General features: G+C 42.3%; 3 protein-coding genes and 1 non-coding gene across 4 annotated transcripts; 2 read left to right on the top strand and 2 right to left on the bottom strand.

The window, feature by feature from the left end:
- The first annotated feature begins 190,935 nt into the window (after nt 1-190,935).
- Nucleotides 190,936-191,832, top strand: foxl2a (forkhead box L2a). The gene has a single exon (XM_080186424.1). The coding sequence runs from the start codon at nt 190,936-190,938 to the stop codon at nt 191,830-191,832; it is 897 nt and encodes a 298-aa protein (XP_080042550.1).
- An 80,439-nt stretch (nt 191,833-272,271) lies between these two features.
- pik3cb (phosphatidylinositol-4,5-bisphosphate 3-kinase, catalytic subunit beta) lies at nt 272,272-472,106 on the top strand. The gene is made up of 23 exons (XM_080185544.1): nt 272,272-272,564; nt 370,127-370,313; nt 372,964-373,192; nt 376,325-376,548; nt 380,778-380,960; nt 384,448-384,615; nt 387,761-387,850; nt 395,532-395,777; nt 397,701-397,797; nt 397,911-398,041; nt 402,583-402,636; nt 405,654-405,842; nt 423,317-423,438; nt 424,183-424,326; nt 426,405-426,504; nt 438,840-439,018; nt 439,695-439,804; nt 451,494-451,572; nt 456,459-456,626; nt 459,525-459,648; nt 461,617-461,762; nt 464,536-464,668; nt 468,066-472,106. The coding sequence occupies exons 2-23, from the start codon at nt 370,158-370,160 to the stop codon at nt 468,201-468,203; spliced, it is 3,210 nt and encodes a 1,069-aa protein (XP_080041670.1). The 5' UTR covers nt 272,272-272,564; nt 370,127-370,157; the 3' UTR covers nt 468,204-472,106.
- trnaf-gaa (transfer RNA phenylalanine (anticodon GAA)) lies at nt 437,165-437,238 on the bottom strand. The gene has a single exon. It is a non-coding gene; the product is annotated as a tRNA-Phe (tRNA).
- Nucleotides 472,107-479,027: 6,921 nt separating the features above from the next.
- Nucleotides 479,028-528,375, bottom strand: LOC145341458 (uncharacterized). Its single transcript, XM_080186423.1, has 6 exons — nt 527,954-528,375; nt 522,407-523,092; nt 505,945-506,687; nt 488,327-488,551; nt 483,926-483,995; nt 479,028-479,137 (listed from the first exon to the last, which is right to left on the bottom strand). The coding sequence occupies exons 1-6, from the start codon at nt 528,373-528,375 to the stop codon at nt 479,028-479,030; spliced, it is 2,256 nt and encodes a 751-aa protein (XP_080042549.1).
- Nucleotides 528,376-576,716: the final 48,341 nt, after the last annotated feature.

The following is a 576,716-nucleotide window of genomic DNA, read 5'->3' as shown; positions in this document are numbered from 1 at the left end:
TCTTAGCATGGCCAGTCAACCTAACCCACACATCTTTGGACTGTGGGAGGAAACCAGAGTACCCAGAGGAAACCAGAGTACCTGGAGGAAACCCACACAGACATGAGGAGAATGTGCAAACTCCACACAGCCAGTGACTTGAGCTGAGAATCGAACCCAGGACCCTGGAGCTGTGAAGCAACAGTGCTAACCACTGTGCTACCATGCCGCCCCAAAGCTGGGATATAGAGAAAGATCAACTTAATGCGAGGTACATGCATTCAAAAGTCTGATAGCAGCAGGGAAGAAACTGTTCTTAGGTGGTTAGTACATGATCTCAGACTTTAAATCTTTCTCCCGATGGAAGAAAGCAGAAGAGAAAATGTCTGGTGCGCGTGAGGTCCTTGATTGTGCTGGCTGCTTTTCTGAGGCAGCGAGAAGTGTAGACAGTGTCAACAGATGGGAGGCTGGTTTGAGTGTTGGACTGAACTTCGGTCACAACCATTTGTAATTTCTTGTGGCCTTGGACAGAGCAGAAGGGGGAGGGGAGGAGGAGGGAGGAAGAGGGGGGAGGAGGAAGGGGGAGGGAGGGAGGAGGGGGGAGGGGGCCTTCAGTGTGACCTTAGAATCCCAGCATGTTTAGGCCTTCCCCCCCACCCCCTAGCTGGCTGTGTGATCCTCACCTGCACTTTGAAATTGGGCAGAGTACTGTTAAGTCAGGCGAGAAAAGTCTTCTGTGAAACCAGCGAGTTTCAGATAGCTCTTCTCACCTGATCCAACGCTGTACAATTTTGGGAGGATTCCGCCCAGAGAATGCAACTTCCACTAATCTGGCTCAACTCTCTGGATCAAATTACAGAAAAGTTGTTCTTGCCAGCTTTTGAACCATAATTCTGAATGTAACACAGAAACCTTTCTGCATGTAGTCCATTGTAGTGCAGCCAAACATTCTATTATCTTACATATATAATAGTTGGCTCTAATAATCTATAAGAATCACTTATCAGCAAAGTAACTCTTAGTCCTTAGCCAATGTGTCCTGAGATGAAATATTAAACGCTGCACCATTTGCTTGCACAGCATGACTTGGTATGGTTTCAGGCATGTGTGCAGGCATTTAATGGAGCTAGTGACAGGATCCAGATATATTTATATCCTGAGAGACAATGCTGTAGTTTCTCTGCATTGTGTTTTCCATGTTACTGAGCAAAACCTCATCATAATCACTCTTAGGCATGATTCCACTTTCTCCTTCAGATACAGTGAACCCAGGTGAGCATTCGGCATCATGGACTTCCATTGCATTGGTCCATGGTAACGCTTGGCAAAGTACTGCAGTGATTTGCCATAGCCCTTTGCTGTATGACCAACCAGGCAACTCTTCCCATTTTACCGCTTGTCATCAGCTGTCTTGGAAGCATTTACAGGCTGATAATCAACCTGTCTAGCCATGTTATGCACATACTTTTTGTAGCCTTCAAGTCCTGAAGTGGCTTTTCGACCTGAAGCTTCTGGTCCAGAGATAGGGACATTACCTAATGCATCACAGGATCTTGCATTGACATGATTAAGAACTAATATCAAAGAGATCAATAAATTCCTATCTCATGGTTCATCCAAGATGATTCACAAGTCTGTCAGAGGGACAGCCCATCCTACAGTGGAAATGTTGAACTCTAATACCGCAGTTTGAAAGATGAATGGGAGGAACACTTTAAAATGTTGAGTGCCTTGGAACAAGGCGCTTCACTGAAAGTGCCTCGGAGATGCCACACACTCCATCTTGGACTGCAAGAGTAGTTGTGGAAAGCTGTGCACATATGGCAATTGGACTCTTCCACTCAAGCCATCTTATCAAACATGCTGCTTGGCACAGTCTTTAAAGATGGCACCATCAAGGAAGCCTCAGGAAGCAGTTTGTTTTCGGCCCCTTCAGGTTCCAATCCGTGGGAGGACAAAAGTGGCCCTGTGGACAACAATTTCTTTCTCCTTCTCAAGTTATGAAGGATAGAGTGACAGTATATAGGTGGCAATATTTATGGTCTTTGGCTTGGCTTTATGTAGATTACCCAGAGAAATAGTGGTTCCTTTTGAGGGTTCATCTCCTAAAGCTTGTAGTAGAAAGATACATAGCAAATATCCCGTATATAGTTTGTCAGCAATGATTGCGGGAATAGAATGAAAAGATAAAACGGGAGGAAGTTCCCATAAATGCTCAGCTGTGATAATTCCTCCCCTTTCATGATTTCAGCCTCTTTGTAGCCTTTCCCCATCCCCCACAAATGTACAGGTAGCCACTTCAGAAAAGTATTTTAAGTTGTTTTCCTGTTTGTGTTCTTAGTTTTTTTTTGTGTGGCCAATATTTTTTTAAAAACAGAATTAACAGAGCAGAGTTTCCAAGTGTCACAGTGATTCACAATGGCATATCAGCATGACAAACCGTATATATGAATGAAGCAATATTACATGCTAGTTACGCTAAGTGAATCTTACTTCACTAAAACCTATTGAATCTGTGTGACAGCTATTTATGAGTGTCATGGATGGATTGCATTCTGGATTAACATAAAGTAGCAATGAGTTTTCTAACTTGGCTAATTTAGTAAACTAATTAAGCAACTATTGGTGATGCAAAATCAGGACAACAAATATCTGTTTCAAGTGGACACACTGTGCACCAAGAAGTCAATCTGATTATGACTCTGGGGCAAGTCCCTATTATGAGGGGAATTGAATACAGGGGTAGGGCATTGGTGAGACCATGTCCGGATTAGTATGCATTGTATTGGTGTCTTTATTTAAGGAAGGATATAAATGCGTTGGAAACATTCAGAGAAACTTTATAGAATCCACTGGAGTTTAGGCGAGTAAGAGGCAACTTATTTGAAGCATATAAGATCTGAAGGGTCTTGAGAGGGTGGATGGGGGGAGGGTTAGGGTTAGGATCTTGTGGGAGGATCTAGAACTAGGGGATGCTGTTTAAAAATAAGGGGTGGCCCATTTAAGATAGAGATGAGGAAACATCTTTTCTCTGAGGGTTATGATTCTTTAGAACTTCTTTCCTCTGAAATCGATAGAAGCACAGGCTTTGGGCTGGATTTTCCAACCTCCCATGGCGTGCTTTCTGGCAGCAGAGACAGCTTGCCATCAGCCACTGTGGATGTCAATGGCATTTTGCATGCTTGCCCATCCCATTGCTAGGAAACCGCCTCTAGTGGTTGGGGTTCTCCTTTGGCAGGGCCAAAAGATCCTGTAGGCAGAAAGAGCTGGAAAATCCCACCCATTGAATATTCTGAAGATGTAAGTAGATGATTCTTGATAAGAAAACGGGTGAAAGGTTATCGGGGTAGGCGTGATTAGATTGAATTTGGAATAGGCTCAATGGGCTGAGTGGCCTATCCTGCTCCACTTGCTATGTTCATATGGTAGCCAATCATTCGTATAATGCAGTTTGCACAAGAGTTCGACCGTGCTCCATCTCAAACAGATCTCCTCTTTTGTGCCTCACTTCTTGTCAAGTTCACGTCAAGGGAAGATAGTTACCCAAAGCGACTTGAAGAGTCACAATTCATTCCAGCTGGCTCAATAAGTCAGTGCAGGCCTTTAGATAACATGGTAGCAGATGAATTCCTATCCTACAGGCTAGATATCAATGGCAGATGTTTGCAATATCATACGTTCACTTCTTTTATGTGAACGAGCTAGAATTATTGGCCATGATGTGGAGATGTTGGCGTTAGTCTGGGGTGACATGATGAGAAGTCACATGACACCAGGTTATAGTCCAACAGGTTTATTTGAAATCATAAGCTTTTGGAGCTTTGCTCTTTCACTTGACAAAGCAGTGGCACTCCGAAAGCTTGTGATTTCAAATAAACCTGTTAGACTATGACATGGTGTTGTGTGACCTCTCATGTAGAATTATTAGGGGTGAGAACAAGGTAGGTCAGTGCACTAAATGTCAGATTGCTGTTCTCACATGTTCCAGTGATAATTGCACATGATAAATCTGAGCCACAAGATCACAATCGATGGTACAGTATTGTCACTTGATACAAAATTTAACTATTTGGTAAAAATGCATTTACTTTGCTTTTCCTTAGATTGTGTTAAAGGAAGTCATTATACATGCAGAAGAGAACATTCAGCCCATAGTGTCTGCTCTATTCTCTAACAGAGTATCTTATCCAGGATCCCTCCCCTGTCCTGTCCCTGTAATCCCCATATTTACCATCCATCTAGCGCACACATCTTTGGATACTAAGGGATAATTTAGTATCACCGATGGGAGGAAACCAAGACACTGAGAGGAAACCCATGCAGACATGGGGAGAATGTGCAAGCTTCACCCAAGGCCAGAATTGAGCCCGGATCCCTGGAGTTGTGAGGCAGCATTGCTAACCACTGTGCCACTCCTCCCTATAGCCCTCAATAATTATAGACAATATTGACGAGGAATAAGGCCTGTATCTGGTGCAAAGTGGATGGCACAACGCAAACGTGCATTCAAAGCTGTCAGTCTGAGATCTGTTCAAAATTGTGCCTTTACATCAAACCATTAGGCTGTGGACACTCGCAACTGACCTGATGCAGCTCAGTTGTCTTGGGAATTTCGCTTGGCTCTGTTTGGGAACAACTATGATTATGCATGGAAGGCAATCTACTCATTTGCTCCAATTTCACATCAGGAATCAAAACATATATCAGGACCTAATTTGCACAATTGAGACACCAAAATGCCTGTTTCAGGTGGACACACTGTGCACCAAGAAAATCAATTGCATCTGATTTGACAGCTGCAGCACTACCAGGGTAGAATGGGTATAAAAGAGCACAATTTGAGGCTTGTTTCTCCTATCCCATTTGCTGTCCAAAAAGCAGGCAAAATAAAGTAGATTCTTTTTTTCCTATATTTGCTAGTTTTTTTTAACATTTTATCCATGCAACTATTGTACAATTATGGACTCTTGTATATTACAAATCTGCAGGAAGATTGGTCATAAAATTCAGGTTAAGAAGTTCCAAAAGTAAAAGTATTTGATTCTGATGTTAACTTAGTCCGTAAAATGATGTGATTACTTTCAACTAGTAATGTGGCTGCCAAAAGTCGTGTTCTTGCAAGTTTCAGTCACATTTTTGCTCTACAAATGTGTGGAATACTACTAAAAATGAAGACATATCTTTGTGTGATTTTTCTGAATCTCCCTCTTTTAAACATTTTTATGTAAAGGCAGAGAAGGCTGATTTTGGTTCATTTGGCAATCTGTAACATCATTGATCCATCGCCAAAAGCTTTCATTGTACCTTTGAATGATCAAGGCATTTTACTCTGATAAACCAAGCTTTAAGAGGGCAGGAACTTGCAAGATACCTGAAGTGCAGCAGTCAACATCAAAGAAACATTGCGATGAGGAAGAAGAAAATCCAAGATTTTTGTCACATTTCAACACAATGAAAGCATGCACCTGTGGCAAAGAACCATGGGTTCTTGTACAATACTTTTGGATAAAGTTTAAAAGTCAAGGATTCCCGGAATTATTGTGGAAGAATTGACAATTGACCTTTCACCTCTGAACCATTAACCTACAGGTGGGAAGAAGCATTGTTAACTTGACAGATAAACAGATGTACAGCTAGAGTGTTTAGCTGTTTAAGCTATCCATTTCATCTTTAGACAAGGAATAACAAACTGACAGGAAAACAATAGAGTAAACTTCAATTACATTTTTTATTGCATGATTTTTGATCCACGTTCTAGTGGAAAAAAAACGAACTTGTTCTTTATCTAATTTTGTTTCTAATTGTTTTAGGTATTGCTCATAGTAATAGTTTTATTTAAGACATCCCTTTAAGGGGTGAATTTTTGGTGGGTCATGTGACCCATTCAGTCAATCGGGCCAAAATGTGCAAATCCTGGAGCTGAACATGGGCTCTTCCAGGCAGTCTAGAGACTAGAGTCAAAGTAATCAGAAGCATCTTTATCACTTTCTATAAATAGTTAATCTTTTAATAAACAATTCTCAATTACTCCACTTGGCGGTTGCCACACTTTCTATGGTATCATAAAACAAGTTACCCTGGTTTCCTTCACTTAATTTAAGTGTGAAGAAGAGGCAGCACGTTAGCACAGTGTTTAGCACTGCTGCTTCACAGCTCCAGGGACCTGGGTTTGATTTCTGGTTTGGGTCACTGTGTGGAGTTTGCACTTTCTCCTCGTGTCTGCATGGGTTTCCATCGGGTGCTCCAATTTCCTCCCACAGTCCAAAGATGTGCGGGTTAGGTTGATTGACCATGCTAAAAATTTGCCCCTTAGTGTTCTGAAATGTGTAGGTTAGAGGAATTAGTGGGTAAATATGTAGGGATATGGGGGTAGGGAATGGGTGGGATTGTGGTTGGTGCAGACTCAATGGACCAAATGGCCTCTTCCTGCACTGTAAGGTTTCTATGTTTCTATTCTGGTCACCCAGAGAGAGGAGATCATATGGAGCCAGTGTCACTGCCATGGAACTGCACTATGCAAGGACAGCGTGCAGGAATGACATTACACTCCCAATGTTCAGCTCTGTGCTTTGAAAGCTGGAGATGATCAACCCCTTCATCATGTTGACCACCATGTGATCTCCCATTAAATGTATTGGCAGAGTCTCCATTATGGTGAACATTTTAGTCATGATGTAGAGATGCCGGCTTTGGACTGGGGTAAACACAGTAAGAAGTCTTACAACACCAGGTTAAAGTCCAACCGGTTTATTTGATAGTAAACCCACAAGCTTTCAGAAACGGTGTCCATTCGTCAGGTGTGTGGAATCACTTACCTCTCTTCCCGCAGTTTCCAACTGCAACTGTTCTCCAGCTCTGGGGGACGCACATGCATTGGGGACGAATGTGCAAATCCCATGAAATGGCCGACACATACATTTCCCAATCTGACCCACCAGAAAATTTTCAGGTCACAATGGGAGAATCGGCCCCCTTATTTCAACTTCTAAAATTAAGTTTACAGAGTTATCAAGGCTTTTCAGAAGTAATTATGACTTATGTGATAGTGCAGTTGTGTAATGAGTATGGATATATATATTCTTTTTGTGTTTAAGGGGAATGTTTAAAGAATCAATTTTATGCTATAGACAATTAATATTAAACAGATGCTGGAAGAGTAGGATAATTACTCATTTTTGCTTTGCAAATGATTAAGCAGAGTTAATGGACTTTTGTTTATTTAAGTTTCCTTGGGTATAGTGATTGACAGGGTCATGTGATAATGTGGTTTGTGTGCAATTATGGGTCTGTTGATGGTTGCTAACTGTATTTAAATTGGCATTTAAGCCTGAAAGAGAAATGTTGCTTACTTGGAACGGGAACAGTCATAAGCTGAAAAGTAAAGCTACTTTCTTTGACTTTTAAATATTGTTCAATGGTTAATAGTTAAGTTGTTTCACTTGTTGGAGGTATATTTAAATTGTGTCTTAAATAAAGTTTATTTTACTATAACAATCTCAAATTTGTCAGTGGAAATACTCCTGGAAGAAAGCACCCTTTCCACTCATTTATGCCAAAATAAAAAAAATGCTGGACTCTAGTCTGGCATCCTAATGTAATTTGGGGTTCTGGTCTATCATGTAGTATGTCATTAAAAATTAAATTATAATTCATTCTACAAGGTATAACATTTTCAATGGTTTTTAAAGAAAGAACAATGCATAAAAAATTGAAGTATGTGTCAAAACACCAATTTCAGTTTTGCTTACATTTGTGAAGATGGCTTTAGCACAACGTATAAAGGAGCAAGGAATCAGGCGCATTACCTTCTGGATTTCCACATTCAACTGTGCATGTGTGGGTACAGATGCCAAAAATTGCTGTCAGTTACATAAAGATACTGAGTGCTAAAAGTTTGCCATCATTCCAATATAGAATCCGAGCCAATAACCTGCAACTGATAATGGTTGGGATTTCATGTTTTCCAACAAACGAAGCCAAATGAAGGCTTCAGTAATATTTCAATTAGGTTTCAAATTTGTTTAACATAGCAAGCTTATCCCATATTGGTCAGAATGAAGATTATGAGGATATCTGTGTTCCTTCACATATCTCACTCTGTAATATAAATGGCTGACTTGATGTTTTCCTCGCCTGTAAAACGAGAACCAAACCCAATGGGTTGAAAATCTTCCAGATCTTGTCTGTAGTCATCATTAATAACTAAACAATGAAGTCTCCAGTCTCACTGGCACAGGCCCAGATATGTAGCTTAGACACTGATTTTTCTCTGATGGATTTGCTCCAGTAAACATCTGGCAAGCACTAATGCTAAGTATGAATTGGCATAAGAATGATATCAGATCAAAAGTATCTCACTCCTGCTAAATTAAGGAGAATGGAATAGGGTTCTCATACTCCTTGATGGATATTTGATGGTGTTTTGATTGGTTCCTGGTGTATAATTTGTGACTTTTCCCAAAAGTTTAACAAGTATATTGATGCCCTCTATTGTTGTAGCATTTATTCCCCTCTCTCCAATTAAAGGATTATTTAGAACATAGAACATAGAACACTACAGCACAAACAGGCCCTTCGGCCCACAAGTTGCGCCGATCACATCTATACCTACCAAGCCATAGAACTATCTGTAACTTCCAATGCCATTAAATCCCATATACTCATCCAGAACTCTTTTAAAAGACCCCAGCGAGTTCGCCTCTACCACCACCACTGGCAGCCGATTCCAGTCACTCACCACCCTCTGAGTGAAAAGCTACTGGTGACACTAATTAAAAAAAACTATTGTTTAAAGTTCGTTTTTAATTAGTGTCACCAGTAGCTTACATTACACTGCAATGAAGTTACTGTGAAAATCTTCTTGTCGCCAAATTCTGGCACATGTTTGGGTATTTAGAGGGAGAATTTAGCATGGCCAATACACCTAACCAGCACCTCCTTCAGACTGTAGGAGGAAACTGGAGCATCTGAACAAAATCTATGCAGTCACAGGGAGAACATGCAGACTCCGCATAGAAGTGACCAAGCCGGGAGTCAAACCTTCGCCTCTGGTGCTGTGAGGCAGCAGCGCTAACCACTGTGCCACCAAGATTCTACTTGTGTTCTACAGCTTCAGCTCTCAAATTTGTCTTGTTCCCACTTGACATTTGATAATATTGAGAATCATTGGCCCATCGTGATGTTCTCTGTAACCTTTGTGCATTTTGAAGATGGAAAAGCCTTTCAGAAATTATTCTGTAGATCTATTTTTATCGAATTGTATGATTCTTCATTAGTAATTAAGTTCTTTAAAAAATGCTGTTAATTGCTTTCGGAAAGAAAATGAAAAGATTAAAGAGGAACTTACCTGTTCGATGTTTGATCTTCATTTTAAGAGGTAGATTGAGTGAATGATGTGGAATCCCACTTGTATATGCGCAGCCAGTCTTAAAGTGATGGCAGAGTTTATGAACTTTTGTCAGTGCCAACTATTGAATTTCCATCTATGCAGGAGAGTGAAGAGTGGCACATGTAATCAGTAACAAAATATATGTGGAAACATACACTGTTGTGCAGTTTATTATAATGTCAACTTAAAATTGTATGAAAAGTCATGGTAAGGGATGGAGAGCAAGTTATCTCTGCACTGGTGGTGGACGGAATGAATATTTGAGGCACTGGAAGGAGTGAATATTTGATGTAGTGGATGGGATGCCAGTTAAGCAGGTTGCTTTGTCCTGGATGGTATTAAGCTTCTTGAGTATTGTTGGAGCTGCATTCATCTGGGCAAATGGAGAACATTTTTTTGTACTCCTGACTTGTGCCTTGTAGATGATGGACAGGATTCAAGAGTCGAGAGAGGTTACTTGCTGTAGAATTCCCATCATCTGACTTGTTCTTGTAAGCACTGTATTTATATGTTTGATCTAGTTCAGTTTCTGCTCAATGGTCAATCCCAGGATGTTGATAGTAGGAGGTTCAATGATGTTAATATCATTGAATGTCACGGGGTGATGGTTAGATCCTCTCTTATTGGAGATGGTCATTGCCTGGCACTTGTGTGACATGAATGTTAGTTGTAATGAGTTCAGGAGCTCAGTGGCCCTGGCAGAAACCAAACTGAGCATTGATGAACAGTTTATTGCTGAATAACTGCTGCTTGATAGCACTGTTGACAATAACTTTCATCACTTTACTGATGACCGAGAGCAGAGTAGACTGATAGGCAGGTTTGGATTTGTTCTGCTTTTTGTGTTGGGGATATAACTGGGCAATTTTCCATATTATCAGCATTGTAGCTGTGCTGGAACAAATTGACAAGAGGCACAACTAGTTCTGGAGCACAAATCTTTAATCCCATTGCCATTTCAGAGTCAACACATTGCAGTGGATCTGGAGTTGCATGCAGGCTAAATCTGCTAAGGATACAAGATTTCTTTCCCTAAAGAGCATTAATTGTCCAGATAGTTCTTTTCTGACAATTAACAATGGTTTCATTAGCCTAGAATTTAAGTGCAGATATATTTGTTTAAATTCCACCTGGCTGCTCTCAAGGTGTGTAAACCTATGTCCACAGGGCATTTGTATGGGTCTCTGTATTGCTAGTCTGGTGACATTGCCACCATGCTCCCCTGTTTGCCTGACCAGCTAGTGAATGCTGTGTGGCTTCTTACACCTGTGTCCTGGGAGACTTTTTCCCTGCCCGTACCTGTTCTGCAGATTCTGCAAGTGGTTGAGTTGGTGTTTGACCCCATAAAAGAGGGCAAGGTGCAGTCCTTGTGGGTGGCAACCATCCAACATCCTGATATTTCTGAGAAGGAACAGGCCTAAATGTACTGCCTGCCACAAGACTGCAAAATGGGCTATAGCATCCTTTAAACTGAGCATAGATTCCCATCAGACCTGATTTCTTTTGATCCTCATTTGTTTTTCACAGTCTTATGTAAATCATTTCCAAAGAGCCACTGTTTTGCCTTTGAACTCCGTCTGCACAGGCGTGTGTATCTGGAGATGAGATCAGGCTTTATAAGCCTTTCTTGAGTTGATTCAGCTCAAAGCTAGCATAGGCTAGCAGAACCAAGCATCTTGTTGAGGTACACTGAGAACACTAACATTTGTAGATTTCGAGAGTGCTGTGACCTCCTTCTTTGGTATCTCTGACGTTTCATGTCCAAATTGAACATGGAGTGTTTCAATTTTGCCAAATCTAGGAATTCACTTTTGAGATTAACAAATTGCAGTTATCTGACTTGATGTACTTCTGGCATGTTTCTGATATATACTGCATCCCAAAGGCACTTGTTAAAAGGAAATTTGTACACTCTGCACATTCTTCACTCTGCAGGTCTGGCTCCTCAGAGCAGGGATGGAGAACACAAATCTTGATGCAAAACCAATTGATTGTTTTTCATATTGTTTCATAGCTTTGTCATTAATAGCCAATCTGTTTCCTTTGGGTGGTCCATCTTTAACTAGAGTACTGGATGTAGGTCTGTCAGAATCAGGTAGCTCATCAGAGTCTGATCTGGAACTATAGATCCAGTGACTGCTTCATTTGAGGGTATGGTATAATCCGACTCATCATACCCATGATTGGTGCTCCCCTGTTCCTGTTCAGTATAAAAATCATTGAATCAAAGTATTGCTCGTAATCAGCCAACTCTTCATCCTGGTCTACATGATTTGGATGATATCTCCTCATCTGATGTGACTGATAAGAACCACTGATGTTTCCAATGGTACTGCCACAGTTGCCACTACTGGCACTGTTACTGGCACACAGAGCTTCAACCATACATTTCAGCTGCTAGCCTTCCTCTTTTGACTTCAGGAATATTGCTTCCAAATGTTCAAAAGGAGGGTCAATGGTCCTTTTCTGTGTCAGAGACTTTTATACCCAGCAATTTGGATTTCCTGCCTGATTCACAGAGCCAACTGTCTTATCCTTCAGAGGCTTGCGCTTTGCATTGCCTGGCCCTGCAGACTTGGCTTTGCTCTAACTCTGAGTCATAAAAACATTGTTAGGACCCTCAGTTCCATCTTTTGGTGTCTCTTTCATTATCCTCTTAAAACACAATATTTTGAAAATATCTCAAAAAATTTTGCAAATCACTACATTTTCCACAGAGATTTGGATAAATCTTCTTTGCGCTCGGTATGATGGGGTTTGCAATATGGCAGACTAACTGACTGTGCGTGTATCAACAGCCTTTCACATTATTCCAAACAAACACCATTGCAAAATAAATGTTGCGGCCTGCCATGCCATCCAAGTTGTTTGTATAGAACTTTAGTAAGGTTAAGGAGGGATTAAACTATATTTCCTTTGTGTTTTGTCTATTTGCTGAACCAAGGACATCAGTTTGAGACTTTTCTGATCTGTTTCCCAGGGAAAAAAAAGCTGAACAATCAGCATTCACGAAGCTAGGAAATCAGGTGGGGTTTGTGATTGGGGAGAAAGCTACAAGGCTGTGATTTCTTGATGAAAATAAGCTACATCATTTAAAAAGTAAAATTTCCTGCAACAAGCAATGCCCTCTTTGGCAGCAAAGCTGCAAATCAGGTCTTTGTATTACGTAGAGCACTTGGATAGGTAAGGTCGTATTACTGAGGATTTACCTGTTGATCTGCACAATGATCCCTGTTCCATCAGTAGATGAAATTGCAAACCTTTTAATTTAGTGATAGTTTCAGCGATGATCAACTGTCTGTTCCTCAACGTAACAACATTGAATTCAGCAGTGCCTGAAAGCTCAGAATTAGAGGCGAATTATCTGTCCTAGCTATCTATGTAATTAAATGTAATGTTATCTGCCCTGGATGAACTTGAGCATTCAAGATCCTTTATTTTAATTTTGCTAATAGCAATGATCGTTAACCTGAAGAGAATCGGGTATTTTCATCCCTAAAGATCATGTCTGTTTGCTTTTTGTTTTTGTTGTTTAACTGCTTTGTATGTTGAATAATATAATCTTTGGCTTAAAGGCTGGTAAAAGTGATCAGGATGTATCCTGCTGATGCGGAAGATGTATTTGAGACTGAATAATATCTAACCACGAACAAGTCTGTTACCTGGTCAGAAAGAATCAGTTTGATTTAACCCCTGAAAACTATTTTGAGAGTTCAATAGTTTACCTTTAATATTTACGGAAGGGTGACCTACCTTTTAGCAATGTCTTAATACATAAAGCAAAATAGTCAAGCAAACATTATTTATGAAAATAGTAACCTTTAAATGTAAACACATTTAAATTGTGCTGCTTTATACCATCAGGTTGCATTCAGTTAGAGTCCATAGGGTGGGACTTTACGGCCTCTCTTGTCCCGAAACCATAAAATCCCGTCCAAAGTCAATGAACCTTACCACGATTCGTCCCTCGCCCGCTCTGATTCCCGTGGCAGGCTGGTTGATAAAATTCCGGCCATAGAGTTTTACAGCACAGAAAGAGGCCCTTCAGCCCATTGTGGCCTCACCAACCATTAAGCACCTGTCTATTCTAATCCCATTTTCCAGCATATGGCCAGTAACCTGGTATGCTATGGCAAAGATATTTTCAACAGCACTATTATAATATTGTTTTTAGTTTTAAGTACACTTTCGCAATTTACTATCTTTTACCTGCAGCAAAATAAACTCAGCAAAGGTCAATTCTATATCATAAGATATAACATCTGATTAGCTAAAATCTTGTTGTTCAAAACATAGTTGAGTTGTAAAAGCCACCTTGTGAATGGGTACCGACTGTGATCACGCTTTGCTCCCACTTCTTCTCCCAGCTCAGTATGTTATCAAGAATAAAGAATTCTCTGCAACTATCTCGGTCCAAGTGATCGTTTTTGAAGTTGCAATCAACTCATTTCCCAAGACACTGAGGAGAGCAGGCTGATTGAAGCAATCTGCCTGCAGTCTAGTGCATTAGATGGACCTGACCATTCTCAATGTGCCCTCTGTTACTCATCAATCTCTTATTTATTTTGTGCAGTATTGCATGCTAAAGCATATTTGTCTATAATAATTTTCAGCTGGTAGCATGAATACTCAGTGGCTTATACACAAGAAAATTTTACTTGGTTTTGTGTATCAAAGTTACGTGTGAAACACATTGTAGTTTTGGAGTTTAGTTCTGTTACAGCAGAAATTTCACGACTGTGAAACCTGCAGAATCTGCACAATTGCATAAAAGACACAGTAGCTTTGATGGAGTCTGAGCTAACTTTAAGTACAAGCTCGACTGTAACAGTTTTCTCATGCCACAGCATTTTATTTAAATTAGCTCTAATTCTTAATTTTTTAATGTAACATTTGTAAAGTATTATGTTTATCCCTACATACCACGTGTAGACATTAGAGGGAACTCATGATCTGCACCATCCCCCCACCTTGTTTCTCTGAAAAAACCACATCACCTGCATGTTACTCGTCAGAGGATGGCACTGTGGTTAGCACTGCTACCTCACAGCACCAGGGACTCGGGTTCAATTCCCGGCTTGGGTCACTGGCTGTGCGGAGTCTGTATGTTCTCCCAGTGTCTGCGTGGTTTTCCTCCAGGTGCTCCTGTTTCCTTTCACAGTCCAAAAGACATGCTGGTTAGGTGCACTGGCCATGCTAAATCCTCCCTCAGTGTACCTGAACAGGTGCCAGTGTGGTGTGATGCACGGATTTTCATTGCAATGTTAATGTAAGCCTACTTGTAACTAATAAATTAAGTTTAAACTGGAGTAGAATCTCATAATGGTGGCTTAGCTTGGTCAGTTTGCTAATTTGGAAATTTTGTAATGAATAGAAACATAAATCTTTTGGAAGGGGGAAAATTAGGTGCAATGGGCTTCTTGAGTGCCAATTCAGGCTTTTACAGCCTGCCTCATTAACATTAATCGTTGAGTCATAGAAGTTTACAGCATGGAAACAGGCCCTTTGGCCCAACTTGCCCATGCTGTCCTTTTTTTTTAAAACCCCTAAGCTAATCCCAATTGCCTGCATTTGGCCCGTATCCCCGTCATTGTGCCCCTGGTAAGTGTATTGCTTGCATTGGGAGCTCAAACCTTTAGGTGATATATCCAGAATGCTGCAATCTCAAAGAGCAGACAAACTCGTATGTTTTATTCTAACTCTGAACTCGATTATCTTCCTGCCTATCTATTGATCAGTTCTAACTGTAGTTAACATATCTGAAAAAAAAGATCAAATTTAGATGCTGTGATACTATGAAAAATCTGTAAACATAACTCTGAGATAGGCTAAAGCCAAAAATTTCCAAAACTCATACTTGTTGAATTGAAGTTTCATTAGGGTCTTATTAAGCCAACCTGTAAGAGTTTGATTCCATTACAACGAAGTTTTGATTTGATTTATTATTGTTGTCATGTGTATTAGTATATAATGAAGAGTATTGTTTCTTGTGCACTATACAGACAAAGCATGCCATACATGAAGAAGGAAAGGAGAAGGTGCAGAATGTAATGTTACAGTCATAGCTAGGGTGTAGAGAATGATCAATTTAAAAGCATAGAACAAGAATAAAAGATAGAATTAGAGGATATGCCAGGCACAGCTTGCAAGAAGTCACTACGTTCCAGTCCCTAAACCCTAATTTGGTTCCTAAATTCTAATTTCTATATGCTTTGAAACTTGACTACAGTAAACACTACCACACCAAGCTCTTGGTTGCTAAGCATCATCTTGTAATGAGAATAAAGTGTGTTTATATTTTGGTGAAACAATGGAAAAAATGTTGATACCAGAAATATAACTTTCCTGAATGTCATGACCCAGATGCCGACCTCTGTACTTCTTTACTGACTGATTTGTAAACAGTAGCATAACGAACAATATAGAAATTTGCTAAGGTGACCTAAAAAACAAAATTTAGACATGCACATTATTAATATGTCATTGAGGACCATCAGGATCTATGGTTTTAGGCAACAATATATATCATTGACTTCAAAGCTCTTGCAGAAGGTTGCTTTGTCAAACTTCTAGTATTGAATACAAATTACATATTGTACTTATTAGTCACAAGTAAGCTTACATTAACACTGCAATGAAGTTACTGTGAAATTCTCCTAGTTGCCACAGTCCAGTGCCTGTTTGGATCAATGCACCTAACCAGCACATCTTTCAAAATGTGGGAGGAAACTGGAGCAAAACCACACTTACACAGGGAGAAGGCGCAAACTCCACACAGACAGTGACCAAGAAATCGGGAGTCAAACCCGGGTCCCTGGCGCTGTGAAGCAGCAGTGCTAACCATTGTGCTACCGTGCCGCCTGCAAAAGGCTAAATTTCTGAAGCGCGATAAGTAACACTTGCATCTGTAAGCAAATGATACCAATTGCTGATGATTTTTGCCTTGAGGAAGTTAACCTTAATCACAGATTCAGAATTTGTCAGTGAATCTTGTGCATTCTCGATCCGATCAAGCCTGATCATTAATTTAGCTGTCATCCATGCTTCTGGGCAGAGGTGATCAAGAGCAGAGATTTAACCTGGGATCTTCCTAGGCTGCATAGTTCAATACTACGTAAGGGATGCATGTTTCCAGTGCACCATTTTAAAACCTCACATTTTTTTCTTTGAAGACCCATTGCTGTACTCTAATAATGGGAAATATTTGTACCATATTGAGATGATAAAAATAGAATTATGCTCATGGCTGGTCAGTGAAAAACGAGGAGAGTTTTAAAGGCAGTTAAACATTTTGTAGGTTTTGAAGTTGTTGAATATGGGTGACAGGCATCGGTTTGGTTAGCCTAAAAAATGTATTGATTGTCGCTTCCTTACTCCCTTCCAAAGAACAAGTCAAACTTGATAATGTGCTCAGATTTGATGTCTACATAGGATTGTAACTGATACACAGATTGTTATCCGGTTAATAGGAATCTGCAAGCAGAGGTCTTTGAAACAGTTAATATTGTTTGATACCATTTCTGTTAAATTTAGAAACTTAACCACCTTTGTCTTCTGTTTGGTCTATGGAATATAACAATATTCCAGTATATCTGCTCTACACCCCCAATCCAGACAGTTACGCACTGCATAGTAATCTTTGCAGTAGCTACTTATGAAAGATTTCAAAAGACAGGAGCCTCGATATTTAGTTGGATAAAATCCAGGACTTGTTTTGGCGTGCTGCTAGTGAGCTAAGTGTCCATCATGCGCCTAGTCCTCACCCATTCTCCACCTTGTCACTACACGCTGTGGCTGCAGTATGTTCTACAGCAGTTACCAAGGTTACTTTACAGCTTTATCTTATCTCAATCTCTTTTTGCCTCAGTGTTGAAGCACAAAATGGCCACAGCATTCAATGCAGCTTGTGTGTCAGTCAGAATGTACTGGCAGTTCAGACAGACAATAGGCACCTAGGTAGGAATGGGGATAATGGTGGGGTGCAGTCTTTGCTCAGGGAGTGTATTGAGAAAATATCAGTATTGTCTGGAATTTATTGAATGGGCAGCTTGGCCTACTCCCTTGCTCGTGATTCATTAAGCCTCCAGCAATTATTTAAATTAAGGCCATGTGCTCCGATCCCACAAGCTGAAGCTGGATCACTATTGTGGACAAATGAAATGCACTGCTTCAATTCACAATGCCCTTCAATTGATAAATATTATCTTTTTCTTAAACTTTACATCTGTTACTTTGATTTTGAGGAATGTTTTCACTTCAGCTACTTGTTTTCTCTTTCATCTTTTCCCACCTTGCCATTTCACAGTAATGTGCAATCATTCCAACTGGGGCATGGACATCCTCCTGAAATTTCTCCAGGCCCCTAGGAGTTGAAGAAGAAAAACAATTTCAGAAGGCCCTTCAGAGGGAGGTCATTTTGTAAGTGAGATCGCTGTCACAGACCCACCATCGTGTAGAGGGGTGTTCCTAGAAGACAGCAGATCTCCTTGAGCATGTCATTGAAATCATGTTGTGCCATCGGACAAGTACTCTCAAAAGTTTGGAAGTTCAAAGTCGAGAAACATTTGCAAAGTTACGTATACCCATCTCCATGCCAGCCTAGGTATCTGGACGTTCTTGCAGCTGATTTGATTTAAAATTACTTGAATGATTCAGAGCGAGATCCCTTTCTCTCACCACTTATTTCAGAGCTAAGTACTGAGACAGATCTTACAAATTAATTATCTACATCAAAATTACATTGGCCAATCAGAAAATTCCCTTTGGATTTCCCACTGTTGAATTCTCATTTAGAGGCTGACGAGGGAAGAGAGAACAACCCCTCACAGAGTTCTCCGATTTGAGTAATTTTATTATTTGAACAATTGAACCAGTGTCATATCATCCACTGTTTAAAAATACTCCCATAGATAATGCTGGTTGGCAGGTTATGAATGCCACAATCACATTTACATGCCATATAAAACTTGGAAGTAGAGTTTGCATTGGGCTTCATCCAATTTCCCATTGCTACCTAAGTGGAAGATTGGCAGAAGCCCCAAAGGGAAATCAGAAACAGCCATATACATCATTTCTTGAGCAAGTTTCCACCAATCTTCCACCAAAGCTCTGGTGGGAGATCAAGAGCACCCAGTTCACCTGAAATTCTACCTCAATATATTCAATAGGCATACACTCATGTCTTCCAACAGAAATGTGAGTAACCAGAACCTATCTGCTATCATATTTATTTTGCGGTCTCCAAGTGTCTCAATAGCGACTTGCATAGACAGGTAATAACCAAGGACATTAATGGACAAGAACATTCATCCAGCTCTGAAGGATGATAAAGTAAAAGTTTTCTTTTAAAGTTTATTTATTAGTCACAAATAATGCTTGCATTAACACTGCAGTGAAGTTACTGTGAAATTCCCCTAGTCACCACAGTCCAGAACCTGTTTCGGTCAAGGCACCTAACCTCATAATGGTAGGGAAAATAGAGCAGAAAATTTGTATACCCAAATTCCTGAATAGCTCAGGGCCTATTTTCACCTTGTTCCTGCCTTGTTTACACCTATAATAGGGCTAATAGAGGGAAAAAACTTAATTACAAAGAAAAAAAATTGGAGATCTGCTCATTGCAGTTGAGGTGACTAGTCTTCTTGCTAGAAACAAATTGAGCCACATTAGTATATTTAAATAGGGGTCAAATTATATCATTGAGACCAACCCAACAACCCCACCCCGCCCCCCCCACCCACTTCTAATGCAATTTTGGTTTCAATTAACATTGCCACTGCTGTTTCCTTGACCTGCCAGAAATTGTGGGTGAAATAGGTTAAGACGTGGCCATTTGTAGCACAGCTTAAAGGGATGAGAAGCTGCCAATAGGTATGGTTGGATAAAGGTCTGACTTGCTTCTCTTTTTTTGGTACTTATAAGATGTAAAGGCTTTCTTAAGTTTAACTCCTCACTGGTCCAGTGCTGCCTTTACATTTTGCAGCTATTTGCTGACATTGAACCAGTTCAATGAAGAATCTGAAAAAATACAGCTACAGTGCCAAAAGACTGAGTTTCTCCATCAATGAAATTACATTTGCTCAATGGATAAACAAATTCCTATCTAGTTGTTTTAATTTCCTCCAGGAGAAAGTAGGTTGAGTTATCTTTTATTGAGTTCATGTGAACAAAGATTTTGCAAGTTGCAGCAGATGTTTTAACAAAAACCTCTGAAAGATTTTGGAAATCTGTCTGTGTGGAGTTTGTGTGTTCTCCCCTTGTCTGTGTGGGCGTTTTTGGATGCTCTGATTTCCTCCCACAGACATACTGGGCAGGTGCACTGGCAATGCCAATTTCATAAGAACATAAGAAATAGGAGCAGGAGTAGGCCATCTAGCCCCTCGCGCCTGCCCCGCCATTCAATAAGATCATGGCTGATCTGAAAGTGGTTCAGTTCCACTTACCCGCCTGTTCCCCTTAACCCTTAATTTGCCTTACTGATCAGAAATCTATCTATTTATCTATCTAAATTTCTCCCTCAGCGTATCCAAAAACTGCTCCTGTAGCAGTCTAGGAGGACTGGAACTTCTGTCCCAGACCATTAAGATGGCTCACTGTCACCTCAGCATAGGGCCACCCCTGCCAGGGCTGACTGCTGGAAGAAAGTCCAGGAAATCTGAACGCTGCTCAAGTTGGCAGCTGCATATCGGCTGCCAGATCAAAGCTTCTGTTAAGATCACCAATCAAATGAGCCCAGTTGCTTTTGCCATCCTGGGTGTAGACAACGTGAATTCCCCTGAGCTTGAGCTTGGAGATGAGATGGGGAGAGGGAGGCAGGTAGAGAGACAGATGGTATTGCCTTCCCCAGCCAACCCCCCCTGCCCACCCCAACCCATGATACCAACTCTCAGAATGATCTCGCACCAACTGGCCAATTAACAGCCAGCAATCAAGGTAGCCAACTATTTGCTGGCTGGTTGTGGCGGCTGAGGTGGTGGGCTGCATTGACAGCTAATGCAGTCAAAACTGTCAGTGCCATCTCTAAATGCTCATCACACCAGAATGCTGCCTCTGACCATCCTGCCATCAGCTTGTGACACCGCACCCTCCCAACACACAACCCCACTCCTGCCGGGTTTCTGTCCCCTCACCCCCATCCCCAGGGGCCTGTAACCCTCACTGCCCAGGTGTCTGCACTATACCAGGGTGAGTACCCCATACCTCAGTTTGTTTTGAAGTTAGCATTTGCATAAATTTGGAAGTGTGGCAGCTGGACTGGAGGAGTCCACCATGTTGGTGCCAATAGCTTAAAGCTGCAGCATTTCCTTGGAAAGGAATGGCATCAATTCTGGCAGTGGGCACATATCTGATGCACACAGTCCTTGTAAAGTCTCTCCAAAATGACCCAATGTCACATTAATGACAACAGGCACAAAAGCAGCAGCTAGTGTGTAAGGCAGAGAGGTGTTTTGTGTCCTATTGTGAATATTAACATTTCTTGTCTGAGCCCCTGTTGGAGAAGTGGTGCAAAAGGCCAAGAAAGTTCATGGACCAACAGTGGGTCTCTGATTGTAGCCAGCCTCCGCCCATAGAGGAGGAGGTTCTAGAGTTGACAGCAATCCTGGTGGCTGCTCCAGCATAGAAAATGAGACTGCACTGCAGTCACAAGTAGGCTAGTAGTTTCCTCCCAAAGTCTGAAAGATATGCTTGTTAGATAAATTGACTCAAACAGATGCTGGAGTGTGGCGACTAGGGGAATTTCACAGTAACTTTATTGCAATGTTAATATAAGCCTACTGGTGACTTATAAATAAGCTTTATCATTTTAACTTTAAACAATGAAGTTTAGCACAGTGGTTAGCACTGCTGCTTCACAGCACCAGGGACCTGGATTTGATTCCTGGCCTGGGTCACTGTCTGTGTGGAGATTGCACATTCTGCTTGTGACTGCGTGGGTTTCCTGCGGGTGCTCTGGTTTCCTTCCACAGTCCAAAGATGTACAGGTTAGATGGATTAGCCATCGTAAATGTGCAAGGTTACAGGGATATGGCAGCAGACTCGGCCTGGGTAAGTTGCTCTTTTGGAGAATCAGTGCAGACTTGATGGGCTGAATGGGCTCCTTCTGCATGGTAGGGATTCTATGACTCTATGATTCTATTCCCCTGCACCCTCCACCAGTACAGATACTTCCATGTCGGTGGGAACGTGTTAGATGCAGACCCCCTGGTACAAACACCATACACGCACCTGGCCAGCTGTCAGAGTCTGTGAAAGGTGAGGCCACTGACATTTGGAAGTGTGTGGAAGGCCAAGCCTATGCTGAATCCCAGGTTGATGATATGATTTTGGGGTTTGTAATGTGGCTTCTGTTGGAAGTACAGTGTGAGATGTGAAATGTGAGGACTTCAGAATAGGGTGAAGACAGTACTGCTAGTAGCTATGATGGTAACCATGACTCTAAATTTCATTGTCTAGGGTTCTTTCCAGGAACTGGTGCAGGGATGATGCAAGAGTATTAGACAACCTAGGCAAGTCTTTAGCCTTATGGATCTCATTGCCACTCCCACAATTAACTTTCAGAAATGAATATTGTGCATTTGTATAAATAAAATTATGCATTTATAACTACAAATTTGTTTAACATGAAAAATAAATATATAGTCATGATTGTACATTTCCATTATTCCACACTTTTCACAGGATATGGACTGAAGAAATGCATGTTATCATGCGTGATCTGGCTCACATTATGTAATACGGTGTTCCTGCAACAGTAACAAAATGATTTTATGCACAATTAACACAATCAATAATCATTAGGAAAGAGTAGGCTAGATTAAATTCTGTTCTTTGATATTACTTACTGGATCACAGTTTTGGAATAGTCATATAGATATACAACTTCATAAAACTGTTTCATTAACAGAATGAGGAATATGATATGAAATTTAGGGAAAGATTGCAATGTAAATACATAGAATTTTTCATATACAAAATATATCTGGATGTATATCAAGAGATCCTTTCATTCACAATGTTGAAGCCTGCTTGTGTACTTATTTGGTTTCATGTATAGTAAAGTCTTTTGCTGCCATTTTGAGGACCTTAAATTCTCTAACAGCCACTAGAAGGTGCACAAGAACAGACTGGTTTACTTTGCAGTCTGATTTTTGTTCTTTTTTCAATGCTATTCTGTTTTGATAGGGAGAAAAGCTATTGAAGGGAGAATAGAAAAAATGCTATCACATTCCTGCGCTGTCAATACCTTTGTCTGTATGCTCCACTGGACATTGTACTGTTCCAGTGTATTTCTATCAAAAGAAGAGAATAGCATCCTGCACCTCTGATTCTAAAGCTCCTTGATATGTGAACGTGTCTGACTGTTATGATAAAATGCAGCTGGCGAAGGTTCAGAATATTAATAAATCACAATCAGCTTCCATGAAGGTGAATGTTATCAACCCAGACAAGCAAGTGATATCCTTAGCCTGGGTTTCTCTACCTTACATTTAAACAGGGTGCATGTGAATATCATTGCTTCTCAATGAATATGTGATAATAGTTTATATCACATGACCTATTTACAGTGTAACTTTTCACAGCACACCCCATTGCAATATGCTCAATGTAGGTCAAAGGAAACTCTATATATGTGTGTACGTAATGAGCAGTTTTCCAGATATGCGGAAGCATAAAAATAGTTGGTCATTATGCACATGAGTTTTTCCACAAAAACCACACCATAATTCACTGTCAAACTGAAGATAATGTCAGTGCTTCATTTTTACAATGCTGAGAAGTGTACTGGAGGAGTCACTCTGTGATAACACTGCAGGGAAGTGTTTTCTATCTTTCAAAGGAGTATATGATTAGAGAAACAAGTAAGCTTTGTTTCAACAAGGTTAAACTAATTTGAACGTTTGTGTGATATATTCCTGCAATTTTTGTATCTTGCACCAACTCACATGCCAAGAAGCCTCTTTAACTCTTTCAAGTCTACAACTGGAAATCTGTGAATTACAAATTGATTTCTCTGATTTCACAATATCCTGATCCAGATTTCGCAGTCCTAATGCTTGAGAAACTGACAGCAAATCCTAGCGTTCCCACATGCACAGTAAAACACAGCAATCCAAATGTTGTTGTCAATGAGAGTAGGTTTCCACATAGGGTTGAGGACCTCCCAGATTGCAGTCAATTAGAAATCTGTGAACTGATGAGAACTTGTCATTTTGCACCATTCATCTCTCTCTAAAAAATCTTGAAAATGTTTATCTTGTTAAATTAATTCCCAATTTCTCTATGGTGAGAAAGCTGGAGTCAAAACACCGGCAGAAAGCCCAACGCACCACTTCAATGATGCTTCCAAGCATGACAGGCAGCCCTAAACTTTGATTTTTCATCCCCCCGGGAGACACTAGCCAACGACAGAGGGGAATGACAACATCACCTGTTGTGTGGGCGATCAGGATTATTGATGCCTGGAAACGGGTGCCAACCCCATAATGACATCTGGTAACCACTTCAAATGAGGCACTTGTGGCAGAACCTGCCTCTCATTGATTGGTCTCTTTGGCCAGCAGTAAAAGTGCAGCATCTGAAACTATCTCACCCTCAGTGGATCTGTTACATGTCTGTCCTATGTATTTGGAAGGATGCAGCCACCAGTGATACTGAATGTGGCACATAAGAGGTTTTAACAGCATACTGAATTCTTCATTATGGCTATTCGGCTCTAATGACTTTGAAATACTAATTTCATGTTTGTGAAATATCAAATTTCTTCATAATGTTTTTTGTAAAAGAAGCATTTTTGTTAAAGTTTATGGTAGCTCATCTTTGGCCTTAATCCCAAATGTGTCTGCACTCTCCTGGCACATATTCCAAAGGACGTTCAGTTGCTTTTTGATCAATTTGCCCTAAACTCACTTCGGCGTAACAATTGCTCTGAAGAAGTCCAATTGAGGCAATGCACTCCTGGCCATGTACTCCACGACCCCACAGTCACGATCAACAACACACCCTTCAATTCAGTACAGAGGTTTTGCTATCATGGGAGTATTGCCTCCAATACAACTAAACTGGATAACAAAATCAACCATCAGCTGATAAAAACAAGCAGAGTGATTGGCAGGCTCACTCACCAGCTTTAGAAAGAGCTTGGAGTTTGTCTTAGGACATAGATCAGTCTACCTGGCAGTGGTTCTTAAATCTTTTCTTTGAGTGAGTGACTTTGACAACCTATTGACATCACTTAAAACAACTAGAAGCATTCCACTTTCACAGTGTGAGATGTATTTGGAACATCAGGTTGAAGGACAAAGTCCACAATATTTGAGGTTCTTGCTGAGTGCTGCATACCTTAAATCGAGAGCATGTTGATCACAGCCCAGTTTTGTGAGGTTGGTCATATGGTTTGCATGGAGGATTTCCTACTCCAAAGTCAGTTCAGCTTGGGAACCCACACCACAGGATGTCCCAAACTTTGGTACAAAGGCCAACCATGGGGTTCGCAAGTCGGATCTCAGTACATGAGGAAAATCCAACTTCAGACAGACCCAAATGGAAAGTCTTTGTCATCAAATCACTTTGATATTGAAGGAGAACTGGGTCAAGTGCCTTCAGGGCAACTCAGCGTGGTGCTAATTCACTGTGTGCCAGGATGTGTAGGTTAGGGGGATAAGTGAGGTAAATATCTGATGCCATGGAAATAGGGCCTGAGTAAGATGCTCTGTCAGTGAGAATTGGTGCAGACTCATTGGGCCAGATGACCTGCTTCTGCAATAGGGATTCTTTGAAAACCAATGCCTTAACCATTCACTCAACACTGACTCACTAAGCAGCATTTACAACCAACATATTAAGTTATTTTTAAATGCAGAATATTAATTGGTGTTCATTGATTCAATTTTTTTTTGTAGATTTTTGATCAACTTGTTCATGGGGTAGAGTTTTACGGATGGTGAACAATTGGTGGTCATCATCTCAAGAGTTGGCACTTAGCATGCAGCCACTGACTTTCAAATTAACCTGAGCTTTGATTGACAGTGGGCAGGACTTCCATCTGCCCTTGGAAAGAAAACCTGCCCGTGAGAACTGCCAGCCAATCTTGGTAGCGCGGGGAGGAGGGGTGATCATGGCATCAGGGAGTATGGAAGGGGGTGGGAAGGGGGACAAGGGACGGGATCCCAGAAAACCAATGTTCTGGGAAAAGAGTGTACCAGCTCTAAGGGGGCCTTCAGTGTGAGGTGACCACCCACACCCTCCACGCCTCGCCTTTCTGCCTGGGTGGGAAAAGTGTAAACCTATCTGTAGCCACCCCCACCAACCTAAAAACTGAGGCTGGGTGGGATATGGGATAAGCCCCAGGTTGCCACTTTAAGGCATTAGTAGGTAAATGGGTGTGATTCCTGTCCGAGGTCCTCCTCACACAAGCACAGAACTGCATCTGGCTTTGGTCAAATGGATTTCCCAAGGGAATTCTGTGTGTTTAATTTTATGCCTCTACCCTCTCCCCCACCTCAGAACCCACCTTGAGGGGATGGCGGGGAGGGGGACTGTAAAATGCTGCCCATGAAGTATAACACTTGTACATTTAGTATTCAAAACTTCATGTGGTCTTATGTGAGTGAAGAAATTCCTTGGTATGATGAAATGTTGCATTTTCAGGCAATCCCTGCCATTATTCTAATTGCTTTTGTAGGAGCAGTTTATTTGCAATTTTTATACACCATCTCGACAATTAAAGTTTGAGACAAATGTTGGATAGTTCAGAAAATACTGCAGTCTTGAGCAGACAGGTTTGAAAAGCCAGTTTGAAAATTCAATATCAGCTTTAAAGCTATTAAATGACTGGAGATAGGTCTATTCATTATCATTATTTATTAAATTAGTTAGCCAGTCATTTATTTTTAGTATATGTAGGTACTGTTGATTGAAGCGTGTGGGTATTTGTTTTCAAGGTTACAGTGGATATAAATGAATAGTCCCAATTCTACTCTTCCTGAATAAACCGTGTAAACAGGTCATTATTCATGGGTGTTGAACAGAAAGCTCATTCGTCATGAATGCATTTACAAAATGTGCAAAATGGAGAGGAGGAAGGGACAAATGAGGTATCACTAGTAAAACCAGTCTTATCTGTGGCTCACTGAACACATTGGCAAAGTGAAAAAGGCCCAATTAACTCTTTTCCCTGCCTCCCCCTTCCTGTTATTAACTGTCTAGAGCTTTGCCTTCTCAATGTTCTTTGTACAGCTAACAAGTGCCAGAGTCACGAGAGACTTGTTATTCCTTCATCCTTTCAATTATTTTATTTCCGCATCTGTGTTCTACTCCTTAATAAAGGAAATATATTTCATAAATGTGCATCTGAATTTAACAATTAAAATATTGGAGGGGAAATGACACCTAATTCAGGAATGAAAAGTATTCTGTAAACTTCTGTGACTCTTTATAAATTTATTATCCTCTCAATTATGGGTTCTGCTTTGGGTACGCAAGATTAATGTTCTACTAATGTTCAATGTAGACTGATAAATTTAATCTTGATTTCCCACATTTCTAATGGACTGGCTGCTACTTGAATGGCATACTTTCAAAGGGTTTGTGACCATAAGGATAGCTACATAATTATGAAGGAGGAAAGGACTTGTATTTATACATGACCTCAAAAGGTCCCAAAGTACTTTATCACTAATTGAATACTTTATAAGTGTAGTCACTGGTGTCATACAAGAAACACGGCAGCCAATTCGGGCACAGCAACATTTTTAAAATTCTTTCACAGGATATGGGCATAATTGACAAGGCCAGCATTGGTTGTCCATCCCTAATTGCCCTTGAATTGAATGTCTTGCTCAGAGGGCAGCTAAGAGTCAACCACATTGTTGTGGGCCTGGAGTCTCACATTGGTCAGGTAAGGTGAGGATGGCAGATTTCCTTCCCAAAAAAAAATTAGTGAACCAGATGGGTTTTTATGACAATCAATGGCAGTTTCATGGTCACCATTACTGAGACTACCTTCTCAATTTACACTTTACCAGCTGCCATGGTGAGATTTGAACTAGTGACCGCAGAGAATTAACCTAGGCCTTTGAATTACTTCTGCAGTGACATTGCCACAAATAGCAATTAAATAGAACACAAGATTGTAAGAAATAGAAGCAAGAACAGGCCATGTGGCCCATTTGAGCCTGCTCCACCATTAAGTACGATCGTGGCTGATCTTGGTTTCAACTCAATTTTCCCACCCACTCCCCATATCCCTAATTTATGTGAGACCAAAAATCTGTCTGTCCCAGTCTTAAATGTTTTCAATGGTGAAGTATCCACAACTCCCAAGGTAAAGAATTCCAAAGATACACAAATCTTTTAGTGAAATAATTTCTCTTCAACTTGGTCCTAAATGATCAGGTCCCTTATAAAATTGATGACGTAATTGATATGACTGATATTGGCCAGGACACGGGTGCAAATTTCCCTGCTCATCTTCAAATGGTGTCATGGGATCCTTTATACCCATTCAGAGGGCAAACAAAGCTTCATCTGAAAGAGTTCAGAATTAGTTGATAAGTAGTGCTCAGAACAATGGTATTTGGGTGAGGCCAGAGAAGTGTTGTTTTAGCATATACCCAGGTCAGAGTTGAAGAGTACAAAAACATGAAATGCTGAGAAAATGCTCAGCAGGTCTGGCAAGACAGTGAAGCAACATTTCACTTGCACTTCTTCAATCTGGTCTATTATATTCACTGTTCCCAATGTGGTCTCCTAAATATAGATTGGATGACAGCCTTGTAGAATACCTTCACTCAGCCTGCAAGCATGACTCCAAAATTCCTGTTGCTTGCCATTTCAACGCAGCATCTTGCCCTTGAGCCCATATGCCTGTGCTTAGTCTACTGCAATGCTCTAGAAAAGCCCAATGCAACTGGCAGAACAGCACCTCATCTACTAATTAGGCCTGTTACAGCCAACAGAATTTAACATTTATTGAATAACTTTAGACTGTGAACTTTCTCCTCCATCTTGACTTTTTTTAATGTCACAAACTTTTTTTTGTCCCAATGCAAACAACTACACCTTTTCCCCCCTCCCCATTCCGCCCCCCAAACCCTAATCTGGTTAATTCCTTGAGGACAGGGGTTTAAAACTCATCATGTCAACTGGTACAATTTAAATTCAATAAATAAAATATCTGGAATTGAGAAGCTTGCTTCAGTAATGGTGACCATAAACCACTATCGATTGTCATAAATCCCATCTGGTTCACTACACTGTTCTTCAGTTTTGCTTTTACTGAGCACTAACATTGATTCTTCTATTAACTCATTCTGACATCCTCCTTTATGTTACTACTAGCATTTTATCCTGCTTTTAACACTTCCTCTGTCTTGTGACTGACACATCTTTGTTGCAATCTTTCCTAACTCCCACTGATCACTAACTTACTCTGTTCTAGTTACTCCATCCTCTCCTATACAGAATATAATCTATCACATTTCTCCCTCTCTTCAGTTCTGAAGAAGAGTCATATGGATTGAAAGCATTTAACTCTCTTTCTCTCTCCACGGATGCTGCCAGAGCTTATCTAATATTTTCTGTTTTTGTTTCAGATTCCTGCATCCACAATACTTCATTTCTATTTTAGAGTTAAATAGTAGATGTGCAAGAATAGCTGAATTTAATGGCATTTTCTTTGACTTGTTTTGGGGATTGGGGAATATTTCAACAGAGTTTTCCATCAGGACATTACATGGATAAATTAGAGGCCAGGTAAGGGTGGATGTGTGTTCTCTATCAAAGAGAGAATGTTTGATTGTTCAAATGATCTTTCTTTCTTCCTTGCTTGCTTCTCTTTCAATTTTTTTATTGCTATACAGCTTGGATTCAGAATGTAATACTAAATTACTATCTTTGCACTGCTGCTGGGACCACACTTCGGAGCAATTTAATTGAGAGTAAAGCACTTTTTGATGTTCTAAAATCAGGAAGGGTGTTATATAAATGCAAACTATTTTTTAAGTGACTGTTTAGCTAATCCAATGTTAATTGCTCTGTAGGTTAAATCAGAGTGGAAAATGAGGCCATAAAATTAAATTACAGTCCAAGAACTTGATTGTCAATACATGTTTGTGACTTTTGTCTAAATGTTCACTACACCCATTCAAATTTGATTGACGTCTTAACTTTGAAAAGTTCCACTGCTCTACTTTTCTAATTATTTCTACCCTCTATAAGCTGAGCTTCTTCAATCCCCTTGTTGTGGATGGTTGAAGTTTCTAAATTATGAGTGTGATTTGTTGACTTTCTGGTTTTATTTTCTCATCAAAGTCTTTCACTGTCTCTTTCAGTTATGCTTCAATTGATGATTGTTTATTTAAACTCTGTGTTCACCTTTTTTATCTTAAATTCTGATAGTCCCATTTCAGTATTCAGGGAACATTACAACTGTTGATGGCCTGAAGTTTATTCATATTTCAATTCTTTCCCATTTTCCAGCCTTTTAGAGAAACTCATCAAACAATCTAGTAGCATTTTATTTATTATTTTGCCATAATTCAGTTATGTTGTATAGATTACTTTTCAGTTCCTCCGTCTGTTTTGTGTTCTCGGTTTATCTTTGATCTCTCATGTAGGCTGTCTTTGTAGCATATACTCTACTTAATACACTATAATTATGTGATTAAGGGGTTGTGCAGCTTTCCCTATGGGTTACCTACAAAAGCCCATTATGGAGAGTTACACTGTAAATTGAGTACAAGTTAAAATAAAGGATAATTCACTTGGACTTTTCAATTGCACATCCTTTTTTTAAGTTAGCAAGTGCTAATAATGACATTTGTGCTGTAGTATTTTTACCCATTGGAGAAATGTTCAATCTCTTTCATTTTGTTATAAAATAGGTACAAGATAGGAGCACAAACTTTCTGAAATAGCTTTGTGACTTGTTTTGTTCTGGTTGTATGAGCAGTGCCATCTGATTGCTTAAGCTCTACAGCAGAAAGCTTGTGTGCCTTGAAGTTACATATCAAATAATGTCATCTGAGATTCCTGTTTAAAATTAATGATTAGCATTTCTATGACAACAGCAGACAAAGGGACTTTAATGCAAACTTATTTAGCATTGGTGTGTTAGTATGTGTATGCTTATGTTATGCAAAAAAGCATTTGCTTTCTGTCAGTTGGACTATACAGTATGATTGCTATGCATCTCTATATCATTCACTCCTAGAATTCCTCAGTTCTCAGAATAATATAATTAAGAATAAGAGTTACAACAGTAACTTTGAAATGTCCCAAAGCACTTCACAGGACCAATAATCAAACAAAATTTCACAAGCCATTTAAGGAGATATTGGGACAGGTGAGCAAACACTTGGTTAAAAAGATTGTAAGGAATGCCTTTAAAGGAGGAGAAGTGGAGAGAGATGCAGAAGGGTGGCACTGTGACTGCTGTTAGGATATCAGACATCGAACTGCACAATTCACTGCTTCTGGTCACACACCCAGCTGCACATTGAGGGAGTAGAGTCTCTCTCAGTCATCCCAATCTCAGTCAGCCCCTGTAATGTAATGTACATATAGTCACTGAGTTATAATGTAACCAATGATAACAGGTTGTAAAGATCAGCCGACCCAATAGACAATGTCACCAATGGTAACATGATATGGTGGTCAGCTGAACCAGCTGACTTGATATAAATAGAAAACAGATGGAAATTTTTTTTTATATTCATTTGTGGGACATGGGTGTCGCTGGCTGGCCAGCATTTATTGTCCATCCCTAGTTGCCCTGGAGAAGATGCTTGTAAGCTGCCTCCTTGAATCACTACAGTCCATGTTCTGTGGGTCAACCCACAGAATGGCAGATTGGGAGATATTGCAAATATCTCTAACCCAGAAGGTGCCTGAAGCATTGACGTTTTTAATTCTTTCATCACATGGAAGCGCAAGGCCAGCACTTGTTGTCCATCTCTAATGCACATCACTTACATATAAGTTAATTGCCAAGTGTGGGAAGCTACTGTTTTATTTTATTTTTATTTTACTTTTTATATAACACTTTCATAACATTTGCTATAGTACTAACATCTTCTCATGGGATAAATTCTGCTGTGGTTTCAACTTATATTTCTGCAGGGACATATCATGTTACAGGATTACAAAATGCTGAGATGTGTTGCGCACATCCCCCAGCTCTCAGCTAACCTTGGCAAAGACCATACTAATTTGTGCAGATTGCATGATCAGAGGTCCAGCCCAATCAGTGTTGACCAACTTATGTGGTGTGTTTAATTAACCAATGAATGTAACTGGGTGTTCTCTGAAGTAATATCCAATAATGATTCCAAGAGAAAACAATAGGAGGAGACAGGAGAAGATTGGTAACATCTTGACTGTAAGAACAATAGAAAGGCAGGAAGAGACTGGAGGCATCTTGTGGAAGACAGAAAGAGGCTGAGTGATACCGAAAGGCTGGTGTACATTTTGTAAGAGAGAGACATCTTGAATTAACTCCTAATAAATTCTTAAGATTTACCACGAGGTGTCAGTGAATTCTGGAATCTAACACAAGGTCAAGATTATGTGGTTTGACTATGCTAAATTGCCCCTTAGTGTCCCTAAAATATGTAGATTAGGTGGCTTAATGGGGTAAATGTGTGGGGTTATGGGGATAGGGCGGGGGGTCAGCCTGAGTAAGATGCTCAGCCGGAGAGTTGGTGCAGACTCGATGGACTGAGTGGCCTTCTTCTGTAATGTAGGGATTCTATGAAGGGTTGCTTTCTCACTGGCAATGCGGTTATCACCTTGCTGCAACACTTGCAGTGAGATGTCCATACTGAAGCACAGATGTCTCACATCTTGTTCTTCTTCATGGTCTAATTAGGAGCATTGCTCTCTGAACATCCTGGGCTGATTTGGCCTCCTGGTGAGAACCCTTCTCTCTATCCTCCGACTAGCAGTTTGTCCTACTCTGTGTGGCCTCTGCTGATGCATCACGTCAAGTTGCATTTCAATGGAATGTACACTAGTGCATCCTATGTCTTTGAACAACTGATTTGTGTAGAAGCTGTGAATTCAGCAAAACCCTCTTCAGCACTTATAACACCAACCCCTTTAGCTTTTGCATATTTATACAATGATAGTAAGCACCAAACATTTGCAGAATTGAAGTAACAGTCAGAACAAATCAACTCAAAGGTAAATAACTAATCAAAAGTGGTTGCTGATCTCTTTAAATGTTGCTGGTGGAAGATCTTTCCTGTTCTGAATGTATGGTAGCCAGGCAAATTGAAGAGTTGTCAGCTGGAACTCCAATTGTACCATTGTTATCAAATCAGTATTGCTTGCTGATTGATGCCATGATCGGTCTGCTCTGTATACTTCCTAAGGCCATTCACTGCTTCTGCACTAATGTACTCATCAGTATGGCATTTGGCATCCTTCACTGCAATCACCAGCATGCAATGTGGGTGCCATTTTGGAGTTTTTAAGGCAATTGTGGTTCTCAAAAAAATCAATGCAAACAATCCCAAATTTTGTTTGTTCTACAGTAGATTTTGAGTATTGCTAAGAAAAAGGGCTAGACATGTTGTCAAAGCTTTTCACCTTGCATTCATCAGGACGGTTGATTTGATTTATTATTGTCACATGTATTAGCATACAGTGAAAAGTATTGTTTCTTGTGCATTATACAGACCAGGCATACTGTTCATAGAGAAGGAAACAAGAGAGTGCAGAATGTAGTATTACAATCATAGCTAGAATGTAGTGGAAGATCAACTTAATGCAAGGTAGGTCCATTCAAAAGTCTGACAGCAGCAGGGAAGAAGCTGCTGTTGAGTCAGTTGGTATGCGACCTCAGACTTTTGTACCTTTTTCCCGATGGATGAAGGTGGAAGAGAGAATGTCCAGGGTGCGTGGGGTCCTTAATTATGCTGGCTGCTTTGCCGAGACAGTGGGATGTTTAGGCAGAGTAAATGGATGGGAGGCTGGTTTGTGTGGTGGATGGGGCTACATTCATGACCTTTTGTAGTTTCTTGTGGTCTTGGCTAGAGCAGGAGCCATACCAAGCTGTGATACAACCAGAAAGAATGCTTTCTATAGTGCATCTGTAAAAGCTGGTGACAATCATAGCCGACATGCCAGATTTCCTTAGTCTTCAGAGAAGGTAGAGGCGTTGCTGGGCTTTCTTAACAATGTTTGGCAAGAATAGCAATTGTAAAGGAATAATTTGTACTGCATGAGAAGAGTGCTGTTTCATTGGCAAATGAACTCATTAGTGGAGCAGTTGCCATGGAGAATGCACCAGGAAAGCATTAACTGCCAAGCTTTTGTTCAAATTCTAACCAGGCAGATAAACTCTGGTCAAGACAGTGTCATGGGGAATGAAGAAGGAAATGGCTTTTCACCAAGCTTTTGTTTAGTTGAAAAAAGGTGCAATGGGTGGAGATGCTTCTTCTCTCTATATAGGACAGGGCCCTTTATGTGAATATACGTAGCTCTTAGAGTGCGTACGTGAGTCACAATGTGAGCCCAATTGATCATCTTAAATTGGTTTTCTGATAATCTTAACTTGATTTGTGCTATGAATTACACTAGTTTTAGTTTCTTTATATCCAATCTCAATATTATTATTGGCAAACATTGAAACTCACATAATTAGGAAATGCAATTTAAGTAGATATGTCAGTGCTGCATGATTACATATAATCCTTATACCTTAGGGATCTTTGAGTCGAGCCCAATCTGATGGGATAAATGCTTCCCCACTTTTCTGGCTGTTAAGTGAATTTGAGAAGTCTGATCTCAGATCCTGGAGGATGCAAGAGTTTTATCAGGTTGGGGTTCTGACACACCATTGAGCTAGGTGCCTTACTCTATACCTAAAACCATGCTGCTCTTGGGTAAACAAGAGAAAATTAACGTAAAAAAGCAATTGAGCAAATATATTATGGTGATGCATTCCAGCAATACTATCAGTTTTTCTTGCATTATTTTGAAGGAAATATCATATGCTGTGAGGCAGAAGTATTTTCCAACCTCTCTTGTAATATTTTCAAAAACATGGTGAGTGAAATGGATTTTCACCAAAAGCATTTCAAATAGTACAACAGCCTGTTTGACATCATGTCCGAATTCCTTTTTCTATTTGACTTCAATAAAAAGGAAATCAAATGGACTGTTTAATGTGCTGTCAATTTGCTTGAATTCCCTTTGCGCCATTTCCTACATCCAATTTCACTACCATTATTTCAAAGTTCATTATTTCCCTTTATTCTGGTTTTATTACCATGTATTTTTTTGTTGGAGACCCTTCTATTCCATTAGGTGGTGAATGTTAAGCAGAGGCTACAAGCTTAGGACTGTTCTATGCAAGATTAGTCCCGAATGATAAATGTCAAAACAAAGATAGTGAGGTACTGTGACTGAGATATAAATAGGTCACTTAGTGTGAGTCATCTGTCATCCCCCAACTCCCCCACCCACCCTTGATACAAAAGTACAATTTTTTTGATGTTCTACTCTGTTTTTACAAATTTTCAGACTTTTTTTTAAGTTTAGCTTTAACAAATGTTCTCCCAAATCCTGCCTTCTCTCCACTCTTGAAATCTTTGCTTCCTTTGTTGGGCATAGACCCCAGTTCTCCTCTGGCACCTTCCCCTCACAATCATTACTCACACGAGAGCATTGATAATGATTTTCAGCAAGTTCTTCCAGCTGGAAAGGAATGGGTGAGGAAGAGAAGCAAGAGAGCTTTATTTCTGATGTCCTGATCAAATATCCAAGTATGTATGCTTTCAGTGGGAGTTATTGGAAATATGAGTATGGTTCTTAGTAGCTTCTGAGCTCTGTAATCCACAACCTTATGTTAATGTTAGATCAGGTGAGGCAGGGTTAAATGGCTGCCCTCTTTTTCAATGAATGCTGAACTGTTTATGTGCTGTGGTTATAAAAAGCACAATCAGACAGGTTTCCTTGAGTTTTAAAATGGAAAAGAGAATAGGATTTATTGCACTTAACCCAGCCTAATTAAAATACTCCAAGTTTTACATGCACATGCAGATAGATTACAAAGTGGGTGGGTAGATTAAGCAATTAAACATCCAGTAAAGTTAAAGAGGAATAGGGTTCTTGAAGGTTGGTGATTTGGCTGGCTTGAGGTCTGAACTCGATGGTCCTTCCAGGTCAACATTGTGGTGGTTTAGAGATGTAGATGGACAATTTATCTGTTCTTCTGAAGATATCAGCCATGGCGTTGAGTTCTTTTTAAAGAAAATCTCTGCAGTATGTGGAGAGTCACAAATATCAGAAAAAGTTCCAGAATTGACATGGAATTTTACAGCCCCATCAGAACAGGGCTAAAATCCTTTGACTTCAGAGGGACTGTTATGGAGTGTTACGGTCAGTATCTACCCATTTGAATGTATATGCTGATCTCTTCAGCAGGTAAGGGCAGGTGCGAGTGATGTCATCAGAAGTGCAGGTTTGTAGGGGTTTAGTCTTACCATGAGAAACCTGTGAAACTAGTTGCCTCCAGTTCTGAGTTCACGCTGTACTGTATTTTGATATTTTTATAAGTAAAGAAGCTTGAATAACACAGCACGTTTGACTATCTTTTTGTGGCCTAGTTACCTCACACGGTAAAACCCCGCCAGTGCAGAATTCCACCCTTGAAGTTGTATGGAGAGAGAGAGAACAAGCAAGAAACCCCAAACAGGAATCTTGCTGCTTTGGCATCTCATTTGTTTATGCTGATCTGCAGGAAAAATAAAGCTTATTTATTAGTCACAAGTAGGCTTACATTCACACGGTAATGAAGTTGCTATGAAAATCCCCTAGTCGCCTAGACACACAAAAGGTTCACTGGCTTGTCACATGACCTTTTGCTCTCCAACTGCCCATTTTTGCCAGATGAGCAGATTACATGATAGATGAAATTGAGACCATTTATTTTCATAGCCCGAGACCCATTGTCCAAATGCTTACATCTAATAGTTTCTCTCCACCCATTTGAGTCATGGGTGATTGGATGCTTTGCTAATCAGTTGGGGATGCCCACTGTACGCACTACTCCAAGCAGTTGTTTCAGTTTTTAAGACAGATTGATTGCGTTGAACAGCCTCAGAATGTAGAAGGTACAGTGATGCAAATGTGCAGCCATCTTTAACTGTGATTTTAAATCCCTGAAGTGTGGATTTTGTATTTTAAATTTAATTGGCAGTTTCCAGTCAATAAATTTATCAAGTCATTTTCTCTTAAAACATAGCTTCACAACACTAACTATAGTGTTCCTACTCCCGGCATGACTGGGGTTTGCTAACTCGTGTATTAAATCTGAGACATGTTCAATCCAACAAATTTGCTTTTCTTTAAGTTTTTTGGCAAATTTCAGACTCATTGTAGGTTTAGTGAGAATTAGCAGAACTTCAAGGTTACATTGTCATGCTGTTAAAAACATTTCTGGGAACATAAACCGAGAGTTATCAACCAAACCCGAGTCAGCACATAATTATCATTTAATGATGTAATAATAAATGAATACCTGTAATAGCATGGCTCGGACAGTAACAATCCTGGCAATGGAACGTAGTTCCAAACAAGAATATGAGCCCAATCGAAGGTAACATTTCAAAGTAGCGCTGAGGAAATTCTGGCCGCAATGCTCTGGCCATGTGTGTTTGTGCACAGATTGTGTTGGTGCTGCAAAGGGCCACAGAATCATAGAAAGGACCCATAGCACCTGAGGCACTGGGAAGAACCCTTCAAGATTTTCCCTGCCCCCCCTTCCCCCACCCGTCCATACCCCAGTGTAATCTGGTTCACATCCTGGCTGGGGGAGGGGGACCAGATTAGTACATTTAAATCCTCGATAAAATTGGTTTTAAGCCAGATTCTTCTGGCCACCAGGATTCACCAATCCTTGGGAACAGCAAGATCCTGGCACGAGTCACTACAGGGTCTCTCAAATGGAGGCAGGTCATGATGGCCATGCCGCCATGGAGGGGGAGGGAGGGGTCAGAGGCTATTGAAGTCCTCTGGTGGTGGAGGCATGGCTGGGCAGTAACTTGGCATTGCTCCCAACACACTGGCAGCCACCCTGGTAGGTTGGCATTATGTGGGAGATAGGTTGGTACTGGCAAGTGGTGTGGCCTGAATGGGGTTCTTGAAGTGGGTCAAGCCTTAGCCGACTTCATAGCAGGGTTTTACTTACTTTTGGGGTGGAGGGACGGGTGATCCTCATGCCTGTGGGGTGGGGGCGGGGGGGGATGACCCAGACGTTTAGTGATGGGGGAAAGGTTGCCCCTCAACCCTATCAGCTGAAACGTCACTGGTGTTCTTGCTGGGGACACACTTAGAAATCTTTTGGGAAAATTATGCCCACTGTCTTACAGATCAGACATTAAATCAAGGCTCCTTTATTTCTGTTGCAAAGAGTTCAAAGGATATTAACAATTAGACAAGTGTTGTCCTTGGGCCCATCACTAAGTATCCCTCACCTTAAATTACAATATACAATATGTACAATTCTCATAGAACTCAATTACAAGTATTGTGAAATACATACTGTCATATATACTCTACATGCTCTCATGTAGAGCAATGTACAGTGAAATACATCAAAAACCAAGGCACCATTCGAAGGGGAACAAATTCTTCTGCTGTCTTAGTCAAAATTCCTCCCTGAACCAACATCATTAAACAAAAGATTAACTGACAATTTATCCTTTTGCTGTCGATGGGATTTTGTTGACATAGAAATCTGCTCAATTTGGTTGTGAAGTAATTTGTGGTTTGAAGTGATATGAGATCTTTCAACATCATAGTAAATCAAGCTTGTTTAATATTTTTGCTTACAGGGAAAGTGACACTATTTCTGCCATAGAAAGCTGATGTATATTTGCAGCTGTCTCTGTTTAGCTGAAGATTATGCTTCATAAAATAGCATAACTTTGATTTGGCTTGGCACAAAGATACATATGGCATCCATCATTTAGTGTGTTGGTGCTCCAAATATTAAATTGTGGTGGTGTAAATTGTAAAAGTTCTGCTATCATTTACATCATTATGGTTCCAGTGGTTTGGTGCTCACACCCTACCTGAGCATTCAGTCTATATTTAAATATGGCGCTGCTATAACCAGAACTGTCATTGTTGCAGTTGTCATTTTGACATCAGAATTCCAGGCAGCTATGTAGTGTTTGATGTATTTGTTGCAGAACCTAGTTTTGTTTATACTGAAAATTCTATTTTGTTGTTATAGGTAAGCATGCTAATCCATGAGTATGAAAAGTATGAAGTTCCCTTTAAGAGCTCTGAACTACTACAACTGGTTCAGACACAAGTCCTTTGTGCTTTTGGATGTTGCCCAGAGTTCAGAACAGGGATTTTTCCAGTTTGTTCATAATTGGTGCCAATAATAGTTGCAGTTAGTTGAGAGAAAATCTACCCATCTTACCGCTATAGAAATTCTGATTCAAAAAACTTTACGGAGTAAACACAGAGGAAAAAAACTCTTTACACACTTGTCACAGGTATTTCATTGAGAAACTCTAACAGGTTGTTAGGTGCAGGTGTAAAATTGAATCAACATTTAAGCTCAAAAGGATTTTTCGTGCCCCACTGCGCAATGTCGTATATTTCTCAGAATGCAAACTCAAGATGCAAGCAAATTTACAATTTGTGTGCCGATTCAATTAATTAGCCTTTGATGTTTGGTTAATGATTATTGAGGATAGTACGTGCATAACAAAATCTTCAGAGTAGTTCCTGTATGAAGGAGCGAAACTGAACAATGGGCCCACAATGTTTTCACTGCTCACTCTCTCTCAAAAAAACTCCTCAACTCCATTGTTTCCTGATCGTAACTCTTCCACCATCCCAATTCATATCATGAGCATTGAGTTACTAGATATTTATGACATATAACCCATACCTGCAAAAGCTATACAGGTGAGTAGTTAAATTTGTCCAGGTAATTTACTTGAGTGAAAGCCACCAGCATACCAAATGTTAGCTTGTTTTACTGAACAGGTCACAAAGGGACCAACTAAAGTCTGCAACCGGTATATGAGGGTAGTGCGTATATGAGTACCAGAGCAGAAACCCCAAAGCATGTTATGGAGCCTGACTAGACACCAACAGTTTTTCTATTTTAGTATTAATGTGATTCTGTTAACACACTCAAAAGCTTTTATCAAAACGACCTTTATTTAACAAGACAGTTTAACCATAACAAATGAATTAACTTAACTCTACCAACTGAAGTACTTAAACATGACAAAATTGATTTATCTCTTAGTTCTGATTTAAGCAATATCCCTCTTATAGACATAAACTTGTGCATTGCTAACTGATTTTGAAAAGGAGTTTATGTGTTTGTATTTGTTCAGTAAGAAGTTTGACAACACAAAGTTAAAGTCCAACAGGTTTATTTGGTAGCACAAGCCACAAGCTTTCAGTGCGCTGCTCATTCATCAGGTGAGTGGAAGTTCAGTTCACAAACAGGACATATAAAGACAAACTCAATTTACAAAATAATGGTTGGAATGCAAGTCCTTTACAGGTAATCAAGTCTTAAAGGTACAGACAATGTGAGTGGGGAGAGGGTTAACTGTGCTTAACGCTCTCCTCACTCACATTGTCTATACCTTTAAAGACTTGATTACCTGTAAAGACTTGCATTCCAACCATTATTTTGTAAATTGAGTTTATCTTTATATGTCCTGTTTGTGAACAGAACTCCCACTCACCTAATGAAGGGGCAGTGCTCTGAAAGTTTGTGGCTTGTACTACCAAATAAACCTGTTGGACTTTAACCTGGTGTTGTGAGACTTTTTACTGTGCTTTTACCCCAGTCCAACATCGGCATTGCCACATCATTTGTATTTGTTAACAGTCCCAGAACCTTAGAACATCTCTGGACAGAAATACCTCTCTAATGACAGCTCCAAAACAGCAGTGTCCTGAGACAGAGAGAGACAGACAGAAAGTCATAGTCACCTCTTAGTTCTGAAAGAACCAGTCAGAAACTGCCTGCTTTTCCCCTTCACATATCTTTGTCTCTTTGTCAAGTGACCTAATCAAACTGCACCCTGAAACACTGGGGGAATATCCAAAAATAAACACAAATGCATTTACTCAGATTAAAATAAAAATCCCATTGGTTAAAGTCAATTTTTTATCTGCATTCTCAGCATGTGAGCTGCCTGGTGCAGACAAATCAGCACTGTGTAAACAGTGGAATTTTAAACATACTCCTTTTAAGAGATATGATATAAATACATTTCTTAAAGGCACAGCATTGTCACAGTTTGGATTCAATTAAGTCATCAAGGCCCATCTGCAATTTTAACTGGTGGCTTGGGACAGAAGATTTTTATGATTTGCCTGCCAAGTGAAGGTAGCAAGGGAAAAAGAGACTTTGAAAAGCCCAAACAAGTAAGTTTTAATTTAAATAAAAGCAGAAAATGCTAAGCAGGTCTGGTGCACCTGTGGAGAGAGAAACAGGGTGAGCATTTTCATTCCTGCTGAGGCCAGGAGAAGCAGAAGCACTCCTCTAGATCCCAGTAAGGAAAGTATACGTTGCTCCCTACCATGCTCTGTTCTCTCCAGGCCCCATCCCAGACAGCTGAGCATGAAACCTTCAAGTGATGGTGAACATGAGATCTCGCAAAGCCATCTAGAATTCAATTCTGTCATCTGCACGTCAATCGGTGGCCTCTGACCTCCAGTAATTTTCCACTGCTTTCCACCAGTGCACAAAGTTGTCTGTGTGGAATGAAATGAGACCCAGTGGTTAAAGTAGCCTGCCTTTAGTTTCTGAAGCAGCAGATGAGATACAACCTGATCTTATTCCTTCCCTTCCACACAAAATTGACCCAGGTTTAAAATCACAATCATTTTAGTATGTAAGTTCTTTTCTGTTATAGGTCATGGGCTGACTCAATACAGTTTTTTTTGGTCTCCATTGCTGCATTTCATGCACTGGTGATCATTGTTTGGTCACAATATTAAGTTCCGCACACACCAGTAACCCTGCTGCTGCCGGCCTACTCATGTCAACCAGATAGAATATTTATAGTTTCCACACAGACTTGCAATTGCTGCCTTTCCATGTTAATGTACAAATGCAATGACTGGATGACCCATTGAATGCAATTAATTTGTCTGTCATAATGTGCTATTGACTCCCAATAATTCAGATGCAGAAATAATGCAATCCTGTTGTCAATCGACCCTACCCGAAAGTGCAATAAACACATATATAGGAGTTTCAGAGTGAGTTATAAGACATGGAGCCTAACAGCATTATCCATCATTTGCATCAGTAGGCTGGCTGGTGAGCTTTGTGTGGGTACTGAAAAATGATGGCACAATCCAGGTATATTGGTCCTAGGACCTATAAATCTTGCTCCAGAGAGGTGCCCACACAATATTACAGGTGCTGAATACTAACTTCACAGGAGGAAAATTTTTCTCTAAGTTGAGCATCAAGCACAGATATTGGTTGCTTTATTTGGTGGAGGAATCTCAAGAAATCAATGCTTATAGGACTCTATTTAGAAGATACTGTTTCCAGAGATTACCGTTTAGATTTTCCAAAGTTAGGATCTGCTAATCTACAACAGCAAGAAATACCAGTTGAACATTGCTAGATTAATTTGTTAGCTCTAATTTTTCGAGTTCTGGGATCTGTTCTGATCCAGACAAACTGGAAGATATGTGACATATACCTACTCCCCAGGACAAAGAGGACATGCAGAGATGCTTCTATTCTTCTATTCTTCTACTTCTTCTTCTCATACATACCTAACTTCACCAAAACATCATCACTTAGAGACTTATGTATAGCAAGAGGAACATCAATGCACATTCAAGTCACTTAAAGAAGCATTGTCAGGAGAGAAATGTGTTCCATAGCATTCTAATGCTTTTAGAAAGGAATTGATATTAAAGATTGACGTACCTCAAAGGGTTAAGAATATGCATTAAGAGGGAAATCCAAATGCATTTAGTTCCAAAAGTCTTTGCAAGTACAATCAAATTATTCAAACATAAGACTGTGAGACACCCATTCTGGTATTATGACAAGATTGCACACGTACCCTTTTGGTAAATGACCACAAGGGATTGATTTGGTTTAAAACATCACCCAGAATTAGCCGCACAAGTGAATCTGTTTTTATGCTGTTTCCAATCCATGATCTTCAATGATAAAATAATCTCGTGCTCCCATGCCGATAGCAGCACTTGAAAGTCCCCCACCCCACAGCCTTCAGAAACGAAGATAGAGTTCTATAACTTTCTGTAGATTCTAACAGGGTTAGACAAGGTAGATTAAGAAAGAATGTTCCCAATGGTGGGGGAGTCCAGAACCAGGGGCTCATAGTTTGAGAGTAAGGCCTTTTAAAACTGAGGGGAGGAGATTTTTTTTCCCTCAGGTAGTGAGTGTATAGAATTCATTACCACAAAGTAGTTGAGGCTAAAATGTTGTCTGATTTCAAGAAGAAATTAGATATAACTCTTGGGGCTAAAGATTCAAAAGATAAAGGGAGAAGGGAGATCAGGATATTGAATTTGATCAGTCACGGTCAAAATTAATGACGGAGCAGGCTTGAAGGGCCAAATGGCCTACTCCTGCTTCTAATTTCTATGTTTCTGTGCCTGTTAAATTGATCCAAAGACAGAAATAAAAGTGGGTTCATGTTATTTGCATTCTTGTTCACTTCTTCCCAAGTGAAGGGTAAGAGGTGAATTGACTTGACCTTATGAGGAACTACTCCCAAAGCTGTTTAGTTTTAATGTTCCTGCTTTCTAAAGGCTAATCCTGTCAAGACAAAAAAAAATCTATGTTTTGGAATGACTTTCATCCATTGAAAGTCAAGCAACCAGTGTTCAGGCTGATTTTGAACAGGAAATGTCAGTCGTGCAGCATTCACACTTGACCTTTACAAGTGATCCAGATCTGCCTTTGAACTTCATATGAAACCAGTGTTCACACTGTCAGATTGAGTCTACCTTGTCCAAGGTTCTCACATTCTCCCTGCACCTTTCCCACAGTGTGCAAACTCTATCAGAGTGCCCACATCTGAGGACTTTATTGTGGAATAGTATTCTCATTTAAATAGCACTGCCTATATTGAATCCTAGATTCAATATTGAATCTAGGTTCCTGAAATTGTTCTCCACCTTAGCATGTATAAGTCACTAGAGCAATTACTGTAGATTAAAAACTTAAAATAAGGTGCATACCAGGCAAACGGTCATTTGTTTATCACAGTATTCCAGTCTCTGTACTGGAGAATTATGCATAATGTATCGGCCTGTCTAATCCAGCATGTGAATAAGGGTATATTTATGCAGTAATCGAATTGTGAACGCTCGTAGTGACAGAATAACGTGATGAACTGCATAATCTGGTTTAGTGATTATAAATTATTTTGGAATTTCTTCAATGGATGCAGCAATCTAAGAACTTCTAAATCTTGTGCCAATACTTATTGTAAACTTCAAATGCTTTAATGTTTTTCTAATTTTCATATTGGATTAATGCAGCACACCAGGGGAGAGTGGATCCTGCAATATGGAAGTATACTAAACTTTTACCCCTGCAAACTAGTATTCCAAATTATACCACTGGATACCAACATGCATAAGCTTATCTAAACTTATCTAAAACTCTTTTCTGCAAGAATATTAGCCTGTTTATTTTAAAATGATTTAATGCCTCCACTAAAATATCAAAACCAGAAACTAGAGATGTGCATCAAGTGCTTGTACACAAGTATCATGCAAACTCTCTCTACGGCCAAGATATGAATCGACAGGCCGGACAAATTTCAAGAGATGTTAGCGACAGTAATCCCACTTGCATGACACGAGTGGGTGAGACCATTTGGGAGAGCCACATCCAAGGCTTTGTGCACACGTACACACATGTGCACGCACAGTGGAGGCCTGGCTGGTATTTGGTGAGTTGCTGAAGACTTGATGGGCTGAATGGCTTCTTATTTGAACTGTAGGGATTCTACACACATGATCCCTTGATCACACGCGTACCAGGCGCTGACAAATGGCCACTGCAGGTTCTGCTGTCTGTTACCCTGCAGAGGTTGAGTCTCAGATACATTGTTGTGGCAAAGTAGACGAAACCTGGAACTAAATGTTGTGCCCTTGATCAAAAAATGTAAGGATAATCTGAGCAATTACAGACCAGTCCAATTTAACATTACTAATGGGCAAGCCTCACAAAACAATTATTCAGGATAGAATGAGTAATCACATGGAAAAATGTGTGTTGATTGGGAAGAGCCAGCATGCATTTTGAAAGGGGAAATCATGTTTAACTAACTGGAATTATCTGAAGTGGCAAAGGCACAACTAATCTTTTGAAGAGGCAACTGATGAGGGGAATGATGTCAATGTGGTGTACTTTGTGAGAAGTTTATAGCTCAATGAATAAAAGGAACAGCAGCAATGTGAATACAAAATGGGCTGGACAATAGGAAGGAGAGAGTAATAGTCAATGGATATTTTTCAGACTGGAGGAAGATTTGTAGTGGTGTTGTCCAGTGTTTCGTATTCAGACCCTTGCTCTTCCTGATGTATATTAATGATCTAGATTTTGGTGTACAGGGGATAATTTCAAGTCTGCAGATGATGCAAGACTTGGAAGAATTGTAAATTATGAAGAGGACAGTGTGGAACTTCAGAAAGAAATGAACAAGTTGGTGAATTGGACAGATAAATGGCAGATGAAATTTCATACAACAAATTACGAGGTGAGGAATTAAGGCAGGAAGAATATGGAGAGACAATAAAGAAAGGGGATAAAATTCCAAAAGGAGTGTAAGAACAGAGGGACCTGGGTGTGTGTATGAATGCATCATTGAAGGTGGTAGGACAGATGGAGCAAACAGTTAATGAAGCATTTAATATTCTGAGCTTTATTAATAGGGAAATAGTGTACAAAAGCAAGGAGGTGATGCTGAACTTGTGCAAAAGAACTTGTTAGACCCCAGCTGGAGTATAGTGTGATGTCCAGAACTTTACACTATAGGAAAGATGCGAACCCATTTGAGAGAGCGCAGAAGAGGTTTACAAGAATGGTTCCATGGATGAGAAATTTCTGTAATGAGGATAGATTGTAAAGGTTTTGACTATTGTCCTTGGAGAGAAGGCTGAGAGGAGATTTGATAGAGATGTTCAAACTTATGAGAGGGCTAATCCGAGTAGACAGGGTGAAACTATTCCCACTCATGAAACAATCGAGAATGAAAGAACACAGATTTAGGCAATCTGAAAAAGAAACAAGTGTGATATGAAAATAAACTTTTTCACACTGAGTGGTTCAGATTGGAATGCACTGCCTGGAAATGTGGTGGAGGTTGGTTCAACTGAGGCATTTAAGAAAACATTATTTTTATTCAAGTAATCATCTAACCTGCAGAGATACAGGGAAAAGGTAGGGAAATGGCACTAAGTCATGTTTGTTTGAAGAGCCAATGCAAACATTACGGGCCATGTTACAGCCCTTCTGCACTAGAACAATTCCGTGAAGATTCACCTCCTTATTATCTTTGGTGCGAAAGAGACGCTAGAGAGAAAAAAGTTACAAAGTCATGGAAATAAAAATCAGGAAAGATGCAAAATAGGCTGCTGATTTGTCACCAACCATTTTACACCAACACACAAAGTCAAGATCTGCCCCACTGGCTGCGAACCCACCAGTTTTTTTTTGAGGCAGGTCTTAATTTAGGCAGCCAGCTCTCCTACCCACAGCGAGTGTTAGCATAATTAATATATCAAACTGAAGTTCATATGTGATATCCAAATACAATATTTGATTGAATAAACATTTCCCTCCTGCTTCCTAAACCCAACCACAAATCATGGTCAAGTGGGAGGTGATCAGTTCCAGCACCCCATATAGAAGTCCTACCTGCTCTCATTTATATTACTGTAAACATTTGACAAAGATCTTGCTATTAATTTACAGTTGGTTTTGGATGTAGAATCACCAGTTTGTCTTTTGCTTTAATGCCTTCATAATCTGTTATAAACTTAGGGTGATACTGGCTTCTGATATAGGAACCGTACTGGCCAATCTATTCTGGCTAGAGAAAGGGAAGCAGAAACAACAGATGGAAGGCTTACATGGAACTATAGCTGCAGGGCAATAAGAAGAAGGGGAAAGTTCACAGGCATCCATATCCACACAACACGGAGACTGAGCGACTTAATATTCTCAGACAAGAGTGTTACAGAGGTATCTGAGTGTCCTGATACATGAATAAAAAAATGTTACCCTGCAGATAAACTAAGTGATTAGAAAGGCAAGTAGAATGATATGTATTGCAAGGGACATGGAATATGAAAGTAGGGAGATTTTACTGCAGCTGTACATGGCATTGTTTAAACCACATCTGGCATCATAGAATTCCTATAGTGCAGAAGAAGGCCATTTGGCCCATCAAGCCTGCACCAATAACAATTCCACCCCAGGCCCTAACCCTGTAACCCCACGTATTCACCATGCTAATCTTCCTGACAATAAGGATCAATTTAGCATGGCCAGTCCACCTAATCTGCACATTTTTGGACTGGGAGAAGACCAGAGCACCCAGAGGAAACCCACGCAGACACGGAGAGAATATGCAAACTCCACACAGACAGTGACCCAAACTGAGAATTGAACCTGGGGCTGTAATGCAGCAGTGTTAACCACTGTGCCACCATGCTTCCCCAAATGCTGTGCACAGTTTTGGTCTAATTTGAAACATGATGTCATTGCATTAGAAACAGTTCCAAGAATGTTCACTCAACAACTTAACTTCTGAAGAAAGGTTGAATGGGTTGGGCCGTTACCCATTGTAGTTTAAAAGAGATAATCTTATTGACACAGATGAGATCCTGAAGGGACTTGATAGTTTTTAAAGTTTACTTCTTAGTGTCACAAGTAGGCTTACTGCAATAAAGTTATTGTGAAATTCCCCTAGTCACCACATTCCAGTGCCAGTTTGGGTACTCTGAGGGAGAATTTAGCGTGGCCAATGCACCTAACCTGCATGTTTTTCAGACTGTGGGAGGAAACAAGTACACCTGGAGGAGAACATACAGACTCCCCACAGGCAGTGACCCAAGTCAGGAATCGAACCCTGTCCCTGGAGCTATGAGGCAGCAGAGCTAACCACTGTGCCACCGTGCCATTCGCATAGGGCGATGTGATAGGATAGATACTAAAATGATATTTGCTCTTGTGGGGGGTACTAGAACTAGAGGACGCAGTTAAATGTGTGCCCTCTGAGGCTGCAGGTGAACAATGAGAAATTTTAAAGCAAATGCCCAGTTCAGTTTCAGGTTTTTTTAAAATCTGGGAATCTGAGAGTATATTGTATTTAAAATTGCGTGGGTTGTTTTTCTACATTGCATCCTTCCTTAACTTTTGCATGACATTATATATAGCAGCAGCATCTTATTACATGGTAATGGCATGATGTAAAGCTTACTGTAAAGTAGAAAAAGGTTTCAATCATACTGTGACTTAATTAATTTGCTAGCACTCCCTACACACTTCCTTCAACTGTTTTCCCACAGGCATCTCCTGCAAAGAAGTCACGACAACAAGTCAGTGACTGATTTTATTTTTCCTCTTGCTCTTTAACCCTTTCAGTGACATGTTCATGTTTCAAATTCTATTATTCGGCAATGTATTCTTGAAGCTTGCTCTTTTTCTCATTTGAGTAATATTACAGCTATATTGTATTTATAATAAAGGCATCTATACTTTGTTGTGTATACTCTTATACATAAAGGCCACACAGTAAATACTGATAACCTACAATTTACCTTTCCAAACTGAAACATTGATATAAGATTTGCATTATGCAATCAAAAGGACTGACCTTTAAATATTCACTTCCTTTATCACTAGTATCCTGGTCATTTTAAGGCCTTGTTCTCCTTTATTTCCTCATAAGAAGCAAAATACTTAAGTAAAACTATATAACCAGCAAATTTTGGATAGAGAATATTGAAAACTAATTTTCTTTTTTTAAGAGTGATAACCAACCCTTCTAACTTGCAACAACATCACCAATACTTCTCTGTTGCTGAGTCAAAATCATGGAATTCCCTCCCAGCAGCGCTGTGGATGTACCTACACATAAGAACATAAGAACATAAGAAATAGGAGCAGGAGTAGGCCATCTAGCCCTTCGAGCCTGCCCTGCCATTCAATAAGATCATGGCTGATCTGTCGTGGCTCAGTTCCACTTTCCCACCCTCTCCCCATAACCCTTAATCTCCTCTCTTATCAAAAACCCGTCAACCCGCGTCTTAAAAATATTTAGCGAGGCAGCCTCCACCACTTCAACGGGCAGAGAATTCCAGAGATTCACCACCCTTTGAGTGAAGAAGTTCCTCCTCAACTCTGTTCTAAACCACCCCCCCCCTTTATCCTGAGGCTGTGCCCCCTAGTCCTACTGTCTTTTTTGAGCGGGAAGAGTCTCTCCACCTCTATCCTATCCATCCCATTCATCATCTTATATGTCTCAATGAGATCTCCCCTCATTCTTCTAAACTCTAACGAGTACAAGCCTAGTTTATTCAGCCTCTCCTCATAGCTCAACCCCCTCAACTCCGTTATCAGCCTAGTAAACCTCCTCTGCACTCCCTCCAAGGCCAAAATATCTTTGCGCAGGTGCGGCGCCCAAAACTGCACACAGTACTCCAGCTGCGGCCTCACCAATGCCCTATACAGCTGCAGCAAGACCTCCCTACTTTTATATTCAATCCCCCTCGCTATGAAGACCAGCATCCCATTCGCCTTCCTGACCACCTGCTGCACCTGCAAGCTGGGTTTTTGCGACTCATGCACAAGGACCCCGAAGTCCCTCTGCACCGTCGCCTGCTGCAGTTTTTCGCCCCGTAAGTAATAGTCCTTCCTACCATTATTCCTACCAAAGTGGACCACCTCGCACTTGCCAACATTAAATTCCATTTGCCATTTCCTGGCCCATTCGCCCAGCCTATCTAGATCCTTCTGCAGACTCTCCACACCCTCCGCACAATTTGCCGTTCCCCCAATCTTGGTGTCATCAGCAAATTTCGACACCCTACACTCGGTTCCCTCCTCCAGATCATCTATATAAATGGTAAAAAGCTGAGGCCCCAGCACCGACCCCTGGGGCACTCCACTAGTCACCATCCGCCAATCCGAATAGCACCCGTTGACCCTCACTCTCTGCCTCCTATTTGACAACCAATCCTCTATCCATGCTAACACCCTACCCCCAACTCCATGTCCCTCGACCTTCTGCAATAACCTCTTGTGAGGTACTTTGTCAAATGCCTTCTGAAAATCTAGAAAGACCACATCCACCGGCTCTCCTCTATCCACTGCCCTAGACACATCCTCATAGAACTCCAGTAAATTTGTCAGACACGACTTCCCTTTAATGAAACCGTGCTGCGTCTGCTCTATCAAGCAATTCCCTTCAAGATGCCTTGCAATTTCCTCCTTAATGACAGATTCTAACATTTTACCTACCACAGACGTTAAACTAACCGACCTATAATTCCCCGCCTTTTGCCTGGCACCCTTCTTAAACAACGGCGTAACATTAGCCATTTTCCAATCATCCGGCACTTCCCCGGAATCCAGCGACGTCTGGAAAATAACCACCAAGGCATCCACTATCACCTCCGCCATTTCTTTCAGAACCCTCGGATGCATTCCATCCGCTCCTGGGGACTTGTCCACAATCAGCCCCTCCAGTCTGTCGAGCACCACCTCTCTAGTAACAGTAATGTCATTAAGACCCTCCAGTCCTACCACCTTTCCATCGCTAACACCTGGCAAATTATTCACGTCCTCCTCCGTGAAGACAGAAACAAAAAAGTTATTCAATACCTTAGCCATATCCCCATCCCCTACCACTAGACCTACACCTCGGACTGCAGCAGATGAAGGCAGCTCAGCACCCACTTCTCAAAGGCAATTAGGGATAGGCAAAAAGTGCTGGCCCAGCCATGCCTGTATTCTGTAAAATAATAGAACCATTTTGGAAATCATTGCTCCAGATTACTTTCTGAAAAATAGTTGATATATTGAGTGCATCATAATTGCCTACACTTAACTGCAAAATTGAATTGGAACAAATGTAAAGGGAAGGCTCAAACTACAAGTTGAGGTATCTAAAAAAAATTAAAGAAATAGACTGTTCCTGTGAAATAGCTCTTATACTTGATTCGTGTGGGCTTTGACAACTGGTCTAGAGATGTACATATCAACAATCAGCAAGAAATTTTTAGCATAGTGTTGAGGTTAGTTTTGTTGGAATCTTTGGCTGAATTGTTGAGGAATCATCTATTTTATATACTTAGCTCAATGTACACCCAAATTTCTTTTTATCAGAAATCCTTTGTGTTCTGAGTGTATTTTGATAAAAATTTAAATTGTCAGAGAATGTTGCCACTTACTGTTTATAGCCTTTTCTTTAGCCTGACAATTTATCAGTCTTGAAATGACAAATCCTGAATGTTTTATTTCAAACACATTCATTGTTAAAGTACACAGGGATATCATGTTTCAATTTTTAAAAGAATTGAAAATGATTAACTGTTGATCTGTTGCCGTGAGCTCTTTGCAAGGGATGGCTGTGGGAAGCCAGTGGCAGGAAGGGAGAATGAGAGCCCGAACATTTTAATCAAGCTCATTTTCGTGCAGCCTATCTCTTTCCCCCATCAGATGGTGAGAGACGCTTCCTAACAACAACACCACTGCCACTTTCATTTCATTCATTAACAGAGGGCAAGGAAGTGGGGCTTTTAAATGACTCTTTATAGCAACGCATTGCTATTAATAAAAATTCAGCTGCAAAGCCAATGGCAATTTGAGAATAAATAGCAGTTCAATGTTTGTTTAATGTCTCGAGGCCAACCTAATACTTGAAACCAGTTTCTGAAAATTTCAAGATCAGTTCAGAAATGAAATTAGCTGTTATTTGTTGAAACATCTGGCTGTGAGAGTGAGAATCTAGATTTCTTTAAGGTTCAACTTTAGAAGGTTTATTGTTCAAGTACTGATAAAACTATATTTGAAGTTTTGACCAGTCCACAATATTTTAGCACTTATGTGCAGTCTTTCTCCCCATCAAACAAAGAGGGGTGAAATTTGCCCTTTGAGCTGAGCATCGGGCCACTTCTTGAGGCAATGATCCAACCTTCTGACTGCTGTACCCACATACCATATTTTCTCAGAGTCAGGAATGGGCTGGAGTGGCCTCCAGGAGCAGGGTGGAGGTAGAAACGGTGGTGAGCAGGCAGAGGCGAATCTGTTTGAAGTCTCAACTTAGTTCTCTCTGATACTAGCCCAGCTCTGCAGATAAGTGTGAGATTCCCTATATTATCACTCCAAGTCCCCTCACTCACCTCCGTATCCCTTCACATACACATCCCATTGCCACTCATCCACTATCCACCATGTCCAAAACTCTTGAGTCCTATAATAATATTGGGAAGTATTTGAGATGTTCATGAAATTGTCAAAATAAACAAAGTCGTAAGTGGTCGTAACTGTCAAGTTAATAAATGCACAGTCTCTTTGGCAACTATGTCAGCAACTGCTGTTGAACTGAATCCATATGTAGTATTTGGAACTCAGATTACCATGTATAATGAGATTCTATTAACAAACCCTGCTGAACTGAATGTATTAGTGAGATTTGGAACTCAGCCAAGCCTTCAAAATGGGATTCCATTGCACAGCTGTATAAACAAACATCCAGAGCTGAACGCATTAAAACCTTTCAAGTCAATGAAAGAATGCAACGATATTATTAAGCTTAAAAGACGCCTGAGCTGTCATTCAATTAAAAGATTAAATCACAGTAAAGAACTGACACAGTCAAATGTGAATATCAATGTAGTTCAGTGCTGAAGTGGACATTTATATAGATGATCTGGAGGAGGGAACCAAGTGTATGGTGTCGAAATTTGCTGATAACACCAAGATTGGTGGAACGGCAAATTGCGCAGAGGGTGTGGAGAGTCTGCAGAAGGATCTAGATAGGCTGGGCGAATGGGCCAGGAACTGGCAAATGGAATTTAATGTTGGCAAGTGCGAGGTGGTCCACTTTGGTAGGAATAATGGTAGGAAGGACTATTACTTACGTGGTGAAAAACTGCAGCAGGCGATGGTGCAGAGGGATCTCGGGGTCCTCGTGCATGAGTCGCAAAAACCCAGCTTGCAGGTGCAGCAGGTGGTCAGGAAGGCTAATGGGATGCTGGCCTTCATAGCGAGGGGGATTGAATATAAAAGTAGGGAGGTCCTGCTGCAGCTGTATAGGGCATTGGTGAGGCAGCAGCTGGAGTACTGTGTGCAGTTTTGGTCGCCGCACTTACGCAAGGATATTTTGGCCTTGGAGGGAGTGCATGGGAGGTTTACTAGGCTGATACCGGAGTTGAGAGGGTTGAACTATGAGGAGAGGCTGAATAAACTAGGCTTGTACTCGTTAGAGTTTAGAAGAATGAGGGGAGATCTCATTGAGACATATAAGATGATGAATGGGATGGATAGGATAGAGGTGGAGAGACTCTTCCCGCTCAGAAAGGACAGTAGGACTAGGGGGCACAGCCTCAGGATAAAGGGGGGGGCGGTTTAGAACGGAGTTGAGGAGGAACTTCTTCACTCAAAGGGTGGTGAATCTCTGGAATTCTCTGCCCGTTGAAGTGGTGGAGGCTGCCTCACTAAATATTTTTACGACGCGGGTTGATGGGTTTTTGATAAGCGAGGGGATTAAGGGTTATGGGGAGAGGGTGGGAATGTGGAACTGAGCCATGACAGATCAGCCATGATCTTATTGAATGGCGGGGCAGGCTCGAAGGGCTAGAAGGCCTACTCCTGCTCCTATTTCTTATGTTCTTATGTTCTTATTATCCCTTGGATAATTTACTCAAATGCATCTGAACACTTTTCCACTTTCACAATTTCAGCCATTTTAATGATTACTCACCTTTTAAAGAATGGAATCCTTTCATCAATAATTATGGAAAACACTTAACTGATTATAAAGCATTGAATTATGATGTGAAATCATCAATAAATTCTGAACTTATCTGACAAAGGGTTCCTGACTCCAGACTGGGGATTTACTGTGATCCACCACACACCTGAGCTGTTGTGCATAACAGGGCCAAACTCCTTAAAATAGCAGGGGGTCTAACATATAAACCTGTGAAATGCAGCTAGCCAGGTTGGAGTGCTAAGTGTACACTCGCAACGCACTCTCTTTCCTGTGTCATTCAAAGTAGCAGGCATAGAAATTGGGTGAAACCTCTGGATGAGGTATCATTAACACATCTCTAATCCCACATACCAGCGAGGGTTTGCTCAGCAAATCTGGCCCCAAACTTCAACTGACATTAATCCTTGATGTTCCTAAACATCAAAGCATTCCAGGTAAGATTAACTGCTGTGGAACAGGGCACTAAATTTCCAGGGACCTAACCAAGGCTGGTGAAATATCAACCAGGTTTCCTTCTCCCGATTGTTAAAGTTATCTTGTTCCTTTCAACCAAATTGCTTGCCAAAACAAATGGCCAAAGATTAAAGAACAATCTTTTGGTTTGGAAACAGAAGGTGACTGATACCTTTGAAACATTTCCCCAAATAAATTGTCAACCTGTTTTACGCTGCATCCAATTTTAGTTCCAAAAGGCTGTCATCAATGCTTTTACTTGGTCTTTGGCCAGAAAACGTATTCCTTGTTGTCCCTAAAGCAGCCACTCTCTCAAGCAGGCATTGCATGGAAGAAAATCCTGCTTGGATAGTGTTTCCTAAGGTGGCATTGGAATCCTCATCTGCTGAGAAGCATGCAGCATTTCTACATGTACAAGATGCTCTGCCGGCACATTTTACATCCCTCGATCATTGTATTTTGCTCTGCTGTGAATGACATTTCTGAAGGCTTGTTCAGCAACATCATGCCCCACCTTCAATCTTTCAGCTTCCTTGTGACTCACCCAATAATGATTCATTACCTACCCTATACTGATGATTCACACTAGCTCTACCTGGTTACTGGAAGTGAAGAAGTGGGTCATTTGCTGCAAACAACAGCAAATGTAGACTGGTCTGTGATCTAGCTCATTTTCAACTGCTTCAAGTGTCTGCCCCTCTTTTACTGGTTCTAACAACAGTAGAACATTGTTTATCAGGATTCTGCTGTGATATTCTCACCACATCAGTCTCAATCAAGGCTGAAGTTCTCCCACATCTTTCCCACCATGGAAATCATGGCAGGCAGGACAGAAAATTTGAAGGACCATTCAAAAATTCCTTGAGCTTGGGCAGGAATTTCCGGTCTTGATGTGCGTGTGGCAGAGGATATTTTGTTTCAGCAGTGGTTTGTAGACACTATTGCAGCTTTTCCTAAAAGAAGCAATCGTGGGTGTAGAACCTCAAGTCCCTTGGAAATAACATAGAATGTCTTTCTCCTCCTGCTAGGTTAAATTCTGGGATGCCAGAGGTCCAACATATAATTCCCTAGCATTGTGTGTTCACTTCTTCTATAAAAATGTCATAGACAAGCTAGCAGTCATCCCTGACTTTAGATTAAACCAAAAAATAGTTCACTGGAAATTACACAATGTTAAATAATAAATGGAAGTTAATTTTACAACCACTTTGTTACATGGAATTATAGAATCTCTGCAGTGCAGAAAGAGGCCAGTCAGCCCATTGAGCCTGCACTGACAGCAATTACCCTGCTAATAAACCTGACACTAAGGGGCAATTGTGCATGGCCAGTCAACCTAACCTTGCACATCTTTGAGCCCTATGTGGAAAAGAAAAAGCACATTAAGTGATGAAGTTGTTTTAAATTCACATGAAGGGTTAAAGCAGAGCTCAAATTAAGTCAATTATTAATGAAATTATTATTTTCTTTATAAACCTGCTTTAACAAGTAATTATTCTTAAAAATAAAAATTGTAAGTATTCCTTGTTAGAATTCCCTCTCCACTTGTTTTGATAACCATCATGTTGGCAATAATGCGTTCCTCCACTCCTACTTCTCAGACATCTCAGCATTCAAGGGATGTTACACTAAAGGGCATAGTGTGGAAAGCAAGTCACAAACTGCCAAAACAGTCATCATTCTCACCACAATTTCCTTTTGCATTGATAAAGAATGTGTACTATTATCTTATGGAGCCATCATTTGCAATGATCCCTTATCTCCATGTCTGGTGTGACACAAGGACAATGGACTTGCAGAAACTGAAATGAAAACTACTAAAAAATGCAGCATTCTGTGATTGAAAACACCCTCAGGAAATAATGGTTAATTTCTCATCGCAGAACTTTGAAAAAAAAATTTGCTCATTTCTCTTCTAGTTTAGGCTCCACCAAATTGCTTCTGAAATGTAGCTAAGAACTCTTGTTAAGGATGGAATTTGAAAACTGGAAGGCAAATTAACTGCTGGGCAATCTATTACACCAATGGAAAAGGCTTTTATAATGCACATTATCGTGTTGAAATGACTCAAAAAACGGGAAGCAATCCTTGTCCACCTGGCAGAAACTGCAAAGGCCACTAGTCTCTGATGTATCATGCCTTTTGGCATCCTTCAATGCTCTCTTGAGCATACGGAAAGGACCCTGACCACACCCTCCCAATCCACTTCCTGTGCTCCCCAGCCTCCAGTGACATCGCTGGGAGGTGACCTCAACAGGAAAAACGTTATGGTTTGCATGTATTTAAATTGAATTAATGTACTGCCCGCCCAACTCTATCAGCATTTCTCCCTTTACCACTGTGTTTACCAATCTGGAACCGTGCTTTTAGGGACCTGCTGAATAAAAGTCTGAGTCGGATGCTCCAGTCTCTGAAGAGCGTGTTCAGTTATTCCAACAGTTCTCTGATTCAGATCAGTTACGGGTGGAGGCGGGTCACATCATTCTCTGGTTGGAGGGGGGAGGAGGAGAGTGAGGTCAGATCGTTGTCTGGTTTGGGGGGGCAGGAGGAAGAGGCGGATCAGATGTATCTCTGACGGGGGGGAGGGCTGATCGTTGTCTGGTGGTGGGAAGGAGGAGGCGTGTCAGATGGATCTCTGGTGGGGGGCAGGGGGCAGGGCGGTCCGCTGCCATTCTGCAGGTGATGTGGGGGGAGAAAGGGAGCAGGGGTGACGATTGGTCTAGGTAGTGGGAGGGGGTGGATAAGGGTGTGTGTGTGTGTGTGTGTGTGTGTGTGTGTGTCCCTTATCCACACCCCCACTACCCACACACATCACTGCCCCCCTTATCCAACCCCCATTACCCAGACTGATCGCCCGTAGAGTGGCAGCAGAAGGCCCTGCTCCCCAAGGTCCATCTGCCCCCTCCGAGATACATCTTACCTGCCTCCCTCCTTCCCCACCGAGGTACACCATCACTCCAGCTTTTTGCACCTGGCCGCTTTCTCTGCTTTTTGCGGCTCAGGAGCGATCCGACATGGGCGCAATTTTTCCAATTTTTTTTCTAACTGCGCATGCGCAGTTCAGAACTCCAATCGTTCCAGCAGAGCTAAGCCCCGCCCATAGTACGAATCAGACTGGAGATGGCTGAAAGTGTATGGGGGCGCCTGAAAGTGGATTTCTAAATCGGATCTGTACTACGCCCAGAATCGGCACTTAGAATGAAAATGGTAAAATCAGGCCCAAAGTGTCATTTAGTGGAACCTGTTGTTGGAAAATAAAACAAGTAAATGAAGTTGGATTTCTTCTTCAGTTCTCTGTCCAGTACTTTGCTGCTGGCATAAATCAACAGCCTGGGTTTCAGAAGGCACTGAGTTCCTGTGCCAATATACATTTTTACTGCATGTTGTGACCTGGAGCTTTAGATAGTGATGGTCGAGGCTCCAATTTCTTTCCATCACATAGCTGAGCAGGGATCATTCTCATTCTTATCACCCACCATTGGTATATGTTGGAAGGGTTTACAAGTTGATACTTAACCTATTTGATCATGTTGTGAATAAACCTTCCTTAGAGATCAAGTCCTGGAATGGAGCTTGGACCTGGAACTTCTGGCTCAGAGATAGAGACAGTATAATTGTGCCACAAGACCTCCTTGAAGTTGGTTTCATACTTTTAAAAGTAAAGAAATCTGGAGAAATTTCAAGACAATAATTTAATTATGGTGTTCAATGACTTTTATAAGCTGTCTGAACTTTACTCTTGTAGTTATTGAGATTGTCTGAACATCTTAATTAGATTACTGCCTTGTAATGCTATCCAGAATTGATTATTCTGTAATTTAATAAATATTTTGAAACATTATATACCATAAAGTAATTTAATCTCATGGTCTAATAGTTGGACATTCGAAAGCTGTGGGTTGGTGGGGACATGATTGGGAGAGGTGGAAACTATCAAATTGGGGGTGCAGCACAATGGGAACACAATCAAGTTGAGATTGGCAACAATCTTTGCCACTGCAGTGCAGCCAAGGGCAACACTACACGATCAGCTGAGTATTTTTTTACTTAACCTTTTTTCAATAGAGATCTTCAGTGCTTCTTTTAAGAACCAGTAGTTAGGATGAAGTTTTGCTAAACACTGTGTGCCCTTTGTACACATCAAAGGTTTCTAACACTTGTTTTGGGCTTGGGGTGCTTTTTCTGTCTTTACCTCATGGGGATGGTTGATCAGATGCATAGGCATAAATTCAGCATCTGAGAAGCAGCCACAGTGCCTTTTGAAATTACTCTGGCTAATTTTATGTGGCAACTATTAGCTACTGTAACTACACAGTGTATTATATATATATCACTAAAATGGAACTGAATGGTTTTATTGCTTTAACATACATTACTTAAGATAATTTTTTTTTTCATTCATTACTTCCCTTTTAGGAGCCAAAATTTTACGTTTTTAGGCAGGCATGCACCTGACCCAGTAGTGTGTGAAATCATGCAAAAGAATGCCAGGCATATATCCCACATCTGCGCAATATTTGGTCAGCTGATGCACACTAGAATCAGACACGTGCCTGCCCACCCACAACCACATGTTAGTTCATTAAGAGGTCAATTGATCTCAATATTGCACGGCCTATCTGTTTTCAGTTAGCATTTGAGCCGATTGGCAAGGCAGCGTTTATATTTTTGCTGCAACCCCGATCTAGGCAGGGTAAAATAAAATGTTTGGAGACTGGGAGTTTGTGCTTGGATGTGCTGCCTAGACACACTTTGCAATGTATTTCCATTATAATTGTTTTCTTTTACAGGTTTGCAGTTCTTTGCGACACCTCTGCATTGGCTGTCTCTGAAGGAGTACATTAGAAGAGCGAGCTCACACCTTTCCTTTCCTCGGTGCCCACATTCTTTCTTTCCTTCACAGCAAAACTGAGCCTTTTCCAGTGCACGTTTCATACTGGCTTCCCATTAGTTGGCCGGCTGATGCAACATCACGTACCAGGGCTGCTCAAGGTCAGAAGTGCATTTCGTGCCCACTTAACAAGCCCACCAAGTGCGCACTCCTAAAGGGCGTAAAACTCAGGCCAGGGAGTTTTTAGATGAGCTCAGTCACAGGGCGATCCAGCTCCAATGTCCTATTTTCATGGCTGTCCAATAGAATGGGTTGCACGCAGCAGATTGATTACAGCATAATAAGAGATAACTGTAATGTATCTATGGATAAAGGCAACTGACTGGCAAGATTGGAAGAGTTTCTGCCTTTAAGCTTCAATTTCCAAAATGTGCTATTGACTTGACAACCTCATGCATGTCGATCATTTGTATCTTTCACTTGTTTCTCCTGGGCTAGTATGCAAAGTCTGTACCTTCGCTATAGGATCACATTCATAACCAGTCTCATCTGAAGTCACTTGGGGTTGCAATATTAAACTTATGACTGGCACGAGTTAACACGTAGTTGAAGTGGCAAAAATTGTTGAAACATGGCGTTAAGTTAATAACAGTACTGACTATCTAACACTGTCAAAGGTAGACAGTTCTTCAAGTCAATTCCCCCAATGATGTTTAAATCTGAATATGAAAAACCTCACTCTGTTTTTAAAAATAATACTTAATCAACTGATTCCTTTAAGGTTTAAGTTCTCAGCTCTGATCATGGGCTTGAAGCAAGCTGTCAAACTGTTGAAGTACATATTTGACTATAAGCAGAAGAAGATAAAATATTACCTTTCTCAGGTCTACTGGGCTGCTATTTGTTACAATGATGTGAATTTACATGATATCCTAGGGAAGTTTTGCAGTACCATCCCTGCCACTGACCAGAAAGCTCTCAGGTCAAGTGTCATTTCAAGACTAAATGGCCAGAGAATGACCATTCATAATGAGGTCCAAACTGGTTGATAATCAGTTTGCTAATTCTTCCAACACTTCCCCACTATTCCCCAAAGGGAAAAGAAAATCTGTGTGAAGATACAAAACAAACCTGATATCCTTTTGTGTGGATCTTTGTTAAAGTTTGTGTGCTTCAGCTGAATATTTTGTTTGTGGGAACAACTGACTTGGGGCTTGTAAAATGATAGCTCAGTAAAACATCTATTGGAGCTGAATTTCAAATTAATTGTGACTTTTGGTTGTATTTATAATTGGAAGAGTCATTAGTTTATATATACATATATACATATGCTTCATATATTGTCAGCTGTGAGCTATAACTGCCATTTCTTTATGATAGTGACTGTACTTCAGAAGTGATTACTTGTCTGTGATCACCTCAGTAATGTTGTGAAAGGCTCTGTGTACATGCAGTTTCTTTCTTTGGGTAGTTTTGCTTCAAAATTGCAAGAAAAATTTAATCCACACAACAAGTACTTTCTCAATTGAATACTCTTGCTACAGAATCAAAAGGTTATAGGTTCCAGGACTTGTAGTAAATAACATCTACTGCAGGACATCTAGTAGATGATTTGTCAGACATGCCATCTTTTGAATGAGGCATTTGACTGAGGTTAGCATGTGTTTTCATGGATGTAAATGACGTTGTTTGAAAAAAGGATGTGAAGATTTTCTAGTGCCAAGCCAGTATTACTCTTCCAAAAAAATCTACCAAACAAAAATGACCATTCAATAAATTTATTCCCTCTGGAACCTTGCTGCATGCAAAATCAATGTTATGCTTACCTAGGCAATGTGAATGCTTTGAAGTGCGTTCAATTTGTTTAATTATAAGTGTCCTGGCATGTCTAATAAATTGTTTTTGTAATCCAAATTACTTCCATCCTACTCACCCTACCGACCTCTTCTTTTTCTCCTACTCTAAGATATAATCCTGTCCCCTGAAAGGTTGTCCACCTTAGCTTTCCCATCATCTGGCACCCATAACTATGACCCACTTAAGTATGCTTCTTCGGCCAGTTATTACTGAACTGGTTTCCTTTCAGCAAAAAAACTGTTCGTTTAATAAAAAAAGTTTTGATAAATGATCTTTATGGTCAGCAGGAGTAGAGTATTAGGGAACAAAATTTCCCTAAAGGGTGAACTTCAGTCAAATAGCCCAGGATCAAGATGAACGAAAAATCCTGCAGATGCTGGAATTTGAAACGAAAACAAAAATGCTGGAAAATCTCAACAGATCTGACAGTATCTGTGAAGAGAGAATAGAACCAACTCTGATGAAGGGTCATCTAGACTCGAAATATTGACTCTAGTCAATGTTATTAGGAGGGGAGGGAAGGAAAATGGAAAGGAAACTCCCTCCAATCACATTCCTTTTACTATTAGAAGAACAATATCCTAAGGACAGTGTTTTTTAGAAAACCTCTATGCAATTCTTTTGAGTTTGTTCAATCTCAATAACCTTAAACATTTAAAAGGTATAGCTTGCTCTACATCTTTCCAATGAAAATGAAAGTAGCTTATTTACCCAGCCAAATCAGTTCTGGAATTAAGCTGAATCTAATTTAATTTTGGGTATGTGTTGCCATGTCACTGTGCTTCATTATTTTGTGCATAAACCCATTAATGTTAATAAAATGGGTACCTCTTTAATATACAAAACAAGAATAAGGAATTAAGTAACAATGCTTGTAACACTACCAAAAGGTTCTAAACCACCAGCATTTGACTTGAGATTTGCCCAACATTTTAGCCGTAGGATAAGCCATACATTGTAGCTTATGCTAAGCTTCTTTGCTTGAAGGTTCAATATGACTGAAGAATGTCAGAAATGTTAATATCAGATATTTAATACTTCAAAGGGCACAGAAATGTTGCACATGTGTGGACAGATCCAGCCATATTCAAGTCTTCTTCCTGTTTTCTACTGAAAAAGAAAAAGCTTCCACCCATATAGCATCTGCGCATGTCGTCTGAAAACCTTGCCAAGTGTTTTACACACAATGGGCAGAATTTTCCATTCTGTGGAAGAGTGTTAGCTCTGATAAGTAACCTGATATCTAGCTCACAGGCTGCACAGCCGAGTTTTCTCTCAAGACCATCCAGCACTCCGTGTAGAACTGCAGGCATGGCTCAGGCCATTACACTGACAGGGTAGAGCTGGAAAAAGCCAGCATCCAGGAATCCTGAGATCAGAACAATTCTCCCACGGGATTAAAGGCAAAATAAATAGGAATAGGGAACCTTGGATCTCAAGGGAGATTGTAACACTGGTTAAGGGGAAGAGAGAGTTGTATGAAATGTACAAGCAGCAAGGAACAGACCAGATGCATGAGGAGTATAAAAAGTGCAGGAAGATACTTAAGAGGGAAATCAGGAGGGCTAAAAGAAGACATGGGGTTGCTTTGGCAGACAGAGTGAAGGGAAGTCCAAAGAGCTTCTATAGGTATGTCAGGAGCAAAAAGATAGTGAGGGATAAAATTGGTCCTCTTGAAAACCAGAGTGGTAGACTGTGTATGGAACCAAAAGAGATGGGGGAGATATTAAATAGGTTTTTTGCATCCCTATTTACTGGGGAAATGGGCATGGAGTCTATGGAAATAGGGCAAACAGGTTGGGAGGTCATGGAACCTTTACAGGTTAAAGAGGAGGAGGTGCTGGCTGTCTTGAGGCAAATCAGAGTGGATAAATCCCCAGGTCCGGACAGGGTATTCCCACGGACCTTGAGGGAGGTGGGTAGTGAACTTGCAGGGGCCCTGGCAGACATATTTAAAATGTCAGTATGCACTGGGGAGGTGCCAGATGATTGGAGGGTGGCTCATGTTGTTCCGTTGTTTAACAAACGTTCCAAAAGAAATCCAGGAAATTATAGGCCAGTAAGTTTGACATCGGTGGTGGGCAAATTACTGGAAGGTGTGATAAAGGATAGGATCTACAAATATTTGGATGAACAGGGACTTATTAGGGAGAGTCAACATGGCTTTGTGCATGGTAGGTCATGTTTGACCAATCTATTAGAGTTTTTCGAGGAGGTTACCAGGAAAGTGGATGAAGGAAAGGTGGTGGATGTTGTGTACTTGGATTTTAGCAAGGTCTTTGATAAGGTCCCTCATGGGAGGTTAGTTAGGAAGGTTCAGTCGCTAGGTATACATGGGGAGGTTGTAAATTGGATTAGACACTGGCTCAATGGAAGAAGCCAGAGAGTGATTGTGGAGCATTGATTCTCTGAGTGGAGGCCTGTGATAGTGGTGTGCCACAGGGATCGGTGTTGGGTCCATTGTTGTTTGTCATCTATATCAATGATCTGGATAATAATGTGGTAAATTAGCTCAGCAAATTTGCTGATGATACAAAGATTGGAGGTGTAGTGGACAGTGAGGAAGGTTTTCAAAGCTTGCAGAGGGATTTGGGCCAAGTAGAAAAATGGGCTGAAAAATGGCAAATGGAATTTAACGCAGATAAATGTGAGGTATTGTACTTTGGAAGGACAAACAAAAGTGGAACGTACAGGGTAAGTGGTAGGACTCTGAAGAGTGCAGATGAACAGAGGGATCTAGGAATACAGATACAGAATTCCCTAAAAGTGACGTCACAGGTGGATAGGGTCGTAAAGAGTGCTTTTGGTACATTGGCCTTTATAAATCGGAGTATCGAGTATACAAGTTGGAGTGTTATGGTAAGGTTACATAAGGCATTGGTGAGGCCGAATTTAGAGTACTGTGTACAGTTTTGGTCACCTAGTTACAGGAAGGATGTAAATAAGGTTGAAAGAGTGCAGAGAAGGTTCACGAGGATGTTGCCAGGACTTGAGAAGCTGAGTTACAGGGAGAGATTGAATAGGTTAGGACTTTATTCCCTGGAGTTTAGAAGAATGAGGGGAGATTTGATAGAAGTGTATAAGATTTTGATGGGTGTAGATAGAGTGAATGCAAGCAGGCTTTTTCCACTGAGGCTAGGGGAGAAAAAAAAACAGAGGGCATGGGTTAAGGGTGAAAGGAGAAACGTTTAAAGGGAATATTAGGGCGGGGGCTTCATCACGCAGAGAGTGGTGGGAGTATGGAATGAGCTGCCGGATAAAGTGGTAAATGCGGGGTCACGTTTAACATTTAAGAAAAACTTGGACAGGTACATGGATGAGAGGGGTGTGGAGGGATATGGTCCAAGTGCAGGTCAGTGGGACTAGGCAAAAAATGGTTCAGCACAGACAAGAAGGGCCAAAAGGCCTGTTTCTGAGCTGTAAATTTTCTATGGTTCTATGGTTTCTTTTCTATGGTTTCGATGGGCATGGGGAACCTCATACCCTCACACACAAGAGAAACACCCAAGCACATCCAAAAGGAACTCCTTCCCCCACACATATGAGAGGATCCCCCAAATACACAAGAGTTAAACCCCCCACATACGCAAGAGGAACCCCCTCCACATGCACGTGGAACCCTACCCTATGAACAGGTGGAAGCGCCCCCCCCCCCCACATGAACAAGTGGAATTCCCCCCGTGTGCTCAATTGGAACTCCTCCTCCCCACACCAACCACCCCACACATGCAGAGGGAACCCCCCACAACACACACACACAGAGGAAGCCCCGCCCCCACAAGCACGAGTGGGCCCTACCTGTACACATGAACAAGAGGAACCCCCCAGTGGATCTCCCCAGTGGGCCAACGGCAGTGCCCCCAGAACTCTGGCACTGCTGGGGGCAATGCTAAGGAGCAATGCCAGAGTACTGCCTGGACATGTGCTTCCCTTTGCCTGGTTCCCATTTTTGAAAAACAGATGCAAATTTCTCCAACATGACACCAATTGGCAAAGCGTGCGTTCCAACTGTGAGGGGGGAGGGGAAGTCCACTCATTGTATTTAAATGATTGAAATTAGGTTCTCAACCTTCCTTGGCAGAAACCTCAGCACTGGGAGACAGGAAAATAGGGAAAACAAGATCTCGCCATTGATATTTGTGCAAATTTGAGTGTCGTTCACTCTCATGGTGAATGTGGTGAAAAATCACAACAAATGGACAGAATCCTGTGAAGGGTATGCAAGTCTCAGCTTCAGGCTGGAGAGCTGACAAGAATCCCACGTCACCTCTTTTCAGTAAGTCCTGCCACACTTTTGTCCACTCAAGTACTTGATAGACCAGCAGTTCGTCTTGCCTTGGGGCCTAGGGCTCTGAGACAAAAGTCCTGCCAACTGGCTGCCAATTCAGTTGAATGGCAATGGCATTGGGGAGGCAGTAGCTGCTCCAACGTGACACCCACCCAGGCCAAGGTCCGTTGCTGGATCCCAGGAGAGAGGAGATGGATGGCGGGATAGATATTGCCGGTTGACGTCTTGGAGGAAAGGGTGATGGGGTGATCACATAAGAACATAAGAACATAAGAAATAGGAGCAGGAGTAGGCCATCTGGCCCTTCGAGCCTGCCCCGCCATTCAATAAGATCATGGCTGATCTGTCGTGGCTCAGTTCCACTTTCCCGCCCTCTCCCCATAACCCTTAATCCCCTCTCTTATCAAAAACCCATCAACCCGCTTCTTAAAAATATTTAGCGAGGCAGCCTCCACCACTTCAACGGGCAGAGAATTCCAGAGATTCACCACCCTTTGAGTGAAGAAGTTCCTCCTCAACTCCGTTCTGAACCGCCCCCCCTTTATCTTGAGGCTGTGCCCCCTAGTCCTACTGTCTTTTTTGAGCGGGAAGAGTCTTTCCACCTCTATCCTATCCATCCCATTCATCATCTTATACGTCTCAATGAGATCTCCCCTCATTCTTCTAAACTCTAACGAGTACAAGCCTAGTTTATTCAGCCTCTCCTCATAGCTCAACCCCCTCAACTCCGGTATCAGCCTAGTAAACCTCCTCTGCACTCCCTCCAGGGCCAAAATATCCTTGCGCAGGTGCGGCGCCCAAAACTGCACACAGTACTCCAGCTGCGGCCTCACCAATGCCCTATACAGCTGCAGCAAGACCTCCCTACTTTTATATTCAATCCCCCTCGCTATGAAGGCCATCACCATCAAGGGCAAAGGGGTTGGCTGTCAATGGAACCCCAGCCCCACCCCACCCAAAGCTAGGTTCCATTCCAGCAGCCTGCAGGTGACATGGTGAGTCCCCTGTCCACCACTGCAATGACAGAATGAGATCCTTAACTGGGAATTAATTCCTCATTTAAAGGCCATAGTTGGTTGCAGAGTGGGAAGGCTATCCACGGACTTCCCATCAGGATTATATCAGGTTGGAGATGGGAAGGTAGCGTGGTCCCAGTCAACACCCTCCTGCCTAATTAAATGCCTCTCCAATACCAAACATTCCACAGGGGAAAGTACGGAATTCCACCCAATGCTTTGAAGTGTACACGCTGTGTCATTAGGTAGGAAGATGTAAGCCATTTTATATTCAGGAAGAACCCACAAACAAGGTGAACTACCGAATTATCTTTTTCTTGGGATACTAATGATGGGGAATGTAATTGGCCGCCCATACGGAGAGAACTCCTGATCATCTTTGTTGAATGTTGTGGGATCTTCATTGGGATCCGTCAAGGCCTTGCAAGACACAGTCTGGGAAATTTTAAGGTTCTTTTAATGGACCCAGGAGAAGCTATTAGCAAGTTTAAACCTGCCACACACACTCGACCTCCACCAGGACCCAGCCTACTGCTCGTCTCAGCCTGATAGCCAGTTAAATTCCTACCCTCCCCAACTGATGATTGCAACAGGACATCTGTTTGGCATCTGCAGCTCAGTAGCAGCATTTAAGTGAGTTCTGAACCCAAATTTGGATTGGACATTGTGTCGACATGACATTGTACCCATTTTGGGACTAAAGTTGAATTCCTTGGCTTTTGCTTTTATTTTGTGTTACAAATAATATTCTTATGCAGAGTGTCAAAAAATGTAGTGCAGGAAGTCTCTCAATCTTTTTGTTTAGCTTTTTGTTGCTACTTACATTGTATGCAAACCAAATACAAAATTTCTACGCTTTCAAAAATCCTTCCCAATCCCAATGGATATTCTATTTAAGGTCATCTAGCACCTATGCAATTAATTCTGTGACCTAGTCCATCTTAAGTCTGAAAGAGAAAATATTTAGTGAAGCTTTATGTTTCTATTGATTGGATGTGTCTGCTTAATGTATAAACTTTTTTACTATAACAGAAATTTAGCATGCACATACAACAAGGAAGAATATGCTTGCCTTAGATAAATGTCACAAAGGTTCATTCCATTGGTTCCTGGGATGAGAGGATTGTTGTGTGAGACAAAGTGAGTAGAGTGGGCACATATTTTCTGAAGTTTAGAAGAATAATGGGTGAACTCATTAAAATGTATAAAATTCTGACTGAGTTTGACAGAGTGGATGGTCAGAGCATAGAACCAGGTCAGCATCTCAGGGTAAGGAGCCAACCATTCGAGCTAAGATGAGGCAACATTTTTTCACTCAGAGAGTGATAAATCTTTCGAATTAACTGCTGCAGAGGCCTCAAAACTCAAAATGATGGATTTTTGGGCACCAAGAAAAGCAAGGGATACGGGAATAAGGTGGGAAAGTGGAGTTGATGTTGAAGTTTATCCATGACCTTACTGAGTGGGTGAAAATGACTCAAGGTGCTGAATGGCTTAGTCCTGCTACTATTTCATAATGTCTAATTCCCTTTGATATATTCTGTGGGTTGGCATCTTGTTAACATAGAATGCAAGACAACAAGCACTCGAGCCTCTCAATTGAATGGTTTCAACAATGATGCATTGGGTCTCAGTGAATATAAACACTTGTCAAACATACTGAAGCTATCATGCATATTTTGTTTTGTTGTATTCAAGTTTCAATTTTCTGTTCTATACGATTTCACACCAACCATGTTATTTAACTACTGAAGCAAGCAAAGTGACAATTGCTATTCTATATTTGTGCTCTCTGCAAGTTGTGAACCAAATAAAGGACTAGACAGTAGTCTGCCACCACAAAAGAAAATTGAGTTTCAGCTGACATTTACAGCAATTCTGTTTTCTAAAAGGCTAGGGCTTCCACCATTGAAGCAAATGTATACTCTGTGTGTGGACGCGCGCGCGCGTGTGCATGTGTGTGTGTGCGTGCATGTTAATCTGGACGACACTCCTCAATGTGGTACAGTCTGGCTGGAATACATCCACATCGCTATACTCCAAGTGAGGAGGGATGAATTGGCTCCCTTTGTTTATCCAACCCCCTTTTACTGGCTGCAACAAGATTATTCTCAAATTAAAGATTCCGCCCTTTCCAACCTTTGTGGATACCATTTCCCTCTAACTAGGCATTCTTCAGTTAAAGTTTAGTAGTGAGTTTATTCACTACTAAAGGTAATAAGAAGGCAAAACATATGCATGTATAGTCATACAGATTAGTAATAAGAATTGTGTCCAAAGTAAGCAAGTAAAGAAAAAGGTTCACTAAACAGTCCTCATCTCATGAGGACTAGGTGATTAAGCATTCTAACTCGAGATTCCATAGAATCATAGAATCCCTACAGTGCAGAGGAGGCCATTTGGCCCATCAAGTCTGCACCAACCACAATTCAACCTAGGTCTTATTCCTCTAATCCCAATATTTACACTACTAATCCCCCGACACCAGGGACAATTTAGCCCGGCCAATCAACCTAACCCGCACATCTTTGGACTATGGGAGGAAACCAGAGCACCCGGAGGAAACCCACGCAGACAGGAGGAGAAAGTGTAAACTCCACACAGACAATGACCCGAGTAGTTCACGCACATACACACAACTTGATTATTATGACTGTATGTGAGACTTTCTCTGGCACAGAAGTGTCACTAACTATATAATTATTTGCTGATGACAACAATATTCTGATAATGGAATTCACATAGACCAGAAAAGCAAAACTATCGGAACTATGGGCTGAAATCTCCCGTCCTCACTCATGGCTGGATTTTCTGGTGTTACTGAAAGCAAATGGAGTTTTGGCTGGAACACCAAATTTCCATTTTTTGCTTTCAATGAGTCCTGCTACAGATGAGACCAACGAATCCCAACCCTTTTGAGTAATTTTGGCAAATTGTTGGCAAACAAAACATTTAAGGGTTTTCATTCTTGGCACACCAGAGTATGTATTGATTGTATTCCTTCTGACAAGAGATAATTTACGTCTATTTCTTTTAGTGTGGTGTGTACTATTCTATGTGAATTTTAAACTGATACAGATAGACACCTGGTAAGCCAAAGTTCAGGTTATCAAACTGGATCTGACAAATGAAGTAGCTGTCAAATTTTGTGTTTCTTAAGTATTTGTGGGGTTTATGAAAAATTTGAGCACTCAACTGACTCCACCGTGCTTGTAACTGCTCTGCAGATGCTTGTTGCCATTTCAATGCACCCTCCTGCGAGGTAATGGTTCAGTGTTCATCAGTATGAAGCAGCTCTGGAGACATGATGAATACTGGCAACTATTTAAATAATGTAAATAAGGCTGAGGGTACATAAGTGTGATTTTTTACTCCTTTTAACTATTTTTAGATGCACTGAATTTGAAGTAAAATGTTTCGTGAAAGTATTAAAAGACATATTAATTAATTTGTGCATAAATTGTATCATTTTATTTTGACACAAGGTAGACAAAGAAAAATGATTCCCTTCAACAAACAGTACATTGACTAGAAGACATGGATTTAGGATCTTGGATGAGAGGTGCAGACGCAATGTGAAGAAGAACCATTTTTACTCAGTGGGCGGTGTTGCCTGGAACTCGCTAGTGAAAGAAGAAAGCAAACATGCAGGATTAAGGCTATCAAGTGGAAGTGGAACCAACTGAGCTGCCCCGCAAAGAATCAGCATGGACCCAATCTGCCTGAAAATGGGCCATAAACAACCTCTGTGCCCAGATATCTGGAACAAGACCTAGAGTAATCATTTAATACTGTATTTTAGAAATTAATTGACCATAGACTCCTTCACACATAACCAAGGTTTCAGAATCAATCATCTTGATTTATGAAAACTGAACGAAACTTGTAATTTTCAACTGCATGCACAAAATCATTGGACTGGATGCTACATTTAGAGAAATAGGAGTGGATGTTTGAAATCTATACAGTAGCAAATAATTCTCCAACTGCAACCCAGGTTGCTATGTAACTGAACACAACAAGCTAGTAATGTTTTGTTGTTATTTAAATCTATCGGTTAAGAGATCATTTGTGTCGCAGTAGGACTAAAATTCCAGGTATTCAAATTGGTGGATTAGTGGATGACAATTAAACATATTTGTGAGACATATCTGTCCATTGATACTTTATGTTGTTTTTTCTTATCCTATTTATTAGAAATGATTTTACAGATCCAATAATACAGCAGATGATGGAATGCCTAATGCATCCATTAAAAGTTGTGTTAAGGAATCAGTAATTTCTATTACAGGGCCCTATTTTACCATTTTGAATCTAAGTGCTGGGAGTGTTTCAGAATCGACTTTTAGACCCTTTCTCAGGTGCTCCCATGTGCATTCTGCCTGCAAAATTAGCAGCGAGTCCGAATCACACTGCACAAGCCTCTTGGTGGGCTCAGCTCTGATCGGCTCCTCCAACTGTGTATGTGTGGACAAAAAAAATTATAGAATAACACCCGCCTGCCACATCTCTCCCGGGCTGGATATTGTCTCCCCATGGTCCCACAGACAGTGCCTCACCTCCACAACATTTCTGACCTCCTAATCCCCCACCAGCTAGACCAATCATGAGCTCCTCTCCCCACCAATGATCTCAGGCAGAGAACTCCACCCTACAGATATCAGGCAGAGTGACCCCCCCCCCCACCTCCCCTCACCCCGGATCCTTCCACAAAAGGCCCCCATCTCCTCCAGACTCCATTGGCTGTGTGACACCTCCCTCTCTCTCCCCTGTCCCCAATCATTGAGGCACTGATTCACCATCCGCAGCACCCCCCCCTCCCCATTTGCACACCTGCAAGTGCTCACTTCCCCTCAGTGCTAACAAATAAACTGCATGGAACTTGCTAGAGTGTTCTGCCAAACTGATCTGTCCTAACAAGGGGCAGCTCCATTATAAACTCAAGAATGGATAGGCAGGTACACGTTCTTGTGCAAAACGTGTGCAAGATCAGTCCCCGATTTTCTGAGGGTGACCTGGGAAGGCTACTGGATGCAGACCCAGGGGGACAGATAGAAATGCTGCCTGGGAGGCAGTCACTGCCTCGGTCTGGCACTGGCCCTCAAGCTGCAAAGCAGTGCCAGAAAATAGTCAGTGACCTCGTCCAGGCAGTAAAGGTGAGTGCTGAACCCCATCTAGCATCTTCCACCAAATCTCCCCCAGATCCTCCCATCCCCAGCACCTTGCTTCCAGCTCCTGACCCCCAAGCACCTCCTCCCTATCCTCCCAAGAGCCCCACAGTGCTTGCCCCCAAAGGGCCACCACCTGATACTCTGCAGGAGTCACTCCATCATTTCTTTCATGGCTCCTTCTGTCTCCACAGGAGAAGATCAACCATAATACCCATGAGAGAGCAAAGACAGGAGGTGGTGAGCCAGACCCCTGAGTCTAGCTCACCCCCTTGGAGGAGCGGGCACTGGAGCTGTTAAGGGAAATGGAGATGTGGGCTGTCAGTGACAGCATGGTCGGGTTGCCATCCAGATGTGAGCACCTGTCATTCCTCCATTCGCTTTGAGACAACCTCTCAGGGGCATGAGTTCAGGTGCGAGGGGCAAAGTTTAAAGGAGATGTATGAGACATGTTTATTTGCACAGAGAGGGTCGTGGCGCCTGGAACTTGCTACCTGGGGAGGTTGTGAATGCAAATATGATAGTGACATTTAAGGAGCATCTCTATAGCTATGTAAATGGGATGGGAATAGATAGTCCCAGAAGGTAGGGGGTTACAAATTAGTCGGGCAGCCTGGTCGCTACAGGCTTAGAGGGCCAAAGGATCTGTTCCTGCTGTGTAATTTTCTTGGTGCTTTGTTCTAAGCTCAATTGAGAAATGTGAATTGTATTTGACATCCCAGATTCCTCCCCCTCCCTTGTATTCTGTGTTGCAGGGACGGATTTGGATGCCCCAGGGACTTTTGAGCTCCTACACATCCTGGTCCAAACACCTCGGACGAGTCCTCGGAGTACATGGATGAAGAGACCTCTGAGGATGACAGTTTTGGTGTCAGATTCCACCTCACAACTCACCAGATACTGACACGTCACTGGGTCCAGTTAGTGGTGAGGCTTCTGGTTCACTCTCTGGTGAGCACGACACATCTGATAATGTACGTCAGGTAGAGACGGGAATGTCCAAAGCTTCTGGCACGCGGGGGCCTGCCGGAAGCTAGCACTCAGTTGGCCCCAGGATACATGCTGAGTCTCTGCGATCACTTCTCCCTCAGCTGCTGGAGATGCAGCAATGGAGCCAGGGAATGCAGGAGGGGCTGATGGCTACACTGGACCAACGGCAAGGCTGTTGAGAGGACACCCAAAGCTTCCGGGTAGACCAGTTATTGCATGTTTTTTTAAAGTTTATTGCTTCAAGTGTCTTGCTTCCCAGGCCAACATTGCTAGGGTGGCATCTATACTGGAAAGCCTGGAGCAGGGGTTCCTCACCATGAGTGGCAGGATCCAAATGATGGCCAAGTCGCAGCAGGCCATGGCTGAGGAACGGAACAGCTTTCTCGAGATTCTGCAGCCCATGGCTGAGAGGGATGAGAGCTTGCAGAAGACCCAGCAGTACAGCATCCAGACATAGCGGGCTACAGCAGCTGCCCTGGAGAACATGGCACAGTCACAGAGGGTCATGGCTGAGGGCTTGCAGAGTATGGCCCAATCTCAGAGGGCACTTGCTGCGGCCATTAAGAGGTGGCCCTCAACTCAAGTGGCCACCTCAGAGGGCTCAACCCCCCCCGGGTAGGTTGCTGGAGATCCTCCAGCACTGGCAGAACCAGAGCTTCTGGAGCTCACTGCAGAAGCACTGCAATCTCATGGAGTGACCCAGGGGCCCACAGGAACTCCAAGGGAGGAGGAAGGGCTTGTACCGCCATGCACATCACAGCCACGGGGCATGGTAGCAGCAGGCCCCCTCCATCTCTGAGGTACAATCTGTGAAGTCACTGATACGCAGTGGTAGGTCATGTAAGGTTAGGAAGTTGTAGTTGCACTGAGATAGGATGGGTGAAGGGGTGCACTCGTTAGAAAGACATTTAAGCACCTTAACATTTTCTGTTCACAAGTTTTTGTTAGAACATCTTATTTTAATACCTTTATTACAATTAAATGTTTCTTCAGCACCCCCTGTGACTAATTTGTCTCGAGTAGGAATCCTCTTCCACTGATAATTGCCGGAGGGAGGTGTCATGTTGATGTCTTTTGGGGAGGCCCCTTGATGCTGTGACACTGAGAAAAGGAAGTCATTGGTTCCCCAGACCCACGAGCGATTTCCTCCCACCCCAAGACCCTGTATGGGGGTTTCAGATACCTTACCCACTAGACAGACATGGGCCCAGGTGCCAGAGTGCATGCAGAGCTCAGGTAGGAGTCAGACTAGTTTGCACCAAGGCATCATCATCATGTTGCTTAGCGAGTTGTCATCACCTTCCTGCCTGCTAAAAAAACTCACTAACACAGAATACCCAGGCCCAACACTCTGGTGTGACAATGTTGCAGGAGATAGAAGGAATTTTGGGGTGGGAGGGATGAAACTCAGACACAAGCACCTAGCAACTGGTGATCAAGGCCTCCCTTGTCACCCTTGCATGCCTCATTTGGGCTGTCAGCCTTCCAGTGCCTTTTTGGTGTTCCTCAGAGTGCTCTCCCTCCTGCTGGTCATCTTCCCTAGTGATGCCTGGCTGGTCGGCCCCCATGTCATCGTCCTCCTCCTCCTCCTTCAATAGATCACCTCTCTGTATTGCCAGATTGTGCAAGGCACAGCACGCGGACACGATGCAGGAAGAAATCACTGGGCTGTATTGTAGGGCTCTGCCAGAGCAATCCAGGAACCAGAATCACATTTCAAGAAGCCCAATGCACCTCTCCACTATCGTGCAGATGGCTACATGGGCCTCATTATAGTGGGTCTTTGCCTCAGACACAGGCCTCCTCACAGTCGTCATCAGCCATGTCTATATCAGCCATGAGTCACCCCCGCAGCCTGGGCACCTCCTCAAATGTCTCCGGGATGTCCGAGCCCCTGACAATGAAGTTGTGGTGCACACTGCCTGGGTGCCTTGCGCAGACATACATAATGTTCATGTTATGGTCACACACGAGTTAAACATTCAGGGAGTGGAACCCCTTTCTGTTGATGAATCTCCGCAGATACTATGGAGAGATGGGGCCTTGAGGGCGATGTGTGTGTGTGCAGTTGATGGCCGCCTGCGTATTAGACATCCCCGCAATGGCTGTGAACCCTGCAGCCAGGTTTCCTGATGGGCCGGGCCCAGGTTAAATTTGATGTTCTGCCCAGCCCGGGCATACAGGGCTTCTGTGACCTGCTTGACACAGGTGTGCACAGCTGTCTGGGGAATGCAACATACATCTCCATTAGGGGCCTGGAAGGAGCCAATCACATACAAGTTCAGAGTGGCTGTCAATTTGAGTGGGTGCCCCCCCCCCCCACACCCTCTCTAGGTGCCAGGTCCAGCTGGATGTACACCTGGATGTACAGGTGTTGCTCTTCCTCCTTTTGGAGGCGGAGACACCAGCGGCACACAGTGTCTGACATCTGTTCAAATGACACTCATGGATGGAACTGCTGGGGTCTCTGCTCCCTCCTTCTCCTGCACCCCCCACCCCTCCAAGATGAATGGTGGCCACCTCCTACTTCTGGTGGTCATCTCCCTCTACTCCTGCAAGTGGTAAGACCCGGGCCTCCTGTGCCCGCAATCCTTCCTCCAGCTCCTCCTCCTCCTCAGCTCCAGCAGCCACCAAAAGAATGTCAGTATCAATTGGTTGCATCGCAAAAGCCAGCTCGTTGGGGGAGAGGGGAGGGGGAGGGGAGGGGTGGGGATGGGGGGTGGAAAGATGGAGAGGTTAAGGAACACTTTCCCCTCCCAATTCCCCCACCCATATGCTCCCCACAATCACAGACACCCCCAATTCCCCCAGCCACATGCTCCCCACAATCACAGCCCCCCAATTCCCCCAGCCACATGCTCCCCACAATCACAGCCCCCCCAATTCCCTCAGCCATATGCTCCCCACAATCACAGCCCCCCCAATTCCCTCAGCCATATGCTCCCCACAATCACAGACCCCCCAATTCCCCCAGCCACGTGCTCCCCACAATCACAGCCCCCCCAATTCCCTCAGCCATATGCTCCCCACAATCACAGCCCCCCCAATTCCCCCAGCCACATGCTCCCCACAATCACAGACCCCCCAATTCCCTCAGCCATATGCTCCCCACAATCACAGACCCCCCAATTCCCCCAGCCACATGCTCCCCACAATCACAGCCCCCCCAATTCCCCCAGCCACATGCTCCCCACAATCACAGCCCCCCCAATTCCCCCAGCCACATGCTCCCCACAATCACAGCCCCCCCAATTCCCCCAGCCACATGCTCCCCACAATCACAGCCCCCCCAATTCCCCCAGCCACATGCTCCCCACAATCACAGCCCCCCCAATTCCCCCAGCCACATGCTCCCCACAATCACAGCCCCCCCAATTCCCCCAGCCACGTGCTCCCCACAATCACAGCCCCCCCAATTCCCTCAGCCATATGCTCCCCACAATCACAGCCCCCCCAATTCCCCCAGCCACATGCTCCCCACAATCACAGCCCCCCCAATTCCCCCAGCCACATACTCCCCACAATCACAGCCCCCCCAATTCCCCCAGCCACGTGCTCCCCACAATCACAGACCCCCCAATTCCCCCAGCCACATGTTCCCCACAATCACAGCCCCCCCAATTCCCCCAGCCACGTGCTCCCCACAATCACAGCCCCCCCAATTCCCCCAGCCACATACTCCCCACAATCACAGCCCCCCAATTCCCCCAGCCACACGCTCCCCACAATCACAGACCCCCCCAATTCCCCCAGCCACATGCTCCCCACAATCACAGACCCCCCAATTCCCCCAGCCACACGCTCCCCATAATCACAGACCCTCCCAATTCCCCCAGCCAAATGTTCCCCACAATCCCAATTCCTTGCAAAATTGAGAGGCTGCAGCAGTGCAATTTGCAAAGACTTTGTGCACATCCTTCAGCTGGAAGTGAGCTGAGTGCACTAGGACACAGCAGCATCGCAAGACCGGAGGTCAGTGTTGCAGTTCTGCAAGTCGGACATCGGAAATCCTGCTGAGCAACAAGTTCCCCAGCCCCAAAACCTCCCCCACCTCTCCAACATCCCCCCCCCCCCCCCCCCGCCACACACACACTCGCGGAGCCGCCACTGACCTAAGAAAGAAAATGGCTGCAATGAAAGGATGCCCGTGAGCAGCAGAAAATCATCAGACACTATGCATTTATCTTCTCACTAACCCTCACTGATGGAGCACTCAGATTGGACTTTTACGGAGCGTGTCTGTTCCGTGTCAATTGGTGGTAAAGTTGAGCGTGCAGCCCATTTAGTCAATTTAAATGGCTGTCAAGCCCATTTCGGGCACAGTCCTGATTGCATCCATTTTTGGCACAGAGGAGCCAGCACAGAGGCGGGCATGTTTGCTGGAGCAGAGAGAGAGCTAAGATTTTACCTGTTAAAAACCTGTTTAAAATAAGTTTAAAGCACTTTACTCTTTGTAGAACGGTTTAAAGCATTTATTTATTGTATTTACTGCTTTAAGAATTCTGAGGGAGTGGTTAAAAGGCATTTGTGGACCAGCCTGCTTTAATTATCAAGGGGCCACACGGTGAAGCCTTCCATTGTTTGCTGGAGCAGAGAGAGAGCTAAGATTTTACCTGTTAAAAACCTGTTTAAAATAAGTTTAAAGCACTTTACTCTTTGTAGAACTGTTTAAAGCATTTATTTATTGTATTTACTGCTTTAAGAATTCTGAGGGAGTGGTTAAAAGGCATTTGTGGACCAGCCTGCTTTAATTATCAAGGGGCCACACGGTGAAGCCTTCCATTGTTTGCTGGAGCAGAGAGAGAGCTAAGATTTTACCTGTTAAAAACCTGTTTAAAATAAGTTTAAAGCACTTTACTCTTTGTAGAACTGTTTAAAGCATTTATTTATTGTATTTACTGCTTTAAGAATTCTGAGGGAGTGGTTAAAAGGCATTTGTGGACCAGCCTGCTTTAAATCAGCGCCAGGTTTAAAAGGAGGCCTGGTGTAGACAGCGGGCAGCGTCTGAGCGGGCAGCGGAGTGAGTGGGAAGCAAAGTGAGCTAATAGTGCTTAATATCAAAAAGGGCTGGAAGGGAAAAAGGCCAGGTGAGTTTGTTTGAAAAAACAAGGAAAAAAATTTTTCAAAACTACTACAGCAAGAAACAAGGAAAAAAATTTTTCCCCATAAAAAATTACAGTGAATAATGGAGGGGCATGTGATGTGTGGTTTCTGTATGATGTGGGAACTGGTGGACCCCAGGGTCCTTCCCAGTGACCATGTCTGCAGTAAGTGCAGGTTGCTGGAAGAGCTCCAGCTCAAGGTGGATGAGCTGGCCTCTGAGCTACAGACACTGAGGCTCATCAAGGGGAGAGAGGGTGCCATTGTCAATGGGGTGCAAGTGACATCCACCCCCCCTAGACTGGCTAAATCTAAGGGTCAGGGACAAGAGGGGGCTGCTGGGAGGAGGAAGGGGGGTGAGTCTTAATCTGCATAACAGGTTTGAGGTTCTTGCTTCCACTCTGGAAGAGGACGAGGCAGGTGAGGTTGGTGAGCAAACTGCACACGGTACAGTGATGCAGCAGGACATAGGCAAAGAGAAGGGGAAAAGGAAGGTAGTAGTGATTGGGGATAGTGGGGTGAAGGGTATTGACACTGTCCTTTGTCACAATGACAAAGTGCACAGAAGGGTGTGTTGTCTGCCTGGTGCTCGGGTCCGGGATGTCGCAGCTGGGCTGCAGAGGAACCTGGAGTGGGAGGGTGAGAACCCGGTCGTTGTAGTACATGTGGGTGCCAGCGACGTAGGCAAAGTGCGGACTGAGGATCTGGGGAGGGAGTATGAGAAGCTGGGAATGGAATTAAAAAGTAGAACCGACAAGGTGGTTATCTCTGGGCTACTGCCTGAACCGAGTGCAGACGGGCATAGGGTTGACAGGATAAAGGAAGTGAATGGGTGGCTCAGGGATTGGTGTAGGAGGAATGGGTTCGAATTTATGGGGCATTGGCACCAGTATTGGGGTAGGTGGGACTTGTTCGGGCGGGATGGGGTTGGTCTGAATCGTGCTGGGACCAGAGTGCTGGCGAATCAAGTAAAGAGGACTGTAGACAGGGCTTTAAACTAATTAGAGGGGGGAGGGTGCGAGGGTAGGTGACGTTACGACGTCTAAAGTTAAGGAGAGGGTACAGGTAAGGGAAGAGGCCGAGGATGTCCCAATTGGTGGCGTTACGGCAAATAGGGTCCAGGTGAAGGCTGGGATGAAAGCGCTTTATCTGAATGCACGAAGCATTCGGAATAAAGTGGATGAGCTGGTGGCGCAGATCGACACAAATGGATACGATATGGTGGCCATTACAGAGACGTGGCTGCAAGGTGACAGGGACTGGGAGATGAATGTACAGGGCTATCAAGTGTTTAGGAAGGATAGGCAGGAGGAAAAAGGGGGTGGCATAGCTCTGCTGATTAAGGATAGTATCAAGGTGGTAGCAAGGGATGATATCGGAGCCAAAGAGCAGAAAGTGGAATCGTTGTGGGTGGAGATTAGGAACAGAAAAGGGAGGAAGACGCTGGTGAGTGTCGTCTACAGGCCCCCGAATAATGATCTGGAGGTGGGGCGGGCTGTTAACATGCAAATAGGTGCGGCATGCAGGAATGGGACGGCAGTAGTTATGGGGGATTTCAATCTGCATATCGATTGGTCGACCCATGTTGGACGAGGTGGGCTCGAGGAGGAGTTCTTGGAATGCTGCCGGGATAGTTTCCTCGAACAGTGTGTGTTGGAGCCGACGAGGGAGTGAGCTATCTTGGATCTGGTGCTATGTAATGAGGCGGGTAGAATTAGGGACCTTGCGGTGAAGGATCCTCTTGGGGAGAGTGATCATTGTATGGTGGAGTTTCTGGTGCAGATGGAGGAGGAGAAAGTGGGTTCCCGGACACGCGTCCTTTGTTTGAATAGAGGGGAGTATGGTAGGATGAGAGAAGAATTGGCGAATGTGGACTGGGGGAGCGCGTTGGAAGGTAGGTCTGCTGAGGAGCAGTGGAGGATCTTTAAGGAGATCTTTCTTGGTGCTCAGCAGAAATTTATTCCGATGGTCAAAAAGGACCGTAGGAGGAGAGGTAATAAGCCATGGATAACGAAGGAGGTGAAGGAAAGTGTTAAATTAAAAGCGGAGGAATTTAGAGTAGCTAAGAGCAGTGGGCGAGAAGAGGATTGGGAAAGGTTTAAATGTCAACAAAGATTGACAAAGAAGTTGATAAAGGAGGGTAGGAGAAGCTATGAAGCTGGGCTAGCACTTAATATAAAAAAGGATAGCAAGAGTTTTTATAAATATATCAAAAGGAAGAGGCTGGCTAGGGTGAACGTTGGTCCTTTAGAGGATGAGAAAGGGGACCTAGTGGTAGGGGATGGGGATATGGCTAAGGTCTTGAATAACTTTTTTGTTTCTGTCTTCACGGAGGAGGACGTGAATAATTTGCCGGGTGTTAGCGATGGAAAGATGGTAGGACTGGAAGGTCTTAATGACATTACTGTTACTAGAGAGGTGGTGCTCGACAGACTGGAGGGGCTGATTGTGGACAAGTCCCCAGGACCGGATGGAATGCATCCGAGGGTTCTGAAAGAAATGGCGGAGGTGATAGTGGATGCCTTGGTGGTTATTTTCCAGACGTCGCTGGATTCCGGGGAAGTGCCGGATGATTGGAAAACGGCTAATGTTACGCCGTTGTTTAAGAAGGGTGCCAGGCAAAAGGCGGGGAATTATAGGCCGGTTAGTTTAACGTCTGTGGTAGGTAAAATGTTAGAATCCGTCATTAAGGAGGAAATTGCGAGGCATCTTGAAGGGAATTGCTTGATAGGGCAGACGCAACATGGTTTCATTAAAGGGAAGTCGTGTCTGACAAATTTACTGGAGTTCTATGAGGATGTGTCTAGGGCAGTGGATAGAGGAGAGCCGGTGGATGTGGTCTTTCTGTATTTTCAGAAGGCGTTTGACAAGGTACCTCACAAGAGGTTATTGCAGAAGGTCAGGGGACATGGAGTTGGGGGTAGGGTGTTAGCGTGGATAGAGGATTGGTTGTCAAATAGGAGACAGAGAGTGGGGGTCAATGGGTGCTATTCGGATTGGCGGTTGGTGACTAGTGGAGTGCCCCAGGGGTCGGTGCTGGGGCCTCAGCTATTTACCATTTATATAGATGATCTGGAGGAGGGAACCGAGTGTAGGGTGTCAAAATTTGCTGATGACACCAAGATTGGGGGAAAGGCAAATTGTGCGGAGGGTGTGGAGAGTCTGCAGAAGGATCTAGATAGGCTGGGCGAATGGGCCAGGAAATGGCAAATGGAATTTAATGTTGGCAAGTGTGAGGTGGTCCACTTTGGTAGGAAGAATGGTAGGAAGGACTATTACTTACGTGGCGAAAAACTGCAGCAGGCGACGGTGCAGAGGGACCTCGGGGTCCTTGTGCATGAGTCGCAAAAACCCAGCTTACAGGTGCAGCAGGTGGTCAGGAAGGCGAATGGGATGCTGGCCTTCATAGCGAGGGGGATTGAATATAAAAGTAGAGAGGTCTTGCTGCAGCTGTATAGGGCATTGGTGAGGCCGCAGCTGGAGTACTGTGTGCAGTTTTGGGCGCCGCACCTGCGCAAGGATATTTTGGCCTTGGAGGGAGTGCAGAGGAGGTTTACTAGGCTGATACCGGAGTTGAGGGGGCTGAGCTATGAGGAGAGGCTGAATAAACTAGGCTTGTACTCATTAGAGTTTAGAAGAATGAGGGGAGATCTCATTGAGATGTATAAGATGATGAATGGGATGGATAGGATAGAGGTGGAGAGACTCTTCCCGCTCAAAAAAGACAGTAGGACTAGGGGGCACAGCCTCAAGATAAAGGGGAGGCGGTTTAGAACGGAGTTGAGGAGGAACTTCTTCACTCAAAGGGTGGTGAATCTCTGGAATTCTCTGCCCATTGAAGTGGTGGAGGCTGCCTCGCTAAATATTTTTAAGACGCGGGTTGATGGGTTCTTGATAAGAGAGGGGATTAAGGGTTATGGGGAGAGGGCGGGAAAGTGGAACTGAGCCACGACAGATCAGCCATGATCTTATTGAATGGCGGGGCAGGCTCGAAGGGCTAGATGGCCTACTCCTGCTCCTATTTCTTATGTTCTTATGTTCTTATTCACCTCACACCTGACTTTACCAAGATTTTGCACCTGAAAACAGGCGCAACGCGACAGTAAAAGAAATTGAATAATGTTAAAGAAAACATCTGAGCTATAGATTGAAATACATTTTCAGTTACATTAAAGTTATTTTTTAAGAGAATAATCAAATTTATACGACCTGGCCATGACAGTGGGAAACTAGGCAATTGATCTAGGTTTCTATAGTTAATTGTTTTTCTACTTGGACATCACCATACTACTTTCAATGACGTAAGATTCATTTGATAATGTGTATTTCTAAGTGTGTTACAGCTAAACAGAAGGAAATCCAGTTCAGGGATCACATAAGAATTCGACATTTGGACATTTAAAAGAATACCCATTTGTGTCCATAACATTTTCAAAGCTTTGAGCTACAACACATTCTTTTTTAATGTATTCATAAGAAATGTGTGCCAAGGCTAAAGCCAGCATTTATTGCCCATTCCTATGTGCCTTTAAGAAGCTGATGATAAACAGCTCCGAGGTCTATTAAGAGTCAACCACATTTCAGTGGGTCTGGAGTCATGAATATACCAAATAAGGATGACTGTATCCTTATCTAAAGGACATGAGCAGACCAGATGAGATTTTTCATCAACAAATGAAGTCTGCAGCAAGCAGGACGTAAGTCCAAGTGAGCTTGATAATAGAGTCCAGACCCACTAATGACATTTATATAATGTGTTAAATATTTCAATCAGCTTTGTGTCTTTTCTGGTGCGAAGCTGATTTCGCTAACAAATCAGTGCCAGTAAGATCACGAGAGACGAGAAACTAGGCGTGATCCTGATTTTTCACTTCTTTGCACTATGAATGAAAGTGACGGGACATAGAAACACCAGCAAGGTCTGTTGCTCAGAGACTGGGGGACCTTTGTTAATATCTGTATATCCATAATACAATGGAAAGTTGATAAGATCCATTCACTTCTGTTTTACACATATTGGATGGGATATTTTGGCCATGCTCATCCCAGGACCAGAAAATCCCGCCTGTGATTAACAGACCTTGCTGTGGTTCATGTCCCACCCTCTATGATTCCTGTGGTGGGTGGGACGGGAAAATTCTGCCCGTTGAGTTTCTATGTGGGTAGCAAGGTGGTTAGCCTCACAGTGCCAGAGACCATGGTTCGATTCCCAGCTTAGGTCACTGTCTGTGTGGAGTTTGTACGTTCTCCCCATGTCTGTGTGAGTTTCCTCCGGGTGCTCCAGTTTTCTCCCACAGCCTAAAAGACGTGCTGATTATGTGCATTGATCCAAACAGGCGCCGAACTGTGGCAACTTGGGGAATTTCACAGAAACTTCATTGCAGTGTTAATATAAGCCTTATTTATGACTAACAAATATATATTTTTTAATGTCCCCTTTCATCCCAGGGAAACCAAAGAGTTAGGTCAGCTGAAATTCTATTGTCCTCTCGGGGATTCATCCTTAAACAAATGGATGTCTGCATTAAATACCTATATTTAATTAGATATTTATCTTGAGACTTAGGACTGCCTGAAGCTCAAATTACCAAAGGACACATGATTTTCCATTACAATTTTAATGTATAAGTGAGATCTTCTGGCCATTCACACCAGTGAGATCTTCTGGTGCGGTGCCAATGCACGCTCACCATGGATTTCCCAGTATCGAAAGGTGGGTTCAAAGGGAAACCCTGTTGACAATGGCAGGACAAGAAGATCCCACCACCAGCCGATGGTGAGCCACCTTCCACCACCATGAAAAGTGCAGCAGTTTTCAGGGAAAATCATGCCCTAAGTTTTCAGAAGTATTGACTGAAAATACATAGTATAATGGAACATGACACGTGTACAACTGGAATTAACAACATTCATCCTAAGCCAATCTCAAACTGGAGTCAAGAAACCTAAGACTCCAGGCTTGTACTTAAACAATTAATAGGAACTGGTTTAAAGTTATTTGAGCACTTCCTGCCCTCAAAAGTGGCACTTTTAATTTTGAAAGAATATTAAGTCGGTAATGGCATGAAAGGCAAATTTTCTCAAAGTACCAGAGCAGCAATTCGCCTAACAAATTCTACTTAAAACAGGTCATTTTCATGCTGTATAGGAAGCTGGTTAGCTCAGATGGTTAGTATGTGGTTCAAAAAAACCTACCCAACAGCATGAATTTGATTCCCATTTTGGGTAAGGTAGATTGGGGATCTTATACCTCACCCCACCCCTAAGAGTAGAAGCCAATAGAAAACCACCATGGACAAAAAAAAACTGTCAAGAAAATAACTCACATTTCACATGGCTCACAATGCACAAGATATAGCATCATCAACCAATGAACCAACGACCTGGCTTCAGACAGGGCACACATATCATGCATTCTATTTATGATGTGGGGGGAGAAAGTATAAAGGTTGGGTGCAATTTCATTAAAAATTTAGATCCAAAATAAGATGCATATAGATGAATATAATGTTATTAATTAACATGGACAACCTAGACAATTAGCAAATGAGAAAAAGGACATTAGTCAAGTTTCAAACGAGAATAATTCTGCAGTTCTGGACTTTCTAAAGTAAATTTATTTTGGGGGTGAGCAGAGTAAGGTGTGCACATCAAATAAGTTTAATCGTAAATTAATTTAAATGTTTGTACTGATCCAAAAGTGAGGACAGAAAGATAATGGAAACTTTTCTCTTCCATATTGAATATACAGGATCCAATAAAGTTATTTTCCCATAGTCTGGCATTCCTCAAGGGCACGTGCACTTTCTATTTAAACTGGATCTTGTTCCATGGTTCGATAATGTAATTATTTCCTCAGAAGATCTGGCAGGACAGGGTTATAATAACATGAAAAATATCTCTCAAGTTCAGATAAACAACTGCATGATTAAAATAAGCGAGAAGTTTAAGATTGTACAATCAATTGCTATGCATGATGTGTGGAATAAAATCCTAACAGCATTGTTGTAAACTGAAGTAATTTGGATCAATGTCTTTTGGAACTTGTACATTTGTTGGCTGCCAAAAATAATTTTTCTGGCCAAGTGGAGATCAAAATGAGAGACAGTACCTGAAGTATTGAAAAATGTTTAAATGCACAATGAAATAATCAAACTAAGACTGTGAAATACTTTTAAAGGATGCCTACTTCCATTAAAATGCACAGCATAAGTGGTCTTTGATATGAACTGTTTCCAGAATGCGTAGTTCTAAGAGCACAGCTCTTGCAACAAATTCCCATGTGTTTTTATATTCATGGATCTAAATATGTTTATTATACAAGATAACATTAGAATTGAACCACATACTATCCTTTTAATGCGAAAGCCTCTGTTCAAATGAAGCCCAAAATGATGAGGTAAAAATCATCTTTCTCTGTCAACAGTAAAAACTCAACATCAAGTCAATTTGTCCAATCTCCATTTAGTTTCTAGTGGACACTGATGCACACAGAACAAAACTGGCAACAATTTGCTTTCAAATTAAGCAGTGTTAAATTGGCAATTTCAACACAAAGCAAGGGCAGAAACAGGAGACAGAAAATGTCACACTTGTGTTGAATCGGGTGCCCTTGTAATGTTGGGTGTGAGACTAATTTTTGGATAGCACAGTCCTTTGAAGTGAATGCTTGGTCTGCTTGCTATGTGTTCAAACAGGAAAATATGTTCCATTCAGAAGAAATTACTTTAAGTAAAAACAAAATCACTGAAACAAGGCAGTAAAATTTGAAAAAACATTCTAACTGTAAAGATAGAATTAACTTTGGAAGTAAGGTACAGCTCAAGTATCCTTTATCCAAAACCCTCGATTGTGTTTTGGATTTCAGATCATTTTAGTTTTCAATACCACCTATAAACTTACATTAAAAGTAGCCTAAGCCAGAGCCTAGTTACAGTCTCAAGTATATAAAATTGCTCAAAGTGTAAGATGTATCACAATAATAAATACAGGGTATCTACAATAAGTTTCTTTTTGACATGTTCATCACATAAACCACAAGGTAAACAGTGCAGACGGCATCTGGACTTCCCATGTTAAAGTTGATGAGGTTCAAAAAAAGTGCAGTTTTTGCATGTGTTTGTTTTTCAGATTTACAGGTAAAGGATATGTGACCTGTAATCCATTAATGGGGTTTTCTCAATATTTCTAATGGGCCATGAGAAATTTCATAAGATAAAGGAAAAAATACTGCAGATGCTAGAATCTGAAACAAAAACAGAAAATGCTGGAAAATCTCTGCAGGTCTGACAGCACCTGTGGAGAGAGAATAGAGTCAAAGTTTCAAGTCAGAATGACCATAAATAGAGACAACTCTATTTTTCACATCCCTTAGGAAATTGACACATGGGTACATCTGTTTCAAGCGCATCATTTTAAGAATAACATAAGCAACGTTACTAAACCTGATGTGGTGATGTATGAGGACAATGAAATGAACATTAATAAAGAAATGTAAAATATTAATATCATTTCCTTGTCCTCAAAATGTAAAGTTGGGTGAAAACACAGATAGTTGTAGAACATGGAAAGTAATGGAGATGCAAAATTACAATGCTATTTGAAAATGCAACAATGAAGAGTGGAAACTAGTGGGCAAACTGTTGAACTTTGGCGGGTTATTGAAGGTCACTGGAGAAAAGGGAAATAAATGATGAGAATTGCTGTAATGAGTTTATAATGGAACTGCAAATAGATGTAAGGCTTTGGGAGATGTTGAGAGAGAGGAATAGTTAATCTCAAGAAAAAGAAGATTGTAAAAGTAAGTGTTTAGTAATTGAAGGTGTCTGATCATCTTTTTAAACAAGAGTTTTATAAATGGTTATGGTTTAACTCAAGGTAAAGCGGCAAAATGAAAATGGAACATGTGTTCTCCTATTAGTTCTATGCTGCAATTACCCAGTGTTGCCATGGGGACAGCGAGCCAAGTCAGGTGCTATTGAAATCCCTGAGCCAAGTTGAACACCAGAAAGCAATGGATTGGGTAGGTGGTTTTGTCCTGATTGAACTTACAGACTCTCTGACAGTCTGATTAAAAACCCTGTACAGAGAGGCGAGTGTGTCCCAGAGAGCATGACAAGAAAAGCAACTGCTATGGTCAGCAGAGGGAATAAGGCTGTTTTCTCTGTTAGCTACCAGACAGAATGCATGTTGGAGGATGTTCTCTGGTTGAAGATTAAGATTGGTGTCTGAGCTTCTGATGCTGTCAGCCCAGTCACAAGTGAGTCTCCATCCCAGAGGTATCAAGCTACCTGCTGGGTCACAATTGTCCTGCATAGGTGTGACTTCAGGCCCACGTGCAGTTGAGGTAATCCCACCTAGGTATCTACCCTTCCAGCCTCCAAGCTCATTACCAGCAAGGGCACAAGATTCTTCCCAATGTCTCCAAACTTAAAAATTAACATAAAGAGCAATAGGGAAGCCGGTTCATTATAAGTGGACGTGAATGGCCATCTTCCACCCTCCAATATATGGCAATGGCTTCTAATTTCAAGTAATTCTGGGTGGATAATGGAAATATTGTTTAGGCCTTTCTTCAACCAACCAATCTTACTCCAAGCGCCAAGGAGTAACAAGTTAGCCTACAAACAACAAAGCATGAAAGAGCAACAGCAATAAAGACAGCAATGTCTATACCTTAAGGCCATCAGAAAATTGATCTCCTAGTAATGAGACTACAAGCAACTAACACTGTGATCTACTAAATATCCTCTCCGAGGGAATCCTGTATATATGACTTTTTATTGAATTCACCAAGCTACACTTCAAGAATAGGGAAGAGTCTCATCTTTATCTGGCCAAGATGAACCAGTCATATGATTTACAAACTATTCTTTCATTTGTAAACGTGCACTATTCTCTTTCACTGCACTTTTACATGTGTTTGGGGGTGGGGCGGCGGTGGTGAATGATGAACATTAAATATTTGGGATGAATGTATGAATAAATAATCCTGTTTATTTAAACCCACAACAATTGTGCTGCTGGTTATTTAAATTGATCATACACTCAGGGATTAAGAAACATCCACATCTTCCTTTTCATGTGGACAGTAAGGGAATAGAACAGGTGCTTTCAGTCCCTCTAATCTCTGTTTGTAACAAAAGATTATCCCAGGCTTTAATAAGGGCATGGAGTACAAGAGCAAAAGTTTTATATTAAACTTGTATAAACACTGGCTCAGTCTCAGCTGGAGTATTGGGCACCGTATTTTAGGAAAAATGTGAAAACTTTAGCGGGAATATAATAAAAGGTTCATAAGACTATTTCCAAGGTTGAGGAACTTCAGCTACACAGATTGAAAAATTCAGGCTGGTTCTCCTTGAAAAAGAGAAGACTTGGAGGAGATTTAATAGAAATATTTAAAGTGCTGATGGGAAGAACTTTCTCAGTGGCAGAAGGATCAAAAACAAGAGGGCACAGTTTTAGGTAATTGACTAAAGAAGCAATAGAGACATAAGGAAAAACATTTTCTCAGTGAGTGATTAAGATCTGGAAAGTGCTGTCTACACGTGTTTTGGAGGTAGGTTCGATTGAGGCACTCAAGAGGGTGCTGGATTATTATCTGAACAGGAAAAATATGCAGGATTAAGGGGGGAAAGTGGAAGAATGGTATTAGGTGAATTGCTCATTTAGAGAACTGGAGCAAACACAATGGGCCAAATGGCCTCCTTCTGTACTGTAACAATTCTACAATTCTGTGATTCAACCAGAGAGACAGCAGGAACAATTATGGCTATATATTTGGCCAAGAGAATGACTTCAGATGGGAGGATATTGTATAACGACTCTCAGGAGACAAAAATGATTAATTTAGGATGAACTGCAGACAGTTTTAGAGAAATAGAAAATATATTGGACTTGATTTCTTTACGATTTCCTGGATTAATAAGTAGGAATCTTTATTCTCAAATTAAGATATTCTCTCATGTTTTCCCTTTGCAAATCTGTTTTAGCTGAACCTCGGGTGTCAAGTTCATGTCTTGCCCCAAGGAGCACTAAGACTATTATTTTTTGGCTGACTTGCCATTGAATAATGATATTTGACTTTTATTTTCTAGCTTGTCATGCATTCAAAATCGATCTTAAGATAGTACATCATAACCGGAAATTAAAAGAGCCTTTGCCTTGATGGGGCAATTGCTTATTGCCTCCACTGTGTGCTATAAAATTCCCACTTCTGACTAACCCATTATGGAAATTTTTTTTAAACTTGGGAAATAATTAAGCAATCTCACATTTGAGTCATTATGACGCAGAAGGTCATTTTATCCATTGAGACCTGGCCTGCCAGCTGTACAGCAATTCAATTTATTCCATTCCTCTCCTCTTTCTCATAGCTCTGCAAGTTTATCTCTTTCAGGTTCCCATCCAATTTCCCTTTAAAAATAATTCACTATCACCTTTTCCACCATCCTCATAAGCAGTGTGTAAAAATAGTTCTTCCTCACATTCCATCTGCACCTTTGGCCAAACCCCTTATCTGTGACCCTTAGACCATCAGCTAATTGTAGCAGCTTTTCTTTATCAACCTTATCTAAATCTGTCATAACTTCATACACATATATCAAATCTCCTCTCAATCTCCATTACACCTAGGAGAACAGTCTCAGCTTCTCCAACCTTACCTTGTACGTAAAACCTCTCGCCACTGGAACTGTTTTGGCAAATCTCCTCTGCAACTTTGAAAGGACCCTCATATCCTTCCTAAAATGGGATGGCCAGAACTGAATGTAATACTCTGGTCATGGCCTAACCAGACCGTTGTACGGGAACAATCTTCTCTGCTTTTATACTCCATGCCTCTATTTATGAAGTTAAAGATCCCTTAGACTTTGCAACTGGTCTCTTAATATGCTCTGCTATTTTCAAAGATCTACGCACATGAATCCCCAGGTTCTTCTGACCTTGTGCACTCTTTAGAACATTTTAATCTACAATCTCTCCCTATCCTTTCTACCAAAATGCATCATCTCACACTTCACATAGGTCACTGAGACAGTGGGACGGCGGCGCGGGCTCGTTGGGCCGAAGGGCCTGTTTCCCGTGCTGTGTTGTTCTTTGTTCTTTGTTGTTCTTTATATTAAATTTCAGCTCCAATTGTCTGTTCATTCTGCAACCATATCTATGTCCCATTGCAGTCAATTGGTATCTCCTCACTGATTGACACACATCCAAGTTTGGTATCATTGGCAAATTTTGAAATTTTACTCTCTGTTCCAGTATCCAAGTCATTTATATATATATATCAAAAAGTAATGCACTGAATCATGAAGACCACCACTATCTGCAATCCTACAATCTGAAAAACCACCACTTACCATGACTTACTGTTTTGCTATCTTTAGGCCCATTTTTAAAAATCCAAGTGGACCCTGATCCTCTTATTTTATGAGCTTTAATTTTACTTATCAATCTTTTATGTTTTACCTTGTCAAAGGTTTTATTTAATTTCATAAGGACAACATTCATTTTTCTTTCATCAACCTATTCTGTAACTTCATCAAAAAATTAAATTAGATTCATCAAGCATAATCTGCCTTTTACAAATCATGCACACTCTCCTTAATTAGTCAAATCTCTTCAAGTAATGATATTTCTCTATTCGACTAAAGTTACATTAATAAACATATCTCAGTTGGTAGCACTCTTGCCCCTAAAACACAAGGTTCCAGGATCAAATCTCACTCCAAGGGTTGAACACAGGTATCCAGGCTGACAATCTAATGCAGTACTAAAGCAGCACTACATTGGTGGAGGTGCTGTTTTTCACATGAGATATTAAAGCAAGGTCCTACCTACCTCCTTGAATGCCAGAGGTGAGGTGGGAATGATTGTCCTTGGCATCAAAGCAACATTTGATGGAGTACAGCATCAAAAAGCCCCAGCAAAACCTAAGCCAATGGGAATCAGGTGGAAACGCAGGTGGAGTTAGCACAAAGGGAGATGATTGTGTTGGCTGAATGTCAATCATCTCAGATCCAAGATATCACTGCAGGAACTCCTCAGGGTAGTGTCCCAAGTCCAACCATCATCAGCTGCTGCATCAGTGACCTTCCTTCCATTATAAGTGGAGATGTTCACAAATGATTGCACAATGTTCAGCACCATTCATGACTGTTCGGATGCAGGAGGTGAATTGGCCAAGCCATAATGCTCTTTAGTGTCCAAAGATATGTAAGATTAGCCACGGTAAATGGGATTATGGGGATTAGGCAGTGGGTGTGAGGTGGGGAGGGGGGTGGGGGGTGGTACTGTTGATTGAAGTAAGATGCCTTTTCAGAAAGTCAGTGCAGACTTGATGATCTGAATGGACTGTAGGGATTCTATGCAATGTCCAAAAACAGCAAAACCTGGAACATATCCTGGTTTGAATTGACAAGTGACAAGTAACTTTTGCGTCATACAAGTGCCAGGCAATGACCATCTCAAACGAGAGAATATAACCATCACCCCATGACAAAACATTGCAATAACACTGCTAAATTTCCTACCATCAAATCCTAAAGGTTATCATTGTCAGAAACTGGCAATACGCCACTGTACTGCGACTACAAAAGCTAGTCAGAGGTTAAGAATCCTGTGGTGAGTAACTAACTTCCTGACTCCCCAAAGCTCCCCCTCCCCATCATCTACAAGGCACTACTCAGATGTGTGATAGAATATTCTCTACTTGACTGGATGGATGCAGCTCCAACAACACACAAGTAGCTTGACACCATCCAGAGCAAAACAGGCTGCTTGATTGGCACCACATCAACAAATACTCAGTCTTTCCACCACCAACGGACAGTGACATCAATTTGTACCATCCACAAGATGCACTTCAGAACCTAGCAAGGCTCCTTAGGAAGCACCTTCCAAACCCATGGCCACTATACATTTTGAGGGACAAGGGCAGCAGACACCACCTGCAAGTTCTCCTCCAAGTCATCCTGACTTGGAAATACATCATCATTCCTTCACTGTTCCTGGGTCAAAATCTTGGAATTCCCTCCTAACAGCACTGTGAGTGTACTTATAGCATGGAGATCACAGCGATTCAAGAAGGCAGCTCGCCACTTCCTGCTCAAGGGCAATTAGGAATGGGCAATAAATGCTGGTCTACCCAGTGATTATTAAATCTTTAAAATCAAGTTTAAAAGGTTTAAATGCCCCTGTGGTATTATTTCAAAGAAGAGCAGTGGGGTTCTTCCTGATGTCCTGATCAATATTTATCCCTCAGTCAACATCACAAAAAAAAAATTATCTGCTCATTGTCACATGGCTGTTAGAGGGTTTTTGCTGAGCACATATTGACGGTTGCATTTTCAACAGCACAACAATGCATTTCAAAAGTACTTCATTAGCTGTAAAACACTTTGATATATTGTGATTTATAAGTGCAAGTTCTTCTTCCTTATTTAGCATGTCTCTCAGAAATGTCCTAAAGCTTACACATGTAATGAATTACTTTGAAAGAAGAAACAGTTTTATAAAATAAAACATGGCAACGTCCAACAAAAAACAATGTGATTAATTCTGCTTTTGAAGTGAATTAATTGCAGGAGGAATGTTTGGCAGCATACAGGGAGAACTTTCTACTCTTCAGAACTACTGTTGGACCTGTTCGGTCCACTTGAATGCATAGGGTTTCCATTCAATATGTCACCCAACAAATTCCTCCTCTAATAACACATTCTTCTGAATTGTATTGGAGAGTTATCTTAGGTAGTGTCAGGGCTTAAATATATCTTTTTGAGGGTTCTCTTGAGAATTTCTTCTGGATTACTTTTTGATTTTCATGTTAGAGACACCTCATTCAATTTCACTAATCACTCCTTTATTAGGTGATGCAGTCATGTAGTAACATTATCTTCTGTATTTGTCTTGACATATTGGGTATTTTGACTCTCATAACAGCAGAACTAGAAGAATTCATCAGTATCCTCAATAATCATCACCCCCTCCATTAAACTTAAAACCACACAACACAAGGAAAGCATTCGTTTCCTGGATGTCACATTATTTAAATTGGCACAAGAAAACAACAAGCATCAGTTAGCAACATTGTTTTTCCCAAATAACTGACACGCACTTTTACGTGGAAAAAAATCATCATCCTAAACATGCCTTCTGCAGACTGATGAAGTCACAGCTAATATGTTTTCATCACGTGTGCGTGAAGCTGGAAGAGTTTAAACAGGCAGCTATTACCCTTTCTACTGCCTCTCAGATCTCAATCTCAGATATAAATTTAACAATTGAACATTGATACTGATCTAGCAGCAACTGCTATTGTGGAAGTGAGTTCCAAACTTTTACCAACCTTGATCTGTAAAATTGTTTTCTAATTTCATTACTGAAAGATCTTGTTCTAATTTTAGTTGATACCTCCTGGTCCCAGATTCCCCAAAATTAATTATCATTTGCGTCATTGGGTTTCCTTCATTACAACTGTGACTACACTTACAAAGTATTACTCTAGCTGTAAAGCATTTAGGGTGTCTAAAAGTCATAAAAAATGTTATAAAGCTATAGGCAATTGATTACTATTTTGGATTGTGGTTTATGCAAAATCATTGAATGTCTGTCACTAATAGAGTCACTCCACCTCAAGTAAGTATCTGAAACACTTGAGATGTGATGACACATAAATGCAAATCTTCCTTATGGAATAGACATACAAATTAAGAAGAGAAGTAGGCCACTTGGTCCCTAAATCCTGCTAATCAATAAAATCATGGTTGATTTGATTGTAACCTCAACTGCACATTCCCACCTACCCTGATAACCTATCACCCCATGCTAATCAATAATCTATCCAGCCTAAAAAAAGTTCAAAGACCTTGTTTCCACCATTTTGTGAAGAAAAGTTCCAAAGACTCAACACGCTCAGAGAAAAAAATCCTCATCCCAATCTTAAATGGGTGACTCCTTAATCTTAAACAAAGACCTCCTAACCCCAGATTTTCCCACATGAGAACTTCCTTTTTCACATTCACTTTGTCAAGCCCCCTCAGGATTTTATGTTTCGATCAAGTTGCCTCTTACTCTTCTAAACTCCAGCAAATACAAACCTAGCCTGTTTAATCTTTCCTCATAAGACAACTCGTCAATTCCAAACATTAGTCTAGTAAACCACCTCTGAACTATTTCCAATGTTTTTACATCTTCCCTTAAATCAGGAGACTCATACTGCACACAGTACTCCAGATATGTCTCACCAATGCCTTGTATGATTGAAATATAAACTCCCTACTTTATATTCAGTTCCCTTCACAATAAATTATAACATTCTGGCTGAAATTCTCCAGCCTCCTGGCTGTGGGTTTCTCGGCAATGAGAAGTAGCTATTCGCTGGCAGTGGGTTCTTGTTGTCCGGCCAGCGTCAATGGGGTTTCCCACTGTTGCCATCCTACACCCTCCGGGAAACCCATGGCAGGGGTGTGCTGTCAGCAGGACCAGAGAACCCGCCACCAGTGGGCAGCCAGAGAATTCCGGCTGCTATTAGCTTTCTGAATTATTTGCTGTGCCCTCATGATCTTTGGTGATCCATACATTAGAAAATCTATATCTTTCTGCATCTCAGGGAACTGCAATCTCTCACTATTTAAATAATATGCTTCTTTTATATTCTTCCTGCCAAAATGGACAATTTCACATTTTTCCACATTGTATTCCATTTGCCAGGTCTTTGCCTGATCACTTGATCATTCAGAGCAAGAGTAGGCCATCCAGCCTTTTGAACCTGCTCCACAATTCATTATGAACATGGCTGTTTATCCAACTCAATAGTCTGATCCTGCCTTCCCCCCACCCCCATATCCTTTGATCCCTTTCACCCCAAGAGCTATACCTAACTCCTTCTTGAAAACATACAATGTTTTGGTCTCAACTGCTTTCTGTGGTGGTGAATTCCACAGGCTTGCCTCTCACTGGGTGAAGAAATTTCTCCTCATCTCAGTCCTGAAAGATTTGCCCTTTAGACTATAATCTCTAATTCCCATCAGAAACATCCTTCCTGTATCTAAATGTCTAATCCTGTTAGAATGTTATAGGTTTCTCTAAGATCCTCTTTCATTCTTCTGAACTCCAGCAAATGTAAACCTAACCAACTCAATTTCTCCTCATATATTAGTTCTGCCAACTCAGGAATCAGTCTGGTAAATCTTCACTGTACTCCTTCCAGATGAATAACATCCTACCTCAGATAAAGAGACCAAAACTGCAAACAGTATTGAGGTGTGGCCTCGCTAAGGCTCTGAATAATCGCAGCAAGGTATCCTTGCTCCTGCACTCGAATCCTCTCATTATGAAGACCAACATACCAATTGCCGTCTTTACCGCTTTTTGCACCTACATGCTTACCTTCAGTGACTGGCGTAGTAGGGAAAACCCTGCTCTCACTGCTCATTCCCTCTATCAATCTATAGCCATTCAGGTAATAATCTGCCTTCCTGTTTTTTCTACCAAAGTGAATAACCTCGAGTTAATCCACGTTATACTGCATCGGCCATGTATTTGCCTATTCATTGAGCTTGTCCAAGTCACACAAAAGCATCTCTGCGTCCTCCTCCTCACAGCTCATCCTCCCACCCAGCTTTGTGTCATCTGCAAATCTGAAGGTCTTACATTTAGTTCCCTCTTCTAAATCATTATATATATTTGAATAGCTGAGGCTAATACCCCATTAGTCACTATCTGCCATTCAGAAAAAGAGCTATTTATTCTTACTCCTTTTTTCCTGTCTACCAACCAGTTTTCTATCCATCTCAAAACATTCTCCCCAACCCCATGTGCTTTAATTTTTACATTAATCTCTTTTGTGGGACTTTGTTGAAAGCCTTCTGAAAGTCCAAATGAACCGCATTCACTGGCTCCCCCTCATCAACTCTACTAGTTACATCCTCAAAGAATTCCAGTAGATTCATCAAGCGTGATTTCCCTTTCATAAATCCATGCTAACTCTGTCTGATTCTACCACTGTTTTCCAAGTGCTCTGCTATAAAATCCTTGATAATGGACTCTAGAATTTTTCCTACCAATGTCAGGCTGGCTGGTCTATAATTCCCTGTTTTCACTCTACCTTCTTTTTTAAAAAGTAGGGTTACATTAGCTACCCAGAGTCTGTAAAATCTTAGAAGATGACCACCAATGCATCCAATATTTCTAGAGCCACTTCCTTAAGTACACTGGAATGTAAATTATTAGACCCTGGGGATCTATCAGCCTTCAATCCCATGAATTTCTCAAAACCATATCTCTGCTAATACTGATTACTTTCAGTTCCTTTCTCTCACTAAACCCTGTGTTCCCCAACATTTCTGGTGTGCTATGTATATCCTCCTTTCTGAAGACAGATCCAAAGTATAAATTTAATTGGTCAGCCATTTCTTTGTTCCCCATTATAAATTCCTCTGTTTTTGACTGTGAGTGACCTATGTTGGTCTTCACCAGTCTCTTTCTCTTCACATGCCTAAATAAACTTTTGTAATCAGATGTTATGTTCCTCGCAAGCTTACTCTTGGATTCTCTTACCTTCTTAATCAATTCTTTGGTCCCCCTTTGCAGAATTCTAAACTGCTCCCTATCCTCATGGCTGTATTTTTTCTGACCAATTTGTATGCCTCTTATCTCTAATTATATCTCTGATCATATCTCTAATTTCCCTTGTAAGCTATGTTTTATTTTTGCACCAGACAGGAATAAACAATTATTGTAGTTCACCCATGCACTCTTTGAATGTTTGCCATTTCCTATCCATTGTCATCCGTTTAAGTAAGATTTCCCAATCTATCATTGCCAACTCATGCCTCATACCATGGTAGTTTCCTTTATTAAGATTCAGGACCTGAGTCTCAGAATCAACTATGTCACTCTCCACATTGATGAAGAATTCTATCATATTATAGTCACTCATCATCAAGGAATCTCTCAATTATTCCTTTCTCATTACACGATACCCAGCCTAGGATAACCTGTTCACTAGTTGGTTCCTCAACATATTGGCCCAAAAAATCATTCTGTACACACTGCAGGAATTCCTCCTCTACAGTATTGTGATTAATTTGATTTGCCCAATCTTATGTAAATTAAAATCACCCATAATTACAGATGTTCCTTTAGTGCATGTATCTCTAATTTCCTGTTTAATACCATCCTAACATCACTACTACAGTTTGGGAGTCTGTGTACAAACCCCACTATCTAGATCATTTTGTAGTCTCCCTTTCCTCTTTACAGCTTACTTTTCTATTTAGCTTTGTGTCACCAGCAAACATAGCAACCATACCTTCAGTCTCTTCATCCAAGTCATTTATTAAAAGTTGTAAAAATTTGAGGCCCCAATACTGATCCCTGTGGCATACTACTCATCACATCCTGGCAACGACCAGAAAATGATCCATTTATGCCTACTCTCTGTATTCTTTGTGCGAAACAGCTTTCTATCCATGACAATTTGTTGCCCCGACACCATGAGTTTTTGTTTTCTGCAATAATCTTTGATGTCACGCCTTATCAAATGCTTTCTGCAAAATCTAAGGACAAGATATCCAGCAGATCCTCTGTCCTAGTACATGTACCTTCCTTAAAGAACTCCAACAGGTTGGTTAAACACGATTTCCCTTTCACAAAACAATGTTGACTTTGCCTGATCAACTTGAATTTATCCAAGTGTCCTACTATCATAATGACTTTAACAATGGCTTCTAATACTTTCCCTATGGCAGATTTTAAGCTAACTGGCCTGTCATTTCCTGCTTCCTGTCTTCCTTTTTGAATAAAGAAATTGCATTCACTATTTTTCAAATGGAACCTTACCTGAATCTGGGGAATTTTAGAAAATTAAAACAAACTCATTGACTATCTCACTAGCCATTTATTTTAAGACCTGATGATTAAGTCCATGAGGACCAGAGGATTTATCATCCCACAACTCTAACAATTTGCTCAGCATCACTTCCCAGTGATGGCAATTTTCTTGAGTTTCTCACTGTGTTAACTCTTTCTTTTTAAAGTATCTTTGGAAACCCTTATGAGATGTCTTTATATTTCTGGGTATTCATACTCTAATATGCAGTGTTAAATTATCCAATTAACAGTGTTCATTACAAAGCATCCATTGCATTTTTCAACATTTAGTAGCTCCTGAATTCATGGAGCATTAAGCTAGAGATTCCACATTAATTTGCAAGGAATTCATTGCTTCAATGCTTTGAAATTTCTTGGCTCCCAATTAGCTGCTATTCCTGTGTTGGGTGGTTTAAAGTTGTTTTCTCTCTAATACAGCCTCTCTTTCCATGGCAGTTTCTCTCACCTTCACAGACTCTCCCCCTCACAACCTCTCCCAGTGACAGCCAACACCTCCCTGCAACCTCTCCCTCACTGCAGCCCCTCTTTCCATCATAGTCTTACCCTCTCACAGCCTCTTCCTGTCTCAGCCCCTGCCATCCCACTGCTTGTCTCCCCACTGCAGCCCCTCTCTGCATCACCACCTCTCTCACCACGACTACTCAGGCTGACACACTACTCTCAACATCCCATTGCTCACTGCTCCTCTAACCACAGGCTGGCTTTCTCCCACATGTGCTATTGATAGGCTCAACTGATCCTATCAGTGGCAAGCACAGGACAGAAACAGCCTAAGATTGGATGAGGAGCTCTTCACAGATTCTTTCACTTCCTTGTACAAGGATGATTTTTTTTCTTATCAGTTAGACCCATGATTGAATTTTCCTGGGATTTTTGGGTACTTTCGAGAGTGAATTCACCAGTTGCCCATGTATTTTCAACCCTGGATTGTATAAGCTCCATGCATGGAATTCAAAGCAAAAAATTTAACACAGCAATCAATGTACTCCCACTTAGCCAAGATGACACATAGAAGTTGAATGTAGTTGGTAGCATCTGAAAGCTTATAGATGTAATTCTAAATCTCTTGTTAACGGCAGTTATTATCTAGTTTTCATTTAGGGACTATAAATAGAACAGCAATGTAAGTTTCAGTCACTTGAAATTGATGTTTCTAAAGTGAATAGTAATATCCGGCATGTCTGTATGTTAATAAAGGTCAGTTAGACAGCTGAGTATATAAATGTAATGGAAATTTCAATTCTAGAATGAATTAAATATTAACTTAAAGTGATCTTTGTAATTGTGGTTTGTTTTCTGTTGAGGAAACTTCGTACCAGCACAATCTTTGTGCCTTTGTCTTTAATCCATAAATGCATATGTCCCCATAATCTGCCGCAGCTCTCTCAGCAATGTAAAAGGAATACATAATCCATTCTGTAGTTCTGTAGAAAGATCATTTAGATCCAAAACATTAATGTTGTTTCTCTCTCCACAGATGCTGCCAGACCTGGTGAGTTTATCCAGCATTTTCTATTTTTATTTCAGATTTCCAGCATTTGCAGTATTTTGCTTTTACTTGATTCATTCCATTTCATTAAATTTATAGCTTTCTGTGGCTGGAAAATTAACGTGGACCAATCAAAAATATCTTACTGGCCAAAGAGTGATTAACACTGTTAAGTGCTGAATACTATTCTCTCCACTTCCCACATTTTCTCTTTTTTAATGATAAATTGTATGGTTTCAGCTTTTTAATTCATTGTTTAGCTTCAGTTGCGTGACAGCCCTCTTCTATAATTAATGCAAAGTCACATCAAATTTGTCCAGTTATATATCAGAAATTATCATTCACAAACCTCTACAATCCAAACCTGACCTTATTCTAGTCTGGTGCAAAGAGCAAAGGTGAACTAATACATCCTGTTTAACCCTGGTTTCCATTGCAAACTATTCTGTCATTAAGATGCCTTCTTCTTTCTTCACACTCACAACCTGCATGGAAACCTTTCAGCACCCTCACAGTGCTTTCTGGAATGTCATATATTGTTAAAATGCCTACCTTCACTGTCAAAGACTTCTAAAAATTGAAGAAGTTGATAAGATCTTGGGAAATTCCATTTACTTTCAAAGAGTGATATTAAGATAAATACCTTAACGCAGAGTGAAAGCCTTTTTTGCTTCTCTATTCCCTGCATTTTATTGAGGTTTTGCAGAGGGTTGGAAAGACCAAAGCTTAAAATCTACAGGTGGAAGAGGATGGAATGGAGCAATAAAATTCCAGAATTTGACTCAAAGGGGCCGAAATTAGCTTCAGAAAATGGTCAGTATCAAATTGGCTGCCTGGTGCACGCAGCATCTGATATTCAGTTCATTGTTGCCAATGGGGTTCGGTGCCACATGTAATGCACTATGGGCAACCAATTGAAAGCACTCCTTTTGCACCACTGACAAGACCAGTTTCTACAAAAGTCTGAGATCATGTACCAACCAGTTCAACAACAGCTTCTTCCCTGCTGCTGTCAGACTTTTGAATGGAATTACCTTGCATTCAGTTGATTTTCCTCTACACCCGAGCTACAACTGTAACATTACATTCTGCACTCTCTCGTTTCCTTCTCTATGAACGGTATGTTTTGTCTGTATCGCGTGCAGGAAACAGTACTTTTCACTGTATGTTAATACATGCGACAATAATAAATCAAGTCAAATCAAATCAAAACAAAATCATCACCGCAACATAAGGTAGAATTTTACGAAGGTTTGTCACATTTTCCAGCCCTGCTCCCACCGTGATGGCACAATAAAATTCTATCAAGATTCACCAGACTCACTGATACACTCCCCCCTCTCTCGCAGGACAAGGTAGCACACAACAGGATGTAACAAACCGAAGGCAAACAAAACACATGCATGTCTAACCCTCATGAAGGTGAAGGCGCTGGCCATTATTGCGATGCTTATTGCTGAGGGCATGGCCAGTGGTGGGTAGATGACAGTATCCTCCTATCTAATCTTTCTTCGCACATCCCTCTCCTTCCTCTTCTTGCATTCTTTTCTGATTAACAAGCTGCAGCTGTTTCAATCTCTCTCCTGATCTCTTGAGTCTGAGGCCTGGATTTTCCAGCCCTGGCACTAGTGGGCCTGGTCACAGGTGGGGCAGGGAAATTTGGGGAGCCTAAATTTTTCCTAAATTTTCTAGCCCTACCTGCAACGATGTCCATAGGGGCTGAAAAATCCCGCCCTCAGTGCTTGTGTCCAGAAAGACCAGTTGCTCTTCCCTTGTGTCAAGATGTAAAAACTGGCACTTGAATTTCCATGAACCTCTTTCTTTCCCCAAGACAGCCAAATCATATGTGCTTGTTCCTGGGCGGAGCGTAGTAAAATTTCACCACCCCCCCATTCCTGGACATTCCGTTTTAATTTAAATTATAAAAAACGATTTAAAGCATAACCGTTTCATAACAATTTTGTCATGATTTGCAGAAGGGTGGCATAGTGTTTAGCATAGCTGCTTCACAGCGCCAGGGACCTGGGTTCTAATCCCAGCTTGGGTCACTGTCTGTGTGAAGTTTGCACATTCTCCCCGCGTCTGCCTGGGTTTCCTCCAGGTGCTCCAGTTTCTTCCCAAAATCCAAAACATGTTAGTTAGGTGCATTGACCCAAACAGGTGCTGGACCATGGTGACTAGGGGAATTTCAGAGTAACCTCATTGCAGTGTTAATGACTTACTTGTGACTAATAAATAAACCTTGCTTTAAAAAAAAGAATTTTTGATGATAGTAGCAGCACTATTTTGAAGAAGTTAGGTACATGTGGACTGAATGAGAGAATCCAGTGTTAGAAAGCATGGCATGAAAGAACATAAGAACATAAGAAATAGGAGCAGGAGTAGGCCATCTAGCCCTTCGAGCCTGCCCCGCCATTCAATAAGATCATGGCTGATCTGTCGTGGCTCAGTTCCACTTTCCCGCCCTCTCCCCATAACCCTTAATCCCCTCTCCTATCAAAAACCCATCAACCCGCGTCTTAAAAATATTTAGCGAGGTAGCCTCCACCACTTCAACGGGCAGAGAATTCCAGAGATTCACCACCCTTTGAGTGAAGAAGTTCCTCCTCAACTCCGTTCTAAACCGCCCCCCCTTTATCTTGAGGCTGTGCCCCCTAGTCCTACTGTCTTTTTTGAGCGGGAAGAGTCTCTCCACCTCTATCCTATCCATCCCATTCATCATCTTATACATCTCAATGAGATCTCCCCTCATTCTTCTAAACTCTAACCAGTATAAGCCTAGTTTATTCAGCCTCTCCTCATAGCTCAACCCCCTCAACTCTGGTATCAGCCTAGTAAACCTCCTCTGCACTCCCTCCAAGGCCAAAATATCTTTGCGCAGGTGCGGCGCCCAAAACTGCACACAGTACTCCAGCTGCGGCCTCACCAATGCCCTATACAGCTGCAGCAAGACCTCCCTACTTTTATATTCAATCCCCCTCGCTATGAAGGCCAGCATCCCATTCGCCTTCCTGACCACCTGCTGCACCTGCAAGCTGGGTTTTTGCGACTCATGCACAAGGACCCCGAGGTCCCTCTGCACCGTCGCCTGCTGCAGTTTTTCGCCACGTAAGTAATAGTCCTTCCTACTGTATATAAGGAGCGAAATGTAACTTTGGATGCTTAGACATGCACTTTTGCTGTTTTTTTTAATAACATATTTTCAGCTCTTTTTCGTTCAGCATGATTGTGAGATGGAACTGAAGGAATAGAGAAATAGGTTTTCAGGAATAAACAAATGTGATCACAATTAAACATGCAAGTTGAACCCAGGTCCCTGGTGCTGAGAGGCTGCTGTGCCAACTACTGTGCCACCCTGCTGCAAATCATAACAAAATTGTTATGAGATGGTTACGTTTTAAATCGTTTTTTAATAATTTAAATTAAACATGCATGTTGACAGCAACATTCACTCTTAAGGATGGTTGTTGTGTAAATCTGCAAAAATTCATACCATGACATACCATGTCATGCAGTGGTGAGTGTTCTTCGGAGACTGAGGTTAGGGGGCACAACTGGGAGAAGATGAGGAAAAGTATGCTCTGCATCTGACCTGAAGATAAGGAATTTCCCTCCAGAGTGACAAACTGTTTCCAGGTCTCAAACTCTGGTCTCAAACTTTGCCGTCCAAGGTGCTGGGCAGACACTAGAAGCTGCAGGGCCAATTAGAGTCCTTCCAGTTTGAAAGGAGCAGTCTGCTGAAATAGAAGGTGCATAACGGGTACTGGGTTTCAAAACAGAGGTCCCCACTCTCCGACTTTAATAGCCTTAAATAAATCTAGCTTGCAGTGAGGCAGACAGAGCCCCGAGGCCTATCTGGAGGATTGGCCCCCTGATCTGCTGCTGCAAGACTCCATCCACAGGACTTCAATTCCCCCCCATCCCCACCCCCCTCAACCACCCTCCCCACCTCCCCCATCACCACCCCAATCCCCCCACCCCTACGCCTAACCCCCACACCCACCCTGACCCCTACTCCCCAAACACCCACCCTTCCCCCCAAACCCCCACCCTTCCATCTTTACCCCCCACACCCACCCCTACCACCCACCCCCACCCCTACTCTCACCTCCACTCCCCCACCCCTCCACTTCTCCCCCACCCCCACCCAGCTGCCCCACCCGTGCCCCTCCCCCACTCCCCTGCCCCTCCCCCCACCCCCCCATCCCCACCCTTCCCCCATCGCCTGCCTCTCCCCATCCCTCACCCCACCTCCAGCCCCCCACACACCCCCACCCCTACCCACCACTCCCACCCCCACCCCTATGCCCCCACCCCTACCGCTCACCCCATCCATCCCCCACCTCCCAAATCCCACTCCCTACCCCCACCCCACCCCCTACCCCAACATCCCCACTCTTTACCCCCCACACCCCCACCCTTACCCTTCACAACACACCTTTACCACCCCACCCTTACCCCCCCACCCCTACCCACCAATGCAACACCCTATCCCCACCCCCCACCTACTCCCCCACGGCAATCCCCCACCCCCATACACTCCCAGCCCCACCTACCCCCACTCCATCAACCCTCACCCATCCCCCACTCCTACCCGCCCCCCCACCCCATGTCCCACCCCTTCCCCCACCCCTCCACCCCACCTCTCCCCCCCACCCCTCCACCCCACCCATCTGCAGAGATGCTCAGGACGACCAACTGGAAAACCTCAGTTGGCCTGCTTCAATTGGCCTCATGAGGCTTTAAAATAGCCATGTTCGGTACGCATTCTGTCTTTACAGGCAGTCCTTCTACTCCTAAATCCCACTGCTTGCAAAAATAGCCTGGGGCCAGAATGGAATGGGGAAGTGGCACGTTGGACGGTGAGCTTACCTTTTGAATCTGTTCACCTTCCATCCTGGCACCAACAGAACTCGACAAGCAGCCCTAAATATTTGATATTATCACCGGCTGCCCAAAGTTAAACAAGCACAAGCAACTTCGCCATCAAATACAAATTTTAAAAAGTCCTGTTAGCTGTGGATCTGCATCTAGTCACCATTCAGTTCTCTCAGGATGCAAACAGAATTTTCATGGAGACTGTGTGTTTATTTCCTGTTTTTCTTTAATGGTTTTGCTGGGGGAGGTTTCCAAGTATACGTAGAAGACAAAGAAAGAAAATCAAGGATGAAAACAATTACATTTGTCAGTTTTCGAGAAAGTTAAGCAGGACAATAATTACAGCTGATTCAGATTGATGTCTCTCATTAACTTCACCCAGTTAGGAACAAGACTGAAAATTGGAAGGATAAGTGGTAGAAGTTAACAAGTACATCTTGTTGAGACTACAAGATATCATCTGTAATCTGGTCAAGTTGAATAATGGTGATTGTAATTTATGTTCATTTACTTGCTTACCTTCAAGTGATAGTTACGTTATATCTTTACCTGAGGTTGTGCACCTCCCACAGACATTTCGGAGAGTGCATGATTGTGCATGGCCTGCAGTTTGAACGAACCTGGTGGATTGATATGGATTTCTTTCCTAATATGAATGTTTTAAGCCCACTGAAATCAATTGAATAGTCCATTAATGGAGCAACAAGAGCCCCACCCTATCCGTCTGTGCATTTGTCTCTTTTTTCCTCTTTAACTCACATACATGCATGCATATTAAACACTTTCTTTTATTTATTAGTCACAAATAACGCTTACATTAATACTGCAATGAAGTAACTGTGTCCAGCATATGTTTGGGTCAGTGCACCTAACCAGCACATCTTTCAGAATGTGGGAGGAAACCGGAGCAAGAAAGGTGGTAGAAAAATATCATACAGACACAGGGAGAATGTGCTAACACCACACAGACATTGACTGAAGCCAGGAATCAAAGCCAGGTCCCTGGCACTATGAAGCAGCAGTGCCAACCACTGTGCTACCATGCCACTTGATACTTGGAATCATTTTATCTGATAATTCCCCCATAGATTATGTATTCACTTACGCATGCACGTACAATCTTTGGTGTTGTGTTCACTATTCTAAGTATTTGATATCTTAGGACAGGAAGGTTCTTCACCCATTTGGTGTTTGGGTTGGCATCCTTCATATACTTTTTAAACAATAATATTTTTGTACACATACATGCAAAACCAGAGCACTTATTCCACCTACCCAGTAGATTCAGCATGGCCCAGGCCATCTTCATGGCATAGTGTCATGCGAATGAATGTGGCAAGCTGCCTTGCATGAAACATGCTCCTTACATGCAGCTCTGGGGAAATTTGGCACTGCAGCTGTCTTTGATAAATCTGTATCTGCACCTTAAAGAGATGGGATAACAATTTGCGGAATAAAGGGACCAGAAACTACAGTCAAGGTCAAATGTTAGAAGCCTTTAGGACTCAAAACACATAAGTGGCTACAATATACAGCAATGCCCAACCAGCTTCCAATTTTTCTGAACTGCAGCTAAGAATATCTTCCAGGCACGCTCAAAATGGCCACTTCCCAACCAATGTCATGTGTTTAGTGGGCAGCAACAGGTCTGGAAATGGCAACAAAGTCATGGCAAAAATGATTATAACTAGCTGATTATTTGACCCTGATTTGTAGTTTATCACAAAACTCCCATTTATTTCTAGCAGGATCTCTCGCTGCCGGGATCAAAATCCACCTAAAAATTGTAGTCAAGTGAGAAAAAAGTGGCACTTTGAATTCTCACGCAATTCAGGTCCCACAGCCACCATGTTTTTAGGAACAAGCAAGGTGGTAGAAATAAGAAAATCATCCCTCCTACATTGCAAAAACTGTTGACAGACCACATTAAATGTTCCTTCTTCAGAGAAAGGAAGAATGTTGATTGGATAGAACCTTCCTCTTCTGAATCTATATTGGCAATCTTCAAAAGCATTTGCTAAACTTTCCTAGTAAAGTGTCTTATGTTCCTTATACGGCACAAAGTTGTCAAAATGAAAAGATTACAAGAAAAACCGTCTTTCTAGTTTTGATTTATTTAATCCTCTTTTAATGTTATCTTCCTGATAATATAAAGCACAAAAGTATGATGCCAAGAAAATAATGGACCTGTGAATAACGTTTTTTTCTGAAGGTCACGATTAGGTCATGTGTGAATGTCAAAGAACTCTGCATATTATTATAATAAACCAGTTGCCAGCTATGTGATCATTGTTTACCATAAAGGTGAACATATGCCTAAAGCCACTGTAAAGGGAATCTTGACATTTGATAGAATACAAAGACTGCTGAAGGTTCAGGAAAGGAATGTTACAGTCACTGAACAGCACCATTCAAGGCAAAGGGTTGTTTTAAATATCTGAAAAGTTGCTAGGCATGTGAAAACATGATGGCATGCTACGTTAACAAGCACCAACTTTTAATCTGTACTTGTAGCTCTGAGTGGAATTGTGCATGTTCCAAAGAGGCAGCTGTTCAGCAAAAAAGACTTCTTACAGTAATCATACAACAGAAAGGTGAGCCGTTGATTTAAATATTAACTATCAAAATTGTATTTTGTTCTTAGAGTACTCAGTGCAATCCTTCCAAAAGTCATAAACACAATTAAAAGCCAGGTTTTATGAATGGATTTCCTAAGGGGCGGCTACTGTTCTCAAGATGTAACAATCATTCAAATAGCTTTAGCATAGATCCTCCGATATATTATTTTCTACTGTGAAAAGCGTATGAATCATGATTTGTTCCCTGTACAGTCTCTTAATCATATTTGAACTTAATTAATATGATAGCATACAAGCTATGAAAGTAACATTCAACATAGTTATATATATAAACATATATATTAAATTTTATCGAAGGATGTTGAAATGTTAACATCTAATTATGTTTGAGAGATATGGCTAATTTGTTTATCTGTCACCATGACTTTGACAAGCAAATACACAGAAAGAAAATGTTTCCTGGATTACATAATGTCAGTGATTATGAACATTTCTACTGGGTGTTGTAATGCTCGGAATCGTTTCTACTTACTTGATTAACAAGGTCCATTTGTATATCAATACTACAGAAACAGTCTTTCATGTTGGGAAAGATATTAGGCACAATCTTCCCTGCTATTCACACCATGCTGCTGCTGCAGTGAAGTCGGAGGATTTGGCAGCCAGCCAAATCTCTGTTCACTGTGGCGGGATGCGAAAATTTCACTGGCATGAATGGTGGTAAAATACCAGCCAAAGAGTGTCACAAAAAAGGTTGTCTACTCCTCTCATTATAGTACAACATAACATAGTGGACTGACATTGTCCAGATTATATTTGAGCCCAGAAGATTTCTGTGATCTATGATTTCTGGGAGAAATTCAATGCCTGAAATCGCTTTGGTTCCATCTCCCTGGAACTGCTTGAAGCCTGCACTGCACAGGCTCTGACCAGTTCAATTCTAAAATGGTACTTGGGGCCTTATTTACATCATAAACCTCACTTTCCATTTTTCAAGAGCCAGATAGCCAGAAATAGGCAAGTACTTTGCATTCTGGTGGTAGGCCTCTTTTAAAATGGAGCCCCTCCCCACCCTCCCAATGCTAGTGTTAGCTGCTGAAAGGTCAGGAAAGGAATGTTACAGTCACTGAGCAGCACAGACCCCATTTTGCAAATATTAAGAGGGCAGTCAAGATGGACCTGAGTCCAGCTGGTGTATGCCAATGCTTATATACGCCACATAAGTCTCCTTATGCACCACCTCATCTAACTATGAGCATATCTTCCTTTTCTCAATGTGTCATTGTCAATATTTATTCCTCAATCTACAGCACCAGCACATATTATTTTATCATTTTTCTCATTAATGTTTGTGGCACCATCCTGTTTTGTGTAGAACAGCTGCTATATTTGTCTACCCTGCTAAACTTCTGGAATACTTCATTGAATTGTAAGTGTTTTGGAATGGCCTGAGGATATTAAAGGTGACGTCTTTCTTACAATCCATCAACTTGACATTGACGGAAAATAATCTCATTGATTTGTGGTAATTTATTGAAATTTGCACAGGTAACTAGCAATTGAAGTAAACCAAGCAAATATCTCAAACCACTCTTAGTGCCTATATTGGTTCCTTGCCAAGCATGTTCTGCACAGGTAAATGTAAATATTCTAACATGCTATTTATAAAAATATGTGTGTATGCTTCTAATTACTCTGGAACATCCTGCCTCACATTCTGGTACATATCAGCATAACCCAAATAAAAATTAAGTTGTTAGATCAATGTTTCCACTAATGGAAGAAATAAGGCACATCGAAATTAACAGTAATAAATAGATTCATCAGTTTAATCATTTGTAAATGAATTTCTTGAGTCATGAAAGTGAGCATTTTTCCATTTCCTATTTGAAGTTGCAGTTGACCAGGTCAGGAAAGGAAAGCATTGGGTAAGATCTCGGCTCCATTTTAACTGTTGCCACCTCAACTTGGTTTCTGCTAGATCAGGGGAGTTAATTTCAACCCCTATGAACTTTTCTTCTTCCTCCAGCCTATAGATCTGCATATAGAGGTTTACAAGATGGAAACAGGCCCTTCGGCCTAACTTGTCCATGCCACCCAGTTTTTACCATTAAGCTAGTCCCAATTGTCTGCATTTGGCCCATATATTCATAAGATGCATTAATGTATATTAATGCCAGTTATCAAGCAACTTTGAGTTAATTGGTTCCTGCGTCCAATCGGTGGCAGAAGCTTCTAAACTATTATGATTTGCAAATTCTGAATGTTGTGTGAACAAATGCATTTTGCACTTCTCTTTTTTTCCATTGACATCAATAATAATAGAAACCATTATTATGGTTAACTCAGCTGTGGGGCCACTAATACATATTGTTCATCTGGCAATACATTTGAAAATCAAAGAAAAAACTTCCATTTATATTGCACCTTTCATGATCCCAAGATATTTTGCAAAGAAATTTACAGTCAATTAGGTAGTTTAAAAATGTAGTCTCTGTTGTAATTAAGGAAACATATGGAATTTGGACACAGCAAACTCACAAAAACAGCAATGAAGCAATCTCTAGATAATCTGTTTTAACAATATTGGCTGAGGGTTCAATGTTGGCTAGGACACAGGGACGAACTCCTCTGCACTTCTTTAAAATAAAGCTTTTTTTTTTATTTCTACCCGAGAGAGCTGTCAAGATCTCGGGTTAACCTGTTATTCAAAGAACTTCACCTCTGATAGTACAGCATTCTCTCAGTACTGAAATGAAGCATCAGCCTAGATTTTCTGCTCAAGTCTCTGGAAATATCCCAGAGAAAGAGAGAAAGATCAACTGAAGAGACTCTGTGGGGTATTCAGCCACACTGAAACTTTGCCTGGTGGATGCATCTCAATGGGGAGGCATGATGGCACAGTGATTAGCACTGCTACCTCACGCGCCAGAGACCCTGATTCGATTCCCGCAGAATCTGCACATTCTCCCCTTGTCTGAGTGGGTTTTCTCCGGGTGCTCCGTTTCCTCCTACAATCCAAAGATGTGCAGGTTAGGTGGATTGGCCATGCTAAATTGCTCCTTAGTGTCGGGGGATAGATTGGGTAAATGCATGGGGTTATGGGGATGGAGCCTGGGTGGGATTGTGGTTGGTGCGGACTCAATTGGCCTAATGGTTCCTTCTGTACTGTAGGGATTCTATGGATTCTCTAGTTATAAAACTCTGCCATTCTGGTGGAATTGGATGGGTGTTCCCAGAGACAGATCATCATGGGGGAAATTTCCTTGTAACAGCTTGTTGCACTCTTTGTGTCTGCTCTGTTAGGCAAAATAAAGATGTGAAAAAACAACTTTTAGTTGCTTCTTCTGTGATAGAACCATAGCTGAATCCATATGTTCTGAATTTCAAATTCTGTTTAAAAATGAGAAATCCTGCCCAATGCACAGAATGCCAGAAATTCCATATCCTCTGAAGCCAGTCTGCCAAGAAATCACCCACTTTATCTCCAAAAATGTTGGCACTATTAACATTTATTGTTAAAAACGGGTTAATAAGTTAGCAATTTGGCTTCAACGCGTGTTTGACCACTGGTGTTATGTTGCACAAAATGGCATTTTGTAAAAGAATCAGGAAGCCAAGATGATAATTTTGCAAGAAAACTTTAAAATCTTACACAGCAGTTTTATTTGAGTCTCCTTAGATGATGCAGAATACATATGCTTATGAATCATACTATTATAATCTACATTCCAGACCGCAACTGATTAAAATTGTCAAAGGAAGTGGTGAAGGTCAAGAGGAACAGGAGGAATTAGATATAACTGGTACCATGGAGTGCAATCTCCAGTATGATTAAGGCAAAGGATGCCACATTATTTATAAGGTTCCATGCAGTCCACCTCATGATAGGAAAAGGCCTTTTGAAAATGAAACACATCAGCTCCAGGGATTAAGAGATGCCACCTTATTGTCATATCTTTAGAAAAAAGGAGGCATGAATTGGGCAAATATCATGAACAGCCCATCTGCATGGCCCCCCTTCATAGCCCCAGCTCCCCCATTAATGCCCCCACTCTCCTGACACTGATACTAGCACACTGGCAGTGACGTATATACACTGCCAGGGTGCCTGATGTCCACTACTGGGGTATCTGATGGACACTGTCAGGTGAGCACTGTCCAACTATGCCCCCAACCACTTGGGGGCTTTAAGGAATTCCTCTCGGAAATTCCCAGGTGAAGCTTTATCTAGCAAAGGTCCAAAAGTGCTCATTTCCCCTGGACAATTGCACTGTGCTGGGATACCATCCAACAAAGTGATTTAAATTGCTAACTTTGAATGGTTCTACCAGTGTCATGCTAATAGTGACATTGAAAAGGTTAAAAGAAATAAAATCACTTCTAACTTCAGTGTAATATTTTAAAATACCCAGACCAACCTCTGCATTGAATACTCCCGACTCCCGCAGGGGCACCCCCAACTCCCCTGACTAATCACCCCACCCTCATTGCTGACTCCCATCACTGACTCTTTCCCTCCCTCCCTCGTCCTCCCCACCATGGTTTCCATCCACCCAACCTCAGCCACATGGGTCCATTCCCCACCTGCCAACATACAGACCACTCTTACTTTTCTCCCCAGTGATCGACATATCGCTGACAACCGACTAACCCCCAGTGACTACCTTGCACTCTGGACCCTTCCCACTTGAGTGCACTTTCAACTGATTTTCAGTGGGCCATCACTTTCTAACGCTAGACATTATGACTCATTGGCCCATAATTTCCAGGTTCCCTAGTGTTTGGAATCTCTCCCCCCCGCCCCGACCACCAGCTCCCTCCCCCCGATTTCCAACTGCTCAGAACTAACCCCCAACCCTCATATCTCATAAGAGTTATCTCTGCCCGTACAACTCTGAGCCTCCCAATTTCATCACCTTCAACCTGGGCCCCACAAAGAAAATCTTAAAGATTTCAGAAGCACTGAGTCAAAATCATTGAAAATTATTTATGCACTCTGACCTTGGATTCATCCCAACTGAATTGCAAACTGGGTTTGTCCCTCCCCTTGCCATTTGCCTGGATGAATACAGCTCCAACATCACTGAAGAAACTTGACACTATCCAGGACAAAGCAGCCCAATTCATTGGCGTCCCATCCACAAACATGTACTCCGTCCACCACTGGTGCATGTTAGCAGCGTGTGTACCATCGACAAGATACACTGCAGGAACTCACCAAGTCACCTTTCAAATGCATAACTGTTACTATCTAGAAGGACAAGGAAGCAGATACCTGGGGACACCACCATTTGGAAGTTCTCCTCCAAGACACATACCATCCTAACTTGCAAATATATTGGCCAAGCTTCTCTGAAAACAAAACAAAGTGCACAATGGGTGGGAAAATGGGAGAAATTCCTGCCTGCTGTTTGGGCATACTTACCCGAATGAATCTCCAACACTCTGTGTAACCCTGAGTGCCTCAGGGAGACTCGTGCTGTAACATGGGGGGTGGGGCCTCATCCCACCCGAGAGGCTGGCAGCAGAGTGCTGAGTGGGCAACTGTGCATGTACTGACCTGTCAGTGCAGTGATCAGCAGATGTGCACTGGCTTCCCCTTCACCAGCCATCGGATTTCTGGCCTTCCCCAATTACTTTCCCAGAAACCTCCCAAATGTCGGCCTTCACAATTCACCCCCCCAAATTGCTGCCTAATAAAACCCACTCTGGGCTAGCCTCTACTCCCCCCCAGCCCCACCACCAATGATCACTCTCAATTGCTGTCTCACTCCCTCCCCCACCCATCCCACTTAGTGGCAGCAGACCCCCCACTACAGATCGCCCTGCCCCCTTGGCACTACCTGTGGGCAGTATTATGGTGCCTCTTAGGCAATACCAAAGTGCCAGGCTGGCACTGCCCAAGGAGCCATCGTCTGAAGCCTCAATGACCTCTGTCCCTACCAGTGGGGTGTGTACTCCTATTCCCCATTAGTGGGAACAATAAATGCTGGCCAACCAGTGGCACCCATGCCCCACAAATGAATTAAAACAAGAGGCAAAGGCAAGGACAGCAATGTTGTTGCTCAGTAAATGAAAACATCTCTTTCTGCAAAAGAAAATGTTTAAGTCTAATCTGCTTCAGTTTTCTTGGGCACCTATTTTCTTCTAGTTTTTAATTCATTTCTCTTTGTGTCTTGCTATATTTCTAGCCATTTCTCAATCTGAGTTGATGACAATTCGTCTGCTTTTCTTTCTCTTTTTCTTGCTCTGATGGGGTCTGCCAGTGATGTTATCGGATCCCTCCACGGAACCACTTTCCCGTGCAACTATGAACTGATACCTCCCCAAAGATCAACAGGATAATTAAAAAGAATGTCATAAAATTACTTCCCACATATTAGTTAGGAGCAGCTCACATAGGTTCAAGACCAGAGCTCAGACATAGGAGCAGTTGAGTCATGCACAGCCAGGTGAAAGCACACTGCAAAACTTCCTGGCACGCTGAAAAGCTCCCAGGAGGTTAGTAGAAGAATGGTTTCGTACCCCCACAGCAGGGCTGAATCTGTGATGAAGTTTCATCGTAAAATTCAGTACAAACATTATCACTGAATAAAACATTTCTGCAACTGCCCATCTGAGCTTGTGAACTTTTCTTAAAAGAGAATGTCTTTGCCCTTCCTTTGCCAAATGTTTTATTGTTTGCGTAAAAAAAGTAAGAAAATTGATCATTTTTGTGTCAGTATAAAAAAGTCAAAGACAAATCAGACTTATTATACCCTCCACAACACTATTCATATCTTTGCAAACATGACAATAATGGATGATACAGCAGTGTTTAGTATTTGAAAGCTCATAGTCCAAACCACTTTGCTCATTAAATTCTAACATCCTGTCTCCGATTTGTACTGGGTTAGATTTCTCAGTCTCGAGCAAAGCAATATAACCTGCCACTGACTGTGAAGAAAGCTTTTCACAAAGACCTCATTCAGCAAGGTATAATTCTTTTGAGAGTTTTTACTGCAAGCTTTTGAGTGGCAGATCTGGACAGTTCAACAGTGATTTCAATCTGGGACCACTTCAACAGTAGACCTTCTAGAGAAGCCTATCATCCCTAACAGCAACTTGTGGATACCTGCATTATTCTGTGCACATGCAGACTTCCAAAGTTGCTGCTAGCTTCAGAGTAAAGACAATGAATGCTGAATGTTTCACAGTCATTACAAGTACAAAATCCAAGCCTATATGTCCTAACTGAAGAGTTCTTGTGCAATTAAACAAATGCCACAGATGTAATTGTGGAATCAGTCTTGTGGTGTAACTCCTTGCTATTTGGAATTACACTGCTGCATTTAATTTAATATTTCTAAGAGAATTGGTGAATAACAACACAACATATTGAAATGATAAAGAATGTCAAGCTCTTAATTGGTTTTATATTTGCCTTTTGGCCATTTTTACCTCACATAAGAAGTCTGGAGATGTTCATTCTTTTCTTCAAAAATAGATAAGATTTGGGTGTGATACCCAGATTGGGATTTGGGGCTATCAGTGAGGCAGCCGAGATAAACAAAACCTATGGGCTGCATTGGCAGGAAACATGGCAGCCAGGCCCACTTACTTAAAGGAAAAGACATACATTAGTCTCTCCCAGCAAGGGGAAAATCTCTTGTGATTAAGTTGAAGGAGGGGTTGTGTTCATGGGGAAACTTGACCAGTTGTCAACTGGGCGAAGTGATGAGCCCATTGGCATCAATTATCCCTGAATCAACTGGAATTTAATGGTAGCTGAGGAATTAAGTGAGACTGGCATTCCCATGCCTCCAGAAAGCAACCAGGGAATCAGGTTTGCTTGCTGTCTTCTGGGGAGCTCCTTCTTTCAAAATACTTAATGCCCAAGTGATGGTAGCACTGGTGGTGCTGAGATGCTCTTTGCCTCTGATTGGCTGGTAGCTCTCGGCGGGTGGGATTTCTGCCTCTGGAGTCCTCAATCGTAGGGAAAGACCAGTGGTGGCTGACTAGGTGACTGTTGGGCCTCTCTCACAAAATAGACAAGTGTTCCCTACTAGTTCTCCAACAACATTGTGCCCATTAAATCCTGTCCATCTTTTACTTATATAGCATCTTAGCATAAGACAAGGTGGCACGATGTTGAGCACTGCTGCCACACAGCACGATGAACCCGGGTTCAATTCCGGCTTTGGGTAACTGTCTGTATGGTGTTTGCATGCTCTCCTTGTGTTTATGTGGTTTCCTTCAGATGCTCCAGTTTCCTCTGCCAAACACATACAGGTTAGGTGGATTGACCATGCTAAATTGCCACTTGGTATCACGAGGATGCACAGGTTAGATGGACGAGCCAGAGTAAATGTGCAGGGTTAATGGGCTAGACTGGGTGGGGAGGGGGATGGGTGCTGGGTAAGGTGCTCTTTGGAGAGTCAGTACAGCTTTGCACTGTAGGAATTCTATAATTCTATGAAAACATTGCTAGACAAGACAAAAACATCATCAGACAAAAAATGATACTGGGCCAAAATACGTGTGACTAGAAGCTAGATCAATAGAAAATGGTTTTATGGGCAGTTTTAAGGAAATGATATGAAAGCAAGTGGAACAGTGTGGCAGCATGATAAGTTGGTACAGCAACAATAAGTGCAGTTGATGAATCACAGATAAATAGGTAAAAGGACAAACTGATGGGACTGTACACATAAGGCAGGAATCTCAGGTATTTTGTAGTCTTATGGCATTCAGTAGTCAATTAATGGTAGCTGCTCAGATATGGAATACCCTGCTATAAATAGACATGGAAACAGAATCTGTGATTACTTTCTGAAAATAAGTTGAAACATATTTTTAGAAAGATCTATCCATTAAAATGTACGTGATTAGTACTGTTGTTATTGAGGGGAATGTATTCTGCACTGGCTTCTTATCTCGGTGCGTGAGGTAAAAATAACATTTTATTCAATTTTTTGTAACATTCTATTCTTTAACCCTTTAACTGTAGTGAGCCGATAGTAAAGTATTGATGGCGTAATGTACTGGACATTTGCAAATTTAATCTGTATTATGTCATTTCACGGTCATAAAAAAAGCGCAGCACAATGCTACAGTGGTTAGCACTGTAGCCTCACAGTGTCAGAGTTCAATTCCAGCCTCCAGTGATTGTATGGGTGGAACTTGAACATTCTCCTTACATCTGCGTGGGTTTCCTCTGGGTGCTTTAGTTTCCTCCCACACTCCAAAGATGTGCAGCTTTATGTTGATTGGCAATGCTCATTTGCACCATAGTATCAGGGAGATTGGTGGGGTAAATATTTGGGGTTATGGGGATAGGGCCTGGGTTGTTGGTGCAGGTTTGATGTGCCAAATGTGAAGTCAGTGTGAATTTTCCTCTCCTCAGAGTGGTTGTCAAAATTTAAATCATTCCCAGCAGCAAGCTTTTGTGAACTTTAAAAATTAAGAAGATTAATTATTGTCACTGACTAGTCCCAGAGTTTTAAGATGACAGCTCTCTCATATACTGCACAAAGAGAAGGATACAGATGACAAGGAAGTCAATACTATTACAAGTTGTAAGGATTCAGTCTCTTCTGTAGCAATTCTATCATTTCTCTCTCAAATGTATATTTTAATTGGAGTGGAACTCTTGAAAACCATAGGAATGAGATGCTTATTGAAGTTGAATTTCTACGAAGCTAGTTCCCAGGTGAACTTGAAGTCAGTACAGGTTGGAAGGAGATTTCTTCTCTTTCTTGCAGATTGTTCAATGGCTTTTCGGATGATGGACAGAAATAGTTCTCATATTTGACCAAGTATCAGCTCAGGCAGGAAAAGCGCGATGTCGCCAGCCATATTTTTTGACACATATTCAATACAAGTTAAGGGAGCAGGTCCCACAACATCATGTTAGTGGGGTCGGCACTACATGAACTCATCCCAACAGCAAACTCAGCTTTTGACAGATCAGGGTATCCTTTTCAAAGGCACTGCAATGACAAAAAAAGGAACACCCCCACCATGGAATCTTCCCCGCAACACAGAATTCCCTAACATCATGAACATAGACTCCTGGCACCTCCGCCCAGCACAGTTCGGGGGTATTGCCCTGGCATGACCCTCTCCCCTCTGGGTGCTGTATTCACCAATGGGCCTTTGGCAGGTTTTGTTCACCGGTTCTCCATTTTTAAAAATCTGTTGTAAACCTCACCAACGTGGCGTCACGCTACCAGGGACTGGTGTTTTCCAGCGTGGGGGCAGTCTTACAGTGGAGAAGTCCGGTAATCATACGTATTGTAATAGAGCTCCCATCATTACATGATGTGAACCCTGCTACATCATGGGTGGAAGGCAAAATAATTGTGTGGGGAAATCCCGCAGGCATAAATGCCATTTTGAGATTCCCGCTCAATTCTCCATCCCCTTCACCATTCCCACCTGTCAAAAATGAGGGTAGAAAATCCCCCCGCCCACCCCAATGTTTCTGATCTGAACAACTTCTGATGTTATTTTAAAAAGAACAGTAACAAAAAACAAAAATATAAATCATGTGAACAATCACAAGTTCAAAGTCTTTCTTCCATAAAATGGTGGTTGTTTCTCTTCACATCATCAGAACATAGTATTCAGGAAAAGTAATAGGGCATCCAGCCCTTCGAGCCCGCTCCGCCTTTCAATAAGATCGTGGCTGATTATGGATATGATTTTAACTCCACTTTGCCATTTGCTCCTCATATCCCTTGACCCACCCCCCCCCCCCACCACCGCCCACCGCCCCCTCCACCCACCCCCACCTTATCTGCCAAAAATCTTTCTAATTCTGCCTTCAATCATTTCGATGTCCCTTCCTCCATTGTTACTGGAGAAGAGAATTCTACATAGCCATGACCCTTAAAGAGAACAAAATTCTCCTCATAAAATTCTCATCTACAAATGACAATTGATGCTATTTAATTGTTAATTCTAAAGCTGTAGATTTCTGTTAACCAGGGGTACTAAGAAATATCAAACCAATGTGGGTATTTGGAATGAGGTCACAGATCTGCAATGATATAATTGGATGCTGGAATAGACTCAGAGGGCTATGTTCCTGTTTCCTATGTTTAAAGTGTTTGTCATGAGTATAATCAACCTCATGAATTTATCTTGAAGTGTATGGATGACTTAATATTAATGGTCATGAGGTACCATGTCCAGTCTTTATCTTGAGGTGTTCATTTATTCACATCTTTCAAGCCCCCAAATGCCTCACATTCAGTTGTGTTTACACCTAATATGGATTTCACAGTGACTTTACTTTTTACCTTTTGCTCCATGCTTTTTGTTGGAAAATGAAGCCTTTAACAACAGGGAGAGCATCTGGTACCTGAGAGTCCATTGCACCCTACATTATCTGTCAGTGTTCCTATTGTGCATGCAGCATACACAGTATGGGTTGACAACTAAAGCATTGTGATACTTAAGTTGTGCTAGAGAGCTTTGTTTTTGCAAAGATGTGGATTTTGCTTCAAGACATAATAGGAGTGGGAGCATAATGGGTGATAGAGCACAAAGAAGGATCTGTTGATGGTGGCCTATTTGTAGAAGGACTATTGAAGTCCAAATGTGAAATTCTAAACAAATCTCTCCTATGGTACACATGTTTTTTTTTGCAAATTAAAAATAACTCCCCCATATTTTCTTTAGGTTGTTTCCACCATCGTTTTGTCTGTCTCTTTACACTAGTACTTCCAAGATTTTTTGTGTTATTAAGTTATGTAGCAGGCAGGATATAAAGACATACTGGTTAGGTGCATTGGCCATTATAAATTCTTTATGTGTACCTGAACAGCCACCGGAGAGTGGCAACTAGGGGATTTTCACAGTAATGTCATTGCAGTGTTAATGTAAGCCTACTTGTGACACTAATAAATTAATTTAAACTTAAGTATAAACTTAAACCTTTGTTGGACCATCTTGCAGGTTTTTCCAAATATATCAAAGCAGTGTTTTTGATTTGCCCATGGTGTATTGTTATTTTCTTTGGTAGCTACATGTATTGTAGTGATCTCTGCTCATGCTCTAATGACACCATGTCATTAGTTGTGGCCTCACTGATCTCATAGGCAGTGCCTCAAGACTTCTTCTTCAGACTAGACATACATTTCATTCCTAGGTTACCTTAAAATGATGATGGCATGATAGCCTAGAAAAGCTTGCAGTATATAGGACTCCCATGGTGAACTGATTCCTGGGGTTGGGTTTGTCTTATTGAGGAATGACTGAGCAGGTAGGACCTACAACACAGATGCAAATGGCAACATGGGTGCAAAATCTTGAAAGAAACCGAAAACAAGAACCTCATCAACAAGATCTCTTGATGCAATTGGCCCTGTCCCTGCCAGTAACATAACACAGTTCATACCCAGGAAGTTCAGGAACCTCCCTTAAATATATTTCTATATTATTAGCACCTACAATATTGTTTCCCTGTATTTGGATTTGCTCCACTCACTTTGAAAGAAAAGGGAAAGTTCTGCCCATTGAGTTTAGAAGAATAAGAGATAATCTTGTTGAAACCAAAGATTCTAAGGACGCTTGACACAGGAGATACTAAGAGGATGTTTCCATTCATGGGGGAACCTAGAACTAGGTGGCACAGTTTCAAAATAAAGGGCACCCCATTTAAGGGAGAGATGATGAGAAATGTCTACTCTCAGAGAGGTTTTACTGTTTGGAATTCTCTCCGTCAGTGACCAGTGGACGCTTGCTGGGTCTTGGAATATATTCAAGGCTAAGTTAGCCAGATTTTCAATTCATATGCGAGTCAGGAATTATGGACCACGGAAAAAGTGGAGTTAAGGTCTCTATCAGTTCAGCCATGATCTTGCTGAATGGTTGAGCAGGCTTAAGGGGCCAATGGGCCTACTCCAGCCCGTACTTCTTATGTTTTTATTTTAAACCTGCTATGCGGTTTCTTCATGATATAATGCATCTGTCCAAAGTAATTCCCACATCGCTTGGAAGTATCATTGTGAAACAGGCCAGTACGTGATCAGAAATTCAGCCTTTTGTAAAATGGATGCAGATTTTTCTAAACAGATTTTTATTTCTTTAAATTCTCTCAGTCCACCAGGCTGGAAAAGTAGGCCTGGGTTGGGCGGAAGGAGGTTGCCAAATATCTGAACTTGTGCAGGCTGGTGAGAGAGAGATTTCGGAAGACAAGAAAAAATATGTCAAAACATGAGATAACCTGGGCTACTCTTGTGCACCTCCTGACATCCATTGACAGAACAGCACATTGGCAGAAATTTGGAGAACAGGTTCCTTGCCAGTCCCTGACCTGTGGTTGCGGTGAACAGGTATTCAAAATGGGTGACAAAACCGTAAAGAAAGTCAAAGATTCTTCAATGAAAAATTAATTAATTAAACATTTTTTTTCACCCAACTCTTTCTGTGTCTTGTTTCCTGTTTTCTTTATCTAGTGGTTTTCTTTTGTTTTAGCCATTTGTCTGTTTTCTGGGTATTTTTCTCGCCAGTGATCCTGATCCCGGGGAGTGGGCACTGACTGAGATGAGTGACAAAATTCCAAAATTCCTTGGAATTTGTGGGTCAACCCACAGTGTGTGGACTGCAGTGGTTCATGAAAGCAGCTCACCACCACCTTCTCAAGGACAACTAGGGATGGGTAATAAATGCTGGCCAGCCAGCGACACCCATGTCCCACAAATGCATAAAAAAAGAGGCAGGAATGGTTCCAGTGGATTGGGAAAATGCTAATTCAAAAAGGGAGGGAGGCAAAATGTAGGAAACTATAGGACAATTTGCTTAACATCTGTTGTTGAGAAATGGTTAGAATCCATTATACTGGAATTAATAACAAGATATATAGAAAGTCAAAATGCAATCCATCAGAGTCAGCATGATTTTATGAAGGGTAAACCATATTTGACGAATTTGCTTGAGTTCTTCAAAGATGTAATAAGCAAGGTGGATAATGGTGATCCTATACATGGACTTCCAGATGACATTTTATAAGGTGCCACACAAAAAGTTAATACACAAGTTTGGTTCACATGGAATTAGGGGTAATTTATTAGTTTAGATAGAGGATTAGGTAACCAACAGAAAGCAGAGAATTGGGATAAATGGGAACTTCTTAGGTTGGCAAGATGTAACTAGTGGGATGCCACAGGGTTCGGTGCGCAATCCCCATCTACTTACAATCTATACTGATGACTTGGGTACAGGTAAAGAGGATACAATAGCCCAATTTACAGATGAAATAGATGGGAGAGTAAATTGCAAAAATGAAATTGGAAATTTACAAATGGATATAGATAGGTTAAGTGAATTGGACAAAATGTGGCAGGTGGAGTTTAACGTGGATAAGTGTAAGGTTATGCATATAGGTAGGGAAAATACAATGAAAAATGAATGGGCAGAAACTTCGTTGTGTTTCAACACAGTGGTCTCTGGGTGTTCTCATGCATGAATCACAGAAAATTAGTATGCAGGTGCAGCACAGAATAAGAATGGCAAATGGAATCTTGGCATTTATTGCTAAAGGAATAGAATATAAAAGTAGTGAAGTGCTGCTGCTACTGTACAAAGCATTAGTGAGAATTAGAATATTGAGTATAGTTTGGGTCCATTTACTAGAGAAGGGATGTAGTTACATTGGAGACAGTTCAGAGCAGGTTCACTAGATTGATTCCAGAGATGATGGATTTGACTTATGAGAAGAGATTGAGCTATTTAGGCCTATATTCCCTGGAGTTTAGAAGAATGAGAGGAGATTTAATTGAAGTGTACAAGATGATAAGGAGGATTGACAAAGTAGACGTGGAGGGATGTTTCTTCTTGTAGGGCAATTGAGAACAAGAAGTCATAGTTTTAGGATAAGGGGTAGCAGGTTTAAAACAGCGATGAGGAGAAATAATTTCTCCCATGGGGTCATGAGTCCAGAATTCACAATCCCAGTGTGTGGCGGATGTCAGGATTTGGAGTAATTTGAGGAAGAGGTGGACAGATTTTTAATTAGTAAGGGTTTGAAAGGCTATGGTGAACGGGCGGGTAAATGGAGCTGACGTTGCGATGAGATTGGCCATGATTGTATTGAATGGCATCGGAGCAGGCTCGAGGGACTGAACTGCCTACTCCTGCTCCTAGTTTTTATGATTCTTATGACAAGAGCTGTGGAAGAGTGTTCTGGTGTTCCAATGTTGTTTTAGGTTCAATATGATATAACTCTTGTTTGAAATGTGGAAAAGTATATACAGTACATTATGAAGTATTATATTTTAGTACATGGAATAAAAGGTGACACAGTAGAATGTTATGTACATGGAATGGTGTTTATTAAGTTGAATCATGTTTGTGGTATTTGAAGGAGTGTTGATAGCACATAATGGAATGGAGCATCTGCAATGCTACTCTACAGTGAGGTAAATACGTATACATATTAATCAACATTTTTGTGATGTTGTCAGAATACTGAATGATTACTCAACCAACAGCCTATATTTCAAAATCTGCAAATTCCTTGAAGGCATAGATTTATCGTTCATATAAAATCCCAAGCAGAAAATTAGTGCAGCACCAACCACAGGCATCTGAGAGAAGTAGACTGGCTCTACAGGAGTTTTTCGAACCAGTCTAATGTACATAATGATGCAAACCACTTGGTATTATAAATGCCAAACTCTGGGAGCTAGCCATCTAAAGATAGTGACAAGCTAGAATTGTTTTGCACGCACAACAGAAAGTTTCTGGATTTAAGAAAGTCCAGCAGGTGCATAGAACAGCTTCAGGCTCATAGACAAAGCTTTAAGGCAGTTCCTGCATAAAGTCAGGCAGAGAGCAGGAAGCACTGTTTGACACAGTGCAATACAAAACCACATTGAGAATAACAAAGGAGCAATGACAGGAAATGACAAGACAGTGAGTGCCACAACCCTTAGACCGTGTGCATTGATTCAAAGCTGGAAAGGACTGAATAAACGTATTAGTTATAGCAAATAAAGCAAGAAAATTTAGAACCACCTTCCAAGAATGTGTTGTACCAAACACACAAACTATTTGATTTCCACTCGTACTGTGTAAAAGTACTTAAACTGTTTCCTATACATGCTCAAGAGGCAGCATTTTCATCTCAGCGTTCACTGGAAGTTTCCTTTTACTTACAGCTTAGTTTGCAATCACTCCATTTAAAGCTTCACATGAAACATAATTGTTTAGTGCTTGTATCTATCATCATATTCATTAGGGAATGCATGGTGGTTTTACTGTATGTCATGAGAAGCAAAGGTAATTCTCATAAAGAAAACAGGCCTTAAGAGCAAGAAGAAAGAACAGTGATAAATTGCTGATCTGCAAATCTTTATCTTCTCACACTCTGTGACAGTGCTTCACAAACTTTTCTTGGTGTGACCACATTTTAATGCCTCAGACTTTGTGTGATTCCCTTCCCCACCCCAGGGTGGGGATAGCTTCAGTTGCTAAGCATGGGAAGGGAAGATGTTCGGTTTGGTGGGAATTGCTTCAGCTGCACGCATTTTTGCGGCAGCAATCAGTTCTCAAAGATCTGTCCATTAGGCCATGCTCAATAATAGAAAAAATTTCCCAAGGATTTAAAGGAAGTCTCAGCTGCCAGTGTACAGTCCAAATTCCACAGCAGCCATTGCTGTCCCAGAATGTCCAGTAACCCCAGAGGGTGCCATGATCCACCGTTTGGTTCACCCTGCTCTGTAAAAAGAGAGAGAATAGGGAAAGTAAGAAGGCTGGTGCAAGCTGTAGGTTCACAATCGCATTTTGTTTCTCATCATTCTCATTTAACTATACCCATATTACCTGTCAGTAAATATTTCATGTAACCCCCTTGTCACTCATTGAGCTGAAAGTTATGTGAACTCTGCAACTTATTCTTTTATCGCTTTCCATTTCCCTTCTCAACTGTGCCAGGAGAAGATGATGAAATGTCAGGTCACACTGTACTTGTCTGTGCCACTGATTCACAACTTGGACAGTCACTTGCTCTATTTTTCCTTAGCACCAGCACAGAAATATCCAGCCTGTATTAATTGCAGCATGAACTAGAAACAAATGTATTGTGCATTGAGTGATACACAAAGCACTGGTGAGCTGGACTGTTTGTGGAATGTGAGGAGAATGCGTTGACCAAACGGCCAGGGGACATCTCTCAGCTGAAGAATGTGGAGATCCTGATCTCATGATTGAAGAATGCCCATCTTTTCTTCAGGTATCCCTACTTGTGAGTCTTGTATTCTCCTGCATCACCATGTAGAGGCCTTTTCCTAAGATGAAATCATACATGGTATCAGCATACCAGCGTAATCCTAAAGACTCTCCATGGACTGCAGTAAGAACCCCAGATCAGTCTAGGCATCTAAGTTATGGGGTACCTGAAGAAAAGGTGAGGGATGTTCCCTAGTCGTTTGGCCAACGCTTCCTCCTCACGTTCCATAAACCACTCCAGCTGAACCATGCCTTGTGTATCACTCATCTGAGTTATGGCTTCATATAGCTGCAGAGTGCTTATGGATTGCCCCTCTTAGGGTCACTCTGTAGCTCAGGCTTGAAAGCCACACAAATGCTATTTGCCATGGCTGTCAAGAATAATTTTACTCCTCAAGGACGCATCCAGAGACTCGACGTTCTGTCATAAAGAACAATGACATGGTGGACATCCTTAAAATGAAGGCATTGTAGCACCCAAGAAGTAAGCATTGTTTGCATGATCGCGTGCCTTTGGTTGCAAGTATGCAGCACATTCTTTACTCTTTTCCTGTTGATACATCAATGGCCATTGATGAAGGGAGCATTTATGACCATGTGCTTCCAATTTATGACTCTGTGGACCTTGGGAAATCCTGCCATTCAGTAAAATTACAGTGCCCTGGCATGCTGCCACCAGTTCTCCATGGGGAAGCTGATGAAATTGCTGGCTCGAAAGAACAATACATCCTTAACTTACTTGATATATCTTTGCACAGCTGTTTGGCTTATGTGAAATAAGTCCCCAGTGATAGTCTGGAATGACCCTATGGTTTCTAAAAAAAATTAAGGACAGTTGTGAAATTAACAGCAGTAGCACAGCAGTGCATGTGATGGAAATAGACTGCAGGTCCACTGCAGTATGTGGCATCACGCTATGATCACTTCTTTCGTAAGGTGAAGCCTCCGCAGATGCTATGGGTGAAATATTCGAATCCCTCCCACTAGTGGGAATTTCCAGTCCCTCCCACCAGTGGGATTTTCCAGTCCTGCCAAAGTCGGTGAGCTCTTAAATGGCTTGCTGAATTTTACTGCTCCACTTCCACCACGATGGGGCCATAAAACTACCTCCCTATTTCTCAGTCTGTTAGAAGTAAGGATAACTTTACCTGTAATGTTAAACCCGTGCCCATATTGTGTCCTTCACTGCTGTTTTGCTTCATGGCTGGTGAAAGTTCCTGCCCCTTTTTGGATACACTTTCAACAGTTCTCCTTTCATTTGTACTCCTTCTCCTCTTCCAAGAATCAGATAGTAAGAAATGCCTAATATTCATGGGATTGAACCGTGTCTGCAAAACAGAAGAGTGGGTGGGGGGTAGCCCCAGAAATAACATCACATAAAGCAATGACAAAGCAGGTGAAAACAACAAAACAATCTTGGGCAGGATTTTCCAGCTGCTTTGCACCTGGCAAATACTGAGTTGGGGCAGTGCAGGTCAGAGAATCATGGTGCAGAGGTCCGATGCCTTTAGCACAAGTGTGACACCCCCACCCCCCCACTGGGATTCTCTCAGCCACCATGCCCGGATGTGAGGGCAGGGACCAGATCAGCAAATTTAAGTAAGAAGTTAAATAACAATTTAAATTTGCTAAATTGATTTCAGGCCGAATTTGTCCTGATCCTGAGATTCTCTGACTCTCATGTGCAGTGAAAACCCAATGAAAATCACTACTAGCCTCTAAAAACGAAGGCCAAACGTGATGGCTATGCTGGGGGCAGTGGGGGCAGTGGGGGTGGGGGGGGGGGGGGGGTGCGGGGAGGGCACTCTGAGACCACTGAAACCCCCATGTCAGGGACATGGCTGGGCAGCGCCCATTAGACAATGCCAATCTGCCAGTGTCACCTGGTACTCTGGCAGTGCCAAACGGCACCCTTGCAGTGCCAACCTGGCACTGCCAAAGTGGTACTGCCAAGCTGCCAGGTAGTACTGGCAGATTTGTGACCCATCTCTGTGAAGCCAGGCTTGCCAGCATGTTTAGGGCATCACGGTGGCATAGTGGTCAGCACTGCTGCTTCACGGTGCCAGGGACCCGGGTTCATTATCCCAGCATGAGTCACTATCTATGCAAAATCTGCACATTCTCCCTGTGTCTGAGTGGGTTCCCTCTGGGTGCTCCAGTTTCCTCCCACAGTCCAAAAGACATGCTTGGTTGATGCATTGGTCATACTAAATTCTCCCTCAGTATATCCAAACAGGTGCTAGAGTATGGTAACTCGGGGATTTTCACAGTAACTTCATTGCAGTGTTAATATAAGACTACTTGCGACACTAATAATGAATAAATAAAACAATAAATGATAAAATGTTTCGGACCACCACTCTCAGGACCAATGCAAAACTCGCCCCCTCTCAAAAAATGTCGTTCTGGGCAAGCCGATTGGTGCAATTCCGGCGTGAGTCAGATCGTGATCTTATCACACTTAGTTATTTTCTGGGAATTGGCCAAGTTGTAGTGAAAGAAGAGGCAACTGGATAGGCTAAAGGTTGATTAAAATGAAATATTAGACAGGCTGGGGCATAGGGATTCCAGTGGTCCATCTGCCGAGGCTGGAGAGTCCTACCCATCGTAACTGTTGGTTATAATAACTCAGTTGTTGTAACAACAATAAGAATAGGCAACAACATCTCCTCCACAATCAATCCTCAACGCCAGTGCCCCACAAGGCTGTGTTCTCAGCCCCCTACTATACGCCTTATACACCTATGACTGTGTGGCCAGATTCCACTCCAATTCAATTTTCAAGTTTATCAACAACACCACCGTAGTGGATCTGATCTCAAACAATGATGAGACAGAGTACAGGAATGAGATAGAGAATCTGTTGAACTGGTGCGGCAACAATAATCTTTCCCTCAATGTCAACAAAACCATGGACATTGTCATCGACTTCAAGAAGCATAAATGTGAACATATCCCTGTCTACATCAACGGGGACAAAGCAGAAAGGGTTGAGAGCTTCAAGTTTTTAGGTGTCCAAATCACCAACAACCGGCCCTGGTCCCCCCATGCTAGTTAAGAAAGCCCACAAACACCTCTACTTTCTCAGAAGACTAAGGAAATTTGGCATGTCAGCTACGACTCTCACCAACTTTTACAGATGCACCATTGAAAGCATTCTTTCTGGTTGTATCACAGCTTGGTATGGCTCCTGCTCTGCCCAAGACCACAAGGAACTACAAAAGGTCATGAATGTAGCCCAATCCATCATGTAAACCAGACTCCCAACCATTGACTCTGTCTACACTTCCCGCTGCCTCAGCAAAGCAGCCAGCTTAATTAAGGACCCCACGTACCTCAGACATTCTCTCTTCCACCTTCTTCTGTCGGGAAAAATATACAGAAGTCTGAGGTCACATACCAACCAACTCAAGGACAGCTTCTTCCCTGCTACTGTCAGACTTTTGAATAGACTTACTTTACATTAAGTTGATCTTTCTCTACATCCTAGCTATGACTGTAATACTACATTCTGCATTCTCTCATTTCCTTCTCTATGAATGGTATGCTTCGTATAGCATGCAAGAAACAATACATTTCATCGCATGTTAATACAAATTACACTAATAAATCAAATCAAATCAAAATCAAACTCTGATAATTGAACAGGCCTATCCATTAAATTTTGTCCCCACCTCAAAGGTAGTGTCCAGCAACCCTGGTGACAAAAGTGGTTTTGTGCTGGTGAAGGAATTATATAGTGAATACAATGAAATAGAGAACAAAAATGTTTAGCAGTTTAACAATACAAATGAGAATCAGGCTGAATAAAGGAAGTTCAGAGGCAAAGTGAAAGTAAATTTGAACAGTAAAGTGAGAGTTTAAGAAGAGATTGGCAAAAGGGAATCCACAAGGAGATAAATAGTAAAATAGTGGTGAAAGGAGGAAAAGGGCTGATTAGGGTCCAAAAAAGGGATTTCCACGTAATAACAGAGAGAATAGCTGAGATATTAAATGATTCTGCATCTGTCCTTATCAAGGAATAAGGGACTGCTAAAGTTGTACTGAAAGAAGAGGTGACTGGATGGGTAAAGGTGATTAAAGTGAGATATTAGATAGGCTGGCTCTACTTTAAGTTGATAAGTCACAAAGACAGGGTCACATGCATCTGAGGGAAGTAAAAATGAAAATTACAAGGACAAGGCCATGATCTTCCTGTCCTCCTTAGATACAAGGGTGATGTCAAAGGACTGAGAATTGCAAATGTTGTACCTTGTTGTCCAAAAATGGGCACTCCTACACATTAAGAATAGTCTCAAGGCTTTGCAGAGATTTACAAAAATAGTTCCAGGGATCAGAAGCATCAGTGAAGTGGGCAGACTGGGTGAAGCTGAGCTGTTCTCTTTAGGGATGAGAGGGTTGAGAGGAGATTAGATTGTGGTGTTCAAAATCTGTGTGGGGGCTGGACAGAGTAAATAGTGAGACATCGTTCCCATTGGTAGCCAGGTCAAAAACCAGACAGCAATTTGAGGCAACATGAGAAAAAAAAATTTATGCAACAAGTGGTTAGGATCTGGCTGAGACTGTGGTAAAGGTTGATTCAGTTGTGGCTTTCAAATGGGAATTGCATAGTTATCTAAAGAGAAAATAAAATGCAGGGCTGCAGGGGATGGAGGGGAGTTGGAGCAGCTGACTAGCTCTAACAGAGAACAGCATGGGTTCAATGGGCTGAATGGCCCCCTTCTGTGTAGTTCTTCTTCTAAGATTCTATGATTGTCTGATTATTAAAAGTGAACATAATGCACAGGAAGTTATGTAAATAGAATATAGAGCATTACCATTTCCATCTCATTTAAATCTGCTCTCTTAAAGATGCACTGACACTTTTGCCAGCCATCAAACAAAACAATGGAAAAGGAAATGGACACACAATTGGTGAGGGTCCAGCATTACAGATTATTGCTCCACTTCCTCCCTGATTCATGCCTCAAAGTCCATTGGAAACTTTTTAAAAATTGTACAGGAAAGACAAGACTTCTAGTTCATTTCCAAGTATCCAACTCTTAGTTGCCTATTCACTGCTGGCATTAGATATGAATAGATAAGATAGAAACAGGTAAAACTAGGAACTTTAGGACTGAGTTGAGGAGGAACGTCTTCACACAAAGAGTTGTGAATCTGTGGAATTCCCTGCCCAGTGAAGCAGTTGAGGCTATTCTCATTGAATGTTTTTAAGGCAAGGATAGATAAACTTTTGAACAGTAAAGGAATTAAGGGTTATGGTGAGCAGGCGGGTAAGTGGAGCTGAGTCCATAAAAAGATCATCCATGATCTTATTGAATGACAGAGCAGGCTTAAGAGGCCAGTTGGCCAACTCCTGCTCCTAGTTCTTATATTCTTATTAGTGTCCGACTACTGGCTGTGCACAAGACTATCTTTATAAAAGCACAGTAAACACTTTGAAGAACTAAAAGGCTATATCTGACAATCCAACATCTGTGAATGTGCTGGTAGGTGGGGAGTGTGAGGACTGTGTGAAAATATGGGAGGGTCAAGATAAAAGCATTGAACAAAGGCTGTAATGCACAGAAGGCCTTAGGAAGGAGGTAAGCAGAAATCAAGAGAATGGTAAGAAAATGAGAGGAAAGGCCATGGAAGTTTGGAGATTTTTCAGGAGCAGAGAGGTGGAGGAAGACAGTACAGGATTACAGGAAGAAGAAAGAACAAGAGAGATGGCAGTGGCTAGAGGCTTGGTTTTCGTAGACCTCAGAAGGATGGCATTGTAGGAAATAATACCTTCATGTTTAGAAGTGCAAACCAAGAAGACTTAGCCACACTTTAATGACGAGGCAAGTCTAAGCAGGCCAGACAGCAAATAATGTGCCAGAAAAAATAGTCAGAAAGTGTAAAGATATAATTTGATAGAATCTTGTTGCTATAAACAAAATTTCTCTTATACATTGATGCATATGATGGTAAATTTGTACATGAGGCTCAAACAATGAAATGAATACTTATTTACTATCAGGTTCAGGGCATGTGGGAAATTGTAAGTATATATGAGGAGAATTTTTTTCTGCAGAATGTTATGATATGGAATGTCCTGCTGGAATGGTTGTTGAAAGCAGTGTTGATAATAACTTTCAAAAGGGGATTGGATAAATACTTGAGGGGAAAAATTTTTCGGGCTACCTATACAATGAAAAGGCTGGGCATGGGCTTAATTGAATAATTCTTTGAAAGAGCTAGCACAGTTATGATGGGTGAATGGACTCCTACTGAGTTATTTCAACCTATGAACTTATAGCTTTCCTTAAGTCTGTTTTGCATTGGCCATGAGAATTTGCAATACAAATTTGGGGTCAAAGTGGTTCTTCAGTAAATGCTTCAATCTTTTTGTTAAACAGAAGCAGTGACAATTAGACCAGATCTTCCGATCTCCGGATCATTGGAGACTGAACATAAAATGCAAATCCTGATGTAATGACTCCATGAGAATTGCCTGGAAAGTTTGAACATCCTCAGAACCCTCCAAAAAAAGTCTCTGACAGTAGCTTGAGTCAGAGGGCAGAATTTTCCCCTTTTTATGCAGAATGAAGCAGGGGGTGGGAAAAGTGGTGTTGAAGCCATTGGCCCCAGCAGCAGCTTTCTCCACCGTATTGCTCAGAACTTAATTTCAAAAACTTGAAGGGGGAGAGTCCCACAATGTCACGCTAGCATATTGTGCTCCAATTGATCCTGCCTTGCTAGCAACTTAGTCTTTTCAAGGACGACATGGTAGCATAGTAGTTAAGGTTGGCTTGGTGGCACAGTCGTTAGCACTGCTGCCTAACAGCGCCAGAGACCCGGGTTCAATTTCCTTCTTGGGTCACTGTCTGTGTGGAGTTTGCACTTTCTTCCCATGTCTACATGGGTTTCCTCCGGGTGCTCCTGTTTTCTCAAGCAGTCCAAAGGTGTGCCAGTTAGGTGGATTGGCCAGGCTGAATTGCCCCTTAGTGTCAGGCGGACTAGTTAGGGTAAGCATATGAGGTCATGGGATTAGGACCTGGTTGGGATTGTGGTCGGTGCAGACTTGATGGGCTGAAAGGCCTCCTTCTTCACTGTAGGATTCTATGATTCTATAAGATCAAGACATTATTTTTACAGGCTGCTCGGATGCACAAAAGTCAGGATGGAATCCCCCCAGTGTAACAACCACCCAACCCTCCCGCCTGGCAATGCCCCCCCATCCCTTGGTACTAGCTTCCCCCCTTTCAGCACTACCACCTGACACTGCCCGAACATTATTGTCTCCCACCTGACTGATGCACTCACCTAATTTCCTCTAGGAGTCTGCTGCTAGTTACATGCTGTGGAAGACCAGCTGTAATTCATGAATGAACAATCTAATGGGTGAGGAGGGTGGGACGTGGGGTCGGGGAGGGGGGGGGTGCAGGGAATGATCAGGCATAGTGGTCCGATAATTAGATTAAAATTGATTGTAATGAGGTTCCTGATGTTAAATGTTGGGATTGTCATTATGTCACTAGCAGGAGACGGGGACAATCATGGTGGGACTTCACGCCGACATAAAACACGATTTGGGCTTCTCATGAGATTTTCCAATCCTGACAGCAAACCCACCCGAGAAGAATGGGACCGGGCTGGAGACTTTGGGCAGTTGCAACTTTCTTACCTGAATAGTTATCCAGAAAATGTTTGATAGAAAACTCCTATTCTAACTCCTAGATAACTATGCAGCTAACACTCCCAACTCCCACTCTACCCTCTTACCTCATCCACCTACCAACTTACACACTCACTCAGTCGCTCGTTCCCTCATTTATTCACTCACTCATTTTCTCATATATTTATTTACTAACACACTGAAAAGGTTTGAGTCCTTTAAACACCTACTGGAACATTTACAACAACATCTTTACAGCTAGTGCTGTAAAGTGGGAGTCTAGCATCTGCGCTGATTCTCTTCACAGCTCTCTCCATGTCCTATGCTTTTTTGCACCATGAATTGGATCTTTCGTATCCAGGTAAATAAGTAGTTTTCTGCATCATCACCATTGAACAAAATGGTTCCAGTGTTGATCAGAAGATTTGAATCAATATCTAGAAAAGATTACTGCAAATTAATCTCCAGATTAAAATCTTGGATATTGTCACAAAATTTTAACCATGCTATTTATTAATGTTACTTAACTTTGTTGATTTAATAATGAGATAACATTTGTCTGATAAACTCATAGCATTAATCAGTATTGATATTGAGATTAGCTTGAGAAATTGGGCATCCCTAGGTATTATGTCTGTTTCATATTTTACTTTTGTTTCTGAACTAAATTTTTTTTTACATATCTATAGTCCAAATACATCTGCAAAATCAGATTACTAAACAAACATCTCAGGAGCTGGATAAAGGACATTGTTAAGTTATTTCAAAGTTGCTGCCAAATTCATTGTTCATCCCAAACAAAAGGAGCAGTTAACCCTCAATTTTAACCTAACACCCCTGGTGAAAACAAGGCATATCTGAATCAGACACCCAATTTATGTCCTGCCTATTCCCATTAGTTTAAAATGGGGTAAAAATAGTCATGTGAAATGGGTGATACCAACTATTTTCACACGTCTAATATTTTATCTCTGGCAAAGGAAAGTTGGGTAAAAAGTCTGACAACACCAGGTTTTAGTCCAACCGATTTATTTATTTTACTGATTCTAATCAGTAATCTCTAAACTGTCTGTGCTTTATATGCTCTGTCTGAGGCCAGAACTCTCCATTCACCTGACGAAGGGGCTAACCCCAAAAGCTTGTGAGTCTATTATCAAATAAATCGGTTGGACTAAAACCTGGTGTTGTCAGACTTTTTACTGTGTTTACGCCAGTCCAACGCCGGCATACCCACATCAAAAGAAAGTTGGGCAGAGGGTATCACAGGATGTCAAATCATTAGTGCCCATTTTACACAATCAATTTTGTCACCAATATTCATACATGCCTATTTTTTACGTAATCATTACTTCTGTTTTTGTTATATTTATTTAGAACTTCAGTTCAATTTGAAAGTAATTTCACAAGTTAGTTAGATGTGCTAAAGTAATGTTATTTGAATGTACTTAAGCTAGAAAGAAAGACATTTTATGTGCCAAGTTCTTGAAATCCATCTTCAAGACCACTGCCACAAGATGGCAGTCTTCAGGAAAAAAAGAATGATAAGCAATCACCTTTAAAACAATGGTCATTGTATATTATGTAAAATTTCCACATAACCTATGCAGTCAGTGCTCAGGCTTTAAACCCGAGCTTCTATCTTTTACTTTGAGGAGAAATGCATAATGGCATCCACAAACAGCCTATCACCTTCATTTTATATCCAATATTTCATACTGCTAAACTATGTGACAAAATCTGCTGTATATGACATCAAAGTCACCATTCATCCACACATACAAGCAATGCAAATGGCCACAAACAGATGCAAGGTGCTTTTTCATATGAGTTCATGCCATCCCTCCTTCACTCACCTTTTCCTTACTGTCTCCTCACAGGCTACACACCTTCCTCTTCATTTGACAATTTAATTTTTAGGCTGTTAAAGAAAAGACATAAAGATTCTGTGGAATCCGTTGCAAAGTTGATCTCAGTTCCATAAAAGCACCCCATATCATAGTTCTTAATAACAGGATCACACATGACAAAATGGTTGTATTACATTAAATGCTTCCACTGTCAGAAGATTTCAGTGTCAGATGTTAACTATCAGACTCCTAGCCACAATAAAACAAGCACCTTAGTATTGATCCCAGTCTCATTCACACATGAGAAATTTGTTAAAAATTAAGTTCAAAATGAAAAGAATGGTTCATTGCCTGTTTAGGATGTCTTCCTTTTTCTGACTTTATACCAAACTACAAAGAGGATATGCAAATATGTTTATAAGAAACATTGTTGAAGAATCTAAATCTCATATTACTTTAACAGATGCATGCCTCATGCCTGTTTAAACACTTCTGGCATCATGCCTTAATCATGGGCCTATGAGCATCACAGACAAAATTATTTCCCTTCCTCTTAAATGTTTGAGGAAAAAAATCCTTAGTTGATATGTTTAATAGAGCAGGCAAGCTCATTTTCTCCATCAATAAATGAAAGGAAACATTTTGACACATGGTTTAACACATCCACCAACTACTAGAGAAAGGAGAAATATTGGCTGTATCCCATCATTAGTTCAGCTCTGGTGAAGAGTTTTTCATTTATACTTGACTGCAGAGAAAACATAATTAGAGAGACTTGAAATATTTGTCTATCACTAATCCTCAACTGTCTGTTTAAAGTTAATGTGAAGAATTATAATAACTGTGAAGAATAAATATTTTTCATTTGAATAACTAGTTGTTTAATAATTTATCCTGCTTGTGCCCAGATAATGGAGTGTGCGGTAATCTATGGTTTTTTTTTGTAATCAGCATTACAGTCTTTTCACCCGTCTCTCATTACCAACTGCTGATCTTCTACATCTCTCCATTTGTTTTCTTTTGTTCTTACTGGAATTCTGTTAAAATGAAATGCTGCTGTAAGTGTTGAATGTGGCCAGTGTCTGAAGCACTGTTTATAAGAGTTCATTAGATTATCCGATATTTGACTTTCTAAATTCTACAAAGTGTACTTCCATGTCGCACTTCGTTGTTTGTTTTCTCTTGCCAGTGATTCAGTAACTGGCAGCGTCAAACATTCTGTGTTGTTTCGTGCAGAATTTAGTCTTGTGTCTGTTGCCACATAATCTACCTTTGTATTAGATTTGAAAAGGGTTATTACTCAGCTTTTTAATAAACTTTGTTTTTATTTCTGCTAATTGATAGCACATTTGCTTTCTTGTTTGCTGGGACTATTCATTCAATCTCTTTCCTTTCTCATCTTCAGAACTTCTTGGTGGCAACAGCCTACGGGGAAGCCTTGTGGGATTATCCTATGGCGATCTGACCCAGCTCTGGCTTTGCTAAAGTAACATTTCATACTAGCATTTCTGACCCCTGGTGTCAGTGATAATCTCCAGTGTGCAAACTGCTCTATTAAAAACAAAATCAAGGTTTTATTTTTAAATTTGTGATCTAACATAGCACGCAGAATCCTACCAGAAGTACTGTTTTTATTTTTCATATTCATCGTTTCAAAAGAGCAAAGGACTAAAACAAAGTTCACCAGATATCCTGCAACAGAAACTGTTATTTCATGTGCTTTAGCTACAATGTTTAAGGACACAATCTGACTTGCTTGATAATTCAAGACAAATCCATAGCAACAAGGCACAGAATGGATCTAAGCAAATTGTGAGTTCTGTAACTTCATATCCCAGAATAACAATATGAGTATCAAATCAAATTATAACATCCAGGCCAGAATTATTCGAAACATTACCACAGAATTTAGCTCCATTTTTTAACTAAACAGAGATAGCATTTTCTGCATGCTTTAACATGTATTTTTTCAGGAAGATAATCTGTGTGAGGCAAAGGAAAACAGGACATCAGTTGAATCTAGGTACCAAATCTTAATCCCTTCCCAGGAGGAGGAATAGACCACAGGAAGTGCTCTGCACAGTACTCAGCCCAGGACCCCCAGAGATGTCCTATTTTGATGCCTGCTGATAGGACGCCTTTTACCAACACACGAGTAAGAAATGCTTTCAAATAGAGAAGCCTCTTGTCCTTACAATGTGCAATTCCACAGATGATTAAGGTTAGAAGGAAATTCCGTAAGATTTTTGGCTGAAGTGGAACAAAATAGTTTTTTATGTGGATTAAATCTCTTTTAGCTTTTCTCAACCTCTGATAAAGCAAGCCTTTATTTCATTTTTTTTAACTTAACTCATTCTTACCATTTTCATTTCCTTGCCTAAAAATTGTCTTTATTTTTATTTTAAAATTGTCACAGTTGCTGTGCTTGCATATGCAAGGTCAAAATTTGTATTTCAATAAACTAAGATACCAACTCCTCTTAGTTGTTATTGACTGAATGAGCTTGAGAAAGAGTTTTATTTGCATTATAACTGCAGACTCAGTGCAAGTAATCTAATCCTTCAAGGCCGACTACAATTAAAGACTGATGTCATGGCAGGAAAAGTGGAAAAAAGGAATCTCTGCCTCAGAGTAAACTTTTCCTATAAAATTGCATGCAATGAACAAGTACCACACAAAGTGCAAGCATTAATCATTTTCAAATAATCATTTTACTTAACAGGTAAGGACAAGCATATTAAAATAAAATGGGCAGCGCTTTTTAATAAAGTTTCCTAAAACTGATCTGCTGAAATACCTGCTATGTGTCCAAAAGTGGCTCTTGTGGGAATGCCATGTTTGTGTGTTCCCAAAGTTGAGTCTAGGGCATAAAAACTTATTTTTCACAGTATTTTTCACAGTTTGATCACTTGTAACAGTACTAAAGAAATACGAAGCTTTTCAACAGTAGCTCTGCTTTTTAAATTAAATAAATGCTAGCATTACATTTAATGCAATGCACCTCATTTTCAAATCATCATAAGCACCAAAGAAGGACAAACTTTCATCAAATGTTACTTTATATGCATTAAAGAAAAAGAAATTTGAATCATAACACAATGTTCATTTAATAGGGTAAGTGGGTGCAAAGGATGCAAAAGTCTTAGGAGAATTATTCTATCTTTGCATCGTGAATTGCTCGGAGTCTTCTATTCAGCAGGGAAATCCTTTTCCTTGTACAACACTAATTAGGTGATGATAATTGGGTCTCTGCAGAAAACAGCAAAGCAATACAAAGCAGCTGGGCTGACTGGTGCAAGAAATCTAAAACCATCAACAGCTTTAGAGTTTCATAAAACCGGGAAAATTTTTCTTCACACCTTAATGACTGCTAAAGAATGCTCACTCTGCTCCTTTCTAATTCGGTCCCTCTTGAAGAATGAGCATTGAGTTTTGCTGATGATGGCAAACATGTTGCTTAGGCAAATAAAGTTTTGAACAATAATCATTTTGCAGGGCTGAGAGGAGAGAGAAATCTCCACCATCATGACTTGGTTGTTATTATTTATTTTCTTCAGTGAAACAGGTTGCAGAAAAAAAAGTAACCACTCGAAGTTCTATGTCTCCAGAGGGTCAACTTAGTTGGGGATTTTATTGTTGAGTTACTGGCAGTGGTGGAACGCAGCAGTTAACAAAAGGTCAGAAAGATACGTTACACCCAAACACAGGTGCAAAAGTACTGTTAAGAGTTAAAGCCTGGCAGCATTTGGACAACTGGAACTTGGCAAATTGTAAAAAGTTACAAAAATTATCAGAGATTGCTTAAATGATGATTAGATTGATAGCTTTGTGGCATCGTAAACTCTGTATCATGAATTTTCCAAATAGCAAGATTTCCAAATCTTTTTATATTCGAAGGCAAACACATTGATTAGTTTGTTAAGCATACATTGTCGTAAAAGTATTTTATGTGTAAATTACCTTCAATAATTAATGTTATTTTTACTGGTAAATTTAATCAGATCGAAAGGGCAAATATTATATTATCTTAAGTCTTTTTCACAATTTGAATTAATATTTAGGATTCAGAAAATGAAACGTGGGCATATATGGAGAATGTTTTATCCACACAAAAAACAGCAGTGCACCCTCGAGTTGATTATTTTTTCCCTGCAGTTTTGAACTGGAAGACTTTAAACACGAGACAGTTAAAGAAGGAATTTAATGTGCATTTCAGGAACAGAACTGTTAAGCTTTCCTGGTAAAATAACTGCTGATCGCTGAGTCGCAGATAGTTGAACTGAGCCAATTTGGCTAAATCAGTATGTCAACTTGACTATAATCGTAGCCCACTCAAAAGTTGTGAGTTTAAGTCCCAGTGTAGGCCTGGAGTGCATAATCTAGTTAAACTAAAGTTTATTTATTAGTCACAAGTAAGGTTTACATTAACACAGCAACGAAATTATTGTAAAATTTTCCTAGTCGCCACAGCACTTGTTTGGGTCAATGCGCCTAACCAACATGTCTTTCAGAATGTGGGACGAAACCAGAGCATCCAGAGGAAACCCACACAGACACAGGGAGAACGTACAGACTCCATACAGACAGTGACCCAAGTCAGGAATTGAACCCAGGTCTGTGGCACTGTGAAGCAGCAGTTCTAATCACTATGCTACTGTGCCATCCCATCTAGGCTGACACTATGGTTTAAAACTGAGGGAGAGTTGCATTGTTTGTTTGAGGTGCCATGAATGAGACATTAACTGAGGTGCTGTATACTTCTTCAGTTTGATACTCAAGATCCCTTCGTATCCCAGGGACTGATGAGATCTACCCCAGAATACTGAGGTACACAAGAGTGGAAATTGCCAGGGCCTTGACAGACATCTTTGTATTCTCACTGGCTACAGGTGAAGTTCCAAAGGACTGGAGGATAGCCAATGTTGTTCCCTTGTTTAAGAAGGGCAGCAGGGAGAATCCAGGAAATTATAGGCCGGTGAGCCTTACGTCCATGGTAAGGAAATAATTGGAAAAGATTTTTAGGAACAGTAATACTTCACATTTTGGAAAGAAATGGACTTATTAGTGATATATAGCATGATTTTGTAAAGGGAAAGTGATGATTCACTAACTTGTTCAAGCCTTTCGAAAAAGTGACAAAGATGATAGATGAGGGAAAGGCAGTGGATGTTGCATACATGGACATCAATAAGACCTTTGACAAGGTACCTCATGTTAGACTGATACGAAAGGTGAAGTCACATGGGATCAAAGGAGAGCTGGCAAGATGAATACAGACCTGGCTTGGCCGTAGGAGACAGAGAGTAGCGCTAGGGGGGTCCTTTTCTGAATGGAAGGCTGTGACTAGTGGTGTTCCACAGGGATCAGTTCTGCAACCTTTGTTGTTCGTAGTATATATAAATGATTTGGAGGAAAATGTAGGTTGCCTGATGAGTAAGTTCGCAGGCAACACAAAAATTGTTGGAGTTGCAGATAGTGAAGAGGATTGTCAGAGGATACAGCAAGATATAGACTGGTCGGAGACTTGGGAGGAGAAATGGAAGATGGAATTTAATCCAAACAAGTGTGAGATAATGCACTTTGGAAGGTCCAATTCATGTAGGAATTATATGGTAAATGGTAAAACTCTTAGGAGTATTGACAGGCAGAGAGATCTGGACGTACATGGCCACCGATCACTGAAAGTAGCAATGCAGGTGGATAAGGTAGCCATGAAGGCATATGGCATGTTTGCCTTCATTGGTTGGGGCATTGAGTATAAAAATTGGCAGGTCACGCTGCAGCTGTACAGAACCTTAGTTCAGCCTCATTTAGAATATTGTGTACAATTCTGATCACCACACTACCAGAGGATGTGGGTGCTTTGGAGAGAGCACAGAAGAGGCTTACCAGGATGTTGTCTGGTCTGGAGGATATTAACTATGAGGAGAGGTTGGATAAACTCAATTTGTTCTCACTGGAATGACGGAGGTTGAAGGGTGATCTAATAGAGGTCTGCAAGATTATGAGTGGCATGTTCAGAGTGGATGGTCAGATTCTCTTTCCTAGGGTAGAAAAATCAAGTACTAGGGGACATAGGTTTAAGGTGTGTGGGGGAAAGTTTAGAGGAGATGTGTGAGACAAATTTTTTACACAGTGGGTGTTGAATGTCTGGAATGCGCTGCCTGGGGAGGTGGTGGGAGCAGATATGATAGCGGCACTTAAGGGGCAACTGGCCGAATACATGGATAGGATGGAAGTGGAAGGATACAGACTCTGTAAGTGCGTACAGTTTTAGTTTAGGCAGGCATCATGATTGGTGCAGGCCGAAGGGCCTGTTCCTGTGCTGTACTTTTCTTTGTTCTTTATTCTTCTTCTTTGTATAATTAAAAAAAAGCAGGCAGCTCATCTGACCAGCACTCCTCTCTCAATCAACACCATTGAAAACAAATTATTTGCCTTGCTGTGTGGAATATGGCCACCATATTTCCCTAAATGAGAACAGGGACTAGATTTCAAAATAACTAATTGAAGTACTGAGAGATGAGATAAGGTACTATATAAACTTGACTTCTGTTAATTGTCCAGGAAGCATTTTGGATGGATTCCTGTGTTCATTGTAAAATTAAACCAGTTATGCTAGTCTTTGTGTAGGACTTAACATATGCCTGCATGCAGTTTTTTCTATAGATCATTAATGATAAACAAAACAATTCAATGTTAACTTTGGGGTCATCTTTAAATATTATAAGGCACATGGAACTGTAATGCTTGCTAAGAAGAGTCACATGCATTATGTTATGTGGCTGTTGCATCCAAGGTACTGTTCGAACACAGTGGAATAAGTACTTTGGAAGCAGTGTCGATTAGCAGGACTGAGTTATACTGCTAACAAATGAGACATCTGCACAGCCCTGCTAACTGCAGTCAGACTGCCAGAGAAAGTTTCAATATTCGTGAGATTCAGACTTCTCTGCCATTTGCTACTAATTTAAAAATACAAAGGCAGTCCTGGAGTTTAGCAGTGTTTATTTTAAAATTTTAAAATTAAATACTTTGCCATGTACCATTCAGAGTTATCCTGCAGTCAATGTGAAAACATTACTTCTTGCTGGGAGTCTAAGGTGACTTTACTGCAACATAAAACATGTATGTTTCATGGAAGTGACAAAGGAAAAATAGAATCTCTACTTTCTGTAAGGAGCCTTTCCCAATAATGTGAACAAAAAATGAAAGGTACTCAGTTTATACATTCTTCAATAAGTTCAACCACTTTACAAAATGATAAATGATAATATTTGTGAACATGAAAAGCAATGTCATTCAATGATCATGCAGGCCCTCATCAAAATGAACTGGTTTATCTGAAATGACCTACATCTTGGTAGTTCATTCTGTGCTGTCAACAGAGCCATTTGTCTTCTTGGCAGCAGTGACTTCCCATTACAATAATACTCATTAAAATGTACATTTAAAATGTCCATTCATTCCATGTCTTTATCTGCTAACTAGAGCTTTAAAAACTGTGATCTCCCAGTTGCACAGTAAATCTGAACAAAAATATATTAGGCTCCAAATAGGAAGTAATGTTTGAGGAGGTTTTACTCTTGCCGAAACTGTATTGGCTATTATTACATTCATTATTTTTAAGAACACATCTGCAGAGCAGTAGAAAAACACAACAATGCGTACAAAATGCCCTATTTTTTGTTCATTGACATACTTGGATTACAGTCAAAAACTCACAGTAACCACATATGTTTTACATGTTATTTAGGGTAATTACAATGTGATAGTATTCAGGTTATTTTAATGATCATTACACATGCCAGTCGACTGTTCCTTATTGAGCACACGATAGATATTGTCACTATGATAAACAATTCAATTTATAACATATTTGCCCAAAAATTCTAAAAGAATAATGGTGAATGAGCAGCACCTAAAAATTATTAATTCACTATAAATATCTGGACTAGTTGTGAAAAATAAATATGCCATGAGTTCAGATTCAACATGAATTGCGGGATAATTTGTACTCCTCTGCCATTACCTTCACAAAAGTGGAAAAATAGCGCTAAAAATTCCACTAGCCTCTCCATTGAAATTCACTGCATGCCATTAAATTATTAGATTTGCCTTCAAATATGAAATAATTTTGCCATGGCCGTTTATGACTGGAAATTCACGTTTCAGGTAATGATTTGATTTATGATTCGGAGATGCCACCTAACCTTGATGCATCAAGGGAACAATGAAATATGAATGTGACTTCCAGAGGGCATGAACTGTTGCTGGAGTTTTTTTGAAGCTTCTCTTGTCTATCTTGCTAGTATTATGGTGCCACTTAGCAGTCACATCTCTTGTTTATATCATGCAGCTGCCAAGATGGTAGAAATTGAAATAAATGGATCTTTTTTCCTTTTGCCCAGCAATTTCTATGTTCCAATGAAAGTAGTTCTCAAGTTACCTGATCATAATCATCATCCTGTTTCAATACTTCATAGCTCAAGCTCATTATTACATTTCACACACTTACCTTGTTAGTAACATGTTAAGTGCCAATACAACAATTGCCAAACAAAACTGAGTTCACGTGTCCTCTTCTGCCTGTTCTTTATAATCTATTTTCTAATTTTTTTGTCATCTTCTTCTCTCTTAATCTGTATTCTCTCTCTCTAATCCTCCCTTTGTTTCTATTTTATCTAAATTAACTTTAATTTCTTTCTCTTGTTTGCTCTTTTTGTTTCTCCTTTCTATACTGTCATTGGTTAAGAAGGTAGACCTTTGGACTTGTCATGTCAGGTGAAACATTGATATTATTGTGTCATAAATTTGTTCTCTTAGTGACCTGTAGTTCAAATGTTAAACTGAAGAGAGGGAAAAGTCCAATTCATGTTGCTTGGTTTAAGATGTGGCATTCTAGTAATTTCTGGGCCGGTAAAGGTTTTCATTTTTATGTTTTTTATTCATTTGTGGAACATGGGCGCCACTGGCTGGCCAGCATTTATTGCCCATCCCTAGTTGCCCCTAAACGTCCTAGGCCATTTCAGAGGGCAGCTAAGAGTCACATTTGTGGAGTCATGTGTAGGCCAGACCACATAAGAATGGCAGATTTCCTTCCCCAAAGGACATTAGTGAACCAGATGAGTTTTTCTGACAATCGACAATGGTTTCACGGTCATCGGTAGATCCTTAATTCCAGATATTTTTTGTTGAATTCAAATTCCACCACCTGCTATAATGGGATTTGAATCCAGATCCCCAGAACATGAGCTGAGTATTAATGTCAGGATTATTAATCCAGCGATAACACTTCCTATCATTTGCCACAATATTTCTGTCATATTGTTTTTGTTGTAATTTCCTATTGCTTATTATATTCAGCTGTCACGCAGTTCTTTCAGCTGAGTTTTTAAGCTATGGGACCTGATGTCCCCATTCAATTTATTATTCCTACCCCGATTGACTGACTAGATGATGTGATCAATTTTGCTTCTCCTAATGGTATCTCACAGATCTGTTAAAGATCAGCAGGCACAAATTTAACTGCACTCCCGACTTGATGTGTATACTGCTTTACCTGTCGTTTAATTTCCAATGTTCCTTTTGTTTGCATGTCCTGTCTCAGCTAATATCTCTCAATATTTAAGCATCAGCCTGTTGCCCTGGCTAATTCATTTTACACTCTATAGGACTAACCAGAAGCACTATCTGTAAAACAGCAGAAATAGAGAGTAGCTATGAAAGACAGAGGCTGGATGAATGAGGAAAAATAAACAGAGTGCACCAGAGAGAGTCTGAGAGGCACATGGTGGAATTAAAATAAAAAGTCAAAGTAGTGCAATATGAGTTGTTGCAGACCTGTCCTACATCTCCACCAAACTCTCCACCTTCTGTTTCCCCCATACGAAAATTTCTGATCCTACCTTGATGACTCTTATCCAACATGCCATCTGACTAATTTACTAACCCCATGTCCATAATCCACCCAAGATCTCTGAAAGAAACTCATCCAAAGTGTTTAAAAAAAAACACAAGTACACTTTAAGAAGCCAACATCAGTAGGCCAGTACTCCCAATATGCTCACTTTAGATGGGATGTTCATGCAGTCAAGAGATTTGACTTGAGAGCTTTAAGGTTGAGCCCTTGTGCGTCCTAATGTTTTGTTCTCACAGTGCTTATTCAGAATTCAGGCATCCCATGAAGATAGGTTTCAAGAGGTCAGGCAACCTGATTTTCTAACCCCCAAAAAAATTCACCAATGGGAAAATTAGGGGTCCTGTGTCCTCGAGTAGGAACTAAATTGTCAGCTGCAGAATAATAATGCACATTTTATAAAAAGCTGATCTGTAGTGAGTAGTATCATAGTGATGCATTGGTATAACTTGCCCAATGTTATTATCACCATTTCCACAAATCAAAGAAAAGCACTTCAAGCCCAGGCATCTTTATATTTTTACTAAGACCCCAGAGAGAAAACATAAAACTCTTTGTAAATGAAAATGGAAGAGTATGTTATTTTTTAAGCTTCTAATTATATGATTCATGATTTGTGGTATATAGGATTTATTATTTGAGGTCTATTTGTATATCTTTTCAGGCAAGTCTTTAACTGTAACATATTGAGGGGTTACCTGTGTTTTCGAAATCCACAAATGCATGAGATGGTAGATGTATTGGTTTTTAGTTTTCCCAAATTCCCTAGATTTTGGAAAGGTCCCATCAATTGGAAAATACCAAATGTGACTCTTCTACTTAAGAAAGGAGGTAGACTAAAAACAAACTATATGCCAGCTAGCTGCCGGTCTGTCATGGGGAAATTGCTTTAATCTGCTGGTTGTCATCGTGGGCAGTTAGAAAATCTCAGTGCAATCAAGCAGAGTAGCATAGTTTTGTGAAAGGAAAGTTGTGTTTGATTGATTTCTTTGCGGAAGTAACAAGCAAGGTGATTAAAACAGAACCTGTTGATGTATTCAGATTTCCAGAAAACATTTGACAAGGTACCACATCAAAGATTGCTGCGCACAGTAAAAGATTATGGTACAGAGCAGTGATGGGCAACCTAGGCTAGTGAGTGGGCTGCATGAGTGGCTCTCCTTTATCTCAGTGAGCCACAAGATTGAAATTGGGCCTGTGCACTAACTATGACCCTTGAATAAGATTAAATGGGCAGCACAGGGGCACAGTGGTCAGCACTGTTGCCTCAGAGCATCAGGGACCCGGGTTCAATTCCAGCCTTGGGCAACTGTCTGTGTGGAGTTTACATATTCTCCCCGTGTCTCTGTGGGTTTCCACTAGGTGCTATGATTTCCTCCCACCCACCAAAGATGTGTGTGCAGTTAGGTTGATTGGTCATGCTAAATTGCCCCTTAGTGTCAGGGTGATTATCAGGGTAAATATGGGGATAGGATAGGACCTGTTGGGAGTGTTGTCGTTGTAGTCTTGATGGACCGAATGACCTCCTTCTGCACTGTAGGGATTTTATGAAATACGTATTGAATATTCTGTAACAAGTTCCAAAAATGCTTAATCATTCATATATTAATAGAACTGTTAATCAACTAATAGAACTAATCAACTTCAAGTGGGGAAAATGAAATAAATATTTATTCTTGATTGGATGCAGAGGGAGTGCATGGCTCTCACAATCAACATTACATGTAATCAGCACATACTTCACTTCTCTCGCTCTTGCTTCATGTGTGTATCACTTCAGTCGTTCTAATAGGAAATAAACTATGTGGATGGATATCAGCGGAAAGTGGTAACCCTGTGCTTGGGCAACAGTCAACAAAATGGAACAACCCAGATGGTTGACTCATACTCCAGGTTGCCCACCGTTGATGAAGAGGGTAACATATTAGCGTGGATAGATTGATAGCATGGATGGTTAACTATCAGGAAGTAGAGAGTAGTAATGGGAATCCCTTTATTGGGTTGGCAAGATCGGACAAGTGGAATGCCACAGGGAGCAGTACTCGGGCCTTAATTTACAAATTATATAATTGGATGAAGGCACCGAATGTATGGTTGATGAATTTGCTGATGACACAAAGATAGCTGGGAAATTAAGTCATGAAGAGGACAGAAGTCTGCAGAGAGCTACTGAGAGGTTAAGTGAGTGGACAAAAATTTGGCAGATGGCGTATAATATAGGAAAATGTGAAGTTGCCTGTGTTGGCAGGAAATTATTTAGGTAGAGAGAGACTGCAGAACTCTGGAAATAGAGTGATACATGTGTCCTGATCCACGAATCAGAAAAGGTTAGTATGCAGTTACAGCAATTAATCAGGAATGCAAATTAAATGTTTTTTTTAATTCAGTCATGTGATGACAGGTATCAGTAGCTGGGCCAGCATTTATTACCTGTCCCTAATTGCCCTTGAGAAGGTGGTGGTGAGCATTGATGGGCCGAATGTACACCCATAGTGCTGTTAGGAGGGAGTTCCAGGTTTATGACCCAGCAATAATGAAGAAATAGCAACATACTTCCAAATCAGGATGGTGAGTACCTTGGAGGGAAGCTTTCAATGAGGTGGTGTTGCCATGCATCAACTGCCCTTGTCCATTTAAATGATAGTGGTTGTGAGTTTAGAAGATGCCACCAAAGGATCTTTGATAAGTTCTTGTAGTGCATCTTGTAGATCGTACATTCTGCTACCACTGCATGTTGGTGGTGAAGGGAAGTATATTTATGGAAGAGTTCCACTCATGATTGGACAGGCTGGCCTATAGCCATTAGAATTTAGAAGATTGAGAAGCGAACTTGACAGAGTGAATGCAAAAAGGATGTTTCTCCTTGTGAGACTAAAACTAGAGGACACAGTTTAAAAATAAGTGGTCTTGCATTTAAGACCAAGGTGCAGAGAAACTTTTGCTCTCAGAAGGTTGTGAACCTTTAGAATTCTCAGAAATCACTGGAGGCAGCAACAGCGTATATTTTTAAGGATAGATTCTCGACAAACAAGGAAGTCAGAAGTTGAGGCCAAGATGAAATCAACCATGATCATATTGAACGGTGGAGCAGACTCGGGCCAAATGGCTTACTCATGCTCCAAATTTGTATGTTCATTGAACAAAAGATGTGGACCCATAATTCTGATGGAAGTGCTATTTTTAACTCCTAGAGGAAACTGCTGGAAGTGAATGGCAATCATACGCAGTAATGAAAGTCGGAGGCCGGTGCTTGTTTGAAAGTTGCAGGTCAGCTTCTCAATCGCTTCTGAAAGTTCGTGGCAGCTAGTCCTCGGGGAAAGAGGACACTCTGACAGCATCAATTGAAAGCTGCAATGGCAAGCTAATTCTACAAGTTGGTGGGGGAGGGGAGGATGGGGGGGGGGAGCATTGATGTTGTTTTGCAGAAGCCTTCAGGTTGGGGGAGACGGGGTAAGTGGTGGGAGGGGAAATCTGGAGCAGCAGAGGTCCTGCAAGGGGAAATTTACTTTTTTAATGGTTACTTCTAATTGTCTTCACTATTGTCTCAACAACAATAGTTACAACAGTAGGGTTGCCTCAATATCTGCCCACCGCCTTTCCTCCTTCTCTACTCAAGGCTGGGTTAAAATTCTATCAGGGTTTCATTTTTGTCATGAGATCCCAGTTTGCATTGAGTAGTGGTGTTGCCACTGCAGTTAGACCGAGTATCTTCCACCATTAAAAGCAGTGTCAACATTTCAGATTGTTGAGAACAGAGTGGGAAATGAGCTGTTCCATTTGAACTGTTCTCCTGCTCCTATTGTAATGATCAAGGGGAGTTTAACTCATCCCAGAGCATCGACAGTATATTATACATCATTTTAAAAAATAGCATTTAGATTAAATAAACCAGCATGTTTCATATCAGAACTGAATTTTTGTGTCTGGCTGCAGAATGAAACAATCACTGAAGCTCACGCCAGCATTATACAATATTTGCAAGTATCACCCTTTCTGGCAAGTTGATTTAGTTGATGCAATTAATAGAAAAATTCTTCCAAATATTCCTTTGACTTCTACTCACTGGTTTTGCAGAATGAATTATTTCTTTACAAACAAAACTATCAGTGACCTTTTGATCATTGCTTACTTTGTTATCCTTAACAATGACTTATAATGTATCAGGGTCAAGGGTATACCGAAAATTTGAAGTACTTTTAACTAATTTGCCAATATGCTGATTATCTGTTGCACAGCAATGGGTTGAAAGACCAAAGGCATAATCTGAGTAATGAAAGAGTGATAACATCTCAAGGACACTTTACAGCAAAGAATCTGTATTTATCAATTTGATATATGCCGGTTCATTCTCTTAAAGTACATAAAATAATCTATTTACATCAGGAACATCTTGATGACTCTGCAGGATTTTAAGATCTATTGCTGACTATCTGAAGATCTCCAAAATCCACCATAATTTCTAGCAGAGAATGTACATTTAAGAATGATTTAAAGAGGTTCACACTATTATTTCCTAATATGTGACCACATCTGATACTCAGATTGACTTAGACTGTAAAAAGGACATCACAGTAAAATATTAATGTAAGCAGGTGAAAGGTAAAATTTTACACTGTCCTGATTATCTGTCTAGAACTATCAAGCACTTAGTATGTTTTTTAACTCTCTGTGGGGTAGCAAAATGTTAAAAAGATCTTGCTTACTTAACCAGAAAAATAACTTCTAAGATCAGCTATACTCTTGGCAACAAACCATATATTTCTGACTGTAAATTGGCATTAAATCAGCTTGCATTTGAAAGCACAAGTATTCATGCAAGTCATGTAATGGTATTTGTCAATAGAGGAAATTAATGATGATATCCTTAATTTAAATTGCCTTCATTCATTCACAGATAAACCAAGTTTGGAGTGCACTTAAGTTTAATTTTAAAGTGAATGTTTGTGCTGGTGGAAACAATAACATATTTGCTTAGCAGAGTAGAAAAATTACAATGTTATTGTCAATTGTATTTTATATTACAATATACCCACAATTATAGATTTCCAGGGCTTAAACACATCATTAGATTTTAGGATTGTTGGAGAGTTATTAAGTAATATGCTGTAATAAAATGACCATATTTAATAAGACAGTTGATCAAGCCATGATTTAACAATTGCTGTCCTTCAAATTCAATTTGCTATTTTTAGTTATTTTATTCAATATAGCATTTAATGCAGTTACATGCATTTTATTACTACCCTCAGAAACATCTAAAGTGCTTGACATGCATGAATAACTTTTAAAAACATGCTTCATTGATAGGGATATGGAATTTAGCACAGCAAGATCCCGTTTATATAAACATATGATTAATAGCCAGTCAATCTATCTTTTGATGATCTTGGTTGGGTGGATAGGTGGGGGGAGAGGTGGTGGGGTGCACGTGGAAGTTGGCCACAATTCACCTCTTCTTGACAAACAGTACTATAGGATCATTAGCAACAGAATAACCATGCAGGTTAAGCAGGCAGGGCCTCACTTTAATGCCCCATCGAATGGGCAATGCCTTTGACAATGGAACACCCACTAGGTACTGCACTGAAGTAACAGTCTAAAGAACATGCTCAAGTCACAGATGGTCACTTGAATGTATCGGCCTAGATCCTGCACTTAATGTTCACCACTGACCACAAAGAAAACTGGCCACAAAGACCGAATTATCTGTGTGGAGTGGTGTTCACCTTTCCTGACATTAATTTAATTCTAGAATCAACTGTGGGAGATTTCTCCCACCCAACAACAGTGATGCCAGCAAGTAGGCTAAGTAACCAATCACATTTGAAGAATTCTTACAGATCGAAAACCAGGATGTAAAGAGGATGAACTATCCTTCATTTTGTAATCATTTTGCAGAGACAAATAAAGGTTGGAACATTCATATGAAACTAAATTAAAAATTGAAATAGTATAACCATCTATTATCTTAAAACTCTGTTTTTACCATAATGGAGATATTCGCATTCCACAATTCAGTGCCAGGAAGGCTGTTTGGAAATCATGAAGTTAATCCACCATTAAAATCCCAGTTTCACATCATTCGATACATAGTAACTTCTTCAAAGGTTTTTATAGTGATAAGAAAAGTATAAAAGGTGGACTTGGGTGAAGCCTCGGACATGAGGAAGGCATCAGACCTCAGAGTGGGGAGATGCCTGATTTCGGGCAGGTGCCAACGGCGGGGTGGGTGAGTCACACATTGGGGAATTTCAGATGTAGAGGAAGGTTACATTTTGGATGGGGTCAGACTTTAGGGATGTTTAGACTTCAGGGGGTAAAACTATGGGAGTTCTGACTTCGAGGGGTGGGCGGGTCTGACATTCAGGGGATGGGAGTGTCTGATATCCATGGAGAGGGAATGTGAGATGTTGGGGGGGTTTATCAGAGTTCATGGGGGTGGGTGGTTAGATCATACATTCGGAGTGATGGGGGCAGAAGGGGTCAGACTTTGGTGGGGTTGGCCATTGGCGTGGGAGGGGGATTGAAAGATCTAGTCAGATTGGGGGAAGAGTGAGGATCTGGAATTTTTGGATCAGGTCAAGGGGATTGGATCATTGGGAGAGTCGGAGGGGGTTCAGAAGTCTTGTCAGGCTGGGACTTGGGGGTCGAGTTGGGGATGGTTGTCTGCTTGGATTCAAGTCATGTTGGGGATCGGGGTTCGGATAGGGGAGTCAGATTGAGGGGGGTGTGGAGATCCCATTTAAGTGAGAGTGAGGGTCCGCATTAGGGAATAACTTTGTGGGGGAGGGGGACGGTGGGGGGTGTGGGTAGTCTTCATGAAGTGGTTGCGGGGTGAGTGGATGGAGAGAACTGTTCATGTTCAGGAGTGTGGGGTGCCCCATGCCAGGCTCAGTCTGTGTCTTTAAAATAGTAATGCTGAAATTAGAAGTACTTTATTTCTTCTAACTCTTTCAGAGTAATTATCAGTATAGAACTGGCAAAACCATCTAAATTTATCAATTTAAATCACTTTGTCGGATGGTTCCCAGTGTAGCGCAATGTCCAAGGGAAGCTAGCTCTTCTGAATAATTGCTGCTTAAATCCTTACTTGGGAATTTCTCAGAGGGATTCCCCAGCGAATCTTTGGGATGTGCTCTAAATCCGAAGCTGGAAGTCCTGGGCCATTGTCTTACGGGCAAAAAGCATCAAGTCATGAGAAATGATTATTTTTGAGACTGGAATATTGTAGATAGTGGTGATCCCCAAAGGACAGTCTTGAGACCAGTGTTAATATATAGAAAGATGTATGATGGAAAGGTACTGATGTACCCCCTTTTCTTATGTGGCTCAGGTCTTCGCTGATTTACTTAAATTATGAGATCTATATGTACGTCAGTGTGTGTAGTACAGGAATGGTTTGCAATTTTCTTTCAATTTTAATGTAGTTTTAATTCCTTCTTTAATATTCATTCAACATTTCATTCATCACTTCATTGTTACCTGCTGAAATTCCTTGTCTAGTTTTGTTAATATGTGATTGTGACTTGTTTCCATGTTTTTAATATGATAACGATTTTGTTTTGAAGTACGCCATATTGCAATTCAGCTTCTGGGCTGAAACTGTTTATTAAGTAAAATATCATTATTATTATAAAATTTGCCAATGATATCAAATTTGGAGATGAGGGTGATTCCAACCAAAAGGACATCGATAACCTACCAGCATCAGCAAACAAGTGGCACATGAAATTCAACACAGACAAGTGTGTAATGGTACATTCTGGTAGAAGAGATGGGGCAGGGAAATATCAGTTAAATGGCACAATTCTAAAGAGTGCACAGGTACAGAGCAATCCGGAATTCATGTGCATAGATCTTTGAAGGTGGCAGGAAATCTTGAGAGTTAACAAATCAGAGAAACCTTGAGCTTCATAAATACAGGCATTGAGTACAAAAGCAGGTAAGTGCTCCTGAACCTGTATAAATCTCTCATTAGTTCACAACTAGAGTATTGCAGCCTGTTCTAGTCACCACCCTCTAGGAAGAGTACAAGGCAATGCAGAGGAGGTTTACCAGAATGTTTCTCGGGTTGAGGGATTTTAGCTAAAAGGTTAGGCTGGAGAAGCTCAGGTTATCCTCCTTGGAGCAAAGGAGGTTGAGGGGGTGATCTGATAGAGATGTACAAGATTATGACTGGCTTTTCCCCTTAGTTGATAGTTCATGCACTGAGGACATGGTTTTAGGGTTTTGGCCAAGAAATATAGGGGAAATGTGAGGAAGAAGTTTTTTATACAGCTAGTGGCAATGATCTGAAATTTGCTACCTAGGAGACAACCATGATTTAATTCAGAAATTAGACAGAGCCTTGGAAGCAATCGACTTGCAGGGTTATTGGGATAGAGCAAAAGAATCAGACTGTCTGGATTGCTGTATAGAGAGCAGCATTAACCCCCAATTGGTCAAATTCTCCTCCTGTGACATAATAACTGAGAGTTTGCCTGGAAACAGGGTGTAAGGCAGATTGGCTGGTAAAATGCCAGAAAGCAGCATCGACATGGCGCCATGATACAGTCTTGTTGCCGGGGTGGTTTCCCAACAATGGGAATGACAGCTGTTTGGCTGCCTGTCAGTTGGAGACAGCTGGCTGACTTGAACAACTGAACATCCAATTAAGGCCCATTTTGCTGTGTTCCCAATAGTCTTCTGCTGGCAGAGCCACTCCTGCCACATTGGCGGGTGGGGGAGGGGGGGGAGCTAGCATGAAACCAGTCTCGTGGCAGCTTTCCTCATAACCAGAGGCTCCATAGCTCAAAGAGGGGGCTACCCAAGGTAAACACTGCCCCCCTAGCCTGTCATGACTGATGGAGGGGCTTCCCTTCCAACTGCAAGGGCCAGCCTACTTGACCCTAGCAAAAAGAAACATCCCTCTGCCTCGCCATGAGGGCACCTATAACCTGAGCAGCAGTCATCTCACTCAAAGTTGAGACTTTGTCATTCTAGCAAGATATCACCCTTGATACTATGCATGGGACTTTTTGGTCCCACTGGAAGTCAGCGGACCTTTGGTTGGGCCACTAAGTTTCGCATGAAAAGTCCTGCCATGATGGGGTTGGAAAATTTTGACCAATCACTCTGCACACTTTAAGGTGCCATGTGACCTGCAGATTTAGACTAAGCATGAAAACCTGACACAATTTTTTCGTAAATCTATTAAAATTAGTATGTTATTTCTACAAACAAAATAATCACCATTTTCAATATTGTGGTTCTGAATGTGTAGCCATATTTGTGTATTGTAGCAAATAGAGTGTTGTGGATTTGGCAATGTAATTGTTTCCAATCTATATGTAGTTGTTGTATTGCCATAAGACTACATTGCTTTCAATATTTGTTTTTCCTCTTGGACAAAAATGTGTTGATATTTACTCAGCATCCAGAAAAACCCTAATATTTGCAAAACATTAGTTGTTTCTTATCAAGGTGTACCGAGTCTGGTAGCAGTGTGGGAATTTTTCATCTATCAGATATTCCAGGTGAAACGGGGCTGAGACCATAATGTTTGTGCATATCTTGGCAGATATATTATGACACCAAACAAGTGATAAATATCATCCAATTCATTTACATTCTAACAATGAGTGTGGATACAATCTTTGCTATGTAGTGATGTTAAGGGGCTTAGGATTTATAAACTAAAATGCCAATTTCACAAAATCAATCAATGGAAGCAAATGGGTCTGCAACAAAAGTCTGTTAACACTGTGTCCAGCAACATAGTGGTGTAAGGTGGCTGCCCTACCACTGTTGACATTACTGTTGTAATGCTTTCCCACTGGATAAAAGCAAATTACTGCAGGAATCTGAAACCAAAAGAGAAAATGCTGGAAAATTTCAGCAAGTCTGGCAGCATCTTAAGGAGAGAAAATAGCTGACATTTCGAGTCCAAATGACCCTTTGGTCAAAGCCCAACCTCAGACCTGCTGAGATTTTCCAGCATCTTCTCTTTTGGTAATGCTTTCCCACAATGTGTAATTTCTCTCAACTCTGGGCTATAGAATGGGTTGAGAAGGCATCCCAGGACAGAAGTTCCAACTTGTCTTGAACCATCCTAGAAAAAGTCTTCTCCTCAATTTCCTTGTATGTATTTCAGAGATCACCTTTTTCTGTTATATAGCAGATATATCTCTGCCCATGCATTTACATTATTCTCTTTCATAGTAGTATGGTGAAATAATCAGAACCACCAAGTTCCATACAACTATCTCACATAAATATTCATTCTCACTTCCAGCAACTTCCAGATTTTTGCAGAAGCTTCATTGTAGAGTTAATGTAAACCTACTTGTGACATTAATGAATAAACTAAACAGTAAAGCTAAGATGCAGCTCTATTGATAAGATTTATACAAAGAAATGTTAATACTTTAGTCATTTTACCTTTACAAATATCTGTAACGGAAAAACAATCTAAAAGGTATACTATCTCATCTAAATTTTGTTTTATTTTGTCCCTTTTATGGGTTGTAGTTTTTAACATGTTTGAATAACTTTAACTTCTGTTTATAAGAAATGGTAAGTGCACAGTTTAATGCAAGATTGCAGTGAGTCTGAGATTAATTGGATCTGCCCATGATAATAAAAGTTTTCTTGGCACTGTGGAATTATTTCCCAGGAAAATTGAAACTGATGGGGATTCAGTCAAAATGGATTTGCAACAGTAACCATAATCCCCAAGAAAATTAATCCATTCCAAGAAACTCTTCAAGCTTTTTTATGCAATAAATTAGATACGTTCAAATATTTACTTGATTTATGTCCATCCAAAATCAACTTTGCTACGTGATAAGACTTGGATGAAAAATTTTTCAATATTGTCCCTTTTTTTAAACTCAATATTTACATTTTCTCATTGTACAGACTGTATTTTAAATGAGCTATGCATGAATAGGCTATCTAAAGAACAGCAGGATATGTACTTAATTTTCACAATATATATACCAGTACTCAACATTCATTTCAAGTTGTGTACACTTAAATGTCAAATGTAGTACATAAGCACCATTGCTGACAAATTTTTCTTCAGTGATGAATGCCTTCCTCCATCATGCAGATAAGCACCGAGAAACAACACAATCTGATCAATAAAAGAATTTGAAAGCTGCAACTTCTAAATGATTTATTTTGAAAGTGAAGCCATAATGCTTGAGCATGATCAGGAGATGATAGCTTTAATAAAACAAAAACAAGCATGATAGTATAATGTATGGATAAGGAGCCAAATTCACTGGAAGATTATTCTGACTGAATGTTTGTATGCCCAATATGTTGTTGGGTGGTCTCATGATACAATCTTTTCACAAATTGCAAAAGAAGCTGCTGATAAAACTTATCAATGGGTATAAAATGAAATATGATAGCTTTAAATATATTTTGAGTCCTGTGATCATAATTGAGTTATTTTAGTCCATTATTGTTGCTAATTCCAGGACTAGAAAGGTTGTTTGGCAATAGTTATTGTACCATTTAAAATTCACTTGTTAATGAATGCACCAACTTAACTGTCTGTCATCCTTGATCGCGGCCGTGTGGGCAAGTAGTCTAACTTCATACCATCACAATTATTTCAATTCCAATTCCTTTGTTAAAGATGGGCTGTAATGTAGCAGAGACATCAATGTCTGGATTTCGCTTTGAATGGCACATGCTATACATGCTTCAGAAAAATGCTGTCTGTCTTTCTTCATTTATAACCATGAATGCTGTCATTCTCACCACCAAATATTCACTTGATTTATGTCCATCCAAAATCAACTTTGCTACCTGATAAAACTTGGATGAAAATTTATCAATATTGTCCCTTTTTATAAACTCACTATTTACATTTTCACATTGTACAAGCTGTATTTTAAATCAGTTTGCATGAGTAGGCTATCTAAAGAACAGCAGGATGTGTACTTAATTTTCACAATATATTGTGAACACTCAATATTAAGTGAATAATAATAATAGTGTATCGTATTAAGCAGTTTGTATCTTTTATGTTAAAAATCACTCATCAAAATGAAAAATAGACTGTATGGATTAATATTTACTTATTATTTCTCCAAACTCTGACACCATGGATATTGTAGTAAAATCTTTGCTGTAAAATCTTTATACAGTGAGAGAGGAAGTTACTGTGATGTATGAATTGGATGGCTGAAATACCTTTATTATTCATTCGAAGTGGCAGTCATCAGAATATACACTTACTATTAGAAAGTTTATTTATCAATGTCACAAGTGGGCTCTTATTAACACTGCAATTAAGTCACTGTGAAAATGCCCCACTTGCCACATTTCAGCAGCTGTTTGGGTACAGAGGGAGAATTTAGCACGACCAATGCACCTAACCAGCATGTCTTTTGGATTGTGGGAGGAAACCCATGCAGACATGGGTAGAATGTCCAGGCTCTACACAGGCAATCACCCAAGCCGGGAATCGAACCAGGTCCCTGGCGCTGTGAGGCAATAGTGCTAACCACAGTGCTGCCCCATAATGGAAGTGCCAATATTTGTAAATTTGGACATGAAATTTAATTGCATTTGCAAATCAGATAGATTCAATAAATGAAATAAAAGAAAACTTAATTTTCACAATTACCAAAACATTTGAATCAACGTTTTATGTTCTAACATTAAAGTAAGGAAAGCTAATAAATTGAAAGGAATTTATTTTAAAGTACTGTAAGTTATCAAATGTGGCCCTTCATTTCAAAATATTCTAGCAGCCATTTTAAAGTACAGTCTAAACCTTTACAAATTAGTCAAAGGATTTTTAAATCAGAGGTGAAATAAATAGTGGAGTAGCTTTTATACCATGGTTTGTTGCAGCATCTACAGTAGCAAACAACAAAAACTCAAATTATATCTGACAACATATAATTAATTTTCAGTAAATCATTTTTAGGTATTAAATTAATTTCCAACTTTTCTGTTGCATTTCATTGTTTTATTATTGTATGCAATAATGGGTACAGTTATTTTTGAGACCAATGATCATAATTATTCAAACAAAGTAGAGATTGACAAGAAAGATTGTGATGGCAGGAGAAAGATTGAAAGTCAGATGTGGTAAGACTGTACATCAGAAAATCTTTCTATTGTTCAAAAATGTAAATAGACTTTAGCAAAGTCTTGCTTCTCAGCTTTCTTCTCCACAGACATATGGAATGTATGACCCAGATAGTGACAGGGGTTAGGGATGGAGGCAGAGATTCAAACTGGAAATAGATGTCTGGGTTTCTCTGCTTGCTATAGTATTAACTCCATTCGATGTGTATTTTCACATTGCTAGGCTCAAAAGAGAGCATGGGCTGCACGGTGGCACTGTGGCTAGCATTGCTGCCTCACAGCTCCAGGGACCTGGGTTTGATTCCCGGCTTGAGTCACTGTCTGTGCAGAGTCTCCACGTTCTCCCTGTATCTGCGTGAGTTCCACCCAGGTGCTCTTGTTTCTTCCCATGGTCTGAAAGTTGTGCTGTTTAAGTGCATTAGCCAGGCTAAATTCCTCCTCAGTGTACCTGAACATGCGCCGGAATGTGGTTATTTGGTGATTTTCACAGTAATTTAATTGCAGCGTTAATGTAAACCTACTTATGACACTAATAATAAATAAACTTTAAACTAATTGACAGCCTTGACTTCCAGTGGGGTAAAGAGGAAGCCTGGATCTGGGAGTTCCGGTCCCTGACCTAGGCTGGTGCATCAACCTGGCTGTCCAATCCTGACTGGGTGGAAGAGAGGGGAGAGATTCAAACCATGAAAGCAGGATCATTTTATGGAATATGAGATGGTGATCTGATACAGGGAGCTTAGAAGGCCAAAGATATGTATTGTTTCTCCTCCTGGTCCAAAAGCAGTGCTGTAAAGGAATTGGCTCAAAAACAGGAAGGATTGAATATTAAATCTCCATGAATGCATGGTGTTTGGGTAAGACAGGGAAGAAAAGGAAGGAGAAAGAGTAACATCGCAAGGGGAGGTGATGGACTAGTGGTATTATTTCCAAACTATTAATCCAGAAAACTCAGCTAATGTTCTGGGGACCCAAGTTTGAATCCTGCCAGAGGAGATGGTGGAGTTTAAACTCAATAAAAAATATCTGGAATTAAGAATCTACCGATGACCATGAAACCATTGTCGATTGTCAGAAAAACCCATCTGGTTCACTAATGTATTTTAGGGCAGAAATCTGCTGTCCTTACCTAGCTATAGAGCCACAGCAATGTAGTTGACTCCCAACTGCCCTCCATGGGCAACTAGGGATGGGCAACAAATGCTGGCCAGCCAGGACACCCAGGTCTCCCATGAATAAATAAAAATAAAACTATGATGGAGATTATCATCCAGCTGGAGAAATAGAGGGGTGAGAACAGATCTAATTGATTAGAAACAACAGATATATAATTACGTGACTGGATGTATTCTAACAGCCACCAACAATACAGTGAACGATCCAGAGGAGCAAGTAACAAATGCAAAATTTATAGAATAATGATAATGGGGGATTTTAATTATCCTATTGTATTAATACTTTAAGGGCAGAGAGGGGATCATTGAAGCATGCTCAGGACAATTTCGTTGATCTGTATCTTTTCAAACCAAATAAGGAAGGAGACTTTGCTAGATCTGGTTCTGAGAGGTGAATGATGTGGGAACTTCGAGGAGCAATAATTATTTTCACATAAGATTCAGGTAGTAATGGTGAAACAAACAGTCTAGAGTAAAAATATTTAACTGGCCGACAGTCCATTTCCGTAGGTCACAATCAGTTTTGGCCCAGGTAAATTAGGATCAAAAATTGGCACGAAAATAAATAACAGTTAAATTAGGTGGTTGAGGTACAAGTCAAGGGACATTCCCATGAGGTGCAATGCTTTGCCAAGCAGAGCAAAAACTCTCTGGATGACATAGAGATAGAGGGTAAGCTAAAGGAGGAAAAGGTGCATAATACAGATCCCAGTTTGATAACAGAAGTGAGAATGAGGTTGAACAACAGATGTGAAAAGGAAATATGAAATCCAAACAGAGAAGGGACTGGCAACGAACATAAAAGGAAATCTAAAGGTCATCTTGATGCATACAAATAATTAAAAACTGGTAACAGGAGGGGTGGGGAAATTAGGAACCAAAAGGTAGGTGTATGTTTTGAGGAAAAGGTCATGGCTGTAGTTCCAAACTACTACTTTGCAGCCACCTTTACATGGAAGAAGATGCAGCCAAGCCGTAAAATCATAGAGGTTTACAGCATGGAAACAGGGCCTTCGGCCCAACTTGTCCATGCTGCCCCATTTTTTAAAATCCTTAAGCTCATCCCAATTGCCCGTGTTTGACCCTTCCCTCTCTACCCATCTTACCCATGTAACTGTCTAAACGCTTTTTAAAAGATGAAATTGTACCTGCCTCTACTACTACCTCTGGCAGCTTGTTCCAGACACTCTCCACCCTCTGTGAGAAAAAATAGCCCCTCTGGACCCTTTTGTATCATTCCCCTCTCACCTTAAACCTATGCCCTCTAGTTTTAGACTCCCCTACTTTGGGAAAAGATGTTGACTGTTGAGCTGCTCTGTGCCCCTCATAATTTTATAGATTTCTATAAGATCACTCCTAAACCTCCTACACTCCAGAGAAAAATGTTTCAGTCTATACAGCCTCTCCTTATAAGTCAAAATATCAAGTCCCTGTAGCATCCTAATAAATATTTTCTGCACTCTTTCTAGTTTAATAATATCCTTTTGATAATAGGGTGACCAGAACTGTATACAGTATTCCAAGTGTGGCCTTACCAATGTCATGTACAACTTCAACAAGACATCCCAACTCCAATGTTCTGACCAATGAAAGCAAGCATGCCGAATGCCTTCTTCACCACTTTGTTCACCTGTGACTCCACTTTCAAGGAGCTATGAACTTGTACCTCCAGATCTCTTTGTTCTGTAACTTTCCCCAGTGCCCTACCATTAACTGAGTAAGTCCTGCCCTGGGTCAATCTACCAAAATGCATCACCTCACAATTATCTAAATTAAACCCCATTCGTCAGTCCACTAACCCAATTGATCAAGATCCTGTTGCAATCTTCTTCACTGTCCACCAATCTTGGTGTCATCTGCAAACTTACTAATCATGCCTCCTATATTCTCATCCAAATCATTCATATAAATGACAAATAACAGTTGACCCAGCACCAATCCCTGGGGCACTCCGCTGGTCACAGGTCTCCCTCTACAAACACCCTTAGGCTTCTGTCATCAAGGCAGTTTTATATCCATTTGGCTACGTCACCTTGGATCCCATAAGATTTAACCTCGTACAACAGCCTACTATGCGGTACTTTGTCAAAGGCCTTGCTAAAGTCCATGTAGACAACAACAACTACACTGCCCTCATCTACCTTCTTTGTTACCCCTTCAAAAACCTCAATCAAATTTGTGAGACATGATATTGAGGGGGTTGAGCTATGAGGAGAGGCTGAATAAACTAGGCTTGTACTCGTTAGAGTTTAGAAGAATGAGGGGAGATCTCATTGAGACGTATAAGATGATGAATGGGATGGATAGGATAGAGGTGGAGAGACTCTTCCCGCTCAGAAAGGACAGTAGGACTAGGGGGCACAACCGCAAGATAAAGGGGGGCGGTTTAGAACGGAGTTGAGGAGGAACTTCTTCACTCAAAGGGTGGTGAATCTCTGGAATTCTCTGCCCGTTGAAGTGGTGAAGGCTGCCTTGCTAAATATTTTTAAGACGCGGGTTGATGGGTTTTTGATAAGTGAGGGGATTAAGGGTTATGGGGAGAGGATGGGAATGTGGAACTGAGCCACGACAGATCAGCCATGATCTTATTGAATGGCGGGGCAGGCTCGAAGGGCTAGATGGCCTACTCCTGCTCCTATTTCTTATGTTCTTATGTTCTTATGACAACTTACCCACTATAGATTGAGGCTCACCAGTCTGTAATACTTAGGCTTTTCCCTGCAGCCTTTTTTAAACAAAAGCACATTTGCCACCCTCCAGTCTTCAAGCACCTCACCTGTGACTATCGATGATTCAAATATCTCTACTAGGGAACCCACAATTTTCTCCCTAGCCTCCCACAATGTCCTCAGATATACTTCATCAGGTCCCAGGGATTTATCTACTTTGATGCATTTTAAGACGTCCAGAGCCTCCTTCTCTGTTATGTGTACACTCCTCAAGACATCGCTATTTATTTCCCCAAATTCCCTTATATTCATGTTTTTCTCAACACTAACTACTGATGAGAAACATTCATTTAGGATCTCACCCATCTCTTGTGGATCTGCACATAGATGACCTTAAGAGGCCCTATTCTCTCCCTCGTTACTCTTTTGCCCTTTATGTATTTGTACAAGCTCTTTGAATTCTCCTTTGTTTTATCTGCCAATACAATGTCATGTACCCTTTTTGCCCTCCTGATTTCTCTCTTAACTCTGCTCCTACTTTCTCTGTACTCTCCAAGGGATCCACTCGATCCCAGCTGCCTATGCATGCCATGTGCCTCCTTCTTCTTTTTGACCAGGGCCTCAGTATGCCAAGTCACCAGGGGTTCCCTACTTGTACCAGCCTAGCCCTTCAATCTAAAAGGAATGTGCTTTACTTGAAACCTGGTTAACCCTTTTGAAAGCCTCCCATTTATCAAATGTCCCTTTACCTTTCCACAGACTCCCCCAGTTAACTTTTGAAATTTTCTGCCTGATACCATCAAAATTGGCCTTGCCCCAATTTAGAATTTAAACTTTTGGGCCAGAACTATCATTCTCCACAGCTACCATAAAACCAATAGAATTGTGGTCACTGGTCCCAAAGTGATCCCTCACTAACACTTCTGTCACCTGCACTTCCTTATTTCCCAAGAGGATGTCAAATTTTGCCCCCTCTTTGCCCCCTGTCCAGTCAGGCCATCCAAATAATGAATGAGAAATTCCTCCTGAATACACTGAACAAATTTCTCTCCATCCGAGCCTCTAATACTATGGCTGTCCCAGTCAATTTTGGGAAAGTTTAAATCCCTGACTATTACCATCCTATTTTTCTTGGAGCTATCTGTAATCTCCTTATATATTTGCTCCTCAATTTCCCACTGACTATTTGGGGACCTATATACAACCGTATCAAAGTGACTTCACCCTTCTTACTTCTCAGTTCTAGCCATATTGATTCAGTGGGCGAACCTTCGGATATATCCCCTCTCAGTACTGCCGGCTTGTTTTCCCTAATCAAAAGTGCAATTCCCCCTCCTCTCTTACCTCCTGTTGTATCTTTTCTATCGCATCTGGAACATTGAGCTGCTAGCCCTGTCCTTCTCTTAGCCATGTTTCAGTAATTGCTATAATATCCCAGTCCCAAGTACCCATCCATGCCCTGAGTTCATCTGTCTTGCCCGTCAGGCCTCTTGCATTGAAATAAATGCAATTGAATGTGGACTTCCCTTGTTCTCTGTCTTGCTTTTGTCTGATCTATTTATACTAGGATTACTGACACTGCCTTTACTATTTAATATGCTCTCTTTAGCTGCTGTGCTGTCCTCAAACTTTTCTTTTGTCACCCTACTGCTTTGGTTCCGCCCACCACCCCCCCGCAACCCACCAAACTAGCTCAAACCCTTGTTGTGAATCATTGTGAAAGAATAAGTAGTTGGGGCACTGGATGGGCTAAAAGCTGACATTAGAAGGGCTGAGTGTACTTAAAAACTGTTAAGTCACCAGGGCCAGATGCCATGCTTCCAAAAGTACTGAGGGAAGTAAGTGTGCAACTGGTAGAGGCACTGGGCATAATCTTCCAATCTTTCTAAGAAAAAGGAATGGCACAGATGACTGCAAAATTGCAAATGTTACTTATTGGTTCAAAAAATAGTGTAAGGATAACTGGATTCCGGGGAAGTGCCGGAAGATTGGAAAACGGCTAATGTTACGCCGTTGTTTAAGAAGGGTGCCAGGCAAAAGGCAGGGAATTATAGGCCGGTTAGTTTAACGTCTGTTGTAGGTAAAATGTTAGAATCTGTCATCAAGGAGGAAATAGCAAGGCATCTTGAGGGGAATTGCTTGATAGGGCAGACGCAGCACGGTTTCGTTAAGGGGAAGTCGTGTCTGACAAATTTACTGGACTTCTATGAGGATGTGTCTAGGGCGGTGGATAGAGGAGAGCCGGTGGATGTGGTCTTTCTAGATTTTCAGAAGGCGTTTGACAAGGTACCTCACAAGAGGTTATTGCAGAAGGTCAGGGGACATGGAGTTGGGGGTAGGGTGTTAGCGTGGATAGAGGATTGGTTGTCAAATAGGAGGCAGAGAGTGGGGGTCAATGGGTGCTATTCAGATTGGTGGTTGGTGACTAGTGGGGTGCCCCAGGGGTCGGTGCTGGGGCCTCAGCTAGTTACCATTTATATAGATGATCTGGAGGAGGGAACCGAGTGTATGGTGTTGAAATTTGCTGATGACACCAAGATTGGTGGAACGGCAAATTGCGCGGAGGGTGTGGAGAGTCTACAGAAGGATCTAGATAGGCTGGGCGAATGAGCCAGGAACTGGCAAATGGAATTTAATGTTGGCAAGTGCGAGGTGGTCCACTTTGGTAGGAATAATGGTAGGAAGGATTATTACTTACGTGGCGAAAAACTGCAGCAGGCGATGGTGCAGAGGGACCTCGGGGTCCTTGTGCATGAGTTGCAAAAACCCAGCCTGCAGGTGCAGCAGGTGGTCAGGAAGGCAAATGGGATGCTGGCCTTCATAGCGAGGGGGATTGAATATAAAAGTAGGGAGGTCTTGCTGCGGCTGTATAGGGCATTGGTGAGGCCGCAGCTGGAGTACTGTGTGCAGTTTTGGGCGCTGTACTTATGCAAGGATATTTTGGCCTTGGAGGGAGTGCAGAGGAGGTTTACTAGGCTGATGCCGGAGTTGAAGGGGTTGAGCTATGAGGAGAGGCTGAATAAACTAGGCTTGTACTCGTTAAGAGTTTAGAAGAATGAGGGGAGATCTCATTGAGACGTATAAGATGATGAATGAGATGGATAGGATAGAGGTGGAGAAGAGGTCCTTCCCACTCAGAAAGGACAGTAGGACTAGGGGGCACAGCCTCAAGATAGAGGGGGGGGCGGTTTAGAACGGAGTTGAGGAAGAACTTCTTCACTCAAAGGGTGGTGAATCTCTGGAATTCTCTGCCCGTTGAAGTGGTGGAGGCTACCTCGCTAAATATTTTTAAGACGCGGGTTGATGGGTTTTTGATAAGAGAGGGGATTAAGGGTTATGGGGAGAGGGCAGGAATGTGGAACTGAGCCACGACAGATCAGCCATGATCTTATTGAATGGCGGGGCAGGCTCGAAGGGCTAGATGGCCTACTCCTGCTCCTATTTCTTATGTTCTTATGATGAACCCATTAGTTAGAGACCAATCAGTTTAATCCTGATAGCAGGAAAGGTTTTAGAAAAAATAATCAAAGATAATTTTGTCACTCTGAGAAATGTAGGTTAACTAAGCAAAGCCAGCATGGATTTGTTAAAGGCAAATCATGTTGAATTAAATGGAATGATTTTTGATTAGCTAACAGAAAGGGAAGTGCCACACTACAGGCTTATCAGCAAACTTGAAATTCATGGGAAAAAAGGGAAAGTGGCAGTATAAACATGCAGTTGGCTGAGTGACAGGAAGCGGGTTAAAGGTGTGTGGTTGTTTGATATATAGTGATGTTCTGCAGGGGACTGTATGAGCACGGCTGCTTTTCTTGTTGAATCATGACTTAGACTTGGTTGTACAGAACACAACTTCAAAATGGCCAATGACAGAAAACTTGCCAGTATTGTAAATTGTGAGGAAGTTAGTAAAAGACCTCAAGAAGACATGGATAGGGTGCTTGAATGGGTAAGTATGTGATGGATGAAATTCACTGTAGAGAAATGTAAAATATAAATGTTGGTAGAAAGAACAAGGATAAACAGTATACAGTAAAGGTGCTGCATGAATAGGGAGGATTGGGTGTATATGTGCACTCATTAATGAAGGCCACAGGATAAATTGAGAAACCTGAAAAGGCATATAGAATCCTGGTTTTATAAATGAAAGCAGAGAATATAAATGCAAGGAAGTTATAACATAATGGTTAGCTACAAGTAGAGCATTGTGTCCAATTCTGTGCACCATATGATGAACGTTAAGGCAATAGAGAGAGTGCAGAGAACATTTACATGAATACTTCCTGGGATGAGAGACTTCAGTTATATGGATAGATTGAAGATCTGGGGCCATTCTGCTTAGCAAAGGGAAGGTTGGGAGGACTTTAGATAGAGATGTTCAAAAGCATGAGGGCCCTAGAAAGATTGAATAGGAAGAAACTGTTCCTGTTGGTGGAAGGGCTGAGAACCAATTTATGATTTAAGGTGAATGGCAACGATCCAAAGGTGAGGGATAGGTTAGGATCTGGAATGTACTGCCTCATAATGTGGTGAAGGTAGATTTAATTCTGGCTTTCAAAGAAAAATTGGATAGCGGCTGAAAAGATAAAGATTGCAGGGAAAGGGCAAGGAAGAGAAGATCTGACACAGCCACATGAGCAGAATGGTCTCCTTCCATTATGGAGCCATTCTACGACTTATCTTCTACCCGAAGTGCCCCTTGTTTGCTTCAGTTGTCTGGTTTCCCAGGACCTGGCGAACATAGATGGTCACTATTAAATTTGCAAAGCCATTTAAATCAGAGGCTGACAGACTCATTAAAATATTTTGATTGCCAACTTGCATCCTGGAAGTGGGTTGCCTTCCCCACCTTTGTCACGCCTCTATTAAACCCAGAAATGCTTGCTGGCAATTCCAGGATCAATTTCAGATTTTAAAAAAAATTAGCATCTGTCCTGACAGCACCCATCCATCTGTGATGCCTAGTTTAAGACATTACGGGATCCATTTACCCTGTATGCAAAGTGCAAAAAATGCATTTTTTGAGCCATCATGAACAGATAACATAATGTTCATTGGTAAACAGGGAGCTGTGTTGCTGAAGCTTTTCATCTTGCAATGATCAGGACAAACACAAGAATGCCAAATTTCAAACTTCCACGACAATTTATATCAAAAACAGAGTCTGGCTCTGATGAAGGTCATCCAGACACAAGATGTTGGCTCTATTCGCTCTCCACAGATGCTATCAGACCTGTTGAGATTTTCCAGCATTTTCTGCTCTTGTTTCAGATTCCAGCATCTGCAGTATTTTGCCTTTACAACAATTTATACACCATAGGAGGAAGGAAAGGGAACTGATTGATTGCCAGTGTCAGCGGCTAAATGTTTTCCTTTTATGCTTTATGGTTCTATGATGAAGAATAACATTGTAAGCTGCAGTCCCAATAAAACTCTACAGAAATCTGTATTTTTAGGAAACTTATTCAAAAAACTACTGACTACTTGATATCCGTTTGTTTAATTCAAGGAAAGCTGAAGTTTTCAAGAAAATATTCCAAAATTGAGATTCATTAATTAAGGACAGCATTGAAGAAATGTTAAAGATTAAATGCCGGGAGGTAATACGATTACATAAAATTCCAGTAAAACGAATAAAAGTAAAAATTAAATAGTGAGCACCTGGAGGAAACCTATGCAGACACGGGGAGAACATGCAGACTCCACACAGACAGTGACCCAAGCCGGGAATCAAACTTGGGTCCCTGGCACTGTGATGCACCAGTGCTAACCACTGTGCCACCATGCTGCCCAGTTACAGCATTGATGTGGAGATGCCAATGTTGGACTGGGGTAAACACAGTAAGAAGTCTCACAACACCAGGTTAAAGTCCAACAGGTCTATTTGATAGTAAACGCCACAAGCTTTCAGAACGCTGTTCCTTCATTAGGTGAGTTACCTGACAAAGGAACAGCATTCCGAAAGTTTGTGGCATTTACTATTAAATAAACCTTTGGACTTTAACCTTGTTTTGTGAGACTTTTTACAGTTATAGCAATGTCAGGCAGTATTAGAACTTGTTTTATCCAATTTCCCCGATGGCTTTCTTTCCCCTTCTTTTAGCAACCATTCAAAATCTTGCCTAGATTACCATGCTTCATTTGTGACTGTCAACAGGTTATGTTGTATTCGAGACCATCACAACCAACATTTATCTTTCCTCTGTTTCGACTTGCCCAGCTTCCAAAAGCGAAATACTGGATATTGATCAGAATCAGGAATATGCAGTCTAATTAGTGCCTTTTTTAACCCAGTGGCACTTACTCCAGTTTGAGTGCCTTCAAATGAGATCAGCTAAATCAACATAGATTGAGAATCACTATTTTGTTCACATTGCTTACTGCTGTGCAAGTTGGTATTTTGCCCATTAAAACATCAGGGAAGTTCATCTCAATTATGAATTACATTCCAAAGCTATGAAAATCCTGTCATTTTGTTTTTCAACTGTTGCTTCTGTCTTTTTATAAGAACTATATATATAAAAAAAATTGTATTAATGACAGACATTTCATGGAATGACTTGATCACTTGCATGAGTTAGATTTATTTCTAGACTGTGTTAATACCTGGCTTGGAACTCACTTAAGATATCAGACAAGTTATTTATTGTGTTCAGGTGAAATTGTTTAGTTGAGCTCCTAGCTAAATGACCTCCCAGATCTACAATAAATCTTGGAAAAATATGCTTGGTTGATTCAATAAAATGTCACCCGCAATCTTTTTTTTTTAGTTGCCACCTATTAATAAAGTGGACAGGAACAGCGTTGCAAGGTCAGATCAGGAATTTTTCATTATGCTGAGGACCATAGATGACAAGGGATTGAGTATGGAACATTCCTTTCAATCTAGGGCAAAGTGCCTAGCACAATACTGAAGCACTGAACTGCCAATAAGGAAACTCATAGTTCAATCCCTGCTCCTTATTCACTGGTCTTCTACTGAAGGCAATGTTTACAACGAAAATCTAAGAAAACTGCCTAGGAGGACAAAATTCTTTAACACATCAAATGAACATGCCCCATTGTAGGTCTCCAGTACTTGTACTATCTTTGGAAATACCCACATTCTACATGATATAAGACCACAGCTTTGTTTTAGTCAAATAGTTAGTCCCTCCTATCTAGTGTATCATCAGAATCATTTTGACTGTGGATTGTGAATGTTTTCAATGTTTTAAACTGACATAGAGAGGATATAGATGAGAAACTACAAAACTAGTTTTGAAAAACCTGAAACCGATATGTATTGGTTCAGGTTGATGTTACCAATGATTGGGCTCATAACATATCATTGGATGGTGCCATAAAAAGCATCTTTTCTGGATGTTTCATGGCTTAATATGGGCCCTTCCTTGACCAAGACTGCAAGAAACTATAAAGGGTTATGAATGTAGCCTAGTCTATCAAGCAAACCAGCGTCCCACCTATCAACTCCATCAGATGTCCCACTGCTTCGGAAAAGCAACCAGCATAATCAAGCACCCTCCAAATTCCAGACATTCTCCCTCCCACTTTCTTTCATCAGGGAAAAGATACAGAATTCTGAGATCACGTACAAACCAACCCAAGAACAGCGTCTTCCCTGCGGCCACCAGACTTTTGAATGGACCTATCTTATATTAAGCTGATCTTTCTCTGCACCTCAGCTATGACTGTAACGCTACATTCCGCACCCTCTCCTTTCTTTCTCACCTATGTACTCTATGAATGGGAAGTTTTGTGTAGCACAAGAAATAATACTTTCCAATGTATAACAATACATTTTACAACACATCAAATCAAAATCAAAACAGTTTCCTGAAACCACAAGATTATTGGGTAGTATAAGCTTCATGGATCACATAGTCTTCCCTTATTCCACAGTAATCTGTACAATGAATTTACGAAATAAAGAACAGATTTGCTATTTAGAATTCATTTAGAGTTTGCACTGGCCACCATTTCGTGGTAACTCATGCATTATTTTGTTGTTATTCTATTTCCCCATGTCAGAAAGGGTTTATAAGTACTTTTTTTCATTATTAAGCTAATATTAGTCATTTTGATTCTCACTTTAAGTAGTGTGTAATTCACGTAGACAGCCCCGGCTACCCCAGTTTGAGACAGTATAATGAGGGAAGCGATGAAATATCATCAAGCAAATCTCAGTTCAACTGAGTTGGCATTCACTGAAAGATTTAAGTTTTTTTATGCCATTCAAAAGGGGCATGTCTGGAATTTAATATAAAGGAAATAATCCTAATTTGAAATATCAGAATAAGATGTGTAACCTTTTGGAAAACGAAAGTCATATGTTTTATTTGCTCAGCATCATTGCCAGATGAATAACTGTTTCCATTCTCTTCCCTTTTACAAATGAATTAAGTTTGAACATTTAAAAATACTTTATAAGAAAGCACCAGACTATTTCCTTAGGTTCAGATTATCTATACATTGTGAGGTCAAGGGCAACATTGCTGAGTGATACTCTTCCAAATGTCTGGAAGCATTTAATAAAATGTTTTTGCATTTACTTTGATTCCTGAGGACTAGGGGAGAAAAATGGGACGTCAGTTATTGTCAATATTTTCTGAATCAGAAACAACAAAAATCACTACTAGTTCTTTAGCCATGCTTTGAAAATCTCACAAATTAAACAATGTAGCTTCGGCATCATGCTTTTTTATTACAACATAACAACAAATTCAGATTCACCAAGCAATAATAAATTGTGTTGCTTTTATGTAATCTTTGTGGCTTCCATGAATCCACGTGAATAGAAAAGTAAATGATGTTCGCCTAATCCACATGATATATAAATCTGTTAATTTCAATTAGTAATTTGAGCGCCAAGGCATCTCGCTGTGGATATATATTTCCTGGTTGATTTCGTCTATGTCAATATATTGTTGGGTCTTATTAATAATATTTTGAGTAATGTGCATTTTTTAAATCATTTAAAGATTTATAAACAATCCCTGCTAAATGGTTGGGAAAAAAAGGTACAGTGCTGGATAAATATTATTGTAATCCATGCTGGAAGTCTTTCTGTAAAGACTTTGAGAAATTGGCTTCTGTTCAAAACCTCAAAGAGTAGCTTTTGGCACACAGCAAGCAATTATTCACCTTACTACTGGACATGTGAAGGCGTGTTGTATTTTCTTTTTCAAGAACAATTAACCCCTTTAATTGTTTTACTCCATTGTCCTTAGAAGATCCAGAAAGGAAGCCCCACAGATTTCAAAAGTAGGTATTGTCAACTAATTAACTTAAGATTCAAATCCAAAAGCATTACAGTGTATGTCATGTATTACAATTATGTGACAGGGGACAAGTTGAGAGAACGGTATACAGCTTCCCATAGGTTTCCGCCGGCGATAAGAAAGATAAACACACTGCCTGCTTCACACAAATGCTTTGCAGTTTCCTGACAGCCATTTTAATGGAAGGGGATTTTGCCTGAGTCTTCAGTTTTCAGACAATGATCTGTATGATGTGGGAAGCTGTGTGTACAAAGTGAGGAAGCCCCCTGCACTGAGGTGTGTATCCCCTCTGTTTCCTGAAACTGCGGGTTATCTAGAAGGCAGCGCATTCCAGCCGCATGCTACGCTCCAAACATTGGCAGAGTCTTATACTTATTCTTTTGTCCTCATTTCAGATTTGGAGTAATAAAAAAAGTCATTTTTAAATAGTGGATACATTTCGACTTTTTTTTGCATTAGTAACCATGTCTATTAAGATACATACAAAATATTCTTCTGAAGAAGCAGAGGCGGAATTGGACTGTATGAAGCCTCTAAAGATTTGGCACAATCCTAATGCTCAGTAATTACCAGTAGTAATTACCAATAGTAACGGTATAATAGTAATAGTAGGGGAATCTCTAGGGTATTCTAACCATTATGTAAGTGCAGTGTTAGCCCATCGAAAATAAGTAGCTAATTCTTGCAATGAAATAATCGACAGAGGAGTGCCATATGTTATATTGGAGTTCACCTGCCAATAACACCAACACTAATTGCTAGGCTTGCATGGTCACAGAGAATTGGGTTTGAGAACTAGGTCATTAGAAAGCGGAACAATTTTCAGTCTTGGAACCAAACCAACTCATAAACTGACCATCATCCTAAAGTATAACCATACATGATACTTCGTCTGGCTGTAAGAAACGTTCAGAAACAAAACCATGCATAAGTAAGGAATTATACAGAACCAGGAGAAACGTTTCCTTCTGTATGTTTTCCTTTTCCTTTCTAATAGTAAATATTTTATTAGAATCGTATGTGTGAATTGCTGTATTTTCCCCATTGGATGAGAACATATTGGACCATAATTTGCTGGAGGAATTAATCTAATATTGTCTGCAGTTAGGTTTGCCCTTATCCGTATAATCTCGACAATATTTGTGTCACAAATTGCTAGCAGTGTGACCGGAAGAGCAGGCAGTAAGGAAAACTGGTCTCTGGGACATGAGGGAGTGATGATATAGAGATGCCGGCGTTAGACTGGGGTAAACACAGTAAGAAGTCTCACCGCACCAGGTTAGAGTCATGAGGGAGTGAACAGGGCAAGCAATGGTACATCTCTTTAAAAATCAGATTGAGGGACTGAGAAGGAGGTGTAAATTAGAATGGATGGATGGATTCAATATCAAACCAGATGCAACAAGAAAAGAAAGGAGGTGGATTTTCCCAGAGATGGGGAGCCAGGTTTGAATGTGTTTATGAGTTAAATCCCCTTAACAAAAAAAATCAGATTCGGATACCACGCTTTTCTAGTTTTTACACAGGAAGGTTCAGAGGCAACCCAGAAAACCCCTGACGGTCTGCAGGGAACTTCGTCAATAAATGCAATTGGGCAATTAAGTCTGTATGTAGCCCCGGATTTCGATTTTAACTTCCAGTGCACAGGATCTCGCAACATCTTCCCAGGTTGGAGGAGAGCAGTGCACCGCGGGAAGTGGCCGGTGAATGAAATTGACCTGCTTTAAAGTACTGGAGCGGCTGAAGTTGACAGCGGTGTGGCTGGCTGTTAGTGAACAGTTATATGAACAAAATGTTGCGATTCTGCAAATCTGAAATTAAAAGAAAAAGTGTTGCAAATACTGAACAGGTCTGGCAGCAACTGTGGAGCGAGGAACAAGATTAACCAGTACTTTAAAGCAGGTCAATTTCATTCACCGGCCACTTCCCGCGGTGCACTGCTCTCCTCCAACCTGGGAAGATGTTGCGAGATCCTGTGCACTGGAAGTTAAAATCGAAATCCGGGGTACATACAGACTTAATTGCCCAATTGCATTTATTGACGAAGTTCCCTACAGACCGTCAGGGGTTTTCTGGGTTGCCTCTGAACCTTCCTGTGTAAAAACTAGAAAAGCGTGGTATCCGAATCTGATTTTTTTTGTTAAGGGGATTTAACTCATAAACACATTCAAACCTGGCTCCCCATCTCTGGGAAAATCCACCTCCTTTCTTTTCTTGTTGCATCTGGTTTGATATTGAATCCATCCATCCATTCTAATTTACACCTCCTTCTCAGTCCCTCAATCTGATTTTTAAAGAGATGTACCATTGCTTGCCCTGTTCACTGCCAATGACAGTCCTCCATTCTGCCTGAATTCACCAGCTTCTTTTATTGGTACCTTTCGGTACTTTAATCAAAGAAGGCAATTCAAATTAAGTCCAATCATGGCCCCCACATGAGAGACAAACCAGATCCAAGCTGACAACATATTGCATACTGCCTTGGAAATATATGGTCTTTCCTTTGCAGTCGCTGGGTCAAAATCCTGAAATTCCCTCCCTATGGACATTGTGGGTCAACCCACAGCACATGGACTGCAGTGACCCAAGGAACTGCTCACCACCATCTTCTCATGGGCAACTAGGGATGGGCAATAAAAGTTGGCCAGCCACCAAGTCCCCTCACTGAATTAAAAAAAACAGCTTGGGCTAGATCAAACCAGATCCAAGCTGACAGGATGAGGCTTTCCACCCTCTCCAGGGCTTGATCTAATGTTTCATCTTAGCCAAACGGCCAACGTGGCATTGAAAAATTGCATCTGGAAAAGCTTTGGTTTTACTCCATGGCTACCCTGTTCCTTTACTGTACTCTAGCCTGGACAAATCACAATCACAGGCATCAGCGCACTCCCAATGCAATGGGCTAGCCTTGTCCCCTGCCATTGGGACATGGTTTTACCCCTGCCAGATTGGGAATTGAAACATTATGCACCAACTTTCAAGTGACTTGAGATCCTCTGAGCTGAACCTCAACTCCTTGCCTGTGAGGCCGCCCAGCGATAAAGGAGACATCTATGCTTCACTTGCTTGCATGTCTGATGAGGGGCAGCAGAATGATCCAGTCCAGCAGCAACAGAAACACAGGCAGCGCCCCCCCCCCCAGGACATAGGATCAGCTTCAAACTGTTTTGTCTCCTGCAGCTTCACAAGACACCAAGAGGATGGACACATATCTGCATTTCAAAGGGGGCAGCACATAGTGGATAAGCCAAGGGTCAATTTTCTCAAGGGCCAAACAACAGTGCATCAGAAAACTTGGGTCCCCACAGCAGATAATAGCAGAGAACTGCAACTCTCTGGAAGGAGACATCCGCCTAAGAGGAGCAGGTAGCCATGAATTGCCAGTTACTGTCAAAGTTACCCTGCATTCTTTTCCATTCAACTCCTTTCAAGAACCTGTTGGTAATATCTGCAGCATTTTGCAATCTACTGCCCATGACTACATCACCCTGGTCATCACTTCCTTACCAGCAAACTCCTAAATTAGACCCACTTTACCATGGGTGAGGCTGGTCAAAATGGCTTTCAGCTTCACAATAATCAGGAGTGCTCAGTCAAGTTGTTGTCAAGTCATGATGGTCAGTCAAAGACCAACCAAGTTGCTCGTCAGTTTTTGTGGCAGGAGTGCAACTGTCATAAGATGTGAGGCAAGTGTTGAGAGGTGGGGCACCTTTAGAAGGGTCCCAATGCCATCTGTTAATTCTCCATCTTACCTCTTGGGACTGATCTGCACTTGGCTACATTTCAGAATGACATTCAGCCATCAGGGTGATGTCTTACCCACTCCTCTGCAAAACTGGCAATCATTGGCCTGAGTCAGCTTGTACTCAGTGGTCTGATTCTCCAGGAGGATGGCCACTTAGTCAAAAGAGGTGATCACCAATGCAAATGTCTGACACATCATGACATTCATTCTTCAGATGGCCTCCTCCATGGGTGTGCACTGACTCTGGAAGTGTTAGTGGAAGCATACACGCTTCCTTTTTTACTGCCTTACAGATTTCCTTTTGCTGTAAAACAGGGTGTGTTGCTGAAGCTTTTCATCTTGCACTCATCCAGACAAGCACATGAATGCCAAATTTCAAACAATTTGCTCATTCAAACTGGTTCAAATGGTTGTATTATATCCCACTGCAGATAACCATTTCCACTAAGTATACAATGATATGATTGAAATATGTGAGCATAAAGGGACACAGAAGTTCACCTTGCATACATATGACATTTAGACTGAATCATTTTAATTGGCTTGGGATGATTCATTTTATCTTCTGCACACATTAATAATACATTATTTACAATCACATTCAGAATAGATAAGGCTTTTTTTTTACAACTGACACTCCTCTATTCACATTCCAAGCATTTTATTCCTTGTACAATATTAATAGTTCAGAAGTAGCATGACGAATAGTATAGTACATTTGCCACTGATTGTGAACAAAGTGGCTGTGTATGCAATATAGTAATTCTAATTAATTCTTAAACTCAGATGGAATGGACATGCAGTGTGTCTGTGTGATGATGAAATACCTAAAGTGGTCATGTCTTCACAACTTAAACTTGGACACCAGCGGCAAGGTAGGTTGAGATTAAGATTCAATGATTCATTGAAGGTGAACTTCAAGCAATGTGGCATGCCCATGATGGATGGGAGAACTACCTCGGGAAGTTTCCATTGAACAACAAGCAATATAGGCAGCAAAGGACAAAAGGCAAGTTAGGCATTCCCAACAAAATCAGAAAATTCATCCTTGCCCACACTTTGGAAAGCCATGCAAGTTTGCAATCCTTCCCCAAAATCATGTTGGAATGCACAACAGAAGACTCAAGCAAGAAAGCACTATCAAGTCATTAGAAATGATAGCTTAATAAATAGGATTGTGCAATAGACAAGAATAATGGGTATTCCTTAACAAATAGCTGTGTGCACTAAAAGCTTCTAGGGATGAGATGATTGAGGGAATGAAATGTTTTTTAATAGTTTAACACCAAAATTTCCAAAAGAGTTGAGTGAGGCACATCAGATCTCAAATGGGTTGGATGAGGTTATGTTGGAAATAGGGCACAGACTAAATAACAGCCCAAAATGATTAAGGCAGGGAAGCAGACAATAGTGGAAAGAGTACTGGGAATCTGTAACATCTGGAGAAGACTGGAAGACTGGGGAATGGAGTAATAGCTAGTCTGCCTGTTGAATGGGGTTAATTTCTGATAAACGTAAAATTTATTGAAAAGGTTTTAGTTTTTGAATGACAGCTCTCTTAAAGGGGATAAAAAATAATGTGTTATTGTATTAGTTTATTCTACAATTCAATTTAACATAATGAAAAATATGCATTTTCCAACATGATACTAAACTTTTAAAATCTTCTGCATCTAATTGATATTTGGCATCAGACTGAACTTGTTTTATGTGCTAGGATTTACAATCTAAAGAACTGGTAATGTTTACTGTTGATCAGGATTTGGAACTGAATGTTATTCTTGGGTCCAGAATGCTAAATAATGGAAATGAATGGGAAGTAGGTTTTAAATTGAGATTAGATGCTTGGATCATATCAGACATTTTGAGTCAACCTCAATTGGAGCAGTTGGCTGTAAATCGCCCTAGGACAATCAAGCAGTTACCTGAGCAAATGTGCATGTGCCGATGTGAACATCCTGTCATAATAAAAAGTGCAAAGAAAAAGAAAAAATGCGACTGTTGAAAATCTGAGATAAAAAGTAGAAAGACCATAGGCTGTTCAGTTTTTGTATAGATAAATATAGAAAATAATAGAATTGAATGAGCATTAATATTTTCAAATTACCTTGAATATTAGAATGATATTCAAATACAAGAAATTTGCCTATCTTTCCCAATGTATCAGCTTTGGTTCAGTGGCAACATTCTCACCCACGTCAGAACATAGAAACAGGAGTAGGCCGTTCAGTCCCTCATTCACTGAGACCATGGCTGATCTGTATCCTAACTCCACCTTCATTCCATGGTCTACATTCATTAAAACCATTAGCTAACAAAAGCCTGTTAATGTCAGATTTAATACTATTATCTGAGCCAATATTTAATGTTCATTTTGGTGGGAGGTAATTCCATGCTTCTATTAATCTTTTTTTCCTCATTTCTTTCCTGATTAGATTGGCCCTGAGTTTAAGGCTTCTGTTCCCTTGTTTTAGATTCCCCATCCAGCAAAAAATGTTTCCATTTACCTTAACGATTCCTTTGAATATTCCAAAACCTCAATCAAATCACTTCTCAACCTTTTATCTTCAGGAAATACCAGCCTAGTTTATGTAAAATTCCTCATAATGTCACCATTGGAGCACTGGTGAATTTGCATTGCACTCCATTCCAAGCCAATGTATACTTTCTAAGGTATGATGTCCAAACCTGTAAACAATACTTCACGTGTGGTCTAATTAGGGCTTTGTATAACTGTAGGAAAGCTTCCCCTTTATTGTCTAACCCCCTCTCGATATAAAGGTTAACACTTTGATATAAAGGTTAACATTACATCATTATTTTTAATTATTTTTGGTACCTGACCATTACATTTTAGCAATCTGTGTATATATACCCTAAATCCCTTTGCATCTGGGTGGCATAATGGCACAGTGGTTAGCACTGCTGCCTCATAGCACCAGGTACCCGTGTTCAATTCTGACCTCGGGTGACTGTGTTCAGTTTGCTTGTTCTCTCCTCCATGTGCTCCAGTTTCCTCCCACAGACCAAAGATGTGCGAGTTGGGTTGATTGACCGTCCTAAATTTCCCCTTAGTGTCAGGGGAACTAGCTAGGGTAAATGTATGGGGTTATAGGGATAGGGTCTGGGTTGGATTATGGTCAATGCAGACTTAATGGGCCAAAATGGCCTCCATCTGCATTTATAGGATTCTATGGTTCTATGGTTCTCCAATGTTATGGCCAAAGCCTATTTCAGAGACTTCAGCACATAATCTAGACTCAAACCCAAATGCAGTATTGATTGACACTCAAAAAAGGTTCCATCTTTTGAATGAGATATTAAATTAAGGATCCATCCTGCTCAAGTGGACATAGAGGGCCTTATGATACAATCTGAAGATGGGAAGTCAAGTTCTGGCCAGTATTTAACATTCAACCAACATCGTTGGAACAGATTGCCTTGTCATTAATCCATTGCTATTTGTGCCAATGTGCTGTGTGCATAATTATTTGTAAAGTACAAAACTACTGTTCAAAGTCTTTATTGGCTTTCAGAAGTTCTTTGATTGTACTTAAGGCATGAGAAGTGCTCTATAAATTCATTAATTTTTTATGTTTTTCTTTATGATTTGCAGTGACTTGCCAGCATTATGTTTCTACATAAATTATTTTCCAGTCTACAACTTGTTGCAAGCCAGCTTCCCTCTGCAAAGTTTGTGCCGTGCCTAGAGCGTTTTAGAAGTGTTACTTTTCTACAAGTTCAAAGTAAAGCACTTCTTATTACTGCAGCCAGAAGGAAATTTAGGTGCATGGATAAGAGAAGCAAGCAAATTTAAAATAGGATACCATGGTGCAGACTGATTCTGTAGATAACAGACCTTCAATTTACTTAACTGTACAATCCATTCTAAAGTGAGCTTTGCTCATGTGGGCAGGACAACACTTTACACTATTCATGATAATAGTTTGCTGTTGTCATGTAATGCATATTTCTGGTAAGAAGTGCTCTCAAAGTAGTGGAGCCTAACAGAAAATATTTTGCATAGTTTGAATTAGTGATGAACGTGGTATTAAATCTGCTCCAAGAAGTGGGAGTTCTGAATTGTTGGGAAATGGCATTAAACTATTCAAAGAAAAAACAAAGAAAATAACATTCAGAAAATTGTCTGAAATCTTTTTAGAAAGTTAGCTTGTAAATTTAACAATAATAATAGCAAATTAGCACCATTAACATAAAAAATAGCATTTACTATAGGGACAAATTACAATAGGAGATAAAGGAAATACAAAAGCAGAGGAGGAATAGAGGTACAAAAATTAAATAAGCTCATTGAAAAAGATGGGCTTTAGGAACTATTTTTAGATTAAGTGAGAAATAGAGTGAAGATTTTGGGGACAGTGTTTCCCAAGAATAGGCCTGCGGTGGTGGAAAACTCTGCCAGCAGCAGTAAAACAAAAGGTGAGGAGATGTAACAAAGGGTAGAGTAGAATCTTTGAGGGATGTGGCAGAGGATGTAAGGATGGAGGAGGTTAAAAGATAGGGTGGAGCAAGGCCATAGAGGAAGTTGGAGATGAGGACATGATTTTAAATGTAACATACTGGGGATATGAAGCCAATGTAGGTCAGTAAGGATGGGAGTGCTGATCATTTGGGACTTAGTACATTACAGGAAAAGGCTGGCCACATTTTGAACAATTTATGGAGAGCAATGATAGAATGCCAGCAAGGATCAAATTAATCATATGAAGTCAAGAGGTGAAAAAATATGGCTAAGTCTTCAGTGGCAGTGAGGCTGAGGTAGAAGAGATAGTACACAAAATTGTGAAGTAATCTTGATGATGAGGAGGATGTGTGTTCTGACGTTTATCTCTAGGTTTCATACAAACTAGTTCAGCGTGATGAAGTAGCTGGTGAACAGATGGTATAAGTGGTAAGGATATCATCTGTTATGGGGTGGGAGCTAAAAATGGGTGCTTTCAGTTGGACAAAACTGTGACTCCCGTACAACGTGGTGTCAGGCATGCATCCTAACAGTAAATCTGTGGACAAAAAAACAGCAGGGTCATGCTGGCAAGGCAGTTGAGAATTAAGGCAAGCAAACTTTGATCCGCTGGAGAAAGGAAGATAAGGGATCAGGAGAACAAAGCACAGACTTGCAAGTGAGACTCTGCAGAAAGGAAAAGTGATGTGGCTTGGATCTGTGCTGGAAATCGGAAGAGGCCAACAGGCCTTGCACTGTATGGAAGCAGATAACAGAGGGTGTTCTAAGAGAAGCAGGAACCACCTGGAAGGAGGCACATTGTGAAGGGCAAAAAGATCTGAAGTCATCTGCTCTCCACCTTAGATGGCTCCGAAAGCCAACAACTTCATGACGAGTGTGAGTGCAGTTTAAAAAGAAATAATCGTGTGGGTCTTTCTTTAGTTAATGGAGACTTTAAAGTGCTGGGTTAAATAGCCAAATTGTGCAGCCTTTCGGTTTCTGTTTTTTTTTAACTCTTAAGGACTTTATTTCTCTCTTGGCTAAACTACCATTGTGCTGATCTTCGGGAAACTATTCAATTCCATTTTTTTTCTCTCTAAGCAACCTGTGAGATGCAAGTTCCCCAACTAGAAATAACTGGAATTCTGCCGCGTTTTCGGAGCCTTGGACATCATAAATAAGAAGCAGCTGGAAGTATTATTTGTGAATATATTTAAATGCGTTGAAAACCATATGGCTGACGTCGATAATTGTACAGAATTTAAAGTGGAACTGTGTGTTTTAACAGAGAAGGTGAAGGCCTGGATCAAATTGATGTTACCTCGGGGTTTATGTTCGGTATTTAGTTATTGTTAGCAGGCATCCTTGTTTCCGTGCCTTACGCCTGGGGGTAGCTGCTATGTTTCATAGTTATGTAACGCGTCAGTACATAGATGACATATTGTTTGCATAAGTGACATACTGTTTGTGGTTTATATTCAAAGTGCAAGACTGTATCCTATAGATGAACTTGTACACTTTGCATACTCCTTCCCATCTATAGACGGCCAGATGTCCCCTGTGTCGCTGCTTTTTTCCCTCTATTTCAAGAACGGTTTCTGCTAATGTAAAACTGCTGCGAGATTATTTTAACTCTTTGCGTACCTCATGCACCCCCTTTTGCGATTTCTGGGTTCGATACTATTCGGCACTGATTTTTTTTTAAATAACCGGCATATTATGCTTTTATCTGGTGTTTGGAGACTTCACACCTTTGTACTCCCAGAATATCTAAGGAGCCACAAGAAATTAAACAAGAACGACTTTCAACCCGGAGTTGTACTTGGTTGAATTTGAAGTCTTGACAGGGAATATGATAAAAGGCATGTGGATGGTGTACATTTACACCTTCGGCACAGAAACACGTGGCTAGAATTTGTAATCTGTCTCTATTGGAAATGTTGTTACAGATCGGTATTTTGAACAAAGTCGTTTAAAATAGGACGGAAGTGCTGAACTTATGATCAAATAGAAAGCGGTTATGAAAACATGTGGAATCAAACGCCAGGGGGAAGAGACTATGGCACTTTTAACCTGTAAGGAATGTAGGTACATGATGCCTCGTTTCAAATAAAGCCGCGGCTTCGATAAGAAATCGCACTGTTTTGTTTTTAAGTTCTTGTTCATCTGGCGGGTTAATTGTACCCAGAGACTGGGTTACTAGAAATGCCATTCTGTGTGTGCTGTGAACGCCGTTTCTAGAGGCGAGCTATTTTCTTTGCCGTCTCTGCTTGGCTGACCTAATAGCCCCAGCGTGCGTGGCTGAAAGAGCTCGCTTCCCTTCCAATGAACAAGAGAGGGTTCAGAATCCACCTCCGTCCCCCCTCCCCTTCCCAAACCCTCAGACCCTGCGGCTTTCCTCTGCTTTCACTCTGAGCATCAGACACGAAACGTCAATGTACCCATCTTCTTCAGTGCTCTGCCCGACGGGCAGCACCTTGCCAATCATCTGCCAAACCACAGCAAAGGGCCGTGTTTTTTTTTAAACACGGGTTAGGATGAGAAGGTCGGCCCCCAGTTTAACTCATCCGGAACGGTGACCGAAACCCGTTCTGTTGGCGTTAATGGGATCCATGCGCTAGCTGTCTAGCCATTCCCCATATGTACCTTTCCCTGTCATATAAATAAAATATACCTCAATCTAATCTTCAAACAGCAGTATCGTACAAGCTACATTGCTTATTCCGCAAACCGCAATACTAATGTGAGACGAATAAGTTTATATATTTGAGGGTTAACGACAAGCAGTACGCTAAGAGCTGAGCTACGGTTCTACTACTTAACCGGTTTGCAGAGATTGGTTCCTCGATTGCTATCATTTTTAAAAAAAATCAAATCGGTTGTATTTCCTTCACTGGACTAAGCTAATATTGACACAGAGATTAATAGATTTTTTTGGGCTGTGCGATATCCAAATTCAGATGAGGTTGTTCGGGGTAGTATTCACTTCGATGAAAATCTTGGATTTGAAATGTCATTGTTTCCAGCCCCATTCTCTCCACACACGGGAATGTGCCATGTCCAATACACAGTGTATAAAATGAGATGCGTTTAGTTTTTCACGCTAAATGAAACAAGCGGGGCAAATGGTGCGGAATGTTTTCGTGTATTGTGTTATAGATGGGCTTGGAACTATCAAAGTCCAATACCGTTAATGCAGGAAAAAAACCACTCCCAAATTCCTCTGAAGAGTGAGGGAAAAGAAGTGGACCCCAGTTTAAGGAGGGGGGGAAATCAAAATGGGTCATTTCCAATAAAATGTTGCTTAATGGGTAGCAATTAAATTGGAACTGAATCTCTGCAAGGATACCAGATATTCAACAAAAGAATATTACACGGACAAATTGTCTTTCGGATTATTGCGGCATACTTACCTATATGCGATTATTTAATCTGCTTTTTGCTTTGTAAACGAGAACCATTTAAATCTTACTTTACAAATCCTGCTCCTTCTATCGCATCTAACCATCGTTGTTTAATTAAAATAATTCCTTCCTTCACTAATAATATTAGTTTATTAAGGATATAATTAGGGTTCTTCAGCAGGCGGTCAATATAGCTCTTCACAAAAAAAACTCAATTTTCTCAGTATAGAGTGGTATTGTCACTAGACTAGTAATCCAGAGACCCCAGGCAATGCTCTGGGGACCAAGGTCCGAATCCCACCAGGGCAGATGGTGAAATTTGAATTCAACAAAAGATTGGCTTTAAAAGTGTAATTATGACTATTGGTGCAAAAAGCCATCTGGTTCACTAATGTCCTTTAGGGAAGGAAATCTGTCGGCCTTATCGGGTCTGGCCTACATGTGACATCAATAGTTGACTCTCAAATGCCTTCTGAAATGGAGGGCAGTTAGCGGTGAGCAATAAATGCTGGCAGCCCACATCTATAAAATGAATTATTTCTTTTAAAACACAAATTTGAATTATTTCCTTTCCCGATTTTGGCCTCTTGAGAAGTTTAAGAATTAACACATTCTTCTTTACATCGTCCATTATGAAGAGTAAACGTGAAGTATTTGACAAATGGATAGAACCAAAGTGTGATTCTGATCAAACTATCCGGGCCCGTTGTTCATAGAAACCTTACAGTGCAGGAAGAAACCATTTTGCCCATCTGCACTGACAACAATCCGGCCTAAACCTTATCCCCGCTACCCCACACATTTACCCTGCTAATACTACACATCCCAGGAGACTTAGGGGCAATTTAGCATGACTAATCAGCTTAACCCGCACATCTTTCCAGTGTGGGAGGAAACCGGAGCACCCGGAGGAAACCCATGCAGACATGGGGAGAACGTGCAAGCCGGGAATCGAACTTGAGTCCCTGGCGCTGTGAGACAGCATTGCTAACCACTGTGCCACGGTGCCGCCCCTGATCTATGATAGATATTCGCTATAGAATAATCAATTTCCTAAGGGCGGTTTTACCGCCCATGGTAATAACTTCTCATTGTGAAGTTTTAACTGCCTGCCGAATCAGGTGACTGCCATTGGTGTTGTCAACCTCACTGGATGCCTCTTGTGTTGGCAAGAATTTGTTTGCATATATTCCTTCAATTAAGCGATCAATCCAATATAGGCTGTTCAGTTTACATTTAATTAACAAAAAATGCTGGATTCTTTTAAAATCTTAAATTCCAATATCAGTAATAACTAGCGGAGACTGCCCAAATATCACTTCGCATTCGAAACCTTGTCGAAATGACATAGACCTATTATTTCATTGGTTTTAAGATCGAGCCTTACCTAAGGGGACCTTTCTCTGGTTGTGTTCCTGTGCTAAATCTACCCCTCGTCCACTATCTAAATGACATGTCCGGCTACCTTTACCACCTATTTAAATGACATACCCGGCAAATGTCTAGAAAAACGGACAAGGAAAGGTCAATAACCTACAAGAACTGCGACTAATTGGTATTTTATTTCAGATGGGATGATAACTTGGTGGGTTTGATGTGACGCCGACTTCATTGAGAGGCCTGACTATTTTTGGTGTTTGCTGACTGAATTTTCACTTCTGGTCCATGATGTTTGTCCTATCTTCAGGGTGAATGTTCGATTGATGGTATTTTGTTGTCGTTGGTAACGATGTTACGCAACGTACCTCTTAGCCCATAACAGTACAATTTCTAGAAGGTACCCTGTTGGGGAGATGGTTACAATTTAGAATCTGCTTTTGACATCAATTCAGCAAAATGCCAATTGCACTTCGTTTGCGTAGCAGGTGAATTGACGAGGTGTACAGTTTAATGTCATTTTATTTTGCCGATTGCTAGAGATGGTGTTCGAGACCAAAGCACTGCTTTGGTTTCATTCCTCACCGTGTGCAAGAACCTGGTTGGGAGATTACGGGAGTGGCGGAGAGATGTTTAGCGCGCCAGAGGAATGGCATGAGTCGTATGTATGGAATTCCATTTATTGTAGTTCTTGGCAAAATAAACCACAGGGACCGAAAATAATAATTAACAAGTCAAGTAGAAATAATCAACCTGTTTCTTTACCTCTTGGCTCTCGTTCTGCACAAATGAAGTCTGGAATAACTTTTTAGTGTATTTGTGGTTTTCTGTTCCGTACATCTGTTTATAGAATCCAAGATACACGGGAAATAAATTCCACGTGTGAGGAATCAAACCTTATATTTGAAATGTTACTACCGCCTTGTTGTGACCTAGATTCTGATGTAACCATATCATTTCCACAAGTGAAAGTACATTATACATAAAGTCACTTTTGTGTTAGAAAGTTCTGCTTCTTGAATCCTTTGGTAAAAATTGCGCAGTCTGTTAACCTGAGCAGTAGAATATTAATAAACCAAATAGTTGCTGCCATGCATAGCTTTTGTTCACAGGTAGCTGTCTTGTTACAATTCTATCCTAAAACGGAAATTTCCAACGTTTGAATACTTTTAAACTTTTGGGTGGTATTGTTTACAGAAGTGAGTTAATGGGGAGGGAGGGCGGGATTGCCTAACGAGGTAATGGTTTCCATGGGGGAAGAATTGTTAACAAATCCATAGTTTCAACTGTATCACGAGTAACCCTCCAACCTTTAAACGTAGCCAAATTTTCAATTGTTTGACGAAAAATACAGTTACATTGCGCAATGGATAAACTGAATCCATAAGGTATCAGGCTGGTCAATGACAACCAGAAGGTGTCAAAATTGCCAACATCTGAATGGGAATTCGGCTACACAATTCCAGTTTCTTAAAGCAGATACGCTACTCACGTTTTGTATTTCTGGATATTTTCGTCAGGAAAGAATTAGTTTTATGATGTTTGTTGATAAATTTAATCCGCTCAAAAGCTGAAACCTTTTCCAGCATCGCTTTTGTTTGATGAATTATCGTACCTATTCCTGCATTAATGAACGGAATTAAAAGTTTTATATTAAACAATATATTGCATAGTGTCTACATAGACCGCTAAAATGTCATAGAATTTTGAAGTGGGGGAATGTCTAAGATGAAACATTTGAAGAAACTCGTATATCTCATATTGGTGACATTTTCTGTATTGTCTCAATGAATATATTGTACGTGAGTAGAGATATTAAATTGCACGAACAGGTCAACATGTATGACAGGAAGTAATTGACGCGAGCTAAAAACATAGCAGTAAGATAATAGTGACCGCTCTGTGCCTCTCAATTGCTGAAGAGTTGTCGCTTTTTTTTCGGGATATTGTCTGATTGGAACGCACTCCTTATTACCCTTGCTTTCTCTTCGGATTAAAGCGCGTGACAAGATGCTAGTTCCGTGATCGGAGCAGCCGGAATTTTAATTACTTTTAATCCCCTGCTGATATTTTCCAGATCATTGTGTTTGTTCTAAATGCGGGTTTGTTGAGTTAGTGGATGGTTAATTACAACTTCTCCAAATCAACGGGGACACATGAAATGGCCAGAGCTCAAGTTATAGTCAAGGACATTTGTTGTGCTTTGACAGGTTGTTTTATATATCGAAATATTGATAAGACCTACAGCAACACTTAGAGACAGGAACTCCCCCACCTTTAGGGTCTGTACAAAAAATAATGCATTGAAATGAAACTCTAAGTGATTGAATCATTCGAGTAGCAACTCAGCAGTCAATTCTGTAGCACCCTCGCCGATCAATATACTGGGACACTCGGTTCGGTGGTGCATGCTTTCCATTGCCTTCTGTAAGGGAAACGGAGCTTTCTTTTAAAGATGTTACCGATCAAAATTTGGCCATTCACTAACAAAACAACCCTTCCAGTAGCCTGTCACTGGGCACTGGAATGGAATGCAGTGAAGAGGTGTCACGAACACGTTTCTTTGCTATGGCAGCTACGGCTTTGGACTGTAGTGGAAAGGTGTTCCAACATCAATCAGTTATTGTTCAGACAGGACCAAATATTTCAAGAACCGAAATTAATAATTCACAGAAATATTTAACGGAGCAGCTCCATTTACTACAGCTGGTCCTCATAAGCAGGTAGTTAGTTCATCGAATGTTGTGGGTTAATAACACTATCATTCCCGTCCACAGGCGCAATGATAACATTTTATTCGCCAACCAATATTATTTCTACCTGTCAGTCACTCACATTGTGGGTATCGTTCCCCAAATCTCTCTCTAACTCTCTCTCCATGTCACATTGAGGTCAATTTCAAGAGTTGGAAAGAAAATAGTTCAGCTAATTCAGTACATAACTACCAACAGTAGATCGCAAACTTGTTTTCAAATGAGAAGCAGCAGTTTCAAACCACAGGAAGAAATATTTATATCAACCGTTCGAAAGTTCTCAGAATGGCGCCGAATTTATATGATGTGGATATGCCGGCGTTGGACTGGGGTAAACACAGTAAAAAGTCTGACAACACCAGGTTTAAGTCCAACCGATTTATTTGATCGTAAACTCACAAGCTTTCGAGGTTAAGCTCTTCTTCAGGTGAATGAGGCTAGAAGTCTCCATTCACCTGAAGAAGAGCTTAACCTCGAAAGCTTGTGAGTTTACTATCAAATAAATCGGTTGGACTTAAACCTGGTGTTGTCAGACTTTTTACTGTGTATTGCCGAATTTATAGCCAGTTGTAAATCTTTACCTCTTCACTGCTGCACGGAAAACGCTCAAGAGCCAGGTTTATTTGTTGAATTTTAATCCTAATGATTGAAGGGTTTGTTTTACATTTGTATTTAACTCAAATTTGATATTTGATAAAACGTGTTTCACCACCTGTAGCTACTAATATCGCCCCCAATCTACTGTCTAATATTTCCTCTGTGGTTGGTTTATTTATATATAATGGTAATAATAACAACGTCATAAAAGTATTCTAAATCACTCACATTCATTAAAAATAAATCCCATATCCATCCTAAGCGTTTCCTCACTCGGAACTCCTTGTCAATGTAATTTGATGAAGTGCCACATAACAAACAAAGTTAAAGCCCAGTTTTTTTGAAGAATAAGGACATTGGTGGAATTGATATGCGTTGGCAGGGTGACAAAGATCATGGCGTGGTGGTGAACAGTTGCTTTTCCGTTATATATTGGGGTTCCGCGGGGGTCCATGTTAACATCACGGCTTCTCTTCGTCTTTATTATCGACATGATTTGGGTGTGCAGGGCACAATTTCAAAATTTGCTGACCACATAAAACTGGAGTGTATTGTGATCTGTGAGGAGGATATACTTCGAGGACATAAACTTGGTAGAATGGGCAGATAAAACTTAAAGCCGAAAAGTGTGATGTGAGATGCACCTTAATATGAATGATGAGAAGAGGTAAAATAAATAATACAATTCCAAAGGGGAGCCGGAGCAGAGGGATCTCGGGGTGTCTGTGTGCACAAAACGTTGAAGGTCGAGAAATGGACTATTAAGGTATAACGAATGAGGCAAAACTGGTCCACTTGGTGGAAGGGTCCAGGACGGAGCTGAAGAAGGAACTTAAACACACAGTCACTAGTTAGCATCCGGAATACACTGCTTGGAAATGTGGTGAAGGCAGATTCGATCGTAGCTTTCAAAAGGGAATTGAATAATTATCTGGACAGAAAAGAAACAGGGCTACGGAGAAAGCGGGTGGGGGCTGGTGGTAATAGTGTTGGGATTAGGTAAATTATCTCGCAGAGATCCGGCACTGTCTTGATGGGTCGAATGGCCTCCTTCCGTGTTGTAAGCATTCAATGATTTAAATTTAGAAAGGGAGGTAGGGAGGGGAATGAATTGAATCTGCCTTGCGGAGTCAGCTCTCAAAGGGGCGAAGATATGTAGGTGTTGTGTTGATTACTTTAAAAGCTGAAATGCCGAGATGAGGGGGCAGATACACCTTTCAAAGCAACAATGAACTGCACTGAGTGATGCACCGCCTTCAGTCACTGGGATAGAGGTTGTGAGCTACCTTCACCACGAGTGGGACTTCAGTGTGTCCTTTAGAAATTTCATCCTCCAAGCATTATCCCCTGTACATGATTAGTGCACATCTGAGAGCGGCACTTGTTTGACATTGATTGTTCTGTGCATTCGGTTACCGTTTCGTTTAGATTGACTTTTGATCGTCAGGAATATGAAATGTTTTCAAACATCCCTCTGCATCGCCTACTAAAATTTAAATCCAGATTACCAGGAACTTTTTTTTGCGACAAATTAACGTCTGGGCTTCCATTTGGGATGCACAATATCGTAAATATCGCCGCAATGTTAATTTAACATTTTGGACTAAAATGATCATTTCTTTGAGCTTTATAAAGCAGTGTTAAAGTTGCGTTCCCCAATCATGACTATCTCCGGGCTTACATGGAAACGCCGCATTGATGAAGATTTTAAAGAAAACATTAATGCGTTTGAAAACGTGAGCAAAAACGTTGGCCCACTGCAGCCAGAGAATGAGACATCAGCTACTGTGTCTCAGTACATCACAGATGCCACAATAATAGCAGCCCCACTAGCATTTGGACTCCACACTCCATTTAGAAGCCTAATGAGATTTTCAATAACTCCCTCCGCCCGACCGTCTGCAGTCTGGGGGCAGATGAGTTTACTTTTACGGTGATTTGATTCTCTTATTTCTGCCATTGCCCTTGAGATAAGCAACATGTGATTCGGAGGAGAATTGAGTGTCTTCGTTAATGTTGGGCTGAAGCATTCTTCCAAGGGACATCTTCAGTTGTGTGTCTGGGGGAAAGTGGGAATGGGGAGGGGGATTTTTTTTTAAAGCGAGAATGATTTACCATGGAGGCTAACCCCGTTTTCAATGTCATTCTGAGCTGCCACTTATAATTGCCTGAGATGAACTCTACCGAGCAGATTTAATTTCCCCAACAGAGTGGGAGGAAAGAAAGGGTTTGCTTATAATTCTGGATATTTCATCTCATTTTCTAAAACGCCCGATCAGTACTTCCCCAGCCCTATAGCCTTGTTTATGTCCTGGAATTTATCATGCAGTGCAATAAATTAAGTCAAGTTTGAAAATATAGTCCTCTTTCAGACAAAGGTGAGCAGCTTCTGTATCTATGGAACCCCTCCTCACAACGCCTATAATTTAATCATCTCAGTAAACTTCACTTTGGCGCTCAAAACGTGCATCTAGATTATTATATACAGTGTTTCAGATCAACTGCAACAAAATCTTCATGCTAAATTAATTTGTTGACGAGATTGGAAGCGGGGTATTGGGCGGGCCGCCTGGGGGTGGGGACCATTCAGCTTGTTCGGCGTCTGTGTACAGCGAGTGATATGTTTCTTTTTTAGCTCGTGAAATACTTATGTTTTTTTAGCGAGTGGGGTGTGATCACATTTCGTATTTTGCCTTCATGCGTGTAACTCAAGTAAAGGAATTTAGTGTGAACAATCCTCCCATTACTGCAAACGTATCGTACAATGCATGTTATTGAGGCTAATCAGCTGGTGAAAATAAGCTGTTATTTCGTAACATTCAGGTAGAATCTGCCCTCCACCGGATTTTTTTTTTAAATTGTGACTCGAAATAACATGTCCCTATCTAATTTCCAGGGAAGCTACTGCACAAATCCAGGGTGATTTCTGTGCGGCCGGGCCTGCCACAGACCCATGCGTCGCTCGGCCGGAATGAACCCCGTCCTCTCGTCTTACAGAGAAATATCTTGAAAGGAATCACTCTGATTCGACAATGTTAGAAGCTCAGGTATTCACGGGGGGGGGGGGGGAGTGGGGGGAGATGGATGGGGAGGTGGAAGGGGGGCATTGTATTTGGGATTGCATTTGACGAGATAATTCATGAGGCTGGATAAATTCTTATCCACCTTGTACAGCCTTTTTACATAAAAGTATATATAAAATTAGACAAATTTCTGCAATGAGGCAGAATTCTGCAATAATTCTGATCACACGTGGTCTGCAGTTCACCTCAGGTTGGATGGCGCCTAGTCAGTTTTGGAATTTTGTTTCTCAAAAAATAATGAGGAGCATTTTTTATTCACTTTTTGGCTGTCGAATTGTTTTTTTGGGAGGGGGGGATCACAGCACCAGCAACTTCTAAACTCTAAACTTCTCCGAGCGCATCGAACTATCTTTCTTTGAACATTGGCAGGCATGGAAATATCTGTCGCGGGTGTAATTCCCTGTAGGGTTCACATGACTGCAATCAGGCTCCGTTAAGTGAGTCATCTTCTCCCCAAGTAGAGCCGTGTCCTTTGACCAACAGAGACAATCTTCAGAGGCAGCGAGGAAATGGAGTTTCCCATTTTAATGTTAGTGTATTGCACGGGTTAATTCATTCTTACACACTGTTACACATTTAATCAGCATTAATTCACTTATTTAGGAAACTATTCCATTCCATTTCTTCTTTTGAATATGCAGATAAGACAAATAATCAAAGGAACAACTCCTTGTTATTCTAGTAAGGTATGAAGGCAGAATCACTCCAGTACTGAATAACTAAAATGAAAAAGATCAGGTCTACAAATAACATTTTTGATAAACAGCATTTGAATGACATTATTGATTTGAGACCTCCGATATTGGTAGCTAATCTTCCCTTTTTTTCATTCTGCAGTTAGCCAGTTATGCTTCCCCCCGCGACCCTCCATCCAAACCCCGGTTTCTCTGCACTTTACGTCCTTCCCCAACACTCAGGGCGCCTTTTTGCTCGCTGGGCGAGATGTGATAAAACTTCACCGCCTGGTACTCGCACTTTTACCCTGCCCACTCGCTCCACATTCACCCACTGACCAAATAAATCAGCAACGTGTTTGAAGTTCAACAGCACTCTGTTTCCCCTGATGTTAAACGATTCATTACTGAATATTTAACCGCACAAGGAGCTATGTCACAGTAACGTATGAAAAGTTAGACTGAAGTCCAAAAACGCTGCCGCGTGAACAAGCCCCAAGGCGGCTATCTGCCCGGGACCGAGTTTCCACCGAGCTATCTCACTCGTTACAAAGAAGGGGAGATCTGTGTAAAAGCCTCATCCCAGGTTTCCCTGTGAACACTCCCGCCCGGACCGGGGCGCGTTAACATCAAGTTGTAGCCGCGGCCCCCCAAGTGTCAAAAAAGAGAAATACCTCAAATAGCAGAATTTCCTATCCCAAGTCTGCTTCCTTTAAAGAGAGAGAGGAGGGTAGAGAGAGAGAGGAGGGGATAAATCTCCACGCTTTCGGAGTAGAAGCTGCGGAATCTTCTCAGGGGAATCTGAACGAGGTGATGACACACACAACAATGCTGGTACACCTGCGCTGGGTCCAGGCACGGAAATAGCTTAGAGAGACACTGCCGATATGGGTGGTCGGCAGCGAGGACTGCCTCAACCCAACCCCCTCACCCACTAACTCCCCAGTAAAAATAATCAAGCCTTACTGCAAGGAGGGGGGGGGTGAAAATCCAGAGCATTGTAAACGCCTAGGGATCTGTGCAGTTGATGGGCCCGTTTTACAGTCGTTGGTAATTATCCTTCTTAATCTGCTATTTGGACACAGAGAGAGCGAGAGAGAGAATCCGTGCAATTCTGTGTCATGCTTCATATGTTCAAGTCAGGTTCACGATACCATGTGATCTGATTTAGATCAATGCAAACTGGATTTGCAGGTTTTTACTCGCCGATTCGAAAATTCATTCATTATCTGTACAGTCAGTGAGAAATACAACACCCAACCCAGTTGGTGGCTTTCCTCATCCTCCATACATTTATCATCACTGTATTGTCCCTAGACAGATTACAGAAAAAAAAGCGTGCGCCGTGTGGTTCGCGGGTGTGTTTTTTTTATTGATTGTCTTAATGTTTTTGCCATTCTCAGGCAATCGAAAGAACCTGACGGATTTCCCTGGTGAATTCGGGAGTTCATACAGTTCCCTCGCAGCTAAGTGAGCTGGGCGCCCCCTCCCCCCATACCCCGTTCCAATGTCCGTGCGATTCTCCAGCTACAGCAAGTGGGTGAAACACAGACACATTGAAAAGACAATTCACTGTTTAAAAGCGCCTATTAGATGCTCCATGAATTTAACGTTTAAAAGAACAAACGTAATAGTCCCACTGACATGTAAGCGATATTTAACTTGAACCAAGTCCTGATGTTTGATTGGGAGGTGGAGTGAATGACGCAGGCGGAAATGCGATCAGTTACACACTAATGAGAGTAGCGTATAGGCTGAGAGATTCGCGAATAGGAGGACGCGCTTCTCTCTGGGCTAAGGGACGAAAAGGGCACGGCTTAAAGCGATAGACATCCGCAGCTTGGGCTGTACAATCATACTAACATACTCGTAACCAGCCATTTATTGCATTTGTACAGGGGGAAAAAAAACTGACCACGAACTTGATCAAGACTTTGGACCAAGTACAGACTCAGGTACTTAAATCATCAAGAAACTCGCAGTACAACCGTAGGATCTGCAACTGCAATAGTTTAAGAGTGCGGTGTTGTACTTGTGAAAAGTGAGGAGCAAGGACGTAATATTTACCATGGCTACTTACCAGCACCCTGAGGATGACACTATGGTTCTGATGACTGACAATATCTCCACGGCTAGCTCCAAAGAGCGAGTCAAGAGCGAATCATCCCCGGACAAGACTGCGGAGAAACCCGATCCGACACAGAAACCGCCTTATTCTTATGTGGCCCTCATTGCAATGGCTATCCGGGAGAGTCCAGAGAAACGGCTCACTCTGTCCGGCATCTATCAGTACATTATCACCAAATTCCCTTTCTACGAGAAAAATAAGAAAGGCTGGCAAAACAGCATCCGACACAACCTGAGCCTCAACGAGTGTTTTATCAAAGTGCCCAGGGAAGGTGGCGGGGAAAGGAAGGGCAATTATTGGACTCTAGACCCGGCTTGCGAAGATATGTTTGAAAAGGGTAACTATAGAAGGAGGAGAAGAATGAAGCGCCCTTTCCGACCACCTCCCACCCATTTCCAACACAGCAAGACGGCTTTATTCGCCAGTGACAGCTATGGCTACATCGGCCCTCCCAAGTACTTGCAGTCGACTTTCATGAACAATTCCTGGCCTCTCGGCCAGCCGCCGGCTCCCATGTCTTACGCCTCCTGCCAGATGGCCACTGGCAACGTCGGCTCTGTCAATGTGAAGGGACTTTCGGGGCACGCGTCCTACAACCCTTATTCGCGAGTGCAGAGCATGGCCCTGCCCAGCATGGTGAACTCCTATAACGGCATGAGCCACCACCACCATCCCCATCCCCAGCAACTCAGCCCTGCTCCCCCGCCTTCTTCCAGCAATGGAGGCGGCCTGCAGTTCCCCTGCGCCAGGCAGCCGGCAGACCTCTCCATGATGCACTGTTCCTACTGGGACCACGACAGTAAACACAGTGCATTACACACAAGGATAGACATTTAATCCAAACGCCGGCAAGATACCATTAAATCATTGTTTTGTCCCCAAATCCTCCTCTTTAAACTGTGCCAAAAATTACAGTGGTGAACCCCATCAGGTAGTGTAAGTGTTTTGAACTTTTATTTTACAAAACAAGAATATTATGAGTCACCCAGCCGGGGAATGAACTATCTTTTAATGTATGTTAACTATTTGTTATCTATAAGAGCATTTGTAGATTTATCGTTAATTTTTTAAAGAAAAGATATGTTTGACCAAGCTCTGTCCAAAATAGCATTACCTTTCCTGATGATGAACTTTCATTTTTCCGACGTCTTAATTATTTTTTTAAAATGTGATACCCGCTGAAATCCGTTTAGTTTATTTCTTGACAACATTGTTCCATTTAGAACTATTGCCACAAATTTTAAGCAAGTTTTTAGCCATTGGGTTTTTATTTTGTTTAAAAAATGTTAAAGCTCTTGTAACAGTTCTGCATGTTGGTAGCTCCGCTCGTTCTGCAGTTTGGGACCAAGTCAAATGTATAGCACTTTTTCTACCTGTACTTTCTAGATTTGTAATCTTTAATAAACGCCCCTATTTTCCACCATCGCTGTTCAAATGTGATGATTTGTCAAGTTTTGTTTATTTCGTTTGCGACCTTCCATTACGAGTTTCCCTATGTTAAGAACGATTTCCCCCCAACCGTGGTTTTCGCTCTATTCATTGACAAAGGTGAATTCAGTCTGTAGGCCCGAAGCTAGCAGGTCCAATTGAATGATTTATTTGACTTTTAAAATGAACATTGCCGTCGTGTGACTGTAAATGAATTATTTAATGCAGCCCATTTGCATATTCAAACCAAGTAACTGCCGCCGGCTGCATTTCTTAAACTCAATTCCATTTAAGCATTTAAAAAGCTTGACTCTCACTTATTTATATAACACCTTTGGCAGGATCTTACAAAGCACTTTACAGCTAATTAAATGCTAATTAGTGTTATTGATGTGGTTTTTTTCTGTAAATACGTTAAATTTCCAGTCGCTGCCCTGTACAGTGAAACATATCCAAAATGCCATCAGATTGCATTCATCCCGGTTAGTGAGAGTTAAAGTAGGGAATTGTACACCAACGAAATTGGCCTGGTCTTCATTATGAAAAGATTCATTAATTGCCAGGACGGTATCCACGAATCCGGCTTGTCCTTCTCACTGCTTTGAGCAAATGTTTACCCTATGATAGAGAGCGGCCATGCATTGGTTGGTTGTTTTGAAATACTTATTGTGATATTCCAATTAATCAAAGGTATTAAGGTAGGGTTCCATATTTACTTTTGATTTCACAATGATGATTGCTGGGCGGGATATGCTCAGTGGGATACATACTACCTGTGCACGCAAGTATTCAATAGAGTTCTGATTTTAATTCAGCAGCGAACCCTATTCAGCAAGTTTTATTTCAGATAGAATTGGATACTGTCAAACAATTCAAGTCATTGCTATTACTGGCCACAATCCTTGCAGCGAATTGTCACCATAACATCGGTTTTTGTTTTGTTGATAAGCTGTTAATTGTTGTTGTGGTTCTTTCAGTTTGCTGTGTTGTTGGGGCTGTGGCACGAATAGGCTTGAATGATTTGACCATTTTGATCTCGGCAGTTTCATGGGAGTCTGCGGTTAAAAATATCAGCCATCCACCAGCTTTGTGTTTTATCCGTGGCTGGTGCGGACAGATATCTTCCTCAGATGCACAGGATGTTGGCGAGTTGAGAATTAATTGCTACTCGGGATTTAATCTTCGAGCTCGCCAGGCAATCTTCCTGGCTGGTTGCTTGTGGAGTAGACCGGTCTGACAAACAGGACACCCCGAAACATAGCGAGATTTCTGGCAGACTTAGAAATGGTTTCAGTAACTTGGTGGCTGAGGGTTTTCCTATGCTAAAAATGACGTGTTTGGTTAGGAAGATCCTACCGAGGCCTTGCAATTGTTCTCCAAGACAGTGAATTCTGGTGGGAAGGGCACTGTCCAGTTTATAATCGCTCGGTTAGAGAAGCTGGTCTCGAAATACACTTCGGCTGCAGATTTACGATCATAGTCAGTAATGTCCAAATTTTTGATTTAAATGCAAACTAGACCGATTTAAATGCAAAGTCAACTGATAGCAGTCACTTGTTCGTTGGCTGTTGTCTTTGATTTTACAATCTCTATTCACTTTGAAGGTCTTTCAAGGAGCTGTATTTAAAATGTGTGCGTTCATACAGACAGATGTGCAGCCGAACTACCCCTGTCACGGTGAGAGTACTGAGATACAGAAACAGTTTTTTTTTAAATCCTGCTATTTCCCAGGCAGTTAGACAGGACAGTCCCAAATACGTACAGTCGCGGAGATAGCACATTATCGACCATCACTTTGCATTTTATGACATTCGTCAGATTTATTATGAATCTACGCTTTCCAAATAGTTTCTCACTCAGTGCGTCCTGTTGTTTCTCAGACAGTGTGTTTTGAAATGCTGAGGCCTAAGGCCTAAATCTCTCTACAACATATTTTAATTGCAAATATTCGCTCCCATTACACAGCCAGTGATGGGATTGAAGCCCCATTGAGCGTCAGATATGTGGGGGTGGGAAATTGACGATGTTGCAGGAGTTCAGTTTAATTTTTAGAAAACCTGCAGGTAATTGGGAGAGGGAGGTTTGAGGTGTGTGCAGAAAGGATTCTCCCGGTTATAGGATAGACAAAATAAGGGCCCTAGGCGCATGCAGATAATGCACGTTGATATTATTGGGTTTTTCCGCTTGACATGGTCGGCGGGAATTCTCCATGCTATATCACCCAGAAATAAGTTAATACGTAACTGCGAGTCATGTTTTACTATTTTCAGTTGTTGGCAACAGGAGTTCCTCTGGACTTGAAACGCATGCTAGGAGATGACTGATAAGTATATTTTATGCGAATCGTTTCAAAATCTTCAAGAGGGAGATAATTTAATACTAACTTCCAGTATTTCTTTTCTAATGAACCAATAATTCAGATAAGAGGAAAATTGAATCTCTATTACCTTGCTTTGCATTCTATTCTGAGTAGCCATCTTGAAGGTCGGGACCATCACTTTGTTTAAATAGATTGGACTGAAATTCCGAACGCAGTTCCGATTCATTATAGTTGGGTTGGCGCTACAAAACTCAACTGTTATGCAATCGTGATTCGCTGTTGTGATATATTTGTAAGATTGATATTGCATTCTAGTTTTTGACTGGGCTATGTTTCCGGAAATCAGATGCTCAGGGCTGAATCGTCCCTTTATCGCCTTTGATAGCCAACATGCTGCTATTAACAAGGTCATTAGAGCGCATCCTCTCCTTAGCTAACAATCCTGTCCAAATATACCTATCACTGCAATTAACATAACTGCACCTTGAGGTGGTGTTTGCCTCATTTACTGACGTTTTACTGGCTGCAGGATATCCATCATTCTCTCACAATCAAAGTTGTGGTCAAGCTTGCTCAAATCCAATAGGAATCGGGCCCTTAACTTAAGGCAAAATAGCCTTATCATGCATTTAACAGTGCTTTAGATGTAGAGGATTGTAACTGTTCAGATATGCCAGATGGGGCAATCAGAGCTGTTAACGTATTGATACATATGTGTTTTGCAGCAAGGTAATAATGATAGGTCAACACATTGCATGTATCATTCATTGTAAATGCATGGTGCTAATTAGCCGTTTTGTTCACATCTTGGATTCGCTATTCAGCCTGCCCGATTATTAACTGAGAAACAACAATTATCTTAAATATGACATTGTTATTGCAAAAACATGTATGCACTTTCTATAAAATATATTCGAAATAAAATAGATATGTTTAGAATATTAACGGTAACATCACCCAAAGGCCGAATGGTAAATTATGGCGGCTTTATTCGCCGTATTTGAAGAGAACTATAATAAAACTGCGAAAGTCTGAGCAACTCCGACAATTTATCATTGGATGCTGCAGCAGATCAACTAACAACAGCTGATTGATTCCCTCGCCTGGAAATCTGGGAAGCGTATTATACATGTGCGATAGAATCAATGATCTAATTAAATAAACCAGGCATTTAATTTGGAGGAGGAACTGAACGTTGTGTTGAAGCGCTTGAAGAGGCACCGGTCTGTACTGGTGACTAAATCCTTTTCATCTGGGCGAACAAAGTGTCTGATCTTGGTGCACTTAAAGACTCGTCAACTGTAATCGTTTCCGATGGCAGTTCAGGATGCAGAGTTCGCTGCTGGTCTGAGAGACCCGGAGACAGAGAGTAATGGAAAACTTACTCTCTGGCGGATGCACCAATCTGTCAGCTTGGCTATTGTTCAGATCCGGGTTAAAAAATCAATCTGTACAATATTTTGACCAAGGCGTGATAGTGAAACCTGCAACTTGTGTACAGAAATACCTTTTTGAGAATAATGTCCCCCACTCCCCCGTCAGCTCCCCACCCGCCCGGCCAGGTAGCTGGAAATCATATTTGATTAAACTACACCGCCGCCCGCCCGCTTCCGTGAGAGGGTCTTTTGTTAGGGGAGTTGTGGAGTTGGTGTCTGTCGCTGTGTGTTGGCAGCTGGCTTTTATTTTGTTCCAATGTCAGCATGACGTTCTTCTTTCAGGTGGCCAGGTTTTGCACATTCACCTAAAACAAACGGGAAGAGTCAGCGCAAATTATAGCCGCTAATTGGTCCAACCTTTCAAACCTCCTCAAAACACACCGCTTGTTTTTCTTACTTAACAAGGGGCTCTGGCAGACACTGAAACCGAGAATCAGCAAGGCTTTTGGGATAGGAAACGGGATTTGAGTTGCTACATTTCGGCATTGTAGTTGATGTTGCAGCGGTGGCATCGGTTTATTTCGTATCGCACGTTTTCTTTGCTCCGACCCACTGCGTTCTTTCCTCCTTGTCTTATTTCTGCCCTCCCTCCCCTCCGCACCTTTCCTTCCGTTTGTCAGTTTAAGACAAGTTAATTAACGCAGGAGTTTGTTTGCTGTCGGGCGCTCGTGTGGAGTTTTGGTTCAAACCTTTTGTAAACTTTCCGCCATCAGAACTGACTGTGGACGCATTGCACACAAAAAAAACCTTTCATTTTAATGGCGATTTTATGAATTGATTATTTTTACTCGAATGCCCTGAGTTCAACTTGGCACTTCTAATAGATTGTTGATTAACACAAGACAGAATATTTCAGCATCCAGCCCTTCAAACTGTTTCACAAACGGTTGTATTGTTTGACGGATTTAATTATTTCTTCCAATCCGGGTTTTGTACAAATTAAATTTATTGGCAGCGGGAGCGGGGTCGGGGGTGGGTGGCGGGTAGAAGCTATGATAGGGCAAAAAAAATCTGTTTAATACGCGGCCATCCTGACGACAAAAAGGAAAACTCTATTGCAGCTCTTACCCAAACATACAGGTCAGGATATGTGTTCTTTTCATGTTTGATTTTTACACAGCAAGATCCTGTGTGTGGACATTAGCTATTCGTCTCTGTCTCATCTGCACTGTTCCTGTAATGAACAATGGCAACGTGAATATTACGCTGAGCTGGTTAATAAATGCGCTCGTGTCAATTTGCAAAGAGTAAATTAGCCCTCTTACTGTTTAGGTTCCACCCGAAGTGAGTAGGCAGAACAAAATCAATTTGTTATCATTGTCACTCGCTTTATTTTATAAACAACAATCGCCATTAAGTGTAAACCGTTTTCGAATCTTCAAATAAAAAAGAAACACCAACACATTTCGCGGCCAGCTGTACATTGCAAGCCACCCTGTAGCCCGCACTCCATTCAAATAGCAGTTTAATGTTTCACTTCCAGCAGTGGACCTGTAAACCCAGGGGTGAATGAGACACCAGATGAACCTCTTCCCTTGCCTACAACTCCGGAGTGAAAGGTGCGGGTGGGTGGAGGAATATCTACTGATATTTCGGACGATTTCGTCTGTAGGCAACTCTAAATCCGAAGTGTCAAGCCTGATTAAAATAAATCGAACTACTTTTTTATGTTAACTAAAAGCAAATTACTGCGGATGTTGGAATCTGAAACCAAAAGAGAAAACGCTGGAAAATCTCAGCAGGCCTGGCAGCATCTGTAAGGAGAGAAAAGGGCTGACGTTTCGAGTCCAGATGACCCTTTGTCAAAGCTAAAAGGCATGCCATGAGATTTTCCAGCGCTTTCTCTTTCGGTTTCTTTTTTATATTGTCTTTCTTAACTGTGCACAGTTATAACTTCAGATGAGCTGCAGTTTTTTGTTAATGTTTAAAGGAACATTTCCACCTTTAAATGTAGCTAATGTAAAACTTGTCCTTTTTCACGGTGGATTTTGTATGTTTTGACACGTGACAACCGAAGATTTTTTTTTGTTCCCGTTAACATCCTTTCTCGAGGTCGGTCATTTGCAGGCTTTTGTTGAGGGATTCACTTTTTTCGCCCAAGAAAATAATCCTCTAGAAAGCTTGGTCAAATCAGCACATATCCAGTATAATTAATAATCCGCGTGGGGTAGATTCCTGGAAATGTGATGTTAAAATGCAGCAATTGAAGGGCTTGTGAAAGATGGTTCACCTTTAATTATTCCCTCGTGGTATATGAAGCCGGAAACTATCACTGTAATAGCTGTTGCTTCGTGTTCCCATTGCACACAATAAAAGCATGTATTATATGTATGAATGCGCGTGTATTTTTTAACTTAAATGCGCGTACTTATTCAATATTTTACCCAATGTTGTGGCGGGTCCCGAATACTCAAATTTGTTGAATGGTGTCTGCCTTTTTGGAATGTCGCTGAGAGAATGGTTCATGTTTAAACTCATCAGGACACCTTCATTCATTAAAAAAAGGTTCTGTGCCTTTAAGTCTAATGTTGCAACATGTTTTTTAATTTTCGAAAATATTGGGACTTTCGTTTCTAATGTTTCGGTTCACACGGAAACGACACCGTTGGCGTCGCTTCGATTTTATCTGCGCACTTTTCTGATCTGATAAAATGCGGTAGAAATCAGGAAAACCCACAGCTCCAGCCTTTAGTCCCAGTCACAGGGCATAATGGACATCCAAAACAGAGATAAGGAAACTGGCGTCCTTTGTCAAATACCCCAGACCAACGACAAGGGATGAGGATTCTCTTTTTGAAGTAAATTTGTACATTCTCTCTCTCTCTCTGTCTTACTCTCTCATTGCTTGTTTTGCAAATAACTTTGATCGAAGATGAGATCTGCTTCATTCCAAGCACAGCAAGGGAAAAGAGAACCTTGTTTGCGTTTGTCACGAGGCCTTTTCTGTCCAACAATTTGGCTATTGTGTCTCATGTCAGTTCCCAAAATAGCACTGGCCATCAAAATAATTTTGTGAAACAGTTCTAAGGAAATCATTCTACTAAATCGATTCAGGTTAGAATAACGCATTGAATATTTTCGCACTTATGCGATGACCAAGCTTACCTGACCAACCACTTTCTCAGTCAAGTCCATTGCTTCTTCAGCTGAATGGCTTTTGTGAAGTAGAAATGTGGTGTCATTGTGTGTACAATCCATGTGCATTCGTCAAACTATTCGAATAAACAAATATTGACATCCGAGTTGTTGAATATTTACAACAAAAAAGGTTGCTGGAAATGTAAAATTCACAACTGCTGCCTGACTTGAAGTATTTCCAGCGCCCCTTGTTTTTATTATTGTTACATATTTAAATAGTTTGTGCAGGGGCTTCAGTACTTAAATGCAATGCTCAAGAACAGAAAGAAGGAAGTTCTTGAGGGTTTTAGTTAAGGACTAAGTCAGAAGGGATTAGAGTCAGTCATGATTAGCACGACTGGATGCAAGTTATTGCTGCCGCATCGTTTCCAGGTGTGAGCCGCGCGATTCTGTCTTTATCCCATTGTCATGCGGATACATTTAAAACAACATCTAGTCGTTCTCTAAAATTAGCTTGTCACAACAACGCGTGTTGAAAAGGGCAATTGCTGTATGTAGGCAGTTGTGTATATATAAGCAATCGACCTTTTAAACAAGCATTTATTCTTTCACACACTAATTTTAGAGCATTTCCTTCAACTGTTAGGGACTGTTTAACTTAAGTAAAGGTCATTGCGACTGATTTTTTTAATGCAGGAAGTCAATCTTTTGCACGTTGTTTATTTATTAAGGGCAATAGTTGAATCTAGGTATTATCTTAAGGAGTTAATTTAATATTTTTATTTTAGCCAGTGGCCACTTTTGCAAATATTGCAATCCACCAGATCACACCTAACCAACACCTAGTCCCAGTTCGGGGCAAGCTGAGGCGACTATATGCTTATTAAATAGTTTTCCCTCTCCTGATTTTCACACTACGACCGACTAACGTTATTAGAATTATCAGTGTAAAATGTGCAACATATTAATTTGATCTCAGGACCCTTCCCAGTGCATGCATTGAATTTGGGTGGCTAAAGTGCCGTTTGGATGCTGCCTTGCGACTATAAAGGCCGGAGTTCCTAATTGTTTCTGAAACACCCTGATCCTAAATGTTGAAAACCTTGATTTGAAAACAGTGCATTTTTGGAATGCATTCTGACTGCATTGCATTGGTGTATAAGTGGGGCAGGTGTGCTTGTACTGCACGGGGACTGCAAGCAGGAGTTCAAGTTTCAGAATGGACCTGCATGTCCACAGGACAAAAGGGCCTTCCTACACTGCAGCATAAGGGAAGAAACCGGCTCACTCAGGCTGTTACAAAAGAGAGAGGAAGGATACACAAGCACCAACTTCTCGCGATGCTCAATGTCCTTTTTATTATTGAAAGGGGAGAGGCAGTTGCATTGGAAATGGAAACAATTTCAGTGTGATCCAACTATTAGAAAGAGACAATTAAGAGGCGTTTTAAATTAAATCTAAGTTGTCGCAGTTTGTTGCTGTACCCGTGGAAGTGCTGAGACAACGGACATGTAGCTCCACTAGTGTGGATATTTCACACGTTTGAATTCATAAAGTTTTCGTGCATTTGAGAGTCTAACAGTTACTGAACCAATATCAATGCAGCACTCAATTTGCATTTTACCTTGACACTATTTCGCGTATATTTTTAATGGAAAAATATCATTTCAATTTGGCTGCTCTTACAATATGCCGTAACTCAGATTTAAATGGCGCTCGTGCATTTTTTAATCCTAATGGTGATCAGCATTTCAAAGTCTGAAGTTTGAAATTTCCCCTTTCTCACAAAGAAACGAAGTGTGATGAAACGTAGAATGTTCTCACCTTTTAAAACTCTTCCACCCAACCATCAGCCGCGTTTTGGAAAAGAACAGATAGATGTATTACACTATTTGAATGATAAATCGATTTTACTTTGCTAGCTCACCAGCTCCTAAAAGACACTTTTGCACCACACACAATGGTTTGAAATAGAAGTTGGACACTGCACGTTTCCAGCGCTACAGTAACATATCATTTTCCCTCAAACCTTACATTATTATGTTAAAGCAAGAAATTCTCGGTACTAAAACAAAAAAAATGATGATTCACTGGCTGCACTGTAACAGAATACTCCGAATTCTGCAAAGCTTTATCTCCACTCGATCTGAACTAACACATTTAAAACATTTTATCCTCATGAGTTTCCAATTCGAATCATTTTAAAATAAAAAAAAGTCTTTTTGGACTAAACATCGAACTCATTTGTGAGAAAAATATCTTGTGGCGAAATAACAATTCTCTCGCGTCTGTATATTTCACACAATCTCATATACACACACTTGATCAGGGAAAAAAGGTTAGTTGAAGGGCAAGGCGTTTAAATTAAACCAACCATGTGTTCTTTGGAAAAGTTGGTGTCATATCGCCGCCTGTAGGAGGCGAATGATATTGTACATTGCCTCGACCTTATTTCCCTGCCATCACTGACTGGTCACTATCACAGCGCCAGTCCCGTTTTGCAAACTACTTCTCGGACTAATAATCTCCAACTGAAGCAACAGTCATTAGCTCATCACTACCTTTTATTTTTAATTCAATTCTTCCCGATGGAAGCTGTAAAGTTAAAGTACTTTAGGAATAGGGTTGTCTCCCTATCTTGAAGTTGAGCAGAAGCCGCTTCCAACACTGACTGCATTTTGTTCCTTCTGAAGTTATCACAACTCAGGAACAAGTCCCACACATTACACATGGGGCAGGTGTGCTGCCCCAAATTACAAATGTTAAAGTTAATTAATTTAGGTAATTAGCATATTGTTACAAGACGCTATTCTCATTGGAACATGAATATTGTCTTTGGGACTAGGTGATAAACACTGTACATTGGTGAGCAAGACAGGCCCTGCAACACAAAGCCACTTGTACTAATTTAACAAATATCCATTAAGCACTCTAACTAGTCTGTTTGTGAGATTTCGAATTAACGTTCCTCATCAGCTATTAAATGTCACAACTCAAGAAAAAGTCCCACACATTGCACGTAGGAAGACGACAAGCTACCATCTCCTGGAGATGTGTTATCTCAAGTGATTCAAGGTTTCCCTTAAAATAAGTAATCGTTGAAAATTCAAAATTTCAAGCTCCTGTCAAACGCCTTGGGATTCAATAATGTGACCCTGTCGTAAATAGAAGCCTTGTCCGAGAATCACACAATCATTTACCCCCTTCGTCACTGAGCACACTTCATTTATTCCCTTTTATTCTCCTTCTAAAATCCATGATAACACGATTGACTTTGTCTTTCAATAAAGTCGATTTCCACAGTACGCATTTGATGTAATGTGGCACAGTGGTACCTCACAGAAACCTGGTTTCAAATCCCGGCTTGGGTCATTGTCTGCACATTCTCTTTCCTCCGGGTGCTCCCACCGTCCAAAAGTGTGCTGGTTAGGCCTCTTTCAGGGAGATGTGCTGGTTAGGTGAATTGGCCGTGTTAAAATTTTTCCTCAGTGCGCCCAAATAGGCGTCACAATGTGGCGGCTAGGGGATTTTCACTGTAACTTCATTTCAGTGTGAATGTAAGCCGATTTATGACACTAATAAACAAACTTTGTGTATTATTGATGGCTACAGGAATCCCATGACATGGTTTCCGAGTTGTTTATTTATTTCTCATTGCATCTAACACACGAACCTATTCGAATATCGAAATTACCTGGTGCTTTTGGTTTATTCTAGATTGATAACAATTGCTCCAGATGCTCAGATTCAGCGGATTGAGTGGAATTGGCCGGCTTCGACATTTCCCGGTTAGAAAATATCCTGCGAACCATTTAAAACCCAATTAATTAGAATCTCGAGGTTAAAATGATTAAAGGATGGAATGACAAAGCAGGATAGGAATTGAGTAATAATTTGATTTTCGTTCTTGGGACAGATTTCTTCTTGGCTGTAAGTGGCTTCTCGGCGAGGAATAACAATTTCCCTTTCTTCATTCCTACCGACCGGCTTTTGTGTGTGTGGTGTGGTGTGGTGTGGCGTGTGGGGTGGGGGGGGGGGGCGGTTGAAATGCTTTAGCCAGCCTGTTCCCGCTAAGTTTAGAAATTGTTTCTAAAATCAAAATAACGCACTTCCAACCTCGAAACTTCCACATCAGGACCACCTCCTGTAGTCCCACAGCTAGGTATGCCGGGGTCAGCGGTGTTTATTTTCCAATCTATTTAAACAGGAAAATATGCGCTGGTTTTATTCGCAGAGATCCGGCGATTGTGTTAACGAGCAAAAAAAAATCGATTTGTTTTTTGTTCTGAACCTCCAAAGATACCCGATTTCTCATCCATTTTCTGTTTGTTATTCAAAGGACCACAAAACAGGCTGACAGACGAACGCCGTGACATTTTTATTGGGACAATGTTAATTGTTTCAGAGTGTTTTGGATAAATCGAGGAGATCGCTCATAATTGTGCTGAACATGAAAGGACTGTTTGTGGCGAGCTGCCGTTCTCCTCTATACACGGTGTGTTATTACAAGGGGAGACGGCTATTTGTTTCCATCCCTATTGTGTCCTGGCCATAGCTCTATTCAGTTTGTGGTGTGTTACTGTGTCAGGGATATTTCAGCAATGTTAGGACTGTTAACATGACAAATCCGCCCACAATTTACTGCGGGGGTCGCTATGCGCTTAGTTGTTTCCTGTCTGATAAACGAAACAAACAACCTGAAAAATGTATCTGCATGAAATCGGAGTTACTAGCTAAGAACGGTCAGGATGGATCAAATGATTCCTCCCGTCCTCTAATCATTCAATGATTTCACATCATTCTATGAGTTCTAAATCTGTGTTTGTGTGTTCACTGCTCTCTGACACAGCGAGGAGAACTTTTCTGAATTCAAGTATATAGTCGCCTCAATGTGATCGAATGTGTTTCCGGTTAAAGGTGCATTTTAATTGTCCGGGATTTCTTTATTGTTACGTGCTATTTAAGATGAAACTAGCACAACATCCACTTGGGCGATTTATACAGATTGATATAAACGCAGTGCGCTTCCTTGTTTTTAGTTTTTTTGGATATTGAAAGCCGGACGAAATATACTGTCCCCACAGATCGGTGTGGGAAATGGAGAGAGGTGATTAAGGAAACCTTTTAACCAGCGTGTTGCTGCGATCTGGAATACACTGGGGGCAGATTCAATAATAACTTTCAAAGGGTGAATTAGATCAATATTTGGATATGAAAAAAAAGGGCAAGTCTTTGAGTAAAGAGCAGGGGACTGGGGTGAATTATTCTGGCGAGCTCTTTCAAAGGGTCAGCACAGGTACGATGATCGAATAGCCTCCTACTGCGCCTTGGGTTCCACTTTTTCCACTTACTTATTAGTCACAAGTAAGGCTTACAGTAACACTGCAATGAAGTTACTGTGAAATTCCCCTAGTTGCCACAGTCCAGCACCTGTTCAGGTCAATGCACGAATCAGCACGGCTTTCAGAATGTAGGAGAAGGGAGAATGTGCAAACTTCACACTGGCAATGACCCAAGCCGGGAATTGAACCTGTGTCCCTGGCACTGTGAAGCTGGTAGCCGTGACGTGGAGATGCTGGCGTTGGACTGGGGTAAGCACGGTAAGAAGTCGTCTAAACCACTGTGCTATAACACCCCCTCTACCTGCATGCAGTGTCCCAGTACAGGACTAGTGCCAAAGATTGGCGTCCACATTTATATCTTAGGCTTGCGAGAGACAAATGGGTGAATGTGGCGGACCGGACGGCTAGGAGGTTGTATTAATGAATTATTCCATGACTATTTGAGGATCTTTATAATGTAGTATTTCCCAATTGAATGCGAATCACATACAGGACAAAACACTGCGCAGTGCCTGCCTCTTGTTGAGATTCAAGGGTGAATTTCAGCGTCTTTTTTCTATTTTTGTACAGAAACTACTTGATTCATTTTAACATTCAGATTTCAGCGAGAGGGAAATCCTTGATTCATATTCAGGGACTCTGGTGGAAATGGAAGCCTTTGCCTTCTGGTCACCAGGGGGCACCGCGTAAACCTCCAAACCACAGCGTTGTGATTGAAATTACACAGCTGAACCAGGCTTCAGGAGCTGCAGTGAAGATGTGATTCCAACAGAAAAAGTCATTTAGTTTGATTTGATGGCACACTTACTTTGTCGCCAGGCACTTTGTGTGAACGATTTCCATAGCCTTAAATCCATGCAGGGCACGTCCACAGACCCAGAATGTAATTTACCCAAAGGAATACTCACAATATTTATTTAAATCGAAGATTTAAATTCCTGTCTTAATAGTGGAACTATTTTTTATTTAAGACAGCACCTTATCTAAGAACGAACTAAGTGTGATGGAATAGGGAAGTATGATAAAATTAGAAGATAAAATAAATTGAGTTCCATACACTTTGGATTTTACGGCCATGCTCGTCCTGAAACCGTAAAATCCCACCCAAGGCCAATGGACCTTTCAACCTTCCACCCCTCACCCACTCCAGCTCCTGTGGCGGGTGGAGCAGTAAAATTCAGGTACACGGAAAAGTGTAAAGCATCAATAGTCCAGTGTGGTTTTGTTTATATAATGCATATAATGGCTTTTCCATTAAATTAAAAGTAAAGTTAATTTATTAGTCACAAGTAGGCTTATATTAACACTGTAATGAAGTTACTGTGAAAATCCCTCACTGGCCACACTCCAGAGCCTGTTCGGGTACACAGCAGAAAAATGTAGCATGGCCAATGCACCTAACCAGCACACCTTTCAGACTGGAACACCCAGAGGAAACCCACACAGAGGAGAACATGCAAACTCCACACAGACAGTGACCCAAACTGGGAATCAAACCCAAGTCTCCTGGGCTACCACCCAGACCCCAAGGTTGAGCTTTAGTAAGGACCCCTGACCTTGCCCCCTGCCCCCTCCCCATCCTTCATTGAATAGAATAAAGTGATGCTAAATGAAATTAGATAATTTATATAGTTGTACTATGTATAATGTACTACTTGTATAATATAAAGTTATATGAATCAATTACAGACCTTTTATTCATTTATTTTTCATTTTCTTTACATTTGTACTTTAAAAAGCTTCCATGTTTTTGGTTTACAAACAAAAGTCTGTTTTGACGTTTTCACAGGTGGTAAATGCACTCAACAACAATTTTGATGATGGATTATGTAATGATGATAGTGGGAGTGATTTAGATGCCGAGGACTTTGATGTTGATATCGGTGAATTATCAGATGATGATCATGAATTTGATGATACATTGATAGCACTGAGGCAGTGGTGACAGTCATCGTGCTGTGATGTGGGACTAATGCTATGTAAGGGTGAATGTTGAAAAAAGTACTATAGGGCGGCACGGTAGCACAGTGGTTAGCACTGCTGCTTCACAGCTCCAGGGCCCTGGGTTTGATTCCTGGCTCGGGTCACTGTCTGTGTGGAGTTTGCACATTCTCCTCATGTCTGTGTGGGTTTCCTCTGGATGCTCTGGTTTCCTCCCACAGTCCAAAGATGTGCGGGGTTAGGTTGATTGGCCATGCTAAGAAATTGCCCCTTAGTGTCCAGGATGCGTAGGTTAGAGGGATTAGTGGGTATAGTATATGGGGGTGGGTCCTGGGTGGGATTGTGGTCGGTGCAGACTCGATGGGCTGAAGGGTCTCTTTCTGCACTGTAGGGTTCTATGATGTAACTAAGTATGCACTAAAATAAGTATGTATACATGTAATAGCATGACAATAAACTGTTGCATTTATTTGCATATAGTACAAGTCCAGGGATGGGTGAAGCTCCTCTATTTATAGGTATTTGTTATATTGTTTCACCTATGGGGTATAGTTATGAAAATTTATTCACCCTTAAAAGGATTAAACCAATCTTTTTTTGCTCTTGGACCCTCCTCCCTTCCGGGCCCAATGGTTAATCTGCCACTGGCTGTGAGGCAGAAGAAATGCTAACCATGCCACCCCTTGTTCATAGTAAATCAGTGTATGCTCTTTGTTTGACAGCCAGGACATTAGTTCATTCTTTCTTTATTATTTCATTGTTATTTTATAACTGAAAGGAAAGACAGTGAACGGGAAATAGCCAACATTTAAAGAACAAATAGGTGAATTCCAGAAACTGTTTATTCCTGTTTGGCACAACTGTAGTTAGGGAATTGTGGCCAAACCATGGCTTACAAGGGAAATTAGAGATAGTATCAGATCCAAGGGCCTTCATAGCGAGGAGGATTGAATATAAAAGTAGGGAGGTCTTGCTGCGGCTGTATAGGGCATTGGTGAGGCCGCAGCTGGAGTATTGTGTGCAGTTTTGGGCGCCGTACTTACGCAAGGATATTTTGGCCTTGGAGGGAGTGCAGAGGAGGTTTACTAGGCTGATACCGGAGTTGAGGGGGTTGAGCTATGAGGAGAGGCTGAATAAATTAGGCTTGTACTCGTTAGAGTTTAGAAGAATGAGGGGAGATCTCATTGAGACGTATAAGATGATGAATGGGATGGATAGGATAGAGGTGGAGAGACTCTTCCCGCTCAGAAAGGACAGTAGGACTAGGGGGCACAGCCTCAAAATAAAGGGGGGGGCGGTTTAGAACGGAGTTGAGGAGGAACTTCTTCACTCAAAGGGTGGTGAATCTCTGGAATTCTCTGCCCGTTGAAATGGTGGAGGCTGCCTCACTAAATATTTTTAAGACGCGGGTTGATGGGTTTTTGATAAGAGAGGGGATTAAGGGTTATGGGGAGAGGGCGGGAATGTGGAACTGAGCCACGACAGATCAGCCATGATCTTATTGAATGGCGGGGCAGGCTCGAAGGGCTAGATGGCCTACTCCTGCTCCTATTTCTTATGTTCTTATGTTCAAATTAGCAGGAAAAAGCAATAGGCCTGAGGATTGGGAGCGGTTTAAAATTCAGCAAAGGAGGACCAATGGATTGATTTAAGAAAGGAAAAATGGAATATGAAAGTAAGCTAGCAGGGAACATAAAAACTGGTTGTAAAAGTTTCTATAGGTATGTAAAGAGAACAAGATTAACAAAAATGAATGTAGGTCCCTTACAGTCAGAAATGGGAGAATTCATAATGAGGAATAAGGAAATGGCTGAGGAATTAAATTTGTACTTTGCCTCAGTCTTCACAAAGGAAGACATGAATAATGTGCTAGAAATGCTAAGAGAAACATGTTTTAGTGAGGAGTTGAAGGAAATCAGCATTAGTAGAGAAATGGCTTTGGGGAACTTGATGGGATTGAAGGTGGATAAATCTCCAGGTCCTGATAATGTTCATCCCAGATTAGTTAATGAAATGGCCCTGGAAATAATAGATCCATTGGTGGTTATTTTCCAAAATTCTTTGGCCTCTCGAATCGTTCCTACAGATTGGAAGGTAGCTAATATAAGCCTGCTATTCAAAGAGGGAGGTAGAGAGAAAACAAGGAAATAAAGACCAGTGACTAGTCATGTACTGGGAGACTTCCAGAGCAACAAAAAGCAGGACTAACATTTCATTTTTAAAAAACTATTCTGATATAATTGAAAAGTGCTGATTTTTCTCAATTCCTACATTGTGTTGCACAAGAAAGTGGTGAGCAAGACTATGAAGAACTAATCAATGCCTACTTTAAAGCATATATTTTGTGTTTATGTATAATATATATAACGTCCTACTATCTAACTTTGATGACATCTTTGGAAGTAGAGTTTGTTACACCATGGCAATTTTTTTTTATTCATTCTCTGGATATGAGCATTTCTGGAACAAGTGGCATTTCTTATCTCTCGTTTCATATAACTGAATAGCTTGCTAGGGCAGTTATGAGTTAACCAGATTGGTCTGGGACTTGAATTACATTTTATATCCAGGCTGGAGAAAGGCCCTAAAGATCATAAATGAATCAGTTATGTTTGACCACAATCGCACAGCTTCATGCTAACAGTTCATAATATCAGCATTTAATTTCCACACTAAAATTAAACTAAAAACTAAAATAAAATTTTCAAACTGCCATGGCACTCAGGTTATCTGGATTATTACTAACTAGTAATCTAATGATTATATTATTATTGTATTATGTTAATATGAATATTCTGTTATTATATTAATATTTTGTTATTATATTAATATTATGTTATTACTTGGAATACCAAGGTTAACACAGGTATAAAAGCAAAAGGAAATAGAGAAGGAGGCATATCAAATAATATACAAAACCAAAGGTCACTGGAAATGTCAGGGCAGAAAAAGATGAAATAGAGTCTGCAGAAGGATCTAGATGGGCTGGGCGGATGGGCCAGGAAATGGCAAATGGAATTTAATGTTGGCAAGTGCGAGGTGGTCCACTTTGGTAGGAATAATGGTAGGAAGGATTATTACTTACGTGGCGAAAAACTGCAGCAGGCAACGGTGCAGAGGGACCTCGGGGTCCTTGTGCATGAGTCACAAAAACCCAGCCTGTAGGTGCAGCAGGTGGTCAGGAAGGCTAATGGGATGCTGGCCTTCATAGCGAGGGGGATTGAATATAAAAGTAGGGAGGTCTTGCTGCAGCAGTATAGGGCACTGGTGAGGCCGCAGCTGGAGTACTGTGTGCAGTTTTGGGCGCCGTACTTATGCAAGGATATTTTGGCCTTGGAGGGAGTGCAAAGGAGGTTTACTAGGCTGATGCCGGAGTTGAGGGGGTTGAGCTATGAGGAGAGGCTGAATAAATTAGGCTTGTACTCGTTAGAGTTTAGAAGAATGAGGGGAGATCTCATTGAGACATATAAGATGATGAATGGGATGGATAGGATAGAAGTGGAGAGACTCTTCCCGCTCAGAAAGGACAGTAGGACTAGGGGGCACAGCTTCAAGATAAAGGGGGGGCGGTTTAGAACGGAGTTGAGGAGGAACTTCTTCACTCAAAGGGTGGTGAATCTCTGGAATTCTCTGCCCGTTGAAATGGTGGAGGCTGCCTCGCTAAATATTTTTAAGACGTGGGTTGATGGGTTTTTGATAAGAGAGGGGATTAAGGGTTATGGGGAGAGGGCAGGAATGTGGAACTGAGCCACGACAGATCAGCCATGATCTTATTGAATGGCGGGGCAGGCTCGAAGGGCTAGATGGCCTACTCCTGCTCCTATTTCTTATGTTCTTATATTATGTTCTAAATCAATATGGTCCATCGCAATGTCAATTTATGGTCAACATGAAAGCAATGGGAGCCAAGGAGGACATTTAAAATTAAATATTTAATTGACCACATAAAAACAACAGCAGTTGTTAGTGATAATAATTTATAAATTTCTGATTCATCCCTAAGAATAAATGCCCAGGGCATCTATTATCCATGATATTTCTGGATTGCTTTTTAATGGTCATTGCTATTGTGTTTTGCAAAGGCAACAAAGTTGTCAGAGATATGAGAATCAGTTGCAGAGAGAATACTGTTCAAGGTAACATGTAGGAATGGAATTCAATTTTAATGGGTGTTTAAAACTAGCAGTAGTGAATCAATCATTGCCATTATGGACCCTGCCCAATTTTCTTTCCCACTGATGGTGAAATTCAACTTTTTTTTTAGTGTCACAAGTAGGCTCACATTAACATTGCAATGAAGTTACTGTGAAAATCCCCTAATTGCCACACGCCGTTGCCTCTTTGTGTACACTGAGGAGAATTTAGCATGGCCAATGCACTTAACCAGCACACCATTTGGACTGTGGGAGGAAACCAGAGCACCTGGAGGGAGATGGTGCGGAGACGGGGAGACTCTGCACAGAAAGTGAACCAATCTAGGAATCAAACCTGGTGCCTGGCACTGTGAGACAGAAGTGCTAATCACTTGCCACCCCAATGGGGACTTCAGTGGGAACATAAAACAGTTGGCAGTGGGTCAATTTCATTACACCCCTCTGATTTCCTTCCCATTGACTTTAGTGGAAAAAATGGATGGGATGTTTAATTTTGAGTTAATCTGCTACTGCCTATTATATTGAAATTCATCACCTACAGTAACCAAACTGACAAATTAGTATTTAACTCTGTAAGACATAATTTAATGCTCTCAGATTTTAAATTTACTTATTGGGTTCAACAATGAAAATATACTGTGACATAAGGAGGAAAAAATATTTGATGGTAAATGATATCATATTTTAAAGTAGAAGTTACTACAGTAAATAAAATGCAAAACTGATATTATTTACATTTTTGAGAAACTGTCATTGCAGTGTTGCATTCAATATTGCAAGCTGTACATGTTTAAAAACATAAACCTCAAAATTGTCAAAACGAGTGTTTTTATTAATTACTAATATGTGGGTATCAGTAATAAGATTGTCATTTATTGGCTAACTCTGTCAGGCCTCTTCAGAATATATCTAAGAGTCAATCATATTCATATGGGACTGGAGTCACTTCAGGACCGGACCTCAAAAGGATGTTTCCCTAAATGCTTAATATAGTCAAATAAAATTTCATCTGCTACTTTAACAGAAATGCTAACCTGAAATAGATGAGTTAACTCCACTACTAAAATAATGGAACATGAAACTTCATTAAAAGTCAGTTAAGCATTTACATGCAAATGTTTACTTCATATAATTTCAAAGCTGGTACAGTTTTAAATGCTAGTTTTAGGTTTTGGATTGTTGAGTTAAATAGGGAGTGAAATGTGTTTAATATATTCGCTTTGAAATATAAGAGATCCAAGTTTTCAAAATCATCAAGGAAACATATGATATGTTATTGTGTGAAAACAAGATATATTTATAACCTACAAACCATAAACTAAATATAATTGCAAATATTTGACTATTTCATAAAAGAAACTTGAGGAGAGTGTTGCTATTGTTTAACGAGCAACGTAGATCATCCACTTTACAAATTAGTTTACTCCGTATACTTCAAAACCGATACAGTGTATTGGTTATAACCACATTACAAATAGTTCACTTTCCCACCTTTTGTTCCCACAGCATGCCACACATTCTGAATCAAGAGTCAAATTATGGCAAGAACAAACCTCCTGCCTTGCTGTTATAATGTTCTGTCATTAACAAGCAATTTTTTTTAGTGTTTTTAAAATATATTTACAAAGAAGCCACCAAATCACATGATGGATTGTAGGAATAACACCTTGGAAATACAAAGCAGCTGTTTATTTTCATTTGTGTTTCTGCCACTGCTACTTACAATTGAACAATCAGATTGCATGATAGCATGAGATATGAGTGCTGTAAATCAGACATTTCCCCTAACTTATCATTCTTCATTCTAAACCTAATCAATAACAATGAAATAGAAAATTAAAGCACCTTTGTGCGGATTGCACCAGAGCTTTAACCACAATTTTAACATAAATGTATGAATTTGAAATGGTGAAAATTACCGTCACAAATATCAAAACCATACAGTAATTTACATCTTGATTGCAAGGAACACAATTTTATATTTCATTAACATTTATATTAAAGTAACAATACAAATATTCAGAACATTAGAGAAGCACAAAGTCATGGTGGCATGGTTGTTAGCACTGCGGCCTCACAGCGCCAGGAATCTGGGGAGGTGGATCTGGGGAGCATCTCCAGGTGCTCTTGTTTCTTCCCACAGTCCAAAAAATGTGTTGGTTAGGTGAATTGGCCATGCTAAATTTTTCTTCAGTGTACCTGAACAGGCACCGGAGTATGGCGACTTGGAGATTTTCACAGTAACTTCATTGCAGTGTCAATGTAAGCCTACAGGTGACTAATGAACTTTATTTGGAAGGATTAAGAGGTAAGCAACATTCGTCATTTTTTAAAAAATACTTGGTGCGAGGAAAGGAAATATATTTCTTATGAGGCAAGAGAAAAGCTCACATAATGGGTTCGAAACAAGTTCAAAATGAATATAAAACCTAAAAAAAATTTAAAAATATATTGGTTCTGAGGGCTGGTGGGGTCATATAAGAGTCAGTTAGAAATAAATAAAATTATGATGGAAATGTTTGAAACAAAAAAGGCAAATGCTTGATAACAGCAATAGGATTCAATTGTTTTTAGTTTAGTATGAAATAGCTAGAGTGTTAAAGATCACAAAAACTCCAAGGATTACATTAGGTGGAAATATCATGAAAGATCAGGAAATAGCAGATGTGTTAAATAAATTCTTCACATCAAACTAGAACTGTAATCTACATCATATGTTGAGGTTAGCAAAGCATGTGTTATCAAGAAATTCTAAGTATTAAATGTCCACAGGGCACCTGGGCCAGATGGAATACGACACAAATGTTTAAGGAAGTAAATGAGGAAATAGGTGAGCCTCAAGTTAATACTTTCAAGAGGTGTTTAAATACTTAGGTTGTCTCATAAAATATCTGTAGTGGAATATGTGGTAAGATTTAAGTTAGCAAATTATTGAGACGTATAGGGCAAGATCTACTGGCCTCCCAGCCACTTGTTTCCCACCGACAAGAGGTGGTACGTTGTTTGCTAGCAGCAGAATTTTCTGGCCCTGCGCTATCAATGGGAATGCCCACCGACATCACCCCATGCCAGCGAAAAACCCACAAGTGGCTGTGCCCTGCCGGCAGGACTGGATACTCTCACTGGCTTATACAACTGGAGAATTCCAGCTAATGTTAACCATAGAGCATATGCTCAGTAACATGTTAAGGATCTTATTGAGATCTCAAAAAGACATTGGCTGTAAGAGATTAGTGGAAGTAAGATGCCAGGGTTATTTCAAGGCTTTTAGTGTGGTACAAGGGTTTGGTCCATAACAGGGTTAATGTAGGATTGAGTACAATACCATCCTTAGGAAGGCACATGACCTACACCTAGGGTCAGTGTGATATTGGCCAGAGACTTGTTGAGATATAGGATGGAGATAGCTCCATACCTGTACCCTTTATGGATGTATATAATTACAAGTAGTTAATAAAGACCTGCTGTTAACATAGAGAATTATATGAATACTTCTTTAATAAACAAGCTCTGCAACCAACACCATCGAAACAAGTTGGCAGCTCTGGATCAAGAACCCTCATTCTCCCAGAAATGCTGAAAAGTTAAGAAAAAGAATGGGGACAGTTTTCCCAGCCCGCTGCACTGTTTTTTTTTGTGCAACAGGCTGAGAGACTCAAATGGAGGCTGTTTCGCACCGAGCTGCATAATTTATTTAAAACAACATTTAAATGTATTTAATATATCATTAGTAGGCCCGGGACTGAAACCTCCGGGCCTGCTAGCATGCTCCCCCCCTTCTCTCACCCCTCCACCACCGCTAGGTGTGTTTCACTCCAGTGGGGTCTACTATAGCTCCCCAATTGCAGGGCCTCGCTGGAGTGAAGGAGGCAATCAAGGGCCCCCAGAAGTTTGGGGGCATGAGGGGGTGCCCCCGGGGCATTGCCACATGACAGTGCCAGCCTGGGCCCCCTGGCACTGCCCAAGAGGCAATGCCCAGGGATATCTTGGAACTGCCCACTGGGCAGTTGTGGGGGGGTAGTACTGGGAGATCAAGGTTACAGGGACTGGTGGGAGGGGCATTATGTCAGGTTATGGGTGGGGTGGAGTCAAAGCCAGCCTAGGCATGTTCACAGAGCCAGAGATTGGGCCATGGAGGGTTGGAGGGGCACCAATTCAGGTCATGGAGCTGGCCAGCAATTAAGCTGGCCAGTGATTGGGAGGGTGGCAGTGCAGGGCTACTGTGCATGCGTAAATCCCGACACTGACAGGTCACTGATAGGGCTTGCAACTTAAGCTATGGATGCTAAGAAAACTTGCCAGAAAAAGTTCCAGCATGAAGAGCCTGGAAGCTAAAGATAGGTTTTACTGCAGTTGAAGACTGCATTGAATCTCCCTCAGAAGTCTGGCTTGAGCAAGCAGAGTTCACAGCCTGGAAGGGTGAGCAATTTCCTTTTACTTCCTAGGTTGCATCTATTCCTGAAAAGCCCCTATGAGTAATCCAGTCAAAAGTGCAGTTTTGGTTTGATTTAGTTTATTATTGCCATGTGTATTAATATACAATGAAAAGTATTGTTTCTTGCACGCTATACAGACAAAGCATACTGTATATAGGGAAGGGAAGGAGAGAGTGCAAAATGTAGTATTATAGTTTGAAGGAAAGCAGTCACTACTCCCAATCTCTGACTCTGAGCCTCAACATGTGGCCTCCAAATTGAGAAAATAGAAATTAAGAACTAATTTACTCAGCCTCTCTGGAATCTCATGACCATCCAATTCCATAAACATCAAGGCAGCTGTTTATCTAAACACCTCTTTACTCACAATGCTATATCACTGATTAAATCAAGTTGGCAGTTAGCCGACCCACACAGCCATTGTTGAAATTTTTTTCTCCCAGATTGTGCCACTGCCATTTTGTGCTGCTTGCCAAAACCAGCAAGCATGGGAAATCCATTGCTCTGCTGTGAACGGTGGTGCCATCCTGGAAACTCTTAAAGCTGTGCCCATACATTTTAAATCTTCAACATGGATCAAAAATCCAACTCGCCTGATAGTTTGGATTTAGCCGCAGGGGCAAATCCGAAGGACACTTGGCATCCTTGAAAAGTGACATTTCATATCACTTAAGTGCATCAGATCTCAAGAAAAAAAATTAGAGGAAGACCAGATTAATGATTTTTTTCCATTGGTTTGGTGATCTTATAAATTACCTTGTCCTGACACAAAGCACTGATGTATCCACAACCAGCCTTGGGGAACTGTTAACCCACTTTGATGAATATTTTCATCTAAAGCTAAGAGTCAGCGCTTCATAAAAGGCGTAAATCCCCCTAGCATAACGAAGAAAAGGCAAAAAACAGCACCCATTAAATCAACAGAACTCTCCTGCAACCCCAGTAATATATCTTTATGAGAAGGCTGAGCCAGAAGTCTCAAATTATTTCATTATCAAGGACATGGGCATGCTTCCAGAACTGTAACAGTCGTAACAACAAGGAAAGTGTTTTATAAGAAGCAGCACAAGAAAAGACACGGATATATTCAGAAAATGTTCATATCAAAGCTAAGTTGGAGGAACTCAATATGAAGGCTAGCCAGGCATGACAGCAGGCAAGGAAGGAACTCACAAAGCTCATTGTCTTGAAAGTTACTATGATGAACCAATCTGTGCTCTGGAAAAACAGATGAAGTTGGAAAAAATGGTGAATGCTACTCCAGAAAAAGCCAACCAGAGCTATTAATCATGACAAAGCTATGCACTGATATGCAGAGTGAGAAGACAAGAGCTGAACAAGGAAATGAACAGTTGAAGGAGGATTTAATTCTCCTTCAGGATCAGATCCAAAACAGTCCATTATCATTCGGCAGCATGACAGAATAAATAATACCATAAGCAGCAGAATGGCAGAATGGCAAAACAGCTCAAGTTACAAGAAAACTCACAACAAAGTACTTGAGCTTTACAATGAAGTGGAAAACCTGTTGAGAGACCTTCACATGCTCGAAGGATCCCTCAGGTCCAAGTTTGTCCCTAGGGAGCATTACAAAATGAAACAAAATGAACTTAATGTCACTCTGAAATCTTCAGAGAAGACTCATGAGTCTTCATTTTTCCAGGAGGAAGCTGAGAGGTAAAAGAATGCGACTGTAGCTCTGAAGAAGTCAGTTGCACACTTGGAAGAAACATTGGATAAACATTACATTACCAAAGGGTATACAAAAATCAAAAACACATAATGGCAAGCAAAGATGAAAATTCTCATAAAAGCGTGCAAGGTCTTTCAAAACAATTGGCAGAAGTGCAATTACAGAATGTAAGCTTGAAAAACAGCAGGAAAGAATTATAAATATATTATAATTATTATAATAATTCTGTTATACTGTAATAATAATAATATTGGAATAGCATTAAGATTGTAACAATAAGGTCAATGCATAAGATTGACAACAATGTAAGATTTGAAGTAAATTAGTTCTACATCCATGGGGTAAAGACTTCGGAGAGATGTAGTGGTAGGTTCTGGTACATACAGGTTAATATGGGTGTGTACAATACCACCCATGCAGTGATGTAAGAAGGCGCTTGATCTAGGCCTAGAGTCAGTGTGATGTTGGCCAGAGGCATGCCAACGACTTGGATAGAGATGATTTCATACCAGTGTCATTTAATCCAAAGTTACATGTAGTTAATAAAGATATGATTTTGCAAAAAATGTTGTAAGGGGCTGGAATCTAAAAGTAAAGAGTTGTTGCTGCAACTGTACAAGGTACGAGTGAGGCTACATTTAGAATAGTAATTTTGGTCCCCTTATTTAAGGAAAGATATGTTATCACTGGAGACAGTACAGAGGAGCTTCACTAGGACGATCCTGGGTATGGAGGGACTGCCATATGAGGAAAGATTAAATAGGTTGGGTCTGTACTCAAAGTTTAGCAGAATGACAGGTGATATGATTGAAACAGATAAGGTTTTTAAGGAACCAAGAGAGAAAATCCTGGAAAATTACAGCAGGTCTGGCTGCATCTGTAAGGCGAGAAAAGTGCTGACATTTCGAGTCCAGATGACCCTTTGTCAAAGCTGCATATGTTTGGACTGTGAGAGAAAACTGGAGCTCCCAGAGGAAACACACGCCGAAGCAAGCAGAATGTGTAAACTTTGCACAGGCAGTCATCCAAGGTTGGAATTGAACCCAAGTCCCTGGCACTATGAGGCAGCGCTGCTAACCACTGTGTCACTGTGTTGCTGTTCAGAACAGTTGAGACAAATAATGCAAAATGTGCATGTGGTGCATGCCAATGATATAAGGCATTCAGTGAACAATGAATTACTCTTGAGGTTAACTTTATGTTAAAATGCACTTTTAGTTGGAATTTAATTAGCAGAAGTGAGCATTCGCAGAGAAAAAGCAATAGGTGGCAGCAGATGGGCACAGATAGACAGTCAGGCTGAGGAGTTCCCCAAGGAGCTGACTGCGCTTGAATATCCCAGTGAAACCCAGGGGTCAAACAAAGCTGTGTGATTGATTAACCCTTTTCCCCATACACCTCTCTGTAATACTGCACCTCACCACCAGCAAATTACCCACAGACATGAGTTAATTTACAGACAGACCGGAAACTGTTCAACCTTTGCAATCTGCATAAAACCAAAATCAACCCAACTTCAGTCATTGAACTCCAATGTTCAGACAACACTTATGTGTGTGTTTGCTCGGAAGCTAAGCTCCAGAACATTATCCAGGCTTGCAATGGTTTGAGGCATGGGGGTAATGAAATCTGACCTACACTTGCACGCTCAGATAGAGATAGTGGCACATAAGTTTGGTGTTGCTATCTCATTTACCTGATTGGAGCAAAGCAGCACATGGATTCCATGCCCATCGGGGATCCAGGCAATCTTCTGTTCTTAAAGACAGCCTGTGCCACTCAATGTAAAGATGCACCTACTTACAGGAGGCTGTTGCTGAATGCTATTGCTGTAATTGTAAATAACAAGCATGGAACACCAATGCAGGCATAGGGGGCTCGGTTCACTGATGCAGTTGGGAGGTCTTAGTGCTGGAGCTGGAGTGGCAAAGAGGCACTATGATTCCACAGGTGGCCCTCAAGGTGCACCTCGAGAAGAGTTTAATAGGAGGGTAAATTCTGACAACCCAGCAGCACAAGAAATCTAATGACCTCATGGGGTGATCAAAGGCAGTGAATCATCTTCACATGATGAGCAGAATTTTCCCAAAGATTGTATTATAACGGCGAGAAAACAGGAGTGACCCGTATCGGCCTCTCAGGCATGCTCATCACATCTTTCAACACTTAGTGCAAAGAAAGAGCCTCTATGTGAATCATGCCATTATAGAGGGCCAGACATGTAACTTGCCACAGCTGTACTCTGTTAATAAGGGGGAGCTTCGTTTAAATGATGCACCCACAGTCAATAATGGCAGGAAGATGGCACCTCATACAGCAGCTCCACAGTTTACGGAGGGAGAGTTGGGATGGTTGCTGGGCGCCGTGAAGGAGAGGAGGGTCAGCTTGTATCCCCAAGACGATCACGATCTAGAGGTCAGGCTGGCAATGCAGACTGGGAGGCTGTGGCAGCAACAGTCAGTGCTCGTGCACTGGCACAGAGGACAGGCACCCAGTGCTGCAAGCAAATGAACAATCTCATTCGGGCAACAAGGGTGATTGTCCATCTCGGTCCGGCAGCAATACAGTTTGTCGCACCTGGAATGGCCACGTCAATCCACTCCCCGACATCCTGTAGTCTTGCAGCACATGACCCCTAGCACCTTTCTCCAGCCTCTCTGAGAACCCCTGCCTGCCGAGGCATAGTGCCGATAGAAGCCACACAATTGCCTCCACCCTGATACACACAACACCCCACACTTTCCAGCCATCAGACTTTCAATCCCTTCCTTTCGTCCCCACAGGAGAAGGTGGCCCATAATTGATGGGAGTGGGAGAAGACTGGAGGTGGGGTGCCTGAGCTGCAACGCCTGACTCTCTTAAAAGAGCATCCCATGGAGCTGTCAGGGGAGATGGGGGAGAGATCCTTGACTCACAGCCACATCAATGTGCACCACGGAAGCAAGAACCCACAAATCCTTCATTCAAACGACCTTTCTCAAGTAAGTTGCAATCTGCCCAAATACTTGTCCCTGCCTTGCACTCATCCTGTGCCTTATTTTGCAGGAGAGGAACCTGATGAGGCCAGGCTGTCAGGAATCGGCACCCCCATCAATGCCTCAGAGGAAAGCTCTGAGGAAAGCCCCAAGCAGTCTACATAGGCACCACCCACACCATCCGCCAGCGCAGATACAGTCAGCACTGTGATACACGTTAGTGGTGAGGTTTCTGGGATATGTTCTGTGAGCACCACACAATCATTGATGTACATTAAGTGGTGAAGGCGGGAACATCCGAGGGATTGGGCAGGCGGAGATCTGCTGGAGTCAGAGAAACAGCCAGCACCTCTGATGTGCAAGCGGAGGGGGGAGCGTCTGGATGTAGTGGTAGTCCACGGCAGGTTAAAAAGTTGTAGGGCCATCAAGAGGGCAGTGGTGAAGGCATATACTAGTTAAAGATAGGGAATTGCCTCTGTAAATAATCACCAATAAATGTTATTGCACCCCAGAGCTGTGACGAATCTGTCTATGACCCGCCTCCCACAGGGACAACCATACCTGACTACACATAAAGGTTCAGAGCATCTTTCTGAATGAGAGAGGCCCTTCAGTCCACTGAGTCTCTGATTCCCAGTTCCCAGCTAGATGTTTGACCAAATGCTCATCCAAAAATGCCATTCGGGTCACGAGGTCACTGGCTCCCAACACTGATGCAACTCAATGGTCTGAGCTCCCTCACTCCAGTCCTCACTGGCTCCCTAAGCAGTCCTCGCAGTGGGGGCCATGTGGACCTACAGAGACAGACAGCCTTGGATGGCATCCCCAGCACCCACTGGGTCCCCAACACCAGCCCCCACACCTGGGGCATTGAGCCGCATGATGGTGGCCCCGATCCTCACTCGGATATGGGCCCAAACACCAGTGTGCAGTCACAGAACAGCTAGGACTTGTGTTGTGCCAGGGTGACATTGCAGTGTGTCACATAGCAAGAATCATCACCTTCCAGCTTGAACAGGGGACTCGGTTACACGGCCAACCCTGGCACACCACACTATGTGATGTCAGTTGGACCCATGGGGAGGAATGTGCATAAGAGATGGGGGCGTTTGCAGGCTCCAGGGGACATGGGCAGGTCAGAAATGGGTGGGGGTTGGAGCTGCTGGATCCCATGCCTCTAGTAAAAGAATGCGACGATGAAGGCATCGCTCACTGTCCTGCCTTGCTGGACCCTTGCCGCCATCTGTCCTCCATCTTCTGGCTCCTCCTTGGCCTCGTCCTTTGCATCCTCATGGGCCTCCTCCTCCTCCTCAGGGGTGTCCTCTTGGTTGTCCTCCTTCAGGATGTCTCCCCACTGCTGTACCAGGTGTGGAGTGTACAGCAGACCATGATGACTTGGGGGACACTCAGGGAGTGTACAATAAAGCACCACCAGAGCATTCCAGGCAGCAGAATTGCATCTCCAGGAGCCTGATGCACCCCTCAATGACATACCAAGTGACAACATGGGCCTCATTGTAACGTGTCTCTGCCTTGTTCCCAGGCTTCTGCACTGGAGTCATCAGCCATGACCTCAGCAAATAGTCCTTGTCCCCCACGAGCCATCCTGGCAGCCTGGGTTGACCCTTGAAGACCCTGGGGATGTCCAAGCTGTGCAAAATGAAGCTATCATGTATGGTCCCTGGGTAATATACATGCACCTGCATGACATTCATCCATTGGCACAGAGTCTCTGGACATTAAGGAAGTAAAATCGCACCTGACATTCCCCCTGCACCCCCACACCCCCCACACCCCCCGCACCCCCCCACCCCCCACACCTCCCAACCCCACTACCAGCCTTCATGCTGGACTGCAATGCATCCCTATCACCCACCCTTCAAAAATTCCTGGCACTCTGGATGCAGGGCTAACATCCAGATCCTTCTCCTCAGTCCATACACACATTAATGCTGCAGGCCTTGCAATCACTTTCTGCTGCCTCATCATAACCCCAGCTGTTGAGCTAAGGAAGGCTCATTACCTAAACGCAGTGCACAATGGCCACTGATATTTTTTCTTCTCTCTTGCGTGACATAGTGGGACACAATAGAAGGGTGCAGATTAAATGTGTGGGGGATAAGGATGCCTGCATCTCTGAAGTCCCAGTGAGGAAATCACTCTCTGTATCATGCATCTGGCTATAGTACAGCCTCTTACAGCCAGCATCATTCAGAAGTTTGAGGATGACAGCAACTTGCTGCCACATGCCCATTCCCACTCCCAACTCACCCTCATCCTGCCACCTGACATGATGAGCAAGCTGCTGGTGGTATGACCACTGACCTCTTGCATTTTTTCCCTGTCCCTTCCCCCAAATTTTCTGATTTCCAACATCCAAGAACTGCCGTCAGCACAGTAACAGCAGATCAAGGCGGAGAAGAGAGAGAGAGACCAACTGTGTACTACTGATGAAGAGGCGCCTTCACTTGGTCTGATTCTAGCAGTCACCAGCTTATACACTGGCACTGCACCTATCTGAAAAGCTACTCAAGAGTCAGGGTGCTGGGGCTCTGTAAAGATTCCATCCTGATGTAACCTTTGTGTGAAGGGGTAATCGAATCCTCTGTCCTCCCTGTAAGTAGGCACCAACATTTTCTGTAAATCCAGGAATGCACAACACCCCAGAGTCCAGATTCCTTCTAGAGGTGGCACAGTGGTACAGTGGTTAGCACTGCTGCCTCACAACGCCAGGAACCTGGGTTCCATTCCCGACTTGGTTCACTGTCTGCGTGGAGTCTGCATGTTCTCCCCGTGTCTATGTGGATTTCCTATGGGTGCTCCAGTTTCCTCCCACAGTCTGAATGATGTGCTGGTTAGGTGCACTGGCCATGCTAAATTCTCCCTCAGTGCACCCAAGCAAGCACTGGAGTGTGGCAACCATGAGATTTTCACAGTAACTTTATTGCAGCATTAATGTAAGCCTACCTGTCACGCTAATAAATAAATGTAAACTTAAGTTTTGCAACAGTAGAAGTTATTTCAAATTACCTGACAATTTAGGTGCCTGCCCCTTTAAGTAATGCTGGGCCCTTTTTGCAGCTGAACGTTTGTTCTTTGGAAAGTGGTGAGAGAATATTGGATGGACCTGAGTGGTACAAATTTGAAGTTGGATGTCACAGCTGTGTGACTTCCTCAAAGAATCACTTCAGCTTCTTCCAGTGAACACAGGAGAGATTTGTGCAAGCCTCTTTCTCAACATATGATTCCACATTAGCTAGAGATGTAGACCCCACCAGCAGAAGGGCATTCAGCTTCTGTAGCATCACCTTCAATGGGCCTGTGCACCCAAATGTAGCACCCCTTATTCTATCCTTCTTTATGGTCTTCCATTGAAGTCTAACATATGCACTAGATTTTGTGGTTTTAAACTAATTATTGCCGATTTTAGTTGCTGAGTCCAGTCCAGCCAACACGTCAATGTCAGACTTCCTTCTCTGTCCCAGATTTGCTTTCCATGCATCTGATGATGAAGTCACCAGAGCGATCGCACCACAATTCCTGGGGGCAGCTTCATGCTTTAGGTGGCTTTCCTCTAAAAGATCAGTCAACTTCTGGCAAGTCTCATGATGTGATAAGCTATGGACGTACTTCATTGTTTCCAAAAACAGAAATATTCCACAGAAATATCAGCTACACATAAAAATCATTCAAACAGCTCATCTTTGACATTGTTTTACAGAAATAACCTGTCTTGTGACATAACTCACCAGTACATCATGCACTGAAGAAATACTGTTTGGTGAACCAGTGTGTTATTTATTTTTCTTTTCTTTTACTTCGTAAGACTTTACTCATCTATTCTCTGATACATCTTAAGGACATATACAGGTAGAAGGCTAACAACACGAGCATGTAGCACTGCAAACAAACCATCATTAGTGTAACAGGGAAGTGAAGGCATCCAATCGCTTGACAAAATATTGATCTGAGCCTGAAGGATTTCTGAGACTGTAGTTCCTTATCAGTTACAGGAACTAGATAATGATGTGCAATATCACTGTGCCCTTTCATCTCAAATCATTCAATGTGTTCACACACTAGCAAAAGTAGATCTTGAGAAACATGGGTCATACTGGCTAATGAAGTCCTTCCTATGCCATGTACGATTGTTGGGGCAAGCCATCACTGCCCCTCTTTTTTTACAACGCTCTGTTATGTTCTATTTTCCCGAGCGACACTTTGACAAGCTGGCAAGAGAAGGTAAGTGGGTAAGGTAAGTGGGTGAAGGAGCAGCGTCATTTGAGGAAAGGGTGCTTGATCAGGGATGTAGCCGGGGGTCCGACGGGAGGGTAGTCAGAGGGGTAGGGGTTAGTCAAGTTGTCGGGTGGGATAGTCAGGAGGTGGGGTAGTGGGTGGGGGATGGGGGTTGGTCAGCATTACAATTACCCAGGAATTAGAACTGGTTTTAATCCTTCTAACTTTTCCTGAGTAAATATTCCGCTAAGTAAGTCAGAACCATCCGATGCCTCCAACTTTAAATCAGAGTTTTGGAGGATTCCAGAGGCAACGCCACTGCCCAATGGAAGTCCAAGCTTCCTGGCAATTTCCATCAAATTAGTGTTTGGGGACATCCAAGGGGGTTGCTCAGAGCACCATCTGAGTACCTCTGGGGAATGACCAGCTGGGGACTGGAAGATCCAGGCTCATGTAAACAATAGCAAATGTGTTAGTCTCTTACTATCAGGATGTTTTGTAAATGTAAGCAAACTGACCATCATCATTCTGGTAGCAGCAGAAAACGCTTTTCCTGTGGGTCTTGTGCACTGTCAAAAAGGTTTTCCATTGAAAAGTGAAAGCACAAAACCAAATCCCATCATTTGGAGCAAATTCAGGTCACTGGCTTTCAACAGGAATCACAGCAGCGGGCAAATTAAACACCATGAGGTCACAACTCTCTGTTTGAGCAACACTCTCCCAGGGCCTTTTAGGAAATGTAACGTGTCAAAAACTATAAATGCAGTCCAAACAGTCAAGGCCACTAAAGTGCATTAAGTATACACATCCTTATACCCCAAGCAGCATGAACGGGCAAGAGGAACTCAGAAACCAAATGATCCTGTTTGCAAATGTCCACGTGCAGATTGTTAGTTGGTGAGCTCGCCTTTATTGCAGATGCTTAATATAAAAGAGGCAGGTCAGGAGAGAGAGAAAACATCCCAGCGCCAGACAAGCAGACAGGAAGAATCACTTCAGTGTTGTCTGCTTGGATGGTTCCAGTAATTCTCTCAGGTCAGATTTGTGCAAGTTAGATTGCATACCATAAAAACTTTTGAACAATGTGTTCGCTTCTCATGCAAGCTGAAATGCTTGTCAAAATAAAGTCCATGATAAATGGGAGATAGCTTGATTGAATGAATGTATTTAACAGTATCATTGAGTAGCCTAGCATTTGACACTAATTTTACACTGCATATCCTGTTATAAGAATATGTGCTGAAAGTCAACTTTGTGCAGGGGTACAAAAGGGCAGTGGCCAATCAGTGGTTTCAGTTGACAGAAACATATGCGGAATATATGACAAGTGACCAACCAGCTAATGCCATTGCACATTTGTGGAAGTTAAATTTCACTCCCTCAAAGTTGAGGGACAAAAATATTAGGCTTCTTTTCAGAAGCAGTGGCATTTTGCTAATAGAAGATGAACAGATCACCAAAACCGTATTACATAATAAAGTTCATTCCCCTCAGCTCAGTTCCTGTTTGCTATTTTCATGAGGAACATGTATGTACAAGAGTATTGTGCTGGCAAGTTGCATCGCAAATTTCAATGCAAAGAGCCTTATTAGGCCACAGCTTCAGTTCCCCTTCCCTCTGATTTTCTTGTGTCATCTCTGCTGACGTGGAAAGGCAATGACAAGATCAGACAACTGTCTCCAAAGTTGGAATACAAAAAATTAGTGGAAATATTGACATCATACAATTCGAAGCATGCAAAAAAACTAATGAATCAGCTCCTGTTCAGTGGTAAAGGCAGTATGTTATAGTCAGCTGTCAGAAAGTGTGCTTACTTTGTATGAAACTTTATACTTGATCTGTACTGACTTAGCTATTCTCAGTTGAGGTAGCAGTAGAGGCACATTTTGTCATAGTGCACCCGAACACTCTCAGCCATTGTTACCACTCCTGATTGCTATCCGGAAAGTGTTTATACATAGATATATTGCAATGACAATATGAGCATCAGTGACCCCACCATCATCACCAAGCCTCGATGCCACCCCAACTATCTTTTAAAAAGCATTTAGATTGTTACATGGGTAGGATAGGTATAGAGGGATATGGGCCAAATGTGGGCAATTGGGATTAGCTTAGGGGTTTTAAACAAAAAAGGGCGGCATGGACAAGTTGGGCCGAAGGGCCTGTTTCCATGCTGTAAACCTCTATGACTCTAAAACCTCCCTATGCTCACCTATGAAGAATAGCTACTTCAGTGGCTAAACCTTGTGAAGAATTCAGGAGAGGAAAAGAGAGAAAAAAACGTAATAGTATACATCAGAGTTGAATATTAAACCATTGAAGCCAGCAGTATTCTTAATGTATATGAAATACAAATTGATTCTGTGCAAATGTATGGCATGCATATTGACAGGCATCTAAATAGTAATTCAGGTGATAGAAGTTTCATTGTAAAATTATAAATTAGGACAAGCTATTTTGCCCATAATTGCTTTCTTAGAACATGGGCCAATCACCTATCATGGATTCCACCCAATCTATTTAATCTATCGAGTTAAGTGGCGCAGAAGTTGAGTTCTGATCCCTGAATATAATAAGCTTTAGACTAGCTAGCCTTACATTCCTGGAATTGAATCTGAAGAGATCTTCCTCCAAGGTAGAGTTTGGCATGTTCTCGGTGATATGTGCAAAGGGATTCTGCTTTGGTGATCTTTTGAGAAGTTTTATAATTAAAGATGCTGGTGCACACAGTCATCATTAAGGAATCCTCAGTTCTTTCACTGATCTGTTTTTATCTCAGAATGATTTTTCCAAACTTGGTCAGATCAGTCAACTGGAATGAAGAAATTAAACTGGAAAAATTCCCTTCTCATACAAAATAAGCACACTTCCTGACAGCTAACCATAGTCATAGAAATTTAACAAATTTATCTTCCAGCAGAGGAGGTTATCATCTATGTGGAAAAGAATCGAGGAGACATTGCAACAATAACATTAAAGTAAATGTTTTAATGATCAGAAGTGGAATGATGCAATACAAGAAATTATGCGATGATGGAATTTAGGGATTCATTCATTGAAGAGTTAGTTTTGCATGTAGTTATAATTTGTGTTGGTAGTCTTTCTAAATCTGGCTATGTGGGTGGCACGGTGGTACATTGGTTAGCGCTGCTGCCTCACAGCACCGGGGATTCCTGGCTTCGGTCATTGTCTGTCTGGAGTCTGCACATTCTCCCCGTGTCTGCATGTGTTTCCTCCGGATGCTCCAGGTTCCTCCCACAGTCCAAAAATCGTGCTAGTTAGTTGCATTTACCATGCTAAATGCTCCCTCAGTGTACCCAAAAAGGCGCTGGAGAGTGTCAATTAGATTTTCACAATAACTTCATTGCAGCATTAATGTAAGCCTACTTGTGGCACTAATAAATAAACTTTGAAAACTTTATGTGACTCAGCTGCTCTGTCAAAGTTATTAATGTTCCACATTATACTTGTACATACGTGACATAAGCAGCAGAGGGAGGTGAGGAATGTGTGAACAAATGCTGATACATCATCATGTATTAGAGTCAGAGTTTTTGAGAAATGGGGAACTTAAAAGTAAAATGTTAGCTGAATTCATGATGCCAACAACATATTAGTCAACTTGGAAACTATATTGGACCAGATTTTGCAGTAGTGGAGCATTTAACAGTGTCTGACATTATGTAAACGTCTCTCTGGATCCTTTAGCAAGTTTCATTTTTTCACTAAGCTGCTTAAAATGCCAGCTGATACAGTAAGCAAGGTAAACAGGGCATGTGGGACTGGAAGAGCAGGACCCTAACGGAATAATATGTCTACTACTAAAATCAAAGGATTGGGAAATTAACAGTGGACAGATTGAAAAAGAAGATGAACTCAATGTCAAATCTTGAACAGAAAGAGAAATAGAGTGAACAAAATACTGGATTGTGAAGTAGAGAGATAAACAAACAGAACAGTTTAAAATTTGTTAACATTTAAAATTTGACATTTTAAAATATTGCAACACAGTTCACAACCTGAAGGAACTGGACTTCATGTTTCTAATTGTTAATTTTTGGTTTCAGAGAAGTAGATTGGCAGTCACTAACACACATTGCAATAGGGCGTTTTTGTTTGTAGTAAATAATCCTATATATCTGTGGTTGACTTAATACATAGCTATTGTGCAAAGATAGCAACTTCATACCATTCAATGTATCAGAATGATGAGACAGATAGTGAAATGCTGTTCTCACACAGCTAACGGTTGAGTGACCTAACTCATGCAATAATGTTTGAACATTTGAATTTAAGCACATATCTATTTCTTGCCTTAAATGACTGTACAATTTTAGAATAATTAATGGAAAATGTCATTGGCCTCACCATTATTTTAAAGTCAAATCTGGCCTTTTTTATGATAAATGCATAATAAAGTCTAACAAATATTTGAATCACCCTCTTGCTACAGCTTTAATAAAGCCATATTCATCGAATGATTAAAAGCATTCAATTTTGTATTTAAATCCAAGTGCGGTTGAGGAGATTATGAAATATCCCGAAGTAGTCATGCGGCAGTAAAACAGTGGGCAAAAAAGACCATTAAAAGACATGTGAGGAGAAACGTTAAAGGGGATTTACATTTATAGCACTTTTCACAGCCACTAGATGTCTCAAAGCACTTGACATCAGTGGAGTACTTTTGAAGTATGCTCTCTGTTGTAATGTAGGAAATGCTGCTAATTTGTGCACAGGAAATTCCCAGAAACTACAATGTGGTAATGAGCAGACAACTTTTTTTTGTGATGTTGATTGAAAGATAAGTATTGACCAGGAATAACTTTCCTGCTTTTCTTCAAAATAGTGTCATGGGATCTTTTCCCTTTTAATGTCTCAGTCAAAAGCTGACACCTCCCCCCCACCAACAGTGCAACATTCCCTTGGTACAGGACTAGGGTGGCAGCCTCGATTTTTGTACTCAGATCCCAGAATAGGACTTGAACCTAATGACTCAGTGGTGAGTATGCTACCGACTGGGCCACAGCTGATACCAGTTAGCAATGCTGTAACCCTTTACCAATTTTAGTAAAACCATAAAAAGCTTCTCAAATGGTTTGATGATTTCCTTAGGAAAAAATAGATAAATCTTCCTATTTGTGAGTCAATCTTTGCAATTTTTGAAATGTAGAAGTAATGCAACTTTAAGTCAAACAATTACATGCTGTCCAGGATGGTTGTTCGTCCATTGTGATCGATGAGGACCTCAACACCTTTAGTCATTTTGAGGCTGGTTGCGGTGTGTCCGAAGATAACTGAAGAGGCCAATTCAGGCACGGAATGTCCTGGCACATATTGTGTAGTTGTTGCGCTGGTGGCTCAGGGATTGCACAGCTCGCGCTTAAGTTGTGCTTCAGCAATACACCTTGCTTCGTGAGCTTGACAGCCTTTGTGGATGAGGCAGCGCCAGGTAGGGTGGTTTTGTGCCAGCGTTTCCCAGGTGGTCATGTCAATGTCAAGCGACTTCAGGGAGGGTTTGAGTGTGTCTTTGAAACGTTTCTTCTGCCCTCCATGCGAGCGTCTTCCAGCAGAGAGTTCCCCAAAAGGAGCTGCTTGGGTATGTGCTCGTCTGACATATGGATGACATGACCTGCCCACTGGCTCTGCGCTCTCATCAGCAGTGTGTGGACTGTCGGTAGACTTGCTCTAGAGAGAACTTCAGTGTCTGGTACTTTGTCTTGCCATCGGATGAGTAATATTCTGTGAAGACAGTCATGTGGAAATGATTGAGCTGTGTTACATGCCTTCGATACACAGTCCACGTTTCACAGGCATACAGGACGGTAGTGAATACCACAACGCTGTAGACCTTCAGTTTTGTTGCTGGGCTGATTCCTTGACGTTCCCATACAGTGGAGCACAGTCTACCAAAAGCAGAACTTGCCTTTGCTACTCTGCAGTTAACTTCTGCATCAATAGTCACTGCTTGAGAGAGGGTGCTGCCAAGATAAGTGAACTAGTCCACTGCCTGTAGTTTCTGCCCTTTGATTGTGATAATGGGTTCTGTGTACGGTGCATGAGGAGCAGGCTGGTGCGTGACTTCGGTCTTTTTAATGTTGGTGGTGAGTCCAAAGCTGTCACAAGCCGTGGAAAATTTGTCCATACTGTCTTGCATCTCTGGCTATGAGCCAGCATACAGGGCACAGTCATCGGCAAAAAGGAAATCTGTCAGAACAGTCTCTTTCACTTTGGTAATAGTTTGAAGTCTCCTCAGGTTGAAAAGTTTCCCATCCACTCTGCCTTGAGGCTGATTCCAGCAACACTGTCCTGGAAGGCATCATTCAGCATGGTAGTAAACATCATACTGAACAGTGTGGGTGCGAGCACACAGTCCTGTTTGACGCCATTGGTGACTAGGAATGCCTCAGAGGATTCTCTGCCATCCAGTACTCTAGCCATCATGGAACTGGCGTACCATCTAAATGAATTTTGGGGGGCAGCCGAACTTTGACATGATCCTCCACAGGGCTTGTCGGCTTACAGTATCGCAGGCTTTCGCGAGGTCAACAAAGGTTGTGTAGAGCTTGCGATTCTGCTCCTGACACTTCTCCTGAAATTGGCGCGCAGCAAAAATCATTTAAGTAGTCCCATGACCTTTGCGGAAGCCACACTGTGACTCTGGAAGCAGGCCTAGCTCCAGATGAGTGGCCAGATGATTTAGCAGGACTCTTGCGAGGGTTTTTCCTGTGATGGAGAGCAGCGAGATTCCTCAGTGGTTGTCGCATACTTGCCGATTGCCCTTCCTCTTGTAGAGGTATACGATGGAAGCATCTTTAAGTTCCTGAGGAACGGATCCTTGCTTCCAAAAGGACTGGAACAACTCAGTGAGCTTCTCAATAAGTCCAGGACCAGCAGCTTTATAGATCTGTGCAGGTATGGCATCTGCCCCTGGGGCTTTGCCACTGGATAGCTGGCTGACAGCTTTCATGACTTCGACTACTACCGGTGGGTCATCCATGGCGCTGTTGATATCAACCTGGGGAATCCTGTCTATTGCCTCATCATTTATAGATGATGGTCGGTTGAGTACGGCTTCAAAGTGTTCAGCCCATCTCTGCAGGATCTGAGCCTTCTCTGTAATGAGAGTTGTACCATCTGTACTCAGGAGGGGGGAACTCCCGAGAGATTGAGGTCCGTAGATAGTGTTGAGGGCTTCATAGAACCGTTTCAAGTCGTTTCTGTCAGAATATCCCTGTATTTCATCTGCCTTGGCGCTCAGCCAGGCATCCTGCATTTTAAGCAGTTTATTCTGGACTGTCCTGCGAGCGCTGGTAGAAGCATTTATCTTGGCAGCTGAAGATGGGTCATTCTGACAGGCCCGATGAAGACGGTGCTTTTCAACAAGTAGAGCACATATCTCCTCATCATTTTCATCGAACCAATCATACTGGGGGCCCAAGCATCTTCAGTGCAGATGTATGAATAGCATCCCTGAAGCATTCCCAGTCATCCTCAGCACTGCCTGTGAGGTGTAGATCAGCAAGCCTGATTTCTAAGTCTTCAGCCAGTGCTGAAGCTATGTTGGGGTTCTTTAGCTTGGCCACATTGATTCTTTTCATAACCTTGCTTCCTTGTGGTCGCCTCTTGTGTCTGATGCAGAGCCTCATTTTGGAGACAATGAGCCTGTGATCTGTCCAGCAGTCAGCACCACACATGGCGTTGGTCACTCTGACATCCTGCCTGTCTTTTCTCCTGACAATGACATAGTCGATAAGATGCCAATGCTTACAGCAGGAGTGCATCCAGGAGGTCTTGTTACGGGTAGGCAGACGGAAGGTTGTGTTGGTAATGAGGAGGTCATGTGCTGCACAGGTCTTCATTAAGAGTAGGCTGTTACTGTTCCACTTGCCCACTCCATGCCTCTCAATGATTCCCTGCCAGATTGCAGAGTCACACCCTACTCTTGCATTGAAATTGCCAAGCAAGATCAGCTTGTCGGTTCTGCTCACTGCTGATAGTTGGGCGTCTAGTTCTTCATTGAACTTGTCTTTCATCTCTTCCGTGTTGTTCATTGTGGGGACATAGGCACTGATCAGGGTGGCTTGACTTCTGTTCTGTAGCAGAAGCTGTAATGTCATAAGTCGGTCGTTCACACCCTCGGGTAGACTATTAAGTTTCCGAACAAGGTGACTCTTGACGGTGAATCCAACTCTAGCATCACTATGCTCATCGCTGCTGTGACCGCTCCAGAAAAAAGTGTATCCACCTCCAGTTTCAGTCAACTGACTTACGTTAGCAAGACGAGTTTCGCTCAGAGCTACAATGTCAATGTTGTATCTTGCAAGCTCTCTGGCAACTAAGGCTGTTCTTCTCTCTGGTCTGTCTGCTGTAGGGTTGTCCAAAAGCGTGCGCATGTTCCAAGTGCCAACGGTGAGCGGTGTCACCTTGTGTTTTATTTTGTATGTTCGACCGCAAGATGGGATCCCCGCCAGCCACAGTAAACTGGCCAGGGTGTAGTGAAGCAGGCAATGTTTAGGGCACCTTTTCTAGGCCTTCCTCATTCTACGGAGGTGAGCAGTAGGTTTCTGAAGAGGACTGCTCAGTCGCCCAGGGAGAGCCGAGTTCCACTGCTGCTTCGGTCAGCGGAAAATGACCATTAGACCTGAGCCACCTGCATGCAGGTCCGTGAGTACAGCTCCCAGTGTATCCTCACCTGCTGCTTTGTCGCTCGCCCATCGCCACAGGACTTCAAGGGTTGAACAGGGCACTGATAATGATGATATTGATGGTGTAGAAACCAGCGCTTGATTTGGATTAAAATGAGGGAGAGTTGCGCAGCGTCAGCCTCACTCTCTCTTCCCAATTCCCATCTAGACAAGAGTCAAGACGGCTGTAGGTGGAACTCGGCGCTGTGGATGAGCAGGACGTCTTCTGTGTCTTGTCCTGCTCTTTGTGTTCCACGACGCTTGCAGAGACCGCCTTCTTGACCGTTGGACCTTCCATTGGTCTCTTCCGCTCAATCCACTGGACTCTGTCTTCACATGCTGGGATAGACATCTTCCTATCTCACTGAGGGTTGAGACCCATCTGGTTTAGCCGGCTTGTTGAGGCCATTGCCTGGGGTGTGGCTGCTGTCACATGCAAACAACTACCGGGAGCCGCAGGTGAGAGCTGAGTGCCAGGTGGGGACAAAGGATGGACAAACCACCCTGAAAGGACACGACATGTTCCCCCACCAAAGATAATACCCCTCCCTGACATGCCATACACGCCAAAAAATAGATAAGTCTTCCTATTTGTGAGTCAATCTTTGCAGTTCTTGAAATGTAGAAGAAATGCAACTTTAAGTCAAATAATTAAATGCTGTCCAGGATGGTTATTATGCATCTGAAGTAAAGTTTATTTATCAGTCACAAGTAGGCTTACAGTAACACTGCAATTAAGTTACTGAAAAATTTCCTAGTCACCACACTGTGGCAACTGTTCAGATATGCTGAGGGAGAATTTAGCATGGCCAATGCACCTAACCAGCATGTCTTTCGGACTATGGGAAGAAACCAGAGCACCCAGAGCAAACCCTTATAGAGAACATGCAGACTCCACACAGACAGTGAGGCAAGCCAGGAATCGAACCCAGGTCCCTGGCACTGTGAGGCAGCAGTGTGAACCACTATGCCACCGTGCTGCCCAAATATCATCTCAAACATAGTAGATGATTTTTGTAATTGCAATATAGCCAAAGAATTCTCAGCTACATAGATGAACTAGGTGTAGTCTGAATAATAACAATAATAACGAAGCTGATAGAGGTTTTTGACACCAAGTTTGATTAATTAAAGCTTAATGAGGGAAGTGTAAGTGCCAGCTTTTGAGATTTGTGGCTTGGTCATTCAAATGATTAGGTGAGTGAAGTAAGATGGGGAGAGTGATATTCAAAACAGTGAGAGAAATCATCATGCAATTCTGCCCCTTCGAGTCTGTTGTGCCTCCAGAGGATTTCTTGCTGCAATGGGAACAGAAAGGGCACACCTAAAAAACTCCAATTGTCAGATTGTCGCTGATGTAGTGCTAGATGAGACAGAGTCTGTTATAGCCATCACATTCAACAACAGAGAAAGATTGGGAATGAAAGCAGAAACCTGACAACTAGGGAAATGCTGATTTTTTTTCAATGAGAGATGCTTTGCAAAGGACCCCAGGCACAAAAAGGAAAGCCACAAGTATTAAATTGGACATTCCTCTCCTGTATTCATGTGCATGCTCGCAATTCAAACCCGGTCAAGTTCTGAATGACGCTTAGCCAGTTTACGTAAAAACAGTAAGTATCCAAAACAGCTATGCCATGTATACAATGAGTACTTTTGTTAACATTTGCCTTATGTATAGTCATAGGACTTGAAGAAACTCCATTTCTTTCCTAATTCTTCAATGGATATGGTCATTACTGATTACTGTCAGCCAGAGTACAAACCAGGAAAATTCTCAGTTTTCGTCCCAGTTGCCAAGGCAGCTGATCTTAGTCAGATTAATAGTATTACAATTAGCCTCTGGGCTGGGAATGGGAGAAAAATATCCTAGGTTCTTGCTTTTGATCATCATGAGCTGACCTCTGCCTGAAAGTGTACAGATATTGAGGGCAATTTTAAGTTTAAGTGCAGTTGTCAGCAGAGTGCACCCGACATCAAGTGTTGTTATCACATTAAGAGTGAAGCATTTCTGGGTCCTGACCTCATTTGCATGCCGTTGGCAAGATGTGTTTGTCAAACCGGTACTCAAAACTGGCCACCACTCAGTTTCAATCAAAGGGGTGGGAATTGGAAAGCTTTCCAATTAAATCTGGAGTCAGAGAGGGCTGCCTTCTCTCTCTCGTCCTGATCATATGTTGTCTAAATCGTGTTGCTGAGTCCATCAGGAAGGATTTGGGCATAAGAGGAGTGATGGTCCCAGGCAGTAGAGGCACTCAGGTCAAAGCCTCCCTGTACATGAATGACATCACCATCTTCTGCTTGGATCCACTGTCAGTGCACAGACTGATCAACATTTGTGACCAGTTCAAACTGGCCTCAGGTACCGAGGTAAATTGTGGCAAAAGCAAGACCATGTTCTTTGGGAATTGGGCTCACAAATCATTTGACCTCATCACCATCAAGTTAGACTGCCTAAAGGTACTGGAGATATGGGACAAGGGCCTGAATTAGAAACGGGAAGGAATGAGTTGCTATAATAAACCGAAAACTGCATATGTGAGAGTGACACTCCCTCTCCATTGCAGATAAGAACCTGGTCATCAGGTGTGAAGCACTCTCAATGTTGCTGCAAATGGCGCAGGTGGCACAGTGATTAGCATCACAACGCCTGAGACCCAGGTTCAATTCCAGCCTTGGGTGCCCGTCTGTGTGGAGTTTGCACGTTCTCCCTGTGTCTGTGTGAGTTTCTACCGGGTGCTCTTGTTTCCTCCCACAGTCTGAAAGACATGCAGGTTATGTGGATTAGCCATGCTAAATTTCCCGTTAGTGACAGGGGAATAGCAGGATAAATATTTGGGGTTCCAGGGATAAGGCCTGGGTAGGATTCTTGTCAGTGCAGACTTGATGGGCTGAATGGCCTCCTTCTGCAGTGTAGCAATTCTAGGTCTGGCTCATTCTTCAATCCTGCATTGTGGAATCACCCAAGCCATTTTCTGCTTCACCTGGGCATCAAAATTGGATTATGTTCAAAGGAACACAATGTACAAACCTCTAGATAAAGGGGAAAAAAATGTGCCCAACATCATCCTAATCCTGATGGCCACCTTTATATGTGGCTGCATCAAGCTGTGTGTAGATCCTTGGTACGCAAACACAAGCGTCACCTTGTACTGAGATTCTACCTGTCCCCAGTGTTGTGAAGGATGGGTCTGGCTGTGCTGCTGCAAAGCACTCCAAGTAGTTGGACTGTGCTGTACCACCTGTCTCTTGTGGAAAAGTCTATGTGCACCTTTGAGCACAAGTCCATCTGGCAGTGGTGTGCATGTAACGTCCCAGGTGACCTACAGGACAAGGCATTGGTGGATCCTGTCAGATAGTTCCTTGAGCAACCTGACGGAGCTATCTGACAGAATGCCTCATCACCAGCGCTTTCAAATAAGCATCAGGACCCAGCCTGGCTGCTGGTGAGGGAGGCCTCTTTATCTGATCGTACATGGTCAGAGTCTCACCCCATCTGCGTGTTGCCCTCAAGGTGACTGTAGTGAGAAAGAGACTGTTGTTCACCTCCTTGTGGAATGTGCTTTTGCAAATAAGGTCTGGAGAGAGATGTGGTGGTTTATGTCAAGGTTCATCCTGAGCAGCTCTGTGACGCAGGACTCTGTTCCCAGGGATGCTCTCTGAGACAAACATCAGCTGTTGCTGGAGGATTATCAAACCGGTGAAAGTCGTTCTTTAGCCTGCCTGAAACTTGGTGTTTTTCCAGTGCAAGTAGTTGTCCCTAACCGAGTTTTGCAGACTGGCACATTCCAAAGCCCAGGACTACATGCTGAGGGATGCATTAAGGTTTGGGGTGCTTGCCGCAGAAGCGCAATGGGGGACGGTCACTGTCGAAGAACTTTCAACGATAATGAATCCACCATTACGAAGTGCTTTGAAAAGCTAGTCATGGCATGAATCAGTTCCAGCCTCCCGGACAGCCTGGATCCACTACAGTATGCCTACCACTGCAACAGGTCCACAGCAGACACCATCTCTCTGGATCTGCACTCAATCCTGGAACACTTAGATAACAAAGATTAGGAACAGCAAAGGGAGGAAGACGCTGGTGGGTGTCGTCTATAGGCCCCCGAATAATGATCTGGAGGTGGGGCGGGCTGTTAATGCGCAAATAAGTGCGGCGTGCAAGAATGGGACGGCCGTAGTTATGGGGGATTTCAATCTGCATATTGATTGGTCGACCCATGTTGGACGCGGAGGGATCGAGGAAGAGTTCTTGGAATGCTGCCAGGATAGTTTCCTCGAACAGTGTGTGTTGGACCCGACGAGGGAGCAAGCTATCTTGGATCTGGTGCTATGTAATGAGGCGGGTAGAATTAGGGACCTTGCGGTGAAGGATCCTCTTGGGGAGAGTGATCATTGTATGGTGGAGTTTCTGGTGCAGATGGAGGAGGAGAAAATGGGTTCCCGGACACACGTACTTTGTTTGAATAGAGGGGAGTACGGTAGGATGAGAGAAGAATTGGCAAATGTGGACTGGGGGAGCGCGTTGGAGGGAGGGTCTGCTGAGGAGCAGTGGAGGATCTTTAAGGAGATCTTTCTTGGTGCTCAGCGGAAATTTATTCCGATGGTCAAAAAGGACCGTAGGAGGAGAGGTAATAAGCCGTGGATAACGAAGGAGGTGAAGGAAAGTGTTAAATTAAAAGCAGAGGAATTTATAGTAGCTAAGAGTAGTGGGTGAGAAGAGGATTGGGAGAGGTTTAAATGTCAACGAAGATTGACAAAGAAGTTGATAAAGAAGGGTAGGAGAAACTATGAAGCTGGGCTAGCGCTTCATATAAAAAAGGATAGCAAGAGTTTTTATAAATATATAAAAAGGAAGAGGCTGGCTAGGGTGAACGTTGGCCCTTTAGAGGATGAGAAAGGGGACCTAGTGGTAGGGGATGGGGATATGGCTAAGGTATTGAATAACTTTTTTGTTTCTGTCTTCATGGAGGAGGACGTGAATAATTTGCCGGGTGTTAGCGATGGAAAGGTGGTAGGACTGGAGGGTCTTAATGACATTACTGTTACTAGAGAGGCGGTGCTCGACAGACTGGAGGGGCTGATTGTGGACAAGCCCCAGGACCGGATGGAATGCATCCGAGGGTTCTGAAAGAAATGGCAGAGGTGATAGTGGATGCCTTGGTGGTTATTTTCCAGATGTCGCTGGATTCCGGGGAAGTGCCGCATGATTGGAAAACGGCTAATGTTACGCCGTTGTTTAAGAAGGGTGCCAGGCAAAAGGCGGGGAATTATAGGCCAGTTAGTTTAACGTCTGTGGTAGGTAAAATGTTAGAATCTGTCATTAAGGAGGAAATTGCAAGGCATCTTGAAGGGAATTGCTTGATAGAGCAGACGCAGCACGGTTTCATTAAAGGGAAGTCGTGTCTGACAAATTTACTGGAGTTCTATGAGGATGTGTCTAGGGCGGTGGATAGAGGAGAGCCGGTGGATGTGGTCTTTCTAGATTTTCAGAAGGCGTTTGACAAAGTACCTCACAAGAGGTTATTGCAGAAGGTCGGGGGACATGGAGTTGGGGGTAGGGTGTTAGCGTGGATAGAGGATTGGTTGTCAAATAGGAGGCAGAGAGTGGGGGTCAACGGGTGCTATTCGGATTGGCGGATGGTGACGAGTGGAGTGCCCCAGGGGTCGGTGCTGGGGCCTCAGCTTTTTACCATTTATATAGATGATCTGGAGGAGGGAACCGAGTGTAGGGTGTCGAAATTTGCTGATGACACCAAGATTGGGGGAACAGCAAATTGTGCGGAGGGTGTGGAGAGTCTGCAGAAGGATCTAGATAGGCTAGGCGAATGGGCCAGGAAATGGCAAATGGAATTTAATGTTGGCAAGTGTAAGGTGGTCCACTTTGGTAGGAATAATGGTAGGAAGGACTATTACTTACGGGGCAAAAAACTGCAGCAGGCGGCGGTGCAGAGGGACCTCGGGGTCCTTGTGCATGAGTCGCAAAAACCCAGCTTGCAGGTGCAGCAGGTGGTCAGGAAGGCAAATGGGATGCTGGCCTTCATAGCGAGGGGGATTGAATATAAAAGTAGGGAGGTCTTGCTGCAGCTGTATAGGGCATTGGTGAGGCCGCAGCTGGAGTACTGTGTGCAGCTTTGGGCGCCGCACCTGCGCAAAGATATTTTGGCCTTGGAGGGAGTGCAGAGGAGGTTTACTAGGCTGATACCGGAGTTGAGGGGGTTGAGCTATGAGGAGAGGCTGAATAAACTAGGCTTGTACTCGTTAGAGTTTAGAAGAATGAGGGGAGATCTCATTGAGACGTATAAGATGATGAATGGGATGGATAGGATAGAGGTGGAGAGACTCTTCCCGCTCAAAAAAGACAGTAGGACTAGGGGGCACAGCCTCAAGATAAAAGGGGGGGCGGTTTAGAACGGAGTTGAGGAGGAACTTCTTCACTCAAAGGGTGGTGAATCTCTGGAATTCTCTGCCCGTTGAAGTGGTGGAGGCTGCCTCGCTAAATATTTTTAAGACGCGGGTTGATGGGTTTTTGATAAGAGAGGAGATTAAGGGTTATGGGGAGAGGGCGGGAAGGTGGAACTGAGCCGCGACAGATCAGCCATGATCTTATTGAATGGCGGGGCAGGCTCAAAGGGCTAGATGGCCTACTCCTGCTCCTATTTCTTATGTTCTTATGTTCTTTTGTTAGATTCCTATTTATTGACTACAGCTCGGCCTTCAACACCATTATTTCTAAGGAAAGTATCTCCAAACTCTGTGGCCTGGGCCTCAGCTCCTCTATCTGCGACTGGATCCTGAATGTCAGCTACAACTCTCACCAACTTTTACAGATGCACCATGGAAAGCACCTATTATGTAGAGAATCTGAATATTGTTGCACTTTGTTTGACAGCCATTTTGAAATGTTTATAATATTCTTTCAGGTATTTTACAAGTTAAACTTTTATTTTCCAAGAGAAAGTCAAATCCTGGAAATGTTAGGGCAGAGTTTTGTTGTGAGGGAAGAATATTTCTGCTCCTCCAGAAAGCACAGAACTTAAAGTTCGAGGTACTTCTGGACTAATTTCTTGACAGCTCCAAGGACCGCAGCCGAGGCCACTCAACCTCAGTACAAATGAATGCAACATCTGTGTCACACGGTTTGCCAACTTGTACTTCAATCATTGTACGTTATAGGCGATCTCCTGTCTGAAACAAATGGACATTTTGGCCCCAATGGTTAGAACTCAACCACGGTGGCAATGACCAAAATTGGGTGACATAATGGCACAGTGGTTAGCACTGCTGCCTCATAGTGCCAGGGACCTGGGTTCAATTCTGGCCTCGGGTTACTGTCTGTGTGGAGTTTGCATGTTCTCCCCGTGTCTGTGTGGGTTTCCTCCAGGTGCTCCAGTTTCCTCCCACACTCCAAAGATGTTGATTGGCCATGCTAAATTGCCCCTTAGTGTCAAGGGGATTGGCAGAGTCGATATGCGCAGTTACGGGGATAAGGCCTGGTTGGGATTGTTGTCGGTGCAGGATTGCTGGGTTGACTGGCCTCCTTCTGCTCTATAGGGATTCTATGATTCTATGAAAATGCCAGATGAAGGTGTAATAATTAATCCTACTGAATGAGGACAAAATAAAGCTTATTGTTGATTCTGCAACAGTCCACCTCTATCCTGAACCCCCTCAATCTACAGCTGAATCACCTACCACTCTCATTGACTGGTTCGCACATGAAAAATGGTCCTTTGACTAAGGCACTGAAGTAATGATAAAGCAGTGTCCATGGAACCATATTCCAAGTGGATCAGCACCTTGAGGTAATGGCAGGAGATAATCAGGGAGGAAATCTTATAAAACAATGAGAAACAAAATGAGAGATACCATTAATAACATCCAGACCAGTTTTTACCTTCAACACTTGGGAGGTGAACTGGCATAGGTGAAAACTGGTTAGTGTTCTATAAAGAACGGGCAAATATTCTGCCACTTTTTACTTTCAGTGATGATGTGAAAATTGCTCCAGTGTCTCAGAGTCAACAATGGTTCAGATACCGAAACACTTTAAATTGTTTGTCCTGTCATTCTCACATATTATCAGATGTTAAAATTAAAACAAAACTCAGGGAAATCATCAGATTCAGCTAAAAAAAAATTGAACTGCGTAAATTACATTACAGTAATGTTGTAGGAGCAATTAACAATTGTCAAAACTTGGCGAGACTGTAAATCTGAGGATCCAGGCGCTGGACCCAACATTCTCATGCTGGGTGGCACGTAATGGTCAGAAGTCGTTTTGCATCTCTGACTGAGGTCAGATTTTCCCAATGTGAGGACAAACCGCACATTTTACATGTTGTTTCGAAGTTTAGCAGAATCCTGGCAGCAACAAAGCCCAGAGAGTTGCTTAGTAAAAGGGACAAAGAGAAAATGCAAAATAAATGACATCCAAAAAAACTGATTCAACTCAAATTTAGTGCACTGGAGAAAAACAGTAAATTCAGTTAATCTCACTTCTTTTCCAGGAAAGCATCATTCAGGATTGGCCTGGAGATAAGGTTGACGCAGGAAAATCCCAAGAGTGTGAAAACAACATTTGCCCATGCTTTTATCAGACTGCTTGGGGAATTATACACTTTCAGGACTGAAAATGCAATTTCAAGTCCAATGCATAGTGTAAATGCATTAAATTGCATTTTTGTACTCCTATAAATGTTTCAAAATTTGTATTCCTGTATGTTGGATAGGTACAAGTACTTATCATGCTTTTTTTAATCATAGTATTTTGCTCTCTATTTATTCGGAATAAATGTTTATTTGTTTGCGTAATTGTTTACTCAAGTGATTTAATGAGACTGGTATCATACAAATGGTCCACATATTCTATTATTTGCTATTTCCTTAGATTTTTAGGAAGTATTTACTTTACTTCTTAACCTGCTCCTGCCAATACTCAAGAAATGGACAGTTAGATAACTCATTTGCTGCCTTTTTCAATGGGAGAGGCCAAACTTGACAAAATGCTAAATGACTATTCCTACTTGTTATAACCCTGCTTATTCAGGATCCTCAGCAGATTTTGCCCAACTTAATCAACACAGTTAGCCACATGCCAAATCCTTTAATTACCAACCCTCGCATCAATGGAAATAGTCTCTCCTTATGTATTCTATCAAAATATTGATAATTTCTACTAAACGTCCACTTAATCTTTCAGTTCTAATGAGAACTGTCCCAGTTTCCCTAACCACTTGACATAACAGAATTTGTTCATCAGTGGTAGCATTCTGCTAGCAGCTAATCCATATGAGTCAGCTGAAGGAAGGCAGTTGCTTTATGGATGGAGTAAACCTTATCATTCCCACATTCCAGGAGGTTAATTTATCTCCCACCAAAATGATCAGGAGAATCCCAGTGGAAATTGTATCACAGTGCCTTCAGGAGAATTGAGAGTAGGTGCAAATTGAAAGAAGATGTTAATTTTAGCAATGGTACCTTTGCTTTTCTAGTGAAAGAACAATCAAATAATACTTGCATGGCAATAAAAATGTACCAAAGCAACTTTGCAAGTATTAACTTTTGGATTTTCAGAGAAGATTATTAAAAAATTCATCTGTAATTTTTTTTTCAATTGTATCTTACAGGTTACATTACAGTGAAAGCACATAGATTTAACAAATATCCTACAAAATTTAAGTCATCTGTAAAACATCAGACTTTCATCTGGCTTTACAACATTACACCATCTGTTACTACTTTGTATACACAATTTCTAAGAAATATGCAGACAGTGTTTTAAGATAGTAGTTTTTTTCCAGTTGCAAATGTATCAGCGGGAGAAGATAATAAAGAAGAACATGGCAATTTAAAAAAAATGTTGTCTGATGAATAGCACAAGCTGGTTAAAAAGAAAGACTATTGCTTTGACAAAATTGATTCAGAATAGGAATTTTCTAGTAAACATAATAGTGATATTGTTAGTTTGTTTGGTTTTGACTGCTGATGGAAAAAAATCACATTTATGGTGCAGGTCCTCAGTCACATTTGTGATTCGTTTAACATAGTTGGACTAACATAAGCTCAGTGAAGAGGCCTTCTCCAACCTGTTAATCTGTCTTTTCTCTTTGCCAATGAATACTTGTTTATATATTAAGCCTTGGAGTAGCAGGGGATGACTTTGAGCCTGCACTCTCCATCTGCAGAAATGGTGCCGTGTGCTCACAATCTGGGGGGGCTTGGAAAATGTGGTTCGTACCAACTGTTTCTGAGTTCCGATCTTCCAGTCCCCTCGCCAGTGGAGTAGTGAGAAAAATTGCCGTGAAACCCCACGAAGCTCATTTTAATACATTAACATGTCATTAGCAAGGACTCTCTCCAGATCTCCTCCCCACCCACACCCCCACCCCCCAACCCCCACCGCCCCCATCACCGGATGGATAGCGAACGCCAGTGTGATGTCACGGCAGCACCATTTACAACAGCTCTACATAAGCATGAACCTGATGCCTTCACCTCTGTGGGGGAGTTTAGAGGTGAGCAGTCAGGCAGCCAGCACCCTCAGGATGTTCACTGCTCAGGGGGCATCGGAGAAGATTCCGGTGACGCAGGTAAGTGCAACTCAGGGCTGGAAGTGAGGGTCCCAGAATCACCATATCAAGAGAGAGAGGTCCGGGTGGAGTGAGGTGGGTGGGGGAGGGGTGGTCACTTACCTTCCCTTCATTTCAGGTATCCCTTGCTTTAAAGGTGTTGTGGAGGCTGATATGCAGGCAGTTCTTCTCATGACCTCCCTCCTGTGTTCCTGTCCATATCACAGCTGACCAAGTGCCCTTCCTTAGTGGGGGCTGGCCAGAAGATGGAGGGGCTTGAAAACAAGAGGCTGAGCACTGGGGGTGACAATGAGTTACCCGGGTGGGGTCCCATGAGAGGCTGGGCAGTAAGGGCAGAGTGGTGGATTCAGGAATGGGCTGCAACTCCCCTCATGTGGCTTGAAAGGCCTCGCACTTGAGGGAGGATGATTGCAGTGAGATTGGAACCCACATTCAGGCAGCAGTATGAGGACAAGGGGAAGAAGCTTCCCAGCAATCAAAAACCAATTGTCTGAGGTGCTTGCGTGTAATGGTAAATCTCAATGGATCATGGAAGGCTGCACGGCTCTGCAATTGTGACCTTGGAGAAACAGGGTGCCCTCTGGAAATGCATTGGTTATGTTAATTGCAGCTCAGATCATTTGGATGTGCCTTGTCTGCCACAAGAGGAAGACACTTGGTTGAACAGCCACCTCAGCCTCCCCCCACTAATGGGGGTTATGCCAATAAATGGTGTACAGCCAAAATTCAGAGCCATTTAGTGAAGACCAACTTTTAACACTTTGCGAGCCAGTGTCTCAGACATTGAGCTGACATTCCCAGAAAGGCTGTTACATCACATAGATAACATTGATGTGCTTTCCTACGCAAGGCATGATGGTGATGTCTATCATCACACACCCCAACTGAGGTCATGAAGGGGTGCATCGGCAAGGTCCCTTGTCAGGATGCAAACACTGGTCACATGCAGCCCTCTAGCATGATGCCAGGTTACTTTGGGTGTGCTTGGAGACTGGGGGAATGTGGGCATTTGGTGCCACTGAGACTCTGGTTTGTCGACAGGCTGCATCCTGCTGGAGTTGACAGAGACCAATGTGGAGATGTGACGATAGTCTCTGAGTGGAGGGTGTGAGGGATGACTATGAGGCCCCACACAGGTCAGGGATCCTGATGTTCACAGCTCTTTTCAAAGTCATCTAAAGTTCCTACAGACAAGGCAGTCATGGGCAATGGGGGCAAGCAGGAAGATGCAATTGAGACACAATCTTATTGAATGAAACAACAGGTTGAAGGGCAAAATGGCTTAAGTCCAATGTCCTATGTTTCTATGTCCAAATGTGGATGGAATTTATCACAAAACTGCATTATTGCATGAACAAAAAAATGTATTATTAACTTTATTTGGTGCAGCAGGACACAAAACTATCATTGAATAACTATGGCTGGATGGTAAATTGATGAAAGGACTCACAAATGTTCTCTTGTTTTGTTCTAAGTTCGCTGTCTAAGCTACTCTGTAAGTTATTTTAAGTGTTGCTTGTGGTTTTAAGTATCTATTTTTCTAACAGTATTACAGGATGGTACAGACATATGTCACCAAGTTCACACTCATGTCTGGGCCAATGCAATAGCATGGGACACACAATTACATTGGATAAGTATGGCTGGAGGCAGTCCACACTGGAAATTATACAAAAATTTGACTAAAGTACATTCAAAATTAGTGTTGATTCTTTTTCTGTTTTGCTGTGAGTTTACTTTCTGAACTACTCGATTAGCTATTTTGTGTGCTGCTTGTGGTTATGGATACCTATTCTGACTAACCATATTGTTAGAACTTGCATGATGATGCAGACCTATTGCAAGACCAACTGCACACCCATACCTGGACAACACAATAGCAGGAGCATTATGGTTGGATTTTTCCATGCTGCTGATATTTTTTCTCTTTCATTGGAAAGGTGTGCTGGTTAGTCACATTGGCCATGCTAAATTCTCCCTCAGTGTACCCAAACAGGTGCTGTAGTGTGGTGATTACGTGATTTTCACAGTAACCACATTGCAGTGTTAATGTAAGTCTACTTGTGACATTAATAAATAGATTTAAAAATACATAACAGCATAAGAACATAAGAAATAGGAGCAGGAGTAGGCCACCTAACCCTTCGAGCCTGCCTCGCCATTCAATAAAATCATGGTTGATATGAAGTGGATCAGTTCCACTTTCCCACTTTCTCCCCATAACCTTTAATCCCCCTGTCTATCAGAAACGTATCTACCCGTGACTTAAATATATTTAGCGAGGTAGCCTCCACCACCTCAACAGGCAGAGAATTCCAGAAGTTCAGAGATGCAGAGAGTGAAGAAATTCCTCCTCAACTCTGATCTAAACTATCCCCCCCTTATCTTGAGGCTGTGTCCTCTAGTCCTGCTATCCTTTCTAAGCGGGAAGAATCTCTCTACCTCGACCCTATCCATCCCCTTCATTATCTTATACGTCTCTATAAGATCCCACCTCATCCTTCTCAACTCCAATGAGTACAGACCCAGTATAATTAGTCTCTCTTCATAGGCCAACCCCCTCATCTCTGGTATCAGCCTAGTGAACCTCCTCTGCACTCCCTCCAAGGCCAACACATTCCTCTGCAAGTTCGGCAACCAAAACTGCACACAGTACTCCAGCTGCGGCCTCACCAGTGCCCTGTACAGTTGCAGCAAGACCTCCCTACTTTTATATTCTATCCCCCTCGCTATAAAGGCCAACATTCCATTCACCTTCTTGATCACCTGCTGCAGCTGCAGACTGGGTTTTTGTGACTCATGCACAAGGACCCCCAGGTCCCTCTGCACCGTAGCGTGCTGCAGCTTTTCACCTTTTAAATAATCCCTCCTACTATTATTTCTGCCAAAGTGGATAATACATTTGTTGTCCAACCCTAATTGCCCTTCAACTGGGTTGTTTGCTAAGCTATTTCAGAGGGCAATTAAGAGTCTGGAGTCAGAAATAGGCCAGATAAGTAAGAATGGCAAATTTCCTTCTGGATGGCATTAGTATACCAGATGGGCTTTTAAAAAATAACAATAGTAGATAGTTATTTATTGTTCCTGGTTATCATTAATGAAAACAACTTCATATTCTAGATTCATTAATTGACTTCAAATTCCACCAGTTACCATGGTTGCATTTGAATCCATGTTCCCAGGGCTTTAGCCCCAGTCTCTGCATTACATTTCAGTGACATGGTCACTATGCCACCATATCACCCATGTATATTGTAAGGCTGCTATCACATTGGGCAGCTCATGAATTGCAAAAGTGAAGTGGAAACAATGTATAATCATTTGAACCTTCCCTTAAGTTAATTAGTTTGAAATTAAAAGAATATAAGAGCTAGGAGCAGGAGTAGGCCATCTGGCCTCTTGAGCCTGCTCTGCCATTCAATAAGATCATGGCTGATCTTTTTGTGGACTCACTGCACTTACCCACCCACTCACCATAACCCTTAATTCCTTTACTGTTCAAAAATTTATCTATCCTTGCCTTAAAAACATTCAATGTGGTAGCCTCATTGCTACTTTCACTGGGTAGGGAATTCCACACAATCACAACCCTTTGTGTGAAGAAATTCTTCCTCAACTCAGTCTTAAATCTGCTCCCCCTTATTTTGAGGCCATGCCCCCAAGTTCTAGTTTCACCTGTCAGTGGAAACAGCTTCCATTCTTCTATCTTATCTATTCCCTTCATAATTTTATATGTTTCTATAAGATGTCTCCTCATTCTTCTGAATTCCTGTGAGTATAGCCCCAGTTTGCTCAGTCTATCCTCATAAGCCAACCTTCCCAACTCCAGAATCTCCTCTGTACCTCCTCCAGTGCCAGTATATCCTTTCTCAAGTAAGGAGACCAAAACTATACACAGTACTCCAGGTGTGGCCTCACCAGCACCTTATACAGATGCAACATAACCTCGCTGTTTTTAAACTTCATCCCTCTAGCAATAAAGGACAAAATTCCATTTGCCTTCTTAATTACCTGCTGCACCTGCAGACCAACTCCTTGAGATTCCTGCACAAGGACTTCTATTGCGGACACTTCTCCCAAACAAATATCAAATTTGCATAAAGACTGGAGTAAATCCCATTGGTTATTTCAGCAGGAGTTTCAGAATGAATCTCCCACACTCTGTGCATCACAGAGTGCACTAGCGTAAAACTCGTGAAAAATCTGTGAATGGGGTTGATTCCCGCTGGAGAATCCAGCAGCAAAGCACTGAACGAGCCACTGTGCATGCGCCGATCTGTCAGCACCGAGATTGGCGCAAGCACAGTGGCCCATCTGGGGGGGGGGCCTCGATGATCCTCCTTCACTCCAGTGGGGTTGGGCTGCCGACTCCAACAACTGAGGAGCTTCTGAAAATTCCACTGGGGTTAAACACTCCAGCTGAGGGGGGAGACTCTAACGGGCCTGGAGACTTCAGACCCAGGCCCACCAATGGGATTCAAATTATGTGCAAAGATTGCATAATTTATTCAGCTCCGCGCCAGAAATTGGCACAGAGCTGATGGCACGGAAATCTGGCTGCCAGAGAGTCATGAAGGCCATGGGTGTCCAATGGGGAGCCCGCTGCTTAAGTCTTCAGACCCATTGCTCTACAAAAGCAGTGCAACAGGCTATCTTTTTTGCTCTGGATTGCTGCAGCAAAGAATTGGTACAAATATGATCGGTCAAATGGCTTTCTGTGTTATGAAATTCTGTAGCCTCGATTTTCCATTCTGGCTCTAAGTTCTGTGGTGGATCTGGGAACAGGGAATGTTTCCCACCCAGAAGGTGATGGGAGTTCACTACAAATCGCATGATGTCAGCCCAATTAATTATATAGCTGAGGGTCTCCTGGTGTGTTGCGTGGCGAGTTGGGTTGGATGATGTCTTTCATATCTGGGTTTCATACTTAACAGACACCCAAACTCAAACTTCTTTGTTACTAACCCACTGTGAATCCCATTAGCAGGCCTGGGTCTGAAGTCTCTGGCTCCCTGATTCAGCGTTGCTTCCCTCTGCTCAATGCAGTGGAGGCCTGGAGGGGCGTTCTATTCCCTGAGGATGGAAGGAGGAGGTCAAGCCATGTGACCAGTCCTGCATGGGAGGAAGTGGCCAGGGTGATCAGTGGCTAGGCTACGGCCTCCGCCAGAGGACTGTCCTGCAATGCCAGAAACAGGTAAATGACCTCATTTGCACCACCAAGTTAAGTGAATCCTCAACTTTTCACATTCAACTCACTGAATGGTAGTAGAGACATGGCCCTCAATGGCAAGGACACCATCCATGCGGTCATACCTAAAGCAGCTACTCAACATGCTAAGTGATGCCCCATAGCCCCACTGCAGTCCGCCTAGTCTGCAGGTGGAGAGGGCTATGTGGACCCTTGACACTTCCACACAGTGAGATCAGATGCTGTCTAGGTGGGCACTGGGGAAGGGGGAGGTGGGACTCGGTGGGAAGAGGATGAAGCATTGAGGGCATCAGTAATCACTGCTAATGACATGCCTCTGTTAAACCTTTCCTTCTATCAGCATGGGCTCACCACTCTGAAGGGTGCTGTCCCAGAACCTCTGTGGGCAACCAGCAGTGTATCAATCCAGTGGGCTTTTTGTAAAACTGAAAGCTTGAGAAAGGTACGTGAGACCCAATGGCTCTCAACACCATCTTCTCTCTTTTCACAGAAAAGATTCTGACACAGAGAGAGAGAGAGAGAGAGACAGGAGAAGGCAAGCCTGACCTGAGTAACCTTACACGGTTCGTGGAGCGGGCAATCAAGTTACCCAGTAGGACAGTGGTGAGCACTGCTGCATCACAGAGTCAAGGACCCGTGGTCAATTTTTGCCTCGGGTAACTGTGTGGAGTTTACACATTCTCCCCGTGTCTGCGTGGGTTTCCTCCCACACTCCAAAGATGTGCAGATTAGACAGATTGGCCATGTTAAATTGATCGCCCCTTAGCCTCCCAAGATGTCTAGGTTAAGGGGATTAACCATGGGAAATGTGATGGGTTATGGGGATTGGGCAGGGAAGAGGGCTTGGATAAGATGTTCTGTCAGAGTCAGTGCAGGTTTGATGGGCCGATTGGCCTCTTTGGCACTGTAGTGATTCTCTGATTCTATAACTTTGTGGTGGGGAGGAACTGGACTAAGCCAATGCAATAGACAGGCAGCCTCCATCCATTAAAGAACCCATATAATGCTGTCGCATGGAAACATAAAGGTCCTGTTTTCTTCCATGTTGGAAGCAGCTCATGCAGTCACTCGCTTTCTTCTTCTCACTTACGGGAACAGGGGGGAGCCCAGAAGAGGAAGCCCTGACCAGCAGTACCTCCAGCCCACAGAGGACCATGGACATTGGGGAGGAGGAGGAAAGTGCACCAGCAGTCAGCTGCATCGTCCACCAGCACAAAGACTGGGTACAATGCTCCAGTTCAGGCAGGGTCTGACAGGCTGGTCGTCATCAGAAGGAGACGGCAGGATCAGCCAAGTTCATCAGCACTAGGAGGACTGCTGTGGAAGAGGCATTGGCGATGTCCAAATCAGGTGGTAAGCCTCTGGGATTGGCCCTGCATAAGATATTGGAGATGCAGCGAGAGGTAGTGGAACACCAGAAGTGGTGGCAGAGGCTCTCTACAGAATGGCATCAGAGGAGTTCTTCTGGTTGGTCTCCAATGAAGTGTTTCTGATCTGTGCATTCATGGAGGTCTCCACAGGGAGGACGGTGAACGCCATGGAGAATCTTGTCAGGCAGAACACCAGGTTTCTGTTGGAGATGTATGCCATCCTGCATTCTCAGGACTCATTCCGGGAGAGTCCCAACATATGCATGCCATATTAGTGTGGATGTATTCTGGACTATGTCATATCCCATTGGCTGCATGGATAATTAGACACAAGGAGGGGGACAGTTCCAATCTGGGCTTCATCTGCATCCCATTAACAGGAGAGAAAACAGCTTCAAGCTGGCCTGCACTGGGAACTGCAATCTGCCATAATGGACGGATGTGTACATTCCCACCATCATTTCACGCTGATAGGAAACCAAATTTTCAAAGTTCGTCACATTGCAATCCCACTCCCTGCCCCCACCACCACCACCACCACCACCACCACAATCCTGGCCACCATTAAAAGCACCACTGTTGGAACTGGAAAATCCTGTCCGATGATACTAAGAAGTATTAAAGTCTTTTCAGTTTTGTAACATACTAAGAACATAAGAACATAAGAAATAGGAGCAGGAGTAGGCCATCTGGCCCTTCGAGCCTGCCCCGCCATTCAATAAGATCATGGCTGATCTGTCGTGGCTCAGTTCCACTTTCCCGCCCTCTCCCCATAACCCTTAATCCCCTCTCTTATCAAAAACCCATCAACCCGCTTCTTAAAAATATTTAGCGAGGCAGCCTCCACCACTTCAACGGGCAGAGAATTCCAGAGATTCACCACCCTTTGAGTGAAGAAGTTCCTCCTCAACTCCGTTCTGAACCGCCCCCCCCTTTATCTTGAGGCTGTGCCCCCTAGTCCTACTGTCTTTTTTGAGCGGGAAGAGTCTTTCCACCTCTATCCTATCCATCCCATTCATCATCTTATACGTCTCAATGAGATCTCCCCTCATTCTTCTAAACTCTAACGAGTACAAGCCTAGTTTATTCAGCCTCTCCTCATAGCTCAACCCCCTCAACTCCGGTATCAGCCTAGTAAACCTCCTCTGCACTCCCTCCAAGGCCAAAATATCCTTGCACAGGTGCGGCGCCCAAAACTGCACACAGTACTCCAGCTGCGGCCTCACCAATGCCCTATACAGCTGCAGCAAGACCTCCCTACTTTTATATTCAATCCCCCTCGCTATGAAGGCCAGCATCCCATTCGCCTTCCTGACCACCTGCTGCACCTGCAGGCTGGGTTTTTGCGACTCATGCACAAGGACCCCGAGGTCCCTCTGCACCGTCGCCTGCTGCAGTTTTTCGCCCCGTACGTAATAGTCCTTCCTACCATTCTTCCTACCAAAGTGGACCACCTCACACTTGCCAACATTAAATTCCATTTGCCATTTCCTGGCCCATTCGCCCAGCCTATCTAGATCCTTCTGCAGACTCTCCACACCCTCCGCACAATTTGCCTTTCCCCCAATCTTGGTGTCATCAGCAAATTTCGACACCCTACACTCGGTTCCCTCCTCCAGATCATCTATATAAATGGTAAATAGCTGAGGCCCCAGCACCGACCCCTGGGGCACCCCACTAGTCACCAACCGCCAATCCGAATAGCACCCATTGACCCCCACTCTCTGCCTCCTATTTGACAACCAATCCTCTATCCACGCTAACACCCTACCCCCAACTCCATGTCCTCTGACCTTCTGCAGTAACCTCTTGTGAGGTACCTTATCAAACGCCTTCTGAAAATCCAGAAAGACCACATCCACCGGCTCTCCTCTATCCACCGCCCTAGACACATCCTCATAGAACTCCAGTAAATTTGTCAGACACGACTTCCCTTTAATGAAACCGTGTTGCGTCTGCCCTATCAAGCAATTCCCTTCAAGATGCCTCGCAATTTCCTCCTTAATGACGGATTCTAACATTTTACCTACCACAGACATTAAACTAACCGGCCTGTAATTCCCCGCCTTTTGCCTGGCACCCTTCTTAAACAACGGCGTAACATTAGCCGTTTTCCAATCCTCCGGCACTTCCCCGGAATCCAGCGACGTCTGGAAAATAACCACCAAGGCATCCACTATCACCTCCGCCATTTCTTTCAGAACCCTCGGATGCATTCCATCCGGTCCTGGGGACTTGTCCACAATCAGCCCCTCCAGTCTGTCGCGCACCACCTCTCTAGTAACAGTAATGTCATTAAGACCCTCCAGTCCTACCACCTTTCCATCGCTAACACCCGGCAAATTATTCACGTCCTCCTCCGTGAAGACAGAAACAAAAAAGTTATTCAAGACCTTAGCCATATCCCCATCCCCTACCACTAGGTCCCCTTTCTCATCCGCTAAGGGACCAACGTTCACCCTAGCCAGCCTCTTCCTTTTTATATATTTATAAAAACTCTTGCTATCCTTTTTTATATTAAGCGCTAGCCCAGCTTCATAGCTTCTTCTACCCTCCTTTATCAACTTTTTTGTCAATCTTTGTTGACATTTAAACCTTTCCCAATCGTCCTGGTTATGAGCAAGACAAACTCTGTAGGTTTACTCTTCTCATTTTCATTTATGATATTGGCATTACAGTGTACATTGTATCACACCTGTTCAATCAGGATGTTAAAAGTGATCTTCCATCTGATCAATTTCTCTGGAACCCGTTAAGTACTGTTGAAGTAACGCAAAAACACATTCAAAAATGAAACTTTGGATGTGCTATTACATTGAAATATATCATTAACATCATTACATAGGCCATAAAAATAAAATACATTATTTGAATGGGTAGCTAAAAATTGATTCAAACCATTAATTAGTTTGTAATCAATTTATTCCATCAAATAAACTACTTCGTAATTTGAAAAAACTGAACTTATTGCATTTAGGATTCAATATTCTTTTAAGAGCTGTTCTGTGACTATCTGAATATTCTCAAAGTTCATGCCATCCTTCCTAAAGTATGCTGCCTAGAATTAAACGCAGGCTTGAATTCTCCAGGTGTTCACATCAGTGAGATTCTCTGGTCCTGTTGCAGTGAACAAAGATTTGGTTGTGGCAACAGAGGGGCATGAATAGCTGGAGAATTCTGGCTAGAATATTCTATTTCAGATCAAATTGGGATTTATAAAAGTTTAGCATAATCTCTTGTTCTCTCTTTCTATTGATAAATTTGCACCTGAATATGCCAACATCTTCATGCACAGGCTCAAACAAGACCTCTTCACCGCACAGGACCTTCAACCGACGCTATACACTAGATACATCGATGACATTTTCTTCCTTTGGACTCATGGTGAACAATCACTGAAACAATTACATGATGACATCAAGAAGTTCCATCCCACCATCAGACTCACCATGGACTATACTCCGGAATCGATTGCATTCTTGGACACATGCATCTCCATTAAGGATGGCCACCTCTCTGTACCGCAAGCCGACAGATAACCCCACAATGCTCCACTTCTCCAGCTTCCACCCTAAACACTTAAAAAAGCCATCCCCTACGGACAAACCCTCTGTATACAGAGGATCTGCTCAGATAAGGATGATCACAATTGACACCTCCAGACGCTGAAAGATGCCCTCATTAGAACAGGATATGGCGCTCGACTCATCGAACGTCAGTTCCGATGCGCCACAGCGAAAAACCACACTAACCTCCTCAGAAGACAAACACGGGACACGATGGACAAAGTACCCTTCGTCGTCCAATACTTCCCTGGAACGGAAAAGCTTTGACAACTTCTCTGGAGTCTTTAACATGTTATTGATGAAGACAAACATCTGGCCAGGGCCATCCCAACACCCCCACTTCTTGCCTTCAAATAGCCACACAACCTCAAACAGACCATTGTCCGCAGTAAACTACCCAGCCTTCAGGAGAACAGTGACCACAACACCACATAACCCTGCCACAGCAAACTCTGTAAGACATGCCGGATCATCGACACGGATGCCATCATCTCACGTGAGAACACCATCCACCAGGTACACGGCACATACTTTTGCAACTCGGCCAACGTTGTCTACCTGATACGTTGCAGGAAAGGATGTCCCGAGGCATGGTACAATGGGGAGACCATGCAGGCGCTACAACAATGGATGAATGAACACCACTCGACAATCACCAGGAAGACTGTTCCCTTCCTGTTGGCGAACACTTCGGCGGTCACGGGCATTCGGCCTCTGATCTTCATGTAAATGTTCCCCAAGGCGGCCTTCACAACATACAATAGCGCAGAGTTGCTGAGCAGAAACTGATAGCCAAGTTCCGCACACATGAGGACAGCCTCAACTAGGATCTTGGGTTCGTGTCACACGATCTGTAACCCCCATGACTTGCCTGAACTTGCAACATCTCATTTACTGTCCTGTCTGGAGACAATACACATCTCTTTAACCTGTGCTTAATGCTATCTCCACTCACATTGTCTGCACTTTTAAGATTTGAATAGCAGATTAGCTGTAAATACTCGCATTCTAATCAGTATTCTGTAAACTGAGTGTGCGCCTTTACATGCCCTGTTCGGGATCAGAAGTCTCCACTCACCTAACGAAGGAACAGCGTTCCGAAAGCTAGTGACGTTTACTACCAAATAAACCTGTTGGACTTTAACCTGGTGTTTTGAGACTTCTTACTCTATTGATAAAGCCATGGACCTTGTACAACCTTCTCAATTTATCCTGCTACCTACAAAGAGTTATGTATATAAATGGCAGGTCTCTCTCTGTTCCTGGATCCTTAGGTGAGCATTGTCAGTAGTATAAGTGAGGAATCAATCTGAGTCAGGTGGTAGCACGCTAGTTTTTAAATGACACAGTTACAAACAGTAACTCGTAACCAGCACTGAGCTGGTACTGCAATGTCAGAGGTGCCATCTTACAATAAGACATTACAATTGAGGCCTTTCTATCTGTCACTTGTGTTTCAGGGAAATGTTAAAGATCACTTTAAAGACAAACAAAAGGTTATTACATTTCTGATTAACAGCTCTCATTCCACCAGCGCCCCCAAAACAGGTTATGCATTGTGCTGTTGTTTGCGAAACCTTGTTGTGAAGAAAGCATTTGCAGTACAACAATGTGTACAACGATCTGGTCCAGTAAACCTGCATTTTTTTAAGAGGTTTATGTGAGAAGTGATGACATACCATATAAACGCACATCTTTTCTTCCTCCAATTGCTGGTATGGGAATGATATCATGACTTACGTTCCATCTGCAACTATAATGATCGTACATTGTGTATATTGAAATATTTTAATTCGAAACATAGAAACATAAAAAAAAAGCAGGAGTGGGCCATTCGGACCTTCAGGTCTCCTCTGCCATTCTTTTTGATCATGGCTGATCATCAAATTATATATCCTGATCCCACCTTCCCCACCTCCACCCCCCATCCTCCCCATATCCCTTAATCCATAGCCCCAGGAGCTGTATCTAGTATAGATTAATTAGTTGCCTTCCATGTTTGAGAACTAACTCCTAACAGGGCCAAAGACTTTGCAAGTGTGCATCGGCTGGAGAGACTGCAGGTGGGATTTTATGGCCTTGCACAGGCAAGACTGGATATTTCCACCCAAGATCAACAGAGATTTCCACTGTCGGACACTTGCATGCGCGATCCCATGGCAGGTGAGGTGAAGAGTTCCGGACTTTATGATCTATTCCTGGGTAGCCCTAACTTTCCTCCCCTTCCCAAGCATTTTGTGGTAATCCCAATAGCTTTAATGCCACATTGATACATAAAGTAGAAGGAAGTTGAGTCAGTTAAATTACATGATAGGTTATCTCACAGTAAAGATATTAAATGAAAGTAAGAAATTATGATATCCTGAAAAAGATAGACAACATTGCTTATTTTTCCATTTTTTATTCATTCATTGGACATGGGCATTGCTGGCTGGCCAACATTTATTGCCCAGCCCTCGCCGACCTTGAGAAGGTGATCGTGAGCTGTCTTCTTGAATCGTCGCAATCCACCCACTGTGAGTGGTCCCACAGTATTTAATTTAATAATTTTTACAATACTGTTCTTTGGTATCTTGACCATATTCTTCATGGATAAGGCTACAGAGTGAGATTTGAAAATCCAATCACTAAGTGCATCAGTGCCAAACTAGATCTCATGTGATGCATGCACCAGTGTCCTTTTGGGGATCACTGTCTGCAATGGGAACTCCAGTTATGTTTTATCCCCTCCCAAGTTTGGAAGCAGTGCCGCCTGACCTGAGCTCTGTCACTGCTGCACCAAGATCAGCCAAGACAGAACAGAAGGCAAGATCTGGAAATTGCTGTCTCACATAGGAAAACGTCTTTATCTTTTGAGAGTTGAACAAGGCTCCTTTAATTCCAAAAATTCAGTTACAGGAATATAAGCTCAATTTCTCAAATCATTCCTTAGCAGTAAATGCTCTGATTAAACACATTGAGTTGTGTTTTTGTAAGTTAATATGTACTGGAGCTGCCATTATTATCTTGGTGACTTACATACAGTCCTTATAACTTAAAACATGAATATCATAAGCCTTATTTTCAGTAGTGAAATATCAGCCTGATCCATTTAGATTCAGTTTGGTTTTGTGTTACTCTGTGTTCTGTAGTGGCCCAAAGCCAAAATGCAGACGACATAAATATCACATTACTGTAATTTTATTGCCTGAATTATGCAACTGGTATCAAAGCTTTTTGCAAAGTACATCTCTGCTAATTCAGTGTCAAACCAAGAGTGATTTGGTGAATATTGGTAAGAGGATCATTGATTAGATAGCTTGCCAATACAGACCACTTTAGCCTATCTGAATGCTGGCCATTTAGGTAATGTACTTCGTATTTAGACAGCTGTTGCTAGCTTTAGAACTGTATCAAAGCAATATGCCAACATCTTCTGGGCAGAAAGAAGATAAGAAAACATTGAGAAAGATTTGCTTGCTTCTTTTCAATTAAAACCAATGTTAGTTTGGTTTAGTGGGTAACTTACTCATCTGAGTCAGAAAGTCATAGCTTCAGACCTCATTCTAAGATTTGAAAAGATAATTTGGCTTGATATGTCAACATATTAACGCATACGTTTCCGCACACATGAGAACGACCTCAACCGGGCTCATGTCACACTATCTGTAACCCCCATGACTTGCCTGGACTTGCAAAATCTCATTAACTGTCTTATCTGGAGACAATACACATCTCTTTAACCTGTACTTAACGCTCTCTCCACTCACATTGTTTGTACCTTTAAGACTTGATTAGCTGTAAAGACTCACATTCCAATCATTCTGTAAATTGAGTTTGTGTCTTTATATGCCCTGTTTGTGATTAGAACTCCCACTCACCTGATGAAGGGGGAATTAGCGCTCTGAAAGCTAGTGGCTTTTGCTACCAAATAAACCTGTTGGACTTTAACCTGGTGTTGTGAGATTTCTTACTGTGTATTCCAACTAATGCAGGCGGGTAAACTTCGCAGTGTTTGCCAATTTAAACAAAGGGGAATCTGCTACAGTGCTGAACTCACTGTAGAGTGGCTGCATATCCGAGCCAGCGGCAAGTTCATACAAGATTGGAAGCACTTAAAACCAGTACAAACTGCATAAAGACAACTGGGGGAAACATTCTTGATGTGGAGATGCTGGCGTTGGACTGGGGTAAACACAGTAAGAAGTTTCACAACACCAGGTTAAAGTCCAACCAATTTATTTGATAATATATGGACAAGCTTTCAGGGTTTGCCCCTTCATCAGGTGTGTGGCCCTCTCACCTGACGAAAGGGCAAACCCCGAAAGCTTGTGGGTTTACTATCAAATAAATTGGTTGGATTTTAAACTAGTGTTGTGAGACTTCTTACTGTGAAAACATTCTTAGCAGGGAGATCAGTGATTAATAGTATATTATGCTGGGACAGTGTTCAAATATACCACGGAGGCCTTGATGCAGAAGTAGAACAGGAGGAGACAGATGCTCCATCAATAGGGAACCAGGAGGTCTTTCACACGGACTCTGTGAAGACAATGGGAGTAGCTACCCATGACAATCAATGCAGCCGAATAGACTGAGAATCTGGATCCAGTGCTGCAAGAAGTTCAATGACCTCACACAAATGCTCATGGTCAGTGCTATATCCTTAAATGCTCTGGGTGCGATTTTCCCAGCCTGCTGCAGAGACCAGGAAATGTCAGTGGGTGGCCAAAAATGAGAATCCCAATCTTCCAAGGCCATTATTTTCCAGATAATCAGTCTCACGCCGGGGAACAGCAGGGATGTCTGGCTGGGGTCGGGGCTGGCGAGCGGGAGGCTGGTGATTGGGGGTGCATGTGCAGTGGTTCCTTCAGCAATCTAATGCCGGCCTCTCGGGCAGAATTAGGCCCCGACCCCTCCTACCAGCGTAAATCCCCTGATAACCTCTGTGCTGCAGAGAGTGCAGGAAATTCATTAAACTAAGCTCGCCCAAAAAATGGGCAGGAAAGCATCCCCTCTTCCCGTCTGTTGGGCACCTAGTTTTTTTTTTGGAAAATCATACCCTATATCCTTACAACAAATTCATATACAGCTCAATTTATCAATCCCCTCCTCTCAGCAATCAATGATTTCTATCAATCAGGACCCACATTTCACATGCGTAACTTCACCTCATCCCGACACAATGATCACTTGTACAAGTCCCATAGCTTGCACACTCTGCCAGTTATTCAATTCTGACAAGTGCATCACACAAATAGATAGCATCCCACACTCAGTAATACACTTCCCCATCTCTTGCAGGACAGGGTGGTGCATTACGGCAGGTATAATCACCTAAACTGTAAGGGACAGGCATGGCTGCCTGCCCTTACCCATGATGGAGGAGTGACAGAGGCTGGAACCATTCAAGGTGACGGTATGCTCTTCTCATATCCCACTTGACATTATTCTGCAATCTCTTCTGATTTGCCAGCTATAGATGGTGTAAGCATACACCTCTTGTTTTTCCTGCTTACTTGATTGCAACCCTACTCTTGTGTTATTCTTCATTTAGATACTGAAGAACTACAAGCTGGACAGACAGTGCTGCAGGAGCATGAAGTGCAAGAGGAACAAGAAACTGATGGTGATGAAGCACTCCGCATGCTTCCATCCACACTCTAATTGTCAGGCAAATGCTCTCACCAAAATTGCTGCACCCGGTGGCAGAAATGTGCATGTGTGGCCCGACGTGTGGGCAGCACAGTGGCACAGTGGTTAGCACTGCTGCCTCACAGTGCCAGGGACTAAGGTTCAATTCCAGCCTTGGGTCACTGCCTGTGTAGAGTTTGCACTTTCTCTGCATATCTATGTGGGTTTTCTCCGGGTGCTCTGGTTCCCCCCACAGTCCCACCCGCACCCCCCCGCCCCCCCCCCCCCCCCCCCCCGCCCCCACACCCCCACTCACCAGCCCAAAGGTGTGTAGGTTAGGTCGATTGGTCATGTTAAATTGTCACTTTGTGTCAAGGACGTTGGCAAGGTAGTTAGATAGGATTACAGAGATAGGGCCTGGTTGGGATTGCTGTCCCAGGTGCAGGTTCGATGGCCTAAATAGCCTCCTTCTGTAGGGAATTCAATTATTCTATAACACCATTTTGCAACCAAACCAGTGGCTGTAGTGCTGGAAATTCAGGTGCAACACAACTGGAATTTGCTGCCATAGTCTTTTGTGATTAGTGAAAGTAGACTGCTTTATAAAGAATAACTAAATGATAAACAAAGATTCTCGTTTCTCTGCAGTGGTTAAGTGCATTATATAATGCAGAATAGGACCAGACAGGATGACAAGGAACCAAGATTAATGTCCGTGCACATTAAATTAGATGATAGAATGCAGCAATTTGACTGGCCTCAGTAATCCTGGAGAAAAAAAAGAGTAACCTAAACTTTCTGATCCTGATTTTTATTTGGTAGTCCAGGCTGGAAAATTAACATATATGCATGCTAGATAAGTGCTGGACCAAAGTCACCTTATCATGCCCCTTACAGTTAACCAGCGTATTCACTCAAGCTTAAGTTTTCAATTTTTGCTGCAGTTTGGACTGTTTATTTTGTTCTGGAGGGGTCGTTTAGCGGGTTCCTTACTGGGTGCCACGCTCTCCATGCATCTCCGGATTTCCGGCGTCATCAGCTCCACCCTGGGAATTGACATGGAGCTGATTTAAATATTTAAATCACTGTTTGAACCCTATTATTAAGTCCGGGATTGAAATCTCCGGGCCCGTAAACCTCTCCCCCACCCACCAGGAATGGTTCACTCCAGCGGAGTATACAACAGCTCCCCACAAGCGGAGAGCTGGTGGCCCAACCCCGCTGGAGTGAAGGGGGGACCATGGAGGCCACCCAAAGGGTCAGGGGTAAGAGGGGTGTGCTGCCTGAGCATTGTCAGCCTGGCAGTGCCAGTCTGACCTCCAGGCACTGCCCAAGGGGCAAAGTGGCAATGTGCAAGGGGCATCTTGGCATTGCCCGCTAGGCATCAGGCAATGCCAAGGGGTCACAGCCAGAGGGGGCTGGAGCCTGCTGGGACGGAGCCTGTGAGGGGTGAGATCGATGAAGGTGGGGCTCCTGCTGCGTAGGATCAGTGGCAGAGGGAGGAAAGGGGCTGATTGGAACTGGCCATCAGGATAAGGGTGGGGCAGGGCTTCCGAGAGGAGTTTTGCTGTCAGGGGGCAGGGTCAGCACTGCTGTGTTGGGGAATGGGGGGCCAGGACTGTTAGCGGGTGGTCGGGGAGATAGGGGCTGGTGGGGGAGGAGGTGGGGTGGCAGTGATCAGGAGACCAGCAGTGTGAGGCTCCTGTGCATACGCCAATATCCACTATGACAGATTGGCACATACGCAAAGGCCCGCTCACTGCTGGGCTGCCAGCCTCTCCAGTGGGAATAGGCTTTACCCCCGGATTTTCAACATAAATCTCTGTGATGCACTCTGCGGTTCCAGAGTGCGGAAAATTCATTTTGAAAATCCCAGTAAAGAAACTATCTGGATTTACTCCAGTTTTCCCTTGAATTCGGCACTTCGAACTTTTTTGGGAGTGCCCCGGCCCTGATGTTGCAGTACCATTTTCTGAGGTTTGATCATCCGCAAAGCTTGAGTGCAGAAACTACACTACTGATGGGAAAAGATTTTAAAATAAAACAGCTAATGAACCAAAACAAAGGAACAAAAACTTTGATGGCCTCAGAGTGTATCTCAATCCATCTTCATCCTCTGTGCAATTGAGGTATCCACTCTGGAAGCCAGCAATGTAATGTGCTGGCCCAGAGGTGGAGCAAAGTTTCACCTCATAACTGTCTGTTATTATTATTGGCCATTATGTGTAGCTGTTCTAGGAGTCCACATTTCACAGACATTTATCTCACCAAGGCACCTCATCATGTCCTCTTCAAATCCTTGACCTCTAACACCTACCAGGCCAAAGGTAGCAGAAGCATGGGAACATTATCTTAAGTTCCCTTCCAAGCCACACATCATTCTGGCTTTGATTCTTGACAACCTCATGGTTCCTTCATGGTCGTTGTGTCACTCGGATAGGTTAAAAATCTGGAATGTCCTCCCTCATAGAACTGTGACAGTCCTTCTATCTTGGACTCTACGCCTGATACCTCATTAGTACTCAGAAAAGTACACTGATATATAGTTATCACTTGTTTATTTGCAGTACGTCTAAACGTTTCATAGAGTAGGCATGTTGTTCTGAGGAATAGTGTTCTAACCTTTCTCTCTCTGTCTGACAGCGAGAGAAGCCGGAATGCTACCACTGTTCACGCTGGCAGGATTTTCCCATCCTGCTGCAGTGAATGGAGATTTGGCTGGGTGCCAAATTCTCTGACCCCACTGCAACGGGAGCATGATGTGAACAGTCAGTGAGATCGTACCCAGAGAGTTGAATACATGACTGACTGATGTCAGTGTTACAACATCATCTATATTACACATCAGCAGATCCCATCTGTTAACCCTTTATAGTAAACCTTCACCCCACCCCGCCAGCCCCAGGTATATTATCTTATTTTGTAACAACAAAATTTCACTGGCAAAACAGTGCCAGTAATAATAAGAGGAGCAAAAAACCGAGCAAGAACCCAACTTTTTGCCTCTCACCTGATCTTACCAGCTCACCACACTAATAAGCTGGTATGACGAGTGGGTATGATCACCCCTGAAGGATTTTTCATCGCAGACACCTATAACTACGCAATCATGGATTATATTGTCCTTCAGCATCCTGTATCTCCAAGAACTAGTTGGGTGATAATGTTAGTTAGAATTAATTCAATCAATTTCCCAGGTCATTGTGATCTCTGGTTAAAATGTATTTGTTCAATTACTAAGTTTCACTTGGGGTTAAAATAAGTGTCATTGGCTTTGAATGCCATCTCAATGTCCACAGTGGACTTCTCCACACCTTGCCTCAGGAGAATGTTGTCTGCTACTGGACCTACAATGAGAAGAAAGAATAGATTGATGCTTTTGCACTTTAAAGTGAAGGTCTGATGTTGCTCGAAAGCAGAGGAAATGACATCTCCACAACTCCCATTGTGTCTCTGAGGGCCCTCGATGCAGTCAAATAGACAGAGTGGAGCCAGAGACTGGTCACCATGTGTGGACATCATTACCTCGCTGCAGTAAGCTTCCTCCTTCCATCAATTCTTTACAAGCTGCTGTCAAGCTTTTCCTCACTCTGATTTATTTAGTAACACTGATGTATTTTTTACATTGATGTTTCCACTGCTACCACCATTTTATGATCTGCACCTTTTGCCTGTGGACTCTGAGTGTAATACCTGGTTAGTAAACAGATTGTAGACGTATTCTAGTACCTGCTTAATACTTGCTTAAAGATACTACAAATGAACAGGCTACAGAATAGGCACGTTGCATCTCGGCATGGTGTTTCTCCCTCTCTCTCTCTCTCGTCTAACACATGACAGACTGATATCAGTACTACATGGTCATCAATGTCATACATTAGTATATCCCATCTGTTAATCCTTTATACCTCACCTTCATCAGATGGACTACAGAGATTCAAGAAGTTGGCTGATCACCACCTGCTCAAGGGCAATTCGATAATAAATGCTGACCTTAACATTTTCACTCACCTCCCATGGTAGAACATTTTTTTAAAAAATCTGGTTCTGTGATCATCTATCCCACCATCATTACTAATTCTTTATGTCAAGTGCTGCACATATGATTGCTGACAATTTTACTAGGTGTAGTCAGTGCAGGTATGTTTCCTATTGGTAATCTCACAGTGCCTCTTTCATGCAATGGCACTGAGATCATGACATATTGTTATTACATGATCATTGTCAAGTCAATTTACCTTGGACCACATTTGTGATGGATGACGCTTGGCAAGTGTGGTCAATCAGGGTATACAGGCTGCTGATTGCCCTGGGATATCCTGGGTGGCATGGTGGTACAGTGGTTAGCACTGCTGCCTCATAACGCCAGGGACCCAGGTCTAATTCTGGCCTCGGGTCACTATCTGTAATGAGTTTGCAAATTCTCACCTTGTCTGCATGGGATCCCTCCGGGTGCTCCGATTTCCTCCCACAGTTCAAAGATGCATGGGAGGATGTTAGGTTGATTGGCCATGCTAAATTGACCTTAGTGTCAGTGGGATTAGCAGGGTAAATATGTGGAGTTACGGGAATAGGGCCTGGTTGGAATTTTGGTCAGTCTGATTCAATGGGCCGAATGGCCTCCTTCTGCTTATATGGATTCTAAGGTTCCAGCAGTAGCATTGAAAGCAGGATACATTTAAATTAAAGGAAGCAACTGACATTAAATGGTTAAGCATTCATGCATCTTAGTGGTGCTATCAATCTTACTTGCACTGTCAACCATAGCAAGGTCTGTGCCTCTGTCTGTTGATGTATGTGTGAGATTCCCAAGGTGAGTAGAGGGCATTTTGTTTCCAACCTGCCATCCCTTCTCTCATTCTTCCACTATCACAGATGAAAGCATTCCCTTTGCGAAATCCAGCAATACCAGTAATATAATTTAAAAATTGGCAGTGTTGCTTATGAAGCTGTCAGTGTCAACAGCAAAAAATAAAAACAAAAACAGAAAAAAAGCCAGGAATGATTGCAACGGTTACATATTTGGACTACTTAAAAACAGCTACCACCGCAACTAATTGCTTGCAAATGCTGGCTAACAATTTTACATGAGTAGCTTCTAAAAATAAAGCTGACAAACCTGAAAGTTGGAAACTGGAATGCAAAATGAATGCATTCCCAAATTGGAATTTACACGAAGCATTCGCATGTTTGAGTTTGATACATTTAGCTCTTCCAGCCTCACCACAGAAATTGGGTGTGGCATAAAGTGGGCAGAAAAGACCATAATTATGGGTGGAGGAGGTGCTGACTTCAACAGAAGCTTCACTTGTTTCTCTATCTTTGTTAGTAAATCTTTAAGACCCTTCATTGAAGTCCTTATTTTAAGGTGATCTCCATGCAATACTGAAGTTTGGTAAAACGTCAGGTGAACTCTCCATTCACCTGAAGAAGAGGGAAACCTCGAAAGTTAGTGAGTTTACTATCAATAAATCTGTTGGACTTAAACCTGTTGTTGTCAGACTTTTTACTGTGTTTACCCCAGTTCAACGCCGGCATATCCACATCATGAATACTGAAGTTTGCCATTTATTTTCACTCATTAATTCCACTCCCATTGCTAATCTGTATCAAACGTGTGCTGCTGGGATGTGCAGCCCTGGTCTTTGGACATCTACTTCCCAAGCTGATTGTTTACAATTGGCGCTAAAGCTTTTAGTTACCTCATGGCTATCTTTATCCACATTCTCCTTGGTGTATTACTTTCTGTTTTGTGCTTTAAATTTGCATATCAGAAGAACATTCCTGTAATTGTTCCCCACAACTGTCCTGCTGACAGTCACAGTCTCACTTGCAGCTGGCAAATTGCTGTGTGTGTGAATTCCTGCAGGCATTCATCTAGTGCATTTCAAGTTGGAGGAGAGATAGGCGTGTCTGTAAAGGCACAAAACAGCACTCAGGGCATTTGCTACCCACCCAAAACTTCATCCTTATTTGCTTGAAGTTGCACATTCAGACCTAAGGATATCTGCTTTATGCTGACACGATAGAGAAGAAAGCCCACCAATGCCTCTACTTTTTCAAAAGACTAAGGAAATTAGACATGTCAGCTATGACTCTCACCAACTTTTACCGATGCACCATAGAAAGCATTCTTTCTGGTGTATCACTCTTGGTATGGCTCCTGCTCTGTCCAAGACAGCAAGAAACTACAAAAGGTCATGGATATAGCCCAATCCATCATGCAAACTAGTCTCCCATCCATTGGCTCCGTCTACATTTCCCGCTGCCTCAGCAAAGCAGCCAGCATAATTAAGGAGTCCGCATACCCTGGACATTCTCTCTTCCACCTTCTTCCATCAGGAAAAAGATACAAAAGTCTGAGGTCACCTACCAACTGACTCAAGAACAGCTTCTTCCCCGCTGCCATCGGACTCTTGAATGGATCCCCCTTGCATTAAGTTGATCTTTCTCTACACCCTAGCCATAACTGTAAACACTACATTCTGCACTCACTTGTTACCTCCTCTATGAATGGTATGTTCTGTCTGTATAGCTGCAAGAAACAATACTTTTAACTTATGCTAATGCATGTGACAATAATAAATCAAATCAAGTTATGCAGAAAGACATCTCTTTCTCCTCTATACTTCAAAAGTGAGGGGGAGGGAGAAGTCTTCAACTTGTTCTGTTAGGTTCTACTTTTACCTGTATAATCATAACCAAAGCACCCCTATCAACAGATTGCCTTGTCATCCTACGCCATCAACTCTGGAGACCTGGAGGTTCCTTCTGCGGCTCACTCCTTTTCCTTATCTCAGTGTTATCTCTCAGTGATATCACCTTCAGACATGGGGTCAGTTGCTCCAAGTAATGGATGATGGATTGTCATGTTGCCTTGAGAGAATAGCCTTCTACCTATTGCCTCATTGTTAGGTTGTCTTACAGCATGTTCAGGGATCTGTGTGGGTACGGGCCAGAGGCATTAAGTATAGAGTATGTTATCTGCAGTTTAAAGTTTATTTATTAGTTTCACAAGTAGGCTTACATTAACACTGCAACAATGTTACTGTGAAAGTCCTCTAGCTCAGGAACACTGAGGGAGAATTTAGTGTAGCCAATGCACTTAACCAGCACATCTTTCGAACTAGTGGGACGAAACTGGAGCACCCGGGGAAACCCACACAGACTCCACACAGACAGTGACCCAAGGCTGGAATTGAACCCGGGTCCCTCGGAGCTGTGAGGCAGCAATGCTAACCACTGTGCCACCATGCTGCCCAGCAATCAAAGTTCTCTCAATTCAATCCACCAAATTTCTAATCTGGGATTGAGAAATCCCTGTACTTGAAAATCTGAATTTCAATAGCCTCATTTCTGACATTTTTTTAATCATTCACAGAATGTGGACATTGTTGGGAAGGCCAGCATTTATTGCCAATCCCTAATTGCCCTTGAGAAGGTGGTGGTGAGCTGCCTTAACCCCTGTAGCCCATGTGTTGCAGAAACACCCATAGTGCTGTTAGGGAGGGAATTCCAGGATATAGACCAAGGACAGTGGAAAAATGGTGATATATTTCCAAGTCAGGAGAGGATGTGACTTGGAGGGGAACATGTAGTTGGTGGCCTCCCCATGCATCTTTTGCCCTTGTCCTGCTAGATGGTAGAAGTCACGGGTTTGGGAGGAGTTGTTGAAGGAGCCTTGATGAGTTGCTACAATGCATCTTGTAGATGGTACATCCTGCTGCATTGTGTTCATAGGAGAAATTGCATGTGGGAATTTGGTGACTGCAGCTTCTTCTGCCATTGTTGTGAAGTTATAATGTACCCTGTTGGACCCTGCACATCTTTTAACCATCCTTCATAGTAGTGGTGATGTTGGACAGCACTGCCACACACTGCCCAATGGCAATGGTCTTCTCAACATTTTCAAAGGGCCGCATAATGAACCTTTATTCCCTCCCATTGGCACTCCTCCCATGAGTTCATGATACCCTTGCAGCCTTGCATCTCAGGAAGAGGTCCTATGCAACATTTCCCTACTTCCCTAAGATCTGAATCATTTGTTCTTTCTTCTGTCTGTCATGAGCTGTGTTTTACTTGGTATTACTTTCTGAACTTGACTATCTGCATATACTGAGATGGAAGCATCTGAGTTGGTGTCTGTTGAATGTGGGACAGACGTGCATGAGATGGACTTGGTCATTATTTCTGGTGCCAGTATCTTAATCTTGGGTGATTGCAGTTAACAAAAAGGAACATGTGTTAGAACAGAACCAGCAGCAACTGGCTGTGGACAGCTTTCAAATGTGGGTACATTGTTTGATATGCTGCTGATGGGCAGGGAATATTTATGTTTTAGTGAATGGATTTGAAGGGGCAGCAAGAAATCTAAATAATGAGCCTTGCTGGACTGTCACCAAGTTGATGAGCTTTCATGGACAGAGAACAAATTGATTGCATCTCAATTATTTACAGGACTGCTTCTTCCCCGGATACACTCTCTTCCACTTTCTTCCATTGGGAAAAAGATACAAAAGTCCGAGGTCACATACCAACCGACTCAAGAACTGCTTCTTCCCTGCTGCCAGCAGGTTTTTGAATGGATCTATCATATATTAAGCTGATCTTTCTCTTCACCCTATCTATGACTGCAACACTATATTCTGCACCCTATACTTTCCTTCTCCCTAGATAACAAAGGCACTTAGGTCAGCTCAGCCTTCAAAACCATTTCTCCTTCAAAACTCATCTCAAAACTCCGTGGCCTGGGGTTTAGCTGCTCCCTCTGCAACTGGATCCTAGACTTCCTAACCCAAAGACCGCAATCATTAAGGATAGGCAACAGCACCTTCTCCAAGATTATCCTCAACACTGGTGCCCCACAAAGCTATGTCCTCAGCGTCTTACTATCCTCCTTATCCACCTATATTTGTGTGGCCAAATTCCCCCCCAACTTGATTTTTAAGTTTGTTGATGACTTCACTGTAGTGGGTTGAATATCAAACAATGATGAGACAGAGTACAGGAAAGAAATAGAAAATCTGATGAACTGGTGCGACAACAATAATCTCTCCCTCAATGTCAACAAAACAAAGGAGGTAGTTGTCCACTTTGGGAAGTGTAGTGGAGGACATGCCACTGTCTACACCAATAATAATGAAGTAGAAATGGTTGACAGGTTCACATTTCTAGATGTCCTGATCACCAACAACATGCCCTGGTCCCTCCGCACCAACGTTACAGTTAAGAAAGCCCACCGATGCCTCTACTTTCTCAGGAGGCTAAGGAAATTTGGAATGTCTGCTACAACTCTCACTAACTTTTACAGATGCATCATAAAAAGCATTCTTTCTCATTGTATCACAGCTTTGTACAACTCCTGCTCAGTCCAAGACCGCAATAAATTACAGATGGTCATGAACAAAGCCCAGTCCATCAAGCAAATCAGGCTCCCATCTATTGGTCTGGCAACGCCTCCTGCTGCCTCAGAAAAGTAGCCAACATAATCAAGGACCCCACGCACCCCGAACATACTCTCTTCCACCTTCTTCTGTTGGGAAAAAATACAAAAGTCTGAGGACATGTACCAACTGACTCAAGGATAGCTTCTCCCCTGCTGCCATTAGACTTTGCATGGCCCTACCTCAAATTAAGTTGATCTTTTTCTACACCCTAGCTACAACTGTAACACTACATCTGCACCTTATCCTTTCCTTCTCTACATACGGTATGCTTTGTCTGTATAACACTCAAGAAACAATATTTTTCACTGTATTCTATCTAATACAAGGGACTATAATAAATCAGATCAAATGTTGTACCTTTTTCCCAATGGGAGAAAGTGGAAGAGAGTATGTCTGGGGTATGTGTGGTTCTTGATTATGCTGGCTGCTTTTCTGAGACAGCAGGCAGTGCATATAGAGTCAATGGATGAGATGCTGGTTTGTACAATGGACTGGGCTACATTCACAATCTTCTGTAGTTTCTTGTGGTCTTGGTCAGAGAAGGAGCCATACCAAGCTGTGATACATCTGGGGTGGATGTTTTCCATGATGTATCTGTAAAAATTAATGACATGTTGAATTTCCTTAGCTTCCTGAAAAAATAGAGGTGTTGGTGAGATTTCTTCATTATTGCATTGGCGTGGAGGGACCAGGACAGGTTTTTGGTGATTTGGATGCCTAGAAACCTGAAGCTCTTGACCATTTCCACTTTATCCCCATTGGTGTAGACAGGCACATGTCATCCACAATGTTCCCTGAAATCAATGACTATCTCCTTCATTTTACTGACGTTGAGGGAGAGACTATTGTCATTGCACCATTTCATCAGATTCTCTATCTCTTTCCTGTACTCTGCCTCATCATTGTTTTGAGATCCTTCCTATTATGGTGGTGTTATCAGCAAACTTGAAAATCGAGCTGGAGGGGAATTTGGCCACACAGTCATAGGTCTAAAAGCAAAATAGTAAGAGGTTGAGGACATGGCCTTGAGGGACACTGGTTTTAAGGATAATTGTGGAGGAGGAATCGTTGCCTATTCTTACTGATTGCAATTTTTGGGTTAGGAAGTCTAGGATCCAGCCACAGAGGGAGGAGCTGAGCCCTTGGCCACTGAATTTTGAGGTATGTCATATTGGGAAGACAATAGTTTACAACTTATGGCTCAATACTAAATTATAGTTGGTAAATTTTGCCCAGTCCAATGTTGACAGTCTTCCAGAAATCTGAATTGAATGTGGGATACTGTTGATCTTCTGTCAAGCTAGTTCACATTGGAGAATAGAAATAAAAAATTCCCATAGTTCCCAACTGGTTGAAACAAAAGTGAAATACAGTGGCTGCTGGAATTCAGATCAGCTGGACAGAGTCACAGAAAATGCTGGAAAAGACTCAGCAGGTCAGGGAGCTTTTACGTTGAGAGAAGTAATTGACCAGAAGTCTCGGTTTTACTGAGACAGTCAAAAGCTTTTCATTAAATGTTCTGATGTCTCAATAATTTCCTAAAAATAGTTCAAATATCTCTTTATCTCCAATATAAACTGGACCTTGGGGAAGTTGGGGGGCATCTGTGAAATTTAATTCTCCTTAGAACTGCTGCCTCACAGCTCCAGGGACGTGTGTTCAATTCTGGCCAGTGTTGACTGTGTGGAGTTTGCACACTCTACCCGTGTCTATGTGGGCTTCCTTAGGTGGTCCGGTTTCCTCCCAGTCCAAGGATGTGCTGGTTAGATTGATTGACAGTGATAAATTTCCCCTTAGTGTCAGGAGGATTAGGAAGGTAAATGTGTGGGATTACGGGGATAGGACCTGGTTTATTGTGGGTGCAGGCCCGATGGGCTGTGAAACCATTCTTGATTGTTGGAAAAACCCATCTCGTTCACAAATGTCCATTAGGGAAGGAAATCTACCTTCCCTTCCCAGTCTGGCCTACATGTGACTCCAAAGCCACCTAGCAATGTGGTTGACTTTCATCTGTCCTCCAAAGGGCACCTAAGGGATGGGCAATAAATGTTGGCCAGCCAGCGACGCCCTATGTCCCATGAATGAATTACAAAAAAGCAGCCTGCCTTGGGAATCGGCTGCTGTTGGTGGTGGTGAAGGTGAACTCACTGGGGTCTTTTAAGAGATTTCTGGATGAGTACATGGGATTTAATGGGATTGAGGGTTATAGATAGGCCTGGTAGGTAGGGATATGATCGACGCAACTTGTGGGCCGAAGGGCCTGTTTGTGCTGTAGTGTTCTATGTTCTATTATCACATTGTCAGCCAACATGCCAATCCTCAAGGTGCCCATGGCCTTCCCCATGGCTTTTCATTGTGTCCTGGTTTTGACTTGTGAAAATCTGGTCACCCAAAATGAAGTTAATGTCTCTCACCATCTCATTAGAAGGATTTCATCTAATAATAGCTTTATTTATTGTGATTCGTCAAGGTAACTTAAAGCTGTTTTAAAACTTTAATTTGTCTAGGCCCTAAATTTAGAACCCACCCTTTCCCTCTCTATTTCTTTCTGCTTTAGGGTGCTTATTGAACCTACCTACCTGACTAATCTCTTAGCATCACATAAGATAGCCTTATGTGATAGGCTTTTTTTCAGTTTTGCTTTACATGGATGTTATATTGCCTTAAAGGTGCCAGATAAATACAGACTGCTATTGTTGGATAATAGTGTATAATTTTTGGCATAGTGATTAGCACTGCTGCCTCACAGCGCCAGTAACCTGGGTTCAATTCTGGCCTTGGGTATGTTTGGAGTGTGCACATCCTCCCTGCGTCTGCCAGGGTTTGTGGGTGGCATGGTGGCACAGTGGTTAGCACTGCTGTCTCACAGTGCCAGGGACTTGGGTTCAATTCCCAACTTGGGTCACTATCTGCGCTGAGTCTGTACATTCTCCCCATGTCTACATGGGTTTCCTCCGGGTGCTCCGTTCCGTCCCACAGTCCAAAAGATATGCTGGCAATGCTAAATTCTCCCTCAGTGTACCTGAACAGGAGCTGGAGTGTGGAGACTAAGGGATTTTCACAGTAACTTCATGTAAGCCTGCTGTGAGAAATAAAATCTGCAATGTACTGGATATCATAATTACAGATGTTGCACTGTTAACTGTTAAAAGCGAGGAAGAAAGCCACTTATTTCATGGATTATTCTGTCCCAGAGTCTGAAAGATAACCTCGAACTGACCTCGGGAATTCACAAGCGGCTACGATTACCTGGCTTTGCTTATTTACTCCTTCCCACCTCCCCCCCCCCCCTCCCCCGCAAGACCTGAGTGAGCAGTGATCTGGTTGAACACAAATCAAAAGGAAACCGCGGACCCCAAATTACCCATCCACAGCGTTACACCAACATACAGTCTGCTGTAATCATGTGTATGAAATCCGAAAAGAATGCGAAATAAAAACAAATCCTATTTTCAGCACTGTGTATCGCAAATACTTTTTTAGAAGATTTCAAATTGAACTGGCGCTTTCTTGTATTATATCACCAAAACAAAGAGCATGTCCATTATAAAACTTTTTGCGTGGTTTGCGAAAGAAAATCAGCATGGGTTACATAAACCGCTAATGAATCATTGAACACGAGATCCATCTCGACTCGCTTTGTGTGCAATCAATTATTAAATTGGTTTATATAAATCCAACACACTGACTAACTAGCTAGCTATGCCGAAGGAGGGCTCTGTGTAAATGTATTTCCGGGTGAAATCTCTGCTGATTTTCCTGGTTTAGACTGTTGTCTGCACTGTCGCCACCAAGTTGGAGTTGCTCTCGCCGGCTGGCCGGGCTGGTCAGTTTCTCTGTAACTGGAATTGCAGGGAAAAGTTACGAGGCAGTCCCACAACAACAACAGAAATCCACCCCTCTAGTAACACGGGAGCCCCGACTGAAGATCAAACAGCGACCGAATTAAAGAGTTTTTTTGCTGCGAAGTGCCACCGAGAGCCCGGCTGAATGCATTTCGGTAAATTCATCACGGGTCGTTACAGAGAAGCTTTTCCCTGAAAGGTACCTCTTACTTCTTAAAAGTAGCGTTTAAGTAGATTGCATTTTTTTAAAGTAACCTTTCCTTTGTGAGTAAAATTCAAGGATAGTAAAGTTTGGGCGGATGGTCTCATGGGCAGTTTTTGGGTTCCTAAAGTTTTCTGGGCTAAACTTGTCGAGGAGTTTGTTGCTGTGTGTGTATTTGTATGTGCAGCTTAACTTTGGACGGTAAGTGATCAGCAATGTGGATGGCAGGGCATCCGGTTGCTCACAGGTACATGAAGCTGCCCTCGCTGAGATCTCCCGGTGTTCAGCTGAACCCACTGCCTGCTCAACGCCCTCTTCTCTTGGGGCCATGTTCATGAAAGCAAATGCTTCTTCCTTGCGATAGCTGCGTATCTAAAGGTTGATCAAATACTGCGTGTCTGCTCAAGTGTTGCAGAGGGAATAACAAGTCGATTCGTGGCTTGGACGAGTTTTTTTAAAGTGTTTTTTTTAGATGGAGTGCCACTTTGTGTTATACATAATTATATCCGCTATCTGTAGGACATCCTTGCCCATGCTTTCTAATGATCTCCTTTGTGTACATTTCTGCCTCACTAGATTTATTTAGCCGCTCTGGGGGAGTATTCGTGCCGGTGTAACTCAATCTGCTGCAGAGTACAATCTCTGGGATGAGAGTTTGATTTGTAAACAACAATTCTATAGTCAGTTGCTCATGGTGTCAGTTTTCACATTGTGTCAACGCCAGCATTAGCGCGGCGATCAGTGCTTAAACTCCAGACTGATGTCATTCCAGCCTAGTCACAAGTTAGTGACAGGACCGCGACGCCTTCCGACCTGTGGCAATATAGAGATACATGCTGACTTAGTCAGTGGGCCCTATTTTACCATTTTCATTCTAAGTGCTGGGTGGACTTGAAACTGAGAGTGTTTCAGACCCAACTTTTAGACCCATTTTCAGGCACCCCATACATACTCTGCCTGAAACAATAGCAGTGATTCTGAATTGTGCTGCACAAGCCTGTGGGTGAGGTTTAATGTACCCAAAATGCTACAACTCCGATTGGAGCCTTCAACTGCGCGTGTGCAGTTAAAAAAAATAGAAAAATGCTTCCCTGCCACGTCGCTCTCAGGGCAGATAATGCCACCCCCTGGCCCTCACAGACACATTGCCCAATTTTCCCACACTATAATGAAGCCCTTCTGCCCCCCACACCCCCTGCTACCCGAATCAATCAGGCCCCCTGCCCCTTTCTCTCCCCCCCCCCACCAATCACACACACAGTGGCAGCCGACCCCCTTCCCCCTCACTGAGGCAGAGTGGCCGTAGATCTCCCCATTGATCTGAGTGGCGCCATCTGATCTGCCTCCTTTTTTCCCCCCAACCAATCTGAGTCTGAGAGCCATTTGACCTGCCTCCCTCTCCCCCTGCCCTGATCCCCCCCCCCCCCCCCCACCACCACCCACCCACCCACCACCACCACTGATCTGAGTGGAGACATCTGATCTGCCTCCTTTTTTCCCCCCAACCAATCTGAGTCTGAGAGCCATTTGACCTGCCTCCCTCTCCCCCTGCCCTGATCCCCCCACCCCACCACCCACCACCACCACCCACCCACCACCACCACTGATCTGAGTGGAGACATCTGATTTGCCTCCACCTCTTTCCCCCCCCTTCCCCCTCCCAACCACCATCTGAGTCAGACAGCCATCTGACCTGCCTCTCTCCTCCCCCCACCACCGATCTGAAGCAGAGAGCTGCCAGAAGCTCAGAACTTACCAGCTCAGAAGTTGGAGCACCTGAATTGGACCTTGTCTATTTCACACCAAAACTAAGCGAATGTGGTGGTAAAGGGGGAAGTGCCAGTAAGTTTAGGCGTCCAGCAAATGCATTTAAATTGACATTGCACCCATTTCAGGCGCGGTCCCGATGGCAGCCATTTTCGGTCCTTGGTGAAGGGGGAACTGACGTGGAAGTGGGCGCAGGTCGTGCTACTTGCCTCACACCTCATTTTACTAAGTTTTCCTCACATATTTATTTGACAGTAAAATTGAGCCCAATGAAATAACCTCAGACTGCGCTGCTACTCTTATCGTCCTGTGATGACTGGCGTTGAGTAATGAATGATGGCAGTTTCACTGGTCCACCCACTAATGGTTTGCATTCAATTTTTATTTTAAATTGAGGGAGGGGCAACATTATTTTTAATCCTGAGTTGTCATTTTTTAAAAAAGTGTGACTGAAATGGCTTCCAATGCGTTGGACATACTCTAAATCTGACCTTGACATTAAAGTTTTAAAATAACATGCACTTGCATAACACATTTCACAACCTTAGGATGTCAAAGTGTTTCACAGCAATCAAATACTCTTTGAAGTTCAGTCACTACTATTAACAAGGCTGCCAATTTACGCATTGTAAGCTTCCAAAAACTACAATGAGATAAATTATTGCACAAATTGCTTTAGTGATATTGGTTGAAGGATAAATAGAATATTAGTGAGTACTCCCCTGCTCTTCAAGATTAATGGAAATTGCAGAAACCCTACAGTGCAGGAGGCCATTCAGCCCATTGAGTCTGCACCGACAACAATCTCACCTGGGCCCTATCCCCATAACCCCACATATTTACAAAAGTGGGGCAGCGTTACACTGTCAGTTATCTTTCAGATGAGATGCTAAACTGAGAATCCATCAGCCTTCTTAAGTCAAAATGAAAGATCTGATAGCACCAGTCTGAAGAACAGCAGACCAATATCTTCCATTGTTAATGTTCATCTCTTAACCAAGAGTACAATATGTAGCCTCTTATTTCATCACTGTTTGACGAAACCACAGATTGTGGTAATCTTTGAAGCCTCCAATAACCCTTCCAAAAACTGTGGTCAACTTGTATGGCATGTATAAAATATAATCAGGTGGTGTAGGTGGTTGTCATTTTGAAGTATGGAAAAAAAAACACTGGTAATTCTTATTAATGTGGCATGAACAAATTTTTGAACAAATTAATTACATAAAGGTACCTTTAACCACAATCAATACATTTTGAAACCAATTTATTGTCTTCAGCATCTTTTGCAGAAATCCATCAAATTCATTGAGTCACTTGGCTGTAGCATCATTGAAGGGACCCCACTCTGGATCAGATTTGGCAACTTTGCTTTTCGAATCATTGCTCCATAATAAATTTCCTTCCTCTTCAGCCAGTGACTTGTTGAACCATCTGATGACATTTTGTGCAGTAATAACATTCCTGTGATCATGAAACCACACAGAATATCAAATGGGGCAACAAGAATATGTCCACTCTTTAAGAAGTTTTTTTTTGTCTGATAAGCATCCACTTCTTCCATTAAATGTGAACATGATTCTTGAATGGTTTGTCGAGGGGACACATCCAAATGTTGAACTATAAACATTAGATCCATGGCAGAACTGCAGTGTGGGTGTTATTTCTTTACAAGCAAAAACTACAATGAGACAAGTTATTGCACAGTTTGCTTTAGTGATATTGGTTGAAGGATATTGGCCTCATGGGATCTGAACATGTCCCACACTAATAAGCTGAATTTGCCTTATAGGCCTTTTGCACACTTTTTGGTCCACAACTTCACTCCATCCTCATCCATCTAACATTGTCACAGACATGCAGAAAAGATCTTGCACACAACTTATGTTCAGCATAGTTTTAGATTTGAAAATTACCATAAGGTCTATTTTCTTTCTTTTATCCATGTAGATTAATACCACTGTGAATCTTTTCTTCTCATGAACTGTTTTGGAACTTTTCCCGTTCATAATGTGGCTGCTGGGCATATCAAAATTCAAGGATGCTTCATCCATGTTGCTGATGTAACTTAATGGGTAGTTGTGTTTTTGTCTCTGTCTGATGATAAACCACTGAAAACTGGTATCATAAATTAATCTCCAAAGTCCCAAAAAAATCCATGCCAGAAACGGTGGTCAGCATATTTGCTGAGTGTAAAAGTGATCTGCTGGCATGGGTGTGTCTGGTATCCTATGCAAAGAGTGGACATGTTGTAACTCCTCTGCATACTTGCAATGCAACTTGCTGTAACACTTGCTTGATCCCTTGCTTGCAGTTAAATGATGAGCAAAACGTGCGTCCGGGGGGTGAAATTTGAGGCTGAATACAATATGTTACGACTGAAGTATGTGCTGTTTAAAAAAGAGAAATATGATGGCGGGAACATGAAAAGTGGGGTTGTCTCATAAGCCTTATAAGGTAATTTTATATGTTGTAATTTCAGCATCAAGGTCACTTGGTAGTCTCTGAGCAATCTTGGGATTATTGCAACACGTTCTAGTTTCATTCCATAAAGTGTAAGCCAGCTGTTTGTTCTGAAATCTTTGCTGGACTCAAGGTTTGATTTGATCCATTTCAGCACTTACAATATGCACTTCTGGTGACCATCTAATGATTCCAATGATTTTTGAGATCCCATTCTGATACTCAAGATCAGGCCAGTAGTTGGTCCTTAACCTCATGGTGCATTTGGTCTTGGGCATGTTCTTCAGGGCGGATTCCTTCTTTCATTCTTGCACCAGTTTTTCACCAATACTTAATTCTCTTGCTGCAGCACAGATATTTGACGAGTTGATGAAATATTACAATCTTTAGCTTGAAAGCAACTTCATTCTTTTTGCTAGAGGATCCATTCCTATTCAGCACTCATCATGCTTGTTGGCGAATCGAGTAAAGAGGACTGTAGACAGGGCTTTAAACTAATTAGGGGGGGGGAGGGTGCGAGGGTAGGTGACGCTACGAGGTCTAAAGTTAAGGATAGGGTACAGGTAAGGGAAGAGGCCGAGGATGTCCCAATTGGTGGCGTTACGGCAAATAGGGTCCAGGTGAAGGCTGGGATGAAAGCGCTTTATCTGAATGCACGAAGCATTCGGAATAAAGTGGATGAGCTGGTGGCGCAGATCGACACAAATGGATACGATCTGGTGGCCATTACAGAGACGTGGCTGCAAGGTGACAGGGACTGGGAGATGAATGTACAGGGCTATCAAGTGTTTAGGAAGGATAGGCAGGAGGAAAGAGGGGGTGGCGTAGCTCTGCTGATTAAGGATAGTATCAAGGTGGTAGCAAGGGATGATATCGGAGCCAAAGAGCAGAACGTGGAATCGTTGTGGGTGGAGATTAGGAACAGCAAAGGGAGGAAGACGCTGGTGGGTGTCGTCTATAGGCCCCCGAATAATGATCTGGAGGTGGGGCGGGCTGTTAACACGCAAATAAGTGCGGCGTGCAGGAATGGGACGGCAGTAGTTATGGGAGATTTCAATCTGCATATTGATTGGTCGACCCATGTTGGACGAGGTGGGCTCGAGGAGGAGTTCTTGGAATGCTGCCGGGATAATTTCCTTGAACAGTGTGTGTTGGAGCCGACGAGGGAGCGAGCTATCTTGGATCTGGTGCTATGTAATGAGGCGGGTAGAATTAGGGACCTTGCGGTGAAGGATCCTCTTGGAGAGAGTGATCATTGTATGGTGGAGTTTCTGGTGCAGATGGAGGAGGAGAAAGTGGGTTCCCGGACACGCGTCCTTTGTTTGAATAGAGGGGAGTATGGTAGGATGAGAGAAGAATTGGCGAATGTGGACTGGGGGAATGTGTTGGAAGGTAGGTCTGCTGAGGAGCAGTGGAGGATCTTTAAGGAGATCTTTCTTGGTGCTCAGCAGAAATTTATTCCGATGGTTAAAAAGGACAGTAGGAAGAGAGGTAATAAGCCGTGGATAACGAAGGAGGTGAAGGAAAGTGTTAAATTAAAAGCGGAGGAATTTAGAGTAGCTAAGAGCAGTGGGCGAGAAGAGGATTGGGAAAGGTTTAAATGTCAACAAAGATTGACAAAGAAGTTGATAAAGGAGGGTAGGAGAAGCTATGAGGCTGGGCTAGCACTTAATATAAAAAAGGATAGCAAGAGTTTTTATAAATATATAAAAAGGAAGAGGCTGGCTAGGGTGAACGTTGGTCCTTTAGAGGATGAGAAAGGGGAGCTAGTGGTAGGGGATGGGGATATGGCGAAGGTCTTGAATAACTTTTTTGTTTCTGTCTTCACGGAGGAGGACGTGAATAATTTGCCGGGTGTTAGCGATGGAAAGGTGGTAGGAATGGAGGGTCTTAATGACATTACTGTTACTAGAGAGGTGGTGCTCGATAGACCGGAGGGGCTGATTGTGGACAAGTCCCCAGGACCGGATGGAATGCATCCGAGGGTTCTGAAAGAAATGGCGGAGGTGATAGTGGATGCCTTGGTGGTTATTTTCCAGACGTCGCTGGATTCCGGGGAAGTGCCGGAAGATTGGAAAACGGCTAATGTTACGCCGTTGTTTAAGAAGGGTGCCAGGCAAAAGGCGGGGAATTATAGGCCGGTTAGTTTAACGTCTGTGGTAGGTAAAATGTTAGAATCCATCATTAAGCAGGAAATTGCGAGGCATCTTGAAGGGAATTGCTTGATAGGGCGGACGCAACACGGTTTCATTAAAGGGAAGTCGTGTCTGACAAATTTACTGGAGTTCTATGAGGATGTGTCTAGGGCAGTGGATAGAGGAGAGCCGGTGGATGTGGTCTTTCTGGATTTTCAGAAGGCGTTTGACAAGGTACCTCACAAGAGGTTATTGCAGAAGGTCAGGGGACATGGAGTTGGGGGTAGGGTGTTAGCGTGGATAGAGGATTGGTTGTCAAATAGGAGGCAGAGAGTGGGGGTCAATGGGTGCTATTCGGATTGGCGGATGGTGACTAGTGGGGTGCCCCAGGGGTCGGTGCTGGGGCCTCAGCTATTTACCATTTATATAGATGATCTGGAGGAGGGAACCGAGTGCAGGGTGTCGAAATTTGCTGATGACACCAAGATTGGGGGAACGGCAAATTGTGCGGAGGGTGTGGAGAGTCTGCAGAAGGATCTAGATAGGCTGGGCGAATGGGCCAGGAAATGGCAAATGGAATTTAATGTTGGCAAGTGTGAGGTGGTCCACTTTGGTAGGAAGAATGGTAGGAAGGACTATTACTTACGTGGCGAAAAACTGCAGCAGGCGACGGTGCAGAGGGACCTCGGGGTCCTTGTGCATGAATCGCAAAAACCCAGCTTGCAGGTGCAGCAGGTGGTCAGGAAGGCGAATGGGATGCTGGCCTTCATAGCGAGGGGGATTGAATATAAAAGTAGGGAGGTCTTGCTGCAGCTGTATAGGGCATTGGTGAGGCCGCAGCTGGAGTACTGTGTGCAGTTTTGGGCGCCGCACCTGCGCAAGGATATTTTGGCCCTGGAGGGAGTGCAGAGGAGGTTTACTAGGCTGATACCGGAGTTGAGGGGATTGAGCTATGAGGAGAGGCTGAATAAACTAGGCTTGTACTCGTTAGAGTTTAGAAGAATGAGGGGAGATCTCATTGAGACGTATAAGATGATGAATGGGATGGATAGGATAGAGGTGGAGAGACTCTTCCCGCTCAAAAAAGACAGTAGGACTAGGGGGCACAGCCTCAAGATAAAGGGGAGGCGGTTTAGAACGGAGTTGAGGAGGAACTTCTTCACTCAAAGGGTGGTGAATCTCTGGAATTCTCTGCCCGTTGAAGTGGTGGAGGCTGCCTCGCTAAATATTTTTAAGAAGCGGGTTGATGGGTTTTTGATAAGAGAAGGGATTAAGGGTTATGGGGAGAGGGCGGGAAAGTGGAACTGAGCCACGACAGATCAGCCATGATCTTATTGAATGGCGGGGCAGGCTCGAAGGGCTAGATGGCCTACTCCTGCTCCTATTTCTTATGTTCTTATGTTCTTATGCTATGTGTATCCTGCTATGTGTGTCTTAAACTATTGCACACCTATTTACAACACAGCCCATATCTCTGCTTGATCTCACTTGCTGACTTGCACATTTTGCTTACCATATACTGTGTTTTTTGGGTGAAAGGTGCAGTCAATTGCTGTTGCAAGTACAAGTAGCTGCAAAGCTGTTTTGGGGTGGAGGGAGGAAGGAGGCATTGATTGGTATACTAAGTAAGTACAAAAGCATGATCTTGGCACAGAAAATAACTGACTGTCTTATGGACCATGTCAACTTATGCACTGCTATCATTTGTATTTCAGTGCAATTTCCTTAATTCTTACACTCTTCCTGACGAATGCTGTCTGACCTGCTGACCAGTATTTTCTGCTCCTTTTTTCAGATTTATGGCATTTCCAATATTTTGCTCTGATATTGATTCCTTGTATCGGATGTTCCTGCTGTTTTGACCTTGCTTATGGTCCTAATGAAGAATTGCCAAAGGGGCTGTAAACATACTAAATGATTTATAGGCAAAGCACAATTCAGCACTTGTAGACTGCAACCATCATAATTTGTTATTTTTATGACTTGCATGTGCTAGGGCTCTGTAAATTTATAGCCTAGATAGAAATAACTTGTCTCCTCTGGTGTAACAATAGAAGAGGGTGAATGCCTAGATTTATAACAGGCCATTTTGACAATGCCAGCATCTTTTTAAAAATTCTGATCTTCTCCCGCTTTTGATGTGCATAGCCTTGGTAGGGTTCAGCTTCAGACAGCTGCACAAGCGTGTCGTTCTTCGTCTGTAAGTTTAATAGCAAGCACCAGCAGAGCACTCCACATGATTGGTAACACAGCTGAACTGATTTTGTTCTCGTCTAACATCCAAAGAAGAACAAAGAACTTTAGGCACACCAAGCCTGCGCCGATCCTTATTTAGACCTACTACTTATTGCCTAAACGTGGTTCCTATCCCTCAGTTAGCCTCCTGTCTATCAAGATAGACTATCAAGATACACCTTGAATGTTGCTAATGTGCTTGCTTCCACCATCTTCCCTGGCAATGCATTCCAGGCAACCACCACCTTCTGTGTGGAAAACTTACTCCTCATGTCCCCCTCTACCTTGAACCTGTGCCCTCTTATAGTTGACTTTATCACCCTGAGGAAAAGCCTCTGGCTATCCACCCTATCTATGCTTCTCATAATTTTGCAGACTTCTATCAGGTTGCCCCTCAGCCTCTGTCTTTCCAGTGAAAATAATCTGAGTTTATCCAGCCTCACCTCATTCCTAAAATGGGCAACATCCGGCAAGCAGTCTTTGCACCCTCTACAAAGCATCCATGTCCTTCTGAAAGTGTGGCAACTGCTTGCAATATTCAAAATGTGGTATAATTAAAGTTTTATAAAACTAGAACATAACTTGCCAACCTTAGACTCAATGCCCCATCCGATGAAGGCAAGCATGCTGTATGCCTTCTTGACCAATTTGGTCTTTTCCACCAGGTGTCAGAGGGTAGTTATCTGGAGTGGGAACCCTGCATTGTTTTCCAACTTCTGCCTACTCTAGGTAGACTGCGACCAGTTTTAATTTTTTATTTCATTAAAAGCCACTGTGCAGAGTGGACTGAGCAGACCAAATCCAACTCCTTGCTTGCTCCAAAAACCAATTCAAATTGAATCCAGTTCATGGTCCCCACAAGAGAGACAAAAAAAAGGTCCAAACTGACAAGGAAAGGCATTGCAGTCCAGCTAGGGCTTAATCTTCTGCGTGATCTTTGCCAAAAGGCTGAAAAGTGATAAAAGATGGTACTTCTAATGTTGCATTGGTTCTATACCAGATCCTCACTAGATTATGCGCTCATCTCTGAAGTGAGACTTGAACCCAAGAAGTACTGATTCTGAGGTGAGAGGGTTACCACTGAGCAATGCAACCAGTTTTAAGACCCCAGCTGAGATCATCTAATTTATCACAAGACCTGGTATCCTCTGCTCTTGTACGGTTCAGTAATACTAATGTAAGCAAGCTTTTGGAATGAATGGCTTGCTGTGATATTGCAAATACAAGATTCAAAAAGAAGAATGTCAAATTCCTCCATCCACAAAACAAACACTATGCCCTTTGTCTGGTGAATCACTGTCTTTTCTATGCACCCAGTTTAAAGATTGGCTTCATATTCACCAACACAGGCACTTGGCTTCAGTTTCACTAACACAGACACTTTGCTGATAAACTGATCTATATTCTTTTCTGAAAAAAAAACTCATTTTCAAAAATTATATTCGGTTTTTAAATGTTGACGATCATTAAATCCTAACAATACTTATAGTGTTTTATGTTTTCCCCATTCCTAGAATTGAGAAATGATGATTTATCATACTACATATAATAAAGCCTAAGCATTTGACTATACTGGGCACAAGACATTGAATCATTTCTTTAGCAATCTGTTATATATCTCAATACAGCCAATCAAAGTTTGTACTGAAATGAGACAGTCAAGTATGTTATTTAATTTGGAATAAAATTGTGTTTTAATGTTTTAAATTTCTCTGTGACTGTTCTTGGCAGTTGCTTAATTATAAGACTATTAGGAAAACTGGACTTGAGAAGAAGATTCTTATTTATCTGAAATAAGTACGCATTTCTACATAGTGTTTAGTAAATCAGCAGAATTTCAAGTGAAAGTTATATATATTCCTGAACCTGCAAGTGTATGGGTATAGGAAAAGTCAGGGTTCTATTACTGAGGCCTGTCGCATTATGTTGCTGGAGTTGTGTTGGAGATGTCATTGTTAACAGTTTCAATCAGAACTGGTCTCATTGAGAAAGTGGATGTTAAAGGCATGATGTTGTGCGTGTGTGTGTGATTTAGCACGTCATTTTAATTTGCACACCAAAAGAATACAACAGCTGCGATTATTGATAAAATTGTACCCTATTGTCAAACCAAGGCCTGCCAAATTTTCCTTCAAAGCTAATAACTTGCAATGTCATGAGTTATGTAGACTTGCAAATTGTAAAATTAGATTCAATGGATAGGATAGGCTTGTTTACGAGTAATTATTTAGATGTTGGTAACACATAAATGAGCTAGGAGGGCCTAAGTGGCTTCTTCACATTCCCAAATTCTCCACTCATTCATACACCCCATTTACTACTGACAATAAAAATTATATTCACACAGGTTATATCTAGAAGAATGTTCCGTAATCTCCTGTAATAATAAACGGTGAAGCAAGTTGTATCGGTCACAGTTATTCATTTTTCATATTGAATTAAAAGCATCTTTTTTGTACAAATTCAGTATATGTTGAGAATTTGGATAAATATTTGAAGGTGAACTAATTTTCAGGAGCAAGGGTTAATTGAGTTTCAGATTGACTATCACCCAGTAAAAAATACAAATTGCATTTATATGGCACCTTTTATGGTGTTTGGATGTACCAAAATGCTTTACACCCAATGAAGTATGTTAAAGAGTAGTCGCTGCTGTTATGTAGGGAATATGGCACACAACAAGGTTGAATTTGTGTGTTCACCTGAGAGGCAGACAGACCTTCCTTGGTTTAATGATTGATCTAAAAGATGGCACCTCTGATAGTGCAGTGCTTCCTTAGTACCAAAGTGAAAATGCAGCCTTGATCTTTGAGCCCAAGGATTTGAATCCGCAAACATTGGATTCAGAAACGAGAATGCTACCTTTTGAATCGTGGTTGACATCCTTTCTGTGCCTGGTTGCCAATCCTAGTACACACTAATGTGGAAGACAGTGAGGTCTTGAACTTGCCAAATACATCATTAATGTGGGTCATCCTGGAGACAAAGGACTGGATTTAATATAGATGATGGGGGTATTTCCCATTGGCTTTTGAGCCAGTGGAAACCCTGCACTGCCTCCTTTGGGTACAGTCCGCCAAATCAAGTACCACTCGTGCACTTAACTGGACATCTGCTGGCCTTCCCCAGGCTCAAGGACCCCAAGAGCAGAGATCCTGGCCAATCAGAGGCCGATTGCCCAATTGAATGGATGTGCCGTTGTGTATGCAACAACTACATCAATCCGAGATCTATTATCATTGCTTAATCCCAGACAACAGGGTAGAGATGATGGGAGGGGGAATCATGGGTGAGGGTTATTGCAGAGGGGATCTTGTCATCAGGGGAGGGGAATAGATCTCAGCAACCCCACCCCCATCCTTCCTGATGCTAAGTCCCTCAATGAGGTCCTGAGTGTCTTTGATTTGAGGATCCCCCAAGACTGTTTGAGCAAACCTGCTTCCTGCTACTTGAGCATCCCCCCCTCCTCCCACCCTAATGCGGGACTAGGTTAATACCAGTGTCAACAGGATGAGGCCCTCAAATAGACATTAATTGACTATGTATGTTCCTCCATTGATAGGGAGTGTGTTCACAGGCCTTCATGCCATGAACTTAATTGGAATGGAGGCAAAGGTTCACACATAATAGTCCTGCCTGATTAAATGCCCCCTGCCATCAAACCCACCACGAGAATGACATTAAATTCTATCCACAGTGTGGTGGCGTTTCTGAGGCTGCTTTTGAATTGCAACTATTGAATTCTGTTGTCTTGAGTAAGAAATGTATATTTTTAAAAAGATCTTCTTTAAATGGTATCCAATTTATACAGAAAAAATGAGCTTTAGTCCCTGTGGGTGGCATGGTGCACAGTGGTTAGCACTGCTGCCTCACAGCACCAGGGACCTAGATTCGATTCTTAGCTTGGGCCACTGTGGAGTTTGCACGTTCTCCCTGTGTCTGTGTGGGTTTTCTCCAGGTGCTCCAGTTTCCTTCCACATTCTGAAAGACATGCTGGTTAGGTGCATTGGCCCAAAGGGTGCTGGACTGTGGCGACTGGGGGAATTTCACAGTAACTTCATCGTAGCATTAATGTAAGCCTTACTTGTGGCTGATAAACTTTATTTATACTTTTGAGTTTGAATTAAACTAAATTGTGAGGATATCGAGACTGCACTGTCAGAGTTGACTGTGCTGCAGTGGACTATTTGCAGATCAAGATAACTTGCTAACTGATCGGTGTAAACTTGCTAACTGATCGGTGTAAAAATGACTGGGTACTGGGAACATTTTCTGTAAAACCAGCATGGTAGTCTCCATTGAAGATAATAGAAATTCCTGAATATTTTCTGAGTAACAACCTGAAGTGCTCACTATACTTGAATCTTCCAGCAGACTTAATAACTGTTAATTGCACAAACATTGTTACTATAATGGGAAATAGTGATTCTTACAACCAGACAATGAGTGGGGATTTACATTTTTCCATTTTGTGAAAACAAATTTTCAAAAAAATTACCCCGGTGACTATAAATAACAAATTTGCTGCAAGCTCAAACACAGGTGTACAGCAAGAGTGTTCCTTCATTGGCATAGATGAGAGGGTTGATATCCTTATTCTACCATCAAGGATCTGTCAATCAAAAGCGATTCTGCACAGTTTTTAAAAATCTAATGTCTCCCCTCTGCATAGAATTCAGTGCCTACACTGTTAGATTCACAGTGTGTGGGTTAATCTGAGTAGTTGTATTTTGTCACTCACTACTATTAACAGCTGCAGTCATCTCACTGTCCCATCAAGTTAAATCTAAACTTGCAAGCTCCCAAGATGATTTAGCTGAGGAAGGTGAATGTCATTTGGAAAAGACAGTAACCTTGAGTATATTTCTACATTTCTATAATAATTGCGACAGACTGAACTAGAGTAGCCAAATGGGGATGCAATGCCCTCTTACCCTACTGATGAGTATATACTGGGTTCTGGAGGTATCAAGTCTTTTTCCACTTTTCTCCCTTTTCCTGTTGTAGACCAGATTGCCTCTGCCTCTGTTCAGTGCTTTAGTAAAAGAATGGAGCTGATGTCTGGAATTGGGGATATGGTAACCTAGATTAAAGTTTTTGAAGTTTATTTATTATTGTCGCAAGTAGGTTTACATTAACACTGTAATGAAGTCACTGTGAAAATCCCCTAGTCACTGCACACAGGCGTCTGTTTGGGTACACTGAGGGAGAATTTAGCATGGCCAATGCACCTAACCAGCACACCTTTCTGACTATGGGAAGAATCCAGGGAGTGCAGAGGAGGTTTACTAGGCTGATGCCGGAGTTGAGGGGGTTGAGCTATGAGGAGAGGCTGAATAAACTAGGCTTGTACTCGTTAGAGTTTAGAAGAATGAGGGGAGATCTCATTGAGACATATAAGATGATGAATGGGATGGATAGGATAGAGGTGGAGAGACTCTTCCCGCTCAGAAAGGACAGTAGGACTAGGGGGCACAGCCTCAAGATAAAGGGGGGGCGGTTTAGAACGGAGTTGAGGAAGAACTTCTTCACTCAAAGGGTGGTGAATCTCTGGAATTCTCTGCCCATTGAAGTGGTGGAGGCTACCTCGCTAAATATTTTTAAGACGCGGGTTGATGGGTTTTTGATAATAGAGGGGATTAAGGGTTATGGGGAGAGGGCGGGATTGTGGAACTGAGTCACGACAGATCAGCCATGATCTTACTGAATGGCGGGGCAGGCTCGAAGGGCTAAATGGCCGACTCCTGCTCCTATTTCTTACGTTCTTATGTTATCCAGAGGAAACCCATGCAGATACGGAGAATGTGCAGACTCCACACAGACAGTGACCCAAGCTGGGAATCGAACCTGGGTCCCTGGTGCTATGAGGTAGCAGTGCTAACAACTGTGCTGCCCCTTGTCTGTTAGAACTTGTTTTTTAATCTTTGGTACTCTTCTGAAATTGGAAATAACCTTTGCTGAAAATTGCTTTAGTTGGACTCCCATTAGATTAATACTGTGCATTTTTTGTTTTGTGACCCAAATGAAATTCTCTTTCCTTATTGGTATTCAGTTTGTATGATAAATGGCTGCCATTTGTGGAAAGTATCAGGTGTTGACATAATTGAATTGATTTATTACTGTCACATGTATTGGGATACAGTGAAAAATATTGTTTCTTGTGTTCTATATAGACAAAACATACCATTCATAGAGTACATGGAGGAGAAGGAAAGGATGTGGTGCAGAATATAGTGTTGTAGTTACCAATAGGATGAAGCGAAAGATCAGCTTAATATGTGATGGGACTATTTAGAAGCCTGATATAGGGAAGAAGCTTTTTCTTGAGTTGGTTGGTACGTGTTTTCAGACTTTTGTATCTTTTTCTCAACAGAAGAAAGTGGAAAATAATGTTTCCAGGCTGCGTGAGGTCCTTGATCATGCTAGCTGCTTTCCTGAGACGGCAGGAAGTGTAGACAGAGTCAATGGATGGGAGGCTAGTTTGCGTGACTGGGCTAATTAGACGGGGTTGAATTTCATCTTCCTCAGATGCCATATATTTTGGGATCAAGTTAACTTTTTTACTTTGTTCTAAGTCAAATATGTTGTTTGGGTTTTTTTATTTCTGTAATCTGCACAGTGATGTTATTCTGTGACATAGTCAGACTTGGATAATGTCAAAAGTGCTGAAGTTTAATATTGTGACAGTGTGTGATACCTTTCCGTAGACACTTTGGAGAGGTTTTGGCTTGAAATTCCTGTGGATGTAGTTTGAGAGGAGAATGTATAATGACGTACTAGCACAAAAGAAAAATGATCAGTTTATTGATCAATATGTAATACTTTTGTTCTGCTAAATGCTTAATTCTCCCCAAAATCAAAATGATGTTGATGCTGGACAGATCTACATAGAAAAGACTTGGGAAACAGAATTCCCTCAGCACAAGAATCTGCACAGAGTAGCCACGCACTGTTTTCATAGCACTAGTTGAGTGGAGAGTTAGGGGTGTGAGTTGTATAGGAATCCAGGGGCTAGAATAGGATTCCTCTGCTAAAACGTTTCCTGGATAACTATCCAGATAAGTATATTAGAATGCACTCCAACTCTAACTCAAGACTTCCCAGCCCAGATGTGATTTTGTTTTCCCACGGCGTATGAAGCAACCCATTCAAATCCCCTTCTGACTTTGGCAGGACTAGAAGATCCTGTCAGAAGGATTCTATCCAGAAACTTTTTCGGGGGCGGGGGTGGGGGGCAGGGGGCAGGGGAAGTGACGATCAGAAGTTCAAACTTCCTAGTCAATTCCCATCAAGTTATTGTGCTGGGACTTCAGTGGTGTCCAGATTCACATCCTGGGGAGGACATCCAGTCTCTGACAATCCAGAAGCCAGAAGATCTGGGCTGAAATTACAACATTGACATAATGAAGCTTCCCCCTTTGATTGGAATAACTTTCTTTGGGAACAGCTGAGAGAAAATGTCACATTCATTTCTGGGGAATTAGAAATGTAAATTTCAAGACTTTTCAGATGTAACCGAGCTTAAATGCTTGTCTTGGCTGAAATAGCTGAACTCAGTCACGGTGATAGAAGGGCTACAAGCAACTGTATGTTAGGATATGGGAGAATTGCAGGAGTTGCCACATTGGTGAGATATACGTGGGCAGAATGGCACATTGGTTAGCATTGCTACCTCGCAGCACCAGGGACCCAGGTTCGATTCCCGGCTTGTGTCAAAGTCTGTCGGAGTTTGCACATTCTTGTAGTGTCTGCATGGGTTTCCTCCAAGTACTGTGGTTTCCTCTCTGTCTGAAAGACATGCTGGCCATGCTAAATTCACCCTCAGTTTACTTGATCAGGCGCCAGAGTGTGGTGACTTGAGTAAAAATAAATTACTGCAGAAGCCAGAATCTGAAACCAAAAGAGAAAACACTGGAAAATCTCAGCAAGTCTGGTAGCATCTGTAAGGAGACAAAAGAGCTGACATTTTGGTGACTAGGGGATTTTCACGGTAATTTCATTGCAGTGATATTGTAAGCCTATTTGTGGCACTAGTAAATAAAAAAAGTATAGATGATCATCAACAGTAATAACATCCATAGTGTAATTGCCTGCTTTGTATAATGTTTAGACACACCAATGGGCTCTGTGCTCAGCATTCACAGCATTCGCTGAAATCTGAAACAAAAATAGCTCTGACGAAGGATCATCCAGACTCAATATTGGCTTCACTGTTAGACACGCTGGAAAATTTCAGCATTTTCTGTTTTCGATTCATGGAGCAAACCCTGAATGTCTAATTTGTTCAGGTTAAATTACACTCCCTGGTGACCGATCAGAATTTGATGGAGAAGCTTGGCTTGAAATTCCTGTGATCCTTATTCAAGAGAAGTGTCTCTTTATGACATTGCTTGCAACAGAATCTGGGGTGGAAAGAATGAGGAGAATACAAAATGAGTGTACCCATGCATAACTGTCACTCAAAAAATATAGGGCGGGATTTAATGTACAACCCGCCATGTCTTTGGCTGCAGCGGGAAGTGGCTCGCCATTGGTGGGTGGTGGGCCCTTCTGGTCCTGCCATTGTTTAACGGGGTTTCCCATCGAATGCCATGAAACTTGTGGTGGGGGTGTGCTGATGGTGGGACTAAAAGATCCTGCCAGCGTGGCGGCCAGAGAATGCTGGCCATTGTATGCCATGTTGGGCGGTTTTATTGTACAATGGTACTTTTCCTACTTCTGTGTTCAAGTGTTACTTGATGGTCATAGAAGGTATGTGCGTAATGAAACAGGTTGGTTATCAGCCTGTAAAAATCCTTCCAATATGTCTGATGGCAGTTGTCAAGGAGTGGGAGAATTTCCTGGTCAGACATACTGCAGACGGCAACAACAAACCACTGCAGTACATAATTATGGACCAATCCAATGATAGCTCATGGTCACCAGTTCCCTCTTAGGGCATCAGACTGGAAGAAGGAGGAGGAGTATGCAATATTATCAATAGGAGCTAGCTGAAATATCGAGGGCAAAATTTTCAGATATTTTGTATTTGATTTATTATTGTCACATGAATTAACATACAATGAAAAGTATTGTTTCTTGCGTGCTGTACAAACAAAACAAACCGTTCAAAGAGAAGGAAATGAGAGAGTGCAGATTGTAGTGTTATTCTCATAACTAGGGTATAGAGAAAGATCAACTTAGGGCAAGGTAGATCCATTCAAAAGTCTGATGGCAGCAGGGAAGAAGTTGTTCTTGAGTCTATTGGTGTGTGACCTCAGACTTTTGTACCTTTTTCCTGACGGAAGAAGTTGGAAGAGAGAATGTCCGGGGTGCTTGGGGTCCTTAATTATGCTGGCTGCTTTGTCGAGACAGTGGGAAGTGTCGACAGAGTCAATGGAAGAGAGGTTGGTTTGCGTGGTGGATTGGGTTACATTCATGACCTTCTGCAACAGACCATCCTTCGTGATCTTGAGCAAATATACATTTTTGCAGGTAGGCTACCGTCAAATACCATCTATAATCAACTCAAAAATAATGTGATCAAATTCAATAACATTGTGTCTTATCAAAATCCTTTTTTATATGGTAAGCAAATGTGCTTAATGTAGGGGTAATTTTTTGTTAAGTACAGTGGGGACAAGAGGAATAGATGTTTTCATTATTTTGTTTTTTTTTCAGCATTTGTTGTGTGTTTTTGCACGTGGTACTTGTTGCTACAAGCCTTTGTCCTGCTACAGATCTAGCCTTAGTTGGCCTCCTGATGGCTTTTAAATACGTTTGGCTGAGACTGAATTTTGGAAGTGTTTGTTCATTTCACAGTTGAATGTCAGTAATTCCTTATATCCTCTGGTGTGGAATTGTAACCCGTTTCAACGTGTTGAAATAACAGACGCAATTTATACTACTTTTTAAAGTTTTGAATTTAGTCACAGCTAACATGCCAGCTAGGGTCAGTTGGTAGCACTGTTTATTTAGGGGAGGTGGTAGCGGAGTGGTATTATCCATAGGAGAACCCATAGAAACCCTACTGTGCAGAAAGAGACCATTCGGCCCATCGAGTCTGCACTGACAACAATCCCACCCAGGCCCTATCTCCTTATTTACCCGCTAATCCCTCTAACCTACACATCCCCTGACACTAAGGGGCAATTTAGCTCGGCCAATCCACCTGACCTGCACATCTTTGGACTATGGGAGGAAACCGGAGCACCCGGAGGAAACCCATGCAGACACAGGGAGAATGTGCAAACTCTGCACAGACAGTGACCCGAGCCAGGAATTGAACCCAGGTCCCTGGAGCTGTGAAGCAGCAGTGCTAACCACTGCTACCATGCTGCCCAGACTAGACTAAATTAGTCTCCTTCGTTCACTAGACTAGAACCCAGAGACCCAGGGTAATGTCCTGGGGACCTGGGTTTGGATCCACAAAGGCAGATGGTGAAATTTGAATTCAGGAAAAATAAATCTGGAATTAAAAGTCTAATGATATGTTTCTATGGATGGCATGGTGGCACAGTGGTTAGCATTGCTGCCTCACAACACCAGGGATCCAGGTTCAATCCCGGTGTTGGGTGACTGTGGTGTTTGCACATTCTCCCTGTGTCTGCATGGGTTTCCTCTGGGTGCTCTGATTTCCTCCTACAGTCCAAAGATATGTGGGTTAGGTTGATTGGCCATGCTAAATTGCCCCTTAGTGCCCCAGGATGTGCAGATTAGGGGTATTAGCAGGGTCAGCACTTGGTGTCATGTGGGATAGTGCCTGGATGGGATGCTCTGTTAGAGAGTCGGTGCAGACTTGATGGGCTGAATAACCTCCTTCCGCACTGTAGGGATTCTATTCTACTCTTGCTTGTGGGTTCAAGCCCTCCTACAGATTTGAATGTTTAATCTAGGAAGACTCTCCAATGTTGCACTGACATTCTGTTCCGTGGATGAGATGTTAACCCCAAACCCTCTATACGCTCTTAAAGATGCCATGAAAAGTTTAGTAGTTCTGTAGCGGTCTGACAGCATTCTCCTCTCAATCAGCACCACCCCATCTTGTCTTCTAATGATTTGTTACTTGCTGTTTGTAGCATCTCACTGTGTGCAATTTGTCTGTCATGTTTACCCATATAACAACAGTGACTGCACTTCAAAATTAATTCCTTCATTGTAAAGCACCTTGTACACAGTTAAGTTATATGTGTTTATATAAAATATGTAACTTTATCGATTCCTTCTGGCATACTACAGACTTAGCTACAAATCAAGCTTTGGAAAAATTCATTTTGTTTTCCTGTTTCTCTCTTTCTGTCCTGAAGGTTGATATTTTCCACGTGAGTCTAAGGGTCAATTATCTGCAAGCGAGTTTACAGTAGAGGCCATTATAGCTGGCCTGATCTTATCCTTAGCTTGTGTTCACAATGCACGTTGTAGCAGATAATGATTGAGAGTGGGAAGTTAGTATGATTTAGACCCTCTGAATTGCAGGGCCACTGAAACAAGCTACAGTGCCTCATTCGCAGCCTTTCATCGCGTCATCTAGCTAGATTGATGAGCTGAATTTTTAACAAACAAGATTACAATATAACCTGTGGGCAAGCCTTTTTTTCTTGGGTGGGGCAGTATAACCAAACAGATGAAAGAAAGCCAGTTGAACCATAACAAAAACAAAGCATCGTATAGCATATTCATTCTTTGCACAATAAAACAGATAGATGCACCATTCTCAGCCTGGGATATTAGAAGACAAGAAGTCTAGGTAAGGTGTGCCTCTTTTGTATTTCCTGTTTTTGTTCCCACAGCGGGAGGGAGAATCACAGGCTGAACAGCTGGTGAAGATCCAGGGGCAATTTAATTATTTGTTGAATTGGTTGGAATTTTTTATATACTAGTTTATGGGATGTGGGCGTCACTGGTTAGAATGCCATTTATTGCCCAGCCTTAATTGCTCGAGAGAAGGTAGTAGTGAGCTGCCTTCTTAAATTAGTTCATGTGCTGTAGATAGATCCACTGTGCTGTCGGGCAGGGAGTGTTGATGGGTGAGTGGAGATCCAAGATTTCAACTCGGTGACATTGAAGGAATGTTGATATATTTCCAAGTCAGAATGGTGAGTGGCTTAAAGGTGAACTTACAGGCGATGGTGTTCCCATGCATTTGCTGCAATTGTCCTTCTAGGTGACTGAGGTCATGGATTTGGAAGGTGCTATTAAAGGAGCCTCAGTGAATTGCTGCACTGCATCTTGTAGATGGTACACACTGCTGCTGTTGTGCATGGTGATGAAGGAAGTAAATGTTGAAGGCCTTGGATGGGATGCCAATCAAGCGGGATGCGATATCCTGTTGCTTGAGGCACACTTATCTAAACTAGGAGAGTGTTCCATCACATTCCTGACTTATGGCTTGTGGAAAGCAGACAGAAAAGGGAGTTGGAAGGTGAGTTACCCCAGGGCTTCCAGCTTTTGACATACTTTGGTAGCCATAGTATTATGGCTGGTCTAGGTTAGTTTCTGATTAACAACAACTCTTAGGTGGGGGGATTCGGCAATAGTAATGCCATTGAATGTCGAAGATGGTCATTGACTGGCACTTCTATGATGTGAATGTTAATTGCCATTTGTCAGCTCAAATCTGAACATTGTTTAGTTCTGGCTGTATTTGGATATGGACTACTTTGCTATCTGAGGAATCGCAAATGGTGCTGAACATTGTGCATTTTTGGTGCCAGGGTGGAGAATTTCCATCCTGATTCCCACTGACTTCAGTTTTGTTAGGCTGCTTGATACCACACTCGGTCAAATGCTGCCTTAAGGTCAAGGGTACTGACTTTCACTTCACCGTTTGAGTTCAGCTCTTTTGTCAATGTTTGGAATAATGCTGTAGTGAGGTCAGGGGCTTAGAAGCCCTATCGGAACCCAAATTGATTATCAGTGAGGAAATGATGCTTGATAGTACTTCTCTCACTTTGCTAATGATTGGGAGTAGCCTGGGATGGTAACTGGCCAGTTTGGATTTGTCCTGCTTTCTGTAAACAGGGCACACCTGGACAATTTTCCATAGACCAGGTGGATGTCAGTGTTGTAGCTGTACTGGAACAGTTTACCTAGGGCTGTGGCTGGAATACTGGTCTTTAGTACTATTACCAGAATATTGTCATGGTGAATATCCCTTTGCAGTATCCAGTGCTTTCAGCCATTTAGTTATACGATGAATTGAATTGGCTGTGATGCTGGGGACCTCAGGAAAAAGCTGAAATGGATCATCCCATTTGGTACTTCTTGCTGAAGACAGATGCAAATACTTTAACCTTGTTTAACCCTAACTAATGTGCTGGGCTCCACCGCCATTGAGGATGGGGAAAGGTCTGGACCCTCCTCTCACTGTTAGTTGTTTAATTGTCTACCACTATCCTTGATTGGATGTGACAGTATCCCAGTGCTTAAATCTGTGGTTAATTGTTGATTCTGGGATTGCTTAGCTCTGTTTATTGCAGGCTACTCCTATTGTTTAGCATGCAGGCAGTCCTGTTTTATAGCTTAATCAGGTTGACATTTCTTTTTATGCATGTCTGGCATACAGTCTTGCTCTCTTCTTTGAACCAGGCTTGATAGTAATGGTAGAGTGGGGGATATGCAGGGCCATGAGGTTACAGATTGTGGTTGTGTACAATTCTGGTGCTGCCAATGGCGCAGTGCCTCATGGATGCTGAGTGTTGAGTTGCTAGGTCTGTTCAAAATCTATCCAATTTAACAAGCTGATAGTGCCACACAACAAAATGGAGGGTATTCTCATACGAAGACAGGATTTTGTCTCTACAAGGACTGTACGGTTGCCATTCATACCAATACTGTCATGGACAAACATCTGTGACAGATTGAGGTCAAATAGGTCTTACCTTGTTGAATTTTTGACTGACAGCTGCAATTTTGGGTTTGTAGCTATTTCCTTAAAGACTCACCCAGCTTGATCAACAATGATGCTTCTGAATGACTCTTGGTGATGGACATTCTGCCCCCTTGCTACGCTCAATGCTTCTCCCAATTGGTGTTCATCAATTGGGGTGAGACAGGAGGAGGATGTGGTATGAGGTAATTTCATTGCTCATGTTTGACCTGATGCCGTAAGACCTCATGGAGTCCATGCAGGGTCAGTGTTGAGGATTCCATAAGACGATAAGATGTAGGAGTGGAAGTAGACCATTTGGCCCATCCAGTCTGCTCCACCATTGAATGAGACCATGACTGATCTGATATGATAATCCTCAACTCCACTTTCCTGCCATATCCCCAGAACGTTTGATTCCCTTACTGATTAAAAATCTGTCTGTTTCAGTGTTCAACATGCCACTGTGCCATCTCTTTAATGGGACATCAGTGGCAAACATCTGAAATCACTGAATTTATGAGAATTTTCCATTTCACACTATAGTTTCATGTTTGGAAACCCCTGTACAGGGGTTGTCTTGCTAATGAGGTGTTGTAGGGTTTTTATTTGCATACTAAGCTGAACCAGCTCTGGAAAGCTGTTTTTGTTGTCATGTTGACTGCTTACATTATGATAAAAGCTCCATTGTTTTAAATTGTGTTTCTGATTTCAGCTTAGAAACATGGAAACATAGAAAATAGGGACATGAGTAGACATTTCAGACTTGTGCTGCCATTGAATTTGATCGTAGCTGATCCTTTATCCCAATAGCATACTTCCATGCTTGCCCCATTATCTCTTCACCTTTACTGTGTATGTCCCAAGAGAGATGGTGATGTGGTAGTAATACCACTGGGCCAGTATTATAGACATTCATGCCAACTTTATAACATCTGCTGCTTATAAACAGCAAGGTGGACATTTATATCTTCCTGGGAGCAAATATGAGTTTTATTTTGAGTGCAGGAACTGAGCTTACATCAAGATGCAGAAAACAAGTTGATGAAATCTGGCAAAGATAAAGAGGACTTTGAGTTTTAATCTTGCCTTTATACTTGCTGATTATGTAAAGACTCCAGAATGGCAGTTCAGTTGCACTGTCATCAAGAGCAGTATGATTTCGCCACAAAAGATGCTGCGGACAACAAACAAATGTGGTTGTGTCCAGCTGAGTGCCTGTTTACATGTTTTTATACTTGATACTTCCTCTCTGTGGAGTAAGCTGGTTCCATGGTCAATTTTCCATGACATAGCTGAGCACTGTATTGTTCACAGCCTCCAAGCTGCATTGCTTAACACCAGAGAATATTGATTTAATCGGAACTGTAATTGCTGAAATGGCAACAATTGAAAAGTAGATTAAGGTAAAAGGTTATGTTAGCATTAACTTTTTAAAGAAGACTTACCAATGCATCTGAATCAGCATATGAATGTCCTCTAATGTAGTTTTAATGAAAGGCAAGATAGAAACAATAATTAGCCTAATTTATGCTGCTTCAATTAGTATTAAATGACGCTAAGCACAATCCAAATGAGTAAATTGCATAGTTTGATGGATATTTGCGGAGAATTAAGTTATCTGCATCAGATTAAATTTAGTACATAGATATTGATACCATTGAGGGTTTGTCCAAAAGCGTAGCATAACTTTCAATTGTCTATCCATTTATTAAACACAAAGGGCAAGATTCTCTGGCTACCCCTCAGCTTCTTCCTTGGTGGTGGGAAGTGCCGTACCATTCTCTGGTGGCAGAATCTTCTGGCCCCGCTGCTGTCAATGGGAAATCACATTTTAGCCATCCCACATCTTCATGATATCTGCGATAGTGGGTGCACCACTGGCTGGACCAGCAAATCCCACTGGCATGAATGGCAAGAGAATTCTGGCCAAGAATCATTGCACACGTGTATATTTTGCTTCCTTTTTTGTAAGCAACAGGGTTTGTTTATTATGCTACTGCTATGCCTAAGGCAGTAGCATTGCAGAATAATTGAATTATAGAATTTTAATAAAAGCAAAATACTGCAGATGCTAGAAATCTGATGCCAGAAAATGCTGGGTAAACTCAGCATATCTGGCAACATCTGTGGAGAGAGAAATAAAGTTATTGGAATTTTCCCAAAAAATGGCAATGTGTGGTTTTCAGTCAGAGCTCCTTCGAAGCAACCTGTTTTCTCTCCAGATCCTAAGTTTTATTTATTAGTCACAAGGCGTATGTCAACACTGCAATGAAGTTACTGTGACATTCCCTTAGTCGCCACAGTCCAGTGCCTATTTGGGTCAATGCACTTGACCAGCACATCTTTCAGAATGTGGGAGGAAACCCACACAGACACAGGGAGAATGTGCAAACACCACAGACAATGACCCAAGCGGGAATCGAACCCAAGTCCCTGATGCTGTGAAGTAGCAGTGCTAACCACTGTGCTACTGTGCTGCCCCCTTCTGACATTTTGTCAAAAAAAAAGCAGCGTTACGAAGCAGACCTCCTCCCATCTACTGCCATCATTGGGCAGAGCTAAGATTTCAGGCGACAATCTGGTTGGCATTGCGAGTGTGCCTGTTATGTTCCTGAGTACTCAGGCGCTGCATTGGCTGCTGCACCCAGGCATGTCACCTCAACTGCTGCTGTGCAGTGATTCCATTGGATTTGAACATCTGACATCCCCAGAAGGTATAGCTTCATGCTGTTTAGATGTAGTTAAATTAATGGTAATCAGGTTCATGCCAATGAGGGAGGGGTTGGGGGGGGAATCGTTTTCAGAGATCTTTGCAGTCAAAATCCTGTTATGACCTTTTTAGAGTTGGCTGACATTTACGTCCATGTCAAACTGGTCAGGGAAGTCCCAGCCAACATTTCGAGTTGATATGACCCTTGTATAGAGAAAGAAGTATTTATGTGTCAGAAATTTACTGATTATTAAGGTCAACAATCAAATTTTTGTGCCAAATGTCATCATCTGTAAGGAGGTGGTTGTTTGAATGAACTGGTGATTCTGATTCAAGCTTCTATTATAATCTTTAAACACTTGCGCAATCTTTTTTGCCTCATGCCTGCATCCAGAGTGGTTACTGAACACACCTATTGGATTGGGATTGAAAGGACAGAGAGGTTACATGTGTTTATGTCTAGCTGATGAGGATAGGGAGGGTGAGGGCTATAGGGCCTGGTAGCTTCTGTAACAGCTGGGCCACAGCCACGAACAACTGACGCAGACCTTCTAACCAGCCTGCCTCAAAACCACATCCCCATGGCCTTTTGGGATCTGCTTCCTGGTTGGCAGGCTCAACTTGAACTTACCCCCACCCACTCAAACTTGGAAGGACCCACTCAAACTTGGAAGGACAGAAGGCCTATGGTGGGTCCTTTGAGTGCTGATGGCAGATTTAAAAGAAGGGTCAATGTGTGTGGAGAGAGAGCCATTTAACATAGAAACAGGAAGAGAATTTAACTTGGTGGGAATAGGATCAAGAAAAAAATCACCCCTTTTTAAGATATTCCCTTTAGCTCTATTTAGGCTACTTTCATTTTGTTTGGAGTGCAGAAATAATAACAACATGCAAGTAATTAGAGTTAACCATGAAAGTGTGTGACGTAAGTTTGTCTCTAATATTAAACTTGGATTTTATGGCTGTTTGCAGTACAAATGACTAAAGACTCCAATTTTGCTCTGGAATTTTTTTTACTAGTGTTAAATGTTGACTGTGATGATTAATAGCGGTTTAGTAGAAAATTAATCTTTCCAACTTCACAAAGAAATATTTTACGAGGGAGGTCATTTAATTGCGATTGAAACGTTCCATTTCTCTTTCATCACAGATAATGTACAACTCTGCATAGCTTACCAAAGCTGAGCATTCATAATTGCTTTGCTCTTTTTTCAGCATTACTGGTTAGTAAGCATATTCTTTCGTGGTGGTCACTTGCCAAATGTAACTTTGATTGTATAGGTAATGTGATAATTGCATCCATTTATCTCACATTGCAGTGTTGCCTAATTATCTCTCGCTTTAGTTTTCAACTTTTGAAGGCTAAATTTATTAAAAGCTATATTGTAAAATCATTCTCTGATACAGTCATCTTCTAAAACACTGTTTAGCTTCCTGAAGCTACCGTAATGGACAATTTTTCTAAGAGCATTTTAACTACATGCAAGGTAGCAAAAATCTAATGGTTTTGATTTGATTTTATTATTGCCATGTATTAGCATACAGTGAAAAATATTGTTTCTTGCATGCTATACAGACAGAACACACCATTCATAGAGAAGGAAATGAGAGAGTGCAGAATGTAGTGTTTTGTACCTACCTTGGCTCAGTGTTAACATTCCTGCTGCGAATCAGTAGTTGTGGGTTCAAGTCCCACTCTTGAAAGGGTGTATAATCTAGGCTGTGCTTTTAACATTGTTACTGGTGGTATTCTGCACTTCCAAAGGTATTTGTATGAAAAAGTTCTTCTGTCCTCTTCAAGTGCACATAAAACATCCGTGGCATAATTTCAAAAACCAAGTTCTTCCAGTGTACTAAGATCCCTCAACCAACATGTCTCAACAAATTTCTGGTTGGTTATCTCTTTTCCTGTTTATGGGACCTTGCTATGCATAAATTGGCTCTTTTATTAACCTACATTGCAGCAATAACTACTTAAAGGACAGAAATGACTGTGAATTACTTTGAGATATCCTGATGTTGTGAAAGACACTTTTTAAAAAAAATGCAAATTCCCCCTTGCATTCTGTTCTGCATCTCCATAGTCACCAACTTCAGGAAGCATAGTGGAGGATGTACCCCTATTTACATCAACGGGGATGAAATAGAAATGGTTGAGAGCTTCAGGTTTTTGGATGTCCAGATCAACAACAACCTGTCCTGGTCCCCCCCATGCTGACACTATAAGAAAGCCCACCAATCCTCTACTTTCTCAGAAGACTAAGGAAATTCGGTATATCCATTACAACTCTCTCCAACGTTTATAGGTGCACCATAGAAAGCCTTTTTTTCTGATAGCATGAGAAACTACAAAAGGTGAACAAAGCCCAGTCCATCACTCAAACCAGCCTCCCATCCATTAACACTGTCTACGCTTCCCGCTGCCTCAGAAAAGCAACCAACATAATTAAGGACCCCAAGCACCCTGTATGTTCTCTCTTCCACCTTCTTCTGTCAGAAAAAAGATACAGGAGTCCGAGGACATGTACCAACTGGTTCAAGAACAGCTTCATTCCTGCTGCCATCAGACTTTTGGATGGACCTACCTCACATTAAGTTGTTTTCTCTCTACACCCTAGCTATGACTGTAACACTGCATTCTGCACTCTCTCCTTTCCTTCTCTATGAACAGTATGCTTTGTCTGTATAGTGCACAAAAAAACAATACTCTTCACTGCATACTAATATATGTGACAAATTAAATCAAAATGAACCCCTGTACTTCTTAGGTAGACCTATCACAAGATCTTCTCCCTCCTTTTAGTCCTGCTAACATGCAAGGACTCCCATTGATAGAACTTCCTGGAATTTATGATGCACATGTAAAATGAACTGCATAGTGCAATAAGCTTACTCTACATTTCAATCGTCTTTTGTTCAGTAGATAGTTTACAATACCTTACTTGATGCATGGTTGAACATTGGGTATGTTAAGATCTGGAAGATGATTTAAATGAGGTTTGTGAGTTAAAATAACTTGGATGGTGAGCAAAACCCAGCCTGACCCTCCTTCCCATGTTCTCAATCATCCAGTTAAAATTAGGTCGGTGAACCTCTCAGGTCATTAAATATTTTTTAAAAATGCAATGGATGTGAGAAGTTTCAATTCATCTTTCACACTCTGCTCTTTCTATAACGACGGTAATAAGTGAGAATTAATACTCTTATACATTAAGGGACTGGACTGGCATTTCAATCTTGGATGAGTGGAAAGGTTGAGCTGCCCTGGGTTATTGAGAAAATTGAATCGCTCTGTTCCAGTGGGTGGAACAGATTCTGGAAAACTACAGGCTTTTGGCAAACTTTACAACAAGTGGATTTTCCCTTTATTATAGTTTCTTTAAAAATAGGAAGTAACACCAACACAGCATAAAGAAGAGTGACAGTGGCATAGAAAATCACTTTAAACTAAGTCATGAATGATCATTTTAAAACTGAAGGAGTTGGGATTCAGCTTCACAATTTGATAATTGTATCATTTTGTGAATCCATGTTCAACTTTCTTCCTAACAACGTAAAACAACTGGTGCTACCAGTTAACCCAGCAAACACCACTGTGGTTGGGGCCTTTAAGAAAGACTGATCAAGCCCAAATTTAACTCTGGGATTAAAAAACAAAATGCTGGAAAAACTTGATGGGTCTGGCAGCGACTGTGGAGAGATGATTTGAATCTGTGCACTTCAATGATAAATAAAGGGAGAAATATGATGGATTTTCTACCATTTAAGAGGGGGTGAGGCAGCTGGATCAGAGAACAAGGTTAGTGATAGGTAGACCCTAGGAGAGATTGCAAAATAAATGGGTAGAGCATGTGACAGGAAGTATTAATATCAATGTGAAGGACTATGGAAGGAGCTGAAAGTGTAAAGATATGACAGCTGAAAGTTAATAGGAGAACAAATGTCAGTGCTCAATGAAAGCAAGACTTAGAACATTTGACAGATGGCCAAGTTGGGATTGGGAGTGGTGGGGAAGGACGTTGGACAAAAACAATTCTTGAGGTTAAATAAAGAGTCAAGGTGGAGGACAAAGGTCACAGTGCCAAATTGAAGTTGAGACTTGAGTTCCTGAAAGTCACATTAAATTTCTGATTTTTTTTTTTACTTATGACTTTCAGTGCTTTACAGAGAATGTCTCTATATGGAAATCAGTGGGTTTTCAACAGACACATATATGTCTTTGATTTCTGCAGTTTTCAATTATGACTATAGGAAAGGCACTTATTCTTCTTTTAAAAAAAAGCACTGGCAATACTCAAGTCTGGAAGCATCATTTGAAAAATTAACAGAATTAATGTTTCAGGTCTGTGACTGTTCATTGGAAACATTGGGTGCAATCCTATGGAGATGATGTAGCCTCATCTGCTGGTTGGCAAGCTTGTGAGAGATCCATATTGCCTCCTTTGGGGAAAGCCCACTGAATGACAAGCCAAGCAGGCAGTGGAAAGATCAGCAGCCGGCCTTTCTCGGTGTTCAGGATGTCAAGAGAGGAGTGGGGGGTGTGCTAGATTAAGCACTTGGGAACCAAGATTTAAAAATGCGTTTTGGCAAGAAAAAGTGGTTATTTTAAAATTAGCATAGTGTCCAAGTGGGTCAGTAGAGTTTGATCTTTATTGACTGTGGCATTTGCATAGGAAGAGTTGCTTGTATGTTTTAGTAGGGCAACTTTACATTTTCCTCTCTCCTTGTCTCCACTCCTACCTGTGACTATCCTGCAACTGGTGCTGGTTACAGACATGAGGCTGTAGGTTTCCTAAGAGCCATTTTTTAGAGACAGGTGGAACACTGAGTAAGCCATACTGTATGAACATATGAATAGATATTGAATGGCACCTGAATGATTTTGCTATAGCAACAAACAAATGCCAGCTTGCTGTCCTTGAGGGTTAAAGGAGTTTAAGCTGCTCAGACATCAGAACAGGATGCATGAGACTCATGAGTTGAAATATGTTAACATCATGTTCTGAGCAATGGATAGTGTCAGAGGATAATTGTGACTATAGATGTATCATATTGTTTTGTTTTGCTGGATTTGTGTAAAAAATCCTCAAACCATCTGTTCAATTATTTTTTAAGATTACAACAGCCCTTTTTCACAAGGCAGTTTGCTAAATCTGCCTTGGTATTTGAGAGTTCAAACTCAACTGGCCTCCTCTGAATTTTTAAATTTTTCCTTGTCTGTTATCCACAGCAAAACCATTCGCTTGCTAGACTAGACTTCTACAATTTTAATTGGCTCCAGGTTATTTCCTCTATCTGAACTCCCCTCTTAAAACAGGAGCTGTGGTTGCTTTCTGTTGTCAGACAGTATATTTATTTGTCTTTGAAGGAAAGGGAGCTTACCCATTTCCATGCTTGCCATTTCATTGATTTTCAAATGCTGCCCAAAAATGGAATTCCTAATTCCCTGTTAGATTTGAGGTAATCCTAGTCTTTATGCTCGATTTTTCTAAATAGTCCCTGGTTTTCAGTTCATTCCTCCTACTGCCCCGATCAGAATGAAGAAAGTCGTGGTATTTCTCTGATCGTACTAAATCCAATCGAATTCTGACCAGTTGGATGACTTGCGTTCTTGGAAGGTAGCGATGGTCTTGTTGTGGCAAAGGTTTATTTCCAAATTATCTGTTCATGCACCAGCTACACAGAATGCCCTGCAAATGTTCTACAGAAATGAGATTATCACTGAAATCAGATGCATTTTTATTCTTGTGCAATACTGACAAAAATGAAATGTCGATGTCCATCTTATTTGTTTTTTAGATCCTGTTTGTGGCTGAAACTATTCAATAGATTGTCACCAAAGATTGTGTTTGGAACACGATGTTACATCATACTCTTGTGCTGTCATGTTAAGCACGAGATACCTATCCATTCTTTAGGCTAACTGAGGAGGCAGAGAATGGCTTCATGTTACCACAAAATGCATCTTAATGAAGATAATATTCTAAAGCTGCTTGTACAACAAATCCAAATCATCTGGGAATTCAAATTGTGAGGATATTGTGCCGCAAAGTTCAGGAAGTTGAAATGTGTGATTTCCTTTGTCACTGAAGAATTTTGAATTGTCATGTTGGACGGGAAGTTGGATATGTTGATCTCCGGTTCTTTAATTAATCTGCTATGCTCTTTTTGCAAAATGTGTGCCAACAATCCTGCCTCCCCTCAAGTTAAAATTGTGAGGGCTTATTAAAAATAATTGGCAAAAGAGGAATTGTGACAATAGAACCTATGTTTGTTTGTTGAATTAATACAATTGCAGATGGGGATGGCAATAAGGAAAATAAAAATTCTTATTCTAATATTGTGTCCCATCCCTAAGGGCATCCAACAATGCTTCAATACTGGCCCAGTAGCAAAGTGGTTAGCACTGCTGCCTCACAGAGCCAGGGACCCCAGTTCGATTCCCAGCTTGGGTCACTGTCCAGAGTCTGCACATTCTCCCTGTGTCTGCGTGGGTTTCCTCCAGGTGTTCCGGTTTCCTCCCACAGTTAGCAAAACATGCTGGTTAGCTGAGAATTCAGCATCATTAGCCATGCTGAATTCTCTCTCAGTTTATTCAAACAGGTGCCGAGTGTGACGACTAGGAGATTTTCACTGTAACTTCATTGCAGTGATAGTGTAAGCCTACTTGTGACACTAATAAATAAGCTTCTACTTTAAACCAAGGAATCACTTTTTGGGAATGCAGATTATGTTATATGGGTAACAGTGGCAGCCAATTTTGTGTGGCGCAATCCCACAAACAACAGATCAATCAGATAACCACTTAATTTGGTGTTGGTGCTGATCGTTACAAGTGGAGCAGCATTACTGAGGAGAACTTCATTTAGTACAACGTGATCATTAACGTGCTCAAATGCAGGCAGGGCATCTGTTTATTGTCTCAAAATGAATGCACCTCTAGCATTGCCTCAATGATGTATTGAGGCATCAACCTGCATTCAATGCCAACATCTTGAAAAGCCACCAGCTTCCAATAACAATGAAGTTTTTTAAAAAAATTGTAACGTGTGCCACAGTTATGATTGCTGTGCCAGCAAGAAAAATGTGTGTCCTTTCTGGATACATGTTACGCAGCACATCTTGCGTTCCAAGGTTTTGAAAAGTGCTTGACAGTGGAGGGCCTACTGTCAAATTAATATTGTAGTGAAATGCTCGGCATTTTCTGATGAGCACCTATTTCTTGGGAGCTACACCTTGGCACAAGATGGATAGAGTTCACTGGGAGGAAACTTTGTCCCTTTCCTCCTCCCTACCATCCTCCAGGTGCTCCGCTTTTCTCCCACGGTCCAAAGATGTGTGTGTTAGGTTGGCCATGCTCAATTTCCCCTTTGTATCAGGGTAAATACATAGGGTTACAGGATAGGGGCTGGGTGGGATTGTTGTCACTGCAGACTCGATGGGCCAGATGGTCTCTTTCTGCATTGTAGGGATTCTATGTTTTATATGATCTGAACTATGCTTTCATGCCTGGAGAAGAAGACCCAGATGCATCTCTTGCAGATTGCTTTGAATATTCCAAGGCAAAATATGCCTGTTGCTCTGCAAATTGACCCAAGCCTGCATATTCTCCAGTCTTCCTTCTTCACAAGTACATCTCTTTTAGTTTTTATTTTGCAGTGTTACCTTCTTCTTCTTTCCCTACCCCTATCACTTAGTTTCAATCTCATTATGGTGAGCAGCAGTTGCAACTTTATTCTGTAACACTGCAAGAAATTGCAAAGGTCCCTATCTCCTGCAACTCAATAATCTTGTAACTGCCCTGTGTTCTTCTGCAATTTCCTTGGCTTTGCCGTTGCTGTGCTTTTTAGACGCTGAGGCCCAGCACTGTAGAATTCTCTCTCGAAATGTCCCCACCTCTCTGCTTCTCCTCACTCCATTAAAACACTCTTAAAACTGACCTCTTTGACCAAGATTTTTGGAATATTTCCTTATTTGGCATGATGCCATATTAAAATATTCCTTGGGCTATTTTGCTACAATAATGGTATGTTGCACCATCCTGGTCAGTGCCTTTGGGTATATTGCATTGAGAATATTGAGTATATTCCGATGGTCAAAAAGGACCGTAGGAGGAGAGGTAATAAGCCGTGGATAACGAAGGAGGTGAAGGAAAGTGTTAAATTAAAAGCGGAGGAATTTAGAGTAGCTAAGAGTAGTGGGCGAGAAGAGGATTGGGAGAGGTTTAAATGTCAACAAAGATTGACAAAGAAGTTGATAAAGGAGGGTAGGAGAAACTATGAAGCTGGGCTAGCGCTTAATATAAAAAAGGATAGCAAGAGTTTTTATAAATATATAAAAAGGAAGAGGCTGGCTAGGGTGAACGTTGGTCCTTTAGAGGATGAGAAAGGGGACCTAGTGGTAGGGGGTGGGGATATGGCTAAGGTATTGAAAAACTTTTTTGTTTCTGTCTTCACGGAGGAGGACGTGAATAATTTGCCGGGTGTTAGCGATGGAAAGGTGGTAGGACTGGAGGGTCTTAATGACATTACTGTTACTAGAGAGGCGGTGCTCGACAGACTGGAGGGGCTGATTGTGGACAAGTCCCCAGGACCGGATGGAATGCATCCGAGGGTTCTGAAAGAAATGGCAGAGGTGATAGTGGATGCCTTGGTGGTTATTTTCCAGACGTCGCTGGATTCCGGGGAAGTGCCAGAAGATTGGAAAACGGCTAATGTTACGCCGTTGTTTAAGAAGGGTGCCAGGCAAAAGGTGGGGAATTATAGGCCGGTTAGTTTAACGTCTGTGGTAGGTAAAATGTTAGAATCCGTCATTAAGGAGGAAATTGCGAGGCATCTTGAAGGGAATTGCTTGATAGAGCAGACGCAGCACGGTTTCATTAAAGGGAAGTCGTGTCTGACAAATTTACTGGAGTTCTATGAGGATGTGTCTAGGGTGGTGGATAGAGGAGAGCCGGTGGATGTGGTCTTTCTGGATTTTCAGAAGGCGTTTGACAAAGTACCTCACAAGAGGTTATTGCAGAAGGTCGGGGGACATGGAGTTGGGGGTAGGGTGTTAGCGTGGATAGAGGATTGGTTGTCAAATAGGAGGCAGAGAGTGGGGGTCAACGGGTGCTATTTGGATTGGCGGATGGTGACTAGTGGAGTGCCCCAGGGGTCGGTGCTGGGGCCTCAGCTTTTTACCATTTATATAGATGATCTGGAGGAGGGAACCGAGTGTAAGGTGTCGAAATTTGCTGATGACACCAAGATTGGGGGAACGGCAAATTGTGCGGAGGGTGTGGAGAGTCTGCAGAAGGATCTAGATAGGCTAGGCGAATGGGCCAGGAAATGGCAAATGGAATTTAATGTTGGCAAGTGTGAGGTGGTCCACTTTGGTAGGAATAATGGTAGGAAGGACTATTACTTACGTGGCGAAAAACTGCAGCAGGCGACGGTGCAGAGGGACCTCGGGGTCCTTGTGCATGAGTCGCAAAAACCCAGGTTGCAGGTGCAGCAGGTGGTCAGGAAGGCGAATGGGATGCTGGCCTTCATAGCGAGGGGGATTGAATATAAAAGTAGGGAGGTCTTGCTGCAGCTGTATAGGGCATTGGTGAGGCTGCAGCTGGAGTACTGTGTGCAGTTTTGGGCGCCGCACCTGCGCAAAGATATTTTGGCCTTGGAGGGAGTGCAGAGGAGGTTTACTAGGCTGATACCGGAGTTGAGGGGGTTGAGCTATGAGGAGAGGCTGAATAAACTGGGCTTGTACTCGTTAGAGTTTAGAAGAATGAGGGGAGATCTCATTGAGACGTATAAGATGATGAATGGGATGGATAGGATAGAGGTGGAAAGACTCTTCCTGCTCAAAAAAGACAGTAGGACTGGGGGGCACAGCCTCAAGATAAAGGGGGGGCGGTTTAGAACGGAGTTGAGGAGGAACTTCTTCACTCAAAGGGTGGTGAATCTCTGGAATTCTCTGCCCGTTGAAGTGGTGGAGGCTGCCTCGCTAAATATTTTTAAGACGCGGATTGATGGGTTTTTGATAAGAGAGGGGATTAAGGGTTATGGGGAGAGGGCGGGAAAGTGGAACTGAGCAGCGACAGATCAGCCATGATCTTATTGAATGACGGGGCAGGCTCGAAGGGCTAGATGGCCTACTCCTGCTCCTATTTCTTATGTTCTTACGTTCTTGATTGCGGTAGGTTTTCTTTTAAATTTAATATGTTTAATTGTTTAAGTGCTGTAGCTGTAAGAGATGCATACGGACACAGTTTTTTGTAAACTTTTGAAAAGTAATTGTACTTAACAGCTGATCTAAATAAAATAATAGCAACGCTGACTGTCACTTGAACATTCACACACAAATTACAAAGTGGGAGGAGATATTAAGTAGTTTTAAGAGTGCAAATAAACTGTTGTATATGGATCTGGTAGTTTGATGCCTTGGATGGGTCACAGTGGGCTTTTTGATTTGTTAGGACAATTTAATGATATTGATGAATGATCTCTGCTGGATTGTTTTTGTTTTGGATGCTGCCCTTGGGGTCAAGCAATAAGTAGGGTTCAAATTTGCAGGATAGCTGGATGGAGAGAGAGAGAGAGCCCACCTAAAGTCCTTATCCTTCGGTGTCTTCTATTTTCCCTGGCCTGGAGATGAGCAGTTATTTAAAGCACAAGGGGGTTAGTTGGCATATCACATGATGTCATATGGTCATAAGGGCTCGAAGGGCTAGATGGCCTACTCCTGCTCCTATTTCTTATGTTCTTATGTTCTTGTGAGAATTGAACTGTGGTCTGCAATGATTGAAGAAATCATGACCCTTTCCTGATTTAAAACCAAATGGTAGATTTTCAGAAGCTGTTCAGTAGAATGTGCCCAAAGAAATCTAGAAATAAGAGTTTGAAGTTAATAAGGAACTTGGTAAGGACAGTTCCAGGAACTCCTACATCTGGAAGGCCATAATTTCAGTATAATTAAAGCGGAACATTTGTCATCATTCCTGTCAGCAGCTCCTGTACTCCGAATGATTTTTCATGAAACTGTTATAGATGTTTAATCAAAATGCAGATGAGAATGTACAGCTAAAAATAATTTGCCTTCAGCAACCCAGCCAGAAAACAATACCTTCAATTTTAAGGCAAGGCCAAACAATCAGCTCTTACTACTGCCGACCAATTCCATCTCCTGTCCCTTTTTAGCATTGAGTGAAGTGATCGCTCCTTGCAAAAATACACATCACCTGGCCCTCTGGCGGGGTGGAGGTGCATGACTGTGCGGGATGAGGGAGGAGTGCAGTGATTGTGTTGAGACTAACACATTTTGGTATTGAAAGGAAAAGGGGGTTATGATGTAGGAGAAGCTTCACAGCCTGAAGTTGTCAAACTCTGTGTTGAGTCCAGAAGGATGTAAAATGTCTAATCCAGCCTTGTGGGCTCAACATTGAGTTCAACAACTTCAGACCGTAAATGTTCCCTCCATCATAAGCCTCTTTTTAAGTCCATTTTATTTTGTCACGGTGCAACACCTCCTCTTCACAGGGCCATCTGTCACTTGTTCCTACGTTTTGCTTTGACAGAATACTACGTTTCGCTATTAACACATTCTGCTTTCTCACCTTTTATGCCAATGTCAGCACTTCCTTTAGTCTTCAAGACTGCCATTAACACTTCCTTTGTCTTGTGCTCGATTTATATCTTTTCAAATCTCTGCAAATTTCAGGTCTTCTACTTTGCCCCAAATACTCCACCCCCTTCTTAAACAGTGTAAAATCCATCACATTTCTAGTGCTCTTCAGCCCTGAAGTAGAGTCATACAGACTCGAAACATTCATTGCTTTTTCACCACAGATGCTGTCATACCTGTTGATTTCACTCCCCCCTCCCCTAGCATTTTCTGTTTTAATTTGAGCTCTTCATGGTCTTTAATGTGACAGTCATAAGTAATTAGTTGAAGTTCACACTTTTAGCTATGATTTCTATGTGGATTCCGTCTGTCATGATGTGGAGATGCTGGCGTTGGACTGGGATAAACACAGTAAGAAATCTCACAACACCAGGTTAAAGTCCAGGTTGGACTTTAACCTGGTGTTGTGAAACTTCTTACTGTGATTCCATCTGTAACAGTGCTGCCTTTGGAGGAACAGGGCATCTTTGACAGCAGCTCCTGGATATCCACGTTTAACTGCATATAATGTGCCACCAGGAATCACTGTTTAAAATTACCTGGTAGTAATGACAAGCATTGACAAACCTATTACAACTACAGCAAATTCCACGTCCATATCGATATGCTTGCATTAGAAATACAGATCATATGTTTTATTTTGTAATTGTACAGGCGTGTATTTTGGATCATGCTGATGATCTACTTCAATAGCTTTTAATATAAGAAGTTCAAAGATTATTAAAAGGAAGTGAGTTCTTTGACCGCAAATACATTGTTGTTGCAGTTGGCAATAGCACATGCCATGAATTCCAAGAAACAGTGATTACCTATCAGCAGGCATGTGACCTCTGTGGTCTGCTGATGAATAACTCATGTGTAATAATGAGCTTAAGTCCTCTTTTATGACTGCCTGTTTTTGATGGCACCAAGCTTATGTTTGGGTTCTTCAGCCTTGAACGGAGGCATCTGAGAAGTGATCCTTTTGAGATACACAAGTGTTTGGAAAATGTAAATTGTACATCACTTTAAATTGAGAATAGTTCAAACTATGAAGATAGTTTTAAGCCAGTAAACAGGAAGTTTCTCACAAAAGACAATCAATACATGGAATCCCTTAACGCAGTGTGTAATCGATACATGGAATGGATGCAGTGGAGATTAAAAACTGCAATCATTTTACGACTAAATGGATGCTGTAGGCAGATGAGTTATTTTAGAACCATTCTACATGGGTGACTTGGGGTGAAGGCTAAACATCATCTTGAGTGTCTGGAAATAGACAATAAATACTGGCCTTGACAGTGATGCTCATGTCTCATGAATGAATTTTAAAAATTGGCCAGATACATTTCCTCATCCGTAATTATCTGTGATCTTGTACAATCATGGTTACAGAAAGATAATTTGTAAACTTATCACTACTTCTTAAGTTTCTTAAGAATTCTTGAAGAATGCAGTGGTACTAGTTATCTCAGAAACATAGAAATAAAGGAAAGAGAGTTGGAATAGGCCATTCACCCCTTCAAGTCTGTTCTATCATTCAAGTAGATTATACCTGATCATTTACCTCAATACCATTTTCCTGCAATATTCTCATATCCATTCATGTCTGAGAAATATATCAATCTCTGTCTTGAATGTACTCTGAGCCTGCGCAGACGTCTGGGGTACAGAATTCCAAATATTCACCATCCTCTGAGTGAAGAAACTCCTCCTCATCTCAATCCAAAAATGGCCTGTCCCCTTATCTTGAGAGCATGTCCCCTGTTTCTAGACCCCTCTACCCAGGGAACTGTCCCCCCGGCATCATCTTCCCTAATCAGCTCTGTAAGATTGCTTCCAAACTTTAGCGAATAATAGACTCCTTCTTCAATCTCTCCTTGGAAGAACATAAGAACATAAGAAATAGGAGCAGGAGTAGGCCATCTAGCCCTTCGAGCCTGCCCCGCCATTCAATAAGATCATGGCTGATCTGTCGTGGCTCAGTTCCACATTCCCGCCCTCTCCCCATAACCCTTAATCCCCTCTTATCAAAAACCCATCAACCCGCGTCTTAAAAATATTTAGCGAGGCAGCCTCCACCACTTCAACGGGCAGAGAATTCCAGAGATTCACCACCCTTTGAGTGAAGAAGTTCCTCCTCAACTCCGTTCTAAACCGCCCCCCCCCCCTTATCTTGAGGCTGTGCCCCCTAGTCCTACTGTCCTTTCTGAGCGGGAAGAGTCTCTCCACCTCTATCCTATCCATCCCATTCATCATCTTATACGTCTCAATGAGATCTCCCCTCATTCTTCTAAACTCTAACGAGTACAAGCCTAGTTTATTCAGCCTCTCCTCATAGCTCAACCCCCTCAACTCCGGCATCAGCCTAGTAAACCTCCTCTGCACTCCCTCCAAGGCCAAAATATCCTTGCGTAAGTACGGTGCCCAAAACTGCACACAGTACTCCAGCTGCGGCCTCACCAATGCCCTATACAGCTGCAGCAAGACGCCAGTCCCATTACCCCAAGGATCAGTCTGGTGAACTTTTGTTGCACTCCCTTTATGACATTTATATCCTTCCTTAGGAGACCAAAACTGTACACAATACTCCAGGCGCAATCCCACAAGGTTTAAACAATTACAGTAAGAGAGCTTTATTCTTGTATTCCAATTGTCTTGCAACATACAATTTTCCTTCCTGATTGTTTGCTGCACCTGCGTGTTAGTTTTCAGTGACTTATGAACAATGACATCCAGGCACCTTTCTACTTCCCAATCTGTCACAATTTAAGAAATGTGCATTTCTTTCTTGCCTACTAAAGTGGATAATTTCACATTTTTCTATTCTACATTCCATCTGTTGTATTTCTTGCCCACTCACTTCGCCTAGCTAAATCCCCTTCTTGGCATCTTCTTCCGAACTCTCATTCTCTAGTTTTGTGACATCAGCAATCTTTAGAAATATTACATTTGGTTCCACATCCAATCAGCTGGGGCTCAAGCACTGATCCATGTGGTACCCCACTGGTCACAGCCTGCCTCAACCCGAGAATGACTCATTTATTCCTGCCTGCTGTTTTTTTGTCCACTAACCATTTCTCAATCCATGCCGGTTTATTACCTCCAATCCCATGTGCTTTAATTTTGTTCACTAACCTCGTGTGGGGACTTTATTTAAAAGCCTTCTGAAGATCCAAATACACCACACTCACTGCTTCCCTTACCTATTCTGCTAGTTACATCCTCAAAAACCTCCCATCAAGTTTGTCAAACGTGATGTCCCTCTACTTAAATTGATCTTCCTATGACTGAAACACTATATTTTGCACCCTCTTCTTTCCTTCTCCCCAGCGTATTCTATGAACAGTATCCTTTGTCTGTAAAGCACACAAGAAACAGTAGTTTTCACTGCATACCAATGTGTGACAAGAATAAATCGAATCAAATCATTGACTGTGCCCAATCTTACACTTACTACCTAAGTGTCCTGTTATCAAACCCTTATAATAGATTCTAGAATTTTTTCCAACTATGGGCATCAGGCTAACACGTCTGCATTTCACCATTTTCTTTCTTTCCTTTCTTAAATAGTAAAGTCTTGTGATGATATTACAAATACTGCATAACCAGCTGTTTTTGTTGAATTGAGTGGTGGGGGATGGGGTGGGAGGGGAGTTGGGAACAGAGATCAGGGTTGCAGAATATCTCAGGAAGGTGAAATGCTCCAACATCGGCCCCCGTGCCAGCGAGGACGGAGAATTTGGCATTCAGCCAAATCTCCATTCACAACAGCGGGACTGGAGAATCTTGCTTGCAAGTGAGACCGGAGAATCCGGTCTGTTGGTTCTTTCCATCTTTCAGTTCTAGGGAAGTTCCTCAGCAGCAGGATTTGTAGTCCTATTCCAATAATTGCAAGCATTTTATGTTAAATGTTTTCACCCTTTGTGTTCTTTTTCTTCAATAACTAGTCAATCAGAGGCTTTTGTCCAAACTTTAGAAAAATGGTCTGAGGTGCAGAAAGAAAGGTTTATTAGTAACATCCCAGGACAGGAACCAGGACACAGGATCGTGCACAGGCAGTACCCTGGCACTTCCCCTGGGGGTAGTGTTTTATTTTTAGTTTTTTAAAAAGGGCGGTCTGACCTTTTAAAAAAAATCTCAGTTGCTAATAAGCCAGACTCCTGACTTTGTGCAACTTGCCTCAATCTTTTGTTTTGCTGTGTCGAAAAATATGACAGGGGTGGCCATCCTTGGGGCTGCTGGCTTCCACCCTGTTTTGTCCTACTCACTGTGCCAATCTGCAAAAAAAGAGAAAATTCCATCCTACAAAATAAAAGTTGTCTTTTGGAATTGTTGGGAGGATTTTGGTTTGGATAGTGCATTGTGTAGATAGAGATTGTCATCAATGACAGAAGCTCTCTGTCAGTTGAGGAATGTAGTTTGCAGGTGGATTGTGGCCCATTGTAGGAGTGGGCCCAAATGTGACAGATGCCATTTAATGCTTACAATTGGAACATGTTAATTCTAAACACGCACATGCATCATAAAGAGTTGCCTACTCAAGGGGCTGATTTTCAGTTGGGGTTTGGAAACTGTTGCCTGAATCTTTCCGGGTCCTAACTCCGCACTGAGCCTGCGGCGCTGATGTGAACATGCAAAGCCCCTAACTGGGCCAGAGACAAGCTGGGTATCCAGTTAGTGGTGCTGTGTGTTGCCTGGCGACAAACACTAGCTTTGGAGAGTAATACCCAATAGGAAGGCATAACTGGGCTTGTCATTGCCTTGCCCCATCAAGTAGCCCAGCAGCGTAGTGCATACAAGTAGCCGTATAGTTAATCACAAGGTACTTGATTTGTTCTGCTCAAGCAGTGGCTACATTGACTGACTTTGAATAAGCCTTTTCTTTTACACTTTTTAATTCAGCAGCAGCATCACACGGAGGCCCCTATTGTGCCCCCAGCAGGTGTGCACTAATGTACGCTGGATCACTTGCTCTTCCTGTTTGCTGCTTTGAAATTCTCCTTCTGATCTTCCCCTGCCCATTAACAAGCACTTCAAGGTACTTACACACACACACACACAATTAACTGGATGTTGTGTGTGTGTGTGTGTGTGTGTGTGGGGGGGGGGGGGGGTGAGGTGGTGGGGTAGGAGGAGTTGCTAGCTCCCCACTCTTCAATATCTTCAGTTTCCCATTTCTGCCCTCGCTTTGAAAATTACAGGGGCTGGAAGATTTGGCATGCCGTCTGGGATGCTGTTTAGCAAAGTGCATGCTCATGAGGCTATGCCAAAACTCTCCCCCTCCACCATATGAGCATTTTGAAAATCCAGCCCAATGCTGCTGAATGGGAGGAAGACCTGAAGACCTGGGAGTTGTAGTTAGTGAAATATTGAATTCTTAATGTCAGTGTCATGAGGAGGTGGGTAAAAGCAGATGAGGTGCTAAGCTGTACAGCCAGGGCAATTAAATAGAAAACTGCTACTCTTGCACAAGGTTTTGATTCCATTGCATTGGTATAATGTGAGCAATTTTGTTTCCTCCGTGAGACCATGCTGAAAGGTCCACCCTACTACCTAATGTCTGAACTAGTGATTAGACTCCAGACCAAATGATTTTAACCAGTCTCTTTGTGCCCATTAGAGCAGATGGGGTATGAATGACACCTAGATTTAAAACAGCCCAGACATTAAACTGGTGACCTTTATTCCATGTACTGTCAGCCTGGAACTATTTCCCAGTTAAACACTCCCATCCCAAAGACTTTCACTGGATCAATGCTAATGTATTAAGTGCTGGGATTTTTTTAAAAAACACTTCCTATAATCTGTTTTGAATGTCTGGAATTTTGTTTTTGTTTTGATGGTATGACATCAGTCTACAGGAAGTTCCTACTTCCTTGTAGTATTGTCTTTTGGGGAGTTTCCAGAACAGTCAGATTACATTCTGCCTGCAGGCAGCACCAGCCCAGGTTACATTCCATAAATAAACAGGCTGAATCACTTACCCCAATGTGGCTGCTGTGCTTGCTTTGATTTTGTTTCATAATATGGGATGTGTATGATTCTGTTGCATTGGCTGCCATTATGAAGGAACACTGATAAAAATCAACAGAAGTGTGCTGGACTGCAGGCTTTTCCAGATGGTGTCCCTTCAAAAATTGGAGCTAAATGATCTGTTTATTTCTGTGTGCGGCTGCTCACGTGTTTATAACCAAGAAAAATTGGCTTCAATTCCAGTTTCTGTTGGCCAAGAGCCATTGCCTTAGTGCAGTGCAATCTTGATGCCAGCCTTCAAGCTGTCAGTCAGTGTTAGCACCAAGCAGAAAAAAAACACCCAAGCAATTAACCTTTTGGAAGTTGGCACAATAATCTGCTGTCTCCAGTCTAACTTTAAAAATATCTTAATAAACCTATACATACCATAATATTTTAAAATAAATTACAAGTTTATTACCAGTATTTCAAAAAATAGGCTGCTATCCTCTAGAGCTGTAACAGATCATGTGATGTGCCTGGGCAGCCTAAGCAAGTCTCTTTGAATAAAGATTTATTTTTCATGGTATTAACAAAGTAAGGAACAGGCAAATTAATCACCTGCCTCCGTCTCTCAGATTCCTTCGTGATTTTGAAAAATATTGCATTTTCAACGTTGGCCAGCAGTTACTTTGATATTGCATTATTGCAATGTATTGTTAATTTGACTAATTGGGGGGAAAAAACCTTTCCACGCTTATGAAAATTGCTTGTCAAGGTATCACGATTCAAATGATGAAGCATTCAACTTTTTGAGCATCACAATTCTCAGATCAATGTTTGAAAACAACTTTGACTTTCTGCATGAGCTGCCAGGGATGACATGTAAGGAAACTGTGTTTCCTGGTTGGGCAAGCTGAGTGGTGCTGGGGTGTGTTAGCCTGTGTGTTTGCTCATTTCACTTTTTCAATGCAGATAAAGTGACCTGTGACCAAAGGTTTAGATAGAATCTTCACAGGCTGAGGAGAATTGTTGCTGTGCTCCATCTACTATGACTTACTTGCAGCATAAATGAAACTGATTTGGGTGGTGAAATGCAGTTTGAATTGACTTGATATCCAGTTAGTATTACATTTTAAATCTTCATTAATCTGTGGTATTGGGTTGTCCAAGACTGAGAAACTTGGTTAACAATAAGGAACTGTCATTTAAGAAAAAACATCTGTTCTTACCTAGAAATCTCACGGTGAATAAACAGAAACTATTTTGAATATTGTGATACTAAACTGTGCATGAATGCACAAAAAGGGGTTGAAATGTAAGTTTATTGTCAACTGTATTGTTATGTATGTTGTTATGATCAAGTGACAAGTAGTAAAATGGTGCCCTTTCCACTTCAGCAGAAATTTATTCCGATGGTCAAAAAGGACAGTAGGAGGAGAGGTAATAAGCCGTGGATAACAAAGGAGGTGATGGAAAGTGTTAAACTAAAAGCGGAGGAATTTAGAGTAGCTAAGAGTAGTGGGTGAGAAGAGGATTGGGAGAGGTTTAAATGTCAACAAAGATTGACAAAGAAGTTGATAAAGAAGGGTAGGAGAAACTATGAAGCTGGGCTAGCGCTTCACATAAAAAAGGATAGCAAGAGTTTTTATAAATATATAAAAAGGAAGAGGCTGGCTAGGGTGAACGTTGGTCCTTTAGAGGATGAGAAAGGGGACCTAGTGGTAGGGGATGGGGATATGGCTAAGGTATTGAATAACTTTTTTGTTTCTGTCTTCATGGAGGAGGACGTGAATAATTTGCCGGGTGTTAGCGATGGAAAGGTGGTAGGACTGGAGGGTCTTAATGACATTACTGTTACTAGAGAGGCGGTGCTCGACAGACTGGAGGGGCTGATTGTGGACAAGTCCCCAGGACCGGATGGAATGCATCCGAGGGTTCTGAAAGAAATGGCAGAGGTGATAGTGGATGCCTTGGTGGTTATTTTCCAGACGTCGCTGGATTCCGGGGAAGTGCCGGATGATTGGAAAACGGCTAATGTTACGCCGTTGTTTAAGAAGGGTCCCAGGCAAAAGGCGGGGAATTATAGGCCGGTTAGTTTAACGTCTGTGGTAGGTAAAATGTTAGAATCTGTCATTAAGGAGAAAATAGCGAGGCATCTTGAAGGAAATTGCTTGATAGAGCAGACGCAGCACGGTTTCGTTAAAGGGAAGTCGTGTCTGACAAATTTACCGGAGTTCTATGAGGATGTGTCTAGGGCGGTGGATAGAGGAGAGCCGGTGGATGTGGTCTTTCTAGATTTTCAGAAGGCGTTTGACAAAGTACCTCACAAGAGGTTATTGCAGAAGGTCGGGGGACATGGAGTTGGGGGTAGGGTGTTAGCGTGGATAGAGGATTGGTTGTCAAATAGGAGGCAGAGAGTGGGGGTCAACAGGTGCTATTCGGATTGGCGGATGGTGACTAGTGGAGTGCCCCAGGGGTCGGTGCTGGGGCCTCAGCTATTTACCATTCATATAGATGATCTGGAGGAGGGAACCGAGTGTAGGGTGTCGAAATTTGCTGATGACACCAAGATTGGGGGAACGGCAAATTGTGCGGAGGGTGTGGAGAGTCTGCAGAAGGATCTAGATAGGCTGGGCGAATGGGCCAGGAAATGGCAAATGGAATTTAATGTTGGCAAGTGTAAGGTGGTCCACTTTTGTAGGAATAATGGTAGGAAGGACTATTACTTACGTGGCGAAAAGCTGCAGCAGGCTACGGTGCAGAGGGACCTCAGGGTCCTTGTGCATGAGTCGCAAAAACCCAGCTTGCAGGTGCAGCAGGTGGTCAGGAAGGCGAATGGGATGCTGGCCTTCATAGCGAGGGGGATTGAATATAAAAGTAGGGAGGTCTTGCTGCAGCTGTATAGGGCATTGGTGAGGCCGCAGCTGGAGTACTGTGTGCAGTTTTGGGCGCCGCACCTGCGCAAAGATATTTTGGCCTTGGAGGGAGTGCAGAGGAGGTTTACTAGGCTGATACTGGAGTTGAGGGGGTTGAGCTATGAGGAGAGGCTGAATAAACTGGGCTTGTACTCGTTAGAGTTTAGAATGAGGGGAGATCTCATTGAGACGTATAAGATGATGAATGGGATGGGTAGGATAGAGGTGGAAAGACTCTTCCTGCTCAAAAAAGACAGTAGGACTAGGGGGCACAGCCTCAAGATAAAAGGGGGGCGGTTTAGAACGGAGTTGAGGAGGAACTTCTTCACTCAAAGGGTGGTGAATCTCTGGAATTCTCTGCCCGTTGAAGTGGTGGAGGCTGCCTCGCTAAATATTTTTAAGACGCGGGTTGATGGGTTTTTGATAAGAGAGGGGATTAAGGGTTATGGGGAGAGGGCGGGAAAGTGGAACTGAGCAGCGACAGATCAGCCATGATCTTATTGAATGGCGGGGCAGGCTCGAAGGGCTAGATGGCCTACTCCTGCTCCTATTTCTTATGTTCTTGACTGCGGTAGGTTTTCTTTTAAATTTAATATGTTTAATTGTTTAAGTGCTGTAGCTGTAAGAGATGCACACGGACACAGTTTTTTGTAAACTTTTGAAAAGTAATTGTACTTAACAGCTGATCTAAATAAAATAATAGCAACGCTGACTGTCACTTGAACATTCACACACAAATTACAAAGTGGGAGGAGATATTAAGTAGTTTTAAGAGTGCAAATAAACTGTTGTATATGGACCTGGTAGTTTGATGCCTTGGATGGGTCACAGTGGGCTTTTTGATTTGTTAGGACAAGTTAATGATATTGATGAATGATCTCTGCTGGATTGTTTTTGTTTTGGATGCTGCCCTTGGGGTCAAGCAATAAGTAGGGTTCAAATTTGCAGGATAGCTGGATGGAGAGAGAGAGAGAGCCCACCTAAAGTCCTTATCCTTCGGTGTCTTATCTTCTATTTTCCCTGGCCTGGAGATGAGCAGTTATTTAAAGCACAAGGGGGTTAGTTGGCATATCACATGATGTCATATGGTCATAGGAAGTTGATTCCAGATACATCATTTAAACATGATTGGATCATAGCTGGAGATGTTCCCTTCTCAGCCAGCTTACGTTGTCCAAAGTCAATGGCTGTGATCTTATCAGCCCTTCACGCCATGCTCCAGCTGCTGCAAAGCCAGAGAATTTGATGCCAAGCCAAATCTCTCCTCTTATCAGCAGGATGGGAAAATCCCACTGGCTTGAACGGTCAGAAAATTCCGGCCAAATTGTTTGATGGCTTGATCCACACCCAATTGTCTGAATGTTTTCTTGAATGGTTCAGGAGGTGGTTCACTTTTATTCCTCTCAGATGATTTGTCTCTGAGTTTAAGAGCTAACTGTGTTTGAATGGCTTTAAAATTTGTAGGGTACACTGAGGTAAATATCCAACCATTCTTGAGGCTGTTGCTTTTAAGTTACTAAAATACTGTTATTCAGTCTATAAAACTCAACCAGTGGTTTCAGCCCATGAAATAAAGCCATATTTGACACAAAGCATGGCTTTATAACAACATAAAAAAGTGAACTGTGTCATCTTGGTGTTTTTCATCTACCTCTCATCTACTCTTCCAAACACTTTGGGGGAAAAAATATGTAGAAAGATTTGGAAATGCAGTGAGCACAGAAGCAATCAAGGTAAGCCAAACTGACGGTGTAAGCATTAATACAAATAAAAATGTTTGGATTAGTCAAGAGGAAAGTTGGTTGCAAAGTTTGCTGAAAACGTATAGTGGATTTTGGCATGGCATAGCTTTTGAACTGCTGATATTTTATGCAAGTCTTTAAAAGTGGAAGAGTGCTCCAAAACATTTTTTTAAAAATTCCACGGAACTGATGTGGAAAGAATGTGAAGGAGTACTTGCAGTACGTGGGCATGACAAACCTTATGATTGGGAAAGTTGTGGACATGGCTGTGTGGCATTGGCTGATAGGCTGGAATGATCGTTCCTCATTAACCCTCAGAATGTGTAGGCAAGTGTAAGAACATTCAGGGTCAGTGGGCAGACTACTTTTTAAATGCTTTTCACTGTTAAAGTGTAATGGTAGAACAAACATTAAAACTGCAACATTAAAGTTGATCAAATACCAGTAGCAGTTTTGTTACTATGGTTACTAAATACATTAAGAAAAGATGTATTTACTTTTATTGGACCTTTTAATCTCTTTCTTCCTTTCAGTTTTCCATTTTGTCATTGAAACTTCTGCCTCATTCATGCCAGCCTAATTTTGAAACTGAAAATAGTCGAATTCCTTCCTTTCTCTTTGCCCCACTGGACCCAGTCACATAGTTTGGAAGTGGAGATGACACAAATGTGGCTAGATTAATCTTTCACTCATGTAATCAGGAAAGAGCAGCTAGAGCACAAGAAACGGGAGCAGATCAACAATTCCTATGCAAGCAGACTTGGCCATAACATGGGTTGAGATTGGTTTGTTTCTAGGCTGAAATATACTTTAGTTTTAATTTGTACAGCGTAGAATCCCTACAGTGCAGAAGAGGCCATTCAGCCCATTGAGTCTGCATTGAATCTCTAACAAAGTATCCAGGCCCTGCCTTATCCCTGTAACTCCACACGTTTCGCATAGTTAATCCATCTAATCTTCACATCGTACAGTATTTAGCACCGCTGCCTCACAACATCAGGAGCTCCAAGTTCGATTCCCAGCTTGGGTCACTGTCTGTGAGGAGTCTGCACATTCTCCACCTGTCTGCATGGGTTCCCTCCAACAGACCGAAAGACGTGCTGGTTAGTCCGTTGGTCATGCTAAATTCTCCCTCTGTGTACCAACAGGTAATCATTGAGTCATAGAACCCTACAGTGCAGAAAATGGCCCTTCGGCCCATAGAGTCTGCACCGAACACAATCCCACCCAGGCCCTACCCTCATATCCCTACATATTATACCCACTAATCCCTCTAATCTACGCATCCCTGGACACTAAGGGGCAATTTCTTAGCATGGCCAATCAACCTAACCCGCACATCTTTGGACAGTGGGAGGAAACCGGAGAACCCAGAGGAAACCCATGCAGACACGAGGAGAATGCACAAACTCCACACAGGTGCCAGAGTGTGGTGACTAGGGGATTTTTAGTATCTTTGTGGACTTGTGTCACGAAGGGGCAATTTAGCATGGCCAATCCACCTAACCTGCGCATCTTTGGAGTGTTGGAGGAAACTGAAGCACCCAGAGGAAACCCACACAAACATTGGGAGACATGCAAACTCCACACAGGCAGTTACCTAAGGCTGGAATTGAACCTGGGTCTCTGGTGCTATGAGGCAGCAGTGCTAACCACTGTGCCATTCCATACTGAGTGCAATTCTTTAGGAATGGCATGGGTAAGATGGCAGTGTTGGAAGAGAGACAGAGAAGAGAGGGCTGGAGAAGGTGGTGTGGATTTGGAAGGATTTTCAAACAAGGTTTTGACATGAATACATAGCATTCTTGTAATAGAGCATAGCATTCTCATAATAGAGAAGCTTTCAGTGATGGGGATTTTTTTAAACTTTTGTTTGGGAAGTGCTTCCAAGCATTATTCTGTAAGCCTGTTCCTTCATTAAAATGTTCAGTTGCAAATGTTTCAATTCAAAAATGCTGTTTTAAAAAGTAAAATATTTTGCAGAAATGGCCTGATAACTAGGCATTTTCTAATACTATGTTATGTAAATTGTATATATTTGCACTAAATGCTTTCTAGTGAGAATTTTTTTGTTATATCCAATTAAAGCCTCAACATGCGAGACATTCCCGATCCAAGCTGACAAGACAGGCAAGCCTCTTCCTGTCTTGGGCTTGATCTACATGAGCCAAGCTGATTGGAGCAGGCATTGCACTGCCTCCGAGGCTTGATCTCATTTGCATCCTAGCCAAAAGGCTTCGATGCCACTTTTTTAAAAAAATTGCTTCGAATGAAGCTTCAGTGTAGCCTCATGACTTCAACCAAGTGCAGGATGCCAAAACTACACTTGATCTTAGCCAAAAAGCAGATAAGCCTTTCTAGTGAGAAATAAGTTACATTGGAGTTGAGTTACTGTAAAATGGTGAGGTTAATGGCACTCAACATTAATTATATATAAATTGTATAGGCATCTCAGCTGGGGGGCAGCTGCACAGTTAAACACAAACCAGCTTAGTCAACAACTGTACGAAAGCAGCGTCTGGCTGTCTGCTTCACCATTCTAACGTATTGAATGGTGCGAAGTTGTGTGGTAAATATGAACGAAACTTGCCACAGAAAGGTATTTGTGTCATTGCAAGCACAAGTATCTTTTTAACAGCGCGATAATCAGTAAAACTTTCAAACAAGCATCAAGATGTAACTTGGCGGGTGATGAAAAGTACCCTCCTGAACAGATCCTTGTTGCATACCCTGATTCTCCATCCCACCGCACGCTGTCCTCGAGGCATCTGCAAGGGGAGAAGAGACTGTCACCCAAAGAAGGCCTGCAACGAAATGCCGTGGGCTCTGTCGATGTTGTAAGAAGTCTCACAACACCAGGTTAGAGTCCAACCAGTTTATTTGATAGTAATCTCACGAGCTTTCAGAAACGGTGTTCCTTCTTCAGGTGTGTGGAAGGTTTACAGAACCCTCATAAGAACAGGATATGGTGCTTGACGCATCGATCGACAGTTCCGACTTTCCACAGTGAAAAACTGCACCGACCTCCTCAGAAGACGAACATGGGACACGGTGGACAGAGTACCCTTCGTTGTCCAGTATTTCCCTGGAGCGGAGAAGCTACGACATCTTCTCCAGAGTCTTCAACATATCATTGATGAAGACGAACATCTCACCAGGGCCATCCCACACCCCCACTTCTTGCCTTCAAACAACCGCACAACCTCAAACAGACCATTGTTTGCAGCAAACTACCCAGCCTTCAGGAGAACCGTGACCACAACACCACACAACCCTGCCACAGCAACATCTGCAAGACATACCGGATCATCAACATGGGTGAGATCATCTCACCTGAGAACACCATCCACCAGGTACACAGCACATACTCCTGCAACTCGGCCAACGTTGTCTACCTAATACACTGCAGGAAAGGATGTCCTGAAGCATGGTACATAGGGGAGATCATGCAGATGCTATGACAATGGATGAATGAACATCACTCGGCAATCACCAAGCAAGACTGTTCCCTTCCTGTTGGCGAACACTTCTTCAGTGGTCATGGGCATTCGGCCTCTGCTCTTCGGGTAAGCGTTCTCCAAGGCGGCCTTCACGACCCACAACAGCACAGAGTCGCTGAGCAGAGACTGATAGCCAAGTTCCGCACATATGAGGACGGCCTCAGCAGGGATCTTGGGTTCATGTTGTACTAGCTGTAACCCCCATGACTTGCTTGAACTTGTAAAATCTCATTACTGTTCTGATTGGAGACAATACACATCTCTTTAGCCTGTGCTATCTCCACTCACATTGTCTGCATCTTTAAGACTTGAATAGCAGGTTAGCTGTAAAGACTCGCATTCTAATCAGTATGCTGTAAACTTTGTGTGCCTTTTATATGCTCTGTTTGAGACTGGAACTCTCCACTCACCTGACGAAGGGGCAAACTCCGAAAGCTTGTGGGTTTACTATCAAATAAACTGGTTGGACTTTAACCTGGTGTTGTGAGACTTCTTACTGTGTTCACCCCAGTCCAACGCCGGCATCCCCACATGGCAATCAAGTTATACTGTCTAGCACATTGCAAGGTCCAGGACTTCATGCTGAGGGACTCACTAAAGCTTGGGGCAGCTTCTCTAAGGACTCAGTCGAGAATACTAATGATCCAAAGACCACTAGTCTTATTATATCAAGGGACTAGAAGCCATGTAAAACCCCCCATAAGCTCTATGCACCCAAAATGTTTGACATGAAATGTAACTGAATGTTATAAATATAACCTGTAATGGCAAGCTTAATGCAGGATCTCATATACTTTATTGCATGAAACTATTCTGTTCTAGTACTTTAATGCCAACTTTGAACTCTTAAATGTATGTTTTTTTTGAAAAATCATGACATTATTCCATTGAATTAATGGAGATATTTTAGCTTAAATGAAAAAGTTATTTTAGTCAAAGCAGGATTACTCCATTTATGTCTACAAAGTGATGAAACAGGTTCTCCCTGTTACTAACGTCTCTTCCAAGGCCATGAGTATCAACTTGATAGTGACCGGATTTTTGAGCTTCCTCCCCCTACCCCCCAATTTCACCCCTATTACAACAAGCTTCACTTTCTAAATACCTGAAAAGAGGGATGTGGGGAGGGAGCAAGGGAGGAATGGCAGTATGAATTGCTCCAGAGAGCCAGCATACACATGATGGGTCGAATGGCTGTCTTCTGTGCTGCAGTTATTCTAGACTGACAATCAGACTCATTGCCACTGAAAATTAAATATTAAAAGTTTCTTCTTTTATTAATGTTAGAGATTTAAAAGATACAAAACTTTAAAATTAAACTTTTCATTATCGATGTCTCTTTTATTTCACAAACCAGTCTTTCCTTCTTTCTTTTTGCTTATCTTGCGTATTTTTGCATATCAATGTCAAATGAGTTGACATTTCACCCACTTCTCAGTCCTTGTGCTGTTAAATTCACAACCCTTTCATTGTCTGGTTAAGGAGATACCTGTTCACTCAGGCCTGAGATTCCCTCTTGGCTTTGCTGCAATGTTATCAGATGGCACGTACAGCAACTTGCTGCACGAGAAATGATAAAAGCCCATCCATGCTGGGCTAAGCCTAACTAACACAGGCACCTTTAGCTGCCATTCTGCAGCAAGTTACGGCTTTTTCTCATTCCAGCATTTTTGTGGAACTTTGCAAACTGAATCCTGAGTGTTCCCGAGGTGTCTGAAACCAAAAGCTGGTGAGTCATATTATTGAAACGAGTATGTGCATTTCAAGAATTGCTTCACGTTTCTGGTAAACAAAGAACTTTATTGCTTAAGAATGCTGCACCGTCGTGTGATCATTGATTGATCTCTGTTAACAAGAGCTACCAACAATTTATGAGTTGTGGTCCACCCACCCAATTCAGATTAGTGGGAGCTGACTTTACAACATTCTAAGTCGACATTTAATTCAGGTAGTAGATGCCACAATGTCTGTTTAAAAAATAAATTTGTGAATATCATGTTGCTGAATAATTTTCTGTATTCCTATAATAATTGCTTGTACCTGCCAATAAAATGCAATCTAGTCTTGCAATGGCTGATGATAAGCTATTATAAAGACAAAATACTGCGGATGCTGGAATCTGAAACAAAAACAGGAAACGCTAGAGAAACTCAGCAGGTCTGACAGCATCTGTGGAGAGAGAATAGAGCCAAAGTTTCGAGTCTGGATGACCAACCCTCGTGTTGGCTCTATACACTCACCAGACTTGCTGTTAGACCTGCTGAGTTTTTCCAGCATTTTCTGTTTTTGTTTGTGTCTGTTGATAAACTAATCCTGTCCTGGACCTATGTTTGTTTAGTTGCTGGATTATTTATAGTAATTTCTCTGCTTTAGTCAACCCCCTCTCCAACTGCTTCTCTCCAATCGGAATCACTAGATAACAATTTGTTACCTGTTTCTTCTCTTTGAGACTACACAACTTGGCACAGACCAGGGATCAAAACTAGGACTTCCCCTGATCTGTGTGTGTCTGGTGTACACAATGTTTACCTGTGGAATTCCCAGGGGATTTATTAACTTTTCAAACCGATCCTTTGATCCAAACCTACTTTCACACAAGTGTGGCCCATTGTGCCTCATCTTGTTTCATTCAGTCTGTGTGTCATTGTTAGTTATCTGCATTTACTCAGCTGTCCCCACTTCCACATGGAGGATAGTGACTTGGGGAGAAAGTTGGTAGGCAGCTAGCACCCTTGGGAACACACCACAACCCATTGGCATATTCAACAGAGGAGGAGACAAAAATTATCAGATGTTTGCTTTCTTTGACTCTCAATTATATGGAATGCAGGAAGTTCGATTATAATGCATTATTTCATCATTATTGTGTTACAAGCCAGATTGCTTTGCTGTAGTGATAGCTTATCAGCAAAGGCTTAATTGTTAGCTGCATTCTGTAGCCGATGTTTTGTGTAATGTTAAATACACTTGTCAGGTGTTTGCTTTTCTTAATGTGCTGCAATTCCTATCACCTGAATGTGCTCCCAATGTTGAAATATGTAATCTGAGAATGTATTGAATGAAGGTCAGGATGTAGTTTCAAGCTGAGAATTGGAATAAAATGCTGCTCCAGCTGAGTCAAAATGGAAATGGATTTTTTTTCCTTATCAATATTAAATGATTTTTTTTTTGCCCATGTCCTACACATGTCAAATGACTTGCTTAACTCAAGTTGGGGAAAAAAAATGTAATTTTAAGTATTTCAGTAGTTTGGCTCTCTCCAAGGGGTAAGAACTTATAAATGCTTCCAATTTATAGAGAACCTCCTCAGCCATTGACCTTGGACTGACTTCAGTGCGTGTCTGTTTGGACTATTTCCCCACACCAGTACATGAGCAATGACATTAAAGAGTTAGACAGATTGTGAATTTCAGCCACTCTAAACAAAGTTGCCTCCAACAAAAAAAATTAATAAAAATAATACATTTGTTCACCAGGATCTTTTCCTCAATCTTCCATTGGTCTCAACCACCAATAAGAGCTTGGCAAATACGTGAAGGAGATTTTCAGTGAAAAAAAGTGACTCATTTTCTTTGAGATAGTGAGCTTTTATTTTTGTATTTCCATTGTGTTCAATTGATAAATTCAGCCTTAAAATTTGCGGGTCAGAAGATAATATAAGGATAACAATGAGGCTAATAACACATTAATCTATAAATCAAACAGTAATTTCCGGTGAGGGCAGATGTCTAATTCAATGTAAAAATCTGCAAGTTGCTGCCTGAAGTGAGCTGCTCCAATGCTCGCTTCATGGAAATGCCATCTCACTGATTCTTCTTTGAAATGCTTTGTATGGCGTAAGGTTGTTGTACTTACATCGTAGATATGAATTGCATTGACCACAAAAGTTGGGACATGACTGACTGTTTCATCCTGACTACCCATTTTAATGAATTGCTCAGTCTTAACTATAGCCTCTCTGGCACAGGAATTAGTGAGAGGGGATCTTATAACTTGTACAATTCTAACAGGATTAGACAGGGTAGATTCAGAAAGAATGTTTCCGATGGTGGAGAAGTCCAGAACTCCACGTATGCCTTTTAGGATTGAGGTGAGGAGAAATTTCTTTACCCAGAGAATGATAAGCCTGTGGAATTCATTACTACAGAAATTAGTTGAGGCCAAAAAATCGTGTGATTTCAAGAAGAAATCAAATGTGGCTCTTGGGGTGAGAGGGATCATGGGATATGGCGGGGGGGGTGGGGAAGGTGGGATCAGGATGTTGAATTTGTTGATCAGCCATGATTAAACTTCTTCCTGAATCCTTTTTCATCCTATCTTTCTTTCCCTGACTTTTATTTTGTTTACTAATCACAAGTAGGCTTACATTAACACTGCAATGAAGTTACTGTGAAAATCCCCTAGCTGCCACAGTCTGGCATCTGTTCGGGTACACCTGAGGGAGAATGTAGCATGACCAATGCACCTAACCAGCTCACCATTCATCCTGTGGGAGGAAACCCATGTGGACACAGGGCGAACTTGTGAACTTCACACAGGGAATTGAACCTGGGTCACTGGTGCTGTGAGGCAGCAGTGCAAGTGATTGGTGTTCTCGGTGTTGTAGCTCTGCTGCTCAATGCTATTTTTTCTCCTCGGCCTTTGTATAACCAGTGTCCTGTTTAGCCCAAAACATCTTTTATTTTCTTTACTGTTCTTCCCATGCTCCCCCCCGCCCACCCCCAACCGCCTGTCATGAAGGACCCTGATTCCATTTGAAATTCCATCTGCTTTCTGCCCGTTTTTTAAAATCTGTCAATATCTTATCAGCACAGTAGTTAGCACTTCTGCCTCACAGAGCCAGACACCCGAGTTCGATTCCCAGCTTGGATCATTGTCTCTGTGGACTCTGCATGTACTTCCTGTGTCTGTGTGGGTTTCCTCCAGATGCTCCAGTTTCCTCCCACAGTCCACAAGATGTGCTGGTTTGGTGCATTGACCACGCTAAATTCTCCCTCAGTGCATTTGAACTGGGTGCTGGAATGTGGCAACTAGGAGATTTTCACAGCAACTTCATTGCAATATTAATGTAAGCCTACTTATGACACTAATGAATAAAAATCAATTCATAGTGTACACTGTACATTTTCCCCTCCTCTAGATATTCTTGTTCACCTGTTTTTTTTTGTTTTTCCTTGAACCTTATTTTGTGCCTTGTCTTTTTCTGGATAACTTTCCATTGTTAATATTCAAAATGACCCTTAAAATCCACCCTTAAATTACTGAGCAACTTTTCTCATTGTACTTTCTATATGTAACTACGAGTACAGTAAATGCTTTAGAGTTTTATTGCTGACAGAATTGAATTTTCCATGTAAATGTATAGTAATCCATTGGATGTTGCATATCAGAGAAGATACTCAGCTTCTGAGAGTCAAATTCTCTAATAACATCCTTCTGTGTCAATGGCAGCATAGGTGAGATGTACTGTGAGGGGATGAGATTCAAAGACAAGTGGGATCTCTGCATTTTCTTCTTTTGGAGCCAAACGGATGCTGAAATACTCACCTTAGCCTATTTGCAAACTGTTGTTGCTTTGGAAATGTAGTAACTTTAATTGCAGCACCTATTAATAAACATGAGAGACTAAATTTTCGTGGATGAAAGCAAAATACTACGAATTCTAGAGCCTGAAACAAAAACAGAATATGCTGGAAAATCTCAGCAGGTCTGACAGTATCTGTGGAGAGAGAATAGAGCCAACATTTGGAATCTGGATGACCCTTTGACAGAGCTGATTTTCATGGAGTTGGGGAGACTCTGAGGGGATGAAAATGGTGGTTGGGATGTAATTCTGGCTTTCTTGAGTCCATTCCCATGGTTTCTGATGTTTAACAAGGCCATTCAAGGGTTCTGGCAGGCTGCACATTTTCCAAAGATGGTATCTGTAAAGTAAAGTTTATTTATTAGTCACATGTAAGCTTACATTCAAACTGCAATGAAGTTACTCTGAAAATCCTCTAGTCCCACACTCCAGTGCCGGTTCGGGTACACTGAAGAAGAACTTAACATGGCCAATGCACCTTACCTGCACATCTTTGGACTGCGGGAGAAAACGCATGCAGACATAGGGAGAATGTGCAAACTCTACACAGTGACCCAAGCTGGCATTCGAACCTGGGTCCCTGCTGGTGTGAGGCAGCAGTGCTAACCGTTGTGCTGTCCCACCTTTTTTGAAGTAGGAAATTGTAATAATATGTGTTTAACTTTAAACTTTCCACTTATGGTGTAGTGACTTTGGATCTGGGACGTTGTCCTTTGAGTGATCTCATCACCTAGAACAATGACTGGAATGGATCATTATTCTATCCCTCCCGGAAGGAACTGAGAAGGATGCTTCAATTAGGCTCGGCACTTCCAATCTGTGGAGAACAAATTGGCCAAGTTTGCCTATGTCAGTGGCCTGTGTGTGTGTGTGTGTGTGTGTGTGTGTGTGTGTGTGTGTGTGTGTGTGTGTGTGTGTGTGTGTGTGTGTGTCTCTATCCAGGTAACAGACTGCCCTGATAGGAATTGATATGCTCAGATGAAAGGGGAGGAGTGCCAACAAATCTCCTGTGTGAAACAAATGGGTGCATAACTCTACACAAACAGTGACTTTGTGAGACAGAACAATGAATTTCAATGGCCAAAGGATCAAATTTAATTTAGCTTTAGCAAACTGTCCCTTCACTGTTTAGTTGTTTCCCACAACATGTGTGGTTAGTCAAAAGCCTATTCTTCACCCCCTTGGAAAATGAATTCCATTCCATCTATTTACAACTATATCAATTCAAGTTAAAACTTGAATCTCAACTAGACATCTGAAATATCTGCAGTGTTCAGACTGGTTTACTGCCATAACAGGACAACTTTAAAATTGCTTAACTGCAAAATCTCAGTGTAAGTGCACACATGCTGTGTGTTTAGTTCCCCCTTCCCTGAATTTTGTACTGTTACTGGTGCCCTAGTCACAGTATTACTTTGGTGGGGTGCAGGATTTCAGTGTTTGATTCTTTCTCTTAGATTTTCCTAAAAAGCTTTTTTTTAGAACTGTTAGGAACAACCTATTTATTTTGTTAGTTTTTTTAAAAAAAGAGTTGGCAATTCATGGTCAGTCTAATTTAGCGGCATTAGAAGCTATGTTTGCCAGTTATTCTCCCTGTGTGCCTGAGTGTGTTGTCTACGTGAGTTATGATTGCCAGCAGGCCACAAGTAGAGTGGTGTAATTGTGGGCTCTATTGCGTATATTGGTGAAATTGTCATGATCTTAGATGACCATCAGCTCTTCCCCTTTTGACGGGGAGAACTAACTGGTGGCACTTTAGCCTGAGGATCACCACACCTTGGGTGAGGGGCAAGGTTGAGAAGGTAGTATCTTCATGAATAAATAGTTTATTGGAATACTGCAACATGCTTAAATCTGCTATCTCTTGCTATAAGTTTTGCTATTAAATCTTCAGCAAAGGGAATCTTTGTTCATGTCTGCTTAAGACAAATGAGAAATGAGCCGAATATTACCAGCTTGGAGGTCAGCTGAGATACTCTTGGTTTTATCGTTCAGTTACTTGCTGGATCAATTCACTGAGGGTTTTTATTTCGCTGAAGGAGAAAAGAATTTATAACTGATGAGGTCTGCACTAGGTAAAATTGTAATCCATATCTGCAGAAGATAAATACAGACATAAATGGTCTAATCTTTAATGGAGATGACGGGGGTGTCTCGCTTGCCTGGTAGCTAGCCGATAAGAGTCCCACATCATCTCTCTTTGGGAAGGTCCACTATAACAAGTGACTGGATAACTGTGGACATTCTCCAGGATTAAGGGCCACATTCGCTGAGAGCTGTTGGTTGATCAGAGGCCAGCAGCTCTTTATTGCTTGGCAGCAGCACTGGGGAGACGGTGCTGCTGGTAATGCACTTGAGCCCCAGGATTGCTGAGGAACCTAGGCACAGACGACAAGTGATGGGGAGAAGTAGGGGTATGGATCATAGGGGGAAGGGGTGTTGGCAGTATGGGTAGCGCTTAGCGGCCCCCCAAAACTGGGTCTCCCCCTTTTTTTAATTCATTCATGGGACATGGACATTGCTGGCTGGGCCACCATTTATTGAACATTCCTATTTGCCCTTGAGGGGGTGTTAAGAGTTAACCATGTTGCTGTGTATCTGGAATCAAATATGGGCCAGACAACACCCCTCCCCCCACCCCTCCAGTGTAAACCCTTCAAAGTTTCCACAAAAGCCAATGACAATGACAGAATGAAAAGGGCTTTTCCTTTTGAAACAACTTAACCACTATAAAGTGGCACTTTCACTTCTCAACGACGGTTGTCTGTAAAAATTCTTAAAATACATGTCATTGATGTGCAAAGATTCATTCAGTGTGATGGCCTTTGCTATTTGAGGTCAAGTTGTTGCTCAGAGTCAAGAGGAGTGCTTACTTCTCAAGTGAGTAGTCTGATGATCAAGAACTGGTCCCACCGATGCATCAAAGCAATGCTTCTAGGTGAAAATTGCTAAATCTGCCACTCACAACTTGGGTATTAGTTGATATTTAAGACTTGGAATTTACAGAGTCTGGTGTGCGTGTGTGTGTGTGTGTGTGTGTTTTGACTGGGGACATATGAGTGTTTGACTTGCTTACATTTGCTGAGCAGAATTACATTAAAAGACGGAATTTTGTTTATGCTAGAATGATGCACAGTAGTTGCAAAATTTCATGAGTAAGCGTCCTGTGAATACTAATGAGTAGTTCCAGTGACTCAGTTTTGAATTTGAGATTGGAATGAATGCTGATAATACAGATCATCATTCATGACAGGAATTTTCCTTTCCACTTTGCCCCGTGCTGATCATGTCCCATTTTGGGAATGTGATCTCTCTGCATTGCCTTCCTGCATCAATCTTCGGAACTGTGCTTTACAAGACACATTGGATTTGAACTCGTGGTCCTGTGAAGAAGGTGTTGGGAGACAGGGCAGAGGCTGGGGTATGTGGGAGGGAAAACAGTGGGGAGCCATGTCCGGATGTCTCCCCAGTGCATTCCTGTTCCCAGGACAATTTGCAGGTATGGAATGGAAATTGCTCCACTGCAGATAATGCCTTACTGGGCAGCCATTTTGAAATATTGGCATTTAAAATGCCAACATTTTACTGCTGTCGGAGTAGACTTCCACTGTGTGTGGAATCAAGGTGACCTTCTAGCAGTAGGCCGAGGACCATTGGAGGCACTGTGGCACAATGATAGGGTTGCAGGAATTAAAGGCAGCTTTCTTGTGAATCGGCATATGGAGGGGGGGATTCCCCTCCATCCTGTTTTTTTTACCAGACTTACACCTCTTTGATTTATCAATTACATGCAGCTAACTGAGATCGCCTTCATGTTGAGGTGCTCTTGTACTCACATGCATGCCCCAACTGTGGCCTCTTGTTCCTGTCCCCAGCTCTGGGAACCTGCCCATCATCCTTAACAGAAAAGTGAGCACAGAGGAAGGACCCCCATATGGACCTGATGCCCACTGGAAAATTTAGCTGGGTGGACTCTGAAATAATGCACAGTGGTTAGCATTGCTGCCTGACAGTGCCAGGAACCTGGCTTGGGTCACTGTGTGGTGTTTGCGCATTCTCCTCATTGCCTGCGTGGGTTACCTCTGGGTGCTCAGGTTTCCTCCCACAATCCAAAGATGTGCAGGTTGGGCAGATTGGCAATGCTTTATTGCCCCTTAGTGTCAGGGGGACTAGCTAGGATAAATGCAAGGGGTTATGGGGAAAGGGCATGTGTGGGATAGTGGTCAGTGCAGACTCGATGGGCTGCATGGTCTCCTTCTGCATTGTCGGATTCTATGAAATCCAGTTGTGAGAGCAGATGTTGGCATTTACTTGGCTGAAGTTGGTCTTAACGAGATGGCATTTTCTGGGGCTATTATCTTTGCCACTGGTTTCTCCAATACGGTAAGAAGTCTCACAACACCAGGTTAAAGTCCAACAAGTTTATTTGGTAGTAAACGCCACTAGCTCCAATACAAACAGAGAATCATGGCGTCTGACTGCAACAGCATTTTCATGTTGTAAAAATGCTGCCACTTGCAGTAAAAGTCATTTTCTTAAAGTGAACCGTGAACAAAGAATTTGTGTGAATGTATGAGGCCCATCCATTTAATTTGAGCGGCTCAACTGAAAAACTAACAATTTGGCAGACAAGATATTGGCCAGGATTGCCACTCCTGTATGGGTAGGCAGGGTTCGGTGACTGGAACAGAAAATATCGCAAGAAAGTCAAAGTCGCATTTTCCATCAACATAAAAGCAGGCCATCAGTGCCAGGTTGCACTTTCCACAGGGGAATGTCAATGTCAGGAACTGCTGCCTAATGGGCAGGCTGCCAGAGCTAGGGAACAGGAACAAGAGACTGCAGCTGGGGGCAGGCATCTCAACATGGAGGCGTTCTCAGTTATCTGCATGTAATTGGTAAATGAAAGAGGTGCAAGTCTGGTAAAGAGACAGGGTGGAGGGGGGGAAACCCCCACTGATTGCTGATTCACAAACAAGGAAAGTGGCTTTAATTCCTGCGACAACCCTCCCCCCACCCCACTTCAATCACTGGGCCATGGAGCTTCCAGTGGTCCTTGGTCTGATGTTGGAAGGTCATCCTGATTTCACACACAGTGGAAGTCTACTCCGACAACAGTAAAATGTTGGCACTAGTTCAAAAATGGCTGTCCAGTAAGGCATTAACTACAGTGGAGCAATTTCCATCCCATGCCCACAAATGTCCTGCTGCCAGGGACCTGGAGTTTGCTCCTAGCCTTGGGTGTCTGACTGTGTGGAGTTTGCATGTTCCCCCCGTGTCCTCTGGGTGCTCCAGTTTCTTCCCACACTCCAAAAATGTGTGGGTTTGGGATTTGCCATGCTAAATGTTACAGGGATATGGCAGGGGAAGCGGGGTTAAGATGCTCTTTAGGTGGGTCTGTACAGACTCAGTGAGCTGAATGGCTTCCTTTTGCATTGTAGAGTTTCTTTGGTTCTAACAACTTATCATCTCATTATCAGCCCTATATTCTGGGATCAAACTCCCACGTCAAAAAAAAATGTTTCCACGGTGGCGTGATGTCAGAACAATGTGAAGCATGACTGGTCCCAGAAGGTGTGCACCTGGAGAGCAGTACTGTGATGGGAGCTCGGATGTGAACATAGTGCTCAGGGTGGAGAGGGTCTGCTGGGGAGTGCCGGGGTAATGTTATATTGATGCTAGAAAGTGCATCTGGGTAAAAATTGTTTTCCCACTGTTCACTGAGGCAGTCTTCCACAATGGCACCCAGATCATTGAGTCACTGACTGGATGGTGGGGCAGGCAAATCACACCAGTGATACTTCGTGGAACCCATGACTGCAACCTTTTTTCTTGGTGTCACACTATATATGGCAGGAAAAGCCGCCATTGCAGTTGGGGAGGTCTTGCTGCGGCTGTATAGGGCATTGGTGAGGCCGCAGCTGGAGTACTGTGTGCAGTTTTGGTCGCCGTACTTACGCAAGGATATTTTGGCCTTGGAGGGAGTGCAGAGGAGGTTTACTAGGCTGATGCCGGAGTTGAGGGGGTTGAGCTATGAGGAGAGGCTGAATAAACTAGGCTTGTACTCGTTAGAGTTTAGAAGAATGAGGGGAGATCTCATTGAGACGTATAAGATGATGAATGGGATGGATAGGATAGAGGTGGAGAGACTCTTCCCACTCAAAGGATAGTAGGACTAGGGGGCACAGCCTCAAGATAAAGGGGGGGGGCGGTTTAGAATGGAGTTGAGGAGGAACTTCTTCACTCAAAGGGTGGTGAATCTCTGGAATTCTCTGCCCGTTGAAGTGGTGGAGGCTGCCTCGCTAAATATTTTTAAGACGCGGGTTGATGGGTTTTTGATAAGCGAGGGGATTAAGGGTTATGGGGAGAGGGCGGGAATGTGGAACTGAGCCACGACAGATCAGCCATGATCTTATTGAATGACGGGGCAGGCTCGAAGGGCTAGATGGCCTACTCCTGCTCCTATTTCTTATGTTCTTATGTTCATCTTAAACAAGATGGGTTATTTTACAATGAGATTACTGCTGAATGTTTTTTAGTTAATAACTTTACCACTTTTTACTTAATGTGCAGACATAAAGAGTAAAAGCGGATAAAGATAAAACATACTTGGAGATGAGATTTAGTTGTGTGAGATATTGTTGTGGGCCTGTTGTTTGAATTTCTTCTTTCCAAAGTGAAAACATGATGTTCTGTTTAGCAGCTGTGATGGCTTCTGCAGTTGAGAAGTTGCGGAGTTTCTTTTTGGCTGGACTCAACAAGCAGAATGTGTTTTGAGTGAGTGAAGGCTTGTGTTTTCACTTTGGTGCTGTAGCTGGTGGATCTTGTTAACCTGATGTAGTATAACAGTTTGATAACTGTTGCTGGAAACCTTCCTCAGTCTCTACCTGTTGTTAAAGCAATTTTTGTTTCAGGGTATCTTGTGTTCCAGGTGGTTCTGAGCACAAAAATGGCTGGTTGCAATCAGATTTTATACATTTCCAAAACTTAAATTGGCTGCGATCCCAAACTGACAAATCATGTTCCTATTTTAGGCATTGGCTTAGCCTAGAGATATAGTGCCACCCATTGTCTTTTTAGTCAAGGTAGATTCCCTTTTAAATGTCTTGGCCATTAACTTCAGTGGTTCCCATTCTCTCAGACTTGAGGAGAGAGAAATGAGCCATTCACATTTCCAGGAAAGCCACAGTGAGTTTTTTTTCACTGTTGAGGCAATGAACAGGCCCTTTGGCCGACCATGTCTGTGCAGACACAGATGCCTGTCTAACCAAATATTTTCTTGCTTCCACGTAGTCCATATCCCTCCGTTGCCTGCCTATTCATGTCTCTATACAGATGTCTCTTGAATTTTGTTACAGAATCTGCTTCCACTACCTCCTCCGGCAGCATGTTCCAGGCATTCACCACCCTCTGTGAAGAACTTGCCCCCTCTCAGTTTCAACCTAATGCCCCTGAGTAATTGACCCTTCGACCCTGGGAAAAAGCCTCTAACTATCCACTCTATCCAAGCCTGTCATAATCTGGTAAAGCTCTATTAGGTACCTGCGCAAGGATATTTTGGCCTTGGAGGGAGTGCAGAGGAGGTTTACTAGGCTGATACCGGAGTTGAGGGGGTTGAGCTATGAGGAGAGGCTGAATAAACTAGGCTTGTACTCGTTAGAGTTTAGAAGAATGAGGGGAGATCTCATTGAGACGTATAAGATGATGAATGGGATGGATAGGATAGAGGTGGAAAGACTCTTCCCGCTCAAAAAAGACAGTAGGACTAGGGGGCACAGCCTCAAGATAAAGGGGGGGCAGTTCAGAACGGAGTTGAGGAGGAACTTCTTCACTCAAAGGGTGGTGAATCTCTGGAATTCTCTGCCCGTTGAAGTGGTGGAGGCTGCCTCGCTAAATATTTTTAAGAAGCGGGTTGATGGGTTTTTGATAAGAGAGGGGATTAAGGGTTATGGGGAGAGGGCGGGAAAGTGGAACTGAGCCACGACAGATCAGCCATGATCTTATTGAATGGCGGGGCAGGCTCGAAGGGCCAGATGGCCTACTCCTGCTCCTATTTCTTATGTTCTTATGTTCTTATGTCCCCCTTAATCCTCCAACGCTCCAGTGAAAACGATCCAAGTTTGTTCAAACTTTCTTCGTTGTTCATATCCTCCAAACCAGGTAACATCCTGGTAAATTTCTTCACCCTTTCCCATCAACGTCCTTCCAGTAGTGTGGCGACCAGAATTGTACACAATACCCCAGATGCAGCCAAATCAAAGTTTTATACAGCTGCAACACAATTTTCCGCTTCCTATTCTCAATGTTCTGACTGATGAAGGCCAGCATGTCATACGCCTTCTGACCACCTTGTCCACTTGAATTGCCACCTAAGGAACTGTGGTTTTGCACACCTAGATTCCTCTGCATGCTAATATTTTCTAAGGCCTTACCATTTGCCATATACTTCGCTTCTGCAGTAGTCCTTCCAAATCACATTACCTCACATTTTGTCTGGGTTAAATTTCATTTGCCATTGTCCAACCCAGGTTTCCAGCTGATTTATATCCTCTGACAATTCTCACTATCTGCTACTCTCCCAAGTTTTGTATCATCTGCAAATTTTACTAATCAGAACACTACATTTTCCTCCCAATCATTTATATATTTTACAAACAACAGAGGTCCCGCCATTGACCCTTGTGGAACACACACTGGTCATGCTGTGGAGATGCTGGCGTTGGACTGGGGTAAACACAGTAAGAAGTCTCAACACCAGGTTAAAGTCCAACCAGTTTATATGATAGTAAACCCACAAGCTTTCAGGGTTTGCCCCTTCGTCAGGTGAGTGAACTCCCCACTCACCTGATGAAGGGGCAAACCCCGAAAGCTTGTGGGTTTACTGTCATATAAACTGGTTGGACTTTAACCTGGTATTGTGAGACTTCTTACTGTGAACACCATTGGTCACAGACCTCCAGTTAGAGAAGTACCCTTCCACGGCTACTCTCTGCTTTTTATGCCCAAGCCAGTTTTGTCCAGCTTACAGCTCACCTCGGATCCCATATGACTTCACCTTCTGATTCAGCCTACCATGAGGAACCTTTATCGAAGGCTTTACTAAAGTCCATGTATAAAACATCCACTGCCCTGCCCTGGTCAATTTTTCTTGTCACTTCCTCAAACAACAAAATCAAGTTTGTGAGACACGACCTCCCCTTCATAAAGTCATGCTGCCTATCGTAATAAGCCTGTTCTTTTTCAGGTATTCTGCTAAAAGCTTTCTGACCACATTGCAGTTGTAAAGGTCAGGTGATTTTTAGCAGCCATCCTCAAGATTTCTTATATATGTTTAAAGGGAGATGAACTTTTGTACAAATTCTATAATATCACAGCTGTACATTCCTGACAATAAGAACATAAGAACATAAGAAATAGGAGCAGGAGTAGGCCATCTGGCCCTTCGAGCCTGCCCCGCCATTCAATAAGATCATGGCTGATCTGTCTCCTTAATTGTAAGTTACCAGTCTGTGGTGTGTTATTATGTTTGGACCAAACCCACCACAAATAGGCGTGGCATGGTAGTACAGTGGTTAGCAGTGCTACTTCACAGCACCAGAGGCCTGGGTTCAATTTCTGGCTTGGGTCACTGGCTGTGTGGAGTTTGCATGTTCTCCCTGTGTCTGCGTGGGTTTGCTCCATTTTTCTTCCACATTCTGAAAGGCATGCTAGTTAGCATTGATCTGAACAGGTTGTGACTGGGAGAATTTCACAGTAACTTAATTGCAGTATTAATGTAAGCCAGTCTTGTGTCTAATGACTTTTAAATTAATGGAAAACAGTCACTTTGCTCTAATTTTGAAGCCTGAAGAAATGCACATTAAAAATTAAATTCACTGCTTATGTCCTTCCCCCAACACGAAAATCCAAAGATATTACAGAATCCCTTAAGTACAGAAGAGGCCATTTGAACCATTGAGTTTCCATTGACTCTGACAGAGAACCTTATCCAGGCCCCACTAATTACGCTAACCTATACACCTTGGGACATTTAAGCTGCGATTTAGCATGACCAGTCCACCTAACCTGTATATCTTTGGACTGTGGGAGGAAACGGGAGCATCCGGATCAAACCTAGGTGCCCCGGCTGGTGACTCAGTTAGTGCACTGACCCATGTGAAGCTAAGTTATATAGACCAAGAAGACTCGCAACGGATCTTAACTCTGATTGTTTAGCTGATCTAGCTTGACTGGTTATAAGATATTGTATAGTTGACCTCAGCATGTCTAGGATTGGGTTTCTGTTCCCAACTGCTATCTAATGCTAATTAATTGTAACTCATATTAATTGTAACTCATAGTAGGTAAAATGTTAGAATCCGTCATCAAGGAGGAAATAGCGAGGCATCTTGAGGGGAATTGCTTGATAGAGCAGACGCAGCGTGGTTTCGTTAAGGGGAAGTCGTGTCTGACAAATTGATTGGAGTTCTATGAGGATGTGTCTAAGGCGGTGGATAGAGGAGAGCCGGTGGATGTGGTCTTTCTTGATTTTCAGAAGGCGTTTGACAAGGTACCTCACAAGAGGTTATTGCAGAAGGTAAGGGGGCATGGAGTTGGGGGTAGGGTGTTAGCGTGGATAGAGGATTGGTTGTCAAATAGGAGGCAGAGAGTGGGGGTCAATGGGTGCTATTCGGATTGGCGGTTGATGACTAGTGGAGTGCCCCAGGGGTCGTGCTGGGGCCTCAGCTATTTACCATTTATATAGATGATCTGGAGGAGGGAACCGAGTGTATGGTGTTGAAATTTGCTGATGACACCAAGATTGATGGAACGGCAAATTGCGCGGAGGGTGTGGAGAGTCTGCAGAATAGATAGGCTGGGCGAATGGGCCAGGAACTGGCAAATGGAATTTAATGTTGGCAAGTGCGAGGTGGTCCACTTTGGTAGGAATAATGGTAGGAAGGACTATTACTTACGTGGCGAAAAACTGCAGCAGGCGACGGTGCAGAGAGACCTCGGGGTCCTTGTGCATGAGTCGCAAAAACCCAGCCTGCAGGTGCAGCAGGTGGTCAGGAAGGCAAATGGGATGCTGGCCTTCATAGCGAAGGGGATTGAATATAAAAGTAGGGAGGTCTTGCTGCAGCTGTATAGGGCATTGGTGAGGCCGCAGCTGGAGTACTGTGTGCAGTTTTGGTCGCCGCACTTACGCAAGGGTATTTTGGCCTTGGAGGGAGTGCAGAGGAGGTTTACTAGGCTGATACCGGAGTTGAGGGGGTTGAGCTATGAGGAGAGGCTGAATAAACTAGGCTTGTACTTGTTAGAGTTTAGAAGAATGAGGGGAGATCTCATTGAGACATATAAGATGATGAATGGGATGGATAGGATAGAGGTGGAGAAACTCTTCCTGCTCAGAAAGGACAGTAGGACTAGGGGGCACAGCCTCAAGATAAAGGGGGGGCGGTTTAGAACGGAGTTGAGGAGGAACTTCTTCACTCAAAGGGTGGTGAATCGCTGGAATTCTCTGCCCGTTGAAGTGGTGGAGGCTGCCTCGCTAAATATTTTTAAGACGCGGGTTGATGGGTATTTGGTAAGTGAGGGGATTAAGGGTTATGGGGAGAGGGCGGGAATGTGGAACTGAGCCACAACAGATCAGCCATGATCTTATTGAATGGCGGGGCAGGCTCGAAGGGCTACATGGCCTACTCCTGCTCCTATTTCTTATGTTCTTATGTTCTTATATTGCATGGATTATAGACATTGAGTGACAATGGGATTAGTCTAGTCCTGGCCTAAATGTCTGTTGTGTTGTTGTGTTGCATTTTGTAACTTTTTGGTGAATAGTCAATTTGGCACAACCAGTGTCTGTTGTTTTATCTGTCAATTTTGTAGCACTATGAATTGCCAGTATATAACACAACAAAAGCAGCTACTCTAATATTTGGTACAAAGTGTCACAATGATGTTGCAGACACTGAAGTACTTATGGACATGTCAGGCTTTTAAATGTTTTTAAAAATGGACATACATGCCAAAGTTGGCTGATTTTGTAAATTCTGAGAATATAAATTCAGTGATGGTCTCAGAGGTTCCTGTATGGGTGATACTAAGTCCTGAGAGACAATGGAATATCACAGCCTTTTCCCAGACAGTGACATATCAAAGCAACTGATTTTAATCTCCTGTGGAGATAATAGAAACTGATTATCATGTCAGCAGGAATTATGTTCCATAAATTATACGCCAGGCCTGTTTTGTGGCTTTAGGCCTTCAAACAATACATTGAGATTGGGGTAAAAGGATACAGGACAACTCCTCTCAGCTAAACTGCAGAACATTGGTGTCTCAGAACCAGCTTTTCAACTGCTGAAGTCAGCACTACTGGGGAATCTCAAACAGCAATGTTTCACCATCTCATGGACACAGTTTTAGCATCCTGTGTAATGACTAAATCATCAGGAGTGAAAAGGCAATGTGTTCTCTGAATTATGTAGGGTGTTGGTGATGTACACTGTCTGAATTGTGGGGATTGCTAGCATTTTGCAACGGGACGGTGGTGGTGTTTGTATTGTAAGGAGTATTGGTACTGTTTGTTTTCTGATCTGTGCAGATTGATGGCACTGCGATGTGTGCCAGGATTATCCTGGCAGTGATACTATACATTGAGAACTACCTCTGTTTTGTCAAGGCTGTGTTACGTGCCTCCAGTCTGAGTGTCACCAATTGGATCAATCCAGGTCACATTTTGGATGACTGTGGGTAGAATTTCCACAGTGGCCACAATTGGCAACCCAGGAACAAATTGTGGAAAACAATTGCACCTATTTTGAGAAGTGAATTTCCACTCAAACTCATTTGCAGATCACTAAGTGCAAAGTCTGTCATGAACCGGAAAAGGAGATGGCAGCATAATGGTGATGTTACTGGACTAGTAATCCAGACACTCAGACTAGTGCTTTGGAAGTTTGAGTTAAAATCCCAAAGTGGCAGCTGCTGCAAGTTAAATTCAATTAACTAATGAAATCTGGAATAAAAATGCTCATCAGTAGTGATGATCATGCAACTAGAAGACTGTCATAGAAACCCATCTGGTTCACTAATGTGAACTAAAGCTGCTTTCCTTATTTAGTCTAGCCTACATTGGTGAGGAGTGTGAAAGCGAATGCCAAGAACAGCACCAGGCAAATGTGAAAATTAGGAATGAACCTGGTGAAGCTACAACCAAAGACTTCATGCATGCTCAACAGTGGAGACAGCATGTTGTGGACAGATCTAAGCTATCCCACAACTAACAGTTCAGATCTGGGAGTTAGCATTGTCCAGAAATGCCACAAGAGTAGTCATATAAATATTGCAGAAACATGAACAGGGCAGAGGTTGATGAGTTTTATGGATGAGGCTAACTTCTAGTGTAATTTTTAAAAAATTTGTATGGACAATGGGAAAACATGGTTTTCATGACACATGATTTGTATTTGAAATGCCACAAGTCTTTTCCATGGTTTGGCTGATTTTTGGGAAAATCACGCAAGAAAAAGCAGTGCCACCGGTTGCAAACTCCAGGCCCATTTGTTCAATTACTTCTCTCATTTCCCTACTTTGCCATATCTGAGAGCACACAAAATTTCCCATGCGTTTGTTCTTCAATGTTTTACAAACTGAGAGAAATTATTAGTATGGTACAATTTGATGTGTTCCTTAGCAATAAGCTTATTTATGTAGTGAATCAGTAGTTTGGATGTTTGAACTAGTAGTTTGATGCTTGAAAGAATCTTTACTAATGAGATGGAAACTGTATTTGTTGACTTTTTAAAATAAAAATGCTTAAATCCCCAGTGAATTTTAGCAGGAGTACACAAAATCCATCTGCAAATATAAAAGCAAATTACTGCAAATGCAGGAATCTGAAAGAGAAAATGTTAGAAAATCTCAGCAGGTCTGGCAGCATCTGAAAGGAGAGAAAAGAGCTAATGTTTCGAATCCAGATGACCCTTTGTCCACACAAGCTTAAGAGCTTTGACAAAGGGTCATCTGACTCAAAATGTCAGCTCTTTTCCCCCCTTACAGATGCTGCCAGACCTGCTGAGATTTTCCAACATTTTCTCTTTTGGATCCATCTGCGAGTGCTTGAATCATCATAAAAATTGATAGAATTATCTTACTTCACAACACCTTGCAACCGTTATAACTATTATAATAGAAGAAAATGCAGGATTCAAATTTGGTGCTTTCTTTATTTTTTTGGACCTGTGAGCTGCCTTGATCTGAGTGAGCAACCCATCTGCTATTGAGTACATTTACCTTTTGAGATGAATTTGGTGTAGGATTTTAAATTTGCTATATTTAAAATACCTTAACAACTAGTAAGTATTTTACGATGCTTAAAATTGGAAGGAAATGCAGACAATGAGTCAATGGGCACTAAATGGAATAATGCTAGATTCAGGCCAACCCTATTAAAAGGCCCAGAAAATTCTGTGACATTTAAAATATAGCATGTGATGGCATTCCAAATATAAAAGTCACGTCCAGACTCGTCACTCCTTACTCTGTATGCAAGTTGTTTTCATCTTGCCACTGTCTGTTTACCCTGCCGGGGGTGCTCTCACAAAGATATTATTATTTCACATGAGATTTTCTTGTGCGTTAAATGGATGTGTTTTACTTTGTGGCAGCTGACAGAAAACTACTGTTGTTTAGATTTTTGACGTGTCTGCATTGCACAATCTATCTTCTGTTGTTTTCTTTTTTTTGTTCTTTCATACCACGTGCATGTGTTTATCTGCAATGCATTCATTCTGCTGATGTCTGTGGTAAAATTCAAGTGTATTTGCATTTTCTTTAACTTTTCATCTTAACAATGGGCATCAGAATTTTATTTATTTTTTTCCTTTCCGGCCAATTTTCTCACTTCCTTACCTGAAGTTGTGACTGAGTCCTGAGCTGTCCTTGAGGATCCAGGCCAGCAGGCTGCCCCCTTGAAGATTACTCTTGAACCAGATCTCACTGCTATATATTTCCAGCAAAGACCACCTGGACAACATGGAAAAAAAAGCAGATTATCTAGTCATTATCACACCATAGCCATAGAGTTACCATAGAACCCTACAGTGCAGAAAGAGGCCCTTCAGCCCATCAAGTCTGCATTGAGCACAAACCCACCCAGGCCCTACCCCCATATCCCTACATATTATACCCACAAATCCCTCTAGCCTGCACACTAAGGGGCAATTTCTTAGCATAGCCAATCAATCTAACCCGCACATCTTTGGACTGTGGGAGGAAACCGGAGCACCCGGAGGAAACCCACGCAGACACGAGGAGAATGTGCAAACTCCACACAGACAGTGACCCGAGCCAGGAATCAAACCCAGGACCCTGGAGCTGTGAAGCAGCAGGGCTAACCACTGTGCTACCGTGCCGCCCACTGTTGTTTTTGGGAACTTGCTGTGTGGTTTTTGCAAGTTGACTTTTGTGTTTTATACATTACAAGAGTGACTGTACTCTTCAAAAGTATTTAATTGGCTTTAAAGTGCTTTGGAATGCCCTGTTATGAAAGGCACTACATAAATGCAAGTCTTTTTTTTTCACCTCTTTTCCCAGGGTGGAAGAGTCAGTTACTAGGGTGCACAGGTTTAAGGTATGAAAGGCAAGTTTTAAAGGAGATATGAGTTTTTTTTTAGAGTGGTGGGTGCCTGGAACTCGTTGCCAGGGGAGGTAGTGGAAGTGGATACGGTAGTGACTTTTAAGGGGTGTCTTGACAAGTACATGAATGAGATGAGAATAGAGGGATATGATCCCCGGAAGCATAGGGGGTTTTAGTTAAGATGGGCAGCACAGTCGGTGCAGGCTTGGAGGGCCAAAGGGCCTGTTCCCGTGCTGTAATTTTCTTTGTTCTTTATTCTTAATGTGAAGAACTGCAGCAGTTGCTGTACAGCTGTTATCGTGCCAGCTCATATCAACAGAGCCTCTAAGATGAACCTTGGATTTGCCACTCCTTTTAAAATACTGGAAATCTAAGTACCTGATAAACTGATTTGATTTATTATTGTCACATGTATTAACATAAGTGAAAAATATTGTTTCTTGTGCGTTAGACAGACAAAGCATGCTGTTCATAGAGAAGGAAACGAAAGAGTGCAGAATGTAGTGTTACAGTCGTGGCTAGGGTGTAGAGAAAAATCAACTTAATGCAAAGTAAGTCCATTCAAAAGTCTGATAGCAGCAGGGAGGAAGCTGTTCTTGAGTCGTTTGGCATGTGACCTCAGACTTTTATATGTTTTCCCCGATGTAAAAAGGTGGAAGAGAGAATGTCCGGGGTGCGTGGGGTCCTTAATTATGCTGGCTGCATTGCCATGTCAGTGGGAAGAGTAGACAGAGTCAATGGATGGGAGGCTGGTTTGTGTGATGGATTGAACTACATTCCCGACCTTTTGTAGTTCCTTGTGGTGTTGGGCAGAGCAGGAGCCATTGTGATACAACCAGAAAGAATGCTTTCAATGGTGCATCTGTAAAAGTTGGTGAGAGTTGTGGCTGACATGCCAAATTTCCTTAGTCTTCTGAGAAAGTGGAGGTGTTGGTGGACTTTCTGAACTGTATGGGGGCATGGGGGGACCAGGACAGGTTGTTGGTGATCTGGACACCTAAAAACTTGAAACTCTCGACCCTTTTTACTTTGTCCCCATTGATGTAGACAGGGGCATGTTCTTCTCTACGCTTCCTGAAGTCGGTGACAATCTCCTTTTGTTTTTGTTGACATTGAGGGAGAGATTATTGTTGCTGCATCAGTTTACCAGATTCTCTATCTCATTCCTGTACCCTGTCTTGTCATTGTTGAGAACCGACCCGCTGTGGTGGTGTTGTCAGCAAACTTGAAAATCGAATTGGAGGGGAATTTGGTCACGCCGTCATACGTGTATAAGGACTATAGTGGAGGGCTGAGAACACAGTCTAGTGGGGCACCAGTGTTGAGGATGATCATGGAGGTGGTGTTGTTGTCTATCCTTAGTGATTGTGGTCTGTGAGTTCGGAAGCTCAGAATCCAGTTGCAGAGGGAGATGCCAAGGCCCAGGCCATGGAGGTTGGAGATGAATTTAATGGGAATAATGGTGTTAAAGGCCTAGCTGCAGTCAATAAATAGGAGTCTGAATAGGTGTTCCAGGGTTGAGTGCAGGGCCAGGGACATGGTGTCTGCTGTGGACCTGTTGCGGCAGTAGGCAAACAGTGGTGGGTCCAGGCAGTCTGGGAGACCGGAATTGATTGGTGCCATTATTAATGTTTCGAAGCTCCTCATAATGATAGATGTCAGAGCCACCGGCCTATAGTCATTAAGGCACACCACTTGGTTTTTCTAAGGTATTGGGATGATGGTCGTCGTCTTGAAGCAGATACTGAGAGTGCTTTTGCTGTGATCATTATATACTGGATTTTGATGGACAAAATAAAATGGACATGCATTTTTAACCTGCATTTCACTACCGTGCTACTGTATCAAGGTGGACATTGGTTATTACACTTCATCTTTTAATCTTGATATTACATCACAGAATACCAAAATACTTATGACACTAATAAATAAATAAAATTTAAGCTTAAACAAATGCTACCCAAAATGCACAAAAGCGATGTCCTATTGGATCACAATACAAACAGTGTTGAGGTGAAATTGTCAAATGTTAATGCAGCAACCAGGGCAACAGCACAAAGCAATGAGACAAGGTGCTTGCACCCACAAGGAAACACCTGGCTCCCAACCACCTATAATGGCAATGTGCTTGATTAACATTAGTTTGCCTATTCATTAAAGTACTGCTCAAGAAAGCCATAGACATTCGCTCTGTATCACCATACCACGACAATCTGGATGCACTGCCATTTTCTAAATCTGTATTAATTCAATTTATGAACTTAGCAGCTCCCACAGTTGAGTTCAGATTTAATGACATGATGTAGGCTCAAATAGATTATGGTGCTGTGAGATTTCTTCCTGGCCCAGCTGTTGCTAAAGTTTTAATTGGTTTCCAGTGGTATTCAGTGGAATAATCCCCTAATGTGCTGGCCCCTGCATCTTTTTTGTTATGTAGGTGATACATTTGCTACATTTCAATCTGCAGCTGTGTCTAAGAATTTTCTTACACATCTTAATACACCCCAATCTATGCTCAAATTCATTTGTGAAATTGAGCAGTCTAATGAGCTCTCTTTTGCTGACATGCTAGATGAGAATTTAGCCAAAGGGTTCTCTGCTATTGTCAAGTGCAAGCTTACCTTTACTGGTCAGTACGTGCATTGGGATTTCTATAACTCTATGCACTACTAGATTGGTCCTATCGATAATCTTGTAAATCGAACCCAAGCTATTGGTTCACTGTGCAAGCTTGACGCTGAAATAGGGTATATCAAAGCTATCTTGCTGGTTAATGGTTACCCTGATTTGGTTGCTGCAGATTTCGTAATCTCGCACGTGAGCCAATAGTTGCCACCTTCGACTTAAAGTGCCGAACCTACCTTAAATTATCCTGGAACAGTAAGGTATCTCAAAAATGTGAGCAACGGATGAAGGTAACCATCTCGTGCTGCGACTATGCAGTAGCAAAATGAGTGATATTTTCCACTAATGGGATGCTGCCATGCAGGAGAGGGCCTATGGGCCTGTACCTTTAAGAATCATGTGAATGATAGCAATTAAGCTCGGAGCTTCTTTCCTGTTTCCAGGCTCCTTAGCCCTGCCCTTTAACTTGTCCATTCATTAATCAGAACCAGTTCATATGCAGCTGTCAACAATAAGGAGATAGTTATCGACTTCAGGAAGCATAGTGGAGGAAGCATGTAGCCCTGTCTACATCAATGGGGACGAAGTTGAAATGATCGACAGCTTCAAGTTTTTAGGTGTCCAGATTACCAACAACCTTTCCTGGTCCCTCCATGCTGACACTATATTAAGGAAGCCCACCAATACCTTTACTTTCTCAGAAGACTAAGGAAATTAGGTATGTCTGCTACAACTTTCTCCAACTTTTACAGATGCACTATAGAAAGTATTCTTTCTGGTTGTATCACAGCTTGTTGTGCCTCCTGCTTTATCCAAGATTGCAAGGAACTACAAAGTCATGAACAAAGTCCAGTCCATCACTCAAACCAGCTTCCCATCCACTGACTCTGTCTCCGCTTCCCGCTGCCTTGGAAAAACAGCCAGCATAATCAAGAACCCTACGCACGGCTGAATATACTCTCTTCCACCGTCTTCCATGGGGAAAAAGATACAAAAGTCTGAGGACATGTATCAACTGACTCAAGAACAGCTTTTTCCCTGCTGCCATCAGACTTTCGAATGGACCTACCTTGCATTAAGTTGATCTTCTAGCTATGACTGTAGTGTTACATTCATAGAAGATCACTACATGGGAGGTGACTGCAGGCTGGGGATTGCTAGGTCAACAATTCTTTGTAGCTCTGTGCAGCAGCACGTAGACTGAGTTTGAGCCTGGGGATAGAGTCTCCTGTGTGATTTGCAGTTTAGTGTGCTGTGAATGATATCTGTGCTGGGGATGTGCACAAGTGATGGCTGCCAGTGGACGGCTGAATAGCACCCACCTCAATGAACCATTTCCTGCACTGGACCCACATCCCCTGCACTGCCCTTCAGCCTCTCTCTTCCTCTTGACCTTTGCCAGGTCTGTTTGGTGAGGCTATCTAGCCTCCTCCTGCCACTCCCTCATTGTTTACAGACATGCTTGCAAATCGAGAGGCTGCCCTCTCATCTATTCACCTACTCATTTTGCACCTGGAAATAAACAAGCCACAGTGCCCAGCACTGCCCCTGTGAATGCTGCTAGTGACCCTTTAAATGCTCAACTCTCATTCAGCTACTTCTGTCTCTTCCTTTCATCTAACTGGAAACTAATCCAGGAGGCAACCTCTTAATTGGCTGATTCCAACAAAAATCATTTGAAAATCTCACCACTTAGAGAGGTTCTGGTGAAGAATCATCTAGACTCGAAACATTGGCATTTATTCTTTTTCCACAGATCATGTCAGACCTGCTGAGATTTTCTGTTTTTCATAGAAATTATAGAAACCCTACAGTGCAGAAAGAGGCCATTCAGCCCATCGAGTCTGCACTGACCACAATCCCACCCAGGCCCTATCCCCATATCCTTACATATTTTACCCACTAATCCCTCTAATCTATGCATCTCAGGACACTAAGGGGCAATTTAGCATGGCCAATCAACCTAACCCACACATCATTGGATTGTGGGAGGAAACCGGAGCATCTGGAGGAAACTCACGCAGACACAAGGAGAATGTGGAGTTTGCAGACACGCACAGTGACCCAAGCCGGGAATTGAACCCAGGTCCCTGGAGCTGTGAAGCAGCAGTGCTAACCACTGTGCTACCATCCTGCGTTTTTTCTTTCAGATTCCAGCATCCACAGTAATTTGCCTTTAATTGAGGGAGATGGATTGCTGATCTGGAAATGGTTCCTTTTGTTTGGTTAGGAATTAAATCCGTAAGATTTCACCCCAGAGTACATTTTCTAAATAACAAAGGTTGGGTTTTTGGTGCAGTTGCATAGCATTGGATGACCTTGGATGTAAGTAATATGACAATTATTTTTAGAAAAAAAGCACCTTTCAACTTCAATATCTTACTGTGAGCTTCTTCAATAAACGTATCCAAGACTGAAATAGAATATTAAGTGTAGGCTTCTGTAAGAAAACAAAATCTGTGAAGTTGTCTTACTGGTGCTAAATGAAGGTCAAATTCACTCAGAAATTGGATCTTGTATTTGCCAAAGGAATTTGGTAGAGTTTTGTATTCTGAACTGGCCTCGAGTGAATTCGATCCATCTTTGTGTAAAGTGATAGACAGAATTTTTTTCTCATTCATCTTCCTTTTTCCCATTTTCATCTCTACTCTCCTGGAGGCACTTCCCATTTGTACCTTTGTTCCCTGTGCGTAATTTTTCATGCCTGAGTTTCGACTGAGTGAGTGGGCTGACTATTCAATCGCAGTAGGCATCACAGTGACACTCAATCCTGACCTTACTAAATGTGCACAGATTGGGCAGAGTTTGCTGCATAGCTATTGGGACCAGGGTTAACAAGAATAGCTATACTGAGGACACTTACACTACTCTCCAGGATATCATCTTGAAAAGATTATCCTGGTCCTGTAGTGCTTTTGCTCTTTGGTAATTCGCAACTGGTTCAGGGACTAATGGATTGCAGAGAATTTTCTGGCCAGCTTTTCTTTTCCATTCTCGTTTACTCTTGCGGTCTGGTTTAATGAAAGCAGATTGCAGTCTGGAGAATCTTTTTCCTGCATCCCTTTTATTGTTCTAGCTAAACCAGACTTAGAATTACATGAATTACTTGATCAAAATTAGAATACATTTTAAGTCATGCCACAACACACATCTTGGCAGAGATTCTGATCTGGGCAGTCGTTTTAAACATTTGCTGCAAATTACAGGTGAATAATGAGCAATTGGAGCTGAACCAGTAACATCTAGGATCCACATGACTTACTTAGAATGGGCAACTATACAGTGATCCGTTCCATTGCCAGATAGAACTGGTTTGACCCCAACCTGTGTGAGTGTTTATATATATTTTGTGTCTGCAGATGTTATCAGTCTAAACTGTGCTGTTTTACTCTAAGAATTAAACTCAAATGCTTTATATATACACAAACAAAAGTAATAAAATTTGTACTTTTCTTGAGTTGTTTTCAATAAAGTCCATGTTATCTTCAGTTACCCCGACACCCCCCACCCCCCTCAGTTTGAAAGTGAGCGTATAACTCTTGGTGCCATAGTTGAAAAAATGCACTAGTGCTGAGTAAATCGCAATGTGCAATGTGTTAAAGATCAACAACACCACCCCCTCCCCCAGACCCCGACCCCCCCATTAGTAGGAAGTGTCCCTCATTCAGCTCAGATAAGGAGCGCAGTTGATTCAACTGCCTGTTCATCTCCAGTGTGCTGCTAAATGCTAGAGGTCCCACATTCAGCTGTGACAACCAGAGTATGCTTCAAAACAGAGTACATTAGGGTTGTAGTAAAGGAGTTTAACAACATAAAGGTTGTCTACTTTTTACATTAAAATGTGCTGTTTGGAAATTGATGCCATTAGCTTCAGAGTCAGCTGAGAGTTTATTACATACATTAGAGGTAATTGGTGCTTTAGAACACTCAGTTGTCCAGCATTGTAAAGAAGGAAGTTTTGTTCGGTGGCCTCATATGGATTTGCAGTACTGAACTGGATTGTGGCATTGGGCTTCAGCCATCTTCCCAGTTGGTATTCTTGTAGCAGTTAACATGTCTAGCCCTAAGTTTGATTGAGTACAGGTGTATACCTTGTGCTTATAATTTAGAGTTTATAATAGTTTCCGGTGATTGTAAATGATGAATATTTGCTTAAAGCTGAGAAGTGTTTTCCTGTTTTGGTTCTTCCTTTCGCAATGGTGGCAGAGTGGAGGAAGGAAGGAGCCTCTGTTCTTAATTCTGCGATATGTTTTTACATGTGATTGAAATTTTCACCATCTTGGCACAGGGACACTTGAGACTTCGGCAATTTCTAAAGTATCTCAAGCCTTTCATTCATAGCTTTATCTTAAAAGTGAAATGCTCTTTATGAAAAAGGCACATTCAGTACTTGATCCAGTTATACTATCACATTTGCATCACTGGGAGGAGCTTTCAATGCCTGATGATAGGGATAAAAATAACCAATGTATGTCCATATTCAGGTCCTGCTGTAATGGGAGAAACGGCAAAGTAAGACTCTCCTCCAAGATGCTTGATTCTGCAATTGAGATATAACTCCCCATGTCTGCATGGGTTTCCTCTGGCTGCTCTGATATCCTCCCATAATTAAAAGATGTGCAGGTTAGCTGGATTAGCATTCCAAAATGCCCCTTTAGTGTCCCAAAATGTGTAGGTTAGGGGATTGGCGCAATAAATGTGGGGTTATGGGAATCAGACCTGGGATAAGATGCTTTATCAGAGAGTTTGTGCAGTTTTGATGGGCCAAATGGCCTTCTGCACTGTAGGATTCTTTGATTCTATAAGATCATAGAATAATTATAGAGGAGGTGAATCATTTAAGCCATCTTAGTTCACCAAAGTTTGCCCCATTTATCAGTACATGGGGGAAGAGGAGATCTTGTGGTGCACTGGGTAGCATCGCCACTGCTGAGCCAGTGCCCACCCAGGACTTGATAGCCCAGGAATATGCATTCAGAGGGGAGCCAAACAGGTTGAGTATCAATCCTTCTCACACACACCAATGACAGCCAGTAAGAATGGGAGAGATTCCTGATCAGGCACTGTGATGGAAGGAACGTTGGTCTCTCCAGCATCTCGATCATAGCTCGAGACTGCATCGTGCATGTATACATGCCTTAAGTTACAGTAACTCAAACTCACTGAGTGAACTGTAATACTACCACCACAAGTAGGAAGGAGAAGACAGCAGCAGAGACTTCAAAGCAAGTTTAAGTAATGCTGGCCTGGCCAGCAATGCTCACATCCCATAAACGAATAATAAAACAAAAATTCTTGGCATTCACATTAAATGGAAGATTCCATCATCTTGAGGTTTGGAGTTTTTCCACCAGCGTTATATCATATTTTGATCCTTACTTTGTTTTTGGTACTACTGGAATAGCTGTGGTTTTAGCCGAGCCATATTTTATGTCAGTTTCCTCCACCCTGCTCTTGAAGATGCTAACTCAAGCCCAATACAATCAATGCTGGCCCTCCTTAGGATCCTTGTCCAAGTGGTTAACTTCGTAGTCAATCCTTGACTATATGTGATATTTCCCTTGTCGAGATCGGTAGAAATTAACCTGGAACAAAAGATACTTTTTGAGATATCTCACTGTCTTTGTTGAGATCAGCTAATTTTCTGATCACAAAGAACTAAATTGGAGTCCTTGTTAGTCTGTACAACTTAGAATTGTGCCATTTTTGGATAGCCATTCACTGAGCCATCTGTCATGTGACTTGCTTAAAATTTTCTTATTAAATTTACATGATGCTCTTGCTTACAGGTGTTACAGTATTTCAGCACTGTGTTGCATAGGCACACAGACAACTATATTCTTTCTTGAATGAGCAAACCATCAGTTAATAGGACTATGTAGATTCAAGTGATTGCACAAAGAAATAAAATAACCTGATGTTTCTAGCAAATACCCTAAGTGTACGTGCCAACCTAACAAATTGCACAGCCACCAACAATTTGAGAACCTGAACAGCCATAATGTGAAAATGAGTAGTTTTACTTTTAGAAAAAAATCATCAATGCTGGATGTACATGTTCGTTCTTTTTTTATTGCAGGAGTCAAAACACAAATTCAGAAATGGGGAATTTCAAATGTTGAAGAGACAAATTGGGGTGCCTTTCTACTGGAGTGGCACCCAATAAGGCTGATTCTCTTCCCTCCAACCTAGACTTCATGGAGGCAACTGATGTTGGACTCTCTCTTCCCACTTAGCCTCAGTTAATGCTGGCAATCTCCTTCCTTCTACACCCAGCCTCTCCTCTCTTGCGACCACTCCTCCACCCCGCACCAAGAGCTGCTCCAAGCTCTTGCCCTGATTCTTCTCTCCATTATTTCTGTCCACCTTCATTCTCAAATCACTTTCTTCTTTCCTTCATTGCCATTTATACCATCCCTTCCACTGCTCCAGACCAGAAATTCTGTCCTCTACAGCTGCATTCTTTCCCCTCATCCCACTTCCCCTTTCCTCTTTGAGCTTCAGCCAGTTTGTTTGTAAAATGACTGAATACTGCAGTGGTTCCAGTGAAGTTGTGGTTTGAGTCATGTTATTATCTTTGCTTGTGTTATATCTTGCTGGAGCAGGAAAGCATTAACTTAATCCACTTAATTTATCAATACTGGTTTTATAATTGAATCCAGTGCACTCAGCATTGCTTCTTGCTTAACTCGCTTTCACTGATGTGAAATGGAATTTGAAAACCTCACTTACATAGGAGGACAGAGTAGCTAGCACCATTTCATGTATGTAATTCTCCGACAATTTGCAAACGCTGGAAGTAAATTTTGAGAAAAACCAATTTAATTACGACACAGGAAGTTTCCTATCAGTGAAGTTTTGTTTCCTTGTTGCAATTGCTGAAGGTCTTTTGGCATTGTTTTCGGACATGAATCATCAGTTTGGAGGAAGAGAGTGAGAAGCGAGAATGCAAAACCCAAATGTACCAGCTAGATAACGTGGAAGTTCATGTCAGGGATATTGTGGACAAAACCATCATAGGTTTATACCTCTATTAAAATATAAGTATAATTGTGGTTGGATCATAAACAGATGTAGAAGAAACTTTACGCGACAGGAAAATATCGTAAAACAAGGCTGAGGTGCAAGAAGCAGGTGGAACTGAAACATGCAGACAAGGAGGTCCCAAGTTCATTTCCTGGTGAGAATAGGATGCTATAATTAGCCATTGCATCCTTGGGCTAGACAAAAAAACACACACAGCCAGAGTTCCTGCTCCTGGCTCTGGTTGGAAGGATTTGCAGATGTCTGGTCAAGGAAGGTTGGACATCAAACTCTGTCCCAAGTGATTTGAATATCAACTGCTGCCTTTCCAGATTCCTGTATCAAGAATTACGCTGAGCATGTTATGTAGCACAGCAACTGTTCTCTTTAGTAAATGGATCATTTCCCATGTTCCCATTCATAGGCAACTTGTAATTCTCTTGCCTTGTGGTGAGTTTGGTGGCCGGGGTGCATTTTAATTGGGTAGGAAGGTAAGGACCTGGCCACCTTCCCATCTCCATCGCAATTATCTTCTGTACAGGAAGGCTCATGAGTGGTCTTCTCACCTCAGTGCCAATAGAGGTCCTAATTGGTTTCTTAAGGGCTTCTTCCCACTGGTGATAAGAGAGAATCCAATGATGGGCAGGGCTTGTCATTTGGGGAGTACAGGCAAATTGTGGTATTGTGGTATCTTTTCCTTGCGGGCTCCCTGGGATGGAGGGGATCCCTCGTTCAAAGACACTCAGTGGCCGACCGAGGGATCCGGCCTCAGGAAGAGGGTCCCCTCTGAAAATCACTCCCCTGGCCAACTGCCACACCACCTCATAGCCCCTCCCCCATGACAACAACCCCCACCACCACCACCACCTGTGCCTGGGTCCCTCCCCATTCCGAGGCCTTGGGTTGGTGTAGTACTGGCAGCAGCTACCACCTTCCTGATGACATTACTGAGTACAGAAGAACTAGTAGTAGAGATATGATCGGTGCAACTTGTGGGCCAAAGGGCCTGTTTGTGCTGTAGTTTTTCTATGACTCTAACTGCCAGCTTCTGGGTGGAAGGAGCTTCTACTCTTGATCCCAGGGAAAGGCCTTTCAAGTTCTTGAGTAGCATTTAATTTGAAGGATCTTCACTAAGAGAGGCAATGTGGGGCTCCTGCTTGCTGTCCATGCTGAGACACCCATTAGCTCCTTTTAAACCCAACCCCATCCTGTCTTTGTTCATGCACCATTGGTTTGCATATTTTCAATTGATTTTTCACTCATCAAATTAATTTATTTTAACATTGCTTTCAAACTTTAGGCTTAAAGGAATGACCATTTGGGTAAGTGGGTGACTAGTGACTGTGGAACCATTCACCAGTAGAGTGGCATTTCCAGGAGAGGAAGGGAGAAGTGATTGAACGTTTCACCATGCAGTACTGAAAATATTCTAGCAAATGTGCAGTTGGTGAAGCTGCAATGAAAGGCGTTCTTATCCGATGAATGGAAGGTCATGTGGGACGTTATTTTTTTGCCTCGTTTAGGAAGTGGCCATGTTTTGAATGAAGAAACCAAAACAGCTGACACAAACACCTCTGACTTTATCACTCTCAAATAGTAGCTCATCTGTTTTTCAAAGCTGATTAAAATTCTTGTCATGTTACTGTTGAAAGCCCAGATGGGCCTATTGGCTCACTTACAGCCCTGACAGTAGTGAGGAGGATTAGTCACTTAACCACATTCTCGCACCCTGGCACACTTTGGCCTATGACTCAGGCTCACAGCTGTCCCGTGTTTCTGATCCATGCTATTTTCTCTATAATAATCTTGCGTGGAATCTGCTGGCTGTCATTTTGAGACGATTGATTACGTAACATAATTGGCAGAAAAGAGGAAGGAGAAAGCATGGCAGTTCACCTACAGACTTTGCTTTTCCGGCACCCTTTAACTAAATATGAAAAGTTAGGAATTTTGTTTCTGCGAGGACGTCTGTAAAGTTCTTTTTTACCTCCCTGTGGTTCTTGTTTGACAAGCCTTGCATGTTTCATTTAAACCAGCTTACAATGGCTAATCGAGTTTGCTGATACCTAAAAGCTATTGCTCACATTTCAAAACTGTTTGTTTTCTGCATTGATTTTCAGAGGATAAGAAGAATGGCTGAGTTCTATTAATGGTTTCATTGTTTTCTCCTTCCCATGGCTACCTTGCTGCCACTCAGTGTTACACCTGACAGACTGTCCAGCAGTCACCCAAAGAACAAAGAACAACCCAGCACGGGAAACAGGCCCTTCAGCCCAACAAGCCCGCGCCGCCGCATCACCCTACACCTATTCTACCCTGCGTGTCTACGAATAGAACCCCTGACTTAGCCAGATTCAGGGGAGAATAGTGTCAATTTGGTAAAACCAATCAGCCTAAGAGCACATCTTTGGGGTGTGGGAGGAAACCGGAGCACCCGGAGGAAACCCACGCAACCACAGGGAGAATGCACAAACTCCCACAGACACAGGCCCAAATCCATGTGTCTGCACAGCTAGCAGTGCTAGTCACCGAGCTGTTGCGGCGCCCTTCTACCGGTCCAGGATCAAGCACACACACCGACACGAAGTACTAGGCCACTCCTGGAACCTCCAAGAGTAGCCCACGCACGACCCACCGTGTGCATGCCCCTCGTTTGACAATGAGGTGGACCTCCACCTGCGGAATAAAAGACAAAAACGTTAATCACAAGCCTGCCTTTCCGGTCTCTCCCGAGGTTCTAACCCTTATTTAATAACCCCTACCATAACCCTCCATCCTCGTTTCACTCATGTGCCTATCTAACTGAACCTTAAACGAGTCCAACATTCCCGCCTCCACCACCCTACTCGGTAGCGCGTTCCATACCCCCACAACTCTCTGCGTAAAGAACCTTCCTCTCATATCCAAATTATATCTCTCCCCCCTCACCCTTAAATCATGTCCTCTTGTATTTGTTACCAATCTAGGGAGCAGTCTCTCACTATTGACTCTGTCTATTCCCTTCAGTATCTTATATACCTCTATCATGTCCCCCCTCAATCTCCGTCTTTCCAAGGAGAACAGTCCCAGTTTCTCCAACCTTTCCTTGTACCCCAGCCCCTCCATGCCAGGCAACATCCTGGTAAACCTCCTCTGCACCCTTTCCAGAGCCTCCACGTCCTTCCGGTAGTAAGGTGACCAGAACTGGACGCAGTACTCCAAATGCGGTCTAACCAACGTTCTATACAACTGAAGCATTAGACGGCAGCTTTTAAACTCTATACCTCTTCCTATAAGGGCTAGCATTCCATAAGCCTTCCTGACAACATTCTCCACTTGTGTCGCAACCTTCATGGATTTGTGAACCTGCACTCCCAGGTCCCTCTGTATTTCTATACTCCTAATCGGTCTACCTTTTATCACATAGCTCCTCTCTGCATTATTCCTTCCAAAATGCATCACCTCGCATTTGTCAGGATTAAATTCCATCTGCCACCTATCTGCCCACTGCACCAACCTATCTATATCCTGTTGTATCACCTCACAATCCACTTCGGTACCCGCCAACCCTGCCATCTTGGTGTCATCAGCAAACTTGCTGATCACACCACCTACGCTCTCTTCCAAGTCATTTATGTAGACTACAAAGAGGAGAGGTCCCAGTACTGAGCCCTGCGGCACACCACTGGTCACTGGCCTCCAGCCAAAGTCCCCTCCACTACTACCCTCTGTCTCCTATTACCCAGCCAGTTCTCAATCCACCTAGCTACCTGACCTTGTATCCCATGCGCCTTAACCTTTTCTACCAGCCTACCATGAGGGACTTTGTCAAACGCCTTACTGAAATCCATATAGATGACATCAACGGCTCTCCCATCGTCAACCGTTTTTGTCACCTCCTCAAAGAATTCCACCAGATTCATAAGGCAAGACCTCCCTCTAACAAAGCCATGTTGCGTATCCCCAATCAGACCGCAACGCTCCAAATGCTCATACATCCTACCCCTAAGTACTTTTTCCATTAATTTCCCTACCACCGATGTCAAACTCACCGGCCTATAATTTCCAGGGTTATCCCTGCTACCTTTTTTGAACAGCGGTACCATATTTGCTACCCTCCAGTCTTCTGGGACCTCACCTATGTCCAAAGAAGAGACAAAGATTTGCGCCAGAGGCCCAGCAATTTCATCTTTCACCTCCCTAAGCAGCCTGGGATAAATACCATCAGGCCCCGGAGCTTTATCCGTCCTTACACTACCTAAAAGCCCTAGCACTTCCTCCCTCGTAATAGATATTTCCTGCAGCTGATCCTCAGCTCCCTCTAACAGACCGCACGATTCCGAACCCCTCTCCTTCGTGAATACCGACACAAAGTATTCATTCAGGAGCTCCCCCATTCCCTCCGACTGAATACATATCTCCCCACTTTTGTCCCTAAGAGGACCAATTTTCCCTCTAACTACTCTCTTGCTCCTAATATAGGAATAAAATGCCTTCGGATTTTCCTTAATCCTACCAGCCAAAGCCATTTCATGCCCTCTCTTCGCCCTTCTAATTCCCCTTTTTAGCTCCCTCCTACTCTCTCTATATTCCTCCAGCGCACTCTCTGTACCCAGTCGTTTCGACCTAACATACACCTCCCTCTTCTTCCTGACCAAGTCTTCAATATCCCCCGTAATCCACGGCTCTCTAATCCTACCTTTCCCATCCTTCCGCTTAACCGGAACATACCTCCCCTGCAACCATTTCATTTTGCCTTTAAAAGCCTCCCACTTGCCAACCGTGGACTTGCCAGCTAACAGTCCCTCCTAATCAGTGTCCTGCAGCTCCCTCCTAATCCTGCCATAGTTCGCCTTTCCCCAGTTCAGCACACTCCCGTTCGGCCGGCACTCGTCCCTTTCCATTTTTATCCTAAAGTAGACGGACTTGTGGTCACTATTAGCCACATGTTCGCCTACCTCTACCTCTCCCACCTGCCCCGGCTCATTACCTAACGCTAAATCCAGTATAGCCCCTCCCCTAGTCGGACTAGTTACATACTGCTCTAGAGACCCTTCCAAAACACATTTCACAAACTCCTCTCCCTCTGTACCCCCAGCTCTAGGCCCCCTCCAATTCACTCCAGGAAGATTAAAGTCCTCCACTACAACCACCCTATTCTTCCTGCACCTATCCAAAATGCCCCTGCAAATGCCTTCCTCCACTGACCTCGGGCTGTTGGGTGGCCTATAATACACCCCTAGCAACGTAATCTCTCCCTTTTTATTCCTCAACTCCACCCACAGTGACTCAATCCCTATCTCTTCTATATTGTCCTCCCTCTGCACTACTTGATGCTTTCCTTGACTAACAGTCCCACCCCTCCACCTCTCTTCAACCCTCCTCTGTCACACCTAAAACACTTGTACCCAGGAACATTCAGCTGCCAGTCCTGCCCTTCCCTTAACCATGTCTCTGTTACAGCCACCACATCTAACTGCCTCACAAACATCAAGGCCTTAATCTCATCCGTTTTCCCTGCCACACTCCTAGCATTGAAACAGACACAGTTCAACCCACAAGTGTCCCTCGGAACCTCCTTCTCCCTGATACTTTTCCTTTCACCCGACTCTCTCCCAGCCACCTCCCCACCCCCCCTCCATATTAGTTTAAACCCTTCATAAACACCCCAGCTAACCTCCCCACTAAGACATTAGTTCCCCTCCCGTTCAAATTCTCCCCACCCCTCCTGTACAATTGCCCTTCTCTCCTAAACACCTCCCAGTGATCCACAAAAGTAAAGCCCTCCACCCTACACCAATCCCTCAACCATGCATTAACTACCTTAAGAAGCCCACAACATTAGAATTATAGAATCCCTGCAGTGCAGAAGGAGGCCACTCAGCCCATCAGATCTGCACCAACCACAATCCCACAATGCCCCATCCCCATAACCCAATGCATTTACCCTAGCTTGTTTGTACAAGTCAGGAATGTAATGGAATACTCCATTTGTCTGAATGAGTGCACCTCCCAAAACATTGAAGAAGCTCAGCACTGTCCAGGAAAAAGCAGCCCGTTTGATTGCTACCCCTTCCACAAACGTTCAACCCCTCCACTACCGATAAACAGTGGCAGAAGTGTGTGCTGATTACAAGATGCCCTCCAGAACTCACCAAGGTTCCTTCAGCAGCACCTTCCAAACTCATGAGACCATCTTGAAGGAAGGTGCAGCAGACAACTGGGAACAGCACCTGGAGGTTTCCCTCCAAATCACTGACCATCCTGCGTTGGAAATATGTCATTGTTCCTTCACATTTGCTGGTCAAAGTACTGGAATTCACTGCCTAACAGAACAGCGGGTGTACCTACACCTCGGACTGCAGTGAATCAAGAAAGCAGTGAGCTGCCTCCTTTCGAAGGACAGCTCTGGCCAGTGACGCCCATAATCCTGTAAAGTAAATTAAAAGAGATTTTACATTACTGTACAAACTTACACTAATCTCATTGTGTTTTGGGGCAGCAGAGTGGTTAGCACTGCTGCCTCATAGTGCCAGAGACCCGGGTTCGATTCCTGGCTTGGGTCACCGTCTGTGGAGTTTGCACATTCTCCCCTTGTCTGTGAGGGTTTCCTCTGGGTTCTTGGGTTCCCTTCCACAGTGCAAAGATAATTCAAACATGGATGTAATCTCATCCAACCCCATAACCCTTCAATATCTGCATTCATTTAATTCTGATCATCCCTGAATTTAATTGCTCCATCATTAGTGACCATGCCTCCAGGCACTAAGCTCTGGAATACCCATCCCCAAATCTCTGACTATCTGTCAGAGCAAAGAACTTGAATCCAACAGTCTTAGTATTGTTTAGAGAGTCCAGGAAGAAAAGATTAAAAATACTTACAAAGATAGATTGTTAGTAAGGTTGGAAATGTGACTTAAAAGGAAGACGAAACACAATGCAAAGGAAGGTTTAATTTGTTTCCTCCTCCAATTGTTTTGCCTTACAAAGGTTGTGACCCCCTACAAGGGTACAGTTTATAGTTGCAGGTGTTCTTCAGTACGAAATCCCATTATCCATTTTCCTATCTCAGCTGGACTTTACATTAACATACAATTCAGCTGTGGGAAATTACAGTGGGATAGATTGATTGTCCATGTGCTTGATTTCCATAGGCACACGAGTTGGGAGCTGGTGATTAAGAATAGACCAATTTAACTGTTTTTGTTCTTGTGTTGGAGGGAACAGATTATTTATTGTGCCCTGTTGCTGCCCTTTCTAGAGTTTGTCTGAATTAAATGCTCAAGAGAGTTAACCTGAGACTAACCTAGCCTTTATAGGACCATGTTGTAAACTGCGTTTGGCTAATACTTTGTCCCTGGAGACGGGAAGGAAGTTTTGTCAATGTAACAATCTCAGAATTGTGGATTTGAGTATTTCAAATGAGGAAAAATTGTCACATGTCAGTCTTACTGCCTGAGTAACGTGGCTACTTTTATCTTTCCTCCCCCCACCCCACTCCCTCTCTGCAATCTGCAGTGCAAACAGTTGCTACTGGGGGTAATTTAGACCATTTTAGTGCTTTTCATTTTAACACTGAGATTTCTTCACTGCTTTCCTTCCTCAGCCTTCATATAGAACAGCTTCACATCCTTTGTGATTTCAAGCTCCATATGAACTTATCATGTTCTCTCTCCTTTGAGCTTACTGCCCTGTCTTCCTCCCTTAATCTCTCCCTCTATATAAACTTCCCAAACCATATTCACAAATGCTCATTGTCCTTGTCATTTCACAATGTCTTGCTATTTCTATAGTTTTGATTACTGGTAAAACCCTCTCTGATCCCTTCCATATAACGCTCATCACCCACATCCCCCTTCCACACCCCAATCTTTCTGTATTACTGGAAAGAGCCATTTCCCAATTCACTTTCAAAATCCCTTACTCTCAGCCCTCTATTCATTACATTACTGGTTCATTCAAAAGTGTCCTCACCACCACAGTTGGACAACGTGGGGCTTTTATTCCTCAAATAAAGATATACCTGCTGTGGATTATGAATTAATTCTAAATGCTGACATTGTTTATGATAGGATCATACAATCCCTGCAGTGCAGAGTGAGGCCATTTAGCCCACTGAGTCTTCACTGACTCTTTCACAGGCCCACCCCCTGTCCCATGCATTTATCCTGCTAATCCCCCCTAATCTACAATCTTGGGACATTAAAGGACGATTTAGCATGGCCAATCTATCTAATCTGCGGGAGGAAACTGGAACACCTGGAGGAAATTCACGCAGACACAGGGAGAGTTTGCAAACTCTATGTAGATAGTCACCCAAGGTGGGAATCGAACCTGAGTCCCTGGAGCTGTGAAGCAACAGTGCTAACCACTGTGCCACCGTGCCCACTCTGTCTGCTATCAAATCTTTTGATGTAGTTTCTCAATCTACTTTGGCCAACTTGCATTCTAATAGCTATGTGGTTTGTTTTGTTCAAGTTTAAGACCCTGGATTTGGACTGAAGTAAATTACTTTGAAGCTCATTGTGAAATTCTGTCAAATTCTGAATGCTTAATTAGCTTCTTTTCATTTCACAATACTGGAACTAAAATTACCTGTTCCCAGTTGGTTCTTCAACTGACTGACTGATAAAAATATCTTGAATGGATTTTCTGAACTAGTACTCTGCACACTTACTGCAAATTTGTTTTGTCCTATCTATCTGAAGATTACAATTCCAGATGATTATTGCATTACCCTTGTTGCATAAACTTCTAATTAGATGATTTATAATCTGTCTGACACTACTACTATTGTGAGAAAGGGATCTATACATCACTCCCACTTATGTTTTCTGTTTGTTTCTTAACTTCATCAAGCTGATTCTAATTTTATTTTCCAAATGGAGATCCTTTTCTTTCTACTCTCTTTATTCCATCCCTTATCAGTGAATTCCGTTCTATCCCCACTGCCCCCTTTTCTTTCCATTTTGCCCCTCCCTTTAAAAGTAGAGGATTCTAGACTATTAATTCGTCAACCTTAGTCATTTTGTAACCACAACTTCATGGCTATTGGATTAAACCCACTTATTTCTATTTGTGCAAACAATTTATTTGCAATAAAATTAATCTAATTTTGTTGCAAATGCTTTGTTATTCAAGTATAGTGTCTTGAAATCTTAGTTACTAAAGTGCCATTTCTTTATTAAGCTCTGTCATGTCCATAATTCATGGAGATCATAAATTGTGTAAAGATGTGCTGGTTAGGTGCATTGACCTGAACAGGTGCCAGACTATGGCAACTAGGGGAATTTCACAACAACTTCATTGCAGTGTTAATGTAAGCCTACTTGTGACACTAATAAATAAACTTTCAAAATCAAACCTTACTTTCTGCTTATTTAAAAATAGACTTTGTTAGACCAAAAACATGGCAGTTACAGGTCACATGATATGCAAGTTGGTTACACTACTGACAATAATCACAGGACAAAGCTTCACCCTCATCCTTGTGGATACTCACACCTGTCATTGGTTGGATTCATTATAATCAATGAAACAAAGGAGCAACAGGTGGAATGTCTCCCTAGCCTCGACTTATTACCAAGGGAACACCATCAAAGCTCACTATTCCTGCAGAGGTGTGAATCAGATTTTGATTGGAAACGTAGGCCAGAATTTTCTCACTGGTGGGATCTTCTAGGTTTGCTGATGGCTCAACGGCAGGCAGGGAGGGGTGGTTCCAGAGAAGGTACCACCACTGACCAATATCAATTTGCCTCCGCTGCTGCGAAACATGCTGCAAGGCGGGGTGGAAAATCGGGCCTGTAGAAACTGACTCATCAATGTGTAATACCACTTAACCTAGGCTCCTTTGACCTTTGCAAAATTTTAACGATACATCCTAGTCTCATGTTACCATCCAACTTGTCGATGCCAAAGAAAGATTCCAGGCTGATAACCAAGTCTGCCTCAAGTCTAAACTTCTCAAAATCTGGTTCTCTCTCTGGAAGAATCCTGCCTTCACCTGTAGAGTGAACCAACTCTCTGTATGCTAACATCATGCTGCACCATCACCACTTTTGAAGGAATTCAGTTACTCCTGCTTTCGGCAGCTGAAACTGCCTGAACTTCAACTTGTATGTGAAGGAACCCTCGCTGGACTCTTATTTTCATGTGAATTAATATCTATACCCCTTTTTTAGTTGTAAAACTTCTTTACTCGCACGTGTGTGCCCCTTGGTTTCAAATAATGAATACATAATACTTCTGATTTAGCTCGAACGAGAGTTGTCCACCCCCTCGGGCCCATTTGTTTATCAACTACTCGAGTTATCACTTTACCAGGACACAGCTTCCAACTGGGTTTTAAGTGTTAGGTATGGTACATAGACTATTCATGAGAGCTTCGTTACTTTTTAATTGACAATCATTCATTGACAAGCCACATGGAATGGACCTACATTGTGAACTAAAACAAAATATTGCAAGTGCATCTGAATGATAAAATGCTTTAAAAAAAGACATGTCAGGCAATATATGTGGTCTGAGAAACCCAGTTCATGGCCTGGATCTTGGTGTAGAAGTGAGCTCTGAGAAGAGGAACTGTTGAACTTCATAGAGTTTTTACAGCACAGAATGAGGCCCGTTGTCCCTGAGCCAGAAGGTCAGGAAATAGAGAAGAACGGCCTCCTGAAAGTCCTGTAGAATAACTGCAGGGCTACATTAAATTTTGTCTTCACCCGCTGAGTTACATTGTACTTGACATTAACTCTGTTTCTCTCTCCCAGATGCTGCCAGACCTGCTGAGTTTTTCCAGCACTTTGTTTTTATTTCAGACCTGCAGTATCTGCAGTGTCTTGCTTTTATGTTCATCTGAATGAGTCTGGATTCGTAAGAATCACAACCCTGCACCAGAAAATCCGGGCACGTCAATTTCCACCCCAAGATTTCTTTCATGCACCTTTTACAAAACCAAATTTATCCATACAATGTAATGCTTCAACATGAAGTCTTTGGCCTTTTACTTTTAATCTTTTTTTAAAGATGTAAAATATTTGACTCCTGTAATTATTTTAAACTGTTATCTTCAGAATTATGTTTCACTGTCAATGAATTGACAACATCTTAGCATTCTATATTGAGTTAACATGAGCTTTGAATATTACCTTGAGCTGGTGGAACGGTTTTTAGACCTCCTTTGGGTTTAAGAACATAAGAAATAGGAGCAGGAGTAGGCCATCTAGCCCTTCGAGCCTGCCCCGCCATTCAATAAGATCATGGCTGATCTGTCGTGGTTCAGTTCCACTTTCCCGCCCTCTCCCCATAACCCTTAATCCCCTCTCTTATCAAAAACCCATCAACCCGCGTCTTAAAAATATTTAGCGAGGTAGCCTCCACCACTTCAATGGGCAGAGAATTCCAGAGATTCACCACCCTTTGAGTGAAGAAATTCTTCCTCAACTCCGTTCTAAACCGCACCCCCCTTTATCTTGAGGCTGTGCGCCCTAGTCCTACTATCCTTTCTGAGCGGGAAGAGTCTCTCCACCTCTATCCTATCCATCCCATTCATCATCTTATACGTCTCAATGAGATCTCCCCTCATTCTTCTAAACTCTAACGAGTACAAGCCTAGTTTATTTAGCCTCTCCTCATAGCTCAACCCCCTCAACTCTGGCATCAGTCTAGTAAACCTCCTCTGCACTCCCTCCAAGGCCAAAATATCCTTGCGTAAGTACGGTGCGTAAGTACGTAAGTAAAACTGCACACAGTACTCCAGCTGCGGCCTCACCAATGCCCTATACAGCCGCAGCAAGACCTCCCTACTTTTATATTCAATCCCCCTCGCTATGAAGGCCAGCATCCCATTCGCCTTCCTGACCACCTGCTGCACCTGCAAGCTGGGTTTTTGCGACTCATGCACAAGGACCCCAAGGTCCCTCTGCACCGTCGCCTGCTGCAGTTTTTTGCCACGTAAGTAATAATCCTTCCTACCATTCTTCCTACCAAAGTGGACCACCTCGCACTTGCCAACATTAAATTCCATTTGCCATTTCCTGGCCCATTCGCCCAGCCTATCTAGATCCTTCTGTAGACTCTCCTCACCCTCCGCACAATCTGCCGTTCCACCAATCTTGGTGTCATCAGCAAATTTCGACACCATACACTCGGTTCCCTCCTCCAGACCATCTATATAAATGCTAAATAGCTGAGGCCCCAGCACCGACCCCTGGGGCACTCCACTAGTCACCAACCGCCAATCCGAATAGCACCCATTGACCCCCACTCTCTGCCTCCTATTTGACAACCAATCCTCTATCCACGCTAACACCCTACCCCCAACTCCATGTCCCCTGACCTTCTGCAATAACCTCTTGTGAGGTACCTTGTCAAACGCCTTCTGAAAATCAAGAAAGACCACATCCACCGGATCTCCTCTATCCACCGCCCTAGACACATCCTCATAGAACTCCAGTAAATTTGTCAGACACGACTTCCCTTTAACGAAACCGTGCTGCGTCTGCTCTATCAAGCAATTCCCCTCAAGATGCCTCGCTATTTTCTCCTTGATGACGGATTCTAACATTTTACCTACAACAGACGTTAAACTAACCGGCCTATAATCCCCTGCCTTTTGCCTGGCACCCTTCTTAAACAACGGCGTAACATTAGCCGTTTTCCAATCTTCCGGCACTTTCCCAGAATCCAGCGACGTCTGGAAAATGACCTCCAAGGCATCCACTATCACCTCCGCCATTTCTTTCAGAACCCTCGGATGCATTCCATCCGGTCCTGGGGACTTGTCCACAATCAGCCCCTCCAGTCTGTCGAGGACCGCCTCTCTAGTAACAGTAATGTCATCGAGACCCTCCAATCCTACCACCTTTCCATCTCTAACACCCGGCAAATTATTCACATCCTCCTCCGTGAAGACCGAAACAAAAAAGTTATTCAAGACCTCAGCCATATCCCCATCCCCTACCACTAAGTCCCCCTTCTCATCCTCTAAGGGTCCAACGTTCACCCTAGCCAGCCTCTTCCTTTTTATATATTTATAAAAACTCTTGCTATCCTTTTTTATATTAAGCGCTAGCCCAGCTTCATAGTTTCTCCTACCCTTCTTTATCAAATTCTTTGTCAATCTTTGTTGACATTTAAACCTCTCCCAATCCTCTTCTCGCCCACTACTCTTAGCTACTCTAAACGCCTTCGCTTTTAATTTGACACTTTCCTTCACCTCCTTCGTTATCCACGGCTTATTACCTCTCCTCCTACGGTCCTTTTTGACCATCGGAATAAATTTCTGCTGAGCACCAAGAAAGATCTCCTTAAAGATCCTCCACTGCTCCTCAGCAGACCTACCTTCCAACGCGCTCCCCCAGTCCACATTCTCCAATTCTTCTGTCATCATACCGTACTCCCCTCTGTTCAAACAAAGGACGCGTGTCCGGGAACCCACTTTCTCCTCCTCCATCTGCAACAGAAACTCCACCATACAATGATCACTCTCCCCAAGAGGATCCTTCACCGCAAGGCCCCTAATTCTACCCGCCTCATTACATAGCACCAGATCCAAGATAGCTCGCTCCCTCATCGGCTCCAACACACACTGTTCAAGGAAACTGTCCCGGCAGCATTCCAAGAACTCCTCCTCGAGCCCACCGCATCCAATGGGTCGACCAATCAATATGTAGATTGAAATCCCCCATAATTACGGCCGTCCCATTCCTGCACGCCGCACTTATTTGCGCGTTAACAGCCCGTCCCACCTCCAGATCATTATTCGGGGGCCTATAGACGACACCCACCAGCGTCTTCCTCCCTTTGCTGTTCCTAATCTCTACCCGCAACGATTCCACGTTCTGCTCTTTGGTTCCTATATCATCCCTTGCTACCACCGTGATGCTATCCTTAATCAGCAGAGCTACGCCCCCCCCTTTTTCCCCCCGCCTATCCTTCCTAAACACTTGATACCCCTGGACATTCAGCTCCCAGTCCCTGTCACCTTGCAGCCACGTCTCTGTAATGGCCACCAGATCATATCCATTTGTGCTGATCTGCGCCACCAGCTCATCCACTTTATTCCGAATGCTTCGTGCATTCAGATAAAGTGCCTTCATCCCAGCCTTCACCTGGACCCTATTTGCCGTAACGCCACCAACCATAGTCACGCCCCCTACTCCCTTTATTATTGGGACATCCTCGGCCTCTACCCTTACCTGTACCCTCTCCTTAACTTTAGGCCTCGTAACGTCACCTACCCTCGCACCCCCCCCCCCCTAATTAGTTTAAAGCCCTGTCTACAGTCCTCTTTACATGATTCGCCAGGACTCTGGTCCCAGCATGGTTCAGACCAACCCCATCCCATCTGAACAGGTCCCACCTACCCCAATACTGATGCCAATGCCCCATAAATGCAAACCCATTCCTCCCACACCAATCCCTGAGCCACCCATTCACTTCCTTAATCCTATCAACCCTACGCCCGTCTGCACTCGGTTCAGGCAGTAGCCCAGAGATAACCACCTTGTCGGTTCTACTTTTTAATTCCATTCCCAGCTTTTCATACTCCCTCCCCAGATCCTCACTTCGCATTCTGCCTACGTCGTTGGCACCCACATGTACCGCAACGACTGGATTCCCACCCTCCCATTCCAGGTTCCTCTGCAGCCCAGATGCGACATCCCGGACCCGAGCACCAGGCAGACAACACACCCTTCTGTGCACTTTGTCATTGTGACAAAGGACAGTGTCAATACCCTTCACCCCTCTATCCCCAATTACTACTACGTTCCTTTTCACCTTCTCTTTGCCTATGTCCTGCTGCATCACTGTACCGTGTGCAGTTTGCTCACCAACCTCACCTCCCTCGTTCTCGTCCACACTGGAAGCAAGAACCTCAAACCTGTTATGCAGATTGAGAGGCTGAGGCCTCCGCTCCCCACCCCCCTTCCTCCGCTCCCCACCCCCCTTCCTCCTCTCAGCAGCCCCCTCTTGTTCCTGACCCTTAGAGTTAGCCAGTCTAGGGGGGGTGGATGTCACTTGCACCCCATTGACAATGGCACCCTCTCTCCCCCGATGAGCCTCAGTGTCAATAGCTGAGAGGTCACCTCATCTATCTTGAGCTGGAGCTCCTTCAGCAACCTGCACTTACTGCAGACATGGTCACTGGGAAGGACCCTGGGGTCCACCAGTTCCCACATCATACAGAAACAACATGTCACATGCCCCTCCATTATTCACTGTAGTAGTATTGAAAATTTCCACACGAACTTACCTGGCCCCTTTTCTCTCCAGCCCTTTTGATCTTAAGCCCTAATAGCTCACTCTGCTTCCCTCTCACTCCGCTGCCCGCTTTATACACCAGGCTTCCTTTTAAACCTGGCACTGATTTAAAGCCTGCTGCCCCACAACTCCCTTCTAACCACTCCCTCAGAATTCTTAAAGCGGTAAATACAAAAAGCCTGCAAAAATGCTTTTAAATGATTTAACAGTTCTACAAGGTAAGTTCTTACTACAAAGTGCTTTAAACTTATTTAAACAGGTTTTTAACAGGTAATTTCTTATCTGGCTCTTTGCTCCTTCTCGTCTACTCCAGCATTTGCTTGCAGTCTATCAAAATATGTCCTGTCTTTTGTAATGTGTTCCTGCTAATTGCTGACATCTCCCATCTAATTCATAACAGTAGATTCCTGCTCCTGCAGCCCAGTACTTCAGTTCTTCTCTTTGGTGGCTGAATATTGAATGAAGTTGTGTAAGACTTTTACTTACCTGTGTATTTATTTTGTCTGAAGGATATTCTTTTGAGATGCTGCTTTGTTTCTTCACAGAGCCATATGGTTGTCATAACGTTAACTTTTCATGATGCCTCCTGCCATGACTGACCCCTTGGATATCTGGGCAGTAGATTCCCAGATTCCAGCAGATTGTTGCATCACTGCAGACTTCTTACTACCCACGGGAATGTACATCCAGTTGGATGTGCCTAGGGAAGCCACTATTGAACATATCAAATCAGTAAGTAAGCTTATCTTTTCTGGCTGTGCTCTTTTTTTTATCTCTTGCTTTCTTTTAGAAGAGATGAAAGAAAATAGACAATGTCATTCCCTAGACTTCCCCTCGTGTGTTTATCCCCCTCCGTCCCCTTGTCTCCTTGTGTAAATTTGGCTGAGCAGAATTTAAAATGTGTTGTAATTTTTGTTGTTTCTACATGTGTAACATCAATAGATTACCTGGTGATGGTTGGAGCTCCATGGTTGAATCACAATGATTCTGAAATTATATTTTTTGAAATGAGTGGGTGGATTTTTGTACCTCTTCGTTTCTGTTTGTCAGTTCTGATGTCAATTCCAGTGATGTTCTGAGTTCTGTTTGTGTTTCCATGTGTAGGAGATACTTGGATAAGAAGTGAGTTACTGCAGTGGTAGTAAATCATTGCAAATTCCATTGGAAGTTCAGAAATGCAAACTCTGACTCCTTACTTTTTTAAAAGAGAATGTAAATTGTGGTAACAATCAAATTCACTCCACGAGGAACCCTGGTGATTTTTGGTCATGGATTTTGCTTCATATTTATAATGAAGCTCAGCTTCTTTAATACAACAAACTGATATGATTAAAGTTTAATGTAGCGGTTTTGGATTTACTGAAGAATGACAGACGTTATTTATCTTCTATGTACAGGAGGTCCTGCAGAAAATGTTATCTAGGGGGGTGGATGCAGTCTGACCTTGGGATGGAGTCTGACATTGGTGGGGGTGGGGCATTTGACCATTTTGGATGGGGTCACTCAAGAGTGGGAGCGAAGGGGGTCACAACAGGTCAGCAGTGGGGAGAGGGTTTGTACGTGGGTGGGCAAGGTGAAATCCCATGGAGAGCAATGTAAAGAACATTGTCCAGGAATGGGCAGGGGCACAGGGAGTGGATGGTGGTGAGTCCCGAGGGAGGGAGAGTTGGAGAGTTTGGAATAGCCCCATGGGGCAGATAGTCTGAGAGTGGGGAATGTAGTCAGGGTTGAGGTGGTCCCCTGGAGGTTTAGGGATAAGATGGGGATGGGGTTGGGAGGTGCCAGGGATCCTGTGGAGGGACCGGTCTGTGGCTGTATAATAGTTATCCAGAATTTAGAAAAGGTTTTAATTCTTCTGACTTTTTTGGGGCAATTAGGTAACACAACCAGAACTAAAATTGGCGATTTAAATCCTATTTAAGGATGGTTCCCAGCAAAGGGCAATTGCCCAGAGGAACGAGCAATTCCTGCACAATTGTTGTGCAAACTATTACCTTTGAACCTCTGTGAGGGATTCCCCAAAGTATCTTATGGAGTGTCCCTAAATACAGTCTATATAAATAAAACTTGTTATCAGGCTGAAAATCAACATAAAACTTTTCTTAAAGCCCAGTAAACTCTGCAAGGGCATAGTATCTGTTCCAGAAAGGATACGTTATCGATCCAGGATGTATATTTTTCATCAGAATCTAAGGTCAGAGCTGTTTTCCATTTCCAGAAATTTCTGTTGGTATTTTACAGTTAGAATGGAAACACTACAGTGCAGAAGAAGGCCATTTGGCCAATTTGAATCTGCACCAACAACAATCCCACTGAGCCCCAACCCCCATAACCACATGCATTTACCCTGCTTATCCCCCTAACCTACACATCTTGGGACAGTAAGGGGCAATTTAGCATGGCCAATCAACCTAACCCCCAAATCTTTGGAGTGGATTTGAGTTTTTAAAAAGTAGATTATTCAGATTTAATAGTCAACTTGACCTGCCACATGTGGCTGGAGATGGTGTCTATAATAAAACTGTGAGGCTCCTCACCAGCTTCCTCCATAATAACTTTACTTCCAGCAATAAAAAATTTCGGTGAATGCCTATACTCGCATGAGTCAGTTCCGGCTGCAGCTTATATATGTAGTTAAAGTAGGTTAGATGTACTCTTGTTTTAACCAAAAATCATGATTTTCCTCCTCTCCCCTCCTGGAGGGGTGCTTCATGCTGGAGTATGGTCCCTTGAGTACCTGTTACCTTCTCTCAGCCTGACCATCTTATACCTATGCAAATTATTCAAAGATGGTGCACATCACATCCAGCCCAATGCTGACATCTGCATCCAAGCATATTTCCAGCTGCATCATCTCAGTATCAACCAAAGATGATGGAAATTTATTGAAAATGAGGTCCCACAAACACTAATGAGATAACAAGCGGGTGATCTCTATTTCAGTAATGTTGGTGAAATGGTAGACACTGATCAGGGCACCAGGAGAATTCACTTGTTCTTCAAAAGGTACCACAGGGTTTTTTTGGCCTTCCTCAGAGGGTCAAAGGGGCCTCAGTTTACCATCTCATCTGAAAGGCAGTATTTCAGTGGCGCAGCACTTTCTTAATGCTGGACTGAAGTGCCCGTCTGGGGGATTATATGCTGAAGTCTGAGGAGCGGGACCTGAACCCTTGAATATCTGTCTCAAGAATGGTGGTGCTACCACTGAGCCTTGGCTGACATGTTAACCCCTCTTAATAGTTGGGCTAGTACATTTTTTATTTGACCACAGAGCCAACATTTAGTGAGGAACATTTACTGAGCTATTTTTGTTTTTATTTATATCTTCTAATTTGGCAAGTTAGCCTGCACGCTGGATAATCTTTCATCTGTTGTATTGTAGCTCCTATGGAGAGAGGCACAGACGTATCCATTGTACAGTGTCCTTGGCGAACAGGATTCCTATATGTTTCAATGCGTAAACCAGTCAGCTGTGCATGAAGAGCTGGAGGATGAAACTCGACGCCTCTGTGATGTCCGACCTTTCCTTCCTGTTTTAAAACTTGTGGCCAGGAACTGCAATCGATCTGAAAAACTACTGGATTCAAAAATTGGTGTCCTTATTGGGAAAGGTAGGTCAATTCTTTACTCTGCCTGAATAATGTTTTGCATCTTTCTAGATTGAATGCCAACAGTGTATCATGTGCTCTGATCTTCCAATAAGTTAAAATGGAGGCTGATCTTCATATGTCCTGTCAATTATTTGACTGAAATTACTATAGATGATGCATGGCACGTACATTGAACTTGTAAGGCCAATACAGTTAAATAATTTTACACAGTAACTGTGCCTCCTAATGTGTTCAATCAATGTAAAGAATGAAACTTCTTTTTGACTTGGGCTGGATCTCTGTCTTAAGTACAAAAGCACTGTTAATCACTCCTAAGGTGGAATGATTAAACACTATGTAATGCACCTTTCTTTTGGTTTAATTCATAGGTCACTTAATTCCCCAGTATGGTGAGAGTTTCCATAATCAATTCAATATCTATTCACAAACATGCATCTTCCAACTCAGTGTGGAGTATATGGGAGGTAAATATATACTGGGGCACAGTGACACAGTGGTTAGAACTGACACTTCACAGCTCCAGGGACCCAGGTTCGATTCCTGGCAGGGTCACTGTCTGTGTGGCATTTGCACGTTCTCCCCGTGTCTGCATGAGTTTCATCCCAAGTTCTGAAAGATGTGCTGGTTAGATGCATTAACCTGAACAGGTGCTGGAGTGCGGTGACTCGGGGAATTTCACAGTAACTTCATTGCAGTGTTAATGTAAGCTTTACATGTAACTAATAAATAAACTTTAAACTTTAAACAAGTAGGAATGTTCCAAGAGAAATCCTAAGTTCTGCTGGGGTTTACAATGTGGGATATTGCTCAAAAAAGACTCTAGGACTAGGGGGCACAGCCTCAAGATAAAGGGGGGGCGGTTTAGAACGGAGTTGAGGAGGAACTTCTTCACTCAAAGGGTGGTGAATATCTGGAATTCTCTGCCCGTTGAAGTGGTGGAGGCTGCCTCGCTAAATATTTTTAAGAAGTGGGTTGATGGGTTTTTGATAAGAGAGGGGATTAAGGGTTATGGGGAGAGGGCGGGAATGTGGAACTGAACCACGACAGATCAGCCATGATCTTATTGAATGGCGGGGCAGGCTCGAAGGGCCAGATGGCCTACTCCTGCTCCTATTTCTTATGTTCTTATGTTCTTATGGATTGGCTGTCATTATGCACCTGAATACTTTTGCTGAAGTCAGTTGAGAACAATCATTGGCAACTAATGTATTCACATGGTACACTCAGTTAGACAAACCGATATTAAGCAGTCGTTTAAGTCACTATTACTTTCAGCTATTCTGCCCAAACTTTTTAATACATGATCATTTCAGGCAATGATTCCAATCTGGGAAGGAGAAATTTGTATTTTTATAGCACTTTATTGTGTTTTTGGGATGGCCCATGAACATCCACTACCTCCTTACTCCAGAATGTTCATACCCATACAGCCCCACGTATATATGCATATGCATCAACACTCCAATCCTCATATACCTCCACCATGGCATATTTATACTGAGAGATCTTATGATTTAAGTCTTATCTTAAAGGTTTGGCTGCTAATGCACACTATTAACAATTGGTTTATGTCTCTTTTGCCATCTACATAAACAAAATCATCCTGTTGTAATAATGGGTTGTAGGTTCCCTTATTATTCAGCAAGATCTCAATGCATGATGTGAATGATCCCATGTCAGAAACATCGGAAAGCTGGGAAACAGACTGTAAAATGTAATGAGGTTCTGTTGTTTTTGAGAGACTTGTAGGGTATGGAATAGCTGGTACTTCCTTTTGAATGCTACTGCTCCTGCCCCAAGGCGATTGTCTATTTAGAAATGTATTTATTTACTTCCTACTTATTTAGCGTGTGCATAGTTACATAGAGGCAAGAAATTGCCTTGTCAAAGGGCTAGATCATCAAGCATAGTCAGCATTCCCCTACAACATGAGTTATTGTTTGGATAACACCACAGCTGCAGCCAAGATTGTCTAGGTGACCTTACTGATGTTGAGTGGCTTCACAGAGCAGTTGGCTAGTCTGGAAATGGTTTGTAAGTGTCCTCTGGTGCCATGGGAGATCAAAGGATGAACAGTGGGGTCCCTACATACAGCCACTTGATCACACATGGGTTTCTGCATCTCAGAGCACAGCCCTTACAATATCTGAGACAGAAGTTTTAGAAATAAGTTCATAAGATATAGGAGCAGAATTAGGCCATTTGGTCCATCAAATCTCCTTCACCATTCGATCACAGCTAATATGCTTGTCATTCCCACTTTCCTGCCTTCTCCCCATAACCCTTTAACCCATTACCAATTAAAAATCTGTCAAACCCCTCCTGAAATTTACTCACTGCATCCACCGCACTTTGGGGTAGCGAATTTCACAGATTCACAACCTTTGGCAGATATAGTTTCTCCTCAACTGTGTTTTAAATTTGCCACTCCTTTTCCAAACACTATATAACCCCTCATCCTAGAATGCCCCAAAAGACGAAGCATCTGCTCAACATCAACTTTATTCATAACCTTTATCATATTGTATACCTCAATTTAATCTCCCCTCATTCTTCTAAATTCCAGAGTGTAGGCCTGAACTGTACAATCTCTCTTCATACGAAAACCCCTTATTTCTGGAATTAATCTAGTGAACGTCCTCAGAACTGCCTCCAATGCCACTACATCTTTCCTCAAATAAGGGGATCAAAACTGTGCACAATACTCCAGGTGTGGTCTCACCAATGCCTATATAGTTGCAACAATATTTCTTTATTTTTATATTCTGTTCCTTTGGCTGTAAATGCCAACATTTATTTGTTATTATCTACTGTACCTGCATGCTAATTTTTCTAAATGAGGACACCCAGATCCCTCTGCACTGGAGCGCTCAAAGTCTTTCCCCATTTAGATTATAAGTTGTCTTCCTATTTTTCCCAACCAAAATGCATGACCTCACACTAATTCACATTAGACTCCATCTGCCATTTTTTGGCCCACTCTCCTAACTTATCTATATCCATTTTAGGGTTCTTATTTCCTCATTACAATTTAATGTCAATTAAAATAGGTGGGACACTAAACTGGGCAAAAAAAAAGCAAGGTTTTGATTGTGTTGAGGTGATTGCATAATAATTGTTGTTGGAATCTAGGTCTTCATGAGTTTGATGCACTAACAGACCCTGAAGTGAAAGAGTTCCGTAGCAAAATGCGTAAGATTAATGAGGAGAATATGTTGAAACGTCAGGGACTTTCCTGGATGGACTGGTTGCAGCACAATTTTCCTCCAGAAATTGAATCGACTGGCTTTAACCATGCGGAAGACAAGCTATACAAAGACCATTTCCTCATAGCCATTCGGTTTGAGTCCTGTCAGGTATGTTGCATTAAATTCTACAAAGGCTATGATTGAATGTATTTAATGTCCTTAGACACACCAAGGGTAAATTTTCCAATTCCAGGTGCTGCGGGAATCATCAAGGGTGGGATGGATAATTTAATGAACCTTTAAAATGCTTGTTGACCTTGGGTGGGATCTTCCGATCCATGGGCGGATAGAACCAGAAGATCCATTGCACAGTCCTACTTATAATCGTGAAATAAAGAACACAGCTGTTTTTACCTTTAAAAAAGGAGCTTGACTTGGTTTTCAGTGAAGTCATGAGTTTCTAACCTTGCTGTAACCATTGCTGAGCATTGAATATGCTTTGATTTATACTTATGGCAGCATTGCTAAAATACTGCAACTTGATTAACAGTAGTCCTGGAAAGATGAAATCAACCGTTGGTCTTTGTGTTGAGTAAACTGTTTCTTTTTTTAACATCGCAACGTTATTTTTTCACCAAATGGTACTTCTAATTTTGATTGCAAAATGTATTGCTATAGTAGCTTTGCATGTGCACAGAAGTCTCTTGTTTGTACCAGTGCTCAGGAATCTGCTGTACATTATGAACAAGGGGAATAGCACAACAGGAGCCAAGATAAAATGGAATCATGTCAATATGAGAAGGCAATTCTGTACAATGTAAATGCCACACTCGACTCGCTAGAGAAGAAATTCAAGTGGTGCCAATTTCGACTACAATCCACTTGATTGGGATGTACGGTCAAGTTTGAAATTTGGGGAAAATACTTCTCATTTACATTACTTGATTGTTCTTGGGAGCTGATTTGGCATTGTTTAATTTTCTTCCTTTGACCAGGGTCAATTGACCAACAATAATCAATATGACTTCATGAAGTTTTAGTTAGTACTAAAGAGAACAGTGACACTGAATGACTTGTCCAGATACCACCGTGTGGTATCTTGCACGTAGCTGTTACTTTGCATTCCATTAACACGATACTAAATCATTTCTGTTCTGTCAAGAGAATAATAACTTTTCTAAATGCTTTTTACATTCAGTTTTCACTCTTATTCCTCTTAAGTATTTTTCATTGACTCCTTACACTTGTGAGTTCTTCAGTAGGATTGTTGTCCTTGGCAGGGAGTACATCAAGGTCAACATGGCTGCTGGAGAACTGACAAGTGCTCTTACTTGCTGAAAAATATTTATTCAGGAAATATAAATCTTATATTCTTCCAGACTGAGGATTTGGTAGGGCAAAAAAACTGACATTGTACACTGTCAGAGGAAAATTATGTTCCTCTGCACAAGCAAAATCCAATTTCACATTAACAATCGCCATTGGCTATTTTCTTCTTTCCTCCCCCCATCCATTATTTTTGACTATATTTGCTCTCCATTCCATTCTTTTTCTCCACCTTTGTATTGCTGACTCCCTAATTATTGCTTGATTTTCTTTCCTCCATATTTTGAAAATCAGTAGATGTCAATTTAGTTTTCTGCTCACTGACTTTTCATCTCTCTCTCTCTTATAAGTTTACTTTTACTCAAGTAAAATGTTAGTCCTTGTTTCTGCTGAAGCTGTGTAAGTTATTTTGCTGGAATTTAAAGCCTACCATCTTCAGGAGTGGGCTGGTGATGGGTTGACATAGCAAAGTCATGGAGAAACCTAACAATTACAATTTAAAGTTAATAGTGGGGAAGCATTTAGAAACAATTTATGAGAATGTAAAGAATTACTTGGACAATCATAAGCACATAAAGGAGAACTAGCACTGACACCACAATGGTTGTTTCATTCTGTTTGCTTTCCTGCCTGAGTTTAATCTGGTTCAATTCTGCTTAATCAAAAAAGTGTCCTTGGTCTTCACTCCCCCTCCAGATGTCTTGGAAGATAGATCAGCAACTAATAATAAATACAAAATTTCAATCTTCCAGATCTGGCATGAAGAGTATGTGTTGTAACGGTTTCAGTGTAATGAAGCAATCTACCAAATGTATACTTATGCTAACTTAAGAGCAAATGGTGTTTGACTAACTTGATAAGAGTCTTTTGATCAGATAGCAGAAGGTGCATGAGGACTATCCAGTCGATGTAAATGTGGACTGTCAAGAAATACATTTATGTAAAATAGCATTTGATCAGGTACCACAGATTAAACTTGACAGAAAACTGGAAGCCTGTGGGGTAAAAGGAGGAGTGGCAGTGGGGATATGAAATTGGCTAAGGATAGAAAAGAAAGTTGCGATGAATGGTTGTTTCTCAGACTGGAGGGAGATGTACAGTTTAGTTTGTGAAGGTTCAGAGTAGAACCATTACTGTTTTTGATCAACATTGATGACTTAGACTGGTGGATGCAGGGCACAATTCTGAAATTTGTAGATGACACAAAACTTGGAAGTAGAGTAAACACGGAAGAAGAAAACAATAATTTTCAAGAGAGCACAGCCAAGCTTTTGGTGATGGACATGTGGCGCATAAAATTGTATGAAAAGTGTAAGGTGATACATTTTGGTAGGAAGGATATGGAGGGATAAAACAAACTGCATTGTATAAGAGGAGAGAGACTGAGGAACATTGATATAAAAAAAACCTATAGGTAGCTGGGCAAGTTAACAAAATAGTTAATAAAGGACAGGAAAACCAAGGAATGATACCCCAAACGCCATAGAAAACACAAACTGAGCCCTGGTTTGAGCATACTGTCCAATTCTGGCCAGCAAACTTCAAACATAATGTGAAGACTTAGGAAATGATGTAGAAGAGAATTATTAGAATGATTGCAATGTTGAAGGATTACAGTTACACGGATAGAGACAAGAAGGTAAAAGGAGGTATTTGAATCGTGTAAATAACGAGAAACTGTTTTGAGTGGTTGAAAGGTAAATAATGTAAAGGACATGGGTTTAAGGTGACTGTTGAAAGAACCTGAGTAAAAACTTTTTCTTCCCTTGACTGCTTATTGAGTTGTAACCCCCTTTGCTCAGTCCAATCTCCAGTTCCTTGCTCAAATGACTTGTTGTTCATGTGATCACGGTGGACACCGTAGCTGAGAACTTCACTGTCTCATCTGCTGTCCACCTGTTCAGAACCCCAGCAATGTTACTTGGTAGGAATCAGGAGCAGGAACCTCTCAACATCTGAATGCCAAGACCAATTCTTAGGCCACCATCACTAATCCAGCCAAGATGAAAACATTTTCAGTATGTGTGGGTGTTAGGCTGGTGGATACAGATTCAACAGTAGCCTTTAAAAGGGAATTAGGCAAACTTGAAGAATAAACAGTTACCAAGATCTGGAGAAAGAGAGGGGGAGTGACATTAACTGGATTGTTTTTCGAAACTCGATAGATTGCGTAGTCGTCTCCTGTGCCGTAATATTCGGAGTTTATTTTTCTTATGGTTATAATCCAAATGATTTGATTTAAGCTGATGTTGAACACTTAATTCTTTGTGTCTATCCTCTGCAGTAAACCTTTTTAAAAAGACAATACTGCTTTAAATGGATGCAGCTGGTTTTAGTGGCTTCATTAACTGGGTTGGTATTTGATCTATTCTTTCTTTCCCAGAAGTGATTATAATACTGTAAAGCGAGGCTGCAGTCTTATAAGATTCTGCGTACTAACCAGCACCATACACCTGCAGGTTTGAAAAACAAGTCAAATTCTTGGCTCCAATGAATGACCTACTTTTGCTGAGTTACTTTTGCATAAACAAGATACAGAATGAAAGCGGAGCAAGCTTTTTCCACCAGTCATCCTTCAATGTTTCTCCTCTTTTTAGCCAAGGCGGCTAACTGACCAGTGACTCCACAGGTACAGCTGGGCATCTAGTTCCTTGCTCAAGTGATTTGTTGTCTACTTAATCACTGCAGACATTGCAATTGAGAGCATCACTGTCCTCATCAGCAGTTCACACATTTGTAACCACAGCAAGGCCACTGGATAGTAGTCAGGAGCATAAATCCCAACTCCACCCAAAAGACTAGGTTAGTCCCTGCATAGTGACATCAAGATAATGGAACAGGATAGAGAGAATCATCTTCTCTCTATGCTGTTCCAATCAAGGTCATAAGCCTTTTGATATTTCAAGCAGTTATTATTTTCACGTAAAAATCGCAACTTGGGGTCAATTAAAGCAGTCTTGTTTACAAGACTCATGTTTCATGCGGGGCAGGCTCGAAGGGCTAGGTGGCCTACTCCTGCTCCTATTTCTTAATATCGAGAAAATTTACAATGGCTGTCTCTCTCCTTCTAGGACATCTTCAATTTCCAAGTGTCTCCCGACTTGAACCCTCTTAACTTAAATGAGCTTGCCATTCGGAAACAGCTGACCAACCATGGAAAAGAGAACGAGGAGTTCAATCCCAGGGATTTTGTGCTGCGGGTGAGCGGAAAGCAGGAGTACGTGTTTGGTGACCAGCCATTAATTCAATTCCGGGTACGTTGGCAGAATTTGCCCCAAGTTCAGATCGTAATCATGTTTTTCTCCAAAGGTGAAATTAATAGCACTCAATCCCCAGAATCCTTTCAGCAGCTGTTTAGGGATTCTCTGTGATCAATTCCACAATCTGACCACCCTGTGCATAAATTTATTCTATCATCCACTTCAATAATTTATGATGATCTTAAATTTGGATCACTGCATTACCAACATAAATTCTATTCTGTTATTAATAATTATCATTTACCTAGTTTGTAACTTCCAAATCTTGAATGGTTTTGTCAACTCAACTATTTTAACCTTCTCAGCTGCTGTGGAGGTAAAAAAACGCTCTTAACTCCTCAAGCTTTTCATCATATTGATAGCCCCATGTCCCTGGTAACACATCATATCAACAGGCCCATGTCCCTAGTAACACATCATATCAACAGCCCCATGTCCCGGGTAACACATCATATCAACAGCCCCCATGTCCCGGGTAACACATCATATCAACAGCCCCATGTCCCTGGTAACACATCATATCAACAGCCCCCATGTCCCTGGTAACACATCATATCAACAGCCCCCATGTCCCTGGTAACACATCATATCAACAGCCCCCATGTCCCTGGTAACACATCATATCAACAGCCCCATGTCCCTGGTAACACATCATATCAACAGCCCCCATGTCCATGGTAACACATCATATCAACAGCCCCCATGTCCATGGTAACACATCACATCAACAGCCCCCATGTCCCTGGTAACACATCACATCAACAGCCCCCATGTCCCTGGTAACACATCACATCAACAGCCCCCATGTCCCTGGTAACATATCATATCAACAGCCCCATGCCCCTGGTAACACATCATATCAACAGCCCCATGTCCCTGGTAACACACCATATCAACAGCCCCCATGTCCCTGGTAACACATCATATCAACAGCCCCCATGTCCCTGGTAACACACCATATCAACAGCCCCCATGTCCCTGGTAACACATCATATCAACAGCCCCATGCCCCTGGTAACACATCATATCCCTGGTAATAGCTGAGTGAATTTGTTCTACACCTTTTCTATTGTTATGCCATCCCTTTCCAGTGGATTTCCTGGTACAGTGGATGATCATCTCTTCCAGACTTCACCTTCTGTTGCTCAGTTGTCATAGGGTGGGCTCCCCTCTTGGACTCTGTTCCAGAGAGCGTTTGCTCATATCTGGCAGAATTTCTCTTGTTCTGTAAATTGTGTTACTGAGATTGAATGAACACATGAGAGGTACTTTTTGCTGTAGATTTATCCTGGATGCTCAAAGTATCCAGGAGCTCCCATAACCAGCAAGATTGGTGCAACATGCATGGTCCCTGGCATTGTAATCCTGCATCGAACAAGTGTAATATAAATGTAGAAATGGTATATGACATCCCCAAATAAAAATATAAATGACATCCCAAATCAGAGCAAACCCTCTTTCTGTTCTCTCACTGATTTTGTGCTTTAGTCTTAGTCACTGCATTTTTATATAGCCACTACTAAACTCCATGTAAGCCTAATTATAAAAGGCAGGAGAATTATATAATTAAGTTATTTATTAGTCACGAGTAGGCTTGCATTAACATTGCAATGAAATTACTATGAAAACCCCCTAGTCACCACACTCCGGCACCTGCTTGGGTATACTGAAGGAGAATTTAACACGGCCAATCCACCTAACCAGCACATCTTTTGGACTGTGAGAGGAAACCCATGGCAACATGGAGAACGTGCAAACTGCACACACACACACACACACACACACACACACACACACACACACACACACACACACACACACACACACAGAGCCACTGCGCCACCCCCTGTAGCCTTGGAACAAATGAACTTAAAGCAGAATTCTGCTGCACTCTCGTAAATTCTGATGATCTTTAAATTTCAGTACCTGATATCTCCTGAGTCAGTCAGCGACTGTGTGTTTACTGCGAGTGGTTGACCAGTATCAGATGTGTTAGTGATTTCAGGTAGCGGATAATTTTACTGGTACCACAAAATTTTACATGATGAGTATGTGACTAACTTAATTAAACTGAAGACAGTTGGGCTGCAAAGTTTAGAACGTGGAAGGGATTTGAGCGTGAAAGGCAGCCATTTTGATGTTCTACAGCAGACCAAGACTAAGACTGGATGTGGCCCCTGAGGCATTTTTAAGTGGCCCACCACATCCTCCCCAATTGTGGGGAACAGTTCAACTTCAAAATCTCCCACAAAGAATCTCGCTCTGCTCAGCTAATCACAGTGAAACATCAGTTGCCAAATAGTTTTTTAATATTTGTTTATGGTTGGAGAGCTTCAAACAAAAAAGCAGGCTCAATGGGACTGGGTGGTTGGAGCAGTTGGGAGCAGTTCTCATCTAACGTAATAACAACATATAATTGTACATCACCTTTATCTAGGTAAAATGTTCCAAGGCTCTACCTAAAAGAATGCGACGGCAAGATACATATGGAGATATTGGGCAGTATTTAACAGCCTCGTCTATCCAAAACCGTAAAATCCCACCCAGATCAATGCATCTTTATTTCTATTGTCCACCCCTTGCCTGCTCCGATTCCTGTGGTGGATGGGAGGATAAAATTCCAGCCATCTGGCCAAATGACCAAAGCTTTTAGCATTATGGTGAAAGAGAAAAGCAAGGTACAGAGGCGCACTGAAGGCACGGTCACCAATGGTAGAGTGATTAAGATCAGGAATGCTCGAGAGTTCAGAATTAGAATGTTTGTGGGGCTGTTGTAGATTAGAGATAGGGAAGGACCAGCCCTTGAATAAATTTGAAATGAATAAGAATTTTTAAATCAAGGCGTTGCTTGACTTGGAGCCAGTGCAAGCTAGTGAATAGATGATGGGTAAACAGGATGTGGTGTGCGTTCAGAGATGGGCAAGTGTTCAATGTTGTCAAGTTTGAACAGTAGGATGTGGAAGAGCAGTAGGAGTGCTTTGCAATAATCAATCTACAGTTAACAAGGGCATGAATGAGGGCTGCAGCTAAGAAGGGGTAAAAATGGGCAAGACTTAATGATGGCATGACTAAGGGAATTTTTATTCATCGAGCTCTGGATGTTAATAAACAGTCTGATAATTAGCAAGAGTAGCAAAGTCGAGAGGTAGAGTTGGGTGTGGTCAGCTCACAATCTGAGGTGATATGCTTTCTGTAGATCCTATCATTTACCGAGTTTTGAAATCTCTGTTGCCCTGTTGTTTGCTTTAGCCTGTTAATTTCATCATAATGCATTGAGATTCATTGTAATTAACCATCCTCTAAATGCCCATTTACAAATTGTACTCTTTATTTACATTCCAGAATCCTCCAACTTATTTTTTTAAATCACCGCACTATTTGCACACCTTGTACTGTGAGACCGTGCTTGTGAATGTGGGAAGGAAGATACTGTTGTGTGCTAAAGGCATCCTTCTCAATCCCTGATTTCTATATTTTCCAGTATATAAGAAATTGTGTGCTGAATGGAATCCACCCTCAGCTGACTCTAGTAGACTGCAGCACCATTAAGGAGATGTGTGATCATGAGATGTCGGCCATCGGTATTGCCTTGCATCGGAAATTATCCATTGCACCTCTTCCTTTGCCACCCAAAAGACGGACTATTGCTGTAAGTATTGAGGAAGCAGCAGGAAGATCTTGCTTTTATCTCTATAAATACATCATTTAAAACAATACGATTTCAATTTGTGCTGTAAGGCAAACAAACAATGGTAAGGGTCTATGTCCATCTATCCCAGGCCTGCATCGTATTATCTGACTTCTGCCAGAATAGTTGTGGGAAGAGTCCAATTGGTTCCTATGCTTCTAGGTTTGGGGTGGAAATTTACACAAGATCACTACCTGGTGCAGTTATCAGATAAGTATTGGGCTGCCCAAGGAAGTATAACGCTGAAAGAGCCTAACAGTTTGTGAAGGGGGAAGAACAGAGAGAACAAGTTGAAAAAATAATTGTGGTACATTGAGTGTGCTAAGATTCATTAAATTATTGTTAGCAATATTCATTATAAAACGGTTTTTAAGGTTGTTAAGAAGGCGTACGGTGTCTTGGCGTTTATTGGTAGGGGGATTGAATTTAGGAGTCGCAGCGTCATGTTGCAACTGTACACAACTCTGGTGCGGCCGCACTTGGAGTACTGTGTGCAGTTCTGGTCCCCACATTACAGGAAGGATGTGGAGGCTTTGGAGAGGGTGCAGAGGAGGTTTACCAGGATGTTGCCTGGTATGCAGGGGAGGTCCTATGAGGAGAGACTGAGGGATTTGGGGTTGTTTTCACTGGAAAGAAGGCGGCTAAGAGGGGATCTTATAGAAACATATAAGATGATTAGAGGTTTAGATAGGGTGGATGGTGATAGCCTGTTTCCTCGGATGGAGAAATCTAGCACGAGGGGGCATGGCTTTAAATTAAGGGGGGGTAGTTATAGGACGGATGTCAGGGGCAGGTTCTTTACCCAGAGGGTGGTGAGGGACTGGAATGCCCTGCCTGCTGCAGTTGTAAATGGGCCTAGTTTGGGGGCGTTTAAGAGATTGGTGGATAGGTTTATGGACGAAAAGGGATTGGTTTAGATTAGTGGGTCAATGTTTTTTTTTAAAAATAAGACTGGTCGGCGCAACATTGTGGGCCGAAGGGCCTGTTCCGCGCTGTTATGTTCTATGTTCTATGTTTCAATTAGTTGCATTTGGGACTGAGAATAATGGGGGCCCTGGAGATCTGATAAGTGTCCTCACCTCATTGTTAATGTCAGTGACAAGCTACGGCTCAGTTGGAAAGCATATCATCTCTCCAACCAAACACTTGAGCTGAAATATCGGCTAAAAGCAGCATACTAGGAGAGTGCTACATCATCAAAAATGCCGTTTTTCAAATGAAACATTGAACAGAGGCCCCATCTGCCCTCTGAAGTAGATGTAAAAGATGCCATAGCACAATATTGAAGAAAAGTAGGGGAATTCTCCCTAATGCTTCATCCAAGATCTATTTTTCACGCAACACCTTTAAAATGGATTGCATTATCATTATCGTATTGCTTTTTATGGAATCTTCAAAACTTCATCCTTGGAGTTAAAGCACTTTGGGACAATCTTTTGACATTATAGAAGTGCAAGTTTTTGTGATCATAAATTTCTTGCCTAATGTAAATTGGCAGCTGCTTTTTGGCAAGAGTTATGGTTGTTAAGTAAGAAGTGTTTTTTTTCTGAAGTGTGAGAACCTTTGATTTTTACTGTTTGTCAGTAAAACAGTTATTGTGTTAGACATTTACATCATTGAGCATAGGATCAAGATGAAAGGTAATGTCTGAAAATGGATTTGCTGCATTCTTTGATAAATACAGCAAATAAGGCAATTGTCCTCCTGTTTAGAATTAAATGCTGTGTTCAATGTTACCTTTGCTGAAAATGTGTCTTTTCCCATACTTCATGTAATGAAAGTATTTTTTAAAATTAAAATTAGCCTTTGAGGGTGATTTAAAAGCCAGTCTCTAAACTGTACCATGTACTTTATTTGGAGCATAGAAATTTTGATGTATTCCAAACAAATTTCCTCCTTTCTGCGTTTCTCCCAAAATACAACTGAATTTAGCCATAAATGACTTCTGCAGTAATTCCCTTTATTTATGACTTCCTTGTTAACAGCAAAGTCATGCAAACACATTGCCAGCTGTGCTTTTTATATGCTTCATAGAAGTAGCTTTGTAATTTATTTGCTATTTATAACTAATAGACTGAAATAAGTGTCAAATAACTAGTGGAACAGGAGAAGTTACAGCACAGCAGGAGGCCATTCAGCCCATCTTGTCCATGCCAGCCCCTTCACAGCACCTCTTTCCTGCATCCAGCCCATTGTAGAAATTGCCTGATTTAGAAATGCACCAATCTCTTGGCTCACAATGTTTTAGTGTATTTTAAAATGCATCGTTATAGCTTTGCTTTACGGTCAGTACCTCGCTTGGAAACTATGGCCAGAATTTTATGTCCCTCAGGTGGGCATGCACTCCACCCAGAAAGGTGTGAAAAGATGCTGAGTATCCGTCCCAAAGGCATTGCGCATTTGTGTAATGTTTCAGTTAGCACATCTGTGTGAGAAGCAGAAACGTACCTCCAACATTCAAGCAGGCAATTTAGCCCATTTAGGGACCTTATTAAGTGCAATTTTATATCACCCATCTGCCTTTATGGTTGGTGGGCTTTACGTTTTAGCTTTAGCTTCAATCCAGGGCAGGGTGAACTGTCTGGGCTAAAGAAAAACGTAAAACATTGCCCTGGGGACTGAGCTTCCTATTTGAAAGGGCTGCTTGGATACTCTTTCAATAGTTTTTCAATGCATTTTTTTTAACAGGTCAGCAGTCTGAGACCCTGAGGGAGCACATTAGCAGCACCCGCCCATGCCCTATCTTTTCTCGCTGCCTGCCTGCCCTCCCCGGCAGCACTAAGCCTTTCCAGTGCACATTTCATTCCAGCTGCCCATTAATTGGTCAACTGGTGTAAAATCATGCTTGGGGGCTGACCGCAACTAGCTTATTTTGGGCAGACATGTGTCTCTCATCTGCTTCCAATTCCACTGAGTCTGCATCCCAAACAGACAAAAAATTCAGGTCTATGATGTGTTGTCAAGTTTTGTTCCACATCTGAATTTGTAAATTGAAAATCTTGACAGCAAACAGATTTAACCTAATGGTTTATTTTGTTGCCTTAATTAAAACCTAACATTTGAATGTAAATAATTCCCTTTTCTGTTTCTATGTGCTGTTTTCTAGCAAATGGCAGGTAACATTTGGGATATAAATATTCCTTTCAAGATTGTTCTTGCTGGAGGGAGCAAAATAAATGCTGATGAAGCATTGCGGGTGAGTGATGTAGATAAGTCTTAAATTTGAGTGAGAAAAATGTGCATTCTAAATTGATATAAGGATATGGCTATATTGCCATGTATAGAGTATGTATATTGTATTTACAATGTCTCACACACTTCAAACTGGGCTTTGTGACAGTGTGGCCCTTGAATGTTTTGAAATGCACATAAAAATTTGCATTCTGGACAGCTACATGTTAAAGAGTGGGTGAGATCATCCACTTTCTCCAAACATTATAAATTTTTTTTTCCCCTCTTTCAAGATGACCAGAAATCTGATGGACTGGCTGAGCACTTGTAATTCAATCAGTAGTACGCATAGGGCCCAATTTTACCATCAAATTGCACATGTTTTTGGTAACGGAAACTTGGTGAAGCAAGACAAGTTGCGCGATCTGCCTCTGCGCCCATTCCCCCTTTACCAATTGTTGAAAATGGCCACTATCAGCCCAAAACTGGCGTGACATCAATTTAAATGCATAAGACAGGGTCTGCTGCTACTCTGCACGTGATCGATAGGGCCATGATTGGTCTGGGCAGTGGGGAGGTGGGGGGAGAAGGGGGACGGTTATGTTTTGGGGGTGGGAGGCATGATGCGGTCCAGGAGCGATGCGGCAGGAATTTTTTCTATTTTGTTACTGCGCATGTACAGTTGAAGGCTCTAATCAGAGCTGCAGTGTTTTGGGCACGATAAGCCCCGCCCACAGGCTCGTGCAGTACGATTTTGACTCATTGATATTTTTGTAGGCAGAGGGCGTATGGGGGTGCCTGACAGCAGGTCTAAAAGTTGGATCTGAAACTCTCCCAGATTCAAGTCCGTCCAGCACTGCGAATCAAAATGGTAAAACAGGGCCCTTAGTTTTAACTACAAGCACTGACACTCTCAGCCATTGGAGGCAATTTGATATTTCATTCTTCAGTGCATTCAATGGCCAGATTTCTGACCTGACTGAATTCTGCTGTAATTTTGAATCACCTGGAACCACTTTATGTTGATGCAGAAATGTCAATTTAAATTATTCAGATTGTGTTAGTTTATTAGCCTTCTTCCAGATATTATGATGAATTTTATATCCTGGGGCTAATTATGTGAGGTTCCATTCCTAGCGTGCTAGCTGCCAATCTGGTTGCACGGATTGGGCTGCAATAATACTTGATGTCCAAATATTCCATTCTATTAGGAAATAGATGTGCCAGGAATATGGAGAGGGGGGCAGGGGGGAATTTTATGCTCCCATTTTTGGCAGGCAGGGAAGCTGGAAGGGGCAGAGAATCCAACAGGAATCACTACTCCCTCGTCAGTGATGTACTGTGGTTCCCATCATGAGAGGCTGGGAGCCCTATCAGCATACATTTCATTAGCAGGCCTACCCACAGCATCATCCCTCCACAGTGGGCCCTGACAAATGGTTGGGAGAAAGAGCAGTGTAGAGCCTGGCAAGCATAATCTACCAGCAGCACACAGGTAAGTGAAGCTCCCTGGGGGAGTGGGTCATGATGTACAGATGCCAGCATTGGACTGGGGTAAACACAGTAAGAAGTCTCACAACACCAGGTTAAAGCCCAACCAGTTTATTTGATAGTAATCCCACAAGCTTTTGGAAATGCTGTTCCTTCAAATAAACTGGTTGGACTTTAACCTGGTGTTGTGAGACTTCTCACTGTGTTTATCCCAGTCCAACGCCGGCATCTCCTCATCACGACTGCCATCGACACCGCAAACTGCCGATCCAAGAAAAGAAGGAACGGCGTTTCCGAAAGCTTGTGGGATTACTACCAAATAAAGTGGTTGGACTTTAACCTGGGGTAGTGAGACTTCATACTGGAGTGGGTCATGCCAGGGCAGAACCTGGATGGATGCAGAGGGGTTGCTCCTCTACCCTTGGTGGAGGGTTCCCTTGGGGGAGGGGGTGGGGGAAGTGGGTGGGACTGTGCCCAAGTTGGGGGTGGGGGGGTGGTGGAGGTGCCCAAACAAGTTTGCTGGCAGAGTGGGCCCATTCTGTATGGTACCTGCTTGCTGGATGTTAAAAAAAATTGGCAGGAAAAGCTGGCAACATAGTTGCCTTTCACGCCCAAGTTCACACTCTGGGGAGAAAAAAGAGAAAATTCCACCCCATGTTTTCTAACATCTAAAAAAAATTAATATTCAGCTTATGTTCTGCAATATGTAGAAGTAACTTAAATTATGAGGAAGGCATTGCTTCTTCATTGTATTCCAGGAAATAGAGCCATAAATAACAATGTGCCATTATCTCTCAGTTATATCTATGTGCACTCACAGACCAGCTACATTATACAGTGCTAATGTACGGACAGTCCCCGACTTTATGGTATTCAAATTGCTACAAAGGGCACTTTTTAGTGTTTAGAGATCGGCATCCTATTTCAAATGTACGATGTCAGTTTCGACTTGACAAAGCAACGCCTGACCATCTTTTAGTTCTTTAGAAATATGGTTTATAAATTTGATACAAGCCCTGAGAAGTTGTGAATCCTTCCGCTGAAACCCCCGTGGCCCCCTGCACCCTTCACTCACCTAGCCACATCTCCAGGTCTGAAGGTCGCTATGGAGAACGGTTGCTATGACCCGCTGGCAGCGCGCCTCCACGCCAAGTTAGAGCCAGGAAACTGCAGAACTGTTTTTGAAAATCTGGAAATGTGGCCGCAATTTATCGGTAGAAATCCTGCCTTGTCCTGATGGCTGATTTCCTGTTGATTACACTGCGATCTTCTGTTCCTTCCGCTCAGTCAGCTATAAAGGTCACTGTAACACACCGGTAGAGGTCGAAATGGATAGGGATGAATATCGAAATACCACAGGAAATTAGGTCACAGTTTATTGGTAAAACGCTGCCTTGCGCCGCTAACGGAACTGATCTCCCATTTTTGTTGTTATTCCCATGGGGAAATCGATTCCAACTTGCAACATTTCAACCTGTGATGTGGTTTCCAGGACCTAATTGTGCTGCAGGTCTGAGGACTGCCTGGGAAATACTTCATTGCATTGTCACAGACTATGTAATGTAAATTAGTGGAAAACCACTTGAATCATGGCACAGATCCAGGTCTAAGTCCTAATAGAAATATAACTGCCATCTAATAGGAAGTTCTTAATGGGTCAACTTTGGATGGTTATTTTAATTTCTGAGAGCGGCAACATGATTGTTGAATCTGTTTATAGTTGCATTTAGGTTCTCTTGGGCAGACATTTCTTCCTCATCCCGACAGAAGGACGCAGTAGTCAGTGGTATAACTCGGACTGCTGATCTGCATTTCTCACCATCTCTCTCTTTCTTTCTTCACACTCTCTCAACTTTTAATTCTCTTTTCCCATTTAGTACTGATGGCCTTTGGCATTTACTGTTGCTCTCTTCCAGAATGTCAGCACATCTCCTCCATTCCCATGCCTCGAGCAATACCCACCTTGGTGTCAGAAAGCCAGCTGGCAGTGGCCATACTGCTGCCGTTTGCAGCTGGCACCTCTCTGGCTTGAGCTTCCAAAGGTCACTGGTCATGTGCATCTTAAGGGTCCCAATAGGAGCAGCAGCAGCCTTGTGCCAGCTTTGCTGGAACATTCACAGGAGTGTTTTTTTTTTAAGTAGTTGGGTTAATAAAACTGCCTTTAAGAATGCAGTCAAGTGTGACACTTGAGTGTGGAATTGATTCAAGACAATTATTTGTCATTAAACTAATTACCTTTTCTGATTTGGTACTTTTACCTGGAGTGTCTTTTTCTAAACTTCTGAGACTGCATTGACACATCAGGGTGGGATTTTTCTGGCTGCGCTTGCTCCAAGATGGGGCAGCATGGTGAAACAGTGGTTAGCACTGGTGCCTCACAGCGCCAGGGACCCGGGTTCGATTCCAGCCTTGGGTCACTGTCTGTGCGGGGTCTCTCTGTGCCTGCGTGGATTTCCTCCGGGTGCTCTGGTTTCCTTCCACAGTCTTAAGGACGTGCTGGTTAGGTGGATTGGCCATGCTGAATTCTCCCTCTGTGTACCCGAACAGGTGCCAGAATGTGGCGACTAGGGGGTTTTCACAATAATTTCATTGCAGTGTTAATATAAGCCTTACTTGTGACTAACAAATAAACTTTATTGTTTAAAAAGTCCCGCCGAAGTCAACAGACCTTTCCATGGTCCTGACCCACCCATCAAATTCCTCTGGCGGGTAGGACGGGAACATTCCGCCTCAAGTATTAAAAACATAGGTCATAATGGCCTTGATTTTTGCAGTCTGTTTGAACAAATAGCACTTGCCATTGATTACAATTACAGCTGTCTACAAATGTTTATTGGGCTTTTGTGTGACAATGTACAGTGATAAGAGAACCATTTCAACATTGTCTCCTATTGGGGATCTGAAACCTATTTCAACAACATTTCTCTTTAACCAATCCCGATATTGAGAAGCCATTAATAAGCAGTTCTGAATCCAAACTTTGAATATTGACTCAATGTAAAATATGATACAGAATGCAAGATGGGATTAAGAAAATGCGACAGATAAAATGCAAAGGGACAGTTAAGCAATGCTTTTGTTCTGGTCTCTAAGACCAATTGAAATCTGAAGAAATGACACTCACATTTCCAAAGGAAATTTTCAGGGCTGGAGAGGTTTTTTGGTTACATTTAAGACTTGCCACACTTAAAAATTCAATTACAAAGTAAAGGTTTATTTGTTAGTCACAAAGTAAGGCATTAACATACATTAACACTGCAATGAAGTCACTGTAAAATTCCTTTAGTCACCACTTGTTCAAGTCAAATCAGCATGTCTTTCAGAATATGGGAGGAAACAGGAGCACCCAGGGGGGGAAAGGAAACCCACACAGACACTGGGAGAACATGCAAACTCTGCACAGACAGTGACCCAAGCCAGGAATCGAACCTGGGTCCTTAGCACTGTGAAGCAGCAGTGCTAACTTTTGTGCTACTGTGCCGCCCACTTGAATGGATGAATGCAAATACTTTTGGTGCAATTAGTCTCGAACTCTGAACATTTTTTTAAAAAGTTTATTTATTAGTCGCAAGTAAGGCTTACATTAACACTGCAATGAAGTTACCGTGAAACTCCCCCAGTTGCCACATTCCAGTGCCTGTTCGGTCAGTGCACCTAACGAGTGTGTCTTTCAGACTTTGGGAAGAAACTGGAGCACCTGGAGAAAACCCACATAGACACTAGGAGAATGTGCAAACTCTGCACAGACAGTGACCCAAGCTGAGAACTGAACCTCATACAACTTCATACCCTCTGTGAATTTGAATGTGATATTTCTCAGCGAGGTACTGGTATACTGAGGCTTGTGGAGGAACCAGACAAATTGGACAATAACTTCCTGAATTTTATGTTTAATTGTGCATATGCAGATGTGGAAAGCTTCTGTTCAATTTACTCCATGACAACAAATACGCTGGTTACCTCATTGCTATTTCTATTCGAAATCCAGTCCAGTGTTGTTCTTTGCAGGATTAAGAGTTTAGAGGATAATGTAATAAAAATTGTTAAATACAGACAAAGTGTTGTGCTATTAACTGATGTCTGACAGCCTGTTGTCCTCCTACTACTTCTTCCTCACCGTCCCTTTAAATCTTCTGTGAGGCATGGTAGCACAGTAGTTAGCACTGCTGCTTCACAGCTCCAGGACCTGGGTTCAATTCCTGGCTTGGGTCACTGTCTGTGTGAAGTTTGCATATTCTCCTCATGTCTGCGTGGGTTTCCTCCCACAGTCCAAAGATGTGCGGATTAGGTTGATTGGCCGTGCTAAGAAATTGCCCCTTAGTGTCCTGGGATGTGTAGGCTAGAGGGATTAGTGGGTAAATATGTAGGGATATGGGGGCAGGGCCTGGGTGCGATTGTGTTCGGTGCAGACTCGATGGGCCAAAGGGCCTCATTCTGCACTGTAGGGTTCTGTGATTCTATTCTATGATTTTATCAGATGATGATTGTCATTGTTGCTCTGCATCTTTTAAATACAGTCCTCACTGGACTGCCAGGAGGTGTAAAATGCAAAAACAACACCGACACAGAAAACCTTCTTTGGCATTCATTGTAGGCAATCCCATAGACTAATCCATGCATCAAGTCTTTTGAATCCGGAACACCATACTTTTTTCTTCAGGGCGAGTAAGGCAGAGTCAAGCAATCTCTAAGCTCAAACATCCCTTGGGAATTCACAAAGCAGAAAAACGCACCAAATCTGTTAAATCTCACTGCTGTTTTAAGTGCAGTTTTCCTGGCTTTCTGAAGGCTCGGGACAGTACAGTGGCACTGTGGTTAGCACTGCTGCCTCACAGCACCAGGGATCTGAGTTCGATTTCTGGCTTGGGTCACTGTCTGTGTTGAGTTTGCACATTCTCCTCGTAACTGTGTGGGTTTCCTCCTGGTGCTCTGGTTTCCTCCCACAGTCCAAAGGTGGATTGGCCATGCTAAATTGGCCCTTAGTGTCAGGGTTACTAGCTACGGTGAATGCATGGGTTAAGGGGAATTGGCCTGAGTGGGATTGTGGTTGATGCAGATTCATTGGGCCGAATGTTGTCCTTGGGCACGATAGGGTCCTATGAAACCAGTCCTGTTAGCTTTTATTCAGTGGGTTCAACGTTGGGCAGAAATTTCACAATTTTGGATTAGTGTTGCAGTGAAATCCTAAAGAGATGATAGGACCTTGATTTGATCCATATTAGTGACTGCCATAAAATAGGTATAGAAGTTGAGATTTTCCAGGCCACCAGCTATGGATATCATTGCAGACAGGACAGGAAATTTTGTGCAGTGACCAAAAGTCTGAAGTTTATTTATTAGTGTCACAAGGAGGCTTACATTAACACTGCAATGATGTTACTGTGAAACTCCCCTAGTCACCACACTCCGGTGCCTGTTGTGGGTACACTGAGGGAAAATGTAGCATGACCAATGCACCTAACCAGCACGCCTTTCAGACTGTGGGAGGAAACGGGAGCACCCAGAGGAAACCCATGCAAACTCTGCACAGACAGGAACCTGGGCCCTGGTGTTGTGAGGCAGCAGTGCTAACTATTGTGCCAACGTAACTCTTGCTTTATAGGGAAAACAAGAACCTGAAAGATTTCAGGCGAACCTGACAAAAATGTGGATGATGTTTGGTTAGGTTTATCTGCTGTACTGTCTTACCAAATGAAGTGTACACTCGCTTGGATCATGTTTTTGGGCCTTTTGACTAAGATGAAGTGTAAGCACCTAGCGTAGCCAATGAGATTAAACTGAGGCTTCACCTGATGCAAGCTTTTAAAGCCATCTCAGCCTTTTGGCTACAGTGAAGAATTAAATTAAGTTTAAGGGTGTAATGCCTCATTCTGTCAACTTGAATCTTGCTTAATTGAGCCCAAGATGGGATGCATGTCTTGCTTCAGCTTGGATCTGGTTTATCCCTCTGGGGTACTCTGATTGGAGTTAATTGGCTTTTTGATTAAAAATAAAGTACAAGAAGGTATCAAAAAAATCAAGCTCAAGAAGGGGTGTCATGCCTCGCTTTATCAGCTTGGATCTTGTTGTCTCTGTCATGAATTGAATTCAATTTGAATTAGTTTTTTAAAATTTTTAAAACTGTGGAATTTTTTCATGAAATTGCATTCTAATTCTGAAGCAGCTCCTTGCATTTTGCCCCAGTCCCGATCTTATGTGCATTTTTGTTCCTATAGGTTCAAGTCAGGGCTGGCATCTTCCATGGAACTGAGCTTCTTTGCAAACCTGTTGTGAGCAGCGAGATTTCTGGAAAAAATGATCTTACCTGGAACGAGGCACTGGAGTTTGAAATTAATATCTGTGACCTGCCAAGAATGTCCCGACTCTGTTTTGCTTTGTATGGAGTGATGGATAAAGTGAAGAAACAGAAGTCAACAAAGAATGTGACCAAATACCAGACCATTCGGAAAGCAGGAAAAGTGGTCAGTTTCCCAACTTTTCAACCTTATTTACATCTGAATAGCCCTGCTATGGCTGCATTTAAACGGTAACTGTAGCATCTGTGTAAGGGCTTTCACTATGTAACGGTGCTGCAGTTAAATTGCAATTCTAGCCTGAAACCTGCAGAGTAATCTCTTTGCCTTTTAGCTTCGTTCCTTATTTAAGATGCTCCTTAGAACCTGGCACTTTAACCAAACAACTGGTCACCTGTCCTAACAACATGTGGCTCATTTTGTTTGATAATGCTCTTGTAAGCAGCCACAGGTTGCTTTATTGTATAAAAGGAATTGCAGTAATGCACGTTGTTGATGTTGGCATAAGGATGAAATGTTTTGAGGACTCCCATCAGCTCAATCTGTCACATCCTCCATAATGAAAAAAGGTTAGCGTTAGTACAAAGCTGAAACCGCATCACACCAATGTTACTGATGTGTGGATGCATTCTTGATAATGATGCACATTAGTTTGAAATTGCTTCCAATTGCATGCCTTATTTTTGAGAGCCTAAATGTTATTTTGTCTCAGTCATGTGCTATGTGGCTGGAGAGAGTAGTATAGGCCTGTGAATTTGACGCACGACTGGCTCGCTTCTCCGATTGATACTTCCTTGCTGACAAGATTTAGATGAGAGTTGGCTGGCACTCCATCTAGTGGATAAACAATGATATTCTCCAGCAATTGATGCACAAAATTCCACCCCCACTGAACAACCACTTTCTGGCTAAGTGACTTCCTGCATTTGTATTCCCAAATTCAAGTACAGGAGCATTTTTCATTTGCCTCCAGTCGTCTTTTTTTAATTCTCTCCTTTGTCCAACCTGTCACTGTCAGATCTGGCGAGGAAAAGGTGAGTGCAGAAAGAGCAGGAAGCATACATTGTAACATTTCTCAATAGTGGGATTGATGTACAGAATTTACTTTTGGATCATGGCTACATCCTTCCTATTGCTGTCACCTCAATTTTATGCAACCTGTCCTTATAATTAAATCTCTAAGCTCCAGTCTAATACAGATGAATCTACAATTAGCTCCTCCAAGGCCAATATGTCCTTCTTTTGGTGATGGTGGTGGTGGGGGGCGCTGGTGTGATATTACCAGAAAAAATGCTAAGTGCCGAATGTGTGTGAAAACAGGAGAGAATTGCACCCATTTTTTGGGCGACCTCTCAGACTGTATCTTAAGGCATTCAGGAAAAAAAAAGCAAGGTGTGATTTTCCCCAGTCAGGGGAGTGGATGGAGTCTACTTATGGCAGGAAGCTGTCAGCAGACTGCTAGAGAGTGCAATTGCACATGCGCCCTGATCTCCCAGTACACTACATATAATGCACACAGTGCAGTGGGAGATTGTGTCACACTATCCAGCCGATCGCTGCTCCCGACCGCCGGGGGTTCCACCAGGAAGCCATTAAGGCAGGTGAGCTTGGATGCTTGTGTCCCAAGCTCAGTAATAATAAATTTAGATTAAAAATATTAAAGTCAATCTCACGCCCATCCTGGGCACGAGGCTGATTATGCAGGTAGATCGGGGCGGTAATACAGCAAAAGGTGAAAACAGGGCTTAAAGCCAGCTTTTCACCTCTTGCGCGATGTTACTGATTCGCCATACCAATTGACCAGCAGGACGAGCTGGTATGATCACCCCCTTACAGTGTGGTGCCCAAACTCTGTGCTCCCAGATTGAATCTGACTATGGTTCTGTACTATTGAGGCATAATGTCTTCCTCATTGTTGCTTCCCACACACGTGTCCTCACCAAATTTGTGCTGTGTCTATCTACATAGGATAGCAACTACACAGTAAAGATACTGGGCTGGCTGTAAGCACTCTTACTGCTGAAGGATAGCATGTTCTAAGGTTGTGAGCGACATGTTATAAATGTGAATCCTTCCTTCCCTCTCCATTAGCACTATCCAATTGCATGGGTAAACACTATGATATTTGACTTCAGGGGACAGCTGAAGAATGGCAATCTCTCACTGCACTGCTGGTCATCATTTCCTGGTAAGTGTGCTTCTAAGTGCATCTCATACCAACTCGTGAATAGGCAACTGTTATGTCTTCAGAATCTAATTTCCAGAACACGTGATTTATGAGCAAGTTATCCTGGGTTTCAGATGAACTGGAAGAAATGCTGAACCCAATGGGTACAACACAGACCAATCCATACACTGAGAATGCTACATCGTTACATATTCAGTTCCATGAATATAGTAAAACAGCGATTTTCTATCCTCCTTTTGACAAGGTAGGTTTACCTTTTATCTTGGGTATATGGGATTTACTGTTTAACATACCAATTGAAAGTCACTGTTGTGTTTGAATATTGTCTGTCTCCCTCTCCTCTCTCTCCCAGATTTTTGGTGAAGTTTTGTGCCGATTAATTAAGGAAGGGAATTTTGACTTTTTGTGCTGACTCACCTTATTGAGCATTCCGAGCTGAGGTGGCACAGTGACATAGCACTGTTGTCTCGCAGCGCCAGGGACTGAGGTTCAGTTCCAACCTCTACAGAGTTTGCACTCTCTCCCTGTGCCTGCATAGGTTTCCTCTGGGTGCTCTGGTTTCCTCCCACAATCTAAAAATGTGCAGGTTTTTGACTTTGATTTGATTTATTATTGTCACATGTATTAGCAGACAGTGAAAAGTATTTGTTTCTTGCACAGTACACAGGCAGAGCATTCTGTTCATAGAAAAGGAAATGAGAGAGTGTTACAGTCATAGCTCAGGCGTAGAGAAAGATCAACTTAATGCAAGTTGGGCCATTCAGAAGTCTGACGGCAGCAGGAAGAAGCTGTTCTTGAGTCAGTTGGTACGTGACCTCAGACTTTTTGTATCTTTTTTCCATGGAAGAAGGTGGAAGAGAGAACGTCTGGGGTGCGTGGATCCTTAGGTATGCTGGCTGCTTTATTAGGCACCAGAAAGTGTAGACAGTGTCAATGTTTCCTGTGATTAAAAAAAAATTGCCCCATAATGTCCAAACATGTGTAGATTAGCTGGAGTAGCCATGATAAATGTGTAGGGTTATGAGGATAGGGCAGGGGAAAAGCTTGACTCTGTCAGTGTTGGTGTAGACTCAATGGACTGAATGGCCTCCTTCTGCATCGTAAGGTTTATATGATTCTGAGGTGCAGTACAACCAGACGTAAAGCTTCCACTCAGCCTTGGAAGAGCATCTCCCCTTCATTCGTCTGACACGTCCACTTCTCAATCCAGTTGACTTTACAGATTCTTGTTAGCTCCTCTCCTCTGTGTAGTCAGCTTTTTTTCCCAACACCCCCCCCACCCTGCCCCCCATCAGTAACAAATCAATGTTCTTTCCGTTTTGCCTGGTCACCACACCGATCAGTAACTAACTAATGGGTCAGTAAGAACAAGCCGGGAATACTCTTCTGTTCTTTGTGGGAAAGATCCTCGGCACCTCTCAGTTATTCTGTATTTCTAAACAGCAAACGTTACAGTAATTGTATTTATTTCCCTCTATGAAATAAAGGAGCATGTTTTGCGCTTCAGTTTATGAAAAAATTTAGCTTTTAATATTTTTAGGGTCTACTATGCATTGCGTTTAAAAACAGCATATTCCATTGTCTGAAATTAATTCCAAAAAGTCTTGTAAATACAATTTGGACCCTTCAGCATTTTACTGAATAGAAGCAGTTCTAAAGGAGACTGTTTGGTCATTAACTCCTTGCTCAATTTGAACCAGTTTGGCATAATCACATTTTCTTGTCCTTTCTGTGCCTCCTTTATGTTCTTCTTTCAAAGTATCAATCTAATTTAGTTTTGGGTGTTGCAGTCTCTGAGTAACAATGAAGCATTGTTTTGTCTTTGTTTGTTCCTCTCTGGGAGGTATTGTCACCTCCTTGGTGGGGAGAAGGTGCTCAATTATTGTCGAACCTGCCAAGTTCTACCCAGTGATTCCAAAGTGATTCACCTGGCTATGCTACAACCCAGACAGAAAAGGTAAAAATTACTCCCTCCTTTCTTTTGGGGGAGAAAGCCATCTAATTTCCCCCTTTTTGTTCTGTTAACTTTGGGAAACCCTGATATACTTTTCGAATTGCCCTAGAGCCTTCATAAAATCAAAAAATGCTGCAGTGCAGAAGGAGGCTATTCGGCCATCGAGCCTGCACTGATGATAATCCCACCCAGGCCCTTTCCCCATAACCCCACATATTTATCCTATTAATTCCCCTGAACACAAGGAACAATTTAACATGGCCAATCAACCTAACCTGCACATTTTCGGACTGTGGGCAGAAATCGGAGCACCCAGAGAAACCCCAGACAGATATGGGGAGTCTGTGCAAACTCCACACAGACAGTCACCCAAGCCAGGAATCGAATCCGGATCCCTGGCACTGTGAGGCAGCAATGTTAACCACTGCGCAGCTCCCCAAGAGCATTGGAACCACTGTGCCAACCTCCCAAGAGCATTGGTGAACCTCAAGCATTCTCATAACAACACCCGCTCTTCGCCATGAAATAGGTGCGAACATAAAAATCAAATGTGAACAAGTCTTTTCCAGCTATGTCTGTGCACATATTAAGAATTTAGAAAGATGCACACAGTCACAAATATATTTGCCAGTTACATGGCCTCCTCAAGTTATCCCTGGCCAAGCCACTCTCCCATGACCCTTTGATTAGTCAACCCATCACCAGCCAGTGCTCCAAGTGGCCTTGCTCTGATTTGCCTATTTTGTTGCTGTAATTATTTTTGAAATTGGCTGGTTGCTTCTTTTGAACTGGCATTTGCTGGTCACATGACAGCTGCTAGATCTGTGGACACCCAAGGATTCACGAACCCTAGTTTGGGACCCCCAGGAGTATACAATCTCTACTCCTTTTGTAAACTGAAGAACAAGAAGACAAGTTAACATTTTGTGTGTAAATCCTTTTTCAGAATCAAAAAGGGAAAGTATTGTCAAAACCTTGCTGCAGTTTAATCCAGCAGGATCTGGCAGTTCTGCCGATGGTACATCCCTGCTGCGGGTTTCCCAGTGGCCAGGGCTGCATTCCGTAGGAAAGCCCGTTGATAAAGGTGGGACCAGAAGATCTTGCCGCAAGTGAAACATGCTGCGGAGATGGAGAAAAATCCTACCCACTATTTTCTGATCTCTCCTGCGTTATTGAATGTCTGGCTTCTTAAATCCCCCTGGTACAAAGGCAATGCTGACATAAATAGCTGGATAATTGGAGAGCAAAAAAAAACAATTCCTTAAATGGTGCACAAATACTGTGGCTGTCTGAGGGCTGAAATAAAAACAGAAGATTCTGGAAACACTCAGCAGGATTGGCAACATTTGTGGAGAGAGAACATAAGAACATAAGAAATAGGAGCAGGAGTAGGCCATCTAGCTCTTCGAGCCTGCCCCACCATTCAGTAAGATCATGGCTGATCTGTCGTGGCTCAGTTCCACTTTCCCTCCTTCTCCCCATAACCCTTAATTCCCCTTGCCTATCAAAAACCTATCTACCCATGTCTTAAATATATTTAGCGAGGCAGTCTCCACCACTTCAACGGGCAGAGAATTCCAGAGATTCACCACCCTTTGAGTGAAGAAGTTCCTCCTCAACTCCGTTCTAAACCGCCCCCCCCCCCCCTTTATCTTGAGGCTGTGCCCCCTAGTCCTACTGTCCTTCCTGAGCGGGAAGAGCCTCTCCACCTCTATCCTATCCATCCCATTCATCATCTTATATGTCTCAATGAGATCTCCCCTCATTCTCAACTCTGACGAGTACAAGCCTAGTTTATTCAGCCTCTCCTCATAGTTCAACCCCCTCAACTCCGGTATCAGCCTACTGAACCTCCTCTGCACTCCCTCCAAGGCCAAAATTTCCTTGCGTAAGTGCGGCGACCAAAACTGCGCACAGTACTCCAGCTGCGGCCTCACCAGTGCCCTATACAGTTGCAATGGTTAATGATTCAGATTATTAACCCTTGCATCAGAACTGAATGATGTGTTCACTTGATCCTGAAGTTTTGGGCTCTGTATCTAAGGAAGAACGTGCTGGCCTTGGAAAGGGTCCAGAGGAGGTTCACAAGCATGATCCCTGAAATGAAGAGCTTGTTGTATGAGGAACAGTTGAGGACCCTGGATCTCTACTCATTGGAATTTAGACAGATATGGGGAGAATTTTATTGAAACTTACAGGATACTGCGAGACCCGGATAGAGTGGATGTGGAGAGGATTTTTCCACTAGTAGGAAAAACTAGAAACAGAGGGCACAACCCCAGACTAAAGGGATGATCCTTTAAAACAGAGATGAGGAGGAATTTGTTCAGCCAGAGAGTGGTGAATCTGTGAAACTCCTCACTGCAGAAGACTGTGGAGGCCAGGTCATTGAGTGTCTTTAAAACAGAGAGTTTCTTGATTGATAAGGGGATCAGGGTTATGGGGATGAGAAAAATGTCAGCCATAATTGAATGGCGGAGCAGATTTGATGGGCCGAGTGGTCTTATTCTGCTCCTATGCCTTCTAGTTATTGGAAACCAAACAAAGCCGAGAAGTTCATCTGAGTGGGTAAAGGATTTATTTTACAAAGTGTGCGCGCCACTTCAGTCAATTGAGGAGCACTTTTTTGTCAAGCAAAGGGACATCTGAATAGTGGAGAAAAAAGTGAGCAGATGCAGGAAGTTTTATTGTCTGGTTTGCTTGTGCAGACCACATCGCTGAATGAAGCCTAGGCACTGTTTGGATTGCTGCATAGCTGAAGCTGAAATGTTTGTGATTTGAAAGTTTAAGTATTTTTCTTTCTCGTCTTTTCCCGTATGCAAAAACAAAAGATATTGGAAAAGGCAGCGGAGGTTGCACGGAGCAGCGACACACTCAGCACATCAGTAAGTACAGCAAACAGCAGAGCATACTGTGGCGCCACCTAGTGCTCATCAGTTTAATTATACTCTAACAAACTCCAGTATCGTTCATGTTATCAACGCCCTGTTCTGTTATGATGTGGAGATGCCACTGTTAGACTGGGCTGGACACAGTAAGGAGTCTCACAACATCAGGTTAACACAAGGGCAGCATGGTGGCACAGTGATCAGCACTGCTGCCTCACAATGCCAGGGACCTGGGTTCGTTTCCCAATTGGATCACTGTCTGTGTGGAGTTTGCACATTCTCCCCATGTCTGTGTGGGTGTCCTCCGAGTGCTCCGGTTTCCTCCCACATTCTGAAAATCATGCTGGTTAGGTACATTGACCCAAACAGGTGCTGGAATGTGGCAACTAGGGGAATTTCACAGCGTTAATGCAAGCCTTACTTGTGCCAAAAAAAAACTAAAGTCCAACAGGTTTGTTTGGAGTCATGAGCTTTCGGGAGCACTGCTCCTTCATCAGGTGAGTACAGCTCTGAAAGTTCATGATTCCAAACAAACCTGTTGGACTTTAACCTGGGCGTTGTGAGACTTCTTACAATTCTGTTGTGAGGTGACATTGAGCATTTCATGGGAATACAGAATATTTCATGTTGTTGATACTATATAGACACAAAAACTGTTAATCTGAGAAACACTTTAAAGAATGTAGATTTGTGTCACAATATAAATAAATTCCAATAAACACCAATATGCATTGATTGTGATGATCTTAAATGTAGTTTAACTGAATTTCTAATCAAACCAATTTGAATCTGCATTAAAATGTCTGGGCGCCCATTTGAAATGTGATTGGCAATCTGATAGGGGACTTGCGGGTGGTGAACACGAGACTGAAAACAAGTCAATTCTCCAAACTCAATCATTAATACCAAGGTTCAGTGTCAGTAACAGAAAGCCCGACAGAATCTGAGTTTAGATGCAGTCTGAAAGAATCAAATGATTTGGTAAACACTGAATGCACCCACTTCATTCTAACCCCGATAATTCAGCATTTGACTGCACTAAAAGAAACTGAATTGTCCAGTAATTTGACTTGAGGATTGCAAATAACACAGAAAAGTGGAACCTTTTATATTTTATTAAAAAAAATTCAATTAAATGGACTTTTAAATGTGAATTGAGTGCAATATGACATTTCTGATCCCCTGTCACTTTTGAAGTTTTGTATTCATCGTAAAGTCAATGACTTTAGTGTCTAATAGTCTTTAGTATTCTGTCAGTAACAGAAGCCTTCTAATACCTTGCCCAAGTCACTGAACCTCTGGTGTCTCATTCAGTCCTATCCCAGGAGTTACTGGGTAGCATCCAGAAGTCCTAACAATGACTCAGGCACCATTCTTTCTGTTTTTCTTGTTGCCCTTTCTAGTAACTCCTATCAGACAGAGTAGGCTGAAGAGCTGGTGGTGGGCCAGGATCCCTCTCTCAGGAAGGGTGTGGGACTCAGGAAGTGAGAATTCTTTTTAATAAGCTTCACATTCCACAACAAAGAAATCGCTGATACGACTGTGATGCAGCTGCATTGTAATGTGGGGTTTGCACAGCACAAGGATAAGAATTTTAAATTGGCAGCACTGGGACACTAGAAGCCAATGTAGGTCAGTGAACACAAGGGTGATGGGTGAGCAGGACTTTGTTATGGATTAGCATACAGATAGGAGACCTTTCATCAGCTTCATTTTATAGAGAGTGAACAATAGGAAGCTGACAAGGTGAGCATTGGAATAGTCATTCTGGAGATATATGCACAGGTTTCTGCACAAGTTGGACTGAGGAGAGGCTGAGATGGAGGAGGATGTAGGCAGACATTATACCATGAAATTCAGTTGAGGGTAAAACAGGATGGAAGAGGGAGTGGACAGTTTGATTCAATCAAGGACAGTGGCCAGAGAAGGGGAATGGAACCACGGTGAGGGTACAAACATTCTGGCAGAGATGGAAGATGATGGTTTTGTTTTTTTTTGATGATTACTTGCGGGATATCAAGGACAGAATGTCAGGCAAGCAGTGTGACAATGCAGACAGTGGAAGAGCTGAAACAAATCATGGGAGATACAGACGGATGACTTCAGCATATGCGTAGTGGAAACCCGTGGAGTCTTGTACCAGCCATTTTTCTTTTTCAGACAGTGTTGCTGAGGGGAGCACATGATGAGGAAGGTGAGGGATAAGTATAGAGCTTAAGGGGGTTCCAGAGGTAATGATGCAGGGGCGGGAAAAGAAGACACTGTTAACAGGTGCTTTAGCTATAGTTTGAACAGGTGAGATTGGAATCAGGAAATGAGGGTTCCACTAAAGGGGGAAATTAAAGAGTTTTGCAGACAGAGTAATACATGGCCATGAAACTGTCATTCATAAAGTAATCCATGCCTTTAGGAGAGGAGTGAATAGAAGAGGCAAAAGGCAAATGTGAGGGATTGAGCAAACCACGTTTGGTGCAGGAAGGAGTATTTTTGTGACATTTGGCTGAGTTAATGGTAACCGTTAGCTTGCCCCTAACCTTGTTGGATAATGAGAGTGTATGCTACAAATGAAGTATGTCCTGTTGTCCAGTATTGATGTCTGTAACTTCTGAGCATAATTCTTCAAATGAGTACAACTAAAAATACATTGTTAAAAGTGGTATAATTTGACAGCTGCTTGTTTTTGGAGTTGTTTTTCCTATATAAACGGGATAGATGATATTGCTGCCAGCTAACAGTGGAACCAATGATCTGTTAATACCATTCTTTTCTGGGCAAGAAGGCACTCTTTCCTGTACAATAATCAAGTCAGGACCACCATAATTAACACTGTAGGTGAAGCTTAATTATATCCTGCTTCACATTTTGAAAACCCACTTCTCCTGTGCCTTATATTTTTCTAGGCTTTTTTTTTCAAAGTATTAAAGTTGGCAAAGGAATTCTCTAGCCCAGTTTGTGCGACAGATAAACTTGCATGTACTGCTAAAGCTGTAACCAGTAATCATTTCTTCCTTCAGGGCCGAGGGTGGAAGAAGCTGCACATTGAGCTTCGAGAAATCATGGAGCGAGATCCACTGTCTCAACTTTGTGAGAATGAGATGGATTTAATTTGGACTCTGCGACTCGATTGTCGGGAAAACTTTCCTCAATCGTTGCCCAAACTGCTGCTCTCGGTCAAGTGGAATAAGCTTGAAGACGTGGCACAGGTATGGCCATTGAACTTGGCTCCTCTCTTACGGTCGGCACGCTAGCACAGTGGTTAGCACTGCTGCCCCACAGCACTAGGGACCTGGGTTCGATTCCTGGTTTGTGTGGAGTTTGCACCTTCTCCCCGTGTCTGTGTGGGTTTCCTCTAGATGCTTGAGTTTCCTCCCACATTCTGAAAGACGTTAGATGCATTGACCCAAACAGGTGCGGGCTGTGGTGACTAGGGGAATTTCACAGTAACTTCATTGCAGTGTTAATGTAAGCCTTACTTGTGACTAATAATTAAATAAACTTGGAATGAATTTTTAATAGTTGCTTGTCAGTCATGAAAAAGAAGCACTTCTGATGATTTCTAAAAACATTGTACATTGTAATGAATTTCTCTTTAAACGTTGCATTGTAACAATTTTTAGTAGACATCTATTCACTTGTTTACCCCCAACAGCGACCTCTACCCACTACCCCATTCACAGTACTGCTGCCGTGTTGGCAGTATGAGTGGCACGTACTACAGAGCGGTCTGCTGTCCCACAAATACTTTGTGGATGGGGTACTTGACTGTTGCTGCAAACAAGCCAACACTATTCATAATGAAAATATTTTCTTTGTTAAAGAAACCCACAGAGTTTTTTTTGGATAAATAGAAACAGCTCTACGTTATATCAAGCCCTTGGCCATGCATATGAAAGAAAGGACTTGCATTCATATTGCATATCAGGCTGTCCCAGATGCTTCACAGTCAACGAAGTATAGTCATTGCTTTAATGTGGGCAAACAGGGCAGCCAACTTGCACAGTGCAAGATGCAACAAACTGTGAAGAGATAAAAGTTCTGCTTTCGCTTGAGGATTAAATGTTGGCTGAACACTGGGACAACTCACCATCTCTTCAGGTAGTTCCATGGTATAGTTATGTCTATTAGAAAGGACAGGTAAAGCCTCAATTTAATACATTGGATGCAATCTTACCAGCCGTTCACGCCATGCTCCTGCCACAATGAGACCGGAGAATTTGGCAGCCAGCCAAATCTCTGTTCATTGCAGTGGGATGGGAAAATCTTGCTGGCGTGAACGCTGGTCAGATTCTGGCCATCATCTAAGAGACAGCACCGTTAATAGTGTAGCATTCACTCAGTATTACACTGAAGTGTCAACCTGAATTATGTGTTTTATATGAATTGTTATCTTCCAACAGGAACAATCACAGCAATTGGTCAAATGTCAAAGTGCTTTTGGACAAGGGCTCCAGAAAATCACTTGCAAATGGTTTTTAACATTAGGCTTCCTATTTTATTGAACAATATCCATGCATTCCTCAGGAATGTTCTTGGAGAAATACATTGATCTACTTTTCTTAGTTTTTTTTTGAAGGATGCTGTCTCTTTTTAATAGACTTCTAACCGTTAATTCCATGTCCTCATTGTTCCATTAAGGCCCATGTCTTTGCAGATCCTTCATATAGACACTGCAAGTACAGTCATCACCAAACTGCAGGAACCATCACATAAAAGAAAATTGCCTTTTATAAATAAAATCCATTTGATCTTGAATGTTTCTTCAAGATAAAACTGCATTGTCCTGAGGTCCTCCTTCCTCCTTGTTAGTTTGGCTAGCAAACCCAAAAGTGACAATAACAGGAAACTACTCTGTAAAATGTTTTACTGTGAGATACTGCAGCTTCAGATGACTAAAGAAATTTTGTACTAAATTTTAAAGGATGCTCTGCTATGACTTTCACTTCTGATACATTCTTGCAATTAGTTTCCCTGTCTTTGACCTTTTAGCTCCAATTTTTAACTATTATATTTATTCAAGTAAAACCTATTTGTTCTTGTCAATATAAACTGCCCTGATGGATTATTATGAATAATAATCGGAGGAATGCTCTCGTGAGAGTGCAGCCAAGGTTTACCAGGCTGATTCTGGGTTTGGAGGGACTGATGTATGAGAAGAGATTGACTAGGTTAGGATTGTTTTCGCTGGAGTTCAGACGAATGAGGGGAGGATCTCATAGAGACTTAAAATTCTAACGGGATTAGACACAGCAATGCAGTGAGGATGTTCCCGATGGTGGGGAAGGCCAAAACCAGGGGTCACAGTCTGAGGATTCGGGCTAGACCATTTAGGATGGCGATGAGGAGATATTTCTTCACCCAAAAAGTGGTGAGTCTGTGGAATTCATTATCACAGGAAGCAGTTGATACCAAAACATGAATGTATTCAAGAGACGGCTGGATATAGCACTTGGGGTGAATGGGATCAAGATTATGGGGAGAAAGCAGGATTAGACTATTGAGCTGGATGATCAGCCATGATTGTGATGAGTGACGAAGCAGGCTCAAAGGGCTAAATGGCCTCCTCCTGCCCCTATCTTCTATGTTTCTATGTTAATGTTACATTTCTGAAGTGCTGATGGGAATGAAGAGATCCTGGTCTCTGGCCAATAGTTCTGAGGCAGTATTTCTGCCCCCTCTGTTCTTGATCTTGGGGAAGATCATTAAAATGCCTGACAGGTCTTCTCCAAAGGAGACAATATGGGGTTCTAGCCAGCTCTTCAGCATGGGTGAGATTCCTGTCTTCTGAATTAAAATATGCCCTTTGTAGCAATTTTCCCATGTTCTTTATGATGCTAGCATATACTGAATTGTTTAGCTTTCCTCTTGTTTGTCTATTGGGTTTCAGGTCAAAGAATCCTGAGTGAGTCACTTGTTCTTACTTGGCTACATAGGCAACAGGGTTTTGATCAAGGTTTTGACTAATTTTCACCACCAGTACTAAATTATCAAATGTCTGAGGAGATCTGTGTGCAAGTTGGTCAGCATCTAGCTTTGCAGTTTCTCTTTTCCCCTTTCTGCTAATTTTTTCCCCTTCTCCTTGTTGAGGTACAGTTGCACCTCTCCCAAATAGCTCTGACTCTTATTTATTCAGATACCTGCACGCTGCAGAGCCCAGTCTTATCCTCAGTCAGCATTCACAGTGGCACACATTTGGTGAGGATCGTTCAGTAGGAATCAGAAGTCGGAACCTTGGTTGACTTTTCTTTCACCTCTTCCTGATCCTAAAGCATTAAGGCCAGTTTAGGGCAATTACTTCCACCCTCTTGAAACCAGCTACCTCACCCCAAACTGCCGATTCCTAAACTGTAAAGGCCAACTACCAGTCACTCGCAACACTGATCTATATTTAAAATTCTGATTTTAGTTAAGATTGCTCAACTGTGCACAGATTGGGTAAGCCTTTGACTTCTGCTTGTCGTCATATGTTGTCAGTGTTATTTTGCAATCGGAAATTATAGTTTCGGATAAAGTGGTGCTCAAACTACAGCTCGCCCAGTTTAAAAAAACATAGTAATAAGGAGCAGGCCATTCAGTCTCTCATTCCTGTTCCATCATTAAACTAGATCATGGCTGCTTACTTCCACTCAATTTGCATGTGCATAGTTCATATCCTTTGACACACTTATTTAATAAAAATGTCACTCTCAGTCCTTTTCAATTTCAATTGTCCTAACCTCCATAGCTATTTGGCAGAGAGAACCCACATTTGCACTTCCCCTTGTGTGGAGAAGAGTTTCTTACTGTCACTCCAGAACAGCCAAGCTCTTATTTTTAAGACTGTGCCTCTACGTGATCCCCCTACAAGAGGAAATAGTTTCTCTGAACCAACTCTATTGGACTGTTTTTTTTTAAATTTTAAATCCACAATTGGATCACCTCGTAACCTTCCATGTTGAGAAAAAACAAACCCAATTTATAAAATACAACAGTAAAATACGGCAGAGGCTGGAACTCTGAAATAAAAACCGAAAACACTCAGGTCAGGCAGCATCCCTGGAGAGAGAAACAGAATTAACCTATTAGGTCATGTTGAGCCTTCCCATTAGTGGCATCAAAACCCATAGCATTGGCTGAAATCTTCCGTTTTCATTCACGGCTGGAATTTACTGGTTCTGGCGACAGTGAATGGAGTTTTGGCAGGAATGCTAAATTTTCTGTTCTCGTTCGCAACGGGTCTTGTCAAGGATGAGATCAGAGAATCCTGCCATTAACTATCCCACCCTCTAATTCTGATTGTGTCCACAAATGCTGAGCATTTCGAGCAGGTTCTTTTTTTTTTATTGCAGTTTGTGTAAGCTACGCATTGAAGCAATGTAAAGTGAACTATTTAAATGTAAAAAGCTGGAAACCAGCAGCAGGTGGGTTGAAATCTTCACAGACTGACAACTGTTATGGACATCTGTCCTTAAGTTTGGAATGCCTGATTATGATCAGAAAGTTGGAGGATTTACTGTTGCCCTTGGGAGAAAAGATTCTGCCAGTGTTCATAGTTCTGCTGTTATTAGTGAAGCAGGAACATGTGTGGAGAGAGTGAGGACAGATTCAGACTCAGCTTGTGGTACCGTTCTTGGGCAAACAGCCCCTTTGTACGTTTGATGGGTGCACTCGCACAATATAATGTCTGGGGTTACGGAATTAGGGGCTGGGTGGAATTGTGATCAGTACAGACTAGATGGGCTGAATGGCCTCATTCTGTACTGTACGGATTCTGTGAAACAGAGGGAGCAGGAGTAGGTAAGAGGCTTTTTGAATGTTCTTTTGTGTCCTACAAATGCTGAGCCATAGCATTTCTAGGGAGGTTTTGCAATTGCTTGCAACAGCCCCTTTTAAGGGCAGATTTTTTGCCATTTGGTGTTGAGCTCCACTGGGTAGTTCATGCATTTATCTTATGGAAAGGGATATTGCTCATTGCCTTCATGGTTTGCTTTGAAATCATGTGAGCCTCTCATCAATGAAATGGGCAATATGTATGTATTCACAGCAATTGTTCAATCTATTATCTCCTTTATAACCTGTAAATGGGAACAAAAATTGTCCCTTGTGTGTGGCTAAGGACAGACAGAATTTGTTTGAAATTGTGAATTTCAAAGACTTTGAGATTTTCCAGCCCGCCGCCACCGCCACCCCCCCCCCCCCCCAAAAAAAAATCCACGGCCTGGTTTCTGGCAGCAGAGGCAGCTCACTGTTGGCCCCTGGTGGGATATTCCAGTCCTGCTGAGGTCTGTGCCATTTTGTAAGGATGCACTCCCACTGAGGATCCTGGTTGGGGTGGGGGAGAAGGAGGGGTGGATGCTCTTGGCAGAGCTGGAAGATCCCACAAACAGGAAGGGCTGGAAAATCCCACCCTTTATATATTTAAAACAGGTTTGTGACAATGTGTCTTGCAGCAATTTCAATATAGCAGATAAACTAGAGTAGGCCAGAAACGGTTTTGTGATTGGAAATCCTCCGCTTTGCTTAAAAACATCAGCATTAAAGAATATGATGATTAAAGCCCGTTCAATGTAGCGGAGTGAGTGGGAAGCAGAGTGAGCTATTAGGGCTTAATATCAAAAAGGGCTTGAAGGAAAAAAGGCCAGGTGAGTTCGTTTGAAAAACAAGGAAAAAAAAACAACAAAAAAAATTTTTTTCAAAACTACTACAGTGAATAATGGAGGGGCATGTGATGTGTGGTTTCTGTATGATGTGGGAACTGGTGGACCCCAGGGTCCATCCCAGTGACCATGTCTGCAGTAAGTGCACGTTGCTGGAGGAGCTCCAGCTCAGGGTAAATGAGCTGGCCTCTGAGCTACAGACACTGAGGCTCATCAGGGGGAGAGAGGGTGCCATTGTCAATGGGGTGCAAGTGACATCCACCCCCCCTAGACAGGCTAACTCTAAGGGTCAGGGACAAGAGGGGGCTGCTGGGAGGAGGAAGGGGGGTGAGGAGCGGAGGCCTCAGCCTCTTAATCTGCATAACAGGTTTGAGGTTCTTGCTTCCAGGCTGGACGAGAACGAGGCAGTTGAGGTTGGTGAGCAAACTGTACACGGTACAGTGATGCAGCAGGACATAGGCAAAGAGAGGGGGAAAAGGAACGTAGTAGTGATTGGGGATAGTGGGGTGAAGGGTATTGACACTGTCCTTTGTCACAATGACAAAGTGCACAGAAGGGTGTGTTGTCTGCCTGGTGCTCGGGTACGGGATGTCGCAGCTGGGCTGCAGAGGAACCTGGAGGGTGAGAATCCGGTCGTTGTGGTACATGTGGGTGCTGGCGACATAAGCAAAACGCAGACTGAGGATCTGGGGAGGGAGTATGAAAGGCTGGGAATGGAATTAAAAAGTAGAACCGACAAGGTGGTCATCTCTGGGCTACTACCTGAACCGAGTGCAGACGGGCGTAGGGTTGCCAGGATTAAGGAAGTGAATGGGTGGCTCAGGGATTGGTGTGGGAGGAATGGGTTTGAATTTATGGGGCATTGGCACCAGTATTGGGGTAGGTGGGACCTGTTCGGGCGGGATGGGGTTGGTCTGAACCGTGCTGGGACCAGAGTGCTGGTGAATCGAGTAAAGAGGACTGTAGACAGGGCTTTAAACTAATTGGGGGGGGGGGGGGGGGGGGCGGGGGAGAGAGAGAGAGAGAGAGAGGGTGCGAGGGTAGGTGATGTTACGAGGTCTAAAGTTAAGGAGAGGGTACAGGTAAGGGAAGAGGCCGAGGATGTCCCAATAATAAAGGGAGTAGGGGGCGTGAGTATGGTTGGTGGCATTACGGCAAATAGGGTCCAGGTGAAGGCTGGGATGAAAGCGCTTTATCTGAATGCACGAAGCATTCGGAATAAAGTGGATGAGCTGGTGGCGCAGATTGACACAAATGGATACGACCTGGTGGCCATTACAGAGACGTGGCTGCAGGGTGACAGGGACTGGGAGCTGAATGTCCAGGGGTATCAAGTGTTTAGGAAGGATAGGCGGGAGGAAAAAGAGGGGGGCGTAGCTCTGCTGATTAAGGATAGCATCACGGTGGTAGCAAGGGATGACATTGGAGCCAAGGAGCAGAACGTGGAATCGTTGTGGGTGGAGATTAGGAACAGCAAAGGGAGGAAGACGCTGGTGGGTGTCGTCTATAGGCCCCCGAATAATGATCTGGAGGTGGGGCGGGCTGTTAACGCGCAAATAAGTGCGGCGTGTAGGAATGGGACGGCCGTAGTTATGGGGGATTTCAATCTGCATATTGATTGGTCGACCCATGTTGGATGCAGGGGGCTCGAGGAAGAGTCCTTTGAATGCTGCCGGGATAGTTTCCTCGAACAGTGTGTGTTGGAGCCGACGAGGGAGCGAGCTATCTTGGATCTGGTGCTATGTAATGAGGCGGGTAGAATTAGGGACCTTGTGGTGAAGGATCCTCTTGGGGAGAGTGATCATTGTATGGTGGAGTTTCTGGTGCAGATGGAGGAGGAGAAAGTGGGTTCCCGGACACGCGTCCTCTGTTTGAATAGAGGGGAGTACGGTAGGATGAGAGAAGAATTGGCGAATGTGGACTGGGGGAGCGCGTTGGAGGGAGGGTCTGCTGAGGAGCAGTGGAGGATCTTTAAGGAGATCTTTCTTGGTGCTCAGCGGAAATTTATTCCGATGGTCAAAAAGGACCGTAGGAGGAGAGGTAATAAGCCGTGGATAACGAAGGAGGTGAAGGGAAGTGTTAAATTAAAAGCGGAGGAATTTAGAGTAGCTAAGAGTAGTGGGTGAGATGAGGATTGGGAGAGGTTTAAATGTCAACAAAGATTGACAGAGAAGTTGATAAAGAAGGGTAGGAGAAACTATGAAGCTGGGCTAGCGCTTAATATAAAAAAGGATAGCAAGAGTTTTTATAAATATATAAAAAGGAAGAGGCTGGCTAGGGTGAATGTTGGTCCTTTAGAGGATGAGAAAGGGGACCTAGTGGTAGGGGATGAGGATATGGCTAAGGTATTGAATAACTTTTTTGTTTCTGTCTTCATGGAGGAGGACGTGAATAATTTGCCGGGTGTTAGCGATGGAAAGGTGGTAGGACTGGAGGGTCTTAATGACATTACTGTTACTAGAGAGGCGGTGCTCGACAGACTGGAGGGGCTGATTGTGGACAAGTCCCCAGGACCGGATGGAATGCATCCGAGGGTTCTGAAAGAAATGGCGGAGATGATAGTGGATGCCTTGGTGGTTATTTTCCAGACGTCGCTGGATTCCGGGGAAGTGCCGGATGATTGGAAAACGGCTAATGTTACGCCGTTGTTTAAGAAGGGTGCCAGGCAAAAGGCGGGGAATTATAGGCCGGTTAGTTTAATGTCTGTGGTGGGTAAAATGTTAGAATCTGTCATTAAGGAGGAAATAGCGAGGCATCTTGAAGGGAATTGCTTGATAGAGCAGACGCAGCACGGTTTCATTAAAGGGAAGTCGTGTCTGACAAATTTACTGGAGTTCTATGAGGATGTGTCTAGGGCGGTGGATAGAGGAGAGCCGGTGGATGTGGTCTTTCTAGATTTTCAGAAGGCGTTTGACAAAGTACCTCACAAGAGGTTATTGCAGAAGGTCGAGGGACATGGAGTTGGGGGTAGGGTGTTAGCGTGGATAGAGGATTGGTTGTCAAATAGGAGGCAGAGAGTGGGGGTCAACGGGTGCTATTCGGATTGGCGGATGGTGACTAGTGGAGTGCCCCAGGGGTCGGTGCTGGGGTCTCAGCTTTTTACCATTTATATAGATGATCTGGAGGAGGGAACCGAGTGTAGGGTGTCGAAATTTGCTGATGACACCAAGATAGGGGGAACGGGATTAAGGGTTATGGGGAGAAAGCGGGAAAGTGGAACTGAGCAGCGACAGATCAGCCATGATCTTATTGAATGGCGGGGCAGGCTCGAAGGGCTAGATGGCCTACTCCTGCTCCTATTTCTTATGTTCTTATGTTCTTATGACACTGCATGCCCAGATTCTGCAAGGATCTTCAGCACTGTCTGGCTCTGTTTAATTCAGTTAGTATGGGCTCTAAAGAACAGTGCAAACTTCTGGAGGCCTCACTGGAACATTACTTTGGCAGAGCTCAGGGCTAGCAAGCATGAAATATTGAAATTTAATCACTCTCTTCCCCTGTCTTGAGCCAGGAAGATCAACAAGCGCCCATTGACAGCAATAGAAATTCCCAAAACCTCAGTACTTTATTTATATTACTGAACCACATTAAAGAAAACTTTGAGCAGGATTTTCCCAGCCGGCCACCTGTTTATCCAGTGGGGACAATTCCACCATAAAAGGGAAGAGATGAAGTAACTAGATTGGCCAAACATAAGGCAACTCTGCTGCTCGTGGCCAAAAAGACTGTTCTTCAAATGCCAGTTTAAACCATGCCAACAGGGTACTTGACAGCAGACAGTGCAACTGCCAGGACTAATTCTGTTATCTCTGAACATCCAGAACGTGCATCTTCCCACATGAATCTTGGCATGGCATTAGAGTGGAGATTCTGGAAAAACCTTCCACCCACCCAGCAATTCCCCACATCCATTTTTGTAACCAAGGATACACTAAAAATAAACTTGGATCAAAAGTGTGTACATCTCAATGACATATTGAATCCTTGTTATGGTTGAGGGAGAGGGAAATTGGTCACTTAATGTTTGGCAAATGTCTACGAAACGAATGAGTAGGAACTCCTAGCTGTGCAGTTTGCAACCATTAAACTGGCATTAGCTTTTTGAATTTGGAGTCATAATCTGTCACACCATGTTTGGTCTGTAGGCGTGCAGAACAATATATTGACTTAAGGGCCGCAGTTCTCTGGGCCTGTTCATTGCAGGCACAAATTCCTTTATGGCCGCCAACTCTCGTGAAAGCGTCATAATGGGATTTGTGGAGGTGAGATCTCGGTTTGAGATCGTTTGTGTCAGTGATGTAATCATTTGGGCGTGGACCTGATTTCCATGAATTTAAATGGATTGGAAAATCATCATACAGCTTAACACCGTTGCTTCCAGGGTCACTGGCCTGATGTCATGCTAGCAAGAATCACTACTGGTTCTTGAAAATGAAACCCAGTGATGACTGTTAGGGGCTTATAGGTGAGTGTAACTCTTTGGTGCTGAGAGACGTGGCAAGACTGTGCCCTGGATGGGTGAAGGTTGGGTTACTCTGCCTCATCTTTCAATTGCGATGGGGTAAAGGTCCTTATCTTTCAGTTGGGAGGGACTAGGGTGGTCACCCTTTTGTGTGTGAGGTTTGAGGGTGTTTATGCTGTTTGTGGGGGGAGGGGGGATCGAGGTCCTGATGTCCGTTTGGGTGAAGGGAGGACGGGGGGGGGTCTTTAACTTTGCTTTAAGATCTCTGAATCCTGGTTTTGCCTGCATGTTTAAGCCCCAACCCCCTGCTGGCTGTGTGATCCTTGCCAACACTTTGAAACTGCACAGTGTGTTGCTTGATCTAGCAAGGAAAAGCAGCTTGTGAAACCAATTAGTTTCATATTGTTTTTTCGCCTGATCCAGCGCACTCTGCGATTTTGGGGAAAATTCCACCGAAGGGGTTTCACACTTGTACTATAGAAATCTCCAGGTCGGGGTCCTACACTTGTTATAGACATGAGTGGGTGGAGCTTGCACTGCACATGCTCTGTCAAGTTTCACCAACCATTCCATTGCCTACTCACAGGCCTTAAACATGCCAGCTGGCTGGAGATCATTCACAAAATATTCAAAGGTTTCAACATTTAACTTTGAGCTAAAGATTAGCAAGATTGCCCAGCTTTTAAAAATAATCAGCACAGTGCCTGTGTGTTCAGGTATACCCTCTACCCCAGACCTGATTTGACAGTTAACCAGTTCCAGACTTGGCAGGTCTGTCACACAATCAGAACTGTGTGTGTGGGGGTGGGTGTGTGGTGGGGAGGTGGCAGGTGGTACTGAGAACACCTGCCCACCAGCTGGCTGCCAGCTCTTTTGCTCAGCAACGCCATCAAAGAGGTGGTGGCTGCTGCAAGAAATGCACTAACAGAAGACTCAAAATTCACACAGAAATCCAGACGTGAAGTAAGTGATTTGAGAGAAGGATTTGTGGGATAGGTGTCATGGGAGAAGGTGTTCAGGGATATTGGTAGCAAGAGCAGGTAGGGGGCTCTCATCATGACCAAATCCTGTCTCCCTCGATCAGGCACTGAGTGTCTGTTACTAAGGGGCACGGGAAAACCACAAAACCTCCATTGGTTTGCATGTCATGTTCCCTGCCCGCTACTGTGTTTATACCAATACCAAGGAAATGGCCCTTAATTGGGCATTAGTTAGTCATGTAAAGGCCTCAAATGGTGGCAGGGCAAGAAAGTTGTCGATGAGCCTTCCTGCAGTGGATTGGAGGGTGGAGGCAGGATGGGGCAGCACCCCCACCTGCCCCACCGTTCTGCCTGATTAAATGTCCTTCCTGCCTCTAAACTCACCTTGGGGGGTAGGGGTGTGAGCTATGCATAAAATGCACCCTTTGACTTTTGTTAACCGTTTTACTGAGAAATGGACTGCGCAAAAGGTCTTAATTCAATGAGCTGTATTTTATCCAAAGTTAGCTTGAGTTTGCAGTAAATATCCTTGCTGTTTTAGCAACATGAAGAGATGATTTTTCAATCCTCCGCTTTGGGAATAATCAAGAGAGGCTCTGTTTAGTACCTTGGGAGGGCAAGGGAACAAGGAAAGACTGAAATAGTGGATAATAATCTCCAGTTTCACCTACCAGCAGCAGACTTTCATTAAACTCCCAGATAAGGAGCTAGCCTTTGCAGATTAGGTAACGTACATGCAATCTCTCGGGTGGAGGAGAACAATCACTCAGTAGGTGGGGACTCCAGCCGGGGTGGGTTGTGCAGCTAGCTGCAGGGATGCTCTGTAATCCAACACGGAAACATATCGCAAAGCATAACTGCGACTAATTAGCTAAGAAAATAAGAACGTTTCTACCACCTCATCATGTTTATATATTAAATGCAATCCATTAGTTAGCTCTTCTCTGGAGAAACTGCTTCAGTTCATCATCAGTACTGTGAGCTTACATGAAGCATCAGTGTGAGGATGCAACAGAACGTGAACTGCTGCAGTTCATTTCATAATTTCTAAGTTTATTTATTAGTGTCACAAGTAGTCTTACATTAACACTGCAATGAAGTTACTGTGAAAATTTCCTAGTTGCCATACTCCGATGCCTGTTTGGGTACACTGAGAGAAAATCTAGCATGGTCGTTGTACCTAACCAGCACATCTTTGGGACTGTGGGAGGAAACAGGAGCACCCGGAGAAAACCTATGCAGACGTGGGGAGAACGTGAAAACTCCACACAGGCAGTGACCCAAGCAGGGAATTGAATCCAAGACCCTGGCACTGAGGCAGCCATGCTAACCACTGTGCTATCGTGTATAACTATGTGAATCCCAGTTTTTACATTAATCATCTTTGCGTATTCATCTCTTGTGTATTGTAATGTTAAAATGAACATCCCAAGCCATGTGTCCCAAAGACAGTAGTAAGCAAGTAGCTCTCTTTGAACATTTAATTTTAATCTCTTACTCTCTACATCAAATGTTGCTGATTTCTCGATTTTGAAAAATCCTGACTTCGGAGAACGTGTAGCAGCAGTTCTAAAGTGACAAATTTGATCCAGATGCCGTAATATACACTGGCCTGCTGTCAAAACACCCCTCCTGTTGACCTTTTGACCTGTGATTGTCATTGCCAGGTACCCACCCTGGTTGCTGTGTTCATTGGCTTGTGCTTCCCATCTGAAAAGAATGACCAGAGAAATATAAACAAACTACCCAGTATTTTTGGAATTTCTCTGGCTGTTTTTACAGGCCTGGTTTCTCCTGAACTCATATGAATGATCCAGGGGTAAATTTTCAGACTGAGGAATTTCATTTTTGTCCTAATTCTACACTGAACTAGAAAATAAACTGAAGGCATTGTTTCAGTTGTAATTATTTTTAATAGGAATGTCAGAAATGGGAGTGACTGTGTCTGATATCTGAATTTCTTTTTGAGTGAAACTTCTTGAGAACATACACATTGAGTAGCAATCAGCTTTGACGCTGCACGGTTGGATCAGTTCAAAGTTTGATTTCAGATGTGAGCATTGCCTGGCCTTTGCCTCTGCCTTTCGATGGCTGTGGCATCACTTTGCGAGGCTGCTGAATGACTGACAGTCTTCTGTTATTGGAATGTAATTTTGCTTCCCCCATTCCCTATCCTTTGCAATATAGCATCCCAAACGTGTTCCTCGCACCCCCCACCCACTCCCCCAGATTTTGCATTAAGAATTTTGAAAATTCTTCCATGGCATGTAGGTGTTGCTGGCAAAGCCAGCATTTGCTGGACAGCACAGTGGCATAGTGGTTAGCACTTCTGCCTCACAGCGCCAGGAACCTGCGTTCAATTCCTGGCTTGGGTCAGTGCCTATACAGAGTCTGCATGTTCTCCCTGTTTCTGCATGGGTTTCTTTCCACGTCCGAAAAGCATGTTGGTTAAGTGCATTGACCATGCCAAATTGTCCCTCAGTGTACTCAAACAGGAGCCGGAGTGTGTCAGCTAGGGGATTTTTCACTAACTTCATTGCAGTGTTAATGTAAGCCAACTCAGGACTAATAAATAAACTTGACTTTATCCCTAACTGTGCTTGAATGAGTGGCTTGCTAGGTCATTTCAGAGGCCAATTAAGAGCCAACCACATTACAGCAAATCTGGTGTCACTTGGAGGCAAAATCAAGAAAGGACAGCAACTTTTCTTTCCTAAAGAACATCAGTGAATCAGAAGTGTTTTAACTGATGATGACTTCCCATTTTGTGTAATAATATTGCTGTGAAGCAAGCCACCACCTCCCCCCCCCCCACCCCGCCCTGCCTGTCCTCCCACCCCAGCAAGGAGCCTTATTGCTAAGATGTAATTGCTTTTAAAAGTAAACTAAGTTCATAATTACGATGAAGTCCCTCTCTGTCTTGGAAAACAAATTTACAGTTGCATAAAGTGAAGTTTTATCATGCTAAAAATTGCATTGCTTTTTTTTTTGAAAGTTTGTTTAATACTGAAGTCTCTAATATATATATAACCAACTCTTTATTTTGCTAAGTGAACAGTGATCAATACATTTTACTTCTGGATTTGCTGTTTGAGGTAAATTGAATTTTTATCACTGTTCCTCTAAATCTGCCTGTGATAGTGATAGTTTTTAATTTCTAACTTATTCACACATTCAAAACCAAGCATTCTAGGCAGAAAGGCTGAGAAAGCAGCTTGCAAATTGCAAGTAACTTTTTAAAAAATTGAGTAAAGTTTATTTATTTGTCACAACTAAGGCTTACATTAATACTGCAATAAAGTTACTGTGAAATTCCCTCAGTTGCCACACTCTGTCGCCTGTTGGGGTCAATGCACCTAACCAGCACGTCTCTCAAACTGTGGGAGGAAACTGGACTGCCCAGAGGAATTCCACACAGGTACAAGGAGAAAGTGCAAACTCCACACAGGCAGTGACCCAAACCGGGAATCGACTCCAGGTCCCTGGCACTGTGAGGCAGCAGTGCTAACCACTGTGCCACCATGCCGTCTAGGGTATCTTGTGATTAGGAACCCAGTAAGTCAGTGTCTAATGAAGGCTTGTTCAAATGACTTTGGGCAGAATTCCTGGTCTTTATCACAGGAATAAAGATCGAACATGCTGCCATGTATTCTGATGTTCTGGGATTTATTTCAGTCTGTAGAGAAAACACAGGATTCTTTCTGGAGATCTGACTTCGAGAGAGATGGAGATCAGGGACAGGCTGCTAGTGTGTTGTCCGGTTTTCTCTTCTGAGGTTACACCACAACTGAATGCAGAATCCAGATGCTGTATAATTAAAGCAATTCAAACAGCACAAGTCTTGCTCATGTGAAATGGTGGTTTTGGGTCATTCAATCAGTCATATCCTTTCAGAACCCTTGTTCAAACCCAGTGAATTTTGAGCAGGCAACTGTGAAACCACTAGCACAGTGTTGGAGATAGGAAGTTACAAATAGCTCTGCCTTTGTCCAGAAGTGGTTAGTGCAGATGTCTCATCTACGAGTCCTTTCTTTAGCTTGGCTGGAATGTTTATACAATACAGGTAGTGTCATATTCTTGGAGTTTGAGTTGGCTGTTGCCCATTTTGATAGTTCAGAAACTTCCAGATTTACCATCATGTAGTCAGCACTTTATCAGTCCAGCTGTATTATCCTTTTTAAACACAGAAGCCAGAACGTCCTGTCTGTTCCCGCTGTTGGAATCTTCCGTCGATAATGAACCCCCACCACAGATTTTCTGGTTGGAGGGCGCATAGAACGGGAAACCTTGTTGTCAGCAGTGGGACCTAGAAGATCCACCACTGCAAAACACACTGTGAGGGTGCAGAAAATCCTGCCCAAAGTTTAAACATGAGAATATGGAAGAGAAACAAATTTTAAAATTTTTTTGTCTTCATGTCTTCTTGATATGACTCATGTATCGAAGAAACACATAAAAATTCAAAAATGCAAAACCTCCCAACGATTCTTTAAAACTTAAACTCTGTGTTTGTCATGCATGATATAAAGTAAATTTAATAGTGGTGTATTCCACCATTCCAAAGTGGAACTTGTCTCATGTAACCTTTTCTAGACTCTGTCAATAGAAAAAATATAAATATCTGCTATGAAATTGTACATTATAAATAACTGAGGAGTGATTACAGATGCATATTCTGATCTCTGGATTCAGCTGCATTCATAAATCATTTTTTAAATTTATCTTGAAGCTTTAATCTTCCTTGGTTAATTTGGATCTTATCGTCTATCTCTTACCCTCCCCACCCCCGGTCTGTCCCTATCCATATATCTTTATGGTCAGATGGCTACTGTACTCAAAATCTTGAAAACATAATAATAATTAAGTATATTTGGATTGCAAGACCTACTTCCTGAGTGCAAGATATTGAGTACTGCAATAATATAAGTGGCTTAAGAAAGAAATCCCTGCAAGTCTAGGTTAAGGAGGAAAGGTCCATACTGTTAGATCAACAACAGGAGCAGGCTGTCTTGCAACTCTTAACATGATCCCCCAGTCGCTTTTGTTTTGCGTTGTAGTACAGGTATATTGATTTTCTGCTTGTATAATTACAGTATTTTCATGTGGAGAAATATTTCTCAAAGATGGACATTTCAGTGGGATAGCTAAGAGCCAGGCTAACTGACCTATTTGGACAAGATAATTGTGTGGCAGTTGATGACTATTTGTTTTAACCTTGGAATGATATCTGTTTGTTCAATTCATTCACTTAACTCATTTATGTCAGTCTGTGTGAGAGAAAGTCTCAGCTGCAACTTGTAAAAACGAAGCTTGTCGTCTAATTAAAATGGTACAATAACAGATCAGTTTGCCTTCTTCTGTCATCAATAGAGAGCAAGAGATTAAATCGCACAGTCTCGACTTGCAGACTCCTATTCAATTTGGAATGTATTTGGCAAAAATTAGTGTGCATATTGCATACAGCGTGTAAGGATCTGCACACTGGTCTGTGAAGTGGTTACTTTCTATACAGGGCTGATTAGATCAGCTATCTCTATAATACACACACGCACACTTAATTTCACTAACAGCAAAACACATTTTGTTTCAGTGTTATACACTGGTTATAACAGAAAAGCAAAATTAGATTTTAATCTTTCCAATGATATAATAGACCACCCCTGCACAAAGCTGCATTTGGAAGCCATCCAAATGGAATTTGTAAATGGGGAAGAGGCTGCTTTTCAATAGATTCTCTGATTGTGCAGAAGCCACAAGATGCGCTGTCAATGCTTGGAGTACATCTGAACCTTGGGAGAATTTTGCGTTCGGCCTGTTAAAGAAAGAAAGAACTGGCACTTGTTTAACACCTTTATAAACGCAACACATCCTGAAGTGAAATGCAGCCAATTACTTCTGAAGGGTAGTCACTGGGGAAATGTGGCATATACCTCGCACAAGCAACAAGCTGGAAATGTGGAATTGAAATGGGAGGGAAAGAAAAAGAGATATTTGTTTTCAAAAGTCCGCTCCTGAGACGGGCATCAGGCTTTTTATTTACATATGGAAAGAGCCTATAACCACCATTTGAAGCTGCCTCTGCAATATTGGTTTGTCCTGAGGTAGCTAGCGCCACCTGTATTCCAGGGAAAGCAGATCTACTTGTTCTTAACAGCTCTGCCAACCCAAGCTGAACCTGCTCCACCCAACTACACATTCAAATCATGTAGGCTGCTGCCAGTCAGCACAGCTCCAATCAAGAATTTGAACCTCCTACTCAACTGGAAAGTGACCATTTAAATTAGCCACATGTGTCATCCAATATTTTTAAATTGGAAGAAGGGATAGCTAAAACTGGGGGCAAAAGAAAACATGCTATTACCACCTAAAAGTGAAAGCGGACAATATTCAGGGAGAATTTTTTTTAACATCTCAGCTGAAATGTTAACTCCTTTTTACTTGTCTGACCAAATTTACATCACTATTTTTATCGTTTTGTTTACTTTTTAGTTTCTTGGCCAACTCTTCAGTTTCCTAGCCAGTCTGTCAGAATTTTTTACGTATTGTATGAAGTGTTTTTGTATTGATGGTTTTCTGACTTGACCTCTGATCTTTTGGCACAGCTCCAAGCTTTACTCCAAATATGGACCAAACTCGCGCCTACAGAGGCATTAGAATTGCTGGACTTCAACTACCCAGACCAATATGTGCGGGAGTATGCTGTGAGATGTTTGAAAGAAATGAGGTGTGTCTGATACAAAGCTCTAAAGATATGGTTATGTGGATGTTGGTGTAGAAAAATAATGAAAAAAAGTAGTGTATTGTTGCCTGAGAGTTATTTTGACAGGACACCAACAGGAAGACCTCTGTTCGTACAATATTTTTCAGTTTAAAAATTTGCTTTAAATTTATTGAAACCCGATCTCACCCTCAAATTCTATTGATTTGGCACCCAAAGGAGTTTCACTGCAACGTGAAATAGAGGCAGCCACAGTCCAAAGATGTGCAAGTTATGTTAATTGGCCATGCTTAATTGTCCCTCAATGTTCCAAGATGTATTGGTTAGGAGAATTAGCAGGGTAAATATGTGGGGTTATGGGGATACAGTCTGGATTAGATGGTCTGTCGGAGAGTCAGTGCAAACTTGATGGGCTGAATGGCTTCCTCCTGCACTGCATGGATTATATAATTCTAATTTGAGTTTAGCACTCAGAAAATACAGATCACACTATTTTAATCTGTTTCGATGTAACTTTCTGCTGATTTTTAATTAAGCATTTTAAACACTGGACTTGTATTAAACACATATGACACAATTTTTTTCAAGTGGCATCTCACTTTTAAATCCTAACTGGCTTTGAAAAAGATCATATTGAGACAGTTGTAGTGTTTTAAAGAAATAAAACTAGAAAGCATCTGGATCAGATGAAAAAGACAAGCACTTGGACAAACATTTTAATTTACATTGCCAATGTATTTTCTCTGCTAGTGACGAAGAACTTTCTCAGTATCTCCTACAGCTGGTGCAAGTGCTGAAATATGAGCCATACTTTGACTGTGCCCTTTCCAGATTTCTTTTGGAGCGAGCGCAAGCCAACAGAAGGATAGGTCACTTCTTGTTTTGGCATCTCAGGCAAGTTGGATCAAATGAACTGCATGTATAATTGAAATTTGACAAATGCAGATGAAATTTGCTAAGACTTGGCTTATGATCAATGTGCTGGTTTTATCTCTGTACCATGAACACGGCATGTGGTTTGTTGAGACAGACAAGTTATCACTCAGAAACCAGCATTTTACTTTGTGCTTCTTTGGCTTATCAAGCACAGTTGCAGTACCAGAGCCACAAATTACGCAACAATAGAAATTTGCAAAAAAAATTGTGTATGAAATCATTGTCCAAACTTTGAAAATTCAGCTCTTTTTTAACATTGCATAATGGTTCAATTGCCTTTTGAATACATGGTAATTGCATGCTGTGTTGTATGCCAGAAATAACCCCTGACAATCCAACCCTTGGCTAGCCCAGGCAACTTGGTCCTATTTGCATTTATTTCCTATTTGCTAAATTTTCCTGTTTCGGTTTTGTGATTTCAAAAGAAGCACTATTAATTTTGTTGCCATATTGGTCATTAAATGATAAATCTAAATACGCAGAAGTCTTTGCATTAGCAGTTTCAGATCTGTATAAATTAGTGCGAATGTGGCTTCAAATTTTGTATATGTTCCCACAAAGTTCCATGATGTATATTGAGGCACTGGCATGAAGGCAAAATGCTGAGCCTCAGCTATATGGTGTACTGTATGGTTGGAGACATGAGCAAACACAAATTGTCCTTTTTTATCTCCAACATCATCAGTGCTCTTTAAGTAGTTACCCTGTTTGTCTTTATTTTAAACTGGAGGAACTCAATTAATTCTTCATAAAGTGAGACCATTGTTGAAGTTTATTCTATTCCCCCCGACCCCATCGACAAAACAGGATAAGAGTTGAAAAGGCACCAATTTTCCCAACTTTCACGTAAATTGTAATTCTATATCAATGTGGTGTTAGTTGTATTCAGGTAGTGATTATTAGTGGGGGTTTAGTCAGTGCTATAAGCTGAAAGAGGGATATTGTGCAGTTAGAGGTGTATAGAATGCAATGTTTATGTCTCTGTAAATGCAAGTTTGTAAATGGGTAAAGACTAAACTCCAATATTCTATCCTTCACCAACTGGCTATCCGAGTTTTGACCTAGATGTTGCTTCAGAATGATTATTACATTGTGGTTGAAGCCAATTTTATTGCATATGCTTCAAAGTGGAAACATTTCTGTGAAGTACTGTGGTGTAAGAGTATTAAATTTGTGTCCAGTATGGATGGACAGAATTGAAGACAAAGGGTAGAGGAAATATAAGAAATGAAACTTAGGACATCTCCTAAATTACTGCTCAATAATTTGTGAACCACATGGGTAACAAGGACATTGTAGATTCATGTTCAAAGCTTTCAAAATCTGTATTGGTTTATTGTTGTGGAGTGTTTCCAATCTGAATAAAATGTATATACACACTATATTGACTGACAAAATGAAATGAAACCTCGATAAAGGAAGATTTTCACTGGGCTCAAGTGAAGCGAAATTGTGAAATTTCTCTTTCTGAATAGGTTTTAAATATCATATAAGGTTGGTGCATTGTGGAAATCTCCCTCATACTGACCTGAAGATGAGATGTGAGCTCGTCTTCATTTAAAGAAACTAAATTGCTTGTAATGAGTTATGTGAAGCCAGTTACCTCAGTTGACTATGCTTCACCACAAGTACTATATCTAACTTAAAAACATACAACAGTTTGGCCTCAGCTACTTCCTGTGGTAGCAAATTCCACTGGTTGACCACTCTCTGGGTGAAGAAATTTCTCATCTCCATCCTAAACAGTTTACCCTGTATCCTCAGACTGTGACCCCCTGGTTCTGAACACCCCTACCATCGGGGAACATTCTGTTCAATAATGGCGATCGCGTGTACTATCTGTCCCTCTACCTCTTGGGGCTTGCTTTTTCTCCCTGCCCTCTTGTGAGATCATGGTGTAGAAATGTGTGGAGAACCAGGATTAGTAACTGTCAGACACTGAGGGCATCACACGAAGTGAGAAGATGGGATGTGTGACTCTAAAATGGACATTGATGAGTCTTGTTTGTAATGATATATCTTCCTCTTGTTTCCAGGTCTGAAATGCATCTACCTGCTACTTCACTGCAATTTGGGTTGATTCTGGAGTCATACTGTCGAGGAAGTATCACCCATATCAAAGACCTTTCCAAGCAGGTATCAGAAATATTAATTCAGTAAATTCAGTAAATGATTGGGAATCAGGTTAACAATACAGACAAGAGAGTGGTTAATTTAAACGGCAGTAATTTATCCTCTCGCTTCTTACCATAAACAAAGTGCTTTTGATTTGTTTTCCCCCCGCCCCAAGCCATGGCATATTTCCCAACTCCTTGTTTTGGGATGATCCAATTTTCTATTAATAACTTCACAGCAAACTCTAGTATGGGGTGACGATAATCTAGTGGTATAATCGCTTGACTATTAATCCAGAAACTCAGCTAATGTTCTAGGGACCCAGGTTCAAATCCCGCCATGGCAGATGGTGGAATTTGAATTCAATAAAAAATCTGGAATTAATGATGACTAATGACTGATGACTATGAAACAATTGTCAATTGTCGGTAAAACTTACCTGGTTCACTAATGTCCTTTAGGGAAGGAAATATGGCCTACATGTGATGCCAGAGCCACAGCAATGTGGTTGACTCTCAGCTGCTCTCAGGCAACTAGGGATGGGCAATAAATGCTGGCCAGCCAGCGATGTCCATGTCCCACAAATGAATAAAAAACAACAGGGTGAATGTGAAAGGTTATTTACACAAACGCAAAAAATGGGAGGAGAGTCACAACTTTGCCTCTTTGGCATTTGTACAATAAAAAAGGGATAGAGAAAAGAGAGGTTGAAATGCCGAGAGCGCAGAGAAAAGAAATATTGGTCGGAATTCTCCCATCCTGCCCGTCACTGGAATTTTAGCCGGCGGGTTGCGAACAATGGGAAATCCCATTGACAGTCAAGTGGGAATTTCCGGCTTTTAGACCAGCACGGCCGGAGAATTTCACTCATTGTTTCTTGTGGGTTCCAGAGCCCAGAATCAAAGTCGAATGAAGTACTGTTTCACACAGAGGTCAGCAGGCTGAAAACCAATGCTGGTTAACTCACTGGTGATCTTGACTTCACGTGATGAGAAAGGCATGCTGAGATAAATTGATCTTTTAGATGATGGTATAAAATTTTCAGTAAGAGCGGTATTGATGCAGCCAAGTGCCCAACCTGGGCCAGAGCTCCTTGCCTGTGATGCTACTAGTTAGATGATAAAACGGCAGACTAATTTTGCAGTTTCACAAGGCAATGTGAATGAGTCCACAAGCTGGAGGTCCGAGGTCCATGTCCCATCATTCCCACCCCAGAGTTGTTAAATTCTCCAACCACTAAAAATGGAAAGGAAGATTGCGGGACCCTTTGTCTCAACAGAGAGTTTTGACTATGAAAACTCCTGTCTGGCATCAAAGGTTTTAAATGTTGATGCACCAGCAGAAATAATTCATTAAGTGGATAAAACCAAGGGACAGAGCCATGCTGTCAGGGAAAGGAGAGGGGTTGGATGGAGATGTGTTTCCTCAGTCTGCCTCTCAAACCCATAAGTTACATGTACCTCCCCAAAACAAAAATAGATGGAATTGTTTCAGATTCACAAACCACAAAAATGTTTCAGGACTCTCCACATGGAGTGGGTAGTTCATTAGAAAATTGCAGGTGGACTAGCTGTAATTTTCCACGACCATTAACATCAATGGGTTTCGCAATAAGCATCAACGGCAAGATCTTGGGAAAATTGCATCCTTTTTTTGGGGAGATTTTTCCAATTTAAAGTAAATGTGATGGCATGACACCCTAGTATGGGTGAAAGTTATATTTTATATAGTTTAGAGAAATGTGTGTAAACTCTGAGACCCTTATCAGATGAAGGCTAGAATTTAGTGTTTAAAGGATCCAATTAAAAAAAACTCAATGTTTCACATAATATCTACTAAAATGAGGAACAAAATACAGAGGAATTCAATTTTCATATGATTTACATGTGTCTGCTTAACTCAAAGCTGAACAATTTCCATCATAATTGATCTAGTTACATATCCGTGGAATATGAAAATAAGGAACGTGTGAATATAATCCACACTGTAAGGCTTTTACAGGATTTGGCTTCACGATTAAGATTTAAGTCAATGAAAGTTACTGTGGTTTCAACAGTTAAAAAATCCCCAACTGTGTAAATACGGAAGAAATCCTAAGTGCAAATACTTCAACAAAATTCCTGTTTGTGCGGGATAGATTCTATCTTTTCCTTATTGGATGTGTTTCTCCAACTCTCGGCCTGGTGGAAATACAGACCATAGTTGGTTTTAACAGCTGGTTGACCTGGTAGATTTCTACTGTCAACATTCTTGAACCAAACATACAGTTTTCACAATATCCTGTCTGTTACAGCTGTATCTAAAGGAATTTATCCAGGAGGTTTTTTTTTCCCCAAAGTGCTGGTCACTTCCTAGAATTGAGACTTTCTTAAAAAAATCTATTTTCTGTGTCACCGTGCTGTGCCACAGTGTCTAGAACTGCTGCCACAGTGTCTAGAACTGCTGCCTCAGTGCCAGGGACTGAGTGACTGTCTATGTGGAGTTTGCATATTCTCGCCATGGTAAATGCTCCTCCTAGTTTTACATTGTAATTAAAATCAGCACAGTCATATCCTCATACATAATGAGAAAATATGCCCCTATCGATCAAATGTAGGAGCTAATTAAAAGCTGAATACAAGCATATATAAGTTGTAAGTTGATCCATTTCCATATAAAATGTAATTGTCTTAATTTACTGGTATCATCAAATCCTTACAGTGCAGAATAAGACCATTTGGCCCATTTGAGTCTGCATTGACTCTCTCAGAGAGCATCACAGCCAGACCCTATCCCATAATCCCAGTATTTATCCTGCTAATCCCCTAACCTGCATATCTTGGGACACTAAGAGGCAATTTGCATGGCCAATCTACCTAACCTGCACATTTTTTTGAGCTGTGGGAGGAAACCAGAGCACCCAAAGGAAACTCAGGCAGACACTCGGAGAACATACAAACTCCTCACAGACAGTCACCCGAGGCCGGAATTGAACCCAGTTCCATGGTGCTGTGAGGCAACAATGTGAACTACTGTGCCACCGTGTTGCCCCTATTGTAAAACTACATTTTATTTATTAAATCTTGATCAGTTTTAACTCTCCCTTGGCTGGTGGCGTAGAATTTGCTGCTTTAGTTCCAGTTCCTCTACATTTCTAATTTTGATCCTTACCAATGCACTTACCCCATCATCTCTGTATGCCCTCCTCACACTTGCCTCATTAATAAAATTCACAGTGTGGTGGTAAAGCTCAGTATGTGAGTGCAAGAAATAGAGAATGGGTTCGCAGCTGTTTTCAGCCAGAATTGCTGATGATCCATAATGGCCTCCCCTTGAGGTCCCCAACACTACATATAGATGCCAATCTTCAGCCATTTTCATTCAGTCACATGATTTAAGTGAACTGAGCACAGCAAAGGCTATAAGTCCTGACAACAACCCACTGTTCTGTCTTTTGGTTATGGATGGACCTACATAGAATTAAAACTCTTAACTGAAAGGTACTCCTGTCCCTCGATGAATTCTTGTCTCTTTCTCTCATATCCTGTGCAGGTCATTAACTTTTAAACATGACTTTTAAATTAACGTTGACTTTTTCTCATGAAAGACTGTAATTCAACATCACTGTGTAAGAGTCTCTGGGTGGAACTTATTGGGGTGTCCGTGGTCTTGCCCAGCTGCTGAAGAGCTAGCGATAGACCAGCGCTGCCTCTTTTCGGGAAGGCCTGCTGGACTCCATGCTAATCAGGCAGTGATAAGACTGGCAGCAGGCATTCCCCTGCAAGACTCCAGAGGCAGAATTGCTGTCTAGTGAGGACTAGCAGCTCTTGTGCTCATTTGTGTCACTGGGAAGTCTGTGATTGCTGCTGAATGGAAAGGCACTGGAGTCCCAGGACCACAGAGCAACCTAGGCCTATTTAATGAGATGGGGAGGGGAGAATGGGGGAATGTTTGCAAGGGGATAAGCAGCAAGGGCAACGTGATGGCTCTGTGCCCCCTCTTCCTGATGTCCTGTTGCTTGATCAGAGTGCTTCTGATTGGAGACCCTCGCTCCTTACCCCTGACCCTCCGGAGCTGACAAACTGGCCGTATAGTTTTGCGTCTCGTGTATGATTATGGGCCCATCTTCAGCTGGGTTAGTAACAGCAGCAGTCTGATGAGGCCCTTAAATGGTCATTAATTGACCACTAAAAGTACCTCCTAGGGCAGGAAGAGTTTGATCATGGACCTTTTGCCCGAAATTAATTCTGGTGGAGGTAAGGAGGTGGCAGAGTCCCACTATGCCATCAGCCTGCCCAATTACTTCCCGTATGGCATCAGTGAGAGCAAAAGATAGGACCTCTCTCTATTCATCCAATGTAGTAGATACAGGCAACCTGGAAATGCACTTCAGGTTTAGGGATGAAGAGTGAGAAAATGAGTGAATTCTCCCAGAGGCAAAGCTATGCCATCCTGTTTAACCCAGAAGGAATCTGTCAGGGAGAACACTTAGGAGTAGAGGGGAAATAAAATCCCTGTTTAATTTAAACCTGTTGAAGAGAGCTTTTTTCAAAAAAAAAACAGGATTTCACCTTCAATAATGTTTGCAAGATAATTTGTGCATGCAGGCAATCTCTTTGAAATCTGGCAGAAAATTTGCCTTGAAGTGGAGGTGGTGTACTAATGTAAGTAAGTTAAATTTTGTGTAAAATCACTCCCATTAAAATGAACCGATTTGTAGATATGTGCCATGTCCGTACATTTGAGGATAGAATCATAGAATCCCACAGTGCAGAAGGAGACTACCAGCCACAATCCCTATCCCCATACCCCATGCACTTACCCTAGCAAGTCCCCTTGACGCTAAAGGGCAATTTAGTATGACCAGTCCACCTAACCTGCTCATTTTTGGACAGTGGGAGGCAAGTAACTTAATTACAGTTCAAAGAACAAAGAAAATTACAGCACAGTAACAGGCCCTTTGGCCCTCTAAGCCTGCACCAACCATGCTGCCCAACTTAACTAAAACTCCCTACCCTTCCGGAGATCATGTCTCTCTATTCCCATTCTATTCATGTACTTGCCCCTTAAAAGTCACTACTGTATCCTTTTCCACTACGTCCGCCGGCAACGAGTTCGAGGCATTCATTACTCTGTGTAAAAAAAAATCTGCCTCATACATCTCCTTTAAACTTTGCCCCTCGCACCTTAAACCTATGCCCCATAGTAATTGACTCTTCCGCCCTGGGAAAAAGCTTCTGACTATCCACTCTGTCCATGCCTCTCAATCTTGTAGACTGCTATCAAGTCTCCCCTCAACCTCCGTCACGCCAGTGAGAATAAACCAAGTTTCTCCAACCTCTCCTCATAGCTAATGCCCTCCATACCAGGCAACTTCCTGCTAAATCTTTTCTGTACCCTCTCCAAAGCCTCCACATCCTTCTGGTAGTGTGGCAGCCTGCAGGTGCAGCAGGTGGTCAGGAAGGCGAATGGGATGCTGGCCTTCATAGCGAGGGGGATTGAATATAAAAGTAGGGAGGTCTTGCTGCAGCTGTATAGGGCATTGGTGAGGCCGCAGCTGGAGTACTGTGTGCAGTTTTGGGCGCCGCACCTGCGCAAGGATATTTTGGCCTTGGAGGGAGTGCAGAGGAGTTTTACTAGGCTGATACCGGAGTTGAGGGGATTGAGCTATGAGGAGAGGCTGAATAAACTAGGCTTGTACTCGTTAGAGTTTAGAAGAATGAGGGGAGATCTCATTGAGACGTATAAGATGATGAATGGGATGGATAGGATAGAGGTGGAGAGACTCTTCCCGCTCAAAAAAGGCAGTAGGACTAGGGGGCACAGCCTCAAGATAAAGGGGGGGCGGTTTAGAACGGAGTTGAGGAGGAACTTCTTCACTCAAAGGGTGGTGAATCTCTGGAATTCTCTGCCCGTTGAAGTGGTGGAGGCTGCCTCGCTAAATATTTTTAAGAAGCGGGTTGATGGGTTTTTGATAAGAGAGGGGATTAAGGGTTATGGGGAGAGGGCGGGAAAGTGGAACTGAGCCACGACAGATCAGCCATGATCTTATTGAATGGCGGGGCAGGCTCGAAGGGCCAGATGGCCTACTCCTGCTCCTATTTCTTATGTTCTTATGTTCTAATTGAACATATATTCTAACTGCAGCCTAACTAAGGCTCTATAAAGCTGCAACATGACTTGCCAATTTTTAAACTCAGTACCCTGGCCGATGAAGGCAAGCATGCCATATGCCTTCTTGACTATCTTCTCCACCTGCTTTGCCACTTTCAGTGACCTATACGCCCAGATCCCTTTGCCTATCAATACTCTTAAAGGTTCTGCCATTTACTGTATATTTCCTATCTGTATTAGACCTTCCAAAATGCATTACCTCACGTTTGTCCAGATTAAACTCCATCTGCCATCTCTCCGCCCAAGTGTCCAATTGATCTATATCCTGCTGCATCCTCTGATGGTCCTCACTGCTATCCTCAAATCCACCAACCTTTGTGTCATCTGCAAACTTACTAATCAATCCAGTTACATTTTCCTCCAAATCATGTGTGTGTATATATGTATTACAAACAGCAAAGGTCCCAGCACTGATCCCTGAGGAACACCACTTGTCACAGATCTTTCTACTGCTACCCTCTGTCTTCTTTGACTGAGCCAGTTTTGTATCCACCTGTCTTGAAGAATCCTCTCCAATAATTTCCCAATACTGATGTAAGGCTCAAGGGCCTGTAATTACCTGGATTATTCTTGCTACTCTTCTTAAACAAAGGAACAACTTTGGCTACAGGGGAGGTCCCAGAGGATTGGAGAATAGCCAATGAGGATACAAAGATTTCTCTCAAGGCCCCAGCAATTTCCTCCCTTGCCTCTCTCAGTAATACATCATTTACCTCCAGATTAACCATTCTTTCAGTGGAAGCCTCCGCGCATTATTGAACCTGCAGGACCACTAGACTCAATACAGTTCACAGCAAGCGTTGCTTTAAAGTAAAGAAGTGTATTTATTACTCACAAGTAAGGTTTACATTAACACTGCAATGAAGTTACTGTGTAATTCCCCTAGTCGCCCCAGTCCGGCACCTGTTCGGGTCAATGCACCTATTTAACACGTCTTTCGGAATGCGAGAGGAAGCTGGAACACCTGGAGGAAACCCACACAGACACCAGAAGAACGTGCAAATTCCACAGACAGTGATCCAAGCCAGAAATCGAACCCAGGTCCTTGGCACTGTGAGGCAGCAGTGCTAGCCATTGTGCCATTGTGCCACCATGCCACCTTACAAAATATGGAACACTTCAAGAATTTTCTTTACAGTGATTAGCTTTAGCCAGGTCTTTAATCCATGATGGCACTGAGGCCAACTGCCTGAGATTAGGTTGCTGGGAATTGAACCTGGCATTATCATTGCACTGTGCAGTGTTTTTACTCACTGTGGCCATCATGTGAGCTCCTTACACAACATTTTAAATATTTGCATATTAATTTATATGAGGGTTGCCAAGGCACAGGTATTTCTGTAATGTACTCTCTCCCATGCAAACATATTGTGATGGTAAATGCTCTCAATTTCAACTGTAATTTTCCTATCTGATTCAATTAAGTGTTGATGTGTTTTAAGTGGCAAAGAAGTGAGGAAGGTGACATTAGATAAAATGGTTACTTACAATTTGAGTCTTGGAGAGGGGGAGGCGATGGAATAACATACTTAAACTTTGTATTTTGCCTGGAAGTTTAGAGTGAAGTGTGACACCTCTTACTTTTACTTTCTGCCCTCTTTTATGATTCATTGTTTGTGACACTATTTACCATTTACAGCCTCATTCCAAGACTTCTCTTTTGGCTTGAATATATAGCCCAAAGTTTGTTTCTAGAATGACCTTTTTTTTCTTATTTGAAACTTTTTTATTGAAGAGAGGTCACTCTCAGGACATTTTGCACATTGTCTCCACTGCGTAATCTGGCGTTGGGATTGGTGATCCTGATTGTAAGATTACAATTGTCTTGCGGGTTTTGGAGGGGGCACCGTGAGCAGTCGCTGCACAGTAAGTTTTGTTGCTCGTCATCAGGACTTCCAGTTCCTTGACATTGTGGACCAGGAATTTTTTTGAATCCCGAGGGCGCATGTGTTTGGTTATGGCATTAACAAGAAAACCAATGTTAGGCATCAGAATCTGACCCTTAAACCTCGCGTACTCTGTTGTCAATCCCTCCGGGTTTATGCCAGTTATGCACAATCTTCACATTACAATCTGGTGATGAATGAACTTCTTTCTGTGTTTCTTCACTGTTAGGCTTGATGAGTGGTCATAGGGCAGCATTGGTACCTGCGGGTTGCGCAAAGTAACTAGTGTCTACCTGCTGAAACTCCTTATTGAGGTTATTGGGGTTGTGAAGCCATGCTAGATCACTTCTTAATACAACTTGCATCGTACTTGTTAAGTAGATGTTATGCTTGTGAATGTGAGTATTTTTATACTCCAAATTAAGTTCCATTCATAGAATCATAGAATGGCTGTAGCACAGAGAGAGGGCTTTCAGCTCATGGTGTCTGTGCTGGGTCTCTGCGAGAGCATTTAACACAGTGCCTCTCCTCCACCTATGCCCTGTAGCCCAGCAAATATTTCCTCTTCAGATAATGATCCAATTCCCTTTTGAAAGTTACAATTGAATCTGTCTCCAGCACACTCAGATCATGCGTTCCAGATCCTTATCACTTGCTGTCTAAAAATGTTTTTCCTCAAATCACCCTTGGTTCTTTTGCCAATTATCATAAGTCTTATTCATTTTCACCTTGCCTTGTTTTCTCTCTCTTTTGTGGCATGTTGAACAAAATTCTGGCTGCTTATAATTTTGGCTCTAAAGCAGAAATTTTAACCTTAAAAAAAAGGCTGACTTTGGATTAAAAATCTAAAATCTGCTTCCAGCCTACCGCTTCCAGTTTTATCGGAAGTGGGATTGGGATGGGATAACCTGCAGGGGGCAGGTTAGTTATTTAATTATTATAATGGAGCTGTGTATCTCAAAATTAACAACTTCTTAATTTAGTCCTAGCTCAACTGTCTGTGCTTTTTGATTGAACTATTATCTCACTATACTATAGTTCTCCAGCTAATTATCTTTTGTACTCATTGTTTCAATGTGCTCTTATTCCACTACACCACTACTATCTCTTAATTCCTGGTTGTTCCCTCTATATACTAGGTTTTGCCTTCATTTTGGGAGTCACATAGGGTAGTGTATTCACTGTGAAGCTGTTGTCGGCAGAACAATCCAGAAGTTATTTCTGAGTGCTATCCTATTGGGATGAATGCGTGCAGTCTTGGTGCCTATGATGCAAGGTCAACACAATTGTGGATTTTGTATTGTGCTGAAAAATGCTTTGGGATTAGTCAGTACGCTATCTTTGCCAGTGCAGCACTCGTTGAGCAGTATTTGCGTTGGGTTCAGGGATTGGGCAGCCTTACAAGGCTCCCCACTGAGTCCAAGCTCCGGCAAACGTTTTCACACAGGTTAGAAATGAAAATAAGAAAAGTCACTTTTTTCCGCTAAGCAAACACCGTGAATTGTGTACTGTTTCTCTTTGGCAAATGTCCATTATTTGAGTGATTGTCAGTGGGGTTGTTTATAAAAATGTCATGGCAGGGCACGTACAGTTTTTAATTGAGACCAACTGTAAATCAGTTGTGCAACAGGGAATATTTTAAAATCTCCTTTGGTTTTCTCTTCTTACCCTGTCTGTTCTAAGACCAGATTTGAAGCAGCCCTTTGTACCTAACAGAAATAGTCGTTCTCATCATGTGAGTATTAATAGGTGAGCATTTTCATCTGGCATCAGTGAAGCAGAAATCCAGGCATCTCTTGCCCAGTCCCCATTCACTGTCCCTGGAGTGCATTAAAAGCCTAACCCATACCCACAACCAATACATTAAAATTTATGGCCTTAAAATCAGAGATTGGCAGGGATAGAGTGGGGAATGGAATCTCTTCATTCGAATGGCTTTCCCACTCCTTTCCAACGGATCGAGGAGAGTTAAAGTAGCTGCAGATCTCATTTTCAGGTTGTGCTTCCTCATAATTCCATAAGGGATGCTTTTCTTCATCTAAGAAGGGCTGGTATTTCAAAATATTTGTCACATGATAGTCTAATCCGAAGTAATGGTGCCTCATTCAGTGCCTGTTTTGTTCAAGGGCAGATTCTTCCATTAGTTGTCAGTTTCAGCAAGAACAAGAGTGTGTAGCTCTCCAGCATCACAGCCAAGTTTTCCCTCCAGATTTTCTGGCACACTGTGTGCACAAATGCCAGCTCCACACAAATAAATGGCACCCTAATCTGCCTTAGAAATAAACCTTCCACCTCTCGCTTGTGAACAGGGGGGGACTCCCGCCCCACAAGCACCAGAGCATTCTGGGCATGATCCTTTCACTCCGGAGGCTATATTTCCCTTTGCACCCTCCAAGGTGACAGCTTGACTGCTTCAAGTTTTTAAATAGCTGTTGTGCCATGTTGGCGAGGTATGAATATTCAGTGAGGGATAAACATATTGTGGAGAAGCCCTTTAATTATAAATAATTCAATGATTTATTGAAATGAGGGTAGGATTGCCGAGTAAAATCATAGTATCACTACAGTGCAGAAGGAGGCCATTTGGCCCAAAAATGCAGTGCCAATTATTAGATAGCAAAGACAGCCAGCATGTGGACTCACGCCGAAAACCGGGATTGAACCAGTGCCCTTTAAATCTTCAGTCTAACTCTCTTCCCAACTGAGCTATTTCAGCTCAAATCCGAAAACAAGACCTTGCCGGCGACAATCTTGTTTCCCGATTCTCACAAGATTTTGCACCGACATGGCCATTTGCACTCCCAGCGAAAATTTTCCCTTTTGAGTGGCATTTTACAGTTCCCTAACCAAAAAGAGATTTGCCATTCCTGATCACTTTTCCAATACAGCGGCATCAAATGAGATCTGGATCTGGATCTGGCTGTGATATCCCCAAAGGTAAATTCCTTGCTTTCACGTGCTGCCTGGACACGCACTGCAACCCAACATGAACATTGTCTTCACAAGTGAGTGGGGTTGGGGCTCAGTGAACAGGGGAGGAGAGAGTTGGGAGACTAAAATGTTGGAATCGATCATATTTTATGTGAAAATCCAGATGAATAACACTCTCCATTTGAAGTGGACTGTTGCATTTAATATTATATTGCAACTTTGATGTCTGTGGGAAGGCAGCTGATGAAAATCAATGTTAGTTGTTATAAGATTTAAAGAGTGAAGTTCTATCTGTCTGGAAATATATTACATTAGAATAGCTATGTGGCATCTCCAAGATTACGACCTTTAAAAAAAAAGTTCCATTCAAGAGGGCACTTGACAGGAACATACTTGGCTACTAAAATATTTTCCTCCATATTTTAGTTGCATGTTGTCAAGACGTATGCTTCCAGATAAACTTGTGGTCAAATGCACTGTAGTCTACCATCTGGATCAATGAAGTAGGAAGAGAGTCTATGTAAAGGCTGCCAGGACATGTGGCTCAGATTGTGGTAACTTTTGGAACCTGCCTTAATGCAGTAAAGTAACTTTTGATCGGGGAGTGAGGGTGGGATGATGCGGGTAGAGGGTAAGAGAATCACAGCATGATAATCAACACAAGCTGAACTGTACTCTTGAGCTAATTATATTTTGAGCTTCAGCATTCAGGTTATACTATCATTGCTCTTGTCGCACCCTTCCTCCCAGTAACTGCTGATGTGGCCTCAGCCCCTCCAAGTCAAACTGACTCAATTAATTTTGAGACTTCCACATTAGAACAGAGTCAGAAATTGTCCAGTTGAAAAGTTGAGAATGTGATGCATTGCACTGACAACTTGGCCATTTAAGTTTTTATTCTTCTGAATTTATTTTTAAAAAGAGGCTTAGAGTTTAAAAAATAAATTTGGAGAACTGTTGAGACTGATGAGAGGAATGGACACTCAATGCTTAGCCTGAAACAAGTAGGATTAGACATTATATTATGCCCTTAGACACAGATGTGCTTTTATTTTAGTATCGCACATCTAGAGTCTGTGTGGTTACAGTCAGAGTTTCCCTCCAGCATATGACGACAAAGGTGGTATTGTGGGAGCCTGAATCTATGTATTGTCCACTTGTGTAAAATTACACTGTATGCCCTCTGTAATAATATTGTTAAAATGCAGCTAAGGAACTACTTTAGCCAAGGTTTGAAATAGGTATGTCAATGCCACTGTTATAACAGCAGACAAATTTCAGCTGACTGTATTATTCACATGGCTAATATCACACTGGCGAGATTTTTTTGGGTGTTTCTGTGAATGGTGTATGGCAAGAGACAGAACATTGTTTTTCTGATTACAGGTGGATGCCCTGAGTAAAATGAAAGCAATCAATAATCTAGTAAAACTCAGCTCTCTGAAGGTTGCAAAGCATAAAATGAAGGATGTGATTCATACCTGCTTAAAACAGCCTGTGTACAAAGAAGCACTCTCTAATATCCAGTCACCACTGAATCCCAGTGTAATCCTTTCAGAGCTGAAGTAAGTCTGCTTATTTTCTACTAAATAAAAAAAGTCTAGGAAAAAATTTGGTGTTTAAAATTGTTCCAAATGCACATTGACCTAACTAGAATGTCATGGGCTTGTAAACTTGATGCAGACTGAAGGAGGTCCATTAACTCCCACAGATAAACTGGCCAGGAATGCAAAAATGTACGTCAACTTGTGCAATAGATTATCCTGTTTTAGTATTTGTGTGGGATATTACTAATTGAGCATCACAATGACTTGTTGTGTCAGGCATTATCTGTTGTGGGGCTGAACCATATAGACCAAAAGGTTGCAGGTCTCTAAACCGTTTTTAATTATCTGACCACAGCCTGAGCAGCAAATGGGCACTTGCATCACACTGGAGTTACTACTGCAATAAGGAGGGACTTGTCACACTTTGTTGGGATAGAATAGAGATCACTTTTATCACCAGCAGATATTTACTAGTAAAATATAACTCCTTATGCCATTCCAGCTTAGTAGCAGCTAATCTATAATCGTTTAGGAGTAAGGACTTTTTTATCCTTTCCAGCTATGCAAAACTTTAAATTCTTCTAATTTTTCTTCCTTTAATCTGACTTTTGATAGCATTACATATGGCATTAAGTGATCTGATGTTTTTGCAACATGTTTTTGGTACTGATTTGTTCCCCCTTGATTATCGTAGTGTAGACAAATGCAGATACATGGACTCCAAAATGAAGCCTCTTTGGATACTCTACAACAATAAAATGTCAGGAGGAGAGCAAGTGGGACTTATCTTTAAAAATGGTGATGGTAAGTTTTCTCCATTTCATACTTCTGAACAACTCTAACAAAGGCATGATGTGCGTGTATGTAATTACGGGGGTTTGTTAGCTCAGTCGGCTGGTTCCTGATGCAGAGTAACATCAACAACGTGGGCTCAATTCCTATGCTAGCTGAGCCTTTTCATGCAGACTCCTCCTTCTCAATCTTGCCCCTCACTTAAATTGTGGTGATCCGCAAATTTAATCACTACCTTCCATGATCACCTGGGACAATGGCGACTTTACCTTTACTATATGTAATTATAACCTGTGTAATTTTAGTCAATTCTTTGTCACATTCTTCTTTTACACCGAGCCTTAGAACTCAGTGGGGAACTTTCAGCATCTGACTAAAGTGAGGGTGAAGCGATACAGTAGCATTGCTGCCCACCTGAAGCCATCACTCTATCATTTTAATTGGAAAATTTGCTTGAACTGACCAAATACTCACTAAGTGCTCTACACACAGAGGTGGGGTGGGGAGGGGGAATGCAAGTCCTGCATGTATGTGGGTGATTGGCACTGGAAGTGAGCAGTAATTGAGAGAAAGGAGTGTTTGGGGAGAGATCTACCCATTGTCCAGCCACTGGCTGCAGCACTTTCCTGTGGCCAAAAAGAGCATTCCTGCTTCTTCCCGGCCTAACAAAAATATCTCCCAAATCTGTGAAGGCTTTTTTCCTTTGAAGTGGCCTTCGGATCGCTGGCTCAGTTGCTCACAGTCCTGATTTTTCCATTGCCAGCTGCCCGTTTTGCAGGCAGGAAACAGGCAGGCTGCAGTAGCAAATCACCCCCATGATGATTTGGTGTTTCTCACAATTAAAGCAGACTTCCTACAATAGGAAAGTCTACTTGTACTCTGGGGAGAATACCCCCCCCCCACCCCCCAGAAATCCCAATATGGAATGCATCCATCCAAAAGTGTTTTTATCCTAACCATTTTGACAGTTGTTAAACTAGAATGTTGTCGTTAATGTGGCTGGCATTGCTTGTGGGCATCACTGGGATATCATACAGTTTAATTACATTGGTATGAATGAGATCTACATAAGTAAATTTGTGTTCTGAGCTCCTTTCTCAGTTTTCATTTCTTGTTCATTGGTGCCATATTCAGAAGATAATTCACGGTGACTACCCCTGTCAGTTTGTTTGCTTAGGCTAAAACAATCTTAGACTCCTAAGTATGTGGAAATCAGGATCTATTTACTTGGGTATGGTGTAAATTGTGTACTCCGTGCATAACCTGTTGCTTCATATCAACTCGGGCATCGATCACAGTTTGTCACCGTACTCCGGTAAAAGGTTGTTTCATGGCTGTCGCTGCACAGTTAATTGTTCGTTTTGTTGAATTGGAATGGAAGGAGGCACACTTGACCAGCACAGCTGGATGTAATAGAGACCATTTGGCTTTGTTTTTAAAATTGAAAGATTAACATTTCTTCAAAAGCAGACATTCTGATAGAGGAAAGCAAAATACTGGAGGATCTGTTGTTAATGAAATGCAGCAGTGACCTCTCCTGGTCAGAAACTGAATTTTTATTACTCTTGCACAACACTTATTCCAATGTGAAAAAGAGCTGGCTGTCGGGTCATCTATTCAGTTACGAAAAAAAATAACCACACATGAGGAGGGTGATAGCAAAACATAAAATGGATTGATAAAAACTAATGAAAGGTTTACCAACTTTTAACTGCAAGATATCTCAAACTCATTATTTGACACAACACTGACCCCCTTCCACACTGTGTATCATTGTAGATAATACAGCATAAAAGGTGATTCAGCCCATTGACTTAATGCTGGCTCTTTCATAGAATCCTATAGTGCGGAAGGAGGCCATTTGGCCCATTGAGTCTGCACTGACCACAGTCCCACCTAGGCCGTATCCTCATAACCCCATGCATTTACCCTAGCCAGTCTCCCTGACACTAAGGGGCAATTTAGCATGGTCAACCCACCTAACCCACACATCTTTGGACTGTGGGAGGAAACCAGAGCATCCGGAAGAAACCCATGCAGACACGGGAAGAATGTGCAAACTCTACAGTGACCCAAGGCCGGAATTGAACCAGTGTCCCTGGCACCGTGAAGCAGCAGTGCTAACCACTGTGCAGCAATCATGCATGTCTCACTCCCTTGTCCTTTCCCCAATAATCCGACATTACTTCAAGTATTTATCAAATTCCTTTTCGAAGGTGACAACTGCCTCTATATCCACCACTCAAGCTGTGCATTCCAAATCCTAGCCACAAATTGCATAGAAAAATAAACATTTCCTCCTGTCTCCTTGGGTTCTTTAGCCAATCGGTTTAAATCTGTGTCCTCTCTGATCATTAACTCGTGGAAACAGTTTTCCTTCATTTGCTCTAGCAAAACCTTTCATGATTTTAAAAGCCTTTCAAATCAAACCTCCTCATGACCTTCTCTGCTCCAAGGATAACTCCAGCTTCCCCCAGTTTATCCAAGATGATGGTAATACCACATCCCTGAAGCTGTTTTGATAAATTTCTCTTTTCCCTCATCAAAGCCTTCATGTCCTTCCTGAAGTGCGATACCTGGAATTGGACACAACATTCCAGGTGGGGTCGAATTAGTGTTTTCCATAACTTTTGTATAACTTCCCAGATAGCTGTGCCTCTATTTTTATAAAATCCAGGATTTCATTAACTGCTTTTGCTAAGGCATCCAGTCACCTTCAAAGATGTATGTACAACACCTGCAGGTCTTTGTATCCCTTTTAAAGTTGTCCCATTTTACTATATTGTGACTCCTCACCAAAATGTATCTGAATATTTAAAGATGAAGTATAATTACAATTGGGTTTCATTTCTTAGCTCAGTAAATTAACACTGTAGGCTTTTATATTAAATTACACTGATCAAAGGAAAGACAACAGCAAATTGGACAGCACAGAAAGGGTGAAAGCATATACTGATTTAAGCTGAATCAGATTTTCTGTTAACCAAAGCTGTGGAATAATCATCAGGTCCCGATTTATGACACAAGATGGGCAGTTAGTTCAGAGTAGATATTGTCCAAATCACCTCTTTCTATGAATTTTCAATATATTGTACATTCATTCTAAATGTTATTTTATTGATCATGCCCCTCATTTCAGAGTTGCTGTCAATGACTATAGTCTTCTGAACTGGCTATGAAATGATACACTTGCTTCTTAGTAGTGTAATATCATCATTAAAATCCATTTTTGCAACTACTGGGTTACTTGCAAAAAGGACATTTTCAAAATATATAAAATGCCTCCAGACCAGTTTCAGCAATAAATCTGAGCATTTGTAAATCTTTTATTCAACCACGACACAATTAAATACTCAAACAATGCAAGGAAAAGGGAGAGGTGGCAATGAAATATCACTTAAATACTTAAAGGAATATGTTTTTACTTAAATAATTTTCAATACTTAAAGGAGTACATTTTCATTTCTGTAGACTATAACTGCTGTTCCCATTTTACCTTTGAGTCATCCCAATTCCCAATATATAGGCCAACTTGGCTAAGAATTTCTTGACTTTTTTAACAAAAGTTGCTGTTGAAAGAACATTTTTTTTAAGGGTAGCTTATAATTGGCAAACATAAGCTAATTCCTAGTGAAATGCACCATTGTATTGTATTCAATGTATTTGGTCTGTGGCTTTTCTTCAGTGAAGCCACAGGTTAAACAGAGCATATAGCTAAATATTTCCAACATGAGTTACATTGGTTATAGACAACAGCGCTGGGAAAGACAGATTGAACTTAACATTAATCACAGAAGTGGGCAATAGAATTGGGTTAGCACACAGAGATTTTAGAAGTATGCGAGTAACAAGATGCAACTTATTTTCAATATGCAAGCAATAAATTTAATAGAATGCTAGATAATAGAACCAGAACAGTAGAATATAATTCTGCAGAAGGTCTGCTAAGGCATCTCAAAACACTGTTCAGACCACACTTGGAGCATAGTTCTGATCACTGTGCCACATGAAAGATATGCACATGTTGGAAAGGCTACAGAGAAAAGTGACAAGACTGATCCCAGTTGCAAAGGGCATGAACTATGAGAAATGATTAGAGATTGGAGCTTTGCAGTCTAAAAAGAAAGTGGTTAAGGGAGGAGGGAAACTCATCCAGATTACTTCAAAGTGAGCCAGCGAAGTAGGAGCGGAAGACATAAATAGAAACTTGTGAAAAGTAATTTAAAACTTGTCAGGAAATACTTTACTCAGACATGGTACATCTTTTCAGTCTGCTTCAAGTGTTTGAGCTCATATTCTATCTTATTAGCCAAGTAGATTTATCCTTTTTCTGCCCCTTGTTGTTCTTCCACTTTTGGCTTTGTCTCATCCTTCATCATTGCCTTCCTCTATGCTAAAGCTTCTCTATTGCTACCTTCCCTGTCCTTCCCCCATCTTCATCTCTCTTCAGTTCTGAAGAAAAGTTGTATTCAACTTAAAATGTCAACCCTGTTTTTCTTTCTATGGATGCTATTAGAGCTGCAGAGTATTGTCAACATTTTACTTATTTCATCTTTACTCTTTCCTCTCTTTCTATCTACTTCCTGTTTCTCTATTTATTGGTTGCCTTCTGATTTGCCTCCCCACCACCTTTACCGAGGTCTCCAACATTGACCCTTCTACTATTGTGTCCCTTTCACCCATCTACACAACTGTCCTTTTGGACCTTCATCTCTTTCCTTCTCCTTCTCCTTTTTCTGCTTCTCACTCTCTTTCTTTTCTCCTCCACTTCTATCAATCCAGTTGCCTCACCCCCTTCCTCACTCGAGCAGCATTTTCTCCCTTCTCCTCCTTCCTCCACCATTCTTGGCTGGCCTCCAGCCTCTTGCTTCATCCTTGTTCCTGTTGGCTTTGTTTCATTGACAATTTAATGGGCTTGTAATAGCTTTACCTTTATTTGAAGGTAGGTTTTCATTGCCTGTGTGTTTATTTGGATATGATTCAAAACTGTTGAGAAGATTAATGGTTTATTCAACGTAACTTTCACTGGCTATATTTGATTGGCAGTTTTTTGAGAATGCAAGAGGGGGAATTCTTTTCAAGGCACAAGTTGAATGCTTTTTTACTTTCAAAAGGGCAGTGTTGTATGGCTTATTGGTTCTGTCCCAGCTGATAATGGGAGAGTGTTCAAAGGCTTGACAAGTACCAGAATATTAAAGCAATGTGAAAATCAAATCTCACAGTCCCTATTATATACTCATATCTGATTCTCCATGTTGTAGAATGCAAAATAAGCATTTATTTACTGGAGAAAGAGTTGTAATGCATCTAAATCTTAACGCAGTTCGGTTCAATTTAATGGGCTCAATTTAATAACATAAGAACATAAGAACATAAGAAATAGGAGCAGGAGTAGGCCATCTAGCCCTTCAAGCCTGCCCCGCCATTCAATAAGATCATGGCTGATCTGTCGTGGCTCAGTTCCACATTCCCGCCCTCTCCCCATAACCCTTAATCCCCTCTCTTATCAAGAACCCATCAACCCGCTTCTTAAAAATATTTAGCGAGGCAGCCTCCACCACTTCAACGGGCAGAGAATTCCAGAGATTCACCACCCTTTGAGTGAAGAAGTTCCTCCTCAACTCCGTTCTAAACCGCCTCCCCTTTATCTTGCTTTAAGGAAAGAGCCGTGTGTTCAATCACTGGATTGAAAACTTAATCATTATAAATCATTACATTATGACAGTTGAAGTTGGCAAAAGGTTTAAATTTACTGTCAAAAGGCCCCACCATGCTCATATACCTAGTATGGTTCCCTTAAACTTCAGGAAGCCACCCACCTCGATAGAAGTATCAATGACAGAGGGATTTGAATTTGCAGCAGGCATTTAAATAGTGAACCTGGCATGACTTTAAATGGGTGTTAAGTTGTGAATCACCACTTTTCCTGAAATAGTGGGAATTAGAGGGCAAGTTTTAAAAGTGTAGCCACATCACATCTCCCATGTCACCCTTCCGATGCAAGTTTACTTGGTGTCGGGCAACGAACATTTAGTCCTTGGCCTTGATTTTCTGTGATAAACATTCTAGGAGATTGTGTTTTTTTTAATAGTTCAAAATCTTGCCAACAGAGGGAATTCAAGAGTTTAAGAGCCTAAGTGACTAAAGGTACAGTTACCAATGGTTAACTAATGAAAATTTGCATTAGAATGGGAAAAGTGCTGATATCTCTGATGGGTGTAGGGCTGAATGAGGTTGCTGAGGCTGAAATGGGCAAGTTCTTGAAAATTTGAAAACAGTGATGAGAACTTTATAATTGTTGTGTTTACCCATCTAAAAAAATCTCCCATGATGCTGACCATGTCTCTGACCTTTAAATATGAATGAGCTACGTGTAATACATGGGTGATCAGTTGTACTGATTAATTTTAGGTTTAGATTTTCTTTGCTTTAACCTATTCATTAATGGGGTAATCGCCACTTTTTCTGGAGAAGGTTTAGTTAACAGAGTGCTGTAAACAGTTGCTGCAGATTGAATGATTGTTAAACCTATGTGTAAGCACTTCTGTGGGCACAGAATATGCGAAAGCAACAGCTTCCACATTTTGAGGCAAAAGATTTGCCTACTGTTAGCCTTTCGGAAACAAAGGCCCAAAACAATAACAGTTTGCACATGTTCTTTTGTTAGGCAAAATCTATGCTGAGCAATGCTTCAGGATTTTCTATTCATAAAGATTGTAATTTTTAATCTCCTATGAGTTCCCGCAAGACAAGGTTTTTGAAACAAATTACAAGTAATTTAATCTTATTTTTAGGTATTATTTGAAGGTGTCACCTTCTTAGCAATTTAACATCCCTTCTTCTGCTGAGTTGCTTCTGTCTGGTTGAAAATATTTAAAAAGAGCAAAAAGAAGTTACGTGTGTAGAAGGTGCAGTCCAAACTGAAGGATGTTTGCAGTGCAGGCAAGTGTGTATGAATGTATGAATGAACAAGGTCAGTCATATGATTTGCATGGGCCAGTGGCAGAGAATAAAGATTCACATTACTCAGCTATAGGATTGGTTTAAGGCCTCAAGTTAGCCGATATCTCAGCGCACTTAGACAACGTGAGATTTCTTCTAATTCTCGGCCAACTTCACGAGTGGTGAAGCTAATTATTTTAAATTACCATGTAATTCTAATGATATGTTTACATTACAAAGAAAACTTTGGGAGGAAGCTGGTACTCAGGATTCAGCCCATTTTACATTTAATGGGTGGATTCCAAACAGTAAATCAAGCAGTGGTGCTTGTGCAAACTTGCACATCGTGGTTACTGACTTACCTTTCTGATAGTCTTGCCGCTTCCTTGATAACGAGGTACATACCAGCAATCAGGAATTCACATTGCTAGCCTCATCTCAGAGGCTGATTGCGTAGCCCGCTGCTGGTCAAAAATGGAATGATGTCCTGTGCCAACAGAAGCAGCAGTGCATAATTTGCCCCCTCAATGTTTGAAGATTACAGCAAAAAAACCTACCCGGTGAAATGGGCCTCAATAATTTGAGATGCAGAACCGTTGAATTTATGTTGCTATATTTAACTACAACACTGTAAAGCATATGCAGTAAAAAAAAGTGTAAGAGCACAGTATGAGAATGATTATTCTCAGTGCACTAAAGGTCAATGGATTCCCTGTCTCACTCTCGCATACATTTAGGACTGGCAATTCTGCTGAATTTATTTGTGATTTCCCTTTTGCGTTAGGCAGGTATTGCTAGTGGTTAACTGCAGTTAATTGGTTCTGAGCTGACAGCACTACAATGCAGGTTCACAGTAATTTTAGCAAAGAAAAATCTAAATTAAATTAGAAAATCTTTGTGCATTTGGCATGCTGTGCGAAAGGATTGGAAAGAGGGTGGTATGGGACAGAGATAACAGATCAGCTGGTTTCCCTGGAGATTGTTGGCTGCAGCCTGCCATACCCTGCACAAACTTTTGTAACTGCAGTTGTTTTTGTATTGTGTGGGGCATTAGTGAAGCAACCACTTTTCAGTGGTGTGATGTGGTATGTTTCTGAAATGGAACCAAAAGTGTGAGTGGGCATAAATCTTCAATTGGTGATGAAGCTGGGTTTGACAGCGGCCTGACAAATAATTGATTTGAATTGGCGCAGTGGCACAGTGGTTAGCAGTGCTGCCTCACATTGCTGGGGACCTGGATTCAAGTCTGGCCTTGGGTGACTCTGTGGAGTTTGTATGTTCTCCCCGGTCCTTGTGCATGAGTCGCAAAAACCCAGCTTGCAGGTGCAGCAGGTGGTCAGGAAGGCGAATGGGATGCTGGCCTTCATAGCGAGGGGGATTGAATATAAAAGTAGGGAGGTCTTGCTGCAGCTGTATAGGGCATTGGTGAGGCCGCAGCTGGAGTACTGTGTGCAGTTTTGGGCGCCGCACCTGCGCAAAGATATTTTGGCCTTGGAGGGAGTGCAGAGGAGGTTTACTAGGCTGATACCGGAGTTGAGGGGGTTGAGCTATGAGGAGAGGCTGAATAAACTGGGCTTGTACTCGTTAGAGTTTAGAAGAATGAGGGGAGATCTCATTGAGACGTATAAGATGATGAATGGGATGGATAGGATAGAGGTGGAGAGACTCTTCCCGCTCAAAAAAGACAGTAGGACTAGGGGGCACAGCCTCAAGATAAAAGGGGGGGCGGTTTAGAACGGAGTTGAGGAGGAACTTCTTCACTCAAAGGGTGGTGAATCTCTGGAATTCTCTGCCCGTTGAAGTGGTGGAGGCTGTCTCGCTAAATATTTTTAAGACGCGGGTTGATGGGTTTTTGATAAGAGAGGGGATTAAGGGTTATGGGGAGAAAGCAGGAAAGTGGAACTGAGCAGCGACAGATCAGCCATGATCTTATTGAATGGCGGGGCAGGCTCGAAGGGCTAGATGGCCTACTCCTGCTCCTATTTCTTATGTTCTTATGTTCTTCTTCCGGGTGCTCTGGTTTTCTCCTGCAGTCCAAAGATGTGTCGGGTGGGTAGATTAAGGTGCAATTTAGCACGGCCAATGTCCCAAAAGATGTGTAGGTCAGGGTGATTGGTGGGGTAGAAATATATGGCGTTACAGTGATAGGGCCTGGATAAGATGCTGAGTTGGTGCAGACTCGATGAGCCGAATGGACTCTTTCTACACTGTAGGAATTTTATTAAATTCAGCAGGTTTGCTCCTGGATAGAGAGAGGAATAGCCACGAGTCTAGTGACAAAGTTCGAACTCTCTCTCTCTCTTCCCCCCCTCCCCACCTTCTCCCTCCCCGTCTTCCCTCCCCCCACAAACTCCTTATAAAGGAAATTCCTTACCACTGAACTTTAAAGGCGTATGACTCGGGTGGAAGATTTTAAGTGAATACTGACAGCCTTTCATTTCACTAGGTGAAAAGGCATGTCTTTTTCCTGCAAAGTCATGCTTTCTTCCCAGAAATCGTAGTTTTGATCCCTGTTGAAATTAAGTGACAAGAGGCTGTCAGGACTGACTTACTGCAAATGGTTTAAACTTCTCCCTAGACACAAAAACATTGAAACAAGCAGCTGCAAGAGGGGGAAATGGGAGGGGAGGGACACAAGAAGGATGGGGGGAGCAGTCTGTCACCTCGTGTTAATGCTGTCCATAACCTTTGAAGCTTAGGACAATCAAAATCCAGAGGGCACAGTCACAGCCAGCAAAAAAGCAGCATAGCACTGGCCCCAATTTTTTGAAATCAGTGTGAGAAAGCAGAAATGAACTCCCAAGGTCATGATATAACAGATATTAGATAAGATGGTGCTGGTAACTCTTAGCACCTGGCCTCTGGAGTCGTGGGACTTGGCAAAGTGTAACTCCCAACTGGAGGACACTATGAAAATACTGAGGAAAGGGTTGGCCCTCGATTCAACAGTACATAAATCAAATCATATATAGAGATTTAAAATTGCATGGTTCCCGGCAACTCTACAATGTACCCAGTGAGTAAGTAAAAACAAAGTGCTGGAAAAATCAGCAGATCTGGCAGCATCGGTGGAGAGTGGAACATTTTGAGACCAGTCTGACTTTTTTTTTAAAACTGATTTTTATTTCAGGTTTTACTTTTATTTGTATAACTAGTAAGTAAGTGGTTGCCATAGTTTGATATTTGATCATTATCTAGTGTGAGCTAAAGCTGTAAATGTGAGAAAGTAGTTGCAGAAACCTCTAAGACTAAGCTTTTAAGACATGCAGGCGCTGCCAGATGCCAGAATAAGCCCTCCCTCTCTCCTTATGGTACTTCAATCTGCTTGTCATTTGTACTGGGTGATCCTGAAAACGACTGGTAACCAATTTGCTAATCCACCTACTTGTTTATTTTCTTAATATAAAGGAGGATTTCCGTAGCCTTTTAGACTGTAGGATGATGGGTATTTTTTTAAGTGAGGTGAAATAACCACACTGATTTAACAGCTCTGGTGGTAGGAAACGACAGAAAAATGTGGTGAACACTTATTGTTGAATGGCAGAGAATGAAAATAATATTTTTGTCTTACCAATGTGTCTGCAATACTGCCAGCATTTAATCAGCTAGCTCATGACTGAATCTGCAGGGAATCTGAAACCTGAGTTACCTGAACTTACTGATGTGCAGTAATAAATATTTGCAATGACAGATAAGCAACAGAGTCTCAAAATATTTCCCTCATTACCCCACCCTCTCACCAGTTAGAGTGATGAATGGCTAAAAGTTTTGATTGGGCTCGCTTAACCGATGATTGATTTAAGAATTAAAAAGATGCCTTGAAGTGCACTGAAAGAATTGCAGTTACATAATATTCGCTTCTTTGAGTTTTCTTACCATTAGCTATATCAAAGCTTTATGAATGGCCTATTAGACTTAAAGAAATAAAGCTTAAGAGTGGGATGCAGGCTGATACGGTGGTTAACACTGCTGCCTCACAGCACTCACAGCACTCAGATTCAATTCCGGCCTTGGGTGACTGTGTGGAGTTTGCACATTCTCCCTGTGTCTGCATGGGTTTCCTCTGGGTGCTCCAGTTTCCTCCCATGTTCCAAAGATGTGCAGCTTAGGTGGCTTGGCCGTGCTAAATTGCCCCTTAGTGTACCAACATCTGTAGGTTAGATAGTAAATGTGTGCGGTTACAGAGATAGGGTGGGGAAGAGGGCCCAGATACGATACTCTGTCACAGAGTCAGTGTAGACTTGATGGGCCAAATGGCCTGTTCTGCACTGTAGGAACTCTGATTCTAGTGTCTTTCTTAATCATGAAATGTTTCTGTTGTTCAACATTAGGAAGTATCATTGTGAAATCAAGAGAAAAGAAAATACTTTTTATAAATTTACATTGATCAGCATGTGGCACGTATTTTTTTTTGGGAGTGACTGTTCATCACACCAGTGAATTCTTCTGGCATAATGGATTCATTACTGCCTAACATATACAGTGGTTTTGCTCTACAACTGAATTATTAATGGTGCATGTTGAGAGACAACAATGGGAAGATGTGCTGCACATGAGGAAAACGTGTTGATGTATGAGACAGCTTGCACCTCATTAGAATTGAATGCCGTCGCAAAAAATTGGGGTTAAAAATCTACATCTAATTGTGACCTGCTCATTAAGTATGATAATCTAATACTATTTCATATTGGGCACCGATTTTCTGCAAACAATGAAATAACCTGCAAACCTATGTTGCTTTCTTCCCTCTTGTATTCAGATCTGCGGCAGGACATGCTGGCTCTGCAGATTCTACATTTAATGGATACGCTGTGGAAGGAGGCAGGCTTAGACCTCAGGTAGGCCTCCCACAGTTTACTTCCTTCAACTGCCTTTCAACCGGCTTAACTTTACAAACCAGACTGTGGCAGTGTGTGGATGAACGTTTCCAGTTATTCCATTTGAAAATTCGAAGCACATTTAAAGGAAAACACTGAGCGGAAAAAGGAGACAGATTAGGCCTTAAGGCACAGTTAGCTCAGAAGAGTGCATATGGGTTCATTATGTGGGAGCCTAGCCTTAACTTTGATGTGCTCACTGAGTTGGAGCATACTTTTTCCTGAAGAAGATTTTATAGCAAGTACACTGTGGTGCATATTTCCAGAATTTAATCCTTCCACAACAAAGCAATCCTGAGTATTTTGTCAATCGACTCTTTTCTTTGGCGGTCAGATAACTTGATGGTTGTTCTGTTGCTTCTTGATAGTTAGATCGCCCATTGTGTGATAACTTCTCGCTCACTTTTTGTAGCACATACACAGTTTGAAGTACAGGTTCTGAAGGTGTAAAAAAAAATCTGGCCTCTTTCATACAAAAGACAAATTTCAGCTACAGCTTTGTTATTAATATCAGTAATAATGTGTCAGGGCACAAAATATCACTGCAAAAAGAAATATCAGTAAATCATTTTAAAATACAGTTAAAGGAAGGAAAAAGGCACTCTATTGCCAAGAATACTTGTAGTTCTGATTTTTTTTAACCAAACCTACAAAAATACAGCAGTCAAATTGTTGATAAAAAGGCCAGGATGAGATGGACTGCACCCGGAGGACATGTCCTCAACTTGACTCCTGTCAAGCTGCCTTTTGACCAGGATGTTTTTTCCCTTACTTTGACCCTATTGACCTCCAGGGCTAAAAAACCTTTCATTGCAGCTTGCATTCAGAGGGGAAGTAGTTGGAGGTGTGCCAAGTCAAGCTGTAAGTAAGGTAGGTTGAAATGCCATGGAAAGGTGCCAACTCACCTTTTGAACTTCATGCGCACTAGGCATATAGTTGTCATGCTATGATAAGATAGGCATTAATTCCTAGTTTTGCTGCAGTGAACGTCTTTTCTAATTTCCTATACCTGCCCCCTCATCCCTCCCCCCACCCACAAAAAAATCTTGGGCAGAATTCTCCCAAGCCCCCATCCAGATGTTTGATGGCAAGCGTGATGGGAGAATTATATTAACATTGCAATGAAGGTACCGTGAAAATCCCCTAGTTGCTATGAGGAGAGGCTGAATAAACTAGGCTTGTACTCGTTAGAGTTTAGAAGAATGAGGGGAGATTTCATTGAGACATATAAGATGATGAATGGGATGGATAGGATAGAGGTGGAGAGACTCTTCCCGCTCAGAAAGGACAGTAGGACTAGGGGGCACAGCCTCAAGATAAAGGGGGGGGGTGGTTTAGAACGGAGTTGAGGAGGAACTTCTTCACTCAAAGGGTGGTGAATCTCTGGAATTCTCTGCCCGTTGAAGTGGTGGAGGCTGCCTCGCTAAATATTTTTAAGACGCGGGTTGATGGGTTTTTGATAAGCAAGGGGATTAAGGGTTATGGGGAGAGGGCGGGAATGTGGAACTGAGCCACAACAGATCAGCCATGATCTTATTGAATGGCGGGGCAGGCTCGAAGGGCTAGATGGCCTACTCCTGCTCCTATTTCTTATGTTCTTATGTCACACTCCGGCACCTGTTCGGGTTCACTGATGGAGAATTTAGCATGGCCAGTGCACCTAACCAGCACGTCTTTCAGACTATGGGAAGAAATCGGAACACCTGGAGGGTGAAACCCATGCCGACACTGGGAGAACTTGCAGACTCCACACAGACAGTGACCCAAAATCAAACCTGGGTCCCCTATGTTGTGAGGCAGCAATGTGTGTGCTGCCTGCTTCTTTTTTAATATTCACCTAATGCAAATATCCCATTTGCAGTGTTGTCCAATTCTAAATAAATAACGTTTGACAAGGTACAGCATGTTAGGTTGTTGCATAAGGTTAAATCTCACAGGATCCAGGATGAGGTATCTAAATGGATACAAAATTGGGTTCATGCCAGAAACCAGAGGGTGGTTGTAGAGGGTTGTTTTTCAAACTAGAGGCCTGTAATGGTGTGCCTCAGGGATCAGTATTGGGTCCACTATTACTTGTCATTTATATTAATGATTTGGATGAGACTATAGGAGGCATGGTTAGTAAGTTTGCAGATGATACCAAGATTGGTGGCATAGTGGACAGTGAAGAAAGTTATCTCCGATGCAATGGGATCTTGAGCAATTGGGCCAGTGGGCTGACAAACAGCAGATGGAGTTTAATTTAGACAAATGCAAGATGATGCATTTTGGTAGGTTGAACCAGGGCTGGACTTACTCAGCTAATGGTAGGGCATTGGGGAGCGTTACGGAACAAAGAGATCAAGGAGTACATGTTCATAGCTCCTTGAAAGTGGAGTCACAGGTGGGCAGAGTGGTGAAGAAGGCATTCGGCATGCCTGGTTTCATCGGTCAGAACATTGAATACAGAAGTTGGGACTTCTTATTGAAGTTGTACAAGACATTGGTAAGGCCACACTTGCAATACTGTGTGAAGTTCTATAATAGGTCACTCTATTATAGAAAGGATATTATTAAGCTAGAAAGATTGCAGAAAAGATTTACTAGGATGCTACCAGGACTTGATGGTGTGAGTTAAAAGGGAAGGCTGGATAGACTGGGACTGTTTTCTCTGGAGTGCAGGAGGCTGAGGAGTGATCTTATAGATGTCTATAAAATAATGAGGGAACTAGATAAGGTAGATAGTCAATATCTTCTCCCAAAGGTAGGGGAGTCTAAAACTAGAGAGCGCATAGGTTTAAGGTGAGAGGGGAGAGATACAATAGTGTCTAGAGGGACAATGTTTTCACAAAGAGAGAGGTGAGTGTCTGGAACAAGCTGCCAGAGGTAGTAGTAGAGGCAGGTACAATTTTATCTTTTAAAAAGCATTTAGATAGTTACATGGATGAGATGGGTATAGAGGGATATGGGCCAAATGGGACTAGCTTAGGGGTTTAAAAAAAAGGGCGGCATGGACAAGTTGGGCCGAAGGGCCTGTTTCCATGCTATAAACCTCTACAACTCTATGATCGTTTACTGCAAACTTGCCAGCAATACTTTTTAAAAATGGTTTAAAATATGTGCCTTTGAATATTAAAAAGAAATGGAAATGTTAATTTAAGTTTGTGACACTTAAAGGGGTGTTACAGCATGACTCCTTTTGATCTATCTTACACTCAAAACACCAGTAATTGCTTCTTTCCGTGCTGGTGCAAATATCTTGCTGAAGCATTGGCACTGCAATGTGCATTTTATAAAGGTAATGGACACTTGGGATTTTAATTGTTAGCGATTTTTTTTGTTCTGAACTGTGAGAAGCCACAGAAGTGCTGTTTTTTTTAATGTGCCAAAATATCCAGGAAAAATGATTAGATAACCGCCTCAGCATCTGGAATCTGCAGATTTCCTTGGCACAATTTCATTTCTGAACCTTGGCCTTTTTATTCTGGATGAACATATGGACAGAATGCAGCGCCATCTGTTGTTCTGGACTGATTGCGATTGTAGAAATGTTCCAAATTTCTGAATTTGGCACTTTGCTGATTGGAATAATACGGTTTTGTTTCTTCTTTTGATGCTTTTTTTTATTGGAATTGTTGCTGCTGAAATAAATCCTATGTCAGGAAGCCAATTAGTTGTAGTAGAGGACTTGGTAATGCAAAGTGCGTGTTCAGTACCACAAACTTTTAGGGCAATGCTTACAGTTGTTTACAGCTTGCTTACAAAAATATCTAACTTGCAATTGCATTGACATCTCTCCACTGTACAGCAAAACCTGCAGGCAGAGATTTATAAAGTTTCTTCTGAAGTTCTTGGGACTCTTTTTATTATGTTAAAAGTATAAGTTGTTACTTTCACAGGGAGCCAATGTAGATCAGCAAGCTTAGGAACAAAGCTGTCAGTTAATTGCCTACTGCTTCTTAACTGCAGCCAACACCCAGCCCTCCATCCCATTACCTGGCCATAGCTGAATGGAAGGAGTTAAAATTCCCCCACCCTCAGTGCTGTGAAACTGAAACATTGCGAGTCAGTCCTTTACCAGTTGTCTTCAGTGTTATACTGCGGTGGCAATCTTGAGCCGATGTTCACTGTACTTGCCGGTGTGGGCACAAGATCCCAAAGTCGCGAATCTCACTGGTACAGTTGCAATCTTAGATCTTCCCCGCCTCTCGCTGGCAATGTCATCAGGTTCATGCCCATGAAAGGAGTGAACCTGCTTTGCATAAATTTGAATGGATTTCAATATAATTAACTCCCCCCGCCAGCTGTATATTGACAGTTATGTCAGTGCGACTAAAACCACTTCACTGGACGTGAACCCTGTTGTGAACATAGCCATAGAGGAAAGGGACAAGGACAGGCAGTGGGATGGCATTGCACCTCGGCACATGTTGGCACCATGCTCGTGAGGACGAGCCAGTTGGGAGGCTGCAAGGGGCCAATGATCAGCAAGGAATGGGGACAAGGGCCGATGACTGGGGAAGGGGGCAAGGGGCTGATGACTGGGGAGGAAGGGGTATGGGACCGATGATCCATGGGAGGAAGGGACTGATGATTGGGGTTGGGAAAGGGTGTGGTGGGAAGGTGGAGACAAGTGCTGACTCTGTGAAACACGCCTCCTTGATTTTTTTTTTAGGCAGTGTCATAATATCTGGTGAGAAAACTGACTAACACGCTAGTTTTCTTGCTGGAAACAACACACTTCCATTTTTTTGCAGTTTAACATTGCACCACTGTGGAGGCAACATTATGACTACAATGCCTAAATTAATGTTGCACCCTGCTAAAGTATTGATGTAAAATGTTACTTTAAACTGTTTCATTTTCAGAGTTGTGCCTTATGGCTGCCTTGCAACAGGAGATAAATCTGGTGTCATTCAGGTGGTGTCTGCTGCAGAAACTATAGCCAATATCCAGCTAACTAACAGTAATGTTGCTGCTACTGCTGCCTTCAACAAAGATGCTTTGCTGAACTGGCTTAAGGAAAAGAATTCTGGGTAAGTTTTTTGCTCTTTTCACTTGACCGTTGCCTCAAAGGATTATCAACAATCTTTTATGAAGCTGCATTGTTTTGAATGTTTATTTTAATGCCAATTTATTCCGTTCATCCCCCATTCCCCCCGAATGGAAAGTATCGTAAGACCATGAGAAATAGTGTTTATCTGGGAGTAAGGATACTTCAGTTACAAGCAGTGAAAGAGCTAACTTCATAAAGTAAATCAAAGAAAAGGTTTAATAAGGAAACTTCATTACACCATCACTTGGGCCGCGCCCTGGGCCACAAATGCTCTCCACAATCCCCATATGCTTTCTATTTATGGTGAGCTGATTACCACATCATTTTGCCATTGGTTACATTAGAATCTGATTATAATATAATCATTGGTTACATTATAATCAGATTCCAATGTTATCATTGGTTGTATTATAACAGGCCTTCCAACTTGCTCCACCATTCAGTAATATCATGGCTGCTCAAACTGTGGCTCTAACTCCACTTTCCTGCCAATCCCTCATAACTTTGACTCCTTTGTCAGTCGAAAATCTGTCTAACAGCTTGAAATTTGTCTGATGACAACTACCACAGCACTCTGTATTTGAGAATTCCACAGACTGACAGTCCTTGAAGAGAAGAAATTCCTCCTCATTCTCCATGCTTACTCCGTACTAGGATATAGTCTGACAGAGATATGGAGCTCAGTTCTATGGATGAAGGGATTTTCCACCTCACCATCAAAGAATCAGCAAGGTTCCTGGCTGAAATACTCCAAGGAACGCTAATTGGCAAGTGATGATATTTCCACCCCTCACTTGGGGAGGGAGAACTATCTCAGCGTCTCTAGTTTCTGTGCTCAGAAAAGTCCCTACTGTGACGTGCTTCACCTCTGGGAGATTAAGGGGTTGAGGTAATGGGGTCACATCTCCATATTTGCTAACACAGCAGAGCATAGAACATAGCTGCTGTGCAAAATGTTGAACTTTTCTGTGGTTCAGGGAGTCCAGAAAAATGTTTTTTTTAACTAAATGTGGTTCCAAACTGTGTATCATTAAATAAATAATGGCAGGATTGTTCTGTTGCTTCACTTTTTATTGGAAGCAAAAGTGCATCTGGATCGACCGCTGTTTGTGTCTAGCAAATGCACGCAAAGCAAAAAAATATGGTTGACACTGGGGCCCTTCACAAAAGGATAGACAATGTAAGCTCTTGTCCTGCGGTAGCTAATGTTAAAACTTCTTGGATGATCTAAAGTTTGGGACGGCTTGGAAATCTGGCCAGAGTTCTAAAGATTCTCAACCCTACATCTGAGAAAAATCACTGCAACCAATGGAAGAATTTAGAACAGACTCTGTGACCAGCCTCTTCAGTCTTTACTTGGTGAATTGTGACTGAATTTCCACAGACCTGCCAAACTAAGTATTCAGCTTGTGGGGGTGGGGGAGGGGGGGGACAAGGTCATTGTCGTCATCATGTCCTGTAAGGTGCCTGGTGTTTTTTAATGTTTATGATTGTTTCTGAATTAATATCAAATCCCTCCATGGACATGCCTCATCCTGGTTCCTTACAGAAAGATTATGGAGGTCAATTGGCCTCTTCAGGCAACGTTGGTTTGTTTATTTTCATGTAGGTGGTCACCTATATTCCAAATTGGTTCTATTGTTTTGCCATTTGATAAGATGAATGGATTATTTTGCCAAAATAGATAGTATATTGACTTGAAAGTTTGTGCTTACAGCCATCAGGTGAGGGCCCATAGATATTTGACTCTCGTAGTGATGATGGGCACTGTATAGATCCATGTAAAGCATCTCTGCCTCAGGATTTCTTGCAATACTTTTATATGTTTGGTCTTGGGATCTGGGCAACAGCAGGACAGCATTTAAAATTTCAAGATGAGGGTGTGTGGGAAGCTATGTTACAAGGCATAGCTTGTGGCTATGCCTGTACCGAGGCACGCAGGGATTACCAGTCCTCAGTCTGCTGCCAGGGGGCTGCCTCCATATATCCTAAATTGGCACCTACTGCCAGCAAGAACTTGGTCGTGTGAAAACTCCCAGTTTGCCTCCGTTAATTGGGCTTAAATGGTTCTTCATAAAGCATGTTAGGCTAAATGCAAGTGAGTGACCCTGTAGTCATCACACTACAGAGCGCGCGCACTCACACACACACACACCCCCTCAGAGGTGGGATGGCATCAAGGATCTGGCATGCCGGACTGTGGGGCTATTTTTAGCTCCCACCCAGCTCTGATCCAAGGCCCTCTGCCCTAATATTCAATAGTGTAGTATGGGATTGGAGTCTCACAAGATTGATCAGGAATGAGTGGCAGGGCATTGAAACAATTCAGCAGTTTTCACAGGAACAGTCTGTAAATGACCAGGTTTCTTGAATTCAGTTTCAAAACTTTCCGTAATTGAATTTGCGACCTCCATATTTCTAATCCAGCGACATACCCATCAATAAGCTTTTATTTCCACCGTCTGAAACTGTTTTTGGATTCATTTTGGTGTCACCATTCTACTACTGGGGGGCAATGCCTTAATCACTTTACTGCTGTCCTGTAAAATCCTCTCTGAAAATCTCTTTGGTTCTGGAAAAGTCTTTAACTCTGTAAATCTTTACTCTCTCTCCCCATCATTACAATTTTCCTCCTTCCTTCTGTTTGTTATTGATAAGTTAGATGAAGTAATAATTCTTGCAGTTATTGGCAGCTTATTACTGTACCCAACTAATTCTTTATTTTGTGGATGAAAGCTTTTAAGTGTTCTATTTTAACAACTCTTTCTGAATCTGAAACACATAAAACTGCTATGCATTTATTCCAGTGGATGCAGCTGTTAGTGCTCCAGTAAACGAATTGTTCAATGCTTTTATTTGTCTTTTGATTTGATGACAGGGATGCTCTGGAACGAGCAATTGAGGAGTTTACTCTGTCATGTGCTGGCTATTGTGTAGCAACTTATGTGCTGGGGATTGGCGACAGACACAGTGACAACATCATGGTCCGAGAATCTGGTCAGGTATGTAATAATGTAAAGGGCTGACTCTGACTAGGACTGGGAATATGATGGTGTGACTTCACACAAAGCTTGTGCTGGTAACATTTCAACAGGAGGTTAGATGTGCTTTGCTAATACTTAAATCTGGGGTCAGGCATTCCTGTTTGTCAGAAATCATAGAACAGAATCCTACAGTGCAGAAGGAAGCCATTCAGCCCATCAAATCTGCACCAACCACAATCTCACCCAGACCCTATCCCCACAACCCCATGTATTTACCCTAGGTAATCCCCCTGACACTGAGGGGCAATTTAGCATGGCCAATTCGCCTAACCCGCTCATCCTCGGACTGATATGATGGATGTGGATATCCAGTTAAATTTCTGTAACATCGTAATTTGAACAGACCAACTTTTGCTGCCATCTTATTGACAGAGATACTAACGGGAAGAAAACCTTTATTTCAGCCTGATTGAGCAGTCCTAATAATAAGTGCTACTTTGCAGACATTGAGCAGTGTTTGAGTGAATTTCTACATGAAGTAGAAAATGAGAAGCATGCACATCTAGAAGACTCCTTGTTCAAACGTTCAAAATCCCGATAACAATAATTCTCCATTGGTGGTGATTTTAAATCCACGTTCATCTTCAACATCCCACGCAAGTTGTGAAACGAGATTTTTGTCGGTGAAATCTCGTTTTCCAATTTCCCCTGGCCCTTGTCCGTGACATAAGTGAGGATCCCCTTTTTATTTCCATATGTTTTAATAAATTTCAAAACTTATTAAAGGGCTTCCCAGCCACATGATTCCACCACCACCACCACCACCCACACACACACCCTCGCAGCCCCCCCGCCCCCCAAAATAACTATTCATATCTCACCAATGTAAAGTCACTCCGGTGATGTTTAAAACAGGTATATAAAAATAACAATCAATCGAGGGGAACCTGCCAGGGGCACCAAGGTAAATATACACCCTGGGAAAGAGAAAGACATGCTGTGTGTGGGTGTGGCTGCCAGTGGCCTGTGTCCTTGGGGGAGGAGTTAATTTTCAGCACTGCTCAGGGTGCCCTTTTAGAGATGTTCCCCATGATCGCTGTCAACCTGTTCTGCAGGTTCTAACAGGCTCCGCCCTGCCAGAGTGACAGTGTAAACCATGCATTCAGATTCTGTTATTGAGTGCCAGAAAATCTCTATCTTTATATGCCTTGTTTGTGATCAGAACTCCCCACTCCCCTGACGAAGGGGCAGAGCCCTGAAAGCTAGTGGCGTTTGCTGCCAAATAAACCTGTTGGATTTTAACCTGGTGTTGTGAGACTTCTTACAATCTGGAGAGATGCACACCAGTTTTCAGTCTGAACTCTTGACAAATTTTGGTAAAATTACTTCCATTATTAAATTTTATGTTTACTGTTACAATGTTGCCATAATTAACATGTTGAGCCTTAGTAACAGCCTGTCAAATCTAATTACCCCATTCTATTATAAGAATGCCCCTGACAGGGACCCCAGTTTCAGAAAGGCCATGTTACCACTGAGAAAGGAGTTGAGAATCATCTCTGGAGGAAGCAATTCTGTTATAAATGGTTGTCAGTAGTCTTGTCTTTTTGGTTTTGGCAATGGGCGAGCTCAGACTTGTTTCACTGCTGGCCCTTGTGGACCTTTCACATTGGATAAGATCCAAAGTCAATGAACTAAAGCCGCAAACACTACTTCATTTGCATTTGTATTCATTTTTGCCGCAATGTGTATGGGATACAAGTTACTTGGCAGAACTATTTGAAGTCAAAACTGTGTACAAATAGGGAAAAGACATGTCAATCTGTCAGATTGTGAATGCATTGAAGATTGAAATATTTGAAAACTGTCTTCCTAGTAAAATGTCACTTCTTTCATAATTTAGTTTTTGCCAGTATCTTAGTTTGAAAGATGGGAGAGAAATTTTGTAAGAGAATAATCCTGCTCCTTTTTTTTCCCTCTTTCCAGCTCTTTCATATTGACTTTGGACATATTCTTGGCAATTTCAAGTCTAAATTTGGGATTAAGAGAGAGCGTGTGCCTTTTATTCTTACCTATGACTTCATTCACGTCATTCAACAAGGAAAAACAGGAAACACTGAAAAGTTTAACAGGTAATTAAAAGGTCACAACATTCTTGTTGGAATATGGCTCTTTCAGCACATATCCTCACAGAGGATTTGAACAAGACAGCTCATTATTCTTGGACACTAGTCAGATTTATATTCTGTCCCAGCCTGGTGTGTCCTTTCTCAGACCAGTCACAACTGATGTGCAATGGCTTCCCCTTCCAACTTATACACATTCAGCGCTTTCTCTTTCCTGTGACCCAGGGTGGGATTTTCCAGCCACGCTGACCTCAAGACCAGAAAATCCTGCCTGAGGTTAACAGACCTTTGCATGGTCCGTGTCCCACCCGCTACGATTCCCGTGGGGGCGGGACAGGAAAAGTCCACCCCTTGACCTTTATTGGATTATGAATAACTGACACAACTTCTTCATGTAACAAAGCAATTATACCATATTTATAAAGATATTTGCAAATAGAGAAACTTCTAATAAGAGCACGTACTTTTGACAGATCAGAAGTGGCTTGTGTTATGTAACATTTGTGCTGTCACAGCTCATGTAGTCCAAGCTGTTTAATATCATAATCTCCTATAATTTCCTAGGAAGAAAAGCATTCTCAGCAACTGGACATCTATTTTTAAGTATAAAATATGTCAAATGTGATCAGTATTCATTGGATAACTGTATAAAACATCTGTGCCTCATGTTCAAGGACTTCAACTTGCATGTACTTTCACATACTTGGTAAAATTGCCAATGAACTGGCTTGGTAGTCTTTGAGAACATTGCTGTGAGCTGGAAAGATGAAGATTTAAGGCCTTTGCTCATATAGAATTCCTAATATTGCTACTGTGTGGAACAGCAAGGACGGGCAATTGGATCAACTGATTCTGCCTGCACAGACCCATTTCTGTGGACTTCCCTGTGTCCAGTGTCCATAAAACATAGGAGCAGAATTAGGCCATTCAGCCCATCGAGTCTGCTCCACCATTCAATCATGGTTAATATTTTTCTCATTCCCATTCTTCTGACTTTTTCCCATAACCCCTGATTAATCAAGAACCTATCTATTTCTGTCTTAAAGACACTCAATGACCTGGCCTCCACAGCCTTCTGCAGCAAAACATTCCACAGATTCACCACTTTCTGGCTGAAGAAATTCCTCATCTTTGTTTTAAAGAATCATCACTTCAGTCTGAGGTTGTGCCCTCTGCTTCTAGTTTTTCCTACTCGTGGAAATGTCCTCTCCATGTCCACTCTTTCCAGGCCTTGCAGTATCCTGTAAGTTTCAGGAAAATCCTCCATCTTTCTAAACTCCCAACGGGTACAGACCCAGAGTCCTTAACCATTCCTCATACGACACGCTCGTCATTCCAGGTATCATTCTTGTGAACCCCCTCTGGACCCTTTCCAAGGCCAGCACATCCTTTCTTGGATATGAGACCCAAAACTGTTCAGAATACTCCAAATGAGGTCTGACCAGAGCCCTATGCAGCCTCAGAAGTACGCCTCTGCTCTTGTGTTCTCGCCCTCTCGACATGAATGTTAACATTGCATTTGTCTTCCTAACTGCCGATTGAACCTGCATGTTAACCTTAAGAGAATCTTGAACAAGGACTCCCAAGTTCCTTTATATTTCTGATTTCCTAAGCATTTCTGCATTTAGATGATAGTCTATGCCTCCATTCCTCCTTCCAAAGTGCATAACCTCACACTTTTCATCTGCCACTTCTTTGCCCACTCTCCTAGCCTGTCCAAATCCTTCTGCAGCCGCCTGTTTCTTCAATACTACCTCCCCCTCTACATATCTTTGTATCATCTGCAAACTCAGCAACAGTGCCTTCAGTTTCTTCTTCCAAATTGTTAATGTATATTATGAAAAGTTGTGATCCCAGCACTGACCCTTGAGGCTCACCATTAGTCAACAGCTGTCATCCTGAAAAAGACCCTTTTACCCTCACTCTCTGTCTGCTGCCGGTCAGCCAATTTTCTATCCATGCCAGGATCTTGCCCGTAACACCATGGGCTCTTACATAATAGTCTCCCATGCAGCAGCTTGTCAAAGGCTTTTTGGAAATCTAAATAAATTATATTTACTGGTTCTCCTTTATCTAATTTCCTTGTTATCTTCTCAAAGAATAGTGCAAGGATTGCATTGGCCTAACTCTTGAATATTTGGCTTGATATATTATAATTTAGGAAGATGTAAACACTTATTGGGTAAGCCACATTTGGCAATGGCAAGATAAACATTTTCATATGTAGTATTATAATCATAAACTCACTGAGAATTTTAATTAACTTTCATTTCTAGAGAGTGTTTTGTAACCACAGTTTTGGAGTGATCAGGGTGGAAGAAAGATTTCTGTTGACCAGCCCCTGGGTCCGATTAGTTTTGCTGGTCTACTCAACCATGAAAACATTCCACCTCATACTTGATAATGTTTCATAAATTTCACTTCTAAAAATTGTTTTGCATTTTGTAGCAGTTGACACTTTAAATGCCAACATTTAGAATCAGCATTTTGAAATGAAATGCAAAAATAATCTTAAATCAAAATGTTTCTTCTTTCAAATTTCATAAGCCTTAAGGACTACATCAATATTGTAAGGAGTCAACACAAGCCTGACATTACTGTTATAAGAAATCAAATGCATGTATTTGACATACGACAAAGTGAGACCTGACAAACAGGTGATTAGCTACCTACGGTTGGGTACATTAAACCGTATATAGTAGTTGATGTATAGCTGTCCTTATCTCCTCATGACATCCATAAAGTTGTGAACTTTGTACTGTTTTCTATTGTTTGGAAGGTTCCGTCACTGTTGTGAAGAAGCTTATTTGATTCTACGCAAGAATGGAAACCTGTTTATTACTTTGTTTGCACTAATGTTGACAGCAGGACTACCTGAGTTAAGCTCTGTCAAAGACATTCAGTATCTTAAGGTAAAACCTTATTTCTGTAACATTCTTTATTCCATTAGAATTACTTTAAAAGTAAACTATAAAGTGAGGCAAAAGCAACATATTGAGATGCAGAAAATCTGAAATGTAAACAGAAATGCTGGAAAGACTGAATACGCCAGGCAGCATCTGTGGAGAAAGAAACAAGAGTGAAAGTTTCAGGCCAATGGCCTTTCATAAAATGAAGCCTTTTGAACCAATTTGGTAAGCATTGGGAGTAAGCACGTGAGCTAGGAAAATGCACCCAATGTTGCTTATTCTATGGAACAGTATAGGAAGCAAAGACTAAACATCTCCCTGCAACAAAGACGGGAAATTGGATCCAAAAGAGAAAATGCTGGAAAATCTCAGCAGGTCTTGCAGCATCTGTAAGGAAAGAAAAGAGCTGACATTTTGAGTCCACAAAATTTGACCCACTGATTCCACCTCCCCACAATTTCTGTGGGCCTCCCAGAAAGCAAGACAAGAATAATATTAGAATGAGGTACCTTTTTTCTTCTTTATTAAAGTTTATTTATTAGTCACAAATAGACTGCAATGTGAAAATCCCCTGGTTAGCACACTCTGGCGCCTGGTCGAGTACACTGAAGGAGAATTTAGCATGGCCAGTGCACATAACCACACATCTTTAGACAGTGGGAGGAAACTAGAGCACCCAGAGGAAACTCACGCAGACATGGGGAGAATGTGCACACTCCACACAGACAGTGACCCAAGCCAGGAATCAAACCCAGGTCCCTGATGCTGTGAGGACGCAGTGCTAACCACTGCCGTCCTTTATCCAGCAGCAGTAAAAATAGTGTCCCAGCACTTCATTTTCTTCTTGCTGCTTTCATCTGGAATTATTTTATTCTTTGACGGGACGTGGACATCATCAGCAAGGGCAGCATTCGTTACCCATCATTAATTTCCCTTGAATTGAGTGGTTAACTAAGTCATTTGAGAGGACAGTTAAGGGTTAACCACATTGTTTTGGAACTGGAATCACATGTAGGCCAGACCAAGTAAGGACAATAGATTTGCTTCTCCAAATTAGAAATGAATGCCCATTTGAAGTCATATGCCAGGGGCATTCTGAAGTGCCTACCAGCATCAGTGCCAGAATAGTTTGAATTGACAATTGTATATGATTGCTTTGTTTATCTTGCCAATGGGAAAGTCATTTCCCCCATTAAAAGTCGTTCAAGACAGTCCAGCTGAGAATGACAATCCTATATGTGGAGAGCAGTAAATGCCATCTAACCCCCGGCACAACTGTGGCACCAGGGTCAAGATATTATCCTTGCTGATTGTCTGAAATGACGTTTTATTATGGGTGATTCAAAGGAACAATTTCTTTGTGTTCATTGAAGAATGCAAATATTGGTGCCATTTAATGTTATTGAAGGTTGATATATATACTTTCTGAATATAATCAGTGTTTTTGTATAAAGTACTTGTGCAGAGGAAAGTTTTGTTCCAATTTCTTCACATTTTTTGCTGAACAATAACTCTGCAATGAACATACTTGTATAAAAGAAGGGGATTAATACTCTAATGGTTGCCTTCTAGCCCCACTAACCATAATTCCATTATTGTTAATTGTTTTTCCACTGATCCCACCACATGGATTATGTTTGGAATGTTCTATTTTTAATAATGGAACAGTTCTCACAGATGAACTAACCTACTGGGCTAAAGTGAATGGTACTAAGGACTGAATTTTCCAAGTCCTACATAGACAGGGTTGGAGACGCCTTTAACAGATCAATAGAGGGAGCAACCTCGAAATGGCTACCCAATGCATTCCTGTCTCCAGGGAAATTTCCTTGGGCAGGCTGTGAAAAGATTCAGTTTCTGCTCCAGGGTGATATTGGAGTCTTTACATTGAAACCCTACAATGCAGAAGAGGCCGTCTGGCCATCGAGTCCGCACCAATGATTGCACATCGGTCCCATCCCCGTAGCCCCACATATTTATCCCGCTAATCCCTCTAACCTATGCATTTTCAGGACAATTTAACATGGCCAATGTACCTAACCAAACATTTTGGACTGTGGGAGGGAACTGGAGCACTCGGAGGAAACCCACAGGGAAAACGCGCAAACACCACACAGACGTGATGCAAGCCGGGAATCGAACCAAAGTCCTGGAGCAGTGAGACAGCAGTGCTAACTGCTGTGCCACAGTGCAACCAATTTGGGCAATTAGTACCCTGCTGAGGTGCCATTCTGTGGTGATGCTGTTGGTTTGGTCCTCCACTGACTGCAGAACCTGACAATTCGTTGGTAGCCTACCAGGGAATCATTGGAGCCAGAGGCTCCACCTCCCAATGATCTGGCCACAGGCATAATAACTGCAGAGGGGTTTCCCCTCCACCCCAGTGGCTCTACTGGGTTCAGGCCTCTTTATTTCCTGACATCTCTGGAGTCAACTGAGGGCTTTGCCACGTTGAGACATCCACATGCTTGTCTTTCTGCCGCATCTCCACATGTAGAGCTGCTGACCTTGAAGATCTGCAGCTCTCTAATCGAGCCTCCAGCCTTGTGAACTTAATAGAATTTAAAGCATGAAAATTTGTGTTGTTAGGCACATTAATGCCATGGTTAGGCTTGGGACTCCCATACTGGTCTGACGTCAGGTTACCAAAGCTCACTGTCAAATAGAGGTGGCTCTAGTACTCCAAAGCTATGGAAGAGGGGCAAAGAAGAATGGCCTGGGTGCTCCGTCCTCATTGCTATTTCCCCAACCTATAAACACTCCCACCTCTATTTCCTCCACCAACCTCCAACACTAGTGTGTGTGAAGGTGAAGAAAAGGATGAACTTAGCTGTAATTATTGTCAAATAACTCACAGCTACACTCAATACTGGTGCTGACATGACTTCCCAGACATGATCCAGAATTGTAGTCACTTATCATGGTATGACCGAAACATACATGTGGCACAGTGGTTAGCACTGCTGCCTCACAGGGCCAGTGATCTGTGTTCGATTCCCGTCCGTGTGGAGTCTACACATTCTCCTGATGTCTGCACAGGTTTCCTCTGGGTGCTCTGTTTTTTTCCCACAGTGCAAACACATGCAGGTTAGGTGCTAAGTTCTCCCTCAGTGTATCCGGACAGGCGCCAGAGTAGTAACTTCTTTGCGGCATTAATATAAGCCTACTTGTGACACTAATAAATAAACTTTAAAAAACAAACAAACATGAAGAAGTGGTGCATATTGAGGCTTAGACATCTATTTCTCTGCTTTATAATACACATACTTTCAAGAAGCCAAAATTGGGTGTTGTGCTGATGTAATGTTTGAGAGATTCATGATTACTTACGCGATGTAGTTACGCAGCATCGAAAAGAATGCAGGCTTGCACTTTACAAATCTCCTCCTTTTGGCCCCAGGACTCCTTGGCTTTAGGAAAAAGTGATGACGAGGCACTGAAGCAGTTTCGGGAAAAGTTTAATGAGGCCCTTCGCGAAAGCTGGACGACAAAAGTAAACTGGATGGCGCACATTGTGGCCAAAGACAAAGGGTCCTAGCATATTTTCAACAAGGCACTGAAATAACTACAGGGTTTTAAATGAGGGAACAGCTGACTTCTGGACCAAATTGCAAGAGAATACTCAGTTGTTGCACTCCATTGCCTTCCCGGCTTCTAGTGCAACTACAATATTGTGAATTATGTATATATTTGATGGATCTTGCCAACTTTGCACGCCGCAGGTTACTGGTTGCTTCACCTTGAGATTTCTAATGACATGGTACTAGTGAAATAGGTATAAACTTTGCCAGAAGTTCCAAATATTGAACACAACCAATACAGATACTGTATGTTTGGAATTGAGTATTGTTCATTTTCATACGTTTATATTCAATTCCTTATTAATTTGAATTATTTTAAGTCAGTAAGGCTAGATTGAATGGTCATAGCACAATCCAGTGAACAACAATTGGTGATTTTTTTAAAATTAAGTATTTATATGGTTCTGGAGTTGTTGCTGACACCAGTCTAGCCCACAGTGAAACACCAACCTCAGTATCAGTCAGTCCCTTCTTGGACACACTGTTTGATCAGCACCATATTGCTGCAAACCTTTTGCTTTAAATCCAATGAGAATAATTCTGTTTTCACTTAAAACCTTGAAGAATAACTTGCTGTTATATGGTTGGGTCTTTTAAATGGTATTTTAAACCCAAGGCACAAGTATCTGCGCACGACACTGCTGCTCCTGGATGCTTGTTATTTCATGGATGATTTAAAAATAGCTGGTAAGTGAACCTAGAAATTGCCATTCTGCATTCGTTCTGTAGTGATCATAGCACCAAATAAGCAAGCAGAGAGGTCAATTTTCTTTTTAAGGTGTCAAGTCAACTAGAGACTTTGTGATTGATTTTACTAGACATCTGTGGTGTGTTTCAGGTGACCTTTTGTAGAGAGAGTTAACAAGCTAGTTTCAATTCCGCACCTTCAGTTTAAGAACCTCTAATTAAAGGGCTTAAGCTGGGTTTTGCAGTCCATGATACCCCAGGAACAATAGTGCTGTGCTGGCTAGACTTATTTCCTGTCACTTCAGTGATAGACAAGATAAAGAGAAATCTGCTTTGAAGTTCCATTCTCAAGTGTAGTCGACATGTATCAGTACTGTCTGATAGTCAACAAAGAACATACTTATAGGGGAAAGAATTGCTCTGATCACACAGGATCCTATCATTAGTGTGATCTGTGAAGGCATTTCTGCTATTGCAAAACATGGCATTTGGGTTACCTGGGTGGTTATATATATAATGTCAGCACAGACATGCTTAGCTGGTATGTTGCAATGGGATTCACTTTTTAATAGTGTTATCACGTTCAGTAATCAAAGCCTTGAGGAAATGAACACAAACTGATCTACACCTATAGTTCAGATGGATACAGGATGCATTGATATTTACGAAGTGTAGAATGTTTAGCAAACAACACAGATTTGGAGTACAAGTTTTGTATTTTTTTTACATGATCTTTGAATCATACATGCTGGACTGCCCTGCATTGGAAAATCACTGTTCCTATACTGTGGCTACCCAAGCTCAGCTGTGACATCCAATGTGAACGGAATCCAAGTTGCCCATTGAACCAAACCACATAAAGAAGATCATTTGATTCAATCTAAACTAGGACTCTTCTGACCCTCGGCAGTTATGATTCATTTAGGATGTTACCAGATTTATTTTCCTGACCCTGCAATTGTAATGCTGCCTTAATTTGACTTAATCTCCAATGATTCTCAATGGAGGGTGGGGAGAAATGCAACAAGGTAAAAGTGGAACTGCAGCTTTGATGTGTAGATGGAATGGTACCGCATTTCCTCTTTCCTGGTGCTATGTAGGCAACCAATTTTTAATTTGTGCAATACAAAACTGCTTGTTTAAAATAAAAGCTATAGCTGCAGGTATCAGAGCATTAGGGAGGGAATCATCCTTATTGCCACTAGCTTCTCAGGCAGGGGAACTGCAATGGCTTTAACCATATTGATATTAGAAAGTCATGCTGATGCTTTTCCCTGTGGTTTATAAACTGAAAATATATTAGAAGTATTTTGGAATAAGATGGCTTTCTTTACAAGCTTTGGACACGACAGGTTATTAAGATTCAACTAGTTAGAACATTGTGGTAAAATAGATGTTTGGGGCACAGATGATCTTTTTTGGAATGTTATTGGAGTTCTCCACTATGCAGAAATTTCCAGTTAAGAACCATTTCAAACATTAGGTTCCATGTGAATAAGAACTTGTAAGATGAATAAGTTTTACCTAATTGAAGTGATTTTGATTTGCACAGTTTAACCTCAATGCATTTTGATATTAATACTTAGTGCACTTTAGCAGATAGTTAATGTTTCTAGTTTGTGGATGGGAACATGGTGACAGTTGCATACAAATTAAAAGCAGGGGAAGGCCACTCAGCTTCTCGAGTTTGCTTGGCCATTCAATAAGATCATGGCTGATCTGATTGTACCTTCAACCCCACATTCTGTCTACCCCTGATAACCATTTGCTGCCTTGTTAATCAGGAATCTATCTAGCTTTGCCTTATAAATATTCAAAGATTCTGCTTCCATTGCCTATTGGAGGAAGAGAATTGTGGAGACTTGTGGTTCTCTGAGAGAAAAAATCTCCTCATTACTGTCTTAAATGATCTCAATAATAATACCTCTTTTTCATGCTTGAGATTGACATATATGTATTCCAGCTTTGGTCCTGAACTCATTGTTGCTTACTTACTTTAACTGATCCGACTGGATGTCCACCCAGTTATTTACAGTGATGCTAGAATATCTCAATAGCCATCAACTTAATGACAACTGATTATTTATTCCAAAAAATGGATTTCAACGGTATGGAAACCTAATGATAAGCTCTGGTTTATCTCTGTATGTAAATTGTGAAATGTATTTGTTCCCAGTCAGTTAACAAATCCAAAATTGTATACATAGGCAAATGTTATACAGCTTTGGGAAAAGCTGCAGTAAACTTTCTAATGTAAACAAGCAGAACTGATTGCGAAGCATTATGGAAAATTGAATTTGTATATTGTTAATATTGACCAGAGGTTGTGAAAGGGGGAAGAGGAGGAGGAGCCAATTGTGTTCAGATGTTTCATTGATGGAGATAGATGTTTTGCGTGTTAGGCCCACTCCTGTGCAATGCCTTTAAGTGATTGTGAAGTGTTATTTATTTTAAAATACATTTTCATTGTTGTTGTCTTCCCATCTGTACATCAACCTCACCCACCCTCTCTTGGAAGTGTGGGATATTCTGAGCTGCAAACTATTCTGTGGCTGCTATCAGCGCTGTTTTATATCCGTCAAAGACGCAGCAGTGAGCACATCTGTGTCAGTCTTTTCCCCCCTCGCATGTGAGGTGCTGTACCACAAGAGCTCAGATGGCCTTCACCTTGTGACCAACTGAGAACCATCAGAACTTGCCACCGGCAAGAGCCACGGTTGAATGCCATGTGAGATTAGGATTGGGATTTGAACCAGTAACCTTGTTATTGGTATTCAAATACTCTAGCATCAATGCTACTGTTCTACTCATTAAATATTGTTTATAATAATTGAATGCTTGTTGCTACTACTGAATTGTGTAGATTTGTACAGAATTATAGAGTTTTTAAAAAAGATTTTGTTCTTCGTACGGGCTGGGCAACACTCCTACAATATTCCAACAGTGGATTTATTTAATTCCATGTACGATAAATGAGTGGAATACATGCAGGAAAGGGTGCCTTTAAAGATTTGCCACAGATTTTGAATGTACTGATGTTAGATGAAATGTTCCCGATTTTCTGGTATATTCGACCAAATGTGATATTTCAGATGAAAAAGTGCAAAGGCACACTTATCAAATGGCTGTAAAATGTATATTTTGCTTTTAAATAAATTGTTTTTATAATGAAACTTGTATGGTTTGCAATCAATTGATATCCTGCTGTAAAATACTTCCCTTTTTCCCTCTGCATTGAAAATAAGGTGCAGCACACCTAAAAATGATGAACCTATCAGGAATTTTTATTGTCTTGGGGAGATGTGTTTACTTAAAACTGAACCACTGCTGCTGTGGTCTCATGGCGATGGATAGTTCACAGCACAGGTGTTTATATTTATTGAGAAACCTGGGTTTAGGTTCATAGTGAAGAACAATGCCCAGGTTTTAAAAGTGAGAAAAAGGGTAAGGTAAATCAAACAAGGGGAAATGCTCCAAAAGCTTGTGCTATCAAATAAACCTGTTAGACTTTAACCTGGTGTTGTGAAACTACTTACTGTAAATCAAACAAAGTTTGAGTTTTTAAAATAAGCCCTAAATACTGTGGATGCTGGAATCTGAAATGTAAACACAAAAATGCTGGAAAATCTCAGCAGGTCTGACAGCATCTGTGGAGAGAGAGTAGAGCCAATATTTCAAATCTAGATGACCCTTCGTCAAGGGTCATCCTGTCTTGAAATGTTGGCTCTTTTCTGTCTCCACAGATGTTTTCAGACCTGCTGAGATTTTCCAGCATTTTTCTGTTTTTGATTGTTTTTAAAGCTGGTCAGGCTTATGTTGTAAACTCAAAAGCGTGTTCAGAATGGTGATGAGAAGGTGCTGGTGAGCTGCCTTACTGAATCGCTGCGGTCCACGTGTTGTGGGTTGACCCAAAATGCTGTTAGAGAGGGAATTTCAGGATTTTGGCTCAATGACTGCAAAGGAACGCCAATATATTTCCGAGTCAGGATGATGATTGGCTTGGAGGGGAACTTGCAGGTGGTGGTGTTCCCCTGTAGCTGCTGCCCTTGTCCTTGTGAAAGTGGTTGTGGGTTTGGAAGGTGCTGTCTAAGGATCTTTGGTGATTTGCTGAAAAACTCCAGCTTTGTCTCTGTTTGATTTAGCTCACCTTTTTCTCTTACTGTTTTAAAACCTTGGCATTGTTCTACATTATGAACCTAAACCCAGATTTCTCAGAAGTATAAATACCTGTATAATTTGCCTGTTTACTATATCTTAAAGGACAGAAAGATCTGTACTTATATGGCGTTTTTCATGACACCAGATATTTCAAAATGCTTTAAAATGCTTAAATTTTAAAATGCTTTAATGCTTCAAAAACTATGAAGCATTAACTTCATAGTTTTTGGAATGTAGTCACTGCTGTGGGAAACACAGCAGCTAATTTACATGCAGTAATGTGTTACAGAGAGCAATGTGAAAATGTGTTGTTCCGACTCGCCCAATAACTGGAAATGAGGGTGAGAGTGGGAACTGCAGTATGGAGGGTTTGACAATAGTTGAATGAACAGGTTACTTTCAGTTACAGCGAGAAATTGCTGGTTCACGTGCAGCTTGATGTCAGACAAGCAGTAGGAGCTCTGGAAGTCCCAGCCAGAGAGGTATTCTGGGGTCCGGGTTTTCCCACAAGGCAGGCCGTGCAATTAGGAAACCTGCCAACTCGTAATGCCTATATTGGAGAAACTCCCTCATATGCGGGATCCTCACTCTGGCAGGGGGAGTCAGGCCCTCTGCCCCCAGATGGGGATTGGATGCTGTTACAAAGGGTGGTGAATTGGGCAGTTTGAAAGGCTTGCCTCAGTTCTCTGGGACTTCACCGCAATTGATTTTTTTAAAATTAGGCCATCTAGGCCTCAGTCCCTTATTCCTGCCCACTCTTTGTGCTCCGTCACATGTCCCCCACTCATTCCTGATAGCCACTTTTATATCTTTCCATTCAATTTATGCCCATTCAACCAATGCCCTTCACCGACCTACTCACTCGCAGTGATCCCCTCATATCCTCCGTACCAACCCAAGAAAAGGTAGTGGTAGAGTGCCCGATAGCACGGCAACCCCTGGCCTCAGAATAACTTGGATAATGATCTTAAACTGCCTGAGGAAAACCAGTCATTGTGTTCACATGCCCCTCCCATCAGTGCAGAGACCTAGCTCTAGAACGGGCTCGAGATTATTACCTGGCGAGTACAGCACAGAACCAGGTCACAGCTGGTGGGGCGGCAGGGTCAGCCAAGGTCTCACACTCAGAGGACTGCTAAAGACCAGGCCCCTGTTGAGTCTGAATCTGATGACAATCCTCTCGAATCGACCCTCAGAGAAGAAATGGGCAGAGTGCAAAATGGAGTGTTACAGTCATAGCTAGGGTGTGGAGAAAGATCAACTTAATGCAAGGTAGGTCCATTCAAAATTTTGACAGCAGCTGGGAAGAACCTGTCTTGAGTCGGTTGATTTGTGATGTCAGATTTTATCTTTTTCCCAGTAGAAGAAGATAGAAGAGAGAATGTCCGGGGTGCTTGAGATCCTTAATTATGCTGGCTGCTTTGCCAAGGCAGTGGGAAGTGTAGACAGAGTCGATAGATGGGAGGCTGGTTTGTATAATGGATCGGGCTACATTCACAACCTTTTGTAGTTTCATACAGTCTTGGGCAGAGCAGAAATCATACGTAGCTGTGATACAACCAGAGTTTGGAGATAAGTTTTGTAGGTGTTGAAGGCTGAGCTGTAGTCAATAAACAGGGATCTGATACAGGTGTATTTGTTATCTAGGTGTTCCAGGGTTGAGTGCAGGGCCAGGGAGATGGCATCTGCTGTGGACCTTTTGCAGTGGTAGGCAAACTGTAGTGGATCCAGGCAGTCTGGGACTGAATATGGTGGTTTGATAATGAATATGTAAATCTTGTATCAGAAGGTCATATAATGTGACTGTACCACATCTCTCCCAGGTGGCAAAGTAATGCTGGACTTGTAGAATCTTCTGATGAATGCAGGCTCATAAGTGCCTGTCAATGATCATACAATGACCTGTTGAAGCACTCTGTGTACACAAAGGTAACCTGACTCTCAGGTTTGCTCCTATGCTGTAGAATGACAGATTACACCGTCCTGAAGAGCAATGTCAAGCTGAGGGCGAAGTATCAGAATAAACACAGACCATTAATCATGCATGAAAGATGGCATTTAGAGAGGTACCACTGTCTAGGTATAGTCCATCCTATGGTTGTCTAGAGATGAGCAGAGACTGATAATTTTCCTCTTGCGGGTCCTTGCAACAGTACTGGCATACTGCCATGCATGCATTAATGTTTGCAGTGGCATTTCTGCCTCTTGAAAGCAGCTGTAGCCTCTTCCTGTGGGGCATCTTCAATATCATTGTTTTCCCTATTCTCCGCATCTGAGGAAATGTGAAGCTCCTTCATCTCTCCACGTGGCAAATCATCCCACCTTTGCAGCTACAGATTGTGTAGGGCACAGTAAACCAGGACGATTCGAGACACCTTTTGTGGAGAGTACTGGAAACCCCAGTACTGATCAGTCCAGACATCGGAACAGCATTTTGCAACATGCCAAAGGTCTGTTTGATTAAAGAGTGTGTTGCAGAATGAGGCACATTGTACCTCTCCTTTGAAGTGTTCAGTGGATACCGAACAGGTGTTGAGAGAGTGGACACCTTTTCTGTTGATAAATCTTACTGGCTGCTACTCTAGTGGGAACACAGGAAGTCACAACAGCTCCCACGGCACTGGCAGCCTGGAAAGACTCACATTCCAACCATTAACTTGTAAGTTGAATCTGTGACTATGTGTGCCCTGTTTGTGAACACAACTCTTCACTCACCTGAAGAAGGAGGAACACTCCAAAAGCTTGTGCTACCAAATAAACCTGAAAGACTTTAACCTGGTGTTGTGAGATTTCTTACTGTGCTTCATTCAAAGAGAACCAGACAAAATCATGTGCATTTTTTGAAAAGGACATCAGTGACCTCTCTTTGTGTTTAGAAGATTCTGTAGAGGTCCCCAGTGCAGCCCTGGAATGAGCCACTTGCAAAATGGTTGAATGCAGCAGTCACTTTTAAAGCAATTTGCAAAGGGTAGTCTCCCATTTCATAAGGCATCCTCCCAAAAATGTGTCAGATGTGAACCACATGATGAGTGAAGGCACATGCAGCACCATCCTTGCTTATCTCTGAGCAGAATTGTAGCAGAATATCCAATGGAGTGACACAGTAGAAAAATAACTTTGGAAAAAAATCGCCAGGAGTAGGATCTGAGGGCTTGTTGGAGGAGTCACTGCATTTTTTATTTCTCTGATCATCTCCTGCCTTCCCCATTTCTCTTACGTCACTATTGTTGATATCCCTGTCCATCCCCACCCTCCCATCCTACCAAACTATTTTCTACAAATGATCCCATGCGTCATGTCAACTTCATCCCTCTCCATTTTGATCCTATAGGCGCAGTAACCTTCAGGAATCCCTATAAGACTATTGAATGCCCTTCTTCCTTACCAGTTCCCCATTAGCAGGCTGTAAATGCCTTCCTTGACCAAGGCAGTGCCATTGGATGCCTAGTACCAAGTCAACAACTGCCAGGATCCAAATATGTGAAGGACTGACTGTGCCCTGAGCATCCTGTTGTGCCTGACTGATATAAACAGGCCCTCCTCCTCTCACCAAGACATACAGGCTAGGCATATCTTTGTAGCATGGCCCACACAGCCCCATGACCATTCTGTCCATTCTGTCCCCAACAATGTGGTTTGCACAGCCCCAGTACTAACTCACTTCTCCCACCCCACCTACCTCCTTGAAATTTGAAAGTAGATAAATGCTGTGTTTTCAAACCTCAAAGTCATGAGTGAAGTAAAGGGCACCAGCTTCATGCCACTTATATGCACATGTGAAACAGACCAATCTAATTTGGGTGGCACAATGGTTAGTACTGCTGTTTCAGCACCAGGCACCTGGGTTTGATTCTAGCCTCAGGTGATCGTGTGAAGTTTGCATGTTCTCCTCATGTCTGTGTGATTCTCAGTAAAAAGTCTGACAACACCAGGTTTTAGTCCAACCAAGGTGTTGTCAGACTTTTTACTGTGTTTATGCCAGTCCAACTCCGGCATACCCACATCATGTGTGATTCTCCTCAGTGTCGTTTCCTCCCACAATCAAAAGACATGCGGGTTTGGCTGACTGGCCTGGCTAAACTGCCCCACAGTGTCGGGGAATTAACAGGATAAATACAGGGGTTTATGGGAATAGGACCTGAGTAAGATTGTTGTCTGTGCAGATTCAATGGGCTGAATGGCCTCCTGCACTGCAGGGATTCCATGATTCTAATAATTCACTGATAGGGTAATTAGCTTTGAGGGAGAAAATGATCACAGTGAGTTGGGATATTTAATGAATATTCATGATATGAAAATATTTTCAAATGTGGTTCTCCACGGGGATCAGCGGGAAATTCAACCCACCATTAGCCCTGTCCTGTCTTGAAGGTCGGGACAGGAAAATTCCAAAATACGTTCCTGCCAGTGGAAAACTGACCTTTGCCATCATGTCAAATTTTGTACCCCAGTTCGCCCCAATTCCTGCTGCTGGCAAGACCAGAAGTCTCTATCCTGATTGGTGAAAGAGGTAAGAATATCACTTTTTAAATCTGCTTTCCTTAAGCACACGTAATGAATTTTAACAGCTAATATACTGTTAATGTAGCTACTTGTCCCAAAAGTGAAATAAATTCTTTTGGTTATTGACCAAAGATTGCCTAAATTTGAAATAAACAGATTTTTTAAAAAAATTAGAAAAGTTAAGAAGCAATCATAAAATTAATTAACAACTAATATAATGTGGTCTAAGAATATGAAGTAATTCTGTGAACTATATTTCCTCTTTTAAATGCCGCTGTTACCTCTTACAATCGAGGAAGTCCAATTAAGTAATGCAAAATGATAGTAAATTGAAAATTCAGAAATCCTGTTTCAAAATGTGCTTTAAGTTATTTTCTCTTTTTTTATTACATTTTGGCAACTTTGACTCCATGTGTATCATGGTCCAAAAATCTCAAATGCCTCCAATTTCCAACAGATAATCAATGACATGGATTAAATTGGATAGCTGCTAATTGCAAAACCTTTTAACACTGCAAGTCAAATAAAGTAAACTAGAAAGGACTTTCATTTATATAGCACATTTTACAACTGTATTATATTCCAAAGCACTCTACAGTCAGTCTAGCATAGTCACTGTTGTACTGTAGGTGAGCGGCAGTCAACATGAACACAAAGGTGACTTGAACAATAGTGCAATATTGATCAAACAGCCTGTTGTTGAGCAAATGTTGTTTGAGGAATATGTATTAGCAAGGTGTGAAGGAGTGCTTCCCTGCTCTTTCAACGTACAGGATCATGGGATTTTACTCAACAGGGCAGGTTTGCTGTAACATCTCAACTATGGATGGCAAGTCTGAAGTGTCAGGATTATGTGCTTTAGTCCTTGAAGTGAGACTTGAATCTGGGGTGGCACTGTGACACAGTGGTTAGCACTGCTGCCTCACAATGTCAGGGACCCAGGTTCAACTCTGGCCTCGGGTGACTGTGTGGAATCTGCTTGTTTTTCCCATGTCTGCATGGGTTTCCTCCAGAGGCTCCGGTTCCCTCCCACCATCCAAAGATGTACGGGTTAGGTTGATTGACAATGCTAAATTGCCCCTTAGTGTCAGGGGGATTAGCAGGGTAACTACGTGGGGTTATGGGGATAGGGATTGGCTGGGATTGTTGTTGGTACAGGCTTAATGGGCTAAATGGCCTCCAGCACTCTAGGGATTCTTTGATTTTATAGGTGCAAGACTTTCAACAATGAGCCACATCAGCTGTTTGAAAATGAACAAGCTCAGGGTTGATATCATCTTTGAATACAGCAAGACATCTTGAATCAGATATTTCCAGGGCCATCTCATGCATGTGATCAATAAAGATTGTTATAAACTGCAAAAGCTGCAATACATAAAAACAAGCCACTTAACAATATTTTCAAACATCATTTATCAATTGGTTTCATCTGATCAGCAATCAAATAACTGTGAAGGTTTTTTAATATCCAGTTTGTCTTCCTTGGGTGATTCAGTAAAGTAAGAACTGGTCCTCTTCGAACTTAAATTTTCTTTGCAGAAACCTGTCAAATTCAGGAAAATCAATATTGGCAACATGTTGTTTAGAACTATCCATAGGCTTGTAGAAGGTTCACATCTGCTCAGTTTTTGTCAAATATTGGTGCAGGTAAATACAAAAAGTGCAACAGCAATCTATATTAGGAAAACACTGGGTTACCATTTGTTAGCCTCTGAGGCTGTCACAGTGGCAGAGATGCAAGTGCGGTCATTCCACTTCAGTGGATTGTAAGGCCCAGGGTGGCATTTTGCCAACAGTAGCCATTTAACAAGAGCACCACCATTCAATGTGAACTGATTCCTGCCAATAAAGAGGAAGAGTTTTTGAAGCACTGTCACAGCAGTTACTGTGGGGATAGCCATTGTTGCCAGAGCGGCCACCAGAGAGGAGGCTGCCCCAGGAACCTTCTGGGATTCTGATTGAGTTTATTAGATGGTCTCCTTTTGTGGCATCAAAACCTGCTAAATTCTAACACCTTGCCCGGCCATATTGCTAACCCACCAAGGGGCTGGGAAAATTCAGCCCTGTGTGTACTTTCTCCACACCCAGGAAATGTAATTGTCACCTTTGCTCCAACACAATTACCAATTTCACTTATGGATATGACTTCTGTATGATCCCTGTGGGGAAACCGTAAACCAAAATGACCAAATTTACTGAATGATCCCCAATGGATCCCCAACAAGATTTCACTTTTTGTAACTTATTAACCAAATCAGAACCAACGCAAAAATACTTCAAATAAAATGGTAAAATTTCATTTTAAGTATTTGATACAAGAAAGATACATTGGTACAAACTGAAGCATTCACATCATTCCCTGTAAAAAATATTGCACATTTCCACAGTATGCTGTGATTTTATTTATACATGTTGGAAGGAATCCTATCTGACAAGGCTTTTACCTTTGGGTTTCATGGATACGATTATCATCAGAAAGACACAATGTATCTTCACCCTCTGGTCATGATGGTTTTGATGCAGTAATTTTAGTGTTCCTTTTCAACTCAACAACTAAATTCATGATTTGTCTATTGCTGGTAATACACCTAGTGTGTCCCAGCTATTCACACAGCCTTCCAGGTTTTAGACCTTTTAGCCAAAAAAGTCACCCAAGAGGTCTCATCTCTTTTTCTTCCAGACAGAAAAACAGACCTCTTCCTGAGAATTATTTGTTTCTTTTCCTCACAAGACCTGTGTGTTCCTCTTTCAGTCTCTGCCTACTTTCTCTTTCTGTCTGCTTCTGTGCCCAGATCACCTTCACTCTCCAGCTCCTCTACTCGTAGCTCTCCTTTGTGTCCACAGCTCCGCATTTGTGTATTTTAGCCACACAACTTCTTTTTTAATTTCTGTCTTAGTGCTGCTCTAAGTCAAAGGTTGCCAGTCACATGGTCTAGTATTTCTCATTATTTCAAGAAAATTATAATGCAACCCCTTACAATTATTCCAAACTCTTAAATGTGCTTCCCAAACATTCTTAAAAACAATTACAGATTTTGCAGAATTTTAAAGAAATTACAAATTTTCCTTTGCTCCTTCAGGGTTAAAGGTCATCATAATAGATCGAGATATAAATGGTGCCATAAAGAAGTCAGCCAATGATAGTTGCCAGATTCCTTACTCAAGACTCACGAACCATTATCAACCTTTGTGAAAATTTAAAAGAAATAAATAACAAACAGGTCAAGGCAGAAGTGGAAAGAATTCAAACAGTTCATGACAAAGAAAAATAGGAGTAAATATAAAAGCACTGAAAATGCAAACCTTCCATTACACTCCCATCATAAGAGAACATAAACTGCCTGGGTCAGCGTGGATCCCAGGTATAAACCAAAAGGCAGGTAGGTGATTAACCATGTGGTGTGTCTTGGATTTCTATTGTCTCGGATTCAGTGATGATCCTGGGTGTCCAGTGTGTCATACCAGCAGCAGCCACTACTTCCCTAGTGGCACTGCTGTTCAATAGAGTGGCCAGCTATGATTGGCCAACATATTAAGACGGGCGTTTATCTCACTGAAAGCCTGCTGCTCTCCAGTTAAGAGCTTGAGTGGCAGTTTACTTGGTGGGCTATCCCTTAAAGAAGCAGCGCAGGGCTGTCACTGACTACCCAGCTCTTGAGCAAGACACCTGTCACCACCATTAAATACTATCCTAGACTCTGTCATTCAATTAAACCAAAGATAGGATGTGATAGATATTCAACTTGTAACATATATATTAAACAAATAAGTGTCAACTTCACTTTTTAAAATAAAAGTCTGCTCTGAATTAAATAGATACATATTTAATATGGATGTAGCCAATTCTGAGTGAACCATCCAAATACTGATTATTATTGTGAGAACATGTTGAGTAGCTTAAACTTGAACTTAAAGGAATTATCAGAGCAGCAGGGACCCGGGTTCAATTCCAGCTTTGGATGTCTGTGTGGAGTTTGTACGTTCTTCCCATGTCTGTGTGATTTTCCTGCGGGTGTTCTGATTTCCTCCCACAGTCCAAAGATGTGAAGATTAGGTTGATGGGCCATGCTCAATTGCCCCTTAGTGTCCCAAAATTTATAAGTTAACAGGGTAAATACATGGAGTTATGGGGTAAGCTTCAGTCAGAGTCAGTGCAAGCTTGATGGCCTTTTTCTGCCCTGTAGGGATTCTATGATTCTATTTCAAGTGTTCAAGATGATTAAAGGACTTTATAGAGTAGATAGAAATAATTAATTTCCTCTTGTGGGAGAATCCAGAACAAAGGAACATAATCTTAAAATGAGGACTAGGCCATTCAGTAATGTTGGGAAACACAACTTCACACAAAAGGCAGGGGAAAACTGGAACTGCCTTCCTGAAAATACTGTTCAGGCTAAAGGATAAAGAATAAAGAATAAAGGATAAAGAAAATTACAGCACAGGAACAGGCCCATCAGCCCTCCAAGCCTGTACTGACCATGCTCCCCGACTGATCTAAAACCTCCTACCTTTCAGGGACCATATTCCTCTATTCCCATCCTATTCATGTATTTGTCCAGATGCCCCTTAAAAGTCATCACCATAGGTGCTTCCACAATCTCCCCTGACAGCAGGTTCCAAGCACCCATCGCCCTCTGTGTAAAAAAACTTGTCTCGTACATCTTGTTTAAACATTATCCCCCCCCTCGCACCTTAAAATTATGCCCCCTAGTAATTGACTCTTCCACCCTGGGATAAAGCTCCTGATTATTCAGAGTCATTGGAAATTTCAAAATGTGGCTTGATTTTCTTTAAGGCAAGAGTATTAAAGATTATGGAACAAAGTTCAGTAGAAATATTTAAGTCGTAGGTCATCTTTGACCTAGTTGCATGGAAGCACCGGTTCAAAGTCAGAATGGTTTACTCCCTGTTCCTCTAGGTTTAAAGGGAGCAAGCAGGATTCATATGATGAATACAGTGGCAGGATCATCCCCTGCTACCTTGCTTCTTGTTTATTTACCGTGCTGAGGTGGGCTGAGTGGAAAGTCTTTGAGTAAAAGCTGCAATGTTCTTTGACTCAATTACTTTAAGGTACAGTGGAATAAGAAAACCACAAGTCGCATCTCAGGGAAACAATGTAGTAAATGATTCAAGAATATTCCGATGGTTTATCTTCAAGTATTTGTCCTGAAACTTAACTGAAAAATTATATTTGTGAGCTTTTCTGAACTTAACACTCGATAAGCTACCAGAAACATTGAGCTGAATCTAAAGCATCACATCCTCACATGGCATCGGGTGAATGGCCCTTGTTTCTCTAATGTGCACAAGGCACTGCCAATAGCTTGGGGTCATGCAGAATTTTCCCTTCTAATAAGGATCAAAGTAGTCCACAGCACACACAAAATAACAATGTGGATTTTTTTTGTGGTTAAGTTATTTGAGTAATCAACATGAACTTCCAGCACAAGGGGATTCTCAGAGTAACTTCATTGCAATGTTAATGTAAGCGTACTTATGAGATGAATAAATAAACTTAAGCTTTTGGCTATTTATTACCCCAATTAGCATGCAGCAAGTCTCACTAGTAGCTGAACATAAAGGTGAATCTCTCCATATTGAGCAATTATTACTTCAGGCATATAAATGCTCAAAGATGATGTTTAAGTTCCATTCACAGTGTGATGACAATGCGGCTAAGGCCTCCATTTGCTACCAATCCTTATCTATCCTTGAGAAGGTAACGGTGAGCTGCCTTCTTAAACTGTTGCAATTCATGTGGTGAAAGTTAGGAAGGAAGAGTTCTAGGATTTTGATCCAAATGATGATATATTTCCAAGACAGCATTGTGTGAGAATTGAAGGTAATGTTCATCTCATACACCTGCTACCCTGGTTCTTCAAGCTGTAGGGGTTACAAGTCTGTAAGGGACTGTTGAAGTAGCACTGGTGAGTTGCTGCACTGCATTTTATACCGATGGCACACATTGCTGCAACTGTGTACCGATGGTGAACTGAATGGTGGATGGGTTGCCAATCAAGCAGGCTGCTTTGTCCTGGAGAGCATTGAACAGAACTCATTCCAGCAAGTGTAGAGTATTCCATCCCACTCCTGACTTCTGCCGAGCAGATGGTGCAAAGATTTGGGGTGTTGGAAGATGAGCCATTTGCTGCAGCATTCCCAGCCACTGACCTGCTCTGGTAATCACAATATGTATTTATCATACCTCAGTAAAATTGGAAAGGGAAGTATGAAAATAAATATCACCAAAATGCAAAGAGAAAGGAAACCCAGAGTGGTGGCATGAAGTGGAGTCTGTGGCCTCATAACTGAGTTTACAGCACCCTCCTACCTTGAAAACATTCTGTGTCCTTTACAGCAGGATTCTCCTTTCCAACAGACCTCTGTGCCAGGTTTAACACCTGAAATCAAAGGCAGGAGCAAATGTTCTTATTGCAGGCATTCTGTCTTAGAGACTGAACAGGAGCACAGAGAGACAGAGAGAGAGAGAGACCTAGATATGAGGACAGAGAGATACAACACTGGCTGTGGGGAAGCAGGGAAAAAGTTGCTTTTTGCAGAATGCTGATACAAGCTGGTTGAGGAGAGGACACTAGCAAGAATTTGAGAACTCTGAATGATTTATGATAGCATGGCCAGGAGAGTGGGAAGAGGAATTATTGCAGACTTCTGGAGGTCGGATGTTTGGGATTTCTTACAGAGAGAGAGAGAAAGAACCTTTGACAATAAAAGGAGGAGAAGAGAGCCCATTGGAAGCTGAGGATAACTTTGGACTGGATTCTGCGAAGACTGCAGTAAGATTTCTCTGGTCTCCCAAGCCCCACTATAGCTGCCAGCGAGAACAGGGAATTTGGTGCTCAGCCAAACCTTCATTCACTGCAGTAGGATGGAGGATCCTAGCCACTGGTGAGGTCAAGAGAATTCTGGCCTGTATTCCTGCAAACAACATGATAAGAACATAAGAAATAGGAGCAGGAGTAGGCCATCTAGCCCTTCGAGCCTGCCCCGCCACCCAACAAGATCATGGCTGATCTGTCGTGGCTCAGCTCCACATTCCCGCCCTCTCCCCATAACCCTTAATCCCCTCTCTCATCAAAAACCCATCAACCCGCGTCTTAAAAATATTTAGCGAGGCAGCCTCCACCACTTCAACGGGCAGAGAATTCCAGAGATTCACCACCCTTTGAGTGAAGAAGTTCCTCCTCAACTCCGTTCTAAACCACCCCCCCTTTATCTTGAGGCTATGCCCCCTAGTCCTACTATCCTTTCTGAGCGGGAAGAGTCTCTCCACCTCTATCCTATCCATCCCATTCATCATCTTATAGGTCTCAATGAGATCTCCCCTCATTCTTCTAAACTCTAACGAGTACAAGCCTAATCTATTCAGCCTCTCCTCATAGCTCAACCCCCTCAACTCCGGAATCAGCCTAGTAAACCTCCTCTGCACTCCCTCCAAGGCTAAAATATCCTTGCGTAAGTACGGCGCCCAAAACTGCACACAGTACTCCAGCTGCGGCCTCACCAATGCCCTATACAGCCGCAGCAAGACCTCCCTACTTTTATATTCAATCCCCCTCGTGATGAAAGCCAGCATCCCATTCGCCTTCCTGACCACCTGCTGCACCTGCAAGCTGGGTTTTTGCGACTCATGCACAAGGACCCCGAGGTCCCTCTGCACCGTCGCATGCTGCAGTTTTTCTCCACGTAAGAAATAATCCTTCCTACCATTATTCCTACCAAAGTGGACCACCTCGCACTTACCAACATTAAATTCCATTTGCCATTTCCTGGCCCATTCGCCCAGCCTATCTAGATCCTTCTGTAGACTCTCCCCACCCTCCGCACAATTTGCCTTTCCACCAATTTTGGTGTCATCAGCAAATTTCAACACCCTACACTCGGTTCCCTCCTCCAGATCATCTATATAAATGGTAAATAGCTGAGGCCCCAGCACCGACCCCTGTGGCACTCCACTAGTCACCATCCGCCAATCCGAATAGCACCCATTGACCCCCACTCTCTGCCTCCTATTTGACAACCAGTCCTCTATCCACGCTAACACCCTACCCCCAACTCCATGCCCCCTGACCTTCTGTAATAACCTCTTGTGAGGTACCTTGTCAAATGCCTTCTGAAAATCCAGGAAGACCACATCCACCGGCTCTCCTCTATCCACCGCCCTAGACACATCCTCATAGAACTCCAGTAAATTTGTCAGACACGACTTCCCTTTAAGGAAACCGTGCTGCGTCTGCTCTATCAAGCAGTTCCCCTCAAGATGCCTCGCTATTTCCTCCTTGATGACGGATTCTAACATTTTACCTACAACAGACATTAAACTAACAGGCCTATAATTCCCTGCCTTTTGCCTGGCACCCTTCTTAAACAACGGCGTAACATTAGCAGTTTTCCAATCTTCCGGCACTTCACCGGAATCCAGCGACGTCTGGAAAATAACCACCAAGGCATTCACTATCACCTCCGCCATTTCTTTCAGGACCCTCGGATGCATTCCATCCGGTCCTGGGGACTTGTCCACAATCAGCCCCCTCCAGTCTGTCGAGCACCACCTCTCTAGTAACAGTAATGTCATCGAGACCCTCCAGTCCTACCACCTTTCCATCTCTTAACATCCGGCAAATTATTCACGTCCTCCTCCGTGAAGACCGAAACAAAAAAGTTATTCAAGACCTCTGCCATATCCCCATCCCCTACCACTAAGTCCCCTTTCTCATCCTCTAAGGGACCAACATTCACCCTAGCCAGCCTCTTCCTTTTTATATATTTATAAAAACTCTAGCTTTTTTTTTATATTAAGCGCTAGCCCAGCTTCATAGTTTCTCCTACCCTTCTTTATCAACTTTTTTGTCAATCTTTGCTGACATTTAAACCTCTCCCGATCCTCTTCTCACCCACTACTCTTAGCTACTCTAAACGCCTCCGCTTTTAATTTAACACTTCCCTTCACCTCCTTCGTTATCCATGGCTTATTACCTCTCCTCCTACGGTCCTTTTTGACCATCGGAATAAATTTCTGCTGAGCACCAAGAAAGATCTCCTTAAAGATCCTCCACTGCTCCTCAGCAGACCTACCTTCCAACGCGCTCCCCCAGTCCACCTTCGCCAATTCTTCTCTCATCCTACCATACTCCCCTCTGTTCAAACAAAGGACGCGTGTCCGGGAACCCACTTTCTCCTCCTCCATCTGCACCAGAAACTCCATCATACAATGATCACTCTCCCCAAGAGGATCCTTCACCGCAAGTTCCCTAATTCTACCCGCCTCATTACATAGCACCAGATCCAAGATAGCTCGCTCCCTCGTCGGCTCCAACACACACTGTTCGAGGAAACTATCCCAGCAGCATTCCAAGAACTCCTCCTCGAGCCCACCGCTTCCAACCTGGGTCGACCAATCAATATGCAGATTGAAATCCCCCCATAACTACGGCTGTCCCATTCCTGCACGCCGCACTTATTTGTGTTGTAAAGTATAAATGCAGTGCAGTGTTATCAATTGTGTTAAGAAATTAGTAAGAGTTTAGTGTATTAGTTGCCTGCCAAATAATATTTATTTGATGTTGGTTTTGATTTTGTTGTTGCGGTAAAAGTCTTAGAGCTTAAAAACTTGTCATACGATTCCTTTGAGTAGGTTATGGGGAAATTCAAAACTCTTTTTAAAAGATTTCAGCCTCTATGGGATTGTAACAGTGCTGACTGACTCGGTGAGTACTGGGCTGTGGATGTCTAAGGTACAGTTATACATGTAAAACATCTAAGATACAGTTATACATATCTCTCCATCCCCTAAAAACTATTCTAAATACAGGTATTTGTAAATGAATTTCCTTATCAACTCACTCTGGAGGCTAGAAGTGAAATAACAAGTGGAAGCAAAATGATTGTAAAAAATGAGGTTAAGAAGTTCAATATCTTATGATGCCAAAAAAAGGACCAACATAGCTGCAAAAATGAATGCACGAATAAAAATGCATGTGATGCCATACTATAGACGTAAAAAGAACATTCCAATCTAAAATGTAAAATTTAAGAAACCTCCTCTCACTGACCAGGCCACTAACAATGCTGTTGGCAAGAAACCCAAAAGGTTATGAGATTTACTGAAATAAAGTTTGAATATATTAGCAGCTTCTCAATGGTCATTACAGTTTTAAAAATCTCAGCACAATATGTTGCAAATTCCTGCAGATCTGACTTGCATTTCTCTCCTTATCCTCAGTGAAACTCCACATTCATCAGTGGAACCCCACAAACTTGGACTCTGTAATAAATGTCACCCGATTACAAGGCAATGGAAAAATAGGTGTATTTTTTTCTCCATTCTGTTCTCTTAGCTCTGCTCCAATAGCCATTTTGCAAGTATGAAAATGATTAGTATTGGTGTTTTGTTTTAAACCAGCGAGGCACCACTACAGGCAAAAATAATCTTGTCATCCTCTGGAGCCTACACTTGCACATTGACTCCCAGAGATCAAAAAGAGGAAGCCCTAATAGATTTTCTCCAGTCCAGCGCAAGGGCAAAAGTCAGATGTAGCATCTCAACAGCTCCCCAGCACTAAGTGGATAGCTATCCCACCTATAGATGCAGGACATTATTGCACTGATGAAAGGACATTTACAGTCTTAGGCAAACAGAGGGGATTATTCCCACAAATGTTGGAAAAAAACCACAATTGTTGACACTGAAATTACTGAATGAAGTCACACTTACTTTGTATGGATAACTCCAACCACTTTGTGCCCTGGCAGCTATTGCACGGACCCTAAAGATCGCTTCAGAATCAGCCTTCAACTGAATCTCAAAAGAAGAGGCATCTATTCCGGAATAGGTTACACCTGCTTGCTGTGGAATAGCTGCTCCATTATTGTTACCAACCTCTTGCAGATGCACATCGAAAGATTCCACAAAGTCATATTCTGGAACCATCCAAAATATCTGGAATAATCAAGATTCACATTGTTTGTATATCCCTCAACATTCTCTTTGCAAATATTTCTGGGTTTTATCTCTACATTTAGTTTAGAATGAAATCCCATAATTGAATGGATAAATTAAATTGCAATTGCTCACTTTAAAGTCAATCCTCCAATAAATAGCCCATTTGGATTTAAAATATAACAAATTAACCACATCTGCTCTTTATTACATTTTAAAATATTCTGAACTTTGAATCCTGAATGTATATACTACCCACCTTCAGACACTTGAATTGCTGAGGTCTACATTATATTCAACAACATTCCTCTGGGAAACTTTAATTAGATAATGTTGAAAAATAACTCACATTTATCAGAATAAAACCTCAGTGCTGAAATGGTAATATTGAAGGTGATGGGTGAATTGTTAAAGAGTAACTAGTCAGTGGGAATAGAACATTTCTCAATACATTTTGACTAGGGTCTGCGTAAAGTATCTCAAATCTGCTATACTACAAAGCAGATTGACCAATCCTTAACTCTAATTCCTAAATTATGAACATAGCAGCTTTCCCCAGTTGTCATACATCAAGAAATGTATGCAGAGCCAGATTAAGTATAGGAAAGCATGGATTGATTAAAAAAAACAATCCAATCCATTCAAACGCATACATTTCTAAAATCATTAAATGGCAATTAACATGGAGCAGTACTACCAAAAAACTATCTGATCAATTTATTTGAAATGATTATGTGAAGGAACAACTATCTAATTATGCCAGTGAGGCAAAATTATTATCCAAAGACATGTAGGTAGCTTGGCAAGATGGTCTTAAAGCAAAAAACGGACCGGGATAGGGAAAGCATCCCACACAACCTTCATGATATCCCAACAGGAGCTTACCCTGCAGCACTTGGCATTGTTTTTAAAGTTTTTTTGCCTACTTCTGGTGGCTGCAGTGCCCAACATTCCCAGTGGTGCTGTTAAGGCTGCTGAGCTACCTGTAAAGTTCAGGTTGATGCCCTGCTATTTGCTTACACATACTGTTGACATGCATTTTCTGATGATGTTGGGCCATATGCCTAACCAATAAAATTCAGGCGAAAAGTGCTAGTATTTATGTCAGTAGTGTTTGGATTTTAAAATGTAAGAAAGGTCCTATCCGGCTTGCCAAAGTCATGTGACCTCTGCCATGTGGCACAGAGATGGTGGCAGGGGATCCATCTTATTTTATATTATATGTGAGACTTATATGAGACTTCTTGCTGCACTCATTGGACAGCCCCGGAGGAGGCAGGGGGACAGGGTGGGGGGGGGCGGTGCACAGGCTCAGATGGATCTCTGGTTGGCGGGGGGGAGGGGGTGGTGGAGTATCTCCCAAGTCCATCGTCCCCCCCCTCCTCCTTCACCCCGACCCCCCCAACAACCAGAGATCCATCTGAGCGCACCCCCTTCCACCGGGAGACGCCAGCGGAAGGCCAGGAAGATGCTGCAGGCTGTCCAACGAGTGCAGTAGGAAGTCTTACAACACCAGGTTAAACTCCAACAGGACTTTAACTTGGTGTTGTGAGACTTCTTACTGCGTTCACCCCAGTCCAATGCCGTCATCTCCACATCAACAAGTGCAGGTCAGAAGGATGGTGGAGGGAGAGCAGCAATCCAGGTAGGTTGGGGGTGTGCTCTGCCAAGGGGGGTGCCTGCCTCCTGGGGGAGGGGGGGAGGGGGGAAACCTGATCATGAGGGTGGGGGCTGGCTCCTGGGGGTGTCTGACCGTGGAGGGGATCTGCCGGGGGTCTGCCTCCCGAAGGAGTCTGATTGCGGGGGATAGGCTGCGTCCCAGGGGGGTCTGATTGCAGCTCATCCTCCCCCCCCCCCCGTTTCACCACGCCACCCCCCAGCTTTCTCTCTGTTTTGTCTTTTGCGCCCGGGGTGCTGTTTCAGTTTTTTTTCAATCTGTGCACGCACAGTTCAGAGCTCCGATCGTTCCAGCAGCGCTAAGCCCTGCCCCACAGCATGGACCAGGCCAGAGCTGGCAAAAAGCATATGGACGCACTGGAATGAGGATTCCACACTCAGATCCGTTCTACTTCTGGATCTGCCACTTAGCCTCCGATTGGTAAAATCTGGCCCAGTATGTATGCATGTGATGTATTCATAGCGGTTAAGGTGAAAGAGTTCAAATCAAAGGTCTTTGTTACCCTGGATGAGAAGGATGATTACTGGCAAATGAAACTGGATAAAAGTAGAATTTTTATCAGTACATTCCGGATGCTCTTTAAAAGGTACAGATGATTGTGCATGCTATTTTGAATTTCCAAGGTCCCAAAAGTGTAAAAATGTATACTGCATGAGATAGAATCATAGAATCCCTACAGTACAGGCCCATTGAGCCTGCACTGACTCTTTGACAGAGCATCTCACTCATGCCCTAACCCCAGAGCCCCATGTTTTTATCACGCTGATCCCCTTAACCCCACGTATTTCCTATTCTAATCCCCCTATCCTACACATCTTGGGACACTAAGGGGCAATTTAATATGGCCAATCCACCTAACCTGTACATCTTTGGATTGTGGGAGGAAACTGGAGCACTCGGAGGAAACGCAGGCAGACACGGAGAGAATGTGCAAACTCCACACAGACAGTGACCCAAGGCCAGATTTGAACCCAGGTCCGTGGCACTGTGAAGCAGCAGTGTTAAGCCACAGTGCTAGTCAATCATCTTCCCAGGGTGGATAGTGGATGACCCGCTCGTCTAAGGTTATGGGGCTACAAAGGAAGAAATCATGGCTGAGCCCAATCAGAATTTGGTGTGAGAATTCACCAGGTGAACCTGAAACTGAATAAGTGAAAGAACTGCAAAAAAAAATGCCTGAAGTCAAGTGCATGGATCATGCATTGACAACAAATGTTTTTGCCTGGATCCTGATGAAGTGAGAACGGTGGCAACAATGCAGCAAGCAACAAATGTGAGAGCAGTGCAATGGCATGCTGGATTTGTGAACTTCCTAGCAAAATCTCTTTGCCTAATTTGTCATTGGAGTGTGAAACATTACGCAAGCTCACTTGCTATGGATTTGCAATGGTACTGGGGGCACAGAGCAAGAAGCAATTTTCACTGAAATCAAACATCCAGTGATCACAGCACCATTATTGAAATACTATAACATCAATTGTGAAGTCACCTGGCAAGTGACACTAGCAAGACAGGTCTTGGAGCAGCACAGACAATCCTGTTGCATTTACATCCAGGACGTTAACACAACAGAATGATGCTACATTCAGATTGAGAAAGAATGCCTAGCTTTGCTTGTTAGCAATTTCATTACTACCTGCTTGAGAGAGACAACCTAACAATGAAATCTGACCACAAGCCACTTCAAAGCATTTTTCTCTAACCCCGTACTGTCTGCTCCAAAGTGACTGCAAAAAATGTTACTTTGATTCTGGAGATATCATTTGGGTGTGACATACGAGCAACACCAGCAGCTGTACATCATGTCAGGAGCAACACTCCCCATGAAGAAGTTGTGAATGCCATAATAAAATGTGAGATCTTATGGAAATCTTACGTTACGGATTTCAGACATTGTGATGAGTGATAATGGCCCTCAGTTCAGTTCAGTAAAGAAAAACATTTTCACCCAGATGTTGGTTGGAGTCTGGTACAAAGTTCCTGAGTAGTGGTGGGTTGATTGAACTATTCAAAAGGGAATTGGATTATATCTGAAAAAAATGTGCAAGCCAATGAGGATAAGACAGGGGAGTGAGAGTCACTGCACACTTGATGGGCCAAATGGCCTCTTTCTGCACTATAAAATTTGTACGATTGTGTTATTTTGTGAGTTCATGAGCAATTAATTCATCTGTCTCACGAAGGATTGGTAAATGTAACACAATACATCATCTCTATATTATTACTGTCAAATGGAAAAGGCTGAGGCAGCAGTGAAAATTACTAAAAGAATCATCAAGAAATCAAGAAAATCTAGCACTGATGTATACCAGGTAATCTTTGAGTGGAGAAACATGCTGACTGAAAGCATGGGAAATAGTCCAGTCTAAAGATTAACATCATAGAACATAGAACAGTAAAATACAGTAGAGGCCCCTCAACCTTCGATGTTGTGCCGAGCTATGTCCAAACCCAAGATCAAGTTATCCCATTTCCTATCATTCTGGTGTGTTCCATGTGCCTATCCAATAACTGCTTGAAAGTTCCTAAAGTGTCCAACTCCACTATTACAGCAGGCAGTGCATTCCACACGCCAACCACTTTCTGAATAAAGAATCTACCTCAGACATCCCTCCTATATCTTCCACCATGAACCTTATAGTTATGCCCCCTAGTAACAGCTACATCCACCTGAGAAAATCGTCTCTGCAATTCCACTCTATCTATCCCCCTCATCATCTTATAAACCTCTATTAAGTCACCTCTCATCCTCCTCCACTCTAAAGAGAAAAGCCCCAGCTCCCTCAACCTTTCCTCATAAGACCTACCCTCCAAACCAGGCAGCATCCTGGTAAATGCCCTCTGCACTTTCTCCAATGCTTCCACATCCTTCTTATAGTGAGGTGACCAGAACTGCACACAATATTCCAAATGTGGTCTCACCAAGGTCCGGTATAGTTACAGTATAACCCCATGGCTCTTAAACTCAAATCCCCTGTTAATAAACACTAACACACTAGTGGAGTGCCCCAAGGGTCGGTGCTGGGGCCTCAGCTTTTTACCATTTATATAGATGATCTGGAGGAGGGAACCGAATGTAGGGTGTCGAAATTTGCTGATGACACCAAGATTGGGGGAACGGCAAATTGTGCGGAGGGTGTGGAGAGTCTGCAGAAGGATCTAGATAGGCTGGGCGAATGGGCCAGGAAATGGCAAATGGAATTTAATGTTGGCAAGTGTGAGGTGGTCCACTTTGGTAGGAATAATGGTAGGAAGGACTATTACTTACATGGCGAAAAACTGCAGCAGGCGACGGTGCAGAGGGACCTCGGGGTCCTTGTGCATGAGTCGCAAAAACCCAGCTTGTAGGTGCAGCATGTGGTCAGGAAGGCGAATGGGATGCTGGCCTTCATAGCGAGGGGTATTGAATATAAAAGTAGGGAGGTCTTGCTGCAGCTGTATAGGGCATTGGTGAGGCCGCAGCTGGAGTATTGTGTGCAGTTTTGGGCGCCGCACCTGCGCAAAGATATTTTGGCCTTGGAGGGAATGCAGAGGAGGTTTACTAGGCTGATACCGGAGTTGAGGGGGTTGAGCTATGAGGAGAGGCTGAATAAACTAGGCTTGTACTCGTTAGAGTTTAGAAGAATGAGGGGAGATCTCATTGAGACGTATAAGATGATGAATGGGATGGATAGGATAGAGGTGGAGAGACTCTTCCCGCTCAAAAAAGACAGTAGAACTAGGGGGCACAGCCTCAAGATAAAGGGGGGGGCAGTTTAGAACGGAGTTGAGGAGGAACTTCTTCACTCAAAGGGTGGTGAATCTCTGGAATTCTCTGCCTGTTGAAGTGGTGGAGGCTGCCTCGCTAAATATTTTTAAGACGCGGGTTGATGGGTTTTTGATAAGAGAGGGGTTAAGGGTTATGGGGAGAGGGTGGGAATGTGGAGCTGAGCCACGACAGATCAGCCATGATCTTATTGAATGGCGGGGCAGGCTCGAAGGGCTAGATGGCATACTCCTGCTCCTATTTCTTATGTTCTTATGTTCTTAAGCCTTCTTCATGGCTCTATCCACTTGAGTGGCAACCTTCAGAGCTCTGTGGATATAAACCCCAAGATCTCTCTGTTTCTCCACATTCCTCAGAACCTTGCCGTTCGACCCTTAATCCTCATTCAAATTTGTCCTACCAAAATGAATCACCTCGCACTAATCAGGATAAAACTCCACCTACCACTTTTCTGCCCAGCTCTGCATCCTATCAATGTCTCTTTGCAGCCTACAAGAGCTCTCCATCTCATCCACTACTCCACCAATCTTGGTGTCATCAGCAAATTTACCAACCCACCCTTCAGCCCCATCTTATGGATGGCCATAAAACATTAGACAGGGGTTGCAGGTGGAGAGGGGGACTGGTGGTGTTGAGATGGCGGTGCGGGCTCATTGGGCCGAAGGGCCTGTTTCCCGGGCTGATTTTGTTCTTTGTTCTTCTAAGTCATTGATAAAAATCACATATGGCAGAGGATCCAGCACTGACCTCTGTGGTACACCACTGGTAACTGGCCTCCAGTCTGAAAATTTTCCCTCCACCACCACCCTCTGTCTTCTATGAGACAGCCAGTTACTTATCCAATTGGCTAAATTTCCTTCTATCCTGCACCCCCTTACTTTCTTCATGAGCCTATCATGGGGAAACTTATCAAATGCCTTACTAAAATCCATGTATACGACGTCAACTGCTCTACCTTCATCTACACATTTACTTACCTCCTCAAAGAATTCAATCAAATTTGTGAAGCAGGACTTACCCCTCACGAAACCGTGCTGACTATACCCAAACTACTCTTCCAAAAGCAAAAAAACTACTGACACCAGAAGTAGCAACAGGCCTGAGTGCAAAAATCAAGACAGAAAGTCAACTTTCATTTTGACAAAGCAGCCAAATCATTGCCAAAGTTGAGCATTGGAGAGCTAGGCAGGGAACAGATTTTCAATGCTCTCAACAAGAATCAGCACACATGGAAACCTGGGACATGCATAGAGTAGTTGTCACCTTGATTATATGCAATGGAAGTGAATGACTAAATATACCTGTGGAACTGCAGGCATATAACGCTGCTGATTATGAAGATGGGATATCCCCAACTATACAGAGGACCAAGTATCTCCAACAACAGTTAACACGACAACAACAAGCACCACAGAAAACACACTCCCCAGAGAAAGAACATCACCCAGGTGAACAGTCAATGGAAACATGCATGTGTACTATTAAGAGACCTGCATGATTTAATGACTATACATACAATGCATATGCGGAAACTGACTGGTATAATGAACAGCTTGTTAATGCACGAGAACAGTTGTGGTATCATGGGCAACTTGGGTAACTTACTGTTACACATGATAGTGCTAGCAAATTTAACTTTAGTTTCTTATGGAAAGCAGGATGTTTTTGGTTTTGAAATGCAATCATGTCAGAAGGTCCTATCTGGCTTGTTGTAGTCAGCTGACCTCTGCCATGAGGCACAGGGCTGAGAGAAGCCACCTTTCATTGAGTTAATTAAGACATGGTACAAGAAGCACTGTAATTCTTTGAGTTTGTAACAAATACTGTCAATGACGGCACCACTATTGTTCTCCATTTTCATGAATGGATTAGGCTTTGGAATCTGAAATACAATTTCAGAATTTGCAGATAACATCAAATAGTGGGATATAGCTAATGTAGACAAGGACTGTGACAAAATACAGGAAGGCAGAATGGGTGTAATTATCAAATTCACTTCAACAATGATAACTTTAATAGGTACATGTTGGTAGAAAGAATAAGGAGACCGCATAGCCTATGAAAAAATATCTAAATGGGATAAAGCAATGGTAAGAGATCTGGGATATAGATACAAAGAATCAGTAAGGCCATCTTTTTAAAGCAAGCAAAGCACTAGGTTTGTTTTCTAGGCGAATTAATTCCAACTTGTTAAACTTGCATTGATTAGATCAAATTTGGAATATTGTAAACTGTCCTGGATTCCACAGTATAAACAGGAAACAGAAGCAATGGAGAAGGTGCTGGAAATTGTTACTAGAATGCTTCCAGACTTGAGATATGTTGTGTGTTTCTGGAAAAATTGAAAAGGCTGGGGCTTTTTTCTCTTGAAAGGAGAAGACTGAGGAGTCAGTTGAGTCTCCAAGATAATGAAAAGGTTTGACAGCCTGTTGAACAAGAGAAGATAATAGAGTTAGCCTAGAACCAGCAGATTAAATGTCAAGATGAGAGATAAGCCCAAACATTACTGAGGGGAAAGCACAATATGAAATCATGTGGCAGAAAAGAGTCAATAAGGAGAACAAGGGACTCTGTCAGCACCATTCTCAGCCTTTATCATCAACATTTACATTCCTTTTGTCTTTTTGCCTATGTCATTCTTATCAATTACAGCACCCCCCCACCGCACAACCCTCATCCTCACTAGTATAAATCTTATTTGATTTTCCTTTCTTCAGCTCTGATGAAGGATCATATCCTGACCCAAAATGTTGGCTCTGTTTTCTCTCTCTCTCTGCAGATACTGTCAGACATTCTGAGATTCTCCACATTTTCTGTTTATGTTTTGTGAAGGAGAACACAGGACTTGGCAGAATGTGTAGATAGGCCCTGATATTTAGTTTTTAAGTATACAATACTCACAGGTATCTGGCATAGTACCTGAAGGGTATTTGAATCTGAAAAGTGCATGACCATGCTTGATTGTACTTTGCTTATGCATTTTGATGCTGAGATTAATAAAAGCGAGACAATAAAATGCTAGTGTCTAAGTCTTATACACAATTCAACTTTGCAACCAATGAGCAATTCAACATTGGAAAGGTTGCGCTCTGTCAAACCTATGACGTTGAAAACTGGAGACAGTTGATACTGGACTGACATAATCCTTGAATTAAACTTGACAAGTCCTGGGACAGGAGGGAAGTTCTTCCCACAACCTATAGTCTACAGTAACAACAATGCAGCAAGACAAAGCATAAGGAGTACATACACATGTGATTGTAACTAAATTGCATTAAGTAAAACAAATATGCATTTAAGTTATGTAACATAATGACATGCTAGTTGCTTAGAAAACTAGTCAACCTACTTCACAGTCCTCAACTCTTGTAGTCACCTAGATAGGGGGAGTTTTTGTTAGGGGTATAAATAATATGGGAGATTATTCAGCTCCACATGAGAGCTAGATCCAAAAGGAAAAGAATTTTAAAAATGTCTGACTGAGAAATAGAGAATGTTTGACCAACACTTGAAGCGATGATTGGAATAATATGTACAGGGTATCAATAGTTGAAGAGAATGTGACTGCTTGATTATACTCTGTCTGAATAATTTATTTTGGCTTCTTGTGGATTATTTGGTTTGATCTGATTTGTTGTTATCACGTGTATTAGTGTACATGAAAAGTATTCTATCTTGCACGCTATACAGACAAAACATACCGTTCATTGAGTACATACAGAAGAAGGAAAGGAGAGCATGCAGATGTAGAGTTACATTCATAGCTGGGGTGTAGAGAAAGATCAACTTAATATAAGGCCATTCAAAGGTCTGATGGCAACAAGGAAGAAACTGCTCTTGAGTCGGTTGGTACGTGATTTCAAACTTTTGTATCTTTTTCTCGACAGAAGAAGGTGAAAGAGAGTATATCCAGGCTGCATGGGGTCCTTGATTATGGTGGTTGCTTTTCCAAGGCAGCGGGAAGTGTAGACGGAGTTGACGGATGGGAGGCTGGTTTGAGTGATGGATTGGGTTACATTCACAGGCCTTTGTAGTTTCTTGCAGTCTTGGGTGGAGCAGGAGCCATACCAAGCTTTGACACAACCAGAAAAAATGCTTCCTACGGTGCATTTGCAACTCCTGCTTCTAAGTCATATGTTCTTATCGCAAAGCCAGGGTCACTGAGTATTTTTAAGGTTGCGTTAGATATATATATTCTTGATTGACAAGTGAATCAAAGAGTATAGGGGTAGACAGGAAAATTGAGTTGAAGCCACAATCAGATCATCCATGCCAGAGCAGGCCCAATGGGCTGAATAGCCTCCTCCTGCACCAGATTCATAATTGTGTGATCTCTTCATGTCAGGTTTAATAAATGTAAAAGAAGAAATTTCTGGCATCTAAGACTAGCACTTAATTCAATTTTAGTTAATGAATAATTCAACACAGTAATGCAATTTTTCCATTTGTATGAGAAACTAAAACTAGGAACCAAAAATATAAAATAATCGCTGAAATCTAACTGGGAATTTTGGAGAAATGTCCTTAACCAGAGAGTATCTAGAATGTGAAGTGCTATTTGAAAAAGGCTAGGAAGTTTTACTGGTTCTGGACAACGTTCTGTGTTCAATGAACTCTACCAAAAAACACAGGTTAATGTTGGTCAATACCTCAGTGCTATTTGTGAGACATTCTGACACACAAAATGGCTGCTAAGTTCAGATACAAGGAAAATGGCTGAACTTCATAGTATGTGAATTATTTAGGACTTCATTAGGTATACTTTCTTATAAATTGTTCTGTCTGCCTTTCTTTTTATCTCTGGTGAAGGATTTTCCTCCCTTGTGTCAGTCTAACCTGGTTTGATAAAAGGCTAATCTAATGAGTCCTTCTAATGAATTCCTGCCTGATTATATCCTCCCATAGCAACTCTGGATGTCTGGCTTCCTCAATACAGAGGTTTTGGACTGAACACCTCAAATTTAGTTGGAAATCCAAGGGAACACACATGAGCAAAAAAACATTTGGAACTGAATTCAACCGATTCATAATTTCATTGCATGCTTTTGTTACCTTTAATGGTGCATTATGGAGGTCACAGTGGTCCTCCGTGTCAGCTTAAGCAAATAAAACTGCTCTGGAAACTGCTACATTGAATGGCGAAATCTATGCTAGAAGATGCATTCCTGATATTGCGATATTAATTATATTTCTTCCAAAGAAGTTCCCTTTGGACCCACTACTGAAAGCAATGGTGGGAAATTTGAATTGTCCAGATATGTGGGTTTCAGTTCAGGCAGCAGGTTAAGAAACAGTTAAAACTGTTGACACGTCCAGAAGCCAGCAAGAACACATTGAATCCACCTTTAATTGAGCTTCTTCCACTTCCAGTATCTAGATGGCTTTTGTGAAACAGGTGGGATTGGAACATGTAAAAAGTGACTATTAAGCACCTGTTTAACTCAGAATTCTGGCTTTCCTCTGTGCACGCAGATTTAACAACACCAGGTTTTAGTCCAACCGATTTATTTGATAGTAAACGCACAAGCTTTCGGGTTAGTCCCTTTGTCAGGTGAACTTTGTCAGGACTAACCCGAAAGCTTGTGCGTTTACTATCAAATAAATCGGTTGGACTAAAACCTGGTGTTGTCAGACTTTTTACTGTGTTTAGCCCAGTCCAACGCCGGCACATCCACATCACACAGATTTCACAGAGCAGGCCCAATGGGCTGAATAGCCTACTACTGCTCCAAATTCATAATTTGTATGATCTCTTCATGACAGGCTTAATAAATGTAAAAGGGGAAATTTCTGGCATCTAAGACGGGAACTTAATTCAATTTTAGTTAATGAATAATTCAACACGGTAATGCAATTTTTCCATTTGTATGAGAAACTAAAACTAGGGACCAAAAATATAAAATAATCGCTGAAATCTAACTGAGCTTTGTGTAACTCTCCCTGGAAACCAAGCAACAGGACAATTCAAATTGATGGGGTTGACCCAATGACAGGCAACAATGGCTTAGAAAACGGATCTGACACTTGCCTCCTTGCCTAAGTGAAAGGCTTTTGCCCACAGGAAATGTTCTGAGTTATTTTTTTCACTGCTTTAGAGGCAATTTCCAATATTTTCTTGTTTGGATTATATTTTCCTTTGATCTGTACTACTTAGTTGTCAGCCTTCACTGCAGCATGGGTGCAACTTACATGCTCTGGACCTCAGATGAGAAACAAAATGCACAACAACACCATTGACAAGAGCTGAAGCAACACCAGCCAGAACAGCAACCAGAGGAGCAGCAGCCAGAGTGACAGCCAGAGCAGCAGCAACACTAACCAGAGCAGCAGCAGCCAGAGTGACAGCCACAGCAGCAGCAACAGCAGCCAGACCAGCAACACACTATCAGGTGGTCACTAATATTTGCAACCTCCTAGAAGAAGACCTCCTGCTAAGTGGACTAGTTGGGAGAGCAGCATCAGCAGCCAGAGCAACAGCAACCAGAGCAACAGTAGCCAGAGCAGCAGCCAGCCAGAGCAACAGCAGCCAGAGCAACAGCAGCCAGAGCAGCAGCCAGCCAGAGCAACAGCAGCCAGAGCAACAGCAACTAGAGCAGCAGCTGCCAGAGCAACAGCAGCCAAAGCAACAGCAACCAGAGCAGCAGCCAGTTAGAGCAACAGCAGCCAGAGCAACAGCAGCCAAAGCAACAGCAAACAGAGCAACAGCAGCCTAAGCAACAGCAACCAGAGCAACAGCAGCCAGAGCAACAGCAGCCAGAGCAACAGCAGCCTAAGCAACAGCAACCAGAGCAACAGCAGCCAGAGCAACAGCAGCCAAAGCAACAGCAGCCAGAGCAACAGCGCACCACCAGGTGGTCACTAATATTTGCAACCTCCTGGAAGAAGACCTCCTGCTAAGTGAACCAGTTGGGAAGCATTGCCAGCGGCTATCACAGTCACCATAATGCTGTATTTGTTTGCCTCCAGCTCCTTCCAGTATGGCAAATCTTATGCAATTTCACAATCTGTTGCCCACAAGCGCAACTCCCAGGTGACTGATGCTAGGTTTTTCATTTGTGTACACTCCCCACTAATGAGAACAATCAGAATGAGTAAATGTTAGGATTTGCTGCTGTGGTTGATTACAAGAGCTACAAGCAATCATTGGTTGCCTAAGTGTGGAAATCATGTCACCCCCGCTTCCCCCTCCCCTCTGGCATTCTGCACTCCCATCCACATCCAGGAGTATCCATTACCCTAAAGGGAGGTCAATCCAGTAGTGTTCAGATGGTCTGCAGCCACAGAAAGCCCATTATGTATTTCTGTGTAAGATTTTCAGGGTGTTGTCATAAGGCATCTGTTTTGCTGCCTCTGAGTGTTTTACACATCTTGAAGCTGAGTTAGTGTATAGCTCTGTGGAGACAAGGACTACCCTCTAGAGATGTTTCTCATGACATATAGAGTTCACAGAGGACCTCAAGCACTGTCAGGCAGGAAATGTGCAACAAAAACCCCAGGAGTAACAGAATCACAACAGCAATAACCAGAATGCTGAACATTTGATTCTGGTGCTTGGACAAATTTGGCTGCACCATTCCATTTGGGATAGTCAGGGTTCCCAGAATGGTAAAGGAGCATCAAAGGAAGAGTAACAGGAAGAGGATAAAGATGAAGAAAGATGAGGGCGGCACAGTGGCCCATTGATTAGCACTGCTGCCTCTCAGCTCCAGCAACATGAGTTTGATTCCCCGCTGGAGTCACTGTCTGTGTGGAGTCTGCATGTTGTCTGCATGCATTTCCTTTGGTTGCTCTGGTTTCAAAGTTTAAACTTTATTTATTATTGTCACAAGTCAGCTCACATTAACACTGCAATGATGTTACTGTGAAAATCTCCTACTTGCCATACTCTAGCACCTGTTCGAGTATACTGAGGGAGAATTTAGCCAATGCACCTAACCTGCACGTCTTTTGGACTATGGGAAGAAATCGGAGCATCCTGAGGAAACCCATGCAGAAATTAGGAGAACGTGCAGACTCTGCATGCACAGTAACCCAAGCCGGAAATTGCTCTTCCCACAGTCCAAAAGATGTGCTGCTCAGATGATTGGCCATGCTAGATTCTCCCTGAGTGTACCCCAACAGGTGCTGGAGTGTGGCACCTAGGGGATTTTCACAGTAACTTCATTGTAGTGTTAATGTAAGCCTTACTTGTGATATTAATAAATAAACAAACAAATAAACATATACTGGGGGCACTTGTAGTCACAAATGTGGCATCAAGTGATGATCATGACACATATGATTCAGGCATGCTTCAATTAACCTGAGGCAGTGCAACCACCTGGCCCACTCTGCCCCCAGCACCCAGCATAAAGCAACTGCACTAACAACAATGTATCCCTTTTACAGATACCCAGAGCTCTTCTCCCTCTCCTGTCACATTATGTTGACACAAGATGGCAGTTGGTGGACAACAATGGGCAAGATGAGAAAATGGAGCAGAAAAATCAATTTATCAGTGCATGAAGAATGAGTTAGAAATATGATATTGGGCCCAATTCACTCCCTATCTCCACTGCACTGGTCGAGTAGTGTAGCAGGGTAGGAAATTTCAGAGGGAGGCCAAAATCAGAATCGCATCTGATGCCCTGCAGGTCACAATTCTCCAGGACCATTTTTTTTGACATAATCAGCTGCCTGCCAGGCAAGGGCACAAGGCTGATTTTAATATTCATGATGTAATTTATATGTATTTAGCAAGCTCCAGACGCTACTGTCCAGGTTAATTTTGCTTTCAGACCTTGCTTGTGGAGGTCCACAACCTGGGGGATCACAGCTTGTCCCCAGCAATGGGGACCAGAAGTGACGGCCTCGCTGGTGAGACCAGAGACCATTGAGGCTCACTGGGAGGTCAGAATCAGGGGCTAGACAATGCCCCTTGAGCAGTGTCAACCTGGTACTCCCAGCCTGTGACCTTGGCAGTGCCCACCAAGCACCCTGGCACTGCCAGCCTATTACACTGGCAATGCCAGTGGAGGGGAGGGAAGGTGGGACTCTACATCGGGAGTTGGGGGCTAGTGGTTCGGCTGGTGATTGGGGTTATGGCTACCAATTAGGGGAGGGTTAGAGGGGAGGGGTTCCAAGGCGAGCGATCAAGTGTCAGGGCTGGCGATCAGGAGATGGGTGATCAGGGGACAGTGGGGAAAGGTCAGGCCCTGTGATCTGGGGTCAAGCTGGCAATTGGAAGGTCAGTGATTGCAGGGGAGGGATCAGTGTTGGCAATCGGGATATCAACAATTGGGGAGAAGGTTGCGGGGGAGACCAAACAACTGGCTATTGGGGGGAAACACTTCGAATTACTTTGGGAAAATTGCCCCCAGTGTTTGGAATTTGCCTCAAAAAAATTTAAATATCGAATATGTGTGAAAGCTGGAGTTGTTCACAATGGCGGTTACAGTGGGAGGGTGTCAAGATACGCCCTGGGCATTGGTACCTTACCAGGTGACAATATCCAGGGGACACTTTGCCTACCTGCACCTGATCCTCCTGGGGGGGCTCATTGTCCCCTTTCACTCCAGCAGGGTCGGGCCACTAGCTCCCCGAAACTGGAAGCTACTGTGAACCCTGCTGGAGTAAAATACCCCTGGCGGGATGGGAGAGGTTAGCGGGCCTGGAGACTTCAGTGCAGGGCCCGCTAATTGTATGTGAAAGATATTTAAATGAATATTTAAATCGTTTCAGCACCTCCCTTCCAATTTCCGGCGCAGAGCAGACGCCGCTGGAAATCCGACACTGGGAGACAATATCACGGTGGGAACGTGTACGTGAATCCTGCGCATCGCAGCGGGATGGGAGAATCACGGCCTTTGTGTTTAATAATACCTAAATGAATGCCCTGTGCAAATACAAATCCTGTATCTTTTTTCTACCAACTCAATGTACTGCTATGCTGTGGGCTTCAGCAGAGCTACAGTCAAGCTGCTCCGACCGCTCCTCTGACAGGTAAGGAAAATAAATATTGTAGCCCCACATGGCAGAATCTACAAGTTACTTCTTGCTGTTCACTTCGACAAATCAACTGCTGCCCAATTAAAAAATGTCATCAGAAAAAAAAACAGAAAATGGGTTCCACAGACATGTATTCTCACACAGTCCAAGAAAATAAACTACCAGAGCAAAAAAGCCATAGAAGCTGGAAATCTGAAATAAAAACCAAAACTCCTGGAAAAAACATGGCAGATCTGGTAGTACCTCTGAGACAGCAACAAAATTAACGTTTAAGATCCATGAATTTTCATCAGAGCTAGGAAATGTTTGAAATATAATAAGTTTTGAGTAAAGTTGAGAAGAAGAATAAAATGGAAGGTCTATGATAGAGTAGGTCAAGTTGATTGTCATTTCAATTCTCCACATTAATCTCACTCTGATCTTTCCATCCTTGGCCTGCTCTGCTGCTCAATGAAGCTCAATGCAACCTTGAGGAACACATCCTTATCACTTTGCACTTTGCAGGCTTAGCACTTTGCAGACTTCTGTCTCAAAATTGAGTTCAATAAGATTAGATCACAAACTCTGCCCCCATTTAATTTTGCCTTTTTTTTCCTGGTATAATTTCTTTCACTTAAATTTCCATCTTATTTTGTTTACTTTGTGTTTGGATGGGAGTTGTTTGGGATCTTTTCATTCACACTTTTCACTTGCTTCTTTACTCATTAGCATTCCCTTTGGCCCTGTAGCCATGAGATTGATTGACAGTTAGGGCGCTATTTTACGAACACGCTCGCGCAAGACCGAAAATTTCCACCTGAAGTCAACAGACATTTCTGCCCACCATGGGTGATGGGCAGGGCAGTCGAATTCCAATGTTAATCTCTCCAGCCCAGTACCCTGTTATACCATTTACGTGTGCTCTCAGGCCTTTTGTTAAGTGCTGGCCATGGTTTCTTGGATAAATGCTCTGTGATGGGAATGAAAACATAAAACAGTCTATATGCCTAGTCTAACAAGACAAATGTGTAATTGCTTAGGATCAGGCCTGCCTCTGATTCATCCACAATTGTCTTCATCCCCTATTCCTCACTGGAATGGTTACTGAGGGCTGGTAGTGACAAGTGTAGAACTATAAAGCAGCATGAATCATTAGCTTCAGTGCAGAAGGGGTTGCTATCTAACCATACAATCCAAAATTAATGGATATTTTGCTTGACTGATTTCACTCACAATAATTGATCATCTCATTAATCAAAAGTCATAATGTGATCATGCTGCTTTTAAATGACCAATCTGATTGCTTTAAGTTTGATTGGCAGAGCTCTTGGTAAAGGTATCTGAAGACATGTTAAGTAGATTTATTCTTAAACAGGAATGAGTCATTGGCCCACTGTAATTGTTTTAGTGGCAACTGTTAATCATTCCCAGAAGGAAAAAATAAGTAAAATCTATGCCAGGATTTCTTGGATGGTGAAGTTTCCCTACCAGCTATCTGAGGAATTGGCAGTGAATACATTGCCACTGCTACTAGCTACTCCACAACCACTTAAAGCTCAATGAGTGTTAGTTGGCTGAAGGCAGGACTTACCCCTCACTCAGGAGGAAGTTCTGCCTCAGAAAGCTGCTATGCAACTTGATTGAATGATGGGTCTGTAGCCCCAGCAACCCCAGAAGCCACAATGGACAAATCTGGGACTACAAGCAGCCCCCAGAGTCTAAGAGTGAGATTTTCCGATCCTACCCACCACCAGGGTTGTCTAGTCAATCCTCAATCCATGCTAATATATTACCCACAATCACATGAGCTCTATCAAAAGACTTCAGCAAATCCAAATGCACTGCATGTTCACTAATTATATTTTAACCCAGTATGTTAACTCCTCAAAATCTGATCAGCTTGTCAAATGCAATTTTCCTTTTCTAAAACACTGTTTCATCTGCTAAGCATGGAATCTTCTGAAAAATGCATTTGCAGCTTACCTTGGCTGTATTTTCATGCAAAATATGGTGGTAAATAGTTGGTGGCACAAGAATATCAGTATCCACTTCATCGCCTTGGCTGGTCTTCGAGGCGTTTTCTTCTGGACTAACCTCACTTACAGAGCTGATAGCATTTCCTTTCTGTTCTTGTTGATCTTCAGTAGTAGTTTCCTGGGATAATTCTGATGGAATTGAGTTTATTTCTGTTTCTTTAGTTTCTGGTTGTGTTTCCGCGGGAACAAAAGTTTTCTTCTTACTTAAAGGTGATGCTTTCTGGCTTTGCAACAATTCATGTGTTTTTGTAATTGGTGAAAAAATTTCATTCATTTGGGCTAAAACTTTTTCAAAGTCCAATTTAGGCGGCTCAGCTTCCTTTATCAATAATTTGTATCCAGGTACATTAATATTTGCCACTTTCACCTTTAACCGTTCTATTAAATTGTTAACGGTTTGCAAGAGTACAAACTCATTCATTTCTTTGACTGCTTCCTTGGCAAACTGAATCAAACCTTCCGTACCTAACACTTCTTTGGCTGTTTCTTCCATGTAACGGTTTATACTTGCTACCTTCATATTTATTTCATTGTCAAATAGTTCTTTAACCTGTTTCTCATGCTGTCTGAGTTGATCGTGTAAGAGCATAAATCCATCAGATACCTCCTGCTGTAACTTGGTTTTATTCTCTTGAAGCTTGGATTTAAAAATACTCAGCCTCAGCAAATCATTTTCACTTTCATCCTTAACTGAAAGACAAACAGAAATAACTTTGCAAAGTAATTTATAAAAATGTCCAAATTCGCCTGTGGCATGGACCAAAGGCTGTTAAGCTGCACCAATACAAATATATTTACAGACATGCTTATCACTCAAAGGCACTATATGAATAAAGATTGCCCCCTTAGAAAAGATATTGATGACCAAATCCATGTAAATGTGTTTCAACAATGTTCAATGGACTGCTGGATAGACTGAGAGTCCCACTGCTACCTGCTCCTCCTCCATTGTAGATAAGGCTCTGTCCCACAGGATAGGCGTGAAGTAATGAAGACATTGTATAAGAACAAAAGCAATTGAGGGGATTGTGATACTACTGGGGTATCTCACTCCACTGGGAAGGCCTTTGCCAGAGTCATTCTGGTGAGGCTTGATCAACCACTCAACATAACATATCTATCTGGTGGCACAGAACAAGTAAATCCACAGTAGACATGAGCTTCTTTCTACATCAACTTTGATTGGTAGAAGGATTAGAAGGGACATGAGGAAAATTTTTTTCACCCAGAGGGTGGTTGGTAGGTATCTGTAATTTGCTGTCTGATTTGGCAGTGGAAGCAGAAACCCTCAACTAATTTAAAAGATACCTGGATCTGTGCCTAAAGTGCTGTAACCTGCAAGGTTGTGGACCAGGTGTTGGACTATGGGATTAGATTGGCGGGGGCTAGTTTTATTTCTTTTTTCCTTCTTTTTGTACCATAATTTTGCTATGGTTCTAAGGTTTATTATTAGCTTCTGAAAAGCAGCAGTTGGCTATTCGGTGTGCAGATATACAAAGAAGAAGGTAAAACAATAATGATAGCTGATTCAGTAGTTAGGGGAATAGACTTTTCAGTAGCCATAGACATGAATCCAGGATGTGTTATCTCACTGGTACCAGAGTCAAGGATGTCACTGAGAGGCTGTAAAATCCTTTAGGGTGGACAGTAAACAACCAGCCATCATAGTGCACAGTAGTATGAATATCATAAGCAGAAAAATGCAGCCCTGCGGTCAGAATTTAAGAAGCTAGGTATGAAATTAGCAAGCAGGATCTCAAAAGTAATAGTGTCTGAATTACTCCCAGTACCACGCTTAGGTAGGTATGAAAATTGAATGATAGAGTAGATGAAAGTGGCTGGAAATGTGGTGCACCTACATCTGGCTCCAGACCCACAGCAATGTGGTGATTCTTAACTGCCAATGAAATGATGTGATGAGCCACTTGGCTTAAGGATAATTAGACATGGGCAATAAATGATGGCCTTGGCAGTGAAGCCCACGTACCCATGAAAGAATAAATAAAAATGCATTTGCCTTTGTGAGACAGTTCCGAACAAGAATGATAATCCCAAGTTTCCCCAGTTCAGGATGATGGAACATTGAGACTGGTTCTGGGGGAGATGGGACCCTGTGAAAACCAGATAGCTGCAATCAAAAAGAGCCAATTCTGAGTTCCTCACAGAGCAATTTCCTAATGCTGTTGGGAAGGGTTTAAATTATCTTGGCAGAAGTGTAGGTAACAGGAGGAAATATCAGAGAGGGATATTAGGGTGTACAGAATACCAGGAGAGATAGGTAGCATTAGAAGAGGGGATAGTAATTTATTAGGTGGGGTTAGAGTAAGGGGGAAAGTAATAAAGTCTAAATCAGGGAATGCATTGAATGTGGTAAATAAGATCAATGAGTTACAGGCACAGGCTGACATGTAGGAATATGTTGTTGTGGATATAACAGAGACCTGCCTCAAAGCCTCTGTCAATGAAGAAGCCGATTATTATACCAAATAAGAGTTTAGGCCAGGTGGCCATGGGAGTCAGGCAGAAACCACTAGAACTTATTGTCTCCAAGCTGTCAGAGAATATCTGTAATTGGCCAATGTATATGACATTTACTAATGATGACTTGTAATAATGATGATTTGCTCACGTTGAGCCAGAAAGTGGGCAAAATGTCTTTAGAAGTTGTATAATTGTATTGCCACTGTGATGTAACTTCAGAGAAGAATTGGATTTCCCAGACCTCCTCTCCCAGGGCATTGATCAATAAAGAAATGTCTTTCACCAGTTGTGAGTCTTTGTATTAACTAAAGTTAAGTTCAATACTTTGCCACTGAAAAAAACCCCAAATAGTTGACTTTTGTATGGAAAGTTGGAGAATTTGTTTGATGAAATTTGTTGAAATGGTTGCTTTATAGTGGGTTTTATTTCAACATGATAGGCAGACAGTAGGAAAGCAATGTGTGTGCCTGTTGTGATTGCAGAATTGTGGTTGGCTTCATTCCTATTGCAGTCAGCCTAGCGCAAGGGCATGTGTTGGTCACACACCCACACTTCATTTTGTTCCTCTCCCTCCTCCTCAGCTACTCGCCATATTGCTGGTGGCAAGGCTGTGCACACTATAAGACAAATTGATGAGTAACACAGGGTACCTTCAGAGTAGTTTAGGGCAGTGGAAAAACTATTTCAGCACCCCAACTTCATGCTTTTTGTGTGGTGACATGACTTTTGTTATCTACATGCCAATCAAGTTATGTTTAAGCTGTGGAGCGAAGTCTGAGCCAGGTGGTCAGTGGATAGCACATGTTACCTGGCAGGCATCCTCTGGTTTCTCCTGGTGACTCATATACTGAGATAACAGAAGACTGGCACAGAATAAAGAAAAAAGGCATTGCTACTGCTGCCAGTACAAGTTATTCATCTCCATGATGTTCTGAACTCGCTAATTGCACATTCAAGGAATGGAATTTTTTTGCAGTTGTGGTACATCACTGCATTTAGGCGCAAAGCCCCATGTGTGCCATCGATGGCACCCTTCATGGGGAAAGCCTGGCTTCACCCGCTTCTCTCTCGTCAGGGAGAAGACAATGAACTACTCTCTTGTCCTAGAATAAATAATGTTTGTCATTTGCTTCATTCAGCTATGAATGACAAACTAGGAGAAAAAAAAACAAACCCAACTCCAGCCTGAAAAGCTCTCAATATAGTAAATTGCATGGCCATGGTCACCTTGACAACCTCTGCCAGTGCTGGCCTTATAAACACTTTCATGGTAAAATAGAAACAATACACATTCTCTTCATGGCTCAGGTTGAGGCATGAGGAAAGCTCTCAGAAGAGCGACAGGGTGGCACAGTGGTTAGCACTGCTGTCTCACAGTGCCAGGGAACTGAGGTCAATTCCAGCCTGGGGTGACTATCTGTGTGGAGTTTGTACATTCTCCCTGTGTCTGTGTGTGTGTTTCCTTTGGGTGCTCCATTTTGTTCCCACACTCCAAAGATGTGCACATTGGGTTGATTGGTCATGCTAAATTGCCCCTCAATGTCAGGGGATTAGCAGGCTAAGTAGTGCAGTAACGGGGATAGAACCTGGGTGGGATTGTTGTTTGTGCAGGCACAATGGGCCGAATGGCCTTCTTCTGCACTATAGGGATTCTATGAAGATGGAAGATCAAAAAGACTTCCTGCTGAGAGCCCTCTCACCCACTTCCTCCCGTGGTGAACAGCTTGTCCTCTGTTTTGTCTTCCTGTCATACTGCTGGTCAATGGTAATGGTGCCAGTGGCATCCATGGCTGGAATAGCGTGACCAGATTTTGTAAAGTCAAAACTGGGACATATTGAAAAATCAGTGAAGCTCCTTAATGATTGACATGCTGCAAGACCAATGGCAGGAGTCTGGGAAGGGAATTTGAAGGTAGAAGATCTTGTAATGACATCTTCTAGAAAACATTCAGCCAGAGAGTGATAATTCTTGTTCACCATTTAAGGGTAAGACAAGAACATGTTTATTTTCAAGTAAACACCATATAGAGGCTGCAGCCTGTGCCTGCAATCAGCTCCTGAGAAGGTTCCAGGACATGCTTATCAAGTCCTGCTTATCGAGATGATTCCCCCAGCTTGCTCCCTAATTGGTTCCCTCGGTCATGTGATACTTACTCTGCAGATTGGTCCTTAAGTGGAGAATCACTTCATTTCTCTCTCTCTCTAAGTCCCATTATTTGAATGTCAATACTCAATTTACACAGTCCCAGGCAAATAAATATTTAGCACAGGAATCCAGTCCATTATAAATTAAGTCGTTCAATGGTCTCCCATACCTAGTGGAAGGGCATAACGCCTCTGTCTGGGGTGCTTCCACTGATGGGCTTCCAGTAGAAACCACAAACACTCTTTAGGAACAGGTATCTTGGTCCCATTTATTATGATGGGGACATCAGTGGCGTGTCTATAGGATGACCTGGTACTTCAATGCTTGAACAGTCCATAACATTCCCAGAGGATAGTATAGCTGCTGATAGCAGTACTGGCTGTTGGGGCAACTCTCACTCCCACAAGTGGTCTATGTGCTTCTGGATGATCCTTCCTTCTCCATCAACCAGTTTTGGATACAATGGGCCCAATTTTACTATCAAGTTGCGCCTGTTTACAGGCATGAAAACTTGGTAAAATCGGACGTGGGGTGAGTAGCGCAATCCACGCCTGCCTCTGCGCTGGTTCCCATTTACCAACGCCCAAAAATGGCCATGGCCGAGACCACACCACACCCAAAACGGATGAAACGGGCATTTATGCATTTGCATACATTTAAATTGAAATAATAGGCTGCATGCCCAACTTTATCCACACTTTCCCCTTGATCATCACGTTCGCCAATCCGCAAATTGGCGCAAAACAGACATGGTCCATAAAAGTCTGATTCGGGCGCTCCATCAGTGAGGAGGATTAGCATCTGACGGCTCGCTACTGCTCATGGGTGTCCTTTTGTTGAAGCCATTTTCTTTCTTGGGTCATTGGCGGTTCTGTGAGATTAGGGGGTGGGGAGGCTGTTGTTCCACCTCCTAATGTTCCAATGTCCAAGTTGCCGCATGGATCTGGGTCTCAGCACTGACCTCAGGTTTTGTGATCCTGCTGGGTCCCAGTGCACTCAGCTCACTTCCAGCTGAAGGATGTGCACAAAGTCCTTGCAAATTGCACTGCTGCAACCTCTCAACTTTGTAAGGAGCTGGGATTGTGGGGAGCATGTGGCTGGGGGAATTGGGGGGGGCTTTGATTGTAGGGAGCGTGTGTCTGGAGGAACTGGGGGGGGGGCTGTAATTGTGGGGAGAATGCGGCTGGGGGAATTGGGGGGGCTGTGATTGTGGGGAGCATGTGGTTAGGGAAATTGGATGGAGGCTGTTACTGTTAATGTGCTAGGAGCAAGCAGCGTTCCTTAATCTCTACGTGTTCCTCTCCATCCCTGTCCCCCCACCCCTTTCAGAGTGACGAGATGGCTTTTGCGATGCAACCCATCGATCTTGCTGTTCTTTTGGTGGCTGCTGGAGCTGAGGAGGAGGAGCTGGAGGAAGAATTGCGGGCACAGGAGGCCCGGGTCTTACCACTTGCAGGAGTAGAGGGAGACGACCACCAGAGGCAGGAGATGGCCACTATTCACCCTGAGGGGGTGCGCAGGAGAAGGAGGGAGCAGAGTGTCACAAGTGTCATTTGAACAGATGTCACACACTATGTGCTGCTGAGGGCTCCACCTCCAAAAAAAGACGGTGCAACACCTGTGCAACCTGTTGCAGGACCTGGTACCTATAGGCGGGATGGGGGGGAGGGAGGGGCGGTGGTGGTGGTAGTGGGGGGGAGGGCACACAGTCTCGGTGGCTGTCAAATTGACGGCCGTTCTGAACTTTTATCTGACTGGCTCCTTCTAGACCCCTCGTGGAAATGTATGTGGCATCTCCCAATCAGCTGTGCACACCTGTGTCACAGTAAAAAGTCTGACAACACCAGGTTTTAGTCCAACCGATTTATTTGATAGTCAACTCACAAGCTTTCGAGGGGACTCCCTCTTCGTCAGGTGACTGGAGAGTGAATGGAGAGCCAGAACTCTCCATAAATCGGTTGGACTAAAACCTGGTGTTGTCAGACTTTATACTGTGTTGACCCCAGTCCAACGCCGGCACATCTACATCATCACACCTGTGTCAAGCAGGTCACAGAGTCCCTGTGTGCCCGGGCTGGGCAGTACATCAAATTTAACCTGGACCAGGCCCATCAGGAAGTCCGGGTTGCAGGGTTCATGGCATTGCAGGGATGCCTAAGGTACAGTGGCCATCGACTGCACACACGTCGCCCTCAAGGCACCCCCACAGAATCTGTGGAGATTCTACTCTCTGAACGTTCAACTCATGTGCGACCATAACATGAGCATTATGCATGTCTGTGCAAGTCATCCATAGTGTGCACAGCAGCTTCATTGTCAGGAGCTCGGACACCCCAGAGGCATTTAAGAACATAAGAACATAAGAAATAGGAGCAGGAGTAGGCCATCTGGCCCTTCGAGCCTGCCCCGCCATTCAATAAGATCATGGCTGATCTGTCGTGGCTCAGTTCCACTTTCCCGCCCTCTCCCCATAACCCTTAATCCTCTTGCCTATCAAAAACCTATCTACCCGCACCTTAAATATATTTAGCGAGGCAGCCTCCACCACTTCAACGGGCAGAGAATTCCAGAGATTCACCACCCTTTGAGTGAAGAAGTTCCTCCTCAACTCCGTTCTAAACCGCCCCCCCCTTTATCTTGAGGCTGTGCCCCCTAGTCCTACTGTCCTTTCTGAGCGGGAAGAGCCTCTCCACCTCTATCTTATCCATCCCATTCATCATCTTATACATCTCAATGAGATCTCCCCTCATTCTTCTAAACTCTAACGAGTACAAACCTAGTTTATTCAGCCTCTCCTCATAGTTCAACTCCAGAAGAGTTGGAGGAGGAGCCCAGGCTGCGGGGGTGACTCATGGGTAATAGGGGTTCCCGCTTTGGACATAGCTGATGACGCCTGTGTGGAGGCCTGTGGCCGAGGCAGAGACCCGCTATAATGAGGCCCATGTAACCACCCGCGCAATAGTGGAGAGGTGCATTGAGCTCCTCAAAATGTGATTCTGATGCCTGGACCAATCTGGCAGGGCCCTCCAATAAATCCTGTGATTTCTTCCCGCATTGTGGTCGGGTGCTGTGCCTTGTACAATCTGACTGTACAGAGAGATGATCTATTGGAGGAGGAGGAGGAGGAAGGGGAGGAGGAGGAAGAAGAGGAAGAGCATGCTGAGGAACACCAATCAGGCGCTGGAGGGCTGGCAGCCCAAATGAGGTATGTGAGGACAGCAAGGACCTGATCACCAGGCAATTCACTGGCTAGGGGTTTGTGTCTGTGGGTTCCATCCCCTCCAACCCCCAAAAGTCCTTCTATCTCCTGCAACATTGTCACATCAGAGTAGTGGGCCTGGGTACTCTGTTTTTTGGCAGGCAGGAGGGTGATGACGACTCGCTAAGCCCTGGTGCAAACTAGTCTGATTCCTACCTGAGCTCTGCATGCATGCTAGCATTTGGGCCCATGTCTGTGTAGTGGGTAAGGGATCTGAAACCCCATACAGGGCCCTGGTCAGTTGGGCGGGGGACTGGAGGGAATTGCTGGTGGGGTCTGGGGGAACCAATAGCTTCTTTTCTCTGTGACACAGCATTGAGGAGCCTCCCCAGCTGACGTCAACATGAAGCATCACTCCAGCAATCATCAGTGGAAGAGGCTTCCTATTCGAGACAAATCTGAGACAAATTAGTCACAGGTGGATGTTAAAAAAAGATTTAATTGCAATAAAGGTGTTTAAATAAGACATTATAACTTAAAACTTGTGAACAGAAAATGTTAAGATGTTTAAATATCTTTCTAACTAGTACAGACATTCACCCGTGTCATCTCAGTGCAACTACAACTTCCTAACCTTATGTGGCCTACCACTACGTCTCACTCCCCAGAATGTACATCAGAGGTAGAGGGGATTAGCTGCCTACCATGCTCCATGGCCTGTGGTGCATGTTTCGGGCAACTGGAGGCCCTGGAACTTGAGGGTCCGGACTGTGAGGGTCCTGGCCTGCAACCAGGTGTCTGGGATGTTTCCATGACACCCTCTTCATCCTGCTGCCCCTGACGTGCCCTGGTGTCAGACAAGGGAAAGTCAGAAAGTGTAGCCACAGCTACAGTCTCCTGGCTGCAAGGCTCCAGCATGGAGTCGAGCCCTTCCTCCCCTCTTGGGATTCCTCTGGGCCCCTCCATGGGATGGCGGTTCTTCTGCAGTGAGCTCCAGAAGCTCCAGTATCACCTAGCCCTGCCAGTCCTGGAGGACCACCTGCGTTCTACCCATGGTGGTCAAGCGCTCTGCAATGGACACTTGAGTCGGGGACCACCTGTCAATGGCCACAGTAAGTGTTCTCTGAGACTGGACAACATTCTGCAATTCCTCAGCCATGACTTTCTGTGATTAGCCCGTTGTGTGTCAGCGCTGTCTCACTGGGTTCTCCTGCAAGCTTGCAAGACTCTCAGCCATGGGCCGCAAAATCTTGAGAAGCCTGCTCAGTCCCTCAGTTGTGGCCTGCTGTGACGCGGCCATCACTTGGAGCCTGCCACTCATGGTAAGGATTCCCTGCCTCAGGTTTTCCACTGCAGGCGCTACCCATGCAGTTTTGGCCTGGGAAGGATGCAAGACAGACAGTAGCTGGTCAGCCTGAAAGCTCTGGGACTCCCCGCAACAGCCTTGCAGTTGGTCCAGTGTTGCTGTCAACCTCTCCTGCATTCCCTGGCTCTGTTGCTGCATCTCCAGCAGCTGAGGGTGAAGTGATCTCAGAGGTCCAGCACGTAGCCTGGGGCCAGCTAAGTCCTTGCCTCTGGCGGGCCCCTGCATGCCAGAGGCCTCGGATGTTCCCTCTCCCACCTGATGTACCTTAACAGATGTTCATTAGTGGAGTGACCCAGAAGCCTCACCACTAACTGGACCCACCAACATGTCAGTATCTGGGATGGTGAATTGTGAGGTTCAAGCTGAGGCCAAAACTGTGCCACCCTCGGAGGTGCCTTCACCCATGTCCTCCGAGGAATCATCTGAGCTGTCTGGAACAGGATGGGTGGGAGCTGCAGGAAGGGCCTGGAGTCCAGAAGGCCCCCGGGTGTCCAAATCTATCCCTGCAACACAAGTTTAGAGCAAGGGAGGGAAAGGAATCAGGGATGCCAAGCACATGATTCATATTTCTCCATTCAAGACAGAACAAAGCATCAAAAAAATTATATCACAGGAACAGGCCCTTCAGCCCTTCGAGCCTGCAGCGGCCAGGCTGCCCGTCTGATTTATTACCCCCTACCCTTCCAGGAAGCATAAGTCTATAATCCCATGCAATTCACCTTGCTTTGGAGAGGGTCCTTAAAGATCACTATAGTATCTGCATCCAGGAACTCCCCCTGGTAGCGAGGTCTAGGCACCCACTACCTTCTCTGTGCAAATAGACATGCTTTGTACATCTCCTTTAAACCTTGCCCCTTGTACCTGAATCTTGTGCCCCCAAGAAGTTCCCTCAAAGAGTGTGGACGAATAACAAATGCTCATGTCTTGTTGACAGCCCAACCATGCTGTCACTGACAGTCTGTATACTTTTCTTTGACAGCATCAGTGCCCGCTCCTCAAAGGAGGTGAGGACCCAGAGGTCTGGCCCACCACCCACTGTCTTTGCTCTCTCATGGGTGTTATGGTTGGTCTTCTCCTGTGGAGACAGAAGGAGCCATGAAAGAAATGATGGAGTGACTCCTGCAGAGTATCAGGTGGGTGACCCTTAAAGGGCGAGCACTGTGGGACTCTTAGGTGGATTGAAAGGAGGTGCTTGGGGGTCAGGAGCTGGAAGCATGTAGGATGCTGGGGCTGGGAGGATCTGGGGGAAATTTGGGGCAAGGTACAAGATGGGGTTCAGCACTCACCCTTGCCACATGGATGAGGTCATTGAACTGCTTCGTAGTTCGGGAGGCCAGTGGCCTGGCACTGACCGCGGCAGTGACTTCTTCCCAGGTCGCATTTCCATCAGCCCCCTGGGTCTGCGCCCATCTTGGGGGAAGAGGGTGTCCCGCCTCACCCCTGCTGCACCCAGTAGCTTCCCCAGGTCATGCACACATTTTGTGCAGGAATGCCTGCCTGCCTGTCCATTCTTGAGTTTTTAATGGAGCTGCCCCTTGTTAGGACAGATCAGCCGCAGGCAGTTTGGCAGAGCATTCCAGCAAGTTGCATACAGTTTGCTTGTCAGCACCGAGGGGAAGGCAAACAGGGGTGAGAGAGGGAGTGTCACACAGCCATTAGAGTCCAGAGGAGATGGGGGCCTCGTGCAGGAGGATCCAGGGTGGGGATGAGGAAGATCACACTGGCTGATACCTGCAGGGTGGAGGGGGAAGGGTGGATCTCTCTGCTTGAGATCGGTGTGGGGGAAGGGGCCTGAAATCATTGGAGGTGGAGGGGGAGGGGTTTGCTGCCACTCTGCCTGAGATAATTGTGGGGGGGGGGAAGGGGATCCACTGCCATTCTTCCTGAGATCAGTATGGGGGAATGGGTGTCTGCTGCCACTCTGCCTGAGATCACTGGAGGGGGTAAGGAGGGTCGGCAGCCACTCTGCCTGATATCGATGAGGGTAGGAGGGAAGGGGCCCAGCATCTTTTTGGGTGGAGAGGATAAAGGGGTCAGTAATGTTGGTGTGAGACAATGTCCGTGGGGACCTTAGGGAGGCATTATCTGGTCAGGGAGCAAAGTGGTTGGGGAACCGCATTCTATCACTTTTTTTGTGCATGTGCAGTTGGAGGCGTCGATCGGAGCTGCACGGTTTTGGATGCGATAAGTCCTGCCCACAGGCTTGTGCAGCGGGATTCGGACTCGCTGATATTTTTGTAGGCCGAGTGTGTATGGGGGCATCTGAGAATGGGTCTAAAAGTCGGATCTGAAACACTCCCGGATTCAAGTCAACTCAAAGTGTTAAGTTTGATAGCACTTCGAATCAAAATGGTAAAATACGGCTCTATGACTCCAAGGATCCACATTGACCCACTTCCAAAATTGTTCACATACATGGCTTCATCCACTGAAAATGACTGTGTTGATTTACATGAATCATAGTTTGTCTTCTGATTGCTTTGACAGGCTTCTACCTTCCCGGGCAAATTCAGAAATACAAGGTTCAGTCTTATTTTGAAATGACAATGTTAATATTCATTAACAACTCTCCTGGTGGGACTCTCATTGTTGCATGTGGAGTGGTCCAATAGCCCAGAAGGAATCATGAGATCCTGGTCTCTAGCATCCCTTCTGATTACTTTAGGCCAGAATTAAAGGTTTTTCAGCTTGTTCTGTTGGTCAGTCAGATGCTGGGTGGTAGGTGTGGTCCAGATGTGCTTGATACCATTGAGGGTAGTGAAGTTCTGAAACTCAATGCTCCTGAAGGCTGTCCTATAATCAGAAACTGTATCTGAAATTCTCCAGTCTTGACATCCGTGGGAATTGTAGAGGGCAAGACAGAAAATTGGGCAGGCCGTCTAAAGGTCTGTTGAGCTAGGGCAGGAATTTCCGGTCTTGGGGCACGCTTGACCAGAGAATCCCACTCTATGATTTCAGATATTCTGTGAATGAAAAACACTGGTATAACTTTTCAACTGTAGTGTGCAATGTCGGAGGCTTCACTTCAAATACTTCCATTCACTTTAAATGTGCATCAACAAGAAGCAAAATCATCGTACCCATGAATGAACCAACACAATCAGTATGGACTCATACCCACGGCCGGCCAGGCTACTCCCAAGGATGCAGTGAGAATACCATAGGAAACATTTGTTGCAATTAACACTATTCACAGAGTTTGACTAGGCTCTCAATGTCAGCATCACCACCAGGCCACCAGACATAATTCCTGCCGAGCATCTTCAGCTAAGATATACTCTTAACGGGCACTGTGAAATTCAGCTAGGAGCAACTCTCTTCCTGGTACAGGGATGCCGACTCTTGCTCTCCAAATTATGATGCCATTTTAGCAACTCAACTCATCTTCTCATACAAAATATAGTTTCATCTCTTCAGAAACTTGCTCATTAGCCCAACTCATTAGTACCCTGTGCTTCACTTTGGACAGCAGTGGATCCTGACTGGTACTTGATCTGTTTCATCGAGACTGGCAATGTGATCAAGAAATTCAATGCCATGACAATTTGCTGTGGTGCTGGAGGTGGTGCAACACTCTCTCTGCAATGGTTGGCAACTAAGTGCATCCAACTTTGCAATATGAGTCCTAAGCCATTGCTTGAAGATATATCCAAAGGCAGAGAGGATAATGCCAATGCTGAATTCTTGCCAATGCGAGTGGTAGAATAGACTTCATTAAAAAGACCCAAAAGCAGTATGTGATCAGAAACAATGGTGAAGAGCCTAAAGTACAAATACTGGTGAAAAGTTTTGACATCAAAACTGTTGGTAATCCTTCTTTCTCAATTTGTGAGTTCCTTTTTCAGCTTCTGAGAGGGTTCTCGAGACATACCCTATTGATCTTTCAGATCCATCATCCATCTCATGGGACAACACCACACCAACACCATATGGAGAGGCATCACAGGTTAACACTAATTTCTTGACGTGTAAAATATACTAACAAGTTCAAAGAATGCAGCAATTGCTTTACTCTGGTAAAAGTTTCTTTCTGGGGTGTTTTCCAAAACCATCACTGCTGCTTCTTTAGCAGTATATGCAAGGGGGCCAATGACGTTGATAAATTTGGTGAAGAAATGCCCATAGTAATTCATCATTCCCAAAAAAATGATTTGAGCTCAGATGTGTTTCTGGAAGCCAGTGCCTCTTTTGTGGCACTGACCTTGTCTTCCATGGGGTATAATCCTTGTGCATCTGCACGGTATCCCAGGTAGGCTACCTCAAAAGCTTGAAACGTACATTTCTCCTCCATGAGGTAAACTCCAGCTAGGCGCTCAGCTTCTTTTGCTCCAGTTATAAGAACATCACCAAGATATGGTGTAACTTGTGTCAGGCCTTGCAACAAGACTTTCCATTGTCCTCTGGAAAATAGCACAAACTGATGAGACATCAAAAGGCAAACACATATGTAGGAACAAATCTTTATGTGTGTTTATCACCATGTAACCTCAGAAAGCATCATCTAATTCAACTTGCTGCTAAGTGTGACTCATATCAAGTTTTGTACAAGTTTGACCTTTGGCCAGCTTTCCATTCAAATCTTCAATTTTCAGGATTGGATATTTATCCAACTTGGAAGCCTGATTAGCTGTGAACTTGTGGTCCCCACAAATGCTGATGGTCTTGTCTGGCTTCAACACAGGAATAATAAGTGCTGCCCTGCTTGCAAACTGAACTGGTTGGATAATGCCCAGTACTTCCCTTTAATTCCATATCCACCCTTTCTCATAAGGAATATGTTACTGGTCTTGACCTGAAAAATCAAACGGTTGCCTCTGAATTCTCATAGATCTTCATCTGCAGGCCCTTTACCTTGCCTAATTCATGCTCTCATATTTTTTTATCAGCTCGAGTAGTCCTCTTTTCTACACTTGGAAGATCTCAGTCCAATTTAACTTGATTTTCTGAAGCCTGTTGTGGCCCAGAAGGCTTTGCTGTTCTGAGTAAACTTGACCTATTTTTTAATCAGCTGAGGCTACTGAGTAAACTTGACTTGTTTTTTCATTGATGGTTTAAGTGGCCTTGCCCATGACAAATAAAACATTCAGCCTCTTTAAGCCTACAAAGACAATATTCTGCTTCAATCTTTGATGATTGATTTCCTCTTTTAAATCTTGTTTTATTTGTGGCTGAATTCGCTTCTCAGTTCACTACTACATCTTCATTTTTGGCACAACTGCTGATTGAATTTCCTACCTGAAAAAGGTTAACGGTGCCAGGTTGTGCACTTTGTAACTCTTATGTGCCCTTTTCAGTGCTCTCAATTGTCAGCGCTATCTCCAACACTCACTTAAAATTTATATCCGCCTCCGCTATTAAATTCTGTTGAATAGCCTTTCATCCCACAGACTTAATCTGCCCTGCAGCATATCATTCAAAGTGGTTCCAAAATTGCAATGCTCTGAGATTTGCTTCAATTTGGTGGTATAATTTGTAACAGTTTCCCCTGGGGGCCCTCCTACTTGAACGAAAGTTAAATCTCTGCAATATGTTTGATGATTTTGGATGAAAATATGACTTTACTAATTCAATGATTTCACTAAATGACTTGGAGTCCTATGCGTTAGGTTTGTGAGACTGCAAACCAACTTGTACGTCTGGGTCCCACAAGCATTCAGGAGAATTGTCTTTCTCTTTCCCACCTCCGCTATTTTCTTGGCCTAAAAGTATTGGGCAAACACTCTCTGAATTGTGCCCAGTCCTCCATGGGGGTATGAAAAGGGTCGATTTGTCCACATAAGGGCATTTTTGTAATTACTCTTTGTCTCACCGGAAACTGTATACTCACTGTTCAAAGCTGGCTTTTATCCTTGTTGTTAGTGTAATAATTCTTGTTCACCAGTTAAGGGAAAGACAACAACATGTTTATTTACAGGTAAAGGCCATTGAGAGGCTTGCAGCCTTGTCACTGCAGCCAGCTCCTGAGAAGGTTCTGGAACAGCATGCCTTGCTTACAAGATTGATCCCCCACAACGTTTTCCCCAGGTCATGTGACTCTTACACTGCAGTTTGATCTTTAAAAAGATAATCACTACAGAGTTGGCAAACTTATTCCATAGATCCTTTAAAAGGCATCATCAGCAATGAAACAATCAGTGAAAAAAGGTATTGACAACGCCCATGGAGGCATCAAGAGGCTGTGCGGGGCAAGGGTACAGGTGTGCTGAATGTATTGCAATGCAATGTGAAGGGTGCTTACAGAAAGAAGGATGAAATTTTACAGATCTTCTCCCTCCAGGCCCAGTTTATGTTTGACAAAAAGGGAGACATTGAAAAGCAGGACATGTGAAATAGTTGTAGGAAGCTGTCGAAACACTGGGACAATTAATGGAAAATTTAGATAAACTCAGCATAATTGGGATATCTGGCCACCCTTAAACGAGTTTGGTCAGAGCTCTTAAAATCAGAACTAAGGCCTTCTCCACATGTTGCTCAGCTCTCTGTCAACTTCACTAATTTTAAACAACTCTACAAACCACCAAACTCACTCAGGGCTGATAGAAATTAATCAGCAATTCACCTGAAAGGAGTTCATGATCCCTTTTAACAGCATTGATAGGGCTTTTTATTCCTGCTGAACACATATCCTTCTATGCGGATTTAAGAGTTAGAATGTAGAGGTCAAAAAATGACACCATTGGGGTCAAATTAGTATTAACCCTGATGAATTACACAATTACCCTACCTTGCATACTTCTGACACATGTCCTAATGTAGGTGCTACTGACCTACTCAAAAGATATCAAGCTCCGTCCATGCTGAATGTATGCATGTTTGGTGTGAATGTGACTTTGAAACCAAGTTGTACCCCATAGTACCAAAACTGTGGATATTGTGGATATTGTGGAACTTAATTTTGTAGCCATTCTGTGTTTAAATCTTAAAGTAACAAGAAAATAAAGTCTTTTTCCCTACTGAAAAGCATCCTTATTATGTTAACAATATCATCAGAATATTATAGTCTATAGTATATCAGATTTCTTGTTCCATGTCTTAGATCTCTTCTTTCAAATAACATACCAGTAAGCTGTTAAGGAAAAGCAATAAACTTATAAAAAGTTTTCTTTTTCCCAACCAATATTCTGAGGCAGGAAACATTGTTAAAAAGGATCAACTACGATTAATGAGAATTGATTTCTCTTAACCAAATATGCCTTTATAAATTACATAGCTCCTACCTTTACCATATTTTGCAATAATATGAAATAGATGAATTGATTGGTCCTTGAATGCCTCTTGCAAGGAGCTCGTGGGATGATCTTTGTGTTTCTCTTTACTGCATTCATTGCATATCGGAACCTTGTCAGCCATGCAAAATGTTGTTAGGTTTGAGTCAGGATGGTCAAAGCACTTCATCAGCGGCTCCCCCCCAGAAGCTTCAATAAAATGATGGTCTGTGTAGGTTTTGTTGTGTTGCTTTAAGCAGTCCTTGCAGAAATTTAAGTCACAGGTTTCACATTTCTTGAACGCAGGCTGTTTGTTTTTCGATTCACAAAGTTGGCAATAGGATTGTCTATTGACTGATTTACTCTTTGTCCATTTCTTGCGCCGCATCTCCAACCTACTTAACACCTCATTGATCAGAAAATTCTCTGGGAATTTGACTTTTTCAGTGCTGGTAAAATAATGATTTTCTTGACAGACTGGGCAGGTGACCACAGCGTGTTTTTTGAGACCCTTGCTGGATGTTGTCTTTTGCCTTGAAATACAGTGCTCACATATGCTGTGATTGCATGGCATTAATTGTGCTTTGGAATACAGCTTCCCACAGACCGGGCAGCTAAGTTCATCATATATTGGAGGTTTTATATGTTTTTTTTTAAGATTAAAATTCAGGGTATTTAATCCCTGTGAATTACTTGGACTGGAAATAGAAAACAAAAACACACTTCATTTAGAACATTCATTAAATTGATTACTGCATCCTAGATTAAAGACTGCAATAATTTTTTTCCCTTCGGCATTTCAATCCATATATTCATAATCCATTGAATAATCAATTTATCCTCTTTATGAATTGTAGGAAAGGAAAGCTCTATAATTGTAAGGTAAACAAACCATAGCAAAGACATAATTTGTAGCCATGGAAACCTTATTCAATCTAAACATATCCTAAAAATAAATGGCAACTGAAATAGCATACTGGGTTCAGCCAACTGTCTGTCCATTCAACACCGGCACAATGGCACAGTGGTTACAATGCTGTCTCATAGCTCCAGGGAGCCAGGTCAGTTCTGGCCTTTGGCGACCATCTGTGTGGAATTTGCATGTTCTCCCCATATTAATGTGCATTTCCTCTGAATGTTCTGGTTTCTTCCCACAGTCCAAAAATATGCTAGTTAGGTTGATTGGCCACTCTAAATTGCCCTTAGAATCCTAACATGTGTAGGATAGGGGGATTATCAAGGTAAATATGGGAATAGAGTAGGATGCTCCTTTGGAGAGTTAGTGCAGACTCAATTGGCCAAATGGCCTGCTTTCACAGCGTAGGGATTCCATGATTCAGTTCTATTCTATGAGAGCCAAACAATGGGAGAATTTCCTGTTGGCTACCTGTAAGGACTATAATTGAAATGAGCTTTGTCAATACCAGGCCTGTTTCCAGTTTGGTGAGCCCACACCACATTACTGCCTTTAAAAAAGTTTATTTATCAGTCACAAGTAGGCTTACATTCGCACTGCAATGAAGTTATTGTGAAACTAATGTGGAAAAACTCACTTGAGTTTGTGTACTCATCTGGAGTTTATATCACACCAGGTTAGATGGAACTTTACATGAGTCATGATGAATTACTTCAAATAGATTTTACCATTTTAACTTTTCTCAGTGAGCACATTATAGAAGGAAAGAAAAATTTATATAACACCTTTTATGAACTTCGGATATCCCAAAGCATTTTGCAGCCAACAAAATATTTTTTTTTAAAAGCACAGTCAGCTTTGTAATGTAGATAAACACAGTGACCATTTTGCACAAGCTAGCTAGGTCCCATAAACAGAACTAATAAATGACTAGGTAATCTGTTTTCATTGGCCCTGGTTGGGGGATTAATCACATCCGTTTGTTTGTGAATAGTGTCGGGCTCACTAATCACCTGAATACATTTAAATACATTATTCAGCCTCTCACCAGAAATTGGCGAGAGGCTGACCTTGCCATAAATCCGATTCCAGTTAAATCGTATGAGTCAAGAAATTTTTTAGCTCTCGTGCAATTTTACCAGCTCAGACTGTTCATCATGAGTTTAACGTCCCCTCAATAAAAGTGCATATCTAAATGATCAGCCTTCCATTCATTTACTGCACTGAAATGATTAAGTACGCAGATCTCCAGTGTAGGCCTTTAGCCCACAACTGCCTGACTGGAGGACAAGAGTGCTACCAAAAAGCAATTGAAAAAAAAATGATAGGCTTTTTGTTCAATCTTTCTCTATGAAAAGTTAAGTAAAAATAAATGTGTCTTTCAGATGAGATACTAAACCAAGGTCAAATGTACTGTCTCAGCTGCATGTAAAAAAAGCTCCCATGACACTATACCAAAGGAAATGAGTGCTCCTTTTGAAGCTGATGACTAAATATGCACCTTTCAATATCAACTGCTGCTGGAAGGTCATCAACTCGGTGAAGGACGCACTTTGGTCCGCCCGAAACTTGCTGATCTTCCAGCTGAAAGAACTGTCCTCGACCGAGTGTTGCAGACTGGCACATTCCAAGGTCCAGGACTACGTGCTGAGGGACGGGCTGAAGCTTGGGGCAGCCACCGCAAAGGCACAATGGGGAAAGGCCACACTGTAAGGCCTTTTAACGGAGGCAGATCGAGGGCCCAGGAACTGCAGAATACCCTCGACCTGCGTAACTGTGTGCCAATCTGAGCACTAACCGCACACAGTAATCTTTTGAGGCGTGTATATAGTTTTTAAGTATTGAAATGTAATCATGGTAATTAGTACAAATATGTAAATTTTGAGACATGGACATAGTTTTTAAGCACTGAAATGTAGTCACTGTAGTTTTGGACAGATCTGCAAAAATGTTTTGATTTTGCTACTCGAAGCCCTGTACACTGTAATAGATTACTTGAGATTTTTATGAATAAAGTATATTTTTGGAAAAAAAAAAATTTTGAAAGCTTTGTGGGTTTCAAGAGTGCTAAGTCCTTTGGGTCACTTAGAGGATGTTAGAATTGTGCATTCATGCAGTCAAGTTTTATATGGCCTTTTACTGTAAGAATTCAGGGCCTGATACCTCAACATATTCAATGGTGCTTTTCTTTGGAGCATTTAATTGTTAGTTGCTTTCGATCATGGCTTATAAAAAGTATATAAGATGATAGAGGGTTTGTTACTGTGTTACCATGTAATTAAATCACTTGTAGATAAGTAAGGAGTGAGGGATAGACACAGGTCCTGAGCAAAAAAAAAACACCAACATTACGTTAAAAGGGTTCCCTTAATGAAAATCGAGGAATATTTCAAATGCACCAAGAATCTTAGTAATTTATTTTTGTGCCAAATGACATTTTGTGCAACTTCCAAAGACTCACATTTGCTACCTTCCCACCTGAGTAAATGATTCCCGCCACCAGATTTGCCATGGGGAAGGGTACAAGATTCCAACTTCACTTAAAATAGCCAGCCCTTTGCTGCGAAATATCTCACTTTATTTTAATGCTGAGGAGTTAGAAGACTACTTGAAGTCTTCCTCCTTCTAGTGAAAAAGTATGGGTGAAATTTTACAGGTTTCCCCATCGATCGATGAACAGACTGAGCTGGTAAAATTGCACGAGAGCTAAAGAATTTCTTGACTCACACAATTTAACTGGAATCGAATTTCTGGCAAGGTCAGCCTCTCGCCAATTTCTGGTGAGAGGCTGAATAATGTATTCAGGTGATTTGCAGGTGATTAGAGAGCCCGACACACTTGCTCACACCGGGCTCACGCCTTTATGGCCTCGCTGGAAGAGGTTTTCTCCTGCAAGGAAAACATCTGCTCCCCATGAACAGGGAACAGTCATGTTGCCCTCACTATTGAGGGACCCCGAGGAGACTAACGGCAAGGCAAGGTGCCCCTTGGACAGTACCAGCCTGGCACTTCCAGCCTGGCACCTTGGCACTGCCAGCCTGGCACCTTGGTAATGCCCACTGGGCACCTTAGCACTGGATAGTGTTAGCGGTGGGGCATGTGGGTAAAGGGCCTGAAAGATAAAGTTTAGTTTATTAGTCATATGTAGGCTTACATTCACATTGCAATGAAGTTACTATAAAAATCCCTTAGTCGCCACACTCCGGCACCTGTTCAGGTACAGTGAGGGAGAATTTTGTATGGCCAATGCACTTGACTTGCACAGTTTTGGACTGTGGGAGGAAACCAGGGCATCCAAAGGAAACACACGCAGGCACAGGAAGAATGTTCAAACTCCACACAGACAGTGACCCAAGACGAGAATCAAACCCAGGTCCTTGGAGCTGTGAGGCAGCAGTGTTAACCACTGTGCCACTGAAGGTGGTATGTGGATGGGGTCTATGAGGGTGGGACATAAGGAGCTTATGGGGGAGCAGGGCCTGGAGAGGACATGGGGGCAGGGCCTGAAGGGATTTTGGGAATGGGCCTGAAGGGGGGTGGAGCCTATGTGGCATGGCCTATAGGGGATGTGATCTGGAGGAGTGGAGCCAGCAAATCGGGGAGCAATGGGAGGTCACTGCACACTCTGGAATTGTGATCATTCGAAGGAGGGCAAGAGACCTGCTGCCACTCTGCATCGCGATCAGTGGCGGTGAGAGAGGGGGAGGCTGCTGCACACTCTGCAATTGCCGATCGATGGAGGAAGGAAAAGGGCCCACTCCTGCTCTGTATTATTATTGGTGAGGCAAGGGATGGGGGCCTACTGCCACTCTGCATCATGATCAGAAGGGGGAAGGATGGGGGTGTGATAAGTCAGGCAGCGAGGGGGTGATGGGGGCTACATTTTTGGGCAGTGTGGAGTTCATTACAGGCCACAGGCCTTGAAGATTGTGGGGGGTGTGTGTTGAGGCTGGCCACAACAGCAGATGCCTGACAGCTCTCCCGCTCTCAGGCTTCTGTTGATGCAATTGAGCATGAGCAGACACATAGGCTTGCACATGCGAGGTAGCTCCTGCTGGCTGGTCAATTAAGTCCTGCCCACTGCTTGTAGTAGCTAGAAATAGTCTAGCCCATTTTTTCATCTTATGTGTACATAACATTGGGCATAAAAACTTGTCCAATAAATGGACCTGCAACTTTCCCATTTTCACGCTAGCTGGATGCTTAGAAATTTTCTCGTAAAATTTCACCCTATGCACCTTTATTATGTTTCTTGTTACATAAACTATCTTCATGACTCTATTAATGTAGCACTGCAGTAGAACACACTGATTCTGTAAATCAGCAGGACAATTCTTACCTTAATTTTGAGATTTGAAATAAAAATATATTTACAACTAGTATTTATTGTGATTGACTATGTCAATTTATAATTTTATTACCAAGATGCCTGGACATTTTTTTTGTTATTTAGGAAATTGCATTCCTTGGCTTCATAATGTTTTCTTCAGGAAACTATAAACAAGGTGCTTGAAAATGACCAGTGTAATGTGTATTACTTACTGAATACGCACACCTAATTCAACTGGAACTGACATTTAGTTCATAAAACTAAATCCTATTTTTCGAATTGAACAGATTTTTGGTTAACACAAGTTACTTACTAACAAATTTCTTTATCGTCATATGGAGATTTCCAACAGAGAAAGCCGGTAACACTTTCCTTGCGAAGCATTGCCTCTTCCATTCTCTTTGTTGCCGCATTTCTTTCACCTGCTGCTAGCTTATGAACTGACTGTGAATCCTTTACCATCATTGAATTCATCTGGCTGCTTTCTAAGGCATTTCTGTCCATAAGAGCCTCTTTGCTAAATTCCCCTTCACCCTTTGTTTCATTTACCTCCTTTTCATCTTTCATTACTTCTCCTCTGATACCTCCTTTGATTCCTCTAAAATGCTCCTCATTGTCAAACCCCACTGTACCCTTTGATACTGTAACAGCATCTGCTGGGGCATGACTAATTCCCCTGCTGTGTTCAGCTGTTGCATGCTTCTCTTCCTCCTGACTCTTCTGCCATGGATTCATCTCCAGTGATGATAGGACACACGATAGAAGAAGTAAGGAAGCACGGCACAAGATGCAGTCACTTATAAACACCAGGTCTTCTCTATTAACACCAACAATACTTCACTGGCTCCCAGGAAAGAATGTACAATAATCTGTGAAAATTTACTGATAGGTTTTCATCATTCTGACCAGCATTACAATCAATCAATAATTCCTCAAACTGCCTCAAGTCCACAATAACCTAAAGCTTACTCATGTGGCCCTCCAATTCTCTTGTCCAAGACTGGACCACTGTAAGCTGAGGTGGACTTGACACTGACAGTACAGACTGGCCACTAGGTTGCAAACATCACAGAATGTTCGACATCACAAACTGACCACAAATGTCACTGAGTCTATGACATCACAAACAGGCCTTCAAGGAAGACAGGCCATAGGGCTGAAACATTGCACAAACCAATTATCAGGATTACAAGGTGAAAAAATAAACATGATTGAGGAAGGCCTTCAGCTTCATGCGTGCATCCACCGAGACATCCAATCGTTTCTTGATTAACTCCAGGGTCTTTATTTCCACGATCGCACCCAGAACTCCATCCCATGTATTGATGACTCTTAGGAGAAGAATTGTCTGGTGACAGTTCTTTATTGGGATTCTATGTTTTGAATGTACGTTCCCTTGTCCGAGCTCAAATTTAGGCAGAAGTAATTTTTCGGTGCTACATTTTTCAGTGCTACATTTGTGTCAAGTCAGTTTAAGCTTTTTAAGTTTATTTAATAGTGTCACAGGTAGGCTTTCATTAATTAACACTGCAGTGAAGTTACTGTGAAAATCCCCTAGTCACCACACTCTTGCGCCTGTTTGGGTACACTGAAAGAGAATTTAGCATGGTTAATGCACCTAACCAGCACATGTTTTGGACATGGGAGGAAACTAGGGCACACGAAAGAAACCCATGCAGACACAGGAGAATGTGCAGACTCCACACAGACAGTGACCCGAGCCAGGAATCAAATCTGGCTTCTTAGCATTGTGAAGCAACAGTGCTAACCACTGTACCACAATACCACCCCTTTCTCTTTAATTTTTATAAAATCACCAGTCAGATGCCTCCCTTAAAGTCTTCTTCATAGCTTAGAGGCTTTGTGTTGGAACTTTAATGTCCAGATTAAACGTGGGTCTCAATCCTGTATCATTTCAGAGACAGCAACCAAACAGCGACTTTTGCTGGATTGGCCAATTAGTGGCTGGGGTGGGGGGGGCATATTCGCCATTCAATTAAAGATGATGGGTGGGTTCTCAGAATTGGTGGGCCAAAAAGAGGCCTTCCAACACTAAAGCTGCAATCTACTGTTGCAGTAAAGGAAAGAGAGGGCACCTCCATCTTGGTGTTCCCTCTCAGCACCTTTAAAACATTATGATTTTTAAAACTAAAGGCCACAGCTGCTTGGCCTTGATCATGGAGAGGCGGGTGTGGGGGTAGCAGGATAAAATGTGACCATCATCCCCCATCAGGAGCTCCTTGTCTAAGTGACCATATCTTGGGTGATGTGTGGGGCCTGCATGCTGGCTGGAAAATTCTGCTTGTGGGCATATAGCTTTTCCATTCTCAATCATAGAATCCCTACAATGCAGAAAGAGACCATTTGGCCCATCAACTCTGCACTGACAACAATCCCACCCAGACCCTAGCGCCATAACCCTACACATTTAGCCTGCCAATCTGCCTGACATTAAGGGGCAACTTATCATGGCCTAATCCACCTTATCAACCTAATCTGCACATCTTTGCAGTGTGGGAGGAAACTGGAGCACCCGGGGTAAATGCACGAAGACACGGAGAGAACATGCAAGCTCCACACAGAGGCCGGAATTGAGTCCCGGACCCTGGCACTGTGGGGCAACAGTGCTAACCACTGTGGCAGCAGCCTTCCTGAAAGTGACTCAAGTGAGAGATGGTGCTATCAAGCTGACCTGCAGTGTGAAAGTACGCACCCACCCTCATCAGTTCCCAAACAGCCTCCCCAAATCCTGTTCAGCCTCCTATTGCTGTATTCAGTGCTTTAAAATATCATCTGTATCTCTGTGACCAGAAAAGGGTATAATTCTCAAACAGAATACTTCACATTTGGGTATGTGTTCCATTCTATTAATTATGGCCTCCTTCTACACTGTAAGGATTCTATGATTCTATTCTATAATTAGGCTGAATTCATTTGCTTTGTTTGTTGTTGCTTTCAAATGATTGGACATATAACTCTTGAAATGTTTGGCAGAAGTGAAAGTACCACAATTTACAGGGTCAGCTTAATGTTGTAAAGTGTATTAATTGCTGCTTCTGCCACTGAAATAAAATTTTAAGTGCGTAAAGTCTCAAACTTTCAGATGTTAATTTTTATTGGAGATTGGAAAATAATTAAAAGGAATAAAATATAATCCTATTCTTATTTTTTTCTTTCTGTCTCTCATCACCACATAGTGACACAGTGGCTAGCACTGCTGCCTCACACTGCCAGAGACCAAGGTTTAATTTCAGCCTTGGGTGACTGTCTGTGTGGAGTTTGCACATTCTCCTTGTGTCAGCGTAGGTTTTCTGCAGGTCCTCTGTTTTCTTTCCACAGTCCAAAGATGTGCAAGCTATGTAGATTGGCCATGCTAAATTGCCCCTTAATGTTCCAAGATGTGTAGGTGAGATGGATTAGTCATGGTAAATGTGTGGGGTTATGGGGCTAGGGCGGGGAGAGCACTTGGGTAAGATGCTCTGCCAGAGAGTCAGTGCAGACTTGATGGGCCAAATGGTCTCGTTCTGCATTGTAGGGATTCTATCTCTTTCTTATCTGAATTTTTCTTTCTCTTTTTCATTTTCTATATTTGATTTGACATTGGATTAAGGATTTGAATTTATCCATCCTGGTTTCAACACCGCGCTGCTCAGTTCACAGAAGTCCTAGATGTTCTTTAGAGAACACAGTTTCTTTTCAGTGGATGCCTGATATTAATTTCCAATGCAAAAGCCCAGGGAAATCTAAGGGGAAATGCAACCACTGACCACAAAATCTGAAAGAAAAACAGAAAATGCTGGAAAAACTCAGCAGGTCTGGTGGCATATGGGGAGAGAAAGATTTAACATTTTGAGTCCTCTTGGAGCTGGGCGCTGAAGAAGAATCAAATAGAAGTTTGGAAGAGTCTGCAAGCCCTTCTGCATCTCCACCTCCATTCTTTTTAGTATCTAGAATGCAAGCCAACCAGACCAGGAGATTTATTCACAGAAAGCATATTCTGCCTTTCCATAACATCCTCTCCAATAATTATAACCCCATTCATTACCTTGAAGTGTTCAGCTTCTATCAATATTTTGTCAGCATCCTCTTACTTCCACCTGATGTAAAATACTCATCAATTATTCTAACCTCGTCTTGCACCTCTAAGCGTATAATTTTGTCCCTAATTGAGTCCACTCCTCCTTACTTCACATTTTTTATTGACATATTAGTGGAAGATTTTAGGTTACCTTTTATGGTTAACTGCCATTCTGTTTTCATATTCTCTCACTTGCACTTCACTTCCCATTTCAAACCATTGTATTTGCCCTAGTTCTTGTGATTGAAGAAGCCACATAGCATGCATCATGCCATTCTTTTTCATATTCACTATATCCCTTGTCATCCAAGGATTCCTGGAGGTGAGAAATAAAAACCAGACAACAACTAAATCCAAAACCTGCCAGAAATACACAAGTGGACAATGAAGGAGAGATCCACTGTCAATGCTCTCCCTGTAGTGAATAACTCATTGATGTCAACTGTCCATAACATATGAAGAAGTGTTACCTGGACAAGGCACAAGGGGGCAACAGGCACCTGTGAAGCTGGTGAAATTTGAATTCAGTAACAGTATCTGGAATTAAGAATCTACTGATGGCCATGAAACCATTGAAAATTGTTGGAAAAAAACACATCTGTTTCACTAATGTCCTTTAGGCAAGAAATCTACCGTCTTTACCTGGTCTGGCCTTCATGTGACTCCAGACTCACAACAATGTGGTTGACTCTTAATTGGTCTCTAAAGAGACAAGTAGGGGAGAGCAATAAATGCTGGCCAGCCAGTAACACCATATCCCACAAATGAATAAAAGAAAACAAAGATCAGGACCTCAGGAGAGCAGGCGATAAGGAGGGGAAATTGGTGCAAATGGGAAGAGAATACAAATATGATTATATTGTCCAAAGATTAATTTGCTGTTTTTTTCATGTTTGTCCACTTGATGGCGAATGTGGCCAAGTGTGTGAGTTTCATCTATGAAAGTAATTTGTCATTCATTTACTGCAGATTAGTTGTATTGGGCAGAGCCTATCTGAATGCTGCCACAAAGATGAGTTGCCTTTAGAATGATGGATCATGGACTAGACTTATAGATGTCACCGCTTCTGAGCTCATGCACAAAAACACCTCATTAGCACTTAGAGATGTCTGGAGATGGGAGAATGCACCTACCATCCTAGATTTCCACACTCTGTATTTCATATTCAACACGTGCTTTATTTGATTATTATTCTTGAAATATTTTCTTCACTTCAGTGGAAAGTATTGCCTTATACTAGTAAATGTTTCTGCAGGCCTCACCTCAGTAATCGTTCTTTATGTGTGGCTCCAAGTGGCGAATGGTGGGAGATTATTTCATTGCAGACGGCATCACAATCTAGCTCATACTGATTTTTCTGCCACTCAAGTTTTTCAGCAAGGGTCACCTGGGGCTGAATTCTCTCACGATGGTGGTCTTTGGCTCTAATGGCATCTAGAACATAGAACATAGAAAAACTACAGCACAAACAGGCCCTACAGCCCACAAGTTGCACTGATGATATCCCTACCTACTAGGCTTACCTATAACCCTCAATTCTATTAAGTTCCATGTACTCATCCAGAAGTCTCTTGAAAGACCCTATCAAATCTGCCTCCATCACCACCGACGGCATCCGATTCCACTCACCCACCACCCTCTGGGCGAAAAACTTACCCCGATATCTCCTCTATACCTATTCCCCAGCACCTTAAACCTGTGTCTTCTCATAGCAACCATTTCTGCCCTTGGAAAAAGCCTCTGAGAATCCACCCAATCTATACCTCTCAACATCTTATACACTTCTATCAGGTCACCTCTCATCCTTCGTCTCTCTAAGGAGAAAAGACCAAGCTCCCACAACCTATCCTCATAAGGCATGCCACCCAATCCAGGCAACATCCTTGTAAATCTCCTCTGCACCCTTTCAATAGCTTCCACATCTTTCCTGTAATGAGGCGACCAGAACTGAGCACAGTATTCCAACAGAGGTCTGACTAGGGTCTTATACAGCTGCAACATTATCTCCTGACTCCTAAACTCAATCCCTCGATTGATGAAGGCCAGTACACCATACGCCTTCTTAACCGCACCCTCTACCTGCGAGGCCAATTTAAGAGTCCTATGGACCCGGACCCCAAGGTCCTTCTGATCCTCTACACTGCTAAGAGTCTTACCCTTGATATTATACTCCTTCATCCCATTTGACTTGCCAAAATGGACCACTATACATTTATCCGGGTTGAAGTCCATCTGCCACTTCTCCGCCCAGCCTTGCATCCTATCTATGTCACGCTGCAACCTCTGACATCCCTCCAAACTATGAAAACCACCAACCTTCGTGTTGTCAGCAAACTTACCAACCTATCCCTCCACTTCCTCATCCAGGTCATTTATGAAAATTACAAATTTCATCTGTTCTGCTGACCAGAATGGCAGGAATCCTGCGAAGAATCTGTGCTTGGAAACTCATTAATTATACACAGGCAAGCTCCCCACTAAATCTCCTGACATGCTGAAAGCTAATTTGTCCACCTGCCTCAAGCTGATGAGTTCAAAGGTCCCAGTACCATATTTATATAACCTTCACAAACACTTCTATCACTCCCCCCAGCCCATTTGTCTTCACCAGACTGTGGAGGGTTTCTGAAACCCAGAGGGAAAAGGCTGGCACCATCAAGGAAAATGTCTGTTTCTAGATTCAACCACCCTCCGCCTCGTGCTCAACACTTGTAAGGTGCCATAGCTCACTTGGACATCTACCCACTGCCCCTGGAGTCTTTGTGCATCCCCTCCCAGTAAACAACGTGGTTTCTCTTTGACCCCCTTGTTTGGGAGCTTTTCATGCAGCCTTGTTGGCATCCAGCATCCCTTCCCTCAGTTGTCCCTCTGCCATCCATTGCTCATCTACTTTATCCACCTTCCTGCCTCTCTGCATGCTTTTGTGGGTTCTCATCCTTCCAACCCCTCCTTGCACAACCCTCCACCCATATTTCCCTACTTGTCTTCTTCAGGCCAGGTTTCTGATTTTTTGGCTCCCAACAGATTTTTCACTCACCACCAAACCTGCTGTGGGCAGAACAGGTGAAATCTATCTCTGATCATGTTCAGAAGCAGAAAGTTGATTAATAAATCTATGCCTTGAATGAGAATTGACATTTCAACCACACTGCTCAGAGGATGACTCATCTTGGTCGCATTCCGCAGTCACAATATCACACATGCCAGTCTTCAGCCAATATAATTCATACCACATCATATCAAGAAACTGCTGAGGGCTCTGGAGACCGTGAAGGCTGCGGGCAGCTCTGGGGCACAGCGGCTAGCCCTGTTGCCTTGCAACACCAGGGACCAGGTTTTGATTCCAGCCTTCGACGACTGTCTGTGTGGATTTTGCACATTTTCCTCATTTTCTCCAGGTGTTCTGGTTTTCTCCCACAGTCCAAAGATGTGCAGGTTAAGGGGAGAAGTGGGGTAAATATGTGGGGTTCCAGGGATAGGATGTGGAGTGGAGAGGGGAGTGGGTAAGACACTCTATCAGAGAGTCAGAGACTTAATGGGCCAAATGGCCTCCTTATCTGTAGGCATTCCATGATTCTATGAAGTCAACAACATCCTAGCTGTAGTGCTGAAGTTTTGAACTTCAGAACCAGCCATGCCCCTAATGAAGCTATTACAGTACAACTACAACAAGGGCATCTATCTAACAAAGTGGAAAATTGCATCGATATGTCCTGTCCATAGAAAGCAGTCCAATCAGCCCATTATCACCCCACCAGTCAATTATTTGGCAATACTATCAAGCGGTACTTACTCATCAATGTTCAGTTTGACTTTCTCCACAACCACTCAGCTCCAGAACTCATTACAGCCTGGATCCAAACAAGGGCAAAGGAGCTGAATTCCAGGGATAATGTAAGAGTGCCTCTGACATGAAGGTAGCATTTCATCACATGTGGCATCTCTGAGCTCTTACACTGAAGTTTGTATTAATTGGAGGAAAACTATCCATTTGTCAAAATCCTACCTAGCACAAAATGAGGTAGTTGTGTATTTGGAGGCCAATCACCTCAGCCCCACAAAACTGCAGGGGTTTCTCAGGACAGTATCAGAGGTCCAACCATCTTATGTAGCTAATTAATAATCTTTCCACAATCATAAAGTTGGAAGTGGGGATGATTTCACAGTGTCCATTAATGCTGACTAGTCCTTAGGTACTGAATCAGTCCATGCCTGGGAAACATTCAGGCTTGGGTTGGTAAATGCAAGTAATATCAGGCAATGCTCATCTCCTACAATAAGGAGTCTAATCACCTCCCCTTGACGTTCAAGCATTACAGCCATAGCATCCCCCACTTTGGGAATCAGCATTGCGCCATAACTTAACTGGAAAGCCGTATTTATGCTGTGACTATAAAAACAGATCAGAGTCTGGGAATTCTGTAGTGACAGACTTGCCTCCAGATATTTTCCACCATCCTCAAGAAACAAGTTAGGAAGGTGTTGGAGTACACTATCCTTACCGAGGTTAATGCAGATCCAACAATTCTCAAGTGGCTCCAGGAAAAAGCAGCTCAGCATTCCATCCACCGCATGAAATGTTCACCCCCTTCACCAAACCAGCATCCAACAACCAGTTCTACCATCCACAATATGCTGTGGAACAACTCACCTAAGCTTCTTTGACAGCACTTCTCAAACACACAATCTATACTACCAAGGTAGAACAAGGGCAGCAAATGAACGGGGACATGAAAACTTGCAAGTTTCCATCTAAGTCATTCTAACTTGGAAATATGGTTCCTTCATCTTCACTATCTCAAAATCCTGGAAATCCCTTCCTAATAAAACTGAAGGTATATCTCCACTGTATGGACTGCAACGGTTTAAGAAGGCTCTCACCACCACGTTCTGATGGTCAATTAGGGATGGGCCATAAATGCTGAACTTGCCAGTGATGCCAACATCCCAAAAATAAATTAAAAAAGAGAGCAGGAAGTTTTAAGGGACAAAGACAGATGATAGTGGACAAAACCGAAGCAGATGGAATTCAATTATTTAAGTATGAGGTCATCACCTTTGGATCCAAGTAGGAAAAATAGAACATTTTCTAAATGATGAGTGACTCAGAACTGTGGCGGAGCAAAAAATATTTGAATCCTTGTAAACAAATCAATAAATCTTGTGCACAGGTACAAAAAGAAAAATGGACTGTTGACCTTTATGTCAGTTGGCAATCGACTTAAAAATGAGGAAATTATGTTTCAATTGTATAAAGATTTGGTGAGATCCTTTCTGGAGTTTTGTCTACAATTCTGAACGCTGAACATTAGGAATGATATGTGGATTCGTAGAGTCATAGAATCATAGAGATTTAAGCATGCAAACAGGTCCTTCAGTCCAACTTGTCCACGCCATCCTTTTTTATTAAAACTTTTAAGCTCCGTCATTAAGGAGGAAATTGCAAGGCATCTTGAAGGGAATTGCTTGATAGGGCAGACGCAACACGGTTTCATTAAAGGGAAGTCGTGTCTGACAAATTTACTGGAGTTCTATGAGGATGTGTCTAGGGCGGTGGATAGAGGAGAGCCGGTGGATGTGGTCTTTCTGGATTTTCAGAAGGCGTCTTGCTTCCACTCTGGAAGAGGACGAGGCAGGTGAGGTTGGTGAGCAAACTGCACACGGTACAGTGATGCAGCAGGACATAGGCAAAGAGAAGGGGAAAAGGAACGTAGTAGTGATTGGAGATAGTGGGGTGAAGAGTATTGACACTGTCCTTTGTCACAATGACAAAGTGCACAGAAGGGTGTGTTGTCTGCCTGGTGCTCGGGTACAGGATGTCGCAGCTGGGCTGCAGAGGAACCTGGAGTGGGAGGGTGAGAACCCGGTCGTTGTAGTACATGTGGGTGCCGGCGACGTAGGCAAAGTGCGGACTGAGGATCTGGGGAGGGAGTATGAGAAGCTGGGAATGGAATTAAAAAGTAGAACCGACAAGGTGGTCGTCTCTGGGCTACTGCCTGAACAGAGTGCAGACGGGCGTAGGATTGACAGGATAAAGGAAGTGAATGGGTGGCTCAGGGATTGGTGTGGGAGGAATGGGTTCGAATTTATGGGGCATTGGCACCAGTATTGGGGTAGGTGGGACTTGTTCGGGCGGGATGGGGTTGGTCTGAATCGTGCTGGGACCAGAGTGTTGGCGAATCGAGTAAAGAGGACTGTAGACAGGGCTTTAAACTAATTAGGGGGGGGGAGGGTGCGAGGGTAGGTGACGCTACGAGGTCTAAAGTTAAGGATAGGGTACAGGTAAGGGAAGAGGCCGAGGATGTCCCAATTGGTGGCGTTACGGCAAATAGGGTCCAGGTGAAGGCTGGGATGAAAGCGCTTTATCTGAATGCACGAAGCATTCGGAATAAAGTGGATGAGCTGGTGGCGCAGATCGACACAAATGGATACGATCTGGTGGCCATTACAGAGACGTGGCTGCAAGGTGACAGGGACTGGGAGATGAATGTACAGGGCTATCAAGTGTTTAGGAAGGATAGGCAGGAGGAAAGAGGGGGTGGCGTAGCTCTGCTGATTAAGGATAGTATCAAGGTGGTAGCAAGGGATGATATCGGAGCCAAAGAGCAGAACGTGGAATCGTTGTGGGTGGAGATTAGGAACAGCAAAGGGAGGAAGACGCTGGTGGGTGTCGTCTATAGGCCCCCGAATAATGATCTGGAGGTGGGGCGGGCTGTTAACACGCAAATAAGTGCGGCGTGCAGGAATGGGACGGCAGTAGTTATGGGAGATTTCAATCTGCATATTGATTGGTCGACCCATGTTGGACGAGGTGGGCTCGAGGAGGAGTTCTTGGAATGCTGCCGGGATAATTCCCTTGAACAGTGTGTGTTGGAGCCGACGAGGGAGCAAGCTATCTTGGATCTGGTGCTATGTAATGAGGCGGGTAGAATTAGGGACCTTGCGGTGAAGGATCCTCTTGGAGAGAGTGATCATTGTATGGTGGAGTTTCTGGTGCAGATGGAGGAGGAGAAAGTGGGTTCCCGGACACGCGTCCTTCGTTTGAATAGAGGGGAGTATGGTAGGATGAGAGAAGAATTGGCGAATGTGGACTGGGGGAGTGCGTTGGAAGGTAGGTCTGCTGAGGAGCAGTGGAGGATCTTTAAGGAGATCTTTCTTGGTGCTCAGCAGAAATTTATTCCGATGGTTAAAAAGGACAGTAGGAAGAGAGGTAATAAGCCGTGGATAACGAAGGAGGTGAAGGAAAGTGTTAAATTAAAAGCGGAGGAATTTAGAGTAGCTAAGAGTAGTGGGCGAGAAGAGGATTGGGAAAGGTTTAAATGTCAACAAAGATTGACAAAGAAGTTGATAAAGGAGGGTAGGAGAAGCTATGAGGCTGGGCTAGCACTTAATATAAAAAAGGATAGCAAGAGTTTTTATAAATATATAAAAAGGAAGAGGCTGGCTAGGGTGAACGTTGGTCCTTTAGAGGATGAGAAAGGGGAGCTAGTGGTAGGGGATGGGGATATGGCTAAGGTCTTGAATAACTTTTTTGTTTCGGTCTTCACGGAGGAGGACGTGAATAATTTGCCGGGTGTTAGCGATGGAAAGGTGGTAGGAATGGAGGGTCTTAATGACAGTACTGTTACTAGAGAGGTGGTGCTCGACAGACTGGAGGGGCTGATTGTGGACAAGTCCCCAGGACCGGATGGAATGCATCCGAGGGTTCTGAAAGAAATGGCGGAGGTGATAGTGGATGCCTTGGTGGTTATTTTCCAGACGTCGCTGGATTCCGGGGAAGTGCCGGAAGATTGGAAAACGGCTAATGTTACGCCGTTGTTTAAGAAGGGTGCCAGGCAAAAGGCGGGGAATTATAGGCCGGTTAGTTTAACGTCTGTGGTAGGTAAAATGTTAGAATCCGTCATTAAGGAGGAAATTGCGAGGCATCTTGAAGGGAATTGCTTGATAGGGCGGACGCAACACGGTTTCATTAAAGGGAAGTCGTGTCTGACAAATTTACTGGAGTTCTATGAGGATGTGTCTAGGGCAGTGGATAGAGGAGAGCCGGTGGATGTGGTCTTTCTGGATTTTCAGAAGGCGTTTGACAAGGTACCTCACAAGAGGTTATTGCAGAAGGTCAGGGGACATGGAGTTGGGGGTAGGGTGTTAGCGTGGATAGAGGATTGGTTGTCAAATAGGAGGCAGAGAGTGGGGGTCAATGGGTGCTATTCGGATTGGCGGTTGGTGACTAGTGGGGTGCCCCAGGGGTCGGTGCTGGGGCCTCAGCTATTTACCATTTATATAGATGATCTGGAGGAGGGAACCGAGTGCAGGGTGTCGAAATTTGCTGATGACACCAAGATTGGGGGAAAGGCAAATTGTGCGGAGGGTGTGGAGAGTCTGCGCAAGGATATTTTGGCCCTGGAGGGAGTGCAGAGGAGGTTTACTAGGCTGATGCCGGAGTTGAGGGGATTGAGCTATGAGGAGAGGCTGAATAAACTAGGCTTGTACTCGTTAGAGTTTAGAAGAATGAGGGGAGATCTCATTGAGACGTATAAGATGATGAATGGGATGGATAGGATAGAGGTGGAGAGACTCTTCCCGCTCAGAAAAGACAGTAGGACTAGGGGGCACAGCCTCAAGATAAAGGGGAGGCGGTTTAGAACGGAGTTGAGGAGGAACTTCTTCACTCAAAGGGTGGTGAATCTCTGGAATTCTCTGCCCGTTGAAGTGGTGGAGGCTGCCTCGCTAAATATTTTTAAGAAGCGGGTTGATGGGTTTTTGATAAGAGAGGGGATTAAGGGTTATGGGGAGAGGGCGGGAAAGTGGAACTGAGCCACAACAGATCAGCCATGATCTTATTGAATGGCGGGGCAGGCTCGAAGGGCTAGATGGCCTACTCCTGCTCCTATTTCTTATGTTCTTATGTTCTTATGTTTGATAAGGTACCTCACAAGAGGTTACTGCAGAAGGTCAGAGGACATGGAGTTGGGGGTAGGGTGTTAGCGTGGATAGAGGATTGGTTGTCAAATAGGAGGCAGAGAGTGGGGGTCAATGGGTGCTATTCGGATTGGCGGTTGGTGACTAGTGGGGTGCCCCAGGGGTCGGTGCTGGGGCCTCAGCTATTTACCATTTATATAGATGATCTGGAGGAGGGAACCGAGTGTAGGGTGTCGAAATTTGCTGATGACACCAAGATTGGGGGAAAGGCAAATTGTGCGGAGGGTGTGGAGAGTCTGCAGAAGGATCTAGATAGGCTGGGCGAATGGGCCAGGAAATGGCAAATGGAATTTAATGTTGGCAAGTGTGAGGTGGTCCACTTTGGTAGGAAGAATGGTAGGAAGGACTATTACTTACGTGGCGAAAAACTGCAGCAGGCGACGGTGCAGAGGGACCTCGGGGTCCTTGTGCATGAGTCGCAAAAACCCAGCCTGCAGGTGCAGCAGGTGGTCAGGAAGGCGAATGGGATGCTGGCCTTCATAGCGAGGGGGATTGAATATAAAAGTAGGGAGGTCTTGCTGCAGCTGTATAGGGCATTGGTGAGGCCGCAGCTGGAGTACTGTGTGCAGTTTTGGGCGCCGCACCTGCGCAAGGATATTTTGGCCTTGGAGGGAGTGCAGAGGAGGTTTACTAGGCTGATACCGGAGTTGAGGGGATTGAGCTATGAGGAGAGGCTGAATAAACTAGGCTTGTACTCGTTAGAGTTTAGAAGAATGAGGGGAGATCTCATTGAGACGTATAAGATGATGAATGGGATGGATAGGATAGAGGTGGAGTGACTCTTCCCGCTCAAAAAAGACAGTAGGACTAGGGGGCATAGCCTCAAGATAAAGGGGGGGCGGTTTAGAACAGAGTTGAGGAGGAACTTCTTCACTCAAAGGGTGGTGAATCTCTGGAATTCTCTGCCCGTTGAAGTGGTGGAGGCTGCCTCGCTAAATATTTTTAAGAAGCGGGTTGATGGGTTTTTGATAAGAGAGGGGATTAAGGATTATGGGGAGAGGGCGGGAAAGTGGAACTGAGCCATGACAGATCAGCCATGATCTTATTGAATGGCGGGGCAGGCTCGAAGGGCCAGGTGGCCTACTCCTGCTCCTATTTCTTATGTTCTTATGTTCTTATGTTCTAATCCCAATTGCCTGCATTTGGTGCATATCCCTCTATACTCATGTAACTATCTAAATGCTTTTTCAAAGATAAAATTGTACCCGGCTCTACTACTACTTCTGGCAGCTTGTTCCAGACACTCATCACCCTCTGTGTGAAAAAATTGCCAGTCTAGATACTTTCGTATCTCTCCCCTCTCACCTTAAACCTGCGCTCTCTAGTTTTAGACTCCCCTGCCTTTGGGAAAAGTAATTGACTATCTACCTTGTCTATGCCCTCATTATTTTATAGAACTCAAAAAGGTTATCCCTCAGCCTCCTATGCTCCAGAGAAAAAAGTCCCAATCTATTCAGCCTCTCCTATAACTCAATCCATCAAGTCACAGTCGCACCCTAGTAAGTCTTTTCTGCACTCTTTCTAGTTTAATAATATTCTTTCTATAATAGGGTGACCAGAATTGCACACAGTATTCTAAGTGTAGCCTTACCAATGTCTTGTACAACTTCAACAAGACGTCCCAACTCCTATATTCAATGTTCTGACCAATGAAACCAAGTATGCCGAATGCCTTCTTCACCACTCTGTCCACCTGTGACTCCACTTTCAAGGAGTTATGAACATGTGCACCTAGATCACTTTGTTCTGTAACTCTCCCCAACGCCCTATCATTAACTGAGTAAGTCCTTCCCTGGTTCAATCTACCAAAATGCATCACCTCGCATTTATATAAATTAAACTCCATCTGCCATTTGTCAGCCCACTGGCCCAATTGATCAAGATCCTGTTGCAATTGGAGATAACTTTCTTCACTATCCACTATGCCACCAATCTTGGTGTCATCTGCAAACTTACTAACCATGCCCCCTATATTCTCATCCAATTCATTAATATAAATGACAAATAACAGTGGACCCAGCACTGATCCCTGAGGCACACTGCTGGTCACAGGCCTCCAGTTTGAAAAACAACTCTCTACAACCACCCTCTGTCTTCTGTCAAGAAGTCAATTTTGTACCCATTTAGATTCCTCACCCTGGATCCCGTGAGATTTAACAGAAGATTTATCATTCCTTAGAATGATATCGGGGTCTTAAAGATGAAGTTATGAGGACAAGTTATCTTAAATTTGACTTGTGTTTCTTTGAGATCAGATGCTAACTGGTGATCGAATTATTGTACCAAACTGATTAATGTATTTGATTGGATAGTTGAAGAGCAAATATTTCCTCTTGTGGGGAAATCCGGAACAAGAGGAAACAATCTTAAAATTAGAAATAGAAAGTTTAGGATTGATATCAGGATACCATTTTTTAGAGGATAGTGGAAATTTGAAACTCTGAAACACAGAATATGGATATCGAGTTAATTGTGTTTTGAAGGCTGAGATCAAAGATTTGTGTTAGGGAAGGGTATCAGGATATGGATGAAAGGGGATTGAATGGAGTTGAGGCACAAATCAGCTATGATTTGAAGGAGTGGTGGAACAAGTTCCAAGGTCCTTTGATATTCCAAGTGTCCAAAGCCTCAGATTCAGCTACCTCAGTATAGTTTGAACCTAGTTCCTTCCTGACTCATTTCACATTATGAGGGACACATTTAGCTACCACACCTTCGTAGGAACATGGCACACACCTTTGTTTCACTGACTTCCATGTTGAACATAATGGGTGGGATTTTATAGCCTTGCATGTCCCGAAACCATAAAATCCCAACCGAGGTCAATGGACTTTTCAGTTGTTTGCCCCTTGCCCGCTTCAATTCCTGTGGTGGGCAGGGTGGTAAAATTCCAGCCAATGTTTACTCCCATCATTGCATGCAAAAAACCCTCAAGGCTACTCTTATAAATAACACCAGTTTGAGGTGGGGGGTTGGGTGGGGATGGGGGGGTGCTGGTTGGAGGAGGCTGAAATCCTTATCTATCAAAATAGCCATTGAACCGATTAAATGACTTTTTATAATGCTACTAAGTGCTGCATGAAAGTTAAAGCATTATTTCCTGTTTTGTCAGTTTGTGTGGTCCAGGAGAAGGTGCAGCTGGAGGATGGTAGCTGTTGGAGGTGTGAAAAGTAAAGAGTATACACAAAGTGTCAGATTATTTACAAGTTCCTGTAATGTTTTAATGAGTTTCTTTTGCACCATCCTAAATTTGGAACCTTACACATAACCGAGTAATTTCTCTGACAATTTCTTTTCCCATTAAATTGCATAAGAGGTTGCATCCCACTCTTACAGGAACAAAAGTCTACCTGCTGTATGCACATATTGATTTATGTAGTAAGTGAAAAAACAGCTTTGATTAATGGCCACTTTTCTAGACCATTTGTGCAGAAACAATTTACTTGAATCTCAGGTATTCATACAGAACACATGATAGTGCATGAATATTCTGTTAGATCAATTCAGAGTTTCAAATTACATTAACGAGAAGCATTGCTACTTACACCTTTCAATTAAAAGCTTTCTGATATATAATTGAGTGCTTTACACCTGTAATTAACTGAAGTAATTTATATTTAATTTCTTAAATTATGTAATTTTTCACATTTCTCAGGTGAGCACCATCATTGCTGGGCAATGAGGTGCTTTCCTACTTTTGTGACTAAATGATCAACTTGACTCTCAGCCAGGGCAAGGGAGAGAAATCAGAGACCTTGGTGACTCTCCTGTTTCTGGGCTTCTAATTCCCCTCCCCACTTCCCCTTTAATTCTCATTCTAAATCATGCATGATGCTTTCTCCCCTTTCAAGATTAACAAACCAATTCAGCAAACAATTCACAGAATGGTCCTAGTAAAATGATGATGCCATTATGGGCATCTGGTTACAAATATCATCCAATTATACATGCAGCATGGGTCATCAATGTTAAGAACAGCAATGCTATATTATGTTGTTAGTTTGTGTGTGTCCTGTAGTGATCTGGCCATGACTACTAAAGAAACCAGACAAACCAAAGAACCTGAAGAAACCAAGTCTGCTTTAGTATTCCTTAATTTCTTCTTAATTTAACCGGAAAATATCCCATTAGTTATTTGTAACACTGTACAGTCAATCACAGTGATTTTTATTAATTCATGTGGGTATCACTGGCTGGGCCAGCACTCATCTCTGAGAGCAGTGCGGGTCTGGAGTCATGAAAAGCAGACCAGATAAGGATGGCACATTTCCTTCCTTAAAGGACATTAGTGAACCCGATGCGTTTTTATGACAATCAACAATATTTTGTAGTCGTTAGACTTTTTTTAAATTCCAGATTTTCATTTAATTCAAATTTCACCATCTGCTGTGGTGGGATTTGGGTTCCCAGAGCACTACCCTAGGTCTCTGGATTACTAATCCAGTGACAATATAACTACGCCACTGCCTCCCCAGGATTGATATGTTCTGCACATTGCACCATAAGGACAAAGTGATAGTAAATTCATACCTGGCGGAAAAGATTCAATGCTCGCAGCCCAGATAAACTGCACAAATCTTTTCAATTCTGTAGAAAATGTATGACTTTCTCCTGCCTGGGTGCATGAGATTATTCAATATAATTATTTAAGAATTAGGAGACATAATTGGATTCTGTTTTATCTGTAATCTCACAGGGATGACAAATCAAAAGACTCCTGAGCAACCAAGTGAAATGATTGAACAACTTACGCCTTCACTGTCAGTGAGAAGGTGAATGGTTCACACTTGCATCTGTATTTTATTGATCAACACTTCTGAAGACTAAAGATTGTTATTTTTCACAATACATTTTCAATATCTATACCGCATCACAGCTTTATCACAATATTTCAATACCTCAAAAAGCTCCTAAAAGTACCAAGATAGATGAGATAATAGATAAGTAAACCAAAGGAAAGATTGAAGTCAATAAAAAAGTATTTTGTGTATTATGTGCAATGTAATGCAAGTTACCAATTCACAAAGAGCCCATTATGCACTCCGGTTCTGGCAATTTCACCCCACAAATCTGACTCACAGTAAACTTCCATTTACAAAATAAACACAGCTCCAGCCATGACTCTACCATGTGTTTGCATGGTAATTATGGATGGCAAAGGCCATCTAGCCCAACTCATCTCATCCACCCACATGATATATGAACAAATTTATTAAGTGGAGTACATCATTTGGCCCCTGGAGCCTACTCTGCCATTAGATAACATTGCCTATATTATACTAGTGACTGCAGCTCAAGAGTACTTAATTAGTTGTAAAGTGATTTGGGACATCATGAAAGCTGCAGTATAAATGTCAGTTTTTTTTCTTTCATTATGCCTGCATGCAGTAGACAGAATGACTGTAGCAATAGTGACATTGGAGGCCCAATGATGAATGATTGTCTAAGGATAATTTATTGCAGAACAAGCAACTGATGTTAGGAAAGTGGCAACAAAGAAATTAATACATTTACAAAACAATTCAACCTTGTAGCTAATACAACCTTACCATTCTGACTTCTCTGATGCCAATCTATAATGTACCACCTGCCACCTTTACACTAATGATATTATCCCTAGGATTTGTCAATCAGACATCTACCAGCAGCACAGGAAAAATGTAGATTGAAGTATTGCTCTGAAAGTCTAAGGGAAATGCCTGCTACTAGAGCCTCCTGTCAGTGCCCCCTGGCTGTGCCTCCAGAGCCAATGCAAGGGGCACTGCCAGGGGGATTACCCTCCTCACCTGGATGGGATTCTCTGTTGGTGGGGTTGCCGAGGTGGCCAGACATTGCCAAAATTTCAGACAATGCAAGACTCACAAAGCCAGTTTCTTAGTTTAAAAGTGTAACTTTATTTTGATCAGCGGCTGCTGTGAGAAACCATAGTGGGTTGAGGCAGCTCCCAAGATAGAGTAGCTAGACATCTCCAATTAACTTTGATGTATACAATTCAAAACAGATCAATTATAGGTTTTCTTATAAATTACTCCTGCCTTTCATTAGCTTTAAATTGATCATCTTCAATATACATAAATCAACAATAATACCTGTCATATTCTTCCACCAATCACATCTTATCATCTGACATAATGGCATTTCATTCATCCTTAGAATCTGGAAGCTAACTCCTGCCTTGGTTAACCCCATTTCCTATATCCCTGAGTAACCAGAGACGCTAGCCCCAAGTTCAAAGTGAACATTCCCATAAGTTCCCGCAAGAGTCACTGCCAAACCAGATTAACACATGATTCTACATCTGGGCATGCATCCATCTTATCTGGACAGTGAATAAACCCTATTCATGAAGTTTGATTAGTGTTTTAAATGTTTTAACCATTAAAAACTCCGTTGTTAAAACCTTGCATATTCTCAAGGTTTGAATACTCTCTTAGAATATGGCTCTGTCTTAATGCCCTTTACCATGATGCTTTGCAGCAATCTGCCTTTGGCTAAAGCGAACAATGATTCTTAAAAATTCATTAGTACAGTCAAAGTATGTGTTTTTAAACCATAACCAATTGTTTAAATTTCTTTAAACCAGGCTCAACCCCCACAACCCCATATATTTACCTTACTAATCCCCCTAGTCTACACATTCTGTGACACTAAGAGGCAACTTAGCACGGCCAATCCACTCATCTGCTCACCTTTGGACGCTGGGAGGAAACCAGAGTACCCAGAGGAAATCAATGCAGGCACGCGCAAACTCCACAAAGTCACCTGAGGCCAGAATTGAACCCAGGTCCCTGGCGCTGTGAGGCAATAGTGCTAACCTCTGTGCCATCATGCTGCCCACAAGACACCATAAGATGAATAAGAAGGAACTGGGGAAAGCATAGTAAATGAAATATTGTTTGTACGGCATAAGGAATGTGATCCTTAGCTCAGGCACTTAAATAGAAATATGTTTATCCATTCTGTCTTCTATGACATTAGTATGACTCCATCTTGAATACTGTGACCTGTTCTGGCCTCTTCAAGTAATGGGGCCTGTCAAGATGCTCATGAATGTTCGAAGGTATCTCAATCGAATGAAATTAATCTCACAACACTTACTTACCAAGATAAGCTCAGAAAACAAATGATTTTGTTTTTCACTGTTGAAAAATAAACAGCAGTGTATTTAAAATGAGGAAGATTGAGTGGTTAGGTGATTTGAATGTGATGGAGAGGGGATTATGGGCATCAGATGCTGAAGTAGAAAACAACAAAGTAGGTTAGATGTCAGGAAATATTTCTGTACCCCAGTCCCTAAGAATAGATTACCAGACCAACATTAAGTACAAATTCGCTACAGGCTTTCAAAAGGACATGCTCCCACGAGTGGAAAGTATCTACAATTATAGGAGTTAAATGGGGTCAAATTTAATTAGTGATATCAGTTACTGCTGTCTCCTGAATCTTGTTGCATTGCCTTTGGGGCTGAGAGAGGGATCTCCAAGAGATTTTTTTCGCCCTAAATTAGTCTAAAGTTCTTTCTCTTGTTTCTTTTTGCTTCTCTGAAGAAATTGTCAGAATGGGGGTTGGGTTGATGTTGCATATAGGTAGCATTGTGTCTGCTTAGAACAAGCTGAATAGATCAATTGGTCTTTTCTGATCCTTTCACATGTTGAATTTTGGTGTGTTCCCACACCCAGCATATGGGATTGCATAAGAGGAGTGATAGTTTAGGACAAATTGCCAGAGGACAACCAGCATACATTAATCCAGACTCCTCAAGCAGTCACTCTTGAGGAGAGAGCAGAAAAATTGAAGTAGAAATTAAAGAATTTTTTCAAGAACTTCCAAAATGTACTAATTTTCTTTGAACTCTGGTGAAAATTAATATTCTGTGCTTTTGTTTTCTAATTTATATTCTATTCTGTTGTGAAAGGTGTTTTTTTTTCCCATGAATGGACATTTCCAGTCGCATAAATTTAAACAGAGGATGCAAGGAACATTTAGGAGCCCAGGCAGCACCTGTGGAGAAATTGCTGAAGTTTAGTTTCAGGGCAGCATCTGTGGAGAGAAAATCAGAGTTAATGTGCTGAATTTTAGTTCCAGGGCCCTGATTCCATTGCATGGCTGAATTCCGGATCAAAGAAACCCAGATATGGTCGGGAACCCAGAAGTGATTTTTGACCAGTTAAGAGGCTGTTCTGTGAGTTCTATTGAATTAAGCACAGGGGGCTGTATCCACAGGTGGGAGCCCCCAAGATTCGGGGTGGCCAACAGCCCCATTGGGAGAGGTGGGCAGTGTAGGTAGATACGTGGATCCTGAGGACACTGAAGAGGGATGTTATAAGATATAGTGTGGCCATAGCTGCCAAGCCATTATTGCACAGAGGTAACCGTCCACATGGTGTGGTTGCTTCGCTCACAGCCCTACATATTAATTTCAATTGATGATGTGCCTTTGGCCTCCACCTCAGCCTGTCACCAGGAGGACACCACCACTCCATTCACAAGCTCCAATCACACTGAAGGGGTGACATTTGGGGGGGTGGTGTATTTGCCGTCCATAAAGTCCAGGTGCCATGTGAGGAATGCCCTCAATTGGCACTTTAATTTTTTCCAATTTGCTACCTGCTACTATCAGGCAGGCAGCCATCGTGCCCAAGAAATTGCCTCCCTGAAAATAGGCAGGAACACGCCTACAGACCAGCACACTGGCTGGGGTTGAGAAATTACCAGTCTCCAAGCCTGCCTCCTCCTCCTCAGGTTGAAAATTTAGCACAATGTTTCAGATCAATGAACTGCATCACAACTTATAACTGCTATTATGGTGATTGAAGTCATCAGCATGAGTCAGAGCCTTAAGTGTCAGCTCATTATGCTTCAAGGGTGAAGGTAATTGCTCAAACAATTATTGATATAAGAACATAACAACTATGACGTATAGCAAAATTAAACAGCACTGACAGAAGGTAGTGAATGCAGCTGTGAAACGGCTTGGAAGGAGTGTCCAGTGATAAGTTGCTATGGGATTTGTACAAACACAATATAAAGAAGCTATTAGATCTCTTGAATCCATACCTTAAAAATGGGATTTTTTCCATATTTGGAAGTGAAGAAACAGCAATAAGGCATAGTGTAATGTTGTTTGTCCATCGTTGTTAATGAGGACCTCAACACTATTAGTCATTTTGAGGCTGGTTGCAGTGTGTCTGAAGATGACTGATCAGGCCAATTTGGGCACGGAATGTCCTGGCACAAATTGGACAGGCTTATGTAGGCACTGTATTTGTTGCGCTGGTGGCTCTGAACTTGCGCAGCCTGCGCTTTAAGTTGGGCTTCAGCAATGCATCGTGCTTCATAAGCTTGACAGCCCTTGTGGATGAGACAGCACCAGGTAGGGCGGTTTTGTGCCAGCGTTTCCCAGGAGGTCGTGTCAATGTCAAGTGACTTCAGAGAGGCCTTGAGTGTGTCTTTGAAACGTTTCTTCTGCCCTCCATGCGAGCGTCTTCCAGCAGAGAGTTCCCCAAAAAGGAACTGCTTGGGTATGCGCTCGTCTGGCATATGGATGACATGACCTGCCATCGGGTCTGTGCTCTCATCAGCAGTATGTGGACTGATGATAGATTTGCTCTAGAGAGAACTTCAGTGTCTGGTACTTTGTCTTGCCATCTGATGCGTAATATTCTGTGAAGACAAATCATGTGGAAATGATTGAGCTGTCTTGCATGCCTTCGATACACAGTCCACGTTTCACAGGCACACAGGAGGGTAGTGAGTACCACGGCGCTGTAGACCTTCAGTTTTGTTGCTGGGCTGATTCCTCAATGTTCCCATACAGGGGAAAGCAGTCTACTGAAAGCAGAGCTTACCTTTGCTATTCTAGAGTTAACTTCTGTATCAATAGTCACTGCTTGGGAGAGGGTGCTGCCAAGATAAGTGAACTGGTCCACTGCCTGTACTTTCTGCCCTTTGATTGTGATTATGGGTTCTGTGTACGGTGCATGAGGAGCAGGCTGGTGCTTGACTTCGGTCTTTTTAATGTTGATAGTGAGTCCATGGAAAATTTGTCCATACTGACTTGCATCTCTGGCTCTGAGCCAGTATTCAGGGCATGATACAGAGCAGCATACAAGCCACACTGTTCAGCCTGATGTTTACTGCCATGCTGAATGGTGCCTTCCAGGACAATGTTGCTGGAATCAGCCTCAAGTACAGACTGGATGGAAAACTCTTCAACCTGAGGAGGCTTCAAGCCATTACCAAAGTGAAGGAGACTGTTCTGAGAGACTTCCTCTTTGCCAATGACCATGCCCTGTATACTGGCTCAGAGTTGGAGATGCAAGTCAGTATGGACAAAAAGGCACAGTGTAATGTCCAGCAAAAGATATGTCATGTTTAAACATGGATCATGCTTGTATGGAAGCCTCTGGAATTTCCTATATTTATTTAAAATGGACACAGGCGAACTGTTAAGATGGTTGCTAAGGGGGTCAGTTGAGCTTTGCAACCTAAACAGACTATTAAGCTGCTGGAAAGGAAAAATAAAGACTCATAATGGGTGGAAGTCTTCCTCATAAACAAACGTTCTTAAGTAAGACTCCTTTATAGAATTCATCTGTGCCCTTGTTGAGATTTCTCCTAAAAAGCAAAATCAATGGACTCTCAGACTCTATGACCCAGGTTTTTGTTCCCAGATGCATGCACAGAGATGGAAGAATTCCCACCCAGGTGGTGGTGGACTGCAGTTCTGATTTAGGTCAGGCTGGATTTGAAGACAAAGCTGCTGCCCTTGGAATGAGTGTAAAAGTTGGCGGGTGCAGAGTAGAAAACTCACCTCTGTGCTCGAGCACTTTGTTGAATTGTATTTAAAGAAAATTAAAACAAACGAACAACTGTCCAGCCCTCACCGCAAACTCCTGCCCCAGCATAGCCAATCTCTCACGACTAATCAAACCCCCTGTGCCGCAACATGCCCCTCTGCCTGATGATTTAACTGGCCAGCTGCCTACATAAAACATGCACATGTGAAATCAGCTTGACTCCAGTCCTACTGTCAGAGAGCTGAAATGCCCTGTTCGAGAGTGGAACTAATGATCTTTGACCATTTTTGCCATAACAGGCAGCTTCTCTGATGTGGCAAAAAATTGGGCATATATCTTCAGCTTTGCAATGTTAAAAGGATTCAGAAAACACTGAGATTTCAAAACCAAGAAGATTATTAAGCTTAGAATAAGGACCATAATGTGCCTCATATTTATTTTACAAAAAGGTACTACTTGCATGAACACACACATAACTACTGTTATAGAAACTAAACATCTATTTTAGGTTTAAACAAGTATTTTTGAATGTATTGTACACCTTGGCCAAAATGCAAACTGCCCTAGAGCAGAATGGGAAGAGAGTTAAACCAAACAGGCCACATTCTTTGAAAATAATACGCCACAGAATACGATTATGATATCAGAAGAAAGTCATGAAGACTACAAATTCTCATACTTCAAAAAATATTCAAAGTATTCACGAAGTATATAAAGTATTCAATTCCTACTGACAATCAGGCAGAGAGAGACAGTGGGATCGTCACCTTTTCAACTCTGTGGCTTATGGTGAGAAAGCAACCTTTGAACCTTATGGATTCATGTAAGTGAGGTTGCTTAGCAGGTAGGAATATTCAGTTCCTGTAGGCCAATGAATTCTTAATTCTGCTAGAAGGTAGGATGCAGTTGGTCAAGGTAAATAATGTGTACTAATGTAATTGGAATATCCAGTTAGGGTGACAGGATTGGTGGGAGAAATGAATTTTTGAAACTGTATAACTGTTTTGTCATTGCATTGTAAACTTCGAAAAGGAGTTGGCATGTCTAGCTGCCTTTCTCCCAGCATGTGTTGGTCAATAAATACATCCTTAACCAGCATATTGTCTTTTGCAAGTCTTTTCATTTAGCTGGTCCAGCTCAGTACTTAGCATCTGAGAGAAAACCCCCACTTTAGGAACTAAGGAAAGCTGACAAGACCAGATATCCACATTTAAAGTGTAAAAAACCATCATTTATCTTCTATCGAATAACAATGGCCATTGATCATGTGTCCGAAGCTGGTTCTCTGATTCCAAAATTATTTTTATTCCAAAACTCTCAGGAGAGAGCTGGGGCAGTCTACAGAATTTATGCTGACAACTTAACAGTTGCAGAGAAGGCTGTGCCATCTTTGCCTTTCAAAAACTGAGAGGCTTTAAAGTATTTTAAAACTATATTGCAAAATTGTTAGTTCACCTATATAGATAGTAGTCCTCCTGACATAATAGTTACATGTCCTGGCTAACTAATGTGCTAAACAGTCTTCTCTTTGAAGTCAGCCTGTAGTTATTCTGGAAATCCATTTCCAACTATCCTAATTTATTTGAAATACAGTTCCAGAGAGGGATAGCTTCCTTCTTCAGTGGATTCTGAAACACACATGAACTGTTAACTATTGTTTTTGTTTAATACCTGCAGAAATGCGCTATTTTCTCTTTCCTGAGTGTGCAGTGTGTTATAAATGTAGCATTTAGATCTTTAGAATAAATAAACCTCTTTATTTAAACCCACAAAGGACTGCTGCTGGTTCTCTTTATATTGACCACACTAATGGGTGTTTCAGGGAAAAGAATGGGAGGTTTTTGTTATCTCTCCTCCCTTGTCTGTAGCAACATAATAAAAGTTTCTGCACATGGTTCCATCAAAGCTTTGGATATCTCATGGCTGCAAAGTTACACTGGCTTTGAATTTCGGTGGAACTTTACCTGATTATCTGCTGCAATTTCAGCAAAATGTCCAGAAAATGTATTCTTTTTCAGTGGATCATCTGCCAAAGTCAAAACAAAAATGCAACCTCTTTATTTGAAGGTTCATTTCTGTCTAAGAAGTAATTATTCTTTCTCTGGAAGACATTAAATGTTGCTGGCAAAATTGTTCTATGGATGATTTCAGGTCTATGCTAACTTGCTAGGTTGATTGGCCATGCTAAACTGACCCTAATGTCAGGGGATTAGCAGGGTAAATATGTGGGGTTGCAGGGATAGGCCTGTGTGGGATTGTTGTCAGTGGAGGCTCAATGGGCTGAGTGGCCTCTTTCTGCACTGAAGGTATTCCATGATTCTATTCTATGACTCAAAGTATTTCTAACCCAATGGCACATGTGTATTTTTGGATGGTGATTGAATACCAGTCAGAAAGGTTAGCTACAATCAGTCAACTCAGCACGATGTAGCAATAAAATTTGGAAATATCTTGCTGTCTATCATTCAGTTCCACACTGACCATCAGAGAAACTCAAGTCATGCTTCTTTAATATTCTTACGTCCAGCGAGCTTCAGTACCTTCAGGAACACTCGCCAAGAGGCAATTTGATGAAGGTATTCAAAATGAAGAAAGGTCAAGACAGAACAGATAGGGAGAAACTGTTCCCACTCATGAAATGCTCAAGAAAAAGAGGGCACAGGTTTAAAGCAATTTGCAAAAGCAGCAAAAGCAACATGGGGAAAGCTTTCTCACACATTGATTTGTTTAAGTCTGAAATGCACTGACTTGAGAGTGCAGTGGAGGCAGGTTCAATCATAGCATTCAAAAGGGAATGGGATGAATTATCTGAAAAGAAATAATTTGAAGAGTCATGGGGAGAAGACTGGAGAATGGCACAAAGTGAATTGTTAATTTGGAGAGCCAGAACAGACATGATAGGCTGAAGAGTCTTCTGCACTGTTGAAGTTCTATTATTCTGAACAAACATGTGTGATATATCACCGCAGAACAAAGTGACATTTTGTTTCATTAGTGTCTCTTGTCCACCACCATCATCCACCAGCAGCAGCCCCCCACCCGCCACCCCCAACAGAAGATGATGAATTTTAGTGCCACTTTATGTTTTGAGGATTTCTTATAGGTTGAGATTTGACTTGCTCGGATATAAATGATCCGTGTCATAATGTGCAGAAGAACAAGAAATGCTTCAGATGTTCTGGTCAATATTAATCCCTCAACTAATGCCACCAGACAGTTATTTATCTCATTTGTGATTTGGGACCTTGTCACTGTGACTATCGATAAAACAGCATCAACACCTGCAAAGTATTGGCTTTGAATCACTTTGGAACATCTTGAGGACATGCAAGCCACTACAGAAGTAATTTTATTTATTCCAGTACACATCTGCCAGAGTCAATGCAATGATGGCATATATTTACATTCCTGTTTAAAACACAAAGTGCTAATTTGGTTTTGTGTTGAACCAGTGACAGGTTCGGTTTTGCATTAAGAAGTATTACCATATAGCTCCACACGAGGGTACTGCTGTGTTCCAATATTTATTCCTCAGAATGACTTGCATATCTGTGCCAGGCTCTCTGGAAAGGCGATGAGCTGAGGCCATGCATTTCAAAAGAGGTAGAGAGGGAGTTAGAATCCAAAGGCTAGTCAAAACTGTATTATTATTATTTGCCTGACTTTCAATGGTTCAAAGATCAGATTTTTACAAAGATTAGAGAAGAGGCCACCTCAGTTTGGGACCAGGAGGCTAAACCAGAAAAAATGGAACACAAATAAAATGATCTTCTGTACAATTGTTGCGAGTTTACTTAACTCCCCACTTCACATCTGTGAAGAATATCCAGATAAATACTGTTTAAACAGCTGCAATTGATGGTAATTTGAAATAGGCCAGCCCAGCCCCTACTGGGTCTTTATCTCCATATACCACAGACTGTCATTTGATACAGTCTGACCTACGTCCTGCTTTTGAGGTCAAGGTGCTGTGTAAACAGGGTGCAGGATTACATTTCTGAAGTGAATTCCATCTGCCACATTGACAGGGTAAAGGTTAGAAGTGCGGCTGTACTGAAAGGGCTTGCTGTTCGGGCTGCTGTTTGTTTCTGTTAAACTAGGAGCCTGCTGGTGCCAGAAACTGCGTACAAACCACTAGGGTATTGCAGGACGCAGGCTTCACTGCTCGATGCTCTTTTTATTTTGGAGGTGATGCAGTAAAAATAACAGCAGACAGGAAGTTCCTGTATTAGAAGACTTATTGCGCTAAATCCTTTCTTTATACATATGGTTATATATCTTCAATCTAGGAGAGAATTTGTGTCTTGGTCTGCGTCTGCCTGTCTTGTGCAGTCTAACAGAGCTTTCTATTTGATATTCTTTTCACCTCAATGGTCCAATGTATCTCAGTAACAGGGCATTAGATCCCAGAATCAGAGCACCCACAGTGGGAATGGGGATGGAAAGGGAAGTCAAACTTAATTTTACAGTGATAATAGCACCATGGTTCCTCCACTTGACATTGTGCGGCACCTTGATCTTTCTCTCTCCAGCCTTTTTGCAGGATGCCACATCCAGCTGTGAATGGTGATGGAGAGTTAAACAGCACATCGGAGATGTAGACTCCACAAATATCCCCATTCCAAAGACCTATGAGTCTCAATGCATCAGTATAAATTAGCCTGAAGTTTTGCTACAATCTCCAGCTAAAAGTACAAAGTGGATGATCTATCTTAGCCTCCTCCAGAGGTCCCCAGCATTGCAAATGTTAGTCTTCAATGAATTCAATTCATTCCATGTAATATCAAGAAATGGCTTCATGCACTGGGTACTGCTAAGGCAATGAGCCCTGAAAATATTCCCACAATATTACCAATGATGTGTTCTAAAACTTGCCATGCACCTAACCAAGCTGTTCCGGTCCAATTACAACACTAGCATCTACCCAGCAATGTGGAAAATTGCTCAGTTATGTCCTGTACACAAAAAGCAGGACAAGTCCAAGCTGGCCAATGACTGCCCATCAGCCCATCTCGATCATCAAAAGTAGTAGCAAGTGGCGCTTGGATCCCAACAGACTAATTCAGCTCCCGACCTTATTGCAGCATTGGTTCAATCATGGACGGAAGAACAGAAGTCCGAAGGTGAGATGAGAGTGCTTCGACATCATGGCTACATCTGAGCAAGTGTGGAATTGTGGAGCCCGTGCAAAACTGTAGTCAATGGGAATCAAGGAGAAGCTCGCTGGTTAGAGACATATCTGACACAAAGGAAAATGCTTGTGGTGGCTGGAGCTTAATCAACTCAGCTCCAATGACATCACTGCAGGAATTCCACAGGATAGTGTCCTAGTCCTAAACATCTACGGCTGATTCACCAACGACCTTCCTTTCAACATGAGATCAAAATGTTTAGCACCATTCGTGATTCCTCAGATACTGAAGTAATCCATGTATAAATGCAGCATGACCTGGAAATTCCAGTCTTGGGCTGACAAGTGGCAAGTAACATTTGTTCCACAAAGTGCCAGGCAATGACCATCTCCAACAGGACAGAAGCTAACCTTTTCCCCATGACAATCAATGGAATTACCATCTCTGAATTCCCCACTATTAACATCCTGGGTTGACCAGAAACTGAACTGGACTAGTCATATAAATACTGTGGCTATAAGAGCATGTCAGAGGCCAGGAATCCTGCAGATCATAACTCACCTCCTGACTCTCCAAAGCCTGTCCACCACACAAGTAAGGTGTGTGATGGAATACTCTCCACTTGCCTTGATGAAAACTGTTCCAACAACACTCAAGAAATTCCATACTTTACAGGACAAAGCAGCCTGCTTGATTGGCATCCCTTCCTCAAACATGCACTCCTTCCACCACTGATGCATAGTAGGAACAGTGTGTACCATCTGCAAGAACACACCAATGCTCTTTAGACGGCGCCATCCAAACCACAACCACAATCATTAGAAGGACAAATACAGCAAATGCATGAGAAAACCATCACATGGAAAGAAGAAGCCACTCATCTTCCTCACTTGGAAATATATCATCATTCTTTCATCGATGCTGTGTCAAAATCCCAGAACACCCCCATAACAGCACTGTGTGTATACCTACACCACATGGAACTCAGCGGTCAAGAAGACAGCTTACCACCACTTTCCCAAGGGCAATTATGCATGGGCAATAAATGCTGGCCTAGCTAGCGAAGGCCACATCCCATGAATGAATAAAAGAAATTCAAAAGAGGGGCCTTAAAATTCTGTAGGAATCCACAGGAGATGGTGGGAAAGTCAAGCAGTATAATATTATTTTGTAATTCTCCTTCAGTACCCTGCAAACTGTAAGCATATTTAGCACTACACCTGTGTGTGTGCATAACACCAGAGACACTTTAACATAAAAGACTCTGTGGGCTTGTTTTTTAAAAGTTTAATTTTTATTTGTATTACAAGAAGGCTTACATTAACACTGCAGTGAAGGTACTGTGAAAATCCCCTAGTCACCACACTCCGGTGCCTGCTCAGGTACACTGAGGGAGAATTTGGCATGGCCATTGCACCTAACCAGCTCAACTTTCGGACTGTGGGAGGAAACCGGAGCATCCAGAAGAAACCCATGCAGACATGGGGAGAAAGTGCAGACTCCATACAGACAGTGACCCAAGCTGGGGATCGAACCCAGGTCCATGGTGCTGTGAGGCAGCAGTGCTAACCACTGTGCCACTGTAAATTTGGGCAAAGGTTTGGGAGGTGTCAGCAATGGGTGTTGTAAAAGTGGCCAAATGATTAAAATACTCCTGCTGATTTCCACAGTTAACTGCCTGCATTAGGTTGTTTGGGTGGGATGGGTTACCTATGAATAATCAACAATAACTTACATTTTATAGGGCTTTTAACATGAAACATCTCTAGGTGCTTCACAGGAATTTAAAATGACATTTGGCACTAAGCCACCTAAGGAGGTATTAGGGCAAATGAGCAAAGGCAATTCATCACTGAGGTATGTTTTAAGTGGAGTCTTAAAAGAGAAAAAAGTGATGGAGAGAGTCAGGGCAATGTATGGAGGGTATTCCAGAGCTTACAATCTATAGGATGCTGCCAGAAAATGATGGAACATTTAAAATTATGGCTGCAGAAGAGGTCAGAATTAAAGCAGTGAAGATATCTAGAGGGTTGTGTGGCTGGAAGAGATTACAGAGATTACAAAGGGGCAAGATGGTGGAGAGAATTGAAAACTGGGATGAGAATTTTTACATTGAGGCATCCCTTGGTCAAGAGCCAATGGAGGTCATTGAGCACAGTGAAAATAGTTAAACTGTGCTTTCTGTGAGTTAGAACACAGGCAGCATCTTTGGTATACAAAGGGTAGAACATTTGAGACCCACATTGGAAGTCAAAGTAATAAATGAAGGTTGTAGCAATGAATGTTACAAAAAAAAGAATCAGCTGCCTGGACATGTTTAAGCACCAGCGCCTCAGGGGCTCATGTTTCGTAGTGGCAGATTCTGCATCGTGCTGGAAGAAGACATGTTGCCCACAGGAGCTGCTGAGCATGTTTTGAAAATGGCTTTCAAAGTCATATCACAGACCTGAGTCATAACTCTGTTTCACTCTCTGCACGGCTGCTGTCTGACTTGCTGACTATTTCCAACATTTTCAGTTTTATTTCAGATTTTCAGCATTTGGAGTATTTTTGCTTTTGCATTAGCATCATTAAGCATCTTCCTGCATTGCATCCCTGAGCCTGGAATTTGGGTTGTGAGGCTGACATCCTTCACAACCTCTAGTCATCCTTTTTTGATCTTTATGGGAGGTTGGTTTCTCCCCCTGTATTTCGCAGTACCCAGCAACATAGTCAGGAAGGTATAATTGAAAGGCATCCCAGCCTCTACATACGTGGATACCAGTCATTAACACCCTCTTCTTGCTTTGCACCCCAACACCTCCAAATTACATGGTTGCATTGCTCTTTCAAATGCCAAAGTTGAGGTTATGTTATGGATATCTGACTCACTCAGTGAACATCAAATGCAAAAGTAAAAGGATAATGAGATGGTTGAATAAAAAGACCACAGACAGAGTTGTTTATAATATTTCCACATGATATTGGATCCCCCACCCCACCACTGACCCTGATCTTGTAACACATCTCTCAGATAAGATGGAAGCCTACAGAGACAACTGTGCAGTGGGCTGGGAGATTCAAGCAGAGGCCATTTAGTGGGCTTTCCGCTGGGCACCACAGCCTCTGCGAATCTCCGGGCACTGCATTTCTGATACTGTCAGCTCCCACCCCAGAAGTTGGTGCAGAACTGTATAAATTATGCTAATGGGAATTGGCACCCCATTAGCGGGTCAGGGACTGGTATCTTCAGGCCGGTAGCCTCTCCTCCACCCATACCACCCACCCTTACCCCCCATCTAGCCCCCATGAGTGTTTCACTCCAACAGGGGAGTGAATGGGGGAGCTGGCAGCCTGACCCCGCTGGAGTGAAGGGAGGGGGGCCATCAAAGTCAGAGGTGAGGAGGTGCCCCCTGGGCATTGTCAGCTTAGCAATGCCAGCCTGGCCCCCCCCAGCACTGCCCAAGGGCAAAGTGGCAATACCCAGGAGGCACCTTGTACCTTCCCACTGGGCATCAGGCTGTGCTAAGCGAGTGAGGACTAATGGGAGTGGGGCATACTGGGGGCGATTGGTGAGGATTGGGTGCCGCTGCCACTCTACACTTGGCAGTGACAGAAGTACGGAGGTCAGCGATTGGGGCTAGACAATGGGTAGGGATGTGGAGGCTCAGCTTGCAGGAGCTGGAGGGGGGGTTGGGGTGGGTGCTGGGGTCTATAATAACATTCTAAGAGGAGGATCAGACTAGAGAAAGATCACTTCTAATGATTTATGCACTGAAATTGACTTCGGATACATCAATGAATACAGAAAGGGATAACATATAACCATGAATAAATTACATCTTATATTTATGATGCCTGATCTAAAAGCAAATATCATTTCTGGGTTGCTAAGTCAGATGTATTTATTTTGAATCTTCTGTGATGCCACTAATGCACGAATTACAAGGAGTATAAGAACTCTTTTCAATTATTATCTGTGAATTTCTACTGAGAAAATTAATCAAATTTCTCACAAAATTAAAGCTATGATATTTCTTTTTCAGTGCACGGTGAATTTTATCAATAAATAGTAATCTACCAGTCCCTATAAATCTGATGATTTAAATGTGCATCTCTCAATGAACAATTGCATCTATAGAATTCATTTATAATAGAAGTGTTTTGAAATTGAATATGTACAAAATGTCAAAAAAAACACTAGAACAGTTCTTTAACATTACAGCTGTGGCATTGATACAAAACAATTTTATCTTCTGCTAACACTACCATTATATGGGGTTGGACCGGTAAACCAGAGGCATGAGTTAATATTTCAGGGATTTAGATTCAAATCCCACCATGGCAGTCAGAGAATAATCCTAAATTTGCCTTTAATTAGTTTGTCTTAATCCCTTTGTACAATTTTTGCAAGTTAAATTAAAGTAATTTACAGGGCAATTTTTCCATATCAAATCTCTCCAAGATTTCCTCAGTAACTCTCTTTCTTTCAAGGTTGAAAAGCCCAGTGGCTGAATTTAATGCAGAGGGTGTAGTCAAAGCCCTTGGAATGAATGGCTTGCCCTGTGACCATTTAACAGCCATCAGTCCTTTAAATTGTTTGAGAAGGACTTTTGGCTCAATCAAAGAGGAAGACACGTCTTTGAGATTTACTGACAAATCAAATGGCTGGCTTTTGTCTTGTCCTAACAGCATCACTGAGAGCCGTGGCCACTGCTGGAACTGCATGCACTTCCAAAGAAGACATGCCAGTGGAGCCTCGACTTTTAGTTTCACACGGGACTGGGGGGGAGGGGATAGGGAGAATACTTTGGGTGGGAGATGGAGGGGATCTTTTGAACACAGGCTGTCAGAATGAATGAGAATCATAGAATAGAATCATAGAATCCTTACAGTGCAGGAGGAGACCATTTGGCCCATTGAGCCTGCACTGACAACAACCCCCCACCCAGACCCTATCCCCATAACCCCACGTAGTTATGCTGTTAATCCCTCTGACACTAAGGGAGAATTTAGCATGGCCAATCAACCTAACCGGCACATCTTTGAACTGTGGGAGGAAACCTGGAGGAAACCCATCCACTCAGACAGTTACCCAAGGCCAGAATTGTATCTGTGTCCCAGGCACTGTGAGGCAGCAGTGCTAACCACTGTTCCATTATGCTGCCCAGAGCTAGGTGAGGGAGAAACACCTGCCCTCCTCACCCAGCCCAGCCACAAGCCTGCTAGGTTTCAGCTAGCAGCCTGGACATTGGCCTGGACCTCCCTTGTAATGGGAAAAATTCCGGTAACAACAGGAAGATGTCTTTAATTGATCACTAATTGGCCACTTAAGATCCTCAATTGGTCCATGGTCAAGAGGGCAACCCATGATTCCCTCACCGGGAGCAAAATTGCCATCGGGCAGTGGGGTATGGGTAGACAACAGGTACAACACCACTGTCATGTCAACTAATTTTACTCCCCACTTTCCTTCCACTTCAAACAATTGTAAATTCAGCCTGGTATTTTCTTGTAACTTAGAATTTTGACACTAGGGAGCAGCCTTGAGTTCTCTTCATCGTCTTCACTGCCTGAAACTTTGAGTCAGTGACCAGGCATGAAGAAACTTAGCGGATGTGACAGTCAAACAATTTTGACAATAATCAAAAGAGAAAATGTTGGAAAATCTCAGCAGGTCTGTCAGCATCTATAAGGAGAGAAAAGAGCTGACACTTTGAATCCAGATGACCTTTTGTCAAAGCCTGGCTCGGCCACAAGCCTGCTAGGTTTCAGCTGGCAGCCTGGACACTTGGGGACACTTGACCTTTGACAAAGGGTCATCTGGACTCAAAACGTCAGCTCTTTTCTCTCCTTACAGATGCTGCCAGGCCTGCTGAGATTTTCCAGCATTTTCTCTTTTGGTTTCAGATTCCAGCAGTCGCAGAAATGTGCTTTTAATTTTGATAATAAGTAGGATCTGGAGCTTAAAGCTTTGCACAGATTCAGGATGGATGTGATTATACACAAGGTGCTAGAAACACCCAGCAAGTCGGACAGCAACGACAAACAGAGAAAGGTAGGATTTTGCATGCCTGGTCGATAATCTTTGGGAGATTTTATAAATCCAATCTTAGAATGAGGAACTAAACTGAATGGGGCGTCACCATGGCATGGTGGTTGCACTGCTGCCTCACAGTGCCAGGGATCTGTGTTCGATTCCCGCCTGTGTGGAGTTTGCACATTCTCCTCCTGTCTATGTGGGTTTCATTCGGGTACTCCAGTTTCCTCCAAAGTCCAAAAATGTGTGGGTTAGATTGATTTTCCATGGTAATTTGCCCCTTGGTGTCAGGGGGACTACCTGGGTGAATGTGTGGAGCTAAGGAGATAGAGGCTGGGTGGAATCGTGATAGGTGCAGACTCAATGGGCTGAATGGCCTCCTTCTGCACTGCAGGGATTCTATGATTCCATAAAAATATTATGGCAAGAAAAAGAATCTTCAATTGACTGAAAGAGTGAAGATGATTAAATGACAGAGGTGATAATAGTGCAAGATATGAAACAGAATATTTGCATAGGTCAATGCAGAATTTCAGATAATTTCTTTAAATTTGAATTTATTTATTTCCTTAATAAATTTATACAAGCCTGTACCAGTCACTACTTGCACAAGTTCCCTATCAGAATTAAGAGCTAGTGGCAATTACTACTTGGAGAGTAAAACCTGAATGTTCAATATTACATGATAAATTGAGGCATCAAGTTGAAGTTTCCACTATCGTGGGCCATGACATTCAGGAAGCAACAGATCGTTATCCTACTGTGTCACTGAGATGAGTAATTTAATTTACATTCACAGTTGCATGGAGAGGGACAAGAGATAACACTTTTACATTTGGTAGCATTGCTATGAAGGAAATTATATTTTAAATGATAGAAATTTAATCAGTTCGGGCTTGAGTACTTGGAAGAAGCTTATTATTCAGGAGATGGAGGTTGAACATGTGAAAAATACTTAAAGAAACCAAAGTCAAAGCTTTCTGAAAGCTGTTTGCGCACTGTTAAAATCTTCATATTGTTGGCTGTAATGTTACATTAAAAAACAGAATGAAGAAAGCTGATAACAAAGCTTCAAGCTCTTCCAACTTAGGTTAAAAATTGACATTACGATTCCATAACAACATAAAAGTCAATGCTTTGGATTTGTAGATTCCGTGGGCTTTTCTGCCTCTTTAATGTCTGGCCACCGCATTGGTGCAGCATCAGCTGTGTTATTGCAGCATCACCAGAAGTCTAGGATTCAGGGAGTAGGAGGTTGGAAAGGTGGAAGGACTCCTGACAATAGTTCATTATGAATCCAAACTGAATGATGTTCCCTTCAAAATTTTGTTGTTGTGTATGGTTCATTTTTTTACTGGCCTGTTTTCTTTTAGTGCAGTCCTTTCACAGTTTTGTGAAACCACGCACATGCTTTATTTCTCACAGAACAAGGCCTGCAATGTATCTTTTAGGTTACTGCGTGGCTCTGCATTCCTGCAGCTTAGCAGAAATGCAGACATTGACCTTCCCATCTCAGGGCATTTCCCCACTGGAGCACCGCAGCTGGAAAAGAAATGTTGGCCATTGTCTCTTTTCACTGGTGCTGCTTGTTCTCCTCTAATCACCCATAGTGGCCATTACTTCATATGCGAGTGTTGACAATAAGTGCTGACAGACTATCCAAATGTGAAGGACAGCACAACTTAATCCTCACAAGGTACTCACACGACACAGTTGGATCATGGGTCATTGTTTTGCAAACAGGAATGGAAGCACTGATGAACTATTCCCACTCTCCGGTTGCCAGAGGAACTGAGACTGGCAATAGCATCCTGATATTCTGACTCAGCACAGTTTGAGAACTAAACTTGGGTCTTTACAATCTTCATGGTTCAGAGATACAAGCTTTAGCTGTTTCTACGTGCACTGTATGTTGCACACTGCTGAGGCATGAATCTTGAGATAGGACTCGCTATAGAGAACATATCTTCAATAGGCCTTCCCAGCTTTTCAGCTTAGTGGTCCTGGTAGTTTAAATTTGTCTTGGAACATGCTTCAAAAAGCAACTGACACTTGCACAATATAAAGGTACGGTCTACCTCTGAGCCCTCAGACAGTTCAGACCCAGAATTATAATTGGATAATTAGCTAAAATATCAGGGGGAAAGAAATTATGTAATAATACAGCTTGGGTGGAGGCTGGGTCCCGCTCCCCTGCAATAAAATTCCCCACCTGCAAGATCATGTTGGGGAACTGATCCAACCCTTTGTAATTTTACCATCTCCTTGCAGCAATCCCATGTCCCAGCAGCCAGGAACATTCTCCCCCACTGTGGCTTCAAGAATAGGTCAAAGGCTGGGAATTCTATGAAGAGCTACTAATCGCCTAACTCCTCAAAGCCTGTCCACCTTCTAGAAGGCACATTTGTGCCCCAGAAGTGGGAGCACGTTTACAATGAAACATGCTGTGCAGTAGCACAAGGCTCCAAACGACAGGTGGGAGGGACAAAATGCAGGATAGGCCTTACAGTTGAAATAAAGTTTAATAAACCAAACACAAAACTTGAAAGGGTGTGTGTGTGTGTCTGTGTGTGTGTGTGTGTGTGTGTGTGTGTGTGGAGATGGTTGAATTTCTTTTCGTCTTTGACTAGGGTCACAATATTTGTCGTTATCCAAGGTTCGCAAAACTTGACATACTTATCCCTCATCCTTAAAGGAATGTGTCTGTCCTGAATCCCTATCAACTTACACTTGAAAGACTCCCACATGCCAGATGTTGATGTGCTTTCAAACATCTGCCCCCAATCTACATCCTTCGGTGCCTGGCTAATATTGTTGTAATTAGCCTTCCCCCAATTTACCACCTTAACTTGAGGACTCCACTTATCTTTATCCATCAGTATCTTAAAGCTTACTGAATTGTGGTCACTGTTCCCGAACTGCTCCCCTATGATAAGTCGACCACCTGGCACGGCTCATTCCCGAATACCAGGTCCAGTATGGCCCCTTCCCTAGTTGGACTATCTACTGTTTCAGGAAGCCTTCCTGGATGCTCCTTACAAACTCTGCCCCATCCACACACTAAGTGAATCCCAGTCAATATAGGGGAAGTTAAAATCGCCCACCACAACAACCTGTTACTTTTATACTTTGCCAAGATCTGCCTGCATACCTGTTCCTCAATCTCCCGCTAGTGGTTGGGTGGCCTATAACATTGTGACTGCACCCTTCCTATTCCTGAGCTCTACCCATATTGCCTCGCTGTATGAGCCATCCGAGGTGTCCTCCCGCAGTACAGCTGTGATATTCTCCTTAACCAGTAGTGCAACTCCTCCACCCCTTTTACATATCCCTCTACCCTGCTTGAAACATCAGTATCCTGGGATGTTAAGCTGCCAATCTGTCCTTCCCTTAACCAAGTCTCTAATTGCAACAACACCATAGTTCCAAGTATTAATCCAAACCCTAAGTTCATCTGCCTTACCTGTCACACTTCTTGTATTAAAACAAATGCACTTCAGTCCACCAGGCCCTCTTTGATTAGCAACCATACCATGCCTGCTCTTCCTCTGTGTCTTACTGGCTTTACTCTCTGGTTCCCCTTCAGTTAATTCACCTTTGTTTTGGTTCCGAGCCCCCTGCCAAACTAGTTTAAATCCTACCGTGTGACACTGGCAAACCTCTCGGCCAGAATATTTATGCCCTTCCAGTTTAGATGCAACTCGCCCTTCTTGTACAGGTCCCACCTATCCTGGAAGAGATCCCAATGGTCCAGATATCTGCAACCTTCCCTCCTACACCAGCTGTCTAGCTATGTGTTGAGCTGTGCTGTCTTCCTGTTTCTAGCCTCACTGGCACATGGCACAGGGATTAATCCTGAGGTTACAACCCTAGAGGTCCTGCTTTATAACTATATCTAACTCCCTAAACTGCTGCTGCAGGACCTCATTACTCTTCCTACCTGTGTCGTTAGTGCCAATATGTACCACGACCTCTCGCTATTCACCCTCTCCCTTCAGATTGATTTCTTCCCGTTCAGAGACATCTTGGACCCTGGAACCAGGGAGGCAATATACCATCCTGGAGTCTCTTTCATGTCCACAGAAGCACCTATCTGCACCCCTAACTATACAGTCCCCTATAACTATTGCTCTAGTGCTCTTTGTCCCTCCCTGCCTAACAACAGAGCCAGCTCAAGGGCTTGTGCGACTTGATATTGTTGGAGAAATTCAGAAACTCCTTGCCCTCCGACCTGCAATTGCACTAAGAGGAGTGGAGAATCTTTTCCATCTGGATGGAGCTGTCACAGTCATGACCTCATCTGTAGACCTGGAAACTCAGGCACTTTCCAAACCACATCCATCACCACTGGATAAGCAGGACAACATAGACAGGAAAGGTCCTCCACCCTGAAAGGAACATACAAATGAAGGTTCAAGAAGTGCTCCTGGCGCCTGAAAGGGGAAACTTAGAAATTGGTGAGTTCCCACTGTAATAAAATAGAGAATTCCAGACATGAGAGACAAGCCTATGGGTGTAATTGGACTCCATAAGGGTAGTCCTCAGAAGGATACTATAATGGTAGCTCAAGAGAACAGGCAGGGCCCTCAGCGCTGAGAGGGTATGACCCTAGTTTGGCCAAGCCGAATAAATGGCCAGAGAGCATTTGGGAGTTCAGTCATTTCATGAACAGTAACACCCCTACCCCCATATCCGACTCAGATGTGAGCAAGTCCCTTGTACTGCTCCAGAACGCAGGAATCATTCAGTCCTTAATGTTGGTGGGAAACATAAGTCTGCCGCTTGATTCCTCTGTGAATTGATCAGTGGAGTGGTAGAAGAATTCACGTTTGGCCCCCTCCTTAAGTTCCACCTGCAGTGTGACCCAATCTCAGGCTTCCCACCACCTTCTCAATACTAATTAAGGATGGGTAACAGGTAGTGGTCTTGCCAGCAATGCTCACATCCCAAGATTGAATAGAAAAGATAAAACTCTTAAGCTTTTCTGCTCCAAGGAGAACAGCACTTGGTTTGGTTTCTGAACATAACTAAACTCCGTCATCCTTGAAAATCTCACTTGCATGCTTTTTAAGATATTCCTGATATGTAATGCCTAGAATTGTTCACAATACCCAGCTAAGATTGAAAGTGTTTTATGAATATTTATCATAACTTCCTTGCTTTTATACTTTAACATCTTAAAGACAAGGATTTAATTTTTTTTAAATGGAACCTTCTCAATTTGTGCTCCCACCTTTAAAGATTTGGACATTTACACCTGAGGGCCTCTAACAGACAGATTTGTGCCTTGAAGTAAGTAGGAGCTAGATTTATAGACAAATGCATGGAAGATTTCTGTTCCTCACTAAAATAATTATACATGTTTTATGACTCTCTCAGAATACTATTTTTTTCTCATCTGTTCAGCACTTAGAAAGTTGAGAGATGAACGATTATTGCTTGCTAGAAGCATTGGACGGAATCCAAAACAATTCTAGCTTTGTTTTCTAAATTTATCTATCATGCTTAATGTCGTCAAATATTCAACACATGATTAATAGAACTTCACTTGCAAGACATACCAGAGCCATGTGTTTCTGCAATACTCATGACCAGACAATCATAAGCAGATCTATAGCGAGCATATGGCATTCTGAAGCAATGACAGTGATGTTTCACTTGAAATTCCCTATTTGTGATGACTCACGAAGGTCAACTGGAAGGGAACATAGTTTGTTAGTGAACGCAAAATAAAACCAATACTGTGGCAGACACCCTAGTCCCAGTGCCTGGAATTCGTATTCATCAGGCCCAGTCCTGGGTCTGCCTTATATAAAGCTCAGGCAATGAATTGCAAGCCATTATCTGTTACCAGGGGAACTCATACTCAATGAGGCCACAGGTAGACCAATCAGTGATGCCCCATGGACCTCGTGAAGGTTATCACACAATTAAATATTGCATTTTTAAAAAAATAGTTTAGAATCTTTGGGAGCACTCGAAGGAAACACATGCAGACATGAGGAGAATGTGCAGACTCCACACAGTCAGTGACCCAAGCCGGGAATCAAACCCGGGTCCCTGGCGCTGCGAGGCAGCAGTACTAACCACTGTACAAATGACATGTGTGAGGACCAGTAAGGACACACCAATATGGTGCACTGCTGCAGAACTACAAATATCTACATCCTAGTTTTCTCTCTAGATGTTGAAAGAGTATTCATCTGAGTATAGGGTAATTTCTGCTAACTGTACCATGGAAAATTAATTAATTCTGGTGTCACATTGAGGAAATGGATTTAAAATCCTTTATGCAAGTCCCACATCTGAAATGCTTAGCTGTGGTCTCAGCTTGTTTGTATTCTCTTCGCAACAAGGAACTGAACGAGTGTGCTCCTTGGCATTCATTCTCTTTGCCTCAGTCAAGGAGTCGTTCGCAGCAAGCACCAAAGCAAGCACAAATATCCTTAGAGTTAAGGAAGAAAGAACCAAACACAAAATATTTCTGTAAGTATTGACATGTACTCTACAGATCAAATTCTAGTACATCACTCCCAAACATTTTCCAATAGATCACGGAAGTTGACCTATCCTTGGGATACAATCTGAACAGGACATCCCCACACACACCTATCCTTGTACTCCATTGTGTTTAGAATCTGGCTTCTCGGCAAGTTACTAGTGGGCAGCCAATACCTGTGAGTCACACCCCAACATTAGTCATCACTTTATGAAGAAGAGAACAGAAAGAGTAAGAGGAAAATGGCATTTGAGAAATTACATGTTTCACATGAGTATGATGTGGTAGCCCACAAAGGAATAGATTCTGCAGAAAAGGAACTAAATCCCCTTTTCAGTAACATAATTACAACACTGGCAATATTATTGGCGTATCTAGAGAGGTCTGTGAATGATTAAATCTGGACCAAGTAAATGTGCTTAAAGTTTCACAGAATAAAAAAGTGGTGACAGCCAGTGTGTACTGAAATAGATTGCAACAAACTTATCAGATTTTATTGAAGTGTGCATCAATTGAAACCTGACTGATAATTGTAAGCATGATAGAACAATTTGAGTCAGTCATAAACAAATCAGCAGTAAACCTACTCCAGGGTTTTTGGGTTCCATATAAAGTATATATATGGTGATACTGATGTGTCCGATTACTTCCAACAAAGGAGACCATTTTCCATGTCTCATATTACATAAAATTCATCAGTTATTTTAATAAAATGCATATAAAAAGACAATGTAGCTTACCTCATGTTTCCTAATATTAAAAAAGTCAGCAATATGCATTACCTTTATTCAATGAGGTTGACACAACCTGACATTAAAGACAACAAGACTGAAAGAGTTCATATTAATACGATGAACAAGCTGCAGCATTTTAAAATTGATGTCGCAGCTAATTCCCAATGACCTGTACCAGTGGCAAGGTATCAGTCACTAAAATCAGCTGCTCCTAGCAAGTAGGGGCTTAGCAGAATGAATACCTGCCTCTTTGTCTATTTTTTTTTGTTAAATAACCTGTAAATAATACTTAAGATGTCTGAAGATTGACTTGGATTGCAGGTAAAACAAAATTTAAAAAGTCAAGCACACATGCAGCTGATAATTGAACACACACACACACACACACACACACACACACACACACACACACACACACACACACACACACACAAAACAAAAGCAAACAGAAAACAAAAACTTGCACTCATGTAGCACATTAACTAAGCTAGGTGTCTCAGTTTGTCTGAATTTGGGAGGTGACTGACAGGTATGCCATACAAATGCCAGACAATAACAATTTCCACCATGAGTGAATCTAACCATTCCTCCTTGACATTGGACGGCACTACCATCGTTGAATCTACCACTATCAGCATTCTAGGGGCTTATTATTGACTGGAAACGTAACTGGGCTAGCCATATAAATACTGTGGCTACAAGAGCAGCTCAGAGGCTAGGAATCCAGTGATGAGTAATTCACCTCCTAACTCACCACTTGACTCCCAAAGATTTGCCCACTACCTATTTGACACAAGTCAGTAGTGTGATGGAATGCTCTTCACTTGCCTAGATGGGTGCAGCTCCAATTACTCTCAAGAGACTTGACACCATCTAGCACAAAGCATCCCACTTGATCTGCATCACATCCACAAACACCCAGTCTCTCCACCACCAATACTCAGTAGCAGCAGTGCATGCCATCTACAAGGTTCACTGCAGGACCTCGCCGAGGTTCCTTCAACAGCACCTTCCAAACCCATGATAACCATCACCTGGAAGGACAAGGGTAGCAGATATTTGGGAACACCAGCACCTAGAAGTTCCCTTCCATGGCATATGTCATCCTGATTTGGAAATATGTCACCATTCCTTCACTGTCACTAGGTCAAAATCCTGGAACTCTTTTCCTAAAAGCAATGTGGGTGTACCCCACCAGACAGACTTCAGCAATTCAAGAATGCAGCCCACCATCACTTTTCTCAAGGGCAATTAGATACGGGCAAAAAATTATTGACTAGCTAGAGATATGTGTATCACATGAATGACAGAACTACTTGGTCTTCAATCTTTCCAGCACCAACTGTGTGAATATATTGTGCAAATGATTTTCTTCTATTAAGTCCATTATAGATACTTCTATGGAATCTCTACCTTAATTATGACACATGACAATAGTGCCCCAAACCCCTGTAGGACTGCAGGGTCTGGAATGTTAAAAAGATTGCTGGGAGGCCAAGTTTGGCATTCTTGCTCTCTATGCCAGCTCCCGAAACTTCTTGAAAGAAGCTGCTCAGAATCAGATCAGATGTGGCAGCCAGTCAACTTCAGCTAATTATATTTAACTAAAGGAGTAGTGCCAATTGGGAATTCCAGTCAACAAGATGGGTAACCCAAGTTGGCCTGGAGAACATTGGTCAAAATTGGTGAGTTTAGGATGGGAAGGGTAGGAGGCCCATGGATCAAGCAAGGGGTACTCTCAGTTCCCTAACCTTTAAATGGTGGAAGCTCAGAAAATTGTGGTGGGTATGTCTGACATACGCTGTGCAGTAATGGGATCCGGAAATAGCCCCCATTTCCAAATCCCAACCCTGATAAAAAATTTCAGCCATAGATATCTTCATTACCTTAAAAACTATGACCATGTCTTATAGTACCTAACAGATAGCTGAAGTTGGCAGAATAACTGGGATTCAGATTAAAGTCATTGTAAAGGAGAGTTAATTTGTTTTCCAATTACTTAAATGATCCCTATAGATTAGAAGTCATTTCCTAAACCTTTTAGCTTACAGTTTTGAATTTCAGGTTTGAAACCACATGGTTAAAAAGCACTCAAAATGGAGAAATAATTTCTTAATTTCAGTAGATGAAGAATGAAGGGAACAAGCCTTTCCACATGCTTGTTCTAGTGTATTACAGTAAATAATATTTACTGGGGTAAATAGTCTGAGCAGTTGAAATTAAGAGGTGACCAAAGTAAAGCAAGGTTCAATGATTTTACTGTTTATCTTTCTCTGAGAAATGTAGGCAAGAAAGTGAAAGGGAGAGAAAAATAAATATCAAGGAAAGCTGATGTGATGGTTCATTGTTCCAGCCTTGTACTGCACTGAGAAATTTCTGATAACCAAGGGTCTTGAAAGGCATAGTGCCAAAATTAAAAATTGACATTACAAAGTGTATAATAGAGGATGGATTTAAGCATTACTAAGATGGAACAAAATACCAACCTAGTAATTTTCAACACATCAATCCAAGCGTTGTGTTCTCCTTCAGTTCTAAAATGAAAGATATTAGGTGCAATTTTCCCTTCCCACCCTCCAGGGGAATTGTAGCAGGCAGGATCGGAACATGCAAAGGTCTATTGAGCTCTGACAGGATTTTCTGGTCTTGGAGTGAGCACGGCCAGAAAATCCACCCATTGTATGAATGATGAACATATTTGAACAGCTATTGGTGTTTGTTGTTCTTGCCCCTTCATTTTGATCTATGCTATAAAAGAACTAACTTTCATTATTTTCCACTTTTCACAAAGGGCCTCTGGCCAGTACGTTAAGTCCATTCATTGCATCAGACCTGTTGCATCTTTCCAGCATTTTCTGCTTTCATCAAACATCATACCACTGGGATCTTAGAATACCTGTTCCAGGGTTTATCGTTAACATTACCCTTGAGTCTGCTTCACAAGATCAGACTGGATGATGAGGAAAATATATCAAATTGACTGAAAAAAATTCATAGAATTCCTACAGTGCAGAAGGACGCCACTTGGCCCATCGAGCCTGCACCGACAACAATCCCACTACCCAATTACCCTGCTCATCCCCTTGACACTAATGAACAACTTATTATGGCCAATCCACCATGAAATGCCAGTATCACTAACTGGGATTATCCACCTTGGCTGCTGTTGCTTTTTGTTGCCTTCCCTGTAGTTTGTCAGCTGTCATTGGGAACAGGTTAGAGTCCATTGCTTTAAAGCAGATGATTTAGAAATATATAATATAATCAAGCAGAGTCAGCATGGCTTCATGAAGGGGAAATCACACCAGATAAATTTATTAGAATTCTTTGAAATGGTCATGTGCAGGATAGATAAAGAGGAACCAGTAGATGTAATATATTTGATTTTCCAAAAAACATTCAGCAAGGTGCTGCACTAAAGGTTACTTAATAAGATAAGAGTTTATGATGTTGGGGTAATATATTAGCATGGATAGAGGTCTAAAGGTGACAGAGAGTTGGAATAAGAGCATTTTCAGGGTGGCTGTAACTAGTTGAGTACCACAGTGCAGGTGCCACATTATTCACAACATATGTATTAATGACTTGGACAAAGGAAATGAATGCACTATTGTCAAGTTTACAGATGACACAAAAATAGGTGGAGCATGGGAGGCTTGGGGTGATCATATAGAGGATGACACAAAGAGTCTGCAGAGGGATGTAGACAGGTTAAGTGAATGGGGAAAATCTTGGCAGATTGAAAATATTGTAGGAAAAGTGAAGTTATGTATTTTGGTAGAAAGAATAAAGGAGATGAATATTATCTAAATGGAGAAAGACTGCAGAAAACTGCAGCATACAGGGATTTGAGGGTTCTTGTGCACAAATCACAAAAAGCTAGTATACAAATTCTGCAGATAAAAACGAGGGAAAGGGAATGTTGGTCTTTGTTTCAAAGGGAATGAAGTATAAAAATAAGGGAGTCTTGCTAAAATTATACCAAACCACTAGTTAGATCACACCTGGAATACTGTGAACAATTTTGGTCACCTTATCAAGGAAAGATATTCCAGCATTGGAGGCAACCCAGAGAAGCATCACTAGTTTGATCCCAGGTATAGAGGGATTTTCTTGAGGATTAGCAGGGTAAATATATGAGGTTATGGGGCTAGGGCCTGGGTGAGATTGTTGTCGGTGTAGGTTCAATGGGCCAAGTGGCTTCCTTCTGCACTGTAGGGATTCTATGAATATTTTTTCAGTCTATTTGATATCATATTTTCTTCATCATCTGGCTGATCTTGTGAAGCAGACTCAAGGGCAATGTTAATGATAAACCCTGGAACAGGTATTCTGAGACCCCATTGTTATGATCTTTGATGAAAGCAGAAAATGCTGGAAAGGTGCAACAGATCTGTCAGCATCTGAAGCAATGAATGGACTTAATATACTGGGCAGAGGCCCTTTGTGAAAAGTAGAAAATGATGTAAATTAGTTCCTTTATGGCATAAATCAAAGTGAAGAAGGGGGTGAGAACAACAAACACCAATCGCTGGTCAAATATGTTAATCACCCATACAATGGGTGAGATTTTCTGACCATGTTTACTCCAAGGCCAGAAAATCCTGCCAGAGATCAATGGACCTTTGCATGGTCCTGTCCCACCTGCTACAATTCCCCTGGTGGGTGTTACGGGAAAATTGCACCCAATATCTTTCATTTTAGAACTGAAGGAGAACACTACACTTGGATTGATGTGTCAAAAATTACTATCTTAGTATTTTGTTCCATCTTAGTAATGCTTAAATCCATCCTCTATTATACACTTTGTAATATCTATGCTGTAGTTTTCTGCAGTCTTTCCCCATTTAGATAATATTCAGCTCCTTTATTCTTCCTACCAAAATACATAACTTCACATTTTCCTACAATATATTCCATCTGCCAAGATTTTTGCCATTCACTTAACCTGTCTACATCCCTCTGTAGACTCTTTGTGTCATCCTTTATAAGATCACCCCTAAGTCTCCTAAGCTCTACCTATTTTTGTGTCATCTGCAAACTTGGCAATAGTGCATTCACTTCCTTTGTCCAAGTCATTAATATATGTTGTGAATAATGTGGCCCCAGCACTGTGGTACTCAACTAGTTCAGTAGTTTGGGCCCTTATTTATTGGAATTTTCAGGAGTGAAAGGTGACCTTATTGAGGCATACAGGATTCTTAGGAGGTTTGACAGGTTAAATGCTGGGACATTGTTTCCCCTTGTGGGTGAGTTTAGGACCAGAGGACATAATCTCAGAGTAAGGGTCCATCCATTAAAGGATGACCTTTTTCTTCTCTTAGAGCTTACTGATTCTGTGGAATTATTTACCATAGAGGGCTGTAGAGGCTAGGCTGTTAACTATATTCAAGGTTGAAATAGGACTTTTAATCAGTAAGTGAATCAAGGGATATGGAGATAAGACAAAAAGGTAGGGTTGAGGATTATCCCATCAGTTTAGTCATTATCTCATTGAATGGCAGAGCAGATTTGAGGGTCTGAATTGCCTCCTTCTGCTTCTGTCTTATGGTCCTGAGCCTGCTCTGCCATTTATTATGATCATGGCTGATCTGATTGTGGCCCAAGTTCTACATTCTATCTATCCTCAATAACCTTTGACTCCTTTGTTAGTCAAGAATCTACATCTGCCTTAAAAATATTCAATGACCCTACAACCACCACTCTCCAGGGAAGAGTTCCCCTCAGAGAAGAAAAAGGTATTTTCAAATGGAAGGCCTCTTATTTTTAAATGGTGTCCCCTAGTTCTAGTCCCTCCCACATGGGGAAACATCCTGACATTAAATCACCTCAGGATCTTATATAGTTTAATTAAATGTTGTCCAACTCAAACTAGATTTTGATTTCATTTTCAAACCTAAACAGGATGGATACAAGTAATTTCAAAATGTTGCTGCTACTAAATTATAGAGTAGGTGTTTTAAATGAGAACATTCAATCTTAACATGAAAAATGTACAGGAATGTCATCAAGTTATTGCAGATTTGGACAATGGCATTTAGAGTGTATATACAAATTTATTAGCTTGGCAGGATTCAGGATTAAATTGAGTTGCTATTATTAAAAATGTAGACAAGTGAAGAATAATAAGATTCTTAAGTTATTATTTGAAACTGAATAAATCTTTTACATTATAATTGCAGTGATGCTTCACAAATTACATTTTAGTATAATGTATGCACATTAATGAAACAAACCATTCTCTTACAGCAAATTAAGATTAGGTGGCACTAGTTTACATTCAGCATGCAAATCATGACAAGGGTGATTATTTAATCATGAGTGCCAACAGGCAGAGGTAGTATCAGGGACAAATGACCCTCAGTATTGGTCTTCTTTCCTGTGGGCAGAGGCAGCATTGGAGATACCAAGCAGCTGGCCAGGATCAGAGAATGATTGTTTCCACCTGGAGGCTGGTGTCAAATTTTGCCATCAATTTAATATTTCTAAGATGCAATATCACTCAGTGCCATTATCAACTGGCAGTTGAATCGGCATCACCACCTTCTGTGGTTCAAGAATCCCTACAACTGATGAATATTGCCCCAAAGATACAGTTCATAAAATTGCTAAGCTCCAAAAGTAAACAGTCAGACCTCCTGTTCCGCAACAAATAACAACTGATGAGTAGTAGTGTGCAGGCATGTGGTCTTCCACAGTTGAATTGTCTTACTTTCTATTCAACTTTACATTTAAGGAATATCCAAGTGCTTGAAACATCAAGTAGCTGTTGTCGCCTGAGGAACTGTTTCCCATTCGTACCTTTGAGGGCAGGAGAGAAAGATTGGAAACGTTG

Source organism: Carcharhinus amblyrhynchos, chromosome 3, assembly GCF_965287045.1.
Source record: "Carcharhinus amblyrhynchos chromosome 3, sCarAmb.v2.hapA, whole genome shotgun sequence".
Taxonomy (NCBI): domain Eukaryota; kingdom Metazoa; phylum Chordata; class Chondrichthyes; order Carcharhiniformes; family Carcharhinidae; genus Carcharhinus; species Carcharhinus amblyrhynchos.
The sequence above is the reverse complement of the archived record's forward strand: the minus strand, read 5'-3'. Positions and strand labels throughout refer to the sequence as shown.

Coding starts and splice junctions, on each gene's coding strand:
- pik3cb (XM_080185544.1), top strand. CDS start 370,158: ATGATGCCTCCTGCCATGACTGACCCCTTGGATATCTGGGCAGTAGAT. Junction 424,327..426,404: donor TTCTTGTTTTGGCATCTCAG/GCAAGTTGGATC, acceptor TCTTGTTTCCAG/GTCTGAAATGCATCTACCTG. Junction 439,019..439,694: donor GTAATCCTTTCAGAGCTGAA/GTAAGTCTGCTT, acceptor TGATTATCGTAG/TGTAGACAAATGCAGATACA.
- foxl2a (XM_080186424.1), top strand. CDS start 190,936: ATGGCTACTTACCAGCACCCTGAGGATGACACTATGGTTCTGATGACT.
- LOC145341458 (XM_080186423.1), bottom strand. CDS start 528,375: ATGAATCCATGGCAGAAGAGTCAGGAGGAAGAGAAGCATGCAACAGCT. Junction 483,996..488,326: donor GTTGGAGTTATCCATACAAA/GTAAGTGTGACT, acceptor CTTTGATTTCAG/GTGTTAAACCTGGCACAGAG. Junction 479,138..483,925: donor GGACACAGAATGTTTTCAAG/GTAGGAGGGTGC, acceptor TGAATTTGACAG/GTTTCTGCAAAGAAAATTTA.